A 541,116-nucleotide genomic window follows, 5' to 3' on the forward strand; every position below is an offset into this window, starting at 1 on the left:
TGTAAAACAGTTAAAAGAGACAAAGAAGGACACTATCTACTAATAAAAGGAACAATTCAACAAGAAGACATAACAATCATAAATATTTATGCACCGAACCAGAATGCACCAAAATACGTGAGGCATACACTGCAAATACTGAAAAGGGAAATAGACACATCTACCATAATAGTTGGAGACTTCAATTCCCCACTCTCATCAATGGACAGAACATCTAGACAGAGGATCAATAAAGAAACAGAGAATTTGAATATTACAATAAATGAGCTAGATTTAACAGACATTTATAGGACATTACACCCCACAACAGCAGGATACACCTTTTTCTCAAGTGCTCATGGATCATTCTCAAAGATAGACCATATGCTGGGTCACAAAGCAAGTCTCAACAAATTTTAAAAGATTGAAATCATACACAACACTTTCTCAGATCATAAAGGAATGAAGTTGGAAATCAATAATAGGCAGAGTGCCAGAAAATTCACAAATACGTGGAGGCTCAACAACACACTCTTAAAAAACCAGTGGGTCAAGGAAGAAATAACAAGAGAAATTAGTAAATATCTCGAGGTGAATGAAAATGAAAACACAACATATCAAAACCTATGGGATGCAGCAAAGCCGGTGCTAAGAGGGAAATTTATTGCCCTAAATGCCTATATCAAAAAAGGAGAAAGAGCAAAAATTCGGGAATTAATTGTACACTTGGAAGAACTGGAGAAAGAACAGCAAACTAACTTCAAAGCAAGCAAAAGGAAAGAAATAACAAAGATTAGAGCAGAAATAAATGAAATTGAAAACATGAAAACAATAGAGAAAATCAATAAGACCAGAAGTTGGTTCTATGAGAAAATCAACAAGATTGATGGACCCTTAGCAAGATTGACAAAAAGAAGAAGAGATAGGATGCAAATAAATAAGATCAGAAATGGAAGAGGAGACATAACCACTGACCTCACAGAAATAAAGGAGGTAATAATAGGATACTATGAACAACTTTATGCTAATAAATACAACAATGTAGATGAAATAGACAAGTTCCTAGAAAGGCATGAACAACCAACTTTGACTCAAGAAGAAATAGATGACCTCAACAAAACAATCACAAGTCAAGAAATTGAATCAGTCATTCAAAAGCTTCCCAAAAAGAAAAGTCCAGGACCAGACGGCTTCACATGTGAATTCTACCAAACATTCCAGAAAGAATTAGTACCAACCCTGCTCAAACTCTTCAAAAAAATTGAAGCGGAGGGAAAGCTACCTAATTCATTCTATGAAGCCAACATCATCCTCATACCAAAACCAGGCAAAGATATTACAAAAAAAGAAAACTACAGACCAATCTCTCTAATGAATATAGATGCAAAAATCCTCAACAAAATTCTAGCAAATCGAATCCAGCAACACATTAAAAGAATTATACATCATGACCAAGTAGGATTCATCCCAGGTATGCAAGGATGGTTCAACATAAGAAAACCAATTAATGTAATACACCATATCAACAAATCAAAGCAGAAAAATCACATGATCATCTCAATTGATGCAGAGAAGGCATTTGACAAGATTCAACATCCTTTCCTGTTGAAAACACTTCAAAGGATAGGAATACAAGGGAACTTCCTTAAAATGATAAAGGGAATGTATGAAAAACCCACAGCTAATATCATCCTCAATGGGGAAAAATTGAAAACTTTCCCCCTAAGATCAGGAACAAGACAAGGATGTCCACTATTACTACTGTTATTCAACATCGTGTTGGAAGTTCTAGCCAGAGCAATTAGACAAGAAAAAGAAATACAAGGCACCAAAATTGGAAAGGAAGAAGTAAAACTATCACTGTTTGCAGATGATATGATACTATACATCAAAAACCCTGAAAAATCCACAGCAAAACTACTAGAGCTAATAAATGAGTACAGCAAAGTAGCAGGTTACAAGATCAACATTCAAAAATCTGTAGTGTTTCTATAAACTAGCAATGAACAAGCTGAGGGGGAAATCAAGAAATGAATTCCATTTACAATTGCAACTAAAAGAACAAAATACCTAGGAATAAATTTAACTAAAGAGACAAAAGACCTATACAAAGAAAACTTTAAGAAACTGTTAAAAGAAATCACAGAAGACCTAAATAGATGGAAGGGCATACCGTGTTCATGGATTGGAAGACTAAATATAGTTAATATGTCAATTCTACCTAAATTGATTTACAGATTCAATGCAATACCAATCAAAATCCCAACAACTTACTTTTCAGAAATAGAAAAACCAATAAGCAAATTTATCTGGAAGGGCAGGGTGCCCTGAATTGCTTAAAGTATCTTGAGGAAAAAAAACGAAGCTGGAGGTCTCACGCTGCCTGACTTTAAGGCATATTATGAAGCCACAGTGGTCAAAACAGCAAGGTACTGGCATAAAGATAGATATATTGACCAATGGAATCGAATAGAGTGCTCAGATATAGACCTTCTCATCTATGGACATTTGATCTTTGATAAGGCAGTCAAGCCAACTCACCTGGGACAGAACAATCTCTTCAATAAATGGTGCCTAGAGAACTGGATATCCATATGCAAAAGAATGAAAGAGGACCCGTATCTCACACCCTATACAAAAGTTAACTCAAAATGGATCAAAGACCTAAACATTAGGTCTAAGACCATAAAACAGTTAGAGGAAAATGTAGGGAGATATCTTATGAAACCTACAATTGGAGGCGGTTTTATGGACCTTAAACCTAAAGCAAGAGCACTGAAGAAAGAAAGAAAGAAATGGGAGCTCCTCAAAATTAAACACTTTTGTGCATCAAAGAACTTCATCAAGAAAGTAAAAAGACAGCCTACACAATCGGAGACCATATTTGGAAACGACATATCAGATAAAGGTCTAGTATCCAGAATTTATAAAGAGATTGTTCAACTCAACAACAAAAAGACAGCCAATCCAATTACAAAATGGGCAAAAGACTTGAACAGACACTTCTCAGAAGAGGAAATACAAATGGCCAAAAGGCACATGAACAGATGCTCAATGTCCCTGGCCATTAGAGAAATGCAAATCAAAATCACAATGAGATATCATCTCACACCCACCAGAATGGCCATTATCAACAAAACAGAAAATGACAAGTGCTGGAGAGGATGTGGAGAAAAAGGCACACTTATCCACTGTCGGTGGGAATGTCAAAAGGAGCAACCGCTGTGGAAGGCAGTTTGGCGGTTCCTCAAAAAGCTGAATACAGAATTGCCATATGACCCAGCAATCCCACTGCTAGGTATCTACTCAGAGGACTTAAGGGCAAAGACACAAATGGACATTTGCACACCAATGTTTATAGCAGCATCATTTACAATTGCAAGGAGATGGAAACAGCCAAAATGTCCATCAACAGATGAGTGGCTAAACAAACTGTGGTATATACATACGATGGAATATTATGCAGCTCTAAGACAGAATAAATTTATGAAGTATGTAACAACATGGATGGACCAAGAGAACATTATGCTGAGTGAGACTAGCCAAAAACTAAAGGACAAATATGGTATGGTCTCACTGATATGAACCGACATTAGTGAATTAACTTGGAATATGTCATTGGTAACAGAGATCATCAGGAAATAGAAATAGGGTAAGATAGTGGGTAACTGGAGCTGAAGGGATATGGACTGTGCAACAGGACTGGATACAAAAACTCAGAAATGGACAGCACAGTACTACCTAACTGTAATGTAATTATGTTAAAACACTGAATGAAGCTGCATGTGAGAATGATAGAGGGAGGAGGGCTGGGGACATAAATGAAATCAGAAAGAAAGATAGCTGTTAAAGACTGAGATGGTATAATCGAGGAATGCCTAGAGTGTATAATAATAGTGAAATGTACAATGTACAAATTTTAAACATGTTTTTGCATGAGGAAGAACAAAGGAATGTCATTATTGCAGGGTGCTGAAAATAGATGATAACTAATACTTTAAAATGTCACATTATGTGTGAGACTAAAGCAAAAAATGTTTATTTGTTACAAAATTTAGATTTTGACTACAGCATTTCCTAATATAACTCATGTAGATACTTTGATTGAATGTCATAAGTACTTGGAATCTCAGGTAGGACATGAGATTTTGTTGGTTTGTCCAAAGTGATGCCCCGATGAATCCCAGAGTGATTTGATCAGTGACTGGACAAGTATTTGCAAGCCCCCTTTGGGGAATGGTGAGAGTGGGGAGAAATTCAACTTCCCCAAGTTGAATTCTTGATATTCTCACAAGCAGTGTGGACAACCAAAGCTATAGGCTGAGCCCCCAGTCTTGGGGTTTGTTCACATGAAACTTAACCCCACAAAAGGTAGGTCAAGTCTACTTAAAATTTAGGCCTAAGAGTCACCCCCAAGAGAGCCTCTTTTGTTGCTCAGATGTGGCCTCTCTCTCCAGCCAATATGATGAGCAGTCTCAACACCCTCCCCCTCTGCGTGGGACATGACTCCCAGGGGTGTCGACCTTCCTGGCAACGTGGGACAAAGATCCTGGAATGAGCTGAGACTCAGCATCAAGGGATTGAGGAAAACCCTAGAATGAGCTGAGAATTAACATCAAGAGACTGAGAGAACCTTCTCGACCAAAAGGGGGAAGAGTAAAATGAGGCAAAGTGTCAATGGCTGAGAGATTCCAAACAGAGTCAAGAGGTTATCCTGGAGGTTATTCTTACACATTAAGTAGATATCACCTTTTATTCTTACGCATTAAGTAGATATCACCTTGTTGTTCAAGATGTAGTGGAGAGGCTGGAGGGAATAGCCTGAAAATGTAGTGCTGTGTTCCAGTAGCCATGTTTCTTAATGATGATTGAACAATGATATAGCTTTCACAATGAGACTCTGTGAATGTGAAAACCTTGTGTCTGATGCTCCTTTTAGCTACTATATCAACAGAAGAGTAGAACATATGGAATAAAAATAAATAATAGGGGGAACAAATGTTAAAATAAATTCAGTTTAAAATAGTGGTAAATGAAAGCGAGGGGTAAGGGGTATGGTATGTATAGTGTTTTTTTCTCTATTATCATTTTATTTCTTTTTCTAAATTGATGCAAATGTACTAAGAAATGATGAATATGCAACTATGTGATGATATTAAGAATTACTGATTATATATGTAGAATGGAATGATTTCTAAATGTTTTGTTTGTTAATTTTTTTTAATTAATAAAATAAAAAAAAAAGAGTAGAGCCTGTACAGCTGGGCTTCAGTTGGACCCTAAAAAAATAAATAAATAAAAAAATAAAAAAAATAAAAAAACAAATTAGCTTTTTAAAGTGGGGCTTTCTGTGGGGAAACTGAGGCAGGGAGCCGGCACCACTGGCCTGGCATCTCACTCTGTGGTTCTCTCACTGGGGTGGAAACCCACAGTGGGTGTGAGCACCGGTGAGACCCCTCCGTGCAGCTGCGCTGGCCGCGCCGCGGGGACGTGACGTTGCCTGGGTGCAGGACGGGTCTCCTCCTGGGGCACCAAGACTAACCCCGAGAGCTGGGGCCATGGCGGCCAGTGGCTAGGGCCAGTCACAGCTCAGCAAGCTCGGCCTGGCCGAGGGGGGTACCCCCAGTCACTGCCCCCGCCCCCGCCCGAGAGAGTGCATCACATAACGCCTTCCAGCCCATCGCGTGGCAAGAGCCAAGAATGACCCTATGATGCCCTTTGCTTCCCAAAGCTCCGAAGTGTGGGGCCCAGCACCCAGCACCCAGTACCCAGCACCCGGCACCCAGCACCCAGCACCCAGCACGGTGCCAGGCAGATCTTACCAGCGTCTGACCTCAAGAAAGTTTCTTAACTTTCTTGGCCTCAGTTTCCCCATCTGTAAAATGGACATAGGGCCTCCTGCCCCTCGGGGTCATTTGAAGGAGAAACGGACCCAAGTGTTGGAGGTCTTCGCGCAGCTCCCGGCGGCGGGAGCCGACGTCGGCCGTTGGTGACCCACAATGCCCCAGGATGCAGCTCCTGTCCTTTACCAGGCCCCCCTTGGCAGGTCTGCTGCCACCCTCAGAAAGGCTCACCCGTGTACCTATGGCTGCTTTTATGCTTTTTTTTTTTTTTGACAACGGCTGAGCTCCGGTGAACCGGGGGGGCTCTGCTGCAGCTGCCCGCAGGGGGCCCCGCCCTTCCTTCCAGTTCAACCATCTTTCCCAAGTGTCCACGCTGCGCCCCTCCAGGGACTGGTCACGCGGAAATTGTCCCCCTCAGCCTCGCCAAGGCCTGGGCAGGGAGGGGCCGGCAGAGGGGCTCTCCCATCACCCACTGTCGGAGGAGGGCGTGTGTGCGTGCATGTGCGCGAGTGTTGGTGTGTGTGCATGTGAGTGTGTGGGGAGGAACTCCCTGGAGCACGCTGCAGGACGGGTGCTGGCTCTGTACAGATGAGTCGTGGAGGGGCTGTGAGGACAGGCTGGGGGAGGGCGGGGCAGTGATGTCGTGTGCTGGCCTGGCTGGGACCAAGACGCCAGGGGGTCCAGCCCAGGGAGACTGTCCCCGTGGGCCTCCCCTGGTCCCAGCCAGGCCGCACACTGCTTCCTTTCTGTCCCCGGGCCGGAGCTTGGGGAGAGGCTCGTGTCTGTCCTGCCCACTTCCGGGAGACCTGGTGCCCGGGAGACCGGATGCCCCCTTCCACCACAATGCCGAGGGCACCGCTGAGCCCACCCCTCATTCAGAAGCCGGGCCACATGCAGGGGCCTGGGGCTCTCAGGCCTGACCCCTAAGCTCTCAGAGGCTCCTGGGCGGGGGCGCAGGGGAGGGCGGGGACAGGTGGGGAGGGCGGGGAGGCCGGTTCTGCCTGAGCCGGACCACTACATGTCAGGGGTGGGTTCAGGGGGCACGACGCCTTGTAGCGAGGGCAGGTGGGGTGTGCAGCGAGGCCCACCCAGACAGAGAGGGGAGGGTGGGGGGCAGGAAGGACAGGCGACAGTCTCGGGGGAGCATGCATTGTCCTGAAGGCAGGGGTGGCAGGGGTGCAAGGAAGCAGGGGTGGCCTGAGAGGCAGTCGGAGCCAGCCCAAGGAAGGGCTGAGAACCAGGCTGAGCTCTCCCAGGGCAATGGGGAGCCCTTGAGGAATTTTTTTAAAGTCTTTCATTCCATGTCTGCTTTTTTTGGCATATTAAAAATAAAATAAAGCCCTGGGAAGATTCTGAGGCGGGGACACTCATCAGGCTAGCATCGCAGAAAGGTGCACCTGGCAGCAAGGGAGGAGGAGGGGCTGGAGGAGGTGGGACCGGAGGCTGGTGGCAAGGAGGCAGGGGCTGCAGTCCAGTTGTGGGGGAGCCTCGGGGGTTCGGGGCTGGGGGGAAGGGCTGGGGCCTGGGGACCAGCGGTGTGGAAGGTAGAACTGGCAGGAGAGTGACTGCCTGTGGGAGGGGGCAAGGAGGAGCCACAGGGCACAGCCAGTACGGGGTGGAGGGTGGCACCTGCTGGGACGCAGGAGGACGAGGGGGCTTCCGGCGAGACGCCGGCTCAGCTGTGGCCCCGAGGGAAGAGCTGGGTCAGGGAGTGGCCAGCCAGCAGGCCGATGTGCGAGCTCCGGTTTGTGGGGGGCAGGGAGGGGAGGTACCAGCCCAGGTCACACAACCAGGGGTGCTTTCCACTCTAGACGCCAAGGAAGGGCCTTCCCCAGTGCCAGCCCGACCCCAAACCCAAAACTGAACCTGAACCCAGGCGAGCTCCCCAGACGCCTCGCCCGGGGCCTAGCAGCCCAAGGAAAACTCCCATCAACTGGAGGTCTCAGTGCAGCTGGGTTTTATTATGAAAGCCAAGGCTGGAAAATGGCTGTCCCCACCTCCGCGACCCTCCCCCCACCTCCAGATCCGTCGCTTTACGTCCTGTAATGGTGAAAACGAGATTTATCTTGAAAAGACTCAGAATCGTTCATGCTGAAATGAGAGGATGAGGACAAACGAAACAGGCTCAGGTGGCAGTCTCTGTGGTTGTGTCGCCGCCCCCCACATTCCCGGGGGAGGCGGCTCGGGTGGGGGGCGCGGCAGCCCCAGTTCACAGTGCTGTCCCCGAGGGTCCAGGGTCAGGACCGAAGGCCACGGAAGAGACTGAGCAGGCCCCGCACCCTACCCTGCTGAAGCTGGGCCACAGGTTGTTTTTTTGTAAAAATGGTTAAAAAAAAACAAAAAAAACTAAAGAAAACCCAGCCCCCAGCACCCGCCTCGCCTCCCCTGAGCAGGGCAGGAGACCAGGGTCTGCTGGGCTTTGAGGTCCGAGGCATGTGGCCTCCTGGCCTGGGGTCCCCATCCCTGGAGGCAGGCGGCACCTTGGGGGAGCCAGGCCGGCCCCGGGCCCCGCCCCCCGCGTGCAGCCTGTGGGGGTGTTCAGGGCCCCAGGAGACCTTCGAGATGGCTGTCTCCCTCCTCCTCCCCCACGCGCCGGCCTGGAGGCTCCTACACCTCAGGGACTCGGTGCAACTTTTGCTCTTTGGATTCCAAAGATCTGAGCTTCTCCTCCAGCGCGGGCGCGGGGGGCTGGAAGTGAAGGACAGGCTTGATCCGCAGGACGGTGACGCCCTCCTGGGGCTGAGGGTCAAACAGACTCACCGTGGGCTCCAGCTCGGGGCTGGTTTCCACCGAACCTGCCGGACCGGGCCGGGCCAGGGGGGCCGGGTCGGAGGCCCGCTGGGACAGGCAGGGGTCCTCCGACAGGGAGGAGAGCAGGTCCTGCAGCGTGGCCTCCGCCGCCTGCGGCCGGGGGGCTGGCGGGGGTGCGGGCAGGGTGGGGCGCCCGGGCTCCGGGGTGGGCACGGGGCGGGCCGGGCTGCAGTCCGTGCAGGAGGCCGGCGTCCGGCTGCCGCCCCCCTGGGCACGGGAGGCACCCTCGGGCGCCGTGCCGGTGCTGCCTGGCTTCGGGGGCATGTCCCCCGAGCAGAGGTCGGAGGAGACGCGGGGCCGGTGGACGTCGATGGCGGCTGTGGTGACCACACACGCGGCGGGGTCCGGGATGCCGCTGTCTGCAAGAGAGCAAAGGGGGTGCTGGTCACGCGGCCCCGCTCTGCGGCGTGCACGGGGCAGGGCTCGGTGAGAGACTGAATATATGTATAAACCGACAACGGCCAGGCCATATATTAAAAACAGAATCCTGAGCCGTGACTAAGAGCCACCAGCCCGGGAAGCCGAACCACTGTCCGCAGCCACGCGTTCAGGAGAGCCACACGGCCATCCCTGCAGCCGTTGGGCCCAGGACTTGATCACGATGGACACCTTCCCTGATTTTTGCTCCTGCTTCCGAAGAAAGCCAAGCATGCTCCTTTAAACCACCACACAGGGTGACCCGCTGCTGGTCCGCCCACCTCCGACCTGGATCTTCTCTCTGTCCCACCGTGACGCTTCCCCGCTCCCGACCGCCTGCCTTTGAGTCTCTGCCAGATGCAAGTGACGGCGGCTGACCCCACGCTGCAGCAAGCTCAGAGGAGGTGGCCTGGGCTTGCTTTCATCTGGATGGTTTTGGGTTCTTTCCGCAGAGGGCATTTCTTTGGCCGACAGCCACCACCCCTTAAGCCACAGGCAGGACTATGCTCCCCGCCCTCTTGTGTGAACTCAAGTGTGGACAGTGAGAAGTGGCCTGCGGCACTGCCCATAGAAGGTCAAGAGTGGCTGGTGCTGTGCCCTGGCAGCCAGGGAGACTCTAGAAGAGAGGGTGGCCGCTCTGGCCCCTAGGTGCCAGATGAGGGGGACAGCACAGAGGCAGAGCCCCTGACGCCTTGTTTGCTTTATGTGAAGCACTGAGATTTGGGGCTTATTTCTCACTGCAGCATAGCCCAGCTCATCCTAGCTCAGAAAGCCTGGTATGCCCGGATAAGGAATTTGGACTGCACTGTCTGAGGGAGTCACTGGAAGTTTAAAGTGGGGGTGGGAGAGGGGGTGATGGGGTCCGCTGTGCCTTCAGCAGGCTGGCTAATTTCTGAGGGGGGAGGGGCCAGAGGCCACTGCAAAAGCTCTTCAGCTGAGAAGCATCAGGGGCCAAATCACAGTGTAGCGTGGGAAGGTTCCTCGCCAGAATTGTGGGGAGAACAGATTGGGGGACAGGTCTGGGCTGGAGGCGATGGGCTTCGAAACCAGCAGAGGGGACGAGCTTCTGAGAAGGGCGAGAGAAGAAGTAAAAGGTCTTAGATGGTAGAAAGGAAAAACATTCAAGCGCGCCGCACCTGTCCCGGGACAAACTCTCCCAGCCCCAGCGCCGCAGTGTGCTGGGAGCGGAGGCCCCAGGCAGTCTCTAACCTTGAGCTCAGAGACCAAAGTGAGCCCGTCACCGGGTGGCATGAGCCCTGGCTGCAGGGTAAGAGTGGGTTTTAAGGGCTGTGAAATCCAAACTGCAAGGATTCAGACATCTGAAATAAGACATTAAAGCACCGGGTATTATTTTAAAACTTAACCTTTCCCGTAAGTCAAAACCATTAGGCGTCCTTGGGACTTTTTCAAGTTCAAGAATGAAACATCCATCAAGCAGGGGCTTGCCTGATGCCTGCTGATTTCTGCAGTCCCATAAAGCTGCCAGCTCACCCTGAAAGGTTCTCAGGGTGGGAGGCACTGAGGTCCCTCAGAGTTCTAGATGCTTTCGGTTCCAGGGCTCCCCGAGCTCCCCCCACCACAGTACCCGCAGACGCAGCCCCTGCAGCGTGCTGGGAGCCCCAGGGATTTCGGACCCTGGGCTCTGCCTGCAGTTACGGTTCCTGCCGCCAGGCGATGGCACGCCCCGGCTCCCGAAGCTAGGGAGTCGCCCCCAGGCTCAGGTTTAGGGGCTCCAGGGGGCACATCTGGCAGGGGGCTGCGGCCGAGGTTACGGAACACGCACAGCCACCCCTGGAACAGTGAAGACTCACCGCTGCTGGGCCCGTTGTAGTACTGCGTGGCGTAGCTGTTCATGTCGTCTGTCGCCGCAGCTTCTAGGAGGTGGGGCGGAGAAGAGCGAGTGACACAGCTTGTCTGGGGGCCCAAGAGGTGGGGATCGCGGCAGTCACGCTCCTTTCCCACCTCCCCATCACCCTAAGAAGAGGCCCCGGACCCCAGAGGCCTCTGCGTGGGCATCTGCACCCGCTGTGGATTTCAAACTTGCAGGGCTGGACGTGTGCCCGGAGCGTCCCAGCTGACCCAGGCAGCGGGTCCGATGCGGCACCGCGGGGCCAGGGTTCAGACCAAGCACCCCGTATACAACCTGGAGGGGACCCTCCCCTTGTCTGTCCTCAGTGTCCCCGACTCTAGATGAGGGGTGGGGGGACGAGCTCGTCAGGGCCTTCCCCATCTGGGTGGACTGAGTCTCCGAGTCCACCTGAGGTTCTCGGGGGCACTGGGAGCGCTGCCCTCCACGCAGGAGCCTCACAAGCCCTGTGGGTGGGGACCACCAGCCCACCACAAGGTGCATCGGGGAGCAACCCCCTCAGCTCGGTCCACTGAGGGCCCTGACCGTCCCCACGCAGCAGAGGGATGGAGCCCTAAGGGCTGGGGAGCATGGCAGCATCTCCAGCCCCTGCACAGCTCCTGGCCCCAAAGAGATGCCCAGCAGGTGATTACTGAATGAATGAATGAATGAATGAATGAATGAGTGGATGAATGAGAAGGGAAAAGGTCATCCAGGTCGAGGGAGATAACATGGGCTCAACCCCTCCAAGACATCAGTACGGTGGGACACTGAGAGAGGGATGAGGGAGAGGAGAAACTTATGTTCAGAGTGGCCCAGGAGTGGGAGGGACAGCGGGTGACAGAAGACGCAAACGCCATCCCAAGGACCCTGGCATTGCTCCAGTGGCAGTGGGGAATCACAGGAGGGTTGGCGCACGGTCAGGTTTGATTCGGAGAAGTCACTCCCAAGGTTGTGGGGAGAGTGGTTTGGAAGATGCCAGCAGGGAGGCAGCGAAATCAGAGACGCCGACACTCAGGTTGGGGAGGAAGCCCCAGGAAGGGTGGGCTGATGGAGTCAGGTGGGTCTGGCATGGCTTGGAGAGGGACAGTGCGATGACCCTCGGCTGGGGCCGGCAGCTGGTCCGACTGCGCTGAGGGGTGCTTTCTGCAGCCCCACCAGATCCGGGGAGTGTGGAAGGCGTCAGAATCTGTGTGGTTTCACGCCTCGACTCTGCTATGTATCAGCTGAGCTGCCCTTTCTGAGCCTCTATTTGCATGTCTGTAAAATGGGGACACCTACTTCAGAGACTTGTTCTGGAGACGAGAGATGCTAACGGGTGTACGATTGCTAGGGAGTGTCGGCGCACGAGGGTCTGTCCTTCCTCTCCTGTGGAAGCTGTGGGGGCTGCTCAGCGTTGCCCCCAGAGCCTGCACCCCGTGTGCAGGCGCAGGGACTGATGTCCTCGGAGGCCGCTCCCCAGGCACCCCGGAGACGGCTGCAGACGCCTGTGTGACCTGAGGCGAGAAGATGCGTGCAGCACACACAAGGCTTGGCTCTTAAAAGCTTTTTTGGCCTCCTTTGATCTCGAAATGCCTGCGGTCAGAGGTGCGTTTTGCACTAATGCCGGAGCCGAGGGCGGGGCCCCTGGCTGGCTCCGGACCCTGCTTGGGGATCGGCCGCAGAAAAGCGCTCCAGCAGCTTCCGACGGCAGCCGCGTCTCCCTGATGCTGCAGATGCCGCGCTGGAGGGGCCGTGTAGCTGCTCCCAGCAAGCAGTGCGAGCCCCAGGGCCCTGGGGTCTCGGGCCGCCCCAGCAGGTCCTGGCCACCGATCTCGGGTTTATCCTGAGGCTAAAGGTGTCCACACATCCTTTATCCCAAGGGGGCCACGGGCAGGAGAAGCAAACTCAGACCCCGGGCCCTCGTCACCGGTGCTGCCCCCGACCTGACGTGGGCGCTCGAGCAGGTCACAGGCCCTCTCTGGACCTCGGTTTCTTCCTCGACACAAACCTTTCCACTCTCAGGGCTTCAGGATGGGAAGGACGGGGCGGAGGGAGTCGGCGTTCAGTGTCTGCTCTGCGAAGCTCGGCCCTTTCCAAGCCCACCTCCTTCAATCCTCACCAGCCCCGCAGGGCGGGGAGGGTTTAACGGGCCCTTCCTTCCTTCCTGAGGTCTGCTGTGATCTGACGGGTCCCCTAATGCCCCTAAAGCCTCAAGGTGCTTAGCAAGCGCGCTCCTCCACCGGCTCATGTGCAGCTTGGCCAACGTGGCGCTCAGGCCTTCCCGGCGGGAGCTGGGTACCCCCCTCCGCCCCCTGCATCTGGGTGACGGAGGTTTTAGCCCCCAGAGGACTCTGTCATCCTGGGTAGATGCCAGCTTGTCGGTTTCAGCCCAGAGGCCTCCTGGGGGCCTCTGAACCCGGGTTTGGGCAGGTTAGGTTCTGGATCTCTCTTCAGGACCGCGCTGCAGTCCCCATCTCCATCCAAGCTAGTGACGAAAACTAGCCTCGGCCAAACCATCTCCGGCTTGGGCACGTGTCCTGCTTCGGCCGTGTCTGGCCAGCTGCCCAGGGACACTCAACATGTCCGAAACAGAACTCAGCTTCTGGCTCCCCCACCAGCATCTCCTCCTCCTGCGTCCCCCCGCCTTGGGGAACGGATCCCCTGCCCCCGGGGCCGGGACGTGGCACTTGCTCTTCTCTCACCCACAGCCGGACGCCCACCAAGCCCGTGACCTGCGAGGAGACCCCGATGCCCTCTGTCATCGCCGTGCCCTGCAGGCCGGCCTGGGGTCACACATCACGGTTCTGCTGCAGGTTGAATTGTGTCCCCTGAAAAGTCACGGTCAAAGTCTGAACCCCCGCTACCTGTGAACATGGCGTTCTCTGGAAACGGGGTGTCCGCAGAGGTTTTTAAGGTCCGATGAGGTTATATTGGACCGGGGCGGGTCCTAAATCCAATATGACGGGGGCCCTTATAAGAGGGAAACGTGGACACAGAGACACAGGCACACAGTGACAGTCTGCCAGGGAACAGCGAGGACTGACAGCGTCCTCCAAAGAAGGTGTCTCTCCTAGAGCCTCTGGAGGGAGACTGGCCCCGATCACACTTGGCTTTTCCACCTGAAAATCGGGCCTCCAGATTTTGTGCTTTTAAGCCACCCCATGTGTGTGAGTTTCCTCCAGTGGCCACAGGAAACCCAGACACTGTCTCCCTTGGACTATGGCCTCCTACCAGGATGAGCCTGTGGCTTTAAGGGATCCGATGGCTTGCTCCATGGGTGTGCCTGGCGGGTCTGTGTTTGCTCCCCCTGCCCCTGAGGTTTGCTTTGAGTCAAAGGACCGAGGGAGTCCCCTGGACCCACAGGAACCAACCTAAGGGCTGGCTGAGTTGTGCAGACCCTGGAGAGCCAGGAGAGAAAGGTGGGTCCAGACACAGACACCTGATCTAGAAGTCGAGCCCAGCTTGGTCGAACACCCGCTGTGTGGTCTCAGGCAAATCCCTTGACCACTCTGAGCCTTGGCTCTCTCATCTGTAAAACGGGGACCACAAACCCTTAGGTGGCCAGGAGCTGTGAAGAATCCACAAGATGATGAAGGTTAAGTCTGGCCTGGGCAAGGCCTTCGGGTACTGTGAATTCTGTCTCTCACGAACTTGATCCCCAGCCGGCGGTGTTTCCTGCCAGCCCGGGTCTCGGGTGGCTTCTGGGGCAGTTGTCACAGCTGCTCCCCGCCGTCCGGTGCCTTTCTTCCCTGGGTGTGAGCGCCTTACTAATCCTACTAAAGCCCTGTCGAGTGCGGCAGTGGCAACGCTCATTATGTGGGATTTGCCCCTTCGGTGGCAGTCCTGACGTGCCCAGAAAGTCGGAGGCGGGGCGGGCGGGCAGTGAGTCAGTCCAGCTGGCTTCCTGGAGGCGGCGGGGATGGGCCAGGCTGCTGGGCGCTGCCAGCCCTGGCTCGGGGGTGGTGCTCCCTCTCCCAGCTCCCAACCTGCCGCTCCTCTGCTCTGCAGCCACCATTTTCTGAGCACCTACTGGGTCCCAGACGTGAGAGCTGTGCATACAGTTGAACACACCCGGTCCTTCTCTGTTAACATATACTGCTGTTCCGATACTCACCTGGAAAAACACTGGGGCTCGGAGATAGGACCAGCCCAACGCACAACGAAAACGCAGGGCCCACGTGTCTAAAAACTATTAAGAATCTCAACCAAGCGTGGGGTCCCGTGTGACCACGCCACAGCATGGCCACGAAGTCTGCCCTGCTCAGAGAGGTTAAGTAACTTGCTCAAGGATGCACTGTGATCCAAACCCAGACCTGAGCCCCAACTTGGGCACTGCCTCTCCCCTCTGACCTGTCGGGAGCCTCAAGCGCCACTTTGTACAAGGCCCCCAGCCTTAGTCCTGTGGCCCTGGGGCTACAGGGGTCCCCACTGTCCCCCGTCATGCACAGACATCTGGAGGCCAGCGGTGGGGTAGGAAACCCGACTCGCCCCCCATGGCCTTGCAGACCCTCTCTTCTCTCAAGGGCAAATACCGATGCCAGCGCAGCTCCTTCCCCCACGGCTGCCGAGCAGTGGGAGGGGCCGGGGGTCCTGACCTGGCGCACCCTTGCGGGGCTTCACCGGAGGCTGGTGCAGCGAGGGGGCACGCCAGGGTCCGCCGTGATATATGGTGAAAACCGTGGCGCTCCCACCAGGGCCTGTAATTCATAAGTTACGGGCGAGCTGCAAGACTAATAAATTTGGGAGGGAAGTATTAATGGCTACACAGGGGCAACCGTGAACTTGGCAGGCCCCGAAGCCTGGAACTTTGCAGCCTGGGTTTTAAAAATGATTTGTGCTGAAGCAAGTCTAAACAGAAGCTGGTCGGCATTAGTCTGTCTGTGACCTGTTGGCAGCTGCTGAGACGGCAGGAGCCGCTTTCTCCCCATTGGGTGGGGGCTGGCACCCCCGCCCCGGGCTGCCCTCCTGCAGGAGAGGCTGTCACCCCTCCAGAGGCTGCTGTGACTCATCTGTCGGTGGCTGCAGGTGAGTCCTGGGTCTGTGTGATCTACTGGGTACCCCAGTGGGCCCCGTGGCCTGGAAGTCACAGTGGGCACCGAAGGCTGTCCCTTTTTCCATCCCCAGAGTGGCCCAGGGTGGCCCTGGCTTGTCTTGGCCATAATTTCTAGTGTCATGGAAATCCCTCCCTGGACACAGCTCTTGGTCAAAGAGAGGTTGGTCAGGGGGATGCCCTGTTTCCCTGGACTCCCACAGCTGTGAATCATGAGCATGCAGGCTGACTTGGGCCCTGGCGGCTCTGGGCAGCAGCTGGACAAGGACGAACAGAGGGATGCCCCAGATGCAGGGCGGGTGAGAGGTTCCAGGGGGTGTTGCTGATGAGATGAAAGAGAGTGGGGTCTCCTGGCTGCATGGGAGGGGATGTTGGCTAGAGATTCTCTAGGGAGGGCTGGGTCTGCCCTGCTCAGACAGCCCCTTGGTTTCCAGGAGGGTGAGTGGGGTCCGTGCAGACCCCATGACACCCTGGCTGGAGACCCATGGCTGCCAATCTACCCCAGGTGAGCGGTGGGTCTGACTCGGCTTTCTTCTCCTGCCCTGCTGGCCCCCACCTCTTAGAAGCTGCCAGCTGTGGGGGTGGCCGAGGGCGAGGGGCAAGGACTGGGAAAGCTTCACTGCGCTCATAGGAGGCGCGGGATTGTTTTAAAGATGCGGTCTGTGGACCCAAATGCAGCATCCGTGTCCAGGGTCTGCAGTCACTGCCTGAGGGTCGACAGCGGCTCCGCTGACATCTCAAGAACCAACCACCCCAATGACAGAAGCAGAGCGAGGCGCTGCAGGAGGCGAGGCTGCGCGGGAAGCGCTCACCTGAGCTCGGGTCTCTGCAGGTGGGCGGCCCTGAGGACAGAGCGGGAGGCTCCCTCTCCTAAGGAAGGGTGCGGGGCCCTGGGCGCCCCTGCCTGGGGGAGGCCTGGAGGGTGGGGAGAGGCGGGCAGGCCCGGGAACCCGTGGATGCTCAGAGACGTCAAAGACTTGGAACTAAAAGGTGCATTAGTCCACTGGAGTGGAGAGCAAAGATGGGGTGGAAAGAGATGAGGCCGGGCAGGCAGCCAGGGACAGAGTCCTCCAGGGTCAATCGAAGGAGCTGAGGCTTTGAGTCTGGGGATCACCGGAAAGCTTCTGGGAAAGTTGCTGGGTGGTGGGTGGAGAGTCCCTCTGGGGACTGGGCAAGGCCGACCCCGCGTGACCCTGGTCCAGAGCCAACGACGGAGGAACGATGGAGGAGAAGAAGCGGATTGTCTCAAGCCGTGCTTAGGAAGTAAAACCAGCAGGAACAGGTGATCGGGTGTGACTCGGGACCCAGAAACCTGGAGCCTGGCATAAGGCAGAGATTAAGCCACGGTTGGACACAGATGATGTAAAGTTCTGCACAGGGTCCAACAGGCCGAAACCGCCCGCGAACGGGCCGTGTGGGGCCTCGTGGGGCCGGGGTCAGCTGTGTGCCTGGGCCGGGCAGCCACCACAAGGCTCGGGAGGGTCCAGAACAAGGACAGGGCTGCCCCTCCGTGCTCTGCCCGGGTCTCACGGCCCCCGAGACCTGTGTTCCACTCGGGATGTCCCTCCGCGAGGGAGCGAAGCATAGGAGAACTCAGGGGAGGGGCAGCATGGCAGGACGCTGGAGCCCCACCGTGGGCTGTAGGAACAGGTGACATCCCTGGGGCAGAAACACTAAAGGCCCGAGGCCTCGCCGGCCAGTCTCCAAAAGGACATTCCAGCTTGGAAGGCCACACTAGACCTGGGCGCAAACTGTGTGGCCAGGTAGGGGGAGGTGGGTGCCACAGGGCTTAGACCAGCTCAGTCCAAGGCAGAACTTTCCTGAGGGCAGTGGCCACTGGAGGGGATGAGCCACCCTGCGGGGAACCCAGCTTAGAGAACGGGGAAGCCAAGGCTGCAAGGGCCCGGTGGCTGGAAGTTTACAGCGTAACCCATACATCAGCTGAGGGGTTGGGCCCGTAGGGGGTCTCTCCAGCCCCCAAATTATATGGTTCTAAAATCTTAAGGTATTTAAAAAGAAACTAGTAACCACCTTACTCCCCCAAACCTGTATGCAGAAGCCTATGGCGCTTCCGCATTCCATCAGCTGCTCACACTTCCCAGAAGGCAGCAGAGCTGGAGTGCAAACCCATTTTACAGATGGGAACACGGCAGCCTCACGTTATCAAACTGCAAGCTGGGGATGTGGCAGGGCCTGGAGTTCGGGCCACTTGCCTCCCCAAACTGCCTACCCCTGGCTGGTGTGGCCCTTGCTGCCCTGGAAAGGGGAACCAGGCACGTCAAGGTGAAGCATTCTTGGGTCAAGCAGGAAATCGGTGGCCTGGGTTCTGTGCGGCCCCAGCCATTCTCTTAACCTCTCTGAGTCTGTTTCCTTCCACATATGAGAAAAAGGAAGCATGAGGATGAGCTGAGACTCCAGCTGCACAAATCCTCAGCTGGACCTGGAAAAACGGTCTCAATTATTAGAGGAAATCAATATTTTAAAATTTTCTTGGCAAAAGGAAGAAACCATTCTAGCGAAAGTATAAAAATTAGGGCAGAGAGTACTCAGGCGTGGACAGGGTGCCTGGCGAGGGGCTGGCACTGGGGCTCCCAGGAGCCCCTCCAGTTCTGGCTCCCCCACCCCCGAGCTGAGACTCAGAACCCCGCCTCTCCAAACCCACCCAGGAAGCTCCCAAATTGCATGGCCATGCTGCCAGGCGACGGCCCCCAGTCCTGGTCACACAGCAGTGTCTCCTGGGGGTTGCGGGCATTTCCGCAGCCCTGGGGGCCACTTGCCCTCCTTCTCCCCCAGCCCCACCCCCACCCCCGCCCCAATAACTCTGCAGGAAAGCTCAGCACTGCCCTCGTTTGGCAAGACCTAGGCCCAGGAAGGTTGCCCACCCCGTGCAGGGCCACACAGCCGGCCGCTGGAAGAGCAGGATTCACATCTAGACCCCTGTCCCTTCCACAGCCAGCCTTACCCTGGCGATGGCCGGGTCCCCACAGCCCCTGGCAGCACCGGCTGCAGCCGTCATCCGGGCCCTGGTGGTCCGGCAGCCGGGGACGAGTGTCAGCTCTGCCATTCCTTAGCCATGCGGCTTTGCACAACTCTCCTGGGTCTCAGCTTCAGCACCCACGAACAGGCAAAGTCACACCTTCACGCTTGCACTGAGGGCGGGAGCCAGAGAGCGTGCAAAGCCCTCGGCCCGAAGCTGTGAGACGGGTCCAAGCCACCCAGATTCTTTGCAGTAAGGGTCGGAGCAGCTCGATGGGGCCCTCCTGGGGGGGGGGGGGGCGCAGTGACCTGAGGGTGCCCTCCCCACCCCCATCACGGGAGCCCTGTCACCCTTGACGGAGCTGAGTCTGTGCAGAGGCGCTGGGGGCACGGGGCGCGGGGAGACCCCGGGGACTGGGAGGGAGCTGGCGGAGAGGGCGGGGGTGGGGGGTCGGGGGGCTCACCTTGGGAGGGCCGCAGCTCCTCCAGCACGCTCTGCGCCGCCGTCTCCTCGTCCCACGCGCCGGCCTCCACCACCTGGTAGCGGCCGCGGGGCTGTCTGAGCGCGCGCAGGGGTCGCAGCGCCGCCTCCCGCTCCGCCACCAGGTCGAGGTCCTGCTGCGCCAGGTGCGCGCGGAGCTGCCGGATCTCAAACTGCAAGAGGGAGACGGGCCGTGGGGGCGCCCGCGGGCGGGGGCTGCAGGCCGGGGTCCGGGCGCTCCGGGGCGCAGGGGGCAAGAGGAGCCCGACCGGGTGGGGCCTCCCGAGAAATCGCCAGCACCTCCCGTTGGTGGGGCCTTTCCCAGGTCATCAGGTGGGCACCTGGGTGTCGCGTCCTCTGCAGCCTCGCCCTGCTGTGAGGACGCGATGGCCCGAGCGGAGACGCGTGGCAGGCCCAGGCTTGACACCCACGGCCTGCCCAGGTGCGTGACCCCAGCGGGTGCTGGCCACGGAGGAAGCCTTGCTCAGGGCTCTCGTGCAGAGAAGCAATGGGAGGGAGACGCACCCGACACCCAGGTCCGGGGGCTCCGGAGCGTGCCCTGGCTGCCGGGGCGCCTGGGTCTGTCTGTCCACTGGTCCGTTTGTCTTCCAGTCACACCCGCTTCCCCTCTCCCGCGAGGTGTTTCAGGGATGGTGACGGCTGCCGGTCACACTGGCCCCGGTGCTATACCCACCCTGTCAGCCTGCTGGCCCTGGGGCTGTGGGTGAGTCCTTTACTCCCGGAGCCTCAGTTTCCTTATCTGTGAATGGGTTTTTTTTTACCTCAGAGATCTTTGAAGGTTTGGGCACTCCATAAAGGCTTTGTTAAAAACAACAAACAAACAAAAAACCTGCCCCCAATGTTGGTTTTGGTTTCTCTTTAGTCCGGGAAAGCGCCTAGATGCCCATTGGGTCTGTAGTCCGGGACCGTCCCTGGACAGGCCGGCCTGGGGAAGGGCTGGGTGGGAGACTGAAGCTGCTGGAAGGAGTGCCTGTGCTGCCACCTAGTGTTCCAAGGACACACTGCAGCACCTGTGCCCAAGCTCCAGGTGCAACCCCCAAGGGACTGAGGCTCAGTTAGGGGGTGTCAGTGAAGTTCAAGAGGCCCCCGTCCCGATCTCCATCCCGGACCCCGCCTGGAAGGTCGGACTTGCCCCTTCGCTTGCCTGGGACAGCGCCTCGCGGTCGGCTCACAGGAGCCCCAATTTGGCCTGGGCAAAATCGGACTCTTTACCATCTCCCCAAACCTGCTTCTCCCATGTTTTCACCTCATTTTACCTAGAACCCCAACTCTAAGCAACTCCCTTCCTTCTTCCCTCTCCCTCACCCCAACATCCAGTCTGCCACCAAGCCCAGCCCCACCTCCAAAATATATCCCTGCCTCCTTCCCTTCCGTCTCCACTGCCAGCAACCCTAGGACAGGAAAACCATCATTTTCCTGCAGGAGCCAGAGGGATTTTTCTCAAATCTATGGCACATGGTGTCACTCCCACCCCATTGTCCATACACCTTACTGGCTTGCCACCTTACTTAGAAGAAACCCCAAACTTCTTATCCTTGGCTTACAAAGGTGCTGTATCATCTGGCCTTGCCCGCATCCCATCTTCTCCTCTCACTCCCCCAGCACTGCGGACCTCCTCGCTGCTGCGTAAACACGTGTGGGTCTCAGGGCCACTTCGCCAGGTGCTTCCTCGGCTCCTAGAACACGTGGCCGGCTCCCCCTCAGCTCCCCCTCCCCGACCCCCACCTGGCAGCCACCCAGGCACTAAGTCACATCAGCCTGTTCGAATTCTCTGCCTAGCATTTTACCACCTTGTGATATCTTTGCTTATTTATTTTAATGTTTAACTATCTTCATCTTTGTGGAAATAAGGCCTGCACACAACTAAAAGCATACATTGACACTAGAATGACTGGGCAGCAAACTGGCACTGGGCAGCTTCCAAATATCCATGGCTACACATTTTGCTTCTGGGGCCACTCAGTTTTTCTAGAGAATTCTGCAGCCTCCTCCCTGGGAATATACCTCTGGCTGCCTTCATGCTGGGAGAAGGCAGAGGCAGGGGCAGGAGGTCCCACTGGTGGGGTCAGGGCTTTCACTTAATCGTACGCCGTTCCCCAGACCCGTGCCTAACTCAGAGCCTGCCTGCTGGGCTCTCTGGATCAATTTCTGCAGAGAGTAAACCCTCCTGATTCTTGTGGGGTGGGGAAGCGTCATCTCCTAGTTGTACAGGCTTTGGAAGGAGGTCTAGGGGTCCAACTGTCCCGTGTGCGCACCTTCAGCCAACCTCCCTCCCCCCACCCCCACCACACTCCTTCCAACTTCACACCTTACCCCCTTCCTTCCAGATTCTCAGAGATTCTGGAGGAGAATTAGCCCATTTCTCACTGGCCCCTCCTACGTTATATAAATTCTCCAATCTGCTGTTTTTCTTGTCTGCTCTCCATTTTCCCCCAAACCACTGAAATCTCCTATTCTCTTTGTCCTGCTAGGTTCTCTTAATTCTTACATGCTAATGTATTTCTCTTTACTGTCATTTTAGTGGGGTTTGGGGAAGGAGATCAGATGAGTGTGCATGCCATTTTATTTAAGCCTCTTTCTCCTAGTTTACAGCTCTCTCCCCCCCAGTGTGTGCCGGTAAAAATTTTAAAATAATAATGTTTTTAAAGGACTCATAATTGGCTATGCTAATTTCTATGGTGTAAATACTCCTACCATGGCTGATTTGAAGCTGCCCCACGATGTCATGCAGACTTGGAAGGAGATGGGGACTCGCTCTAGCCAGCGAGAACTCAGCACACCACTGCCAGCCCTGTCCCCCCAACAGAATATAATCTTCACAACAGCAGGGAACTTGTCTGTTTTGTTACCTGTACACAGGAGGCAATCAACAAATGTTGTTGGAGGAATGATTAGATGAATTAATAGAGCAGTCATCTTTGTCAATTCCATGGTTGTAAACAGAGCCTGACTCCAGCCACAAACTTAGTCTCAGCCTGAGCCCAAAGTGGAGGCAGAGGCTGGGCCCAACCCTGGCCATACACTGAGCCCTGACCCCAGGCTAAGACTCTGGGCCTTGGCCACCCAGCACTCAAATGTGACTGTCAACCTCAGTGAATGAGAAGGAGAGGCCGGTTCATTATAGGGTGGCCTGCTGTGCAGGGGAAGAGGGTATTATGACTCAGCCCTCTGGCAGCAGGGTTCAGAGGTCATAGGGGGTGCCCATGTGGCAATCCTCCAGACCTCTGCTGGGGCTGAGAGCCCCTCCTGCCCAGGCAGATCCAAACATCCCATGGGTTCATCCGGTCCACTTTCTCCAAGGCCACTCCCGGGGCTGGGCAGGCCGAGCTAATGGCCTCCTAGGCCACTGTGCGCCATGAATTATTGATGACTTGTAATTGATATGGAGCAGCCCATGAGCGTCCCGCTGGAATTCAGGCTAGACAGCCCGAGGTCAGTGCCTGCCCAGCCCCAAGCCCACATATGCAGACATAAGCACGTACACAGAGGCAAGATATTGGCTGAAGATACGAACTCTAAGGATGTGGCGGTTCTCCCCTGGCATTCATTCATTCCTTACAATTACTGAGAAGTCAAGCAAATCCTGATGAGGGCCATGTTAAAATTCTTTGTGTGGGTTTTGGAATGAACATGCCTCCCCCCGCTTGGCGTTAAGTCCTGGGAGGCCCCAGTGAAGGGGCCTCTCTGCAAGTGTCCTCTGTGTCACGAGGCTGGCCCTGGGGTGGTCCTGGTGGGGGGCACAGCGTGTGGGAGGGACAAGGGGACCAGCATGTAAAATGGGCTGGAGGGGTCATGCCAGGCAGAACCTTGCAGCCATGATAAAGTGCAAGGACATCAGTCCTTAAAGAGCCACAAGAAATCTCTGAAAACTTTCACACAGAAGGGTGGAGTGGTGGGGCGGGGGGATCCAGCTGAGCATTTTGAAAGGATCCTGCTGGCTTTGCAGCAGAGGAGGGGGTCAGAGTGGATATGAGAAAAGCAGCTGGGGGCTAGTGCAGAAGTCCAGGTGAGGTGAGTGGTTACCAGAATTGAGTAGGTGTACATAGTAGAGATGGAGACAAGAGGGAAGTTAGAAGACTCATTTAGGGAATAAACAATGTGTTGGGATACGGTGAGGGAGAGGACAATTATCATAAGCTACATACCCAGAGGCGGTGGGGTGGCGTGGATGCTCTCAGCCCTCACCCTGAGAAGGAATGGCCAACTCTGCAAAGGGGACCTGCGGATGGGCCGACTGGTTTTCGTCTCTGGTCCCTGGCTGTGGCAGCGCAGGGGACTCTCAGGATGTCCTAGCTGAGGCCCTCAGAGCCTGGCTTAATATGGACCCAAGTGCGTGACCCCCTCAACTGAGAGGTGTTATGGGATCCCAGGACATCAGGACCTCATTAGTCAGATGGGGGACTGAGACCCTGAGACGGAGAGGGAGCTGTCTTGGACTTCACAATGCATCTGAAGCAAAGCTGGGTGCAGAACCCATGCCTTTGGCTTCCAGCTCCACAGATCTTGTGTTAGGGGATTGGCAGCCTTACAGGCAGGAAGGAAATGACTCAGCTCAAATATAATACAAACAGAAGACAGGGGAGCTTGGCGGTAGAGGGGGCCAGGAAGGAGCAAGAGATTCCAATAGGGGAAAAGCGAGGCTGGAGTCAGGAGCCTGGGCCCTTGGCCATCATGCCTCCCTCACTCTGACTTGGGGTAATCCCTTTTCCTTTCTTGGCCTTGCTTTTACTATGAGGCAAAGGAACTAGCTGAATTCTGAGTCTAGATGAGCTCTGGGACCCTCGTTGGGAGGGAATAAGATGTAAGTACCAGCTCGCTCTTGGTTCTGGAGACCACCCACTGTTCCCTTTGAAATGCCCCTTTCCCAGAAAGCCAATGCTTTAGAGAAAGTTAACATAATCCAGAGCCTCTAAAATGCATCCTCAACAATGTGTAACATCCAATAAAATCCCCAGCCATGCAAATAAGCAGGAAGAAGTGATCAATTATCAAGATAAAAGCAATTCACAGAAGCTGAACTAGAGGTGATACAAATATTTGAATTAACAACAACTTCAAGATAACTGTGGTTAATATGGTAAAGAAAATACAGATAAAGATGGACAAATGGGATACAGCATTTCAGCAGAGAATAAGAATCTATAAAATGAATTAAATGAGGGAGTGCAAGGGTGGTTCGGTGGTAAAATTCTCGCCTGTCATGCAGGAGACCCGGGTTCAATTCCCGGTCTATGCACTTGCCAAACCAAACCAAACAAACAAATGAAACACCAAACAAACAAAAAGTCAACAAATGGGGATGCGCCAAGGGGATATTCACGTGGAAAAAGAATGAAATGTGACCCCTGCCATACAGCATACCAAAAAAAAAAAAAAAAAAAAAATTTAAATGAAACTTTTAGACCCTTAATATATAATATCTGAAATTGAGTATTCAGGTGGATGGGCTTAGCAGAAGATTGCACATAGCAGGAGATAGGACAGTTGAATTTGAAGATAAGCCTATAGAACATACGAAAACTTAAGAGGCAGAGAAAAGCACAAGAAGGACAAAACAGGGTGTGAGGGAGACATAACACACAGTCCAAATGCTAAGAATACACAACTGGAGCTCAGAAGAAGACTGAAACAAGGGAAGACAGCAATTCGCAAATCCAAGAAATTCAGAGGAAATGAAGAATCACGACCACAGCCCCGAACTCTCCAGCGCTCACATGGGTCTTGACCTCTGGGAGAGAAAGGGCACAGTGGCCTGACGACAAAAGGAAGCAAGTCTTCCATCGGCAAACGGGCGCAGTGTGTGTGTGTGTGTGTGTGTGTGTGTGTGTGTGTGTGTGTGTGTGTGTGTGAGAAAAGGCCATCCCCAGGCTGGGGAAGAATTAAAGTACAGTCACAGACCCCGCTTAATGCATGTATTAGGTAAGTATCTCCAATCAGATACCCTAACGGCCAGTGGGGCCCACAGGGAAGCCTCAGCGTGCATTACTGGAGTGAATCAGCTTCGGTAGGGCTGGGCGCCCCCAGCGCACCTCTGCACTAAGGCTCCCATCACAAGCACAACTGACACGGGCCCTGCCCTGATCGATGCCCACTTTGGCCAGAAGCTCGATGGTTCTAATGCAATAGCAACAGCAATAATTTTGTTCCATCCTTTTAGTGCTCCCTGCACACACCGCCCTGCCTGCAAACCCATCTGCTGCTGGGACGGCATCCAATGTTTATTTCCATTAGTTTCACCATTGTTGGTGACAATAAAAATCAGGAGACAGTTGGAAACTAATGATTTAGGGGCAGGGTGAAGCTGAGTCCGACCTTGGCCCCTTTCCATCCACTGTGGAGATGATTGCAAGTTGGCCATAAATTTAAATTATGGCAAAAGGATAACATAAGTTATTCCTCTGATGGCTAATTTTATCAGCTAAATAGGCTTGTCATTAAAGCTATCGGCTGTTTTACAAATCGTTTCCCATGTTAAAAAAAAAAAAAACACACTTTGCTTCCCATAGTGCAGAGCTTGAAAAATCCAGGGGACCAAGGCGTTGGGGCTGAGCTGGGGGACTGTGGCCTCTGCAGGTAAAGAAGGGGCTCCCAAAGGAACAGGCTCCAAGCCCTCTCCCTGGACCAGGGTCCAGTCCTCATCCGCGATTCCAATTCTCATCCCCTGGACCACGGAGACCCTTCTCTGAGCTGTCCGTCCATCCTCAAAGACCGGCGATTTGTGCGGACGCATTGGCCTCCTCTCAGGGTGGGGCCCACAGATGGGGGACATGGGTCCAGGTTTCGCAGTCAGGCCCCCCTCCCAGGGCTGCGATGACTCCTGCACATGGAAGAGAGGGAGGGGATGGAGTGGGGGAAGAGCAGGATGTCGCCCCCTCTCCCCTCTGCCACCCTTCACCCTCCATCAGGAATGCCTATAGCTTCGGGTCAAGATTTTCACCTCGGTTCTTGAGGAAATGGGCCCAGGGAGACATGCATTCATCAAGCGAGAACTTTAAGGAGCGAGATGGTGCCTCTTGCTGTAGGAGAAAGAGAGGAAGGAGGTAGGAAGTGCTGGAGCCCAGCAGGTCCAATGACAAGGATGAGGCAGCCATAGCAGGTGACAGTTTTCTCTTGTTTTCAGGCACACGGGCCACTTCTGCCAGCATCTGGTGCCTTTAGCGATGACGGAGTGATGGAGTACGCCGCCAGGCGGGGGCAGAGGCAATGTCCCCACGTTCAGGCCTGGCCATGCAACCTCTCCGTGCACAGTCCTCCACCCTGCCTCTCACAGGTGAATGGAGGAGACGCCAAGAACTCAGAAGAGAGGGTGCCACAGGACGGGGGGCGCCTGGGGCCTGGGTGGCTGCGTGGAGCCCAGTGCTCCCTCGTGCTCCCGCTGCCCGCCACGTCGGACTAGCCCACGAGTGAAAACATTTACTCTTCTCGGATTAGGCTGCTGAGGTTTCTGGGTTTGTTTGATGCAGAATTAGTGCTCTTCGCCCCAACTAATGGTCCAAACACCCCTAGTTTTGGTGTGGGGAGAAGGACACGGGAGTCCTGGATTCCATTCCCAGGATGTCCACGAAGCACTGCAGAGCTCCGGGGAAGCAAAAGCATCTCTGGGCCTTGGTCTTTTCATCAGTACAAGGGGTTAAGAATCCCTCACCAACCAACTTCCTAAGGTGAAATAAGAATCAAAATCAAATGAGCTAATTATATATATATATATATATATTTGCATTTACTCCAGTGGGCCAGACTTCATAGCCATGACTTGACTGTATTTAATCCTCACGACACCCACGGGATGTAAGCCTTGTGTGCTCCATTTTCCCAGTGAGAAACCCGAGGCTCGGGAATTTGGGACTTGCTCTAGTTCCTGGCGGAGCTGGGGTTTGAGTCCAGCTTGCCGGTTCCCCATGAGAAAGGACTCTCTGTGCCCCCCAAAGCTGCCCCCGCACAGGACTCGTCCTCCGGGGGTAGACGGCCGGGCTAGGCTGAAGGCTGTCCTGACCTGGTGACATCCCTGGGCACTGAGCCCCACACCCAGCACCCTCGGGTGAACGGTGCGAGGAAGGAGAACTCAGCTTCCCTCCATCCTTTCCAGAGGATCCAGGCGAGGAGAGACGCAAACCTGGGCAGTGCCTCAGGCCAGGTGCGGGGGTTTTGTGCTAGAGGCTTAAAGGGCAAAGAGCAGGGATAAGGGAAACTGCGGATCCGTTTTGGAATTGAAGCAGGCTCTTGAGCATGGTCTCACCTAACATTTCAGAAGTGGTTTTGTAAGAACAGTGTATCATTCCATGACACCACAGCGTCTCAAATAGCTCTGATTTCTGAGGCAGCCAGCACAAAGAGAGAGAGACACAGAGTCAACACCATCTCTCCGAAGGGCAGTGACTCACAACCCACCTCCGGAAGTCATCTGCCTTGAGTTTCAGCGACACTGACCATCAAGAAAATTCTGGCTGGCATCCAGAGAACAAAAGAAAAGTGAATGGGAAAGAACTTCAAGAGCTGAAGAATTGTTGAAGTCAGGGGTCTGAGGCCATATGCTTTCATCGCAGCAAGGGGCACTACTTCCCGTGTCCCCTCCCTGAAGGCTCCAGGCTCCCCTTTCCGGGTAGGAATCTATTAAGGATGAGTGGAGCCCAGAGACTGTGGGAATGAGGGAAGCAGCGACTCCTGTTTCCCCAGCAAGGCCAGAGGGCCAGCGTGGTCCCGCGGGGAGGCGCCGGGCTGAGCTTTAAGACACCCGGTTTCCATCCTGATCTCCTAACTATTGTGCGATACTGGCAACGTCTCTTCTCTGAGTCTCAGATTCCCCAGATGCCAAATCCAGGCCAAGGGCCCTCCAAGGAGCCTCTCAGCTATAAGATTCTACTGGGGATACCTTGGGTGTGGCCCCTGGTAAGGATGAGGGGGACGTGACATTCATGCTAGAAACGGGCAAACCACCTGCCACCCAAGAGTCTCCATGGGGTCACGGTAAGCAACTCAATCATTCTAGAAAAGCTCAGATGAAAGACTTGACAGTGGAGAGACGAACGCTGCCTCGGCCACGCCATCAAGGCTATAGGTCCCATCGGTAGCCGGTCCCCTCGACACGATGTGACGTGAAGACTCCGGGGGTCTCCCTGCCCTGACCCCTATCCCCACGGTAGTCATGAGAGGAACATTAGACCAACCCTCTGGGTCGGGCTTCCTACAGAGCTCCCGGCCAGCACGCCTCGACCCTCTCAAGGTGATTCTGAGACATTGTCACAGCCAAAAGCAAGAGACATGGCGACTACATGTAACGTGGGTGCTGGAACAGAGGAAGGACGTTCGGTAAAAGCTGAGGAAATCTGAATAAAGTCGGTGCTTCAGTTAATAAGAATGGATCACTATTGGCTCATTAATTGTACCAGGTCTGGGGACGTATGACACTAACGGAATGTTAACAATGGAGAAACCGGGGGCCAGGGCGTATGGAACTCTGCTACGATGCCAGTTTTTCTGTAACTCTAAAACTGTCCTAAAAAATAAATTGTATTAAAAAAAAAAAAAGCTACAATGAGCAAAGCCTTGGCAGATGTTTATAGAGACACACCCCAAGGAGAGAGCAAGGGGTATGGAGAGCGGGTGTGGCATTGAAACTGCCACTCTACACATTTCATTGGGACTCAGGCCCACTTCGGTTTTTAAGGCAGCACATATGAACTCGCTTTGGAAACTACTTTGTTAAATTCTGAGAACTGCAGCAGGGAGAGGCAGCGAGGCACAGAGCAGCAGTGACCTGCGGGCAAAGGGCATCTTTGAGACTGCCAGGAGCCAGCTTGGTGGAGCGGGGCCTGTGCCTGCTGAGAGCTGCACTGTGGCTTCAAAGACACAGTGCTGCAGAACCTGAGGTCGCGGTGCGGAGTGGGGACGGGGGTCAAACTGTGCAGCGTGGTGGGTTGGGGACGATCAGTATCAGTGGGGATTCCTGGACCTATTTCCGGCCCCGAGACGCCAGAACTAGCTGTGCGCTCTCGGCAGGGCGCCGGTCCTCGGGGAGCTCAGAAGACAGGGGGGTGGGCTCTCCCGGGTTGGTGCCCACGTGGTCTCAATTAGCCAGGCTTGAGGCTAAGGCTCTTATGACTATCCCCATTTTTCAGATTAGGAAAACCGAGGCTCACACAGGTCCCATCAGTGAACCACAAGGCTTTGATCCCAGGCCAGTCCCAATAGTCTAATTCTCAGCCATCCAGGTACTGCCCTCTCTCTGAGCCACTTCCTGGGGCCAGCCTGACTTTCTGTGAATGGGCACTCCCTTCTTTTCGGATCTCTTGCTGCCTAGTCAAGTCTCAAGTTTGGTGTCTGAATGCAGCTGGCGGTGGGGGGACCCTTTGCTCCACCCTGCCGGGGCAGGCGCAGCCGAGCTTTGGGACAGCAGCGTCCAGGTGTCTGTGCAGAGGCCCGAGAAGGCTGCTCTGCCCGGGGCCTCCTGCCCCCTTCCAGGGCCCGTGGGGGTCCCAGCCTGTCTGGCCCTTTTTTGCTGTCTTAACTAAGATGACAAGCTTCAGATGGTTTTTAAATTAACGTGGTTTGTTTCTGTTTATCTCCTTTCCAGATGTCATTACCTAGAGGGAATCTGTCTTTATTTATGGGCGCTTTCCTGTGCAGAATCCAAGTGTCTCCCCTTGGCTGCGCCCCCCGGGAAGGTGGCCCCATGCTGGAGGAGGGAAGTGCAGGGAGTGAGGGTGCGGGGTGCGGGTGGGGGACTCGCACCAGGATGGCAGGGAGCCAGGACCCCAGAGGGCCCAGGACAGGGGTGACAGTGGGAACCCCGGGCTTCTCCCAGCGATGTGGCGCGTGGGGGGCAGGCGGCAGCGTCAGCGTGGCCCCCGGGGCAAGCTCTGGTCCCGCACCCCGCAGCCACCACCTGCAGCAGCTGCAGCAATGTCAAGCGTCTGTCCTCACTAGACAGGGGACCACGAGCTCAGCCCAGGCTCCCGCCCCTTTCTGGATCACACCCGGTCCTGCCTGCTGCCCCACCCCCCTTCCCCCCTCCCTCTGCCCCACACCGAGACCCTCCCTCTCCTGGGTGGTTGCCTCGCCTCGCCTCGTGGCCCATTTCCCACCCACACCAGCCTGGCCCCCAGCCATCCTCCACCGCAGCCAGAAAGATCTGCCAAAAACTCAGACCCGAGCAGATCACGGGGCGGGTGAGTCCTTGGGCGTCCCTTGAGCGTGCCTGAGCACCCCATCCTGGCAGGGGCAGCAGTGGGTGCCCGTCCTCACTACACTGCAAGCCAAGGGGCTCGGCAGCCACGCAGGGTGGGCACTCCATGCTCAGCAGGCTCTGTGGGACAGAGGTGGGGCAGGCATGGCCACCTGGCTCGTGGAGCAAGGGGGCAGCAGCCCTGTCCTCTCCAGCAGGCAGGAGGGGAGCAAGCAGGCAGGAGAGGCGTCTGGTCGATCCACCCGCGCACGCTCCCACCACCTCCCGCCCTGCCCACCTGGTACTGGAAGCTTCCCTGCACCTGAGGCTGCACGTTTCCAGCGTGGGAACTCCTGTCGCCTGGCCCCGCGGCCACCCACTTCCTGAGCATTCCTGTTCCCCCCTCCAACTCCTGTAGAAGGGGCTGTCTGATCCACTCAGCGGGGAGTGGCCATCTCGCAGCATGCACGGAGGAACCGAGGGCAGAGGGGCCTCCGATTCCCAGACAGCGTCCATCCCTGACCACTTCCTGTCCCCTTGGCTCTGCTGGGCCTCATCCCCCACCCCCACCGTGGGTCCTTGGGGGACCCTGGGTGGCACGTGACACAGGAAGGTACTCAGCAGCCTCCACAGATGGAACGGGCCCCCTGCCTTGTGGTTCGAATTGGGCTGGAGGCTTGGCAGGCTGGGACCAGGAAGCTGAGTGGTCACCATGGGGCAATGACAGAAGCCTGGCCTGGGAGGCCGGGCCTGAGGCAGGCCTGCGGTTCCCCAGGGAGGGGCTGGGCTGGGGTGGGGTGGGGGCTGCCTGGACTCTGAGGCTCCAGCAGCTCGGTCACCCCGGGGCTCTGGGCCGGCGCCCCCAGTGTCCCCAGCAGGAACTGGATGGAACAGGACGTGTTACCCCTTGCTCCTGGCAGATCTGCGTCAGTCTCTCCAGCTGCTCGTCCTGGATGACCTTGGCCTTCTCGTACTGCTGGATGACCATCTCCAGCTCCACCTTCACTGGCAGGATGTATGCTGGAAGAGACAGCCCCGTCAAGAACCCGGCAGTGGCAGGGCTCAGGCAGGCAACTGGCCCCAGCGTTCGAGCAGCAGCAGGTCTCAGGGCCCCATAACCTGAGGATCTGGGGTCAAATGGAACACTCTACAGCAATGAAAAGGAATGAAATACTGATGAACTCCACATGGAGGGACATTGAAAACATACTAAGTGAAAGAAGCTAGTGACAAAGGGCCATGTGGTGATTCTCTTTGTATGAAATATCCAGAACAGGCAGCTCTTAAGAAATAGCTGATACATTACTGGTTATTTAGGGCTGGTGGTGGGGGTGCTTGGAGGATGGAGAGTGACTGCTAAGGGGTATGAGGTTCCTTTTGGGGGTGATGAAATGCTTTAAACTTAGACTACAGTTGTGGGTACACAAGTCTGTGGCTCTACTAAACACCTTTGAATTGTATGTTTTAAATGGGTGAATTTTATGGTATGTGAATTATATCTCAATAAAGATGTTTTACTGAAAAGGCAACTTTTTAGTTTTTATCTTCCTCCCTTCCTGCTAGCTGAAGTGTGGCTGCAATGACCGACACTGGAGCAGCCACCTTGGTCCATGAGGCGACTCTGGAAAGTAGGTGATGCATAGCAGAAAAACAAAATAGAAGAAGCCTGGCTCTTGAATAGAGAACGTACCATGTAAGCTCTGAAACAGCCTACCTGTGGACTTTCACATGAGAGAAATTTGTTCCTGTTTGAAGTCACAGCTATTTTGGACCTCTGTTACAGATGACTCTATTCATAAACGACACTGAGACTCGGAGGAGAAAGCCTGGCCTCTGTGGCCTGAGGGCCCAACATCTCCCAGCCAGGGGCAGTCCCATGTACCTCTCTCTTGGGTAATTCTATGGACGTAGCAGCTCCAGCTTCCTTGGAAGTCTCAGTATCTTGACCTTAACCTGGCCTCTGCCCTTCGCCCTCTCCTCGTGCCCCTCAGAACTCAGCCCCTTCTGCCCTCCTCTGAAACCTTGGTCACAGGCTTCTCTGGCCACAACCTCCTCCAGCCCTCCACGTCTCTGCTCTCCAGGCCCCTTTCCACCTGCAGCCTCCCAGCATCCAGCTACTCTCTGGCTGCTGCAGAGATCAGGATTTTCCTGTTTGCTTCCAGAATCGAGGGCAGCCCGTGTGTCCCTGACATCTGGCCTCAGAGGCTGCCCCAAGCTACTGCTGCTTCCTTGGATCTTGAATCGCAACCAGGGCGAGAGCGGCTCATCAGCAACCAGCCAAGAACCCAGCTCCTCTCCCTCGTGAGGCGTCCAGTGGCACAGCCCTGCCGGATGAGTCAGGAAATAGGAGGAACTGCTGGGAGACCCTTCACAGGGTGGAGGTGCGGGGGTGTGAGGGCCTCCAGCTGGCCAGAGCTGCAGCCAGGGTCCGAAGGCCCAGTTCCCGCCCCAGGGAGGAGCAGCCGTTCCTGAGGCCAGAGCCAAGAACAGGGAACAGCTGAAAGAGCGGGCGGGGATTTGCCATGTGACCCTCATCTCTCTTGGCCTCAGTTTCCCCTCAGTTTGTCAGATGAGGGGTGGGGACTAGCTGATCTCCCAGAGCCTTTCCCAACTTGGACATTCCAAAGTCGGACCATCGGCATTCTGGCTGGATGCAGACTCTGCATTGTGGCTCCCTGACAAGGCCGCAGCGGGGGACACAGGCCCAAACCTCTCAGCGCGCAGAGTGGCACGTGGGGTGGGGGGCCAGGCAGAGGGGCCCAGCCCAGGGCCCGAGACTCGGGAGCCCATCCTTCCTGCCACAGGCTGGGTGTATTTTCACGGCCCCAGTTTCCATCATTTGTGATCAAAATTCAGGGCTGAAAAGACCTTAAAAGCCTGTTCCAGTGGTTTTAAAACCGTGCTCCAGAAGGCCTGTAGTTCCTTAGAGGTGACTCGGCCAAAGCAGCTACACTTTTTTTTTTAATGAAAAATGTTCCAAAATGTACAATCACTCTATAACTACCAAGCAGCAACTCCTTTTTTCTCTAAAAGCAGCTCCACTTTTAAATCTATTTCACATACTGGGCATCTGCATAAGATTTTGTAGAAGAAAGAGGTCTACTGCTTAAAAAAAAAAGAGCAAGAGAGAGAGAGGTTTGGGAATCACCCGTGTCCGTGACTCCCTGCTATGGCCGGCCCCTCCCCGTGGCCCCCTGGCCTGTGGCCCCTTCACCCCAGGAGGCAGCCCCACTCTGGGGGAGGTGGCTGGTCGCGGGGGGAGACCCTGCATTAAGTCCTTCTGGGGTTACCGAGGCGGGCCTCCTCCCTGCTTGCAGGGGGCCGCGGATTCTCTATGGAGCCTAGAAACACAGCTTCGGTGGCCCCCCTCCTGTGTCCCTGTCTCTGGGGCACCCCATCCCAGGAACCCCCGGCATTCCTCAGGGATGAAGTTTTCACAGCTCTCCCCACCTCTTCCTCTAGAGGACACACCCTGGCCCGCCTCTCCCTGCTGGAAATAAATGAGCCCCTCCAGGCCGGGCCCCGACTTTCTGGGTAAGGACAGCTCTGTGGCGGGGGGGGGGGGGGGGGGGCGGGGGGAGCGGTCACTGGCAGGTGGGCATCGGACACCAGTGCTGGGAAGAGCGGGTCTCCCCGAGGCGTGCAGATGCTGCCCTAAGCCCCCCCACGAGGGGCTCCCCATGCCACCCGGGGCTGTGTCGGGGGTCACGAGGGGCCCCTGAGTAGACAGCGGGGCTCTCAGGAGCCTGTCGGTGATATCCGAGGGGTTGGGAGGGGGCAGTCCTCTCTGTGGTGAGGGTCCCTGGGTGCTGGCCGGGCCATCGGCCCCCACCACGCGGCTCCCCCCTCCCTCGACTGGTGGCTCCCGTTTGCCCCGCCGCCCCGCCGGCCACTGCCCGGCCACTCACCGTCGATGACCCGCTTCACCCTCCAGATCCGGAGCATGATGATGAGGCTGATGGCATCCCAGGGGCTCCGGGGCCCGTTGGCTACGGTGGATGCCACCATCGGTGCCAGGGACAGGATAATCACGGCCCCATCAAACACCTGCGGGAGGGGTGCGCTCGGGAGCCCGGTGCTGACCCGGGCACCCCCAGGCCCGTTGGCAGGTCACCCCAGGCCTGGCGGCCCCTCCCGCTCCCCCAGGACCCCCGGGGCCTGCCCCATCCCTGGGAGTGCTCCTGAGCCCTCGCCTTCTTCCCCGAGCCCCAGGGCCCTGGATGGCTCCGTTTCCCGGGTCTCGTCCCTTGCTGGGCTGGGGGCTGTGTCCTGTGTCCCGGGCCCTGGGCAGGCACCGAGCTGGACTGGACCAGAGGGAGAGGAGCTGGACCTCTGACCGGGGAGGGGGGCTGCGGGCAGGCCGAGGGGGCTCCTTCCTCTCCGGCAGCAGAGGCCCAGCACCTGCGTCTCCTCTAGCCGGCGTGTACTGGGGCAGGGCTAGGAGACGAGGCCCCCAGCTCTCTGCCCGTCCAGCCTGGCCCTGGCCTGAGCCTTTGGTGGGCCAGGACACTGCGTGACCACTCCCAGCACTGCACCCAGATAGAGAAAAGCCAAAGAGCGGACGGGACCGGGAGGGAGGGTGGACGGCAGGACGGGCCCCTTGGCCTGTGTGCCCAGAGCCCCTGGTGGCCACCAGGTGCCCACTGTGGGGGGGCGGCCATCGCGGGGAGGCTCCTTAGTGGGGGCAGGCCCGTCCCCTCCCCGCCCGGTCATGAAGCAGGACTGGCTGCAAAACCCTCTGCAAAACACTAAGCCCAGAAGCGCGTTCCCCGTCGCCTGCTCAGCCCCTTGACCTCAAGTGGAGATGTTCCAAACTGATTCAAGGAAAACTTTAAAAATGTTTCCTAACTTCAAAAGGAGTTTTTTTTTTTTTTTTTTTTACAGCCTCCTTTTGCTGGAAACTTTCTTAAATTCCCCCCCCTCCCCCCATGGCTGAAGAGACTCCGGGGAAGGAGAGGGTGGTTTTGAGGCCCGCAGCCCCGGGACGGCTGCGCTGGTGGGAATCCCCGGGTCTTTACCTCTATTTTGTTCTCGATGTAATCCCAGACCCCGAGGACCACCACTCGCAGGACAGTCTGCGCAGAGGAAGCCAGAAGGGGGGTCGCGGTTACCATGGTTACTGTGCTCCACTCCACCCCCCCAGCCCCCCCAAGCCCCGGGGGGAGAAGATTCTGGAGCTCAGACTGGGAAGCTCTGCTTCCTTGCTCAATAACAGGGAAGCCTTCACCACCCCTAAGCACCTCTCAGCCCTCGCGAGTACCCCCCATGCCCCCCACCCCATCTGGCTGAAGCAATGCCTCCCATGCCCCACCCCCCCCCCCCCGATTCAGCTCTTTCTGCCCATCTGCCCTTGGCCAGAGCATTCTGCAGCCCACACCGGCTCACGCCCCCCATCCCGCTCAAAACCCTTCCGTGCTCGCAGTTCATGTTCCTTGCAATGGTTCTGGGGACCCCGCCTCCCTCCCCGGCATCTCTCTTGCCCCTCCCATCAGGCCTGCGTGCCCCAAGCCACTTGCAAATCTTCAGACACACAGGCCCTCTCCTATGGCCTCGTCTTTGCAGGAACTCATGACGGCTGGTTGGCCCCTGCCCTGAGTATCGGATCTTCCTGTCCACGATGACAGGGCTTGAGCTTAGCCAGCCAGCTCAGGACTAAACCCCCCCAGCCTTCCCTGCGTCCGGGGCTGGCACGTGGCCCCTGACAGCTGAGCAGAGGTGCTAAAATGCACAACTGCTGGGTTGTGCCCTCAAAACCATCAGGCTCTCCCTCTTCTTTCCCTTTTCCCAAAGACTAGAACATGGCTGTACCTGTGTGGTGGTAAGCCATTTTCATCTGGGGGGACTGAGCAGCTGGAAGGAAGCGTGCCAGGGCCCCCCCCAGTCCCCAGTCCCCAGCCCGGACTTCCCTGTCTACTCAACCTGTTCTTCAGACTCCACCTTGTTTAAGCCCCTACGTTTCTGGTTTTCCTGTGACAGCACCTTGGCTCCTGTCCTAACCCACACGACCCTCTCCCTTTTCTCTGCCCGGCAAAGCCCTTTTTGTCCTTCCAGCCTTGGCTCAATCTCCCTTCCATGAACGTCTCCCGCACCCCCGGGCTCCGCTGGTGGCTCTTCCCTGGTGTCCTGTGGTCCTTCGAACATTACCCTTCCTTCCCCAGCACTTAATCACACCTGGTGGTAACTGCCCACTCAGTGTCCCCCATTAGGGCCCAGGAGACCCTGTCTGATTCCTTTTCTTTTCTCCCTGCTGGCTGCCCTCGAGGACACCCTGAGTGATTATGCGCTGGGATTGAAAGAACAAATGCAAGCGAAGGGGTCATTCCTTCCAGTCCTCAGTAACTCACTCCAGGGGCCACTGCCTTCCGTAACAGCCGGTCTTGGGGGATCCTGGCACACTTGTTCGTGGGCCCCTCCCCAAACCGAGAAACTGGCAGCAGGTGGTGCCCACCCCCCATATGCCCATAGCATCTGTTTGGGGAGGCTGCAGAACCCCGTGCCTTTCACCCCTGCCCGTGTTATGCCTCAAAAGGCTCCGCTGCTAAAACCCACCACTCCCTCCTGAGGACTGGCCTGATCTGCATGAATGAATGCAGATAACAGCAGGATGCTGGTGGCAGCCAGTCTGGACTGAAAGTGGAAATCCCTTCCCCACCCCCTTGCTGCCGGCCTCGCAGGGCTGCAGCAACCTCCAGCGGGAAGGGGCTTTGTTAACAGAAAGTACAGGGCAAAGAAGAGGGATTCCTTTATTGCCTGCCCCAGCCTCAGGGCCCCTGACCTTGCAACGCTGCACTCCCTAGAGCTGCAAAGGGCTTTGGGGGAGGGTCTCGGAGCACTCCCAGGAGAAGCAGATCTGCTCTTGGGGGAGCTGCCCCAGCAAGGCGGAGGCTAGTTCATCCCCCAGGCCCGCCAGGGAATGAGTCAGAGCAGCAGGAGAGAGACCCAGGGGTGGGGGTGGGGGGGCAAGGCCAGAGGTCAGTCAATTAAGGGACAGAAGGGACTGCGGCCTCACTGGCCATGGACAGCGAGGGGAGAGAACCACACAGGGTATATAAGGTTCAGTTGCAAAACTTCCTTCCTCTCAGCACAGGAATATTCTCAAAAATACTCTACAAAATCCATTCTAAAACAACCCTCACCTGACCCCGTGTCTGCCTTCTCTCTCTTCTCCCCAAGCAAAGGGTTTGAAAAGAGGTGTCTCCTGTGCTTTTTATCTCAAACTCCCTATTAACCTATTGCAATCCAACTGTCCCCCCACCGCACCCCAATTCCATGAGAATCGCTCGCACTGGTCACCGAGGACCCCAGATACAGTCCTGTGATGTATCTACTTGCCAGCCCAGCCACATGGGGCACTGGTGGCCACTTCGTTGTTCTTAAAATTCTTCCTTCTTTTTAAACTTCCTCCCAGAAATTACATATGCAGGTGCAAACATACTGCAGTGTATTTTTAAATGACCTCTCGACACAAAAAAAACAGGCCATCTGCCCCTCACCCTCTTAGAATCTACTTTGGAGAAGGCCTCGCCTCAGCACGCGATTTGATATACTGGAGCTATTTCCTGATAGAAAACGGCTGATCGGACATAAACCAACATTTTAATAGTGGTAATCTGTGGGCGAGGAGAATCTGCCTGCCTTTCGTCTTCCGGTTTTGGCTTGTCTGTATGTTCTTAGTTTTCTAGTACTCTGGTACATGCAGAGAGGGTTTCCTCGCACTGCAGGGGGATCGGAGGGGGCCTCGGCACTCCACAGTGTGCTTCTGAGGCCAAAGGTCGGGCGGGGCAGCTTCCTTTCCACTGGGCCCCAGCTCTGGGAGTTACGAGCGTTAGCCCAGTTCTCTCCATCTGCCCGGAGTGCAGAGGTAGGGGGGCTATCCTGAGCTTGGGGTTATCCCTCGAATCTCAGAGCTGGAGGGAGGGCCTTAAATGTTATGTGATCTTTTTTTTGTATACTGTGTGATGGGGTCACATTTCATTCTGTTTCCATGTGAGTATCCTGTTACTGCAACACCATTTGTTGAATTTTTTTTTTTGGTAGGGGGACTGCACAGGCTGAGGCCTCCCGCCCGGCAGAAGAGAATTCCACCACTGAACTATGCTTGCACCCCTCTTTCCATGTTTGAATCCCTGGTCCAGTGGCCCACTGAGCAGCCCATCCAGACTGAGACTGCAGACTTCCCCCAACTTGTTTAGAAAAGTCATCGTTCTGGACGAGACTTGGCATTCTCTCAGATCATGGTCAAGGACACGGCAAATAATTTGTCATAATCATGTTGCACTGACTCGCTCCCTCAGCGGTGGGTGCACGCAGCCAGCCCCAGGCCTGATCATACGGGCAGACAGAGAATACAACAAGGCCTCTGGTCTCTGCTTCCAGCAGAGCTGGGAGAAACCTGTTCCCAGGGAACACGAAATAAGAATGCGTCTCGTAGTTCAGTGCAGGGTGGAGGGTCCCCGTGGGCTGGGTGTCAGCACAGGTTGCCTGAAAGAGGTGAAGGAGCGGGGACCTGAGTTCAGCCTTAGAGGGAGGGAAGGACTCAGAGAGGCAGTGGCCAGCAGACCAGATCTTCCAGGCAGAACTCACAAACCCAGGCATTTTCTAAATAAGGACCCAGCCTCCAACAAGGCTGCCACTAGCTTATGTGGCATCTTCGTGCAAATTAGAAAAAGGTGTCCCTGACTCAGCTGTCTGCTGGAAATCTGTTAGAGTTCACTGATTTTTTTTTTTTTAAAGCAGACATTTGGCTGTCATCTTCCAGGAAGCTGTGATGATAAATAAATTCATGATGTCTATGGGTGAGTCAAGTCCTCTTGTGCTGTCGCTGTGACCTTACACCAAGGCACTGTGTTTTTTCTTACGCAAGCAGCAAAGAGGCCCAGCTGAGGAGCCCTGGGACAAAGGGCTCCTGAGTCCCTGGGGCCTCTGCAGGTGTGCCCAGGACAGGGCTATGGTCAGCCGGGCCTCAGCGGCTCCAGGCTCTTCCCCCGGCCTACTCTTGAAGGATCTTTTCAACACACCCTCATAATCCTCTCGGACTTGTCCTGGGGAGGGGAGGGGAGCAGGGGGCAGCGGTCACTCATTTGACGGATGGGACAGTGAGGCCACAAATGCACAGGGGCTGCATAGCCAGGGCTGCGGGAGGCCCACCGCCCTGACCTCCCCCCCACCTCCCTGAAACCTGGAGAAGGATGAGCAGAATAAAATCTCTCCCCTTAGGCGGGGACAAGGAGGCAGTTCCTGGGACAGGTCCAACTTCCTTGCACCAAAGGTGGGAAAGATGAAGCACATAGAGGGGCAGCGGTTTGCCCAATGCCACACAGTGACACAGTGGCTGAAGTGGATCCCTTTTACTTCGTTCTCGTCGGACACAGAGGGGAAGCCTGCTCACCCCCCACATCTAACAGCACAAACCAGAGTCCACCACCCTGGGCCCTGGTCCAGTGATGGGGGCACAGGAGAGTCCTCCTGGGAGGAGGTGGCTGGCCAGGGAGGGACCTCTCATGCTGACCACTGATGTGCAAAGATGGGGCTCTGGCCCAGTTTGGTTTGCAACAGACTGCCTTTGGCTTGGACTTCACAGGGCATCTGGGCCCCTGCAGGCCAGGGGCCTGCCCCGGTGAAGCTCAGGGACAGGTCTGAGAGGCTGCTGCTGGGTGAAGGAGATGGCTCTCACGCTGATGTTAAGAGAAGCTTCGATCAACGGATGAATGGATAAATAAAATGCGGCATATCCATGCTGGGAAAATCAGCCAAAAGTGGGAACGAACTTCTGAATCACTTTGAGGTCGATGAATCTCAAAAACACGCCTCATGAAAGGAGCCAGACACAAAAGGTCACGAATTGTAGAATTCCATTTAGGCAAAATGTCCAGAAGAGCTAAATCCAGAGCCAGAAAGCAGCCTGAGGGACAAGGGAACAGAAGGAATGGGGAGTGGCTGCTGGTGGGCATGAGGCTCCTGTGGGGTGATAAAGATGTTTGAGAACTGGATAAAGGGGAAGGCTGCACAGCACCGTGAATTGTGCACCTTAAAAAAAGCATGAATTTTATGTCATGCAAATGTCATCTTGGTTTACCAAAAAAAGAAACTGCAGCCTTGCGAGCAGGTGCCTACGTGGAAGGCCAGCTGTGGGTATTTACCTCCCCTCCTTTGCTGAGATCTCTCTGTACCCAGGGAGACACTCCCTGTCCCTGCACTGGGCCAGCTGCAGGGTGGCCTGGCCATGGCCGGTGGCCCCGGGTCCCGGTGGTCTCACCAAGAGGAGCCTCTCTGGCCGAGGCCTGGCCGCAGCCGAGGGTAGGGCTGCGCGTTGGAAGCACCCTTTGCACAATTCTCCATCCAGGGTCCAAAGGCTCTGGGTGCTGCCGGGCCACGTGAAAGCCCGATGACCTCAGCGTCAGGGCCTAGGGCATCCACTGCCACCCAGGCCCTGCAGGAATGTCCTCCAACAGCCTGCCAGACAGAGGGACGGCCGTCTCCCCATTCGGAGAAGCATCTGTCTCACTGCTAAACAGTCGGGGGGCTGTGAACAGATGTCTCCAAACTGTGCCCAAACCAGCCTCCTGGTTCCCTTTCTTAGGGCCTGGCTCTGTCCTCTGGGGTTGCACAGTCCCAAACTGCCCCGTGTTCCCGGGGCCTCAGACAGGTAAAGGTACTGCTCGTGCCCCGAGGCCCAGGTCTGGTTCCACCTGTCGACGCTGCAGCCCCGGGGAAGGCTTCTGCACCTCTCCAGGCCTCAGTTTCCCTCCTCGTCAGATTGCCTGCCAGATCCGCGGCCCACTGGCCGAGCCTGAGGAAGGAGTGGAGCCACTCCGCTCGGGCTCTCAGCCACGTCCCTGGTACCTATTTCCCAGGGCGAGGTGACCTGGATCTGCAGGGCTGACATTTCATTTCTCCCCAGGCCAGGGTGCAGGCCAGTCAGTCCCTGCTCTGTGGCCAGAGGCGCTGCCGGGCCTGCCTTTCTGGTTCTCATTTCCTGGCCCCGGCCCCGATCTGGGTCCTTGCAGGTGTCTCAGGTGAGGCAAGGGGCCGGAGCCCAGGGGCCGGGACGCACTTTGGGCCATCCCTGGCCGTGCAGTGCCGGGCGGGCCTCCTCCGTGCAGGGTTTTCAACAGGGCACTGCTGGTATTCGGGGCACACAGGCAGGCCTGATGCCCCTCCTGCACAAGTGCCCTCTCTCGTTTCCAAACTCCCCGGGGCGGAGGGGAGAGGAAGCGGCACCTCTAAGGGTTCCTCTGCCGCTCGAACTTGACATCCACGTCCAGCTCTGTAGGACGCTGGGTCCAAGCCCGCCCCATGCTGGCAGGCCGCACTAGGGAAGCAGGGGGCTGGGAGCAGGGGGACAGGGTTACCCCGTTTTCCTGTGGCCTGGCTCCACCCCACTACCATCATTTCCAGCCCCTTTGCCCCCAGCCCTGTGCTGGTCCAGCCTGGGGGAAGCCTGGCCCCCAGCGTGGGGAGGGGAGGTGGCTGTGAGGCTGCCTCGCCTGGGCACTGGGGCTTGTCTGTTTCAGGTGGCTCGTCTCGGATGGTGACAGGGAGGGAATGCCAGATTAACACGGGGTCATAAATTCTGCAAAAACCAATAAAACCAAAGTAGAGGGCTGGCTGGGAAGAGCCACAGCAACTGATGAAACATTTTTGTTGGCAGTCACAGGCACATGGTGCATTTTCCAGGGTTTGCATCAAGGAGACCCTGACCGTGGCCCATGTGTTGGGGGGAGTGGGTCCCGACGGGGAGAGACCTGGGGGCCAAGGAGGGCAGGACCCTCAAGGGGGTGGTGAGCTGGGGGGCCGGCACCGGGTTCTGGGGGGTGCTGAGGTATCCCCAGGGCTGCAGACTCAGCGAGCCGGTGGGGGCCCTTCCCGGGAGGGGCAGCGTTGGCAGCTGCTCCCACAGCTGGAGCCTGAGGCCCAGACTCGCTGGCCAACCCCGCGGGCTGCGGGCCTGCAGTTGGGGAAGAAGAGAACATTGTGTGCTTCGAACGCCTGCTGGCACGAAGCCTGATTTTTAAGGGTGAAGGCGGAGAGCATGAGAAGAGGCCCGAGCTGGCTCCACATGGCAATGCTGGGCTCCTGCATCCTCGGGCAACCCGATCACACCCCAAAATATTCTCGGCCCCATCCCTGTGCTGTGCTGCTCTGCCCCCGCAGGCCCGTCTGAGCTCTGGGACCCTGAACCCCGGGTGTCTCCAGCATACAGCATCCTGCCAGCCTGTCTCCGGGGGGGAGCTGCGTGTGTGCTTTTGTGCGTGTGCATGTGACCTCCCTGCAGGCTCTGTGCCTCGCTTCTTTCTGGCTTTCTCCGCACGCTCGCTGAGTTACACCCAAAGGCCCTAGGGGGTGGCGTGAGAGGGGAGGAGCGGCAGCACTCAGCGCTCTCAGGAAGGACAACTCCCCTGCTCCAGGGCCTCCAATGACTTCCCGTCGCCCGCAGGGCAGGGCGCGGCCTTCTCGGGTCAGTGCCCCCCAAGTGCAGGCTTTGGTGTCACTGTGACCTCCAGGGGACTTACCCAAAAGGAGAGAGTCCCTTAGGCCTGTGCAAACGGAGCCTGTCTTCCCGAAGCCTTCCAACCCACGCTCAGTCACGCAATTCCTGCACGCGTGCCCCGGGGACTCGCGTGGCCTCTTGCCTGGCGCAGCACCCCCCAGGCGCGCCCACCGCCCTGCTCTCTGCCCTCCGCTGAGGGTGGGGGGCACTGCAGAACCAGGACCAGCCGCATTCTGTCTGCTCTCCCGCCACTGGGCCCCCCGACCTCGGACTCCAGTCTGCCCCTCGCCAGCCACAGGGACCACATGTCACTCCCCTGCCCCCTAGTCTGGTCACGCTCCATCTCACCTTCACAGATGTCACCACCTGCCCCCTCACCTGCTCACCTGCTGGGACACCACTCAGGGCTCATCTGCTGTGGCCGAGCCCCCCACCCCCACTGGAGAGCCCAGGAGCCCCTCAGGGCACCCCCAGGCGCCCCCTGTGCTCCTCCTACCCCAGAACTCAGCCCCCTCCATCGCATTCCCTCTTGGGCACTTATTTGTCAATGTGTCGAGGGGTAAAGCCTGGTCTCCCCAGGTCAGGAGTCGGCGCAAAGAGGGGTGCGCGGGGCCCACATGTTGACCTACCTCTGAGAAGAACACAGAAAGAATGATCAGACTGATCCAATGAATGACACCAGCAAATTGGAATGCACTGGAAACTGCAACGAACACAAGGACAAGGGCCAGTTTTAGGAGAAAGGAATTGGGTGCGTTGGGAGAAGGGGCTTTGCAGGGTGGAGGTGGGTGCCTGGGAGCCTGGGACCCCTTGCATGAAGGTCCTGCCTGGCTGAACTCTGGTCAGAGCCAAGGGCAGCTTAACTGGCGTCTGCGATGGAGGTGCTGGGAGGTTTGTGGGTCTCTGAAATCTCCCCCACGGGCTGCCCGTCTGGGCTCCTGCCCCGCGTCCCATTGGCCCTGCTGGGCTTTTGGCTGAAGCCATACCCCAGGAAGGGCCCTCAGGCTTTCCTGCGCTTTCAGCCCTGCAGAGGCAGCTGCAGTGCCCTGGAGAGGGGCTTTCAGATGTCCACACAACCTTGCACCCCACAGCTCCTGGCGGACTCGGGACATTTCATTCTGAAAACCGCATGGCAGAGATGGCAGTGCCAGCCAGGGTGCTTCGGGGAAAGGAGGCTGGAGCTCGGGCAGGAAGAGGGAGCTAGGAGAGGGGAGGGAAGGGGAGGGAAGGGATGAGCTTCTCAAAGCGGCAGCGCGAGCAGGCTGGCGAGCTGGTAAAGCTGTACTCTACCGGGAAGAGCTGCCGGCCGCCAGAAGCTCCCGCCACATCTTCCAGCCCTCGAAGCAGTGTATATGCAAGGCTCTTGTTAAAATGCACGAAGCCATGACTGGCCCCTGAAACCTTAGCACGGCCTAGCATATCAGCTCAATCGGCAAAAAGGAGGACCCTAGGATGCAGGGCCAGGGTCAGGGGCACTCTGATGGAAAGAGGGAGGGAGGGGAGAGAGGATGGGCCTAAGGGGGATCCGGGCCGGGCACCCTGGGCAATGGGGTAGGGCCAGGCCAGGGTGGCAGGTGCAGGAATGCACAGAAGACATACTTGCTTTGCCTCCCCCGCTGGGTTCCGGCCAGGCCTGCTTTACGCGCGCTCAGAATCCCCACGGGCCAGAGGAAAAGGTAAAGCACCTTTGGGGATTTGGATGGGCTTAAAGCAGAGGATGCCACCGCCTCTCTCCATGCTCTAGGACCTGGGACCTCTCAGGGTGAGGAAAGTCAAGTCCTAGAGCCCATCGGAAGGGGAGAGGGCGATAATCCCAAGTCCCCAGGTGGGAGACGTTGGGGCGTCCTGGCTTTAGGCTAACGTGACCCCTGGAAGAGGAACCGGAGACAACCATGGGTTCCGGCCGTTCCAGGCCACATGAACCAGTGGGAACCAGGAGGCCGAGGCCTGTGTCACTCCAGATGATTCTGAAAACATAAAATCTTTCCCCATTATTTCTCAAATGAATTCCTGTGCCTTTTTTTACGGTTTGCTTTAGAAGAGCTATAAATCTCTGATTGTGCATTTTATGGAATTTAAGATGCCTTTTATGAGCTGCTATTGGATCTCCCACCCAAATCAATCACCCGGATACTTAATTTTAAGCAAAATTCCAGTGTCGGCTTGGTTCTCAGTTCTACCCGATGCCTTGCCACAACCCGAGCAGCTGAGGGCCCCAGCACAACCCACCACAGGGAGAGAAAGACTGCAGTATGGGCAAATCTCATAAAAAGCAGACGTACGGATGAGCGGGAGGGGAAAGTATACAACACGGTTTAATTGAAGACAGGTTGAGCGTAAAACTGTGCCAGTCACTTTATGCTGGGAGATTCTTTAATTGGAACCAAGGGGCCAACAGCTGCAGAAAACCCAACTGGGCTAATCTGACAAAAGCCATCTTGGGCTCATGGTTGAGCAGAGGAGGTGATGAGACTTGAAAGGAGCTTAGACAGACTCTAACAGAGAGGACCCAGTAAAGGAACTGGAAAGTTTTGAGCAAACAAGCCCGAGGCAAATGAGTGGGTCTGGAGGTGGTTGGCTCTTCCTGGGTTTTGCCATCGACAATTGCTCTGGGGCCAGTCATTTCAACCCTCTTTTATTGGCACTTGGATAATCCACCTTCCGAATCAGGGAAATGGGTGGAACCAGGGGCTATCCCCAGAAACCACTCATTCATCCAAAGTCACAAGAGGCGAGAATCTTGTCCCAGCCTCTGGGGCACCAAATAGGGGGCTGCAGGGTGTGGGCTGGGAAGCGGATCCCCCTGTCTGGCAGCCAGGTTGCCACGGCACAGCCACAAGGACAGGGCGGCAGTGACTAGTGTCCGGTTGCTTTGTGCATCGGGCTCCCAGAAATGCAAAACCGGCGAACACCAAGGGGCCCTGGTGGACAGACACCTGGCCCAACTGCTAAGTGGCTGGTGGCTTGAGGTCCCAGCCCCGGCACCTCTTGCCTAGGGCAAGTCATCTAACTTGGAGTTTTAATGTCCTTGCCTTTCAAATGGGACCATATCAGTCTCGCCTATCTTACAAGGTCATTGTTAGAGTCAGCTGAAAGGCAACATGCTTTAAAACTAACTCGATATATGTAAGTCACACCGCCAACATATGGCTGGATAAAAATGCTGGCATCCTTGTCCTGTGGTGACTGTCTCTATTTTACGACAAGGCGATCCACCCTCACAAACGGGAACTTTTTAAACTACAGAAAATTCCAAGCTGGGAAATTCCAAATGGGCACAATAAGAAATGCACACAGGGGTCCCCAACGTTCTCGATCTCATCAGTTTCCCATCACGGGATGCTGGGGAGAGGGGCTGAAGAGGCCACCTTGGGTGTAGAGGGGCAAAGCCATGTTGGGGGCGGCAGAGAAGTGCTGCCAGGTGCATAGTCCTCCCCGGTGGCGAGGCCCGTTGGGAGGGGTTCAGGGCTGGGGGTGGGGGCTCGGCAGCACGTGAGGCTGGGGGCCGGACTTTAGGGTCCCCTGTAGATCGCATTCTGCTGGTTGGGGACCCCTGATGGATGCAGATGCACAGTGAATATTGACATCATATGTATTTGCATATGTATCTCTCTTGCTACTCACACTGGAGAAGCTTTATATCTATTAGGAGTTCCAGAGTCAGGAGAATCACCACCAATATTACACAGGCTACCAGGAAACTGTTGAGACTTGCACTGAGCAAAAATACCTGCCACACGGCTGCTCGCTTCCCACAGCACGGCTTCAGCCAGTTAGACCTGCGGGGACAAAAGTGGGGAGAGGTGGGGGTGAAAAAGGGAAGGAAGCCACAGCAGGGGAGGCAGCGATCCCATCCCGATGGTGGCTCTCAAACCTGGGTTCTACGCAGCTCTGCTCTGTGCAGCGAAATGCAAAATTAGTCAAGAGGCCGCCTGGAAAGAGGAGACACATTTCATTAAGAGATAGACCTGGGTTTGCATCCAGACCCTGGCAACTCCCTGCATCTCTCTGCCTCTGTGTCCTCATCTCGTAGGGGAATTGTAAAGACTGGAGATTGCAGGTGTCCGCAGACAGCATGGCTGTATGGTAAGTGCTGCGTGAAAATCAGCTGTTACTTTGTTTCGGTGTGGTCTCAGAACCTAGCGCAGGCTGCAGGTGTTCAGCAGACCCTCCATTCACCTTTAATAGATGCTCAGCGAATGAATGGATGAATGTTCAGATTTTTCAGCTATGAAACACAAGGACTGAACAAGATTCCTGTTTGGCAAAGTGTGCGGTGTGGAGCACTAGTTCCACAAAACGTTACTTGATGAAAAGTTTTCCTGAGTAAGTTTTCGAAAATGTGGGTCAAACAAAGTTAAATGTCTCTGTGGGATATTTCAGTGCCTTTAATATGCTACAATGCATCATCAGGCTGCAGAAAGGATTATGGCATCAGCGTTTCCCAAACTCACTGGACTGTGGCACCCTTTTGTCACAGAGGTGGCCAGGACCAGTGTTCCAGGGCCCATCTTTTTGGAAATACTTGACTAGATGGTCTTGAACATTCCAAGATGAGTCCAGTGCTGATGGTGTCTTTCCTGAGTAGGTCTGGAAAGGAGAGGAGCCACAGACTCTCAGAGCTGGTTTTTTTGTTTTGTTTGCGCATGGACCAGGAATTGAATCCGGTTCTCCTGCACGGCAGGCGAGCATGCGCTCCACCACTAAACCGCCCACGCTCCCTCCTAGGCTTTTGATCAGGTACACAAGAGCCCAGGAAACAGGGGTGTGTCAAACTCTGGGGACTGGGGATGCTGAGGTCAAACCTGGCTGGCTCTGCCTGTCCTCCTTTGCTGGGGAGCTCTGGGGAGCCTGAAGCAGCACACAGCACCAGGCGGGAACCGTGCTGGGGCTGTAAGAAAAGGCACCCCACCACTCCAGCCTCAGCTTCCCCACCTGCCTGGCGAGTTAAATGAGAGAATGGATCTCACCTGCAAAGCACAATGTGGCTGAAATGGATGAATAGTGATGATGAGGAGGAAATATTTTATAGTTCAAATGCTTGGCCATGAGCTTCTGAGCTTCCTGTCCAGAGGCGCTCAATCTGCCGAAGCCCATTGCGAACAGGGCCACCAATCACCTCCTAAAGAAGCGCTGGGAGGAGCGGTCAGCCTTGTGGTTAAAACCTTGCAGTGCTTCTTGCCCTCTGAGACCAAATGGCGAATACCTGGAGTGGTTTCTTCAAGGCTGGGATTTCTTCCTCGCAGTCCACCCTGGGAAAGCACGAAGGAGCTTCCAGCTTTTGGGAGGTGGGCCTCAGCTCACTGCTCTCCAGAAAGCCTGGCAGGAAACTGGGCTTACTCAAGTCTTTCTGGATATTTTCTAACACCTATGGGGATGGCAGGCCCTTTCCTCGGCTCTGCCAGTAATGCAGGGACTGGGGGTTCAGTGCCCCCCACTTAGGAAGCTGGTCTTAGAAAAAGAGCTACAGGGATTTCAGCAGGTACTGGAGGGAGAAGATGAGGGCCTTTTGGACAGGGGGCCTGACATAAGCCCCCTGGGACCCAGGAGTGGGGTCTGGGGGTGAAGAGACCAGAAGAGAGGGTTCTCCTTAGGGAACAGGTACACGATGGGAAGAAAGGTCAGTGAAGGCCAGACTGTGGGGGCCACCGATGGATGTCCATGCCCATTGCAGGACGGTGCTCTCTGCTTCCTTACAAGCTCATGTGAGTCAGCCCACAAGAACCACGTGCAGTTCAGTTGAGTTGCCGGGCAAAATTTACCACTCCCAGTTAAATTTGCATTTCAGATACACAGAAAACAATTGCTTAATATAAGTATATCTCAAACAGTGAAGAGTTTATACTTACACTAAAACCGATTCATTGTGTCTCTGGAAATTCACATTCAACTGGGTGTCCTGTATGTTTATTTGCTAACTCTGGCAACCCTAAACTCAGAGCAGAGGGGCTGCAGGGAAGGCATGATCCAGGCAACAAGGCTTATCATTGAAACAACAACAACGACCCATCAGCATGAATTACAGGAGCTAGGTTTCTCCCTGTCAGAGAAGAACAGAATTACAAATACAAAAGGGGGAAGGCTAGAATGAATCCTGTCATGGTAGACTGGATGTGTTGGCATCAAAATAAATGCGTGGGTTTTAATACAGAGAGACAGAGAAATGATGCCCTGGTGATAACGAGCATACCCGGTGGCCAGGTCTTGGTTTGTAAATACCATTCTCCACCAAAGGGCACAGGACTCCTTGAAGAGACACATGGTTGCAACGCTCTGCTGGGCAAGTATAAGAGGAGCCTGTGACATCTTTCCATGCCACCAGAAAGTAGGGAAGTGCACAATCAATGTCGGGGGCCTGGAAGAAGGACAGGCCAACTCAAAGGGCCCCCCACAGGTCAAACTGGGGATGATTTACACATCCTGATAAATAAGGGTAGTAACAGGTAACCCACAGCATAGAACACAAAGCATGAGTCCAGAGTCCTTTCAACAAATACAGAAACGGAGAAGGGATGCTAGTTTTCTTATAGTAGAATACCAACCAATAAATGTAAGGGAGTGATGCAATTCATAGGTCAGAATTGTGCAATCACAATGCTAATACTCGTTTCAGGCAGAAGTCATCAATGGTTGCTAAAACTAGAGGGTGAAAGTCTGGTGAGAAAGGGTGTATTTACACAGTCTCAAAGACTGTGGGGGTTGCACGGGTGGTTCGGTGGTAGAACGCTCGCCTTCCATGTGTCTCAGGGTGGGGCCCCTGGGTGTACGTATGTTTGTGCCAATCTACTTGGTGGCAGTAGGAAACAATCCAAAGAAACATCGCAGTGGTCTGGGACAAAGGATTGCAGACTTTCAGACATCTGCTGGAGCACGGGGAGCAGAGAGGGATTATTTCAGAGGAAGAAGAGGGTCATTTCCAAGTGCACGTCCAGGACAAGACGCATGCTCAGAGAAGGCTTGTGCTTGGGGTGCAGGCTGATTTTCGTATTCACTTGGTAGGAAGGCTAAGCTCTGAAGGAGAGCACCGGCCAGCGCACAGCCAACGTGCAGACTATGAAAAGGTGTTTTTTGCATTTGTCTGTTTTTCTTAGCTCCTGGCATTCAAGGCAATCTCTGTCATATCACTAGTTGAATACAAACTTAAGGAACAGACTAACTTTTGTAGTGAACACATTAAAATATTATTAAAATAATGTTAAAATATTAAAACACGAAGATGTACGGTATGTGAAAAAAGATACAGTGAGGACACCACATCACTGCTAGAATTGTCCAGCCCACACAACATGGACCAAATCTAGTAGCAGGAAAACATTGGACAGACTCAAATTGAGAGACACTGTACAGGGTGGGCCATGGTGGCTCAGCAGGCAGAGTTCTCACCTGCCATGCTGGAGACCCGGGTTCGATTCCTGGTGCCTGCCCATGCAGGGGGGAAAAAAAAAGTGAGAGGCACTGTACAAATTATATGGCCTGCATTCTTTAAAAACATGAAGGCTGTGAAAGGCAAAGGAAGACAGAGGAAGTAGTCCAGATTAAAGGACATCACGGAGACTTGACCACTCAATGGAACATGTGATCCTGGGTTGGATTCTGAACCAGAAAAATGTATATTTTTTCTTTTGCTATGAAAGATATTAGGGCGATGATTGGCTAGATTGGAATCATGTCGGTAAATTAGAAAATAAAACGGTATCAACGTCTATTTCTTGATTTTGATCATCATACTGGACTTCTTTCAGAGACTGCCTGTGCATTTAAGAAATGCACACTGAAGAATTTAGGGGCGGGGGGTGCATGAGACAACCCATCACGGGTTTGCTGGTGCCACTGACGGTAAAACAGCAAGAGGGAAGGGGGTGGGCATGGGGGGTGGGAGGTGGGTCAGCCCAGACCTGAGGGAGGTCCACGGCCGGAGTAGACCCCAGCGGCTCCCCAGAGCTGCCTCAACTTTCTATCCTCTGAACCCGAGGATGCTTGTGCCCATACCAGGGCAGAGGTGGGCTGCGCACAGCCGGGGCTGGGCCACCCAGGCTCCCGCATGGCTGCCTTCCCTTCCTTTGGGACCCTCTGCCTTCCCGGGGCCAGCGCTGGGGGCTCGCTGTGGCTGACTCAACCCCGGCCTCCCACAGCCTGAGGGCAGGGGGGCAGGACCTTTCCCCAGCACTTCAGCCAAGATGACTTCCGGGGCTTAACCCCATCTTGAGGCCTAATCGAGGTCAAAATATGCACTCCCCAAACCTGTGCATGACCTTTCACCCTGAAAGTCACTCCCGCCTTTCTGCAAGGCCAGGGCTATAGGATCTTAAGAGCTGTCCCATCTGATAGGAGGCCCACGTGGGGCTACTGGGCAGTTGAAGTGTGGCCACTTTGAAATGAGATGGGCTCTAAGTGTAAACTACCCAGCAGATGTTAGGGACTTAGTTATGAAAAGTTAGAATATAGCTCACTAATTTGCATATTGATGATATGCTGAAATGATAATATTTTGGATAAATTGGGTTAAATAGGATATATTATTATAATTAATTTTGTCTCTTCTTTTACTACTTAAAACGTGGCTACTAAGGAATCTAAAATTGCGTAGGTGGCCCACAACATATTTCAGCTGGCCAGTGCCGGCACAGGGGATGGGGTTTATTTTATACAGATACATGTTAGAGCCAGAACTGGGATGCTGTCTGCATAAGGAGACAAAGTGTTAGCTGCACCTGCACATTTGCTGACTTTCTAATCAACTCTGAAAAGTAATGATTGCCAATACCTGTGCTGACCCAACCTAATGGAGGGTCCTGGCCCAGGAGCAGTAACAGGGGGGCGAGGGGAGCTGCTAAAATGCCCCGAGTGCCCTGATTCTAGGAAACACATTGTTGTGTCTTACTGGTCATCAGGTGTGTCGCAAATGACTTGTTGGGAATGATACAGCAGCAAAGTGCAAACAAGCTGTTGCCAAGAGGGTTCAAGGTTAATCCTGTCATAGCGCCGCCGGACTCTGCTATACTCTCTCGAGTACAGGGAAGCAGTCGGTTACAGGGCAATGCCCACACCCCAAGCCTGCCCTGGAGCCCGCGGGGATGCATCAGAGCTGTGAGCTTCATCTGTCATCAGGCATGTCAAGGACGGGGGTAGGGGGCAGGGTCGGGGCAAGGAGGGTCCTGGGAAAAGCTGGGTGCAGCCCAGACCCAGGCCACACCTCAGCGAGGTCCTTAAGCCTTCCTAGGTGATTCTGATGTGCAGCCCAGCTTGAGGACCAGTGCTCCCAGGTGGGGCCTGTGAGCCAGCAGCACCTGCAGCACCTGGGAACTTGTTAGAAGTGCAGACTCTTGGCCCTTTCCTATACCTATGAAATAAGAGTCTATGTTTTGGTGAGACCCCAGGGGATTTGGGTGAGATCCACTGCATTGCTGGTCTAGCTAGTGGTAACAGGTGTCCGAGGAGGGGTACAGGACATGGCCAAGGGATTCTGAGAGCAAGAGAGATGAGATAATTCAGGCAAGCATGTGCCAAGCCCCAGAAAGATAGGAGAGTGCGTGTGGGGTGGGGGGCTGCACCCAGGGTCGAGGGAATGGAGAAGCAGCTAGGCTGCCTGGAAAGGGTGCAGACTTGGGGAGAAGGCGGCAGCAGCAGCAGCAGTCTTAGCCACAGGCTCGAGGGCAAGCAGGCTACACAGCTGGGCTCCGAGCTCCATCTCGAAGGGCAGAGAGAAGGCACAGGGCCCAGAATCGGTCGAGCCACTGCTGTAGGGCCACAGAACCCAGGGATTTTGAGCAGAGGTCTGTAGGAGGATTTGCTGGGCATCAGATGTAGCATTTGGGAATCCCAAGCTGCTAATAAAATTTCCTGAAGTTCAGCTAATTCAGACATTCCCAGCAGACTGTTTTAGCAGCACAATAGAATGTGTCCAGTTCTAAAAGATCCCTGATATAATGGGCCAGAAGGGAAATCAGCACTGATTCTTTCATCAGAAAAGCTACTTGCCTTCCACCTCTTCTGGCTGCCCGGAAGCGAGGTGGAGCTGGGTCCCAGGGTGCTGTCATCCCTGGAACGGCCACCAGAGGGCAGGTGGCTCACGTTTCATATCTTGGTGCCGCAATGGCACGGGGACGGCTCCAGGCGGCTGGCGTGGGCTGCCAAGGCCGGTAAATGCCAACAACCAGATGGCATAACCCCCGAGCCCTCTGAGAAATCCTCGGGGGGCAGGGGAGCCTGGGCACCCATGCTTGTGCTTTATATTCTTGGGGCTTTGGACCCAAGTTTGAAAGAGTAACTTCTAGAATACTGAGATGAAGTTGGGCAAATTTCCGACGGGCTCTTCGGCAGAATAAGGCCCGGGGAATGGCCTGGAAAGAGGCGGCCTCGGGTCACTGCTCCGTCAGAAGGGCTCCCAAGCCTGGCACCGAGACAGCCGGGCGTTTAAAGGTGATGCACAGCCAGGCAACGCCAGGTTGGGGGGGGACCTGCCTGCTCCTGCAGGAACTGCCCCCCCCAGCAATGCACAGTGCACGTTGTGCAAACTGCACCTCAGCTCCTGGGGTGCAGTTCGGGGGTGGGTGGGTGGTGGCCGGAGTGCAGGAGCTGTGGAGACCTCCAAGTGGTCCAAGAAGGTACTCCCAGGCAGTGGAGAGTCATGGGGTCCCCAGGGGAGGTAGTTCATTCAGGAAAAACCTATTCCCTTGTAGGCAGCAAGGCCAGATGCCTCCATCAGCTCTACGCTGGGATCTTCATCCATCGACCCCCCAAATAAAGGAGCTGATGAAGGGTCAGGGGGAGTCAGAACCGCATGGTGGCAGGAGCTCAGAACGAAGGCGGGGACACTGGCTCCCCCACCCTGCCTCTCGGGGAACCCCTGCTAGACCAGGGGTACAGAACCTCTCAGAGCTGCCGCTCTGTTTGTTGACTGTTAAGAGCCGCGCCCCACCTCCACAGGCATAAAACACCGACGGCGTGCAAAAGATTCCAAGGGAAGTGTGGGCCCTTGAATCTCGCTCATGGGTCATCCAAGGACCTCAGGGTCATCCAGGGACCTCAGGTTAAGTTGTGTGGTCCGAGACCTTCTCCTGGCTCCATTGTGCTCCAACCCACAATACTGCAGACCTGTGGTCCCAGCGTCCCAGACCGCAGAGCTAGCCTCGGTGGCTTCAACTGTTAGCACAACCCCCGGTGGCCCAACTGGACTTGTTCTGGATGACTGGACAGCTGGCAGAGAAGGCCACGAGGCTGACTTAAATCCTCTGGCATTGACCAGGGCTTCGTTTTTATGGACTTAAGTACTTATAAGGCGCTTCCAGTGCGTCATGAGCTGTTCCAGCACAAGGCAAATGTTAACTCATCTAACCGTTTGGAAAGACAAGCATCTCAACTATTTTCTCTGTTGGCACTGGGGACAGCCAAACCTTTTCTTCCTTTTCGGGTTCTGGTGGCAGCTGGCATTTCCACATCACAGCCCCACCACCGACTAAACCTGGAGTACCACCTTGGAGTCTTAGTTTCCTAATCCCCAAAATGGGGACAGGTAATATCTGCCTTTGCAAGGTGGTTGTGGAGATTTAAAATATTAAAAATAACACGTGTGATGCTCATAACACAATGCTTAATGGGCAGCTACTATATGTGCCTGCTGTGTTGATGATTTAGGTACAGGGGTGTTAGAAACGGGATTTAATGATCTAAATATGAGAAGTTGTGACATTCCTTCCATTCTTCACAGTGATTAAGTGCCAAAAGGTGCCAGGCACTGGGTTGGGTGCTGAGTACATGAGAGTTAACAGGCCCGCGCCTTCGAGAGCTGGGAGCCCTGTGAGTCATCTCTGACCAGGCAACGGGTTACTAGTTCTAGACCAACCTGAAAAGCAAACCCCACCGGAAAGGAAAATGAACTCAAGTATGTAGGACATCTCCAAAGACACGCAATAGCAATGTCTTAGAACCACCCACCCAGTGCCCATGGGAACAACCTTTTCCTGAATACCTGAAAACATTTTTGGGGCTTTTTCTCTCTCACTTAGAGAGCCCCCAGATCAACAAGAAAAGCCCTGCCATGCCTCCCCTCAGTTTTCTCTCCCCGCTTCCAAGAGGCCAGCCTCTACACAGAACACATGCCACATATGACAGGAACGCTCGGTTTGGAGGTGAGAGGGAGTCTCCGAGCCCTTTGCGGAAACTGAACAAATTGAATTTTCCATATTGGCAGCTGCAGTTCTGCAATCAGAGCTAAAGGTCAGCCCCACCCCCACCCCCCCACGCCTAGGGCAGGAGTGAAGGAGGAGGGCCGTGTGCGGCTGGGGTCCCCGGAACCTGACATTTGCTTGGCCCAGAATCTCAGATGACTGCGTCCCTGGAAATATCAGCTCTGGGAAAGGCAGCAGAATGTGGCGGCAAGAGTCAGGACTGGGGGGCAGGTGGCCTCACCCCACTTGCCGAGGCATGGGAAGCCCCTGCGGGGGCTCAGGAGCTGACACGCTGCCCCAGGCTGGCCGCCCCTGTGTGCCGGGGCCCAGGCCGCTGTCCCCAGATCTCTGAAGGGCTGCCACGTGGGGGGGATGTGAATCTTGGGGTCCACGCCTGACTTGGGGTGAGGAGTGGGATGCAGCTGGACCAAGTGGCTTGTGCTGTGGGCTTGGGGGCAGCGGGCCTTACATGCACCTTTAGGGTTAGAAGCCAGGGTTGCCTGGCCGAGGGCCGCCTCCTGACCTGGGGGAGCGAGCAGGCTACAGCTTTCAGGGGCGCTGCACTTCTGCCCTGCCCGGCGGTCTCTGGGCTTTGCTGGGCCAGTCCCGTGTCTGCCATGCTCCCCCTTCTACGGCCAAAGTCTGGATCCTGGGTGCCTCTACAGACACCTTGTATCTCCTCCCTCCCATCCCCAAAGGCCAGGACTCCAGCTCACTGTCCCTGGGGATGGGGGGCCCTTAAGGTGAACTTCCCCTCCTCAGTCCAGGCAGGGCTCGCCACCCCCCCCACAACAGCTGGGGGTAACCGGAGGTGCTCTGCTGCCACCTGGCGGTCAGGTGAGGCAGCACACCCTGCAGGCCCCGGCAGCTCGACATTCTGCTGAGAAATATCTAAGTTTATTGCCTTCTTTATCAGAGAAAAACTTTGGGGTTCCTGCACCGCAGAAAAGAGGCTAACCTTTGGTTACCAAAAAAAGTTATGTGATCGGAATTAATCTCCTGGTTGGGCCATCAAGCCCCACCCTGGAAGTCTGAGTTCGCTAAAAATATAAAGGAAGCTGCTAGTCACAGGGGTCAGCCTGGGGGACAGGGACAGCTGGTGCACAGAAGAAGGAGTGGCATTTCATTATAGACAAAACTCAATGACACCAAGAAAGTCGACTATGAAGCTCCTTTTCTTCTCCTTGGGGAGAAAAGAAAAATAACACAACAGGCTTCACAAACCACGTGATACAGAACTTCTAGACTCTGCAAGGTCATGGGACGAGGGATTCCACCTTTTAACCCTGAACCCCAAAAGGCACTAAAAGCATCTACAGGATGTTACAATTGCAGTATGTAAAAGGTCTGAGGTGAATCTAACCTGGGTGGACCAGGGGACAGGAGGTGCTCCAGAGGAGGCCGCACAGGAAAAGAGAGGAAAGGTATTTCGGGGGCGGGTGGGGGGCTCAGGAAGTCCTTCCCCTCCCTTCTCTTTCCCTGAGCCTTTGCTGGGTTATCTAAAACTATTTTAGCCCTTATTTGGAGATGTTGCTACATGGGACCTTTTTTTTTTTCCCAACCTGATATCTCAAAAAACATCCGTGTGCTTTCATTAGCACATTTTCTTCTTCTGACAGTGAAGTTCTGGTAGAAACATGCCACTGGCGTCACCTCCACGTAGCAGCACCCCTCTCTGCACGTCTGAGACCCAGGCTTCTCCTGTGGGGGCAGCTGGCCCTCCCCTTTCATGAAGCTTCTAGGGACGTAAAATAGAAATACTCTTCTTACGAAACATCGAATGATATCTTCTGTTTCTTGCTTTATTTTTATTTTTGACAAAGACTGCCCATCGACTCTCCCACTGCTGAACTCCTGTGACCCTCTCTGTGACTTACTTTCACCGAAAACACAGGGAACCACCTTTCCATGTGACCACAAAGTCTCATCTGTAAAATGGGATGCTGAGCCTTGCTTTGCCTTCCTCCCCATCTGCTGTCACTGACAACTTGTGCTGGGCGCATGCCTCTCCACTAGGGGTGAGAATCGAGGCGCCTCTGAATTTTCAGTCTTGTGAGCCTCTTGTCCAGCCCAGACCCTGCCAACCAACCAGGCCTCCACTGCACTGTATGTAGTCGAATAAAAGAGGACAGAACTTCCCATCTGCACCATTCAGTGTCCTGTCTTCCAAAGGGGGTCAACTGGTTCACTGAGAAGCAGTCTTTAGCCTCACTTTTCCACTGTTGCATGGGGTGGTGATGTCCAAGGCCAAAGAACGAGATCAAGGCAGAAGAGACTCAGGTGACATGCAAACACAGAGCCCCCAGCATCATCCAAAGGGATGATGGACAGATGTCAAACTGCAATAGGTGTGAAAGAATCAAGATGAGGAGCTACTGAAGCAACAGTCTAAGAGGGCAGACATGTTCCTAGATCTTGCCCAAACCAGACAAATGACTAGAAAGGTTGAAGGAAACTGAGATCTAATTCTGAATCAAAGGCCATGGTTGGAAACTTGGCTCTCCCAAAGGCTGTGATACACGGTGGGTGATTTCTCCAGCATCCACTCGTTGGAGAACAGGGGGGCATTCTGGGAAATGATACAGGACAAGGCTGGGATTGATTGGTCTATGGATTTTCCCATCTCCTTTGCCATATAAGACCCCATTCTAGCTGATGAGACATGAAGATGAGAGCTGGTGGCTTCCGGGAAAGTTCTTCCCTCCTCTTAGAATGACAGGCCGTCATCCTCCCTTGCCGGAAATGAATGGGGAAGGATTAGGCTGATTGCTACAGCTGCCCTCTCGCCACTGGGGAGGGAACCAGCGCTAGGAAGAAGCTCCCACGGTTGAGAGCCGAGTGGCGAGATGAAAGGAACCCGTTGAGCCTCTGGACCTGCCGGAGCTCTGAACTCCATGGTGCCTGGGCCACGGAAGCCCTCATGGTGGAGTTCAGGATGGGGTTCCCACTGCATGCACTCCCAAGTATCCTGGCGAGAAGAACGGTGTAGAATTTACAGGACTTGGAGATGACAAAATGGATGCAGCCAGCTGGAGCTCGGATGAGCTGTCGGGGAGGATACCCCCCTCCGCGCCCCATGTCCCCCCTTCCCCTGAGTATTGTGGGCCTATGCATGGAGGAGGGAGGCGCCTGGCGGGAGGGAAGGGAGGATGGCGTCGCTGGCTGGCTTGAATCTGAGCCCTGGATGTGGGGCCAGAGATAAACAGGACTAGAGCTCTGGCTGTAAGCAGAGCTGCTTCTGGGCTCATCAGCATGGTGCAGACTCTGGGAGGGGGCTCTGCCTTGCCAGCCTGCACAGTGCTCGGCCCCATGGGGGCACCCCAGGGCTCCCGGCTGCACAGCACCTTGTCCAGGCACTGGCACGCCCATAACAGACACGATTGGCAGTGGCAGCTTCATGGGCAGCAGACACAGAAGAGAGGGGCCAGGGCAGGTGATGATGAAGGATAGATTCCAGGGGAGACCATGGGTGGCCGACTGGCTTCATGTGCATTTGGGGTGTCCCGGAAACTGGGAGGGAGGGTGGAGGCTTAGGATTTTTGTGCGTGAGCCTCAGTGCATGGGACCTGCTTTGGTGTCACAGGTTGTGGAGACCAGGCAACGCTGAGGTCCCACTGACTGGGGCCACAGAACATAAATGGGAAGGACAGCTGGGTTTGGGGCCTGTTGAGTCCCAGATGGGGGGTCGTGGCCCCTCAGGCTGGATTGTTCCACCTGCTTGGAGGCCATCACTGAAAAGACTTACTTAAGCCATGACTTGGGTAGAGACAAGATTTCTCAGCCATCTCAGAGGTAGGAGAACAGCTGATTCCTCAGCTATGCGGCACGAGTCTGAGGAGTGTTCCAGAGCTGGTGAGATGTCCGGGAAGGAGCTCGATACAAGGGAGGAGTTAGAGACACAGCAGGACTGGGCGTGTGGCTTTGAAAGTTACAAGTTTGTGAAGTCAGGGGAAATGGATGAGATTACCCAGTGTGCAGAAGTCATAGAGAGAGATGGCCGGGGACAAAAAATGAGCCCCAACCCCTAAAGAGCAAGCAAGGAAGAAATTTTAAAAGGCCTGGAAGGAGGGGCTGCTGGGGCAGGAAGAAAATCTGGGGGGTCCTGTAAGAGGGGGGAGCGGCTGACAGTTCCAGCTGCTGGACAGAGGGCAAGATAAGAATCCTGGGAATCAGGAGGCAGCTGCTGGCCTGAAGGAGAGCCGTTTTGACAGCGTGGAGAAAGCTGAAGCTAGACGGAAGTGAACTGAAAAATGAAGGGGACAGTAGGGAGCGTGGATGGTTCACGGACACTCGCCTTCCATGCGGGAGACCCGGGTTTGATTCCCGGACCACGCACCCAAAGGGGGGAGGAAAAACAATGAATGGGAGGGGGCAAAGAAGAGACGGCAACTGTAGATGAGGCTTTCAAGAATCTTGACTGCAAAGTGGAAGAGAGAGAGAGGTAGTAGCTAAGGGGAACATGGAGTCGAGGTAGGATGGGAGAGACTGGAGCATGATGATATGGGGTGAGGCTAGAGCTCAAGGGGCAGGGCTGTGAGGGGAGGGGAGGGGAATCATGGACACGGGGTGTTGCCCCAGCAGGGAGGGAAGGAGGCAAGGGTATCATCTGCTGAGGTTAAGAAGGGGGTTGAGGAAAACAGAGGCAGCCTGCAGTAGCTGCTGGGGGCCAGGGTGAAAAGCTGACCAGGGCTGCAGGGGACAACTGTCAGGCAAAACTGAGAGCCTGGGTACACAGCTGTGTGAGTTTTCTTCCTGAGCCCTGGCAGCCTGAGTCCACAAGGGAAGATGGGTGGACAGAGGGTAGTTCTGCAGTTTGGGTCCTGCCAGGCAGGACTATCAGAAGGGCAAGGGGTGCCGGGAAAGTCAAGGAACTGGACCAAGATGTACCTCTCCTACCTGGGTTGTAGGGGTTTACCCTGTGTTTAGTGACATCTCCTTACTTATTTCTCCTTACTTGTTTCCGTGGACAAGAGGGAACATTAATTTGAAACCACGCTGAAAAGGTAAAGGCATCTGTGCCGGTTTGAAGCTATTATGTCCCCCAGAAAAGCCATGTTTTAATCCTGATCCAATCTCATGGGAACAGCCATTACTTTTAATCCTGATTCAATACTGCAGGGCAGAAACTTTTGATTACATTATCTCCCTGGCGATGTGGGTCTACCCATTCCAGGTGGGTCTTGATTTGTTTCTGGAGTCCTTTACGAGAGAAGACATTTTGGAGAGAGCACAGAGCCCACAGAGCAGAGCCGAAAGAAATTTCAGAGCAGAGCTGACACAGATGTCAACATTTGGAGAACAGAGACACGGATGTTTGGAGATGCCTGGAGCCCAGCAGGCATTGCCATGAGATGTTAAGCAAGCCAGAAGTGGAGAGAGGCCAGGGAAGCCAAGAGATGAGAGCCAGCCCTGGAGAAGCAAAGTAAGGAACCCCCACAAGAACAGAGGCTGAATGCAACAGAGCCCTGGAGCAGGGGACCAGCAGATGCCAGCCACGGGACTTCCCAGCTGACAGAGGTGTTGCAGATGCATCAGCCTTTCTTGAATTAAGATGCCTTTCCCTGGATGCCTTAGTTTGGACATTTTTATAGGCTTAGAACTATAAACCTGCAACTTACTAAATTCCCCTTTAATAAAAGCCATTCCATTTCTGCTGTACTGCATTCTGACAGCTTGCAAACTAACACAGCATCAGACTACGTAGCCTAGCAGAGGCATCACACATGCACACAGGTTAGCCACACACAATCGTGACTACAAAGGGAGAGCTAACAAACCAAAGCTCAATGCCACCGGCCTGGACCAGAGGCTGGGAGATGGGGCTCTATTCCTGTCTCTGTTGCTGGGCAACATGGGGCAAGTTCTTTCCCCTCTCTGGTCTGTGGTGTTCTATTAGAACATTTAGAATAGATGCTTTCCAAGGGCTTTTCTAGCTCAGACATGCTCAGTTTCTGGGAAACTTCAAAGCTCCAAAATATTTCTGAACTCCTGAGAAGCGAAGGGCAGGATGGCTGCATAACTTGGGCCACATAATAAAGCCTGGACGCATCCTTGGGGAGGGGGGGTCCTGAGGTCTCAGTCCTACAGAAAAGAGTCATTTCTATACAGAGCATTTCCCTTTGTAGGAGCAGGTGTTTGTTTGGGACGTGACTTATACAGAAGCTTTTCAACCACCTCCTAGGACCATAAAATGGGGGTGGGGTATTCCTTGTGTCATTGTGCATTGCTGCAGAAAAGGCCAGGCTGGAAATTTAGGGAAAACCCTAGGAAATGCAGCCAGAGCCAAGAAGCCTTATGAAGAGAGGCTCTTCCCCACACGTACTATGTTTTTGTTTTGCTTCATTTGCTCCTGGCTTCAGTCCCGTGCCTGCTCTTCCTTCCTCCAGAAGCCCTGTGCCTGCCCACTGCAGCCCCCGCCGAGGGCTCCCGCAGGGAGGCCAATCCCTTCCTGCCATCTGTTCCCATTTCCCCGGCAGGAGCAGCTTTCCAGGCCACACCTGGAGATTCAAATCAAACGGAGAGCCTCTCTGCCTGGCGGGCCCTACATTTGCATTCTCCCTGGTCAGAGCAAGCCGGTGCCTGAGATCCAGATCAGGAGCAAATAGAAGGATGAAGCGGCCTCTGTCTGCTTTCTCCTCTGTGCTCAGGCTGGGCATGGGTGCTCAAAGCGGGGTGGGTGTGGGGGGGCTGCAGCGACGGGTGCCCTCAGCGCAACACACCCATGGGGTGCAGATGTGGACACTGCCCCACCCCAGAAGGCCTGGAGGCGTTCACAGTTCTCGTCCTGCCTTCGGCTCATCCTTGAGACCTGCACGGACGTCTTCGGAGGCTGCACTACCGCTTTTGTCCACCAGAGTGCAGTGACGCGGCGGCTTGCCCGGTGCTCAGGCACGATGGGCTGCAAAATTTGCAGAGCCCCATGAAAATACCTTGTGCAAAACTTAAGGATTTCAAGATGCGGACAGCCGAGCATTAAACCAAGCGCAGGGCCTGTGCACTTGCAAAGGTCACTCAGTCCTGAAGCTGGCCCCCCAGGACTTAGCCCAGCCTTCCAGCTGGTGGGGATTGGGGAACAGCTGGCCCTGCCTTCAGGGGGTCCCACCAGTGTTCCGATGGCACTGCCAGCGCCAGGCGTCACTCAGCCATCTCCTACCTGCTTGCCTATCCTCTTTTCCAATGTCCTGCTGACTCTGTGCACAGTGCTGGGAAGAAAATATGTATTCAGAGAGAGCCCCTGGGGTGCAATTTCTGCAAAAGAAGGTGCACCGTTTCACAATTGTGTGACAATTCATCTCGGAAAGGGGGGCAGATTGCAGGAAACAGGCACGGGGCATCCAAGCTCTGCAAATTTAACCTTAGCTAAGTCTCCTCATTTGTCTCGAAAATACTCATCAACCCTTCGGTTTTATCTTCCAAGCCACCAACATAGTTACAGACACCTGGGAAAGGAAAGTGGCTGAGAAAGGGCTCCTGAGGGTCTCGCTATGGCTTAACATTCGATGTCGAAGAGTGACAGAGTGGGGCTGGGGTCAGCCTGGTGGGAGTAGCCTGCTGTGTGACCCCAGGACCTGTTTCTGTCCTTTTCAGCACCCCCCATCCCCCCTGCACGAGGAGGGCGTCAAACTGCCCCAGCTAGCTCCAACCCTCTACGATTCACCTTCAGCGTGTGTGTTTGTAAGAAGCACGAGGCAGGTGAGAAGTAAAGGGGAAAGAAACGCATCCGACCTGATGGATGAGCTACGCAGGAGGTCGGGGCGCTCTCGTGACCTGGGGATGGTCACATCACCCACATCCTCACTGGCCAACTCTGCAGAGCTCCCAGCGGAAGCAGGCTGCTCCCGTGCAGCCTCGGCACGTCCCACGGGCTGACTACTTTCTTTCTGGCCTCTTCCCTAGTGAGAAGCGGCTCGATCAAGGGGATGTGTAGTCCCAATCCATGGCTTAGGGGCTGTGTGACCTTCGGTAAGTCCCTGATATCCCCTGGCTCTCCTGCTTCCCCTACAGAGACGGGGCTGGATGGATCACTGAGGAGCTGAAATGAACTCTACGATTCTCTGAGTTCCAAGCAAATGTCGCCTAAGAAGCTGGCTAGCAGGACAAGGCATTCTCTGTGCCCAAAGCCTTTTTCCGAGGAAATGGAGGAGGAGAGAAAGGACCTGGGGGGGCTCATGGGACCATCTGGCCTCTCGCTATTCAGCATTTCTCTCCTCTGTTGCTCCCACCCAGAGAAACCGAGGGAGTCGCTCAGGCAACTTCTCCGCTGGCTCCCAGTCCCCAGCACCTACCCTTCCCTTTGGTGATTTTCATCCAAATTCGACAGGAGCTGAGAGCCTGCCGTGGAGAGGTCAGCGGCGGCCAGGGGCAGGCCCCGATAGGCGAAGGTCACCAGCTGTGAAGGAGCAATGTTCTTGGTCTCTTCGTCCACCTGCTGGGAGATGATTTCTACTTCGGAGATTCCTCCTTCTATGGCGAGCCTGAGTTGGGGAAGAGGGCAACGGGGAAGAGTCACTCCCCGCCACCCCCAAGGACAAAATCTCCCGTTCTCCGTGGGGAAAAAGGAGAACGAGGGTCACCTCTGACATTCACATCGGGGGGCGGACAGTGACCATCTCACAATGCATCCCCAACTAAGGACTGTTTCTGCCCCAATACAAATAGCACCCCATCCAGAAGCAGGGCTGCGTATTTACTCTGCTTCACCTCTTGGGGCGCTGTTTGCGGCCAGTTCAATACATCCTTGACCCTTTCTCAGCCTGTGGAATCTGAGGGAACGGCCTCTGGCCTAACTCTGAGGCTTAGGAAGGACAACAGTGTGAATGGAGAGGAGTGGACATTACTGCAGGAAGGTCGGGATGCGGTGGCTAAGCTAACAGAGGCCAATTTGGATACTGAGGTGACAGCTCGGTCTGCAGTAAACTGGCCACAGCTCTTGGGCTCTCGCCACAGCTCGAATGCCAACTTCCTGGGGCATTTCTCTGGGCTACAGTTTCCCTGATGGAAACATGAGGAGGGCAAACAGAGGCTCCCCTGGGGCCATTCCTTCCTACCCAAGAGCTGGTATGGATAAAAATGACATGGAGGTTATAACATAAACCAGAGAATGTAAAACATTATATATTACTAGTGCAAGGACTTAAAAAAGCAGGTAATATCACGGTAGAGACAAAAACAAATGTGTGTGAGTGTGAATTAAAAAATATATAAATATATATATATATGGAGCAGGTGGGGGAAGTGCTGGAGTGACAAATCCCTATTCTTGGATGGGGAGCTCTAAATTCTAAAGTTTTCTTTCCCAGCAACCATTGAAATCTAACAAGTGATACACAACGACAGGTAGCCAAGAAGTTAAGGGCTGAACCTGCCTACTTCTCTTTTGCTTGAGTCATCCTGATAATTGAAGGTAAAGTGGGATTTTTATTTGAACACCACAGGTTGCTGCTTAAACCACCTGAATTCACCGAGTAATTTCCAATGTCCCAATTCTCTTTTGTAGTCCTTATTTAAACCTTTGCTTTTCGCTACCTGTCAAGCACTGATAATACTACTCATCCTTGCGTGACATTTACAAAATGACTCAAGAGCCTTCGATGGAACAGTGAGAGGATGTGAGGCGTCTGTGTTACTCAACAATTGGAATAAAAGTGTGGGTGTTCCTGGGGGGAACCCCAGCTTCTCCAGACGTTTCCAATAAAACAGATACGGGATTGAATTTTTTTCTCTTTCCTTCTGGACCACTTGAAGAAATTATGAATTGCTGGACTGGACAAATAGAGCTTTCTGACCAAAGGGGTGTTTATGGAGGGCCGGGTGATTTGCTGTGACTGACAGGACGGCGCTCCGAGGTGCAGGGGACAAGCTGCATCTGCTGTCCTGACTTCTCTGCTCTCTGTTTCCCTTCTGCCAATGGCCAGGTGCCTGGGGCTGCTTCACCCCCATGATCCTCTCAGCAGAGGGACAGAGCTGATCTGGTGTGAATGCAGGGCCTGCAGTGCCCAGTCTAATTACCGGCTGGACACTCCACCCTGGTCTGGATTGGAAGACTAAACGCATTAATGGCTTCATTCTTTGTCCCTCTTTGTACCCACGCCCCTTACTACATGACTATGCAGCTGCTCCCATCAAAAGGAAATGTCTCCTCCCCTAGCCCCAGATGTGGGGTGCAGTCACGTGACCTGTTTTGGCCAACAGAGTGTTTCAGAGGCATGAAAAGGAGCTTAAGAATTTCTAGCTTGTGCTTTTGCACATACAACATTGCCCTCCGTGGACCAGCCCAGTCTACTGGAGGGAAGAGACACTTGCAGCAGAGACCAGCCTACCCTAGGCCAGCTGACAGCCGGTGAAACCCCAAATCCAAGAGTGAGCCGAGTCAAGATCAGCCGAGCCTTCCAGTTGACTAGCCCAGACATGTAAGCAACGAACACTTACTGTCGTGTTTATTGGTTGGTTGTAACGCAGCATTGCTGTGCCAAGAGCTAGTGCACAGATGCTCCAGATGACACAGAAGCCAGGCCCATCACCAGAAAAGCCAAGTCATCACTGTGTAATAGAAAGGCTGCCTTTCTCATCTTGGTATTTTTACCAGTGGAGGTTCTAATACACAAGCTCTAAGTGGCCACCTTGCTGGTGCTTGGTTTTCCAGACAGTGAGATTAAGTAGTTGGACTTAACTATGGCATCTGACATTTTGGAAACTGAAAACAACTCTCCCTTAGGAATTCTGCCTCTGTTTTTAGAAACCCTGCCATGATTTCTAAATTTCTTTATTAATTTACCTTGCACACTTTCCAATCTTGTCTTGAGATTTGCTTTGGAAAAGTCTTCCCTATTTTCTGTAGCCTCCTACTAAAGGAACTGTGTGTGGTGTTCTTGCCTGAATTAGAAGATCCCTGCCTTATGGGAGATGGATAGCAACAGTTCTGGATTATAGAATACCCCTGCTTTTTGAAATTTAAAAATGGGGTGACATTAATGATGCAACTGAGAGAGAAAGCAGATTTGAACAAGTCATTTTGATGTAGGGCTCAAGGGCCAAACCATGGTTTAGGGCTGGAGAAGGACTCTCAATTGCATTCTCAATTCTGGGGTACTGACTCGGCATCCACAGACAGTAGACCATGACATTACTGTTATGGGTTGAGTTGTGTCCCCCCAAAATACATGCTCAGGTCCTAACCCCCAGTGCCCCTAATATGACCCTAATTGGAAAGAGGATCTTTGAGGACATCATTATTGGATGAGGCCAAATTGGATTAGGATGGGCCCTAATCCCATATGACCGGTATCCATATAAGGAGGAAGTGGGCATGGACAGACAGACACAGGTAAGAACGCTATGTGATGACTGAAGCCCAAGAACTGCTGACAAACTACCAGATGCTAGGAAGAAGCAAGGAAGAATTTTTCCCCTACAGGTTTTGGACTTCCAGCCACCAGAACCGTTAGACAATAAATATCTGTTGTTCTAAGCCATTCAGTTTATGGTCCTTCGCCATGGAGGCCACAGGAACCCAAGACAGTCACTTACTGTGGATCAGACATGTTGAAAGATGCAGCCAGGGCCGTGGGTTTTCTTCGTGACTAGTGGGGCTCAGCTGTCCTGACGCCCGCCGTCAGCATTTCCAGGCTTGGCTTCTCCAAGACATACCAATATGGCGCCTTGAAAACAAAGAATCAAACAGTGGGAAGGTACTACAGTCAGATGCCAGATCAGAATTCTCTTAAGCTTAGGTAAAAACGGAAGTCCGAAGAACTTCCTTTAAAGGGTCCTTTATATATTACTTTTCATCAATGTGAACAGATTCTCTCTTTGCAGGGGGTAGGAGTAGGCATAATTTTTCTCTTTTTTAGAATGAGGAGACAGGCCTGGAGCGACCTGGACTTCTCAGTGCTACACAGAGAAGGAGGAAGAGTCAAGTTTGATCTCAGGTTTTCCAGCTCCTCATTCACAGTTCTTCCCACCCAAGAAAACCAGGGTAACTTCGTAGGAACCTGAAAAATAAAGTTTGTCTCAAAACATCTCAAGTGTTTTCCCACTTATTCCCCGCCCCCCCCGCCCCACTTCCTTTGTCTTTCTGGCAGTCCTTCCTGCTTCTCCAGATTTTCCTCTCCTTTTCTCAAGTGGCTCTCTCAGTGGAGAGGCAGCATAACAGCTAAGAGGAGAGACTCTGGAGCCAGACTGCCTAGGGTTAGAGCCTGGTTCCCACTTACTAGTTGTGTGACTTTGGGTAAATTCCTCAACCCCTCTGTCCTCAGCTTTCCCATCTATAAATTGGGGTATAATAATAGAACTAACCAAATGCGTTACTGTAGGTAACACACTTGGAACAGAAGATGGCACATACTTAACTCTACATAAATGTTGAGTCTTATTACCACAACTATTATTTTATAAATTACAACTCCACAGTCTGTTGAATCTGACCACATTCCAATTTAAAATTTGAACCAGATAAATAGAACCTACTTTTTATGTAAACCAGTGCTGCAGTATCACCACGAAATCTTCTGGGAGATAGTACCATCCCGAAGAAAATACACAGGAGAACTACCCAGGTTCTAGGTGATTTTGAACAAGGGATCAGGGAGTTTGCTTAAAGGGGCAATCCTTCCATAAGTTTCGTGGTAACCAAGGGATCAGGATTTAAGGGATGATTTTGATTACTGAATCATTATATAGATAATCCTTCTGGCTTCCCGGTGTATTGGAGTAGACAGGGAAATTCCTGAAATCTCTAAATTGTAACCCAGATGCCTTGATCTCTGATAATGGTTGTACAGCCCTTATCTTCTGCCCCTGTGATTGCAGAAACCTTATGACTGTCATTTGTAACCAGTTATCCAGTTTTCCAACTTTAGGGTCTTGTAATCACTAAAGACAGCCCCTAATGCTTATTAATGAAGGGTCTTAGGTCAGCCCAGAACTAACCCACCCCAAGTCCAAAGTTATCTTGATAACCAAGACTGGATCAAACCTAAGTGGGCCCACCTGACAGGCGCAGTAGCTTAGACTTTAACCCACAAGTCACCTATATTTCATTCCGCCATTTTCTTACATACGTTCTCTAAGCATGTAACGAGTCTGTGCGTGCTCAATAATCAGAGGTCCTCTAATTACATCACCTGGGGCCACTGTGCCCATTGCCCTAAACCATGCCCATCTTTTTTTTTTTTTTTTTTTTTTTTTTTTTTTTTTTAAAGAGGGAGGAAGGGAAGGAAAGACAGAGAAAGAAGGAAGGATGGAAGGAAGGAAGTGAGGAAGAAAGGGAAACATTTTTAAACATTTTCTTGTTTTATTATATTTTGTTTGTTTGTTTGTTTTTTACATGGGCTGGGGCCGGGAATCGAACCGGGGTCCTCCGGCACGGCAGGCAAGCACTCTTGCCCGCTGAGCCACCGCGGCCCGCCCCATGCCCATCTTTTTTCTAATAAAGCTATCAGAATTACTGCAGTTTGGGGAGATGGGTCGTTCTAGTTTGCTAACTGCCGGAATGCAACACACCAGAGAAGGATTGGCTTTTAATAAAAGGGGATTTATTTTGTTAGTTCTTCAGAGGAAAGGCAGCTAACTTCCATCTGAGGTTCTTTCTTACGTGGGAAGGCACAGGGCAATCTCTGATGGCCTTCTCTCCAGGCCTCTGGGTTCTAAAAACTTTCCCCGGGGTGACTTCTTTCTGCATCTCCAAAGGCCTGGGCTGAGCTGCAAGTGCTGAGATGAGGAATGCTGAGCCGCTTGGGCTGTGCTATGTTGCCCTCTCTCATTTAAGCACCAGCCAATTAAGTAAACATCATTCATTGCAGCAGGCACGCCTCCTAGCCGACTGTAGATGTAATCAGCAACAGATGAGGTTCACGTACCATTGGCTCATGTCCGCAGCAACAGAACTAGGCACTTTCACCTGGCCAAGCTGAAAACTGAATCTACCACACAGATTTTGGGCCACTAGGCCATCTGCTCTCCTAATACATGTTTAGTAATCAACTCTTTCTCTCTTCGAAAACCTGGGGCCTCAGGAATTGGTTATTGAGCTCATCGGGCAAAAGAGGCCAACACCTCTGTCCGGTGACATCATTGTGCCACCACATACTTTTCCTACCAGAAACAAAAGCGAGATCAAACCCTCTCTCCCCATTCTGAAGCCCAGCAATCAGTAGCCCAGCCGAACCAGAGGGCCAAGGGAGAGGATTGCTATATCACGCAAAAGGAACCCCAAGAGGAAAGAAACCATGAGCCAGTAAATTCCTGTTTTAGCAGAAACAAATCCCAAAGGCCATAATTGTTTAAAACAGATGTTTAGTTACCCATCACCCAACTTCCATACTTTTCAGTTCATGGATAGTCTTGTTTCCTCTATATCCCTGCTCACTCCCCACCCCATGAATATTTTGAAACAAATCTCAGATGTCATTTCCCTCATCTGTAAAAGTTTTAATTCACATCTCTAAAAGAAAAGGACGCCTCTTAAAATTCTAACCACACTACTACGATCACCCCCAAATCAACAGCATTTTCTTAATATCTTAATACCAACCACTGTGCACAGTTTCCTGATTTGTTATTCTTTTTGAAGTTATTTTTCTGAAACAGGAGTTAAGCAAATTCCTTATGATCAATTTGTATGACTCTTAGGCCTCTTTTAGTCCTATAAGTTCTTCTTCTATCTCTCTTTTCACGTGCAATTTGTTGGGAAAATTGGGCCATTTGTCCCACAAAGTTTCCCGCCATCTGGATTATGGTGATTCTAGTCCTTCAGCATCATTTAACACGTTTCTCTGCGCCCTATATTTCCTGTAATTTTTAATTAGTTTATGGACTTGGATCAGATTCAGCCACACTCCCCCCACCTTTTTTTGGGGAAGACTTCATAGGTGTTATTGCACATTCCATCAGAAGACCCAAAAATGACGTCTTGCCCCTGTTTTGGTGATATTAACAGCCACCGACACTCATGTCCCAGAACCACTCATTCATTCGGGTTTTTAAAGGGTGGTATTTTACTTGTGTCATCCTTCAACTATTAGCTGGAAAACTTCCCCGCATCAACTGTGGGATTACCCTGAGGCACACAGGGAAAGGAGAGGAAAGGAAAGATGCATGTTTGAATTGACACCCTCTGTTCACTGGTTTTCAAAATAATGACCTGTTCTTATTATTATTTCAAAGTAATAATATTATTATTTCAAAATAATAATGAAAATAATATCTTACCCTCCAAAGTCAAACAGTGAAATTTTAAAAAACTTTGTTTCTTTTTTAACATTATCATGGATTCAAATACTCAATAGGAGTTGGGGGCGCAGACTCCCTGGGAGGGGGGCACAGCGGTTTCCCGAGAAAGGAGATGCGGAAGAGGGGAGGAAATGACCAGCATCTCCGGTGCGATGGGAAAACCGAGGCAGGAGGGAGCCGGGCATGCGCAGTGAGTCAGCCACGTCCGCCGGAGGCTTTTATCCTTCGCACACAGCAGAGTTTAGAAGGCGAGATCCTGGCGTGTTATTTAAAAATCATATCTTCCAAACAGCATAACCCCCAAAGCACAAGCCTAACATGGGGCACGTGCAGTCTAGCACTCTATAAATGAACATCTGAAGTGCAAACCTGCTGTCTCATAAACCTGGTAAAAGTAGAAGAAAAACCTGATAAGAATTTATTGGGTCTAACCCTGGTGGTAAGGTTGCTTTACCTAGACTTCTAGACTTCAGTAAAATCCAGTCTTTGCCACTTGCTGCTCAGGAGTCCATGTCTCCCTGTAGCAGTCTGCTTGTTCCAGCAGATTCCACAGAGTCCTAACTTCCTAAACTGGCATCCTTGGAATTTTAGAACTGAAAATGGCTAAGCTCAGCTAGTCAGTTCCCTTACTTACCAGGTGAAAAAACCTGTAATTCAATTTGTATCTACAGATTTTTTCTTTCCTTGCTTTAATTGCAAATCAGTTTGTGAAACACGTTGTACAAACAGGCTTTACGATGATTACTTAGATTTTTTTTTAAATATGCCTATGGACAAGCTAAGATATATCCATTTTAAGTGGTTAAGATTTCCTTATGTTAATTATAAAAAATTTGTATCTTCATATTTTCCTGAAATTAGGAAAATAGTAACATAGGTCATTACTATAGCAATGCAGATATTTGTAATAACTTTCTATCTGGTATCTTGAGAACATTCACAGTTTTGACAGCTGATCAAATGGTATCTAAGTTAGTGTTTAAGGCTTAGGACTTAAGAACTTTATCTGAAGTTGCAGATTTTTTCCTTGTGGCCTTAACTTTAAATTGGTTTATGAAACTTACTGCACAAACACAGGTTTTACAATGATTATATGGATGCTTCATTTAAATATGTCTATGGTTAAGCTAACTAAGATATCCATTTTTGGTGGTTCTAAGTGTATTGTTTGTTTTCTTAAATTAAACAAACAAAACAAAACCTGTACTTCAGCTCCCTGAATCAGTCACCCCTGAGTGATGGCCTTGGCAGTGTGCCCTGCCCTCAGACCTGCTTTCGTGGTTCCCAGGCCTGCTGGGGATCACCAGGGCACCTGTGGTTGTTAGGTTCAGGTGTCAACTTGGCCAGGTGAAGGTTCCTAGTTCTGTTGCTGTGGACATGAGCCAATGGCATGTGAACCTCATCTGTTGCTGATTACATCTGCAGTCAGCTAGGAGGCGTGCCTGCTGCAATGAAGGATGTTTGACTTAATTGACTGGTGCTTAAATGAGAGAGCTCAACGAAGCACAGCCCAAGCAGCTCAGCACACCTCATCTCAGCACTCGCAGTTCCGCCCAAGCCTTTGGAGATGCAGAAAGAAATCACCCTGGGGAAAGTTGTTGGAACCCAGAGGCCTGGAGAGAAGGCCAACAGAGATCACCCTGTGCCTTCCTACGTATGAAAGAACCACAATTGAAAGTTGGTTGCCTTTCCTCTGAAGAAATAAAAGTTTTTAATGAAATAAATCCCCTTTTATTAAAAGCCAATCTATCTCTGGTGTGTTGCATTCTGGCAGCTAGCAAACTAGAACAGCACCTTTTGGGAAATATGGGTTCACAGATTACATCGCAGAATCGCTGACTCAGAATTCTGCAGATGGAGTCTGAGAATCTGTTTTATGTCTCCCAGGTGTTTCTGACCTGCGACCCCTCCATCTGAACCTTTCCGGCAGTGGTTCTCGAACTTTAAAACACGGCTGCTGGCCCCACCCACCGAGCATCTACTGCAGCTGGACTGGGCAGTGCCTGAGAATAATTCCCAGGGGATACGAATGCTGCTGGCCCACGGCCCCCACTTAGATTTACTCAAGCAGAAAGTCTGCTTCAGGTAAAGTCGGTTATTCTAGCCCTGTTTTGCAGGTGAGCTAGGTGAGACTCGGTGAATTTAACTAGTTGCAAAGCTACTTGGGTGAAACTGCAAGCAGGACCAATGCTGGTCAGGGTGAAGGACTCGAGACAGGGGGAGCAGGTATGTCAGTTAGCAACATAACTTAACAACAGCAACTTTTTTATTGAAGTAACATCCATACAAACCAGTTTCCCACAATAACCACTTTCCAGTGTACAATTCAGCGATACTATGTTCACAGAACTGTACTATATTCGGCAACATCTGTGACCCCTCAAACAAATACCATCTCAAACAGGAACTGCACCGTCAGTGATGGCATCGTCTTCCTCTTACCCCCAGCCCAGGTAACCTGTAATCTGCTACATGTCTCTATAGATTTGCATAGTCTAGGTATTTCAGATAAGCAAGGTGGTACAGGATTTCTTGTGTGTGTGTGTTTCTGGCTTACTTCATTCAACATGGTGTTTTCAAGGTTCATCTATATTGTCACAGGTGCCAGAACTTCATTCCTTTTTATGACTGAATAACGGCCCATTGTCACATTCTGTTTATTCACCTTTTGATGGATATTGGGGTTGCTTCCAACTTGTGACAACAGTGAATAGACTACAAACATGGGTGTTCCAGTATCTGAGTCCCTGCTTTCAGTTCTTTTGAATATATATCAAGAAGTGGGATTGTCGGGTCATATGGTAATTCTCAGTTCAACTCTCCAAAGAACTGCCAGACTGTTTTACTGAGGAATATTTTTGTTTGCAAGTCAACAGAACACCTGTGTAACAGTGCCTTTGGCAATGTAGACTGTTCATTATCTTATATAACAAAACGTTTGGAGGTGGAAGATCCCAGGACTGGAGCAGTGGCTCAAAGATGTCATCAAGGACTCAAGAGCTTTTCATCTTTCCATCCTCTCCTCTTCCATGAGATGCATACCTCATGCTCATTGCCTTGTGGTTGCAGAATGGCTGCTACGCCTCCAGCCTGCGCATCCTTGCACCAGCTCCCCTCAAAAGGGAAAAGAATCAAAGGTTTTATCCTCGCAGGTTCCAACCTTTTAGCCAACAGGCAAAAATCTTTCCAAGCTCTCCAGCCAACTTCTCCTGACATCTCCTTGGGCAGAGCTGGGCCACATGGTCACATGATGGCAAAGGACTCCTGGGATAATGTGCAGGAGACCAAAGGGGTCAGGAGTGCTAGGAGACCCTAGACTAACCAAGCTTCATGCCCTGGGGCTAAGCATATTATTGTCATAAACATCATCTGGGTTCTCTTAGCAAGGAAGAAGCAGGGAAGGCTTAGCGATGGTAACTGTTTGCCAGAATGAGTTTGGATGCAGTGAATATAGTTCTGAGGCTTTACTGAGTAAGCTGCTAAGAGACTTCCTGGGTCTCTAAATGAGATTGGCTAAATATTGGTGAGGGCTGGCAGGAGATTTGACAGATGTGCTCTTTTATTTGGAGACAGCATTGCCTGCATGAGAGGTTCAGTTTTGACATGGTAAAGCCAGCTGTAGACTCTGTTCCTAGAGAGAAACCACCAAGTGCTGGCACTTTTCATAGACATGATGCTTCCCTTCCTGTCCCCCCAGCACCCAGGAGGAGAAGGCTGTGGTGCAGTTCCTGTTCTAGGTGGGAAAGATTTCTGTAGAATGGCACCAGGTTATCCTTAGCGTGAACTTGACCCACTAATACTTTGCTCCGTTAACAAAGAGTTGAAATGAAGAAAATCAATCATGTGCTTGAGCATTCTCCCAGTCCAATCTCCAATCTATTGCAAAATCCTTAGCTGCAAATCAGTTAGATGAGTGGGCGGGGAGCCCTCGGTGGCGCTCCAAGGTGCCACGTGCTCAGCATCTGGGGACCTCTCTAACTTTCTACTGTTCGCTCTTCCTCATTTACACAGTCATGCAGCTGAAATATGACTGCCCATCTCATGAAATATGGGAAACACAAAACTAGATCACAGAAAACTAGTGCGCACAAAGTTAGATCAAACAAGCTAAAATTACTCAGGGATTCTGAGAAGAAAATCAAAAGGACCACTAGCATAATTCTTCCCTTCCCCTCAAGTTTTTTCTTCTTCTTCCTCTCTCTTTCCGGTTTTAAGCTTGTAACAAACACATCCCTAAGCTGAACATACCATTTCCCTGCTAGGACAAAAGATTCATAGCTCTTTGCCTCTGGCTGACCTGGGCAGTAAAGTACACCCCTCAGCAAGCATTCCTCAATCCCAACTTGATGTCACCTTCTCTCCAAAATTCTGCAGGACCTCTGGGGAACTTGGAATACTTATGATTTTGGAAACCTCAAACAATGGGATTGGGTGGTAGGTGGAACACTGAGTCCCCACCCTCCCACCCCCAAATTCATGTCCACTCAGAACCTCAGAGAAGAAGGCCAGCTCAGCACACAGGCAGAGGATGGAGCAAGGCAGCTACAAGCCAAGGAGCTCAAAGGAAGGTTGGCCAACATCAGAAATTAGAAGAGGTGAGGAAGTTTTCTTCCCTGGAGCCTCCATAGGGAGCAGGGCTCTGATTTCAGATTTCTGGCCTCCAGAACTGGGAGAGAAGACATTTCTGCTGTTTTAAGCTACCCACTGTGGTAATCTGTCACAGCAGCCCTGGGCAACTCATACAGGCTGCAACGAGAGCCTGTCCCTCCTGACGTCTGGAACCCCAGGCAACCAAACCCCACAGGTAACACCACCTTTCAAACATTTTGCATATCTCCAAAGCAATCTTTCACTTTATGTAACATCAACTAAGGTACGTCAGGAACCCAGATATAATTAACTTTGTCACTGAGTTCCTCATGGTACCAGGCAAGAGGTTGCTTTTTTGGTAAATGAAGGAAAAGAGTCCTCTTCCTTCAGTGTTTTTCATCCCACCTATGGTGAGATATCAAAAGTGACCGTCCTTTTGGGAGCCTGTTCTATGTATGTATAACCTGGTATTCAGAGATGAGAAGGAATTCAATCAGGTCAGGATTAGGGTAACTCAGAATATAGGCGTAAGGAAGACATTGCCTATATTTTAGAGCTTCACCTATTCTTTGAGACCAAAGGAAGACAGTTTATTATGTCCAGAATTTAGGTTTTCTGAAGCACATAATCAGACTCAATCTGTCTGGACAGATCATTTAAACAATCCAAACACAGGGAGCCCAGAATAAGAAAGAGGACCTTCAATCCTGTATAGCTTAATGCAGTGCCTGGGTACATCCCAGAGAATATTAAGTAGACAATCAAAAAGTATTGGCAAAGTCCCTTGAGGGATGGGGAAAAAATTAAGGAACTATTAAACTTTACCACCAAGGAATCCCCTGATATTGTGTCAAACTTTAGGGACACCTAAATCAATAGGCCAAGCCCTTGATCTTGAGGCTTGCTCTTGTGAAGCTTATGTACGTAGTGGAGAAGCTTAGCCTAGCTACAGGCATGCCTAAGAGTTACTTCTGGAGGACCTCTGCTGCTGCTCAGATGTTACCTCAGTCTCTCTAAGCCCAACTCTGCAAGTGAAAATATGGCCCTTCCCATTACTTGGGACATGATCTCCACGTGTGAAAGTCTCCCTGGTGGCATGGGAGAGGACTCCCAGGGATGAATCTAGCCTTGGCACCATAGGATCAACAATTCCATCCTGACCAAAAGGGGGAAAAGAAATGTAAACTACTAAAGTATCAGTGGCTGAGAGAATTCAAATAGAGTCAAGAGACTACTTGGTCACTCTTACATATGCTTCAGTTAAACACTGCTACCTATCATAACCTGCCAACCCCCAATAAAACCATTCCAGCCAATCCTAAAGAACACCTAGGGCAATATATAAGATTCTACAAAGGTTCCATGTGCTAGGGTAACATTCCAGAAACCTACAACCTCCAGATGGGTCCCTGGATCAGGTAAATTCTGAAATATAGCCCTTCCAGAATATCTACTAGTTTCATCCCCCTATTCCATATTATCAACAGCCCCTTCCAACATGAAGAAGCTAGAATGGGCATAGCCCAAATACCCCTAAAGAGTGGGAGAAAGATCAAAAGTGATGGTGGAGTTATACAGACAAGGTTGGGTTTAACAAACGAGTATGAATGCTGAATCATTATGCTGATATTGCTTTTAGCCTCCCACACCTCAGAGCAGCTAGAAATAAAGACCTAAAAGTGTGGAATTGTAACCCATACCAAACTCTGAAATCTGCTCTACAACTAATTGTTGCAATGTACTCTGAAGTGTATTGCCTTTATGTATATATGTTATTTAAAGAGAAGGAAGGGTATAACAGAGAAGATGGGATTGAACAAATGAGTGTGACTACTGAATCATTTCACTGATATTTCTGTTGGTCTCCAGTGTCTTGGAGCAGCTAGAAGGAAAAACGAAAAATCGTGGTACTGTAACCCATACCAAACTTTAAAATCTGTTCTATAACTACTTGTTAAAATGTAGTTGGAAATTTATTGCTTTTTTTGTATATATGTTATATTTCACAATAAAAAAGTTAAAAAAAAAATAACAGCAGAGCAAAAAAAAAAAGTGACCCTCGTTCTTTCACCTCGCTGCAGCAGTGCCCCTTGGGTCATGTAAGCCTCCCTTGCCTGCTCACCCCGTACCCGCTTTCCCTGTGACCTGCTCTTTCCAGGTGGGGCGTCAGCCGATGTGAAAAGCACGTGTGTGACTGGGTCTGACTCTCTCCATGCGGGCTGGACCATCACGACTGGCTCTTCGCACTGGCTGGGCAGCCCGGCCTCACCCGAGGCAGCTTATCCGGTCAGTGGCAGGGGTAAGAAGAGAGCGTCAGCCTGTTGACGTTTGCGCCCAGCAGGATGGGGACTGGTATGAGGCCAGTGGCTTCCATCCATGGCTGTAGCTGCAGTGAGCCTGAGAATCAGTGGGAGAGCTGGTTTAAAATGCAGATGCCCAGGCTACCCAAGGGTGCTGATCCCCAGGCCAGGAACCTGGGTTTCCACAGGCCAAGGGCAGCCCAGATGACTGGCTGATAAATGCTTGCAGGAGAGCCCACTCCACGTTAGCTTTACTTTAAAACACACAAACAAACATTTTTTATTGAGATATCGTTATGCACCTTACAGCCCATCCAAAGTATATAGTCAGTGGCTCACAATATCACCACATAGTTGTGTATTCACCACCATGATCAATTTAGAACATCTGCATCACTGTAAAAAAAAGAAATAAAAAGAAAAACCTGCATATCCCATACCCCTTACCCTTTCCTCTCTTGACCACTAGTAATGCAATCTACCCATTATTTTTACCCCTTATTCCGCCCCATTATTTATTTATTTTTTTGTCTTTTTTTACTCATCTGTCCATGCCCTGGATAAAAGGAGCATCAGACACAAAGTTTTCACAATCACACAGTCACATTTGTTTAACTATACTGCGTTTACAATTGCCTTCAAGAGGCAAGACTTCTGGAAGACTGTCAACAGTTTTAGGTACTTTCCTCTAGCCACTCCATATACCATGGACTAAAAAGGAATATCAATATCATGCATAAGAACAACCTCCAGGATAACCTTGCAACTTTGTTTGAAATCTTATTCTCTCTCCCCCACTTTAGGTCAAGAAAGCTTTCTCAATCTCATGATGCCAGGTCCCGGATCATCCCTGGGAGTCCTGTCCCACATTGCCAGGGAGATTTACACCCCTGGGAGTCATGTCCCACGTAGGGACAGGGCAGTGAGTTCACCTACTGAGTTAGCTTTTAGGGAAAGGCCACATCGGAGTAACAAAAGAGGTTCTCTGGGGGTGAGTCTTAGGCTTAGTGATAAGTAGGCTTAGCTTCTCCTTTGCAGGGATAAGTTTCACATGAACAAACCGCAAGATCGAGGGCTCAGCCTATTGAACTGGTTGACCCCACTGCTTGTGAGAACATCAAGGATCTCCCAGAAAGGGGAGTTGAATATTTTCTCCTTTCTCACCAATGCACTGAAGGGACTTTGCAGATACTTTTTTATCCTCTGCATAAATTACTCTGGGATGTCTCAGGGCATCACACTAACTGGTATAAGTAAAAAAGATCTCACTCCCTAGTTAAGATTCCATGTAATTATGGTATTTGAAAAATCTGACCGTACAAGTTAAATCAGATAATGTGCTACCCAAAATATAAATTTTGTACCAAATAAGCAACTCTTCCTTTGGTTTTCAGAGAGAAGTTAAAGTTTTAAAATAGAGACCCAATCATTCTCTAACCTGCACTCTGGTTGACCTTAGGCCTATTCAAATCAGCTTCCCTCACACGTCTAGTAGAAGTCTGATCACTCGTCAACTTTTTTTTAACAGTTGCTGTATGGGGTGATGTTGACTTTTACAGCTTCAGAGCTTTAACTGTGAGTCCCAGGTATCAAACGAATACCTGAAGTTTCAGGGAATGATCAGGTTATACATAAATAGCTCAGCATCTCAGAATTCAGAAACTCCAGAATGACGTGACTGTGGTAACAGCTTACAATCTAGGACCCTTTACAACAGGCCCCCACCTGACAACCCATGCTGTCGACTTCAATTCTCCAAGTTTGTGTACTTTAGCTAGTCCACATGAGTGAGGCCTGATAACATTTCCCTTTTGTTTCTGCCATTTCACAATTCAAGGTTCATTCCCCCAGTCGCATGCGTCACAACTTCATTCCTTCTCCTGGCTGCTCAGTAGTCCATTCTATGTAAACACCACAGTTCCCCCTGCCACTCCTCAGTCGTTGTGCCCCTAGGCCACCTCCATCCACTGTGAGTCACGAACACTGTCCATTCCTGTTCCCACACTTGGTTCCTCCAGGTATATACTGGGCAATGGGGGTTCAGGATCCCATGGCAACCCCACCCCTAGCCTCCTGTGGGACCACCACTCTACCCTCCAAGGGGCTGCACCTCTCAGGTTCCCTACAGAGAGTAAATAAGTACACCCCTTTTTCCACATTTTCTCCAGCACTTGTATGTCTCTGCTTGTTTTTAAAGTTTTAGTCGCACATCATACAATCTAACCTAAGTAAAACATCAATGCTTTCCGGTATAATCACATAGCCATGCCTTCGCCATCACAATCCATAGGAAGACATTTCCTTTCCTTCTGCAAAATACCCCCCCCCCCCATATCCCCTGCTCACTGACATTTAGGCTTGCACATGGCTTTTGTTACATCCAATGGGAACCTATTACAATGTTATTGTTGACTATAGACCCTATTTGCATTGATTCTATTTTCCCCTGTGTACATTCCATGTTCAACACCTTGCAATGTTGACATTCATTTGTTCTCCCTCACATATTTGTTCTCCCTCATTCCTATATGTGCACATTTAATCACCATCATTGTACACTCTGGGCATTCCTAAGTTACACCATGTCAGTCTTTATCCTCTATCTTTCCTTCTGGTGTCATACATGTCCCAGTCCTCCCCCCTCAACCACACTCACTCTCAGCTCCATTCAGTGTACTTACACTGTTGTGCTACCATCAGACAGCATCGTGCGATCCATTTCTGAAATCCTGACAAGCAGTCCTGTTGCACATTCTGTATTTCTTCAGCACCAAATGCCCAATCTCTACCCTCTTTCTACAACCTGATAACCTATGTTCACAATTTTATTTCTCAAAGGTCACTCATTCACATGAGTTCACATCAGTGAGACCATACAGTATTTGTCCTTTTGTTTCTGGGTAATTTCACTCAGCATAATGTCCTTCAGGTTCATCCATGTTGTTATGTGTTTCATGATTTTATTCTGTCTTACAGCTGCGTAATATTCCATCCTATGCATATACCACAGCTTGTTTAGCCACTCGTCCACGATGGACTTTTGGGCTGTTTCCATCGCCAGTTTTACTTTCACATCTCTCATTCAGAGCTACAATCAGGGTCTCTTTAATTCCACAAACACCTCCAGGCCCCAGTGTTTCTCTTTCTGTTGATTCTCTTGTGGCTCTATTGCCAATCTCAGGCCTCAGAAAGTCTCTGCCATCATCTCCAAATGTTTCTGGCCCTGAGTCTTTTCCCCTGGATTCAGTGGTCCTTTCTCATCTGCTCCCAAACCCGAAATGAACTGGGGCTATTGTCACCAGTGTTTGTATTTAGGTTCAGGAAACACAACAAAACCGGCCCAAGACCCAAACCAGTTACAACACCCACCTGGATGCTTTAATGAGTGACTTGGGCTGCACAGAAGGTGGGTGTGGAAATGGCTCCAGACTGGGTAGCTGTGAAAGCGACAAACCCTTTAGGCTGAGCCCAGTTTCACCATCTGTTGATGAAGACAGCATGTGACAGACCCACCTCAGGCACTGCCACAGCGCCGGATCTGATCTTCACGTGTGACAAAGAAGTCCAGCAGGTGAGGGACTTTTACGCCTGCCACTACATTTCCTTGCCTCTAAGAAACCATCAGGATAAGGTGCCCAGTCAATTTAATAACAGCTTGTCGTTGAAAAAAAATTTCATACTGTCATGTTAAATCCATAGATTTACATCAAGTGTAAGACCACGATGGTTTCATTAATGGGAAAATACAGAAAAATATGAGACTGAGCACTGAAGAAACTGAGTGCCATTGTTCATACTGAACATTTAAAACATTAGGAAGTAAAAATGAACATAAATGGAACATCAGGACATCTGAGAAAGAAAGGAGCCTAGAGCTACCATATAAACTCTTCCTTCTGAGAAGTGGCCAAAATGATCAAATGGAAGTGAAAAGGGATTGGGGAGTGTTCTAGTCTGCCAAAGCTGCCAAAATGCAACACATCAGAGATGGATTGGCTTTTAAAAAGGGGAATTTGATAAGTTTCTAGTTTACAGTTCTAAGGCCGAGAAAATGTCTCAATTAAAACAAGTCTATAGAAATGTTCAATCTAAAGCATCCAGGGAAAGATACCTTGGTTCAAGAAGGCCGATGAAGTTCAGTGTTTCTCTCTCAAGTGAGAAAGCACATGGAGAACACAGTCAGGGCTTCTCTCTCAGCTGGAAGGGCACATGGCAAACACTGCGTCATCTGCTAGCTTTCTCTCCTGGCTTCCTGTTTCATGAAGCTCCCCGGCAGGCGTTTTCCTTCTTCATCTCCAAAGGTCGCTGACTGGTGGACTCTCTGCTTCTCGTGGCTACATTGTTCTGCTCTCTCAGAATCTCCTGCTTTCTCCAAACTTCCCTCTTTTATAGGATTCCAGTAAAACTAATCAAGACCCACCCAAATGGGTAGAGACACATCTCCCCTAATCCAGCTTAACAATCACTCTTGATTGGGAGATATCTCCAGGGAGATGATCTAATTACAGATTTGAACATACAGTATTGAATAGGGATTATTCTGCCATTTTATGAAATGGGATTTTGATTAAAACATGGCTTTTCCAGGGTCCATACATTCTTTCAAACCAGCACAATGGAAGTATAAATTGTTGGAAATTTGCCAAAGGGCACTTTGACAATATTAATTAACATTATTTTAGCATTCTTATGCACACCCTTTGACCCAGCAGTTGCACAGTTCAGGGATTCATTCTAAGGAAATAAGCTAATGAATGCACAAATACATATATGTAGAAGTTGTTATAAGAGTATGACTCCTAATACATAGTGGGTGCTCCATAAATATTTGTTGACTCCAGAATCAACAGAATAAACTGAAAGTAATCTAAATGTCTATCAATAGGAGATTGGCTAAATAAATTAAGGAACTTTTGTATTATGGAACTATTATACAGCTATTGAAAAAGATGGGAGGTAATGGTTGCATAGAAGTAGGGGTTAGGATGGACTACAGAGGGGCATGAGGGAACTTTCTGGAATAATGGAAATATTCTATATCTTCATTGTGATGATGTTTCCAAGTGTGCATTTAAGATGGGTGCAGGGGTGGTGCAAGGATAGTTCCATGGTAGAGTTCCTGCCTGCCATGTGGGAAACCCAGGTTCAATTCCCAGAGCTTATTCATGCTAACAAAGCAAAAAAAAAAAAGGGGTGCAATTTATTAATTGTAAATTATACCACAATAGGGCTCATTGATTTTTTAAAACTTTTTTATTGTAAAATACAACATATATACAAAGCAAAGAAAGAGAAAGCAATACTTTTCAAAACACACTTTATAAGTAGTTACAGAATAGATCCCAGAGTTTGTCATGGGCTACCATTCTACCATCTCAGATATATCCTTCTAGCTGCTCCAAAACACTGGAGGTTAGAAGGATTATTAATGCAGTGATTCAGCAGTCAGACTTGTTAAATTGTTTGTTAAATCCTATTTTCTCTGCTATACCTCCCTTTTCCATTAACCCTTCTTCCAATCTGGAGGGATCTTTGGGCAATGCCTGTTCTGACTTTTTCACGTTAAGAAGAGTGTTGACACTAAAGGATAGGGGGATGTAAATAGTTGAAAATCCTGGAAAGGCTGGTCCCCCTGGGTTTCAGGATTTTCTGACCTAGGAACCCTCTGGGAATTATAAATCTCAGGAAAGCAAACTTAGTGCATGAAACTTTTATAGACTCTCAGTTCAAGCCCTAGGTGTTCTGAAGAGTCAACAACAGTGATGTTGGCTGAGGTTTAACAAACCATGGAAATCAGCACTCTCTAACTGAATGAAGCTTGCCTAAGAGCAGCCTCTAGAACAAGGCTCACTGATATTTTTAAAAAGGATGAGGATGTATTATTCTCATTAACACGGAAATGTGTCCATGATATAACAAAAATAGGTTACAAAACAGCACATAGTGGGTGGGCCACGGTGGCTCAGCAGTTAGAGTGCCTGCCATGCCGAGGACCTGGGTTCGATTCCCGGTGCCTGCCCATGTAAAAAAAAACACAGCACATAGTTGATGATCCCATTTAGGTAATATATACAGAAATTATACATGTGTGTGTGACAGGACATGAATGGGACATGTCCTGGAGCACTGCAAGCCGAGGACAAAGGTGCTGAGTGCTCACACCTTTTAAAGAGAGATGTCAGACCGTGTGCTAACATGGTCAAACTTCCTGGCAACCACCATGCCCAACACCCTGAAGGAGAGAAGGCTAGAGGTTTACTAGAGCAGAGAACAGCGTCTCTGAAGGGAACTTATTGGAGTGGAGTGTGCTGGGGAGCCACATGGTGGATGAGGGAGGGGTACTTACCTTCCACCTAAGCCAGGTGAGAGGAACCCTAGGAGAACCGCACAGAGATTGGGGCCAGGTCCCATGTGGGGAACTGGGAGCTCTTGTGGAAGAGCTATGCAGCTCACAGGCCCAGCACATTCCATGGGACTGGAGAGGAACAGGGTGAAGGAGTTTAGAAAAACCTGATGGTCCCCTGGAGCTGGGGGAGGTGTGTAAGAGGGTAAACTGAGGCCAGATTCCCAGGCTGGTGAGGGCAGTGGGAGATGGCAGGGTGAGGAGAGAGAGTAGATGGCCATGTGCTCGAGAGACATTTTTTTCTTTCTTGCCCCTAATGTGAGGCAAGGATGCAGTACCAGTCAAGGTCCTTAGTGAAAACTCACTAGTTTGCACAGGATGTGACATTTTTAATGGCCATTGACAGGCCAGAGAGCCAGGCATGATGCTCTATGGCCAGAAACAATACCGCTCACACCCCAGGTGCTGCAACAAAAGCACAGCTGTAGCCACTGCACCACAACAACTTCCTCTCCTGCTCCCCTCCAAGTCTTACAGCCAGCAGCTTGGCAGCATTCAGGTCACAAAGCTGCAGAGAGCAGAACCAGGAACTGAGGCAGAAGTGAGAAGTCTAGGGGTAGAGTGGACAGGCCACTGGAATGATGTATGCAGAGCTCCCAGGAGGGCTGGGAGTGTACTGGATGCAAGAGGTGGGTTTCTGTGCTAGGTAGGGTTCTCTAAAGGAACAGAAGCAGCAGGAGATATCTGTAAATACAAAATTTATAAATGTGTCTTATGTAATCATGTGGATGTAGAGTCCAAGGTCTGTAGGGCAGGCTGTGAGCTGGCAGCTCCAATGAAGGCCCTCAATGAACTCTCAGGAGAGGCTGGCTGGCTGAAGCAGAAAGAGTGATTGTTTCTTCTGAGTCCTTCTTAAAAGCCTTCCGGTGATTAGATTAAGGGTCACTCATTGCAGAAGACACTCCCCTTAGGTGATCGCAAATGCAATCAGCTGTGGATGCAGCCAACATGATCATGATTTGAGTCCATGACATGTCCTCACAGCAACAGACAGGCCAGCGCTTGCTCGGCCAGGCAACCAGGCACCACCACCTGGCCAAGCTGACCCATGAACCTGACCATGACAGTTTCTAAGGAGCTCGTAAAAGTATCCCAGGAGGAGCCAGAGGGAGCAGAGTTCATGGGGGCTGGGGATGCTAGAGCTGCATTGGGGGTCAAGCTGAAAGCGGGGAGAAGTGTCGATGGGATGAGAGACTGAAGGTTTGATTTAGAAAATGAGCCTGCTGTAAATCCTGCAAGTGGCTAGAAAAGCTGAGGCATCTTCCCACCTTCAGGGCAGACTGTAGAATGGAAGAGACAATTGAACATGCGAGCAGAAAGTGGTTAGCTGATCTTTCCCTAACAGACTCCACTCATCTAAAAGGTCTGGGAGGGTGCATCCCCCTGTTAGCAGTGGTTACATAGAGGGACGTGGGGCCCTTGAGGAGAGTTTCCATTCCACAGTGCTTTCTGTTCATGAGTATCTTTCATTAAAAAAAAAAGACATTTCCAAAAAAAGTCTAGATCTGATAAACATCAAAAGATGTCCACACTATAAAGTAATTGGAAAAAGTAGGTTTTAAAGCAATGTCCACTTTTGTAAAAAAAAAATACAGTATGAATTATATATGAAGATATCTGGAAGGACCAATGTTAGCAGTAGTTGTTTCTATGTGGTGAGATTACAGGTAACTGTTTACTTTCTTTGGTATATCTTTCTATCCCATCTAAGGTTCCTTTCCAATGAACAAAATCTTTTAAATTAAAAAATAGGGAATATTTGTTAAGTGCCACGAAAGAGACACAGATTCAGCGGTGAAGGATTCAGGGATAGAAGGGACTGTTCCCCCCTGTTTGGATTCTTGTTCTTTCCCTTATGGGGGTCTCCTGACAGGTGTTCTCACCTCCAGGCTGCTTGGATGGACACATCGTACCTGCTGTTGCCCGACGATGCTTAGAAGTGCAGCTATGACCTGCTCGTTCCCATCTTAAACACTCAGTCGTTCCCCGCCCTCTACTGCAGTCACTCATTGATTCCCTGGCCTGGGATTCAGGGTCTTACACCATGTGGCCTCAACTTTTTAAGCCATTTTCTCATTCTTCTTTACACACTGTGCCCTGGCCACAGTTGTCTGGGCACTTGTGTGGCCAGTGCACATGTGCACACATGCACACACATTTTTTCCCCCTGTCTGGCTCTGCTCATGGAATTCTCTCTGATTGGAACATGCACTCCCCTGGCCACAAGCCTCAGTCCCACTTGGTTTTCCCACCAAACCTTCCCCAGCCCCAGTGCATTGCTTCCACTGGAGGCCAGCGGGGAGGAGCCACCTCTCTCTTCTCTCCCCTGCCCTACTTCAGCTGTACCTCTCTCAGGGCAGGAATCACTCTTCCGCCTTGTGTTATAGGGGTTATGCCCACATCCCATCTCCACCAGACTGGAAGCTCCTTAAGGCCAGAACTCATCATTCTCAAATTTAGAAGAAAAAAAGAGTCCCTTGGGCACATTTCCATCTGCCAGATTTAGTTCAACTGCTTTTCTGAAGGCAGGAAGATAAGGCAGGGCCCTCGGATGGCTCCACGGGTGTGCTCAGTTCTCCAATGACCTCGAAGGACAGTTCTGAACAGCCAAGCCCATGATGGGCAGGCACCATGGAGCTGACATCAGCAGTCGACGTGCAAGGTCGATCCCCAGGAGAAACAAAGCTGAGAGATTACCCAGCAACCCCTCTTCCCTTGGAATTCAGTAGCACATTTTGTTTTCCTGACTTTGGGAACTCAGGCACCATGGCGGCCAAGCAGATTTGGACCCATCTTTGACCCCCACTATTTACTGGGCGATTCTGCTTGGCAGGCCGTGTCTGTGGGTTCAGGCTTGGCTGTGTGTGTGCCCAAATCACTGGTATCAAAAGAAAACCTGATTTTTTAAGTCAGATAGAAAAACCTGCCATGGCTCCTTTTTGAAGTACACCAGGAAGTGTGTAATCGTTGCCGAGCACGTGGAGTCTTTTAATATGTTTAATTATGACCACTGAGTCTCTTTTTGACCTTCCCTTGTTGCATTTATTCAATAATTATTAGAGCCCTTGGAGGATCTCAGGGCTGGGCCCGGCTCCTTGCTTGCCGAGCAGTCACCCTGCCTCTCCCCCACGTGCCCTGGGCACCCTGGGATTAGATGAGCCTGCAGCCTCTTCTCTAACAATGTGGGCTGAGCGCAGAAGGATGATGTGACTCGCTCATCTTCTTGCTAACTCCTGCATCACACGCTTCCCACCTTTTCCTTCAGAAGTCCGGTTCCACCCTGGGGTATGCCCCCCTGTGACTGTGACCACAACAGCACCTGGCACACAGGTCCCGCTCCAGGAAACGTGCTTTCACCATCAGGTCTCTCAGGTGGGACCAAGGGAAACACACCCAAAAATAAGTCTGTCCTTCCTTCCAACGGCCTGTCTGGAAGAAGGGGATATTAACATCTGGCGGTCCGTGACACCTTGCCCCCAAATTTCTGCAGATAGCAAATACAGTTAGCACTTTGGTTAATGCTGAGGAGATGCAATGAATCGCCCCCCCTCCCCTTAGCTTCCTCGCCTACAACAAAAGGCTGGTGGGATGGAGTCAATCCTCACTTTGCAAAGCGTGGTCCCTGGATCAGTAGCAACATTGCCATCAGCTGGGGGTTTGTTAGTGACGCAGAATCTCAGAATCCCAGACCCGGGAATCAGAAATCTGTACCTTTACAAGATCCCCCAGAAGATGCTTAGGACATTACAGGTTGACAAGCGCCAGCCTACGTGGTCTTTTAGTTTCTTTTCAGTTCTAAGCTTCTAAGATCTATCACATTTCTCATGACTCCGTCAAGAGGGAGGATGCTGGGGAATCCCTGGGAGGGTGTTGACCGGCCGGGCCCTGAACAAGCCTGAGGGTGCAGCAACCAGGCTGCAGGCCAAGCAGAGCAGGTAGCCACCGGGCATGGCTCTGGGGTGGAGGCCGCGGCGTGCCCACGCGCGGTCAGCTTTGCCTGTTTACGGAGGGCTCCACTCGGAGACCCAGCCCCTCCATCAAAGGAACCAGGCTCAGCTGCTCTGCCCATCCTTTAGGCTGCTGGAGAGCCAGAGTAAGGGAAGAAGGAGCGAACACGGGAGACTAAGTCCTGAGGTCATGGACACAAGGAAGAGGACGCCAGTTCAAATCTGTTCCCCACCTGAAGCCAACTCGGCAGGTGAACTCACTGCCCTCCCTCCTACAGGGGACATGACTCCCAGGGGTGTAAACCTCCCTGGCAACGTGGGACAGAAATCCTGGGATGAGCTACTCAGCATCATGGGATTGAGAAAACCTTCTTGACCAAAAGGGGGAAGAGTGAAATGAGACAAAATAGTGTCAGTGGCTGAGGGATTTCAAACAGAGTTGAGAAGTTATCCTGGAGGTTATTCTTACGCATTATGTAAATATCCCTTTTTAGTTTATGGTGTATTGGAGTGGCTGGAGGTAAGTACCTGAAAGTGTAGACCTGCGTTCCAGTAGCCTTGATTCTTGAAGATGATTGTATAATGATACAGCTTTTACATTGTGACTGTAGGATTGTGAAAACCTTGTGTCTGATGCTCCTTTGACCCAGGATAAATGAGTAAAAAAAAATACGGATAAAACACAAATAAATAATAAGAGGATAAGGGGTAAAATAAATTGGGTAGATTGAAATATTAGTGGTCAACGAGAGGGAGGGGTCAGGGGCATAGGACATATGATGTATTTTTTATCTTTTCTTTTTTGGGAGTGATGCAAATATTCTAAAAACTGATGGCAATGAACACATAACCTTGTGATGATATTGTGAACTACTGATTGTAAACCATGTATGAAATCTATGTGTGTGAAGATTTGTCAGTAGAAGTTAAAAAAAAAAATCTCTTCCTTATGTACAAGAAAGCTTCAGCTGTCAAACTCCTAAGGTTTCCTGGGGCACGAGGGCCTGGAGCGAGGGCACGGAGTAGGAGTCAGCAGCGCGTCCTAGCCTGGGCTGCTTTCTGCTAAGTCCAGCGTGTGAAACGAGACCGGATTCACATATTCCACAAACAAGCCCCTAAGACCTGCCTGACCCTGGGCTTGGTGCTGGGAACACAGCTGACACTGACGGAGCTCAGAGTTTAGATAATTTCCTGCATAACCTTCCAGCTCAAATGTTTTCTCTTCAGCTCAGGCCTCGGACTCAAACCTGGGCTTAAACCTGAGCTTCGTAACTTAGCAGCTGAGTACAAGCAACCTCTTGGTTTTCTCATCTACACAGCGGGACGGCAGTTCCTCTTTTATAAGATTGTGGTGAGGGTGACACAGTAGGTAGATAGTTGAAGACTTAGTATGAAAGAAAGCATGTGGAATAGCTCGCTGCTAATTTGTTATACTGATGATACGCTGAAATGACAATAGTCTGCGATGGGGTAAATGTCCTACCTCTGAGCTGTCCAACATGCTGAGCCGCAGGCCGTAAGAGTTTACTGAGCACCTGGAATGTGAAATGCGGCTAATGGGACTGAGGAACGGAATTTCTAATTTTACTTAATTTTAAATTTAAATTGCCACATGACTAGTGGCTACCATATTTACTGATGACTCCCAGATACATATCTTTATTCTCAACTGCTCCCCTTAACCCCAGACTGGTGCAGCCAGCTGCTTTCCAGATAGTTCCGCTTAGATGTCTAACCTGCCCCACCCACAGCCTTTCCCATCTTAGTAAGGACAGCTCCATCCTTCCAGTTATTCGAAAAGCCTCAGAGCCATCCTTGACTCCTCTCTATCACGCCCCACATTCAATCTGTCAGCAAATCTGTCAGCTCTGTTTGGCAGTTCCTCCAAAAGTTAAACATAGAATTACCATATGACCCAGCAATCCTACTTCTAGGTATATTCCCAAAAGAACTGAAAGCAGAGACTCAAACAGATACTTACACACCAAGGTTCACAGCAGTCTTATTCACAATAGCCAAGAGGTAGCAACAACCCAGTGTCCAGCAATGGATGAATAAATAAAATACGGCATATATGTATAGTGGAATATTACTCAGCCATAAAAAGGAAGGAAGCTCTGATACATGCTACAGCATGGATGAATCCTGAAGACATCACGCTAAGTGAAATAAGCCAGACACAAAAGGACCAACATTGTACAATACCACGTATATGAAATATGTGGAATTAGCAAATTCATAGAGACAGAAAGTAAATTAGAGGTTACCAGGGACTGGGGGGAGTAGAGAATGGAGCTGCTATGGTTAATGCGTGCACAGATTCGGTTTGGGAAATGATGAGAAAGTTTTGGTGATGGGTGGTGATTACAATTAATAACATTCAAAAATGGTTAAAATTGTATGACATATATCTGTTTAATGTTTAAGTACATTATATGTTAAATTTTTTTTAAAAAAGATGTCAGTCCTACTTTCAACATGCATCCTGAAACAAAACACCCCTCCCCACCGCTGTGGGCTCTCAGAGGGGTTACTGCAATACACTCCTAACTGGCCTCCCTGCCCCCCCAGTGGCTGCCTGCCCTGGTCAGCGTCGTGGCTTCCAGGCTCTGGGCTGTCCCTTCTGCTACCTCTCTGACTTCCACCCTCCCCTCTTCTCTCATCCTCTCTAGCCACACCAACTCGGTTCCTCAAACACACACTCCTGCCTGCCAGTAATTTCTCTACCTGGAACGCGTTTTCGCTCAGTGCCCCATGGCTTGGACTGTTTTTCAGGTCTTGGCCCAAATGTCACCTTATCAGCAAGGCCTTCCCTGCCCACCCTAATTAAATCAGCATCCCCTGCCTGCATCTCCAGCACCTGCTTTATTTTTCTTCATTGCATGTCTTACCATCTGCATAATGCATATAACAATCCTGTGTTTATTAAGTGTCTCCCCCACTAGGATGCAAACTCCTGAGAGCAGGGATGTTTTCTTTTGTTTTCTAAAAGAGATACAGGCCCGCGGTGTGGAAATTCCCTGCCTGTGGGTGCCCTCCCTCTGCTTTAGCTGGCCTTCAGGGGGGAGTGGAGCTTGTGGGTGATGAAGGGGCGAGGAGGGGGGTTTCCCCTCCATGAGGGGCTACGGCTAAAATCAGGAGCAGCAGGATTTGCCACTTCTGGATAGCGATGAGACATTCTGCAGTTGTAGAATACAGGGCATTTTCAGACTGGAAGAGCTACCTCATGTGATAAGAGAAACCACAGTGCAGAAAGGGTTAATGACCGGCCCGATAAAGAGTTAGTACCTGGGATCTGGGTCCGTCCCCTGTACCTTCTCACGACACGGTGCTGCCTGGGTAATGGTGTCCTTTGAATCCATTTCCCTCTGCCCATCTTTCAGATCAGGACTCGTGGATTCGACAAATGCTGACTCGTGACTCCCAGCCCAGGCTGCCCGCACAGGAGGTCCCTGGGAAAGAGATTTCCCCCTCCAGGCCTTAGGCTCTGTGCCTGGAAATAAGGTGCAAGCCTGGTTCTCACACAGAGGATGGAAATTAGAGGACCAGTGTCCTTGTCAGGCAACCCTGAACCTCTTTTGCACCAGGTACTTCAGCTGCTTGATACCCCTCAGACGGATGCTCAGTGCAGCTCTTGTTCTGTCACTAACCTGTCATGTTATCCTAGGAAAGTCACTAATTCATCCATCCATCCATGCATCCATCCATCCATCCATTCATCCATCCATCCATCCATCCATCCATTCATCCACGCACTGATATCTAAAAAGAATCTGTGCCAGATTACAGTATATCATTCAAAGTGAGACCGCCGAAAGAGAAATAAAAACTCAAAACCAGGGCGGGCCACGGTGGCTAAGCATCAAACATATATTGCTTTGGGGGATTAGAAAAAAAAAATACTTAAGAACCTAAGTGGATATAGCTATTAAAATTGAACATTAAATTTAGGTTGAGATTTCAAGTCCCTTCTGCAACCTGGCCTCAATAAAACGACGGGGCTGAATTGAACAATCTAAGATGCATTTCCACAGTGATATTCTGTGATTCTGTCTTTCCAGAGGGATGGGGCAGAGCGTCCTCCCTGCAATTTTCCCTTCTTCCATCTCCTTGGTCCCCACTGCCTTCCAGGTTCCCTGAATTGAAGAAAATGGACACAGTCTGGTATCAGCAGAATCCAGGCCTCCAGTTCACTCCTGTTTCCCGAGCTCCTTCCACTGGCAGGACATGGTGCCCAGGCTATGGGGCTAAGTCAGAGAAATCTGACCTCAAGAGGCTGATCTCAAGGTGATTTCAAGGGTGACCACAGTAAGTCTGGGAGGAGTGGTTCTAAAGAGGGGAGAGAGAGAAAGCAGTACAGGAGCTCCCAGGACAGAGAGGTCCGTTTTTGCTGAAGCAATCTGTAAAACTTTTGGAGGAAACTTTTAACCCTGGCCTTGGAGGAGGGGTAGGTTTTTCATGACATGGAAGTAATTCATGCACAGAGCAACAATAATTCAGATGGCTCAGAAGTACATAAAATGACAAAGCAAAAGTTGTCCTTGCAGCCTTCTACCCCAGTCCTACCCTGCAGCAATGACCTCAGGTCACTTTTAATGATGTCCTTAGACATCTCTTCTTGCTCCATCAGCTTGGGCCAGCAGCTCCCCACTCCAGGGAGTAAGATGTGGTGGGGTGGCGCCTTCCTGTCCACTCTTCTCTGCTTCTCTAGTAGAGGCAGGACAGTGGAGTAGAGCACAGGCACTTGAGCCAGATAACTCGGGGGCCAATCTCAACACTTGCTCTTTATAGCTGTGTGACTTCAGCTCTCTGTGCCTCAGTTTCCTTATCTGGCAAATGGGTATAAAAATAGCAACTACCTATTGGGCTGTTATAAATTCAATAGCATGTAAAAGGCTTAGACTAGTGCCTGGAATGTGGTACAGATTCAATAAATATATAATATTACTATCCTTCTCAACACTGCAACTTTGGTTAGCTGTACAAACACAATTGATACATGTCAACATTTACATAGTTTAGATTCTGTTCTGATACTATGTGTAGTTTTGCATGCTTTGCAGAATCGCTCATAAACTGAATCCAACATCTGAAAACCAATAAGCAGCATTTTGTATTATGACTATATTCACTGTGGAATCAGGTCGAGTATTTAAATCATGGAAAATGATTTTCATGGATGGAAAAGTCAAGTATATGCGTTTCTTATTTCTTTTACTCCAAGAAATTGTTCAAAATCATGCTATATTTTCAATTGTTTCATATTTGGTCCACGACTTTCTTCCAAAGTTTTCCTTTTTCCTACTGGATTTTTACTGTAGAATTTTACATTGTTGACAACCCTTAATTCTTAAAATTCCCTATTCTCTTGGCTTTCGGGACACAGTGCCCTATTTGTTCTTTTCCTCCATCTTTTTCTTTTTATTTCCTTTGAGGTTTAACTTCTCTTCCAACCCTTGAATCCTCATATTTTTTAATATCCCATCTCTGCCCACTGGTCTTTCCTGACATCGGCTTTCTGAAATAGCTCATCTAACACTAGGGTTTCAGCCACTATTTATGTGTTGGACACTCTTAAAATAGAGCTCTAACTAACTGTCCCCTAAGAATTTCAAAATTAGTATGTCCAAATCTGAACTCATTATCCCACCTTCATCCAAAAGCTGTTTCTACTCTTGTGGTTTCTATTTTGGTTCAAGGAGTCACCATCACCCAAATCTCCTAATTTAACAACTCTGGAGTCCTCTCAACCCCTCCCTCTTTCCTATCCCCCCCCCCCCCCCAGCAGGTTGCCAAATCCTCTCAAATCTCTATCAGAAATGTCCCTGGAATTTCATCCTCTTTTCGATCTTCACTGCTCCCTTAATTCAGATCATTATTTCTCACCTGAATTATTGAAGCAGCCTTCTAACCAGCCCCCGTGCCCCAGACTCTTCCCAGCCTGTCCATCCTTCTTTCAATTAATTATCTTTCCCCCAAATTTTGTGATCGTGTCTTTCCTCTATTTAAGACCCCCACTGGCTCCCTACTGCTTACAGAACAACGCACCAACCCTTTAGTATTATGCAAACCACTCTGGCATTTCCAACTTCCTCTCTTGCCCCTCACCCCACACATTCGATATTCCAGCCACAAGAAGCATCCATACCCCCTGTCCCCCACCCCCAACTGACTCCAATACACTGTGCTCTTTATGACTATGTTTCTATATTTACTGTTTCTTTCCTAACTTCTTTAGGCACAATTGCTCCCTCTATATTTATTTCCAGAGCATCCTACTAATAACCTTTTCCTCATACTATATTGCTGATATCCCATTATCATCTTATAATGCTGTGTTGTCAACTCCTCGGAAGCCAGGCCTGTGTTTTACTTACTGGTATCATCAGCTCGTAGTGTGTGCAATGGATGTGCAGGGAAGAAAAGGTGGAAAGGACCTCAGAGGATGACTACGTTTGGGAGCAAGATCAGGAGCCAATGTCAGGGTGGTGTGCGGGTAACAATGACCCAGGAGAGGGACAGAGGCCAAGTGGGGAGAGAATTTCAATGAGGAGGAGATAGCTGGCAATGTCAAATGCTGCAGGCTGTACTAGATGAGACTGAGAATAGGCTACTGGATCTGGAGATTTGGACTCTGTGCCCACTTTCAAAGAAAACTTTTCAATAGCATGAGGAGGGAGTCAATGAGGTTTGGGGGGGGCTCAGGAGAGAGCGAGAAGTGATAAAGTAGTTCTTTTCTTAGCTGACACCTACAGCATTTGACATCAACTCCTCCCTAACTTATTGAATCACTTGCTCCTTCTTTGGCTTCTATGATGTTCTAGTTTGCTAGCTGCTGAAATGCAATATACCAGAAACTGAATGGCTTTTAAAAGGGGGAATTTAATAAGTTGCTAGTTTACAGTTCTAAGGCCGAGAAAATGTCCCAATTAAAACAAGTCTATTGAAATGTCCAATCTAAGGCATCCAGGGAAAGATACCTTGGTTCAAGAAGGCTGATGAAGTTCAGAGTTTCTCTCTCAAGCGGAAGGGCACATGGTGAACACCGTCAGGGTTCCTCTCTCGGCTGGAAGGGCACATGGCGAACACAGCATCATCTGCTAGCTTCTTCCCTCCTGGCTTCCAGTTTCATGAAGCTCCCCAGGAGGTGTTTTCCTTCTTCATCTCCAAACGTTGCTGGCTCGTGGACTCTCTGCTTCATGGTGCTGCAGCATTCTCTGCTCTCTCCGAATTTCCCATTCTCCAAAATGTTTCCTTTTTTATAGGACTCCAGTAAACCAATCAAGACCTGCCCAAATGGGTCTCAAACATACAGTATTGAATAGGGATTATTGTACCTTTATGAAATGGGATTTTGATTAAAACATGGCTTTTCTAGGGTCCATACATCATTTCAAACCAGCACATATGACTTGACATTTTTACAACTTCTCAGGCTCCTTCAAGGGTTCCTCATTTTCTACTACCCTTTAAATGTCAAGTTTTCTGGAGTTCTACCTTTAGTTCCTGTCTCTGCTTAACCCATATTACTTTCCTATTCATGTCGATTTCAATGATGCCTACCAGCTGATGAACCCACATCCATGTCTCTAGTCCAGAACTCTCCCTGAGCTTTGGACCCACAGTCATTTCTGCCCACGGGACACGGGGGTGCCCCAGAAGTAAGGCCACCTCAACACTGCTAAAACTCATCTCCCACCACCAAAAATCTCACCCTAAACCTGCTCTACCAAGGTTATACTCAAAAGTGTTCTTAACTCTTTCCTCTTATGTAATCACTTTTTAAGTCCTGTCAATGATATCCCCTTTAAGAATCTAGAAATTTATCCCCTCTTTTTTAGACCCCTGGCCATTATTTAAATTCTGGCCCTTAAATTTCTCAGCTGCATTATTACTTGTCCCCAAATCCAAAGTCAACCTTCTCTGCCACATCTGTCACACCACTTCCAAAGAAATCCTTTTTCCCAAGTAACTATTTTGTTTGATATTGATGTATAATTTACATATAACAAAACATATATATATGTGCTCTGTTTGAAGGATGTGGACAGACCCACCACCCCAATCACGATACAGAGAATTTCCATCATCCAGAAAGTTCCCTCTTGACTCTTTACAATCAATCACCTGACACCCAGAGGCAACTGCTGTTCTGATCCCTAACACCATAGATCAAATTTGCCTGTTCTTAAAAAACAGTATATGAATGGAATCATAACATATGGTTTCTTTTTTGTTGGGATTCTTTAGCTCAATACAATGTCTAAGAGAGTCACCCATGGTATCGTGTTTATCAATAGTTTCTCCATTCACCTGTCAATGGAAAATTGAGTTTTTTACTATTATGTAAAAGCTGTCATGAACATTTCTACATAAAGTTGTCATGAACTGCTTCTGTATAAGTCTTTTTATGGACATAGATTTTCAATTCCTTTACATAAATACCTAGGAGTAGAACTACCAGTTTAAAGGACAGGTATGTGCTTGTACAAAACTGCCAAACAGTTTTCCAAGGTGCATATACTATTTTACATTACCCTCAGCAATGTATGAGAATTCCAGGTTCCCAAAGCAGACCTTCAAAAATGCAAGTCTGATCATACTATCTCTCACCTTAAATCTCATCTCTGTTTTTTCCAGATCCATTCAAAATCAACAGGAAATAGGCAGGCCATCCAGTATCTGCATTCCCATTATACAGCCTCATCTCTTGCCCTTTCTCCACAAGCTCCCTTCACATAACTTCACAGTCCAACCAGACTCACTCACAGTTCCCTCAACTCATGAAGTTCCTTCAAATCTTTGTAAGCCTTTTCCTCAGCCACAATGCCGTTTTCTTCCTCATTTGCAAAGCTGACGTCCATTCATCTTTCCAGAAGTGAATACTAAGTATTTGACCCCCACCTGTAGGAGGTAAGCCCTGTTTTCCCACGTCCCGACAACATATCCCATGACAGTACTCCACTCAAAGCATTATACATTATTTTCTTCTCTCTACCTGACTGGCTCCCAGAAGCCACCCTTTCTTCTACCACTATTCAGTGAGTTTCTTCCATCAGACACTCGGCTAGGAGCTCTACATGAAATGGTAGTAAAAACAGACATAGACATAGAAACAGCTAAGTTTGCTGAACAAAGGGTGTGATGAGTCTACAAGTATGTAAAAGAGGAAAGTAACCTAGAGAGTATGGAGAAGGGGCATGGAAGAGTTCTCTGAGGCAGTAAGGCTTGAAGTGGCATTTCAGGAGACTTAGGTATCAGTTAAGTAAAGTGTGTACCACTCCCTTTGGTGGAAGGGAACATGGGATCAAGACACCGAGCTTGAGCTGGTGAGGCTGGAGAAGAGAGGTTGTCATGGGGAAGCCCAGGGGAGGGCAGAGTTGAGCAAGGACCAGACCAGAGGCTGCTAAGGCTTTGGCCACTACCCTGCTCAAGACAGAGGCAGGAGACCTGGTAATGTGATCCTTTGCTGACAACGCGATGGCTCCCCATTTTCCTAGGGCACAGTGATATGCAATATACATCTGTTAGTTAATACATTTTAGAAGTGTCCAAGAAGTTTGGCAGCTGAAGGAAAGACAGACTGCATGCATCTTGAGGGTTCAGGGGAAAGCATTTTTAAGCAAAGGCATGACTTGAGTTTGTTGAGCGAATGTGGACAACAGAGATGAAGTGATGACATAAGTAAATATGGTTCTGACATCAGTGGGAAGGGCTGAATCAAGAATACAAGGACTATCTGTTTTGAAAATGAAGAAGGATTCTTCCTTTGAGGGAAGAGGATGGGAAAGCGGGGAGAGCTCTAGAGAAAAAACACTAACCATTGGGAGGCACTAGTACAGTCACATGGTCCCCAAGGGACATACCCCTGAGCGCCCATGTATGGCTGGAAGGCCACACTCTGTGAGCTGTGCCATGGACTCTGCCCGTGACGATAGTTGGCAGATTTACAGAGTGGTGACTGCACAACTGCGTGGTGGTAGAAGCTTCCACAGACATTCACAATTCCTCAGTGCACAGGGACTTACCCCCATGGGACAGATATCGACACTCAGATTCAGGAAAGCTGCGAACCTGGCCCACATCTACACAGCCAGTGAGGGGCTGACCTGGAAATGGAACTCAAGTCCAGCTGATCCCACTGCAAGGGGCCATGGCACGTTGGAAGCTTAGTCATTTGGCTTCCTTCTCACTGGTTTTAGATGTTTCCCTCCAATGAGGCTGAGCACAGTGCAAGACAGTAAAGGAAATTTTTGCCTAAAAGTTGAGTTTAACTGGTATGACATATCCCCCAGGGTCTCTTCTGAGTAAACTGAGGACTGCGAAGGCAGCTTGGGAACCTGGATGATAATACTCTGGCAGAGAAAACCTAACCCTATTATCAGAAAGGTAAGGACCACAGAGAAATCAACACTAGAGTGACGAAGAGGAGTCGGTGACTGTCCTGGTGGCGTGGCAGAAAAACGCCATGGAGCCTCAACGTTCTGAGTCTTTTTGAGCTCCATGTACAAATGCAATAAAGACAGTCCTTATGAAAGAAACCTACCCCAACAGGAGACAGAGAGCCTTTGGAACAATCCCTAGAGTGTCCACGGGGAGCTACAAAGTAGGGGAAGGCCTTGGGCCACAGGAGGCAAGTGGCCACACGGGCAGAGCAGCTGGGGACATGGGAAGTAACTCCAGCACAGAGGGCAGGACTGCTGCAGGATCTCACTTAGAGGGGGCAGGAGGGCTCCACGGGCAGGTGGTCATTCCCCGCTGGGCACTGTGCCGATAGGGATCTCAGAAGGGGCCCTCACTGTGGGTGAGGCAGGGTGGCCTCTTGACCATTACCAAGTTTCTTAAGCCATTTCACAGCTCCCGCAGTTACGCACTGGGGAGCACTTTCCACTTTGTGCTAAGGTTGAGCTCCTGTTTACACAGCACAACCCAAGACCCACGGGGCACCTCTTCCAGTCTTAGGAGGTGAGATCATTCTCCCTAAAGGGGCATGTTATGGAGATTACAGGGGGACCCAGCCCCTAGCAGCAAATCAGGTCATCCCCGCCTATAAATGTCACAGAAAAAGAAAGTCTGCCAAATAAATACATTTCCCAGATTCTGAGTTGAGGGAGTAGCATGACATCCCCTGAGGGAGCACAGAGGGATCAAGGATGACACATAATATGTGGAAAATCCAAAGGCTGTGCATCAAAAAGCCTCACTCTCTGGCTTTTTGTTGGGGTGTGTGCTGGTTTGAAAGGATGTGTGTCCCCTAGAAAAGCCATGTTTTAATCCTAATCCCATTTTGTAAAGGCAGCTGTTTCTTCTAATCCCTATTCAGCATTGTATGTTTGAAACTGTAATTAGATCATCTCCCTGGAGAAGTGATGTAATCGAGAGTGTTTGTTAAACTGGATTAGGTGACAACATGTCTCCACCCATTTGGGTGGGTCTTGATTAGTTTCTGAAGTCCTATAAAAGAGGAAACACTTTGGAGATTGGAGATTCGAAAAGAGCAGCACCACAAAACAGAGAGTCCATGAGCCAGCGACCTTTGGAGATGAAGAAGGAAAATGCTTCCCGGGGAGTGTCATGAAACAGGAAGCCAGGAGAGAAAGCTAGCAGATGATGCTGTGTTCACCATATGCCCTTCCAGATGAGAGAGAAACTCTGAATGTGCTCACCATGTGCCTTCTCACTTGAGAGAGAAACCCTGAACTTCATCAGTCTTCTTGAGCCACGGTGTCTTTCCCTGGATGCCTATGATTGGACATTTCTATAGACTTGCTTTAATTGGGACATTTTCTCAGCCTTAGAACTGTAAACTAGCAACTCATTAAATTCCCCTTGTTAAAAGCCATTCCATTTCTTTTATATTGCATTCTGGTAGCTAGCAAACTAGAACAGGGTGCATGGTCCATGAATTGAACGTGGGTCTCCCGCATGAAAGGTGAGCACTCTAACCACTGAGCCACCTGTGCACCCCACTCTTTGGCTTTTAAATGGGCAAATTTATGGAGTGTCAGGACGTGGCCTCTAGTTTCATCAGTCTCAAGGGTAAGGAAACCTTAACGTAATCAACTAAATCATGCTAGTCAAACTCACAAGAAATACAGAAATCAGACTGCCGATGTATTAACCTGCGGGTGTGTAAGAAAATGAGAAAGTCTCTCCTCCAGGATTCGGAATGCTTGTGCTCCCTGCCGGGGGCTGTACCCGAGCACTGGAGTCTGACCTGTGATCCTACGTTACAGGGGATGAAACCAAAGAGAGGCGAGGCACCCAGAGGGAACGTCAACCCGCTGTGGGGAACCCCAAGACCCTCCCTGTAGCACAAGTCTAGGCTCGGCAGGTTCTGTGGACATTTGCTGCAAGTTTCTAGCTCTCTGACTTCTCTCCTCCATGCACTGGGGCCAACTGGGACTTCTAGTTTCAGAGCTTTTCTCTAAACAGGGTGGTGAAAAATTAAGTTTTACCAATTTTTGTTCTTTTCTTTTTGATTGCTGTATGGAGGAGGCTACATTTCATTCTTTTTTCCATGTGAGTATCCCATTATTGCAGCACCATTTGTTGAATTTTTATTTGTTTTGATTTTTCATTTGTTTGCTTGTTTGTCTGGGAATTGCATGGGCCGGGAATCAAACCCGGGTCTCCTGCATGGCAGGTGAGAATTCTACCACTGAATTACCTTTGCACCCCCTGAATAATTAAGTTTTAACTCATTATATTACTGCTATGTTCTGGTCTTGCCTCCCTAATGTTATCGACCAGGTCACCTTGACTATGGTATTGGGTTCATCCAAATCCACAGCTATACTCTGCGGCTTATCCCCGTGTTATCACCATCCGAGGGTTTTGAGGATAGAGACCGTATCTGTCTTGCTATTGGAGTTTACCAGGTGGATGAGAATAGATAGATAAATTAAGGCAATCTTATTTCCAAATCCTCAGGCATCTCATCACAAATGGGTCCTATCGATGTTCCCCCAAAAGCAGCCCAGGACCTTTATTAGAGGCCCCTCGAGCACAGGCCAACACAAGTGGGCTCCGTGTGCCCACGTTCGATGTGAAACACCCTGAGAATGCACCCATCTCCTCAGCGCAACCCACACGTATAAACTGGAATCACACTCGGCAGCATCCTTGGATAGGATATCAGATAAACCCACATGACTATCTCTGACCCTCCTACCTTCTGAGGACCAGCTAATGCCTCACTCTTCTGAAACCTTCCATGACCTTTCCCTGCCCTACACACCTTCTCATCTTGCTTTCCTCTAAGGTCTTCCTGCCCTGCCAGCGGGGACTTGGCACACTCTCTCTGAGTGGGGTTTTATTTCTGTCTTTGTTTCTCTTTGTATATTGTTGGAATTTTCATAAATATTTGTTGGCTGGTGAATGTAAGGGGAACTAGTGATTGTTAAAGCAAAGATGAGAATCCACACGAAAACAACACTGTCCTCTATTCAGAGGCAGGAAAAAACCCACCCACTTACTTAGAGGTTCCCGGAGAAGGAAGTATATATTCATTTTTGGTCAACTGATTTAGAAAATTAGATGACAGTCCCCTGGTGGACGAGATGTTTAACCTTCAGCTGGAAGGGAAAGTTCTCTTACATAATTGGTAAGTGGTAAACCAGTGAGGAAATGGAAGAGGTGATTTTCTATCAAGAGATAAGCCATGGATAGACAGATGGATGGATAGCTAGCTAGGTGGACAGAAAGATAAAATGATATAGCAAATGGGGCAACACGTTAAAAGTTGATGAATCTGGGTATCGGGGGGGCCTGTTAGAGCTCTCTCTATGGGTTTCTTATTAATTTTGCAATTGTTCTGTAAGTTTGAAATCATTTTTAAAAAGTAAAAACTTTTTAAAAAATAAAGCCTGGATCTTTCAGGAAGGCCACGTAGACAAAATATAGCCTCAATTTCAAACATATATGAATACACAAGAAAAGAACCGTAAGAATTGGAAGACTCAGATCTGCCACGCCTGTTTACCTTGGTCTCAGACTCCTCATCTGCTCTGAGGACAAGGCCTGCGGTATGATTCATTTTGGTTACCCTCAGTTCCTACAAAGAGGGTGAGGCCCAAAGAAAGTATTTGATAATTGTCTGCTGAATTAATGAAGCAAGAAAATCAAGGCAAGTTGGCTGATCCCGGCATTCTCCTTGAGCCTGCATTATCAGACACCCACCCTGGAAACTGGAGCTGCATCTCAAAGCCGTGACCTCTGTGTCGCTAAACACAAAGCTTCAAGCCTCAGTCCTTACCCTGCCGGCCCTCTCAGCTGCCTAAGGCACAGCGATCGCTCCCTCCTTCTCAAAACACCTTGTTCACTTACCTTCCAGGAGCCCACACCATCTGGTTCTTCTTTCCCCTCCCTGCATATTATTTCTCAGTTTCCTTTACTAGGTCCTTCTCCTCCAGATGGAGGAACTATACCCCACGGCTCATCACTCAGACCTCTTCTCTTCATCTACCCTCTCTCCCAGACCCTGGGTGAACCTGCCCACTCTCACGGCTTAAAACGCCAGCCACCTACGACAGCTCCGAAATTTCTTTCTCCAGCCCCTTCTTCTGCCTGGACCCCAGACCCGCATATCCAACTGCCTACGTGACATCTTCAGTTAGACATAAATTTAGTAGGTTCTGAAATTCAACACGACCGAAACAGAACTCTGCATCTCCCTCCACCGCCGCGCCGCTCCGCCTTCACCTCCATAACCAGCAATTTCATCCTTCCACTTGCTCAGGCCAGAACCCTTGAAGTCAGTCCTGACTCTCATCTTTCTCAACCATCGACATTCAACTGACCAGCAAATCCTATTGCCTTCGAAAATATACCCAGAATCCAACCGCTTGTCCCCACATCCACTGGCATCCCTGCAGTGGAACCCCTGCCATCTCTCACCAGACTGCTGAAACCTCCTCTTGACTGCCACCCCTGTTTCCTCCCCCGGCTTCCTACAGGCCATTTCCCTCCAAGCCAAGAGAACCTTCCAGAACAAATTAAATGATGTCACTCCTCTGCTTCAACCCTCCAGGGGTGTCCCAGTAAATTTCAAAGGAAATCCAAATTCTCACCACGGCGTAAAGGCTCTGTCATCCCCCTTTCTGGCTTTATTTCCTACCCCCTAAGTCACAGCACTCATGACACAGGCCTCCCTGCTGTCCTCAGAAAGTTATTGAAGGGGACACAGAGTACAATCATATTTTTTTTTAAATCATATTTTAAAATGTATATGAAAGCTCAAAGGTGATGGTGGAGCTATACAGAGAAGGCAGGGTTTAACAAACAAATATGATTGCTGAATCATTAAATTGATATCTCGGGGTGCACAGGTAGTTTAGTGGTTAGAATGCTCACCTTTCATGTGGGAGACCCGGGTTTGATTCCCGGACCATGCACCCCCCCCCCCAAAAAAAACCCCTAAAATTGTGGAATTGCAACCCATACCGAACTCTGAAATCTGTTCTACAACTAATTGTGGTGTTGTGCTTTGAAATTTACTGCTTTTTCGTATATATGCTATTTTTCACAAAAAAGATAAAAAGGTCGATTGTGGCGGTAAAAAAACTATTTAAGCATCCTAGCCTTCTATATTCTGGGGCAGCTAGAAGGAAAAATCTGAGAGGATGGAATGGTAGCCCATGACAAACTCTGGGATGTGTCCTGTAACTACTTGTTGAAGAGTGCTTTGAAAACTATTACCTTTTCCTTTCTATGCTCTGTATATATGTTATATTGTATAATAAAAAAAGTTCCTAAAAAATCATACTTGTTTATGTATATATCTGTATATATATATTCATATGCATATGTGCATAAAAATTTGAAAGGATAAGCACAAACCATAAATGTCCACAGGTCGCAGGCTTATACACATTTTTTTCCTTATGGCAAAACAGTATTTCTAATTTACTTTCTCATTTATATATTACTTACGTGTGGGTTTTAACGTATCACTTAGGTAATACAATACATAAAAAGCTGCGTATAAGACCCTTCCACCCAGTGTGGTGAGATTATTTAACTATGCAGAAAAGCTGGACTAAACGCTAGGTTTAGCTCCACCCTCCCCGCTGAGTGTAGCGTGTGTCAATGTCAATGGACCATCTCCACAGGACCTGGCCAAGAGGCTTCTCATCTACGTATGGGAGCGTCCAGGTTTGCAAATCCAGACTCAGTGGAAACGTGTGGATTACACTCGTCTGACACAGGCCAATTGCGCCACAGAAGCACAAGCTGTTGCAACAACTCCGAATATCTCTACAGCACGTCATTGGATAACGTGGTGTCATTTGACACAGACCAAGCTACACTAGTGCCTATAGTGTATAATTAAGGGTTTCAGATGTCCTAAGGTTTTCTCCTGCGAAATGCCATTCATCTATGCTTGGCTCGTCCAACGAATATAACGGAAGTACAATTTGTAAAGCCAGCTCACTGCGCAACTGGTTTAGCCCTGCTGTCTTAAGGCACAGCACCGCTGACAGGAAGAGAGAAATTATCCTGGGATGACTGGATCTCTAAGTCCATCCCATCAACAGAGAGAAGAGGAGGCTGAGACCCTGTGAAGTAAAGGGACTTGTCCAAAGTCACGCTCAGATTGTGGAGAAGCTGGGAATAGATTCCCGAAGTCCCGTCGGCTTAGCCTGACGGTTCTGTTCAGATCCTGGAAGGGTTACATTTCAGGAAAAGGAGAGTAACTTGTAACAGTCTGAATTGGTTACACCAGAAGCACTTTACCTCTCTCCAGCCTTTGTCATCAGACTCCCCCTGCTGGCTCTCTCATCCCTGTCCCCTGAGGACACTTTTGACAGACTTTATATAGCTTTCTAGCCATTTATGATTCCAAGAACTGCTTCATTTCTGGAATGAATGAAACATGTTTTCAGGTGTTTAAAAATCAGTCTCACTGGGGCTAAATCAAGTCGTCAGGCTCACATGCAGTTTAGACCTCCTGGCTTGGACTGACCCATGGCTTGAGGTCCTCCAGCAGCGAAGGAGATGAAGTCTCAGAGATCTCCCTTGGCTGACTGCCTGTCCCCGGGCTGACTCCAGCTTCTCAGGACATCCCACGGGGATCTCCACCCTGCCTGGAGCCCTCTCTCTTGGGCGGGAGGATACAACCTTCTCCCAGCCTTGTAGGGAGAGGTGGGGACAAGCCATTGTCTCTCTCCCAGGCAATAACCTCTCCTTGAATCTCTCACACAGGCTATCGGGGTTGACGGGGTGGGGCGGCGTTCCCTGGACCGGTATGGCTGCCTTTTCCTATGGGTTGTATGGACGGTGGAGACAGTTCAATGCTTCACAAATCAGCCCATTCAACGCCCTGTTACAGAAGTCCTAAATGCAAAGCCTGGAAACGATGAAAAGGGGGACGTGGCTTCTGGGAAGATTCTAGGGGGAGAAAGAGATCTATTGATGGATTGCTGGGGAAAGGAGGGGCTGCCAGGGGGTCCTGACTTGTGTGGCTTGTATGGATGGCTGCTTCTCTGGGACCGATCGGATTGGGTCCATGTGGCAGAAATCAGCAAAAGGCAAAATCCTAGCTCTGATGTCACCCACCTCGACTGCGCCCTTTCCCTCTTTTAGGACCTACCTTCCCCGTCTGTAAAATAGGGGTTGGTGAATACCTGTCAGTTTGGGCTGCCTAGCACTGGCCTAGCCCTCCCTATTTGGAGGAATCTTAGGACAGGTGATTGGCCAGCCCTTTCCCCCACAAAATGGAAGCCTAGGAGAGGTTGGAGTTGGGGGGAGTTTTTCTCCTAACCGCCCCCACCCCCTTCCCCCCGAGGCAGCCACAGCACGGACATGTGAGCAGGGTCCAGCCAGAGACTCTGAATCCTTAACAAGAATGCAAAAGTCCAGCTGCAATGGAATGCGCAGTCCAGGGCTGTGGCAATACATGCTGACGGGGTAGCGGCCACACCCAGGTATGCAGTAGCACCTGCAATCAGGGCCTGGCTAGCTCACCTGGCCACCTAGTTTATATTCTGAGCCTGGCTCTCTAGCCACCCTGTGGTTCTGAAGAAGTACCATGTTCTTCTGTCACAGAGACTTTTGCTCGGTTCTCAATCCCCATTTCAAGCCCTGCCCCCATCTCCCTCTACTCTCCAGGCCAGAAAGCAAAATATTTAAATTCCAAGACTCCTTTTCATTAAGTATTGGCCACATGATACAGTTCTAAGCAATGAAATAACGGAATAAGTTCCTTCTTCAATATAAAGGCAAAATCTGGAGACGAAAAGGCTGTCATACTACACCTCCATCCTTCTTCCTTCTTCCTGCCTGGAACACAGATGAAATGCCCAGAGGTAGAGCAGCCATTTGTGACCATGAGGAGCAAAATGCTAAATAGAACCTCCGTATCTGACAACATCTCTAATTGCCAGGACAAGCCCCGGGACTGTCACCTTAAGACTTATTACATAAGAAAAATAAATTATCTACATATTTAAGCCACTGTTTTTTTAGATTTTTCTATTACTCTCAGATAAGCATAAACTCATTAGAAGTTAAGTTGAGAATGGTATTTACATTGGTAAACTATTGTGTAGGTTATAAACTGTCCTAACGACTTAAGTTCATCAGGGTAGGTTCCTGTTGTTTTCACCAAGGACCCTGGCTGGTACCAACAGTTCTCAAGGCTTCCTGACGCTCTGATATTGTGTCCTCTCAAAAGGCACGTTCTCCTGTGCAAACCCACTTCACCCACGGCTTTCACGAGAACAAAAAGAAAGAGCAATCGCTTTGCTCTCAGTCATACCTTGAGATGGTATGCCACTGAGTTGGGTCCCCTACGCCCTCTCCTACCTTCTCTGTCCTCTTATTGATCCCCTAAAGCCAAGGGCCAACTCTCCCACCCAATACCAGCTCAGAGAGGTACCTATGTGACCAGACGGTCAATTCAAATTTTCAGAGGCAGATAGGTTTCAGCAAACCAGGCAAAATCTAGGTTGAGTATGATATTTATCTATTGTACAAAATCATTGTGTAATTCGAAATTCAGACTGTCTTTTTTAGGCTGTCTCGTGGATCCTCATGGCAATCCTGAGATAAGCAGGCTAAGCACAAGGATGCTGATGCTCTCGGAAGTTCTAGAAAAATGGGAGAACTATAGGACCCAAGGCAGCATGGAAAGGGGAGCGCATATCGGACAAGGAGTCGGGGAATCCAGGTAACTGGTGACGATCTGGGGCAAATGGAGGCTTTTCTGGGTCCACCTTCCTGACGGGTGCAATGAGGATGCTGGACACAATCTCTGGAACCCCTCCCGCCCCTGCGCACAGGTCTGGCACGCAGATGGTGCTCACAATTGGTTGTGCAATTCTGTCTCGCTTCCTTGGTTCAAGATACTGCACAAAGTTTATTTCTAGACTATGGGGTAGCAAACATCTTGGGAGTCTTCTGTGTGCACATCCCCTTTTCGTAGGCAGTTATGCCACTCCAGGGTGACCTCTGGCCAAAACAGGTCTCTCCCAAGGCTGGAGCCTTAACTTTTCCAGAAAGCAGCATATTTAACTGTCACTTTCAGTTTTTGCACATGGTGTGCAATTTCTGCCACTGCATTTAGAAAGAACATAATGGTGACTGTCAGTTGGAGGTGGGTTTGAAGTCACAAGTCTACAGCTAAACTTTCTAACAGCCACGGATATCGCTGAGCAGTTAGGACCTTTTGCCAAAGCACAGAGTACCCTGTCGTTCGGCTTCACCCCAGAAGTATCGAAGTTTAAGAGCAGCTCTGAGGTCAGAAGCAAATTCTGGTGAGAAGAGCTAGCCTGTCTCAAGTCAAATATAATCTCCTCTGAAGATAACCAACTAAGGTTTCCTAGGAAAAAAATCAACTGATTTGTGTATGATATACTTCTTGTCACAGGCTTAAACCTATCATCACCACTTACATACAATTTCAACAAAAATACTCCAAAGATGATTGTAACAGTCCCAGGATGGGTTGTTATTTAGACATGGGCCTTCATTCAGATGTGAGAATTTAGGTGAGGGGGGTGGTCTGAATTTCTATAATCACTTTATTAATTTATAACCTTCTTAATTAATGATATCATTGCTTATAGATATTAAATTTTTCCTCTCTGTTAGTAATTTCAAACCCAAATATATATTATCATTTGGATATATATGATCATCTATACGTGGCCCAAACTGTCCAAGCCTTGGTATTTTACATCCAGGAAAGGCACGGAGTTTTCTAGACTGATCCTACAGAGCAGCCATTCTCAGTCAGGGGCAGCTCCGCCTGCCGAGAGCCTTCTGACAATATCCGGACACAATTTTGGTCATCACAGCCTGGGTTGGGCTGGCGTGTGCTCCAGGGAGGCGGCCAAATAGCCTAGGAAGCACAGGGCAGCCTATCACAAAAAGGAATTAGCCAGCCCCGTGTATTAACAGCGCCGAGGAAAAACCCTATTACAGAATCTCAAGGTGCAAAGAACCCGGACCTCAGAGGGACCCGGGGTTAGAGGGGGCAAGTGGTTACAGTGGGAGCCCAGCTCTGTAACCCTGTGTGACCTCAGAGACACGGGAGAACTGGGGAAAACACAGGCTGCGTGTGCCGTGCCAACCCAGCACGCCGGCAGGAGGGCTAGCTGTTGTCTTTTTAAGTTGGTGCCACCCCCACCCCTACACGCACCTTTGAACTTCCTTCAACTTCAATGTCCCCTTCACCTGAATAGTAAGGAGAAAGCAGGAATAGGACATAAGGGCTCAGGAGCACATCTGCGGCAGGGTCTGACGTTCTCACAGACTTTCCACTCGCACCCCTCCGAGATCCTTTTACTTGCAAGGGGTGGCATAAGACAGAAAAAAGTTCCAAACACTTAAAAAAAATCCCAACAGCTGCCTGGATCTGTAGGGTTGCAAGCTACCTTTCAAAATCATTGTTAGTCCCTCTGTTCCCATTTACGCTGATGATTTCCATATATCTCTCCCAATTCTAAAAGGAAGCTGCAACGTGATGGAAACCCACCACATGGGGCCGGAGCCATATTCCCACGTCATGTCCACAGACGACCCAGACTTCACAATGGATCAGGACAAGTTTCAGTTTCAGAGGAGAAAGGATTCTGGGAGGGCTAAGTGAAACCATAATGTTTTGGCAGTTAAAGGGAGTGTTCTAGTTTGCCAGCTGCCAGAATGCAATGTACCAGAAATGGAGTGGCTTTTAAAAGGGGGAATTCAATAAGCTGCTAGTTTACAGTTCTAAGGCTGAGAAAATGTCCCAATTAAAACAAGTCTATAGAAATGTCCAGTCTAAGGCATCCAGGGAAAGATACCTTGGTTCAAGAAGGCTGATGAAGTTCAGGGTTTCTCTCTCAAGTGAGAAGGCACATGGTGAACACAGTCAGGGCTTCTCTCTCGGCTAGAAGGGCACATGGTGAACATGGCAGCATCTGCTGGCTTTCTCGTGGCTCTACAAAAGGGACTCTCTCCAAATGCTTCCTCTTTTAAAGGATTCCAGCAAGCAACTCCACCTTCAGTGGGATTTTCATGGGGAAATCATCTAATTAAAAGTTACCAACCACAATTGAGTGGGTCACATCTCCATGGCAACAACAGAAAATGCTCCCACCCAGACTGAGAGAACCTTCTCGACCAAAAGGGGGAAGAGTGAAATGAGACTAAGTGTCAATGGCTGAGAGATTCCACACAGAGTCGAGAGGTTATGCTGGAGGTTATTCTTATGCAACAAGTAGATATCACCTTGTATTCAAGATGTAATGGAGAGGCTGGAGGGAACTGCCTGAAAATGTAGAGCTGTGTTCCAGTAGCCATGTTTCTTGATGATGATTGTATAATGATAAAGCTTTCACAATATGACTGAGTGATTGTGAAAACCTTGTGTCTGATGCTCATTTTATCTACCTTATCAACAGACAAGTAGAACATATGGAATAAAAATAAATAATAGGGGGAACAAATGTTAAAATGAAGTTAGTTTGAAATGCTAGTGATCAATGAAAGGGAAGGGTAAGGGGTATGGTATGTATAAATTTTTTTCTGTTTTCATTTCATTTCTTTTTCTGAATAGATGCAAATGTTCCAAGAAATGATCATGATGATGAATATGCAACTATGTGATGATATTGTGAATTACTGATTATATATGTAGAACGGAATGATCAAAATAAGAATGTCTGCATTTGTTTGGTGTTTTTGGGTATTTAAAAATAAATAAATAAATAAATAAATAAATAAAAATGCTCCCACCCAGCAATATTGAATAAGGATTAAAGGACAAGGCTTTTCTGGGGTCCACCACAGATTCAAACCAGCACAGGGAGCAAAATTCCTACTATGTGTAAAGCATCATGCTAAATGCTGAGGGAGATTTTTGGAAAGTGTGAATCTCAGCTGGTGTCCTTAGGTGATGTATAATCTGTTTGAGAGACAGGCTCCGCGCCCAGAAGGAGCTCTCAGGTCACCAGCAGGGGGCGCGGGGAGCTTTCCTGGCGGCCGTCGGCAGTTCCCAGCCACGCCAGGGAAGAGAGGGCCGAGCAGGAAGGTGGGGAGGTGACCCCTGAGTTGGGGACAGGAGGGGGGGTGACCACAAGTGGGGGCGCTCCAAAGCGGGCACATGTTGGGAATGGCCAGGGACAGTCCATAAAGCAGGTCTAGACCCCAGGGGCCTGGACTGCCAGCAGGAGGAGTTCGGGTTTGTCGTGCAGGTACCCCGCCGAGGGCATCTTAAGGGAACATTATGATGACAGAAGGTGACACTCATTGAGTGCTTTCTCTGTACTAGGGCCAGTTATTTAATCCTCTTCTCAACAACCTTAGGATGTCACGATTCTTCTCCCCATTTCACCAGTGAGGAAAACGAGACACAGGGGGGTTAAAAAGTTACTCACAGTTGCGCAGTTAGCAATCAGCTAGGGCCTGGATTCCAAGCTCGGGAGCCCCGGCCTTTCCCGCCTCCCCCAAGAGAGCTGGGGCAGCCCCGCCAGCAGACAGCGGCTTCCCGGAGAGGAAGGGGTCAACAGGGTCAGGCGCTGCTGAGCCATCAGGAAGGAAATCCGAGAAACGGCCCCTGGATCTGGGCTTAGGCCTCAAAGGGTCACCTTTGGGAGTTCTGTTTCAGTAGAGCAGCGGGGACGGGACTTCTCGGTCAGGCATAAGTGGGGAGCGGCAGCGGGCAGAGGGCCGGGCAGAAATCCACAGCAAAAGGACAGGCAGGGATGATCATGAACTAGACTCTGTGCCAAAATTATGGAGTATTTTCTTTAGTTGAGTTTTTGCCATGTATATCAACTTGTTCTTTTGTTTTGATGGGGAAAACGAACAGATTTTAGAGCTCCCGGTAAGAATTAGCAGGTGTCACAGAAAATTGCTTTTTTTAAAAAAAAAAAAAACTGCTTCAGATTCAGGGAACATACACAGATTTAGGGATTTCAAGGGAAACTGTTATGGGGGATTGCCTTGACCTTATACATGATGGTGGCGGACAGAAATGGCAGTTCTGTAGTCTACTGAAAACTGGAGCTGGGGGTGAGAGGGAATCACTAAGGAAATAACTCACCTTGGACTCATTTCCAGCCGAGGGAGAGCAGCTGAAAGCATCCCACACACAAGCGACTGGGACGGAATTGCAGAGACCAGCTGTCTGGTCACAGTCTAGACTTTCCAAAACCTGGGCTGCAAAGGGCTAAACTACTTAGTAAAATTTGCTGCTTTAACGAGCTGTGGAAACTGAAGTTATCAGCCCTGCCCCAGCTCTTGAGTAGTTTCTATTACAAAGCAAAGGCAGTTTTAGGGAGGCTGTGATTTCTGAAGGGGAATTCCTCTCCTGTTGGGTAATTCAGACCTTTTAGAGGAGGAGGGGAGGAGGAGGGAGAAGGGAGGAGAGAAGGGGCAGAGGGGAAGAGAGGAGGGGAAGGGGGGAGGGAGGAGGCATCCCTGCAGCAGAGGAGAATTTCTCCAAGGCTCCTTCCCGTAACCATTAACTCCCTCCAGCATCCCAGGTACTCAGCATCTGCTCAACCAGGGCGGATACCAATAGGTACTTTAGTCTAATCTTCTTGAAAACACGCAATGATGGGTGGTGCCACGGTGCCTCCGTGGCAGAACTCTCGCCCGCCATGCCAGAGACCCGGGTTCAATTCCTGGAGCCTGCCCATGCCAAAAAAGAGCAACAAGTTAATACTGGTGATGTAGGGACTACACTGAGTTTCCACACATTCCTTTCCCTTTCTAGAGAAAGACTGAGTCAGGCCACTGCAAAAGGCGAGGGGTCCGCAGCGCCCATCTCTGGAGATCTCAAAAGCAGCATGCACCCCAGAGGCAGGGCGTCCCCCACAGCCTGCTCCTCTGCCCCAGGCATCTCCCTATGCACCTGCTGCTGCTTGGGCAGGTCCCACGTGACCTTCCTTTCACCTTCACCGGGGAGGCAGGAGACCCCACGTGGGCTCAAGAGCAAGACAGGATTCCCTGCCACTCACGTGCTGCTCCCCCAAACACACACAGATACCCTCTGCATTTTAGGGTGTTCACTGCCTACGGCAGGGAGCAGAAAGGGGTGACAAACAGAAGAGGTGTGGAGAAGCTGGAGAGATTCACGAATGTCACAGGCAATCACCTGCCCTGACCGTGCAGCTGGGCTTTTCCACAGCACCCAGGTCAGAGCGGTGAGCAAAACAGACAAAACCCCTGTGCGCTCATCTTTCATTCCCTGAGGGAGCGGGATAATCAATGCAACAATTAATTCATGAGTATGTTAAAAGGTGATTAAGCGCTATGAATAAAAGCAAAGCTGGGAGAGGATGGGGGGGGGTGTTTTTAAAGGGAGGCAGGGAGGACCTGACTCAGAAGGTTAGGTTTGAGCAAAGTCTGAAGGAGGTGAGGGAGCAAACCACGCTAATACCTCTGGGAAGAGTGTTCCAGGAGGCATACCGCTACTGCTGACGCCCGGAGCAGAGGGAGCAGGGAGGATGTGGGGGCCGGAGAGACCAGCGGCAGAGCACCCAAGAGTCGCGAGAGGGAAAGAGTTGACACCAGCGACCTGGGCTTGCCTCTCAGCTCTACCTCATGCCATGTACCCTGGACCCCCCTCTCTGCATCTGTAAACACAAAGCATTAAAGGAAAGAGGGAAGAGGAAACTGCAGGTGTGGGTTCCTACCCAACAAACATCAGTCCCTATTTCTTCCCGGGGTGAGAGCGCCCCTCCCAGCCAGCTCCCACTGTAGCAGGATGAAAGGCGCCTGGAACATGCCATTCAAGGGTTCCAAACGGTATAACCGGGTGTAGTTGGCAAACAATAATGTTTTAGCATCTGCATGCAAAGATCTGAAGGGATCCCCAACAAACTGTTCATGGCCACTGCTGAAGAGTGCAATTGCCAAAGATTTTGGTCGCTGACCTTCTACTTTCTGTATCCTGAACTGCTGGAACCTCTAAAAACGAGCACATGTTGCAGCGGCAAGCAGAAACCACAGTGTAGGCTGGTGTGGACACACAAATGATTTTCTGGTTCTGCCTACGTAGGTCCGGGTAACGTCCATCTCACCCCCCACCCATGTCTGCCAGGTGTGATCCAACTCGAGGAACCCTGGCATCTGTATATGGGGAAACAGAGCCCAGAAAGGGCCTAAGGAGCTCTAAGGCTCTCGGAAGAGACTGGACCACAGGCGAAGGGCTCTGAGGGGTGTGCCCCACCAACACCTGTGAACTGGCTCCCTCTGGAAAAGAATGGATGAACTCATGATTGTGAAGCCATTTTTAAAATAAAATTAAAACCCTCGCTTTGGCTGCCAGCAAGGAGGGGAAAAAGAGACCCAGGAAAATCAAGCAGTTCAAAGTTGTATGACTGCAAACTCCCTTTGTGATTCAAGATTGTGACACTACAAAAAAATCTCATTTTAATGAACACTAAAGTAAGAGATGGTATAACTCAAATCATATTTTACAACCAATATTTCACAAGGTTAGTCAGGGAAAGACAAATATGCCAGTTTCCCAGTGTTTGACTCAACAAGGTATTCAAATATGCATTATGCTCAGACACTGCAATGTATAGTTACACAGCTTGGAAGATTTTAGACACCCCTTCCCAGTTTCCCTCTTTCCCCCTGAAAAAAAACCCTTGATAAGGAAAATAAAACATAATGCTTAACCATCCATATTTGCCCATATGGCTTTTCCCAATTTAAACATATATACATTTTGGAAAAAAAAAAAAGTGCTCTGGAGACATTGCTACAGTCCCTGAACTGCACTGTGCACCACAAAAGAGGGCTCAGATCTGCCTTAAACAAAATCTTTGCTTGGACAGAAAAGAGTGAACTAGTCAACTTCTTGGATGCTTTTCAATCAGGAGGTGCCCAGCTCAAGAAGACAGTAATGCTCCCAATAGGAAATCCCGTTTCTTCTCCAGAAATCAAGCAAGAACCTGCTTTCTTCTTCTCCCCCAGTAGCATCAGGATTCGTCTTGAGTTTGTCTCATCATGAACTAGAAATCTCCAGGGCAGAGAGACTCCATCTCACCATTTCCATAAGCACTGGGGAATGTGCTCTTCCAAAACTGTCTTTTCCATCAGTTAAGACGGCTACCCAAATTGCTTTACTGTCTACAGAACACAGTATAATGAAAAAAAGTAGCATCATCCTGCTCTAAAACTACTCGCATTGCCCAAGGAAGAAAACAGCCAAAAGGGTCTATAAGAGACAATCTTACATTCCCTACCTCATATGATTCATCAATTTATAATTAAAAAGCTCTAACTTCCATGGGTTATAATTTTCATATAATTCCATACTTACCTCTCTATACCTTTCTCATGACTATATCAAATACATGACCGGAGTACAAAAGCTAAGAACCTCATTGTGTGAATTTCTATTGATACAGAAAATCCATAAGAATTGCTAGAAATGTATAGCAAAATCCAATACCTGCAGTATAATAATGCACTTATATATATTAAAAAAAAAGATTAAATACACATCCATAGTTGAAGGCCCATATTCCAAGAACTTGGAAAGAATAAGCGCTACAATCATAGAGAAACTGGATTTCAGTTTCCATACCAGAGCTGGTACAGATGCCTAAATCCCATGAAGAAGCTTACACACAAGTAAAAAGCAGTGTTGCTTTTATGGCTGAAAAAAATAGTGTGCAGGGCAAGAAGACTGGGGGGGGGGGCGCAACGCAATAAAAATACTAGTAATTCAATCTATTTTGATGCTTATACATTTTACAAGGTTAAATATGGAAGGATAGAACTCTGCCAACTTAACTGCTTGTTTGGGAGAGTTAAACAGAAGCCCATTTTGATCCCCACTTTTTACAGGCTCACTGCCTCCTCAAGAAATTCTACACGGACCCACTCTGAAACAGCAATTTGGTTTACTGGAAAGCCACAAAGGTTGGTGTGGAATTTATGGAATGGAAAATCGAATCCAAGCCTGGGTACTCAAGCATAAGACTGATGTTAATGAAAATGGAGAGACAGCTCCAGGGTTAAAACCTCCAGAATCCCGCTGGCAGCAATCAGAAGCACTTGAATTTGCTTCCTAGCCCTGTCCCTGGCTGTATGACCTTGGGTAAGTCAGCTAACCTTTCCGAGTCTTAGATTCTTCCATCTTCAACACCGAGACAATAGTTTTGTTGTGAGGATTAAATGAGATCATGCACAAATAGCTCTTACTCAGTACCTGGCAATACAAGCATCTGAGATAAGACCTTCTCATGATTAGATGTGGCACTTCTGACTATATTGCAGAAGTGATTACAGTCCTGCTGCCATAACCCAGCATCTCGTGATAAAGCCTTTTCACGCTACACTTCTAGCTCTTACTATTCTTTCAATCACAGCATTTTGGAGGCGGGGGAAGCAGTTGCATACATCCCACTTCTTAGACTGTTGCTCAAAGCCAGGTGAAAAGTCAGGAAGATGGGTAACATATGCTAAAGAGAAATTCAGGCTTTATGATACAATTACAGGTGTGTGGAATATAAACAAATATCATTTCAATCTTTAACCTATGTGGCATCAAATCACAAGCAGGTTTTATTTTTAAAGAAACAAAGCCAAGCAGCACTAAGGAGGACAATAAGAACAAATATGGGCCTCTCACTCTCTCAGTATCAGTGAGACTGGGACTGGCGGACTAGATTATGGGGGGCGGGGGGTTCTTGGGGCCTGACCTCCAACAGGTGGCTAGCTTTAGATCTTCAGATGCAAAACCCTAATGAGTCTGGGAATGCAGGTCTTGGGAATTTTGCTCGAGGCCTCCTCTGGACGATCACTGGGAAAAATTCTGGTTTTAAGCCTCCCTGGCAAGTTGGCAAGCAGGGAAGCGTCTGCCCTAGCCTGCACCTGTCCCCTGAATGGGATTCTGGCCCGACAGTGAAAACCCACCACTCTTTTCTAAGAGCCCATCTGGCTGCCTCCCGGCAGATGGGGGAAACCCGCTAGAAAGTGGTCAACCAAGCCACAAATCCTCAGGGTATGGGATTTCCACCTCAATACCACGTCTGGATACCAAAAATAGGTGCCCGCTTGTCATACTGCAATGGGATTTCCCCCCCAGCAGCAATCACTCGCTCCCCAGCTTGCATGTTTTATTAATAAATGCAAGATGGCACACAGAGGCAAAGAATGGGAGGCAAGGCATCTGCAGCTGGACCCGAACCAGGGTAGTTTGCAAAAATAAATAAGAAGCATGTGACAAGACCCAGGTCCCTAAGCTGGAGCTGAAGCCCGGGGCTGCCCCACGCACCCTGGGCGCGCTCCCCCGGCGGCCGGTGGGGATGAAGGTCAGCGGTAAGATCCCAGCCCTCCGGGCACGCATCCTGCAAACCCTGATGCCCCCCCTTCCCTTCCCCACCCCTCCCCTCCCGCTCCGGCCACAGGACCCTCGTTGGCGAGGCGGCGGGAGCCCCAGCCGCGGCCGGCCGCGAGGACACGTACCTGCTGCCGGGGCTCGGAACTCGCTCGGCTGTGCGGCAACGCCGGCCGCCGCTCGCGCTCCCGGGGCTCCCCTCTCCGCCCCCCCCCACCCCGCCCCCTCGCGGCCCAGCCGCTCCCTCCGCCCCTCCGGCCCTCCGCCCACCGCGCGCGCCCGGGGCCCGCGCCTGCGCCCTCGCTTCCCGCCGCCTGCAGCGCGGGCGCGCGGCTGTCTAGGAAACGGCGGCGTCCGCGGCCCAGGGGCGCGCGGGAGGGGTCGGGGCGCGGCGCGGCGGAGGGGCCGGGGGTCGCGGGGCCCGCGCCGGGAGGAGGAGGGGAGCGGGGAGCCGCGTCTCCCAGGGTCTCCGAGGGAAGGCGGGCAGCCTCGCAACAAGTGCGGCCCCGCGCCGCGCACATCCGGAGCCTCGTCGCGCGTCGCGGCGGCGCCCCGGGGTCCCCGGCGCCGAGGGCCGGGTGTTGCGCTTCCCCCGCGCGCGCAGCCCCGAGGGCGCACCGCAGGCCCTGCCCTCCGCGGGGTGATGGCCGAGGAAGCAGTTCAGCGACTTCCCCACATTTTAGGTGGTCACCAGCCGGCGGGGGTAGGGGGTGGCTCACCTCCTTCTTCCCGGGGTCGGACCGGAACCAGAGACCCCTGACGCTGGGGGTTGGGAACCCCCGTGAAGACCTTGGTTCGACAGTCACAGCCTGGGCATTCCTCTCACCCCCCCTTTTTTGCAGTATCGCCCTCCTAAGGACTCTTTTTAGATACTTTTTCCTTCCTAGTCACCCCCCACCCCCGAATTCTCCTACCACAGATAGGCACAGTATCTGCTTATGTGCTGCTGTGCGCGAAGCTATGGGGCCACGTAAACTAGAGTCCGATTTCTTTCGCTTTCCTGCACCCCCGGCCCAACCGATGTTGACCCTTGCAGGCGATCTTGCCCACGCTGTAAGGCCACGATTCCCGTTCTAGATAGCAGGTCGGGTGATGTACCCACAAATACTCTCTGTTGCCTAAAATCCCCCATCCATATATATATATAACTCTTCTCTTTCTAATGCTGCAGGAGCTGCTGTGAGCAATAGAATGTAGTCGTTTCAGCAGCTACTGGTTTCATGGGAGCTTTTGTTATTTGGAGTATCCATCAGTGCATGCTAAAATGTAGCCATTTTCCTATGTTCAAATACTTGAAAAAATTAGAAACCCTTGCTTCTAGGACACTAAGAAGCAGGTGTCCTAGGTGGACACTTGGCCTGGGTGGCCTTTGGCTCGGCGTAGTCAGGACAGCCTTGGTTTCCCTTTCTTACACCTTGTCTAAAGTGTTTTTATTTGGTTAGGCTCCCTTGGCCTCCCAGGAATGCCTTTTCCTTTCCTTCAGCCTCCTCCTCCTCTCCTCTGAGCTTTTCTGATTAAGCGATCACAACTGTGGAGTTGAAAGGCTTCAGAACCGCACGTTATGGAATTGGGCTGCTTATACTTAGAGCCGGCCTGGTCATACATTTCTTAGGCACGGAAGTATCTAATAGGGAGAACCTAATTTTGGCAGACTAAAGTAAAATTTCAAGCCGTCCTTCAGCTTTCAGTATTTCTCACTCAACTCTATTCTTTAACGTGAGTTATAGAGGCAAAGTCTTTGTGTGTGTGTGGCAGTGGGGGTGGGGGCGGGGGTGGGGGGTTGTATTTGTAGACACTTGTTTGCTTGCCAGGTAGTTTTCTTCCTGTACACTTCTGGAAGGCAGAAATGTGGGTCAAGAAAACTTGATGGAGGTTGAGGGAAGATGAAGGTGTAGTTTTCTAACAGGCAGTGGCAACGTTTCAGCTACACTTCATCTGAAAAAGCTTTGGCATAGCTTGCCCAGGGTTAAGCATCCATTTTTCCCCCCTTAGCTGCACTTTACACATCATTTGATTGAAAACTTCGAAAAGCACCCAGTTTCAACTCTAGTTAAAATTAGAGTAGGGCAAGTGTTTTGAAACTTGAAGAGGAAATTGGAAGAATCTTTGTATTCTAATATTTTTTGATCCAGGCACAATGCTGCTTCAAAGAAACTTTTTTTGTTGTTAAACAAGGGTTGTTTATCAAGACTCTCTCTAGAAAGAAATCTATGTAGAAATTAAATGCTACTTTTTTATTATTTATTTTGCCTTTATTATTTTATTCATCTGCCCATATACTGGATAAAGGGAGGGCCGTTTGCAAGGTTTTCACCGTCACACAGTCACACTGTAAAAGCTATCATCAGCAAGAATTAATGCTTCTCCACTACAATTCAACAGTTTGAGGTATTGCCTTCTATACACTAGAAAATAAAAAGGAATGTCTATGCAATGCATAAGAATAACCTCCAGAATGGCCTCTTGACCCTGTTTGAAATCTCTTAGCCACTGAAACTTTATTTTGTTTGATTTCTTTTCCCCCTTTTGGTCAAGAAGGCTTTCTCAATCCTATGATGGCATGGCCAGGCTCATCCCTTGGAGCCATGTCCCACATTGCCAGGGGGATTTACACAATAGGGCATCATGCCCGGTATAGGGGGAGGGCGGTGGGTTTACTGCAGAGTTGACATGGAGAGAGAGCAACAAGAGGTTCTCTGGGGATGAATCTTCGGTTTAACTATAAGGAGGTTTAGCTTCTCCTTTGCAGGAATAAGTTTCATAGGGGCAGACTCCAAGATCAAGGGCTTGGCTTAGTAAATTGGGAGGTCCAAATGCTCATGAGAATATCAGGTATTCTCCAGGTTAGGAAGTTGTAATATGATTTAAATTTTCCCCAGTCCCTCAAAACAGCTTTGCAAATACTTTTTTTTTCTTTTTTAACAGCTTTATTGAGCTGTAATTCACATATCATGCAATTCACCCATTTAAAGTGTACAATTGAATGGTTTTTAGTATATTCACAGATATGTGCATCCATTACTACATTCCAATTTTAGAACATTTTTGTCCTTCACCAAAAGAAAGACAAAATATCCATTATCAGTCACTCCCCACCTCTCCTCTCCCCAGTCCTAGGCAACCACTAATCCACTCTCTGTCTCTATGGAGTTGTCTGTTCTTGATATTTTGTATAAATAGAATCGTACAATATGTGGTCCTTTGTGACTGTATTCTTTCACTTAGCATGTTTTCAAGTTTCATTCATGTTGTGGCATGTATATGTACTTCATTCCTTTTTATAGTCAAATTATATTCCATTAATGAATATACTACATTTTGTGTATGCCTTCACCAGTTGATGGACTTTTGGATTGTTTCCACTTTGGTGCTGTTGTGAATAATGCTCCTGTGACATCTGTGCATAAGACCTGTGAACATATGCTTTCATTTCTTTTGGGTGTTTGCCTCAGAGAAGAATTACTGGGTCATATGATAACTGTTTAGAGGAAACCAGACTTCTTCTTCTTATTATTATTAGAGAAGTTGTAAATTCACAGAACAATCATGCATAATATACAGGTTTCCCATTTACCTCCTTATTAATACCCTGCATTGTTCAATTGTAATGAATGTAACACATTTGTTACGATTGATGAAAGCCCGTTTTTATAATTGTACTATTAACTGTAGATCATGGTTTAGCTGAGGGTTTACTGTATAGTGCAGTTCCATGGATTTTTTAAAAAAATTTATTCTAGTAACATATGTACAACCTAAAATTACCCCTTTTAACCACATTAAAATATGTAATTCAGTGTTGTTGATTACGTTCAACTTTGCAAATGCTTTTTTATTTTTTACCCAAATTACTCTGGGGTCTGTCTGGGTATTACAAAGTAACAAGATCTCATTCCCTATCCAGGAGTCCATGAAATTGTGTTGTCTGAATAGACTGACTATAAGGGTTAAATTAGATAATGTGCTACAGAAAACATAAATTTTGTCCCAAATAAACATCTCTTCTTTTGGTTGCAACACAGATGTTGAAGTTTTAAAAAACAGTCAATATCACCCTTTACTCTTTTTTCTGATTTACTTTAGTCCTAACCCAATCTGCTTCACTCCTCTTGAAGTCTGATCTTTTCTGCAGCTTCTTATGTTCTTACTGTGCGTTACTGTTATAGAGTAATACTGACTTTCGTAACTGCAGACTGATAAGTCTCAGGTATCACACAGAAACCCAAAGTTTCTGGGAACTACCAGGTTATACACAAGAGCTCAGCATCTCAGAATTTAGAAATAACAATTAAAATTCAGGGATAGATGTGATGGCTGCATAGCTTACAATCTAAGAAACTTTACAATAAACCTTACTTAACATTCTGTACTCCTTAATCATTGATTGCCCCATCTCTGCCCATCAACTATTCCCTGATAACCTAAGCTGTCAAATTCTGTTCTCAGAGTTTGCACATTACAGTTAGTGCATTTTAGTAAGGGCTTCCAATATTTGCCTTTTTGCTTCTGGCTGATTTCACTCAACGTAAGGTCCTCACAGTTCATTTTCATAGTTGCATGCCTCACACCTTCATTCCTTCTTCCAGCTGTTAAGTATTCCAGTGTGTGTATACACCAGAGCTCACCCTGTCATTCATTGGTTGATGTACCTTTAGGCCACCTCCATCCATTGCAAATTGTGAATAAACACCAACATGCAAGTGTCCATTTGTTTCCCCATGTGCCGGTTTGAAACTGTCTTGTACCCTAGAAAATCCAAGTTCTTTAATGCCCATTCAATATTGCTGGGTGGGATCTTTTTTATTATTTCCATGGAGATGTGAGCCACCCAATTGTGGGTGGTAACGGTTTTTTCCTTTCCTTTTTTTTTTTTCAACTCTTTTTGTTATATATTATAACATGTATGCAAAGCAAAGAGAGAAAAATGCAATAGTTCTCAAAGCCCTCTTCAACCAGTACTTACTGGACAGATCCTAGAGTTTGTCATGTGCCACCATACCATCCTCTCAGATTTTTCCTTCTAGCTGCTCCAGAATATAGGAGGCTAGAAGGGATATATATATATATATTTTTGGGGGGGGGGTGCAGGGTCTGGGAATTGAACCAGGTTAGAAGTGGTTAGAAGTGGCATTCTAACCCACTGAACTACCCTTGCACCCTAGAAAGAACATTTTTTTATCATCACAATCGAATTTTTTTTCTTTTTTGTGAAAAATAACATATATACAAAAAAGCAATAAATTTCAAAAGTACAGCACAACAAACTCGTTGTAGAACAGATTTCAGAGTTTGGTATGGGTCACAATTCCATAATTTTAGGTTTTTATTTCTAGCTGCTTTAAGATACCAGAGACTAAAAGAAATACCAATTTAATGATTCAGCAATCATATTTGTTTGTTAAACCCTACCTTCTCTGTATAACTTCACTATCACCTTTGATCTTTCTTTCCCACTGTTTAGGGGTATTTGGGCTATGGCCATTCTAACTTTTTCATGTTGGAAGGGGTCGTCAATAATATGGTATAGGGAGCTGGAACTAGCTGTGTTCTAGAGAGGCTGGACCCTCTAAGGTTTTAGGACTTACCTGGTCCAGGGACCCATCCAGAGGTTGTAGGTTTCTGGAAAGGTACCCTAGTGCATGGAACCTTTGTAGAATCTTATATATTGCCCTAGGTGTTCTTTAGGATTTGCTGGAGTGACTTTGGTTGGGTTTTGGCAAGTTAGGATAGGTAGTAATGTCTAACTGAAGCTTGCATAAGAGTGACCTCCAGAGTAGCCTCTCGACTCTATTTGAACTCTCTCAGCCACTGATACTTTTATTAATTATACTTTTTTTCCTTCTTTTGATCAGGATGGCATTGTTGATCCCACGGTGCCAGGGCCAGACTCATCCCTGGGAGTCATCTTCCATGCCGCCAGGGAGACTTTCACCCCTGGATGTCATGTCCCATGTAGCAGGGAGGGCAATGGTTTCATTTACAGAGTTGGTTTAGAGAGAGGCTGTGGCTGAGCAACAGAAGACATACCTATAGTAGGCTAAGCTTCTCTGCTATCTATATAAGCTTCACAAGAGAAGTCTCAAGGGCTTGGCCTATGGATTTGGATGTCCCTAAAATTTGGCACAATATCCAGGGTTTCCCTGGTGGTAAAGTGTAATAGTTCCATATTTTTTCTCCCATGCTTGAAGTGGCTTTGCCGATACTTTTTGATTATCTGCTTAATATATTCTAGGACGTATCCAGGCATGACATTAAGGTATACAATGCTACTATCTTTTACCTCTCTGTTTTAAGTATGCTACAGTTTGAGTAGCATTGTTGAAACCATTTTGCCTGGTAAAATGTAAAAAAAAAACAAAAAAACCCAAACGTGTCATTTGTCAGCTCCTTGCTGCCCCCTGGTGGTGTCCTGCATCAAGCACATACCGACACAAAAATCTGACCTCTAATAGATTCATTGGGGGTATTGAAAACCTAAATCAGAGGTGTAGGCAGGATGCCTTCCTCCAAATCTGGCCTAGTGTTGCTTTAAAATGCCCTACAGTCAGACTCACCTGGGAGATTATCAGCCCTAGAGGCTGATCAATCTAGAGGAATTGTGAAGATCTCCGGCAAACCTTTGAAGAGATTTTGACTTGGTGCATTGTTCTTAAGAATCACTAAGGAATTTAAAATCAGATTCTGGAGACTCAGCTCAAATCTACTGAAATCTAATCTCCTGGGAGTGCTTGTGATTTTTATTTTTAACTGCTCCAGGTGATTCTTATCAACAGGAGAGTTTGGGAAGTACTAGAGCTATAAATAGGACAGGTGCTGCTTCAGTAGATTTCAGGGGATTTAGGAGAGGGAAGTCTGTGGGGCAGGAGCTCTAAAGCAGAAGTGGAAGAAATTAACTGTGGGTTTAAAGCTTGTGACTCTTTTTTTTAACCCGGTATACCTATTTCTAATATGACTGTAATGGCAATGCTGTCCCACACCAAAATGCTTTTTTAGGTAAATCTAATTTTCTTTTTAATTAAAAAGAGCGTCTTTTCAAGAGTACCACAATCACATAATTAGAAAATGTATGCAAGTACGCAGCTAAAGATTGTGGGAAGGCAGGCTAGAGAGTATATTGATCCTGTGAATGTCTGAAAAGCATTGATATCAGAGTTTAAAATTTTTTTCTCTTGAGATAGCCATTTGTAAACCAGAACATATGACTCTAATGCCACATGATTTGTGAAAACTTATATAATACCCAAAGACCTTAAATTGCTAGTGTTTCTGTAAATGTTAATGTTTTGAAAGCTCTTCCAGATGTTGATTTATGTATTACCATAAATTATTTGGAACAAACAGGGAGAAAGACAACCTGAGTTAGTGAAAAGTTTGAAAAATAGAATATATGTGACTTAATGTAATATTTTACAGTTAAAGCATCACTAACAAAGCATTTCCTGTATAAATTCTGCTAAACTGGTTTTAATGAATAAATGACTGACTTGTAATTAGCAGCATTCTTATATACACAGTCTAGGTGAACAAAACACAAACATAACACTGAAGCAGGACAAAATAGGACACCTGTAAGTCCCTGGTTCCTATTCAGCTCTGGAAGAGTTAACACACAACTGCAAGTCCCTTGTTTCCTACCTAGCTCCAAGGGAGCAGAGCTGCAAACTTCAGCTGCAAACTTCCTGGAGCAAAAATTTCCCAAAGCCCTCAAACCTCCCCAGACCATAAAAGCTTGTAAAATTCTGGGCCCAAAGCGAAGTCTTAGTTAAGATAGGAAGCACAGAGTGATAAAGATTATTAACCATCTGCCCAAAGATAAATTTTCAGTATTTAACAGCAAACCAGGTGCTATCTGTCTCCTCCGAAAACAAAGAAAACGCCTGCCTGGCGCCCAAAGACCACCCTGGGAACCTGCACAACGAAGGCACCTGATGCTCAAAGGTTACCATGGAAACATGCTAACAACAGAACTTACCTATAAAACAAGCTGGCCCCCTCCACTCAGGACACTTCCCTTCCTTGGGCACGTCCACGCTAACCTCTCTAATATGTACTCTCTCTCTCTTTAATAAACTTCACTACTTATAGCTACTGGCCCTCTCGTCTCCAAATTCTTTTAGTTTCGAGACTAGCGAACCTGGATCAGGGGCTCAGCGGGTACCGTTGCCAGCCAGGCACCGGTTACAATACCATACACTCAGTGGGCACCTAATAACATTAATTTTAAAAAGGTTTTCTCTTAACCAAGCTAAATAGGCTTAATGCAGCAAGCTCATCTCAAAGAATCTCAGTGGCAGATTCTTTGAAGAGTGGAAGCCGAAGTGGGGCAGGCAGAAGGAGCACTCAGCTTGATTAGATGTAATAATCACTCTTACAGCTTGTAGAGAATTTAGAAACTGTAATAAACCCACCGAAAGTCTGTCTTCTTTTTATTACCTGTAACTTTTAGGTACCAGTAATTCTAAAAAATGTCAGTGATAAAATACTCCTCCCCGGAAAAAAACCTCTTGTTGGTTTAAGTTCTAAACAATTTCTGTAGTTACCGTTACACTTTAGTAATATGTGTGTGAGCTTCAAATGAACACATTTAAAAAAAATTATTAATTAAAAAAATTTAACAACGAACAAACTAAAACATTAACATGTGATCATTTCATTCTATATATATAATCAGTAATTCACTGTATCATCACTTAGTTGCATATTCATCATTTCTTAGAACATTTGCATCAATTCAGAAAAAGAAATAAAAAGACAACAGAAAAAGAAATAAAACAAAAACAGAGGAAAAAAAAGATTATACATACCATACCCTTATCCCTCGCTTTCGTTGATCACTAGCATTTCAAAATAAATTTATTTTAACCTTTGTTCCCCTTATTATTTATTTTTATTCGAATGTTCTACTCATCTGTTGACAAGGTAGATAAAAGAAGCATTAGACACAAGGTTTTCACAATCACACAGTCACACTGTGAAAGCTGTATCATTATTCAATCACCCTCAAGAAACATGGCTACTGGAACACAGCTCTACATTTTCAGGCACTTCCCTCCAGCCTCTCCATTACATCTTGACTAACAAGGTGATATCTACTTAATGAGTAAGAATAACCTCCAGGATAACCTCTTGACTCTGCAAATGAACACATTTTAATTTTTTATTCTTTTAGTAAACATTGTATCCTCCATGGAAGTTAATTGGGAGAATTCCCAGTTACACGGTCTTCAGTACATTTGGCCTCAGCTGCACAGGTATTTTTCTAGGGAAATTCATGAAATTGTAGGATAATTCAAGGCCTCAGGTGCAGCTCATAGCTACAACCCCTTTGGTCCATATTACTGCATTTAAACAGCAGATTCTTAATACACAATGATAGCATGGTGATTAAGGACTAAGAAACAGGACTTGAATACTTCAGAGCTGTCATTCTTAGAATTTGTGTGTGTGTGTGTGTGTGTGTGTAAAATTTAAGAGTGAACCAAAGTGCTAAGTTTGAGATGTAATATATTTGTTTGATAAGTGCAAATTTTAGTTCATATGTGAAAGATGCTACTGAATGTAAATATCCTTTAACTTTGAAATTTATTCTTTTAAAAATTGTTAATGTTTGCTTCAAAACTAAAGAACAAATCAAGAAACAGAAGGTGTAATATTGTTATTACTGAAGTGACAAATATGTGGAAATAAGTTTTCTTTCCTTTTTTCAAAAAATACATCAATGTAATTAATTCCATTATCTTTTTCTGTTTTTGTTCTATAGTGTTTTATTTTTTATTATGTTGGCATGTAAGTGAAGTTAAATAAATGGGAATGTACACTGTCTCTGTTTCTCTCTTGGCTGTTTGTTTCATTTCGTGATAATTGCTAAAATAATTTTGCCCCATAAAGGAGGGCATATTAAAAAATTAATTGGTTGTCGAATATTTTGGGTGTGCCACTGGGCCCAAATAATCACGAAGTAATTGGTATTCAAATTAATTGTTTTATCATATGTTTAATACTTGGAATTTTGCATGCACTTTATGAGAAAATCATATGACAAAATGGAATTATCATTATATATTTGAAAAAAACACAAAAATGATCCAATCTTCCAATTCTAATATATTTAGGCTATTTTAAAACCTAGCAAGTACTTGTCCCTGTGCTTATTGATAGAATTCTAAAAATTGCTGACATTTACTGAGTGCTTATGATATGTCAGACACAGCTCCGTGTGCTTTATATGTATTAACTTTTTCATAATAACCCTATCAGAAAGGTGTAGTTATTATCAATCCAGTTTTACAGGTGAGGAAACTGAAGCCCAGAGAAGTTGAGTAACTTGCTCAAGATCACACAGCTAGTCAATCAGGGAACTGAGATTCAAATATGGGCAGCGTGATTCAGAGACCTCAAATTCAACCCTGGCACTCTGTACACCTCAAACGTATATACAAAATTATGCCTCAATAAGTATGAAATCACTTTGTTGTGAGAAAAACATGGGATTCCAGAGTCCCACCTCTAATTCATTCTGTAACTTTGAGTAAAGCAATTATGTGTCTTTGGTTTAGAGAGAATTGGACTTATTCCATCTAAAAGTTCACTGAATTTCTAATTCTGCATTTTTATGATTCTGTGATTATTTTTAGGTAAAAAAGAAAATTTGACTTTTCACTTCTCAGTCTAAAAATGAGCGAGAAAAATAACCAGCATGATCTAATCTGAAAGTTGATAACTTTTTATGTTTGTAGTTGTAAAATTACATTCTTCCTAAAACTTTCATGTTCATTTTATGACCACAGAAAGACCGTAAACTTCTGAGGAATTGATTGTGACATTCCAGTAATTGGCTTGATATTAAAATCTATAACATATCTATATATGCTACTTTTTCCTTCTAGCTGCTCCAAAAACTGGAGGTTAGAGAATTTGTGTGTGTGTGTGTGTGTGTGTGTGTGTGTGTGTGTGTGTGTGAAAATACCATATATACTAAAAAGCAATAAATTTCAGAGCACATCACAATTAGTTGTAGAACAGATTTCAGAGTTTGGTATGGTTTACAATTCCATCATTTTAGGTTTTTACTTCTAGCTGCTCTAAGCTACTGGTGACTAAAAGAGATATTAATATAATGATTCAGCACTCATACTTATTTGTTAAACCCTACCTTCTCTAAATAACTCACCATGACCTTTGATCTTTCTCCCACTCTTTAGGGGCATTTGGGCTATGTCCATTCTAACTTTTTCATACTGGAAGGGGCAGTCGATAATACAGGACTGAAAGATTGAACTAGTTGATGTTCTGGAGAGGCTGGCCTAGAATGAATTTTTTTTTGCATGGGCAGGCTCTGGGAATCGAACCCGGGTCTCCGGTATGGCAGGTGGGACTTCTGCCACTGAGCTATAGCTGCATTAACTTTTAAAATGGAAGATAGGTCATATTATATGTCACTTTTTCTTTCTCATGAAGGTTACCACCTTATTAAAATGACAATTCCTATTAACCCTTTACGATAATGCACATAATATGTTTTCTTGGGGGAAAATATGCAAAAATTAGCTTTCATAGTAAAAGAAATACATAATTCTTTGCCGTCCCCCAAAAGTCCCTGTTTATATGGTGAGAAAGAGCTTTTGTTTCTTGACAAATAATTCTTCGATAAAATTATTTTTCCTCTATTGCAAACCATGCACGATAGTTAACAGTAATATCTTAATATTCTTTCATGAATGGTAACAAATGTACACATGAATGCTAGGGATCAATAATGGGTGGGATAAGAGGTACAGGATGTTTTGGATTTTCTCTTTTTTTTTTTTTCTTGCTTCCTGGAGTAGTGAAACGTCAAAAATTGATTGTGGTAATGAATGCACAACTATGCGATGATACTGTGAGCCGTTGATTGTATACTTTGGATGATGTGTAGATTAGCTCAGTAAAATGGCATTAAAAATAATTTCCCCTTTTAATCCAACTTTAAAGCTTGTATTTGAAAGTAATAATAAATAGTTCTCTTGGGCTTTAAGCAAAAGGAGGGGAAGGAGGAGAATTACACGTTAATAAAATGAAATTATGAAGTCCTCTGATGTATTACAAAAACAAAAAGCAAAAGCTCATGTGAAATTTGTAAACAATGCTACTTACCTTCTCTTCCTGTATTACTAAAACTGTTACATAAAATATTTTCCATTTTTATTTTTCCCTTATGGTGGCTACAATTCCTATTAAAGCAGAAGAAGTAGAGGTGAAGTAAAAGAGACAGCTTGTCTTTTCTATCCTGCTATCTAGAAGAAAAAACTTTCATCAAAGGACAGATTGAGTAAGTAATTATTCATTTGCTCTTTCTTTAATGTTTGGGGGGGCATATGTATAGTGCTAATTTGATAACTATAGCCCTACAATTTATTTAACTAAGAGACAGTAAGAGTGTCCTCTGCAGTGTGGAAAGTTCTGTAATTTTAATTTACAGAAGCCCTCGGTCTCAATTCTTATGTTTGAAAAGCCTCTCTATATAGAACCATGTTTAATTGTGTGTTAACCATTTATAAAAACATATTAGAAACAAAGTGCTCTAGACTGGTTACATCTAAGTTCAGACTTTGTGACTCAAACATGATCTGAATAGAATTGAAAAAGTCAAGAAAGTTTTGGAGAACAGGAGTCTAGAGAAAATCTCAAGTTGTTCAGCTTAGAAGACTGAAGACCAAAGTGTGACAAGAACACTTTTCAAACAGAGAAGATCCCATTACACTAAGGAATAGTACCTCTCCATGGGAGAAAGGTAGCAGGAAAGATTTAGATTAGAAAAATGCAAGAACTTGAAACCAAGAATGTTGAAACCAAGGCTGGTTAACCTTGGGAAGTGGCAGGGTCTTCTTTTCTAGGAAGTCTTCCGAGTACCCTTATCAGCTGCCAAGAATACCTTGCATATCTGCTAGAAAACCACTAAAGTAGTCCTTAAGAGCCTTCTAACCTTGTCTATGGTTTATTTCTAAAAGTATGTGATGATCTCTGTCTAAGGCATACATTTCTAATGAGAGGATATCTGAAATTACAGAACTTGACTTTAAGGGCATTGTGGGAAATTGCACAGTTATTTTTTTATTAATTTTTTAATTTTTAAAAGATAAAACAACAAACAAACACAAACATTCTTAACATATGATCATTCCGTCCTACATATATAATCAGTAGTTCACAATATCATCACATAATTGCATATTCATCATTATGATCATTTCTTAGAACATTTGCATCAATTCAGAAAAAGAAAACAGAAAAAAAAATTCATACATACCATACCCCTTACCCCTCCCTTTCATTGATCATTAGCATTTCACTCTAAATTTATTTTAACATTTGTTCCCCCTATTATTTATTTTTATTCCATGTGTTTTACTCTTCTGTCGATAAGGTAGATAATAGGAGCATCAGACACAAGGTTTTCACAATCACACAGTCACACTGTGAAAGCTATATCATTATACAATCACCTTCAAGAAACATGGCTACTGGAACACAGCTCTACATTTTCAGGCAGTTCCCTCCAGCCTCTCCGTTACATCTTAACTAACAAGGTGATTTCTATTTATGCATAAGAATAACCTTCAAGATAACCACTTGACTCTGTTTGGAATCTCTCAGCCATTGACACTTTATTTTGTCTCATTTTGCTCTTCCCCCTTTTGGTCGAGAAGGTTTTCTCAATCCCTTGATGCTGAGTCCCAGCTCATTCTAGGATTTCTGTCCCATGTTGCCAGGAAGGTCCACACCCCTGGGAGTCATGTCCCACGTAGACATGGAGAGGGCAGTGAGTATGCTTGTCATGTTGGCTGAGAGAGAGAGAGAGAGACCACATTTGAGCAACAGAAGAGGTTCTCTTGGGGGTGACTCTTTGGCCTAATTTTAAGTAGGCTTAGCCTATCCTTTGTGGGGTTAAGTTTCATATGAACAACCCCCAAGATTGGGGGCTCAGCCTGTTGCTTTGGTTGTCCACACTGCTTGTGAGAATATCGAGAATTCACCACTTGGGGAAGCTGAATTTTCCCCCTTTCTCACCATTCCCCCAAGAGGACTTTGCAAATACTTTTTTCTTCCCTGTTCAAATTCTTCTGGGATTTATCGGGGCATCACTCTGGACAAAACTACAAAATCTCATGCCCTACTCAATGTTCCATGTACTATGGTGTTCAATGCGCTGTCCACATAAGTTATATTAGGAAATGCACTAGCTGAAATACAAACTTTGTACCAAATGAACATTTTTTGCTTTAGTCTCACACATAAGCTAAATTTTTAAATATAAATTTATCTATTTTCAGCACCCTACAGTACTGACATTCCTTTGTTCTTCCTCAACACAGGTATTTTATGAGCACAGGAGTAGTCACATATTTTATTCAACTTATTTCCTCCTTGATCATGTGACTAACATCAATAAGTTTACTTTTTCAGGTTCATGTAATACTCTCCAAATAAATAAATAAATATCTGTAAACATCCACAGAAATTAAACTGTGGAGTCTACCAAGACTAGAGAGAAGGATGAGGGGTGAATTTAAAGAGCAGTGTGTCCAAGTATGATGGTGACACGAGGACGACAGCTCAAACAATAGGGAACGGGTCAGTGTCACAGTCCCAGGACAGCATTCGGGAGCAAGGAAAAGGCACTTATTTCATTCTAAGTCTCAACATGTAGGAGAGAGAAAGCACTAAACGGTGACATCGAGTGACAATGGCACCAGGAAACATTTCAGGATCCAAGGGAGAAGTAAACTTCGTTCACATGAACTGTGGAGAAGTGAAAAATAAGATTAGGCAACAAGAGTTTGTCTTCAAAGAGACGTGGTTGGCAGAAGGTGGGGTGGGGCTGGGTGGGACTTATGGGGAGGGAGGGGCGCACGTGGAAGGGACAATGACTGGGGAGTTGAGGAATTCGGTGAACACTGAGTGTGGTTAGGAGGATTTGATGAGGATGTGAGGGTCAGAGGCCAAAGGGAAGAGAGGCTTGTTGTGCTTCTGGAAGGGAACATATAGAAGTAGAAGGAATATCTGGGTAGAAGAGAAAAGTAGAAAACCCATTAGAGGACAATCAGAGCCATTAAGACATTTCTTCATAAGCAAGGAAATATTAAGGAAGACCAGTTATGTATACCAAGGCATATGAGAGGGGTTTGCAATTAGGGGTTCGCATGTACAGATTGATCCCTTAACCCAAGGGGCATTTTTCTGGGAACAGTGATCAATTTATCCTATCTAGGTATTGAACATAGACTGGGTTTCTAGGTTCCAAGCATCGGGAAACTGCAGGAGAACCAGAGTACAAGAGGCAACACTGAGGGGGAGTAGAATTGGGATGCTCTATTATCGTTCTCGCTTTCGCATCTCGGCACAGAGCTGTAGCATTCCGTAGGAGACATGCATAATCCGAGACTATTCCTGGCAGCAAAGAATGGAAAGTTTGCTATTGCCATGTGGCAGTTGCTTAAGAGAGTTTATAAATCACTCACCAGCCAACTCTAAAACTGTGATTCTTCATGAAGTATTACTTTGGGGAAATTTGCATTATTTCATATTTTGCATATAAAGTGGCTATTATCAAATCACTTCACATTTGTATAAAATGCAGCCATATTCTATTTCAATTTTCCAGTTAAGAGTAATGATGATAACTGGTCCAATTTGCTAGCTGCTGGAATGCAAAATACCAGAAACAGAAAGGCTTTTAAAAGGGGGAATATATTAGGTTGCAAGTCCACAGCAACTGTGGGCCATGAAAATGTCCCAATTAAAGCAAATCTATAAAATTGTCGGAATAAAGGCACCAACAAGAGGTTACCTTCACTCAAGAGAGGCCGATGAAGTTCAGGGTTTCTCTCTCAACTGCAAGGGCACATGGCAAACCCGATGATGTCCGCTAGCTTTCTCTCCAGGCTTCTTGTTTCATGAAACTTCCCCCGGGGACATATTCCTTCTTCATCTCCAAGGATCTCTGGCTGCGTGGGCTCTGTGTTTCTCATGGCTCGCACCAAAAAATGTTTCCTCTTTTAAAGGATTCTGGTAAACTGATCAGACCCACCTGGAATGGGTGGAGACACAGCTCCATCTAATCAAGTTAATACCCACCATTGGGTGTGTCACATCTCCATGGAGACAATCTAAGCAAAAGATTCCAACCTACATTGTTGAATAAGGATTAAAAGAAATGGTTGCTCCCACAAAATTGATTAGTATTAAAACATGCTTCTCTAGGGTGCATAAATCCCTTCAAACTGGCACAATAGCTAACACTTGTCGAGTGCCTCTTATGTTCCTAGCACTTTACATGTATAAATTCATTATATATTCGGACAACCCTTTGAAGTAGGTAATATTATTCTGTCCTCTCTTCCCAGCCCCCATTCATAGAAGAGGAGATAAAAATTTTTTTTCCCAGTGTTGAACATCTTTTATGGGGTAGAACGTTCTACCTTGGAACTGGGATTTGGACTCTGGCACTATGGCTCTAGAATCCACGCTTGTCACCTCCACACTGCTTGGAAACTATTTTGCTTTAACTGGTTGGTGATTTGAGTATATTTATCATTACAATTTCTATCAAAGAAGGTGGCAGCTACCTGGAATGAGAATTGATTTACTGCTCCTATAAACATTTTAAAGAAAGAGATTCGTGCCAGTACACTCAGTGATGTCAAGAGCTCTTGCGTGGAGCAGGCCAGCTGCTGTTATTCAAAAGACTGCATTGGGTGGTGCAACCTCAGTGAGTTTATTGAGGTCTGACCCTTAGTCCTGTGGTTTTAGAGACCTGATCTGGTCCGTCAGCACTCCAGGAAGGGTGAGATGAGTCTAACAACCTCAGAAGAGCTACAGTGGAAAATCAGATGCAAATACGTTCATTTACAATGAGGAAAAACTGTTGCAAAAGCCTATTGTACCTGGATGAGCAGAGCATTTTCTTCCAGATGGTGGGCCCAGATGGAAAACCTAGCCATAATCAAGAGGTTTCTTGGTTTCAACAGGCACCTTGAATATTTCTGTTTCTTTTTAAAGCAGTGTTTACCTATTTTGGCAGTTCCTTAAGGATTTCATCAATAATAGCTGCTATTGGCATATACCGGTAATTCTTCACTTATAAATAGTCTCCACCCCTGTCCCCCAACACCACCAGGGGCTCTGCTACCATAGAAACAGTTGTTCATAAACATGGATATTTTAGAGAATCTGTGGGTTCAGAATTGAAGGAAGGGGAGGGTCTGTGATAAGTAGAATTGTTGAAGGGTGCTGAAAAGATGCTACTTTCAGGGAGAGACATCAAAGTAGGATGGGGTTGCCTGAATGGGGGATCTTTTTACCCAAAATATATTTCTATAACACTGCCTGAGGCGTTTTTTTTGTCCCTTCACTTTATGTTGCCTGAAATTTCACTAAAGAGGGATTCGTTTATTTTTTTCAAGCATTCTCTTTAAACTCTAAATATCTATGTGCAACCTCCCTAATACCCATTGCCCATAGCTTACTTCATTTTGTCAGGGGCCGCAATGTGTCCAGCTTCAAGAAAAAGCCATGAAGTTTGAAGTGACCATGATACTCCCCCTGTCCTTTGCCAGGGAAAGGAAAGTGATGATTTCAGGGAATCTTTTGCTTGCCTGATAAAGAGGGCAGAGATCACTGGTACACCCCCTCTTTCCCCCCTTTCTTTTGTGCCTTGAATGCAAACATGGAGCCTGGAGCTGTATCTTGCAAACCTGAGATGAGAGGTATGAGTTTGAAAAAGCAACTCTTTGAGGACCAGGGAGGAGAACTGAAAGATCCTGGGACGTTGTTGAACAGCTCTTCCAACCTCCCAAACTTGCTGTCATGTGGGGAAAAATAGAGGAAGGTTGTAAACCTTATTCTATTATGACAAAACATTCTATTAAACTGTTGCCTGCTGTGCCATGGAGGGCTGACTATGTACAAATCGAGGCTGTAGTGTTGGGAGAAATGACAAGAAAAATGTGGAATATTGCCATGTGTTGGTCACTTCTTGTGGCTTTCAGTGTGATCCTACAGGTGCAAGGTGAATCCAAATTAGTGTTCCCCAGAATGACAGCTGTGCTGGTTTGAAAGGATGTATATTCCCTAGAAAAGCCATATTTTAATCTAAATCCCAATTTATAAAGGCAGAATAATCCCTATTCAATACTGTATGTTTGGAACTGTAATCAGATCATCTCCCTGGAGATGTGATTTAATCAAGAGCGGTTGTTAAACTGGATTAGGTGACGACATGTCTCCACCCATTTGGGTGGGTCTTGATAAGTTTCTGCAGTCCTATAAAAGAAGAAACATTTTGGAGAATGGGAGATTCAGAGAGAGCAGAGAAGAATGACATAGCCACGAGAAGTAGAGAGCCCACAAGCCAGTGACCTTTGGAGATGAAGAACGAAAACGCCTCCTGGGGGGCTTCATGAAACAGGAAGCCAGGAGAGAAAGTTAACAGATGACGCCTTGCTCGCCATGTGCCCTTCCAGATGAGAGGGGAACCCTGATGTGTTCGCCATGTGCCTTCTCACTCGAGAGAGAAACCCTGAACTTCATCGGCCTTCTTGAACCAAGGTATCTTTCTCTGGATGCCTTTGATTGGACATTTCTATAGACCTGTTTTAATTGGGACGTTTTCTTAGCCTTAGAACTGTAAACTAGCAACTCATTAAATTCCCCTTTTTAAAAGCCATTCTGTTTCTGGTATATTGCATTCTGGTAGCTAGCAAACTAGAACAACAGCAGAGAAGGGAAAACATACAGCTTTGTCTTTGTCTGAACCAACAAAAAGCCCCATAATTTGGAATTTTGTAGGGACTAAAGATAGTCCCTCCCCACCTAAGGCCGTCATTGGAATTGTCTCAGTGCTAAGAGCTTGGAGGTCAGCAGCTATGAGATGAGAATCTCCAGGTCTAAAAATATTTCTAGAAATGCATTTTTGGTTGTGGTCACACGTGGAATTGATCTGAAGCAAACAGATTAGAAACTTTATATGTTTGGGAGAGAATGACATCACAAAGCTGGCAATTATCTGTGATTGCTTTTATCCTCCAAGCAATCCTCATGCCTTCTTCCTTAATTCAAACCAATATGAAATTGGTAGCCCCTGGGAAGGACATCTCCTTTGAAACCTAGTTTAGATCTGGCATGAAGCAGATCCAACTGAGACTTCAATGAGACGCTGCCAGATTGACTATCCAAGGAATTTACTTTATCACTTACCAGCAAGTCTTTGTGATTTCTGTCCAGAAAGGACAGCCTTTGTAGCCTGTTGACCATTATGTGCTTCCCACTGTCCCACTTTCTAAATGGGAATTTTTGTTACAGTTACTTTGTTCCCATTCTATTTAGGGGCTTGGTTTAGAAACAACTGATCTCTTAGCTGTACAGATGGCCAGACAGGACTTACTATATTCAGGCTTGATAGAGCAAATAGAAAGTTACCTAGAGATCTTGCTTCCAGTTGGACCCAGTAATTGGATGGAATATTAGAGGACTGTCTCCCTTGAAGAGAGGATATTTGTATAGGAAGAAATGTGTCTGTGCAATTGCATTAGAGACAGTGGCTGACATTGTCAGTTGGACAATGCAATATTCCTTACACCTACCATAAGAATTTAAAAAGCTAAATGTTTTATTTTCTAGACTTACTTAGTGTTACAGACCATGTAATACAATTCTAGCTGAAGAGCTGGCTGGGGAGCTTTGTACAATGCTTTCTCTTTTTCTAATAAGAATCAGACTGGGCTGAGGTCACTCTTGACTCCTTCTTTCTCCTTTGGCCTTATGTGTGATAGCTGGAGCTGCAGTGACCATCTTGGAACCAGTAGGCAATAAATATGACTACAAAAAGTTAATAACTCAGGATGGTAGAGGGAAAATATTGAAGGCATCACTAATTAGAAAACCAACGTTAATATTCACTCACCTCAAGACTACTTGTCTTCTGAGAGGAATGAAACCCTGTTTGCCTATTCTATTATGAACTGGGTTTTCTGTTACCTACAACCCAAAGCATTCTAAACTGATATAATGTCAAGGATTTTTTTTTAAACTATGATGTTTTATTTGTAATCAATGGTGATATAAAATAAGGAAAAGATTTTAAAACTTTTTGCAATAGGCTGATTCACATGTAAAAGTGTACTATTGAAGTGTTACTATTGAGACTCAATATGAAGTTCAGATTACTTTTTTAGTTTTTGGAATAGAATATCAGACAACGGGTGGTTCAGTGGCTAGAATGCCCACCTTCCACACAGGAGACCCGGGTTCGACTCCCGGACCATGCACCAAAAAAAAAAAAAAAAAAAAAGAATATTGGTCTAGCTGGGCATTGCCCTTTTAATATAACTAGGGGATACCTTTTAAATATTGCTTCCATTCTTCCAACTAAATAAAATCTTCAGAAAGAAATTGCTGAGTCTGTTAGGATAGGTTCAACACACACCGTCCTGGCTTTCATATAGACTAATCTTTTAGTTCTGTATCACTAACTGCTAGTAAATATTTTCCCCCCAAAGTAATGTTTTATTCTAAATGATTTATATCAGAATATGTACTTTTTCTTCCAGTTGTCCTTTTACATGTTTTTGTTTGTCATTTAAGAAAAAAAATGTATTTAAAATTGTTGACTCAATCATATGAAGTTCAGGATTTTGTTTTTATATTTTTGCCTTTCTTGAAACTAATTAGTGGTTATAGCTCTGTGTACCAGCTTTTTATATCATAGGAGAAGTATTGAACACCAGCAAAAGGAAAACATACAGCTATATAATAATATTTTATTGTCTATATACTATGATATATATTCTGTACCATAATATTATAGTAATAATGAGAAGAGATACATTTCTTTGGTTATGTTTTCTAGAAAAATGTATTTTTCTATACCATAATATAATATTATTATAATAGTAATGAGAAGAGATACATTTCTTTGGTTATGTTTTCTAGAAAAGTGTATTTGGCTTTTGAGAAAAGCTAGCTTTTTATTTTTGTTACTTATTCACATATTGACAAAATGTGATGCAAAGAGTGTTTTTTACTTCCTAAAAAAGTATCTTAATCTGAACTTTAAAAAAAAATTAAACTCTAAAAACCCAAACTTTCAAAAGTAATCTAAAAGGGCTTGACACTGGAGATTCTATTATTTTTTCACAGAATCTAAATACATACGATGTTATTTCAGACGGTGAGATACACTGTTGTCTGCTGTAATCTTTTTGCAGGCTTCATATATAATAATAATAATCTGCTTTCCTTACCTGATGCATCCTGAGTTAGGCCTGACAAGGAGTTACTAATACACTGAGACTAGCAAAGCTAACATTTAACAGGAGATTCTTTTTTTAAAAAATATTTTTATTGACAAATCTTCACACACATACAGTCCATACCTGGCGTACGATGAATGGCTCACAATATCGTTACATATCTGTGCATTCATCATGATCACTTTTAGAACATTTGTATCACTCCAGAAAAAGGAATAAAAGGGAAAAAGAAATAACTCATACATCTCATACCCCTTACCTGGCTCTCTCATTGACCACTAGTATTGTGATCTAGCCGATGTGTTTTATCCCGTGTGCCCCCTATTATTTATTTATTTATTATCCAAATTTTCTTTACTTACCTGTCCATACCTTGAATAAAAGGAGCATCAGACACAAGGTTTTCACAATCACACAGTCACATTGAAAAAGTTATATCTTTATACAACCGTCTTCAAAAACCTAGGCTAAAAAGAGCCTAGGCAATAGAACACAGCTCAGCAGTTTCAGGCACTTCCCTCCAGCCACTCCAGTAACTACAGACTAAAAAGGGATCTCTATATAATGCATAAGAATAACCTCCAGGATAACCTCTTGACTCTGTTTGAAATCTCTCAGCCACTGAAATTTTATTTTGTCTCATATCTCTGTTCCCACTTTTGATAAAGAAGGCTTTCTCAAATCCATGATGCTGGGTCCTGGCTCAACCTGGGATTTCTGTCCTGTGTTGCCAGAAAGATTTACACCGTTGGGAGTCATGTACCACTTAGAGGGGAGGACAACAAGTCCACCTGCCAGGTTGGCTTAGAGAGAGGCCACACTGAGCAACAAAAGAAGTTCTCTGGGGGTGAATCTTAGGCATTATTATCAGTAGGCTTAGCTTCTCCTTTGCAGGAATAAGTTTCATTGGGGCAAACCCCAAAATTGAGGGCTCAGTCTGTTGATTTGGTTGTTCCCACTGCTTGCAGAATATCAGAAATTCTCCAGATAGGAAAGTTGAGTATTTTCTCCTTTCTCCCCAGTCGTTGAAAGGGACTTTGCAAATATATCTTTATTCAATTACTCTGGGATATATCGGAGCATCACACTAACCTGGACAAACCAGCAAGATCTCACATCTTATTCAAGATTCCATGTACTTACGGTGTTCAACTCAACTGACTATACAAGTTAAATTAGGAAATGCACAACCCAAAATATAAATTTTGCACCAATTAAACATCTCTCTAAATGGGAGTGTCATGGTCAGGTTCATGTGTCAACTTGGCCAAATAGTAGTACCTGTTTGTCTGGTTGGGTAAGCGCTGGCCTGTCTGTTGCAATGAGGATATTTCATAGAATTAAATCATGATCACATCAGCTGCATCCACAGCTGATTCCGTTTGTAATCAGCCAAGGGGCATGTCTTCTGCAATGAGTGATACTCAGTCTAATCACTGGGAGCCTTTTAAGGAGAATTCAGAAGAGACAGGCTCTCTTCCTGATTTGACTGGCGAGCCTCTCCTGTGGAGTTCGTCCAGACCGTCCATCAGAATCATCAGCTTCACAGCCTGCCCTGCGGATTTTGGACTCTGCATTCCCACCGTCATGTGAGATGCTTTTATAAATTTTATATTTGCGAGTGTTTCCTGTTGATTTTGTTTCTCTAGAGAACCTTAACTAATAAAGGGAGATTCTTAACTATATCTTCCACTTAACTGTAACTGAGTTAACTAATTGAACAAAAGTTTTTTTGGTCTGCTTCTATTGAAATGTTATCACTCTAGAGAAGAGGTTTGAAACAAGGTTTAAAGCTTGGGGTTTTTCTGTATTTAAACATATGCTTATCTTTAAGAATGTCTTGTTTTCAGGGGGCTTCTTTTACAGCTATTGTATAAAGTCTCTTTTGCTTGTTGATTCCATTCTCTACTTTTTATGGTTATTCTTCTTTCTGGCTTTTCTTGAGTTGACTGTGTACAGGTGCCCATTTTCTATCAATGTGGGAGGCAGCATGCCAGGTAACCTGGAATCTACCTATTTCTATGAATTTGCTTATTCTAGGAATTTCAGAAAGTGAGATCATACAATATTTGTCCTTTTTATCAGGTTTGTATTACTGAGCATAATGTTTTTAAGATTTACACATATTTTAAACGTATCAGACCTTCGATCCTTTTTATGGCTGAAAATATGTATATCTTGTTTATCCTTTCATCTGGTGCTAGACTCTGGGGTTGAATCCACGTGCTGGCTGTTGTAAACAATGCTGCTATGAATATTTGTGTACAAGAATCTGTTTCAGTCCCTCGTTTCAACTCTTTGGGGTATATACCTGGAAGTGAGTTAGCCAGGTCATATGGTAATTCCATATTTAACTTTTGGGGGAGGTGCCAAGCTGTTTTCCACAGTGGCTACACTATTTTATGTTGTTCTGGTATATGTAATATGCCAGAAACAGAATGGCTTTTAAAAAGGGGAATTTAGTGAGTTGCTAGTTTACAGTTCTAAGGCTGAGAAAATGTCCCAATTAAAACAAATCTATAGAAATGTCCAATTTAAGGCATCCAGGGAAAGATACCTTGGTTCAAGAAGGCCAATGAAGTTCAGGGTTTCACTCTCAAGTGGAAGGGCACATGGCGAACACAGTCAGAGTTTCTCATCTGGAAGGGCACATGGTGAACATGGCATCATCGGCTAGTTTCTTCTCCTGGCTTCCTGTTTCATGAAGCTCCCCAGGAGGCATTTTCCTTCTTCATCTCCAAAGGTCGCTGGCTCATGAGCACTCTGCTTTGTGGTGCTGCAGCATTCTCTGCTCTCTCTGAATCTCCAAGCTCCAAAGTGTTTCCTCTTTTATAGGATTCCAGAAACTAATCAAGACCCATCCAAATGAGTGGAGACATGTCATCACCTAATCCAGTTTAACAACTTCTCTCAATTACATCACATCTCCAGGGAGATGATCTAATTACAATTTCAAGTATACAATGCTGAATAGAGATTAGAAGAAATGGCTGCCTTTACAAAATGGGATTAGGATTAAAATATGGCTTTTCTAGGGGACGCACATCCTTTCAAACCAGCACATCTGTGCAAACATTCTTATTTGCTGCATCCTTGTCAGACCTTTTGTTCTGTTTTCTAAATAATAGTCATTCTAGTGAGTGTGAGGTGTTATCCTCATTGTGGTTTGATTTGCATTTCTGTAATGGCTCATGATATTGAGCAGCTTTTCATGTGCTTATTGGCCATTTGTATATCTTCTTCAGAGAAATGTCTTTTATGTCTCTTTAGCATTTTAAAATTGGGTTGTTTGTCTTTTTGTTGTTAGATTGTAGGAGATTTTTATATATTCTGGATACTAAATCCTTACTGATAAAAGGTTTGACACTTTTTTTCACCCATTCTGTAGGTTGTCTTTTTACTTCCTACATAATTTCCTTTAATGTTCAAAAGTTTTAAATTTCGATGAAATCAGATTTATCTGTTGTTTCTTTTGTTGCTCACACTTTTGGTGTCATATTAAGATCCCATTGTTGAATCCCAGGCCATAAAGATTTGTTCCTAACTTATCTTCTAAGAATTTTATTTCTTATATTTAGATCCTTGATCAGTTCTGAGGGTTTTTTTTTAATGTGTTATGAGGTAAGACTCTAACTTCATTCTTCTGCTTGTGAATACCCAGTTTTCCCAACACTAATTTTTGGAGAAATTATCCTTTCCCTATTGCATGTACTTAGTACCCTTGCTAAAAATCAATTGGCCATCGATGTGTGTCTATTTCTGGACTTTAAATTCTGTTCCTCCTTTCTGTTTGTCTATTGTGCCTGTGCTGTACTTCTTTGATTACTGTTGCTTTGTAATACAATGTGAAATTGGGAAGTGCGAGTCCTCCAATCCTGTTCTTATTTTTCAAGATTATTTTGGCTTTTGGGTCCACTTGTTGTTCCATATAAATTTGGTGATAAGTTTTTCCATTTTCTTTAAAAAAAAATGGTCATGCCTGCCCATGTAAAAAAAAATGCTGGAGTTTTAATAGGGAGTATATTGAATTTGTATATTGCTTTGGGTATTATTAACGTATCAACATATTATTAACATTCAATCCATTTACATGGATTGAAGAACATGAAGATATCGTCATTTCTGTAGGTCATCTTTAATTTCTTTCAGCTATGTTGTGTAGTTTTCAGTATGCAAGTCTTTTGTATCCTCAGTTAAATTTTAATCTTTTGCTGCTATTGTAAAGGAAATTGTATTTTTAATTTTCTCTTTGGAGTGTCCATTCCTAACGTATAGAAAACTAATTATTATTATTATTTGGCATGGGCAGGTGCCGGGAATAGACCCCTGGTCTCCAGCATGGCAGGGGAGAACTCTGCCACTGAGCCATTTTTGCCCACCCAGTACCTAATTATTTTTTATGTGTTAATATTGTACCCTGCCACTTTGCTGAATTCATTTATTAGCTGATAGTTGTGGTTTCCTTTGGGTTTTCTCTATATAAAATCATATAGTCTATAAACACAGGTAGTTTTATATTTTATTTTCCAATCTGGATACCTTTTACATCTTGATCTTGTCTAATTGCTCTGGCAAGAACTTCTGGCATTGATTGGAGCAGGCATCTTGTCTCATTCCTGGTCTTTGGGGGAAAGCTTAAATCTTTCACCATTGAGTATGATGTTAGCTATGGGTTTTTCATAAACGATATTTGCATGTTTAAAAAAGTTCCCTTCTATGGTGTCCTTTAGAAAATGCCTACAAGAAAACAGGCGCCTAGATTGTAAGCTCTTATAGCAGACACATTTAGTCCAAAGGGGTAATTATTATTTCTGGATTTTGAGAGGCAGTTTTATCTATTTAAAACCTGGTTTTTAGAGATAAGAACAAAGCTGATCAGGTTGGAGTTAAAGTAATTCAGAGCACAGTGGTAAGGAAGACATTGTCTATATTTTAGAACATTTGAGACAAAAGGAAGAAAGGTTTGTTTGGTCTGGACCTAAATTTTCTGTAGCACATAATCTAAGTCAACCCATCTGTCTAGATCATTTGAACAAGTGAAACACAGGGGGCCCAATAAAAACGAGGGCCTTTAATCCTGAATAGCTTAATGTAGTGTGTGGATACATCCTAGAGTTTATTAAGCAGATAATCAAAAATTAAGTCCCTTCAGGGATGGGAATAAAAATATGAAACTATTAAACTTTACCATCAGGGAATTCCCAGATACTGTGTCAAACTTTAAGGGCACCCAAATCAATAGGACAAGCCCTTGATCTTGAGGCTTACCCTTGTAAAGCTTATGTAGGTAGTGGAAAAGCTTAGCCTACCTACAGGTATGCCTAAGAGTTACTTCTGGAGGACCTCTGTTGTCGCTCAGATGTGGCCTCCGTCTCTCTAAGCCCAACTCTGCAAGTGAAATCATTGCCCTCCCCGCTACGTGGGACATGACATCCAGAGGTGAAAGTCTCCCTGGCAGCATGGGTGAGGACTCCCAGGGATGAGTTTGGCCCTGGCACCAGGGGATCAACAATTCCATCCTGACCAAAAGGGGAAAAAGAAATGTAATTAATAAAGTATTAGTGACTGAGAGAGTTCAAATAGAGTTGAGAGGCTACTCTGGAGGTTGCTTTTACATAAGCTTCAGTTAGACATTGTTACCTATCATAACTTGTCAAACCCCAACTAGGATCATTCCAGCGAATCCTAAAAACACCTAGGGCAATATGTAAGTATCCAGAAGGATTCCATGCACTAGAGTAACTTTCCAGAAACTTACAACTTCCAGATGGGTCCCTGGGCCAGGTAAATCCTGAAACCTAGAGGGCCCAGCCTCTCCAGAACATCAAATAGTTCCAGCTCCCTATCCCATATTATTGACAGCCCCTTCCAACATGAAAAACTTAGAATGGCCATACCCCAAATACCCCTAAAGAGTGGGATAGAAAGATCAAAAGTGATGGTGTAGTCATACAGAGAAGATGGGATTTAAGAAACAGATAGGAGTGCTGAATCATTAAATTGATATCTCTTTTAGTCTCCAATATCTTAGAGCAGGTAGAAGTAAAAACCTAAAATTGTAGAATTGTAATCCATGCAAAACTCTGAAATATGTTCTACAACTAATTGTGGTGCTGTCTTTGACATTTATTGCTTTTTTTTGTATATATGCTATTTTTCACAAAAAAGGAAAAATGTCGATTGTGATGATACAAAAAAAGAATTTATTCCTTTCTAGTCTCCTATATTCTGGAGCAGCTAGAAGGAAAATCCTGAGCTTGTATGGTAGCCCATGACAAATTCTGTGATCTGTCCTGAAACTACTTGTTGAAGAGTGCTTTGAAAACTTTTGCTTTTTTATTTCTTTGCTTTGTATATGTGTTATATCATACAATAAAAAAGTTTTTAAAAAGTTCCCTTCTTTTTCAACTTTTAGGAGTGTTTTTATCAAGAAAAGGACCTGGATTTTATAGAATGCCTTTTGTCATATATTGAGATAATCACATTTTTTCCTTCATTATATTTATGTAGTGTATTATATTGATTGATTTTCATGTGTTGAACCACCCTTGCATTCCTGGGTTTAATCCAACTTAGTCATGGTGCATAATCTTTGTAATGTGGTTTTGAATTCAGTTTGTTAGTATTTTGTTGAGGATTTTTGCATCTATATTCCTAAAGGAAATTTGTCTGTAATTTTATTTTTTGTGATGTCTTTATCAGGCTTTGGGACCAGAGTAATGCTGGCCTTACAAGAGATAGGGAAATTAGCTTTTCTTCAGTTTTGTCACTACGTACGCTTTGGACAATTTCATAGAAGGAAGTTGTAATTCAAGCTACAACTACTCATTTGGTCTTTAACTCCTTCATTAAACTATCCAAAAAATTCTCATGAAAGACCAATTTGGGCAAAGAACTCCGGGCAGCCTCTCTCTTCCTCGGGCACTCCTATGGTTGTTCTCAGTGTCAATTCTAGTCTCTTTTCCCAGCTCTTTGATTTTTCTCATAGAAGGATCAATTTGTAAAACTTCCTACTCTACCATTTTGAACCTGCTGCACTCAAATTCTACTGTAAATTGGAATGAATTTAAGTCCCCAAGATTAAAGGTATTGTTATTATTAATGGTACTGGAGGATTTCTATTACTTTAATAAATCCTCCTATTTCTTGTTACAAACCATTTAGAAAATGCAGTTATAGATATTCTCTTTGATAGGAAGTTGCTTTGTGTAGAAATGATTTCTATTTATCTTCTATTTTTAAATATTTGATGCAAGTTATCTCTGTTGTTCTCTACCAAGTAGACAGAATATTTTCATATGGAAGATTTGTATATTCATGTTCTAAAAGTACTGATTTTGTTTTCTTCAAATTTATGGTGTGAATAAATGTCTGCAGTGATTGGATGCTAAGATTCCACCATTCTATAAAAATGTCAGGTTTTTTCATTGTTAATATGAGTTAATATAAAAATACAGAAGCTTCTTATATGAAGTTAACATTTTTTTTAATGTGCAAAGCCTTCTCTTGTTCAAATTGGTCTTTCATGAGAATTTTTTGGATAGTTTAATGAAGGAGTTGAAGACCAAATCAGTAGTTGTAGCTTGAATTACAACTTCCTTCTATAAAATTGTCCAAAGCGTATGTAGTGACAAAACTGAAGAAAAGCTAATTTCCCTACAACTTGACTAGTCATAAGAGTGAAGTAACTTATTGGCTGGAGTCTCATTTCTGTTTCACTTTGTGATCTCCCACGTGGTTTGAAAATATATCTATTCCCTGTTTGGATACTGTGATAGTTAGGTTCAGGTGTCAACTTGGCTAGGTGATGATACCTTGTTATTCTGCTGCTAGGAACTTAAAATCATCAGCATGTGAAATTCATCTATGGTTGATTACATGGGGGGGTAAGAGGAGTGCCTTCCATAATGAGTGAGGTTTAATTTAATTAGCTGGAGGCTTAAAAGAGAGAGGTTGGAAGCAAGCTCAGTAGCTCAGCATACTTCTTCTCAGCACTTGGAGCTCAGCCCAGATGTATGGAGATGCAGAAAGGAATCACCCTGGGGAAAGCCGCTGGAACCCAGAAGCCAGGGGAGAAGCCCAGCAGTCATCATCATGTGCGTTCCCATGTGACAGAGAAACTCAGAGGAAAACCAGCTGCTTTTCCTCTGAAGAACTATAAATTTTTAGCTAAATAATTCCCCTTATTAAAAGCCAATCCACCTCTGGTATGTTGCATTCTGGCAGCTTTAGCAAACTAAAACAGATTTTGGTACCAGAGGAGTGGGGTGCTGCTGCAGTTTGCAAATACCGAGCATATTGGAATGGTTTTTTAAATGGATAAGGGGAAGATTTTGGAAGAATTAGGATTTTGATAGAGAAGGCCTGAAGTGCTTTATAGAGACTGTTGATAGAAATGTGGACTCTAAGGCTAGTTCTGATAAGGCTTTAGACAGAAATGATGAATGTGTCATTGAAAACTGGAAGGAAGACATTCTTTGTAGATGGAAGGCAGGACTTGAGAGTAATGAACTTGGATATTTAGCAGAAGAAATTTCTGAACTAAATGTGGAAAATGCAGTCTTGGCTACTCCTTGACACATATAGTGAAATGAGAGAGGAAAGAGATAAATCAAGGACTGTACTCTATGGTACAAAAAGGCTAGGAGTTGATGGTCTGAAGAATTCTAGGCTTCCAAGGAGGGTGATCCCAAAGAATAGTGTCCAGCATGAGGATTTATCCAAGCATGGAAGTAGCCAGCGATTACAAGCGAAGAGCTGAGATGGAGTTATCTAGAAAGGATTTGTGAAAAGAGTCCTGTGTCTGATGGGCATGATCCAGAGTACTGCATGGAAAACCAGCAAGAGTATTGTGGGATCCGTATAAATGGAACCATTGCCAGTCTGGGTTAAAAGCGACAAATTGAAGGGAAAAAGAACTTTGGAGGCAAAACCATGGAAGCTAAGGTCTGAAGCCAAGAAACCTCAGGCCAGGAGAGTGGACCCACGCAGACCTGTGGAGGGGTGAGTTTGCCCTGGAAGCAGAGGGTGGGCCTTCATTGTTCAGGAAAAGTCATGCCACCCCAGGCCTTAGAAAGGGTGGAGTGCATAAACTGGGGGTAGCCTGACTGCTACCCCATTGTTCTGAGGGGTTGAGCATCTGCCCCAGAAATGGCAAGATCCTAGGTGCTGCCCTGAAGCTTGGAGAGGGTGGAGTGGAGAAAAAAAGTGGTCTCCCCAATGTCCGCCAAGTTTGCAAAACCCCAGTGTTTGGAGAAAGCAAAGCCACTGTGTAGGCCCTTGGAAAGGGGGGGACTGCCACTTTCGAAAGCCCCAAGGATAAATGGCTTTCAGACTTTGAAATCCAATGGAATTTTCCCTCCAGGTTTTCAGAGTTGTTTGTAATGGGTGACCCCTGTGTTCCTTCCAATTTTTCCCTATGGCAGTGAGATGATGTATCCTACGACTGTTCCTTCTTTGTGTATTGGAAGCAGATAACTTATTCTAAGTTCACAGGTCCACAGCCAGAGGATAATTTTGCTTTAGGAAAGACCATGCCTGTAAATGACTTTTGAGTTGGTATTGTATTTGTATTGTTACTGAAATGGTTTAAGGCTTTTTTGATATTGTGATGAAATGGTTGTATTTTGTCTATGGAAAGATTTAATACATCGTATGCAGGACAGACGGTCATTGTTAGGTGAAAAATATGTCTGTTGTTTTCTATTCAGAGATTAAGTATGGCTTAAAGTGATGTGTGTAGTTGTCAAGTTGACAAAGTGTGGACATGTAATAGTTTCAGGTGTCAGCTTGGCCAGACGATGATGCTGGAATCATGAACACAGGGAACCCACTAAGAGGCTGACAGAGCACAAAGAGAAAAACGCTGCACCCTTGATGACATTTCCGAAGTAACCACCTTACATTTCGTTTAAGCCGCTTTGTGTTGGCTGTTCTCACAGGCAGAAACATCTTGATTGATAGAGAATTTATTGAGATTCTGATCTGATATACAATCAAATCTTGTAAATGTTTCACAGGTGCTGGGCTTTGTGTTTTCACAGTTTAAAGCAGGGTCTGAGAGTTGGGCATGTTGATGCTTTGATTCTAGACTCTTCCACTTACTCTGAACTGTAAGCAAGTTCCTTCATTTCTCAGAGCCAGGGGTGCAAATTTTTTCTGTAAAAGGCCAGATAGCAAATATTTTAGGCTTTGTGGGCTACACAGTCTCTGTTGCAACTACTTATTGCCATTGCAATGTGAAGGGAGCCATAAACAATAGGTAAAAGAGCATGGCTGTGTTCTGATAAAACTCTATATATGACCACTGAAAGTTGGATTTCATGTGATTTTTCACATATCACAAAATATTCTTCTTTTTTCCCAACCATTTAAAAATACAAAAACCACTCAGCTTGCAAGCCACATAAAAACAGGTAGAGGGCAAGACTTGCTGTGATAGTTTGGCAATCCCTGATCTAAATCTTTACTTTTTCATCTGTAAAATAAGCATGAAAATACATGTGCCAGATGACCCTTGAGTCCTTGTCGATTTGCTGTATCACAGTCCTATTTCTAGGAAGGGATAATGTTGATAAATTGTATATTTAGGACACAGTACTGCAGAACATTGGTTATTTTATCCCCAAAGCTAATTTATGTAAATGATAATAGGGGAAGGAAATAGAGCCATGAATGTTCTGCAGATTTCTTAAATCTTAATCTCTGTCTGGAAACACTGAACAGTCTTGCTACTTTGTATTATTTCTTTTAGAGAATAGGGGCTACCTCCCTCTCAGTTTCTCAAATAACTGATAACCATGTTATAAAAGAGAAGGCCATGTCAGTTTGCCCCTTAAGTAGACGGTCTTCATTCCACATCCACAGAGCTCAACTATAGATAAACCTTTCTTTCCAACCTCCTAATGTTGCCTGGCAGAGTCTCAGGTCTGAAATTTCAGCCGCTCAGGCATTTGCAATGCAAACTTCACCCATGGGAAGCTTAGAAACTATAGGAGGTGATAACTGATGATAACATAACATTAATCCAAGTCAAAACAAAAAAAATCTTGTTTATAAAAGCATTTGACTGATTTCTGTCCCTTGGATTTCTGAATTTATACTCTCAGCTTTATAAAAAGAACCAATTAATTCATTAGAGTCCAGCAAAAGGAAAGGAGTTCTCTCCATTCTTTGGGAAAATTCCTAAAAACACTAGCTTTTAGGATTCTTGTGAAGTTCAGGGATAACTATAAAGCACTTAGCTTTGTGGGAATTCAGAAGTTATTCTTTGTTATTTTTGTTATCTTTTATTTACTCATTTATTTTATACCGACTATAGATTTGTCAAAGAGGTATTGATAAATCTCCAATTCTGAAGTATTTTTGCCCCATTACTTTTTCTATCTAACAGTGTGGTTTATATGTTTTAATGCAATGGTATTTGGTACATAAGAGTTTGATATTTTCAATATAAATTATATGCTTTATTTGTATAAAGTAAGCTGTCATTGTCCTATTTATTTTTGCCTCAATCTTATTTTGCCTAATATTTATATCACAACCCATCATCCATCTTCTTAATCTTTTTTCCTAATTTTTTTCCCTATGGATTTTTCTTTATGAGTGAAGTTACGGGTTTGCAGAACAGTCATGCATAAAATACAGGATTCCCCTATAGCACCCTATTATTAATGCCTTGCATTGGTGTGGAACATTTGTTATAAATGAGAAAAGAATATTTTAATAATTGTGCTATTAACTATAGTCCACGGTTTAACTTAAGGTCCATTGTTTATGTAGTGTACCTCTGAATTTTTTTTTTGAAAATTTTAATTTTGTTACCATACATACAATCTCACATTTCCCCTGAGCCACATTCAGATATCTATTTCGTATGCTGTTTGTTACATTCACAGTACTCTACCGTCACTACCACCCATTACCAAAACATTTCCATCATTCCAGATAGGAACCGTGTACATTTTAAGCCTTATCATCCCATTCCCTATTCCCACCCTGACCTCTGGTAACCTATATTCTAGATTCTGACTCTATGAGTTCATTCTAACTATTTCAAATCAGTGATATCATACAATAGTTGTCCTTTTGTGTCTGGTTTATTTCACTCAACATGATGTCTTCATGGTTCATCCATGTTGTGACATATATCAAGACCTCATTCCTTTTTTTCAGGGGGAGGTGCGTGGTCTGGGAACTTCGTTCCTTTTTTATGGCTGAATAATATTCCATTGAATGTATATACCACATTTCATTTATCCATTCGTTGGTTAATGGACACGGGTTGCTTCCATTTTTTGGCAATTGTGAAGAATGCTGCTGTGAATGTCGGTGTGCAAATATCTGTTTGATTCCTTCCTTTCAATTATTTTGGGTAGTAGTGGGATTGCCAGGTTATATGGTGATTGCCAGGCCATATGGTGATTCTGTACTTAGCTTCCTGAGGAGCTGCCAAACTGCCTTCCACAGCAGTTGTACCATGTTAGACTGCCACCAGAGAGGAATGAATGTTCCTATTTCTCCACATCTTCTCCAACACTTATCTTCCATTTCTTTAATAGCAACCATTCTAATAAGTGTGAAATGTTATCTCGTGGTTTTGATTTGCATTTCCCTGATGGCTAATGATATTGAGCATCTTTTCATGTGCTTTCTGGCCATTTGTATATCTTCTTCAGAGACACAACTATTCAAACATTTTGCCCATTTTAAGATTGGGTTGTTTGGTTTAAGTTGAAGGATTTTAAAAAAATATATATTCTGTATGTTAAACCTTTGTCAGATATGTGATTTCTAAATATTTTCTCCCATTGTGTAGGTTATCATTTTTCTTTCATGATAATGTCCTTCGAGGCACAAATTTTTTAATTGTGATGATGAGGTCCCATTTATCTATTTTTTTTCTGTTGTTTGCACTTTTGATTTAAAGTCTAAAAAAATCATTGCCTACCACAAGGTCCTGAAGATGCTGCCATACATTTTATTCAAGAATATGATAGACCTACTGCTTATATTTAAGGTTTTTGATCTGTTTTGAGTTTACTTTTGTAAAAAATGTAAGGTAGGGGGTTCTCCTCCTTTTTTTCAAAAATAGAGATCCAGTTTCCCCAGCACCATTTGTCAAAGACACTATTCTTTCCCAATTGAGTAGTCTTTGCCCCTGCGTCAAAAATCAATTGATCATGTGAAGGTTGATTTCTGAGCTCGCAATTTGATTCCATTGACGTGCATTCTGTCTTTGTACCAGTACCATGCTGTTTTGATTAGTTTGGCTATGTAACAAGTTTTAAGATTGGGAAGTGGGAGTCCTCCAACTTCATTTTTCTTTTTCAGGATGGCTTTAGTTATTTAGGGCCCGTTACTCTTCCATGTAAATTTGATGATTGGCTTCTCCATTTCTTCAAAGAAGATTACTAGAATTTTGAGTAGGGTTGCAGTGAATTTATAAATTTCTTTGTGTAGGATTGACATCATAACAATATTTAGTCTTCCAATCCATACACATGGAATATCCTTCCATTAATTTAGGTCTTTTAAAGCTTCCTTTTGCTATGTTTTGTGTTTTTCGCTTTTACAATTCTGATTAGACTTATTCACAAATATTTGATTCTTTTAGTTGCTATTGTAAATGAATTTTTTTCTTGATTTCTTCTTTTGATTTTTTTACTGCTGTGTATAGAAACACTACTGATTTTAGGGTGTTGATTTGGTAGCCCACCATTTTGTTGAATTCATTTGTTAGCTCTATGAGCTTTGTTGTAGATTTTTGGGGGACTTATTCTAGCTACTTCTTGCAATTTGGATGTGACTTGTTTCTTTTTCCTGCCTAATTGCTCTAGCAAGAACTCCTGGCCTAATGACAGTGAGCATCTTTATCTTGCTCCAGATCTTAACGGGGAAGCTTTCAGTCTTTCACCATCAAGTATGATGTTAGCTATGGGTTTTCATATATGTCCTTTATCATGTTGATGATGTTTCCTTCTATTCCTACTTTTCAAAGTGTTCTTATCAAGAAAGGATGCTGGTTGATTTTTTACTTAGTTTGGATTGTATGATGCGTGAATAAAACTGTTTAAAAGTAAACAAAAAGAAACAAGTGCTAGAGAAAATGTGGAGAAGGAGATGTACCTATTCAATGTTGGTAGGGAGGCTGTATTAGTTAGGGTTCTCTAGAGAAACAGAATCAACAGGGAACACTTGCAAATATAAAACTTATAAAAGTGTCTCACATGACTGCGGGAATACAGATCCAAAATCCTCAGGGCAGGCTGTGAAGCCGACAACTCCGATGGTGGGTCTGGATGAACTCCACAGGAGAAGCTCACCAGCTGAAGCAGGAAGAGAGCCTGTCTCTTCTGAATCTTCCTTAAAAGGCTTCCCGTGATTAGATTAAGCATCACTCATTGCAGAAGACACTCCCCTTTGGCTGATTACAAATGGAATCAGCTGTGGATGCAGCTGACGTGATCATGATTTAATTCTAGGAAATGTCCTCATTGCAACAGACAGGCCAGCACTTGCCCAACCAGACAAACAGGTACCACCACTTGGCCAAGTTGACACATGAACCTGGCCATGACAGAGGCCAGGAGGTGCATCCCTTTGGAGAGCAGTTTGGTGGTTCCACGGGAGGTGAGGGGTGGGCTTGCCATATGATCCTGTAACCCTGTTGAAGGTATATACTAGAAGAACTGAGAGTGGGGACAGGAGTGGACATTTGCACACTGGTGTTTATGGAGGCAGTGTTCTTGATTTGCAATGGATGGAGGTGGCCTAAGGGGACAATGACAGAGGAATGGAAGGGGAACCGTGCTTTTTACACACAGTAGACTACTGAGCACGCAGCTAGGGGACCTTGAGGAAGGACAGTTAGTTGAATGAAATGTCAGAAACAAAAAGACAAATATCATGCCTCACTCATATGGACTAAATGTAATATACAAACTCGGAGAATTGAAGTTGAGAGCATGGGTTAACAGGTTGGGGCCTATTGTAATGGGTCCTAGCTGTTAGGCATGGAGTTGTTAAGGATTCCACAAGGGACAGCAGTCAAAGCTTAACAGGTTTATTGAGGGGAGAAAGTAGGTGGGAGGAGGCCAGTGTGAGCCAGTTAAAGGAAAAGAAAATAGCTCCAGCTCCTCGTTTTGGGAGCTGGATTTTAAAAGGGGATTTACACCGGGAGGGGAGGGGGCCCACCTAGGTGATGTGTCATCGTTTGGATGGAGACTCGCTGACTTATGATATGGTTGTTTGCTGGGATTCTGATGCACTGCTCCCTTTGATGGGCAGCGGTCATGTACTGACAAGGGTCATCAAGCAGGCCTTCTGGTGGGTGTGGCATCAGCATGTCTGGGGCTCTCAAACATCTCTTAGCTGTAAATCTTGTGATTGTTTATCTTGCTGTCACACCTGGCTCTGCAAAAGAAACTGAGGGAAAGAAGCGGAGAGGCCCCCTGGTCACAGAGTTCATTTTATATGTAAAGTTCTTTTTTTCTGAGACCTGACACTAGATTGTAAGCTCTTACAGCAGTCAAATCTTTTCTGGAGTTGTAGTTGTTATTTCTGAATTCTGGGACTCTGAGCTATTTGTTTATAACCTGGTCATTCCCTGAAACTTCAGGTATTTATTTGTCATCTGAAATTCAGAGTTAGAGCTCTGAAGCTATGAAAGTCAGCATTACCCCATACAGCAACTGTTTAAAAAGTTGAAAAAGTAATCAGACTTCAACTGGAGATATGAATGAAGCTGATCTGGATAAGGCTAAAGTAAGTCAGAATACAGGGAAAAGGATGATGTGGTCCATATTTTAAAACCTCAAATTCTGAGTAAGACCAAAGTAAGATATTTATTTAGTGAAAAATTTATAGTTTTAGTAGTGTGTTCTCTAATTTAACTTGTGTGGTCATTTATTTGAATACCATAATTATGTGGAATCCTAAATAGGGAGTGAGATCTTGACGGTTTGTCCAGGTTAGTGTGAGGCCCCGATATATCCCAGAATAATTTGGGCAGTGAGTAAAGAAGTATTTGTAGACTCCTTAGGGGCCTGGGGAGAAAGGAGGAAATATTCAACTTCCCCATTTGGAGAATTTCTGATATTCTCACAAGCAGTGGAGACCACTAATCAATAAGTTGAGCCCTCGATCTCGGGGTCCATCCCTATAAAACTTGTTCCTGCAAAGGATAGGCTAAGCCTACTTATAATTGTGCCTAAGAGTCACCCCCAGAGAACCTCTTTTGTTGTTCAGATGTGGACTATCTTTCTCTAAGCCAACTCATCAGGTGAATTCGTTGCTCTGCCCTGCCCTAAGTGGGACATGACTCCCAGGGGTGTAAATGTCCCTGGCAATGTGGGACAAGACTCTTGGGATGAGCCAGGACCTGGCATCATGGGATTGAGAAAGCCTTCTTGACAAAAAGAAGAAGGAAGTGAGACAAAATAAAGTTTCTGTGGCTGAGAGATTTCAGAGTCAAGAGGTTACCCTGGAGGTTATTCTTATGCATGATACTGATATCTTTCTAGTTTATGGTGTATTGGAATGGCTAAAGGGAAGTATCTGAAATTGTCAAACAGTATTCCAGTAGCCTTGATTCTTAAAGATGACTGTATAATGAGATAGCTTTTTACAGTGTGACTATGTGATTGTGAAAACCTTGTGTCTGATGCTCCTTTTATCCAGGGTATGGACAGATGAGTAAAAAAATAAATAAATAATAGAGGGGAATAAGGGGTAAAAAAAAAAAAAGTTGGGTAGATTGTAATACTAGTGGTCAGTGAGAGGGAGGGGTAAGGGGTCTGGGTTGTAGGAGTTTTTTCTTTTTCCTTTTTATTTCTTTTTCTGGAGTTATGCAGATGTTCTAAAAATGATTGTGGTGATGAATACACAACTGTGATGATATTGTGAGCCACTGATTATATACTTTGGATGGACTGTATGTGTGTGAAGATATCTCTATAAAAATATTTTTTTTTAAAAAAAGAAAGGATGTTGAATTTTGTCAAAATTTTCTTTTCCCTTTAATTTGCTAATACAGGTGTTTTGGTTTACAAGCTGCTGGAATGCAATATACCAGAAATGGAATGGTTTTGTACAAGGGAATTTATTAAGTTGAAAAAGTTATAGCTCTAAGACCATGAAAATGTGAAAATAAAGGCACCAGCAAGAGGTTACCTTCACTCAATAAAGGTGGATGCTGTCAGGAACCCCTGTCAGCTGGGAAGGCACTTGGCTGGTGCCTGTTGGGGTCTCTGGCTTCGGAACAGCTCTCTCAGCTGGGAGGACAAATGGCAACGTCTGCTAGCTTCCTCTTCTTGTTTCAGAAGGAGGCATTTTCCTTCTGCATCTCCAAAGATCTCTGGCTATTGAGCTCTGTTGGCTCTGTTGGTTCTTTCCAAAATGGTTCCCTCCAGTAAGCGACCCCACCTTGAATTGGTGGAGACACATCTCCATGGAAATCACCTAAGCAAAAGTTACTACCCACGAGTGGGTGGGTCACATCTCCATGGAAACAATAAAAAAGATTCCCCACAGCCATATTGAATGAGGATGAAAGAACACGGCTTTTCTGAGGTACACAATAGCTTCAACTGACACAACATTTATTACATTAGTTGATTTTCTTGTGTTGAAAATCCTTTCCTACCTGGGATAAAACCCACTTGATCATGGTCTATAATTCTTTAAGGTGCTGTTGGATTCAATTTGCAAGTATTTTGCTGAGGATTTTGCATCTGTATTTATTAGAGAGGTTGGTCTGTACTTTTCTTTTGTTGTGGTATCTGGCTTTGGTATTAGGGTGATGTTGGCTTCGTACAATGAGTTAAGTAGTATTCCCTCCTGTTCAATTTTTTGTAGAGTTTGAACAGGATTAGTATTAATTCTTGAAATGATTGGTAGGATTTATCTGTGAAGCCATTTGGTCCTGGGCTTTTCTTAGGAGGCTTTCGATGACTGATTTAATCTCTTCACTTGTAATTGGTCCCTTGATGTCTTCGATATTTCTTCTTGAGTCAGTGTCATTTGTTTGTGTTTCTAGGAATTTGTTCATTGCATCTAATGTGTTTAATTTTTTTTTTCAGTTCACAGTATCCTCTTATCTTTCTTATTTCTGTGCAATCTGTAGTGATGTCCCTCCCTCCATTTCAGATTTTATTTGCTCTCTTTTTTCCTTTGTCAGTCTAGCTAAAGTTTTCTTAATTTCATTGATCTTCTCAAAGAACCAACTTTTAATTTTGTTAATTCTATTGTTTTTTGTTATTATTGTTCTCAAACTCATTTATTTCTGCTCTAATCTTAATTTCTTTCCTTCTGCTTCCTTTGGGATTAGTTTGCTGTTTTTTTCTCCCAAGTGTGCTGTTAGGCTTTGGACTTTAGCTCTTTCTTCTTCTTTGTCGTCGTCATCTTCATCTTTGTCTTGGCATGGGCAGGTTCCAGGAATCGAACCTGGGTCTCCGGCACGGCAGGCAAGAACTCTGCCCCTGAACCACTGTTGCCCACCTGCCCTTTCCTCTTTTTTAACATTGGTATTTAGACTTATCAGTTTTCCTCTTAGCACTGTTTCTTCTACCTGTTCAAATCTCCTGATATGCCTTGAGTACACCTTTAATCTCTTCAGTTGTGCCTTTCATTCCCATAAACTCTGCTAGTTTTCTATTCATACTTTCAAATTTTTTTATGCTCATCCAGTATCTTATTAATGTCCTTTATCTCTTCAGCCACATTTTCCTTCATCTCCTTTAATTGAATTATGAAATTTGTTTGAACATCTTTGATTAGTTGTTCCAGATTCTGTGTCTCCTCTAAAGTTTTAACTTGTTCCTTTGATTGGGCCATATTTTCCTGTTTCTTAGTATGGCTTGTAGTTTTTTGTTGATGTCTAAGTATTTGATTATCTTAATGAGTTTACTCTTGAGTTGAGCCTCTCTCTCTTGCCTAGGATTCTATTGCTGTTTGGCTTTGTGTTGAAGTTCTTTTTTAACACTTTGTTCAGCTTATTCTAGATCTTTAGAATTTCCTGCATTTGATCAGCTCTTCTTCATCTGATTCTTGCCCTGAGTCTGTGATACAATTTTTAAGATTATACTTTGTGTACAATTGTTTCACCCCCAGAGAAAAGCTTCCTTACCTCTTTTCTTTCTCTGGGAACCTTGATCTATTTTGCATGTTTGTTTGTTTGCCCCTGTAATTTTTTTTAAATTCTCCTTTCATTTACCCTAGCTGCTTTTGCCTGGTGGTCAAAGTCTGGGACAAGGGTCATGCTAGAGAGGACTTTCCAAGACTGTATTTCTCAGCCCAAACACAGCCAAGTATCCACAAAGGAGGTGCAGACCAATTCTAAAGAGAGCTCGGGAGAAGGTCAGAAAAAAGGTTAAAAAGCCTTTTTGACAGCTCCCTGAAGCTGCACTTACCTGCCTGCCCAACAGCTGGCACTCTTCAGCAAACTTTTGCCCATGACCCTATGTAGGCCCTGCTTCTTTAGAATCTCTTACTGCCTTCAGCCCTTTCAGGGGCGAGGTTGAAACAGTGGTGTGGCCATCCCTCTTCAGGATGGGCTGAAAGAGCTGGGACACAGTGATCTACACTCACTGATCAAGAGCCGTGACAAGTACTCAACCTTGCCCCCCTGTTTTTGGGGAAGAGGACTCTACGTCCCTCTCCATCCCCAGGAGCCAGCTAAGATTTGGACCCAAGGCAGCTCACCTCGAGAGTGGGGTATGAGCGCTGGCAGTGGCTGCTAAGCAATTTATACAGTTTTATACCACAGTGTCTCAGCCTCTTCATTCTTCCCTGGGTACTGTACAAGGTTCCCCTGGCCTCCAGCCTCACAAGAGTGGTTTCAGGCAGTCTCTGCCTGTCCAGTAGTTGTTTTTAGAGAAGAAGTAGTAGGCACTGCTGCCCCCTACCCCACCGTCTTTCTGGGAAATTCTTGGCAATAGGCTTTAACGGGCATTATTCAAGGGAGTGTTCATCTAGGAAAACTTCTGTCACTAACACAAGGAACTTCGTCATTGAATCATCACCTTCTATTTTTGTGGGTGCGATGTAAATAGTCCCAGAGCCATCCTATCTCCTCCCTGGGTTATGTGGAATGACGGGTCTTGCTTTTTAATCCGTTCTGCTGATATCTGCCTTTTGACTGGAGAGTTTAATTCATTTACATTTAAAGTCACTACTGATAATACGGGAATTTCTTCTGCCATTTTGCTATTTAGCCTTTGTTAGTCTTATAGCTTTTTTGTCCCTCACTTCCCTTAAAGCCTACTTTTTTTTTTTTTGCATGGGCAGGCACCAGGAAGAATTTTATATTTGTTTTTTTCTGTTGTACCAAGTTGAGTGACTTTTCATTTCTATTTGGATCTATTTTTCATCTACTTTACTTGTAGTTACCATTTAATTAAAATTTAACATACTACATATATGACAATCATATTTGTCTTAACTTTAAGAGCATACGTATACACTTTTTCTATACCCCTCTACCTGCCACCTTTGTTTTTTTTTTGCATGGGCAGGCACCAGGAAATGAACCCGGGTCTCCAGCATGGCAGGTGAGAACTCTACCTGCTGAGTCACCGTGGCCTACCCCCGTCACCTTTTTTGTATTTAATTCATTACTACTTATATCTTTGTATATTGCATGTCCAAAACCAAAGATTTGTCCATTACTTTTTATGCATTTCCATTTTAGCACCTGTAGAAGTAAAAAATGGAGTTTTATACCACACAATACGCTACAATAATACTGACATGTTTAATAACCCAAATGATTGCCTTTACTGCAAGTCTTTGTTTCTTTATGCTACTTTGAGCCACTACTAGCGTTCTTTCCTTTTAGTCTGATGAAGTCCCTTTAGCATTGCTTATAGAGCAGGTGCAGTGGTGATGAACTCACTCAAGTTTTGTTTATCGGAGAATGTCTGAATGTGTCCTTCATTTTTGAAAGACATCTCACTGGATATAAAATTCTCAGTTGGTGGTTGTTTGCTTTCAGCACTTTAAGAATTTCAATCCACTGCCTTCTTACCTCTGTGGTTTCTGATAAGAAATCGGGACTTTCCTGTATGTGACACACTGCTTTTCTCTTGCAGCTTTCAGAGCCCTCTGTTTGTCCTTTGCCTTTGACAGATCAGTCCCCCATGTAGGGAACTGTGTATGTGTCTTCAAGTTTATCCTGTCTGGGGTTTGTTTATTTTCTTGGATGTGCATATTAACACTGGAAGTTTTCTGTCATTATTTTTTTTCTCTATTCCTTCTGCCCTTCTTTCTTTCTTCTCCTTTGGGGACTCCGATAATACTTAAATTGGTATGCCTGATAGGGTCCCAGAGGGCTCTTAGGCTATTTTTGCTTTCAATAATTCTTTTTTCGTTCTGCTCCTGAGCCTGACTCATTTCAAGTGTCTTGTTTTCAAGTTCACTGATTCTTTCTTCTGCCGGCTCCAATCTGCCTTTGCGACCCTTTTGGGAATTTTTCATTTTGGTTACAGTTTGCTTCCTTTTTAAAATTCTATTTCTTTACTAAAATTCTCATATTGTTCATTCATTGTTTTCCTCTTATACTTGAATTCTTTTCTACATTTTCCTTTATTCTTTTGAGCAGTTTTTTTATATCATTAAAAAAAAATCTGGGTTCAGTATGTCCACATTCAGGTCTTCTTCTTCGGTGTTTTCTGGATTTCTATCCTCTTTCTTTTGATGGACCATAATTTCCTATTCTGTGTTTGCCTTCTACCCTTTTTGTTGCACACTGTACATTTTAATACTTTTGAATGTTAATGCTGGGATTATATTCCCTGAGATGTCTGTTTCTAGATTTTGTAACCAGCTGGTGATAAGACAGAGATGTTCTGAGCTTCAGCCCTCCTATCAGGAAGGCCCCCCAAGGCAAACGCAGTGTGCAGGGTCCCTGCCTCTCTGGACCTCTGTCTTGTTCTGAGCTTTTGCTTGTTAGTTGTTTTGGAATTTCCCTGTTTACAGGAGTTTGGTTGTCCCCTCTGTTTCCCAGGAGAAAGACCTCCCTCTCCTGAGTGTTGGATGCCAAGAGGCTTTTGTCCCAGACTGGCCACCTCTGTAGTTTCTTATATTCCCTTTCATTGTCTCAAGCTGTTTTTTGACTGGAGGGCAGAGTCTAGGATGAGAGCTCACCAGGGATGATTTCTCCAAGTAAGTCCATCCCAGCTGAAACTAGGGGCCCACAAAAAGGATGCAGACCAGCTCCAAAATGCCCTTGGGGAGAGGATCAGGAAGGGTGCCCCTTGCTTCTCCAATGGCTCCCCAGAGCCGAGCCTTCCTGGCCTGTCTAGCAGATGCACTCCTTCAGCTAAGTGTCCCCTACAGCCCTGAGGACGCATGGCGTCCTTAAATCTCTGCCGTGCTGCCCCTGTCCAGGGTCAGCTGAAACCCTGGCTGTCCTCGGAGTTGGGCCCCCAGCATTCTATATTCACTAAACAAAAGCTGTGATTGGCTTTTCCCACCACTGGTCTTGGTGAAGAGGATTTTTATATCCTTTTCTGTCACTGGCAAGCTAGCCAGGGGCTAGACCCAGTGATGGGCTGCCGTGAGAGTGCAGGAGGGCACCAGTAGCCACTGCTTGGAGAAAGCAATCTACAGTTCTTTACCATAACTTATCAGCCTCTTTTCCCACTCTTCCCTCAATGTTGAGCAGTGCTCCAGGGTTTCAGATCGTTATTTCAGACACTTCCTGTCTGTATATAATAGTTGATTTGGTGGAAAGACTGAGTCCTGGAGCTCCCTCTTCCACCAGTTCACCACCCTTAATCCATTTTCTTAATCTTGAATTTGGTTTTGGGGCATGCCATGGTGGCTCGGTGTCAGAGTTCTTGCCTGCCATGCTAGAGACCTGGGTTCGATTCCCAGTGCCTGCCTATATGTGGGGAAAAATTTTTTTTTGGTTTGGGGTATTTTTCCTGGAACAACATATAGTTGACTCCATTTTTCTTGCCATAGTGTTAAGGGTTTTGTCTTTTATGGTAGGGTAGTTATTGCAATAAATATAAATAAATTAGTGATATATCCTATCTCCGTTCTGTTACCTTATTTTATGCAACTCTTAAATTCTTCCTTTATCCTTACAACATCATCTATATAATTTCTTTTTTAAACCTTTTCTAGTATTTTGAAATGAGATAGTTTGTTTCTAATTCTATTAGTGGTTGCTTTTACCAACAAAGTTCTCTCTAATCTGTCATTTTCTATTTGTCAGCGTCAAGTGAGGGATTGTGAGAACTGGTTTTGGGGCTCAAGATGGTGAAGAGAACACATGAGTTATGCTCTTGTCTCTATTTAAACTCCAGTAGAGAAGAGTAGTGAGGCATGAAAAGGAGTAACCTCTAAATGGCAAAGATAAAAGGAAAGGGGGAGCTAGGGGTCATCAGTAATCATATGATTTTACCAATTCTGGAAGATTGAAAACAAATGTTAATGGATTAGACAGTGCAGGAAGCTGCAACCCAGAATATGCGATGAGGAGGCTGCAGTGAAATGAGAAACATTTCTTCCCCCAGAGAAACGTCACTTAGCAGGCGGGACAGAGAGGAAGAGTTTGGGGGAGTGGGAGAGAGTAATCGAAGATCAGTATATGTCCTAGTTTGCCAGAGCTGGGACAGCAAATACTACAGAATGTGCTGGTTTAGACAACAGGGATTTACTGTCTCAGTCTGGAATATCAAGGTTTGGCCAGGCCATGCTTTTCCCAGAGTCTGAAGCTCTCTGGTGATAGTTCACCAGCAACCCTTGGTATTCCTTGCCTTCTCCATGCGTCCTTACCTCCGTCACCTGCAACCTCTCTCTCCTTCTCTGGCGTCTCCTGACTGCCTCCATGTTTCCTCTGCTTATAAACACTTCAGCCCTAACCATACTGGGTTCACACTTACCCTGATTCAATTTGGCCTCACCTAAATAGGATTTTCAAATATTCTATTCAAAAAGGAGTCCACATGTTAAATAACATTTTCAAAGGTTCTATTTACAAAGGGGTTCACACCCATGGGACTTGGTGTGGAACTGAACATGTCTTTTTTGGAGGACATGACCTAATCCCCAACAGGTTACAAAATTAATAATACCCCCACCCACCTCTTCCGCCTGGCAGAACGTGAGTGGGGAGAGTCAGGTGTCCAAGGCAAAAAGAATTCTCTTTTCTAAAGAAATTAAATGAAATCTTTTTTTTTTTTTAACTTTCTATTATATAGTATAACATATATACAAAGCAAAGAAATAAAAAAGCAATAGTTTCCAAAGCACTCTTCAACAAGTGGTTACAGGACAGATCCCAGAGTCTGTCATGGGCCACCATACGGTCCTCTCAGATTTTTCCTTCTAGCTGCTCCAGAATATAGGAGGCTAGAAGTCATACATATTTTGTCACCACAATTTACTTTTTTTCTTTCTTTTTTGTGAAAAATAACATATATACAAAAACAGTAAATTTCAAAGCACAGCACCCCAATTAATTGTAGAACATATTTCAACGTTTGACATGGGTTACAATTCCACAGTTTAAGGTTTTTACTTCTAGCTACTCTAAAATACTGGGGACTAAAAGAGATATCAATTTAATGATTCAGCAATCATATTCATTTGTTAAGTCCTATCTTCTCTGCATAACTCCACATCACCTTTAATCTTTCCATACCTCTCTTTAGGGGTGTTTGGGCTATGGCCATTCTAACTTTTTCATGTTGGATGGGGCTGTCAGTAATATGGGGTAGGGAGGTGGAACTAGCTGATGTTCAGAAGAGGCTTAAATGAGATCTCATGGGCACTAGGGCTTACGATATGGTTGTTAACTCTGGAAGAGAGGTTGGCAAACTTTCTATAATGGGTCACAGTAAGTGTTTGGGCTTTGCGAACTACATAAGATTATGGTGTCATGTTTTTGTGGCATTTCCCTCTGTATTTGCATGTGTGTATGTGCGTGCATGCATGTGTGTGTGTTTAGAAACCTTTAAAAATGCAAAAAACGTTTTAGCTCAAGTGTCATACCAAAACAGTCTGGCCTGTAGCCCCTAATGTGCTGATACCTACTCTAGACTCAGGTCCTTCTCATTCTGTCACCTGAGAGTCCCACCGTATGATAGCTAACTTCTTCTTCTTTATTTTTTGTTGAACATACAAACACAAACATTCTTACCATATGATCATTCCATTCTTGGCATATAAACAATAACTCACAATGTCATCACATAGTTGTATATTCATCACCATGATCACCTCTCAGAACATTTGCATCAATCCAGAAAAAGAAATAAAAAGAAAAAAAATTCATATATACCATACCCTCTCCCCCTTCCCCTCACTGATCACCAATATTTCAATCTATTAAATTTATTTTAACATTTGTTTCCACTATTATTTATTTATTTTTAATCCATATGTTTTACTCGTCTCTGTCAATCAAGTAGATAAAAGGAGCATCAGACACACAAGGTTTTCACAATCACACAGTCACATTGTGAAAGCTATATCATTATGCAATCATCACCAAGAAACTGGAACAAAGCTCTGCATTTTCAGGCAGTTCCCTCCAGCCTCTCCATTATGCCTTAACTAAAAAGGTGATATTTATTTAATGCATAACAATAACCTCCAGGATAATCTCTCGACTCTATTTGAAACCTCTCAGCCACTGACACTTTATTTGGTCTCATTTCACTCTTCCCCCTTTTGGTCGAGAAGGTTTTCTCAATCCCTTGATGCTGAGTCTCAGCTCATTCTAGGATTTCTATCCTATGTTAGTTACCAGGAAGGTCCACACCCCTGGGAGTCCTGTCCCACGTAGACAGGGGGAGGGTGGTGAGTTTGCTTGTTGTGTTGGCTGAGAGGCCACATCTGGATAGCTAACTTCTTAATAGCTCCCTCTGAAAATAAACCTACCAGCTGTCCCACACAGGTGCATCGAGCACATAATCCCTCTTCCAGTTAGGGCATGAGGTCTATTGGGAAACAGACTGACTCACACAAGAGCAGAAGAATCCACACTGATGATCTGGAATAATCATCAAAGTATTGCATTTTTAAACATGAACAAATGACTGGGGCCTAGCAGATATTTGAGGAAAGGACCAAGGTAAACAGAAAAAGTGATCCTAGAAGGAAGTAATATAATTCAGGGAACCAAAGAAAATGTAGAAATACTGTCTAACCAGTATTTCTCATTAGTATATTGTGGGTTATTCAAGATGCTGTTGTATCCCTAAAACAGGAATAAGAACAACTATGGAAAGTGAATAATAGAATAAATAGCTCTTTACAAATTAAAAAAATATTGCTAAAGTTAAAAAAAAAAAAAAGCCAATGGCAGGGATAAAAGGTACAGTTGAAAAAAAAAAGAATCACCCAGAACATTGATTTTGAAAAACATAGAAGAGGGCGGGCCATGGTGGCTCAGCTGTCAGAGTTCTCGCCTGCGATGCCGGAGACCTGGGTTGGATTCCCAGTGCCTGCCCATGCAAAAAAAAAAAAAAAAAAACACAGAAGAAAAACATGACAAAATATAGAAGCAAAGGGGGAAAATTGGGTACCCTATGTACATAGGAAATTCATAATGAATGGGAAGAAATGATCAAAACAGACGACTTTCTCAAGGCTTTAGGAGCACGGACCTTCGGTTAGAAGGGACCCAATGAGTGTCTAGAATAAAAAAATTTGAGGAGTGAAACTAGGTATTATTTCCTCTCTCTCTCTCTCTCACACATACACTCACACATTCACAGACTCTCACCCTGAGTTAGTTCATTCACATAAATGTCTTCAGCCACTACCAGTGAGTTTTTGAGTTCCAAATTTATCTATAACCTGGTTTTTTTCTTGAATGCAAGATCTATATGTCCCAGTATTTCCTTCTGCGTGTCCCAGTAGCACTTGAATTTTAACATGTCCAAAATAAATCATTATCTTACTCATGTCATCTGTTTGTATATTCCTTTTTTGTTTTTTAACAGCTCTGTTAACCTAATCATAGAAATGATAGCTCTATAAAATTCATCTAAGTATACAGTTCAATGACTTCTAGTAAATTTATAACTGTGTGATCATCTCCACAGTCCAATTTTTTTTTTTTTACCATTTCAGTGACCCAAATGCCCTTGCTCATTTGTAGTCATTTCACATTTCCACTGCCAGTCCCAGGCAACTACTACTATGCTCTCTGTCTGTCTAGATTTGCTCTTTCTACATGTACAGAATTGAGCAATATCTGGTCTTCTGTGACTGGCTTCTTTCACTTAGCATAATGTTTTGAAGGTCATCCATCAGTAGTACTTCATTCCTTTTTATTGCTCAATTGTATCCCATTGCATGGTTATATCATATCTTCTCTATCCATTCATCAGATGATGGACATTTGAGTTATTTCCAGTTTGGGGCCATTATGAACAATGCTCTTATAAAGATTTGCATACAAGCCCATGTGTGAACATTCATTTTGTTTCTCTTGGATACATTCATATGCTAATTTTTTTTTTTTGCATGGGCAGGCACCAGGAATCGAACCTGGGTCTCTGGCATGGCAGGCGAGAACTCTGCCACCTAGCCACCGTGGCCCGCCTATGTTTAACTTTTTAAGAGGCTGCCAAGCAATTTTCCAAAGTGGCCGCAACATGCTGAAGTTCCATCAGCAATATATGGAGGGTTCCAATTTCCCCATTTCCTTGTCAGCACTTATTAGTGTCTGTCTCTTTGATTATAGCCAATCTAGTGGGTGTGACGCAGCATCTCATCGAGGATTTTATATGCATTTCTCCAGTGACTAGTCCTTTACTAGTTACTAATTTCAGCAATACTTGAAAGTTATTCTTGACTTTTCTTTCTTATCCTGTTCACCCATTCTGTGGGTTATACCTATTAAATATATCTATAATTACCCTTCTCCTAATTCCCATCTCTTTATTTCTTCACTCTTGTTGATTATTAAAATGATAAAAAGCAGTTCAGACTGCTTCCTCTGAATTAGTTCCTCTGCAGTTTCCAATCTCTTTTCCACACTGCCATCAAAATGAATTTTCTAAAACGCAGATATAGTCATCTCACGCCTTTGCTAAAAAGCACTTCAAAAACTCTCCCTTGCCTTTAAGAAAAAGCCCACGATTTCAACCTCATTTCTTTTCCACTTTCTATTCTCGCTACTCTTTATCCCACCATCCGCTCTCCTTCCAACCCACACATGCACTCAACACACTGCCCACATTCCAGCCTGCTGGTATACCTGTGTTATCTAAACACACCAGGGCTTTCTTTGGTCTGTGCCTTTGAACATGCTGTTACTTCTGTCTGGAATGTTCATTCTTCTCTGTTTACAAACCCCTGCTCATCCTCAGGGCTTGGTCCCAATACTTCTTCCTCTTGGAAACGTTCTCTGATTGCTCTTAACAGTTAAGCATTGTTTGTGTGTGTGCGAATATAGCAATATCTAACATTATTTGAGGATATGAGGATATATACCTATGAGGACATATTAGATGGAATCACATAAACTGTCTGTTTAGTAAATCAAAGTATAGTTTATGTGAGTCAGCCTAAAACATTGCTGTAATTACTTGTTTGTGCCTGTCATTTCCCCACCCAGCAAGAGACTCATTTGTTTAGTACACATTGGTTGCTAGATGGATAGACAAATGAACTGTTAGAAACCAAGGCTTTTGTGTAGAGTGGAGAATTAGCTTGAAAATCGTCAGGTTTTCCACTTTAGAATTACATGGCTCCAAAGGTGAAGTTCATTTGCATTGTGCAAAAAATAATCTATACATAACCGACTGCCATGGTGGCTCTAATATGTTCATCTTGAAGTTGTGGGTGAACTCACAAATCATTCTCTCTCATATACAATTTCATAGTCATTTTCATCTTAATGAGCAGCAAAATAGTTCCATAGTTCAGATCAAATAATAAAGGATACCAACTTTTTATAAAAATATCATTTTAAAATTCAGACACTGCAAGTTAATGATACCTATATAATGATTATCACTATGTAAAAATTGCCTTTGAATGTGGAAGATAATATATAATAGTGGAAATAATTTTTCAGACTATGGGATTATATGTTTTTTAAAATATTAAAAAACAAAACAAAACAAATGGACCTAGTTTGAGTGTTTTGCATCAATCAAGTATTTTCTAAATTGTGGTTTTAGAAAAGATAACTATCTAGATGTTTAGCCTTTTTTTAGGTAATTATATGATGAAGAACCCAGTCCCTAGATTTTTTAAAAGTACAGTTTTAGTCACTATTTTAAAATTATTTATGACTTTTTTACATTTATAGCTTTCCTTAATGCATATATTATAGCTTAGCAATAATTTGTAGGTAATTGCATTGCCATTAGTATTAATTGAGTTCAATGATCATTTTCATTTCAAATTGAACATGTTATATTTTCTGTTATGGCTATTACATACTTTCATTTTTGCCCATTTTTCAAGCCGTCACTTATGTAAAGTTTATGTGATGTGTAAGGAAATCCTTATTTTTTAAAACACCTTGTGGAATGAGGTTAGTTAGCTCAACATTAAAATTCCTCTGTGCACAAATTTATACAATAGTCTTGAATGACTCAGACAGGCAAAGAGTAAGGATTCTAAAGAATGTGGTTTATTTGATAATTGCACAAGTTGAAGGGTGATTTGGGAGCCCAGCTGAGTACAAACTCCTTTCCCAAGTGAAATTTGGCTTCATTCACTCCTCTGAACATGTGGACTAAAGGGAGGAGCCCCTCGCCTGGTGCCTGGCCCCCGTGCACACCTGGGGCTTTGTCTCAGCTTTGCCCACACTGCAACCAGATAAATCAGATTTTTGACACCAATTAGAAAATGCAAGCCACAACTGCTGTAGTCTGCAGCATTCAAAAACTTGGAAAACACTTCCTGTCCAACACATTTGTGTATGTGTGTGTGTGTGTGTGTAAATACAAGTTTTTACTGAGGTGAGCTCTGTTTGTTTGGAAGAAGGAAAGCAATACATGGAGCCAGTGATTGTTTCAAACTAAATTTGAGTAGGTTTGGTGTTCTTTCTCTATCGCTCCCCTTCCCCTCCCCCGCTCTCTGCTTGTGGGTGTAAGAAAGAGCAGAGATAGGCTTTGGGAGAAGACCTTGACTTCACACCTGTGTTAGCAGGAAGCTGTCGATTCAGAATTTTTGCTACAAGTCAGGGGTTTCCCTTTGGGAAACTGAATTGAGAGTTTGTCTTAACGTAAGTATAAATCCTTCATCTCTTCAAATATGTTTTTTAATGCCTTTGTTTTTTGTTATAGCTGATTACTTCACACATAAGTGTGTTGCATTCGCTACTTTGCTTTACCAGGTACCAGGCATTTTTTTAAAAAAGACGTGTGTGGATTGGTAAATGTAAAGTGCAATCTCCAAAAGCTCGAAAGTACCTTTATAAAAAAATAAAAAGATTTATAGGTTCTATAAAGATGTACAAATTTGTAATGCTTTTAAAGATTTTTCTGGACTGTTGGGCCATTTTCAGTAAACTGAAATATTGAAAGCTATCGACTCTACTTAAGAGTTAGATTAGAAATAGGCTTTATGAAAAAGCAAAGTCAATACAGGTCATTCAGTTTCATTTACCGACTCATAGCTTTCGATATATAATCTACATTAGTAATGTTTATTAAAAGTAAAACTTACTTTATTTTTCTCTAGAGAGAGATTTAAGATTATATTACATTATTTAGACAATAATTTACATTTAATGCATTTGTGCTGTTTCGTGTTGCGCTTTAAGTTTTATCTGTTCAGATTTTCATTAATTTGCAATAAATATCTAAACAATAATCTAACCAAATATTTTTGTCATTAGTATAAAAAGTCTTAATTATTTATAACACTTAAAAAGTATTGCTAGTAGAATATTTGATATTTGATAATGCTCTGAAAAGAAGACTTTTCCTAAATTATTAATTTTAAACTATTTTAGGTGCTGTTTTTCAACCCTAATCTTTTGAACAAGAATGAAACTATTTAAAAATTAAGATGACAACAGGTAATTTCTTACAAGTTTAGACTTATGTCAATGTGTGTCACATAGCAATAGGGCAAAAATATATATTAATGTGTATTAACACAGGGCTTTATTTTCCCCAACTGCAACTGTTTGAAAAATCGGAAATCCTTTGTAGCATGACTATATTTTATAGTAGATTTATATGTTTTATTGCTTTTTTACAAACTGACAGATTCTAGGTGTACTCTATATCTGATATCAACTTCTCAAATAATAAGTAAATGAAATTAGAATAAAAACAAATTCACGGGTAGTGAGTGATTCAGGTTAGATGAGTTTGCTTTACTGGTAAAATTCTAAGTGTTCAGACATGTCTGGTTATAATCCAGTTAAAAACAAAGACATTAATTTCAGCCAAGAAGCAATCTATTTCAAAGTTACTCTGTACCCTCAATAGAACTCTCTAATAAAATGTTAAATGGGATTTTATTTGTTAACTAAATTAATCCTGAAAAATTATAAGCATTATCTCATTAAAAGCTGTTTGATTACAAAGAAGTGCGGCATTAAATAAGAGAGAAAAATCTAAAATAATTAGTTTGGGATGTTTTACTTTATTTTCTTGCCACTTAAATTCTTTGTAGCTCTATTTTCTTCTTTAAATTTTTAAACTTTTATAGTTATAATATGATGTTGAAATTTATTCTACTCAATTCTAAAGTAAAAATTTCAAATTTAAATTTCAAAATTTGTGAAGATTTCTGGCTCATAGCAATTATATCTTATCAATAGGTATCAGTATTTTAGTGGCAAATAAATGTTAGGTAATTTTTTTTTAATTAGTATACTAATTTCTTCAATGCCAAGTTGGATGCCAAATTGGAGCAATGCCATTTTCTCCTTCACATTAGGTAATTCTAGGTCATTTCCTAGACAGAAACAATTAGAAACCAACAAAGCACAATTTTATAGCAATGTAAGTCTTTCTTCAAGACCAAAGAATAAAGTAGTCAACCATTTTCTTCTAATCATAAGCAACACTCAATTGCTCAATCAGTTCTTTTCTTTTTTCTTTCTTTTTAAATTTTCTGTACAGTGATTTTGACAATCAGGAATGAAAAGAATGGAATTTGTTTAAAAGCAGGGAAGGGTGGGGAAGCTGGAAGGAAGGAGAGAGGTGCCAAGGGAGAGAAGGACAATAGAGAGATAAAGAATAAAGGAAAGGCCAAAGATAAAGAAGGAAGGAATGATAGAGAAAGAGGAGGGAGAGAAAGGGAGCGAGAGAGAAATGAAGTTTATGTTGTTAACATCTTAAAGGTTTTGGTTGACTATCAAGCAATGACTTAGGTTTTTCATTTTACTTTAGAATTTGAGTTATGTCTTTACAATAATTGCTATGACTTTAAAAAATCTTGCGAATCAAAACCTTTAAATGTTATTTTTGTTTTTTTTTATGTTAAGACTGCCATATGTAGAAATATATAAATTATTTTGGAAATCTGAATTTATTTCAGCAATCTAAATCTTTTTCCCAAGCGCTTTCAGATTCTAATATATTTGAGCGCTAATAGGAAAGATAAGAACCTAAATACACCCATTGGACAGGGAGATGAAAGGGATTCAACATTAAACATATCTCTTTAGTTGCCTTAGGCAAAACTTCAGAAGCACTGTACTAAATGAGAGAGGCCGCTGTTTATTCTAAGATTCTAATTCCCTCATTTTGACCTAACGAATATAGAGATTCTCTGTTTGTTATCCAGCTAATAAAGCCATTGTAATTAATGGCCATATCCTTAGGACTAATTTGCTTTTCTTTCAAAGGGCTAGCAGTCTCTGCTTATTAATAAGGAATAAGATTGTGTCCTTCATTTTTTTTGAGCACCAGCTCTTCATTCTATTCATACCTATTGCTCGTTGCATGAGAAGCAGCTGTAATTTGCCTTTCTATATTCCATCTCTGTATGGGTTTTAGATCACGAGAAGCCCTGCGGACCGGGCCACGGGTCGTTTTGTCTGAATGGGGGCATTTGTTATGTGATACCTACTGTTCCCAGCCCGTTTTGTAGGTAAGTGGAATGGACTTGGGGGAGTGGGTAATTTTATGTTTCTTCCTCTACTGGCTTCTTTGAGAACTGATAAAAAGTGTAACATGAGGGCACAGTGCAAGGGTAGTGCAGTGGGAGAATTCTCACCTGCTATGTGGGAGACCCGGATTCGATTCTCAGCCTGGGCACTCACACACACACACACATACACACACACACACACACCAATCAACAAATCGTGCTGCAATAATGAGACAGTCACATGGAAAAAGAATGAAATGTGAGCCCCACCGCACAGCATACCAAAAAAGTGTAATATGAAAAAGTGTAAAGCAAAATTATGTCTTTACACAAAGCTAAGTTACAAATCAAGTTCTCACTTCTTAAGGTATTTATTTTGAAAATTGGTAATGGGAGTTTCTAGCCCCATCAGATTTCTTAATGAACCATTTTAGTGAATTCTATGATTTCAGCAACTTTGGAAGAGTAGCCTGCTTTGAATATTAACTGACAAATAACTGGAAAATAAAGTATTGTAAAGGAGCCCAGCATGAGATATTTTGCTTTAAGATTAGAATACATAAATATTTGAAAACTGTGCTGATAATAAAATGTATCCTTGATATGGTGGAAGGAAATGACTTAAATTTTTCTAACGTTGCTTACTATTTTAAAAAGAGGGTTGTCTTAGTCACTTTTGTTTAAAATATGATTTACTTGGGGAGTATTCAGTGATTACTAAATAAAAGATCAATAGAAGACTTCAAAATAATACTTGTACAGCTTCTTGTGTTTTGTTAAATAGTATTGAAGGGGATGTAACAAAACTCATTTTGTTAGTAGCTGAGGCCAGTAGACATCAGTGAAGAGGGGGCCTGAGGACCTAAAAGTATTCTGTAATATGTGTGAAATACTCTGTTTTTATTCTTTATCCTAAAGAGGAGATACAGAATCTAAATTTAAGATTCTTCACCTAAATAAAAAGATAGAAAAGTAAAAATCATAGGAAAGGTAAAAAGATAAAAATTCGGATTTAGTCTAGAGAAGATGAGGCAAAGGAATAACCTTATAGTTACTTCGAGAAGTTTTGGGGAGTTTTCATATGGAGAAGATGGACTACATATTTTTCCTCTCAAGTGAATATATGAAGGAAAAGGGATGGAGGGACAAACTAACAGTTATTTAGTGCTCACCATGTGCATCAATGGTTTGCTTTTTTCTTTTTTAACCTACTCACTGAGATACAACCTATGGACAATTAAGTACATTCATTTAAAGTACACAGTTAATGAACTTTGACAAATGTTTACACCCATAAAACTACCACCACTATATTGAGATAGAGGGCGTTTCCATCACCTCCAAAAGCCTTTTGCTTGCCACTGTTCTTCATTTGCCTTTGGGAAAAGGGGTGGGGAGGGCACTTCAGGCACAGCAAAAGTAAGGGGAAAATGAGAAATTAAGTGACTTGCCAATTCTGACTCCTTTTTCTTTTATGCTGTTTGCCCCATTTCGTTCTTTTTCCATGTGAGTATCCCATTATTGCAGCACCATTTGTTGAATTTTTGCTTGTTTTTTTCCTTTCTTTTGTTTGCTTGTTTGTTTTTGGGAAGTGCATGGGCTGGGAATCGAACCTGGGTCTCCCACATGGCAGGTGAGAATTCTACCACTGAACTACCCGTGCCCCCAACCCCCCAACCCATTCTGCCTCCTTTGTAAGGGGCTATGGCATGTGGGGTTCATGAAATTCTCAGAACAAAAGCATTTAAAAAGTAATAGATACCAACATTTTTTATCTTGCTCTGAGTGGGGTTTACATGGGTGAAAACTATGTTCTGTGCACTGAATTACCTTTGTGCCTTTACTGAAAATTGTCTGACCATATTTGTGTAAACTTAGTACTATTCCATTCATCTGTGTGTCCCTCTTTCCTCAATGGGAAGCGGTTTTGATCACAGTAGCTTTACAATGTCTTGATATCAGGTAGTAGGAATCTGTAACTTGATCTTCAGTTTATTATTATTTTTTTCGCTTTCCTTTCTAATACACAATATCTAATGTTTAGAATTTCCAAATATGTTTTAGCTGCATCTTACAGATTTTATAGTCAATTGTTCAAAAAAAATTCATTATGATTTCTTCTTTCATCTAGGGGGTTTGTTATCTCTTTTTGATTTATATCCAATTTACATTATGATCCGAAGATGTGGCCCATCAAGCTATATTGTGTGTCTGTTATACTACAATGAAAAAGTTAAAAGAATTGAGTACTGAAACTTGGGGAATTACTGAAATGAGACGAATCGTAGGATTGTGCTATTGTTCTTTGGGTAGAGGCCTTTTTAGTGTATTTTCAATATGTTCCTGATGAAATGGAATGGGCAGCTTTGCTGATAACCCATCCCAGGCTTGAGGAGACTTCTGATTTTGAGTTTAAGATGGATAGGGAAGGAAGCAGACCACGTGTTGCACAGCAGGAAGAGATGCTGTGGGATTGGAGCCCTCTGGCAATGGGGATGGTGAACTCTGGAAGAAAGCGGAGCTGTCGGGGACCTGAGAAACTGAGAGATAAGGAAGGAATATAGTGATTGAGGGTACAGGAAGATGAATGTCAAGTCTATTTTAAATGATATATTATGCCATAAAACAATTACTTTCTAATAATCTGAGGGCCACATTTCTGATATAAGTCTTCTATGATATAATAACAATAATTAAGGAAGATAAACTGATTTTTCATCCCAATCCCATACTATTTCCTGCATTCCTTATTTCTCTAAGTAGCATGGCAACCATCTTTTCACTATAATAGCAATAGTTAAGGATGGTAAACTCATTTTTCATCGCAATTCCATACTATTTCCTGCATTTCTTACTTCTCTAAGTACCATCTCAACCATCTTTTCACTGAGAAAATGACACTCATCTTTGACTCTGTCATTGTTCCTTGTCCAGCTGTCAAATCACAGCTAAACTTTTTTTCTATTTTTCTCATCCCCCAGGCCTCGCTACTCTTACCTTCTCTGCACTAGCTCAGACCTTCTTCACCCCTGCTTTATCTACAGAAATATTTCCTGGAGCCTAATTCTCATTGCTACCCCTGCTGAAACAAAAGCAAAAACCCTTCATTGACAGCCCCTATACCCACCCATCTATCAACTACAGACTAAGTCTCACCTTACAGCCTAGCATTTACAACCTTTTACAATTTGCCTCCAATCCACCTCTAAAGCCTTCTCTCTCTCTTAGTCTGTGTTCTAACCAGAACCTTTCATTGTTCAGATTAGATATACTTTGCATGATGTTGGCTGCCTTGAACTGAATTTTCTGTTTCCCTGCTCTTTCTTACTATCTCAGACCCTACTTCAAGACTATCTCTTCCATAATCCCTGCATCATCAATTAGAGTTAATGTCATTCTCCCATGAACTCCAGAGAAATAAATATAATTTATTATTTTATATTCTGTGTCATTTATACACTTATCTCCCTGGTTGCACTGTAAATATTCCCCCACTCCATCTCACCACCTAGGACAGTGCCTTGTCCATAGTTAAATGGAAATAATTCTTGATTGAATAGATAGTCAACTTTCAGAAATAATTTCATCTCGGAATCAGTGTTTAGTATATTTTCCTTGTGTGAAATTAGTAAGTGAATTAATAAGCAAAATAATGAAGAATACTGCAATGGCAATAAACAAGTATGTTTTACAAATTTAGTTTAGTTTTACACTATTTTCTTTTTAGTACTTTGTACTTTCTTTGAGCATACTCTGGTTTTCCTCATCTAATCTTAAATTGGTCATTTAATTCATTGACTTTAAATTTTTTTTAATTATAAGTTATAGAGTTGTGTGTGCACGGGTGGTTCAGTGGTAGAATGCTCGCCTTCCAGGCGGGAGACCCAGGTTCGATTCCTGGACCATGCACCCCCCCCCCTCCCCAAATAATGTTATAGAGTTGTAGGTTTACAGAAAAGCCATGTAAAAATATAGCATTCTCATGTACTCCCTTATTGTTGAAGCTTTGCATTAATGTGCTACCTTTGTTACAAGTGATGAAAAATTATTAAAATGGTACTTGTTCTAGTTTGCTAGCTGCCAGAATACAACATACCAGAAACAGAATGACTTTTAAAAAGGGGAACTTAATAAGTTGCTAGTTTACAGTTCTAAGGCTGAGAAAATGTCGCAATTAAAGCAAGTCTATAGAAATGTCCAATCTAAGGCATCCAGGGAATGATACCTTGGTTCAAGAATGCTGATGAAGTTCAGGGTTTCTCTCAAGTGAGAAGGCACATGGTGAACACGGTCAGGGTTCCTCTCTCATTTGGAAGGGCACATGGTGAACATGGTGTCGGCTGCTAGCTTTCTTTCCTGGCTTCCTGTTTCTGAAGCTCCCTGAGAGGTGTTTTCCTTCTTCAGCTCCAAAGGTCGCTGGCTTGTGGACTCTCTGCTTTGAGGTGCTGCAGCATTCTCTGCTCTCTCTGAATCTCTCATTCTCCAAAACGTTTTCTCTTTTATAGGACTTCAGAAACGAATCAAGACCCATCCAAATGGATGGAGACACACCTCAACCTAATCCAGTCTGACAACCACTCTTGATTAAATATATCTCCAGGGAAATGATCTAATTACAGTTTCAAACATACAATACTGAATAGGGATTAGAAGAAATGGCTGTCTTAACAAAATGGGATTAGGATTAAAACATGGCTTTTCTAGGGTACATACATCCTTTCAAACCAGCACAGTACTATTAACATAGTTTTAATACACAGTTAATAAACTATGGTGTAATAGAAAATGCACCATAGTTTATACTAGGTGTATTTTCCCCATAAGCCACCCATAGTTAACACCTTACATTAGTGTGGTACACTTGTTATAATTCATGGAAGAATATTTTTATACTTGTACTATTAACTATAGTCCATCATTTATAATAGTGTTCACTGTATTATACAGTCATATGTTTTATCTTTTAATTTTTATTCTAGTAACATACACATGACCTCAAAATTCCCCCTTTAACAACATTCACATATATACTTCAGTGCTGTTAATTACATTCTTAATATCGTGCTACCATCACCACCACCCGTTACCAAAACTTTACATTCAACTGAAATAGAAATTCTGTACAAATTAGGCATTAACTCCCCATTTCCTACCCCCAACCCAGCCCCTAGTAACCTATATTCTGGATTCTAACTCTATGAGTTTGCTTATAATGATTAGTTCCTAGCAATGAGATCATACAATATTTGTCTTTTTGTATATGGCTTACTTCATTTGGCATAAATGTCTTCAAGATTCATCCATGTTGTAGCCTGTATCAGGACTTTATTCCTTTTATGGCTGAATAAAACATGTGTATATATACCACGTTTTATTCATCTATTCTTTGGTGGATGGACACTTGGGTTACTTCCATCTTTTGGCAAATTTGAATAATGCCACCATGAACGTTGGTGAGCAAATATCTGTTCAAGTCCCTGCTTTCACTTCTTTCAGGTACATACCTAGCAGCGCAATATCTGGGTCATATGGTAATTCTAATACTTAGCTTTAGAAGGAACTGCTAAATTGGCTTCCTCAGAAGCTTAACCATTTTCTATTCCTACCAGCAATGAATGAGTTTTCTTTTTTCTCCACATCCTCTCCTACACTTGCAATTTTCTGTTTTTTTTCTTAACATTTTTATGGTGAAATATAACATATATACAAAAAAGAAAACCCAATAAATTTCAAAGTACATTGTAACAAGTAGTTATAGGGCAGATTTCAGAGTTTGGTATGGGTTACAATTGTACAATTTTAGGTTTTTCCTTCTAGCTGCTCCAAGACACTAGAGCAGACTAGTGTCTGCTAGTCTGGAGACTGAAAGAAATAGAAATATAATGATTCAGCAGTCATACTTATTTGTTAAATCCTATTTTCTCTATTATAACTCCTCCTTCTCCTTTGTGTTTTATTTTTTTTAATGGTAGCCATTCTAGTGGGTGTGAAATGGTGGTTTTGATTTGCATTTCCCTGATGGTTGATGATGTGGAGAATTTTTTCATGTGCTTTTAACTGCATATCTTCTTTGGAGAAATATCTATTCAAATATTTTTCCCATTTTTAAATTACATTGTTTATCTTTTTATTCTTGGGCTGTAGGATATCCTTATATACTCCATATAGTAAACTTTTATAGGATATGTGATTTTCAAATATTTTCTCACGTTGAGTAGGTTCCCTATTCACTTTTGGTACAAAGTCTTTGATGCATTAAAGTTTTAAATTTTGAGATGATTCCGTTTATCTATTTTTTTCTTTGTTACCTGTGCTTTGGGTGGAATGTCTAAGAAACTATAACCTAACACAGGATCCTGAAGATTCTTCTCTACATTTTCTTCTAGGGGTTCTATAGCCTTGGTCCTTATATTTAAGTCTTTGATACATTTTGAGTTAATTTTTCTAAGTGGTATGAAATAGGAGTCCTCTTTCATTCTTTTATGTAGATATCCAGTTCTAGCACCATTTGTTGAAGACACCATTTTTTTCCAATTGAATGGACTTGACAGCTTTGTCAATAATGAGTTGACTATAAATGAGAGTGAGTATATCTACTTCTGAACTTTCAATTCAATTCCATTGGTCTATATATCTATCCTTGTGCCTGTACCATGCTGTTTTGACCACTGTAGCTTTGTAATAAGCTTTAAAGTCAGGAAGTATGAGGCCTCCAAATTAGTCTTTTTCAAGTTGGCTTTAGCTATTTGGAGTCACTTGCACTTCCATACAAATTTGATAATTGACTTTTCACTTCTGCAAAGAAGGTTGTTGGAATTTTAACTAGGAGTGCTTTAAATCCATAAATTGCTTTGGGTAGTATTGGCATCTTAACAATATTTGGTCTTCTAATCCATGTACATGGAATGTCCTTCCATTTATTTTAGTGTTCTTTTATATCTTTTCACAATGTTTTGCAGTTTTCTGTGTACAAGTCCTTTACATCTGTTCTAGCTTGCTAGCTGCCAGATGCAATATACCAGAAATGGAATAGCTTTTTAAAAGGGGAATTTAATAAGTTGCAAGTTTACAGTTCTAAGGCTGAGAAAATGTCCCAATTAAAGCAAGTCTGTAGAAATGTCCAACCTAAGGCATCCAGGGAAAGATACTTTGGTTCAAGAAGGTCGGTTTCTCTCTCAAGTTAAAAGGCACATGGAAAACACAGTCAGGGTTTCTCTTTCATCTGGAAAGGCACATGGCAAGCACAGCATCATCTGCTAGCTTTCTATCCTGGATTCCTGTTTCATAAAGCTCCCTGGGAGGCGTTTTCTTTATCTCCAAAGATCGCTGGCTGGTGGACTCTCTGCTTCTCATGGCTATGTCATTCTTCATCCTTCCCTACTCTCTCTGAATCTCTCACATTCTCCAAAATGTTTCTTCTTTTATAGGATTCCAGTAAACTAATTAAAACCCACCCGAATGGGTAGAGACACATCTCTACCTCATCCAGTTTAGCAACTGCTCTCGATTGAGTCACATCTCCAGGGAGATGATCTAATTACAGTTTCAAATATACAGTACTGAATAGGAATGAAAAGCAGCAGCTGCCTTTACAAAATGGAATTAGGATTGAAACATGGCTTTTCTAGGGTACATATATCCTTTGAAACTGGCACAACATCCTTAGTTAAATGTAATCCTAGATATTTGATTCTATTAGTTATTATTGTAGATGGAATTTTTCTTGATTTTTTTTTCCCTTCCAATTACTTGGGTATAGAAACACTGCTGATTTTGGGGGTGTTGATCTTGTACCAGCTGCTCTGCTGAATTGATTTTTTACCTTTAGGAGCTTTCTTGTGGATTTTTCAGGGTTTTCTGTGTGTAGGATCTTACCATTGGCAAATAGTGAAAGTTTCCAATTTGGATGCCTTTTATTTCTTTTTCTTATGCCGAAGAACAGTGAGAGAGTGGACATCCTTATTTTGTTCCTAATCTTGGAGGGAAAGCTGTCAGTCTTATACCATTAAGAAGGAATTTTAGCTGTGAGCTTTTCATATGCTTCTTTTATCATGTTGAGAAAGTTTTCTTCTATTCCTGGTCTTCTAAGTGTTTTTATCAAGTAGGGGTGCTAGATTTTGTCATGTGCTTTTCTGTATCAATTGAGTTGATTATGTGGCTTTTTTCCTTCATTCTGTTAATGTGATATATTACATTAAATGATTTTCTAATGTTGAACCCACTTTGAATACCAGGGATAAATCCCATTTGATCATGGTATATAATTCTTTTAATGTACTGTTGGATTTTGCTTGCTAGTATTTTCTTGAGGATTTTGCTTCTATATTCATGAGAACTTTGGTCTGTAGTTCTCATTTCTCATAGTATTTTTATCTGGTTTTGGTTTCTGAGAGTGGTGTTGGCTTCCATGGAATACATTAGAGAGTATTCCCTCTTCTTCAATATTTTTTGGAAGAGTTTGAACAGAACTGGAGTCAAGTCTTCTTGAAATGTTTGGTAGAATTCCCCTGTGAAGTCATTGATCCTGGACTTTACTTTGTTGGGAGGTTTTTGATTACTGATTCAATTTATTTACTAGTAATTATTTTGTTGATATCTTCTGTTTCTTTTTGAGCCAATGTAGGTAGTTTGTGTGTTTCTGATCATTTGTCCATTTCACATAGGTTATCTAATTTATTGGCATACTGTTTTTTCATAGTATCCTTTTATAGTCTTTTTTGTCAATGAATCAGTAGTAATGTCCTTTTTTATGATTTTCGTCATTTGTATCCTTTCTCTTTTTTTCTTTGTCAGATTAGCTAAAGGTTTGTCAATTTTATTGATCTTTTCAAAGAAAAGATTTGATTTTGTTGATTCTCTCTGGTTTTTTGTTTTCTATTTCATTTACCTCTGTTCTATTTTTTTTTATTTACTTCCTTCTGCTTACTTTGAGTTTAGCTTGCATTTCTTTTCTAGTTCTTCCTGTTTTGATGTTAGGTCTCTGATTTCAAGTTTTTTTTCTTTTTTAATGTAAGCATTTAGAGCTATAAATTTCCCTGTCAACGCTGCCTTTACTGCATCCCATAGGTTTAGGTATGTGGTAGTTTCATTTTCATTCACCTAAAGATATTTCCTAATTTCATTTCTGATTTCCTCTTTAAGTTGCTGGCTGTTTTAGAGTGTTGTTTAGTTTCCACATATTTGGGAATTTTCCATTTCTCCCTTTGTCATTGATTTCTAGCTTCATTCTGTTATGATCAGAGAATATACATTGTGCGGTTTCAATATTTTTTTAATTTATTGAGACTTGTTTTGTGACCTAACATATGGCTTATCATGGAAAATGATCCATGTGCTCTTGAGAAATATGTATATTCTGTTTTTGTTGGATGAAGTGTTCTGTATATGTGTTAGGTGTAGTTCATTTAGGATATCATTTTAGTCTTGCAATTCCTTATTAATCTTCTAGATATTCTATCCATTATTGAAAGTGGTATCTTAAAGTATCCTACTATTAATGTAGAACTGTCAGTTTCTACCTTTAAATGTGTCAATATTTGCTTCATATATTTTGGGGCTCTGCTCTTAGGTGCATATATATATATTTGTATGTATATAATTGTTACGTCTTGTTGAATTGCCCACTTTATTAGTCTATAATGACTCTCTTTGTCACTCATAACTCTTTTTTACTTAAAGTCTATTTTATCTGATATAAGAATAGTTACCTCAGCTCTCTTTTGGTTACTACTGGTATGGTATATATTTTTTCTAACCTTTCACTTAAGACCTACCTGTATGTTTCAATTTAAGATGAGGTTCTTGCAAACAGCATACAATTGGGTCTTGCTTTCTTTTCTCTTTCTTCTTCTTCTTTTTTTTTTTTTATCTTTTCTGCCAGTCTCTGCCTTTTGACTGAAGAGTTTATTCCATTTACATTTAAAGTCACTATTGATAATATAGGAATTTCTTCTGTCATTTTGCTATTTAGCTTTTGTAAGTCTTATGACTTTTTTGTCCCTCAATTCCATTAATGCCTACATTTATATTTATTTGCCTTTTTTTGTGTTGCACCATATTGGGTGCCTTCTCACTTCTATCTGTATATATAGTTCTATATGGATATATTTTTCATCTATTTTACTTGTGTTACTATGGGGTTACAATTTAGCATTCTAATTAAATAATAGTCATGTTTGTTTTGGTACCAACTTAAATTAAGAGCATATACATATACTTTTCCTATACCCCTCTATTTCCTCCACTTTTTTAATGTACTGAATACCACTTACATCTTTGTGCATTATATAATAAAACCAGAGATTTATCATTCATGCATTTGCATCTTAGTATCTGTAGAAAGAATGAAGTGGAGTTACATACTAAACAATACAATAGATAATACTGGTATATATAATACCCAAATAAGGCAGTGTAATGGTGGCTCAGTGGCAGAATTCTCACCTGCCATGCCAGAGACCCGGGTTCAATTCCCAGAGCCTGCCCATGTTAAAAAAAAAAAAGAAATTTAGAATTACCCAAATGGTTACCTTTATCTTATGCTACATTGATCCACTGTCCAGTGCCCCTTCCTTTCAGCCTGAAGAACTCCCTTTAACATAACTTGTAGGACAGGTCTAGTGGTGATGAGCGCACTCTGATTTTCTTTGTCTCTCCCTCATTTTTGAAAGACAGTCTCACCAGATAGAAAATTCCTTTTTGGTAGTTTTCTTTCAGGGCTTTAAATATTTCCCTGCCTTCTTGCCTCCATGTTTTCTGAGAAAAATCAACAATCAATCTAACTGGGACTCCCTTGTAGATAACACATTGTTTCTTTTCTTGCCGCTTTCTGAACTTTCTCCTTGTCCTTTGCATTTGATAGCATGATCAGTATGACAGGGTGTATTTTTCTTCATGTTCTCTGGGCTTCTTGAATGTGCATATTTACATTGTCTTCTAGGTTTAAAAAGTTTTCTGCATTATTTATTTGACTATTCTTTCTGCCTCTTTCTCTCTTTCTTCTTTGGGGAGAAGAAGTGAGCATATTAGTGTGCTTTATGCTGTCCCAGTGGTATCTTAGGTGGTTTTTGCTTTTTTTTTACATGGGCAGGCACCGGAAATCGAATCCGGGTGCTCTGGCATGGCAGGCAAGCATTCTTGCCTGCTGAGCCACCATGGCCCGCCCTGTTTTTTGCTTTTGATATTTCATTTATCTTGCTGCTCCTCAGCCTGACTAATATCAAATATCTTGACTTCGAGTACACTGATTCTTTCTTCTGCCACCTCCAATACTCTCTTGAAACCCTTCTGGACATTTTTTATTTCAGTTATTGTGGTCTTCAACTCTAGCAGTTCTATTTGGTTCTTTTAAAATTTTTCTATCTCTTTACCAAAACTCTTATTTTGTTTGTTTATTTTCCTGATATCCTTTGGTTCTTTCTCTGTATTTTCCTTCATCTTCTTGAGCATTTTTGAATCATTTTCCTAGATTTGTATCCTCTTAGTTTGGATCATTTCCTGTTTCTCTGTCTCGTAGTTTTTGTTGTCTTTGGCACATCTTAATATTTTAGAATGTGAACTCTGGGATCTATTCTGCAAGGTGCCTGTTCCTTGGCTTTGTAACCAGCTGAGGATAAGACAGGTGGTCACTGTGTGCAGGGTTTTCCCTGTTTTGGGGGGAGGGTCTCTGTGTCATTCTGGGTTTTCACTTGTCCGTTGTTCTGGAGTTCTCCTATTTACAGGAGTTTGGTTATCTGCTTTGTTTCCCAGGGGCAGACCTCCTTCTCCTGGGTGCTTGAAGCTCGCAGACCTTTGTCTCAGGCTGACAGTATATAGTTTTTTACACTTCTTTCATTGTTCAAGAGGCTTTTGACTGGAGGGAAAATTCTTGGAGGAGAACTCACTAGAGAGGACTTTCCCAAGTCATTCCATCCTAGTCAAAAGAGGCCCAAGGACCTATGAAGGAGGTGCAGACTGACTTCAAACTGCCCTAGGGAGGGGATCAGGAAGGGTACAAGAGCTTCTCCAATGGCTCCCCAATGATGAGCTTTCCTAGCCTACCCAGCAAATGCAGCCCTTCAACCTACTGTCCCCTGCAGCCCTGAGGATGTGTAGCATCTTTAAGTCTCCACTGCCACTGCTCCTGTCTGGTTGGGGGGTGGTATGGGGTTAAAACAATGGCTGCAGCTACTTTTGTTCAGGCAGGTTGAAATAATTGCTGCTGCTTCCCTTATCCAGGTGGGTTGAAACAATAGCTTCCCTCAGACCCAGGCCCTCAGCAATCTGAATTCTCTAATCAAAAGCCATGATTCAGCGATTGGCATGCAATCACTGGTCTTGCTGAAGGGGATTTTTATGTTCATTTCTGTCACTAGCAACCTAGCCAGAGGCCGGTCTCTGTGTTGGCTTGCTGCAAGAGTGGGGGATGGGTGCCAGTAGGCATGGAGAGGATTTTCCTGTTCTTTCCTATAATGTATTAGCTTCTTCCTCCTGCTCTTCCCTTAATACTGTTCAATGTTCCCCCATTCCCCAGACTTTCAGAACAGAGGTTTCAGACACATCTTGCCTGTTTTAATAGTTGTTTTGTTGGGGTGACTGAGTCCTGGAGCTTGCTACTTCACCGTCTTCCCACAATCCTTTGGGTTGGGTTTATTTTAAATTCAATCCAACAATATTTATCTTTTAAATGGCACCTTTGGTTCACTTTTTATTTTGTGTAATTGAAATATATTTTATTTTAAATTTATCGTCTGACAATGTGCTTTCTCTTTGTCCTAGCTGTTCTGTGTTCCTTCCCCCCGACTCTGGATTGCAACTTACATTCTTGATCTATCAAAGTGTAATAAAAATTAGTATTTTTACCTCATCCAAGACAATGCAAGGACCTTAGAGTGCTTTTACTCTATTTACCCCACTCCCTACATATGTGCCATGTTGGAGGGGTATTTAATTGTTAAATCTCTTGAGGCACAAATATTATTTTTATATAGTTAATATCCATTTACATTTACTCAGATATTTACCCTCTTCATTGCTATTCATTACATTCGGCATCTTCAGTGTTCCATCTAAAATAATTTTCTTCTGCTTGAAAAAAACTTTGTATCCTTCAATATATGTCTGTTTGTGATGTCCTCTCTCAGTTTTTCTTGTCTGAAAATGCCTTATTATCATTTTTATTCCTGCAGAATATTTTTGTTGGGCATAGAATTCGAATTGGCAGTAATGTGAAGGTATCATTCCATTGTTTTTTAGAATTCCATTGTTTTTATTGAGAAAACAACCATATTATTACTGCTCTTTTGTAGTAATATATCTGTTTTTCCTTGATGCTTTAAAGATTTTCTCCTCACTGTTGGTTTTCAGAAGTTTTATTATGCTGTGCCTACATGTCACATATATTTGTTTTGCCCTCCTTGTGATTTGTAGTAGTTTTAAAATCTGTAGGCTTAATGTGTTTTGTCTTCTCTTAAAGTATTCCTTTACTCCATTCTTTCCTCTCTTAAATTCTAATTACACGTATGTTAAGCTTTTTATTGTATCCACTTTGTATCTTACTCTCTTTGTATTTTCCCCCTCCCTCTGCTTCTTTGTGCTTTAATCTGGATATTTTCCTCTTACCTATCTTCCAGTTCATGAATTCTCTCTTTAACTATTTCTAACTTGCTATTAAACCCATCCTCTGAGTTCTTTTTTTAAAGTGTTCTTTTTATGTTCTATACTTTTCTTTTTTGCATAGTTTACAATCCTCTGTGGAAATTCTTTATTTTTTGTTTTTTGAACATATTCAGAATTGTTACTTTAAGCTCTGTATCTGAGAAGTCCTTATCTAGACATGTTGCTTCTGTTTCTATTATCTGTCATTTCTATTTTGTACTTATAGGTTGTTATTTATTGTGTGGCAGATATTGTGCAAGAAAACTGTAAAGATAATTTGGGGATCTTGATGTTATTTTATTTCTTTAGAGAGGATTTATATAAATTTCTTGCAGGTGATTCAATGCTTTAATAATCATAGAATAATACAGTGAGTGATCAAGAGTGTTCAAAGCTAGGCTTCAGCGGCTGCATGGACTATTCTATTTATGTTTTACCATTTCATCTAGGATAAACTTTAGAATCAGCTTTTCAACTTTCTAAATACCCTTCCAGGATTTTGATTGGGAATAAATTAAATCTATAGATCAAGTATGAGGAGAATTGGCAGCAATAAAATTGAAGACTTCAATACATGAACATGATAGAGATCATGATTTATTTGTCTTCTGAAATTTCCTTTAGTGATATGTGTTTTGTACTCTTAGCGTGCAGGTCTTGCATATCTTTCATTAGTTTATTAATATAAAAGGCATGTAAAAAATTCATTTACCAAATGTTTACTCTATTTTTAATTTTTATATTGATATTGTAAATTTAATTTTTAAAAAATTTTTTTTATTAATCAAAAAAAAAAGAAAAGAAATTAACACAACATTTAGAAATCATTCCATTCTACACATGCACTCAGTAATTCTTAGTATCATCACATAGATGTATGATCATCATTTCTTAGTACATTTGCATCGATTTAGGAAAAGAACTAGCAAAACAGCAGAAAAAAATATAGAATGTTAATATAGAGAAGAGAATTAAAATATTAATACTACTAAAAATATATATATATATAAAAGGAAAAAAAACAAAAACAAAAGATACAAGCAAACAAACAAACAAACAAAAAACTATATTTCAGGTGCAGCTTCATTCAGTGTTCCAACATAGTTACATTACACTTAGGTATTATTGTGCTGTCCATTTTTGAGTTTTTGTATCTAGTCCTGTTGCACAGTCTGTATCCCTTCAGCTCCAATTACCCATTATCTTACCCTGTTTCTAACTCCTGCTGGTCTCTGTTACCAGTGATATATTCCAGGCTGATTCTCGAATGTTGGTTCACATCAGTGGGACTATACAGTATTTGTCCTTTAGTTTTTGGCTAGACTCACTCAGCATAATGTTCTCTAGGTCCATCCATGTTATTACATGCTTCATAAGTTTAGTCTGTCTTAAAGCTGCATAATATTCCATCGTAGGTATACACCACAGTTTGTTTAGCCACTCGTCTGTTGATGGACATTTTGGCTGTTTCCATCTCTTTGCAATTGTAGATAATGCTGCTATAAACACTGGTGTGCAAATGTCCGTCTGTGTCTTTGCCCTTAAGTCCTTTGAGTAGATACCTAGCAGTGGTATTGCTGGGTCATAATCCATTCTGCCAGTCTATGTCTTGATTGGGAAATTCAGTCCATTAACTTTTAGTGTTATTACTGTTTGGATAATATTTTCCTCTACCATTTTGGCTTTTGTATTATATGTATCATATCTGATTTTCCTTCTTTCTACACTTTACTCCATACCTCTCTCTTCTGTCTTTTCGTATCTGACTCTAGTGCTCCCTTTAGTATTTCTTGCAGAGCTGATCTCTTGGTCACAAATTCTCTCAGTGACTTTTTGTCTATAAATGTTTTAATTTCTCCTTCATTTTTGAAGGACAGTTTTGCTGGATATAGAAGTCTTGGTTGGCAGTTTTTCTCTTTTAGTAATTTAAATATATCATCCCACTGTCTTCTAGCTTCCATGGTTTCTGCTGAGAAATCTACACATAGTCTTATTGGGTTTCCCTTGTATGTGATGGATTGTTTTTCTCTTGCTGCTTTCAAGATCCTCTCTTTCTCTTTGACCTCTGACATTCTAACTAGTAAGTGTCTTGGGGAACGCCTATTTGGGTCTATTCTCTTTGGGGTGCACTGCACTTCTTGGATCTGCAAATTTAGGTCTTTCATAAGAGTTGGGAAATTTTCAGTGATAATTTCTTCCATTAGTTTTTCTCCTCCTTTTCCATTCTCTTCTTCTGGGACACCCACAACACGTATATTTGTGCGCTTCATATTGTCATTCAGTTCCCTGATCCTCTGCTCAAGTTTTTCCATTCTTTTCCCTATAGTTTCTGTTTCTTTTTGGAATTCAGATGTTCCATCCTCCAGTTCACTAATTGTAGCTTCTGTCTCTTTAGATCTACCATTGTAGGTATCCATTGTTTTTTCCATTTTTTCTTCTTTGTCCTTCACTCCCATAAGTTCTGTGATTTGTTTTTTCAGATTTTCTATTTCTTCTTTTTGTTCAGCCCATGTCTTCTTCATGTCCTCCCTCAATTTACTGATTTGGTTTTTGAAGAGTTTTTCCATTTCTGTTCGTATATTCAGCATTAGTTGTCTCAGCTCCTGTATCTCATTTGAACTATTGGTTTGTTCCTTTGACTGGGCCATATCTTCAATTTTCCGAGCGTGATCCATTATTTTCTGCTGGTGTCTGGGCATTTGATCAGATTTCCCTGGGTGTGGGACCTGGCTGGTTGAAAGGTTTTTCTGTGAAATCTCTGGGCTCTGTTTTTCTTTCCCTGCCCAGTAGGTGGCGCTCGTGGCGCTCATCTGTCTGCGGGTCCCACCAGTAAAAGGTGCTGTGGCTCCTTTAACTTGCCAATCCGAATCACAGTCGGTCCGGGAAACCGCGCGTGGAGGCGGGGATCGCCGGCCGCCGCGGCTTGGGGGAGTGCCGGTCCAAATTGCCCAGCTGGTCCGAGATGCCAAGCGTGGCGGGAGGGCCCCGCTATCCAACGTTCCCAGTCAGACCGGGGAGCCATGTGCGTGGAGGGGACCCCAGCCGCCCCGGCCGGGAAAACGTGCGCCCCTCGGGTATCTCACCGCAGCGGATTCTCCCTGCCCGTTCAGCCATTCCAGAATGGGGTATGCTGTCTTTTTGGTCTATGTTGTGGCTCTGGGAGCTGTTTCATATTGTTTCTATTTCTTTAGTTGCTGTTCTGGAGGAGGAACTAAGACCCGCGCGTCTTACTAAGCCGCCATCTTCTCCCGTAAATTTAATTTTTATATTGACATTTTATCTGCTGATCTTGTTGAATTTACCTATTAGTTATGGTAGTTTATAGGTTCTTTAGGATTTTCTACAAACACAAGCATGGCATCTTTGAAAAATAGCAATTATGCTTCTTTCTATCTAGTCTTTATGCCTTTTATTTATTTTGTCTTAGTGCATTGTGTTGGGTAGAATCTGTAGTACAATGTTAAAGAGAAGTGGTGAGAGTGCCATCCTTGTCTTGCTTCTGACTTCAGGAAAATAAAGTTCAATATTTTATTATGAGTATGATATAAGGTCTATACATTTTCTTTATATCCTTTAACAGATTAAGGAAATCTCCTATTCTTTGTCTTCTGAGAGTTTTATCATGAATGGGCTTTGTATTTTATGAAATGCTTTTTCTGCAGATTTAGAGATGATCATAAGATTTTTTTTAGTTGGGTAATATGATGAATTACACTAATTATGTTGTGCCTGTTTGAAACTGTTGTGCCCAGAAAAGCCGTGTTCTTTAATCCTGACTCAGTATTGCTGGGCAGGATCTTTTTTGATCAAGTTGTTTCCATGGAGATGGGACCCAGCTGGTGTGTGTGGGACCTTTTGATTCACATTTCCATGGAGATGTGAATCCCCCCATTCAAGGTGGGGTTGCTTACTGGAGCCCTTTAAGAGGGAATCATTTTGGAAAAAGCTTCAGAGCTCACACAGCCAAGAGACCTTTGGAGATGCAGAAGGAAAATACCCCCGAGAAAGTCTCTTGAAATGAGAAGCCAGGAGAGAAAGCTAGCAGACACCAGCCACATACCTTCCCAGCTAACAGAGATGTTCTGGACCCATCAGCCTTTCTTGAGTCAACATATTTTTCTCCAGATTCCTTAGCTTGGAACATTTTTATGGCCTTAGAACTGTAAACTTGCAATATAATAAATTCCCTTTTTAAAATCATTCCATTTCTGGTATATTGCATTCTGGTAGCCTTTAACAAGCTCAAACACACATTAAGTATTTTTATAGCTTTATGAAGGCATGCTTAAGGTATATTTTACACCCATATTAAGATATACTGGAAGTATACATTTTTAAAGTGACATTTTGATGAGTTTTGACATAAACATGAACCCTGGGAACCATCCTCACACTCAGGATAAAGAACATATCCATTATTCCAAAAAGTTTCTGCAGTACCTTTCTAATTCCTCTCCCCTACCACCTGTGTTCTCAAGTGAACACTGAAATGTTTCTGGCACTATTAACTGGTTTTCAATTGCTAGAATTTTATATAAGTGGAATGAAACACTGTGAAGTCTTTATAGGATAATGGTGGCTGTAAGTATTCCCACCTCTTCAATTTTCTGGAAGAGTTTTTGCAGAGTTGGTAATATTTCTTTCCTAACTATTTGGCTGAATTCACCAGTGAAGGAGTATGCTGATATTTGACTCTAGTTATAGGTCTTATGGAAATAGGGGGTGGTTGTGGTGGGTCTTGTGGAGAATGAGTGTCCCCTTGGAAAGCGTGTGCCCCACATGAGGTTATTATAGAATTTTTCAAGCAATGGGCAGCTAGTCTCAGACACGGGAGGGCAAGCTACTTCACTGGCAAGGGAGTCTCAGAGTGACTGCAGGATTTGAGATTCTCAGTTTCATCTTTCCTATCAAATGTCTCCAGTCTATATTTTAGGGTCTCATTCTTTATCAGTCAACACTCTGAGGTTCACACAAAAAGCTTGGCAAAACTGTGAATCCAACTGTTGTGGCGATTTAGCAGCCCAAATAAGTAGATTTACCATTAGATTTTCAACAAAATCAGCCCTCTCACTATAAGAAATAGATTATTTTAGGGCTATTTTTGTTTATTTGTATGTTTTGTTTTTGAGATTTCTGGTTCTCAGACCAGGACTTGAGCTTTTCATGTTCTTTCTACAACTTTTCCAGTGTACTCAAGACAACCTATTCCATATCTAGTCCATATGATAATCATTACAATAACAACCAAGTGCTCCAATGTCCTTGGGAGTTGGTACTTCATCACTAGTAATTGCGATGCCGTAGCATGCCATGGGTTACTAGTGTCCTGTTTCCCACTGGCAAGGGATTCATCTCTGCACTCAAGCCCAAAGCCATGGCCAGATGAAACCCACAATCTTATTTTTGAGGGTCAATTTCCCGACATCACTCCCAGTGCCAGTTCTGTTTTGATCAGGGCTATTCGGGAGACAGAAACCAGAGCAGTAATTTGAACAGGGAATACTTAATATAAAGAATTATTAAGCTGGTAAAAGGATATTAACTACTAAGAAGGGTACCGTAAATCCTAAAGAATGCAGGATTAACAGATGAGGAAAGCATCTGCTACCTTTAGACTGAGAGAGCATACCCAAGAAAGGAAGAAAATTCGAGAAGACCTCACCCACCCCTCATGGTGAGACGCAGATCTTGCTGGAGATGGTGAGATAGTGGCTTAGTGGATGTGGAAGAAGCTTGGTGAGCTGTGTCGGCCAGAACTGGTTAGCAGGATGCCACTTGATGGGGAGTTGCCTGTAGTGCTGCCACTGAGACTCATGCAGAGGCTCAGTCCTAGTTTGCTAGCTGCCAGAATGCAATATATGAGAAATGGAATGGCTTTTAAACAGCGGAATTTAATGAGTTGCTAGTTTACAGTTCTAAGGCCAAGAAAATGTCCCAATTAAAACATGTCTATAGAAATGTTCAATCAAAGGCATCCAGGGAAAGATACCTTGGCTCAAGAAGGCCAATGAAGTTCAGGGTTTCTCTCTCAAGTGGAAAGGCACATGGCAAGCATGGCATCATCTGCTAGCTTTCTCTCCTGGCTTCCTGTTTCATGAAGCTCCCTGGGAGGCATCTTCCTTCTTCATCTCCAAAGGGCTGGCTGACGGACTCTCTGCTTCATGGTGGTGCAGCATTCTCTGCTCTCTCTGAATCTCCTATTCTCCAAAATGTTTCCTCTTTTACAGGACTTCAGAAACTAATCAAGACCCACCCAAATGGGTGGAGACATGTCATCACCTAACCCAGCTTAACAACCACTCTTGATTAAATCACATATCCAGGGAGATGATCTGATTACAGTTTTTTAAAAAAATTTTTTTTATTAATCAAAAAAAAGAAAAGAGATTAACACAACATTTAGAAATCATTCCATTCTACACATGCACTCAGTAATTCTTAGTATCATCACATAGATGTATGATCATCATTTCTTAGTACATTTGCATCGATTTAGGAAAAGAACTAGCAAAACAGCAGAAAAAGATATAGAATGTTAATATAGAGAAGAGAATTAAAATAATAATACTAATAAAAATATATATATATATAAAAAGGAAATAGAAAAACACAAAAACAAAAGATACAAACACACAAACAAACAAACAAAAAAACATATTTCAGGTGCAGCTTCATTCAGTGTTCCAACCTAGTTACATTACACTTAGGTATTATTGTGCTGTCCATTTTTGAGTTTTTGTATCTAGTCCTGTTGCACAGTCTGTATCCCTTCAGCTCCAATTACCCATTATCTTACCCTGTTTCTAACTCCTGCTGGTCTCTGTTACCAATGATATATTCCAAGCTGATTCTCGAATGTCGGTTCACATCAGTGGGACCTTACAGTATTTGTCCTTTAGTTTTTGGCTAGACTCACTCAGCATAATGTTCTCTAGGTCCATCCATGTTATTACATGCTTCATAAGTTTAGTCTGTCTTAAAGCTGCATAATATTCCATTGTAGGTGTACGCCACAGTTTGTTTAGCCACTCGTCTGTTGATGGACATTTTGGCTGTTTCCATCTCTTTGCAATTGTAGATAATGCTGCTATAAACACTGGTGTGCAAATGTCCGTCTGTGTCTTTGCCCTTAAGTCCTTTGAGTAGATACCTAGCAGTGGTATTGCTGGGTCGTAATCCATTCTGCCATTCTATGTCTTTTGATTGGGAAATTCAGTCCATTAACTTTTAGTGTTATTACTGTTTGGATAATATTTTCCTCTACCATTTTGGCTTTTGTATTATATATATCATATCTGATTTTCCTTCTTTCTACACTTTACTCCATACCTCTCTCTTCTGTCTTTTCGTATCTGACTCTAGTGCTCCCTTTAGTATTTCTTGCAGAGCTGGTCTCTTGGTCACAAATTCTCTCAGTGACTTTTTGTCTGAGAATGTTTTAATTTCTCCCTCATTTTTGAAGGACAATTTTGCTGGATATAGGAGTCTTGGTTGGCAGTTTTTCTCTTTTAGTAATTTAAATATATCATCCCACTGTCTTCTAGCTTCCATGGTTTCTGCTGAGAAATCTACACATAGTCTTATTGGGTTTCCCTTGTATGTGATGGATTGTTTTTCTCTTGCTGCTTTCAAGATCCTCTCTTTCTCTTTGACCTCTGACATTCTAACTAGTAAATGTCTTGGAGAACGCCTATTTGGGTCTATTCTCTTTGGGGTGTGCTGCACTTCTTGGATCTGTATATTTAGGTCTTTCATAAGAGTTGGGAAATTTTCAGTGATAATTTCTTCCATTAGTTTTTCTCCTCCTTTTCCCTTCTCTTCTCCTTCTGGGACACCCACAACACGTATATTTGTGCGCTTCATATTGTCATTCAGTTCCCTGATTCCCTGCTCAAGTTTTTCCATTCTTTTCCCTATAGTTTCTGTTTCTTTTTGGAATTCAGATGTTCCATCCTCCAGTTCACTAATTGTAGCTTCTGTCTCTTTAGATCTACCATTGTAGGTATCCATTGTTTTTTCCATTTTTTCTTCTTTGTCCTTCACTCCCATAAGTTCTGTGATTTGTTTTTTCAGATTTTCTATTTCTTCTTTTTGTTCAGCCCATGTCTTCTTCATGTCCTCCCTCAATTTATTGATTTGGTTTTTGAAGAGTTTTTCCATTTCTGTTCGTATATTCAGCATTAGTTGTCTCAGCTCCTGTATCTCATTTGAACTATTGGTTTGTTCCTTTGACTGGGCCATATCTTCAATTTTCCGAGCGTGATCCGTTATTTTCTGCTGGTGTCTGGGCATTTGATCAGATTTCCCTGGGTATGGGACCCGGCTGGTTGAAAGGTTTTTCTGTGGAATCTCTGGGCTCTGTTTTTCTTTTCCTGCCCAGTAGGTGGCGCTCATGGCAGTCGTCTGTCTGCGGGGCAGTCAGCCCGGGAAACCGCGAGTGGAGGCGGGGGTCGCTGGCCGCGGCTTGGGGGAGTGCCAGTCCAAATTGCCCAGCTGGCCCGAGACGCCAAGCGTGACGGGAGGGCCCCGCTATCCAACGTTCACAGTCAGACCGGGGAGCCACGTGCGTGGAGGGGACCCCAGTCGCCAGCCGCCCCGGCTGGGAAAACGCACGCCCCTTGGGTATCTCACCGCAGCGGATTCTCCCTGCTCGTTCAGCCGTTCCAGAATGGGGTACGCTGTCTTTTTGGTCTCTGTCGTGACTCCAGGAGCTGTTTCGTATTGTTTCTGTTTCTTTAGTTGCTTTTCTGGAGGAGGAACTAAGACCTGCGCGTCTTACTAAGCCGCCATCTTCTCCGGAAGTCTGATTACAGTTTTAAACATGCAGTATTGAGTAGGGATTATTCTGCCTTTACGAGATGGGATTTTGATTAACACATGGCTTTTCTAGGGTCCATACATCCTTTCAAACCAGCACAGGCTCCCACAGGAAGCCACTCACTGGCTATAACATCAGTGGAGCCAAATAAATGCACCAGAGCAAGGAAGCCAAACCCCTCCCTTTTTCAGTAAACTCCCAGTACACTTTATTGATAAGGCCTAACACTGTGCCAGTTGGCAGAGGAGAACTGTTTACAGCATCCAGTTCTTCTGTCATAAAGCCGGACAAAGAAGAGTGGATTTGGAGCTGAGAGCAATAAATTGATAACTAGCACATTTTCCATTTGAGAAAATGTGTCCCTAAGATCTGTAGTGATGTCCCCTTTCATTTCTGTAGCAGGTAATTTATGTCTTGTCTTTTTCCTCATCAATTTGACTAGAAGTTTATACATTTTATTGATCTCCATGGACCAGCCTTTGGTTTCATTGATTTGTTTTTCTGTGTTCTATTTCATTGATTATTGCTTTAATCTTTGTTCCCTTTCTACTCCTTAATTTGCATTTAATTTGTTCTTTTTTCAAGTTTCTTAAGGTAAAATTTTAGACGATTGATCTACACTTTTCTAAATAAGTATTTGGTGCTGTAAAATTTCCTTAAAACACTGTTTTATTTACATCCTATAATTAGTTCAAAATGCTTTCTATGTACACATACATGCACACACATAAGCATATATACATATATTTATATTTAAAATTTATTCCATGTCTCTCCTTAACATGCTCATACTTTCTTCTATTTTCTTGGACATAAGGGATATATTCATAACAATTATTTTAATATCGTTGCCCATTAATTCTATCCTGTTTCATTTCTAAGTTTGTTTTTTTAACTGTGAAAAATAACATATATGCAAAAAAAAATCAATAAATTTCAAAGAACACCACAACAATTAGTTATAGAACAGGTCTCAGAGTTTGGTATGGGTTATAGTTCCACAACTTTAGGTTTTTCCTTCTGTCTGCTCCAAGACACTGGAGACTAAAAGGAATATCAATATAATGATTCAGGAGTCATATTCATTTGTTAAATCCTATCTTCTCTGTTATAACGCCACCTTCTCCTTTGATCTTATACAAATTGTTTTAACTCTTCAAGTAGAAATTCTGCACCCATTAAAACAATAACTATTACCCTCACCTATCATCCCTGGTAACTGTAATTTACCATCTGTCTGTATGACTTTGTTTATTCACGGAACTTTATGTAAGCGAGATCATACAATATCTGTCATTTTATGTCTGGCTTATTTCACTGAATCTGATGTCTTTGAGTTTCATTCGTGTGGCAGCATGTGTCAGAACTCCATTCCTTTTTACAGCTGAGTAATATTCCATACTGTGTATATGCTACACTTTGTTTATCCATTCCTCTGTTGATGAACAGTTGGATTTTTCCCACCTTTTGGCTATTGCTAATAATGCTGCTAGGAGCATTGGTGTACAGATATTTGAGTCCATGTTTTCAATTTTGGGGGGATATACCAATGACTGGGATTGCAAGTTATATATAGTAATTCTATGTTCAACTTTCTGAAGTTGGTCTGTGAAATCTGATTTCACAACAACTGCACCATTTTACAACCCTACCTTCGATGTATAAGGTTTCAATTTCTCCACATCCTCATGGATACTTATATTCTATTTGTGTGTGTGTGTGTGTGTGTTTTAAATAATAGCCATCCTATTGGGTGTGAAGTGGCATCTCATTGTGATTTTGATTTGCATTTCCCTCATGATTGATGATGTTGAACATCTTTTCATGTGCTTATCCCCATCTTAATGTCTTCTTTGGAGAAGTGTCCATTCAAGTCCTTTGCCAGTTTTAAAATTGGATTATTTGCCTTTTTGATGTTGAGTTGCAGAATTTCTTTGTATATTCTATTCTGGATATTAAACCCATTATTATTTTCCTCTCATTCTGTAGTTTCTCTTTTCACGTTCATGTTCTTTGGAGTTCAGAATTTTAAAATTTTGGTGAAATCCATTTTATCTATTTTTTTTTTCCTTTACTGCTTGTGCTTTTCTTGTCATATCTAAGAAATCATTGCCAGATCCAAGTTTATGAAGGTTTCTTCCTATGTTTTCTTCTAAGAATTTCATGGTTTTAGGTCTTTGACCCATTTAGTTTTTTGTATATGGTGTAAGATGGGGGTCCACTATAATTCTTTTACATGTTGATATCCAGTTTTCCTAGAACTATTTGTTGAATTAATGTCTTGGGCATCCATGTTGAAAATCAGTTGGCCAGAGTTTTATGGATTTATTTCTGGACTCCCAGTTCTAGTCCATTGGTTTCTGTCTATCTTTATGCCAGTGTCACACTATTTTGATTACTGTAGTAAATTTTGTAGTCAGAAAATATGAGATCTCCAACTTTCTTCTCCTTCTTTTTAAATAACTATTTGACTCTTTGCAATTCCATATGAATTTTAGGGTCAGCTTTTCCATTTCTTCCCAAACAAATCTCCTGGAATTTTGATAGGGATTGTCTTGAATATATATAGATGGCATTGGATTGTGTTGACATCTAAACGGTATTAATTCATCCTGCCCATGCAATGTCTTGTCCTTTATTTAGGTCTTCTCTAATTTCTTTCAGCATTGTTTCATAGTTTTTCAGTGCACACATTCCTCACCTACTTGATTAAATTTATTTCTAGGTATTTTTCCTTAATTGCCATTTCAGATTATTCTTTGCTCATGTATAATAGAACTGATTTTTGTATCTTGTAGCCACTAAATTTGCTGAACTTGTTTATCAGTCCAGTAGTTTTCTTGTGAATTCTTTGGGATTATCTATATAAAGAATCATATTATCTGCAAATAGAGGTATTTTTACATACTTTCTTTTCCAATTAGGTTGTGTGTTATTTCTTTTTCTTGCCTAATGGCTCTGGCTAGACCTGACAGTAAAATGTTGAATAGCAATAGTGAATGGGGCATCCTTGTCATGTTTATGACAAGGGAAAAAGCTTTCAGTTTTCCACTGTTGAATATGATGTCAGTTGTGGATATTTTTTTAAATGCCCTTTGTCATGTTCAGGAAGTTTCCTTCTATTTCTAGTTTTCTTGGCAGTTTTATAAGGAAAGTTTATTCAGTTTTATCAAATGTCTTTTCTGCCTCTGTTGTGATGATCATATGTTTTTCTCCTTCATTATATTAATATGGTGTATTACATTGATTTTTCTTATGTTGAACCATCTTTGCATTCCTGGGATAAAGCCCACTTGATAATGGGGTATAATTCTTTTAATATACTGTGAATTTGATTTGCTAGTATTTTCTTGAGAATTTTTGCATCTGTGTTTAAAGGGAAATTGGTCTGCAGTTTTCTTTTTTATGATGTCTTTATCTGGTTTTGGTATCAGAGTTATGCAGCCTCATAGAATAAATTGGGAGACGTTCCCTTCTCTACTGGTTTTTTTTTTTGGAAGGGTTTGAGAAGGATTGGTGTTAATTCTTCTCTGAATGTTTGCTGAAATTCGCAAGTGAAGTCATCTGATCATGGACTTTTTCTTTGATCGAAGGTTGTTGATTACTGAGTCAATCTCAAATCTTTATCAGTCTTTTAAGATATTCTATTTCTTCTTGAGTCAGTTTAGTTAAATTTTGTGTTTCTAGCAATTTATCCCTTTCCTCTAGATTATCTAATATGATGGCATACAATTATTTATGGCATTTTTAAATAATCCTTGTTGATTTATGAAAGCTCGGTGGTAATGTCCCCACTTTCATTTTGGATTTATTATTTTGCATCTTCTCTCTCTTTTTCTATGTTAGTGTAGCTAACGATCTATCAGTTTTATCAATCATTTCAAAGAACAAACTTTCTGTTTGATTGATTCTGTCAATTGTTTTGCTACTCCCTTTTTGCTCTGGTATAGTCTTTATTATTTCCTTCTACTAATTTTAAATTTACTATGCTCTTAGTACTTAGTTATAAGTACCGAGCTCTGCCTTTGTTGTATTCCATTATTTTGTTGTATTATAGTTTCCTTTTCATTCATCTCTAAGTATTTCTTCTGTTATTGATTTCTGGCTTTATTCCATTGGGTCTAAGAAAATGTTTCATATTATTTCCATCTTTTTAAGTGTATTGAGACTTTAAATTCAATGAGACTTGTTTTGTGGCCTAACATATGGTTTATCCTGCAGAATAATCCATGTGTATTCTGCTGTTGGTGGAAGAGATGTTCAATGCATGTCTGTTAGGTCCACTTAGTTTATATTCTTGTTCAAGTCCTCTTCTTCTTTATTGATATGCCTCCATGTTCTGTCTCTATGGAAAGTGGTGTGTTGAAGTCTCAACTATTACTGTAGAGCTGTCTATGTTTTTCTTAAGTTTGGTCATTGTTTGCTTCATGTTTATTGGGGCTCTGTGATTAGGTGCATATATATTTATAATTGTTATACCTTCTTGTCCTATGGAACTTTTTATTACTGTATAGCTTCTGTCTTTGGTAGCAGATTTAAAGTCTATCTTGTCTGCTATTATTACAGTTACCTAGTTTTCTTTTGGCTACTCTTTGCATGTGATCTTTTTTCCATACTTTCATTTTCAACCTATTTGTGTCTTGGGTCTAAGGTGAGTCTCTTGTAAGCAACATGTAGTTGGATCACGCCTTTAAAAAAATCCATTCTGCCATAATCTGTATTCTGATTTGAGGATTTAATCAATCTGCATTCAAAATAGTTGCTGATAAGGCAGGACTTAAGCCATTTTGTCATTTGTTTCTTATATGTCTTTTTATCCCTAATTTTCTTCATTACTGACTTCTTTTGTTTATAGTTTATCTTTTGTAGTAAAAAAAAGTTTGACTTTTCTCATTTCCTTTTCTGTGTATTTTTAAGATATTTTCTTTGTGGTTAACATGGGGCTTATATTTCATATCCTAAATCTATGGCAATCTAGTTTGAATTGATACCACCTTATTTTAGTAGCATATGCAATTTCTGCTCCTATACCCGCCTGTTACCCCTATGCTGGTTTGAAGCTTTTATGTCCCCCAGGAAAGGCCATGTTCTTTTAATCCGTTCTTGTGGGTGCAGACTTATTGTGGATAGGACCTTCTGGTTAGGTTATTTCGATCGTGTTGTGACCCACCCCATTCAAGGTAGATCTGAATCCTCTTTCTGGGGTCCTTTATGAGAGGATAAAGGACACAGAAAAAGCCCAGAGAACTCAGAGAAAAACACACGAAGAAGTTTGAGAGAGCTTAGAGAAAAAGGACCTGGAATAGCTGAGAGAGAAAAGCCCTGGAGATGTTAAGAGAAGACACCACAGAAGCTCAGACCGGAGGCCACTAGAACTAGTTGCTGAAAGCAGTGAAATCCAGGAGCGAAGGGCCAGCAGATGCCAGCCCTGTGCCTTGCGATATGACAGAGGAACCCTGGATGCCAGCAGCCTTTCTTCAGAGAAGGTATCATCCTGTTGATGCCTTAACTGGGACATTTTCCTGGCCTTAGAACTGTAAATTTACAAACTAATAAATCCCCATTGTAAAAACCAACCCTTTCCTGGGATATTGCATTCTAGCAGCTTTAGCAAACTGAAACACCCCCCTCTTAATGTTGTTCTCATCATACATTGCCTCTTTATGTTTTGCATGCTAGATAACGTAAACATATGACCATTTCTTATGCATTTGTATTTTAGATCCCATAAGAAATACAAAGTAGAGTTACATACTGAGAATATAATACTTCTGGCACATGTATTTATCCATGTAGCTACCTTTGCTGGAGATCTTTATTTCTTCATATGGCTCCAAGCTACTGTCTGGTGTCCTTTCCTTTCAGCCTGAACAACTCCCTTTAGCATTTCTTGTAGGATAAGTTTAGTGGTGATGAATTCCCTCAGCTTTTGTTTATCTGGGAATGTTTTAAACTCTCCCTCCTTTTTTGGATAGTTTTGCCAGATATAGAATTCTTGGCAAGCAGTTTCTCTCTTTAAACTCTTTTAATGTGTCATCCCACTGTCTTTTCACCTCCATAGTTTCTGATGACAAGTTGTCATTTAATCTTATTGGGGATCTCCTACGTGTGATGAGTTTGCTTCTCTCTTGCTGTTTTTAGGATCCTCTCTTTGTCTTTGTCTCCAACAATTTAATTACAGTTTGTCATGATGTATGTGTTTTTTTTAGTTTATCCTGTGTGGTGTTTGTTGGGCCTCTTGGATAGGTATATTCTTGTTTTTCATCAATTTTGAGAAGTTTTTAACCTTTCTTTCTTTCTTTTGACTTTTCCTCTCTCTCTTCTCCATTTTGGATTCATACATTGTGTGTGTTGGTATGCTTCGTGTTGTTTCACAGGTCCCTTAGACCACTCACTTTTCATTCTTTTTTCGTTCTGCTTTTCAGACTGAATAATTTCAATTATCATGTCTTCTAGTTTGCTGATTCTTTCTTCTCATTGTTCAGCTCTGCTGTTGAGCCCTTCTAGTGTGTTTTCATTTCCATTATTGTGTTTTTCTTTTTGGTATCTGTAAAATGTATAGTTATTTCTTTTATTCATTTGTCATCTTCCTGCTTTCTTTAGTTTTGTGACTATGTTTTCCTTTAGCTCATTGAACTTATGTAGAAGTGAATTAATATCTTTGATTAGTTGTTCCAGTGTCTGGGTACCCTCTTTGGTTTTATTTTGTTTTTTTGAATAGAGCATCTCTTCTTCTTTCTTTGTATGTCTTATAATCTTCTGTAAAAGTCTAGACATTTGAATATTTGATGTGCTAACTCTGGAAGTCAGGTTGTCCCTCTTACCCAGGGTTTTAGTATAGATTGGCTCTGTATTGAGGCTCTCCTTCAATGCTTATCCCAATTTATTCTGAACCTAGGAGTAGTGCATGGTGAACAGTTAAGTTCTTCTCAGATCTCTCTGAGCTTGCATCTCACCCTGGGCATATGTGGTTGCTTTCTAGAATTCTTTGGTTTGTGTGATCATTTCCCCTCCATAAAAGGAGTTTCTCTCTCCAACTTCTCCTCCTGGAACTCCTGGCGTTGCTGTTTGTCTCAGTCACAGTGTTTCCCCTGGCCAGCTCCACTGTTCTGCCTCACTCTTCTGTCCCACCTTCTCTCACTGGCTCTGCTCCAATACTCTGCTCCCTTTTGGCACTGCTTCTACACCCTGGTTAAACGCTACTAAGATTTGTGCCCTGAGTCAGCCTTCCACAGAGCCAGCTGGGGACAATGTACAAAGACACTGAATATTTTTGTTTAAGTGCACCAGGGGCCTGCACTTGAATGTCTGTGGGCTGCCAAACTGCTACTAAGGGTTGTGGTACCAAACGGCTGAGCGCTGGGGAAGGGGCTTTGACGAGTAAACTTGTCCCATGACTTTCCTATCAAGTTAGGTTGTTTGCTCAACTTACAGAGTTTTGTAAAAGTTGATCCTGACAAATTCTGCTTAGTTTTCACTGTTTATGGAATGCATATTATTCCACCATCTTGCTGATGTCACTCCTCTCTCTCTGTCTTTTATTGGAACGCTTAGTTCTTTTGCATTTATTACAGTTATGGATATACCTGTTTTTAAGTCTACCATCCTGCTGTTGTTTGCTCATATGTACTTTTTCTTCTAGTGTTCCTCTTTTCTTGTATTTTTATTGGCCAATCAAGTATTTTAAAATTCATTTCCTTTATTAGCTTTCTAGTTATATCTTTTTGTATTATTCTTTCAGCAATTATCTTAGAGATGAGCATACGCATTCTTGGTATATTACACTCTTCCTTAAATCAGTATTTTTACTGCTTCCTGATTAGTGCCAGAATCTTACAGTTTAACTCCATTTAACCTTTCTTGCCCTCTGTGCTACAACATTGTGAAGTTGTAATTCCAAATATTTTTAATGATTTAATGCAATTATGTAATAGCTGGGGTTTAGCTCTATTATCTTGTTTTCAGTTTGTCCTATTTGTTCTTTTTTTCCTTCTGGGCGATATCTCTCATCCTTTTTGGCCCCACCCAGCTTTAGATTAAGAGACTATTGAGTTTGTTTTCTCTACCCTGAATGTTAAGCCTTTTGGAGCTTTTCAACTTAGCTTACAGCCTCTAACCACCCACAAGTCCAAAATCTGGCAAATGTGTGGGGGTGGATGTGGTACTTGTCACGTGTTTCTTGTAGGCCTCTCCCTCTAGCCTACCTTTGGCTCCCAAACACCATAAAACTGCAGAAAGTTCACTCTCCCTTTCTGGACCAGTCTCCTAGCATCCTATGCCATCCCAGTGCTCAGTGTGCTTCCAGAGGGGGAGCTGGTAGCATGGTTGGAGATCTTCCAAACCCAGATGGCGGACTACACAGCTATCAAAAACTGTTTCCCTTTTTCCTACTAAAGTCCCTTTGCCCATGTCAAACCTAGTTCTCAGCCTATGCCTAGATTCTGCAAAAGCTCCCATGAGAAGAATGTCAATCAGAGTTCACCAAAGAATTATTTCCTCTCTGGAATTTTATTTCACCTGGTCTTTTTGCTTCAGCATGTGTTTGTTGTCTTTAATTTTTAAAAAAATTTATCTAAGGTTTTCCAGTTGCTGCAATGGGAGACATGACTTGCTACAACCTACTATATCTTAGCTGGAATTTAAAAAGTTAAAAGTTAAAAACAGATAATATATTCACATCTTCTGCAGTAGTTAGGTTCAGATGTCAACTTGGCTTGGTGATGGTGCCCAGTTGTTCTGTTGCTGTGGACTTAAATCATCAGCATGTGGATTTCATCTATGGCTGATTACATGTGTGATTAGCTAAAGAGGAATGCCTTTCCAATGAATGTCGTTTAATTTAATTCACTGGAGGCTTAACAGGAGAGGTCAGCAGAGCTCAGCAGCCCACCACACCTCAGCTCCATGCACAGAGCTGACACAAGCTGAGACATTTGGAGATGCAGAGAAGAAACACCCCTGGGAAAGCCATTTGAACCCAGAAGCTGGGAGAGAGGTGAGCAAAACCCAGATGAGAGCCAGCTACCTTTCCTCTAAGGAAGTGAAATTTTTAACTAAATAAATCCCCTTTATAAAACCTAGTCCTTCTCTGGTGTTTTGCATTCCAGCAGCCTTAGCAAAACTAAAAGGTCAAGAAAGAAATGAAAAGCTATATAGCATATGTTCATATATTCTCACCTGTGTCCTTGTTATCACTGACCCTTCCTGAATACTATAGGAAAGAATTTTTTACTAGGCTCTCATCTAGATTTCCAGTGTTTCTTTATGCACATTCAGAGAAATACAAATACATATTCTTATCCTTCCATTCTTATCAGGATAGTGCCTACCATATAATAGTCATTCAAAAAATATTTGTCAAAAAAATGAACGAATGAACATTCTCTCCCTGTGTGGTCCAATATGATAAACACTAACCATGCGTGGCTACCGAGCACTTGAAATGTGGCTAGTGTAACCGAGGAACTGAATGGAGATATACAGTAAGTATAAAATAGACCACAGATTTTAAAGATTTAGTATGGAAATCAATGTAAACGATTTCATTAATAACTTTTATATTCATCACATGCTGAAATGATATTTTGGGTATATTGGACTTCAGACATATCACTAAAATTAATTTCACATTTTTCTTTTTGCTTTTTTAATGTGGCAGCGTTGCATTTCTGTTGGACGGCACTGCTATATGCAATGTTCTATACTTTGTTCTTTTTTCTTAACCATATCGGTTGGATATCTGTTTGTCTCAGTACGTGGCTTCCCAGTTCTTTATTATAACTGAAAGGTATTACATTTGTGTAAATTTTCCCTGGTTTATTCAGCCAGGCCTCTGATGGATGTTGTTACATGCAGTGCTGCAGGGAGTAACCTTGCACATAAATCTGCACATGTGTGAAATTGTATATGTGTAAAATAAATTTTCAGAAGTGAGACTGCTGGGTTAAAGGCAAATGCTTTTGCAATTTTAATAGGAGTTGCCAAATTGTTCTCTATGGGGATTACAGTACTATTTTGAACTCCCATCAGCAATGTATTTGGGTCTCTGTTTTCTCACAGCCTTGCAACAGAGTTGTCAAACTTCTGGATTTTTGACAATCTGATAGGCAAAACCGTGATATCTCAGTGTTCTTTTAATTTGTATTTTTTTTTCTTTGCATGGGCAGGCACCAGGAACTGAACCCGGGGCTCCCACATGGCAGGTCAGAATTCAGCCTACTGAGCCACTGTGGCTTACCCATGAGCCACCATGGCCCACCCATGTATTTTCTTAATTATGAGTAAAGTTAAGTGTCTTTCATTTGGGTAAAGCCCAATTATAATCTTTTTTTGATAATAGATTAGTTCACATATTTGTCTCTGTATTAGTTAGGGTTCTCTAGAGAAACAGAATCAACAGGAAATATTTATAAATATAAAATTTATAAAAGTGTTTCATGGAACCATGGGAACATAGAGTCCAAAATCTGTAGGGAAGGCTGTGAAGCTGACGATTCCGATGGAGGGTGTGGATGGACTCCACAGGAGAGGCTCGCTGGCCAAAGCAGGAAGAGGGCCTGTCTCTTCTGAATCCTCCTTAAAAGGCTTCCAGTGATTAGATTGAGCATCACTTATTAAAGAAGACACTCCCCTTGGCTGATTACAAATGGAATCAGCTGTGGATGTAGCCAACATGATCATGATTTAATTCTATGAAATGTCCTCAGAGCAAACAACAGGCCAGCACTTGTCCAACCAGGCAAACAGGTACCACCATTTGGCCAAGTTGACACTTGAACCTGACCATGACAGTCCACCCCTTGCCAACTTGGCAGCTATACTCATCACCTTAAACAATACCTAATTTCTAAACAGAAAATAATAAGACACATTTTTTTCTGGTCACTTGATAAATGGGCTGGAGTAGCATATCCAAATGAGGAATATGTTGTCACTGAAATCCAAAGAGACCAACCAGGCATTGCGCCTTTTTTTGGTCATAGGAGGGACCAGATGCAGCAACTTATTCTTCACCTTAGAAAGCATATCTCAACATGCCCTACACCACTGGACACCTAGAAATTTCACTGGGGTGGAAGGCCACTGTATTTTTGTTGTATTTATTTCCCATCCTCCGACATGCAAATGCCTTACCAGTAAGTCTAGAGTAGTTGCTACTTCTAGCTCACCAGGTCCAATCAACATGATATCCTCAATATAATGGACCAGTGTGATGTCTTGTGGGAGGCAGAAATGAACAAGTTCCCTGTGGACAAGATTATGACATAGGGCTGGAGAGTTGATAAACCCCTGAGGTAGGACAGTGAAAGTATATTGCTGACCTTGCTGGCTGAAAGCAAACTGTTTCTGGTGGTCCTTACTAACAGCTATTGAGAGAAAAGCATTTGCCAGATCAAAAGCTGCATACCAAGTACCAGGAGATGTATAGATTTGCTCAAGCAATGATACCGCATCTGGAACAGCAGCTGCATTTGGAGTTACCACCTGGTTGAGCTTACGATAATCCACTGTCATCCTCCAAGACCCATCTCTTTTCTGCACAGGCCAAATAGGAGAGTTGAATGGGGATATGGTGGGAATCACCACCCCTGCATCCTCCAAGTCCTTAAGAGTGGCAGTAATCTCTGCAATCCCTCCAGGAATCTAGTATTGCTTCTGATGTACTATTTTGCTAGGTAAGGACAGTTCTAGGGGTGTTCACTTGGCTTTTCCCACTATAATAGCCCTCACTGCGGGAGTTAAAGAGCTAATTTGGGGATTCTGCCAGTTGTTCAGTATGTCTATTCCAATTATGCATTCTGAAACTGGGGAAATAACTACAGAATGGGTCTGGTGTCCTACTCGACCCACTGTGAGACAGACCTGAGCTAAAACTCCATTGATCACCTGGTCTACATAAGCCCCAACTCTGACTGGTGGACCTGAGTGACGTTTTGGGTCCCCTGGAATTAATATCACTTCTGAACAGTGTCTAATAATCCCCGAAATATCTGATCATTTCCTTTTCCCCAATGCACAGTTGCCCTGATAAAAGGCCGTCAGTCTCCTTGGGGAAGACTTGGAGGAAGATTAACAGTTTAGATTTGTGGCAGTGTAACAGGGTTCTCCCCCAAAGGGACCTGGCCTCCCCCTCATTCAAGGGGCTCTGGGTCTGTAAACTGTCTCAAGTCTGGAAATTGATTAAGGGGCTGAGACTCTGTGTTTTTGTAATTCAGGTTAGACTTCTGTTCACTTGACCTAGAACTCTTTTGTTTATACAGCTTGAACAAGAATTTAGTAGACTGCCCTTCTATTGTATTTCTAGGTACCCCATGATTTACTAGCCAATGCTGCAAATCTCTGTGTCAGATTATTTTGACTCCTGCTTTGAGTTTGCTGTCTATAATAGCCATGTCCACCCTGTCTTTGGCGATTAAGTGCTGCCATTTGGCTTCTGCCAACTCAGGATCTTGTCATCCCCATTGTGTTTAAGGATTCCAGCTCAGTGACAGCAGTTCCTACAGTAATATCTGACCTATAGAGAAGTGCCACTACAGAGCTCTTCAGGGATGATGGTGATAGTCTCAAAAATTTATTTCTCACTGTTCTGGTAAAAGGTGCATCCTCCAGACATTCCTGGGGTGTGAGAGCAGGCTCGGCATGATAAATCCACTCTAACATTCCAATCTCTCTAAACCTCTGGATCCCCTCAGCTACATTAATTATATCAGGGCAGTTCTGGCATTTCAACCTCAGGTAATGTTGGCCACCTTTTGATCCATGTTTCAGCCAACCATCCAAACAAACTCTTAATGCCTTTTCTAACTCCTTGAGCTATAACATTGAATGCAGAATCTCCGCTTAGTGGGCCCATATCAATAAATTCAGCCTGATCCAGCCTTATATTCCTCCCACCATTATCCCACACCCTTAAAATCCATTGCCACACATATTCCCCTGATTTCTGTCTATATAAATTGGAAAACTCACACAGTTCTTTTGGAGTATAACGTACCTCCTCATGTGTGATACTTTGTACCTCACCTTTAGGGGCCTGTTGGGACTTTAGTCTAGTTATAGGTCTGGAGGAAATGAGGGGTGGTGGGGGTAGGTCATGAAAAAAATTGTAAGTCTCTTCCAAGCCATTTGCTTGAGGGCATTCATTTGCAGTTTCATCTGGTGAAACAGGATTAATCATTCTAGGGCTAATCCCTTCAGGTGGAGGTTGGGTGGCCAACTCATCAAGGCAGGCTGGAGGTGGGGCAAACTATTACAGGGTTATCTAGAGAAGACTCAGCATGACCTAGGGTTTCAACCTCACCCCCAACATCATTATCAATCCATATGTCACCATCCCATTTTTTAGGGTCCCACTACTTTCCAATCAATGCCCTCACTTTAACGGCAGACACCATCCAAGACTGAGAGTTCAAAGTACGTTGTGAAGTTGCTACTCTAAGAATAAAATTCCGAGTCTGATGATTTTCAGAGAACTCAAATCTATGGCTATAGGAAATAAGATTTTCCTTCAAGACACTCACAGAAAGGTCTACATCTGTCAGACAGCACTTAAGCTTCTTGTTTGAAACCTTAAGCTCATCCCTTCCACTCATTAATGTATACAGTGTATCTAACAACAACCAGCCAACATCTCTATACCTCTTATTTCTACAAAACTCTGTAAAGATGTCAAAAACATTATCCCCCAGAGCCTGGCTTCATATAAGCGAAGCATTAGAGGAATCGAATGGTGATATTTTGGCTATCTCTTTTGCCAACTCACTCCATGGATTGGGAGTGTAATTCTGATTATGGGAATCAGAGTCCTTAGTGTCTTTGAGTCCAGTCAGAGTAGAAAACCATTCATAAAAACCCATTTTTAAGATTCTGTTTCTTAAAAACCACTCCTGGTACAAAGTTGTATAAGTTAGGGTTCTCCAGAGAAACGGGATCAACAAGAAATATTCATAAATATAAAATTTATAAGAGTGTCTCACATAATCATGGGAACATAGAGTCCAAAATCTCCAGGGCTGGCTGTGAAGCTGACGATTCTGATGTAGGGTCTAGACAAATTTCACAGAAGAGGTTCACCAGCCGAAGCAGGAAGAGAACCTGTCTCTTCTGAATCCTCCTTAAATTGGCTTCCAGTGATTAGATTGAGCATCACTCATTAAAGAAGACACTCCCCTTGGCTGATTACAAATGGAATGAGCTGTGGATGCAGCCGATGTGATCATAATTTAATTCTATGAAATGTCCTCATTGCAACAGACAGGCCAGAGCTTGCCCAAGCAGACAAACAGGTATCACCACTTGGCCAAATTCACACATGAACCTGACCATGACAACCTCTTTTTAAAAATTGCATTCTTTGTCCTCTTATTCTTTATTTCTAGAAACTATTTTTAAAAAAATTCTTTATCATAAAATATAACTTCTATTTTAAAAAGCAATGAATTTCAGACTACATTGTAATAGTAGTTATAGAACAAATCTCAGAGTTTGGTATAGGTTACAGGGCCACAGTTTAAGGTTTTTCCTTCTAGCTACTTTAAGATACTGGAGGCTAAAAGAAATATCAGTATAATGATTCAGCACTCATACTCATTTGTTAAACTCTATCTTCTCTGTTAAAACTGCATTTTCTCCTTTGGTCCTTCTCCCAATCTTTAGCGGTATTTGGGCTCTGCCCTTTCTAACCTTTTCATGTTGGAAATGGGTTCAATAATATGGGATGGGGGATGGAATTAATGTTCTTGGAGAGGCTGGGACTTATCTGGCCGAGGAACCCATCTGGAGGTTGTAGTTTTCTGTAATGTAATCTTAATGTGTGAAACTTTTGTAGAATCTCAGACCTCTAGGTGTTCTTTAGGGTTAACAGGAAAGGTTTTGGTTAGAGTGTGGCAAACTATGATAATTACCAATATCTAGCTAAAGATTGCAAAAGAGTAGCCTCTAGAATAGCCTCTCAGCTCTATTTAAACTTTATTAGCCACTGATACCTTATTTTGTTACAGTTCTTTCCCTCCTTTTGGTAAGTAAGGCACCATCAATCCCACAGTGCCAGGACCAAGCTCATCCCTGGATGTCATGTCCCACACAGAGGGGTGGGTATTGATTTTACTTGCAGAGTTGGGCTTTAAAGAGAGAGAGGCCACATCTGAGCAACAAAAGAGGTTTCCTAGAAGTAACTCTTAGGCATAACTGTAGGTAGGCTTAGGTTATTTACTGCAGTATTTCTAGGAACTTTTGTTATATTATGGAGAGTGGTCTTTTGTCTATAATTTTAATTGCAGGTAATTATTTCCAGCTTAATATTTTTCTTTTACCGGGCCTGTGGCATGTATTTTTCCATGTAGTAGTTTCTGTTTGTTTGTTTGCAGTCAGATTTATCATTTTATTAAGCTCCTGGTATTCAAATCATACTTATGAGGGCCTTTCTCACTCCAAGAATATAAAGAACTTTCCCATGTTTGCTACAAGTACCTTTATAACTTTTGTTTTTTAAGTAGATCATTATCGTATTTGGGATATGTGTGTGATAGGAGGATCGTCCCAGGTTTAGCTCCTTCCATATGGTGACTTTATCTTCTTGGCATTATTGATTTAATGTCATCAGTCCCATTAAAATGTCACCCACTGTGGTCAGAGATTTTTATCCAAATATTTATTGCTAGAACAGCACCTGAAAAATAATAAATATTTATTGAACCATGTGTTCCACCCCGTGGTTTGAGATGCCACCTTCATTAATGCTAAGATTCGTCTGTATTTGGATTCTTTGTTGACTTCCTATTGGTTTGTCCACCTAATCACGTGCCAGTACAACCGTATTTAATTCCTGAAGCTTTATAGTGATTTTAGTATATGCAAAGTAGTTTCTAGCCCCTCCGCCCTCACATCCCAGGTCCTTTCCCCATATCTGCTTTTTTCTAGTTATCATTTTTCTGGCTAGTCTTGTTTTTAATTTTTACATATGAACTTTGAAATCAGTTATCTTTCCCAAAGAAAACGCGATTATAAAAATCATTGCATTAAAGTAATAAATTTGCTGAAGGAAAATTTATTTCTATATGAGTCTGAGTCTTCCTGTCCAAGAATGACATGTTTTCCATTTGTCGAGATTCTTTTTGTATCCTTCTGGAGGGTTTAAAAAAATTTCATATAGGTTTTGCACATTTCTTAAGTTTATTCCTATAGATTTATTACTAATATAAATTTAATAAATATCATGTTACACCTAGCCTTCAAAGCCCCAAGTGGCTTTCCAGTTCATTTAGATAAAAACCAGTGACTATAAAACTCTAATGACGTGACCCCATATTAGCTTTCTAACTTTATATCCTAATTGTCTCCCTTTGCTCGATCTGCTTCAGCTACACTTCCCTCATCGCTGTCCGCGGAAGCTGGTAGCTACTGACTTAAGGCGCTGCCCTGGCTTTTGGCTGCCTTTTCCTTCTGTCTTGAATGTTCTTCCCCAAGAAACCCCATGGCCAACTTCCACTCATCCTTCAATTCTTCACAATCACCCTCTCAGGAGGTCTCCAGGTCCACTTTATAAACAGTGAAGCTCGCTCTCCTCCCACTTCCTCTCTTTCATTTTCAGTAGATAGCTGTGTGCTCCTCTGGGTTTCCCAGCCTCACCAGCAGTTAGATTGGGGCTGTTTGATTAGATTCTGGGCAATGGGATGTGGGCGGAAGGGATACAAACCACTTCTAAGCCTGGCCCCAAAAAATCAGCTCTGAAAAGCTCCAGCCCGTTTCCCCTGCCTCAGTGACCATGTGGTTCAGGGAGCACAGCCAAGAGATGGAGAAGGGCATTGGGCTGCAATGTGAGCAAAAAATATTTTGTTTATATTGTATTAAGCCACTGACATTTGAGGATTTGCCTTCCGTTGCACCTGGCTTTAATTTTCCTAACTATTATATACCTACATTGCACACTGACGTATTTCAGGCACATCACAGCATTTATAATGCTTTACCTACTCATTCATGTGTGTGAAGTCCCTTAGCAGAATATAGCCTGACGGGGCAGAAGCCTCCTTTCTTTGTCCTTGAATCTCCTCCATCCAGTATACGGCCTGGAATATAAGTACCCAAAAAATGTTTGGAGGTTTGTTGAGTAAATTGTCAAGGAGAAGAACCAGGATGGCAAACAATTTGGAAATCTTATCACTAAAAATAGGGATATTTAATACCAGCCAAACAAGGCAAAGAGAAGATGTAGTGAAGAAGAAATCCTGTGGCGCTCTTTGCAACATAGTAGATTTGAAAGTATTCCTTGAGTTTAGTACAAAAATAAAAATATTCTCCCTTTAGGGAAAATCATGGGATTATTTATCTAATAAAAAGTTTTTTATAATTTTCTACAGAGTTGTTACTGAATGTTTTATTCCCCCTTCTTAGGTTACATATTTTCCTTCTGTTAAGTTTATAACAAGTCAGTTCTTCTTAAAATCTCAGAAACTTTTCTTGGTCGAATAGAGTGAGAAAGAACTCAAATAGGGGGAAGGTCATGGAAAAAGCCTTAAAACACCATTAAAATAATCTGTTCTATTTTACACCTACCTCATCCTTTTTACAAAGTATCTCAACCAATATGTGTTAAATGAAAATTCCAAATATAGTAGCTAATCCTGGCCTTCAACAAGAAATGTGTAATATAGATATTTATGGACCTATATGATGCAATTCCCATATCACATTTCACTGGAAATCTCTGAGGTTTGATTTGGGACCTATTTATTTTCACATGCTGATGGCCCTGAGATAGTACAAGCAGAAATAGTAATAAATACAATATTAGATCTAGTTCTATCACTCTGTAGAGGAAATGAGCTAAGCAATTCACTAGTCACTGTAAAAATAATTCTTATAAATAGGAATATGGCACTTTTTCCACTTTCCTGAAGGAATTTCTTCTCTGCTCTATCTCCAGGAGATATTGTATCTAGTTTACTGAGCTTTCAACTAATGTCTTCTATCACCCACAGTACCTTGTTATCCCACTGTATCTTCTGTAGTCTAGCACAATTGATCAGTTTTTTTAAAAACAAAGATAATTTTTTCCCATAATGAGAACTTGAACTTTGAACTCTTCTAATAAAAAAGGAAAATATTTGTACCACTCATTGAAGGTGAAAAATATCTAGGGGAGAAATAGCCTCATGGACTGCTTTGTGGCCATAGTTTTATAGAAATATGGAAATTTCCCTCAGCTTGGAGACATAAGAACCTGATTTTAGGGCATGTTATGAGAAGGTGTCATCTCTCACAAGCAGACATGTATTATTGAGGCTTATGAGGCTAATGTCTAAAATCAGCCTTCCAGCTTTTTTGTTTAGAGTAAGTATAACTGATACAGACTAATATACATGAGTTAGCTTGAGCCTGGCATTCTCTTTCTCTGTAGACTGACTTATATGGTAAGCCAGATTTATAGTCAGAAAATAGAGTAAAAACAGGAGACATTATATAACTTGAATTTATAGGATAACTAATCTGAAGCATTTATCTCTGCAAGTGGAATAACCTTGCCAAGGATTATAATACTTGAAGTCTTCTTTCTGAGTTTCCCTCTCTACTGGACACAGCGTGGATGTTTGCATTTCTGCCACTCCTTTCCCTGGGCTTCCTTGCTCCTTTAGACTGGCAATCTCTTTCTTTAGATATGTTAAATCATAGCCAGTCAGTCTGTTATTTAAAGGCATTTTTCTTTGTTCAGCTCTGATTCACTGACTTTATAATTCAGCTTGCATTTTATAATCTTTTAAATTCATTTCTAAGTATGGTGCAGCATCTCACAGTTGCTGCCTTATACTTAATACACAATCTAAATACAACTGAGGTTTTTACAAGTATGTTCTTATGTTGCTTATTTTCTTTACTCTGTCTTTACTAGACCCTGACTTTCAGGAATATGATTCTTACAGCTAATTCATCATTCTTCTACTTCCATCTTAGAGGAAGCACTTCCATGTTAAATCTTGTAATATTCTTTCATATTTGATCATCAAGTACAGGGATATATAAATTTTGACTAAAACCTTTTACCTTATGTAGAGGTGAAATAGCTTATATCATGCTGACCTTAACCCCTTACATATAAAAATTATAAACTCTGGAAAAATATAAAAACCATTCTCTGAAGGCACTGGAGAGTGATTAAAAGTAGGCAGAAAAGAGAAGGGAGTCAACACCTGGGGGAATGGAATACCACTGGGTGAGTTTACCATTTTTATGGCATTTTGTTTGAGGGCAGGCCCTAATCAATTCCTGAATAGGGATCTCTAGGGAAACAGAACCAATAGGAGATACCTGTAAATAGTATGAGATTTTACAAAAGTGTCTCACACAACCGTGGGGATACATGGGTCCATTCCATAGGGCAGGCTACATGCTGGAAGCTCTGATGAAGGTTTTTTGATGAATTCCCCAAGAGAAGCTGGCTACCTAAAATAGAGATGGAAATTATCTCTTCTGACTGCTGAAGTCATCACTTCTTTTAAGCCTTCAACTGATTGGAATAAATGGTTCTCATGCTGAATATATTCTCATTAGTTGATTATAGATATAATCAGCCATAGTTGTGATCAACTTACTGATGATTTAAGTCCATGAAATGTCCTCATGGTAATAGGCCCATGCTTGACCAGTCACCTGGGCACCATCACTTGGCCAATTGGCATGTGAACCTTACCATCACAGTCCTCCCCTTGTCAAACTGACAACTATACACGGCACCTTAAACTGTACTTAACCTCTAAATAAAAAGCAATAACAGATATATTTTTCACCTAGTAATACTCAACTGTCCTGCATACAACTGGAAACATTAAATCTCTCTGGAATAGCCTTCAGGTTCTTGGATACTACTCACACTTAAATTTCATATGCTATAGCTTAAATACCAAGATATGAGTAATGCAATTTAGGTCATATGATAAGGGAATAAGATAGGAAAGAAAACAAAGATATTTGCTTTTTGTACATATACAAACATATTCAACAAATTGAGGATGAAATATTCATACAGTTATAGTCCTTGTTTCTGTAGCTGGTCATGTGGTCATTTACCTTTATGACTCTCTTTTTCCACTACCCACTCCTTGTTCCCTTTGCCCTCAAGGTAAATAGAAATCCACAATCTTAGTGGTTGATAAAAGAGAAGCCAGAGCTAGGGACAACCACAACAACTGGAAATTGATGGTGGAAATCCTGCTGAGAGCCACTGTAGTGGTTTGGAGCTTTGTTCCCAGGAAAACATATTTTTAAACTTAATCCAATCCTGCAGATGTGAACCCTTGTAAATAGGACGTTTTGATGAGATTACTTCAGTCAAGGTGAGGCTCAGCTGACAAGGACGGGTCTTAACCCTATTACTGCAGGCCTTATAGGGAAGGTCATAAACAGCCAGAGGGAGCAGCCAGCAGCTGAATGTCACCTGAACCCGGAAGAGAAGGGAGAAGTCCCGGGAGGCTGCCATATATGTTTTCATATGACAGAAAATCCAACAGTGGCAGCCAATCCCGGAATACCACCTCCTCAACAAGATAAAAAGCATGTATGAAAACCCACAGTTAGCATCGTACTCACTGGTGAAAGGTTGACACTTACTCTCCAAGATCTGGAGGAAGACAAGGATGGCCACCATCTCCACTGTTGTTGAACATTGTACAGGGATTTCTATCCAGAACGATAAGGCAAAAAAAGAAATAAAAGATACCCATATTGGAAAGGAAGAAGTAAAGCTTTCGTTATTTGAAGATGGCATAATCTTATATATAGAATGTCCTCCCAAAAAAAGTACAACAAAGCTGCTGTAGCTTCATAATAAATGAATTCCTTATTGAGAGAGGTCAAGAAGCCTGAGCACAGTCCTTGAGGACAGAACATATATTTGGGCCACATATAAAGACAAGAGATGCCCAAAGACTTGTGCTTACCAATATATGGCAACCCCTGGATGCGCATTTATTTAAAAAACCACACACAGACACATCAGTAGTGTTTCTATACCCTAGTAGTGAGCAAGCTGAGGAGAAATCAAGAAAAAAAATCCATTTACTTAGCAACTAAAAGAATCACATTTCTAGGAGTAAATTTAACCAAAGATTCAAAGAACTTGTACACAAAAAAGTACAAAACATTCATAACATTGCTAAAAGAAATCAAAGAAGCCTTAAATAAATGAAAAGATATTCTGTACCCAAAGATTGTAAGACAAATACGATGTCATTCCCAACCAAAATGATTTAGAGACTCACCACAATCCCCAAATTCTAACAGCCTACTTTGCAGAAATTTAAAAGCCAATCATCGAATTTATCTGGAAGGGAAAAGAGGTCCCAAATATCTAAGAACACGCTGGAAAAGAAGAATGAAGTTGGAAAACTCACATTCCTGACTTTAAAGCTTATTACAAAGCTGTAGTAGTCAAAACAGCAGGGTACTTCTTTCTCTCTCTAAGCCAACTTGACAGGTGAACTCACTGCCCTCCCCTCAGTGTGGGGCATGACTCCCAGGGGTGTAAACCTCCCTGGCAATGTGGGACAGAACTCCAAGAATGAGCTGGGACCCAGTATCAAGGGATTGAGAAAACTTTCTTGACCAAAATGAAGAAAGGAGAAATGAAACAAAATAAAATTTTGGCGGTTGAGAGATTCCAAACAGAATCTAGAGGTTATCCTGGAGGTTATTCTTATGCATTATATAGATATCCCTTTTTTGTTTATGATGTATCGTACTCCAATACGAACTGATGATCTGTGTTCCAGTGGCCTTGATTCTTGAAGACAATTGTATAAATATATAACCTTTACAGAACAAATCAAATACTATCCTTTTCCCACTAGATTGTATTGGTAACTTTGTGAAACATTACATGAACACATAACTGTGCAAATTTAATTTGTACAGAATTTCTATTTAGTTTGATTGTAAGGGTTTGGAAAAGGATGGTGGTGATGGTAGCACATTATTATGAGTGTAATTAACAGTGCTGAATTATGTTTGTGAATGTAGTTGAAAGGGGAAGTTTTGGGTCATGTATGTTGCTAGAAGTAAAGTTAGAAGGTTAAACATGGGATTGTATAACACGGTGATACCTGTTATCAGTGATGAACTTGCATTAATCATACATGTATAAGAATGTTCTTTCATGAATTTTTTTCAGTCTACTAAATTTATTTTAACATTTGTTCCCCCTATTATTTATTTATTTTTAATCCATATGCTTTACTCATCTGTCCATAAAGTAGATAAAAAGAGCATCAGACACAAGGTTTTCACAATCACACAGTCACTTTGCAAAAGCTATATCATTATACAATCATCTTCAAGAAATGTGGCTACTGGACACAGCTCTACATTTTCAGGCAGTTCCCTCCAGCCTCTCCATTACATTTTGAATAACAAGATGATATCTACTTAGTGTGTAAGAATAACCTGCAGGATAACCTCTCGACTTTGTTTCGAATCTCTCATCCATTGACACTTAATTTTGTCTCATTTCTCTCTTCCCCCTTTCGTTCGAGAAGGATTTCTCAATCCCTTGATGCTGAGTCCCAGCTTATTCTAGGATTTCTGTCCCACATTGCCAGGAAGGTCCACATCCCTGGGAGTCATGTCCCACGTAGACAGGGGGAGGGTGGTGAGTTTGCTTGTTGTGTTGGCTGAAAGAGAGGCCACATCTGAGCAACAGAAGAGGTTCTCTTGGGGGTGACTCTTAGGCCTAATTTTAAGTAGGCTTAGCCTATCCTTTGTGGGGTTAAGTTTCATATGAGCAAACCCCAAGATTGAGCATTCAGCCTATTTCTTTGGTTGTCCCCACTACTTGTGAGAATATTAAGAATTCTCCACTTGCGGAAGTTGAATTTTTCCCCTTTCTCACCATTCCCCCAAGGAGACTTTGCAAATACTTTTTTATTCACTGTTCAAATCCTTCTGGGATTTATCAGGGCATCACTCTGGACAAACCTACAAAATCTCATGCCCTACTTGAGGTTCCATGTTTTTTTCATGAATTTTAACAAATGTATAACACTAGTACACGATGTTAATACTAGGATGGTATATGAGAAAAATACGCCTAATGTAAACTATGGACTATAGTTAATAGTGCTATTTTAATATTCTTTCATCAACTGTAACAAAGGTACTGCACTAAGTGAAGTGTCAACAACAGAGGGACATATGGAGATGTACTTTATGTGACTTTTCTGTAATACACAACTTCTCTAATTAAAAAAAGTAATAATTTTTATAAAACATTACGCTAAGTAAAAGAAACCAGATACAAAGTACTACATAATATATGACTCCATTTATATAAAATGTAAATATAAATAAATCTATAGAGACAGAAATAGATTAGTGATTAAGTAGGGATGAAGAAGGATAGAAGAATTGAGTATTGACTGCTGAGTGGTATGAGTTTTTTTCTTTTTGGAGTAATGAAATTGTTCTAAAATTGATTGTGGTGAGGAATGCACAACTCTGTGAATATACTAAAAACCCTAATTGTACATTTTGGGTGGATTGTATGATATATGAATATATCTCAATAAAGCATGCTATAAAATATTCAAGGAAATGAACACTCAAAAAATATATATAATGAACCTCAGTGACCTGTGACAAAATTAATGGGTCTAACATATATAAGAATATATCCCAGAAATGAAAGGGGGCAGAAAAAATATGTGAATAATTACCAAAAATTCAAGAGGTGCAGGATATTTCACATCCAAAACTTTAACGCAAGCAGTAGCTGAAAATAGCCATCAGCATTGGAACCGCAAGACGAGAAGTGCTGGAGGAAATTCTTCAGCAAGAAGAAGCAGAAACAACATTGACTCTTGGATCTGCACAAATGAATGAAGAGAAAAGGAATGTAACACCATTCCCGTCAATTCAAGCATCCACGTTGCTTTGGAGAGAGGCCAAAATGGTGCTTTTCTAAATTAGGACCTCACTGCAGGATTCTGTGCTGGTCACCTCCTGGCGTGGAGTCACGACGTTGGCCCATGTGGTTCCATCTGTTGACTTGCTCCTGCTATCCCTTTCCAGTTGGCGTCTCCTGATATGAAAAAGGACATAGTCTTGATGATTCAGACAGAGCTGCTATCACTGGTTGGTTCCTTGGTGTCATCCATTTTATCCCATTTACCATTAGCAACTTTTATGGAACAGAATTAATGTCCAGCATGACTTATGGAATATAAGCTGCTAGTTCTCTATTCAGCTAAACCATATTATGCTTGCCAAGAGACCTGGGATTTTCACATCCTAAGCGATTTTGTCCCCTGTAGAGTCTGTGAAGTATTTCAACACAAAAGTAAGAACATTAGAAGGAGTGAGTACGAGTCAACATGCTGTAATTAGAACTTTTCCCACCTAGCTGTTCAGTCTTGACAAATTACTACAGAGCTTGGTTCACATTCTGAACTGCCTTGGTAAATATCAAATGCCCAGAATGCTTTGGTAGTGGACACACTTGATTTGAGAACTTTAGCGTGCTTGTCTGTAATTTAGTTATTAAGACATGCTTTCTGCATCCACAATATATGTCAGAAATTCATGTGCCTCTCCTGCTTTTGACTGTTGGAGTATGTAAATGGTATCTGAATGTGATGGATGTTGATGGCTTGATAACATATCCAGTGTTAATGCGTGCACAAGTAATGTGAGCCCCAAGGCTCTTTGCTGGCAGTGCATCTGAGTGTTCTCTGGCCAGCATAAAATTGACAGGAGATGATGTTTATGTCACACTCAGCAGTACTGTATCCACATGGCAGTTGTTATACATGTTGCGGGGCCTGGTTCCTGCTTTGTAATGCTTGCACCACCTGAGAACAAAGGGTCACTGGCCTCCAAGAGTAGAGAGATGATATTTTTCCAGACAGTTTCCAAATAAAACTGCACTCGTGGATGCAATCCCATTAATTCTGATGTAGCTTTCCCTGAGACATTTGATCATAACCATGCAAAACCCCAATCCTCAACTTGAAATTGATTGGATTAAGGTATTACAGTATAATCCCTTATTCTGACAGCTTTCCAATATCTATTAGGCTACTTGAATGAAGTTCAGTAATCACTTATCTCACTTGGATATGTCCAAGGAGAGAAAGATCATTGTTCATTTCCTAAAGATGGTTCATATTTTATATACTTTTCTAAATCTTAGCCCTCTCATTTAACACAATTTGAATTCTCTCTGACTCCAGTGGTAAAGATTTGATTCATTCTTTAAACCTACGTATTACTCCTCTCTAAGAATGAACTACAAACTGTTCAATGTTAAGTCTATTTCATGTCCACGAGGAACAACATTAGAACAAATGTCCTTGACATAGCCCATAAAATAGAGTAAATACATGTGTGCACACTGATATAACAAAATAGTTCAGTAAACATGGTAGAAGGGACAGATCTTCCTTATAGTAGAGTCACAATTAATACATATAAAACGAATGATAGAACTAGAAGATCCCCATTTGGTCAACACCATGGTAATAGTTGTAGGAAAGAATCATTAGTAGATACTGAAATTAGTGGGTGAAAGAATAATGAAAACAGTGTATGTGAATAATTCCAAAGTATCTTCCCACAAGAAGCTCATTAATTACAAAGGGAAGTGTGCTGGTTTGAAAGGATGGATGTACTCTAGAAAAGCCATGTTTTAATCCTAATCCCATTTTATAAATGCAGCCATTTCTTCTAATCCCTATTCAGTATGTATGTTTGAAACTGTAATTAGATCATCTCCCTGGAGATGTGACTCAGTCAAGAATAGTTGTTAAACTGGATTAGGTGGAGACGTGTCTCCACCCATTCGGGTGGGTCTTGATGGGTTTACTGGGATCCTATAAAAGAGGAAACATTTTGGAGAATGGGAGATTTAGAGAGAGCAGAGAATGCTGCAGCACCACGAAGCAGAGAGTCCACCAGCCAGAGACCTTTGGAGATGAAGAAGGAAAACGCCTCCCGGGGAGCTTCATGAAACAGGAAGCCAGGAGAGAAAGCTAGCAGATGACACCCTGTTCGCCATGTGCCCTTCCAGCTGAGAGAGGAACCCTGACTGTGTTTGCCATGTGCCTTCTCACTTGAGAGAGAAACCCTGAACTTCATTGGCCTTCTTGAGCCAAGGTGTCTTTCCTGGATGCCTTAGATTGGATCTTTCTATAGACTTGCTTTAGGGACATTATCTCGGTCTTAGAACTGTAAACTTGCAACTTATTAAATTCCCCTTTTTAAAAGCCATTCCATTTCTGGTATATTGCGTTCCAGCAGCTAGCAAACTAGAACAAACATAAATGGTGAACCCTAATGTAAACCATGGGCTATAGTTAATAGTACAATTATAGAATGTGTTTTAATCCGTTGTAATAAATATACCACACCAATGCATGGTGTTAATAATAGAGTGAAAAAAAATTCCATACCCATTCACCAACATGGCTAAATTCACAAAAGCCAACCATTCTAAATGTTGTCAAAGATGTGCAGCATCCAGAATTCTCATAATTGCTGGTGGGAGTGTAAAGTAATACCATCACTTTGAAAATAAGACTGGCCATTTCATATAAAATTACACATTTTTTGAACCAGAATTACACTCCTAGGTATTTACCCAAGAAGAATAAAGCATTTGCTCACAAAAGATTTGTTCAAGGATGTGCATAGAAACTTTATTATAAGTGCCACAAACTGTAAACAGCATAGGGGTTAATCAACAGGAGAATGGATAAAGAGGCTGATACATTCATACAATGGAAAGGAACAGAATACGGATACATGCAACAACATGGATGAATCCCAAAAACATGCTGAGTGACAAAAGCATTACTTGGGTTTATGCTGTGTGATTCCATTTACATGAAGTCCTGAAATAAGTAAACCCACTCTATTGTGCAAAAGATCAGAAAAATAGTTGCTTTTGGAGCACAGTTTGGAGTGAGGATTGATGAGAGACATGACAGAATATTTTGGGGTGATGGAAATTTTCTGTATATTTTTTTCGAGTGGTCCCATGCTCTTTATTTTAATTTTTTTTAACTTTTTTAAATTGTGAAATATAACACATATACAAAAAAAAAAAGAAAAGCAATCATTTTCAAAGTATATGACAACAAGCAGCTAAAAACAGATTTACAGATTTCATAGTTTGATATGGGTTATCAAATTCCACAGTTCCAGGTTTTTCCATCCACCTGCTACAAAACACAAAAGGTTAAAAGAAGTATCAATATAGTGATTCAACAGTCATATTCAGTTTGTTAAATCCTGTCTTCCGTTATAACTCTTTCTCCTTTGATCCTTCTCCCACTCTGTAAGGATCTTTGGGCTATGCCCTTTCTAAAAAAAAGTTAGAATGTTGAAATATGTTGAAAAGGGCTGTTGATAATATGAGATGGGGGATGGAATTAGTTGACATTCTTGGACAGGCTGGCCCCTTTGGGTTTCAGGACTTATCTAGTCTAGGAACCTTCTGGAGGTTGTAAGTTTCTGGAAAGTAAACTTAGTGTGTGAAACTTTATTATAGAATCTCAGTTAGAGCCCTGAATGTTCTTTAGGGTTAATGGGCATGATATTGGTTGAGGTTTGGCAAACTGTGTAGTAAACAATATCTAGCTGAAGCTTGCATAAGAGTAGTCTCCAGAATAGCTTCTCAACTCTATTGAAAGGCATAGCCACTGATACCTTATTTTGTTACACTTCTTTCCCCCCTATTGGTCAGGATGGCATTGTGGATCCCACGGTGCCAGGGCAGGCTCATCCGTGGAGTCATGGCCCACGTTGCCAGGGAGACTTTCACCTCTGGATGTCATTTCCCATGTAGAGGGAGAGTAATAATTCTCCTTGTAGAGTTGGGTTTACAGAGAGAGGCCACATCTGAGCAACTAAAGAGACTTCCTGGAAACGCTCTTAGGCATAATTATAGGTAGTCTTAACTTCTCCATGCAGAAGTAAATTTCACAAGGGTGAGCCTCAAAATCAAGGGCTTGACCTATTTTCTTGGAGTCCCTAATGTTTGCGAGCACACCAGGTATTTCCCAGATGGAAAGTTTAATATGCGTTACCATATCAGCCCATATATTTTCTCCAGTCCCTCAAGGGATTCTACCAATACTTTGCATTTATCAGCCCACCATAGTTTTGGATGTCTCTAGGATTACATTAAGCTATACAGAATGACAAGGCCTCATTCCCATTCTGGGCTCCATGTGTTTGGGTTGTTTAAATGAGCCATCCAGACAGGTTGATTTAGATTGTGTGTTATAGAAAATTAGATTCTAGATTCAGTAAACCTTTCTGCCTTTGGTCTCATATGTCGGTGAGCTCTAGAGTACATACACTACCATCTTTTGTCCTGTATTCTGATTTACTTTAGTTCCAACCAGATGGGCTTCCTTTTTATCTCTAATTGAAGCCTGATTTCTTTTTTTTATTATTTTAGCTGTTATTGTATATAGAAATGCTGACTTTCAGATCTGCAGAACTCCAGCACTGAATTTTAGGTGCCACAGAGGTACTCAGAGTTCCAGGGAAATACTAGCTGATATACATACAGCTCAGTGTCTCAGAATCTAGAAATACATTTACAATTTCAAACTAAATATGGCTGCTGTAAAAGCTTAAAATCTAGGCTCCAATTGTCTTATAAGCATTTTCTAAAAGATACTATAGCATATTTGTTCTATTGTTTCTGGCATATTTTGCACAACATATTCTCCCCACGGTCCATTCAGTTTGTTGCATGTCTCACAATGTCATTCCTTTTTTGTAGCCACACAGTATTCCATTTGCCTTTTAGTTTCTCAGTCATTGAACCCTTAGGCCCTTTCCATCCATTGGGTATCATGGATAATGTCCAAAGTAAGCTAATTGTCTTACAGTGTCCTCATTTGTTTGTACAATCATTAGCGTTCTCAATTTTAGACAATTTTCATTGGTCAAAAAAGAAAAAGAGCTGATAAATAAAGCTTCACCAAGTATCAAGTCAAAACCTCCCCCAATCTCTTGTCCCTCCTCTGCCCCCAATTATTTACCCTGGTATTACTGTGGTACTGATGCTGTCTACTTATTAACTATAGCATGTAATATTAATTTTCCCCCATACCCCTCTATTATTGACTCTTTGTACAAGTTTACACCTTTGAAGGAGTTCATGTGAGAACTTATTTATATTTGTAGATGTAATCACGACATTATACATCCCTTTTCAATCGATATTCACCTTCAATATGGCAATGTTCCTTATAATCCCACAGATTAGTTCCCATCACTTCTATCCATTTCCTTACATTTAAGTTCAACCTCATTGGGTAACCTTTCCTGTCTCTCTAACTTCTGTGTACTTCCAGGTCCCCTATATTCCACAGCGTAAACCCTTGAGATGACTTTTACCAGAGTCATAATAGCAAAATCATACAGTGTCTATCCTTTTGTGTCTGACTTATTTCACTCAGCATTATGTCCTCAAGGTTCATCCATGTTGTCTTGTGCATTTCATCTACTGCTGCATAACATTCCATCATATGTATATACTACATTTTGTTTATCCATTCATCTGTTGATGGGCATTTGGATAGTTTCCATCTTTTGGCAACTGTGAAAAGTGCCACCATGAACATCGGTATAAAAATGTCTGTTCTTGTGACTGCTTTCAGTTCTTTGGGGTATATACCAAGTATTGGTATTGTCAGGCCATAGGGCAACTTGATATTTAGTTTTCTGAGGCACCACCAAACTGTCTTCGATAGTGACAGTATACATTCCCACCATCAGTGAATATGTGTTCCAGTTTCTCCATATTCTCTCCAACATTTGTAGTTTTCTATTTGTTTTATAGCAGCCATTCTTATAGGTGTGATAATAGGTGTGATAGCTCATTGTAGTCTTGATTTATATTTCCCTTATAACTAACGAAGATAGACATCTCCATGTGCTTTTTAGCCATTTGTATTTGCTCTTCAGAAAAAAATGTCTATTCATATCTTTATCCTATTTTATAATTGGGTTTTCTTTTGTTGTTGAGTTGTATAATTTCTTTATGTACACAGGATATCAAGCCTTTATCTGATATGTAGTTTCCAAATATTTTCTCCCATTAAGATGGCTGCCTCTTTACCTTTTTGACAAATTCCTTTGAGGCACAGAAGCTTTTTATTTAAAGGAGTTCCCATTTATCAGATTTTTTTCTTTCACTGCTTGTGCTTTTCATGTAGAGTTTAAGAAGCTACCTCCTATTACTAGGTTGTGAAAATGTTTCCCTATACTTTCTTTTAGGAAGTTTATGGTACTGGCTCTTATATTTAGGTCTTTAATCCGTTTTGAATTTATTTGTGTTTAGGGTGTAAGGTAGGGATCCTCTTTCATTCTTTTGGCTATTGATATCCAGTTCTCCCATGTCTATTTATTGATAAGACTCTTCTGTCCCAGTACAGTGGATTTGGTGGACTTATCAGAGATCGTTTGACCATAGATTTGTTAGTCTATCTCTGTACTCTCAATTTGATTCCACTGATCAGTATTTCTGTCTTTGTGCCAGTACCATGCTGTTTTGACTACTGTGGCCTTATAGTAAGCTTTAAAGTCAGGAAGTGTAATCCTTTCACGCTGCTCTTCTTTTCTAGGACATCTCTAGCTATTTAGCACATGAGATGGGGAAGCTGATCACAATGCCCAGCAGCTACCACAGCACCCAGCACCCTTCGGAACTGCAGCCTATAGCTTCTGACAGGTGGCCGCTTGTGGCACCTGGCGGAGCAACTGACCCCAGTGCCTGGCAGGCACAGACCCTCATGGTGGCCAGGCTAGGCATGTGCCTGGGCTCCCCAAGGTTGTGGAGCCACATGGGCAGTTCTCCCCAGCTTGTTGCTGGGTGGTCTGTTCCCTTGAATCCACACTTGCCGTGTTGCTGCCGCCCACCCGTGATGGAGCCATGTCTGAACAGACTCACCCTGCTTTTCCCATTGTGACTGCTTCACTTCTCTCTACCAAGACCTCCTTGTGAAATGACCCTCCTCCATCACTCCCCCCCCAGGACCGCAGTTCCGGTGGTCTTTTCTGTCCCTTCTCTTGTTGCTCCACAGAGCAGGGGTGAACCCAGCCTACCCTACTATGCCATCTTCCTGGAAGAATTTTCTATATCTTGGTAGGAATTTGGTTTGCACAGTGGGGGTGGCTTGGAACTATGTGCCCCAGAAAAATGTTTTTAAGCTCAATCCATTCCCATGGATATGAACTCTTTGTAATTAGAGTTCATAGACCTTTTGATGAGGTGACTTCAGGTAAGATGTTGCTCGACCGGATTAGGATGATATATTACTGAAGGTCTGCAGGGAAGACCACAAGGTGTGGAAGACACAGGCAGCAGCCAGAAGCTGGGAGTCAATGGAACCAAAAAGCCAGAGAGATTGCCATGTGCATTGCCGTGTGTGGTAGTCAGATTCAGGTGTCAACTTGGCCAGGTGAAGGCACCTAGTTCTGTTGCTGTGGACATGAGCCAATGGTACGTGAACCTCATCTGTTGCTGATTCCATCTGCAGTCGGCTAGGAGGCGTGCCTGCTGCAATGAATGACATTTAACTTAATAGGCCAGTGCTTAAATGAGAGGGCGCCACGTAGCACAACCCAAGCAGCTCAGCATACTTCATCTCAGCACTCACAGCTCAACCCAGGCTTTTGGAGATGCAGAATGAAAATCACCCCTGGGAAAGCTGTTGGAACCCAGAGGCCTGGAGAGAAGGCCAGCAGAGATCACCCTGTGCCTTCCCACATAAGAAAGAACCTCAGATGAAAGTCAGCTGCCTTTCCTCTGAAGAACTAACAAAATAAATTCCCTTTTATTAAAAGCCAATCCGTCTCTGGTGTGTTGCATTCTGGCAGCTAGCAATCTAGAACACTGTGTGACAGAAAAGCCAAGCACCAAGGATTGCTGGAAACCAGCCCTAGACCACCACAGTCTTCTGGGAGAAAGCATCAATTTGATAATGACTTGATTTTGGACTTCTTCTAGACTCAAAACTGAGCCAATAACCCCCCATTATTTAATCAAACCCATTATATGGTATTCACTTTGGCAGCCAGGAAATTAAAACACAGCCATATGAATTTGTCAAACTTCATTGGGTGTACAATAATGTTTTGTCTATTTCAGTGACTGGTAAGCTGCTGAAAAAAAAAAGAATTGTAAATAAATGTTGAACTCTAAGGATTTGCAGATGCAGTGTACTGATAGCTGCCACTTTGTCATTCATATAAAAAAAGGGATTTAATGTATATATAGATAGATATGTAATATATCAAAATGTTAATTACCTGGATATCACCTTCTGGCCACACTGCCCTGGGACTCCTCTTTCTCTGCGGGGTCAGCTGTGGCCACCACGAAGACTGACGTGACTTGAGCCTGAGCGGAACTGGTCACCAACGTCAGCAACCAGGGATTGCAGGAAGTCCTGAGGACCCACCTCAGCCCCAAGGGCACCATGGAGATACTTGTTTTTGATGCTGGAGACATCAAGCTTACCAATTTTGACAATGTGCTGTCTTGTGAAATGCAAATTCAATACCCAACAGTCTCCTTAAAAGCAAAAGTAGCAGCAGCCCAGGTTGACATAACTGGTGGTGGATCTCTTCCAACGTCCTAATCATGAGAGAGCTCCTGAAATAGAGAATCTCCCAGAATAATAACTGAAGGATTTGAAGCCACAGTGGAAAAGGCATTTCAGTTTGGGGAACAAATCAAAGTAAGCAAAGAGATGGACAGAGAAACATCAGATGTGGGCAAAATATCTCTTGCTGATTTCTTAACAGAGGTTACAGTGGACTGTATTTTGGTCACTAGAAAACAAGATGAATCCATCATCCTCTTCATGATTGAAATCAAGGAGATGAAACTTAAATCTGAAACTGGTACAAGCTTAATCAGAGGACTTGTTTTGGACCAGGGGGTACAATATCTTGACATGAAAAAAAAAAGAGGGTACAATATTTTGACATGAAAAAAAAAAGAGAGAGAGAAGAGAAGATGCGTACATCTTAAAGTTAAATATGTCGTTAGACTATAAAGAAGCAGAAGTGAATTCTGCCTTTTTTTAAAAACAAGTGTGCAGAAGAGAGACACTAGTAAAAGCTAAAAGAAAATTAATTTAAGATAGAGTTAAAAAATAAAAGTGAGAAGGAAAGGCTATGGTGATTCAGATAAAGGATTTATTGTTATTAATCAAAAGGGAATTTACCCTTTCCTTAGATGTTCTTGCAAAAAAAAAAAAAAAAGGCATGGTAGCTAAAAGGTGAATTATAGAAAGTCTGTCTCCTGTCTATCGGAGAACTCATGCTTCCTGAATTTAGAGCATATGACAAAGCTGTAGCAGTCAAAACAGCATGGGATTTGACAGAGATATTGACTAATGGAATCAAACTGAGAGTTCAGAAATAGACCCTTATATCTATTGCCAATTGATATTTGACAAGGCTGCCAAGCCCAATCAACTGGGACAGGATTGTCTCTTCAACAGCTGGTGCTGGGAGAACTGGATAGCCACATGCAAAAGAATGAAAGGGGACCTATATCTCATGCCTTATACAAAAATGAACTCAAATGGATCAAAGACATAAATAAAAAAGTTGGATCATAAAACTCCTAGAAGAAAATCTAGGGAACCGTCTTCAAGATCTTGTAGTAGGCAATGGTTTCTTAGACTTTCTATCCAAAGCACAAGCAATGAAAGAAAAAAATAGATAAATAGGACATCCTCAAAGTTAGAAACTTTGCTGCTTCAAAGGATATTGTCATGAAAGTGAAAAGGCAACCTACTCGATGGGAAGAAATATTAGAAAATCACTTATCCAGTAAGGGTTTACTATTCAAGATACATAAAGAAACCCTACAACTCAATAATAGAAAGACAAACAACCCAGTTAAAAATGGGCAAAAGATTTGAATAGACATTTCTCCAAAGAGGAAATACAAGTGGTTAAAAAGCAAATGAAAAGAGGCTCAACATCAATAGCTACTAGGGAGATGCAAATCAAAACCTGCAATGAGATATTGTTTCACACCCACTAGAATGGGCATTATTTAAAAAGCAGAAAACGCAAGTTTTGGAGAGGATGTGGAGAAATAGAAACACTCATTCATTGCTGGTGGAAATGTAAAATGGTGAAGCCATTTGTTGTTTCCTCAGGAAGCTAAATATAGAATTGCTATATAATCTATATAGCTGTATAATCTGGCAATATGACTACTAGCTAGAAGAACTGAAAACAGGGACTTGAACTCAAGCAGACACTTGCACACTGATGTTCATAGCTGTCTTATTCACAAATGCCAAAAGATGGAAAAATCCAAATGTTCATCAGCCAGTGAATGGATAAACAAAATATGGTTTGTACATAACTGTGCTGGTTTGAAAGGATGTATGTCCCCTAGAAAAGCCATGTTTTAATCTAAATCCCAATTCATAAAGGCAGAATAATCCCTATTCAATACTGTATGTTTGAAACTGTAATCAGATCATCTCCCTGGAGATGTGATTTAATCAAGAGTGGTTGTTAAACTGGATTAGGTGATGACATGTCTCCACCCACTTGGGTGGGTCTTGAGAAGTTCCTGGAGAGGAAATATTTGGGAGATTCAGAGAGAGCAGAGAATGCTGCAGCGTCACGAAGCAGAGTCCACCAGCCAGTGACCTTTGGAGAGGAAGAAGGAAAACGTCTCCTAGGGAGCTTCAAGAAACTGGAAGCCAAGAGAGAAAGCTAGCAGATGACGCCGTCTTCACCATGTGCCCTTCTAGCTGAGAGAGAAGCCCTGACTGTGTTCGCCAAGGTCCTTCTTACTTGAGAGAGAAACCCTGAACTTCATCGGCTTTCCTGAATCAAGGTATCTTTCCCTGGATGCCTGTGATTGGACGTTTCTATAGACTTGTTTACTTGAGACATTTTCTCAGCCTTAGAACTGTAAACTAGCAACTTATTAAATTCCCCTTTTTAGAAGCCATTCTGTTTCTGGTATATTGCATTCCAGCAGCTACCAAACTAGAACAATAACCACGAAATGTTGCTTAGCTATAAGAAAGAATGATGACCTGATGCCTGTGACAACCTGGGTGAACCTTGAGGACATTATGTTAAATGAACTAAGCCAGGCACATAAGGACAAATATTGTATGATCTCACCGATATGAACCAATTCTTATAAGCAAACTCATAAGAGTTAGAATCTAGAATTCAGGTTACCTGGGGGTAGATTGGGGTTAGAGAATGGGGAGACAATGCTTAATTTGTGCAGAATTTCTACTTCGCTTGCTTGTAAATGTTTGAAAAGGGATAGTGGTGCAAGTAAGACATTATTGCGGGCATAACTAGCAGTGCTGAATTATGTTTATGAATGTGGTTGAAAGGGGACGTTTTGGGTCATGTATGTTACTTGAAGGAAAGTTAGAAGATGAAGCATGGAACTGTATAATACAGTGATCCCTGTTGTAGGTAGTGAATAGTACAAATAAAGATTTTTTTTTTTTAAAAAAAGATGCAATAAGAGATGGCTTGGGGGCTGTCAAAATGCTACTGATGATGGCTGTGTGCTCGTGCCATAGCAGTGGCAATGATGGAAGCTGTGGCTAAAAATAAACTCGGTGTAAAGGGCAGGATTCAAGCTGATGTTTTTCTCATTATTTCCAAGGTTCTCGATCAGAACTCTTCAGGAAAGAGTCTTCAAGAAAGACTAGTACAAATTTAAGCACAAAATTCAGAACCAGGTTAATGTGTGTGTGGGGGCTTGGACCCAGGGAGGTCAATGGTAGTAACAGAACTAGGCATATGGGGTAACTTGTGTAAAAGAAACGACTTCTTAACTCCCACACTGTGATTCCAGCACCATTCTCCCGCTTGATGAGATCAGGTCAACTGGAATGTCTTCTCCTAAAGGTTGAGTTGAAGTTTCCCGTGTGCAACTGAATCAGGAAGACTTGATGGGGTGAGCCTATGGAACTTTTGTCCAAGCTTCAGATGATTTTCAAAGAAAATTTCTCTTCTCATGTTAAAAAAGGGGACACTGGTATCTGTTCAAATTCTGAAGTTCTGAAATTATAATTATGGTATATTTTTAATTGCACTGAAGTGTGCATATACAAAGCAGGTCCTTTTCACCCAGTGAATAGGATGTTTTACTCGCTGCAGTGGGACAAACTTACATGTTAGATAAATATATATTATTAACTTTTTATTAAACATTGCTTCACAAATAAGTTTTAAAGATTTAATAACTTCTTATAGGTGAATTTTAATTTACTTCAGCAGTTCCCTATTGTTGAGGATTTAAGTTCTAAATTTTTCTGCAAATGTAAATAATATTTAAGTAATAATTTTTTTTAAAGCATCACTACTTCCTTAGTATAAATTTCTGTGAGTAGAATTATTGGATCAGTTGGACTTTTCATGCTTTAGTGATAACTTTGCTAAAATTCTCCCCAAGAAAATTAAGTTTATACTCTGCAGAAGATGGAAAGGGGTGAACTAGAGGCAAAGGAGTGAAAAAGTTGCAAATATAAAATGGAAAAACTAGAGAGAGAGAAGATAGGCTGAAGGCATGGTGACTAAGGAAGCTAGAGTGGAAATTTTTATGATGACCATATTTTCGTGCTTCTTTTCTTATGCCTTAATGTCCATCCCAAACCCTCCAGTGACATCTTTTTCTCACCCAAATTACTATTTCTTCTTAAGTATATCTACAAAATTGGCTTTATATAGTTGTTGAATCTCTGCATTCCTCAAAGGTGTACTGGGGTGCTACTAAACTTTATATTTTGAAGACTTAGGAATTGCCTACAACAGTGTGCAATAAATTTGAAGCTGACTCTAAGCCAACCCATCAGGTGAACTCACTGCCCTCCTATCTACGTGGGATGTGACTCCCAGGGGTGTAAATCTCCCTGGCAACATGGGACAGAAATCCCAGGGAAGAGCTGGGACTCGGCATCAAAGGACTGAGAGAGCCTTGACCAAAAATGGGAAGAGAGAAATGAGACAAAATAAAATTTGTGTGGCTAACAGATTTCAAACATAGTCAAGAGGTTATCCTGGAGGTTATTCTTATAAATTATGTAGGTATCCTTTTTAGTTTATGATGTATTGGAGTAGCTAGAGGGAAGTACCTGAAACTGTTGAGCTGTGTTCCACAGCCTTGATTCTTTTTTTTTTAAATGTAGTTTTATTGAAGTATATTCACATACCATACCATCCGTCCAAAGTATACATTCAGTAGTTCACAGTGTCATCACACAGTTGTGTATTCATCACATTGATCATGTTTAGAATATTTGCATCACTCCAGAAAAAGAAATAAAAGGGAAACCCCAAATATCCCATACCTTACCCATACCTCTTACTGACCACTAGTATTGCAGTATTACCGATGTTTAAGACTTACAAAAGAGGTAGGTTAACTAAGGCTGTGTAGTATTTTTAAAAAAGATATTTTTATTAAAAAATCTTCACACACAAACATTCCATACATGGTGTACAATCAGGGGCTCACAATATCATCACATAGTTGTGTATTCATCGCCATGATCATTCTTTAGAATATTTGCATCACTCCAGAAAAAGAAATAAAAAGGAAAAAGAAAAAACTCATACATACCATACCCCTCTCATTGACCACTAATATTTCCATCTACTCAATTTACTTTACCCTTTGTCCCCCTATTATTTATTTTTTTTGTATCCATACTTTTTTTTACTTATCTATCCATACCCTGGATAAAAGGAACAACAGACACAAAGTTTTCACAATCACACAGTCACACTGTAAAAGCTATATCGTTATACAGTCATCTTCAAGAATCAAGGCTCCTGGAACACAGCTCTACAGTTTCAGGTACTTCCCTCCAGCCACTCCAATACTAAACTAAAAAGGGGTATCTATATAATGCATAAGAATAACCTCCAGGATAACCTCTCGACTCCGTTTGAAATCTCTCAGCCACTGACAGTTTATTTTGTCTCATTTCTCTCTTCCCTTTTTTGGTCAAGAAGGTTTTCTCAATCTCTTGATGCCACATCCCAGCTCATCCAGGAGTTCTGTCCTACATTGCCAGGAAGATTTACACCCCTGGGAGTCATGTCCTACATAGGGAGTGAGGGCAGTGGGTTCACTTGCCGACTTGTCTTAGAGAGAGAGGCCACATCTGAGCAACAAAAGAGGTTCTCTGGAGGTGACTCTTAGGCCTAATTTTAAGTAGACTTAGCCTTTCCTTAGCAGGAATAAGTTTCACAGGGCAACCCCCAAGATCTAAGGTTCAGCCTGTTCATTTGGTTGTCTCCAGTGTTTGCGAGAATATCAGAAATTCTCCAAATGGGGAAGCTGAAGATTTCCCCCTATCTCCCCATTTCCCCAAGGGGACTTTGCAAATACTTCTTTATTCACTGTCCAAATTACTCTGGGATTTATCAGGGCATCACACTAACTTGGAAAAACCAACAAAATCTCATGCCTTACTCAAGATTCCATGTACTTACGCTGTTCAACCAAACTGACGATACAAGTTAAATTAGGAAATGCACTAGCCACAATATAAATTTTGGACCAAATAAACACCTTTCCCTTGAGTCTCACATCAAGGTTGAAGTTTTAAAATATGGACAATATCATTCTTTACCCTGTATTCTAATTTACCTTAGTGCTATCCAGATCAGCTTCATTCATATCTCTGCTCGATGTCTGATCACTTTTTAAACTTTTTAAACAGTTTCTGTATGGGGTAATGCTGACTTTCATAGCTTCAGAGCTCTAGCTCTGAGTCTCAGGTGTCACATAAATACCCAAAGTTTCTGGGAATGGCAAGGTTATAAACAAACACTCAGTATCTCAGATTTTAGAAATAACAGTGACAACTCTAGAGTAGATGTGACTGCTGTAACAGCCTACAATCTAGGACCCTTTACAATAGGCCCCAAACTGATAACCCATGCTCTTGATGTCAGTTCATCGAGTTTTTATATTATAGTTAGTCCATATGACTGAGGCATGATAATATTAGTCTTTTTGTTTCTGACATTTCATTCAACATACAGTCTTTAAGTCTCATTCACCTTGTTGCTTGCCTCACAACTTCATTCCTTCTATAGCTGCTCAGTAGTCCATTGTATGTAAACACCACAGTTCCCCCTTCCATTCCTCAGTCATTGTGCCCTTAGGCCACCTCCAGCCACAGTGAATCGGGAGCACTGCCACCATAGACACCTGTGCAAATGTCCATTCCTGTCCCCACACCCAGTTCCTCCAGGTGGACATCTAGCAGCAGGGTCTCAGGATCACATGGCAACCCCACCCCTGGCCTTCTGTGGGGCCACCACACTGCCCTCCCTCCAAGTGAAAAGGTACCTCTCTTTCTCTGCATTTTCTCTAGCACATGTTTCTCTGTGTTCATTTTTAAACAGTTTTCTTCACATATCACCCAATCCAACCTAAATGTATAGACATGCCTTTGCCCCCATAATCTATATGAAGATATTTCCTTTTCTTCCACACAGAATCCATACCCCTCCCATACCCCCTACCTGTTGACATTTAGTTTTGGCATCATGCCTTTGTTACATTCAGTGGAAGCATGTCACAGTGTTACTGTTGACTACAGACCCTAGCTTGCATTGATTGTACTTTTTCCTGTGTATCATCTATTTTCAGCATCCTGCAATGTTGACATTCATTTGTTCTCCCTCATGCAAAAGCATTTTTTTAAATTTGTACATTTAATCACCATTGTTGTCCACTCTAGGCATTCCTAGATTATACCATCTCAGTCTTTATCATCTGTCTTTCCTTCTGGTTTCATATGTGCTCCCAGCTCTTCTCCCTCTATCATATTTACGTTCAGCTTCATTCAGTGTGCTTACATTATTGTGCTTCAATCAAGCAGTATTGTGTTACCCATTTCTGAATTTTTACAATCAGTCCTGTTGCACAATCTGTATCCCTTTAGCTCCGATTACCCAATATCTACACTATTTCTATCTCCTGATAACTTGTGTTTTTAACTTCAATTCTCCAAGTTCACTCATTAACGTTAGTTCGTATCAGTGAGACCATACAGTATTTGTCCTTTTGTTTCTGGCTAATCTCACTCAGCATAATGTCCTCAAGATCCATCCACGTTGTTACATGTTTCATGACTTTATTCTGTCTCACAGCTACATACTATTCCATCATATGTATATACCACAGCTTGTTTAATGACTCATCCGTTGATGGACATTTGGGCTGTTTCCATCTCTTGGCAATTGTAAATAATGCTGCTATAAACATTGGTGTAAAAATGTCTGCTTGTATCCATGCCCTCAGGTCCTCTGAAGAGATACCTAGCAATGGGTTTGCTGGGTCATATGGCGATTCTATACTTAGCCTCCTGAGGAACCACCAAGCTGCCTTCCACAGTGGTTGTGCCATTTTACATTCCCACCAACAGTGGATAAATGTGCCTCTTTCTCTGCATCCTCTCCAGCACTTGTTGTTTTCTGTTTTTTTGATTATGGCCATTCTAGTGGGTGTCAGATGATATCTCATTATGGTTTTGATCTGCATTTCCTAAGAGCCTGTGAAGTTAAGCATCTTTTCATGTGCCTTTTAGCCATCTGTTTTTCCTTTTCTGAAAAGTGTCTGTTTATGTCTTTTGCCCTTTTTTAAATTGGATTGTTTGTCTTTTTGTTGTTGAATTGAAGAATCTCTTTTTATTTTCTGGATACTAAACCTACCTATATCTGATATGTGGTTTCCAAATATAATCTCCCATTATGTAGATTGCCTTTTAAATTTCTTAACAAATTTCTCTGATGCACAAAAGTGTTTAATTTTAAGGAGTTCCCATTTATTTATTTATTTCATCGGTGCTCATGCTTTGAGTGTAAGATCTGGGAAACCATCTCCTATTACATGTTTTGTAGGATATTTCCCTACATTTTCTTCTAAAAGTTTTATGGTCTTAGCTCTAATGTTTAGGTCAGCCTTGATTCTTGAAGATGATTGTATAAAGATATAACGTTTAGAACGTGACTGTGTGATTGTGAAAACCTTGTTTCTGATGTTCCTTTTATCCAGGGTATGGACAGGTAAGTAAAAAAAGTATGGGCAGGAAATAAATAATAATAAGGGGATAAGGGGTAAAATAAATTCAGTAGATGGAATATTAGTGGTCAATGAGAGGGAGGGGTAAGGGGTATGGAATGTATGAGGTTTTATTTGTTTCTTTTTCTGGAGTAATGCAGATGTTCTACAAAATGATCATGGTGATGAATACACAACTATGTAATGATTTTGTGAGCCACTGATGCTACACTATGGGTGAACTGTACGTGTGAAAATTTATTGATAAAAATATTTTTTTTAAATTTGAAGTTGAAACCTTAAAAAAATGTTAATTACAGAATCCTGGTGGTGGGGCTTTGGAGGGAAGCACCTGCCTTCTCTTGCAACTGTTTACAGGCATTCTTTTTTCTCTTTTCTTTCTTCTACATTTTCTAGGACCCCCATTAAGTATTTCCTTTCTAGGTTTTCTCTATTCCTTCCCCTTCTCCCTTGGTCTTCAGCAATTCCAAGAACAAAGAAGAGCTGCTTCTCACTTTAGTCCTTTCACTTGAGCTCTTTTCCCCACAGATTCTCAACTTATCTTATTCTCTGTCTACCTTTATTTCCTCTTTATTTTGGTTCTCTCCATGTTTCCATCCCCACAAATGTCACCTTACCATCCAGCTCAATTTGGTACTTCATATCTTTTCCACAACTTTGGAATTTAAGATATATTCATAAAGAAAATGAAAAGCCAATATTTCTGAGCTTTTAAAGTCCATTAAGATTGCTGAAAACTGGGGAAGTTCTTTGTTAGTGTTGCTATTGTTTCTTTGTAGGTTTTGTCTTTTGCTCATCTCTGGCTATTTTCAAAATTTTGTCTTTGGTCTCCTGTAGTTTATGATGGACATAGAAGATTCTTCATTCGATTTAAACTATTTAGTAGTCAGAAAGTTTCTTGAATCTATGGTTTCATATCATTTTCATTAGTTTTGAAAATGCTTGGCTAGTATCTTCAAATCTGCCTCTACTCCATTCTCTCTCCTCTCTTTCTGGATATAGTGATCCTTGCTATTTTCCTTATAATGCCTTTTTAAAACATCTTCTGTCCTTTTCTCTCTATATACTTCATTCTGTTTGCTTCCTTGGAAACTTTCCCCCAGTTCACTCTCTTTTTCTATGTCTTATCTGCTGTTAAACCCATCCATTGGGTTCTTAATTTCAGCTATATTTTTTTAATTTTAGAATTTACTTTTGGTTATCTCTTTTGTGCCAGTTTGAAGCTATTATGTGCTCAGCCATGTTTTAATCCTGATCCAATCTTATGGGGGTAGTTGTTTCTTTTAATCCTGATTCAATACCATAAGGTAGAAACTTTTGATTAGATTAAACAGGGACGCGGTATGCCCAATTTTGGCTGTGGTCTTTTAATTAGATGGAGACGTGACTCCGCTCATTCAGGTAAGCTTTGATTGGTTTGCTAGAGTCCTTTAAAAGGGGAAACAATTTGGAGAAAGCTCAGATGTAGACACTTGGCTAACAGTTGCTTGAGAGCTGACAGAGACACAGAGGTTTGGAAATGCTTGGAGTGCCACAGGCAGAGCCCAGCAAATGTCCCCATGTGCCTTCCCGTGAGATGCTAAGCAAGCCAGAACCCAGAGTCTTGTCCCAGAGGAACTAAGTGAAGGCACACAGATACTTAAACAGGAAACCACTGGCATCTGAAGCTGGAAGCCATGGAACTGGGAAAAAGGACCAGTAAATGCCAGTCACATGCCTTCCCAAATTGACCTTCCTTGAGCCGGTATTGTTCTCTGGATGCCTTAGTTTGGACATATTTATGGCCTTAGAACTGTAACCTTGTAATGTTACAAGTAACATGTAAATGTTCCCTTTATAAAAGCCATCCCATTTCTGATATATTGCTTTCTGGCATCATTAACAAACAAATACATCTTTATATATCCATTTGCAATTATTTACCATAGTTTCCAATACTGTCTTTTATTTCCTTTAGCATATTCAATATAGTTATTTAAAAACCTGTCTCTGATAACTTCAATAGATTCCCTTTGGGTTGATTTTTTGGTTTCTATCATATTATCATTTCTACTCATATATGTTATTTTTATTGCATAACAGAATTAGATGTTGAATAGGGAAATTGTAGTAATATTGTGAGATCTGCATGATGTTAGCTAACAGAGAGAGAATTTATATTTACTACTGGCAGGTAGCTAGGACACCACTCATCCCAAATCACTTTAATTCAGATTCAGAGAATGCGATGGTTTGAAGCTGGGCTTCAGTTCCTTAGTGAACCAGGTTTGTTTCCACTTTATTCTTTCTTTGAGGCTCTTGTCCCTACAGTACAACATAAAACGTGAAAACTTGTCCAGGACACCCTCCGGCCCATCCTCTCCACCCCCTGCACACTTGCATTCAACTTTTTTCCAGGTAACCCTGACATCTGTGAAAAACTTTGTTCAGCTTTTCACCCTCTCAGACACTTCCATAATTGGCAGGTGACCCCAAGGGAAAAGGGAAGTCCCCTTTATGTAGTTCCACCTCCTGAGTCTTGGCCATGCTTCCTCTCTGCCTTGTTAGCTCTTCGATATCTTAAATATTCTATCCAGCTTTTCTAGTTGTTCTTATCAGAAGAATGGTTCTGAGTTATCTAGTTCATCATTACCCAAAGCAGAACTCCCAACTCCCATACTTCTTTTTAAATGGGTACATTTCCCAATTATTTTTTAATTATGACAAACATTTTGGAAATCCTCTTTCAAACCAGTATGATTGATCTAGGAGAAATTGAATTTAATAAATATAAATATTATAATTTAATTTTTCTGATAATAATAAATTTGAAAACAAGACTGTGAAAATAGCAACCATTGAACCAGTGGTTTGTGATGTTCACATTTGATATAACAGTTGGCAAGTAGATAAACATTAGAAATAAATGGTTCCATAATAAATAAGTTTCAGGCTTGCAGAAATTTACCACTGAAATGGAAACATGCATGCTATATTGTTACATGTTTAAAGTCATTGATAAAATATTATAAGGTATGATTATCCATTTTTATGGAATATTAAAATTATAGAAATGTTTATTGAGCACTTACTATACTTGGCATTATACTAAGCCTTTTATGTTCATGGTCTTATTTAATCCTACAAAAAGCATGAAGTAGAGAGTATTATTCTCCTGTTTTATATATTTGGAAATTGAAATACAGAATGATTGCAGTACTTTCTAGGCCTATAGGGCAAATAAAGAAAAAAGGTAAGATTTTACTTTATCCTCCCAAATAGAATACCTGGACCTTGTCCACTTGCTTCTAATCCTTCATCTGACTCCAATTGTTAAAATGCCCCAACAATAAAAAAAATACCCCGGGAAGAAAGAAACTGTGTATGCCCTTGGTTCATGCCACACATTAAGCATCCAACAATTGTACCTCTCGTTTGACCTTTTTCTCCTTGATAATTCTCGGAGAGAACCATCTTCTCTTCTCTGGGTTAAACATCCATGGTCCTTCCACCATTTCCACTAAACTGAAAACAGGAATTCCTTCCCATTTAAAAGTGTAAGTTCCCCTCATATATATTTCCTGCCTACTCTTTATACCTCCCAAAGCACAAATCGCCTTCTAGTGTGTGTTTTAATGATCTTTTTGTGCGTCCTAATGATGGATATGAATCTTAGTGGAAAAAAAGCAAACATCTAAGACATAGGTAATTTATTTTCCAAACTAAAATTAAGTTCATTTCTCAGTGTTTTCTTCCTATTTTGGTCCTCTACTAGTCAGGATTCTCCAGAGAAACAGAACCCACAGGATATTTATATATATGTGTGTGTGTGTGTGTAAATAGTAAGAGATTTATTATAGGAATTGGCTCATGCAACCATGGGGATTGGCAGTTCCAAATTCCATAGAATATTCTGGAAGTTGGGAGCTCAGTGCATTCCTCGGGAGAAACTGGCTGGCTGAAGCAGAGAGAAATTCTTCTTTGTGACTACTGAAATCTTCCTTTAAGGCTTTCATCTGTTTGAATGAGGAAATTCCTCTCATTGCTGAAGGCAGCCTCTTTTGTTGATTGTAGATATCATCAGCCATAGATGCAATCAACTGACTAAAGATTTAAATTTGTGAAATCCCCTTAAGTAACAATCAGACCAGTGTTCGTTTGACCAAACAATTGGACTTCATAACCTAGTCAAGTAGACACAGGAACTTAACCATCACAGCCCCTAAATTCAACTCTTGTTTGAGGGGACCACTTACCTGAGAGAAAGGTCCTGGATTTCATGGAGTAAACTGCCCACATAAATTAATGCCAACATACCCAATTTACATGGTCCCTGGTGGTCCAGTTGTTTTGCTATTTTCTTGCCTCTCTAGGGATGGGTAAATGTATCCCAGTGCATCAGTGTTTGTAGGTGTACACGCAGCTATTTCCTGAAAGATGTTTCCATTTTCCCAAGACACTGCTTAGCAGTAGAGTTTATGCCTCACTGTTCAAGAGATGCACAGACTTCTCTTCCTGGACATTGGAAGCCATTTTCTCTTCTTAATGTTTCTAAAAAACTCTCCCTTCTATCCCTCTCATATCCTAGTATCATTTCTTCAATCAGTCCAATTTGAACCTGAATAGGAAAAAAAAAAATAGTCTTTAGGCTGCGCTTGCATTTTTCCCAACCCACAATCCCAAAACCAGGAATTAAAACACCTGGTTAGCTGCTGGAAAAAAAGAAGAGGGAAAATTTGATATGTTAAACAATAATCCTACCTCACCTATTATATTCTAATTTCTCTATATGCAATCATGTTACTGATTTTGATTTTTCTAAGGGGGAAAATGAGCCTTGTTTAAAACACTGTGGAGTATTGGCAATAAATTAAAGCATAGAAATATTTTCATTCTTCTGATAAATAGATTTGAAAATGTAGGTGAAATTTCTATAAATTACAATCCAAATGTTTTAAATTACTGTCATTATGCTTCCTTTTGTTTAAATAAATGGTTGTATAGGGTACAGTCTGAATTTGAAAACTTGGCTCATAATAGCATTTATCAGGATAGTTTTTTAAAAGATGGAAAATACTTCTTTCCTGTCTTCAGTAGTTAGAATTTAGTCTGTCTGCATGTAACAGAGATCCAGAAGAACAAACACTTTAAACAAAAATAAAGTGTATTTCTCCTCGTGTGAAGTCACAACGGAGGTAAGTCAAGACTGGTATGGCAACTTCACTGTCACCTGGGACCCAGGCTGCTTCTACATTTCTGCCCTCACATCATCTTTGGTTTCCAAGATGGCGTTTCAGCCATCACATCTTTGGAAATAAAGAACACCCAACTGAGAACAAACAAAGGCTACTTATTCAGAGCTTACTATAACCCCCATCCCTTGTGTTTGACAGAGACTCAAAGGTAGACAGTTGAGTGGGAAAGCTTTATAGTGGCAGAAAGGGAAGACTTCAAAGTATTCCTTCATTGGAGGCTGTTGGCATGGGAAGGCTGGAGGCAGGCTAACAGATGCGAGCATCCTATGTAATTGGTTGGAGGAGCATAGCTGGCTTCCTCTGGTTCCTCTTAAGATGAAAATGGGGGGATAAAGGTAGGGAAGCTGTCAGTTATAGATCAAGTTTGGCTGTTTTGGGTTGTTACAGGGATTGTGCTTTCACTTCCTGGAATTGCTGCTGTAGATCATGACCGGCTTGTTGACCAATTGCTGCAGTTAGTGGGCTGGAGTTCCCTGGTCTAGCTACTGCTGATAGTGGGAAAGAGTTTCCCGGTCATTGTGTATTTACATACTCCATGGCTCACAGCTTCATCCAATGATCAGGATGGAGACAGAGGGAAAGAATGTGCATGCTGGCTTCCGAGTTCCACTTATCACTTCTCTTCATATTCTGTTGACCAGAACTTAGTCACATGGCCACACCTAGCTGTAAGTGAGACTGAGCATCCAATAGGTTCCATTGCTTAGTAGAAGGGAACAAATGGCATTCTTTCCATCCAAATATGTGTTTTGATCCTTCTCACCTAAACTCCAATCGGGTCTGAAGTCTGGAATCTCTGGGTGATGTATAGTTTTTACAGCAGGTCCAGACTTGGGTCCTCATGGCCCAGCAACCAAAGGACAAGTTATCAGCAACCATGCCACCCAATTAATAATTATGGAATAGGAATGGGATAACTCTAATACAGTTGGAAAAATAGGAAAGATAAAATCATCCCTGGTCCATAGCAATGGTTATACTCCCCTTAAAAACATTGTGAAACTCCCCTGCTCTGAAGTGAAGGAATGCCTTGGTTAGCCCACCTGGGGCTGCTTCTGTTCTCAGGGAGTAGCAGTCAAGTCCATGGCCTTCCATGGCCCAGTCTGGCCATGGAATTATCTTAATAATTTTCTACCACAGCCACCGCTGAGGTAGTCATTGAAGAGCATGTCTGTCTTGAGGACTGCAAATCCTTTGTAGCTCACTTCCTGCTGTTTAGGTTTGGGGATCTAGGGATTGCTTTGGGATTTGAACAGGCTTTTGTTGGCTTCTTTTTTGGTTTCTTTGGTACTGTAATTCATGCAGAAACGTAACAGGCTCTGGGTCTCTCCCTGTTTCTACTCAGGTCCATTTGCCAATAATCACAGCTAAAGCGCCTGACATAAACAATCTTTACACCTCAAGAGTTAGTCTTCTACTTCCTGTCTTCTCTTCTCAGTCCATCCCATGCCCTCCAATTTAATGACAGTTATGGAGCCAGCTGAAACACTAGACTTGATTTGGGAAAACAGTGTACTTAATGCAATTTTTCCCCTCTGAGCTGGCTACCATCAGCAGGCAAAGATGAATAAAGGGCTGGAGGCAGAGTTTTATCTCAGGCTAAAATTATTTCTCAGCAGTCATCTGTCACCAGTGCTTCAGCCTTTAGTTGTAGGCTTTTTTAAAGAAATAGATAATAAATGCATATGATACAAAAATACAATAATAAAAGATAGTGTAGTGAAAATTTTTGTTTCCATCCTGTTCCTGATATTTTTCTACTCATCCCTCATAAGTAAACCATTTTAAAGCTTTTTTTCTTATCTTCCAATGTCTATTTACACATATGTAAACCAATACCAAACTGTATTCTTATTTTCTATTAGTTTGTATACTGTTTTCCACCTTGCTATTTTAATTTTATAATAATTTTAGAGCTCTTTCCATGTCAATGCACAGAGTGCTCTCTTGTTCATTTATTACAGCTGCATAGTTTTATATTTCATGCATGTACTGTGGTGTATTTAGTTCTATCAATGGACATTTGGGTTGTTTCTAATATTTTGTGAATGCAAATAATGCTGCAATGATTAACCTTATATGTACGTCATTTTATAGAATGCAAGTAAATTCCAAGAATTTGGCTGGGTCAAAGAGTATTTGCTTTTGCAATTTTGATAGATATTGCCAAATCACTTGGCATAGGTGTTTGAACTCCTACCAGCTATTTATGAGAGTATTTCATTTCCCAGCAGAGTTTTTTGTCTAACTTTGTACTTCTGCCAATCTGAGAGTTGAATAATGTTACCCAGTGTTGCTTTCATTCACATTTTAGCTTATGATAGGTGTAGTTATTTATATTTTTTCTGTCAATTTTTTTTCCATCATGGTCTTTCAGTAACAATTTTCAGGAAATTTTGATATAATAAGGATATTATTAGATGAAATAATAATATCTTTTTGTCTGAGATATGAGGTACAAATATTCTTTCCCAGTTTGTCCTTATCTTGTGACTTTGACCCTGGTGAATTTTCGCTATGATAGTTTATGAGCCTTTTGTGGTTTGGGGATGTTGATTCATTATTAGGCTTTCCTTTTATCAAGATGTGTCAAATAAGAGTTAGGATAACAGACGTAAGCCTCCTATCCTTAGGGAGGCCTGCTTGCAAAGTTGGCCTCTGGTGGTGGGAAGGAGTTGACTGGTAAACAGTTCCTCCACTGGTATAGCACTTTCTTTACGTGATCCTGGTCCCTCGATTGTTTGGACAAGCGAATGTGGTTTAGGCTGAAAACCTCCCTGCCTTTGGGAGTCTGGGACTTTGGTATGTGCTGGGTATGTTGATCTAGACAAACAAACAAGCCTCCAGCTAGTAACAACTGGTCCAGTACAAAACAAGCCCACCCACCCTAACCGCCCCCCATAAAATGGGCAAACTCCATCCAGTCAAAAGGACTCCAGCTAGCCTTCTTTTTTATGTCTACAAAATCCACTTGCCATACCTGGAAGCTTCACGCTGCTTTTGTTTTTATGAGAGATTGCTTTCCTTGCTGCAGCAATTTTTGATGTCCCAATTAAAATGCTACAAACTGCAACCTGACTCTGATTTAATTTTCTAGTATGTAAGAAAGCTAGCAATATATATACAAGCCCCCTATTATTTTGAATTATTTTACCATTTGTAAGAGGTTTTCATTTGAATCTCTTGGATTTTCAAGAATTCATTCATATCATCTAAAAATAGTAATACTTTTACTCATCTTTTCCTCATTTTTCAGACTTTTATTTCTGTGACTTGTGAGATTGCATTGTTGGGACCTCAATATAATGCTAAATAATGGTGGCACATTTAAAAACCAGTTCACCTTATCACGGGGGTCAGGGGACCCGTGTGCATACCTATCTTTGCATTTCCCTTCAGCTAGCTTTAGTTATGGATTGAATTTTACATGCTTTGTAACCTATCGCATGGAAAAGCAGCAGACAAAGATTCGAGGGAGGGCTATCAGCTGCCAATTTACAAAATGGGAGAGTAATGTGGAATCTTTTTTTTTTTTTATGGGGAATCATCTTTGAGGCTTTTTTTTGTTCTACTTCGTTTCATTAAGACTAGAATCAAGCTTACATGTAAACCATTGGTAATTTAAGTTTCCTTTTGTGTCATTCAGTGTAAAACTGTCTAATTTGAAGGCAAATGTAGGTTATGAAAAATAAAGATGTAGACTGTCAAAAAATAATAAACATGGTGGTAGCAGAGAGTCTTTTCCTTGTTTTGATTTTAGGGGTTATTCCACCAGTAAACATGATAACTGACTTTTGTCTTGGATAGATATATTTTATCATGTTAAAGAAGTATCCATCTATTTCTACTCTATTGAGCTTTTTTCCCCAATTCTTCAATTTCCATTTTTTGTTTGCTCCCATATTTTGCTTAGACTTCCCATTTCTTGTCTGGGATTTTCATGAATTGAAAACAAATTTTGCTTGTTACTTCACTGAGGATAGTTAAAATAGTGGCTTAAAAAATCTGGTCAATTAGTTCCAATAGCTGGTTCATCCAGAGTTTGAACTCTGATAGATTTTCTTTTCTCTTAAGAATGTTCCCCCCACAGTTTGTTTTTTTGGTTCTTTGTGTGCTAGATAATTTTCAATTGTGTTGGATTTTATGAACATTAAATTGTAAAGATTTTGGATTCTGTTATTTTTCTCTGATGAACATGATCCCCTTTGTTAAGTACTTTTCCTGCCTGGGCTTCTACTCCAAACTTTGTTTCTTGTATGATGCCTTCAATCCCTGTTCACATATTTTGGTTTTAGCTGGGCTGATTTGAGTCAGGGGGCAGTGAGAGATGTGGATAGACAGCGTTCTGGGGTTCCCCCTTTGGTTTGTTCTTTCCCAGGGTTCTCCCACTCTTTCAGCATTCATGGGCTTCTTTTCGCCATTTCCCCAGGTCAGAAAGAATTTTCCCATGAGCACACGCGCGCACACGCGCACATCCACACATGGCTGCACTCCAATGAATGCAGTGGACTTAGCCGCTAGCAAGAAGGTAGAGGCAGGAATTGAATTTCCTAGGTCCCTGACTCCCCTCCTCTGCCCAGCAGGACTCTCCCCACCACAGGCTGTCTATATTTTTCTGTTGACTTTCCAGGACCTTCAGGTAGTTGCTTTTCATATTATATCCAGGTTTTATGTTGTTTTCTGCAGGGGCTTGGACTGGGAGTCACCCTATAGGAGCATGTCCAGAAATGCAACTCACTGTGTTGATTGGAGGGGGTGGGGGGAGTGGGGGTCGGGGATGGGGGAGTGGGGGGGGGTCGGAGGGGAGTGGGGTGGGGGGGTTGTAAATCAAGAGTGACGATTGAATTTTGTCAAATGCCTTTTCAGGACTTACCGAGACGGTCGTGTTTTTCTCTTTCTAACTGTACCTGTACAAGGAACCACGTTATTAGATTTCCAGAGTTTGAACTGTTCTTTTATTCCTGGAGCTCAACTGCCTTATTTTTTTAATGGTCTCCTGATTGTTTTTGCTTATATTTTTAAAAAATAATTTTTTAAAAAATTTTAGATTATGATAAAATATACATGACATAAAAATCACTTGAACCATTTTAAGTGCACAATTCTTTGACATTAAGTACACGGACAATACTATATAATTCTCACACTATTCCAGACCATTTTCATCATCCCAACCAACACTCATACTCATTTAGCAGTAATTCCCCAGTACCCCTCTCCGCCTGGTAATCATTATTCTGCTTTCTGTCTCTATTGATTTGTTTATTCCAAGTATTTCATGTAAGAGAAATCATGCGATATTTATCCTATCATGTCTGGCTTATTTGAGATCTCTGGGTCTCAGTTCTATTCCATTAGCCTATGTGGCTATCCTTATGGTAGCACCATGCTATTTTAATTGCTGAAGCTTTGTGTAAGTATTTAAATCACAAAGTGTTAGTTCTCCAACTTTGTTCTTCTTTTCCAAGGTTGTTTTGACTCTTCAGGCCCCTTGCAATTTCATATGAACTTGAGGCTCAGCTTTTCCATGTCTGAGGGGAGAAAAAAAGACTGATGGGATTTTGACATGGATTGCATTGAATTTGTAGATTGCTTTAGCAGTATTGATATCCGTGTTAGTTTGAAAACTGCCAGAAGGCGATATAATGGAACTGCAACGACTTTTCAAAAGGGTAATTTAATAAGTTACAAGTTTACAGTTCTAAGGAAGTGAAAGTGTCTGAATTAAGGTACCAACAAGAGGTTACCTTTACTCAAGAGAGGCTGATACTGTCTGGAACACGTCTGTCAGCTGGGCAGTCACGTGGCTGGCGTCTGCTGGTCCCTTGCTCCTGGCCTCCGTTGCTTTCAGTCTCAGTGCATGTGGGGTTCCTCACTCTGTCTCTCTGGAACTGGTTTTCATCTCCACGCTTCCCCTGGCTCTCCTCAGGCTCTTGCCTGCCCAGCATCTCAGAAGGCGCACAACGTCTGCTGTACTCCAAGTGTCTCCAAATAGCCATGCTCTGCCCTCGGCTGACTCTGCTTTTCCCTGTGGCTTCTGATTCTCTCTCCAAAATGTTTCTTCTTTTAAGGGATTCCAGTAGGCTAATCAAGACCCACCTGGAATGGGTGGAGTCACATTTCCATTTAATCAAAGGGTCACACCCACAATTGGGCATGTCGCATCTCCATGGAGATAATTCAGTCAAAGTTTCTGTCCTACAATGTTGGATTAGGATGAAAAAGAAATGGCTATTCCCACAAGATTGTATCAGGATTAAAACATGGCTTTTCTGGAGTACAAAATACTTTCACACTGGCACAGTATCTTAACAATATTAAGTTGTCCAGTCCCTGAACACAGGATATCTTTAAATTTGTTTACATCTTTAATTTCTTTCATCACTGTTTTGTAGTATTCAGTGTACAAGTCTTTCACCTCCCTGGTTAAATTTATTCCTAGATATTTTATTTTCTTAAATATTATTTTAAGTGGAATTGTTTCCGTGATTTCTTTTTAGATTGTTCATTACTGGTGTATAGAAACTCAATTGACTTCTGGTTATCTTGGGTCCTGCAGCTTTGCTTAATTCATTTATTAGTTCTGGTGGCTTTCTTGCAGATTCTTTGGGATTCTCTCTATAAAGGGCCATGTCATCTGTGAATAGGGATAATCCAACTTCTGCTTTCCAATTCGTTGGATAATATGACTTCTTCCTTTTGTGTCTTTCTTTTGACTGACTGCTCTGGCCTGAACTTCCAGCACAATGTTGTGTAACAGTGTAACAGTGACGACATTGGGCATCCTTGTCTTGCTCCTGATCTTAGAGGGAAAGTTTTCAATTTTTCCCCATTTGAATATGATTTTAGTGGATTTTTCATAAATGCCCTTTATGCTTTAGCATGATAAATGTCCTTTATCAGATTGGAAAAAGTTCCCTTCTAATCCTAGTTTTTGGGGTGTTTTTATCATGAAAGGATGTTGGATTTTGTCAAATGCTTTTTCTGCTTCAGTTGAGATGTCATGTGTTTCTTCCTTTCATTCTTTTAATGTAATGTATTGAATTGATTTATTTTCTTATGTTGAACAACCCTTGCATTCCTTGGATAAGCCTCACTTGATCATGGTATACAATTCTTTTAATTTGCTATTGGTCTTGGTTTGCTAGTATTTTGTGGAGGATTTTTGCATCTGTCCTCATAAGGGGTATTGATCTATTATCTTTTAATGTGCTGAGTTTATCTGGCTTTAGTATCAGGGTAATACTGGTTTCTTAGAATGATTTAAGTTGTAATCCCTCCTCTTCTATATTTTTTAGAAGGATTTGAGAAGGATTGATGTTGTCTTCTTTAAATGTTTGGTAAAATTGAGCAATGAAACAATCTGGTCCTGCTCTTTTCTTTGCTGGGAAGTTTTTAATTAATAATCAGTCTCTTCACTTGTTATAGGTCTGTTGAGACCTTTTCTTCTTGTGCCTGATTATATAATTTGCATGTTTCAAAGAATTTGTCCATTTTATCCAGGTTTTCTCATTTTTAATACCCTCATAATTTTTTTTACATTGTGAGGCCAGTAGGAATGTCCTCACATTCATTTCTAGTTTTAGTTATTTGTGTCCTCTCCCTATTTTTCTTTGTCAGTTTGGAAAAGATTTTTCAACTTTATTGATCTTTTCAAAAAACCAATTTTAGATTTCATTGATTGTTTCTATTGTTTTTCTATTCTCTCTTTCATTTATCTGTGCTCTAATCTTTACTATTTCTATCCTTCTAACTTTGAGTTTAGTTTGCTGTTCTTGTACTAATTTCTTTAAGTGTGAAGTTAGGTTATTTATTTGTTGTTTTTCTATTATTTTAGTGTAGCTATTTAGAGCTATGAATTTCCCTCTGAGCACTATTTTCACTTCTTCTGATAAGTTTTTAGTATATTGTGTTTTTGTTTTCATTCATCTCGAGATATGTCCTAATTTCTCTTGTGATTTCTTCTTTGGCCCTTTGGTTGTTTAATAGTATGTTCTTTAATTTCCACATTTGTAAATTTTCCAGTTTTCCTTCTCTTATTGATTTCTAGCTGTATTCCATAGTTCTCTGCAAAGATACTTTGTGTGATTTCAATATTTTTTAATTTATTAAGATTTGATTTGTGACCTAACAGATAGTCTATCCTAGAAAATATTCCATGTGCCCCTGGGAATAATGTGTTTTCTGCTGTTGGGTAGAGTCTTTTATAAATGTCCATTACGTCTGATTGATTGACAGTGTTGTTCCAGTCTATTTCCTTATGGATATTCTCTTTAGATTTCTATCAATTATTGAAAGTGGTATAGTGAGGTTTTAAACTGCTATAGTAGAACTATCCATGTCTTCTTTCAATTCTGTCAATTTTGGCTCCATATATTTTGCAGCTCTCTTGTGAGGTGTGTATTATTTATAATTGTTACATCGATTAACTAGATTGAATCTTTTATCAATATATAATATCCTTCTTTGTTTTCTTCTAAATCTGTTTTACTTAAACTCCATTTTGCATGCCAGTAACATTCCACTCTGGCTCTCTTTTACCAACTGTTGGCATGCATTATCTTTTTCCACCCTTGTACTTTCAACCTCTTTGTGTCTGTTTTACTTTCCTTGGCTGCTCATGGAAATGTCATGAAATGGGGCAGGTTAAATGATGGGAATTTATTTGCTTATGGCTTTGCTGCTAAAAGAAAATTCAAATGAAGCTATCTTCAGGACACTGCTTTCTCCCAAAAGACTGTGGCATTCTGGGGTTGGCTGCCAGTGATCCTTGGTCCTTGGCTTGTCACATGCAAGGCACACGGCAGTATTTCCTGATCTCCCCCTTCTCTTCTGGGTGCCCTTGATGTTCAGCTTCTGGCGACTCCCTCTGTGGCTTTTTCTCTCTGTGTCTGAATTTCATTCTGCTTTTAAAAGACTCCAAAAGTAGGATTAAGACCCACCTTGATTCAGTTGGGCCACACCACCTTAACTCAAGTAACCTCATCAAAAGTCCTACTTGAAATAAGTTCATACCCACAAGAATGTGTTAAGTTTAAGAAAATGTTTTTTCTGGGATACACATAGCTTCACACCACCACAGTTTCTTTGTATCTAAAGTGAGTCATCTACAGAGATCATATTGATGGATCATACGTTTTCATTCAATCAGCCCATCTCTGCTTTTTAATAGTGGAGTTTAATCCATTGACATTTAAGATAATAATTGAGAAGGAAGAATTTATTTCTGCCATTCAATCAATTTGCTTACTATATATCTTGTATGTTTTTTGTTCCACAGTTACTCCATTACTGTCTCTCTCTCTCTCTCTCTCTTTTTATTTTTGTATTTGGTTGCTTTTTGTAGTGTACCATTTTGATTCTCTTCTTCTTTCCTTTTCTTTATATATTTCTTAGTTATTTTCTTAGTGTTTACCTTTGTAATGGCAATTAACATATTAAACTAATAATGACCTATTCAACTAGTAGCAACCCAGTTCAGTAATATACAAACTCTCTACTTCTGTATATCTCCGTTCCTACCCTTTTATATTAGTATTATCTCAGAGTATATCTTTATACATTGTATGCCCATTAATATAGATTATAAATGTTATTTTACACATTTGCCTGTTAAGTCACAAGGGGCAAACTGAAAGTACAATAATACAACATTTTATATTTATTTATGTAGTTACCTTTATGAGTGTTCTTTATTTCTTATAGTTTGGGTTGCTGTCTAGTGTCCTTTTATTTCAGTCTGAAGGACTCCCTTTAGCTCTTCTTGTAGGGCAGGTCATTTGGTCATGAACTCTTTCAACTTTTATTATCTGGAAGTGTCTTAAATCTTCTTAATTTTTGAAAGACAATTTTGCTGGGTATAGAATTCTTGGTTGACAATTTGTTTTCTTTAAGGACTTTAAATATGTCATTCCACTGTCCTGTTTTCAAGTTCACTGATCCTTTTTTCTGCCCATTCAAATCAGCTATTGAATCCATCTGTATTAGTTAGGGTTCTCTAGAGAAAGAGAATCAACGGGGAACACTCGCAAATATAAAAATTTGTGAAAGTGTCTCACGTGACTGCGGGAACGCAGAGTCCAAAATCTGCAGGACAGACTGTGAAGCTGATGATTCCAATGGAGGGTCTGGATGAACTCCACAGGAGAGGCTCACCAGCCGAGACACATAGGAGCCTGTCTCTTCTGAATCCTCCTTAAAAGGCTTCCAGTGATCAGATTAAGCATCACTCATTGCAGAAGACACTCCCCTTTGGCTGATTACAAATGTAATCAGCTGTGGATGTAGCCAACATGACCATGATTTAATTCTATGAAATATCCTCATTGCAACAGACAGGCCAGCACTTGCCCAACTAGACAAACAGGTACCACCACTTGGCCAAGTTGACACATGAACCTGATCATGACACCATCTAATGAGGTTTTCTTCCTCATTTCATGTACTATACTTTGCAGCTCCAGAATTTCTGTTTGCTTCTTTTTTTTTTCAATAAATTCCATCTCTTTATTTTGCTCAATGTTTTCCTAATTTCCTTTCATTCTTTTTACATGGATTCCTTTAACTCATTGAACCTTTTTAAGATGGTTGATTTAAAGTCTTTGACTAATAGTTCCAATGTATGAGCTTCCTTGGGGATGGGTTCTAGCTATTTTTTTTTCCTGTGTATGATCCATACTTTCCTGTTTCTTCATGTATTGTGTGATATTTTATTGAGAACTGGACATTCTGAGTATTATGTTGTTATAACTCTGGAAATCTAGGTCTCTCGCTTCTCTGAGATGACTAAGTTGTTTGTTGTGTTGTTGTTGTTAGGGTGGGAACCCTCAATTTGTGGCTTTTCTCACCATTTGCTCACAATGGGGACTAGAATGAGGAAAGAGGGGAAGAATAGGTACTGCTTCTTAGGTCTTTTCTGCCACTTTTCCCTAGTGAGGGTTGGGTCAATGGCCACTCTCAGAGCCTCCCCTCCCCCTAGCAGTCTGAAGTAGCTGATCAAAAGCAGTGGTCAGCAATCAGACCCTACGCCCCCAGACTTTGGAGAAGTAGGTACATTGTGGTACAACCTGGCACCAGCGTACTGTACCAGAAGCCTGGGCTGCAGTCTCCTGCCATGTGGGCTGGGAGATGTGGGATCTCGCTGCTGCTTGCAGGGTGAAATTCACTGACATTTACTGAAATTTACCAGCAGTAAGTTGTTCCTCTGGCTCTTCCATTGATACTACAGAGTCTTCCACTAGACCTCAGAGTTTCAGTTAGTTGACTGAGAAAGCACCTGCCAGTTCAATAGTTGTGTTAGTGCTGGGACTGATTCCTGGAACTTCCTGCTCTGCTATGTTCCCACAATCTTTCTCCTTGTTGGTTATATTTTATTTAGGATTTTTGCATTGATATTCATAAGTGAGACTGGTTTATAGTTTTCTTATGTGTGCCATCTTTATTGGGTTTTGGGATCAATAATATTGCATTTAATTGAAGACATTTTAATTTTTTTCCTTCTTTTTCTATACTCTAGAACAGCTTAGCATCAGAATTACCTAATCTTTAAAGTTTGGTAGAATTCTCTGTGAAGTTGTCTGAGTCTAGTTTTTTTTTTTTTTAGAGATAGTTCCTTGACAAATTTGCTTTAGAAAGAATGGTCTGTTTAGACTTTCTTCTTCTTTAGCTTTTCTATGTCTTCTGGTGTCATTTTTGGTATATTATATTTTCTTTAAAAAGTATCCAGTTGATCCAGGCTTTCAAATTTATGTGTAAAGAATTGAACAAAATAGCCTCTTTTACTATTTCAAAGCTACCCTTTATTCCTGTGGTTACATTTCTCTTATCATGTCTGCATGTTCTTATGTGTAATTTGGTTATCTTTTTTGCATAATAAATCACCTTAAAAATCAGTGACTTAAAACACAACCATTTCAGTTGCTCTTAATCTGTGGATCAGGAACTTAAGCAGAATTTACTGAGATAGTTCTAGTCCAGTTGGTATCATCTGAGGTCATTTAAGGGGCTGTATTCAGCCTCCAGCAGCCATTTCCTCCCTGCACCTGCAGCCTCTATTAACAGTCTCTGTTCTAGTTTGTTAGCTGCTGGAATGCAATATAGCATAAATGGAGTGGCTTTTAAAAAGGGGAATTTAATAAGTTGCTAGTTTACAGTTCTAAGGCCGAGACAATGACCCAATTACAACAAGTATATAGAAATGTCCAAACGAAGTCATCCAGAGAAAGATATCTTGGTTCAAGAAGGCCAATGAAGTTCAAGGTTTCTCTCTCAAGTGAGAAGGCACATGGCAAACACAGTCAGGGCTCCTCTCTCAACTGAAAGGGCACGTCGCATATATGGCCTCATCTACTAGCTTTCTCTCCTGGCTTCTGGTTTCATGAAGCTCCCTGGGAGGCATTTTCCTTCTTTATCTCCAAAGGTCACTGGCTTGTGGACTCTGCTTCGTGGTGCTGCAGCATTCTCTGCTCTCTCTGAATCTCTCATTCTCCAAAATGTTTCCTCTTTTATAGGACTCCAGTAAACCAATCAAGACCCACCCAAATGGGTGGAGACATGTCTTACCTAATCCAGTTTAACAGCCACTCTTGACTAAATCACATCATCCAGGGAGATGATCTGATTACAGTTTCAAACATACAGTATTGAATAGGGATTATTCTACCTTTATGAAATGGGATTTTGATTAAAACATGGCTTTTTAGGGGGCATACATCCTTTCAAACCAGCACAGTCTCCTTACTGTCTCACCCAATAGCCTAGTACTGCCCACTTCTTACAGATGGAGACTCAGTGTGACTAACTGGCTTGCCAAAGTTCACCCTGTTAGAAAGAGGAAAGCTAAAGCAAAGGCCCTAGACTTCCCGATACTATGTACTTCTGGAGATAACTTTTTTTTCCTTATTAAACTAGTCTCTAATGTATGATAAGCAATCATAGAATAATTCCAAAATTCACCACCAATAATGCTGAATAGGGAGGTATTGAAAATGTACAAGCCATTCCACAGAGATCTAAGATTATTTTTGTTTCCGTAGTTTTTCAAAAGCCCTCATTTCTTTACATAGCATCTATTAGTCCCATCTATGAATGATGAAAATGAGGGTGGATCTCTTCTCTCCTGTATTCCTATACCCTTCAGTTTTAGACAATAAGCTCTTTTTTATGGTGTTGATTTTTAAATCTTCAGTGTGTTTCTGCTTCTCCACTGAACAATTGTTTTGGTTTGCTAAAGCTGACAGAATGCAATATTCCAGAAATGGACTGGCTTTTACAAAGGGGATCTATTAAGCTACAAGTTTACAGTAGTAAAGCCGTAAAAATGTCCAAATTAAGGCATCCAGAGAAAGATATTTTGACTTTAAAGCAAGGCTGCCAGCACCTGGAGCACCTCTGTCAGCTGGGAAGGCACATGGCTGACGTCTGCTGCTCCTTGTTTCCTGTTTGTTGCTTTCAGCTTCTGATTCCAGTGACTTTCTCTTTAAGTATTGGTGGGTCCTAACTTACCTTCTCTGGGGCAAACTCTGCGTTTCATCTCTTAGTTTAGCATCTCCAAATGTCTGTGTCTCTTGGTTTTATCTCTCTGCCCTCTATGTCTGCTCTCCAAGCATCTGTGCTTTCTTCAAAAGGTCTCCCTTATAGGTCTCCAGTAAGCAGATTAAGACCTACTCTGAATGGGCAGGGTCACATCTACATGGATAAAACCTAATCACAGGGTCCTACCCACATGTGGATGGGTCACGCCTCCATGGAAACAACCTAATCAAAAGGTCCCACCCAACAATAGTCTTGCCCCACACAAGACTGGATTAAAAGAGCATGGATTTTCTGGGGCTATATAGCAGTTTCAAACCAGCACAATGATGTTTCTTTTTTAAATTATGTGCTATGATTACCAGTGAATATGGACTTTAACTCTAGTGCTCACTCTTCTTTCCAGCTTCTTTATCCTTTCTGTATTAGTTTCCTAAGGATACCATAAAAAGTATCACAAACTGGGTATCTTAATACAACAGCAGGTTCTGAGGCTAGAAATCAAGGTGTTGGCAGGACCATGCTCCCTCTGAAACATATAGAAGAGAATCCTTCCTTGTCACTTTTTAGCTTCTGGTGTTTTCTGGCAATCCTTGGCATTCCTTAGCTTGCAGCCACAACACTTCACCCTGTGCCTCCATCAATGCATGGCCATCTCTTTTCTGTCTGTGTCTTCTCTTCTTATGAGGACACCAGTCATATTGGATAAGTGACCCACTGTTCTCTAGCATGACCTCATCTTACTTTAGCTGATTCCATATGCAATGACCTTATTCCCAAATAAGGTCACATCCGAGTTAGTGGGGGTAGGACTTCGATGTATCTTTTTTGGAGATACGTTTCAACAAATAACAGCCCTTCCTTCCCCGATTTTTGTTAATTTTACAATTTCTACTTTGTCAGGCTAGATATTTTTATTTTCTTTCTGTTTTGTCACCCCTATTCCTTCATTTATTTTAGTCTTTGTTTTATAGTTAAATATAATCCCTGGTCACTCCCTTTCCTTTTGCCAGTGTCCCTGCAATCATGTCATGATTAGCTGAAATTTGTCTTTTAGCTGTCTTCCACAGGGAAGGCTCATAGGTTCAATATTCCCTCCAGGCTCCTGCATACTTGGATCAAAGACCTAAATATAAAAACCAAAGCTATAAAACTCCTAGGAAAAGACATAGGGGAACACCTTCAGGACCCTGTATTAAGAAATGGTTTCTTAGACTTTAAACCAAAAGCCTAAGCAGCAATAGAAAAAAAATAGATAAAGAGGAACTCATCAAAATTAAATTAAATTGTGAATTGAAGGACTATATCAAGAAAATAAAAAGACATGGAGAAAACATTTGGAAACTATATATATCTGATGAAGGATGTAATATCCAGAACTCTTAAGACTCAACAAGAAAAAGACAAACAATCCAATAAAGAATGAGATAAAAAAACTTGAATAGACATTCCTCCAGAGAAGCCAATAAACACATGAAAAGACCATTAGCCATTAGGGAAATGCAAATCAAAGCTATGAGGTACTATTTCATACCCATCAGACTTGCTGGTATTTAAAAAAATAGAAAATACAAGTATTGGAGAGGTTGTGGAGAAATAGGAACACTCATATTGTTGGTCAGAGTATAAAATGGTGTAGGTACTGTGGAAAATAGTTTGGCAGCTTCTCCGAAAGTTAAAACGATCATGTGACTTGTCAATTTATATATCTAGTATAAATGCAAAAGAACAGAAAGCAGCAGGAACTTAAACAGGTATTTGCACACCATGTTCATAGCAGTATTACTTACAATTACCAAAAGTTGGACACAATCCAGTTGTCCAACAGATGAATGAATAAACAAAATGTGGTGTGTACACATGCACACACACACACACACACACACACAGAATGGATGATTATTCAGACATAAATGGAATGAAATCTTGATACTTTCAACAATGTAGATGAACCTTGAAGATATTATGTTGACTGAAACAAGCTAGAGAGACTTATAAATCCTTATAAAGAACAAATATTATGTGATCTCAGTGATATGAAATAGTTAGAATAAGTAAATTCCTAGATACAGAAACTAAACTACAGGTTACCAGGCAGCAGGTGAGGGTGAGGTGGAGTTAAAGCTTTCTTAGCATGCCATCTCTGCTTGGATTGATTGTAAAGTTTAGGTATGGATGGTGGTGACGCAAAATTGTGGGAAATAATTAATACCCCAGAATTGAATAATTAGAAGTGGATACAATGGGAAACTTTAGGTTGTATATATGTTACCAGAATAATAATTTAAAAAACAACAACATAGGAGTGTACAACACAAAGAGTGAACCCTAATGTAAATTTTGGACTATAATTAATAGTATCACTATAATAATATTGCTTCATCACTTGTAACAAAGTTATACCTGCTTTAGTTGACTAGCTCTTAAATTAAATCCAATATCATGGGTTGGGTTAGACAATAGGACTTCATTGGTTCACAGTTTTGAGGCTAGGAGAGGTCCAAGGTCAAGGTCCAAAGTTGAGGTGTCAGCGAGGTATTGCTTTACCCCTGAAGACTGTGCCACTCCAGGGCTGGCTGCTGGTGACCTTGGAGCTTTGGCTTTTCCATCACATGACAATGCATATGGTGGCCTCTCCCGATTTCTTTGTCTTTCGGCTCTGTTGACTTCCATATTCTGGCTGCTGCCTGTGGCTTTTCTCCATATGACTTTCACTCTGCTTAGGAAGGACTCTCGTCATCAGCGCCTACAGCTGGGCCACACTGCACCTGAGGTCCCCTTCTGAAGCCGTGGCCCACATACACCAGAATGCAGCTGTGATCAAGGCCATGTCCAAATGGGGTACCCAGTTCAGTCCCCCACAGCGCCACAGTAATGCCAAATACTCTTTATGGGGAAAACCCATATGAGGGGGAGCCAACGGGAAATCCTTACTATTACATGATTTTTCTATAAATCTACAACTTCTCAAATAAAAAAAGTTTGCAGAACCCAATACATTCCTTCTCTCTTGAGGTGCTAGGACTGTTGTTTTTCTGTTGAGAGGACAAACTCCGGCTGATAGCTTATAGGAAGAATCAGATTAAAACAAAAAACTATGTAGGTGACAGATACTTATATGGCTGTGGTTAATTTATGTCTGCAACCAGTAATATCAAGGTGGAGGAAAGTGAGATTCTCTATTGGGAATTTAATAGTACATAACCATTTCATAAGACTTTTGATCATGTTTTTCCTGAGATTAAAATCTGATTATGGATAGCAAAAGCCTCGACAAATATCTATTAACCATTACTGTTATAATTATTTCTATCACCTCTATTTTTTTAAGGTGAATCGTAAACATCTGTGTGATTTTCTAGGGGTCATGTGGGAAATCTCAAAAGTACTTTTAGATATAAAAGATATTCTGAAAATTTTATTTTTTCTGTATTTAGGATCCAGTCTTGGGAAGGCATAATCAAAAAAGGTGTCGGAAGAGACTTGTCCACTAATATAGTAGCATTGGAGCCTGAGAAACAAGACTTGGCTGACTGTTTAGTCAAAGTGACCACAAAGCACTTACAAACAAACATGAACAGCAGCACGGCTGTAAATTCGTAGTAGTTTTTGTTGTTTGTTTGTTTTTGTTTTTCATAAATAATTGAGGATATGATAAAGTCAGCATAAAGCAGAGAAAATTATTCTGGTAAGACACAGCATCCCTGCTCTCCACGTATTTTACACAGAGAGTGAAAATAACCTTTCATGTTGTAGCTGAAAGAATTCCAGTGAGTGAAGAAAGCCATCGAAAGAGTGAACTTTGCTAAAGTTTTGACACATTTCATAGTTTCTTTTCAAACTCAGATATTATTAAGACAAAGATAAAATAAAATTTACTTTCCAAGTTCTGTCCTTCCTTATGCTTTTTCAATAGTCTGGTGCAAACTGCTCCTTTACTTTGGTTACTTGTAATTCTTTCTCAGGGATTTCGTAAGGTCAAAACCATTTTTGTAATACTGCTAAGATGTTATTTATGTTAACGTGAGACATTATATGTTCATAATTGCTATCGTCAAATGAACTAATAAATACTTTTTAAAATTTCTGTTTCAATTTCCAACATGATAATTACCAATAATTCCAACCCATATAAACAAAAGCTCTTTAGGGTCCTCAACAAATCCTAAAATCCTTTAGTTTGCAGACCAAAAAACCCAAGAACAACAGTTTTCTGACAAAATGACTTATTTTCCTTGAAAATCAAAAGCACGTCCTTACTTGTATTTTTCTGTCACTACTGTATAGTCTATGTATATCAGCTATAACTTTCAACTAAGTAATTTCTATTTCACAGAGAAATGGGGTGTAGATACGTGAGAACGAACATACCCATGCATTTCATTCCACAGAGCTCATAAATACACATATTGCAACTTTCTATCTGTATGCACACCTTTATACAATTTCTTGAAGTGGCAAAAGTGAATATATTCATTTACACAACCCAAAGCTATACTTTTTATATAAAAGTCAAAAGAAAGTATACAAATTTAAAATTATGCATGGGGCTTAACATTTCAGAATTCTCTCTTAAAAATTAGCTGAATGTATAATGACTTCCATTCTCTAATCCAATTTATTATCAGTCTAAGGCTTTAAGTTACTTGGAAATTACCTTCAAAATGACATACTACAAAACAATTATGGTTGAAGTAAAATGTTTGTCAGAATCATGATTTAATTTAGTTGAACCCAGTGTTCTAATTTTTAACTATATGGAAGAATAATGTTAGCTTATTTGATCAGTAAAATTGTATACATTTAAGAAAAACAAACCCTAAAGAATAAAATTTTCACTTGTGTTATACTTGACATTGATAAATCATATAAAAGATATAGCTGTTTTTATTAAATCAATATTATTAAGCCAACCTTGTTCACTGAAGGCTTAATGTGGCTTATTAATGTGAATTGGATTCTTAACAAGTTTCTTAGTTTCTATGAGTATAATTGTATTTAAGTATAGCACATATAAAGTATTAGAAGTTCAATTTCCTTATTCTGGCCATTTTTAGAATATTCTATAAAAACAAATGCTTATGAGTCCATAAGTGAATTTAAGAGGCATTATACTACAACTTATTAATATCTTCTGGAAAGAGGAAAATAATTCGTAGAATGAATTTCTGAGTTTCATACACAGAGAAAGCTGAAAAACAGCTCAACAGCTTAGCATAGGGGTCAAGGGTAAACAGAAACACAGAGTCTCACAAAACATAAAATCAAGAGTGGTTCTCTTTTCCAGTGAACCCAAATTCCTTAATGGATTTGAACTAAACACAGAGAAACAATTTTTTGAAAAATCCTGAACACACCAAATTCTCTGCCCTCACTCACACGATAGAAAGTAGGTCTCTCTCTCCTCCATCTACAGAGATCGTCAGAAGGTCAGACAGTAATGCTGCATTCCTTATCACGGCTCCAACCTATGGGAAATAACAACCATACGCGAACCTAAAATAAAAATGAAATATAAAATCAGTAGAGAGGCTAGGGCAGGCCACGGTGGCTCAGTGGCAGAGTTCTCGCCTGCCATGCTGGAGACCCAGGTTCAATTCCTGGTGCCTGCCCATGCAAAAAGAACAAATTCAGTACAGAGGCTAAAAAGCTACAGTCGGCAAAGTTAAAGTTGCCTGAGATCCCCCTTTGGGGGCCTGGAAAAGACATGCCTGGGTCTAAGCTGCCCACACAGTGCCCTTTTCTGGCAACTCAATTTACCTGGGGCCATCAGAGGAATCCATTAGGTACTTCAGTAGATGATCGTCAAAACTGTTTCAGTATTTATAAAAGGAAAAATTGTGATTTTCATACACATGCAAAACGAACATATGTCAAAAATGTATTAACTCGTTAATGAACGAGGGAAACAACAAGATATTGTAACTGGCTGAAAGGAGAAGCAGCACACAGATGTATAGTCACTCCGACAGGCTGAAATGAATTTATAGTAGATTCCACAATATCTGCAGTGCAATCTATACTACTAAACGAAATCACTTGCGTTTCTATACACACAGATCATTTACGTTACCGTCCATTTTCTACAATTTACAGAGATTTAAAATAGCTCAGACACAATGCAGATCTCACAGGCCTGTATAGAATCAGGATAGGACACATGCAATTCTCTTTTGTGTGTCCATTTCAAAGTCCTTCACTGGGGAACAATCCAGCCAGCAGTCCTTTCCAGCCCTTGGCCTCTTAGCCTAATTTGACACAAGATCAGGCAGCCTCTAATCTTTCAACCTCCCTTCCAAATGGAAGCCACTAGGTTTGGGGAGCAAGGGTTGGGGAACGGGGGTTGTCTTACCCATCCCTGCGTCACCAGCTGGGTGAGACTTTTATTTGCTGCCCTCCTTTCCTCCATGCGTCTTACGACTCACCCTGAGGACCGTTTGGGGTCAGTCAGTGCACAGCAGGGACGGAGAGCTTTGTGGGAGAGGAGGTTGGACTTAAACAAGAGACATGTATTGCAATAGTTACCCAGAGTGACTTAATGAACTCTGATTCGCTGAGCTGCAAAACCAGGACCCTCCCAGAGAGGCCTTCCTGGGAGGTATCTGCCTACAGAGCCCCCGCCTCAGACCGGGGAGGGCCCCTGCTGCCTTGCTGAGGCCAAGCCATTTTCCTCTGTCCATAGCAGCAGTTCCCCTGTTCGAGGTCATCATCTGTTCCAGTGATAAGGACTGAACTCCTACATGAAAGGCTAGTCAGGAATGCAAACCGGTAACACGTAAAAGGCTGGATTTAGGAAAGTAAAAATGATCGCGGTTAAGGACTACTCACAATTAGAAAAATGGAGGCCAACCAACACTAACTGAGGCTCTGCGTTTGGCACATTGCCTCATTTAACTGTGCACTGTACTTGCATTGGGCAGCATCTCTGCTGACCCTCACTGTGTGTCTACTCACCTCATTTGCAAAAGGAATTGTCAGGGTTTTGTGAATTTGTTTTATTAATGATAGAAAAGTTTAAAGCTTACTTAAGATCAATTGGTTAAGATAGGCTAATTGTTGGCACTCTTTTTAGATAAGACTTTTGTCTTTTCATCTCTAAATTAAGTAGAAAGTTGTGGTTCAAGGGGAAAAAAGAGTTCAAACTGCTACTGTGATATTAATCAGAACAAAGTCTGCTTTACTTTGAATTTTGGCACTGTACCCTTTGCTTTAAATATCAGCATTTAGATTGATCTTTAGAACACCTTATAGGAAGGAAATAACCTCAAAGCTTATAACAGAAGAACAGCTGCAAATGCATAACACAGCGCCTCCACTTAGCTATGCATTTTAACACTTTTCATTTTAGTAACCTTACTTCTGATCAAAATTCTTCATTAGCAGTCTCAGCAGGAACAAGTGATATGCCTTTCTTGACCTCACCCAGCTTAGAACAAAACTTGAGAGAAGATAAATCTTGAAAGCCCACATTTTCCAATAGGCCACGCTGTGCGAGTCGAGCACCAAAAGATGCAATCATGAAACAATGGAAACACCTGCTCTCTTAGGGCTGTGTTGCCTGCGAGAGTTTCTTACTGATTTGTCTCACTTGTGCAAGACTAGAACCTGATGAAACCAACTCGGGTTAGCTCCTTGCGGTGTTGAAAAGCACCCTGCCGCTGGAAGACCCACGCACACCTAATTTAAAGTCCCTTCATTTTCTTCCTGTTATTACCTAATGCATCTATATAAAATTAGTCAATTACTCCCAAATTTTGCTCATCCTTTTCGATAGCAGCTTTATCATCCACTATTTCTTTTTGAAGGCAACGGAAAACTATTCCATTCCTTCATCAGTAAGATTGCATTTTCAATGTAGGAATACTGTGCAAAGTGACAGCTGTGACTCTCGCCCAGCTCTAACACTTAACTTCTTTTGTCAGGAAGTGAACTGATGCTGGCTTCTCTTTGTCTTTTTCCAAGTCGGGGCATGAGACTTTCCCTGCATTAGAAGGTTGTTGAGACCTGAAGCCTGGGAAGGTAAGATGCCAGCATGAATACCGCCCATTGAGAATGTGGTTTAATAGAGTCTCTGGTGGTTTTAAAAGCATAAGTCTTTCCAGGTGTTCCCTTAATGAACTCTTACAGTTTTACCAAAACGTGAAAAGTATCTATAATTGTACGCCCACTAGTATAAGTTATGATTTTATAGATATAATTTTATATTTACTGAAATTAATACCTAGAAGAAAAGCTTTACTTATAAATAAAAGTAAAGTCATTGTATATACAAGTATATATATTATATTTTTAAACAAAGGACCATAATGCAATATATTGCAAAAAGAGATATGTATTTTTTTGCTTACAGTTTTACTTTTCATCTCTGATCCTTTTTTAAATCATAGATTTAATATTTTTAGAGTAGTTTTAGATTTCTTCCTTTTTTTTTTTTTGAGGTAGGTAAAATAAATGAGAGCAAAGACTTGAGCCATTTTTTTTTTGGCAATATGGAGGAAGCAGGACAACATTCAGGAAATTTTAAAAAGACACAAATTTTTACCTTGGTACTTTGGTAAACTGAGCAGCTTTCTACAGAGGTCTCTCCCAGAGCCTTCGTTGGGGACCAGCCAACCCATGGACTCAGCAGGGAAGGCCCTGGTTGGGCTTAGTTACTTACCCTCATTGTGCTACCTGCTTTCATCATTTACTATTCATTTCAGTTAAAAAAAAAAAACTAAATTTTTTTTTCTGCAGTCAAATCTTGAAAGAATCTAACACGAGACTTCATTTTTTAACTGGACTTAGGCTATACTTACACACGAAGCACTAATAATTCTTGCTTTCAATGAGGCTAATGCCATATTTAATAAAATTTTGCAAGATTGGACATTAGTTAAATCTCTGTACATACAATTAAGACTCTCATAGGCGCTTAGCCAAGTAACATTTATGGAACTACGAAAGAAACAGAGGCCCTAAGCCGGTCTTCACCTCCTATAATTTCTTTTTTATTTTCTTGGGGAGTTGTGGGTTTACAGAACAATCGTGCATAAAATACAGGATTCCCACACACTGCTGCACCGCCAGCACCTTGCCTTGGTGTGGAATGTTTCTTACAACTGATGATAGCAATTTTCATAATTGTACTTTTTTAAAACATGTGCTTGTGTTTGTGACAATTGGTAAAAGACACAGTACTATTAACTATCATCAATAGTTTACAATAGGTGTGTTTTTCCCCATATACCACCCTATCATTAACACCTTGTATTCGTGCCATACGTTTGTTATAATTTTGGAAAGAACGTTCTTATATTTGTACTATTGACTGCAGTCCATCACCTTTAATAGGGTTCGATATTGTTTTATCTTTTAATTTTTATTCTACTACCATATATGACCAAAGTTTTCCCTTTTAACCACATTCAATTATGTAGTTGAGCGCTGTTACTTACCTTCACAATAATGTGCTGCCATCACCACCATCCTTTTCTAAACCTTTACTACCAACCTAAATAGAAATTACGTACAAATTAAGTATCAATTCCCCATTATCTAAACCAAATCTATCACCTGGTACCTATATTATTGATTCTAACTCGATGAGTTTGCTTATTATAATTAGTTCTCACAGTGGGTTCACACAATGTTTGGCAAGGTTCATCCATGTTGTCGCATGCATCACGACTTCATTCCTTGTTCTGGCTGAATAATAGTCCATCATATACATATATATACACCACATTTTGTTTATCCATTCATTGGTTGATGCACACCAGGTTTGCTTGCATCTTTCGGCAACTGTGAATAATGCTGCTATGAACATCAGTGTGCAAACGTCTGCTCACGTCCCTGTCTTCAGTTCTACTGAGTATGTACCTGGCAGCAGGAGTGCCAGCTCATATGGCACTGAGCTTTCTCAGGAACCATCAAACTGTCTTCCACAGTGGCTGTGCCATTTCACATTCTCACCAGCAATGAATAAGTGTTCCTCTTTCTCCACGTCATCTCCATCCTTTGTAGTTTTCTGTTTGTTTAATAGCTTAATTGCTTAATACATTCTAGTAGGTATGAAATGATCTGATTGTGGTTTTAATTTGCATTTCCCTAGTAGCTAGTGCTTAGAGCATCTTTTCAGGTGCTTTTTAGCCATCCATATTTCCTCTTTGTAGAAATGTCTATTCAAGTCTTTTGCCCATTTAAAAATTTTTTTTTGACTATTTGTTGTTGAATTGTAGGATTTCCTTATATATTCTGGATATTAAACCCTTATGAGATATGTAGTTTCCAAATATTTCCTCCCATTGAGTAGGCTGCCATTTTATCTCCTTGACAAAGTCCTTTGAAGCATAAAAGTTTCTAATTTTGAGCCGGTCCCAATTGACTACTTTTCTTTCATTGAGAAGAACTACCAGCTGAGAATTCTCTATCTGACAAAAATGTTTTTCAGAAATAATGGAGAGTTTAAGACATTCACAGATATGTAGAAGCTGAAGGAGTTCGTTAACAAGAGATCTGCCCTACAAGAAATACTAAGGGAAGTTCTGTAGACGAAAAGGAAAAGACAGGAGAGAGGCTTGGAGTAGAGCACTAAGATGAGGAGCATCAGTGAGGGCAACTAAAAGGATAAAAAGGGGGACAAACATGAGATATGACATTTAAAGCCAAAAGATAAAATGATTGACTTGAGTACTGCTATTACAGTAATGACATTGAATGTGAATGGATAAAACTCCCAATCAAAAGGCACAGAATGGAAGAATGGATAAAAAAAAATGGTCAGCTGATCTTTGACTAGGCTGCCAAAGTCTACTCAACTGGAACAGAGCAGTCTCTTCAACAAATGGTGCTGGGAGATCTGGATATTCATATCCAAGGGAATGAAAGAGGATATAATTTCACAACTTATACAAAAATGAACTCAAAATGAATCAAAGACCCAATATAAGAGCCCAAGCCATAAAACTCCTAGAAGAAAATGTAGGGAAGCATCTTCAAAATCTTGTGGTACCGATGGCTTCTTATGTCTTACATCCAAAGCACAAGCAATGAAAGAAAAAAATAGATAAATGGGACCTCCTCAAAATTGAATACTTTTGTTTCAAAGGGCTTTGTCAAAAAGATAAAAAGGCAGGCTACCATTATGCCAAAACTAAATGTCAGCAGATGGAGGGCATGAATTGTTTGTGGAAGAAAAGGAGATGACTTTATATAGATTATGGTGGCAAAGGCATGTCTATACACTTAGGTTGGATTATATGATGTGTGAATAAAACTGTTTAAAAATGAACAGAGAGAAACAAGTGCTAGAGAAAATGTGGACAGAGATGGACCTATTCACTTTTGGTAGGGAAATGAGAGGTGCAACCCCTTGGAGGGCAGTGTGGTGGTTCCACAGGAGGTTAGGGGTGGGGTTGCCATGTAATCCTGAAACCCCGCTGCTTGATATATACTTGGAGGAACCAAGTGTGGGGACAGAAATGGACATTCGCACACTAATGCTTATGGTGGCAGTATTTCCAATCCACAATGGATGAAGGTGCCCTAAGGGTACAACCACTGGGGAACGGAAGTGGGAACTACGGTGTATACATACAGTGGACTACTGAGTGGTCACAAGAAAGAATGATGTTTTGAGACATGCAACCTGGTGAATGAATCATAAGAGCTATATGTTGAATGAAATGTCAGGAACAAAAAGACAAATATTATCATGCCTTATTCATATGGACTAACTATAATATAGAAACTTAGTGAACTGAAGTTGAGAACAGGGGTTATCAGGTTGGGGCCTATTGTAAAGTGTCCTAGATTGTAAGCTCTTACAGCAGTCACATATATTCAGGAGGTGTAGCTACTATTTCTAAATTCTGAGATACTGAGCTGTTTATTTATAACCTGGTTGTTCCCTGAAACTTCAGGTATTTATGTGACATCTGAGACTCAGAGTTAGAGCTCTGAAGCTATGAAAGTCAGAAATACCCCATATGTTTAAAAAGTTGAAAAAGTGATCAGACATCGAGTAGAGATATGAATGAAACTTATCTGAATAGCACTAAGGCAAATCAGAATACAGGGTAAAAAAAAATGATATTGTCCATATTTTAGAACTTCAGTTTCTGTGTGAGACCAAAGAGAGAAATGTTTATTTGGTGCAAAATGTTTATTTTGGGTAGTGCATTTTCTAATTTAACTTGTATGTCATTTTAGCTGAGCACCGTAAGTACACGGAAACTTGAATAGAGCATGAACTTTTATTGGGTTGTCCAGGTTAGTCTGATGCCCTGATATATCCCAGAATAATTTGGGCAGTGAATAAAAAAGTATTTGTGGCAGTGCAAGGGTGGTTCAGTGGTAGAATTCTCACCTGCCATGTGGGAGACCCAGGTTTGATCCCCAGCCCACGCACTTCCCAAAAAACAAACAATCAAAACAAACAAACAAAACGCAAACAAACAAAAATTCAACAAATGGTGCTGCAATAGCAGGATACTCACATGGAAAAAGAATGAAATGTGACCCCGCCATACAGCATACCAAAATAAAAAAAGCACGTAGCATTTGCAAGGTCCATTTGGGGGACTGGAGAGAAAGGAGGAAATCTTCACCTGCCCCACTTGGAGAATTTCTGCTATTCTTGCAAGCAGTGGAGACAGCCAAGTCAATATGCCAAACCCTCAATCTTGGGGGTTGCCCCTATGAAACTTTTTCCCACAAAGCACTACTTAAAATTAGGCCTAAGAGTCACTTCCAGAGAACTGCTAATGCTCAGATGCGGCCTCTCTCTCTAAGCAACTTGGCAGGTGAACTCGCCACCCTTCCCACTATGTAGGACATGACTCCCAGGGGTGTAAATCTCCCTGGCAATGTGGGACAGGACTCCTGGGATGAACTGGGACCTGGTATCAAGGGATTGAGAAAACCTTCTTGATTAAAAGGGGGAAGAGAGAAATGAAACAAAATAAAATTCCAGTGGCTAAGAGATTTTAGAGTTGAGAGGTTTTCCTGGAGGTTATTTTTATGCATTATATAGATATCCCTTTTTTAGATTCTGGTGTATTGAGGTAGCTGAAGGGAAGTATCTGAAACTGTAGAGCTGTGTTCCAGTAGCCTTGACTCTTGAAGACGATTGTATAAAGATACGACTTTTGCAATGTTACTATGGGCTTGTGAAAACCTCATGTCTGTTGCTCCTTTTATCCAGGGTATAGACAGAGGAGTTAAAAAATATATATGGATAAAAAATAAATAAATAATAGGGGGACAAAGGGTAAAATAAATTGGGTAAATGGAAATACTAGTGGTCAATGAGAGGGAGATGTAAGGGGTATGGTATATAGGAGTTTTTCCTTTTTTCTTTTTATTTCCTTTTCTGGAGTGATAGAAATGTTCTAAAAAACGATCGTGCTGATGAATACACAACTATGTGATGGTGTTGTGAGCCATTGATTGTACACCGTGTATGGAATGTATTGTGTGCAGATTTGTCAATATTTTAAAAAAATGGGCAGCCTATTCAATGGGAAAAAATATTTGGAAACCACATATCCAATAAGGGTTTAATGTCCATAGTATTTAAAAAGATCCTGCCATAAAAAGTCAACAAAGCAACTTAAAAATGGGCAAAAGAGTTGAATAGACATTTCTACAAAAAGGAAATACAGATGGCTAAAAAGCACCTGAAAAGATGCTCTAAGCACTAGCTATTAGAGAAATGCAAATCAAAACACAATGAGATCATTTCATACCTACTAGAATGTATTAAGCAATTAAGCTATTAAACAAACAGAAAACCACAAAGGATGGAGATGACCTGGAGAAAGAGGAACACTTATTCACTGCCGGTGAGAGTGTGAAATGGCATAGCCACTGTGGAAGACAGTTTCCTGAGAAAGCTCAGTGCCATATGAGCTGGCACTCCTGCTACCAGGTACATATTCAGTAGAACTGAAGACAGGGACGTGAACAGACGTTTGCACACTGATGTTCATAGCAGCATTATTCACAATTGCCAAAAGATGCAAGCAACCCTGGTGTGCATCAACCAATGAATGGATAAATAAAATGTGGCATACACATCCAATGGAATATTAAGCACCTGTAAGAAGGAATGATGTCATGATGCATGTGACTGCATGGATGGACCTTGAGGACATGATGTTGAGTGAAATAAGCCAGACACAAAGGAACAAATGTGATATAATCTCACTAATATGAATGAAATATGAGTAAACTCATGGAGTTAACATCTAGCATATAGGTATGAGATGACAGAACAAGCATAGAGAGTGAGCAACATGCTTAATTTGAGAAGAATTTTAAAATGTGGTTGAGTATAAAGGCTTAGCAATGACAGAGGTGACGGTAGCACATATCATATGTATAAATAACAGTTCTGAATCAGGTGTGAGATTGTGGTTGAAAGGGGAAGTTTAGAGTCATGTATATCACTAAAAGGAAAACTAGAGGATGACACAAAGGACTGCAGGGCTTAGGTGAACCCTACTGTGAATGATGAGGAGAGTTAATAGTGCAGACACAAGAAGGTTCTTCCATGAATTAGAACAAATGCACATCTCAATGACAAGGTAGTACTAATAGGGTGATGTATGGGAAAATGCACCTAATGCAAACCATGGACTGTAGTTAATGGAAGCATCCTGATGTCCTTCCATCCTCAAGGTGATGTGGTAGCTCTTCTCACGCCACAGCTAAGCATCAGTTACAGGAAGGTATAAGGGGCATGGGGTTTTCTTTTCAGAGCTGTGTTCTACAACTGATTACAGACAGATGTAGGCAAAGTTCTATGATTATACTGACAGCCAATGATTGTACACTTTGGATGAATCGTATAGTGTGTGAATAAAACTGTTTTGAAGAAGAAAAAAAAAAGAGAAAGGATGCCTGATTTTTGTCCAATGCCTTTTCTGCATCAATCGAGGTGATCATGTGGGCTTTTCCCCTTCATTTGTTAATGTGGTGCATCAAATTAATTAGTTTTCTTATGTTCTACCATACTTACATACTTGCTATAAAACCCACTTGGTCATGGTATATAACTCTTCAATGTGCCATTGGATTGAATTTGCAAGCGTTTTGCTGAGGGTTTTTGCATTTCTATTTGTAAAAGAAATTGTCCTGTACTTATCTTTTCTTGTAGTATCTTTATCTGACTTGATATTAGGGAGATGTTAGCATCATAGATTGAGTTAGGCTGTGTTCCCTCCTTTTAAATTATTTGGAAGAGTTTGAGCAGAATTGGCATTAATTCTTCTTGGTATGATTGGTAGAATTCATTTATGAAGCCATCTGGTCCTGGGCTTTTCTTTGTTTGGAGGTATTTGATGAATAATGATTCAGTCTCTTTACTTATGATTGGTTTATTGAGGTCTTATATTTCTCCCCAGGTCAGTGTAGATTGTTCACATGTTTCAAGGAAATTGTCCATCTCATCTAAGTTGTCAGGTTGTTGGCATACAGTTGTTCATAGTTTCCTATTTCGTCAGGGTCTGTGGTAATGACCCCCTCTCATTTCTGATCTTATTTATTTGCATCTTCTCTCTTTTTGTCTTTGTCAGTGCATCAAAGATTTGTCAATTTTATTGCTATTCTCAAAGAATCAACTTTCGGTTTTATTGATCCTCTATTGTTTTTTGTTTTTGTTCTCCATTTCATTTATTTCCACTCTAATCTTTGTTAATTCTTTCCTTCTGCTTGCTTTGAGGTTAGTTTGCTGTTCTTTCTCTAGGTTCTCGTGTTGTTCAGTTAGGTCTTTGGTTTTAGCTCTTTCTTCCTTTGTAATGTAGGCACTTACGGTTACAAATTTCCCTCACATCACTGTCTTCACCATATCCCATAGATTTTGATATATTGTGTTCTCATTTTCATTCAATTCAAGATATTTACTGATTTCTTTTGCAATTTCTTCTTTGACCCACTGATTGTTAAGAGCATATTGTTTAACCTCCATACAGTTGTGAAATTTCCAGTTTTCCAGTTGTTATTCCTTTCCAGCTTCATTCTAGTATGATCAGAGAAAGTGCTTTCTTTAAATTCAATTTTAAAAATTTATTTAGACCTGGTTTGTGTCACAGCATATGGTCTACCCTGAAGAGTGACCCATGAGCACTTGAGGAGAACGTATAGCCTGCTGTTGTGGATTGCAGTGTTCTGTATATGTCTGTTACATCTAGTTCATCTATCATATTGTTTAGGTTCTCTGTTTTCTTATGCTCCTCTGTTTAGATGTTCTATCTATTGAAGAGAGTGGTGCATTGAAATCTCCCACTATTGTTGTACAGCCGTCTATTCCTCCCTTCAGTTTCACCAGTGTTTGCCTCGTGTACTTTGGGGCACCCTGATTAGGCATAAATATTTATGGTTGTGGACTTGGGGAGCACCTGCTCAGAGGTAGAGGTCCATAGACTGTCCCCCGCCACCCCAGCCCAGCCCCCCAGGCTAGCCCTCCACCCTCTCGTGGTGTGCTCCAAGTGGGACAGTGACGTGGCCTGTGACCACATCCCAGGTACTTGGGGTGGGGGGTGACCCAGTTCCCTGCTCTGGGCTGGGAGGACAGATGTCATCGGAGGAGGAGCACGTGTGCAGGAAGGAGCCTGGTGCCTGAGGGGTGGAGAAGATGCTGGTCTCATCGTGGGACAGGCAGTGGGACAGCGGCTCCTGGGGAGAGGAGCCAGAGAAAGCGACCCATGCTTGGGGAGAAGAAGCCCCCTGTGCTTGCCACCTCAGCTTCCCATTCAGGTTTTCATCTCGGAAGGTGAGAGTTCCTGAGTCTGTAATCCTCAGATGTTTGATGATCAGAGGAAAGGATCCGTGGTCCCACAGGCCTTTTTTGAGTCAATGCAATTTTTCATCTGGGAAGAATCTGGGAGTAGAAGCCAGAAGGAGGAGTTTGGGGGCCCAGGGGACAAGGCATCCCTGGCAGGGCAGGGCCCACAGCGCTTCTCATTTGAGTTGCTTAATTTCCCACGGACTCTGCCCCTTGTCCTAATGAGAGCCCCAGGCGGGTGTAGCCTCCCATCACATCCACTTACCTGGCAGGGACAATATCTCACTAATCCAAAATAAAATAATATCCTCATTTCTGGAGTACAGCCTCCTATGCCCTGTTCCTTACATGCATGATTTCAGTTAATCATCAGACAATTCCAAGAGATAGGTAGTGCTTTTCTTGTATCACAGATAAGGAAACTGGAGCTCAAAGAGATTAAATAATTGCCCAATTACTTGTTGGTGGGGGTATACACTGATAATTCTTTGGAAGGTAATTTGTAATATCTATCAAAAATTACAGAGGCATCTGTAAAATTAAATGTCTGCCAAGAAAGGGTAGGTTAAATTATAGTTCAGCCATTCCTTCATGAGAGGAGAATGAGGAAATTATACTAATATGGAACAATCTCTAAGCTACATCATTAACCAAATAAAGATACCATTAGTTTAAAGAGGATGAAAAAATATTTATGATTGTTATTTCTTCTTGGTGAATTGTCCCTTTTATTAATATGTAGTGTTTTTCTTTGTCTCATAACATTTTTGCATTTTAAGTCTATTTTATCTGATATTACTATAGCTACCCTAGCTTTTTCTTTTTTTCCTTCTCCTTCTTCTTCTTCATCTTTTATTTGTTACCGCATGTGTGGAATATCTTTTTTCACCCTTTCACTTTCAACCTATTTGCATCTTTGGGTCTAAAATGAGTCTCATGTAAACAACATATGATGGATCATATTTTTGTCCATTGTGCCAATGTCTGTGATTGGAGAATTTAATCCATTAACATTCAGTGTTATTACTTTAAAAGCCATTCTTATTTCGACCCATTGGCTTTTATTTGTCAGATCTATTACTTTTCCCTCTTTTGGCCCTTTTAGTTGCTCTTACTGACAGCCATTTTCATAACCTCCTCTGCTGGGGACAATTAAGGTAGCATGTATAAAATCCACCCTCAGCGATGCCGGAAACATGCAACATGGCCACCGGGGCTGAAACAAAGAACAGCCTAAACTATAATCAGCCTTCTTCATGGAAGTAATAGTAGTTTGCGCCAAAAGTACTAACCGTACATCTGCCCTCTGCCCTAGCAACAGCAGCCACCAATCCCAGATCACCACCGTCCCTACTAGCCACCCCCTCTGCTTCTAGAGTATATATACCCAGCCTCCTCAATAAAATTTTGCAGCTTGATCAGAATATTTGTCTTGCTGTCATTCTTTGCGTCTCTTTGTCCCATTTCATTCTTCCCTCACAGGAGTTGGAGCCTCAGTTGATTGTCCCGCGGGCTGGGACACTCCTCCAACCCTCTGTCTCCTCTCTTTTCTTTTTTCAGCCATCAGAACTCCCTGTAGTATTTCTTGCAGAGCAGGTCTCTTTTTTAACAAACTTTCTCGGCTATTGTTTATCTATGCATACTTTAAACTCTCCCTCACTTTCTTTTTAAGCAGGTAGAAAATTTGCTGATAACATATGTAAGAGGACATGGGGTGGGGGGGACTCTAGCAAAGACAGAGGTGGGGGAGGTGAGAGGCCATAGGCAATGCGGGGCCATTTGTTTTTATAACTGAGCGTTATTTACTCCCCCTTCCTTGTTTGGGGCTTTCTCCTCCCCTCCCTTCTCTCCAGGGCAGAGCTAGTGGTAGGTGGTACATTTGGGTGGTTGGGTTGGCTCCACTGTCTCCATTGACAACTCAGGTGGGAGTCACTTGGCTCCAGATGGGTCAGCTGCTGCCAGGTGTTTCCCCTAAGTGGGTGGTCCCCAGGAGCAGTGTCTGTGGGGACAGGACCTTCTTGACCTTGATTAACTGTCCTTGTTCAAGGGTTCCTCTCCCCTCTCGGGTCCCTGTTCTAGCCTGTCTCAAATTCCCCCTCAGAGAGTTCTCATCCCCTAATCTTAAGGGGTGCTGGGAGACAACAGTCTGTCTTCTGTAGCTGCTTCTTGCTTGTCAGGGGGTACATGCTCTACCTAAAAGGGTACAGAATGCTCTGGCTCTCTCATTTGAGTTGGGAGGGGAGGAGTCCCAGGGGCGGTGGGAAGGGCTGAAAATGCTCCCATGAGCACTGGTTTGGTGTGCAATGCTTCTCCTCTGCCATGTCGAGGGTCAGCCAGGGTTCCTTTAAGTTGGTCAGACATGAAGTCACCAGAGCTGTATGCACAAAGTCATGTACCCTCGGTTTTCTTCACTTGTCACAAGCGGGGCCTGAGGGGCTGTCCTGCCCCCCACTTTGGAGACAGGACAGTCTCTGGACCCTAAGTCCAGGTTGGTAGCATCTGGACCAAGTCCCAGGGTTGTCTTGCGGTGTCTGGCATCCTCTCTGTCAGTGGCCCCTGACTCACCATTGAAGCCTCAAGGCCTGGGGCCATGATTTGGGTGACCTCGAGAGGACAGGGAGCTGTTAATGGTGGCTGCAGTAAGCTGAGCATGTTCTCTGGTTTTTCACCTACCTCTTTTTGCCTTTTTCTCCTTCTCAGCCTTGTTTCAATTGCTAAAGACAGAAAAGGCACGTGATTTCTAATAAGTCACAAGTGGGAGTTTATGGGTCCGTGGAGAGAACTTTTTCAGCTTTCTCCAGATATGAGGGGCAGACTGGCTGACAAAATGGGTGCCCTGCAAAATTTCACCTCCCCAGGAATCTGGGCTTAAATTTGTAAGTCTTCCACTGGTTTCTCCTGGAACAGGGCCAGGTTTTCCTCTTTTTCCTGAGTGATTCCCCTTAGATTACTACAATTAACCAGCTTGGTAGTGCATCTTACACATTTTAACAAACAAGTATTTTCTTTTTTTAATAGAAATTGAGACATGAACATAACACAAGTGACAAGTCTTTTTTTTTTTTTTCCTTAGGTCTTTGTCTTGATAGAGAGCTACAGATATCGGCGCCAAGGGAATTTCTTGGTACTTTCCCTGTCCTTTATAAATTGGAGGATGGGACTGTAATTAAGAGTCCCACTGGAAGGCTACACCTTCCCATCTTTTAGCTGGATTGATGGTTGGGTTTCATATTCGGCCGCGATGGGTTTTAATAGAGAAATAAATGAGGATTCTGGGAGGGGGGCTGTTTAAGAGAGGGTTATTTAAAATATTTGTCTCCTTCCGCAAAGAAGAGTTATGAGGAAGAAGTTTTTTATAGTTCTCTAGGGTATAATGTAATTTGCACGAGTCCTTCATGGATTTATCCTGATATAAGGCCATAAAATCTGCACGTAAGGAATTTCTTGCCGCTTTCCCTCCCTTATACAAAGGAGATTTTTAATTGTAATATAGGATTATAGATGTTCCATTCGTGGGCTGATGCTAGCTGTCCTCTGGGTAATACTGGAGCCAGGAAGTACTGCAGTAGGCTTTTTGCTCTATGGAGGAAAAATTGTCTCAGTTTCATAGCAGACAGCCCAGTGCACTGTCTGCTGAAATGCTGGAAGCACCACCCATTTCTAAGGAAGAGAGAGAGAAAAAGGCAGATTTCTGTACCAGTGTCCAGCATCCTGGGTCACCGTCCTGAGCACTGATCCCTTGGCACTGTGAGACCAGGCTCCTTATTCCCAGGGCATCCCCAGGGTCCTCGAAATCTTAGGAAGCAGATGGCCCAGTACCATCCTGAAGGCGCTGAGCAGATCCACTGGTCTTCCTGGGTGCTTGTGCCCTTAACGTACTGCGTAAGAGAATAGAAAGAATCTGCCACAAACAAAGAGACTTTAGCAAAGGGATCCCCTGGGTGCCAGACCTGGGTGCTGCCATGATCGAGCTACAGGGAAAGAACATGAGACAAGGAAATTGGACCCCTTTAAGAACGCGGCTTAGTGTGCTTTTCAGGCAGTTGGAGGGTCCAGGTAGAGACAAACTGTAGCCTAGACAAGAGGGACTCCCAGGAATGTCAGAGATAACACCTCATTTGGGACATGAAACCTTAGCCCGGAATTTTGTGTTACAACAGATGGATGTTTTAGAAAGCACTGAAAGCCAGACAGGAGCGCAAGAAGATTTAGGAGGCAGTGGAGAGGAATCTGTGGAGATGAAAAGAGGAACAGACTTAGCAACAGGAAGAGTCTGGGTCCTCAGAGGGGACAAAAAGAGAGTGTGAGGGGGCCTTGGAGAGTTGAGGAGAGAGAGAGAGAGGGAGAAAGGGGGTGCTTGATTTGGCTCCCGTTGGACTCCTACTCGACATGGGGAGAAGCCCCTCCCCATCAGGTCCCAAAGGGTGGTATCACCCACCACCTAATCCTTCTTGGATGGCTGGAAGCTGAGAATGAATCAAGTTTACATCCTGGGGGAGCTCTACCAGAACCCCTAGACGCCTACAGAGAACAGTGAACATGATGCCACCCTTTGGGGAGGATACAGAGTTGCATGAGGGCATAGGAGAGGATAGCAGTGAGCTAAGTGAGAAGAAAACGCGAAAGCACATGGCCTAGTCTCTGGTACTCAGCAGTGCAGACAGTCAGAGAGAAGTATTTCTTGGTTGGCTCACCAAAACATGTCGCCAGACTTCAGCTTCCAGATTCTACAGCCCATAGTACGCTCACCAGCCATTGCTGTGCTGGGGTTCTGGCTCTCTCCCTCACTTTTGAAAGACAGCTTTGCTGGATAAAGAGTTCTAGGCTGTCCATTTTTTTCTTTCATTATCTTAAGTATATCATACTGTTGCCTTCTTGCCTTCATGGTGCCTGATGAGAAGTCAGCATTTAGCCTCCCCTTGCATGTGGTGAGCCACTTTTCTCTCCTTGCTTTCAGGTTCTCTCCTTCTCTTTGGCATTTGACAGTCTGATTAGTGTGTGTCTTGGAATGGGTCTATTCAGATTTATTTTACTTGGAGTTCATTGGGTTACTTTGATTTGCATATTTATGTCTTTTATAAGGGTTGGGAAATTTTTCAAATATTATTTCCTCAAATATTCTTACTGCCCCTTTACTGTTCTTTTCTCCTTCTGAGATACCTATGATGTGCATATGTGTACACTTCATGTTGTGTCATTTCTCTGAGATCCAGCTCAAATTTTCCCATTTTGTTCTCCATTGGTTCTTTTGTGTGTTTGAATTTGTTTGCTCTGTCCTCTAATTTGCTGATCCTTTCTTCTGCTTCTCAAATCTGCTGTGGTGTTTCTCAACAAGTATACTTTTAATTTATTACTGTATCTTTCATTTCTATAATGTCTGTTATTTTTCTATGTATTCTTTCAAATTCTTATTTATGCTCTCCTAGTGTCTTCTATTAAAAAAATTTTTAATTGTACAATATAACATACATACAGCACAAAGAAAGAAAAAAGCAATAGTTTTCAAAGCACTCTTCAACAAGTAGTTACAGGACAGATTCCAGAGTTTGTCATGGGCCACCATACCATCCTCTCAGATTTTTCCTTTTAGCTCCACCAGAACACTGGAGGCTAGAAGGAATAAATATATATATATATTTTATCATCACAACAACTTTTTTCTTTCTTTCTTGTGAATAATGACATATATACAAAAAAGCAATAAATTTCAAAGGAAAGCACAACAGTTAGTCATAGAACAGATTTCAGAGTTTAGTATGGGTTAAAATTCCACAATTTTAGGTTTTTACTTCTAGCTGCTCTAGGATTCTGGAGACTAGAAGAAATATCAGTATAATGATTCAGTACTCATACTCATTTGTTAAACCTGACCTTCTCTGAGTAACTCCACTTTTCCCACTCTTTGGGGATATTCGGGCTACTCCCATTCTAACTTTTTCATGTTGGAAGGGGCTGTCAATAGTATGGAATAGGGAGATGAAACTAGTTGATATTCTGGAAGGGCTGGTCCCTCTGCCTTTCAAGACTTATCTGGTCCAGGGACCCATCTCGAGGTTGTAGGTTTCTGGAAAGTTACTGTAGTGCATGGAACCTTTGTAGAATCTTATATAATGCCCTAGGTGTGCTTTAGGATTGGCAGGAATGGTTTCAGTTGAGGTTGGGCAAGATATGATAGGTAGCAATGTCTAAAACATGCGTAAGAGTGACCTGCAGTGTAGCCTCTCGACTCTATTTGAACTCTCTTAGCCACTGATACCTTATTTGTTACATTTCTTTTCCCCCTTTTTGTCAGGTTTGCATTGTTGATCCCATGGTACCAGGGCCAGGCTCATGACCCACAATGGTTTCACTTGAAGAGTTGGGGTTAGAGAGAGAGAGGCCACATTTGAGCAACAGAAGAGGTCCTCTGGAGGTGACTCTTAGGCATCCCTAAAGCTAGGCTAAGCTTCTCCACTACATACATAAGCTTCATGAAAGCAAGCTTCAAGATTAAGGGCTTGGGCTATTAATTTAGGTGTCCCTAATGTTTGTCACAATATCCGAGGTTTCCCCGGTGATAAAGTTTAATAGTTCCATAATTTTTTCCCCATCCCTCAAGGGACTTTGCCAATACTTTTTTTACCCCCCAATACTTTTTGGTTATCTGATTAACATACTCTGAGATGTATTCATACATTGCATTAAGCTATACAGGATTAAAGGTCCTCATTCTTATTCTGGGCTCCCTGTGTTTGAATTGTTTAAATGATTTATCCAGGCAAGTTGAGTTAGATTATGTGCTACAGAAAACCTAGGTTCTGGACATAATAAAACTTTCTTCCTTTGGTCCAAAGAGTAGGTAAAGTTCTAAAATATGGGCAATGTCTTCCTTACTCCTGTGTTCTGAATTACCTTAATCCAGACCCGGTTGGCTTCGTTCTTATCTCTAAATACCAGCTTATTCATGTATAAAAACCGCCCCTCAAAATCCATAAATAACATTACCACACTGAACTAAATGTGGCTCCTCCAAGAGTAAAGGAAGTATTTTTACTTTCATATAGTCTTAGAGAGTTTGACTTGCCCAAGGTGACATAACTGACAAGCCCAAGGATGGAGTCAAGAAACCAGAATTTTTTTATCAAGGTTCAATACTCTTTAATTTGAATAGCACTGGCTTTGTTTACATGATTGAAACTTCGTTCTTTTATTCATACCAAAGTTCTCTAATCTTGTAACTACTTACCTTGAATGCTGCAGAATATAGTGAATTTATTTCATGTCCTCTGTGTTTGGGGATTGTTGATGAGAATCGGCCAGAAAAATAATGCTTATAACTTGATCCTAAGTTTTGGAATTGCTCACCTAGTTGAGCATTTGTGCCTGTCCCAGCATTCATTTTTTCAAATCCAGGGGAATTTGCCCCATCCCTGAGTGCATGGTGTTCACCTAAGTAGGTGGCAGTCTTTGCAGAAATGAGGTCCAGAAATAATTTGGCAAGAGATTGATATGAAAACTCAAAACTACTTTGTTCTGCATAAAATGCTGGTGCTATGCTTGACCTTTCTGTGTTTTGCTCCCATTATCAATCTGTATCCACTTAATTCACACTCATTTGCCTCTAAAGGCATTCACTATACTTGCCTGAAATTTGGTATTTGTGTCTTAACTGAGGTCATATCAGTTTCACAAGTGAGCTGAAGCTTTCCAAGTGGGGTCCTTGCATGCACTCATTGATTAGCAGTGCCTACTTTTTTGTATGATAACATATCTGAATATTTGGAATTCATTTTTTAGGTTAGCCAATTCCACTGCTTGGATAGCAAACAGAATATTTAGATTTTTCTTTGTCTTTCTTTAAATCCTGTTCTGCCTAGTTAAAAATATAATATTTGTAGTGTTTTCTTTTTACTTGACTTTGCTTTCCTTAGAGATACCACCGATTTTTTACTTTCCCACAAGAGCACATAACACTATATTTGCTTTCCCCTGCAGATAGAAGATGCCAGTCTTTATGTACCTTTTTTTGTTTGTTTGTTTGCTTGAATCCTGTCCTGACTACTTAGCTTACACTGACACCATTCCTTTGACTCCTTGCACTCGAAATATTTATCCTCGAGGTAAAGCATTTATAGTTAGCTACATCAACTCATTTGTCTTTTACTTCTTTGAAGTTCAATCTCCCCTAGCTTTGACTATCCTTAAGAAACATGAGGAATGAGTTATAGCTTTTTTATGGTGAGAAGAATAATTGATTTTTATTGAGGTAAAATTCACATAACATAAAATTCACCATCTTAACTTTTTTCAAGTATATAACTCAGTGACCTCCAGCACATGCTTAATATTAGATAAATCATCACTAGTAACTCCAGATCATTTTCATCACCCCAAAAAAGAACCCCGTACCCATCAAGCAGTCACACCCCATACCCCTTTCCCCAGCCCCTGACAATTACTAATCTGCTTTCAGTGCCTGCAGACTATTCTGGACAGCTCATAGAGATGGAATCCTACAACATGTGGCCTTTTGTAGCTCGTTTCTTTCAGAAAATATAATATTTGCAAGGTTGCATGTTGTAGCATGTATCAGTAAATTGTTCTTATTTATGGCTGAAAAATATCCCCTTGTATGGCTATGCCATATTTTGTTTATCCACTCTATTAGCTAATGGACATGTTGGTTGTTTCCACTTTTTGTGAAAATGTTGCTATAAACATTTGTGCATAGCTTTTTGTTTTCACTTCTCCTTGGTATATATTTCAGATTGGAATTACCTAGTCATGGTATGTAATAATCCTTTTAATATACTGCTGGATTAGTTTTCTAGCATTTTGTTGAGGATTTTTGTATGTGTTTGTATTACAGATACTGGCATACAGGTTTTTATTTCTTATGCTTTCTTTGGTATTAGGGCAATTTGGGACCTTAGAGAACAAGTTAGGAAGCATTCCCTCCTCTATGTTTTAGGCAGTGTTTGAGAAATCTATCTGATCCTGGACCCTTTCGTTGTTCAGTGGTTTTTTATTATATTATGCAATTGCTGTATATATATACATATGTATAGCAATTTTATTAAGATTATATTATATATAATACAGATTTTATGATTCTTCTTAAGTCAGTTTTGGCAGTTTGTTTCTAGGAATTTCTTCTAGGTTATTTAACTTGTTGGCATATTAATTGTTCATAAAATTCTTATAATCCTTTTTTAGTTCTGTAAATGTTGGTGATAATGATCCCACTTTATTGTTGATTTCAGTAATTTGAGTTTTCTTTTGTTCTTGGCCAATTCTAGCTATAAGTTTGCCAATTTTGCTGGCGTTTTGAAAAAGTCAATTTTTGGTTTCATTGATTCAGTTGTTTTTCTTTTTCACTTTACCTCCACTCTAAACTTTATATCCTTCCTTCTCTTGGTTTTTGAGTTTGCTCTTCTTTTTCAAGTTTATTAGATTGTAAGATTAGATTATTGATTTGAAATGGTTCTTCTTTAATGTGGGCATAGCTAGAAATTTTCCTCTGAGCACAGCTTTTGTTACATCCTATTAGTATTGGTGTGTTTTTATTTAGTACTTGTTTTTATTTCCATTAATCTTCAAGCATTTACTAACTTCTTTGATGCATAGTTACAAGTATATTTTTAAACTATCACATATTTGTCAATTTTCCTTCAATTGATGTCTAATTTTATTCCATTGTGGTCAGAGAAAATACTTTGCTTGATTTCGATCTTTTCAGATTTGTTGAAACATTTTGTGGGTTAATATGGTCTATCCAGGAAAATGTTCCTTGTGCATTTGAGAAGACTATGTATTCTGCTGTTGCTGGGTGGAATGTTCTATATATTAGGTCTAGTGGCTTTATATGTTATTCAAGTCTTCTACTTCTTGGTTTATCTTTTTTTCCAGTTTTTCTATCCAACAGAGAGTTGTGGTGTTGAAGTCTCCAACTACAATTGTTATTTTCCCCTTCACTTGTCATTTTTGCTTCACGTATGATGAGACTCTGCTGATAGGTACATATATGTTTATAATTGTTATATTTTCTTGATGAGTTGACCCTTTTATCAATATATAATGTCCTTTTTTTATCTCTTACAACAAGTTTTGCCTTAAGATTTATCTTGTCTGATATTAGCATGGCCACACAATTCTCTTTTGATTAGTGTTTACATAGAATATCTTTTTTTCGTTCTTGCACTTTCACTACATTTGTGTCTTTGGTTCTAAAATGATTCTCTTACATTCAACAATGGTTGATTCATGGTTTCCATAATTCGTTCCGCCAATCTCTGCCTTTTTATTAGTTTAACTAATTTACATCTAATAAAATGACCAATCAGGAAGTAGCTAGGTTGCCATTTGCTGTTTGTTTTCATAATTTTATTGCTCAATACCTCCATTGCTGCCTTCCTTTTATACTAAAACTGTAAAATATGGAATGCTTCACGAATTTGCATGTCATCCTTGTGTAGAGCATGCTAAGCTTATCTATCCAACTCCAATTTTAGTATATGTGCTGCCGAGTAAGCACAAGAGTTACAGATTTATAAAAGTAAATCTATCTTATCAAGAAGAACTAGACTGTCTCATTTGAAGATTAGCCTCTTTAGGGTTCTAGTCATCTTTTCTGGAATAGAAATTGAACCCATTTTTATATTATGTTAAAATTTGAGTTATTTATATATATCTATATTAACTGGAATTATTTTTAAACTGTGAAAGGAATTTCCTTCAGTGACTGGCTAAAACTTTTCTTTAAAAAACTTTAGAAGTTGCAAAGTATGTTACTTCTTGAATTCTATTTGAAAAAAAATAATTGCAGATGTTTTTGGAATCAGAACCTGTTATTTTCCTGGATGGAGTGCTCCTTTTCCTCTTTGTCTGTTTTGTGATGGGACCTGTGTTGATTTTTATGTCACTCTCAGGGTTGTCCCTCCACACGTGTGTGCATAGGTGTGTGCGTGAATTCCCCTTGGGGAAGTAGAGGGGGTTGGGACTAGAGGGGAAGGAAACAAATTCTTTTCCTGTAATCCTTTTTTTCCTCATGCTTGTTTAACTTAGACTACGGAAAAATTGGCATTTTACATTTAGACTTTAGGTAATTGTGATTTTCCCCCCAATATTTTTAGCTCCATCTCAATTCACCATTCATATCCTATACTTAGTTTTCTTTTCTCTTTCTCCTCAACTCCATCTTTAGGGTAGCTTGAGAGAATCTCGACTGCATCTTTGGTCAAACTGACATTCCCAGTAAAAGGTGTAACCGATAACAATGTGTTGGGCAGGGCTGTACAGTTCATAAAAACATCCTTCACATGCTCCCTTAGCCTCAACTCAGGCCCTTGTGCTGTATCTTCATGGTTCTTTTCTCTTGTTTACAGATTGCTTCAGCCATCTATCCCATTGGTTTTCAAAGCTTTATTAAAAATTAGTTCACTTTATTAGTCTAGAATGGGAGAAGAGAAAGCAAATGTTCTAAATACTTACCAAAGCTGGAGAAAGGGAAGGAGGAGAATTGATTTAGTAAAACCAGTCTTTCTATTTTAGGTAATACCAGCTTAAAGGATATGTATGTGTGTTTTTGCTAAATGTAGTTTACTCTATAACTTCTTGGTTGCTTTATGAGTAAACATTAGTATACATTAAAGCACTATTCATTTTTATTGTGGTAACATATATAACATAAAATTTCTTATTTTAACCATTTCTTAAGTGTACATTAGGTGATATTAATCATACTTACCGTGTTGTGCTCCATCACTACCATCCATTACCAAAACTTACCCATGACCCCAAACAGAAACTCCATATGTATTAAGCAATAACTTCTCATTCCTTTCTATCCATCCCCTGGCTTCTGGTAATACCTAATCAACTTTCTGTCTCTATGAATTTGCTTATTCTAGATATTTCATGTGAGTAGAATCATACAATATTTGTCCTTTTGTGTCTGCCTTATCTATGCTGTCACTTAGCATGATAATTTTCAAGGTTCATCAATGTTGTAGCATATATGAGAACTTCATTCCTTTATTAACATTTTTATTGTGAAATATACCATATATACAAATAAAGAAAAAGCAATGCTTTTCAAAGTACATTTTAGTAAGTAGTTACAAAAGAGTTTTCAATGTTTCATATAGGTCACCATTCCACAATTTTCTTGCAGCTGCTTCAAAACTCTGGAGGCTAAAAGAAATATCAATATAGTGATTCAGCTGTCATACTCATTTGCTAAATCCTTCTTTGTTAGCTCCTCCTGCTTCTTTGATCCCTTTCCCACTCTTTAGGGATCCTTGGGCCATGCCCATTCTAACCTTTTCAGGGTGAAAAGGGGTGTGGACAATCTAGGATAGAGGATGCAATCAGTTTTGATGTTCTGGAGAGGCTGGCCCCTCTGGGGTTGAGGACTTATCTGGCCTAGGAACCCTCTGGAACTTATAGGTTTCAAAAGTACATGAAGTGCATGAAACTTCTGTAGTGTCTCAGTTAGAGCCCTCGGTGTTTTTTAAGGTAGAGCTTCATTCCTTTTGATGGCTAATAATATTCTACTTTATGAATGTATCACTTCCTGTTGATCCATTCATCTGCTGATGGGCACGCATTGTTTATACTTTTTAGCTATTGCAAATACTGCTGCTGTGAACACTGGTGCACAGGTATCTGTTCACTCTCCTTCACTTTAAATGCAACTACAAAATAATGAAATTTATCTGGTGTCATACAGTATCATTCTCATTAATTTATATCAATCTGTGTTTTATAATCATCTGTACATATTCACAGGGAAAGAGGATAATTGATAATACTGAAGATTATTGTTCTTTGTCATATTGTTTTAAAGAGCTAAAATAATTGAATTTAAAATATTTGGTTGGCAAATGAGAATACCAAAAAATTATCGTAAAGGAAAATAATAAGGCAAAAACTAGAACTACCAGACATTACAGTATTGAAGCAGCATGGTAGAGGTTCAAGATAAGATACAGAGATCATTGAAGAAAAATGGAAAGAAATGTTACTATACGAATGTGACTTGTTAAAGGAGCCATTGTTAGGAAGTGGGAAAGGGAATGCTTATTTAATAAATGTGGTTACGTGGCTGAAAATAGAGAAATAAGAATAATCTATAAATTCTCTGGAGCTTCTAAGCAATCAGAACACTGGAAAAGGAAGACAGCAAAGATTAGACTGCATAAGTTAATTTGTTTTATTGTAACCATAGCTCCAGGGGCATGATAGGAAAGCATGTCTCTTGTGCTCCTTAGTCTGAAAATTAGTACCCTTCCTCATTCCAGCTGGAGAACTTTTGCTTTCTATACTAGTTAATGGAACAGAGAATGCAGTTTGTTTATCGAACATTTTATCCTATAGGTGTGTTGAGAGTTACACAGGAGCACGTTGTGAAGAGGTTTTTCTCCCAAGTGCCAGCATCCAAACTAAAAGTGAACTGTTCGCAGCGTTCGTGCTGGTGGCTGTTCTGGGGACACTTATCGTTGGAGCCCTCTACTTCCTTTGCAGGTAACCAAAATAGAAAACATGCTTTGAGAAGATTAAAGTAATATATAAAGTAGTTATTCCACTAAATAATTAATATTCCCAAAAGTTCTAGATATTTTTCCATACGGTGTTTTCCATTCAGAGTTATCTCTCTAACACAGTTTTTGCTATTAAATTAGTAAGTCATTTTTGAAAGGACTTAATTTGTTCTGTGTTACTGTCGTTGTCATCACTGTTTACCTAGACTTCTCAAAACTATTAAAGTGGAGCCCCACACACTGTATAGTGCTTATGCTAAAAATACCTGTGTGTTTGAGTTAGGTCTGTTTAAAGTAAATCTGAATGTGAAAGAAAAGAAAAAACTTATGCAATCCTGTAAATGTAAGGCAAATTGTTAATAAGTAGGGTTAGCTCTCTACTTCGTGCCAACTATGTGCCAGGCATTGTGCAAAGTACAAAAAATATAATAGTGAACAAATTAAACACGTTTCCTAACATCGTAGAGATATAAATCAACTTTAAGAAATAGAAAAATAAGCAAGGAATTAATTTGGGGAATGGCAACTCACATCAAAGATGAAAAGGAAAAACTATTTGCAAGAAGCAACGTCATGCACTCCAAATTACCTGCATTCATTAGTTTCGTATTTTATGTATATTTCTTAATTCTGTAAAGTGAATGTAGAATTTATTGTCTGGTATCACACCACCATCATTAATAAATATTTGTTAAATGCACCCTGAACGCTATCATATATATTTGTGAAAATGGAGCTGAGAGTAATCATAAAAGATTTGCAGTGACTTGAGAAGTTGATATTCTGCGAAAGGTAACATATAGGTCAAGTGATATAAAATCCAGATTTCTGAATTACTTTACCATCAAGGAGTAATTAAAAACTGGAGAGTTTGCTTTTTTTGTAAAATGGGTGTTATATATTTTTAACCCAAAATATATCATCTGAGCAATCCAATCTTATATCTCTCATCATCATACTTCAGATACAAAACTGTAAATAGAAGCCCATTGTATCAGATTATATTATCCAAAGATGGCCACAATGATAGCTCCTGTCCCACATGATTTTCTGCAGTGTGACCTTGCTACTCCCTTCTCTTGACATAGACTTTCTTTCTCTACATCCTTGAATCTGGGCAGGTCCTGTGACTGCTTTGACCCACAGAATATGGTGGAAGTAATGCTTTTCCGGTTGGTGATATAGTGTTTAAATGGCCTGGCAGCTTCTGCCTCCTGCCTCTTAGAACACTCACTCTTGGGGTGCTCCCTCTTGGAATCAGCTACCAGGTTGTGGGAAGCCAAAGGAGAATGAAGAGACCATGAGTCAGGTGTCTGGACCAGTGCCAGCTGAGCCCCCAGTTGATGGCCAGTATTAACTGCCAGTCCCTTGATCGTGTGTCTCAGACATCCAGCTCAGCTGAAACTTTAGCGGGCTCCAGACTAAGCTGCCAGTTGACTGTAGCCACATTAGACACCCCTAAGTAAAAAATGCCCAGCTGCCAACCCGCAGAACCACGAGAGAGCAATTGTTTTAAGCCACTAATTTTAGGGTGACCCCTTACACAGTAGTAGGTGACCAGGACAGCCATTTTTGGAATTAGATTTATTCTTAATTGAAATACATAAGTGATTGGGAAAAAGCTGAGTGATGATGTTACTCTTATTCTATCAATGTAAACATTTTGTTAGTTTGATATACTAAGGGGAAGCCCAACTAGCTAATCCCCTCACTAATTACTCTAGTGACTGATTGGAAATACATCATTTATATCTATTATCGATTGGCTAATAAACACATTTGTGGAATATCAGTCAGGACAGGCTATGTTTAGCTGCACTAACAACCCTAATAGTCTAAGTGGTTTACAAAACAAAGGATTATTCAACAAATGGTGCTGTGATAATGGGATACTGACATGGAAAAAGAATGATATGTGATCCCTGCCATATAGCATATTAAAAAAGTATGTAAATTTAAAAACCATAAGATTGTTTCTCATGCTTGGTATATTACTATTATTGACTAGCACATAGAGCTTTGCTAATCATAATATTTAAGGCCCAAGCTGATGGAGCAGCCGCCATCTTGAATGCTCTTGGTTTCAACGTCTGAGAGGAAATGAAGCTCTGGGGAGTCTTACACTTGAGTTTAAATGTTCTATCCCAGAAGTGACACACGTCACTTCTGAAGAATAAGTTGCATGGCCCTGTTCAATCATAAGAGGTGTCAGGAAATTCAAGACCATATGTCTATAAGGCAGAGAACCAAAAAAGTTTGGCCGAGCGCACCTATGTCTACCTTAGCGACCAAAGGACTTTTAAAGAAATCTAACATTCCACTGGGAATTAAGAGTGATTTTTATGCGGCAGTTGTCCAAAAATGAAATTCCTTTGCCAACCCATTGGATTTGTGAAGGGCACGGCATGTTGTACCCCACAGTAGCTCCAGGCCACTGAGTAGCAGAGTTGTAGAAAGACCTTGTAGGTCACAGTTGCTCTCCAGGCTTGAGCCAGAATTTAGCAACATTTTTAGTTTGAAGTGTCCTATAACAGGCTAAGCCATGCTTTTGGTTGCCAGAAGGTATAGATAGAAAGAAGGAAAAGAGAATATAGAATGAGAAAAGATGCTGAGAGAAAAGAAACTTCCAATCACAAACATCAGGCAGGTTCACATCCTGAATCGTCATTATCGGAGAGGTGAGGGGAAGAAAAGCTAATAATATAAAATTGTCTAGGATGGTAGCGTCCCAGGGACTCAGAGGCAAACACAAATTAGTTTTGAGGAACCCCCTTTCGTGATTTACAGTAAGAGCATCTCACCAAATAAAAAATATTCCAAACACACAAGGAAATAGGCACCATGAATTAAAACTACCAGAAACAACTGCTAGTAGAATCAGATTTTTTAAATCTTCAGTTACTGGGAGAATCAGATGCATAATATAAGTATGTTTATTATGAAGAAATAAAAGAGAGGCTTGAAAATAACAGTAGGCATGTTTGAAAAATACCAAAAAAGAACCCCAATAAATAAAATTTAATTATAATTTTCAAACTCATTGTATGTATGACTTCAATAAAAAGATTTTTTCAATTCCATGTATGTTTTTAGTGAGAGATTAGACCCAATAAAATATGGAATAAGTGGGCTGGAAGGTAGATGAAAATAAATTATCCACAATGTAGTTCTGTGAGGAAAAAGAATGGAAAATATGACAGAGAAGTCAAAAGAGGTCAAGAAACTAGGAGGCTACAGTGAGAGCTTCTAATATATTTTTAACTGGAGTTTGGAGTTTGAGAAGAATTAAAAATAGGGTAGAGGCAATATTTGAAAAGATAATGACTGAAATCTTTCTAGAACTGATGAAAGACACCACAGATTACAGAAGCCCAACAAGTCCCCAGAAGAATAAATAAAACTAAATTTACTTTGGGATACATCATAATAAAGCCATAAATAACAGAATACAATGAGAAAATCTCAAAGGTAGCTAGAAAAGAATGACAGATTACCTTCAAAGATGCAAAAACTGAACAGACAATTTCTCCAAAGCAAAGAAGCAAAATCAGAAAACAAAATGCTGATTTTCAATATGTTTAGAGAAAACAACTATCAACCCCAAATTTCTAAATCAGTGAAAATATCTTTCAGGAAAGAGGGTAAAATGAAAAAACTTTTAAAGTAGCAAAACTTGAAAAACTTTGTTTTCATTGAGCCCTCTGTCTAAAAGATGTATTTCAGGCAGAAGAAAAGTGATTCTAGATGTCTGAGATGCAAGAAAAAAGAAAGAACAGAGAAAGCTATTAATATGTGAATAAATAAAAAATACATATTGTATACATTTTAATGTCCTGTGTATTTTAAAACACATTGCAACAATAGTATATAAGTTGAAAAGATTACAATGAAAGTGTATAAGAATGATGAATATATGCATTAATTTTAGACCTTAATTTGTTAAGAATGAATATTAAAATATCTAGGGTAAGGACTAAAAGAATAGAAAATCAAAGGGCATAATTTCCAAGCTAGCAGAAAGACAAAATTGGGATTAAAAAAATCAGTTGATTAAAAATAAAGCAGAAAAGGAACAGGAAAAAATAAAAACAGTGGAGTAAGTAGAAAGCATAGCATGAGATGGGAGATTTAAATCAAAATAGATCAGTAGTTATAATAAAATGTAATTGTTTTCAAGACTCCAGGCAAAAGAAAAGATTGTCATGATAGATTTTTTAAATCTAAAGTCTAAAACACAAGGATGCAAAATAGCTTAGAAGTAAGAGTCATAAAAGATAAATACTAACCAAGAGAAAACTGCAATTTAACAATTAAATGCAGTTATTAGCAGAGTCTCAAAAGATATAAATCAAAAGTTGAAATAAGAAATAGATAAATTCACCATCATGGTTACATTTTTATTGTATGACTCTAAAGTTGATTTTAAAAAAAGGAGGCAAAAATCAGTAAGACTATAAAAGATTTTAACAATATAAGTAGCGTGCTTGAACTGTTAGATTTGTTCTAGAGCTTAGTACCCAATAGTTACAAGAATGTTTACTACCCAATAGTTACAAGAATGTTTACCAGTTCTTACAGAATATTTATGAAATTTATGCTGCAGTGGGTAGTGACCAAATTCAACATACTTCAGAAGTGTGATGTTCAGCCACATACAGAGCACACTCTTTCTCAGTATGATTAAGTTGCAAAATCAGTGACAAAAAGAAATAACTAGAAAAGCCCTTTACATTTGGAAATGAAGAGACACATTTCTGCATAACTCAAGGATCAGAGAAGACTTGCAATGCAAATTAGAAGATATTTTTGACCTGAATTCTAAGGAAACTACTATATAACAAACCTTGTGAGATGCAAACAAAGCTGCAGAGGGAAATGCTTATATTGCAAAAGAAGAATTCTGGAAAATGAAAAAGCTAAATATTCGTCTTACTAAGTTAGCAAAATAAATCCAAAGAAAATGAGGTAAATAGTAGAGGACAGAAATTCATGAAAATAACTATACAAAAGGTACATTAGAGAGGAACAACAAAGCCAAAATTTGGTATTTTGAGAAGATTCATAAAACCAATAAAGCTCTATCAAGAATAAAAACAGACAGAAAGAAGGCACAAATGAACAGTTTTAGGAATAAAAAAAAGGGAAGGGGACCCAATTCAGATGTTAGTAGACTTTAAAAAGATGAAAGACTATTTTGTGTAATTATATGCCAGTAGCTTTGAAAGATAAATTTCAAAGATAGATAAAATGCAGGAAACCCTAAGAAACATCCTAGGCTCAAGAAGAAATACTTAATTTGAAATGTCCTATGAGCATTAAATAAATTGAATTAGTAGTTGAAAATCTCACAAAGAAAATCTGAGGCCTATACAATTTAAGCTATAACATTTACAGTGACATCAAAAATGTAACATTCTTGTGAATAAATAAAATGATGTGTAAGACCTTGGAGAGATAATTATAAAACTTAATTCAAAGACAATAAGCATACTTAAATATCCATAGGTCTGAAGTCTCAGTATTTTAAAGATATTAGTTCTTCCTAAATTGAATCATAGACTCAATAACATTTCAGTCAAAGTCCCAAAAAGTTTTTTGTTGTTGTTTTGGCTTTTTTTTTTGGTGGTACTTGACCAAAGAATTAAAAAAGTTAAATGAAAGGGCAAGCATCTAAAACAACCAAGATACTCTGAAATAAGAGGTGGCAGGATATCTGCACAAGATATATTATAAAGCCATAGTACTTTAGACAGTGTGGTATGGATTCAGGGTCAGACAAAGAAAACCAATGGAATATAATGGAAAGACAGAAACAGACCTGTGCGTAGGTGGGCATGTGCCGTGCGACAGAGGTGGGGAAAGTCCGTGGGAAATGAGGGGACTTTTCAATAAATGTTGTTAGCATTGTTGCTTGCTCAGGTGGAAGTCAGTGAAATGGCTCCTTACCCTAACAGCATACCTCAGAATCAACACAGATCCATCAAAGACCCGAGTGTGAAAGGCGAAATGAAAACTCAGAACATTTGAAGAATGTGTCTGTGCCCTTGCAGTAGGGATAGATTTCTGAAACAACATTTAACACACACAATCATTAAAGAAATGGTTGCTAAGTCTGACTATGTTAAAATTGAAAACTTCTAGTTATCAAAGGACATGATAAAGAAAACTAAAAGTCAAGCTACCAACGGGGAGAAGATATGTATTGCGTGTGGAAATAGAACGTGAATAAATATATCCTGAATATATCAACAGTTCCTAGAAAGCAGTAGGAAAAAAGCAGACTTAGACAGATGGGAAGTAAGTAAACAAATTTATAGAAGATGAAGATGAAAGGTCCATAAACATAAACTTACGAAAAGGTGCTAAATCTTGTTAGTGGTCAGGGAGATACAAATTTAAAACAATGAGATACCATTATCTTATCCAATAGATTGGCAAAAAAAATTTTTTTTAATTAAAAAAAAGAACAGACAGGGCAGGCCACAGTGGCTCAGTAGGCAGAGTTCTCGCCTGCCATGCTGGAGACACGGGTTCGATTCCTGGTGCCTGCCCACGCAAAAAAATAAAAAAAAACAACAAAAGCCAGACAATATAAACCGTTATGGAGTTTTAGAGTAGAAGCACTTTACAAGCATAAACCTTGTAAAATTGAAGAAGCACATACACTACAACCCAGCAGTTTCTCTCCTGCCCAGACATCCAGTAGGCACGCTCACACATGTATGCCAGGAATTTATAGAATGCTCATCATAACAAAAAAGATTGGATTTTGCCCAAGTACCTATCAGCGGTCAAATAGGCAAATAACTTCTTGTTTGTTCCAACCGAAGAATAACATACAAGAGCAGAAAGGAATGAACTACAGCTACATACATCCACCTCAGTAAATCTTAGAAACATAGCTTTGAGGGAAAGTAGCAAATCACAGAAGAAAGCATATCAGTGTGATGCCACTCATATAATATTTAAAACAGGCAAAACTAAACAGTGCATTGTTTAGGGACGTACACATAAGTGGTAAAAAAGTGTAAGGAAAAAGAAAGGGACAGGTTAGCACAAAATTCAGGATTGTGTTTAACTCTTGTGGCAAGAGAGAGGGAAGTCATTACCGAAGGCTTGGAGTGCATTTCTGGAATATGTTTGTGGCTATTTATAATCTGGTGCTGACTACATGGGTGTTTTTAATTGACTTTTTTATTTTGCTTAAAATTTTTTTTTATTGGAGAAATTGTGTTTACAGAAAAACCATGCATAAAATACAGGATTCCCATATACCATCTTATTAACACCTTGCATTGGTGTGGCACATTTGCAACCATTGGTGAAGGCACATTTTTATAACTGTACTATTAACAATAGCACATGGTTTTACTTAGAGTTCACAGGAGAGTGCAGTTTCATGGATTCTTAATTTTTTTATCCTATTAACATATATACAATTTAACATCTCCCCTTTTAACAACATTCAGATGCATATTTCAGTGCTGTAATTATGTTCACAGTGTCATGCTACCAGCACCACCGTCCGTTACCAAAAAATATCCATCATTCCCAACAGGCCCATAGCTGCAAGCTTTTAAGCCACCATCATTGAGGAAGATAAACAAGGGCTAAAGGATGAGTGACTAAAGAACAAGATGACAATCTATACACAGTTGAGATGGGCACAAATCACAAGATTATAGAATCACGTTGTGGGTAAACATCACATAAGGGAACCCTGACCTTTTTGTTACACTCTTCTGGCACTTACAGGTCCAACATACAATGGGGACCCTCACGCTCAGAAAGTAGACTTCTGGGAGTAGAGCGCCAACGGTCCTGTGACTCTTATCCAAGTAAACCTCAGTCACTGTGTTTAATTCACTTTTTTTCTTTTGCATGGGTACCTAATTAACTTTTAAATGACAGAAATATTCTCATCTACTCTTTTTACGTGCGCTCTATTTAACGATAAAACAACTTCTTTCTTAATCATAGAAGTCGTACATTTTCCTTTTCGAACATTTGGAAAATGGATCCAAATTTAATCAATGAAAAAAATGGCATAATTAACATTCTCACAAACATGACATCCTTGGATTATTTCCAGGTAGGTTTGCAAAGTGTGTAATCGCAACTTTTCCGTGTCTGAATGACGACACAAGCGGAGGCATTTTTATGTGATGATACAGGCTTTATGAGCTCTAACAATGCCAAGAGCAGAATTAATTTGAAAAATAGCATGGTTAGGTATTGCTTAAGGATTTTACACACAAAACTTGGGCTGTTTTACACTACAGGGTAATGTATTTTTTGTCTCTGGAAAATGTGGTGTTCTCAAGAATGAAACCAAATCACCACTGTCCACTCTAATACAGTTCTTGGGTCCACTAGTGGTTTAAATTGTTTTAAGCTGGAGATTCTTTGAACTTTGGTAACTAATTAACACTATCTTTGAACAAGATCCAAAATGATGCCCCTACTCATGCTGAAATCTGAGCTGGAATCAATAGTACTTCAGGAGGAAGAGCCAATGTATTTTTAGAAAATACATTTTACTGTGCTATGGCAAACAGTGTTTGGAATTCATTTTCATTAATGTAAGCTAATATTTTTGAGTATTGATATATTAAAAAAAAAGCAACGCATTCCAAAATCTTATTTAATATTAAAAGCGTGTTTTTAAAAAATCTCTATCATGAGCACATGGACATAATTAGAGCCTATATTAACTGATCAGATGGCCAGAAAGATTGACGAACTGGAAACTTAAAGAAGCCCCAAAAGTTTTTAAAATGCCCTGAGTAGAATAGCTGACTGAAGTCACCCCATGACACATAGGGGCTCCAGTTAACAATGGAGATTAATCTCTTTTAAAAGGGTTTAAAAATATCCCGCTGGGATACAGCATGTCTCCAAACATCAAGATAAGGGCCTTGAGGATTGAAGACAGCTCAGCTGTCTTCAGCTACGAACACCTGAAGCCCTCTCAGATGACCCTTCCTAGCCTGTGCATTTGTTAAAAAGTGGGACCCAAGTTTCAGGGCAGCCCTGACAATTTCAGGTAGTTGGAGAGAAGAAAACAAACCTCAAATATGTAAGTTTACCCTTTCGTCTAGTTCTTCTGACGTGCTTTTCCACTTACCCCTTTTCCATGTGTGCATTCTCTCCCCACGGCTGTCAGGAAGGGCCAGCTTCAGAGGGCCAGTTCAGCCCAGCAAGATGTCAGCCTGGTGGAGACGAGCACCGCCAGTGCTTTCCACAGTGAGTACATTCAAAATCAAACACTTGGGGTGGTGCAAGGGGAGTTCAATGGTAGAATTCTCGCCTGCTATGCAGGAGACCTGGTTTCGATTCCCGGACCATGCACCTCCCCCACTCCCCCCCCCCACCCCCCCCCACCCCCCCCCCGCTCCCTCCAAGGAAAATAAAAAGGAAATGCTTGGTTTAAAGCCTTGAATGAAGTGGTGGTTGTTCTACTATTATGATTGCTATTACATGTAGTATGTAAGGATTTGGATCTATCTAAAAACAGATGAACCTTGAGACTTTTCCTATGCATTTGGTACTAAACACCTTTTTTCACATGAAGATGAATTTCTTGTTAGCAATGTGGCATGAGTCAGATATTTTTCCCAACAGAACAATATGCTATCTCAATAGTTGAAATTGCTTTGTTAACTTTAATGCACGGCACAGAGGCAAGGGACTGATTGCTCTGAAAGTAACTGAAATGGGTTAGTATATGAGGGGTTTTGCCTGTTGGGATAAGTAAAATTTGGGGAAACTTGTAGAAAAAATTTTAAAACTCTCATGAGGCTGCTTCTGGCCAAGATGAGTAGTAGGGACGGGATTTACCACTGCTTGAAACAATTAAAAAATGGGCATAATTATGAATCAATGATTTTCAAGACGTTGGACATCATCAACAAAGGATGGTGATCCCTGAGAGATGAGAAACAAACTAGGTGGACCAATTATCACCCCAGATGACGGCCTTGAGTGAATTTTCAGGCTGTTGCACAGAGTGGAGAAACCCAGGCAGAGGGTGGTGGAGTCCTTGTGATGAGAAGATGAAGCTGAGACTCTCAGAGAGATTGAGGTTGCTGTAATTCACTGGACCATGTACAGAAAAAGAGAACTTCACAGAGAGAGAACTCTAGATGGCTGTAGTCCAGGTATTCAGCAGAGTGCTGATTGGTGCATGCATAGGAGAAAAATACTCAAGTTTAGGGAAAGAACAACCTGAAAGAGAAACAGGCGCCCAGTATGTACACAAGCCTAGGAAAAGGGCCTGTTTCCACCAACCAAACTGAAAAACCTCATGCATGGAGCATGTGTCAACAGAGCGTATTTCCCCAGTAAAGAGAAATGTTTAGCCCTAGATTGAGCACTTCCAGATTTCCCTGCAAGCCTTAAAAGCAAAAACTGAGAAGATCAGATTGTCTCTAAAACCTTTAACTGCATCCCAGAAAAAAAGCTAAAGAATACAAAAATATCCAGCACCTAACAAGGTAAAATTCCAAATATCTCACACTGGATCAAAAATTATCAGTTGTCAGGTGCACAAATAGTTCATCGGTAGAATTCTCACCTGCCTTGTCTGAGATCCTTGTCTGATTCTGGGCCCATGCACTTAAAAAAAAATCAACAAATGGTGCTGCAAAAATGGGATATTCACATGGAAAATAATGAAATGTGACCCCCCCCCACTGCATAGCATACAAAAAAAATTATCAGTTGTGTAGAGATACCAAAAATATGACAATAGTATGGAGAAAAATAAATAAATTGAAACTTACCCAGGACTGATACATATTAGAATTAGCAGACAAGAACATTAAAACAGTTACTAAAGCTGTATTCCATATGTTCAAAAAGTTGAGTACAGACATGGGAAGTATTAAAAAAAAAAAAAAAGACCCACTGAACTTCTAGAGATGAAAACTATAGCATGAGAGATGAGAACACTGGATCAGAGTACCATCAGAGTACACATTGTAGGAGAAAAGTTTCTTGAACATGAAGATATAGCAATAGAAACTATGTAAGAAGAAATTCAGAGAAAAAAGAGAATTTTTTTAATGAAAAGAGCATCAGTGAGCTGTGGAACAACTTTAAGTGGCCCAATATAGGACTTTTGGGGGTCCCTGGAGGAGACAAGACAGAGGAGAGGATAGAAAAAAAATATTTGAGGAAATAATGGACAAAATTTTTCTGGATTTGATAGAAAATAGAAACCCAGAGATATAAGAAGTTCTATATACATGAAGTATGAAGAAACCACACTAAGGCATGTCATAATCAAATTGCTCCAAACAAGAGGTCTTAAAGTGGTTTAAGATTTAAGAGAAAATCTTAAAACATAACTAGATTAAAAAGAGCACTGCATACAGAGGAACAAGATGCAGATGACAGCACATTTCTTACAGGAAACACGGCAACCAAGAAGAGAGTAGAGCAATATCTACAAAGTACTAAAAGACAAAGTAAAGCTGCCAACCTAGAGTCTAAATCTGCCAAAAGTGTCTTTCAAAAAATAAAGGCAAATTAGCCAAAACAATCTTGAAAAATGAAGAATAAATTCAGAGTACCCACTTCAAAACTTCCTATAAAGCCATGGCAATCAAAACAGTGTGGCACTGCCTAAGGACAGACATATCGTTTAATGGAATAGAACTCAGAGTCCAGAAATAAATACTCATGTTTTCAGTAAGGTGAACTTTTTTACAAGGGTGTCAAGACAATTCAATGGGGAAAGAACAGACTTTTCAACAAATTTCACTGAAACAACTGGATATATACATGGAAAAGAATGAGGTTGAACCCCTACCTCACACCATATTCAAAAATTACCTCAAAATGGATCAAATACCTAGATGTAAAGAGCTTAAAACTATAAAACTCTTTGAAGGAAGCATAGGCATGAATCTTCATAACCTGTGATTAGGCAACAGTTTCTTAGATATGACACCAAAAACATAAGCAACAAAAGGAAAATAGATAAACTGAATTCATGAAAATTCTAAACTTTTGTGCTTCAAGGGACACCATTAATAAAATCAAAGACAACCTACAGAATGGAAAAAAAGCCTTACAAATCATTCATCTGATAAAGTACTTGTATATAGAATACATACAGAACACTTACAACTCGGTAGTAAAAAGACAACTAACCCAGTTAAAAAATAAGTGGATGTTATGAATAGACAGTTCTCCAAAAAAAAAGGTAAACAGATGGTCAAAATGCACTTGAAAAGATGCTCAACATCATTAGCCACCCGAGACATGCAAATCAAAACCACAAGCAGACATCAGTTCACACCCAGAAGGGTGGCTATTTTTAAAAGAAAAGGCAGACAATGACAAGGATAGTCCTTAAAATAAATGGTGTTGGGACAGTTTATATCTGCATGCAAAAAACTGACTGTAGACCCTTGCCATACACAAAAATTAACTCAAAATGGATCTAAATTTAATAGCTGGGACTATAAAATATTTAAAAGAAAATATAGGAGAAAATCTTCAAGACACTGAGTTAGGTGAAGATTTTTAGGTATGATACAATAAGCATGACTAATAGAAGAAAAATTTGAAAAATTGGAGTTCATCAAAATTAAAAGCATTTGTACTTCAAAAGACACCATTAAGAAAATGAAAAGGCAAGTGATAAACTGGGAGAAATCGCTTATACCTGATAAAGGGCATGTGTCCTGAATATATAAAGAACTTTAAACTCAATAAGATGACAAACAACCTAATTTTAAAAACGGGCAAAAGAGCTTTGTTCTGGTTCCTGCTCAGTTAGTAACCTCTGCGGAATCCAGGTGACTTCCCAACGTGGATTTTAACCAGCACAAATGCTACACTACAGAAAGAAGTCAGTGAAAGAGGATTGTTTTAAATTGGAGTCAAAAGAATATCCTCAAAGCATGGTTTAAAGTGTAACCCTTACCCTAGTGTATCTACAGGGAATTGCTAGCCAAAGAAATTGGTATTCCGGAGTCTAGAATTCAGAGGAAATTGGATATACATGACAAGATCTCAAATCAGTATCCCAGTTCAAGCCTCTGAGAAGAACTAAATCCCTGGAGTTGCTACTAGGGAAGAACTGGCTAAAGAATCGGGCTTTCCAGAATCAAGAATTCAGATATGGTTTCAGAACTGAAGAGCCAGGCACCAAAGTGGAGCAGAGGGGAACTCATGAATTCCTCGGCAGATGCTCCCAATCTGAGAAATATGGGAAATTTTTCAGGCTCTGTTTCGCATGCTATGAAGCTCAGTGTTCAAATCTGACTGTTCAGCAGCACCAAAACATCCAGTCAGCTGTCCCAAGCAGGTCCCGGATTTTCCCTCCCTCCAGTTCTTTCAGCATCGATCAAAATTGCTGTCTTCTATTTTACACCTCCTTTCTTCCGCTGGCTCCTCTGGGGGTTATGTGAGCCGGGCACCTAGTGTCGTGATGGTCCAGCCCACCCAGCCCTTGCAGGAGGAGAGCACCACCCACCTTCGACACTCATGAGTCACTTGCCAACAGCACTGCCTCCAGAAAGTGGGGTCTTAAGTCTCAGACTCCTTTCTGTCCCCGGTACCAAAGAAAATGCCAGAATCACAGTGAACACATTGGCCTGTGTGGTCGTTAGGATCAGGTGTCAACTTGGCCAGGTGAAGGTGCCTAGTTCTGTTGCTGTGGGCATGAGCCAATGTATGTGAGCCTCATCTGTTGCTGATTACATCTGCAGTTGGATAGGAGGCGTGCCTGCTGCAATGAATGACATTTGACTTAATTGGCTGGTGCTTAAAAGAAACTCAACACAGCACAGCCCAAGCAGCTCAGCATACCTCATCTCAGCAGCTCAGGCCTTTGGAGACGCAGAAAGGAATCACCTCAGGGAAAGTTTTTGGAACCCAGAGACCTGGAGAGAAGGCCAGCAGAGATCACCCTGTGCTTTCCCACATAAGAAAGAACCTCAGATGAAAGTTAGCTGCCTTTCCTCTGAAGAACTATACATTTTTAACTAACTAAATCCCTTATTTAAAAGCCATTCCATTTCTGGCATATTGCATTCTGGCAACTAGCAAACTAGAACAGTCTGGAAGTACCACAGTCAAAGAACTATTTGCAGCATAAACCTGATCATAAAAAGCCAATAGAAAGATCTAGGTCCATAAGACATAACATTCTCTATGTGATGGAGAAGTGAGCAGTGCCACGCTCTCATTGCAGAATGGAAACCTCCTGAAGGGACGCTTTGACACTGAGATGGACCTGCAGTGGCGTCTAGCACAGACCACCGAAGGACCGTGTCTTCTATTTGACCACCAGCAACATCTAGAAACGTCAAGTTTTTAAATCAGCGTCTGCCAACCGCAGACTGAAATAAGAGGCACAGTTGTTTCTGAACCCAGACCCACAGGAGCAGGGCCCTCCAGCACCCGAGGCATCCCTGAGCGAGGAGGATTTGCAGGCTCTGCTCCACAGGCTGTGAAGTCCACCAGAGGCTCAGCTTCCCGCGGAGGAAGACGTCGTCCTCAACACCCTTGTCCAGGCCCCCTTTTCATCTGACGCAGCATCGGTGGCACTGAAAGGATGATGAAGAAGGAGCGCCCCGTGTTCTGAAGCAAGACTGATGCACAAAGCGGGATAAAGCACTCGGGTCCCCAACTGCAGACTTTCACCCGGCCCCAGGCAGTGCTGACCTTCTCTGTGCGCATCGCTGAGTAAGTGCTCATTGAAACACACAGCCTCTCAGGCACATGGGCGCCTGAATCCCTGGTCAACCAAGGCATTTTCACGACAGATGCGACCTGCTCCCTATAATCATCATTTCCTTGGGGTTCTGGGCAATCCATGGACTATAAAGGAACTCATGGAAGAAGAGAACCTCTATCTGTGCTTTCTTCTCTTCTGGCCTGGAGGAAAGTCAAACTTGCAATGAAGTTGGTTGTGGAAAAACAGGGTGTGCTCTATTTCCTGATGATGTGTGCATTCATAAAAATCAGTTTTCCCTAGTGTGAGGGTTGGAATTGGGAACTGGAAGCTCCCTCAATATCCAGGTATAAAAGAAAGATTAAATACATTATGATGTGTTCTTGATGTACAATATCATTTTTTCCTTCACCCACTTAAAGCATACAGAAACGACGGTGTGATGGGGACTCAGCAGCAGAGCTCTCGCCTGCCATGCCGGAGACCCGGGTTCGATTCTCGGTGCCTGCCCATGCAAAAAAAAGAAAAGAAAAAAAACATATGGAAAGTTGCAAGGGAAATTATAGTACTAACGTCATACAATCACAGAATCAAGTTGGCTGATGATACAATTTCTACTTTTTTAGGTTTTTCATTTTTACCTGTATATCCATAAAATTCCCAATTTTATAATAAATTATATACATATCTTTTTTAAAAAAAGAGCAAAAGATAGTTTTCCAGAGAAAATATACAAATGGCTAATAAATTCCTGAAAAGATACTCAATATCATAGCCTTTAGGAAAATGCAAATTAAAATCATGAGAAACCTGTTAACACCCCCTAGAAGAGCTATAATCGAAAAGACCATACATATTGGTGAGGATGTGGGGAAGCAGGATTCATTGCTGATGGTAATGTAAAATGGTTCAACCCCTTTGGAAAATAATCTGGCAGTTTCTTAAAAAGTTTAATATAAACTTACCATATGATCCAGTAATTCGATTACTAGGTATCCACCAAAAATAAATGAAAACATATGTCCATGCAAAGACTTGAAAGTGACTGTTGATAGCAGCCTTATTCATAAAAGCCAAAAAGTAGAAACAGTTCTTGGGTCCATCACTGGTCAATGAACAATCAAAATGTGGTATCCATACAACTGAATAGTTTAGTCAGCTATAAAAAGGAACAAATTACTGGTACATGCTGCAACGTGGATGGACCTCAATTAGCTAAGTTATAGAATCCACAGAAGACCAGCTGTTGTGAGGTGGGTCATTTAATTCTTGCTCTACGATGAAGACACTGCGGTCCAGAGAGGTTTGGTTCAAGGATTTAAACAGGAGGGTCTGTTTTTTCAGTTGAGGTTTTTTCAGTACTTGTGTTTGTACTTGATATGTTTCCCTTCAGTTTTCCTGCCATCATTTGTTACTTTTCATTGCTGTTAGGGTGACTCGAGCAGTCTCTTTCCCTTGCTTACCTCTTACTAATTTGTAATATCTTAGAAAATAGGACACCAGGCTTATTACAACCATGGGTAACATCAGAAAAAATGGGCAGCCAGGAAAGGTTGGGGTGGGGGATTAATTGTAATATGTGCTATTTTGCACAGAGATGCTGACACAGCTCTTTTGTGCATATCCAGAAATATTGTGGTGGATAAAGCTTTCCAATTCTTAATTATTTTCCATAGATCATGGAGAACACTGAAGAGACATCGAAGTGAACCAAAGCATTACTTCTCTGTTAACAGCAGCAGAAAATGAAACCCCAGAAGGTAAAATAAAATTAAAAGGCATTTTAACCCTTCCCTAGATAAAAGACCTGCTTAAGTTATACCATGAAACGTAAGCTGTTCTGCTGCAAGGGATGTGTGTTTCTGTGATCTGAATGAGCTCATATGCATTTGGAAAGCAGAAGGATTCAGAACAAACTGGGAGTCACATGGCTCAAACACAATTTTTCCCAGCAAGTTAATTAATGCATTAAAGTGATCAGGGGGAAATTTCTCACCTCTAAAGAGAAAGTCTTAGCAATCTATAAACCTTAAGGAAAAAAGATTTAGTGCAAGTGTTGGTTGGTTTTAGTGGCTTCAAAAACCATCCCCCTTTTCTCTTTGTTAATCTGATCTGGGGAAGCTGCAACTACAGATGAGAAAGCTGTGAAGACATTTCATTCCGTGTTTGGAAAAGAGCATTGATTGATGTTGAAGGGCACCGCTAGACTGTATTTAATATTGATGAAAACGGCTTCTGAGAAGGGATTGCTTTCAAGGATCTGTATCCCAAAGGAAGAAGCACCAGCCTGAAAAGTTTACAGCTGCAGAGGAAAGACTGATTCTCCCAACACCAGTGGATATTTGTAATTGTTATTGTTTTGGTTACTCTCAGGTTACAAAGTTCCAAACCTATGTTCCCCATAAATGCTGTCATTTTTAGTTCATGATTTTTCAGAATGCAACCTTGTTACTTTATTAGGAGTAGCATAAATAACTGGATGGGCCAGAACAATTTAATTTTTTTTTTCCAACTGTGATGATCCCCTGAAATAAAAGAGAGCAACAGCAACTTTCAGGAAGTCATCTGTGACAGGGCATGCTCTGACCCACAGGGCGTGGGGGGGCCTGCATCCCCTGTTACAGTGTCAGACAGAAGAGTTTCACTGCCCTAAAAAATCCCCCAGGCTTCACATGTCATCCCTCCCCGAACTTCTGCCAATCACTGATCTTTTTCCTGTCCTGTAATTTCGGTTTTTCTAGTATGTCATGTAGTTGGAATCATACAGCTTGTAGCCTTTTCAGACTGGCTTCATTCATTTAGCAATATGCTTTCAAAATTCTTCTCTGTCTTTTTGTACTCTGATAGCTTATGTCTTTATATCCCTGAATAACATTACATTTTATGGACATATAGTTTTGTTTATGCAGTCCTCCATTGAAGGACATCTGGGGTGCACCCACTAAGCTGATTTCAACTGTGAGTCTCTGTATTTGCCTGTCTCTCCAGATTTCAGGGTGACCTCAATTCTCTGAAGGATCTGAGAAAAATAATTTATTTTTAGTTTGTTCAGCTTGTTTCTCGTTATGAAGATGGGAATGATAACTTCCAAGTCCTCTACTCTGCTGTAGTGGAAACGAGAAGTCCCTCATATAATCTTTTTTTTCCTCCAATTTTGGTAAATAAATAAAAAAACAAAAAATGCCATTTTAGCCACTAATTTTACCATTCAGTGGCATTAATTACATTGACACTGTGGTGCTACCATCACCATCATCCATTACCAAAGCTGCTTCATCACCCAAAACAGAAACCCTGTACCTATTAAGCAATAGCACCCATCCCCCCTCCTCCTGGCTGCCGGTAACCACTGATTTACTTTCTGTCTCTATGCATTTGCTTACTCTAGATATTTCGTATAGACAGGACAGTATTGGTCCTTTCACGTGTGGCTCAGTTCACTTAGCATAATGTTTTCCAGGTCCATCCATCAGAGCATTTCTTTTAACAACTGAACAATATTCCATTGTATGTATACAGGCACACCTTGGTTTATCGAGCTTCATTTTATTGCACTTTACAGACACCTTGGGTTTTGTTTGTTTTTTTCACAAATTCAAGATTTGTGGCAACCCTGTGCAAGCAAGTAAGTCTACCAGTGCCATTTTTCTGGCAGCTGGTGCTGACTTCTTGCCTCTTTGTTACATTTTCATTAAGGTATATAAACTGTTTCTCCAAGCATAGGGACTTCACACTTAGCAGCCTGCAGTGAGGTGTAATTGTAACCTTTATAATGTGCTGGGAAACCAAACAATTCACGTGACTCGCTTTAGGGAGCTACGCCCTTTATTTCATGCTCTGGGACCCGGCCCTCGGTTCTTCCAGGATGGACTGCCGCCTTGCGGTTATCCGCCCGCGTGCTGGGGGACACGTGGTTGCTTCTGCCTTTTGGCTATCGTAAGTAATGCCCTTAGGAACAGTGGTGCACACGTATCTGTCCAAGTCCCTGCTTTCAGTTTTTCTAGGGGGGAGTGGGATTGCCGGGTCGTATGGTAATTCTATTCCTAAATTTCTCAGGAACGACAGAGCTGTTTTTTACAGGGACTACACCATTTTGCATTCCCACTAGCAATGCACAAGGATTCCAATTACCCCACATCTTTGTCAACACTTACTTTCTATTTTTAAAATGATAGATAGGCCATGCAAGGGTAGCTCAGTGGTAGAATGCTCGCCTGCCATGCGGGAGACCCGGGTTTGATTCCTGGACCGTGCACCTCCCCCCAAAATAAATAAATTAAATTAAATTAATATAATAATAATAGCTATCCTAGTGGGTGTGAGATGGTATCTCATTATGACCCTGATGTAATCTTTCTCCTGAGGGAGCTTGCATCCTGGTTCAACTTTTCTTCAATTTGTTCTGCTAGTTCTGTATCTTCTAGAGAAAAGATATGTACAGACAAGTAAGTTTGGGAGGTGCAGGATAAACACACTAGAATTAAGGATTCTGAGAAGCACTTGCAATAAAGAAGTAAGTTTAGCTTATTTAATCCAGCATAACTTTATATCTATCCATCCTTTCCTGCCTACCTGTCCTGCAGACCTGTTAAGTTGCCATGGAGTTGTTCCACAGATGACCTTTTGGGAAAGGACTTCTACCTAGTGAAGAGACAGAGAACTAAATTTTAATTAATAAAAATAAATAAATAATTAACAAATTTTTTATTAATTAAATAAAATTTAATTAATAAAAAAAGATTTTTTAAAATGTCATAAAGCTCTTACTGAGACTCCTTGTTTTACTTTATTTCCTCCTTGATCAACCCACTTGCCTAACTAATGTATACAACTGATTAGTGCCCAGGATGCTGATCATATTGTTTCTGACAATTCCTTGTCAGATTGCTGCTTTTCTGGAGTTACAAGATATTGGTGTTCTCTATTTCAACATTTTCATCGAAGACACTCTCATTCCTTTTTATTTCTGAATGACAGAAATAAAATAATAAGGGTGTGCCACAGTTTGTTTATACGTTCACATATGGAAGAATGAATTAGCTGCTCCCAGTGTTTTTAAAAAAAAAAAAAAAGGTAAAAGCAAGTTCTTGAGTACGGAACTTGAAAACTATGGGAATAAAGGACTCTTTGAGGAAGTTAGGGGAAAGGGGCTTCCCCAAGAGGCGGTATGAGGAATGAACTTAGCAAGAGGAGAGCCGTCCCGTCTGTGTCCCAGGAGGCAAGATTCAGGCGACAGGTGATTTGACATCAGATGTGGAAGTCTGCTGGTGGGCAGGTGGCCCCTTCCACCTCAGGGGACGTATTTCACCACTCGGTCTCTGCCTCCCAGAGTCACCCATCACTTGGTTTTCACTCTGACTCTCTCACAAGCATCTCCAAGTATGTCCAGCACAGACGAGGCAGAGCACGTGCCGGGCAGGAAAGAGCCCTGCATATAAGGAGCCAGAATTCCCTGGAAGCCGCTGCGACTTTCTTACACGGAAGCAGCCTCTCCCACCAGCGGGAATCATCAGCTGTGCCGCAACGCCTTGGAGCAGGAGAGACGACAGACAGGAAAAGGTTTATTGTTAAACAGAGGCGTCACTTTCCAAGTCTGTCTACCAGAAATGGGAACAGGAGTGTGGAGACAAAGCCCCGCCAGGCAAACGCCCCCGACGCTGTTGCTCACTGTGCTCTAGAAATATTACTGCGTTTTTGCTGCTGTTGTTGTTTTGCATGGGCAGGCTCTGGGAATCAGACCAAGTCTCCGGCAGGGCAGGCGAGAACTCTGCCACTGAGCTGCACCACCCAATATTACCTTTTTTTTTTTTTTTTTTTTTGCATGGGCAGGCACCGGGAATCAAACCCGTGCGCCACCGTGGCCCGCCCAATATTACCATTTTTAATGTGTGCCACTATGTAAGAGGAATCGGAAAGCACTGTACAAATAAACAAAGGACTGAATTGACTTATCACAAGTCAGAGATAAAATGACCTTTTCACTACTAACAGCTCATAATGCGTTACGGTTGTAAGTGGGTTCTTCCCAGCATTTGGGCCATATATATTTTACTGGTAATTTGAAGCCATATAATAATCTGCTATTTTTTTTTTTTAACTACAGAATCACCGAACATGTGACTTCTAGGTCAGATAAACTGTCTAATGCTTTTAGTTGGTTTTTGTTTGTTTGCTTTTTGCCTAATGCTTTTAAAATCAAGCTGTTACTGAACCAATTCTACCGTAGGTTCTAAAAATAGTGAACCTACAATACTGCATGACCTAACAAACCACGACATTGTAGATTTGTATTTTAGTGAAAACGAGTTGCTATGCACCTTACTATGCAAATTCAACCCACAGGGGAGCTCCTTTCTGACAATTTACTTTGTGGGACCAGCCTCTGGGCCAGCCACTTTAGTAATAGCTTTAGGCTGACTGGAACACCAAATACATTTTTGGATGAACCTTTTTCTCATTATGATTTAAGGAGTTTTTAACAATACCTGTGAGTTCTTACACCTTTAAGTTATCAAAATCACTGTTTTAGGATGCATCTCTCTCAACTTTATAGTCCATAAGCCTTTCTTAAGCAGATCATTAACTTATAAGGTCTTTGGTTTATCACATTCTTATCATATATGTATCATATACAATAACACATATGAAAAATTCTGTTCTATCTTCATGCATCAGTTTCTGAGCAGGAGAAACGAGCAGGGTTAGCATTGTTTCCTTAGTAAATCTGAATTCAGTGGCGAGAGGAATGAAATGGTTGGAGAGGATATTTGTGTTATATTTGGTTGCCTGGGATAAAGCTGCTTTCCTGCATGGTAAGAGACCCATTTTCTGAATTTCGTCCTTGTGTGAAAACCTGGTGAGTGCATTACATCCTGCTGACCATTACTAATTAGGATAGTGTGGGCTAATTAGTAATTAGCTAATTACTAATTAGGATAGTGCTGTGCACCCCCCACCCGGCCCCCCAGCTGCATGCACACCTGCAGACTCTGCAGATGCTGGGAGCTGCCGCTACTTAGGGATGGGGAGATACATGGGGTGTCTGGCACAAGCAGATGTTCTGGTGCTTGAGCCACCCCAAAGTTTAGTGGTTTAAAATTTATTGCAGTGGACAACAGTGGCTTGGCGGCAGAGTTGTCACCTGCCATGCCAGAGACCCGGGTTCGATACCCAGTGCCTGCCCATGCAAAAAATACAAATAAAAATAACATTGATGGTATTCACAAATCTGCAGCTCGGGCAGGGCTTGGAGGAGACCCCTCGTCTCTGTTCCTTGTACCGTACGTGGAGGTGGCTTGAAGGCTGGGGCCTGGGATCAGTGGAGGGCTTGCTCACTCAGATGCTGGGCAGCGGATGCTGACAGCTGGGCTGGGACCTCTGTGCCCAGAGCCACCTTTCCGTGGAGCTTGGCTTCCTCGCAGTCCTGGTGGCTGGGTCCCCAGGGAGCAGGGAGGGTGCGGACGGAAGAGGGAGGGAGCCATAATGGCAAAATGCTAATATTTGGATTTGGGAAATCTAGATGAGGACGTGGAAATTCTTTTTACTGTTTTTGAAACTATTCACTGCCTGAAATTTTTTCAAAATAAAAGCTTAAAGAGACGTCTGTGTTAGGGGCGTGTGTGTCCATATTTTCTATGATCTTTCTGTGACGTATGGAGCAAAAGTCCATCTAAAAACTCTTGTACTCTTTGTTAAACTTTTGTCTAAAAAAAACTACGCGTGTACAACTAAATGATGATACTGTGAGGCAGTGGCTGTAGTCTTCAGAGGGTTGGAATGGTATGTGACTATACCACAATACAACTGCATTAAAAAACTACTAAGAATACTATGCAGTCAATATATAACAGCTACAGGAAGGAGGGAAATAGTTATATTATAAATATAATTTATTTCATAGTAAATAAAAAGGACACGCTTGTGTGTGCAGTATGATTACAAAAAATCAAATTTAATTTAAAAAAGCCAGTGTCAGAGACAATGGCATGTGACCACTTGCAAAACTGCCCGATACCCTGTGTAGTTCTTAGGAGGCTTTAGAGTGAGCTGGAAGGCTCAGCAGCAGGGAATTTTCTTCCCGGTCTGTCCTGCCACCTGGCTTCAGCCAGCCCTCATTCCAGAGCAGCTCATAAAGCAGCTGCTTTAGAGGGGATCTAGGGGTCTGGCTGCTCTAATTCCTTCTCTCTTCTAAGACATATTAAATTCTGGTTGCCACAATCCGAGGCTTTTCCAATCACAGCATTAACTGGCAGAGAATTAGGCAATTACCCTTCCATATCAGGTGCCGAATGGAGACAGCTCGGTCATCTTAAAGTTATATGATCAACAAGGTTTCTTTATCTGCTTCCTGCAGCACGATCTGAACTAAACAGCTTCTTGATGTGCTGTTCTCAAGATCATGTGGTGTGATCAGCAATCTCCTTGTCTTTATAGTTGACAACTGGGGGCCCAAAGCCTTCTTGGACTCCAGGTGTCTGAGTGGCAGGGAGTCTGGTTTCTGTGCAGAGAGCATGGACTGCTGGCTCCCATCCCATGATGGAGCTCAGTGCCCCCTTGCTGCCTGGACCTCATAACCAGTTCTGTCTTTTCTCCAAAGGTATGTCGGCTGCAACCCTGCTTCTTAGGATCAGTTTAAGGTAAATCAGACTGTGTTTGGTTGCTTGGAACAAGCTTCCTTAAACTAGCTTAAGTCAAAAGGGAATCGGTTATTGAAAGTTCTCACAAAAACGAGGGACAGTCGGGCCTCATGAGCGCTGGGAGAATTCCAAAATCTGGATTTATCCATCCTTCTCTCTTCTCTGCACATCTACTTTCCTTTCAGCAAACCGGTTTCTTGTACTCTCTCAAGGTTACTCCTTTCCAATAAGAAACAAATAATAGGGGGAACAAAGGTTAAAATAAATTGAGAAGATGGAAATACTAGTGGTCAATGAGAGGAGGGGTTAAGGGGTATGGCATGTACGAGTTTTTTCTTTTTTCTTTTCTTTTGCTGGAGAGATGCCAATGTTCAAAAAAAATTGATCATGGTGATGAATACACAGTTATGTGATGATATTGTGAGCCATTGATTGTAACCATATCAGGAATGTTTGCATGTCAAGAATGTTTGTATGTTTGTTTGTTGTTTACAAGAAAAATAAAAATAAAAAAGATTACTCCTTCCCATAATGCCAGCTTTGCTTTGTGATTTTGCCTTATCATAGGGATGATTTAAGCTCCAACCCCGACCTATCAGTTTAGTTCCCCCCAGCTCACTGCCTCTCTGGTGTTTCTGAACTTAAGATTCTCCAGAGAAAAAGAATTGCTGAGTTGGGCCAGGTGCCTGTTCTAGTTTGCTAGCTGCTGGAATGCAACACACCAGAGACGGATTGGCTTTTAATAAAAGGGGATTTATTTTGTTAGTTCTTCAGAGGAAAGGCAGCTAACTTTCCATTGAGGTTCTTTCTTACGTGGAAGGCACACAGGATGGTCTCTGCTGGCCTTCTCTCCAGGCCCCTGGGTTCCAACAACTTTCCCTGGGATGACTTCTTTCTGCATCTCCAAAGGCCTGGGCTGAGCTGCAAGTGCTGAGATGAGGAATGCCGAGCTGCTTGGCTGTGCAACATTGCGTTCTCTCATTTAAGCACCAGCCAATTAAGTCAAATGTCACTCATTGCAGCAGACACGCCTCCTAGCCGACTGCATATGTAATTAGCAACAGATGAGGTTCACGTACCATTGGCTTGTGTCCGCAGCAACAGAACTAGGTATGCTCACCTGGCCAAGTTGACAACTGAATCTAACACAGGGCCTATCCTTGATCCCTCAATGTTAACCTAAAACCATTTGACTCAGTTAAAACAAACAACATAATATGGTTCAAGGAGCTACATTTAATTTATACATCCATCTGTGCAGTACTGACAAAATAAAACTTCATATCTAAGAAAATGACCTTGGCATATATCGTTAAATAGCACTTGATTGTTTTCTCCATAATTTTTGTCCAATTTACCCCGAGTGTTTTATGGGGTGTGTTACAATTAAGATCCCTACCTACCCCCATTTCTATTTTTGGCTTATTATACCTGGTAAAGGAAAGAGCAATGGATTTTAAAAAAATTTTAACAATTATTTAACATAATATTCAGAGAAAGTACAAAACACTAACTCCTTCTAACAAAGAATTTTGCCAGCATTCCCAAAGCCCCTATGTGCCCTTCCTCTCATCAGAATTAACTGCTTTCCTAATTTTGTGGCCATCACTTGCATGACTTTATTGTCTGAATAACTTCCTTGGATACTAGTAAACGCAAACACCACTAAATTTTGTATTTAGTATATAGCCATTACCTTATATTTTCTTATTTGGGTTTTTCTATGTATCCTATTAGGTTTTATAAAAGTATTTAGTAAATCTAGTAGCCATGTTTCTTGATGATGATTGTATAATGATATAGCTTTCACAATGTGACTGTGTGATTGTGAAAACCTTGTGTCTGATGCTCCTTTTATCTACCTTGTCAACAAACGAGTAGAACATATAGAATAAAAATAAATAATAGGGGGAACAAATGTTAAAATAAATTTAGTTTGAAATGCTCGTGATCCATGAAAGGGAGAGGTAAGGGGTATGGTATGTATAATCTCTTTATTTTTCTGTTTTCATTTTACTTCTTTTTCTGTTGTCTTTCTATTTCTTTTTCTGAATTGATGCAAATGTTCTAAGAAATGATCATGAGGAGGAATATGCAACTATGTGATGATATTGTGAATTACTGATTATATGTGTAGAATGGAATGATCATATGTTAAGAATGTTTTTGTTCGTTTGTTTTTTTTTAATTAATAAAAAAAACCTGAAAAAAGTATTTAGTAAATCCTTGCTGTATGCCATGTACTGTTTTAACAGTCCTAGATGCTGGGATTCAGGCAGTTTTTAGGACATCTCTAATTCATGGAGCAGACATTTTAACTGGCAGAGATGACAGCATACAGTGAACCAAATAAAACATACTCTTTGGCTTTTACTTTTACACAGTCTAGAGCCACTGGAGAATTCTGAGTACAGGGTTGATATACTCTAGCAAGTTTTCCTAGGATCACGTCAGCTGTTGTTAGAAATAAACTGTCGAAGATACTAAGTGCAGAAGGCAGACTTGTTGGAAGGCTGCTGCAGTCACCCCAGGGAGACATGGTGGCTTCGGGCAGTAGCAGTGGGTGGCGAAATGTGGTCGGAGTCTAGAGGAGAGATGTCTTGACAGAAAAGGATAGAAAAGACATGTCAAGGGTGATTGCAAGGTTTTCGGTATGGATAACTGGAAGGATGGAATTGTAATTTGTTGAAAATGTAAGACTGCAGGAGAAACAGGTGTGAGGCTTGGGTCTGTAGAGAGATCAGGAGCTTGGTTTGGGATGTTTTGAATGTTCTAGGTACTTTCCATTTCCAATAAATTTTAGACTCAACTTGTCAGTTTCTACCAAAAACAAACAAACAAAACCGGCTCCTAGGGAGGCAGTGTTGCTCTATGGAGATCAATGTAGGGAAAAATTATCATCTTAATAGTAGTGAATTTGCCAATCCACAAATTTGATGTCTCCCTTTTTTCTTCTTTCTTTCAGCAATATTTTATGGTCATAAGCATACAATTGTTGTGCTTATTTTGTTAAGTATATCCCTAAGAATTTTGATTTTTGATGCTAGTGTTAAGTGGCATTTTGAAATGTCCTTTTTTCCCCCAGTGGCTCATTACTGGTTTAGAGAAAACTAATTTTGTATATTGACCATGTATCCTTTGCCTTTGCTAAAGTATTACTTCCAGTAACTTATCTATAGCTTCCTTAGGATTTTCCATGTGGATAACTGTGTCATCTAGAAATAAAGTTTTACTTTTCTTTACCTATCTCTATGCCTTCTTTTCTTTTCCCCCTTATTGCACTGACAGGTACTTCTAATATAATGTTAAATGGGAGCAATGAGTAGAAAATGTTAAATCTTTCACTGTTAGATATTATAGTAACTGGATTTCCTGTAGATGTACTTTATCAGTTTGAGTAAGTTCCTTCCTATTTCTAATTGGTTTGTCAATCATAAATTAATATTGAATTCTGTGAAGTGCTTTTCCCACATCTGAGAGGATCATGTGATTTTTCATCTTTATTCTGTTAATACAAGTTATATTAATTTTTGAAATGTTAAGCCAGTCTTGCCTTCCTAGAATTAACCTTCCTTGGCCATGACGTATTCTTTTTAATATGTCATTTATGGCTTTTACATCTATGTACATGAAAGATATTAATCTGTAGTTCTCCTTTAATGTCTGTTTTTGGTATGAGGGTAATATTAACCTCATAAAATGTGTTGTGAAGTGTTTCCTCTATTTTCTGAAAGTTTGTGTACAATTGGAATTTTTTTCCTAAGATGTCTGACAGAAATCAACAGTAAGGCCATTTGTGCCTAGTTTTATTTGTGGAAAGTTAGTTAAGAATTCACATTCTTCAATATTTTTAAGGCTATTCAGGACTCGATTCGGCCCGTTCTCCCATCTTGCTGGGAGGCGGCGGCGGGGAAGGGAGCGGATGGAGGTTCCTCGGCCATGCTGGAGTAGAGGGTGTGGCCCGGGGATCCGAGCTTGGTGGCTCCTCAGGGCTTTCCAGTGCATTGAAAGCTTTAAAGAAAGTGGGCCTGAGACGGCCAGCAACTTGTCCGGAGGCATTCCTTCCATTGCAACGGAGCCAGGAGGAAAGCACACGGCCGTTCACTTTCTCACCGCTGAGCCTTCAGGTTCACTGCTCGCTCCCCAAAGCTGCGGGAAGTGAACGCATCTCCGAAGACTGCCGATTTGATGATCTCTTAGAGAAGAGCCAGGAAAGTGAACGCATTGGTGGCCCATTTTGTTCACTACCACCAACACACCGGCTACAGAGCAAGAGAAATGTTCAGGAACATGATGTAATGCAGGCGTTGACATTTTTCCTTCAAGAAAACTACCCTGTAAACGTGGCACTGCAAGGCCTTCCCCCCTGAGTCTCATACCATTGACCCCTCACTGTAAAACTTCAAGAACGAAGGGTGATGAGTTTAATGTATATAAGGAATGGCTCCTCAATATAAGAGAAGAGGAAACTTATTCTGAACAAAAATTTTACGAATATAATAAAAAATGAAAGTTCTTGGTTATCAGAAGGAAGTTAGCGAGCATTGGACAGTTCAGACTTTGGGGCAAACTTTTGAAGATAATAAACATGGAAATGCTTTCTGTGACACGGCAGCCCTCAGCACACCTGTGATCCCCAAGCAAGAGAATTCTTATAATTTGGGGGGAAAAAAGTCATAAATCAAACCTTATTGTTTCACAGAGCATTCTCCCAGAGAAGAATAATTATGAATCTAATGAATATGAAGGCAATGAACGTGACAGTAATTGCTATTGGATCAATCAACTTCAGAGATCTGACACAGGCGGGAAAACTTCCAGCAAGAAAATCACACCTGAGAATTCACACAGGAGTGAAACCCATGGAGTATAAATAAAAACTTCAGTGATAATTCAGCAATTGCGGTACAGAGGAGAACTCACACAGCGGAGAAGAGCTCCTATGACTAGAGCGTGTACGAGGAGGCTTCCCTCTCCCAGTCAGTCTCACTGCACATCAGAGAACATATATAAGGGCAGAACCTTATGAGAGGAATAAATGTAGGAAAGCTATGAAGTCAGACCTCATTTTACATAAGAGAACTCATACAGGTGAGAAGCCCTATACGTCAGAGGATGCATGGGGTAAAGAAGAAATCCTTTGCTTGTAATGAAAGTGGGAATCCTTGCAGTCAGAAGTCATACTTTACCGAGCTCACACAGAAGAGAAACCTATGAATGTTTTCTTTAGTGTTCACTGGAATATAAAACTTTTTAAAGCCAGGGAAAAAAATTGCATAAATCAGACAGCAGCATCGATTTTATGTGTGGATGTTCTCTGAGCACTGAAGTTTGTCTTTTTGAGTATATATGTGTGCCCGCCACCTAGCTATTTATTCTGTATGTATATAAGAACGCTGTATCATTGTAGTAGGAATTGTGCAGTCGTTTTGTTATTATAATGTGGCACTTGTCTGCCTGCAGGTCCCACCAGCATAAGGTGATGTGGTACCTTTAACTTCAGCAGACTCTCCCTGCTGGGGGTGTGGTGGAGACAGAGGAGAGGTTGTAGGCTGGTTTTAATGCTTCAGTTTTCCAGACCCTGGGGTCTGAATTCCTTGATGGAACAATTCCACCTGAGCTGAGCCCTGCACCTCTCCTGGGGAAGGCACAGCCTCCAGGGAATTACCTACTTTCACCTCTTTGACTCTCAGACAAGCTTAATTCTGCCCTTGCCTGGGGGCAGGTTCAAGCCTGAGTGCAGTTAAGCCATAGAAACAAAGCAAAAAAAATCATTTTCAGAGTAGCACTCTGTGTTTCAGGTTTGTTAATTAAGAGCCTAAGTTGGTACATTGCTCTACTTATCTCCAGGTCCTATGTGCCCCGTCCTATTTTTTTGTGGGTCCAGACCTTTTCAAGTATTTTGTGCTGTCTGATCCAAAAAAATCCTGTTTTTTGTTTCTTTTGCCATTAGCCCTGCCCTCTTTGCACCAGGGCAAAAACTAGTAACTTTAGCTTTTATTGGAGGTTCAACTGAGCTGGGGGCCTATTTTTAGTAGTCAGAATTTGTTAATTAATTCCACAGTTGGAGCTTGGTTGAGCTCAGCCCCTTACTGTTAGTAATGCCTCTTACCTTTCCCTCTGGGAAGCAGCCTATGGGGGAGGGGTGCCTGCTCTGCGGCTTGGGGACTCCCGGTTCTGTGTGGGCTGCAGCCAGTCCAGCTGGTCCACATGGGGTATGCTGTGTGTCCGGTCACTGATGTGGCCCCAGCAGTTTTCTGTACTCTGAGTTGCTTTTGTTGTTTTGTAGCAGTTTTTAAATATAATCTGAATAGTAAACCCTTACTAAATAAATGGTTTCCAAATATTTTCTCCCATTTTGTAGTCTTTTTGCTTTCTTGATGCTCAAAAGTTTGTAATTTTGATGAAGTCTCATTCATCTATTTATTCTTTTGCTGCTTGTAATTTTGGTATGAAGTCTAAGGAAGCATTGCCTAATACAGCATCCTGAAGATATTTCCTTAGGTTTTCTTCTTAGAGTTTTAATTCTTATATATGTCATTGATCCATTTTGGGTTTATTTTTGTATATGGTGTGAGGTAGGGGTTCACTTTTATTCTTTTGCAGGTAGATAACCAGTTTTCCCAGCACTATTTGTTGAAGAGACTATTCAAAACCATCCAGCCATAGACATGTGGGCTTATTTCTGAGCTCTCAATTCTATTCCATTGCTCTATGTTTTATAATCTCTTACCCTTCCACTGGAGTGTTCTGACTATTCAACTGTAATGCAGTCTTTATGGTTGGGCTGTAATCTAGCCTCATCCTCTTCGGTTTCATCTGTCACATTCTTTCCTGTTGTCTTTTGGACCATTTATCTTTCAGATCTCATTCTTTCACCACCTTGAACCTGTTAGCTATATTTTTTCATTTTTTTAGTGTTGCTCTAGGTTAGTGGTTCTTACCTTTGAACCAGCAGCATTAGCACTTCCTTGGAATTTGTTAGAAATATAAGTTCTCTGGTCCACCCCAAAACACTGAGACAGAAATTCTGCACAGAAACAATATGCAGTTTCATCTTAGAGCATTCTACTTTCAAAGAAATATTACACCACTTCACATATTATGTATAGTAGTCTAATATATATTATGTAAGTATATTTCCATTTTGTCTCTTCTGTCCTTTGCCTTATTGCCATGCGTCTTAGCTTGTTATAAACACCACAAAACATTATTTTATTGTTTTAAAGTTAAATACCTTTAAAGATATTTAAAAATGAGAAAAACATTATATATTTGCTCACATATGCAGTGGTTCTCATTTGGGTATCTCAGATCTTCTACCTGGAATATTTTCCCTGTAGTGTGAAGGACACCCTTTAACACTGATAGCGGTGCAAGTCTGCTAAGTGATGGATCCTCTAAGCTTCTGTCACTCTCAAAGTGTCTTGATGTTGCCTCCATTTTTGAAGGATATTTTCTTTGCACATCATATTGTAGGTTGAACGTTTTCCATCAGCACTTTAAAGATGTTCATTCATTCTAGCTTCCACATTTCTGATGAGAAGTCCATGGTCACTTTTCTCTGTTCACTTAAAATTTTTCTTACCCGTCTGGTTGCTTTTAAATTTTTTTCTTATTACTGATTTTCAACAATTGGTTGTGATATTCCTTGGTGTGTGCAACATTGAACACATCCTGTACTGGGTTTATTGATATTAAAATTTAGAACATTTTCAACCATTGCTTCTTTGAATATTTTTCTGTGCCCGCTCGTCCTTCTGATTCTCCATTAAATTTTGTTATTGTCACACAAGTCACTGAAACTGTTTTTCTTTTTCGGTTCTCTCCGTTTGAATACTTTTTGTTGTTAATTTCAAGTTTACATGAATATCTAATCTGTGATTAGGGCCAATCAGTAAGTTGTTCATTTAATATATGTTTCATCTCTAGAAAGTTCCGTTAGGTTCTTTTTGTATATTTGTATTAATAAATTGTTTTACATTTTCCTTAAAACCTTGAGCATATAACTATTTAAAAATCCTTGTCTGCATGTTCCACTGTTATTTCTAGGGCTGGTTCAGTTTGTTTCTATTGGTGACGGGTCACACTTTCCTTCTTCCCGTTTAATTGTTGATAGGATGAGGAACGTTATTGTCTAGAACTGTCTTCCTTCGCAGTGTAGTTTGGTTTTAGCATGGATAATTTACTTATCAGCTTGATCCTTTTGAGGCTTCAGTGCTTTTGAGCTCTGTTAGGTGGCTCTAGAGAAGCCTTACCCCTGGGCTAGTTTAGCCTCACTCATAAAGCACGATCACTCTTGATTCTTTACTGAATACCCCCGAGTTCTATAAGTCCATCTGTCCCGGCTGATTACCAACAAGTAGTGTTTTGCCTGGCTTCGAGTTCCATGTTACATACGTACAGTTAGGTATCCCAGCCATAGATGACCCCATGCAGATTTCTGGAGTTTTTTCTCTATGCGTTGACTCTCTGGCATTCTGTACTGCAAAACCCAGCCATGACAGTCTTCTTGATTCTCGTTTGTCTCCTCAGCTTGGCAAGACCACGGTGCTCTGCTTAGGTTCACCCACCTTACCTGGTAAAGACAGCTGGGATGGAGTGTTTGCTTCTCTTATTTCAGAGATCACAGTCCTGCCTGCCATTGTCCAATGTCTGAAAGTAGCCGTTTCATGTATTTTGTCACATTTTCTGGTTTCTATGGCAGGAGAGCAAACCTGTTAAATTACTCTGACATGGCTGGATCTTTTGCTTTGAGATTTCTAGTCTTATTTGGCTTTGTTTAGACCTATACTTTAATTTTATTCTTTGTGGCTAAGTCCATCATCAATTTTTATAAATATTACATTGATATATTATTATATTGCTTGGTGTTGCCATTTGTACTTTAATCTCTGCATATTGAACCTTAGTACTTCTTTGCCCCTTTAATGCAGGAGTCCAAGAATGCCAATCAAATCATGTCAAAACTCTGGCCTGCTGGCAGGCAGGGGCAGTGTTCCTCTCTCAGCACTGGGCTGCACTGCCAGGGGCAGCTGTGGGACCCTCAGAGGCCCGGGCCCTCCCCCTGCCCAGGGTGGGTGCTAATGGGGAGGGAGCACCCAACCGTCCCTACCCTCTTGCTCATCCCCCTCAGGGCCTCCTAACAGGAGGGTCTTGTTCCCTCCTCCCGGCAAGGTACTGAGTGAATTCCCATGAGCTAGCCATCTCGCCTAGACACAGAGGGCCGAGGTGGTCCCGCTGCAGATGCAGCTGCCTCTCCCTTATTCCATGTCCACATGGTGCTGGGAAGCCAAAGTCTCCAGAGAAGGCAGCCAAAGGATTGGTGCCACTTTCTTTCCGTGGCAGATTTTCATTTCCAGAGCTTGTTTCAAAAGCAAGACATTTTGGAAGAAATGGAGTTACAAGGCCAGATGTTCATAAGATTGAAGAGATCTGTCCTTGGCCTTCCCCGGAAGGGAGAAGCTGAGGACCCAGACCCTTACTGGCCTCCACACGGCCCTTCCTCCTTCCTGGGAGCAGAGCAAGAAGGAAAAGCCTCTGGACAAGAAAAAGACACAGACGCCAAAGGAAGAAGCAGATGTGCAGAAGGGCACTCGCCAAGGAAAAAAGTGTCAGAAAGGAAAAAGCTGAGCAGAAGCTCCACGTTAGCCAGAAAGGACAGAAAAGGGCCAGGCCTGAGCCTGGAAAACAAGGAATGTCTATGTCATATCTTGGATGCTTTGTTCAGAGATGACTCTCAGGGGGCTCCGTGTTCATTCCTGGGAATGCAACAACTGTGGACGGACCTTTCAGCACAGGACGGACATATCTGACACCCAGAGTTCACACCGGAAAGAAGCCCCTCAAGTGTGTTCAGTGTGGGAAAACGCTCAGTCTCAACGTCACCAAACAGAGAATCCACGCTGGAGAAAGGTCTCCCACGTGCAGCAAATGTGGGAAAGCCTTCAACGGCAGCTCAAATCTCCTAAAACAACAGAAAACGCACACTGGGGAGAAGCCACATGATGAAGGGAGTGTGGGAAAATCTTGCCTCACTCAGCATCGGAAACATTACAGCAGAAGCAGCACTGAACACGGGAAAGCTGTCAGTAGAGATTCAAGCATTAGTGAACACCAGAGTTTGTGCCGCTGCTTAGTTTTCAAGGAAAAGCCTTTGCCTGTGGCCTCTTGCCCATTCCGCATGTCCCAAATGATGACGGCTTACAGGAGAGTCACCCCTACTATGAGGACGTCCAGGGGTGGAAAACGCCTTTCTGGTCTACAGAATCTTTGGATCAAGACCCTGGGCAGGATGGGCTGCTTTTTCAGTTCCCTTGACCTGCCTGTCACTCAGCACCAGTGGCAGATGAGGGTCTAAATCACCATCACTTGGCATGCTCTTGGCTGCCCCAACAACAGCCCTCGCGGGAGAGGTGTCTGGTGGTGGTGACTGGTGGTGCCCACCCATGACCACCTCTTCTTCTGTGTGTCTTTCAGGCTTCGGCCCTGTGACCTACATCTTTCTACAAACTGCACCAGTCTGCAAACCCTCAGTCCGCTGGGGTCCTGAGCCCAGCCCCAGGCAGCATGGCAGGATTTCTGCCTCCTGTAGTGCATAGGAGGCCTGAGGCCCCAAGCTGGCTGGCATGCTCCTGGAGTGAGCCCTGGGGCCCGGGAGCCCCTGCTGGGCTGTAATCCAGACCCTGAGCTCAACTTCCCATTCCTGGAACAGGCCTCCTCCCAGATGGCATGGCTTAACCCCAAGAGCCACTCAGGAGGTGGGCTTCTTAGGGCTTTGAATGCTGCTGAGGATTTGGTTCTAAAAGTCCTGAGATAGGGTGGAGATGAGTTACCTGTCGGGGAGTTATTGACATCGTTGGGGAGGTGAGGTCCCCACACAATTGAGAAGGGAACTGCATTTTCAGTGGAATTTGTTTTTACTGGATTAAGGAATTTTTACTATTGGGTTCCTTCGAAAGAATTATGAAATTGAAACTCTCCTGCAAAAAAAAAAAAAAAAAAAAATCCTGGCCTGGCACTGGAGGTCACCGTCTGGCTGTGTCACCCCCTCAACCCACATCCAGGCTGGTTCAGACTGTCCGCTCCCAAGCGGGCGCCTTCCTTTGTGTTCCTACAGTATCCTGGGCCTAGAGACTAAATACTCCACGTGGCCTTCCCTCCCATTAAACCAGTGGTGCGTAACCAGGGCGGGTTTTTGCCTTCCAGGAACCACTTTGCCGGTGCAGAACCATTCTTGATTGTCACTACTGGGAAGTGCTGCTACCACTAGTGAGTAGGCCAAGACGGCTGTGAGTCATTCCGCAATGCGAGGAGAGCCCTCCATGACAAAATTTATCTGGAGAGAGATGTCATCACTGTGGCGACGTAAGACACCCACTGAAAACCCCTCCTCAGAGATTCCGTGAGGAAAAGGATAAATCTCACTTGCCTAGAACTCTGGAGGAAGGGAAAGACTGGAACAGGAGCCCACAAATGCTGAATCACAGAAAGAGAAAAACACCAGCCAGAGGAGACTTCCATTCCAGACTGGCTGGTCCTCTTCCCTAACACTCCCCGCCACCCCTGACTCAGTCTCAAGGCAGTGGCTGGGACCCCTCCCACCTCCCGCTAAAAAGTCTCTCACAGGAGTGGGACAGAGCCCCATGGAGATCCAGACACAGAGATCCACGTTCATAGACACCCAGGGCAGGGCACTGCAGGGAGGAGTGCCTGGGTGCAAAAAGGTCTTCCACAGTGGAGGGGCAGGGAGGGAACGGCAGACCCTACCTCTCTCCCAAAGGCATCAAGCCTCCAGACAGAACTGTCTGAATAAGCTGTTTGGGCATCTGCAGGATAGGGGAGGCCATTTCAGCACCGGGGTCAGTGGAGAACTGTGAGACTGAGAAAACGTGGCAGAGCCTGTAATTCCACCTGCAGCTCCCGACACCGTCCCCCCCTCTCCAGGGCAGCGGCAGGTGGTCTGATCCTTGTGGGGTTGGAGGAGCACCACACCCATCACCCAAAGTACAGAGGGGACACAGTCCAACACTGAGCCGGACATTGGCTGGGGAAGCGAAAGCACCAGTTTCTGCCCCGCCCACCGTCAGATGCTGGCGGGCATCTTTATTTCAAGGGCTCCAGAGGCAGAATAGGGAGCCGAAGAGCTCCGCCTGCTGGGCAGGCCAGAAAATGCAGGGAAAGAGAAAAAAACCCAAAGGGCTTTTCAGTCTTCCCCAGACCTATGCCTGGCACACTGGAGCTGGTCCTCACCCCCGACCCTGTTTTGGCTGGGAAATACTGATCGCCAACTGTCAAAGCAGTGCCCTGATACAAACTCAAGCAACAACTAAATCTTAGACAAGAGGGAGAAACTGACCTTCAGAATGGACCCCTCAAGATAATACGAGGAGCAGATACCTGCAAAAAATCAAAAGGCACACTAAAACACAGGAAGATATAGTGAAGTCAAAGGAACAAATTAAAACGTGGAGAATACACAGAATTTGGAACAAACTGTTCAAACAAATCTCCTAAACAAATACAATCAGATGGATAAGGAGATAAAGGATATTAAGAAGACACTGTGTGAACATAAAGAACTTGAAAGAATACACAGAAAAATAACAGACAATATGGAAGTGAAAGATTCAGTATATGAAATTAAAAATACACTGCAGACACACAACAGCAGATTTGAAGAAAGGATCAGTGAGCTAGGAGACAGAGCAACCAAATTCAAACAGACAAAAGAAAAAATGGAGGAAAAAACGGAAAAATCTAGCAGGGTCCCAGGCAATGATTGACAACACGAAGCGTACATATGCATTATAGGTGTCTCAGAAGAAAAGAGAAAGAAAAAGCTAGAATGAACATTTGAGGATATAATGCTGAAAATTTCCCTTATAAAAAGACATACATATGCAAATCCAAGAAAGCTGATGGACTTCAAACAGAATAAATCTGAACAGACCCATTCTAGGACACGCTCTAATCAGACTGTCAAATGCCAGAGAGGAGAAAATTCTGAAAGGAGCAAGAGAAAAGCAATTCACCACATACAAAGGGAGCCAAGGAAGACCAAGTGCATCTCTCATCAGATACCATGGAGAAGGCAGTGGTATGATGTATTTAAAATGCTGAGAGAGAGGGTGGTGCAACGGTGGCTCAGTGGCAGAATTCTTGCCTGCCATGCCGGAGACCCAGGTTTGATTCCCGGTGCCTGCTCATGTGAAAAAACAAAAAAAATTACTCAGAGAGAAAAATAATTGCCAGTCTAGGGCAGTGCAATGGTGACTCAGTGGCAAGAACTCTTGCCTGCTGAGCTGGAGACCCGGGTTTGATTCCCAAAGCCTGCCCATGTCAAACCAAAAAAAAAAAAAAAAAAAACCCTGCCAGTCTAGAATTCTCTACCCAGCAAAACTGTCCTTCAAAAATGAGGGAGAGTTCATGAATATTTTAAATGAGAGTTTGTTAACGGCAGACCTGCCCTACAAAATCTATTAAAGGGAATTCTGCCAGCTAAAAAGAAAAGACAGGAGAGAGAGGCTTGGAGGAGAGTACAGAGATGATGATTATTAAAAATGGTAATTAAAAGGATAAAAAGAGAGAAAATATAGATCTGAAAAAGCCAAGGGATAAAAATGGTTGAAGTTCTGCCTTTATAGTAATAACACTAACTATTAATGGATTAAATTCCCCAATCAAAAAATAGAATGAGAGAATAGTTAAAAAAACATGATCCATCTATATTATGTTTACAAGAGACTCATTTTAGACCCAAAGATACCAACAGGTTGAAAGTGAAACAATGTAAAAAGATATTCCATGCAAGCAGTAACAAAAAAAGCTGGGGTAACTATACTAAAACAGACCAAATAGGCTTTAAATGCAAAACTGTTAGAAGAGACAAAGAAAGACACTATTTATTAATAAAAGGGGCAATTCACCAAAAAGAAATAACAATCAAATATTTATGAACCTAATCAAGGTGCCACAGAGTACATGAGGAAAACACTGACAAAACTGAAGGGAGGAACAGACATTTCTACAATAATAGTGGGAGACGTCTACACACCACTCTCTTCAATAGACAGAACATCTAAATAGAGGACCAATAAGGAAACAGACACCTAATAATATGACAAATGAACTAGATCTAACAGACATATAAAGAGCATTCACCCCAAAACGACAGGATATACATTCCTCTAAAGTGCTCATGGAACATCTTCAGGGTAGACCCTATGCTGGGGCACAAACAGGTCTTAGTAAATTAAAAAGACTGAAATCATACAAAACACTTTCTCCAATCACAATGAAATAAAAGTTGACAATAACAGCCAGAGAACTGGAAATTTCACAAATATATAGAGTGTTCTAGTTTGCTAGCTGCTGGAATGCAATATACCAGAAACAGAATGGCTTTTAAAAAGGGGAATTTAATAAGTTGCTATTTTACAGTTCTAAGGCTGAGAAAATGTCCAATTAAAACAAGTCTGTAGAAATGTCCAACCAAAGGCATCCAGGGACAGATACCTTGGTTCAAGAAGGTCGATAAAGTTCAGAGTTTCTCTCTCAAGTGGAAGGGCACATAGTGAACACAGTCAGAGTTTCTCTCTTATCTGGAAAGGCACATGGTGAACACAGTCAGGGTTCCTCTCTCATCTGGAAGGGCAACATGGCAAACATGGTGTCATCTGCTAGCTGCTTCTCCTGGCTTCCTGTTTCATGAAGGAGGCATTTTCCTTCTTCATCTCCAAAGGACACTGGCTGGTGGACTCTGCTACTCGTGGCTGTGTCGTTCTGCTCTGCTCTCTCTGAATCTCTCATTCTCCAGAATGTTTTCTCTTTCATAGGACTCCAGAAACTAATCAAGACCCACCCGAATGGGTGGAGACATATTATCACCTAATCCAGTTTAACAACACTCTTGACTAAATCACATCTCCAGGGAGAGGATCTAATTACAGTTTCAAACATACAATACTGAATAGGGATTAGAAGAAATGACTGCCTTTACAAAATGGGATTAGGATTAAAACATGGCTTTTCTAGGGTACATACATCATTTCAAACCAGCACACAGAGGTTAAACAACACGCTCTTAAACAACCAGTAGGTCAAACAAGAAACTGCAAGAGAAATCAGTAAATATCTGGAGATGAATGAAAATGAAAACAGGACATATCAAAACATATAGGATGCATGAATGCAGTGCTGAGAAGGAAATGTATAGCTCTAAACACCTACATTACAAAGGAAGAGCTAAAACCAAAGACCTAACCAACCATCTGAAGAAACTAGAGAATGAATAGCAAACAACCCAAAGCAAGCAGAGGAAAGAAATAAAGATTACAGTGGAGATAAATGATATGGAGAAAAAAAAATTGAACCATTTAAAAAGTTGATTCTGTAAGATCAATAAAATCAACAAACCCTTAGCTAGACTGACAAAGAAAAACATAAAAAAGATGCAAATAAATAAAATCAGAAATGAGAGGGAGTCATTACCACAGACCCTGAAGAAATAAAAAAGGTCAAAAGAGGATGCTATGAACAACTGTATGCTAACAAACTAGATAATTCAGATGAAACGGATAATCTCCTAGAAAAAAACGAACAACCTGTACTTACTCGAGAAGAAATAGAAGACTTCAACAAACCAATCATAAGAGATTGAATCAGTCATCAAAAACCTACCAACAAAGAAAAGTCCAGGACCAGATGGCTTTGCAAGCAGATTTTATGAAGCATTCCAAGAAGAATTAATATCAATCCTGCTCAAACTCTTCCAAAAATTGAAGAGGAAACACTAACTCGTTCTATGTAGGCAACATGACACTAACACCAAAGCCTCATGTAGCTGCTACAAGAACAGAAAGCTACAGACCAATCTCACAACGAATATAGATGCAAAAATCCTCAATAAAATACCAGCACACTGAAAGAATTATACACCATGACCAAGTGGATTTTATTCCAGGTATGCAAGGGTGGTTCAACACAAGAATATCAATTGATATAATACACCACATAAACAAATTGAAAGGGGAAAACCACATGATCATCTTAATTGACACTGAAAAGACATTTGACAAAATTCAGCGTCCTTTCTTGATATATAAACACTTTGAAAGGGAGGAATCGAATGATACTTCCTCAACAAGATAAAGGGCATATATAAAAAACCCACAGCTCACACCACACTTGATGCTGAGAGACTGAAAGCTTTCCCTCTAAGATCAGGGACAAAACAAAGGGCTCACTGTCACCACTGCTATTCAGCATTGTGCTAGAAGTTCTAGCTGGAGCAATTAGGCAAGAAACAGAAATTTAAGACATCCAAATCAGAAAGGAAGAAGTGAAACTCACTATTTGCAGATGACATGATCCTATGTTTAAAAAGTCCCATAAACACTATGACAAAGATACTAGAGCTGATAAATGAATTCTACAAAGTGCAGGAAACAGGATCAACATGCAAAAATCAGTAGTGTTTCTATATGGTAATAATGACCTATCTGAAGAGATAATCAAGAAAAAAATTCCATTTACAATAGCAATTAAAGGAATTAAATAGCTAGAAATAAATTTAATCAAGGATGTAGAAGACTTGTACCAGAATACTATAAGACATTTCTAAAAGAAATCAAAGAAAACCTAAATAAATGAAAGACATGCCGTGTTGATGAATTGGAACATTAAAGATGTCAATTCCACCCAAACTGATCTACAGATTCAATGCCATACCAATCAGAATTCCAACAACCCACTTTGTAAAAATGACAGCCATTATCAAATTTATTTGGAAAGGTAAGGGGTCTCAAATAGCCAAAAACCATATAGCAACAAAATAAAAATTAGATAAATGGGACCTCCTCAAATCGACACCACAATGAAATATTTCACAAACAGGAAACTACACATGCTGGATAGGATATGGACAAACAGGAACACTTACTCACTGCTTGTGGGAATATAAAATGGTAAGCCACTGTGGAAGATGGTTTGGCAGTTCCTCAAAAAGCTGAGTATAGAGCTGTCTTACGATCTGGCAATTCTGCGACTCAGAATACCCAAAAGATCTGAAAAAAGGGATGCGAACAGATGTTTATAGAGGCATCATTCAGTTGCTAAAAGATGGAAACAACCCAAGTGTCCATTAACTGATGAATGTATAAAAAAAATGTGGTGGATACATATGAGGGAATACTATTCATCAGTAAGGAGGAATGAGTCCCGAAGCATGTGACAACATGGGTGGACCTTGAGGACATTCTGTTGAGTGATAGAAGTCAGGCTCAAAAGGACAAATACTGTACGACCTCACCAGTATGAACTGATTAGGATTTGTAAACTTGTAGACATGAAATCTAGAATGTAGGTGACCATGAAATAGAATGAGCAACAGAATGGGGGAGGGGTGCTGAAGATGTGCAGAATTTTTAACTAGATTAAACTAAATCATTTGGAAATCGATGATAGCATGTTATTTTAAATATAATTAATAGTGCTGTATTGTGTGTAAATGTGGTTAAAAGGGGAAGTTACGTCGTGTGTCACCAGAAGGAAAGCTAGAGGTTAGTACATGTATAATATGTATAGTACAGTGACTCTTGTGGTGGACGATGACTGTGGGTAACAGTACAAACATAAACAAGTTCTTCCTCGACACTGTTATGTACAACACTACTACAAGGAGTTAATAATAGAGTGGTATACGGGGGAAAAATGTACCCATTGCAAACTATAGATTAGAATTCACATTAATATCTCATTTTTTCATCAACAGTAACAATGTACCACACTAATATTAGGAATCAATAAAGACTCCTAGCCTAAGGGGTACAGAAGGTTTTGAGTTTTCCTTTTTATTTTTGGAGGAATGAAAACATTCTAAAATTGACTGGTGATGAAGGCACAACTATGAGATAATACTGAGAGCCGCTGATTGCATACTTTGGATGGACTGCATGTTGTGTGAAAATATCTCAATAACATTGTATTAAAAAAAAACTTATCTGGCCTCAAGTTTCAGTAGTGCCAAGGCGGAAAAGCCCTGCACTAAATGGTTAACTTTATGAAGGTCAGTTATGTTTTATTCCAGTCTGTCATTCTAGCATCATGACAAGCCCTTACAGAGTATGTATTAAGCATATGGATGCCGATTAAATTTTGGTTATTCAAACTTCCAAAAACAGTGTAAAAATGCTAATACATTGGCCTGAAAATTCTCCTAAATCTCAGCAAGATAATGGAGTAAAATGCCCTAGGCAGACAGCCTCCCTTAAAAACAGCAAAAAAAAAAAAAAGGCAAAATCTGTCAGAATCAACTTTTCTAAAACCCTGGAAAATGACCACTAACAGACAACTCACTGAATACCTACCTCATAAGGAAAAACAAAACTTTTTAAAGTTAAAACAGTAGGAAAGGCACGAAACAAGTATACTTGTCTAGGCGCTGCTCCTGCCTCAGTTCTACAAGGCAGTCTGTGCTGTCCATTGCAGCTTGGTGGCCCAGCACATACAAGTGTGGGTTCCTGGGGCCTGATTACTTGTGCACCTCAACAAAAATACTGGGTCTCTTTGTCTATCAGCCCCAACTGGCTCTTGAAAGACTAACCGAGATCATGCATGAGTCACCTAACCAAACTTACATGAAAGAAGAAGGAGCAGCACAGAAGAGTGAAGCAAAGCAGTGGGGTAGGACAAGACAATTAGGGTGAGAGACTGTCACTGAGACAAAAATCACATTCGAGAGCCCCAGGAGAAGCAGAACAAAGAAACTCCTTTCTTGGATGGGAAATGTTAACACACACTGTGGAATTCTTGAAAGCTACCACACATGCCCAGCGGGTAAGACATCCTCAGAAAGACCTGAGAAGAACCTAACTGTTCACCAAGATATACTGACTTAAGCGTCAGTATGAAGTGGGCTAAGCCTTGAAGAAAAGCCTCAACACAAAACCAATCTACACTAAAACCCCGGGAAAGAGGGAGTGTTCTAGTTTGCTAGCTGCCAGAATGCAATATACCAGAAACAGAACAGCTTTTAAAAGGGGAATTTAATAAGTTGCAAGTCAACAGTTTTTAGGCCATGGAAAGGTCCCAATTAAAGCAAGTCTATAGAAATGTCCAATCTAAGGCATCCAGGGAAAGATACTTTGATTCAAGAAGGCCAAAGAAGTTCAGGGTTTTTCTCTTTCTCAAGTGGAGAGGTGCATGGCAAACACAATCAGGATTTCTCTTTCAGCTGGAAGGGCACATGGTGAACATGGTGTCATCTGCTAGCTTCCTCTCCAGCTCCCCAGGAAGCATTTTTCTTCTTCATCTCCAAAAGTCACAGGCTGGTGGACTCTCTGCTTCATGGCTCTGCAGTGTTCTCTGTCGTAACTTTCTCGTGGCTCTGTCGTTCTTCTCTGCTCTCTCCGAATCTCCTGCTTTCTCCAAAATGTTTCCTCTTTTATAGGATTCCAGTAAACTAATCAAGACCCACCTGGAATGGATGGAGACACAACTCCACCTAATCCAGTTTAACAACCACTCTTGATTGAGTCACATCTCCAGGGAGATGATCTAATTAGTTCCAAACATATAGTACTGAATAAGGATTAGAAGAAATAGCTGCCTTTACAAAATGGGATTAGGATTAAAACATGGCTTTTCTAGGGTAAATACATCCTTTCAAATCGGCATGGGGAGACTGACTTCTAGAGTTAGCATATGAAAACCTTCAAAACCCAGAGTTCCATACTGATTTATAAGATATATAAAAAAACAAGCAATGGCCCATTCAAAAATAAATAAATAAAACAGAGGAAGCCCAAACACTAAACTCTTCCAAAGGAGCAAAGACGTGGGCATAAAACTAAGGGAAAGCAGGAAGACCATATATGACAAAAGAAGAAATTAGAAATTTTAAAAAGAAACCAAACAAATTCTGGGGATAAAAACAAAAAAGAAATTTTAAAATACACTATCTGGGTTCAACAGTGACTTAAATAGGCAAAAGAAATACCAACACATGAGAAGATAAGGTAAATGAAATTATCCAGTCTGAAAAGCAGAAAGAAAAAAGAATGAAAAAAAAGTGAACAAAGCCTAAGGGCCTGGAACAAGGAAGGGGTGGGGGTAAGTAAAGCTGATTTATAAAAGCAAATGGCCCCATACTGCCTATGGCCTCTCGCTTTCCTCACCTCTGTCTTTGTGAAAGTGCCCTCATGTCCTCTCACGTGTTCATTTTTTCCTTATTGAGGAGCCTTCACACACATCCTATACGTGGTGTACAATCAGTGGCTCCCCAAATCATCACATAGTTGTGTAGTCATCACCATCTTACATGTATTCTTAATAAATTTTCCACTGGTTTATCAAAAAAAGAAAAAAAAATCCTAAGGGACTGCAGGACAGATAAAGCATACCATACTTCACCGTATGGAAATCACAGAAAGGGAGAGTATCACCACTAGACATGCCCCGTGAGAAATACTAAAGAGAGTTCTTCAGGTCTAGTGAAAGAACACCAGACAGGAGCTTGGGGCTACTCAGTAAAGATAACTAGATAGGGGAACACAAACGCCAGTGGCATGATGTTCATAGTATGTAAATCTTACTTTGTATTTCACACAAGATCTGTAATACAAATGCATAATAATCACTTCTCTACGTATTTGGGTATGCAAAACATAAAGAAGTAATGTGTGACAAGAATGACGTAAAAAGTGTGGATGGAAGGTATAGGAGGAGACTGCACAGGTATTAGAGTTAAGTTGCTATCAACTCAAACTAGATTGTTATAGATTTGCACTGTTAAACATAAACCTATGGTAACCATAAAAAGAAAAATCTAAAAATATACAGAATAGGAAACGAGAAGATCAAATATTTTACTAGAAAAGATCAATTATACACTCAAAAAGGGCAGCAGTGGAGAAAATGAGAGGCAAAAAAGACATACAAGAAACAAATGGAAAAATGGATAGAGTCCTACCTAATTAGTAATTATTTTGAATGTTAAAGGATTAAACTCTCCAACCAAAAGACAAGATTGGCAGAATAGATTAAAAAAAAGAAAAAAAGATCCAATTATATATTGTTTACAAGAGAATCACTTTAGATGCAAAGTCACAAACAATGAAAGTGAAAGGATGGGGGAAAAATTCCATTCATATAGTAACCAAATATTGTTGAAGATAGATTTTTAGACTAACTCTGTTACAAGAGAAAAAAAGGACACTATATATTAATAAAAGCGTCTATCCACCAAGAGGATATAAGAATTATAACCAGATGCTAGGAAGATGGCGGCTTAGTAAGACGCGCGGATCTTAGTTTCTTCTCCAGGACACCTACTAGGGGAGTAGAAACGATACAGAAAGCGCCCAAAGCCACAACAGAGATAAAAAAGACAGCGTACCCCATCCTGGAACGGCTGGCTGGCTGAGAGAAGCAGCTCGGGTGAGATCGCCGAGGTGCGCGGGCCTTACCGGGCGGGGTGGCAAGCGGCCGGAGTTACTCTCTTCCCCCTTCCCAGGCCGGCTGGGAGAATTGGAGAGGCGGTCCCCTGAAACAAAGGCGGCTGGCGCCCACACCATGCACAGCGCCCGGACCAACTGAGAGAATTGGATCGGAAACCCCCAGGCCGCGGAGAACGGTGACGGGTGGGGGAGGCCCCTTCCAAACCCGTGACTCCCGGGGAACGTGCACTCTCTCGGGCGGGCCGCTGCCGCTGGCGCCCTCCCGCCACGCTTGTTGCCCAGGTCCGACTAGGAAATTCGGACGGGCTCTTTCCCTGGCTGCGGCGACCAGCAACCCTCCCTGCGTTCGGACCCCGGGCCGGCTCAAGTCGCTTCGGCTAGCGAACCCCCAGGACGGCGAGAGTTTTCCAAAGTTTAAGGTCCCACAGCACCTTTTACTGGTGGGACCCGCAGACAAACGTGTGCCACGAGCGCCACCTACTGGGCAGGATAAGAAAAACAGAACCCAGAGATTTCACAGAAAAATCTTCCAAACTTTTGGATCCAATACCCAGGGAAATCTGTCTAAATGCGCAGACGCCAACAGAAGATAACGGATCACGCTCAAATAATTGAAAATATGGCCCAGTCAAAGGAACAAACCAATAGTTCAAATGAGATACAGGAGCTGAGACAACTAATGCTAAATATACGAACAGAAATGGAAAACCTCTTCAAAAACGAAATCGATAAATTGAGGGAGGACATGAAGAAGACATGGGCTGAACATAAAGAAGAAATAGAAAAACTGAAAAAGCAAATCACAGAACTTATGGAAGTGAAGGACAAAGTAGAAAAGATAGAAAAAACAATGGATACCTACAATGATAGATTCAAAGAGACAGAAGATAGAATTAGTGATTTGGAGGATGGAACATCTGAATTCCAAAAAGAAACAGAAACTATCGGGAAAAGAATGGAAAAATTTGAACAGGGTATCAGGGAACTCAAGGACAATATGAACCGCACAAATATACGTGTTGTGGGTGTCCCAGAAGGAGAAGAGAAGGGAAAAGGAGGTGAAAAACTAATGGAAGAAATTTTCACTGAAAATTTCCCAACTCTTATGAAAGACCTAAAATTACAGATCCAAGAAGTGCAGCGCACCCCAAAGAGATTAGACCCAAATAGGCGTTCTCCAAGACACTTACTAGTTAGAATGTCAGAGGTCAAAGAGAAAGAGAGGATCTTGAAAGCAGCAAGAGAAAAACAATCCATCACATACAAGGGAAACCCAATAAGACTATGTGTAGATTTCTCAGCAGAAACCATGGAGGCTAGAAGACAGTGGGATGATATATTTAAATTACTAAAAGAGAAAAACTGCCAACCAAGACTCCTATATCCAGCAAAATTGTCCTTCAAAAATGAGGGAGAAATTAAAACATTCTCAGACAAAAAGTCACTGAGAGAATTTGTGACCAAGAGACCAGCTCTGCAAGAAATACTAAAGGGAGTACTAGAGTCAGAACCAAAAAGACAGAAGAGAGAGGTATGGAGAAGAGTGTAGAAAGAAGGAAAGTCAGATATGATATATATATAATACAAAAGGCAAAATGCTAGAGGAAAATATTATCCAAACAGTAATAACACTAAATGTTAATGGACTGAATTTCCCAATCAAAAGACATAGATTGGCAGAATGGATTAAAAAACAGGATCCTTCTATATGCTGTCTACAGGAAACACATCTTAGACCCAAAGACAAACATAGGTTGAAAGTGAAAGGTTGGGAAAAGATATTTCATGCAAATAACAACCAGAAAATAGCAGGAGTGGCTATACTAATATCCAACAAGTTAGACTTCAAATGTAAAACAGTTAAAAGAGACAAAGAAGGACACTATATACTAATAAAAGGAACAATTAAACAAGAAGACATAACAATCATAAATATTTATGCACCGAACCAGAATGCCCCAAAATACGTGAGGAATACACTGCAAACACTGAAAAGGGAAATAGACACAAATACCATAATAGTTGGAGACTTCAATTCCCCACTCTCATCAATGGACAGAACATCTAGACAGAGGATCAATAAAGAAATAGAGAATCTGAATATTACTATAAATGAGCTAGACTTAACAGACATTTATAGGACATTACATCCCACAACAGCAGGATACACCTTTTTCTCAAGTGCTCATGGATCATTCTCAAAGATAGACCATATGCTGGGTCACAAAGCAAGTCTTAACAAATTTAAAAAGATTGAAATCATACACAACACTTTCTCGGATCATAAAGGAATGAAGTTGGAAATCAATAATAGGCAGAATGCCAGAAAATTCACAAATACCTGGAGGCTCAACAACACACTCTTAAACAACAAGTGGGTCAAAGAAGAAATTGCAAGAGAAATTAGTAAATACCTCGAGGCAAATGAAAATGAAAACACAACATATCAAAACTTATGGGATGCAGCAAAGGCAGTGCTAAGAGGGAAATTTATTGCCCTAAATGCCTATATCAGAAAAGAAGAAAAGGCAAAAATGCAGGAATTAACTGTTCAATTGGAAGAACTGGAGAAAGAACAGCAAACTAATCCCAAAGCAAGCAAAAGGAAAGAAATAACAAAGATCAGAGCAGAAATAAATGAAATTGAAAATATGAAAACAGTAGAGAAAATCAATAAGACCAGAAGTTGGTTCTATGAGAAAATCAATAAGATTGATGGGCCCCTATCAAGATTGACAAAAAGAAGAAGAGAGAGGATGCAAATAAATAAGATCAGAAATGGAAGAGGAGACATAACTACTGACCTCACAGAAATAAAGGAGGTAATAACAGGATACTATGAACAACTTTACGCTAATAAATACAACAATTTAGAGGAAATGGACGGGTTCCTGGAAAGACATGAACAACTAACTTTGACTCAAGAAGACATAGATGACCTCAACAAACCAATCACAAGTAAAGAAATTGAATTAGTCATTCAAAAGCTTCCTAAAAAGAAAAGTCCAGGACCAGATGGCTTCACATGTGAATTCTACCAAACGTTCCAGAAAGAATTAGTACCAATTCTCTTCAAACTCTTCAAAAAAATCGAAGTGGAGGGAAAACTACCTAATTCATTCTATGAAGCCAACATCACCCTCATACCAAAACCAGGCAAAGATATTACAAAAAAAGAAAACTACAGACCAATCTCTCTAATGAATACAGATGCAAAAATCCTCAATAAAATTCTAGCAAATCGTATCCAACAACACATTAAAAGAATTATACATCATGACCAAGTAGGATTCATCCCAGGTATGCAAGGATGGTTCAACATAAGAAAATCAATTAATGTAATACACCATATCAACAAATCAAAGCAGAAAAATCACATGATCATCTCAATTGATGCAGAGAAGGCATTTGACAAGATTCAACATCCTTTCCTGTTGAAAACACTTCAAAAGATAGGAATACAAGGGAACTTCCTTAAAATGATAGAGGGAATATATGAAAAACCCACAGCTAATATCATCCTCAATGGGGAAAAATTGAAAACTTTCCCCCTAAGATCAGGAACAAGACAAGGATGTCCACTATCACCACTATTATTCAACATTGTGTTGGAGGTTCTAGCCAGAGCAATTAGACAAGAAAAAGAAATACAAGGCATCAAAATTGGAAAGGAAGAAGTAAAACTATCACTGTTTGCAGACGATATGATACTATACGTCGAAAACCCAGAAAAATCCACAACAAAACTACTAGAGCTAATAAATGAGTACAGCAAAGTAGCAGGTTACAAGATCAACATTCAAAAATCTGTAGCATTTCTATACACTAGTAATGAACAAGCTGAGGGGGAAATCAAGAAACGAATCCCATTTACAATTGCAACTAAAAGAATAAAATACCTAGGAATAAATTTAACTAACGAGACAAAAAACCTATATAAAGACAACTACAAAAAACTGCTAAAAGAAATCACAGAAGACCTAAATAGATGGAAGGGCATACCGTGTTCATGGATTGGAAGACTAAATATAGTTAAGATGTCAATCCTACCTAAATTGATTTACAGGTTCAATGCAATACCAATCAAAATCCCAACAACTTATTTTTCAGAAATAGAAAAACCAATAAGCAAATTTATCTGGAAGGGCAGGGTGCCCCGAATTGCTGAAAACATCTTGAGGAAAAAAAACGAAGCTGGAGGTCTCGCGCTGCCTGACTTTAAGGCATATTATGAAGCCACAGTGGTCAAAACAGCATGGTATTGGCATAAAGATAGATATATCGACCAATGGAATCGAATAGAGTGCTCAGATATAGACCCTCTCATCTATGGACATTTGATCTTTGATAAGGCAGTCAAGCCAACTCACCTGGGACAGAGCAGTCTCTTCAATAAATGGTGCCTAGAGAACTGGATATCCATATGCAAAAGAATGAAAGAAGACCCATCTCTCACACCCTATACAAAAGTTAACTCAAAATGGATCAAAGATCTAAACATTAGGTCTAAGACCATAAAACAGTTAGAGGAAAATGTTGGGAGATATCTTATGGATCTTACAACTGGAGGCGGTTTTATGGACCTTAAACCTAAAGCAAGAGCACTGAAGAAGGAAATAAATAAATGGGAACTCCTCAAAATTAAACACTTTTGTGCATCAAAGAACTTCATCAAGAAAGTAGAAAGACAGCCTTCACAATGGGAGACAATATTTGGAAATGATATATCAGATAAAGGTCTAGTATCCAGAATTTATAAAGAGATTGTTCAACTCAACAACAAAAAGACAGCCAACCCAATTACAAAATGGGAAAAAGACTTGAACAGACACCTCTCAGAAGAGGAAATACGGATGGCCAAGAGGCACATGAAGAGATGCTCAACGTCCCTGGCCATTAGAGAAATGCAAATCAAAACCACAATGAGATATCATCTCACACCCACCAGAATGGCCATTATCAACAAAACAGAAAATGACAAGTGCTGGAGAGGATGCGGAGAAAGAGGCACACTTATCCACTGTTGGTGGGAATGTCAAAGGGTGCAACCACTGTGGAAGGCAGTTTGGCGGTTCCTCAAAAAGCTGAATATAGAACTGCCATACGACCCAGCAATACCATTGCTAGGTATCTACTCAAAGGACTTAAGGGCAAAGACACAAACGGACATTTGCACACCAATGTTTATAGCAGCATTATTTACAATTGCAAAGAGATGGAAACAGCCAAAATCTCCATCAACAGAAGAGTGGCTAAACAAACTGTGGTATATACATACGATGGAATATTATGCAGCTTTAAGACAAGATAAACTTATGAACCATGTAATAACATGGATGGACCTAGAGAATATTATGCTGAGTGAATCCAGCCAAAAACTAAAGGACAAATACTGTATGGTCCCACTGATGTGAACGGACATTCGAGAATAAACTTGAAATATGTCATTGGTAACAGAGTTCAGCAGGAGTTAGAAACAGGGTAAGACAATGGGTAATTGAAGCTGAAGGGATACAGACTGTCCAACAGGACTAGATACAAAAACTCAAAAATGGACAGCACAATAATACCTAATTGTAAAGTAATCATGTTAAAACACTGAATGAAGCTGCATCTGAGCTATAGGTTTTTGTTTTGTTTTGTTTTGTTTTGTTTTGATTTTACTATTATTACTTTTATTTTTCTCTCTATATTAACATTCTATATCTTTTTCGGTTATGTTGCTAGTTCTTCTAAACCAATGCAAATGTACTAAGAAATGATGATCATGCATCTATGTGATGATGTTAAGAATTAATGATTGCATATGTAGAATGGTATGATCTGTAAATGTTGGGTTAATTTCTTTTTTTCCGTTAATTAAAAAAAAAAAAAAAGAGAAGGGATAATTGGAGCTGAAGGGATACAGACTGTACAACGGGACTGGATATAAAAACTCAGAAATGGACAGCACAATACTACCCAATTGTAATGCAATTATGTTAAAACACTGAATGAAGCTGCATGTGAGGTATAGGTTTTTTGTTTTTGTTTTTTTTTGTTTTTTTTTCTTTCTATTATTGTTTTAATTCTTATTCTGTTGTCTTTTTATTTCTTTTTCTAAATCGATGCAAATGTACTAAGAAATGATGAATATGCAACTATGTGATGTTATTAAGAATTACTGATTGTACATGTAGATTGGAATGATTTCTAATTGTTTTGTTAATTCTTTTTTTAATTAATAAAAAAGGAAAAAAAAAAGAATTATAACCATATATACAAGAAAAAGAGGCAAGAAAATAAAGCACATACAGATTGTAAAAAAGAAAAACTAACTCTATTTGCAGATAACATAATCCTTCATATAGAAAATGCCAAAGAATCTACAAGAAACTTACCAAAGCTAGTAAGTTAAGCAAAGATACAGGCTACAAGATTAGCACACAAAAACAAGTTGTGTTTCTACACGCTATCAAAGAACAAGGGAAATGGCAGTTTAAAAAAGTCCATTCACAATAGTATTTAAAAGAAAAAAATGTCTGGGGATAAATTTAATCAAAGAGATGAAGGAACTGTACACTGAAAACTACCAAACATTGCTGAAAGAAATTAAAGACCTAAATACTTACACTATCATTAAGATGCCAATACTACCCAAAGAAATCTACAGATTCAACACTACCCCCAACAAAAATTTCAGCAGCCTTTTTTTTGCAGAAAAGGAAAAACTGATCCTCAAATTCATATGGAATCACAAGAAGCCCCAAATAGCCAAGTCAATACTGAAAAAGAAAACAAAGTTGGAATTCTCACACTTCCCAATTTCAAAACTGTACTACAAAGCCACAGTAATCAAAACATCTGGCACGAAGACAGACATATAAATCACTGGGAAAGAATTGTGAGTTCAGAAATAAATCCACACACATTTATCACAATTTCTTTTTTTTTTTGCATGGGTAGGCAACAAACCTGGGTCTCCTAGCATGGCAGGTGAGAACTCTGCCTGCTGAGCCACCGTGGCCTGCCCTATCACAAAATGTTTTTGACAATGGTCCCAAGTCCACTTAATAGGGAAAGAAAAGGCTTCTCAACAAATGATACTGGGAAAACTGGACATCTGCATGCAAAAGAATGAAGTTGGACTAAAATGGATCAAGGACCTAACCATAAGAGCTAAAGCCATAAAATTCTTGGAAGTATATATAGGAGGAAGCTTCAACAACATGGATTTGGCAGTGATGTCTTAGATAAGGCACCAAAGCATGAGAAACAAAGGGAAAAAATAGATAAAATGGACTTCATCAAAATTGAAAACTTTTGTACATCAAGGGAACATTATCAACAAAGTGAAAAGACAACCTACAGAATGGGAAAGAGTATTTGGAAACCACATACCTAGTAGGGGGTTAATACTCAGGATATATAAAGCACTCTTATAATTCAACAATAAAAAGACAAACCACTTAATTTAAAAATGAAAAAGGACTTGAATAGATGTCCTCCAAAGATATACATGGATAGATGCTCAACATCATTGTTATCAGAGAAATGCAACACATGAGCCACAATGAGAACCACTTTATACTAACTCAGACGGCCTCTGGTAAGAAAAAAAATAAAAACAGAAAATAAGGGTTGTTGAAGCTGTGGAGAAATTGGAAACCTTGTACATTGTTGATGGGATTGTAAAATGAGTGTAAACTACTGTGGAATAAGTTTGGCGGTTTCTCAGAAAGTTGAATAGAGAATTATCATTTAATCTGGCAATTCCCCTTCCTAGTATATACCCCAAAGAACTATGACCAGAAAGAAATGAAAGCACGACTCCAGCAGATACTTGTACACCCATGTTCATAGCAGCATTATTCACAATGGCCGATAGGCGGAAGCAACCTGTCATGGCCAGGTTCATGTGTCAACTCGGCCAAGTGGTGGTACCTGTTTGTCTGGTTGGGCAAGTGCTGGCTTGTCTGTTGCGATGAGGACATTTCATAGAATTAAATCATGATCACATCAGCTGCATCCACAGCTGATTCCATTTGTAATCAGCCAAGGGGAGTGTCTTCTACAATGAGTGATGCTTAATCTAATCACTGGAAGCCTTTTAAGGAGGATTCAGAAGAGACAGGCTCTTCTTGTTTCGGCTGGCAAGCCTCTCTGTGGAGTTCATCCAGACCCTCCATTGGAATCGTCGGCTTCACAGCCTGCCCTGCGGATTTTGGACTCTGTGTTCCGCGGTCACGTGAGACACTTGTATAAATTTTATATTTGTGAGTGTTCCCTGTTGATTCTGTTTCTCCAGAGAATCCTAACTAATACACAACCCAAGTGTCCATCAACAAATAAATGGATAAACAAAATGTGGCATATACAGACAACGGAATATTATTCAGCCACAAAAGGAATAAAGTTCTGATGCACTCTACAACATGGGTGAACCTAGAAGACATCATGCTGGATGAAATCAGCCAGACACAAAAGACAAATATTGTATGAGCTCAGTTACATGAAATAACCAGAATAAACAAATTCATAGAGACAGAAATCAGATTATGGTTTACCAGGGGCCAGAGGGTAAAGGGAATGGACAGTTACTGCTTAATGGATGCAGAGTTACTGTTCGAGGTGATGAAACATAAGGCTGGATAATGGATACTGATGATGTTAGCACAATAATTGTGTATGTAATAACACCACATTGTACATGTGAAAGGAGTTAAAATGGGGTATATGCTTTATATAAGATACTATAATAAAAAGCTAAAAACAAAATTCTCTTTAACCTTAGCATTTGCATTGATAATTTAAGTTAATGAATACATACATTTTCTTTCAATTACTATGAAATTACTCATCTTGCCTTTTATACAAAGTTTATGAAAATGTTCCATGTACTATTAATACCAAAACATTCTAAGTGAAGTTTATTGGCTTTTGCCAATTTTTCCACTTCACAGTAGTAGAAAACCTGCCTCAGTTGTGGAATAAAGTAGAAGTGAAATATATAAAGCAAAAGTAATATGTTCTGCAAATATTTGACCATTCTTCCTTATATTAAATTACCAATATTTAATTAGCTTTCTAGTAACACATTGTTTAGATGGTATAGGTGCTATTTTGTTCCGTCAACAAGGATGCTATTACTAATGCTTCCTATGTTTTCTTTATTATTTTAGGATTTTTTTAAAGCAAACTCAGATCATTTCTACACTTGAAAATCAAGTCCTTGTCTTAAATCATCATCTGTAATCTCACAATTTCCATGAAGAGGATCTGGAGTCTTTTGTTTCCATTAAAATTGAATTCATGTTGGTGCTAACCTGTGCCAGACTTCTCTGGGCACAAAATGGCAAAAGTATATTTATTTTTTCTTGAAAGTTTCTGCAGATTACATAGAAAATTCTCATTTTTGTAAAAAATTATTTCTTGTAATTCATTGCATGTTCATCTTGTTAGATTTGCAATATAAACCAATGGCATATCTGGCCTCCCCTACTAGGTTAAGAAGTTTGTAAATTTGCCAGCAATCCAGGTGTAAGTGAGACTGAGAGGACTATAGTACTAAAGTAGCCTACTTCAGTAGCATGAGTAGTGGTGATTATTAACAATTATATCATTGTGCAGGGTGTTATCTACTTCTAGGTCTTAATTTCAAGACCTTCCCTCCGCTTCCTTAGACTGCTACGTGGCTTTAGAGGCTGCATTCTAACTTGGATAAAAGAGAATGGAAATAGATCCTTCCAAAGCAAACTGCAGTGCAGAAATGCTTTTTGCTTTGAAAGCATATAGAGGAACTCTGTATTTTTAAATGTCTTAGTTAAGTAAACCATTCTATCATCTCATCATCACTTGAGATAAGGCAGTTCACTATGTGAAGACACTAAGTGTAGACTCTGCAATACTACTCTTTTTGTACTCACCTAAATTTTTCACGTGATCATTTTTCCAGTTTCACAAGTGACAATACTTGCCATTTCTAGGAATTTATACTCTTACATGCAATATAGCATATTTTCAGGTGAAAGAACACCCAATTACTCCTTTAATGTTCACAGTTACAATTTTAATAAATCAAGAATACAATTTTAACTTTGGTTTAAACAGGATTCCCCTTCCACATACCCTCCAAGTGTCAGAGGGGAGAGGATGCCTTTTTGTTCTCATCAGTGTGACTGTACCTTCTGTTGGCTCAACCCCTCCCCTTTCTACGCTACTTTAAGGCCACACTCATTGTAGCCACACCAATCTGTTGTTCACAGCAGGGTCCAAAGACTCAGCTATAAGAAAAAGGAACCCAGTAACAACTTCAAATCTTGTATGGAATGATGCTGCAGGGCACTCTTCTTTGAGAAGTAAAAAAAACATTTTATATGAGTTATTAATTTGGCTAAATACAATCAATTCAATCCTCAAGGCTCTGCTCGTTTTGTTCAGGTTCTCAGCTTTTAAAATTCATTTTCCTCCACTATTCAACCAACTCTGGTTGACAGAAGGGATAAGAAATTTTACAAAATATTTTCCCATATGCTCCACACAAGCATATCAAATGATGAGTACTGAGATACTATCTACTTGATAATGGGTACCAATGTTAAATAACAGAAATATTAATAGCTACACATAAATATTCATAGATTAAAAGTTCTATTACTTTTTTGGACTTTACTCAGGAACTAACATTTAGAATAACCGTGAAATAAAGTATCCCTTTAAGTATTCTTATTACATTCATAAACAGCAAGGGGAAAAAAAAACACCTTTGGAGGTAAAAATTGGGAGAAAATAGATAACAAGGGAAAAGCAGGAATAATAATACATTACTACACTTGAATTTACTTACCTTGCAAGTTATCTATTATTGTGTTGGAACAAAACACTGACCATTTCAAAAGTGCCACACACCAGTTCTATCAGGCTGTATTCGGTAGAATATGCTATCACAGTAATACTCTATAACAGAGACCTGAAAAACAACAGTGGCTTAAACCAGACTGATGTTATTTTCTGTCCTGTAACAGCTGGGACATAGGCAGTCCAGGGCGTTAGGGTGGCGCTTTTCCACAAAGGTGCACACCATTTGCTTTTTCTCTCCACGATGGGGTGTTCCCTCTTCTGCACAGTCCCAAGTGTCTCACTACCAGGTCCCCATTCCAGTAACAGATGGGGAAAGAGACAGAAGATGGGTACAACCCCGGCGAGGACACACACCATTTCCCCTCACATTCCAGTGGCCAGAACGGTCTTCCCCACCACCAGGGAGACTGGGAAGTGGCCTTTGTTCTGAGAGGCAATGGCCCAGCTGAAAATCAAGAGTTCTACCATTATGTGGAAAGGAAAGCAATGCATACTAGGGGAAGGGCACTGTAGCTCATTCACATATTTGCATAATTAGAAATTCAAATTGAATTCAACTGGGAATATGCCAGGACCAACTAGAGGATAAAAATACTTAGTATTCTGGGTTTTATAAAAGATTGGTTTACTTTCTTCATTCACCCACCAAAAGAATGAAATATAAACACTATCTGAATGAGTTCCCAAGGTGTCTTTTATTGGCATAAAACCAAAATCAGGTGACATAATTCTCTGGTCTGTCAATCAGCTATACAGAAGGGAAAGGAAAAAAAAAAAAAAAAACTCCACCTAAAAGTTCTTTCCTGGTGAAAAAAGAAAATTTTTACTTTTAAAGTAATAAAATCCTGATTAGTATAGGCAGTTTCTATGACTGAGCAACTTCCGAGTACTAAAACAAAAATAGTTCGTTAGCTTTTATCAGATAGGTAAAAAGTCAGTAATAATATTACTTCTGAAAAAACTGGTAAAATTAGAAAGCAGAGAAAAATTTCTCAAACCGTCTGTGTATTTTCTCCTTTATTAAGGGAGAAAAAAGCCCTCATGATTCTGCTACGAGCTCACCTAACAACGCAAGGAGGTAGTAGTAGAATGTCTGAAATCTCGACGCGTTGAGTGTCCTCTCCATCGTCCTAGGCAGGGAGACTGCTACAGTCACGTGACGAGCAGCTACAGAGTTTAACAGCAATTTAACCATAACTGGCTTGCTTGTGTCTGATACAAAAGCCCTCAACTCTTGGTCAGCATTTTGTGACGTACGAAACTGTCCACCTACTTTATTAAAAACTACCCCAATATGATCATTACAGCATTAATTAAAGCTACAAAACAGATATATCTGAAGCTATTTTGTTTGAAATACATATATTACCCCAGGTTCCCATTATCTGGAAAAAAGCAGAGCCCAAAAGTTATAAGTTGCAAAAGTCAACTTTTAAGTGGCCTTATTTAGATGCCCCAAGATGAATGAGGGCCATTATTGTTGTATAGCTGTGAAACAGATCTTCATCCTTTACCTCATTACATTTCCTCAATATAAAGTTCCCAGTGACTATCCGATCACATCCAATTTCTCCATTTCCAAAGAAGCCAAATAAAGGAACACTAGGAAAGAACTTTCTAAATGCGTCGGCCTCCACATTGCCCTTGGCCCTGTAATACTGAAAGCCCCTGCCCACACACGCGAACATGAAGCCAACGGTGTTCTGCTCCGGAATGCTGGCAGCTTTGAGGCGCTGCATGGCGGCCTCCGCGGTCTTCTCGTCACTGACCTCCTCATTGAGCAGCACGGTGGCACTCTGGATTCGGTGTCCGCTAAATGACAGTCCAACCACACCAGTGGCATCAATATCCAAAGAATTTCTGAAAAAATCAGAAATGTGGCAATATATCATGAAAGAAAAATTTAAAAATTTTTAGCAAAATTAAAATTTTTAAGTGTTTAAAAAAAGAGAAAAAGAAAAGAAAAATCCTCCTTCTTCACTGATTAGCGGTGGCTAACTTAAGCAGCCTGCAATTGTCTGAGGCTTACTTACCCTCTCAGAAAAGGGGAATAAAAGTAAGAGCTAAAAAAAATTAAACTATTGAAAGTAATACATTAAAAAATATATAGAGGGCAGGTCTATGGAGAAGTAAGAACTATTTTTTAGGTCAGAAATATAAAGGGGCAAAATGCATCTCCACAAAGATTTCTGAAACTCATTCCCCGGTTATCAGAAGGATACAGAATATTCTTACTTTTCTGACCTCCTTAAAACTAAGCACCTTACAATTTTATTCACACACTCACTCCGAGATAGGTATTAAATGAAGATTTTTTGTATTATTTGCATCTTTGATATATTTTTTCCCCTACCTGAGCTGTTAAATTCTGAAAGAGGTGTATTAAAAATATCATCATGGAGGATAATTTTATAACAACCCATAACTCCAGAATTTTAGATTTATATTGTTTGGTCCATAAAGAAATTTTACTACATCATTCTTCATCTTATTTATTGCTCTGAGCCTAGAAGTCAACTTAATTTGATGGTAAAATTCATGTTTTCTTCTTGTTTGAATTTGCCTAGTATGTTTTTTAATGTATATTTTTATCCTAACAAAAGAAAATATAAAACAATGTTGAAAAAAGCTATAACGCATAATGTAGCGAACACCTACTGGAGAAAAAGACAAGTAGGTAGCTTACATTTTTATCATGTATACTGTGCCAGTTTGAAAGTGTTGTGTATTCCAGAACAGCCATGTTCTTTAATCCTCATTCAGTATTGCCTGGTGGGATCTTTCTGACTAAGCTGTTTCCATGGAGATGTGACCCACTGAGGTGTAGGTGGGATCTGTTCACTAGGTTTCCATGGAGCTGTGTCTCACCCATCCAAAGTGGGGCTGCTCACTGGAGTCCTTCAAGAGGGAACCGTTTTGAGAAAAGCTTAAGGTATTTTTCTCTGGATGCCTAAGTTTGGACATTTTTACAGTCATAAAACTGTAAACTTACAACTTAATAAATTCTCTTTTTAAAAGCCATTCCATTTCTGGTAAACATTATATTTTGGCAGCTTTAGGAAACCAAAATGTATACCAACACTTGAGTCTATGAAATGAGGACAGTATTTACTAGATTAGCAAAAAACTAGATTCAAAAGGTTAAATGACTAAGATGATAAAGCTAGCTAGTGGAAAACCAGTTTCGGAGAAATGAATTCATCTTCTGAGGTCCTCTGCTGCCCTTTTAGCTTCACCATACTTCCCCTTTGGTACACAATTTTGCCTATCTTCTTAGGGGGAAATGAGGAGTAACCAGACACCAGTAAAATGCAGTGCTGATTTACTCAGTGGTTTGTCTTCCACATTAATGCATACTAAAATCCATGTGTCATGCAAGGAGTAATGATTCTGGAGGATACATATCCCACATGAGGTATAAAAATGAGATGATATACAAATAGCCACACTAACAGGCTAGCACCCTAGCTGTTACAGCTCTAAGTGAGATTTTGGCATTTCAAAGGTAAATTGTACACAAATCACGATTCCCCTTAATCTGTATACAATTTAAAGGTAAAAGCAAAGATATAAGGTGGGTAGACGAGTGGAAAAACAGCCACAGAGACCCAGGAGAATAACTGCATGTACACATGAAACTAAGTAGAGTTTGGTGCCCTTCTGCGTGCTAGTCATCACACTGGGCTCTCCTCTATGGACAGGATCCAGGGAGACTGTGATGGGATGATTCAAAGAGCCTTTACAGTTACAGATCTCGGACAGTTCACCCCATATCAACCACTCTAGGGTCCAAATTTTCAGATGTAGTGAGCAACAAATACTAGTATTTACGACAATCATTTGCAGAGAGCAGGGGAGGGTACTCTCATTTTCCTACTTTTGGAAACTGATACCTATGTCTACTTAATTAGCACAAACACCTACTATTCCGTACTTTCATTCAAACCAGAAAGGGAGTAAGGGCTCCCAAGACAGAACAAACATTTTAATCTTTGAAAGCAAAGGCCTTAGTAACAAAATCAAAGCTCTCCAGTTTGTCAGCTTAAAAAAGCTTTTTAAAAACACAGAGTAAAGAATTTTCAAAAATATTTGGCAAGGAATATTAGTAGTAAGATGTTTCATAACAGAAAAGGTTTTGTAGCCAAATAGACTTGGGAACTGCCACAGGTAGTAATATTCCATCTCTAGAAGATTTACAAAGCCCTGAAAATATTAGAGGTTCTACGAAGTTTTACCATAAATTAGATTAAGTTTCTTCTAGAGGAGGAAACAGGACTAGAAAGGAGACATGTTGCTGTTACACAGAGGACCAGAGGTACTACAGGAGAGATTGGCACGCAAGGATTTGCTACAGGTACATTGAAAATCAATTTTAAGGAGAGTGAGTCCAACTAAGAATAAGTATTTAGGAGTTCTGGGAAGATGGCTGAATAGGGTAGACTGAGTTTAGCCCTGCTCCAAGGGCAAGTTAGAGAAGGGAGGGGAGCATGACAGAGATGGCGATTCAAGAGTGCAACTGACCTGGGAGAGCCTTCTGCACCACACAGGGTGGTGCTAGCTGCAAGGCCTGAGGAGCTGAGAAGCAGAGAACAAGAGCCTAATGCAGAAGCACGGAGCCCACAGGAGTGCACGGACACGGAGAAGGGGAGACGGGGATTAGGAAGTAAGCCAAGCTCTGTTCCTTAAATGTGCTACCCTCACCACACAGACCCGTGACCAGCGACAGACCCCACACCCCAGGTACCTGAACTCTATATCCTGCCCCTGCCCTCCAAGCGCCCCCACCCCACCAACCCCTAGCAGGCATACCCACCCCACACCACCATCCTCCAGAGCACTACCTCCCCCTCACTGCTCCCTGCAGGCTGCTGCCAGCTCATAAAGGCTGCAGGTGCACACCTGCACACCCAGGCTACACCCACCTCCCACCCATAGTGTCCCACAGCCTCACCCCGCCTGCCCTGAGCTCTGCACATCAGTCTACAGCACTCCTAGACCCGTGTACGTGTGCGGCCCCCAGTCACACACCACAGCTCTGGGAACACCAGCTGACGGCACTCCTAGACCTGCACATGTACACGGCCTTAAGTCATGATTCCCAGCTCTGAGAAACCACTGACTGGCGCTGCCAGGTCACATCTGCCCCCAGCCCATGAAGGCACAATGCTGACCCACTGCCACAGCTCTGAACATGCGCACAAAGGACCCCAAGCCCTATACCAGTGCACACTGGGGCTGCATCCCTTCCCCCTACCACTGCCGACCTGTGCGCACACATAGCTACATCCTCCCTGGAAGCTGGGTGTTCACATTCACAAGCACCAGCGTAACATTCCCAACCTGTACCTACACCTACGCTGCAAAGCACCACCACACTGCTGTGCCCTGCCCTGCTCCCTGTTACACACCCACCCACAAACAAGGTTTTAGACTACTGAAGGAAATCAACTCCCAAAGTAAACCAATCAAGAAATTTACATGCAATGAAAACAAGAGATCACTAAGCATATCAGGATGCAGACAGATATAGCCCAGCCTAACGACCAAGATAAAACATCAGGAGAAACCTAGATGCTGGAACAACTAATCTAAGATGTTCATACAACTCTACTTAATAAAATAAGTGGGATGGCTAATGACATGAAGGAGATCAAGAAGACAGTACAAGAGCATGAAGAGGAATTTGAAAGAATAAACAGAAAAATAGCAGACATCACAGAGATTAAAGACTCTGTTGACCAAATAAAAACATCCTAGAGGTACACAACTGCAGATGTGAAGAGAGAGAAGAAAGAATAAGTGACACAGGGCACAGAATAACAGATTTCTAACATTCAAAACAGCAAATGGCAAAAAAGATGGAAAAATGTGAATTGAATCTTAGGGAAATGGTAGACAAATCAAAGGGTGCAAATGTAAGAATCACTGGTGCCCCAGAAGAAGAAAGGAGTAAAGGGCGAGGAAGAGTAGTTGAGGATTTAATGGGGGAAAACTTCCCAATTCTTATAAAGGACATAAATATACAAGTCAAAGAAACCCAAAGAACTCCAAATAGAATAAATCCAAATAGGCCTTCCCCAAGACACATACTTAATCAGTCTGTCAAATGTTGAAGAGAAGCAGAAAATCCTGAAAGAGGCAAGAGAAAAACAATTTACTACATACAAGGGAGACCACATAAGACTGAGTTCAGACTACTCAACTAGCACCATGGAGGTAAGAAGGCAGTGGTATAATATACTTAACATCCTGAAAGAAAAAGATGTCCAGCCAAGAATTCTGTACCTAGCTAAACTGTCCATCAAAATTGAGGAAGATATTAAAATGTTCACAGACAAACAAATCCTGAAAGAATCTGTCAACAAGAGACTGGCTCTAAAAGAAATACTAAAGGGAGCTATGACAGTTGAAAAAAAAAAGACAGGAGAGGGAGGTCTGGAGGAAGGCACAGAATTGAAGAGTACCAGTAACGGTAACTTAAAGAATAAAAAGAGAAAGAGGGAAAAGAATATATATTTCTGACAAATAAAATAAAAAAGATAAGATGGTGGATTCAAGAAATACCTTCTCAGTAATAATTCTGAATGTTAATGGACAAAACTTACCAATTAAAAGGTACAGACTGGCAGAATGGATTAAGAAATATATAATACAGCTATATGCTGCTTACAAGAGACTCACCTTAGACACAAAGATACAAACAGAATGACAGGGAAAGGGTGGAAAAAGATTTCCCACGCAAGTTGCAACCAAAAGAAAGCAGGAGTAGCTATACTAATAGCACACAGAACAGACTTTAAATGTGAAGACATCATAAGAGACAAAAAGGACACTATATATTAATAAAAGAAGGTGAAATATACACTTCACCAAGAAGGTATAACAATCATAAATATATATGCTCCCAATCAAGGCACTCCAAAGTACATGAGACAGACATCAGCAAAACTGAAGGGAGAGACAGATGATTCAACAATAACAGAAGGAGACTTCAACACACCATTCTCCAATATAGATAGTACAACAGACAGGAGATCAACAAGGAAACAAAGAAGTTAAGCTTAACTTGACAGATGAATTAGACCTAATAGACAAAAATAGCTCATTACACTCCAAAACACAAGGATATACATTCTTCTCTAGTGTTCATGGCTTCACAAGGGAATTTTATCAAACATTCCAAAAAGAACTAACACCAATCCTGCTCAAACATTACAAAAATTTGAGGAAAAAGAACTCTACCTAACTCATTTTATGAAGCTAATATCATTTTAATACCAAAACTGGGTAAAAATGCTTTAAGAAAGGAAAACTACAGGCCAATCTCCCAAATGAACACAGACGCAAAAATTCTCAACAAAATGTTAGCAAATCGAATCCAAAAACACACTAAAATAATTATATACCACGACCAAGTACAGTTTATACAAGGAATGCAAGGCTGGTTCAACACAAGAAAATAAATTAATGTAATATAGCATATTAACAAATTGAAGAAAATCACATGGTCATCTTGATTGATGCTGAAAAAGCATTCAACAAAATTCAACATCCTCTTCTGATAAAAACACTCCGAACAATGTGAATCAAAGGTAACTACTTCAATATGATATAAAGGGAATATATGAAAAACCGATAGCCAGCAATGTACTCAATGGAGAGAGAATGAAAGCTTCCCCACCTAAGATCAGGAACAAAACAAGGATGCCCACTGTTACCACTATTATTCAACATTGTGCTAGAAGTTCCAGACAGAGCAATTAGGCAGGACAAATAAATAAGGTATCCAACTTGGAAAAGAAGACATAAAATTTTCATTATTTGTAGATGACATGATACTATACTTGGAAAATCCTGAGAAATCTACAGCAAAGTTACCTGAGCTAATAAACAAATCAGCAAGGTTGACAGGATACAAAATTAATGTGCAAAAATCAGTAACATTTCTATATACCAGGAATGACCTAACTGAGGAGTCAGTTAAGGAAAAATGTCCATTCAAAATAGCAACTAAAAGAATCAAGTACTTAGGAATGAACTTAAGACTTAAAGAACTTGTACACAGAAAACTACTTAACATTGCTAAAGAAATCAAAGGACATCTAAATAGGTGGAAAGACATTCCCTGCTCATGGATAGGGAGGTTAAATACAGTCAAGATATCAATTCTACTCAAATCAATGTATGAATTCAACACAATACCAGTCAAAATTTCAAAAACCTACTTTAAAGACTTGGAAAAGCTAGTCTCCAAATTCATCTGGAAGGGAAAGAGACCCTAAAAGCTAAAAGCATTCAAAAAAAGAACGAAGTGGGAGGATTAACACTTCCTGACTTTAAAACCTATTATAAAGCCACTGTGGTCAAAACAGCATGGTACTGGCACAAAAGATAAAAGAACTGACCAATGGAATTGAATCGAAAATACAGAAATAGACCACCAAATCTGTGGTCAACGGATTTTTGACAAGGCCCCCAAATCCTCTGAACTGGGACAAAATAGTCTTTTCAATAAATGGGCACTCAAGAACTGGATAGCAATAGTCAAGGGAACGAAAGGGAACCCCTATCTTATACCCTATATAAAAATTAACTCAAAGTGGATGATCAAACACCTAAATGTAAGAACTAAGACCAGAAAGCTTCTAGAAGAAAATGTAGGGAAACATCTTCAAGACTTAGTAATAGGAGGTAACTTCCTAAACTTTACACCCAAAGCACAAGCAACAAAAGAAAAAAATAGATATATAGGAACTTCTCAAAATCAAATGTTTCTGCCCCTCAAAAGCCTCTGCAAAAAGGTGAAGGAAGAGGCAGCCAACTCAATGGGAGAAAATACTTGGAAACCACATATTAGACAAAGGTTTGTTATCCTGTACGCACAAAGAAATGATACAACTCAACAACAAAAGAATGAACAATCCAATTATAAAATGGGCTAAAAATATGAACAGGCATTTTTCTGAAGAGCAAATATAGATGGCTCAAAGGCACATGAAGAAATGTTCATTTTCATTGGCTTTATGGGAAATGCAGATCAAGACTACAATGAGATACCAACTCACACCTATAAGAATGGCTGGTATTAAACAAACAGGAAACTATAAATGTTAGAGAGGATGTGGAGAAACTGCTGGTGGGAATGTATAATGGTGCAGTCACTATAGAAGACTGTTTGGTGGTTCCTTAGGAAACTAAATATTGAGTTGCCCTATGACCCAGCAATTGCACTATTTGGTATATACCCAGAACAGCTGAAAGCAATGACACAAACAGACATTTGCACACTGATGTTCATAGCAGCATTACTCATAATTGCCAAAAGATGGGAAAAAACCAAATGCCCATCAATAGACGAGCAGATTAACAAAATGTGGTATACACGTATGATGGAATATTATGCAGCAGTAAGACAAAATGTTGTCCTGAAGCACATGACAAGATGGATGAGCTCTGAGGACATAATGCTGAGTGAAATAAGCCAGACACAAAAGGACAGATATTTTATGATTCCACTTTTATGACCAAGGAAAAAGTAAAATTAGAGTCTTATAATACAGAATATAGGGGACTTAGAGATACATCGAAGCTAGAGATGTGTGAATGAATAGTTAAAGAGGCTGAACTGCAATGTAAGGGAATAGACAGGAGTGAAGGTGGCTCTCTAGTGTGTCTATAAGTAGTATTACCATATTGAAGGTGAACAAGATTGAAAGGGGTTGTATAGACCTACATGTCCCATTGATTAACACTAGAAATATGAATTAGTTCTTTTAACAACTACTTCAAAGGTATGATTCATGTACAAAGGGTGTTTAAGTCCAGGGTACAAGGGAAAAACTGCTATTGCATGCTATGGGCTATGTTTAAAAGGAAACCATCAGCACTACCACAGCAATAGCATAAGTAAATAATAAGGGGAGGGACAAGAGATAAGGAGAGGTTTAGATTTCCTATTTGGCAAGGGTATGTTTATTGGTTATCTTTCTTTTGGGAGCAATGAAATTATCTACAATTGAGTGTGCTGATGTATATGCTATTATATATATAGCATATATATATATGTGTGTGTGTGTGTATATATATATATAACCTGATATTTAGAGATAAGAATGAAGCCAATCAGGTTGAGGTTAAAGAAATTCAGAACACAGGGGTAAGGAAGACAATGTCTATATTTTAGAACCACACATACTCTTTGAGAACAAAGGAAAAAAGGCTTATTTCATCTGGAACCATAATTTTCTGTAGCACATAATCTAACTCAACCTATCTGTACATCTCATTTGAACAACCGAAACACAGGGAGCCCAGAATAAGAAAGAGGTCCTTTAATCCTGTATAGCTTAATGTAATGCCTGAATGCATCCTAGAGTATATTAAGCAGATAATCAAAAGTGCTGGCAAAGTTCCTTCAGTGATGGGAAAAAAAATTGGGGTCTATTAAACATTACCATAGGGAATCCCCTGATACTGTGTCAAACTTTAGGGACACCCAAAGCAATAGGCCATACCCTTGATCTTGAGGCTTTCTCCTGTGAAGCTTATGTAGGCAGTGGAGAAGATTAGCCTACCTAAATGTATGCCTAAAAGTTACTTCTGGAGGACCTCTTTTGTTGCTCAGATGTGGCCTCAGTCTCTCTAAGCCCAACTCTGCAAGTGAAATCATGCCCTCCCCACAGTGTGGGACATGACTTTTAGGGGTGAAAGTCTCCCTGGCTATGTGTGAAGACTCTCAGGGATGAATCCAGACCTGGCACTGTAGGATCAACAATTCCACTCTAACCAAAAGGGGGAAAAGAAGTGTAACTAATAAAGTATCAGAGGCAGAGAGAGTTCAAATAGAGTCAAGAGGTTACTCTAGAGGTTGCTCTTATGCAAGCTTCAGTTAGATATTACTACCTATCATAATCTGCCAACCCCCAGCCAGAACCATTCCAGCGAATCCTAAAGGACACCTAGGGCAATATATAAGATTCCCCAAGGGTTCCATGCATTGGAGTAACTTTCTAGAAACCTACAGCCTCCAGATGGCTCCCAGGTCCAGATAAATCCTGAAACCTAGAGGGCCCAGGCTCTCCAGAACATCAGCTAGTTCCATCTCTGTAGCCCATATTAGTAACAGACCCTTCCAACATGAAAAAGTTAGAATGGCCATAGCCCAAACACCCTCCAAAGCAAGGGATACAAAGATCAAAGGTGATGGTGGAGTTATACAGAGAAGATAGTATTTAACAAAAGAATACGATTTCTGAATCATTAAATTGACCACTTTTAGTCTTCAATATCTTAGAGCAGCTAGAAGTAAAACCTAAAACTGGAATTGTAATCCATGCCAAACTCTGAAATATGTTCTACAACTAATTGTGGTGCTGTGCTTTCACATTTATTGCTTTTTTGTGTATACATTATTTTTCTGAAAAAGAAAGAAAAAAAGTTGATTGTGGTGATAAAAAAATATTTAAGCCTTCTAGCCTCCTATATTCTGGAGCAGGTAGAATGAAAAATCTGAGAGGATCATTTGGTAGCCCATGACAATCTCAGATCTGTTCTGTAACTACATGTTGAAGAGTGCTTTGAAAACTACTGCTTTTTTACTTCTTTGCTTTATGTATGTTATACTATACAATAAAAAAAGTTAAAAAAAGAATAAGTACTTAAAGGACAATATACACAAATTTCTTTCTTCAACTATACACAGAAATATGCTGAATCAACCCCTTAACCTATGTCTATTTCAAAACACAAGGAATTGCCACCTTAGCAATTCTTTAAATATTCTGTAAACCCAAAGTAACAAAGAACTGAGAATATTTCCCATCACCCAATAAGAAATTAGAAGCACACCAGACATACTTTTCCGAAGTCAGTGATGCCAGGTTGTCCACCTGTCCTCCAGCCAAGATGATATTCATATCACTGAAAGTGCTGACTACACGATGCAAATAATTACTGGCTCCAACCTTACAGCAGTTATAGCCAAATACAAGGACCACACGAAGTTCAGGGTTATCTAAAAGACCTGCAGAGAAATGAAGAGCAACAATTAAAGACAGCCCCCAAACAATCATTTTATATATCTTACAAGATGAAATGTCACTGTTTATGACATGCACTCTTAATTAAGTGCAATTAATGCTTAATTGTCATCTCCATTTTTTTTACAAACTCAAACTACTCAACAATTTTGCTAAATTAATTTTCCATATTAAAAAAATTAAATGGCCATTTGAAAATAACAGTCAACACTCATCACAATAAGGAAGCAGCTCTATAACTGAGCAGCACTTAGTGGAGTGGTGCAAGCCAGCTCCATGCAGCCCACAACCTGGAAGAGAAGGGAACAATAACTTAGAGTCAGGCAGCAGTCAGAATTTAAAGATCCAGAGAAAGCGGAGAGATAAGGCACTAACCACCTGTAGTGGGTTGGACGGCGACCTCCAAAAAGATACATCCATGTCAAATCCCTGGAACCTGTGACTGTTACTTTATTTGGAAAAAATGTCTTTGAAGATGTAATTAAGTCAAAGGATCTCGAGATGAGATCATACAGGATTTCTGGATGGGCCCTAAATCCAGTGACAAGTATTCTTATAAGAGATTGGTAGGAGAGAGAGACACACAGAAGAGAAGGAGGCAATGTGACCACAAAGGAAGAGACTGGAGCTGTGAGGCCAGGATTGCCAAGAGCCACCAGAAGCTGGAAGAGCCAAGGAACAGATTCTCTCCTAGGGCTACCAAAGGGAGCATGGCCCTGCTAACACTGTGATGTCAGACTCCTGGCCCCAGAGCTATGAGAGAATGATGTCTGCTCTTTTCAGCCATTAAGTCTGTGGTCACTTGTTATGGCAACTTCAGGGAACTAAACCAACAAAATACAGGCTTCATCAACCCCTTCCAGGAAAGGGACGGGAATGAGGGTGGATTATCTATTGGAAACTCATTCCAGAGCAGGATACTGTGCAATTCTGCAGCAAATAAAAGACGCAGGCTATGGACTAAAAGCAGTTACCTCTGAAAGGTGGCACAGTCTAGCCAGAAACAGGCTCTGCCTATTGATTGCTCCACAAAGCTGGTTCCCAGGCTGTCATCTGAACCTCTGCAACCTTGTTTACAAACTGTAAGTCTGAAATTTGCCAGCAAGGCCATAAAGGTGACCTCTGAAACAGAAAAACAATCTAACACCTAACCCACACTTGCCTTCCCATTTGGCTTGGCCTCACGATTTCCATTCTGACAGACCTGAGGTGAAGGCTAAAGGGGTAGACGATCAATTATCTACAAACAACAAATTACTTATTCCGGGAAACTGCCTCTAGTTCACTTCTAATTCTCTCCTCTCAATCACAGAGTAAATTACTGATTAGAGAATGAAAAAGGAAATTAGCATACAAATCCAGTATTTTCATGACACCATATACCCCGAAACCATTACTAAAGGGTTTTCATTTGCCCCAAACCAGCTGAGCAAATTTTGAAGGATTTTTTTTTCCATCAATTCTCAGAGTTGGAAGAGGTCTCTGGGATCAATTCTAGTGTTATATTATAAACAAGGATTGTTAACCTGAGAAAAGTGACTAGCCCAGGACAACATCATGGCAGAGTTTAAAACAAAATACACATCTTCTGGCTCTCAGAAACACAGACTTAATAAATTCCTACCTTTCTCACTGTTTTCTTAGCTCTAGACTCTCTTTTACAAGTGTTTACTAAACATTTTCATTTTAATATTCCAAAGATACCACCCTCATTCATTTAACAAACACATCCCCAGTGCCTTGAACATCTTCCACTGGAACTGTTTTCAGGTAACGGACACCCCCTCCCCCCCCCACCCCCACCCATACACAAGAAGTTAAGATTTAATGAATGATTATGACTATTGAATCATTGTATAAATATTCCTCTTTTTCCTTCTGGTAATTAGAGAGGGAAATTCCTGAAATCTCTGAACTGTAATTCAGCTACCCTGATCTCTGATGACTGTAAAAGTCTTTATCTTGTACCTTTGTGATTGTGAAAGCTGGTACTCCCTTTTTCTCAAAGTAACTTATAAGGGCAAATCCCCTAATGCTAACGGAGAAATTTAAATCAGCCAATCATTGACTGGCTCCAGCATAGTTTCACCCCTTTATATGTATAAATGGTTTCTGCCTACACTTGCTATTCAGATCATAACTGTCTCTCTCCCTTTCTGTTTATACTTGCAATTGAAATTGTAATGACTTCATCTCCCTTTGTTAGAATTCATACAAACGTTGAACTCCTATATTCAGGGAGACAGATTTTTAGGCCACTAAACCACCTGATCTCCTGCTTCCCGCCTACCAATAAACTCTTTCTCTTTGAAACCCTAGTGTCTCAGGAAGTGGTCACTTCAGTGCATGAGGCAGACACTCACAGCTTTTGCCTGGTCTTTGTTCAGACAGCACCCCACCTTAGCCAGAGCTGACTCCCTGATGGAGCAGACAGCTCTATATTTAGCAATAGACAATCTGGTGTGTCAGATATGTAACCAGAGCACAACTTCAAAATTGCCCCTCAAAACTGAGACACTAAGATACAAGTACCTGAGAAGACAACCACCCATTCCATACTAGGTGGGCTGAGGGAAGACTGAGGCAGTGCCAATTCTCCCTCAGAGGTTCTGGGTGCTCTTCAATTTATCCCTGGGTAAAGGACCACACCAAGGATCCAATCTTCTGTGCCACCTGCACAGAGTGTGGATAATTTATCCTGGCATTAAAAAAATGATTAAATACTTTCAGGGGCTTACCTCAACCATTAAAAACAAAAGCAATGTAACCTCCGAGTGAACCTTTCAAGATGATAAACTAGTAGCAAGATGAAACCTCAGGTAATGGAATAGGTCGGCGTGTTACATAGGATTGGTAACTATAAGCAAATAAAATACTGCAGGGAGTCTATCAAGAAATGCCTTTAGTTTGGAAAGACTATGAAACTGTACTTTCTAGCAATAATGAGAGAGCAGGGCCAGTTGTCTACATCTCCTAATTCATGTAGCTACAAACATGTCATTTGCAAATATGAGAATGCTTATCTTTCTGTTCTTTGTGAATGATAAAGGAAAACTACTCAGCCAAAAGTAATGAGTGTCCAACTGTGATATAAGTTTAAAAGAAGCAGTGCCAGAATTCACTCTACTGGAGATTATCTCACTAATGGGTGAAAGTTTGATGAGAAGCAGGATTTTTGCAGTCTCAAAGTATCTCCTGACAAGATTTTTTTTTCATTACAAAGCAGAAAATATGACTTTCCAGTGGGGAAAATTGGCAGATACCACCTAATCAAGTGACCAAGTTACCATCCCCAGGAACGGGACAAAAATCTCATGTGCCTCCTCTGATAAAAAGCATTAAGACACAACCTCACTTCTCTGGTATCCCAGTCAAAAATGCATAAAGTATCTAATGAGTATCCCACGTGACATATGATGGTCAGGAGTGTAAATCTCCCTGGCAACATGGGACAGAAATCCTGGGATGAGCTGGGATCCAGCATCAAGAGATTGAGAAAGCCTTCTTGATCAAAAGGGGGAAGGGAGAAGTGAGAAAAAATAAGTTGTCAGTGGCTGAGAGATTTCAGAATCGAGAGGTTCTTCTTAGGCATTATGTAAATATTCCTTTTTAGTTTATGTGTACCACAGTGGCTAGAGGGAAGTATCTGAAACTGTAGAGCTATGTTCCAGCAGCCTTGTTTCTTGAAAATGATTGTATGATATAGCTTTTACGATGCGACTGTGTGATTGTGAAAAACATGTGTCCAATGCTCCTTTTATCCAGGATATGGACAGATGAGCAAAAAATATGGATAAAAAATAAACAAATAGGGGGAACAAGGGTTAAAATAAATTAGGCAGATGGAAATAATAGTGGTCAATGAGAGGGAGGGGTAAGGGGTATGGTATGTATGAATTTTTTTTTATTTCTGTTTCTGGAATGATGCAAATGTTCTAAAAATGATCATGGTGATCAATATACAACTATGTGATGACATTGTGAGTTACTGATTATATACCATATATGGAATGTTTATATGTTAAGTTCTATCAATAATAAGAAAAAGAAAAAAGAACCTAACGAGGAAATATCAGACAAACTGAAACTGAGGGACATTCTACAAAATACTTGGCCTGTACTCTTCAGAAATGTTAAGGTTATAAAATACTAAGAAAGGCTGTTGAACTGTTTCAGATTAAAGCAGACAAAAGAGTCAGGCAAATAAATATAATGTGGATCCTGAAACTTTTCTCTCTTTTGCTATAAGGACTTTATGAAGACAATTAGCAAAATAAAAAATATAAAATGAAGTATTAGATTTATAATTTACATAATAAATTATTAAAGATTGTAATTATATTACAATTAAAACAAGAGAATGTTCTTGCTTTTAGGAAATACACTATGAAGTATATAGGAATAAAATGGCATTATGTTTGCAACTTGCTCTCAAACGGTTCAGGAAAAAAAATGTATATGCATGTGCGTATACCTACATATATACAAAGAGGGAAACAAAGACACGGACTGACTAAACAAGCTGATAAAATGTTAAACATTTGAGAAATATTGGTGAAGGGTATATGGGAATTCTTTGTACTACCTGCAACTTTTCTATAATTCTGGGATTATTTCAAAAAGTGAAAAAAGTTAGGTGGTCTATGGATGCTTTATTGCAACTGTATTTTTATCAGCCTATATAGACTTCTGATGGTATCATTCTCAAAATTATTTTCCAGCCAAAATCACAGTTTTATTTAGGATACAATAGGGATTAACTATAGCTCCTGGGCAAATCCTGCCCTTTGCTTGTTTTGGCAAAGAACGTTTTACCTGAGCATAGCCACACCGATTCTTCTACACTTCAGCCACCTGTACAACAACGGCAGAGTTAAGCAACTGCAATAGACAGGAAGGTCTTAGGTCTAAAATATTTACTATCAAGCCCTTCACCAGTTTGCCAATCCTTTCCATAGAACTCTGGGGTTTGGGTAGGGTTTTTAGCTCATGTTATCAAAGACATCAAAATCTTCTGAGGTAGATCGTGGTAACGCCTTCAGTCATACCTCAGCTTCCCTCCATGGAGAAACAGGGTGGGCCTCAGGACAAGTGTCTCAGGTCTGAACTTCAAGAGAACTAACCAGATCTCCAGCTCAGCTGCTCTTTGGGCAGATGACTCTACTTACTGTACTTAGGTAACTATAGAAAGATGCAATCTCCAAATCATTGTTACTTGAAATCCAGCTGTCAGATCTAAGTCACCAGGGACTGCTTGCTATCTATTTCCTTGGCTGCTCTAAATATTCTCTTAGACTAAGCAAAGTTTAGTAATCAGACCTCACTGGTTTGAGCCTCTCCACAGTTGCTGTTATCGAGTCACATTTGGGGTGATGCCACTGCCTTACACAGATTGATATAACTTTTTTTTAAACCTGTTCTTTTATTATAAGAGTATTATGGAGCCACTGGAGAAATTTCTCTCAGTTCTCATAAAACTGGGCAAAGTGCACCTTCCAACCTGGCTTATCTTACACTTGGCTTCTGGAAAACTCAGTCAAATCTGTGGCCCCGCTCTAGAAAACGCTGATGATAGACATTTCACACATTTCCCCTCAACCCCAGTCTCTCCTACAAATGCTCCTAAATTCAGATTTCCTCCACTGATATATTTTGTATCTGTCTTAAATTCACTTTCAAATAAGGCAAAGTATAAATTCACTACAGATATAATTCAGCTGAAAAGATTAAAGTGAAAAAAATACACCTAAATAAGTTTCAGATTCAGGAGAGCCAAGTATGAAGAACTATTCCAAAGAAAGGCCAAAGTGCCTGGAAATACTTTAGGTCTGCATGTTCATTTCTATTCTTTCTAACGAAGCAATTCTGAAGACAACTGCTTCATGATCATGCAATTTCTAATTGCATGTAGAAAACCTACTTCAAACAAAATGTTCACTTAAAATGAGAGAGACTGATACCGAGCACGATCCATGGACACAGGTGGCTCCCCTTTCCCTCAGCCTCTTAGGTCCATCCTATTTTCTTACATATCCTTTTTTTTTTTTTTTTTTTTCCCCGCATGGGCAGGCATCAGGGATCGAACCTGAGTCTCCGGCATGGCAGGCTAGAACTCTGGCTGCTGAGCCACTGTAGCCTGCCCCTTACATATCCTTTCTAAACCAGGAAAATACGAAGTCAGCATGGTAGGGACTTACCCTTTGGAGTAAGACCTGGCTATGACTTTGAAAAAGCTGATGTTTCCAAGTTCATTCAGGCTCCTCGTCTAAAACTGGGTCCAGAGTAAATCTCAGAGTGGTTGTGATAATTAAATAAGATGGTCATACAGCACCTAACCCAATCCAATACCTGGCACAGAGCAAGGGCTCAATAAAGGATAGCTAACACACAAATGCTAGCTAAACTGAGGGCACCGACACGATTTAGTTTTATCTAAATAATGAAATGCTGAAATGTAGGGTAACATTTCCCTTCAAACTGAATGAATCTAAAGTAAAGTAAAACATCAAATTCAGAGGGAAGAAAAAGCGACCTTGTATTCCTTCTTCAAAACTGGATGGGGATGTGTCACTCTGGCTTGCATGCAGTTAATGTGCTTTTTGAGACGAGCCTTATCCAAAAATATCCCTGATGTTGTACAATGGGTAGTAGGGTGGGGGATAAATAAAAAGATCCACACCATCAGTCAACTCCAACACGGAGCCCGTGACACGGGGGAGGCCACAGCAGGCAGAGAGCTACATTCTGCTGCTCACCACAGCCTGGGAACAAGTCTCCACGAGGCCCATACTGTTCGAGTGCTCCAGGACTTGCCTCCCTCAGGTTCAACAGAGCTCACTCAAGTATACCACAAAAGGCAGGAAAGCATAATAGAGAATCTGAACTACCTTCCTATCACTTAGGCTTTTTCAAGGGTTGAACAACTTCTAAAGCTGAGCTAATTCAATCACTTAGATTTTAGCACCATTTCCCTCTGATTCACACCTGCCCCCTCAATAGGTCTATGAAATCTCCTGATAATTTTAAAACTTGATCCTTCTTCAAAAACTTTTGGAAACTGATTTAATAGATACTTAAAAATATAGTTTTTACCCCCTCTTAGTCACTGGCAGAATTAAAGACGAGGAGTCCAAGGACCAGAAAGCAGGAAGCAGACAGGACCTGAACAACCCACAAACTACATCACTACATCATCAGTATATCAATAAACCAGACAGCACATACCATGTGCCAGGCATTTTTTACGTACTTTACAGAAATGAAGTTAATTAATGCCCATAACAACTTGTTACGTAGTGTTTAGCTCCTAGGAAAGCCAATGAGGGTTAAAGAACATTAAAATATGCAAATTTTATCCCATATAACAGGACCCAACTCAGTTCAGACATAAAAAACATTAAATACACACTCCAGAACTGGCTGCCAGAAAGGAACTGGTGCCTATCGGGCTATGGGAAGCACACAGAAACTTCCCACTTCTTCTCCTTCCAAGAGCAAATGCATGAAGTTTCTTCAGGACTTCGTGTCTTGGCCCTAAAATGTAAAAATCAATGGGAGACATTTTCTAATGTGAATCTCTGCAAATAAAACTGGAATCCAGGAAATCACTGTTCCCCAATGTTATAGGCGTGAGCTTTACCTGGGAGAATACCTAGAAGGACGTGTCTGTAAAAGAACACGATGGAAGAGAATCACAAGGGTGGGGCAAATGCTTGATATATTTACTAACTGAATGCCTCAAGAATCCTCAAAGGAGGAAAGAAGCTCTGGCTTTCTTAAGCTCAGATCTCCATCTTACAAAGAATCAGCAGTCCTGAGGCTGTTTTCTCCAGCTCTACCGTCTGTAATAAGGACAGAGGACCATTGGCAGTCAGACACTGCTCTGAATGCTAGGAGCCTCTCAACTGTAAACAGACTAAGCCTTTGTCGAGGAACTGCAAGGAGGGAGGCTCCTTCCCGCTTATCACACCTGTGGCTTTCAGATTGCGCTCTGGTAGGCACGGCATCTCAAAGGTGGCCCAGGGGCAGGGAGGGGGAAGCTAAGCAGTTTCAGATCTAGATCTTACATACCCCTTTCAACCTAACCAGCTCTGTTCTTGTCTGCTTTACTTTTATACTGGTGCGCTCTGAAAGATTTCCTTTAGAAATGAGCTGTTTAAAAGAAAAGTCTGGAAATTGCTGAAGAATCTCCTTACTGAGTAAATGCAATGACATTTTCAACATGAGCACAGGGGAAGGAGGGATGTTATACTCTCACATTGTACCAGCCTTGGACATCACCATGAACTACGGAAACTCCTGCCCTACTCCTCCTCCTCAAATCACTGAGCTAGTCCTTATTTGCTTCAATCACAATCAGTTACCTAATGATGCCCAAATTTATATCTTTGGTCCAGACCAGTCATCTGAGTCTTAGATCCTTATATCCAACTGTCTAATCAGTATCTTCATCTCAAATTCAACACGTTCAAAGCAGAACTGATTTGATTCCCCTAACCTGTGTCCCTAGTCTATTCGTGACCTCAGTAAATTCCTCATCTTGTCCACAATATGCTTACCAAAAACTTGGGCGGCATCGCTGCCACCTTCTCCTCATTCTCAAATCCTGTCAATTCTATTTCCAAAACATTATCTTGACTCAAACTGTTTCTCTTCAATTCCTCGTGCCACCACCCTGGTTCTAGCTGCCATCGCTTCTCACCTTAACTACTGCAAGCAGCTTCGTTTTTCCTGCACCCACTCTTGTTATTCCTCCAAACTGATCACCATACAGCATCCAGAGTGGTATTTTCAAAAGACCTATCTGATTACATCACGTCTTTGTTTGGAATCCTGGCTTCCCACTGCCTCTAAGTAACAATCCTCAATATATCCCACTAGGCATGTTTTGGTTCCCAGCTTGCCTCTTCATCTTGCCTCATACTCCCCTTGCCTTCACCTCTCCACAGATCCTGGTATTCTTTATGCTTCACAAATGAACTGTTTAAATCCACAACATTTAAATCCTGATAGTGAGTTATCAGATCCTTCCTTTCTATTCTCTGTCTTTTGGCTACTTTTCTTTAATTTTTGTGAGCAACCCAGAAAGGAAATAAGGAGAGATGACCTACACTACTCCTCCCTCCTCAGCATCTGAGGGACCACTCCTCCCTACCCCCAAGTTCAGCGAATTTCTTCTTAGGCTCTGTTGAAATGTTTCTTCCCTAACATACCAGACAGGATTAAGTCCCCTGGTGGCATGTTTTCTAGCACTTCTGGGTTTCTCCTAGATAATCCTTATCACATCCATTCTTGTTTCTTCAGTCTGTCTGTCCTGCTGGACTGGAAGCACCAGGAGGCAAGAATAATATTTTCTCTGACACAGATCTCTAGAACCTAGCACATACAGTAACTGATACATCACTTGCACTGAAATAATTTTTAATGAAATATTTATACTTTTATAATTTAATGAATATTTTATTTTTTCCATTCCAGAGATTAAAATTAGTCTCTAGACTAATACCACACAGACCTTAAACAACCTATTCTTCTTTTTAAAAATGCATCATTTCTGGTAAGATTTCCATAAAGAAATAAACAAGAAGGTGTGAGTGCTGCATATATCTGTAGTAGAATTATGCACACTATGATGCTGAGCCAGATTGTGATACCGTCTTACGCGAGGTTGAGCAGAGCTATCATTATCAAACAAGAGGTCCCCACCTTCAAGGGTTCCGCCAAATCTTGACAAAGAATTTAGACACTTTTTGGCCTACTGTGGGCTTTTCATAAAAGCTCTTGTGCCACGTAGCTAAGCACTATAGAGCAGGGGTAGGCAAACTACCATCCAACGGCCAAACCCAGCCCATCTCCTATTTTTCTAAGTTTTATTAGAGTACAGTCATGCAACGCTAGGCATTATCTATGGCTGCTCTAACACTTCAAAGGCAGAGCTGAAGAGCTGCCACGGAGATCAGACGGACTGCAAAGCCTACAATATTGCCCCTCTGACCTTTTTTGAGAAAAACTTACCAACCCTTAAGGAACACTAACATGAATAGGATACTTTCAAATGTAAGAAAGCATTGAAAAAAGTTCCTCAAGGTATTTGGTTCAGGCTGGTACTCTGCGTAGAAGGCATATCCTATGCGACAGCGTCCTACCCTCACTCCTTACCTATTTCCAATTCCCGCACCTTCTGTGCACATAAAAGACGAAGGTCTGTATATAGAAATCACAAGTTTTCCCTTTGCTGCTAAACTAGTTTTTTATTCCCATAGGGTTCAGCGACATTTCAAATGATGGAGGCTTATCTCTACAGGCTGACTAATCGATACTTAAACAAGGTGTCATTAAAGAATACTTCTTATGCCAACAGTAATTATTTTAATCAACAAACATTAAAAACCCATAAACAACCCTGAGCAGTTCATCTGCAGATGTCCATAAAGGTTTTAAAGTGCCTTGAGTAGCTAGCTCGCTGCTTACTAGATTAAATTAAAAGGTTTCAAATCAGAGCTGAGACACTGAGCCAACCCTTTACCTCTTCCAATACAGCTTCCATTTACTCCACCCAACTTACGCTGGCCAGTTTATCCTAGCACAACCCTCGGTCATCAGGCTCTAACTTAACTTATACCTTCCTAAAGCTCATCATCAAGTTCACTATACTTGTTCTTCCATCTTTCTAATTAGTCTACATAGAAGTAACATATCTTGCAAAAGTTTTTTGTTTTTGTTTTTTCTTTAAGAAGACATGCTTATTAGTAGTAGAAAGAAGAAAACAAATGTTTTTAGGAAAGCTCTTCAGCTTTGGAAAATAGTAAATAGAACAAAATGATGACAAGAAAATATTCAAAAAAAGAATTTCTAGAAAATTCGTAATTAAATACAAACAAGTTGATTGTCAACAGAATATTTACGGAAAATTTTTCATCTCTGGCTCTCTTGGGCCTTAATTCATGTAAAATTTTAAAAGTAAACCAATTCTACCAAAAAAGTATCTTTGTTAGTCCCTAGCTTTGAGCTCCCACATTTCCAGTAAAGTGTAGTTCACAATTCAGATTCTTCCCAGGGATCCTAACATCCACCAACCAGCCAGAATTAAAAACATAAGCAAAAGCAATTAAGAAAATGAGCAACTAATGGTAAATAACAGTAACTTACCCACTTCAGTGAGCTGATGCCTTTCTAATGTTATATTCTTTGGATCCTTAATAAAATGAAAGGGCTGTATTTTTATTCCTTCAATTTGAGGGAATAATAGAGCAAAACCAGATTCCCCAATCTCAATTTCCTGAGGTCGACTGCTGCCTGATCCCATTGGAGTCACTAGGAAAAAAGTTGAAGTTACATAAATAGATTCAGTACAATCTGAAGTTCCCTTTTGTAAGACTACTAATTAACCAGTCCTACCTAGAAAACTGTAGTATAAGGTCACTAAAATAATCTCTAAGCTAATAGGCCACTATCTGAGTTAAAATTTTTCAAATTTGAAATATTTAGGGGAAATAGTGCCATGACTTCTTTAACTTACTTTCAATTGGTTCAGCAAGAAATGTTTTTTTGTAAAAATTTACAAGTTTAATTCTAACTATATGTAGAAATGCAAAGGACCTAGAATAGCCAAAATAATCCTGAAAAGGAAGAACAAAATTGGAAGACTCACTCCTTCTTTCCAAGACCTATTATACAACTACAATAATCAAAACAATGTAATAATGGCAAAAAGAAAGATGAACATATCAAACAGTAAAATTCAATTAAAACCACCATAAAAAGTCTCTTCTTACCCACTGGAATGGCTAAAATTGAAAACTCATTTGCGAGGATATGGAGCAAATGGAACTCTCATAAATAATTGGTTTGAGTGTATAACGGTACAATTAACTTTGGAAAAGTGTTTAGTAGTTTCCTATAAAGTTAAAATATACAAAAACCCTAAGACCTAGTAATTCCATTTCTTGCTAATTACCCAAAAAGAATGAAATATATCCACAAAAATATGTACACAAGAATGCTTATAAAGGCTTCATTCAAAATAGCCCAAAACTGGAAACAACCCAAAAGTCCATCAAAAGGAAGACTATTAATAAACAAATTATGGTATACGTAAATATAGACTACTACTCAAGAAATTTTTTGGGGGGTGCACGGTCCAAGAATTTTTTTAAACAAATGAAGGAACTACTAACATAACAACATCAATGAACCTCAAAAATATTATGTTGTTAAAAAATTTTATATTGAGTGAAAGAAGCCAAGACAAAAAGAGTACATACTATATGATTCCATTTATACAACATTCAACAGCAAGCAAAACTAATCTATGGTCATAGAACAGGGGTTTCCTATGGCAGACAGGAACTGATAGGAAGAGGAACTTTCCAGAGTGATGAAGACAGCCTATATCTTGATTGGCCTGTTGGTTACATGGTGGTATACAGCTGTCAAATCTCATTAAATATGTACAATTAAGATCGTACACTTCACTGTAATTAAAGTTCAATTAAGAAAAAGGTCTTACAGGTGTACACAGCACCCATAAGAACAAATTTTCTCAAACCTGATATTTCGCCACACCTAAAGTAGATGGGTTAGTGGTCAACAGCTGTTTTCTAAACAAGCACTATACTGTACTCGAAAAAGGAATCTGATCACCTGTCTTGGTGGAAGCTTTGTTAGAATATACATGGAACTGCCTCAATGAAACCAGTCAGCTGTGGGAGAATTAGAAACCATAAAGAGGGTGAGGAGTGGGTCTATGGTACTTACTCCCAACATCAAGACCATAAGAGAATTTATAGGGAAGGAAGGTAAAAAGTGAAAACTGCTGCAGAGTAAGGCAAGGACAAAAGGAAGCCTTCGAGCAGGTCCTCTAAAAGAAATAATGTAAGAAATGAAAACTATTCTTCTATTTAAGCATTTGTTAGTAACAGTAATGATAAAAACTAGATTATTCATTTAAGGAAAACTCAAAAGCTAAAAGAAAAGTTTGCCCATGAACTTTAATTAAAGTACAATTATAAAAATGTGCTATCGTCAATTGTAACAAATGCTCCACACTAACGCAGGGTGTTGATGGTGGAGCGGTACACGGGAATCCTTTATTTTTTGCAAGATTTTTCTGTAAACTACAATTTCTCTAACTGAAAAAAACAAATCAACTGACCATTTAGAAATAAAAAGAAAAGTCTGGTCACTGCCATAATTTTTTTAATCCAATGAGAAATGTGTGGCAATTGGGTAGATACAATAGTACAGGGGTGGGAGCTGATGCTTGGAGAGAGACTGAAGAGTCATCACCAACAAAATATTTATCTTCGCTCATGTGCAAATGTTTGAAAGCCTATGTACTTCATTGTACAAGACTTTTAAATTCAGATCATTTATTTATTATTTCATATCTCTATCCTAAACACTTTCATTATTAACTCATTTAATCCTTAAAACTCTCTGAAGAAGGTACAACTCTCCTCTCCCCATTTCATAGATGGAGAAACTGAGGGCTCATGAAGTTAGATAACTCGCCCAAAATCATGCAGATAGTTAAGTGATACAAATGAAATTCTAATCCAGGTGTCTTACTGCTGTACCATTACTGCCTTAATAAAATCTCTATCCATTACCTACAGAAAATAACCAAAAACAATAAAACTCAGCAAAAAGTCACCAGCAGCAATCACATGGAAAAGGGCACGGTCTCATGCTATACTGCCTACAGTGGGAGCCAAGCAGAGACCCAGAAGTTTCCTAGTAAGACTTATGTCCCTCCTCCAACTCCCTCCTACCTACCAGAAACAGTCCTGGCTGAACTGACCAAACTCTGAGAATGTTCACTAATGCTTTCTAATTTGAAGAACTCAGAATGAAATGGTATCATCTTTTTCCTCTTGTAAATGGCTACTGGAAAAGATATACATTTGGTTTATGTAGGCAGACTTTACGTTTGACATATTTACCACTATAACCTTTAATAAAACACAAAATTATGGTAAATACAACTAACTTTATTGGATGGCCAATAAACTTTTCTATTTTTTCCACATGGGCAGGGCAGGCACTGGGAAGGCCAACGACGCGTTTGATGGCCAGAATTACAGATGTGTGTTCAAGCTAAAAATAATTCACTGATCTGTAGAACCACCTATTTAATGCCAAGCATGAAAATCACCAAGTTAGCATTTTCTCTCACCTACAATTCCTGGGGTCACAATTCCAAGGACTTGGCATTGTTTTGGAAATAACTTCTCAAGGGCAAATGCCATTTCCATACTGGTTCTTTTTCTTGCTGTAATAATACAGTTATAAAATTATTAAATGTCATTAAAATGTGACAATGTAAAAAGAAAAGCAAATACTGGGGAAGTCATCTGACACCCAAAAGCTTTAAGAAAATACAAAATCTTTATTAAAACAAACTTTTCCCTGTTTCTGGCTCCTGGTTTTTATTTTCAATTCTAAATCTGACCTTGAGCATCACCAGTTTTATTTTCCTCTTTATTCATATACATTTTTGCCCCACAGTATTAATTTTAGCAGTAGTAACAAAATTTCACATTTGCCGTTTTATCTTTCTGCTTAGCTGATATTCCTTGCTTTTGGACTGCATTGACAGTCTCCCGGATGACACTCCGCTGTCTAATCCTAACTCCAGGCCTTAGTGTGCCTATCTTGGGACATTTTGCCTGCTTTTCCCTTAACAAGCCAAGAACAATGCATGGTGTCTACAGACGACTTTGGTAAATGGGACCCCATGATTCAAACACAATAAAAGGCTACAACAGTCAAAGATAAACTACATGTTTTAATAATAAAAAGAAGTATCTGGTGGATTAAAGTATTTCAAAATGAGAAGAACATAGTCCTATATGATTTTTTTCAATTGTACTAAAAAGTTTAAAAACCAATCTTTGGAGCAAAAGGGCTCCAAACAGGTATCTCGATGGAATATTACACAGCTTTAAGACAGAATAAACTTAGGAAGTATGTTACAACATGGATGGACCTTGAGAACATTATGCTGAGTGAGACTAGCCAAAAACTAAAGGACAAATACTGTACGGTCTCACTGATATGAACTGACATTAGTGAATAAACTTGGAATATTTTGTTGGTAACAGAGACCATCAGGAGATAGAAACAGGGTAAAATATTAGGTAATTGGAGCTGAAGGGATACAGACTGTGCAACAGGACTGGATTAAAAACTCAGAAATGGACAGCACAATACTACCTAACTGTAATACAATTATGTTAAAACACTGAATGAAGCTGCATGTGAGAACGATAGAGGGAGGAGGGTTGGGGACATAAATGAAATCAGAAAGAAAGAAAGATGTTAAAGATTGAGATGGTATAATCTAGGAATGCCTAAAGTATAGAATAATAGTGAAATGTACAATGTACAAATTTTAAAAATGTTTTTGCAAGAGGAGGAACAAAGGAATGTCATTATTGCAGGGTGCTGAAAATAGACGGTAATTAATATTTTATAGTGTCACCTTATGTGTGAGACTAAAGCAAAAAATGTTTATGTTACAAAATTTATATTTTGACTAGTGCATTTCCTAATATAACTTAGGTAGATAGTTTGATTGAACACCATAAGTACTTGGAATCTCAGGTAGCACATGAGATTTTGTTGGTTTGTCCAGAGTGATGCCCCGATGAATCCCAGAGTGATTCGCTCAGTGAGTGGACAAGTATTCGCAAAGCCCCCTTCAGGGAATGGTGAGAACGGGGGGAAATTCAACTTCCCCAAGTTGAATTCTTGATATTCTCACAAGCAGTGTGGACAACCAAAGTTATAGGTTGAGCCCCCAGTCTTGGGGTTTGTTCATATGAAACTTAACCCCGCAAAGGATAGGTCAAGTCTACTTAAAATTTAGGCCTAACAGTCACCCCCAAGAGAGCCTCTTTTGTTGCTCAGATGTGGCCTCTCTCTTCAGCCAACACAAAGGGGTGTGGACCTTCCTGGCAACATGGGACAGAGACCATGGAATGAGCTGAGACTTAGCATCAAGGGATTGAGAAAAACTTCTCGACCAAAAGGGGGAAGAGTGAAATGAGACAAAGTATCAATGTCTGAGAGATTCCAAACAGAGTCGAGAGGTTATCCCGGAGGTTATTCTTATGCATCAAGTAGATATCATCTTGTTATTCAAGATGTAATGGAGAGGCTGGAGGGCACTGCTTGAAAATGTAGAGCTGTGTTCCAGTAGCCGTGTTTCTTGATGATGATTGAACAATGATACAGCTGTCACAATGTGACTGTGTGATTGTAAAAACCTTGTGTCTGATGCTCTTTTATCTTGTCAACAAAGGAGTAGAACATATGGAATAAAAATAAATAACAGGGGGAACAAATGCTAAAAGAAATTTAGTTTGAGATGCTAGTGATCAATGAAAGTGAGGGGTAAGGGGTATGGTAGGTATAATCTTTTTTTTTCTTTCCTGTGTTTGTTTTATTTCTTTTTCTATTGTCTTTTTATTTCTTTTTCTGAATTAATGCACATGTTCTAAGAAATGATGAATATGCAACAAAGTGATGATATTGTGAATTACTGATTATATATGTTGATGTTTTATTTGGTTTCTTAATTTTATAATTAATAAATAAATTTAAAAAAACAGGTATCTTAAGCATCCAATAGTGGGCAGGCCCAGAGGCTCAGAAAGTCAGTAATTCTCAGGACTGGTACAGAAGAATGTTTAACTCTACACAGAAGGTACACAAGGAAATGGAAAAAATTCCAAACCTTTTTCTTTTGATATTCACCTCTCTTGTGGCCACGACATTCCTCCAGACTAATGAAAGTTTCTGAATCAGCCATGTACAGAACTGTCCGTGGTAAAATGTGAACATTCTGCAAGAAAAAAAAAAAATCAGAATGTATGAGCACGTTCATGGTCCCTAAAGCATCTCCCTAGTCCAACTTGCTATTGTCTTACTTTCCTTTAAATGAACATTAGAATTTTGAGGATCTACTCATTCATTTTTCAATCATTTTCTTTCATGTCCCATTCAGCCACTCATTGAACATCTATTATTACTTCAATTAAAACACATTCCAGCCTTCAAGTTCATTTTCATAAGATAACTTAATACTTTTAGTTAGACTAAAAGCATTAAGTGCCAAGAAAGATGCCATTTGCTTTATTGAACAGGCATCACAGTATCAGAAACACCTCACAACAAAGGGAAAAGTAAGCAGACCTTTCACTGTCTATCAAATTAAATATTCAAGGCCTTCATTTCCAGCCTTATTAACCAGTTTCCTAAACTGGTTAGTAAGGATAAAATAATCCTCAACACAAAAATGTTCTCAAAGCACAACAACGTAACACAACCAGGACCGTATTCCATTATTCAAAGTTATAAAAGGTAATTGGTTTCATAAATCATTTAGTGGACTTCATATATATATATATAACAACTATTATCCAGACACAATCACTTGTACACTTGTTCTCGTGCTGCCATCTTCCTTTTGCACTTGATTAAAGACTGTTTCTCCGGAAAGGCATCCTCAGTGCCAACTCATCTACAGAACCTTTTCCTAGATGACCTCCAAACTTTGGGAATTCTCCATTATGGGCCATCCCTTACTTCCCAGGCTTCCCTATTTGTGTCCTCTCTCACCTTAGGAGCTGGGCTTACTCAGACTCATCTGTTTTCCATTAAACTTCACATTACCGGTAAGTGGTAAAGAGGCTGAATAAAATCAAAAGGGTGAAGATAATTTTCCTTCCGGGCTGGTTATCTTCAAACATTTTTTACTATCAGAATAGAATGAACTACTAAGCATACCGCAAAGCCTCAATGCTGGTTAAACGAAAAAGAAAAAAAGTTGATCTATTTTAACTTTGGGCAACGTTAAGATGCTTCAAGTAGATTCCATATATACAAAAATCTCATAAAAGATACTGAGCACATACGACCTGCGGTGGCTCCAGTGACATAAGACCTGTGTATACGGTTTTCATGGTCCAGGCAGCATCTTCAAAAAAACGTCAAGTGTCTGCCAACATTTAAAATCCCACAAAATTTTCACATACACTATGGATTTCCAGATTCTTTTGGAAAACTAGATATTCTGGCTGTGCTTAGAAGGCATTCCTCTTGTTCGCTAAACAGAGGCTAGCACTCTGCTTTATCACCGCCTTACCACTCCTTATTATGTTACACTAAGCCACCTGAGCACTTCAGTAACTGCCTGACCTTCGAGTCGTTTGTCTGTGACACTGGGTACAGTGAGTAGAAGTGAGAGGATTCAAGAGATTTAAGCCTTAGTACTAATTCTGTCACAAACTATCACAATAGCATTCAGGAAGTTTCTAGGCCTCAGATTTCCTATTCTTGGAGTTTGGAAGTCTAACCTTGAGATTTTATGATTCTCATTTCTGGCATCCACTGGAAAAAAAATTGCTGAATTGTCCTACTTAATTATCACTAGAAATAACAGTTATGATAAAATAATCCTCAACACAAGAATGTCCTTAAAGCACAACAATGTAAGACACCCAGGATCGCATTTCATTATTCAGAGTTACAGGAGGTAAGAGGTTTCACAAACCATTTAATGGACTTTAAAAACATTTCTAATAAAAGAGCTAAAGAAACTTAAAAAAAAAAAAAAGGATATAAAAGTACCATGTCCACTACAGATAATTTGGAAAACACAAAGGAAAAGCATGTAGGATTTAGGTAGGGTTCCTATTTTTTTTTAATTGTTAAATTTTTTTATTAGCCCTACAAATGTAGAACTTACAAAAATTCGGTACAAATTTTAGGTGCAAGTATAACATATACATGCATAATATGTTACTAAGGGTTCCTGTTTTTTTGTTTCACACATACAAGAATTTACTCAATGTATGTATATCTGTTTTTAAGGGTATCACTATTTGAATTTTTATAGTTATATTACTAATAAAGAGTATTTACTTACATTTACTGAAAACTTCTATGTTATATGCATTATGTTTTCATCATTTAATTCTTATGAGGGCATAAAGGGAATTAACTATTTTTCTTCTCATTTTATGGAGACAGAGGCAGAGAGAGGTTAAAGAGGATTTTCAAAGTCACATAGCTAAAGTTTGCACCTAAGTCTGCCTGCCTATAACAGTCACTACAATGTATAAACTTTTAAAGCTGTAAAAAAAAAAAAAAAAAATGATACCTGCCGTGGTAAACTTTAAAAAAACAGGTTTTAAAATTTAACAAGGTACAAAAAATTTGTTTAAAAAAAAAAAAAGAACAGTTTAAAGAAGTATAAAAAAATTCACACACAACTCTATCCCCGAGACATCTTTTGCTAACATTCTGGCTTATTACTTTCCTATTCATGTTTTTGTTTTTAATAACTGTAATTTCATAATTTACTTTTATAACTTAAAAATTAACATTTCCCCATCACTAATGTATCTTGCAATCTGCATTTAATAACTTCATTTATAAATATTAAGTTTTCAATTTCCTGTATTATAAATGATGCACCAAAGAACATCTTTACATGGAAAAGTCACTGCCTGCATCTTAAATGTTTCCAAATGACAAACCCCTAGAAATGGACAGCGCAGGGTTTAGACCAAAGCGCAAGAGAAGAACATTTTCTGTAAGCCTGTCTCGAGATACCGGCAAGCAATTCGGTATCTTTAGAGTCCCAGAGACCAAAAAGAGGAGAAAATCCACAAGAGGAAGATAACGACAGATTGGTTACATATGACAGATCTAACATCTAAATTTATGAAGAACGATGGGAGCCAGGTTTCTCATTATTCAAAAGGGAAATATAAATATGGGCAGAGAGAAAACTACAAAGACCCCTATGTTGGATTAGAATTGGATGTGTGAACATATGAATCTCCATTATAGACAGAAATGTAACTGTAAATGTTTATGCGTATATAAGTGTATATATATATACACACACACACACAAATGTATGTACGTATATACATGTTTCCTTGGCCATGTCCACTCACTGGGCTTTAGCGGAGCAAACCTAATAGCAATGAATGTAACTCACTGGTGAAGATCTTGGCTTCTAAATGCCATTCTCCACTAAATACTCCTTGAAACAATGACTAGTTCCAGGACTGGGACAGGTAACACAAGATGAGCTTAGAATATCTCATGCCAGAAAGCAAGGAATTGCTCAAAGATGGTGGAAGTATCTCTGAAAGACACTGAACCCAGTTTAGCACTGAACCCTGCTAGCCAAATTGAGGACAATCTGAGCACCAAAATAAATACTAATAGTAACAGATAATATTCCAATTAAAATAGGAGACTAAGGGTCCATAGAGATATAAATAAATAGAAACAGAGTACTTACATAGTTTCAAAGTATCTCCCCCACAGAACACTTATAAATTACAAAGGAAACATCACCTTTACAGAACAAATGAAAATCATATGCCACCTGACTAGATAGATGGACGGAGAACACAGTGTCACTTCTGTGGTGCACAACCCAAATCTAATCATAAGAAACCAGAAACACCTACATTGACGGAGGTTCTTCAAAATAACTGGCCTATAATTCTTACTCATGTCAAGGTTGTGAAAGCCAAGGAAAGCCTGAAAACCTATTCCAGATTAAAGGAGATTAAAGAGACATGACAATAAAAGCCACTTGCATTCTTAACTGAAATACTTTGAATAAAGGACATCACTGGGATAACTGGAAAAACTGATAAAGTCTGAGGACTAGGTGGTAGAAATGCACGAAGACAGTTTCCTGATTTTGAGATGGCAGTATCACAGCTTTCCCATTTATATGTAATACAAAATAAAGTATAAGGGAGAAATAGAGCATCAGGTGGGCAATTTACTCTCAAGTGGCTCCCTCCCACTCCCAAGTGAGATATCACAGCCTCACTGTCACCTGTGCTCAAGATGCCATCCTTCTGATTCTACAGTACAAGTTCTTACTCCCCCAAATATAACACCCCCTTTTGAAACTGGGGCCCAGACCTGCAAATCAAGAGGACTGGCTAGGAGTTGAAATATTTCAGTTTAAGTTCTGGCTCTTCATTTTCTGTTGAGTGACACTGAGCATGGAAGACTCAGTTTCTTCACCTGCAAAGCGAAGACAAGAATACGTGCTTCGAGGGAAGCAGGTGAAAGGACGGTTCTGTATAGCATTATTATAATAGTGAAAATCTGGATACTTAAAATGGCCAACATATAAAAATGATCAGATGAATCATTACAATTACACAGTCATTAAAACTAATGATTACAAAGCTTTTTTTCCCCAAGGCATGAGAAAATGTTTCCCATATTACAAAAAAGTCATATGCAAAAGTGACACAAACATTTTAAAAAATTAAAAAGGATTACTTTTTAAAGACTGACCCACCAACCCTGCAACTGAGTGTGCCGGAGCCCGCCTCCGTACTCGCCTCGAGCTCCTCGGCTACCACGCGGACCAAGCAGTGCCCCTCCAGGTGGCTGGCCTCCCCGGGTCCAGCGGAGATCCAGGAGACACGCCGGTGGGTCCGCAACACCCGGCGCACACACTCCCTCCACAAGCGGCACACGCTGGGGACGAAAGGCACAAAGGGTTGCAAACGGCCGCTCATTTCCATCTCTCCCGAGCAGCTAGAGGCGTGTGCCGGACCCGAAACCCCCTGCAGAGAGGTGTCGGCGCCCTGGTCTCAAAGAGCCGAACGCTCGGAGATCCCTGCGGTGAGGCACCGCCCTCCCGGGGCAGGCTGAGGGCGGCCCCCGGCAGGGCTACCCCGCGGAGGGCGCGTCAGCTCGGGCCACGCTAGGGGACCCGGGCACGCCGCAGCACCGGCGACCCCTTGCCCGGCCCACCTCCTCCCTCCTCACCTGGCCACCCGCAGCAACGCCTTGGCGGGCAGAAAGGTGAGCACGCGCTCCACCACCTCCGCTAGGTTACTCAGCACGAAGGTACTCCGCGCGTCTGCGGAGGAGGGGCTGCGCCGGCAACCGCCGCCGCCCCGCGGCTCCATGCCCCACCGTACCGCCAGCAGCGGAACTACGGCAGCTCGGAGGGACGCGGCGCGGCCGGAGCGCACTGAGCAGGCGCGCACTGAGCAGGCGCGCGCCACTTCCGGCCGGGCGCGGCAGGCGGGGCTGCGGCGGAGACGACCACGTGACTACAGGCCGCCCGGCTTGCAGCGGCGGCCTCGGCCGTTCGCAGGTTTTGACCGAGTTTTCTTTGATCTTCCCGAAACCGTCTAGGCCTCTGCCAGTTAAATTCTCTCTGTATCTCTCACTGCTCGTGCAGCGCTGTGTTCTCTTGGTCGGCTCACACCTTCCCCTAATCCTTGAGTTCCTCGAAGCCTGGGTAGTTTTGGTTATTACAGTCCCAATACCTCTTCAGAAGCATGCGTCCGATTTTGAATGGGCAGTGTGTGCTTTTAAACATTGACTACGTCCCTCATGACCTTTATTCAGCACCGGTGCACTTGGTTAAATCGTTGTTGTCCTGGTGTTCTGATTTGATGCCCGGCTCCCAAGGGTAGCCGTGATTGGTCTAAACCAGTGGTTATCAAGCATTTTGGCCTCAGGACCCCTTTATACTCTTAAATATTGACAACCCCGAAGGGCTTGTTTATGTAGGTTATGTCTTTTAATTATTTACCTTCAAATTTACCATTTGTTGAAAATTAAAATGAGAAAATATTCATTTAAAATAATAAAGCCATTGCACATTAATAACTTACGAAAAATAAGTATTTCCCAAACCCTTTGCTCCCAAATAATGAACAGTGTAGCATCGCTTTACAATTTTCAAATCTCTAATTTCCTGCATAATAAAAGACAGCTGGATTTTCAATCTGCTTCTGAATTCAATCTACTGCAATATCACACAGCATGTAGCCTCTGGGACACACCACTGTACACTTTCAAGAGAATGAGAATAAAATGGGAAATAATGCTTTCATGTTATGAAAACACTTTCGGCCTTGTAAACCTCCTGAAAGAGGCTGGGCATTTCCCAGGGGTACCCCAAATCACAATTTGACAATCACCAATCCAAGCTAATCATGACCATCTCCTTTCAACCAGCCATTGGTTTAGGGGCACCAGTTGGCTAGGCTCCAGTTCTAGCCAAGAAGTCGGGAGCTATGCTTGGTGGGTTGGGGGCGTTGAAGATTTCCTCACCTCCTAAGAAGACACTGGAAAAGACGGCCATTATCTAACTCTGGACTTGGAGAAAGGTGGCTGCACATCCAAACATGACATTCAATCCAAAGATGAAACCAATATGGGAGAATTTCAGAGAAGCAGAGCTGAGCCTAGATGTACCTTGCCTGGAGTTGTCCTACCTCTGGCTGTCTTACATATGTGATGACCTTACAAACTGTTGATGAGACCTCTGGCATGCTAAAGAGGGAAATTATTATAACTGGGGGGACTAAGAACAAGCCTTGAAGAAAGTAGCAATTGAGCTTAAATTAAAGAATGACTGTGGGAAAGGGAAAGGCTGAGAAAAACCCCAGTATACCAAGTTTGTACACCTCATTTCTGGGTTCTCTAACTCCCTCTTAAGTCAGTCTGCCTCTCTTCCTCTCAAACCTCTCATCAGCCCATCCCGCCTTAGATGATCCTACTCAAACTCGATAGAGCCCAGAAACTCCTGAAAAAAAGAGAGTATCTCTTATGAGGGAAAAATGACAAAGTAATTTTTAAATGGTTCTTTATTCATAAACTTGATGCAAGTTTACAAAATTTACTGTACATTGCCAAACAAATCTGCAATGAAAAAAAAAAAACACAAAGCATGCCAAATGCACAGCTGTCAATCTGCCAGCCATCAGGATATTAAAGAATTCAATAATGTATTCAAGATTTAGCCTTAGGTCTAAGGAACTTTAATGCTTCAAAGAGTTCTGCCTTGTCACTTATCTCAGCTGGGTATCAGAATTTTATATAAATGTAACCAGGTGAACAAAAATGCAGAAAACCCTTATTTACTGACCTCTTAACCAAAACAGAACCAAAAGAAATTAAACACACATGATAATGTAGAAGTGCCAAGTCTCTCTGATGTGGTTTATAAAGTTGAAAATGTGCTTCTGGATTTCTTTTTAAAAGTGCTTTTATCTAGAATTTACTTTTAAGTCAAACTTGGGTGTATTAAAAAAAATTATTACCAATCAAACAGGACTGATTCAGGTAAGGCAATAAAATGGAGAGTACACTGATTTGAATCAGGTTTTATAAAAGAATTAACATATGCAGATTTCCCCTTAGTCTTTCAATGTAAAAACCATTATGACTATGGGAAGAAATTTTAAGAGTCTCCAAATTAGGTATCTTTTTTGCTTAACTGTGCAGCTTTTGCTCAAGAAGTCTTGTGCCAATCACTTTATAAGTTTATTAGTTTACAAATGATTGCAACATCCCGTTAATAACATGGACACGTAGAATGACTTAGTATTTTAAATAACTTCAAACTCTACATACCCCAGCTCTTCTTCATAAAGAATAGGGAACCAACAAGTAGCAGATTCAGCCCAGCAAGACTCTGATGCCCCCAGTGGAAATTACCACTTACAGGCCGTAAGTGGCACAGCCTTGCTTTGCTTTATCTAAAATATATAATATAAACCAATTAAGTGTATATTTTCAGGAAACAGTTCATATCTTCACACAGCCAGAAAACAAGTTTAATTTAATGAGTAAGTTTCCTGTCATTATCTTGGCAATATCATAAAATGGTTTTAGATTTAGACCTGAAAAAGTTACTGTGATTTAGAAGACTTAAATTTTCTAAACCAGTATTAAGCAACGATTAAACTTTTATTGGCTCTAAATGAAACAATATATTGCAAGTCCTTGTAATCCATGGGCTCAATATGGGAAAGTTACCCAAAATGGGTTGCAGCTTTACTAACTTGTTGCTGACTTGCTGACTTAAAAGGTTTCACTTTTCAAGAAAGAGAGATGGTAAGGAGTGGCCAGAATTTGTATTTATCAGGAAAAATACAGTCAAGGCCCCACTGCTCAGTCCAAGATAAAGATGAGCAAAATGAAAAGGCTGTAACTTATATTGGATGTCAGCTGACAGATTATCCACTAAAATATCTATTAGCTAACGTCTTCAGTGACTGCTGCTATAGGGCACTCAAAGCTCGTGTCTGCATGTTGGAGTATTTTCTTTAAAGCAATATTGGTCCGAACATACAACAGTTGGCACGCTTAGCCATCTTCCTTTGGAGGGGTGTACCAGCCTGAAACAGAGGAGAAAAGAAAGTATTTTAATTCTTAAACCAACCAGTAGAACTAGCATTCTGTTAAGGTCTACATTCTGAACTTTTGGCAGTTAAACCTACTGCAAAATTTAAACTTACAATTAGATTGGGAACAGACCATTCTGATGCTCACACTATAAAGTTATTTTCTACAAATAAGTTTACTTGAGTTTTGGACATAGAATCTGTACACTAATGGCATTCTTAGCTAAAAAAAAAAGACACTATGGAATGCTACTCTGTGAGCTAGATTTGTAATCCATTTCAATTTTGTATTTGCAAGCAAACCTCGCTGAACTATAAATAGAAGAGTTGAATGTCAACCTCAGAAATAAGTATCCCCCAAACCAAATACTGGCATTTTAGAGTAAGAGGGACTTGAATTGTTGCCCAATGCAGTGATATCATTACAGCCATGAGGAAGCCCCTCTACAGATGTGGTGACCAAATGACTATGCCCAAGAGCAGAGTTAGTAGGAGCAGAAGCCAAAGTTGAGTCCCTCTTTCCTAATTCTCAATACAATGCTCTTTTCACCAGAGCTAAGCTTACACACATGCATGCATTCTCAAGTACAGCACCTTCCATAAACATGTTTGAATGCAGATTGTAGTATTCGCTTTAAGAAAAGGAAAAGAAATAAGTGTTTCCCAGACTTCACAAAAATCTAAGCTCTCGGCAGAAAGGCAAATGAGACAAAATATTGTTTAAGACAAAACCACCACTGCAACAGATCTGTAGAGCATCCACATGGTTATGACATAGTATCAGGCTTCTTTGAATCTATTAATAATTGTGAAAACCTCATCTTGTCCTCAAGTTTTATCATTTCCCTCATAAGCTTGAAATTTTGTTTGAATACTGTCCTTCCTGAAGTAAGCAGTCACTGAAAATGTGACGCTTACTTTGTCAATCAAATAAAAATAAGCACAAAACACAAATCTTAAATCATAACCCGTCATATTTCTACCAAAGGAAAGAATACTTTACTATAAACCTTTCCCTATTAGATTATTTACTCTGTACAAAAACGTATTCATTTAACTACCACTGCTACAATGAATATGTTATTATAAATCACATAGTTACAAAATGTTACAGGCATCTATCCTAGTTTTGTTCCTCACACATTAGGCAAGATATCAATTTTAGAGATGAAGAAACTGAGGCTTAGAGAGGTGATGGGAATTGCTTAGGGTCGCAGGCTACTGCGTGACACAAAGGCCATCTGAAAATAGAACTTTCAACTCCAAGTATAGTTATTTTTGTACCTCACTGTTAGAGAGAAAATTTTTTTTAAAAGTGCATTACGACTACATAAAGCTTAAGAAAATTTTTTTAAATGAAATACCTTTTATTAAAAGTTTATTTTTATTTACAACTAAAATACTCTTACAAGTTCAGTGAAATTAGAAGTATTCCTCCTTGAAAAGATAAAGTATGTCAAAAGCATGAAGTATATAAAGATGATTTAAAGCAATACAATATAATAACAATACATTATGTAAAACTTCATTAATGCAATTAATACTAATTAAATTAAACATACCATTTTTCTCATGTATCTGTACAATGGAATTATAGGATTGTTGGGCTCTTGCTAGATTATACTGATTCTGAAAGAGAATTACACATTTTAAATCAAAATTGTAACTTGATGAAAATCACTACAATAAACTTATTGCTATGTCACCATGATGCTTAAAAAAGAGTATAGGAAACTGAATTGTATTTTCATTTCAAAAAGAATTACTGAACTTAATACCTTTATTTGTCAATTTCATTATTCTCTACTATTTTATAAAAGTAACAAAATCAAAATTCTATTCCAATAAAAACAACAAGATTCAAAGCTCTTTTTTTTTTTTTAGGTCCTCATACGGGTCTGAGCACCAGTAGACAAGTAGAAAGCTTTATAGCGCTGGTGTCCCTCTCCACACAGGCGAACCAAGTGAAAGGATATTATTTAGACGCTAGGAAGGAAGACTCTCAATGGATACAGGTGATGGTAGCACATTATTGTGAGGACAATTAACTGGGCTAAATTGTGTAATATTATTTCACCAATGTTAACAAATGCTAGGGATCAATGATAGTGGGGAGAGGGATGGAGTAGAGGATGTTTTTGATTTTCTCTCTTTTTTTTTACTTCCTGGGATAATGAACATGTTCAAAAATTGATTGTGTAGTGCACAACAAGGTGTTAACTGTGAACCAGTGATTGTATACTTTGGATGGATTGTATGGTGCATGGATGGAGGCAAACTTAGGATTAGTTTTGTCCTTGTAAGTATAACAGACATACATTTAACTCCCAGTGAATATATTTTCCATGCTGGTGCATACCAATCTGCTATATTATGTCATGGAAATTTTTTAAATAAAATTCACAAAGCCCAATAATCAGAAATGCTTAAAAATGTTCTAAGTGGAAACTCTCCTTCCAACCTGCCCCCCCATCCATTCTCCTTGCACCACCCAAGGTAACCACTACTATTAGTTTCTTGTATAGCCTTCTTTATAGTGATTATACAAGCAAATTCAGTGCTGCCTACTGTTATTAGCCATGACCCTACCCCAAAATGGTAGCATGCTATAGAGACACTGTTCTGCCCCTTTATTTTAACATATATCTTAGAACTCATTTTCATAAATACACAGAAACCTTTACTTTTCTCTTTTTTTTAAAGTGAAATATTCCATTTTAAGGATATTCTATAATTTAATCAGTCCCCTATTGGTTAAGCGTTTGGTTGTTGTCAATATTTTATGGTTACAATGTTGCAGAAAACAACCCTGCAAATACATTTGCAAGTTACTGATACAAATGTCCTAGAGTGGAGTTGCTGGGTTAAAAGACACACATGTCTTTGTAGTTTTGAGATATTGCTAAATTGCCCTCCAAAGGACTGTACAAATTTACATACATGTACATGGATGTAAAACGCTTAACCAAATAGGGGATTGATTAAATGATAGAATATCCTTAAAATGGAATATTTCACTTAAAAAAAAGAGAAAAGTAAAGGTTTCTGTGTATTTATGAAAATGAGTTCTAAGATATATGTTAAAATAAAGGGGCAGAACAGTGTCTCTATAGCATGCTACCATTTTGGGGTAGGGTCATGGCTAATAACAGTTTTGCTTGTATAATCATTATTGTGCACAGCCACACCAACAGAGTACTTCATCAAACATCTGTTAATTTTTGACCATGTAATAGGTCTCAGTGTAGTGCTGATTTGTATGTCGATTACTGAATGAGATTAAGCATGTCTCTGTATGTTCGTGGGCCATGTATTTCCATTTCTATAAACAAGCTTTTTATAGCCTTTCCCTGTGCAGTAGTGTTATCTCAAAGTTAAAAAGGTTTTTTCAGCCAATCTGTATTTTGAAAAAAGGGACAGAAGGAGAGAAACAGATGGGCCATAACAAAATACACATACACTGGAATTCCCCAATAATCACGGAGCAGTCACTCACTTCCTAACCCTACCGCCCAACCTCTGGTTAATGAGGACTGTTTCTGCAGAATCATTATTATAATGGGGAATTAATTCTAACAGTTATTTCTGCTTTTATGTTTATTGGTTTATTTCTTCTACTTTGTTTCAGTTTGATTATTCTTTCTAACCCAAGGTAAAAGCTCGATTCATTTTCATTATTTTTTTAATGACATAAGGATTTTAAGGCAATGAATATTCCTGAGCTCTCCTTTAGTTTCTGATATGTATTGATTTCATTACATTTTCTAGATATTCTGCTGGTTTTATTTTACATCCTCATTTATTCTAAGATTGAATTCTAAAATCCCACAAAGGATTATTTTCTGATCTTATCATTAACTTAGTGATACTTAATTAGGATCAGAGAATGACTATACTTATTCTACTTTTCAGAATTTGACATTTTCTTCATTTAACCAGGATTAGTTTTATGAATGTAACATATGTGTATATTTTTAGTATTTTCATTATGGTTCCATTCTAAATATGTTTAAATTGATTTGATTTTTAATCAATTTCTTTAGAAGTCTGTTTAATTTCCAAATTTATATGGATCTTTAAAAATCTTCATTATTGTCTTTTAACATTGATTGCATCGTATTTAAATTAAGTGGTTTGTATGGTACCAACAGGTTTTAAGCCTTTTGACTTGCTTTATAATTTTTTTCATATTCCATATACTTGGGAAGGATGTGCAATATCTAATTATTTGATAGAGAATTCTGTATTTGTCCATTATACCAAGCCAGTTCATTGGTTATTCAAATCTTTGCCATTTTTATTGATATATCTGTTTAATTTACCATGAGTAGAATATGCTGAAATACCCCAATATGGAAGTGGAATTGTCAGTTTCTCCCTGTGGTTTTAACGGTTTTCTTTTCTCTGTATTTTGAAGCTATTTTAATAGTTACATACAAGTTCAAAACCGCTTCATCCTCCCATAGTAACTGAGACTTTTACAGTAAGTGGTCACTAATGCTTTCTATTCTTAAATCTTATTTGTTCGGTACTACAGAGATGTATGTCACCTCTTTCTGGTTAGGTTAGCTACCTTTATCATCTACCTTCATTTATTTAAAAAAGTTTAATCTTTTTATATTCTTAAATATATAGTTACTGAAAAACAGGGAGATTTTGCTTTATGAATTCAATCTGATAAATTTATATTTGTTATGAATGATTTAGTTGGACTTGCTACTACCATTCTACTTTTTAAGTTCAATTTCTCTCACTTTTTAATATAATTTTATTATCTCCTCCTGGGATTCCATTAAGTCATATTTTAGACCTAGTTTTGATCTCTCGCTCACAAGTTTTTCCATATTGTCTATCTTGATGGTTCTCTAGGCAACATTCTGAGTTACCACTTAGGATACATCTAATTAATCATTCTCTCTTGTGATGTATATTCCATTCCATACACAAAGTGTCACATTTCAGCAATTTTATTTTTCACTTCTAAATTCTATTTTTTTTTCAGATCTGCCTCAACAATCCTGATGCTCTTACTGCTTCCTCAATTTTATGATTCCATCTTTTTTCTTTATATTACTAGATTTCATATAACTATTTATTTTCTCACAATTCTAATATCTGAAGTTTTGACTCTGATTCTGATAATTCCAAAATCTATGGTCTTTGGAAATGTATATTTATATTCACTGTTTCTGCCAATTCTCTTTTATTTTGGGTCACCTCCCTGAGTGCTTGTGATCTGTAACTGTGAGTTTATATTTGCTTAATCTTAATCCTTGTGAATCCTGGAGGTTTAAATTTGAAATGCTTTCCTCCAGGGAGTATTTGTGTCTCAGGATTATTCAAGGATCTTAGATTTGGCTCCCAAGACTTGCTCATTTATAGACAGAAGACTGGACTGCTTAGTATAGACAGCAAAACATCTCTTCCTCCCCACAAAAAGACCTCTCATCTGAATGTGATTACTGACCAGGGGATTCTGTCAGTGAATAACTGGAGGTCTCTGGTGTGGAAATCTGCTGGGGACTGCCCGAAGGATTATGTGCTCTGGGATGTCACTGTTTAACACAATTACCATCCTCTCTGCATAGTAAAGGGAAGCCATTATCTTGTCTTAAACCCCAAATTCCTGCTAAAAGCCATGTTAGCAGACCTCTACTTTGGACAGCTTTCTAAAAGAGATTAATGTTACAGGCTATATTCCAGGTTAACTGAACAGAAAACCAGCGTGACCACCACCCTTCTGTCCCATGGCTTGCTGACTCTGAGCCTTGGGAGGTTAATGGCAACACTGTACTTATATATCTCCAGTAACTCTTGTCTGTGTACAGTTGCAGATTCCTCAGTTCTATCAGTTTCACCTTATCTCCAAATTTCAGGTCTGCTGACAGCAAACTCTTCTTTTTCCAGTGTTTACATACAGTCTTATCACTTAAACAAGATTTTAAGGAGGAGAAGGGGACTCATTCATTTATTTTGAACCAGAAGCTGATAACATATTTTAAATATTTCAAATATGTTTGAAGTAGTATTTCTATGACAAAAAAGAAAACCAAAGAGGAAAAACGGATTTACAGTGAAGTCTCCTTCCTCTCTCTACATACTCACCTTCCTGGTATTTCAATACCTCCTTATCAGAAACAATAGGCTGACAGCACTTTCTTGAATATCCTTCCAGAGATAATCTGCTTATTCAAGTAATTTATAAAATTTCTCTTTCTCTCTTTTTTACACAAATTGTAGCATACTGAGTACATTTAGAACCTTACTGTTTGGACAGTAGTCTTTTCGTTTGGAGGCAAGGAGGACATATGGGCTGGGAATCAAACCTGTGTCTCCCACATGGCAGGGAAGAATTCTACCACTTAACTACGCGTGTAATCCCTGACAATAGCCTTTTTTTTTTTTGCATGGGCAGGAACCAGGAATCGAACCTGGGTCTCCAGTATGGCAGGTGAGAACTCTGCCCACTGAGCCACCATTGCACACCCCCTGATAGTAGCCTTTTAAAAGTTAACGTATTTCGAGATTTTGAGATGCTGTGCTATATATATGTATAACCTGATACCTGCCTGCCACTTTGGCTACCTATATGGCACCTTAGACTCATGGAGTTCTGCAGCTCTGAAAGTCAGCACTGCTACATAAAACAACTGTTAAAGAAACTGAAAGAGAGATCAGGCTTTAATCAGAGAAAACAAAGAAACCAAATGGGTTGGAACTAAAGTAAATCAGAACACAGGGGTAAGGATGATATTGTCTGTATTTCAGAACTTCACCTATTGTATGAGACCAAACGAAGAGAGATTTATTTGGTCCAAAACCTAAATTTTCTGTAACACATAATCTAACTCAACATGAATGGATAGTTCATTTAAACAACCCAAACACAGGGAGCCCAGAGTTGGAACAAGGGTTTGTAATTTTGTATAGCTTAATGTAATACCTGGACATATCCCAAAGTATGTTGGGTAGATAAGAAGAGGTACTGGCAAAATCTCTTGAAGGATGGGAGAAAAAATATGGAACTATTAAGCTTTACCACTGGGGAAACCCCTGATATTGTCTCAAAGGTTAAGGACTTGCGAGTCCACAAGCCAGTGAGGCCTTCCCTTATGACGCTTACTTACGGAGCAGAAAGGCTAAACCCACCATAGCTGCGCCTCAGAGTCACCCCCAGAGGACCTCTTCTATGGCTCAGATGTGGCCTCTCTCTCACTCTAAGCCCAGCTCTACAAGTAAAATCATTACCCTCCCTGTTATGTGGGACATGACTCCCAGGGATGAGCCTGGCCCTGGCACTGTGGGATCAACAATGCTTTCCTGACCAAAAATGGTGGAATGTAACAAAATAAGGTATCAGTAGCTCAGAGAGTTCAAACAGAGTTGAAAAGTTATTCTGGAGGCTACTCTTATGCAGGCCTTAGCTAGATATGGCTAATTACCATGGTTTACCAAAACCATTCCTGTTAACTTAAAGAACACCTAGGGCTTTATCTGAGATTCTAGGAAAGTTTCACGCACTAAGGTTACTTTCCAAAAACCTACGACCTCCAGATGGGTTCCTAGGCCAGAAAACCCTGAAACCCAGAGGGGCCAGCCTACCCAAGAACATCAACTAATTCTATCCCCCTACCTCATATTATGTATTGCCCTTTCCAACATGAAAAAGTTAGAATGCGCATAGCCCAAATACCCCTAAAGATCAGGAAAAGGATTCAAAGGAAAAGGGGGAGGCATAATAGAGAAGATAGGATTTAACAAATGAGTATGACTACTGAATCATTACATTGACATTTCTTTTAGTCTCAAGTGTTTTGGAGCAGCTGGAAGGAAAAACCTAAAAATTTTAAAATACCAAACTCTGAAATCTGTTCTGTAACTACTTGTTACAATGTACTTTGAAATTTATTGCTTTTTTGTATATATGTTATATTTCATAATTTAAAAATGTTTTACAAAAATAACATTCAGACTACTCCCTGCTGAGTTTAGAGTCCTGGAAGGTAAAATTAATATTATTATCATGTAAAATTTCCACATTCTTCACTGACATATTAAAGAACAACAAAATGGAAGAATAAGGTTTCCTCATGACAATGCGTTAAAAAAATTCACCTTGTATGGCATAATGTGCAAACTTCACAGTCTGATTTAACATTCCATGTAAAAAGGGTTTATTTCCTTGCCAAGAAAACTAGAAATCATGGAAAAGTAAAGGTTCAAAGCAATTAGAATGATATGCTTGATTCCAAGAGGGCTATAAAGCACAACAAACTGGAATCACACAATTTTAAAACTAGAAGAAACTTAAAATACCCAGTTCAATTTTCTTTTCAGATAAAGATGTAGAGGCCTAAGAAGGTGAGTTTAAAAAGTGAGTTATTGGTAAAATGCTCTTTCAATTACTCAATGAGATTGCCAACCTAAGTTTTTTATATTATTTTTTAAAAAGAAAAATGTACAAAAATGTAACGTCACTTACTTCTGGCAGGAAGAAAATGTGAAAGGCTAGAAGAAGTATACCAGAGCATTAACAGTATTTCTACCTAGTGAAATTACAGATGACTGTATTGGATTTTTGTATTTTTATCAACTTTAGGACCTTTGCCAGTGAACATAAATTTTGTCTTAGGAAAAAAAAGATTTTGATGTTCTTATACATAATTATTCTAGTACCACATTTAAAACTTTGAGAAATGCTGGTTGACTATCCCAATAAGCAATTACTAATATTCAATAACTAAATTCTGTATCTTATACAAAATGGTACTTTGTCCAATATAAAAAAACAGATGCTAAAATAGCTAAAAGTAAAAATGGTACTAAAAAGTAAAAATAGCAGATGTAGTATCCCAAATAAATGCTTCTGTTTACAAATTTCTTTTTTTAATTTTAAAGCCTTTTCAATTTTATGCTCCCTATGTGAACTAAGGTTCTAGAGGATTCATAATTTGATAACATGGTTATAAATGAATATTAAGACAGACATTTAACACAAAAATTCACAACTTTAGAAATGCCCTAATTTTAAAAAGACATCAGGTCAGGATGATTGCTATCACATAAATATTGTTCCAAAACACACTAACTTCTCAGTACTCTCTTGACCCACTTAAATGTTTATTCATAAATAACTACAGTTAGACATGGAAAGACGTTTCTGATATAGTAAGTGATTAGAGAACAGGATGTGGTTAAGAGAAGAGTCTAAAGCCCTTCTTGTTCCAATCCTCACTCTGCCACCTGTGATCTTAAATCACACAACCTCTCTGCATTTCAGTTTCCTCATCTACAAAATGAGGACAATAATAGGACCTACCTTTTAAATTATTAAGAGGATTTAAAGAGTCAAAGTAAGTAAAAAGTTTAGAGTGGAGCCTAGCACGTAAATGATCACTCTGGTAATGACTTCAATTTTGGGAAACTTCAAAGCTCATAAAATTTCTCTTTATTAAATATATATAAATAATAAATCTAAAATTATAGGCATGCATATCTATACTATAAAAAAGACTAATAGATTAGGATAGATTGGGAGAAAGAGCAAAGGAGAAATGGTGTTATAATAGAGAAGATCGGCTTTAACAAAAAAGTATGATTGCTGAATCATTATATAGATAATTTTTCAGTCTCCAGTGTCTTGGAGCAGCTAGATGTAAAAACCTAAGATTGTGGATTATAACCCATACTAAACTCTGAAATCTGTTCTATAAGTAATTGTTGCAGCATGCTTCAAAATTTATTGCTTTTTTGTATATGTGTTATTTTCACAATTAAAAATAAAAACTAACAGAACAAATACTTAAAAGTGATTGTCAATGAGAATGGATCTTCAATTTTCTTTAGCTTCTATATTTTCTATAGATCACTTTAATAGGATGTTTTATTCTTTTAAGAAAGCAAACCAAATGAAGCAAGATTATCTCAAAAATAATTAAGATAAGAAGAAACCTCATAAGATAACATGAACTATATCTCATAGTTAATATAAAATTCTTAATAAAATTACCTTATTTGCACCAAACTGTACTCTGGCTTTGCCTTTAACTAAGGTGGCATTGATTTGCATGATGACCGATTCTATTGAGTAGGCACTGCTCCAGCCCTATAGGAAGAAGGAAATACTTCTCTAGAACATGTACTATTCCTGATTCCCACTTATGAAAGCTTAATAAAATGGTATATAATAACTTAACACAGCAAATCAATGTGAAATTTATAGTTAAGAGGAAAAAGTTGAGTTGGACACATTTCCAGAATCTCAACAACAAAAAGGCCCACATTATTTCAAGGGCCTAGTGTAACTTTATAATCTTAAATGAATGTTACTCTTAATGTATATCCTGGCACTGATTAAACACCATGTTCAATATCATTTTACTGGTTAACGTTAGATAACTTTTTCCTTATTAGAAAGCAGGTGCTATTAAAAAATAAAATTTTTAAAGTAGGTACTATATTACATAACAACTATTCCACTCCCTATTTGATTTATATAACCAAAAATAAATGAGTGCTATAAGAAAAAAAAGTACCACATAATAGTCACCTGTTTTGTGAGAAGTTCCATACATAATGCTCCTCCACCCAACACGTACCTTTAAGAGAAGAGAGGAATCACATAAAATTTTTCTAGATCTCTGTATTCCTTCTTACTAAATTTTAAAGTACCATAATAAGAAAGTGTGCACTTAACCATTGTTAGGGTTATAGGACTACGGGTGGTTAAAGACTCTAATTTAGTCTAATACAGTCTTGTGCTCATTTGAAAGGATTTATGTACCCTAGAAAAGGAATGTTTTAATCCTAAACTATTTTGTGAGAGCAACAATTTCTTCTAATCTCAATCAGCACTATAGGCTCGAAACTTGATTAGGTTATCTCCATGGAGATGTGACTCAATCAAGTGTGGGTATTAAAATTGATTAGATGGAGATGTGTCTCCACCCATTCTAGGTGGATCTTGATTAGTTTACTGGAATCCTATAAAAGAAGTATTTTGGAGGAAGCTTCAGAATGCCACAGAACCACAAAGCAGAGAGTCCACCAACCAGTGACTTTTGGAGATGAAGAAGGAAACCACCTCCCGGGGAGCTGGAGAAGAAACTAGCAAATGATTCTGTGTTCACCATGTGCCTTTCCAGATGACAGAGAAACTGTGACCATGTTCGCCATGTGCCTTTCCACTTGAGAGAGAAACCCTGAACGTCATCGGAATTCTTGAATCAAGGTATCTTTCCCTGGATGCCTTAGATTGGACATTTCTATAGACTTGCTTTAATTGGGACATTTCCATGGCCTAAAACTATTAACTTGCAATTTATTAAATTCCCCCTTTTAAAAGCCATTCTGTTTCTGGTATATTGCATTCTGGAAGCTAGCAAGCTAGATCAAGTCTTAGTTTGATAATAATAATAATGGTCTAAAAATGGTTCTTAGTTACAGAATACTTTAAAACTAGCAGATGTTAGAAACTAAGATTTTAGCTCTAAATATTCCAGATAATGGCGGCAGGAAAATGAACTTGAATGTTAGACCTATATGGTTTACAAAGTTTCATGCCTCTGAAAATTTCTTTAATAATTGTGCTATATAACCAAGAATTTATACTCTGACGATGAATTCAACTTTACCCTATTCATAATAATAAACATCTACATGGTATAATATGGATTAAACTGCTTTTATCATTCTGTTGTAAGGATCAAATGGCTCGAACTGTAGATCCATCTCAAGGACTCCTCCATTTCCAAGGCCTAAGGGACTCTCTAAACAAAAGGTAATTTCTGGACATTTCCCAGATATCCCTTTAGGAAATCATCATTTAGATCAAACCATTCACCAACAAAATAAACTCATTATCTCCTTTATTGTTATTTTGATCTTCAAAATACATTAAATATCATGCCGAAAAACAAAATCAAGATAATGATAAAAGAAAAAGGACAGGAATCTCGACAATGCATAAGCGTAGACCACTGATTTAGATCTATGTAAACACTGAGTCCACTCTTCTCCTGTCCGAGATTTCTTCTGCTGCCTTCTTTCAAATGTCACGTTTCCCCCCTGAACGTGAATATTTCATTCTGGTCAAACAAATGTATGCGTATGTTGACTAAACCAAATTACTCAGCAGAGAAATCAGGAATCTAATGCATCTACTATAGACCACTATCATTTATATAAATAAATAAATATATATATATATATATAATGAAATTATTCAATAATGGGATGGTGAAAAGTTATACTCTTCAACTCCTCTATCCTGGAGAATCCGAGCCTTGAGTCTCTCCTACTTGCTTATCCCAAATTCTAGGGCCTCCGAAGTGAAAGTATAATAGGAGGGAAAGAAAACCTAAAATAAGCATTCTACAAAATTAAATTTGGGTGGAGAATCATGGGAATTTTTTTTTACCTTCTTTGTATATTCACCTGAAACAAACAAATATATCTCCTACTGGTACAGAAGATCCAGGTTTTCATTTAGTTTTTTATTTCTCCAGGATTATTCAAAGTTTAGTAACATGTTAATGAATTAACATCATCCCATTTGACCCTTATATTTCAGAAATGCTGAAGATGAATGGGGAGTCTTTAGGAAAAGGAGGAATGTAGTGGACTATTAGTTACCCATTATTCAATCACCACCTTTCCTTTAAGCATCCCACTCTTCCTTTTGGTGATAGAGTTTGTCAGGTGGGAAGAAGGTAAGCTTCTGTCCTTGAAGGACAAAAGAAAGTGCATTTTCTACAAGCATATATTAACAGCTCTACAAATGTCTGTGCGATGTATAAACATAAAACAGAAGCAGTTCCAGTGCCTAAGCAAAAACTGAAATGAGTAAACCTTTCTTTAACGTACACTGTCAGCGGCATTTACACCTAGAAGTGGTTGATTCTTTTTCTGCATTGAATTACATCATTTCATCCATATGCCTCAAAATCATTGTGCTCCAAACCCTCACTGCTCTTTGCCTCCAAATACAGGAGTTTCTACTTAATTCTGAGACAATTCAAGGACAACGGGGGTGTGTGTGTGAGGAGGGGAACAATCTAAGGGTCATGTATGTTTCTTTAAGTCAAAAATATCACTGTGGCCTTGTATGTGCCCTATTATCCTTGCAAAAGTTGTACTGCAAACAATATCCTAAACTCAACTTCTATAGGCATTCAACTTATAACTATTGTTTTACAAAAGAGGATCTTGCAAGAATGTTTGCCAGCTAACCTTACTCACAAGATAGGAGGATCACTTAATTGCTTTGATGGGGGGAAAACAGATGCCATTAAAAATCAGTACCAGAGTGTTAATACATCATGATTCTTAATTCAAAAAAGAAGAGATGAGAAATAAAATTTTTTTTATATTACAGTCAGATTCTTGACAATAACCACCTGGGGAAAAAAACAAACAAAACAGGGAGGCTCACTGGCCCAGATAAAAGAGAATCATGATCCTAATCTTTCTTGAAGCAAATAAATGGGTTGTGTGTTCTAAGAACAGTGTCCTAACAGAGAGAGGTAGAAGAAAACACTAGCACTTACAAACCAAACTCTTAAGAATAATGTTCCCGTGGGAGATGACTCCCAGGGATGAATCCACCCCGGGCACAATGGGATCAACAACTCCATCCTGACCAAAAGGGGGAAAAGAAGTGTAACTATTACAGTATCAGTGGCAGAGAGAGTTCAAATAGAGTCGAGAGACTACTCTGGAGGTGGCTCTTACATAAGCTTCAGGTAGACCTTGCTACCTATCATAACCTGCAAAACCCCAATCAGGACCATTCCAGCCAATCCTAAAGAACATCTAGGACAATATGCAAAATTCCACAAGGGTTTCATGCACTAGAGTAAGTTTCCAGAAACCTACAACCTCCAGATGGGTCTCTGGACCAGATAAGTCTTGAAAACTAGAAGGCCCAACCTCTCCAGAACATCAGATCATTCCATCTCCCTACCCCATATTAGTGACAACCCCTTCCAATATGAAATGTTAGAATGGCCATAGCCCAACCACCCCTAAAGAGAGGGATAGAAAGATCAAAGGTGATGGTGGAGTTATACAGAGAAGATAGAATTTGACAAACGAATATGAGTGCTGAATCATCAAACTGATATCTCTTTTAGTTTCTAGTATCTTTGAGCAGCTAGAACTAAAAACCTAAAATTGTAGAACTGTAACCCATGTAAACTCTGAAATATGTTCTACAACTAATTGTGGTGCTGTGCTTTGAAATTTATTGCTTTTTTGTATATGTTATTTTTCACAAAAAAAGAAAGAAAGAAAGTCGACTGTGGTAATAAAAAAATAATTAAGTCTTCTAGCCTCCTATATTCTGGAGCAGCTAGAAGGAAAAATCTGAGAGGACCGTATGGTAGCCCATGACAAACTCTGGGATCTGTCCTATAACCACTTGTTGAACAGTGCTTTGAAAACAATTGCTTCTTTATTTCTTTGCTTTGTATAAATGTTATACTATACAAGTAAAAAAAAAAAAAAAAAAGAAGAATGTTCCCTCAATACAGACAGGCCAGCCCATGGTCATCTATAAGTGACAACATGCTCTGTATGCATGACCAAGGCACAAATAATACTTCATAAACCTGAAAACCACCTTCAGTTGCCTAGAAATGACTCGCTCACGCACACTGTGCTGTTAAGATACAAAAACAATCTTTCCTCTCAGGTTGTGACACACAAGAGAGTCCAAGTATCTGTAGAGCTCAGTAAAATAACTTCTAAAAATATTAGTGACTTGGAAATTATATATTACCCTAAACTGACATCTTCCTATGTTACTATATTTTCCTATTTCATTCATTCATTCACAAATATTTACTGTGTATGTATTATATATGCTGGGTGCTGGGCCAGGCAAAGAATATATAATAAAGAAAACAGATTACATCCCTGCCTTCATGATGCTTACAGCCTAATTAAGATCACAGTTGTTAACAAACAAACAACAAAGGGAAGGGGCAGACATGAGTTCTATGAGAGGGAATAACAAACAGCAGGACTTACTTTAAATTTGGTGGTCAGGAACGGCATCTCTGTAAGAGTGACACACAAGCTGAGACTTGAAGGATGAGTAAGAGTTAGACAAACTGTGGTGGAAGTAACATTCCAGGCAGAAGAAATGTATAATGAAGATCATCAGGAAAGAAAGAGCTTAGTGAATACTGGGGGCTGAAAGACAACGACGAGGGACAAGGTTGGTCACAGAGGGGAACTATGGTACAAGAGGATGTGGAAAGGAAGGCAAGAGCAAGGTCACAGAGGGAGCATAGATTGAAAAGGATATCAATCTTTTAACAGCAGAAAATGTAGAAGGCTTTAAATAGGGAAGCAACATAATCAGACGTAAGTTGTAAAAGATAACTGTGAAGAATGCTCAGGTGGGAGTCCAGTACGGAATCCTACGAAGTGGTCCACAAGAGAACTGATGGTGGTAACAATCGATAAATGGAAGCAAATGAACGGATCTAAGAATTCTTTAGGAGGGAAGAGAATTAACAGGACCAGGATGATAGAACAGATGTGGGAAATGAGGGAGAAGATGATCTAAAGAATGATTCCCAGGTACCATTAACTGAGATGAGGAAGACTAGGGAGGAGACAAGTTGCATTTTGTCCTGAAGAGTCTGAGGTGTCTCCTGAAGAGACATTCAAGTAGAGGTGCTGTGCTGGTTTGAATCTATTATGTGCTCCAGAAAAACCATGCTTTAACTGTGATCCAGTCTTGTAGGAGCAGCCATTTCTTTCAATACTGATTCAATACTGCAGGTTGGAATTTTTTTATTAGATTTTCTCCAGGGAGTTGTGACACATCCAATTGTGGGTACTAACTTTTGATCAGAGGGAGATGTGACTCCATCCATTCTAGGTGGGTCTTGATTAGCTTACTGGAATCCTTTAAAAGAGGAAACATTTTGGAGAGAGCCAGAAATGGCAGAAGTAACAGAAACGACAGAGTCGACAGAAATTTCAGAACAGAGCCTCGAGAAATGACAAGACTCAGAGCCGACAGAAACTTCCCAGCAGAGCTGACACAGATGTGGACACATGAATAACAAAGACACAGAGGTTTGAAGATGCTTGGAGCCCAGCTGACGTCGCCATGAGATGTTAAACAAGCCCAAATCTGGAGAGACGTGACGACCCAGCTGACAAAGGCGTTCCTCATCCATGGGCCATCCATAAATTAAGGTACCTTTACCTGGATGCCTCAGTTTGGATATTCCCACAAGCTGTAGACTTGTAACTTATTAAATCCCCCTTTTTAAAAGCCTTTCCAGTTCTGGTATATCACATTCCGTCAGCTTGCAAACGAACACAGGTGTCAAGAAGGCAGTTGCATAGGGAGAGCAGAAAACAGACATCGGGATTTGGGATATAAACCTTGGAGTCAATGGCACATGGAAATATTCTGAAAACTGTGGGAGTCTGTTCAACAAATGGTGTTCAGCGACTGGACATCCACAGGCAAAAATTAATGAGCCTTGACCTAAACCTCACACTTTACTCAAAGAATTAACTCAAAATGATTCATGGACTTAAATGTAAAATGTAAAACTAGGAAAAAAAAAAAAACACAGGAGAAATCTTTGGAATGTAGGGCTAAGCAAAGAGTTATTAGACTTGACACCAAAAACATGATCCATATCAGGAAAAATTGAAAAACTGACTCCACAAAAATTAAAACCTTGCTCTGCATATGAGGATTAAATGACAAGCTAAAGACTGGGAGAAAATATTTGCCAACCACATATGGACTAGTATCTAGAATATATAAAGAACCCTCAAAACTCAATAGTAAAATAACAAATAATCCAATTAGAAAATGGTCCAAAGAAATGAACAGACATTTCACCAATAAACACAAAAAATAACCAAAGAAGTACATGAAAAGATCATCATCATCATTAGCTATTAAGGAAACACAAAGTAGAAGAACAATGAGGCATCACTACATACCTATCACACTGGCTGAAATTAAAACAAGTGACAACACCAAATCCTGCCAAAGGATGCAGAGAAACTGGATCACTCACCCATATATTGCTGGTAAAATGGTAAAACCACTTTGGACAATGGTTTGGAAGTATCTTTAAAAACAAAATAAGCAATAAACACAGACCATATGTCCCAGCAAATGCACTCCTGGGCATTTATTCCAGAGAAACGAAAACACATTCACACAAATCCCTACACACAAATGTTCCTAGCAATTCTATCAGTAATAGCCAAAAAGTGGACCCAATCCAAAAGTCTTGCAACAGATAAGTGGTTAAACTGTGGGACCAACATACCATGGAAAACATACTCAGCAATAGAAAGAAATGAACTAGAGATACACCTGACAACTTGGATGACTCACCAGAGAAATACAGTGAGCAAAATAGCCAATGTCGAAAGGTTACTAACCCAAAAGGTACAAATTGAATTTATATAACATTTTTTAAATAAGAAAGTATTAGAAATTCTGGACAGATTAGTAGTTGCCAAGGGTTGAGAGCAAAGGAGACACTGGTGAGAAATGGGTGTAATTTAAAAGATCAACAAGAAGAATCCTTACGGTTTATGGAACTGTTTAGTATCTTAACTAACGTGGTAGATACACAAACTTACATAGGTGATCAAGTGGTATAGAACTTCAGCACAAACAAACACACACACACACATAAATGAGTTGCATGTAAAATTAGGGAAATTTGAATAAGACCCATATATCAATGTCAATATCTTAGTTTTAATATTGTATAATTATAGTTTTGCAAATGTTACCATTGGGGGAAATGGGCAAAACATACAGGGGAGCTAATCTAATGTTTCTTACTACTACATGTGAAATTTTCAATTAAAAATAAAAAGCCCCAGAAATCAATGAAATCATTTAGGGAGAAAGTCTGGAGAAAATGAGAAAAGAAAAAAAGGTTCAGGATCAATTCTAAAAACTTTAACACATACAAGTTAAATAGACAAAGAGCTGTCAGCAAAAGAGACTGAGAAGAGGCCATGAGAAGCCCAGGGAGAGATGTTTCAATGGTGCTGAGAAGTCTGATACTCTTATATGATAAAGTTCGAAAAGAGAACTCTGGTTTCACCAACACTTTTGGTTGAAGTTGCCATTGGCAATAGTTTTAAAGAAATAGTGAAAGCTGAAGCCAGACCATAGTGGGCTGAAAAATGAACAGGTTTAGAATGATTCTCAATAGCCAAAATCAGCAGATGAATGGATAAATAAAATGCAATATACATACAATGGAATATTATTCAGCCATTAAAAGGAATGAAGTTCTGATAAATGCTACAATAGCAATGAACCCTGAAAACATATTGAGTAAAATAAGTCAGACACAAAAGGTCAAATATTGTATGATCACACTGATATGAATTAATTAGAACAAACAAATTCATGGAGTCAGAAACTAGAATACAGGTTACTAAGGGTCATGGTGGGGATAAGGAATGGGGAATTCATTCTTTTTCTTAAAATTTTATTAATAAAACCAATCAACATATGATATGAATATTCTTTTTTTTCATCACATAGTTGTATATTCATCATCATGATCATTTCTTAGAACATTTGCATTAATTCAGAAAAAGAAATAAAAAGAAAACAGAAAAAAAAGGAACGGGGAATTAATTCTTAATTGGGGCAGAGGTTCTCTTTGGGGTGAATGAGAAGTTGTGGTGACGGATGGTGGTGATGTAACGCAGCAGTGCCAATACAATCAACATCACTGGATTATATATCTGAATACGGTTGAAAGGGGAAATTTCAGGTGGTATATATGCTGCTAGAACAGAAATTAGGAAAATAAACAAACATAAGACTATACACCACAAACAGTGAACCCTAATGTAAACTATGGACCACATAGCTAACAGTACATTATGGTATTATTCTCTCACCAACTGTAACAAAGTACCAAACTAATGCAAAATGTTAAAAATGGGGGCAGGTATATGAGAACTCTGTATTTTGTGCATCATCTTCCTGTAATCCAGCTTCTCCAAAAAAAATTTTTAAAGAGCAAACAGGAAGTGACGGGTTTGTTTGTGCATACAATACCAGAGGGAATGTAGAATGATAGAGCCACATTAAAACAGTTTGTCAGTACCTTAAATGATTAAACATGGAGCTTAATCATGAACCAGCAATTCTACTCCAAGGTGTACATTCAGGGGAAATTTAAACATGCACACAAATGTTTATATGGCATTATTCGTAACAGTCAAAAGGTGGAAACAACCCCAAATAGCCATCAACTGATGAATAAATAAAATGTGATATATCCATTCAATGGAATACTATTCAGCCATAACAAGGAATGAAGTTCTGATACATGCTGCAATATGAATAAACCTTAAGAATATCATGCTAAGTGAAAAGCCTGAGACAATAGACCATATACTGTTTGATTCCATTTATATAAAATGTCCAGAATAGGCGACTTCATAAACATAGAAAACAGATGAGTGGTTTTGGGGGAACTAGAAGCTAAGGGGAAGAGGAGTGGGGGATAACTACCAGTTGGGTATGGAGGTTCTTCTCATCATTGGATATTCTTTCTGGAGTGATGAAAATGTTTTTAAATTAGATAGTGATGAAGGATGCACATATTCGAAAATGCAGTTAACTGTATATACTTTAAAAAGGTGAATTTTGTGCTAAGTGAATTATATCTCAATAAAGTTGTCACTGAAAAAACAAGTGTGGCTATGAAAAGAAACTGGAAAATAGAGTAGTAGCTGGAAAGGAGACATGAGATAAAAATATATGAAACTAAATATGCTCAATAATCTGTCTAAAATCATACAATTTAACTTTAGCCAGATTCTGCGATTACAAGTCCTGCGTTTTATCAGTCTTTCATAGTTTTTAGTTCTTACCTATACAGTCAAAATTCCTCCTCCTCACTTAAAAGTGGGTTATGAAGACCAAGTCATTTCTATTCTGCTTCAAATGAGTTTTCACATTTAATTCATCTTTCCATTCTCATTACTGCTGTACTAATTTGAGTCCTTATCACTTCACTCTAAGGCAATTAGCAATTGGCTCTTAACTATCCTCACACCTTTGTGAATAAAATTTGTCTTGTAATCTCTTCTACTGTCACCAGATTTAGTTTTCTAAAACACACTCTTTACTGTTATTCTTCTGTTTCAGAACTAGTAAAAGAAAGATGAACTCAATATACATGAGTAATGATTTGCTTACCAGGAAGAAAACAAACAAAAAACCTATTTGTCATCAATCCATATTCCTGTAGAACTGCAAGGTATTGTTTCAGGACTATTTTTTACACCCAACTATATGAATTCTGCTCTCTTATGTTGTGGCGCAAACTGGTCTGCTATACTCTTGAATACATTTGGCTTCTTCCTAGATATAGGACTGTGTTTACTTCTTCACCTATGTGGATAATTTTCCTTTGATTTCCACCCACCTGACCACATCCCACCCATTTTATGAAATCTGCCAGCTCACTACTGCCAAAAGAACAATCCTTCCTCCTTAAGCCTGAGATTGATTTGACAATCAATGGAGTACTAAGTACTTTCAATCTTTTCAATGGAGTACTAAGTACTTTTATTGCTGGCTTTTAGTATAATGGAAAATACTTTAAGGTAACAGAAGACTTATTTGGCTAAGTGAGAAGCTGACTTTTTATTCAAATTATTTGAATAATGGGGAAATAATCATTACAGGGTTTTATAGCAAAAAGGATCAATGAATAGAAAAGCATGTAGAGGGTTTGTAATTCTGCATAGCTTAATGTAATACCTGGATACATCCCAGGGTATGTTGGGTGGATAATGGAGAAGTACTGGCAAAGTCCCATGAGGGATGGGAGAAAAAATATGGAACTATTGAACTTTACCCACCAGGAAAAACCCTGACACCATGTCAAATATTAGGGACACCCAAATCAATAGGCCAAGCCCTTGATCTCGAGGTTTGCTCTTATGAAGCCAATTTATATAGCAGAGAAGCTTAGCCTATCTATAGCTATGCCTAAGAGAGAACCTCTTCTGTTTCTCAGATGTGGCTTCTCTCTCTCTAAGCTCAACTCTGCAAGTAAAACCATTACCCTACCCACTACGTGGGACTTGACATACAGGGTGAAAGTCTGCCGACAATGCGGAATATAACTCCCAGGGATGAACATGAGCCTGCCCCGTGGGATTGACAACGCTTCTTGACCAAAAGAGGGGCAAGAATTGTAACAAATAAGGTATTAGTGGTTGAGAGAGTTCAAGTAGAGTTGAGACGCTACTCTGGAGGCAACTTTTAAGCATGCTTCAGCTAGACATCACTACTTATCATGGTTTGCCAAAGCCCAACCAAAACCATTTCTAGTAACCTAAAGAACACCTAGGGTTTTATCTGAGATTCTACAAAGGTTCCATGCACTATGATTATTGTCCAAAAACCTACAATCTCCAGATGGGTTCCTAGGCCAAAAAAGTCCTGAAATCCAGAGGGTCCAGCCTCTCTAAAAACATCAACTAGTTACATCTCCCTATTTCACATTATTGACAGCCCTTTCCAACACGAAAAAGTTAGAATGGGCATAGCCCAAATACCCCTAAAGATTGGGAGAAAGAGCAATGGAGAAGGTGGAGTTTTAACAGAGGATAAGATTTAACAAATAAGTATAGCTGCTGAATCATTCATTATATTAACATTTCTTTTAGTCTCCAATGTCTTTGAACAGTTAGAAGGAAAAATCTAAAATTGCAGAACTATAACCCATACCAAACTCTGAAATCTGTTCAATAACTGATTGCGCTTTGAAAAATTCATTGCCTTTTTGAATATTTTTCACAGTAAAAAAAATGTAACTGTACAACACAAACAGTAAACTCAAATATAAACTATGGATTACAGTTAATCATGTAACTATAATATTGTTTCAGAAATTGGAACAAAGTACCACCCTGTGTAAAGAGTTAATTTAGGGAAAACTGCATGTGAGGGTTATACAGGAACTTGGTACTTTCTGCATGACTTTTCTGAAATTCTACAACTTACCTAATAAAAAAAATTAAACTCTGAAAAACTTAATTATGGCTTGGTGACTAGGGAAAAGGATGCTGTACATGAGGAAGAAAAACAAAGGTTAAAAATTTACAATTTTTCCAATCCTGTGAATTTTTATTTTGAATATGTAAATATTTGGCCAGGTTAGCTAATTTTCAGCTGCCAAAATTTAACATGAGGCTTTAAGACAGAGGAGGTAATTTTTATAGAACCTTTACTACCTAATCCAAAACAGCCTAGTAAAGCTTTAAAGGTAACTTGCAATGAAACTTTAAACAATTCTAAACAACTCCATCTCCTGCTAATTAATCTGAGACCTCCAGTCATCACAATAGTATATTTGTGACCAACTTCGTAACAGCCTATCAAAATGAACCAAGTATTTTTAGCAGAGGTTGGCAGACTCCTATGGTCTAGCCATAAGCTGATTGTTTCAGCTTTTCTTGCTCTCCTGAAGAAAGCACATGAGAACCACTCAGAATACTGGATTTCCAACAGTGCACCATTTCCCAAAAGACCAAACCAAAGGATGGCATCCTCTGAAATGCTCCTGAGTTAAAAAAAAAAAAAAGATTTTTTTAAATACACTTGGGAAAAAATGTGTAATGTGTTGTTTTTCAGAAGTCACTAAAGGCTCCAAGAAGCCCTTCAGTAAACAATATGTTGAGTCTGGTGTTTCCCAATTCCCTGCAAACGTTTCAAAACAAACACCTATTAACATCCCCTTGTACCTGTGCTCCCAGAAGATTAAGGGAGATATGGCAAAGGACAGACTACCGATATCGGGTAAGTAAATCTTAAGAAACAATATTACATGGTCTTACTTGACTATATTGTATAACCCAGAAAGAACTCACAGCACATATAATACCGAATTTTTTAAAAGCCGCACTTTTTACCCACACTTTATAGACACAATACCCAAATAACTATTCTGTATTATCAAGACTACAGTTAATACATATTCTGACTATATTAGAGTAACAATTCATAACAGGTTTGACAAAAAAAAAAAGCAAAAATGCACATAAAGCAAACATAACTAAACATATAAGTAAGTATAGGGGCAGACCACTTCTACAGAAGATTCTAGTCTTTTTTTGTAGCTGCCCATATTTTATACCCTAATTATAATTATTATACTATTTTATCAGCCTGAGATGATCAAAATAAGACTAGATATTTTTATCTTTTCAATACCGTAATGCAGATAATCTTGCAAAGTGGAATTGCTCAGCTAGTATATCAGAATTCTCAAATTAGTTTAATTGCTCCTTCTTTGAGGGTCTGTAGATCTTTCATAATTAACTCAGTACAACCTGACCATTTTCTCATGACTTCCAAACCAAAACAAAGAAGGAATACAATCTTCTTAAAGCTGTACAACAATCACCAATTGATTTTACCAAACTGCAACAACTACCTTAGAAGGAATTAACAGACTAATTCCTTAGCCGCCAAAGTTTCCTTTGACTATTCCTCGAAGTACCTATTAGGAATCACTCTCATAACTTTCTCTAAATACTCCACTACAATTTATATTTGAAAAACACTTTTTTTTTTCATAATGAAATACATACAAATAGAGGCAAATAAAAACTCCACTTATAAGCAACATAATGGTTCTCAAAGTGTAGTCCCCTAAACATGCATCACCAGTTTGCCTGGAAACTTGTTGGAAATGCAAATTCTCAGGCCTCACCCCATACCTACTGAAAGGAGACCCTGGGGTGAGGCCTAGTAATCTGTGCTTTATTTAATAAGCCCTCCGAGTGACTACCAGGCACACTATCAAAGAAAATGACCATTTAAACTTACCCTCCCGAGAGAACAGGTAATACCACTCGAACAAATGGAGGATCAAATGGAAAGTTATCCTAAAAAGCAAATAAGCAAGTTTAATTAACTTCAAGAACATCCTTAATACCACATTATTTAGAAGATTTTAAAATATGTGTACTTATCTGATGATGAGTGAAGATCAAAAAAGTAAATAGTAAGAAAAAATTAAATTAAATTAAAATGAAGATGAAAAACAAAGAGACCGGTGTCTGGTAAACATGAAATGAATGAAGGGCTTCCATTTTCAATAGTACTATAAAGAGGGACCATTCCAATATTGAGAGACTAGGGAATCTGGACCAATCTGGCTGAGAACAGAAAAGGGAGATGAAACGTAGCAATGACAGGTCTAAGATGAAGAAGAAAAGGGGCACTGAAAGGGCAGGGCCGCCCTCTCACCTCCCACAGCCCTTCAGGTTTCCTTCAGTTACAGAAGAAGCAGTTAAGAGAACTTGCAGACTCTCAGGGTTTGGACAAAAATTAAATTCAAAGTACACCAAGGAGAGAGAACTGACAAGTCACCCACACTTTAGGTTGGGACCCTAAAGGACAAACTTCAAATTTTCCTGAATGACTGGGAATGAATCCCAGTCTTAAATTATCTTGATCTCTGACTGTATTCAGTGATTCTGGGTTGCTAGGACACAAACCTCTGACAGAGGCAAATGTAAATCTTCTCTGGAGAAGGTTATCATCCAGGTTTCAAATTACTTCTACAATTTTTCATACATAATATTTGCCACTAAAAGTAAACAGCCATGAGACTCAAAGACAAAATGATCAGAAAATTAGAAAGGCAAACAACAGACACAAACTGACGAAGGATAAAAATAATGAGAGTTATCAAATACAAACTTCAAAATAACTATGCCAAATATGTACAAGGAGAAAGGCAAAATTAAAAACCCTGACAGAACTATAAGTGATACAAATGAACCATATAGAGCGGGCAACAGTGGCTCAGTGGCAGAGTTCTTGCCTGCCATGCTGGAGACCCAGGTTCAAATCCCAGTGCTTGCCCATGTTAAAAAAAAAAAAAAATGAACCATAGAGAAATCCTTAATTTAAAAACACAATTTTATAATAACTTAAGGAATGAGTTTAAGCACAGCTCAGGCTTAGCAAAAGAGAAATGTAGTAAACAGGAAAACAGGTCAGAAAACACCCAGAATGAAACTAAAAGAGCCAAAAGAAATTATGGGAAAATACTGAAAAGGCTGATCATATATGTAGAGTCCTGGAAAGAGAATAGATAATGAGACAGAAGCAATATTTGAAGAGATAATGGCTGAGAAATTTCCAAAGTGCATAGTGCTGAGTTGAAAGGGAACCTCTCCTCCCCACCACCACTCTCCTCCCCCTCCAAAACAGACACGTCCGCAACTGAATCCCCAGAACCTGTGAACTGTGATTCAGAAAAAAGGTCTTTGCAGGTATAATTAAGAATCTTGGGATGAGATCATCTTGCACTAGCCAGGTGGGCCCCAAATTCAATAACCAGTGTCCTTATAAGAGACAAAAGACAAGACAGAAAGAGGAAGCCATGTGAAGAGGGAGGCAGAAACTGAAGTTAGACAGCCACAAGCCAATGAACACCGAAGTCACCAGAAGAAACAAGGATTCACTTCTTAGAACCTTCAGAGGGAGCACAGCACTGCCAACACCTTTATTTCGAACTTCTGGCCTCTAGAAATGTGAGAAAATAAATTTCTGTTAAGACACCAGTTGGTGGTACCTTGTTACAGCAACCCTAGGAAACTAATACACTGATTAAAAAGACTTCACAAGATTCAAGCACTACAGATACTTCAAGAGAAACAATGGAGGCTACCATAAGGGAATATCTCAAAGTACTGAAAGAAGAGAAATTCCTAACCTAGAAATCTATACCCAGTGAAAGTCCTTTCTGAAAATGAAAGTTAAAAAAAAATCATTTCCTTTCAGCAGACACACACTAAAGAAAATACCAATGGATATTCCTTAGGCAGGAGAAAAATGATCTTAGATGGAAATGTGGAGACATAGGAAGGAATAAAGAGCACAGAAAGGGCAAACATGTATGTAGAACTAAATGAATATTGACTAATTATGTAATCATGATATGTAAGTGAAGAAATAAAATGCATGACAGCAACAGCATATATGTGGCAAGAAGCATACGAATCAGTGTTCTTAGCTCCTTGTATTGACCAGAAAAAAGAAAAAGTATTAATTTCTATTAAACTTTTACTAGTTATGAATATATATTATACTTATAGGGAAGTAAAGAATAATGACAGAGGATATAATTACCTAACAGAGGTGAGAAACTGAAGTTTAAAAAAAAATATCAAGGAGAGCATGGAGCTTCTAAGAAGGACAAATAGAATCTACAAGATAATAAGAATTGAACTCAAATATCAGTAATAATATTACAAATAGATTAGCTGCTCCAATTAAAAGACAAAAATCAGATTTGATAAAAATATATGAAGAGAAGATGAGATCGAAAAGAACCTTAGTTAATTCTCAGGCTACAAAGCACAATTCTCTTTTTCAAATTTTCAGTCTTGGAGATCTGTAAGATTTCCAGGAGAATGAAGGCTTTTCTTCTCTTAATGAACTGAAGCAAAAAAAAAAAAAAAAGTGGCCAAGAGTACTGGAGTTCCCTTGGTGGGCACGAGACCAAGAAAGTTAACCCTTACTTTCCTATGCTGGTGGACAGGGATAGAGGGGATTGTCTCTAAAAGGTGATTGGTCAAAAAAATTTGTCATAAGTCTAAGAGAAATTACCTCTAATTTCCATGTTCAAACAGAAGAGGATTAAAGGAAACAAGCAATTCTTCTGAAAAACCAATTTGAGAATAAGAGATCTAAACAAAGATTTATTTCATCCAGCTATTTCCCAGGAACACAAAAATGCTTTTAACTGGAAAGAATCAATAAGCAGTGTAATTCCAGTAACTTATATCACCTCCTTCTCTTTTCCCAACCTCAAACAAGATTCCAAGGAACACACACTACAAAAGCTCAATCCTACAGGGAGAGGAGGAAAAGCACACTTGTGAAACTTAAACCAGATAATCACAGTTTCTACCACAAAGTAGAATCTACACAAAAAAATAGAATTTAATAGCAGAAATTATAATCTGCTTCCAAATAAGTAACTCATCTTTTATCTGGCATAATAAAAGGCATAGATGCAAAGCTTGGTAAAGTACACCTCATTTAATTTCCTATTAATTAGATCTTTAAATATGTGATTCCAATGAGTGACTGCAAGACCTTTTAATGGATTATGCAGCAGTGAGAACTACTTTAATCTTAAAGAAGCTCTTCAAATAACTCTTCTACATCAAAATCTGGGTATCCCACTCCAAAAGAGTATTTCCCGGAATGCAAAAATCAAGATTTTACAGAAATAAATAGGAGTTCCTCCAGAGGGTATGAAAACGAAGATGACTATTAAAATAGAAGTTTAGGTTGCTTTAGCAAACTAATACAGAAACCAAGACTCTCAGGGTTTACAAGGATCTCATAGAGTTATCTGGTTTTCAATTAACATCTTGGCTTTACAAACTATTCTTAACGATGAGGAACATTTTCTCAAAGAATATATCACTAGATGGCTCTAAATAGTTATAAATCACCTTATAAGAATGAATTGAAAACCACCTCCTTATAATTTGACTTAGTTTATGTCTTGTGTTTGTCAAGAAAAACCCAAAGCTTCCACAAATACAACCTTTCAAATAGTTGAAACCAAGCTATCACGAATCCCCACATTGCCCTCTCCAAACACACAATTTAGCCAGCTATCTTATATCTCTTTCCAGCCCTACTATTCTATAAATAACCCCTTCTTAAAGTGCTACTTTAGAATTCAACTCAGTAACCCAGATGTGGTCTGAAAAGGTAGAACATCACTTCCTTAAAAACACGGCACAAGAGACTTGACAAGTTACTGCCCAAATCTAACAAGCTCCATTCCAACTCCTCCTGCCCCCATCCCCATTCTTGTATTATATCTCAAGTCCATTTAATTTATAATTCATGCTCTTGTGTATCACGACATCTGAGGCCATAAGTATTGTTCTGGCTCCTTCCTGTGAATCCTTTCTGAGTCATACCTGCTATCCTTCCAAGTCTGTGAATTCCGACACTAATAACTTGGCAATTCAGTTTAAGGTCCTCTTCACAAGGTCAGTTAGCTCAGGTCAATCACATTCTTTCCAGGCTCTTAAATACTCCAACGCTAGCAAAGGCCCTTCTTTCTGGTATCAGGAGCCATGGTCCAGAAACACAAACCCAATAGAATTTCAATTACCTCCCAGATCTTCCCCTCCCTGAAGTTCCATCTAGAGCAGGAAAAAATAATGAGAATACTACCTGCAGTCACAAGTTCTTCAATTTCCTGACCAAGATTTCAAAGATACCTCCCTAGGAGGAGGAGACAGGGGAAGGGCACAAAAGGGACTTCCAATGAACTGATAATAGTCTATTTCATAAACTCAGTGTTGAGTACATGGGCATATGATATATTATTATTAGATTGTTCAAGTAAAAAAGATTATTTTGCACATATATTTAAAAAAAAACCCTTCCTGTTTCATTTTATTTCTGCCTGAGCATTTCATCCATCTGCCGTGTGAATTAATAAACAGTTGTCAGCCCCTTCACACCCCTAGGAAGACAACCTAGGTTAACAACTGCAACAGTGTCTACAATATCCAAACTGAAGAATGCTGACATGTGAGCTATTTCAAGAAAGGTCAATCATAAGTGAAGACATATTCCCAATAAGAATATGCACACACAAGAACTAAGTAGGAACTTACAGAAAAGTATTCTCACTCTTTTTTGGGGGGGTGCATGGTCTGGAAATCGAACTCGGGTCTCCCACATGAAAGGTGAACATTCTACCAGTGCTGTCCTTGATAGTCTTATTGTCCAAGCATGAATCCATAAACCAGTATTAGTCTGTTTTTCTCTATCCCCTCCCCTAAGGAGTCTATTGAGAAATATTTCCCTAATTGCCCACCTCCCACCAAAATTTTTAACACCAGAGATATACTACATACCTGTTTATGTACTGTACCCCTTATTACAGACCACTCTAATGTCTAAGATTTATTCACGCCCCCCAAGGACTAATTTTTGCCTTAGTGGGGGTGATATGGCCTTCCCATTGAAAATGTATGCTCTAAACAACATAGTTTTACTTACTTTTGAACTCTATATAAATGTGAAATGTTTCAGAGGGTCTGCTTTCTTTGGCTCAACATTATGTTTAAGATTCATCCATCTTGTTGCACATAGCTGTATTCCATTTTATGACTATCACTATTTTTCCATTCTATTGTGATGGACATTTGGATTATTTAATTCTATTTGATGGTATTATAAGCAATGCTGCCCTGAGTACTCCCAAATATGTCTCCTGATACACATAAGTACTTATCTTATTTTTTGTAGGGTATATGCCTAGGAAAATTCCCGAATCATAGGATATAAATACCTTCTATTTTATCATAGGATATGAATATCTTCTCCTCTATCAGATAGCAAATTATTTTCCAAAGCAATAACATTATTTTCCAAGGTAATACAAATATACACTTCCGTTAGAAGTATATGAGAGTTCCATTACTATTTTCTTACCTTAAAGGAGAAGTTAAGCAAAATATATTCTATGCCTTCTTTTTCTTTTAAGATCTGAAGATCACTATGCAAAGGACTGTCAGGATCAACCCTAAGAATTACAAAACCAAAAGGAGTCAAACAGAAGATGAGAGAATTTTCTTATTATAACCTCAAAAATAAACTAATCAATATGGTATGTGAATATATCTCAATAAAATTTGCAGTTTAAAAAAAAACAGCCATAGTACCATACAACACAAACAGTGAATCCTAAAGTTTATCTATGGACAACAGTTAATAATTATAATAATGTTTCATCAATTACAAGAAAAGTAACACACTACTGCAAAGTGTTAATAAGGGAAACAGCATGTGTGAGGAGATTACATGAGAACTCAGTATTTTCTGCACGAATTTTCTGTGAACCTGTAACTTCTCTAGTAAAAAAAAAATTTTTTTAAATAAATAAAATAAAATAATCCAAGATCTAAAATAGAGTCCCCTAAGGTGAGTAAGTTCCCAAATTAGAGACAGTCTAAAGCTAATATATAGGCCCAGGAAAAATAAGTCACAAAGCACCCAGCTACTTGGGAATAAATATCCAAAGACATAATAGTACTTTAATGAGGCACACGCACATAATTTTCTCAAATAGCAGATCTAATAAAATGCCTAGGACTAAAAAAAAAATTTTTAATCTGCCTCTCTAAAACTGTCAGGGGGTTTATGAAGACATTTACAATAGACAAGACCACAAAAAGGCAAATCATTTATAAAATCTAAATTTGTCTGAAACAGTTCCATAGGCATACAATTCCTACTTAAATCCTTTATTTCAAACTATAAACTGAATATTACAATTTCAAAGTTATTAAATACTCTTTTGTCTCTAAGTTCCACTTTTCTCTCACTGACTCCATGACACTTTATCCCACATCTGGTCCCTTTTTTCCTTCATATTTGTCACTCTATGTAATCAGCCACTTCGTTTTAACAATCTAACAGCTATTTCTATTGGTAAAGAGACTAATACTCTAAGTAAAATCCATATAAAGATTTCAAATTAGGAAAAAATCTCCACTGTGATAGTCTACAATTGCAAAAACTGCATTAGTGTAAAAATGTCACTCACTTCTGCAGCTTAACATGCCAGTCATATAAACTGTCATTTATGAGTTCCACTGAATAAATCCCTGTAAAGACATAGGGCATTGTTAGTTACTATCCATTTGACCATTTAACTATTACTGTGGTATAGACAGTAAAATAGCCAACAAAAACTAAAAAATTTGTTATTAAAACATGGAACTAAACTATATTTTAAATATTTTGCCACTGGAGTTACGCTCTAAATAGATGATTCAAATCAGCAATTAAAAGTATTCTTTAGGGAATTAAGAAACTGTTCACCATTTAATTATATATTATACAAAATCATATATACTTAAGTTTTGCTTCAATGTTTGCCTGTGCAAACACCACTTTTATAAAAATAAGATTCCTCTACCTATACTGTTTTACAATTGGCTTTCTTCAACTCTAAGACATCTTTTCAGGTTGGCACATATAAATCTTTGTCAACCTTTTAAATTCTATATTATATATATATATATATACTATACTCAATTTCAACCCCAATATCTGGATTGTTTGTGTTTTGCTATACAAACAATGCTATTACAAAGAAGTGACCACTTAACATTTACATAATCCAGTACACAAATATATATAAATACAGGTAAACTTTTAGACTTTTACAAGAAAAACTGTCAGGAGACCCAAATTTCTAATAAGTCAAGGACAAGTTTGGCTTATCTTTTACTCCATAAAGCAGATTTTTTCAAAAAACAAGGTCTAGTGATTTAGAATTGATCATTCTGAGAATTCCTGAATGGCTCATAACACTTCCCTTTCAAATAAAGTTTGAATATTTCTTTTATTGAATATTGTTAGAACCCTTACAACAATTTAAGAGCATTTTACCTCTAGAGAGACAAAACAAATACTCAAACCTTAATGGCTAAGAAAGAACGCTCATAAGTCAAACTATGAAATGGGAGGGGAAAAAATCAGCAGATCTGCTTAAAAAATATACCATAACTACATGTACAGTAAGAATTAATTATTTTTTGTTTCCAGAAAAGGGGAAAAAAATCAATTTGGCAATAGTTCTTTGTATAATAAAATATATTAATCTTATTTACTTTCCCAGAAGGTAAAAGTCATAGGGGCTAGAAAGAAGATGATCAAATGATACATCCATAAAAACAATAACAAAGTAAACTCATCCTATTTTAACCCCTTATATCTTTTGCATTATAACTTGATTAAATTTGAGTTTACCTAAAATAAGGTAAATAAACATTTCCATTTCTGTCCAGTTAAATCATTAGAAATGAAATTGATTATATAACAGAAAAGAGCATGAGGACAACAGAGGCAGCAGAGATGCTTACCTGTTTTATAACTCTGTGATCTGTATATGTCCCTGAGCTCTTTCATAAGTCTATCTGAAGCTTGTACTGACCCAGACACTGCACCCTGAAACATAAAACTCACTCTTTACCAGTGTCTACTGAATCAAATAGTTAAAGATTTAAGATATTTGAAATTGAAATAAAGTTAATAATAAGGTTGTAAAAATTGGCCACCATTTAATATTTTAAGAAGTCAAAAAAGTTAAGTTCAATCAAATGTAAGAATTGTGAAATTTCAACAGTACAATAAAATTGGGGCCAAGTCTATTTCTCATCTTAAAAAAAAAAAAAAAATCTAGTCAACATATCCAGGCCACAGTGGACCTTACATTCAGTACTCATGATGGGTCTGTTCCAAGCCCCATCAATATTTTTTAAATATTAGAAGATCCTCACCAGGTACATTAAAAAGATTACAAGAATGTTATACTGAATATCTGAAGATCTAGCTTAAATATTAAAAATCTGAGAAACAACGTGTTAACCTACATGCAACTGGTTTCCATTCCTTTTAGTGTTGGGAACTCTGAAAAAGTATTCAGTAATTTACAGATGTTCTGATTATAACTCGTATCGACAAACTGTAATCAATCATAAGACACAGAAAGTCCAAACAGTATCATTAATTAATTCAGATGCTACAAACTTATTTTTTTTAATAATCAAGACATGGGCTGAGCTAAATTTCTAAATTTAATTAATTAGACAATTAAATTAATATAGTAAACAAAATTGAAGTAAGCAGTTAGTAACACTTGGCATCTACTTACATAACAATTGATTCCCCATATTTAAAAATTTGTGCCCAAGACAAAGGAAGTGGTCCTCAGATTTCATAGGGATCAAAAACTAGTTTGTAAGTAATTTCAATACAAGGCAGAAAGTGGTTAAGTGCTGAGACAAAGCAGCCAAATTATTATTTGATGTTGTCCCATCTTTCTGGGCATACAATTATATGCATTATTCTCATTTACTTCTTCACAGCATTCATCCAAAAGGTATGTATTGTTCACATTTTAAAGTGAAGGAAACTGATGCCACACAGGTGTGTTTGTCTCCAACCCAAGTGTTCATTTCACTCCCCACTGGTTGCCTCACATAAAAGTGATGTTAAATAAAAAAAGAAGTAAAAAACAGAAATTGAAGAGAAAAATTACTTTTGATTTAGTCAGGGCAGAACAGACCAGAGGACAACAGAATTTGAACTATGGAGGACAAAGAATTTGAATTGTACTTTGTAGGACAAAGTGAATTTGAATATACATACCTTCTCAGGAGGTACGGGAAGAAAACAGCATTAACAAGTAAGAAAAAGGGTGTATACAGGGAACAGAAGGTGTTTCCACAATGTGAAAAGCAGATGAGGCGGGCAGAAAATTATTAATAGATGAGAAAGATACTAGGGCAACAAAACACATGGGTGAATCCACAACTAAGGCAAGGTTAAAGGAAAAGAGAAGCTGAGATTGGTATCTTAATGAACTGCTTATATTTATATTATTTCTTATAATTACCTTACTTAACCACGTAAGCTCAGTTTTAGATATTCATATTTACTTACATTTAGATGGTCTTGCCTTTGTGTCTTCCTAATTTTCTCTAATATTGCCAAATTTTCTTTCTCAATTCCTTCATCCTCAGACTTTTTTCCAGTAAGAGGCTCTTCTTCTTTCATCTCATAGTGATCCAAGTCTTCTATATCCTACCAAAAAGATGCAAAATTCTACCTTATTCAAGTTATTTTCCTTTGGTAGTACCTTAGTCAGGGTTATTATAACAAATCACACACACTGGTTGGCTTCAACAACAGGAAAATACTATCTTATAGTTTTGGAAGCTAGAAGTTCAATTTCAAGGTCTCAACACATCACGCTTTCTCTAATTTGAAGCATTCTGGAGGTGTCTTGCTAGCAATCAATAGCAGCCTCTGTCACATAGTGACCTGTCTCCTTCAGCCTCTTGTTGTGGCTTCTACTTCTCTTCCTCAGTTGCCTTATCTCCATCTAGATTTTCTCTTCTTACAAGGACTATAGTCACAATGGATTGAGGCCCACTGTTCAATCTGGCATCATCTAAACAGGATCTCTGAAGATCCCATTTAACAAATGAGTTCACAATCACGGGACTGGGTTCAGGACCTGAACATTTTGTGGGGGACATAATTCAGTCCAACAAGTAGTTTCTTATGCCAAAATTTAAATTTGCTCTTTTTGTAACTGTGGTAACATATATATTAACACAAAATTTTTCATTTTAACTGCATGTATATTTCAGTGGCATTTAATTACATCCACAATGTTCTGCTTCCATCACCACCATCAATTACCAAAACTTTTTCATCACCCCAAACAGAAATTCACTAAGTAAGCAATTAACTCTCTGTTCCCATTTCGCCTGGCCCCTGGTATCCTCTAATCTACTTTATGTCTCTAGGAATTTGCTTATTCTAAATATTTCAAAAAAGTGGACGTCTACAATATATTTCCTTTTGCATCTGGCTTATTTTACTCAACATGGTGTCTTCAAGGTTCAGACATGTTGTAGCATTTATCAGAATTTCATTCCTTTTTATAATGAATAATTTCCATTGCATACATAAGCCAGTTTGGTTATCCATTCATCTGTTGATGGAACAGTTGGATTGCTCCACCTTTTGGCTATTGCGAATAATGCTGCTATGAAAGATGGTATACAAGTACCTGTTTGAGTCTCTGTTTTAATTATTTGGGGTATATACCTAGAAACAGAATCTCCAGATCAGGTGGGAGTTCTACTTAACTTTCTCAGGAACCACCAAACTGCTTTCCCCAGCAGCTGTACCATTTTATATTCCCCACAACAATTAAGGCTTCCCATTCTCTGCATTCTCACCAACGCCTGCTATTCTTCATTTGTTAATAACAGCCATCCTATTGGGTGTGAAGAGTTCTCTTAACGTGGTTTTGATGTGCATTTCCCTGAAGACTAATGATGCTGAGCTTCTTTCTACATCTTATTGGCCTTTTATATATTTTCTTTGAAGAACTGTCCATTCAAATCCATCGCCCATTTAAAATTGGGTTGCTTTTTTTGTTGTTGAGTTGCGGGACTTTTCTATATATTCTAGCTATCTATCAAATCCTTATTAGATCTATGGTTTTCCAAGTATTTTCACCCATTCTATAGGTTGTCTTTTCAGTTTGTTGATAATGTCCTTTGAGACACAAAAGTGTTTTTTATTTTGATGAAGTGCAATTTATCTATTTTTTCTTTTGTTGCTTATGCTCAAAAGTTACATTATTTTTGATTCAACAGAAAACAGGAAAGAGAAAATACATCCATATGATGGGAAAGGGGAAAAAGCATCCATACCTGTATTAGTTTGCTAAATGCTGCCCGAAATGCAATATACCAGAAATGGGTTGGCTTTTATAAAGGGAATTTATTAAGTTACAAGTTTACAGTTCTAAGGTCATAAAAATGTTTAAATTAGGGCATCCAGAGAAAGACACCTTGACTCAAGAAAGGCCAATGCCTGTCACCTGGGAAGGCACAGACTGGCACCTGCTGGTCCTTGTTCTAGTCTCCAGTGCTTCCAGCTTCTGATGCCAGCGGCTTCCTCTCCAAGCAGGTGTGGGCCTTCACGTGGCTCCTCCAGCCCTGGCTTTAGCATCTCATGGGAAGGCACATGGCGACATCTCCAAACACCACGTCTAGGCATCTGCTCTCTTTGTCAGCATTTCAAGCATCTACAAATGTCTGTGGCTCTGTTGGCTCTGAGCTTTCTCCAAAATGTTTCCTCTTTTAAAGGCTCCATTAAACTAACCAAGGCCCACCTTGAATGGACAGTCACATCTTCATCTAATCAAAAGGTCACACCCACAAATGAGTATGTCACATCTCCATGAAAACAATCCCATCAAAGTTTCTACCCCATAATACTGAATGAGGATTAAAAGGAACATGGCTGCCCCTACAAGACTGGATCAGGAAGGACATGGCTTTTCTGGGTACATAACAGCTTCAAGCCATCAAAATATCCAACTCAAAGACTCCTTTCTACATCTTATGTTTTATTAAAAGCTAGGATCTGAGTAAAGCCTTATAATATCATAACTATTACCAAACAAGCCATCTTTTAAATCCCCTATTAAAAGGAACTTTTGAAACAGTTTAGTAGCAGGTACATCAAGAGATTTAACGATTCATACTTTGTTCCATAACTTGACTTCTAGAAATTTGGTCCAAGAAACTAGTCTAAAATGTGGATGCAGATTTAGGCAGAAAGATGTTTATTTCAAACTTAAAACTCACAAAAACAAAGTCTGCATGTTCAAAAATAGAAGATCAGTTAAGTCAATTCTGTGGAATACTAAAAAGCCATAAAAATGTCAACATAGCATAAGGGATTTCTTCTGAATTATAAGACTTTGAGATGAAAGGAATCCTAAGTATCCCTAAATAATCAGAGAAAAAGAAAGACTAGAAGAATATATACTGAAATGGGAGTGGTTGTTATCTCTGAAGACACTGTCTTAGTGCTTTTCCATGTTTTGAACAGTGAGATTCTATTGACTTTTTTTCTCCCCCATGGGCAGGCACTGGAAATCGAACCCGGGTCTCAGGCATGGCAGGCAAGAATTCTGCTCTATTAACTTTTATAGTTTTAAAAAACTCTTGACCCCCCAAAATCATTCTAACAAGGCAATTTTAAGAATTATCTTACTCCCAGACTCCCAAAACAAAAAACACAACTACTTCTTTAATCCTGGGGCATTCTGAAAACCAAATTTTAGATTTCAAAATTCCCAAATCAAAGAAATAAAATAGTACTTTGAATTAATTCTAAGATCTAAAACACAAAGTGTTTGAAGCCAAGGCCATTGTTTTAGTCTGCCAAAGTTGCCAGACTGCAACACAACAGAGATGGATTGGCTTTTAATAAGAGGGGATTTATTTAGTTAAAAACATATAGTTTTGCAGAGGAAAAGCAGCTAAGTTTCATCTGAGGATCTCTCTTACATGGAAAGAAGGCACAGGTGATGTCCACTGGCCTTCTCTACCAGCTTCTGGGTTCCAACAGCTTTCCGCAGGGTGATTCCTTTCCGCATCTTCAAATATCTGGGCTGACCTGCAAGTGCTAAGATGAGGTACATTGACCTGCTGGGGCTGTGCTGCATTAGGCTGTCTTCTGACTCCTCTCTTCTAAGCCTCCAGCTAATTAAATTAAACGTCACTCATTGAGGAAGGCACGCCCCTTAGCCAACTGCAGGTGTAATCAGTCACAGATGAATTTCACATGCTCAAGTCCACAACAACAGAACTAGGCACCATCACCTAGCCAAGTTGACACCTGAACCTAACTACCACAACCATGCTTCGTATATTTTTTAACTGGCCAGAAAGAGACACAGATCTTTGTTCTAAAGTTTAAATTAAATGCAAAACTTCAGAATCCAAAATTATAAAATCTGTAAAATTGTATCAATAACTGACTACTAACTGGCCTAAGTTCAATGCCTTTGGAATCTGCTCTACTTGAATTCTTAGATGATTTTTCAACAGAATATAGTTTTATTACTTCTGGTGAATGGTCCCTGAAAGTTTCTCAAATTCTCCTTTTATTCAAACTCAATGTTTACGTCCAGTGTTTATAATTAAATGTTAATATATTTTAGTGCTAAAAAATGTTAAGAGCTCTTATTTTCCAAGTCATCAGATCTATGATGTTCAGATAAGCAGTTTGCCCAAAGGCATAACATTAACTAGAGGTAAAACCAGATTTTAGAAATGATTTTCAATCACAAATATCATGTGCTTTTCATGACTCAACATTATCACTGGTTTATCAATGGAGATTAGAGAATTACCTAAACATTCAAAAATGAAGATATTTATAAAATGTTTTCACATAAAATACCTACTTCAGCCATCTCTTCCTCCTCCTCTTCTTCAGAAGTCACTTCTTCTGTTGTCCCATTCTGAAACGGGAGAAAGAACTTACAGAGCTACACAGAAAAATAAGCAAAAGCTGAGTACATTAGAAAACCGGTGCTACAATGACAGAGACAGAGTCTCAGTCATCTGTCACTTATTCCCACTAAGAAATGGAAAGCTTATGAAAGCTAAAATATTTACTGTTAAATCCAGCTTTGATCTGATAATTAATATTGATCAGTTTAATAGATATCTTAGGAATAAACAAGGCAATCACTCAAATAGAAAGCTAAATATTTTTATAAAATTAAAATAAGAAAACAAGTTTATACATAAAAGCAGATTTTCATTTAAAATAAATATCCCAAACCAGAGATTCATTAAAATAGCTACCTTTTTAACTTTGAGTTCCATAAACTCAACTGCTATATATTTATAGTGTTGAAAAGGAATAGACATTTGTAAAGCTCTTCATAAAACTAAAAATCATAAAACGATCACTGCTTCACTAAAGAACCACTTTTTTTCTTTTAACAACGTGTTTACCACAGAATATTTTTTATGAGACATAATTTACCACTTATTCATTAATGAAACTAATGAAGTTTTTAGGAAGAGAATTTATATCTAGTTTTGGCAGAGTTCAAAAACACAAGTTTCCTGGGTCAGAGCATAGTTCTCCAGTATGCAGTACCAAGAATACCTAAAAGGTCAAGAAACCAGGATCCAAATATCAGTTTGGACCAAAAAAGATGTCAGCAGCACCTAGGGATCTGTTCTTAGGTACTCCGATAGTATAATTCATTAATACCATTATCTCAAAGGATGTGATTGTTCTGGATTAGTGAGCTAGAGAATTCCACATGGAAACACACAACCGTGCAGAATAAATTTACATCTGTTTTAAATCTGATCTCTTCAGACATGTTACTAATTTCCTAGAAAATGAATAAGAAAAGGAAGCAAGCAGCTCCCAAAATGTTATGATTCACTCTTTCTTCTAAACCATACATTCCAAAACAGAATATTTTGGGATCTACAGAACAGACTAAGCCTAAAAGTCACAAAAGTGTGGATGCAAAATAACAGAGAGATCATTTTTTAAATACTAATTTCAAAGCCTACCCCAGAGAATCAGTGTGTTTAAAAAGCTCTTTTGGGTGAGTCTGCCGTGACCTAAGGTTTATGCAGGGAGGTCTGTAAACACTAAACCCAGTCTATGCCTTCTATTTTATAAATGAGAAAGCTGGAGCCCCCAAAAGGATAAGTAACAACCAAAATACAAAGCCAGTTAGGGGTTATGAAATCCTAAGATGAATTTCATTACATGATGTGGCTTTCTTTTGAAATGACAGAGGAATATTACAAGAAAGATTAAATCCACTGCAGTTCTGGGAAAACAACAAAACAGGAAGGGTACCATGAATCAAAAACTCTAGTGACATTTTAGAAAAGCAGATGGAATCAGCCTGTTGCTCTTAGAAAGTCACAACCCAATATAGACAATGGAGGGGAGACCAATGGGGACAGTTTTTCTAGAACAATCACAGGCTCAATGGCAAGGAGATGGGGAACTGAAATAAACCCAGGGGCTATCGGAAAGAGTGCTAGAGCAGTGTCCTGCCCTCTGCTGTCCTGTTCCAACTGCAGGTGGTAAAGATCACCTAGGCAGGAGATCTGCCTTGGTGGGCTCCTTAGTAAGGGTGTCAGAACTAGAGAGAAAAGAGATTTTTTTTTAAGGTAGTTCCATGCAGCAATAATCTCTCTCAATAGACTCTTTCTATTCCATTTATTCAGGTATCAGAAGGGTATCTGGAAGTACCCAGCCTAACTGGCAACCAGACCCTACCTACTGTCCAACAGAAAGGGAAGCCGACCTGCCAGCAACTCCCCACCTACCTACCACAGGCAGAACACAGGTCCGCAAAACAAGAAGGGGATGCCGTAACACAGAAGAGTAACGTTCACAACTGCTGATGACACCCTTATCAACAATAAGTATCAATGGTATAACTCATCTATAAATGAGCATATAACCAAATTATCACCAGATTTTAAAGAAAACTAGTAATCTGAGAGAAAGGCACCAAGTAGAAAAAGTGACCTGACACAATATTAATGAAAGAAATAAAACAGAACCTAAAAAACTGAATTGGAATCTTTAGCAATAATTGAGAAGGTTTTAGCTTTAATTGTAAAGCTCTTCAAAAACTAAAAATCATAAAATGATCACTGTTTATTTTAAATGAAATAAAAAAACCCACTTAAAAGAAAATAAAAATTACTATGAAAAGGTCAAGACAGGGAAATAAAAAACAAGATACCTTTGCCCCAAAAGAGCAACACAACAAAAAGCACTCAGCAGAAGGTCCAGAGAGCATAACAGACTTAGCTGAACATTGCACTTATGCTGCATTTATGACATTCCAATTGTGAATTATTTCAGAATATGGAAAAAAGGGATAAAGAATAAGTTAAGGGGCCCAGAGGATAGGAATATGAAGCTCCAATAGTAATCCAATGTTCAACCAGAGGATGGAGAGGAGGAAATGAAAAGGAATGAGACAAATGACATCAACCCAAAGAAAGACTTCAGAACATATAGCAGCTCCAAATGTCCCAAAGGAATAATGAAAAGTAAAACCTCATACCTCACAATTAAAGAAAAAACATACAAACTTGCAAAAAAGAAAAAATAAACTATGCAAAAAGATATAAAATCTATTAGTCATCAAACTTTTCAACTTTAACAATTCATACCAGAAGACAGTGAAAAAAATGAAAAGAGCTTGGGAAGACTATATCTAGCTCCACCAAAACAGGAGCCGCACGTGTGTCTGTTCCCCACGGGTCCTCAGTACATCAGCAGAACGCATCACAAAGGGCAGGCACTGGGGCATTCGTGGAAAGGAAGATTAAAAATACAGGCAACCACCATTCACAGAACATTCCCCATATACATTCCCCACATGTCCTTTCTGGGGAAACACTATTTGGTGATGTACTTCAAGAGGAAGAGGGGAAGAACCCATGAAAAAGAGAAACTATAAATACAAGAAAAGGCAATAAGCAAAAACAGGTTAAGTCTAAGCTATTGTCAATAACACAGCTGCAAGGTCACAGGCCACAGTCTCTGACCACACAAAATGCTAACTAACATTCTTCCAAAAGCCACCTGAAAATGTTTAAAAAATTTTTTTTTCTTCTAAATAATTCTTGGGTGAAAGAAGAAATTGACCTTCATGCCCTACTCTTCCAACTTCAAAGTATATTCTCCAGAGAAATGCTTGCATAATGCATTTATGCCTGCAATAATGCATATATGCTTGTCTAATAGCCAAAAAACTGAAAACAACCCATATGACCATAAAGTCAAATGGATAAATAACTCATAGTATAATTAAACAATAGAATAAAGATAGCTATACACAATGAGTTTCACACACAATGTTAAGCAAAAGAAAGACAGGTAAGAATACGTAAAGTATGACTGTTACTGTAACATTCAAAAACAGGCAACAATAAACTATATTATTCGGGGAGGCATAGCTAGGTGATTAAAGTAGAGAAAAGTAAGTAAGTGATTAGGTACAGGGGGTGGTAACCTGGGAGGGGCCTGCAGAGGGTGTCTGCAGTGTGGGCAATGTTCTATTTCTGGACCTGGGTAGTGGCTGGGTGGAGGTTCCTACATACTATAACCATTTGCTACATTAAACTTATTGTTTTACATATTTTTCAGTATGCACCAATTTCACATTAAAGCTTTAAATAATAAGAGTAATATGAACAAAAGATAGACAAACTATTTAGAAAATTTAAACTATACTGTTTATAAACTTGTGCAATAAAGCCAAACAGTATTCAGAAGTGCATGCCCTTACATGAATTTATTGAAAATGCAATGTTAAATCACACTGATTCAATAAAGTAGAAAAACAAAATAAACAAAAAGAGAAATAGGGGTTTAAGACAAGCAAAAAAGGAAAAAGAAAACACATAAGATTAAAAAAAAAAAACTAAAAGCTGACTCTTTTGAAAGACAATCTACAACCCAGTAAAATAAACAAGCCTCGGACAAGAAATCAAGGTAAAGAAAACAACCTGAGAAATAAACAGGGGCTATAACCACAGATGAAAAGTGATGTGAATCATGCATCTATGTGATGATGTTAAGAATTACTGATTGCATATGCAGAATGGAATGATTTCTAAATGTTGTGTTAATTTCTTTTTTTTCTTTAATTAATAAAAAAAAAAGTGATGTGAAAAGAGAACAATTGGAACATCTTTACATTAGTTGCAACTAAAGGTATAGATGAGAGGATGTTTTTTTTTAAGAATCTGAAGTTACTGTAACTGACTGAAGTAACAGAAAATCGTAACAGACCAATATGGTAACGACCTATTTCCAAATTTACTGATCAGGATCAGATGTTTCCTTAAAACAGAGTTTCTCAACTTCAGCACTATGGATATTTTGGGCCATGTAATTCTTAGTTGGGGGACTTGTCCTGCGCATTGCAGACTGTTAGTAACATCCCCGGCCTCTACTCAGGACATACCTTTCTCGTTGTGACAATCAAAAAGGTCTCCACACATTTCCAAAGGTCTCCTGGGGTTAAAAAATCAACCCAGTTTAAGGACCGCTGATTTACAAACTGTCTAGAGTGTAGGAAAAAAAGACGCAAAGGCCTCTCAAGACATTTTATGGGACTGCTTAACACTGATACCAAAATAAAACAAGGGCCAAAAGGAGAAGGAAAAAATAAAACCTATATACAATCAGATTAAAAAGAAGTAAAAATCCAAAAATAAAGTATCACATCCATTCTAACAGTGTTTATCAGGGGAACTCAAGAATAATTCAAAATTAGGAAAGCCCCTCACACACTTCACAGATCACAGCATGGGTATGCCCACACATGGAGCGCTACGCAGTCATGAAAAACAAGGGAGAGCTCCACATACGACTGGGTCCACGATATACCGTAAAGTAAAAAAAATCACAAGCATTCCAGTGAAGGATGGAAAACTAAACATTGAACCTATGTTTCTCTCAACTTATCTCTTTCCTGAGGCTCCACTATAATTACAGTGAAGAAAAAACATTTTATAAGTGCATAATGATAAAAAGGAAAAAGAAAAAAGGAATGGGTATTCAGCAGAAAAATAACTCACCCACACTAGAAAAATAATAGTAAGTAGAGGTATGGTAACCAAAGGATCTGGGCAAGTCAAATCATGGTTTAGATGAATACAGAAAAGGCAGCTAATTTGCCCCATAGAACCCTGGAGAAGCTCTGGACTAAAAGAGAACAGGTACAATGGAGGGCAGGAGTGACTGGTAGGACTGAAAGCAGAAGGATTAACAAAATCCTCTTTATAGAAAACCCTGCCCAGATTTCCAAGCACACCCCTCTCCCTTGCTTCCTTGAGCAGAACTCAGGCAGATATATTCCTATCTCAAGTATTTGCAAGGTTTTCATCTCCAAAGAAACGGAGCAGTTCCAGCCAACAGTTATCATTGTGCCAGGCGATGAAGAGGTAGTAGGCAGGGGTGTGAAGTAAGCATGATTTCCTCCTAAAAGCTATCCACCATGAGAGAGAGTGCAGGTGCAAAATGGCAGGGGAGGGAATAAAGGCACTCCACTCCCTTCACTAGATAAATGAAGGAGGTACAAAAAAGACTGGAATTGAGTGGTAATCCTGGGGCCAGAAAGAACATTTAGAACAATGACAGAAGTATCAGAGGAAGCGAGAGGACACGGAAGGATCAGGTTTAGCAAGTGATGGCACAAAGCACTGATCAGCCCCCACTGTTCAGCCCGGCGGTTGCCAGATTTCGGGAGTGGCAGGCTGAGTCCAGTACTGGCATAGATAGCTGCCTCTTCTAAAAGTGAGAGGGTCAAAGTTGGTCTGGAGGACCGTGAGGGACCAGCACAGAAGCTGGCACCAGGGTTGGCTCTCTGGGCGGCAGCACTTCCAGCCTCCCACCAGCATCCAGGACAGAAAGAGCTAAGGTGTCCTTTTGTTCTGTGTATAGGTGTTTCCTAGTCTGGCCCGTCCCTGAGGGCAAAGCACAGGCTCTATCCTTGGTTTCCACCTTCTCTGTAGCAGTACCTTCTGGCCTGACACCATCATCTACCAGGATTTAAAGACCCAGTGCATTTTTTCAATGGTTGGGTTTGTACTTTCTCTTTCTCCTGCTGTCTGTCTGGTAGATCCCTGAGGCCCAGTGCAGACACTAATCTTCATTTCTCTCAGAAGCAGTGTCTTCTGGCATTATACCAGTATCTACAGGGACATAAGGAGCCCATGCACCTTTCTCATTTTTTTTCTATTGGTCGGTTGGATTTTTATTTTCTCTGTTTTATACTTTGGGGACTGGCAGATCCCTGAGGGATATAAGCACATGATGCTGGCCTAGGTTTTATCCTCGAAAGCAGCAGCTTCTGGCTTCTCACCAACACAAGAGACTGGGAGAGGCAGTGCACTTCTTTTCTTCCCCTTTTTTTTTGTGTGTGTGTGGGCGTTTTGTCTGTTTGTTACTATTTTTTCCTCCCCCACACCTTTTCCTTCCATTTTGTTTTCTTGTTCTTAGACCAGTGGACTGAAGAGTGAGGGAACATGATTTCCAGAGTGACCACAGCTTAATATTGAGAATATCGGTTCTCAACTAAAAAATTACAAAACATACAGGAAAACAGTTATGAGAAAAAACGAATTTGATGGACTATATTCTGGAGGAAGCACAATCTCTGGAATTACTATCAAAGATCTCAGAACAATTGTCATAAAATAGGACCCATGAATTAAAGGAAAACAAAGACAAAGAATTAAAGAAAATCCAGAAAACGATGTGAAAAAAAATGAGAATTTCACTGAGACAGGAATTATAAAGAACCAAATGGAAATTCTAGAACTCAAAAGTACAACAGCTGAAGTAAAGAATTCAACAGGGGGTCTTCAAGAGCAGAATGGAGGAAGCAGAAGAAAGGATCAACGATCCTGAAGACAAAACAAATGAAACTGCCCAGGTTGAGAAGAAAAAAGAATGAAAACAGATGAATGAGCCTGAGGAACATGCGAGACATTACCGAGCATACCAGTATAATCACGACCAGAGTCCCAGGAGAAGAGGGATAGACGGCCAGAAAAATATTTTAAGAAATAATGGTAGGAAACTTCCCAAATCTGATGAAAGAGACAAATCCACAAATCCACAAAGCACAGTAAACCCAAACAGACATATACTGAGACACACGATCAAGCTATCCAATACCACAGACAAAGACAGAATCTTAAACACAACAAGAGAGAAACTACATGTCACACATAAGGGACCCTTAATAAAATTAATATCTAATTTCTCCTTAGAAATCATGGAGGCCAGAAGGCAATGGTGAGACATATTTAAAGTGCTAAAAGAAAAACATTGTTACCTGAGAATAATATACCTGGCAGTGCTGTCCTTAAAAAAAAAAAAAAAAGGGAAATTAAAACATTCCCCACCCACCCACCCCCCAAAAAATGGAGGGAGTTCATTACCATGAGACCCTCCTTTACAAGAAAGACTAAAGAGTACTCCATGTTGAAAAGCAAAGGATGATAAAGAGTTGCTCAATTAAGAAATAAAGATCTCTGGTGTAAGTAACAATATGGGTAAATATATATGTATTATTTCGCTTTTCATTTGCAATGCTATCTTTTACTTCTTATGAGGCTAAAAATTCAAATGTCTATAAAACAAGTACAAATCATTGTCACTGCCCACACAGTGCATAAAGATGTAATCTGTGACATGAATGACAAAAAAGGGAGGGATGGAAGCATATAGATGCTCTGTATGTACCTATATGTAGACTAGTGAAGTCAAGTTGAAGTTAACACAAACTAAATTAGAATAGATTTAGTAGGTTAAATGTAATCCCATGATAACCATAAGAAAAGATCTAAAAAACTTATGCAAAAGCCACAGATGAATTTCACATGCTAACTGACTGCAGTCCGCAGCAACAGAACCACAGGGCATCACCACCCGGCCACGCTAATGCTTGAACCTAACTATCACATGTCCATCCCCTGTCAACCTGGCAACTATACACATCACCTTAATCTCTAAACAGAAAACAGTAACAGACATATTTTTTCACCTAACAATGATCATCTTTCCTGCATACAGTGTACTAAATTTTTCCAGGTGCAAACTACATTTGTTTCACCATAATAATTACAAAGACCTTGGATCATTTCAGTAACAGTACAAATACAGTACCAACTCAAAAACCGTGCAAAATCTCATGGAGGTCATTTACAGGCATGGTGTGTTCTGACGCAGGGTTTTACTCTGGCTGTGGGTCTGTGAACTTACAGCAGGTTGTCTGCTTCCAATATGCAGGGAGGGAACAGTCACAGGATAAACAATCTCACTGCCATAGGGAGAAACTGGAGGGAAAACAGGTCACTGCTTCTAAACAATTATGATAACCTGCAGGGCATACCCCACTGGATTTTGCAGGCTGGAAGTCATGCATCCTTGGGGCTTTGGAGAACAGCAGTCCTGCCCTTCCCAGGGGCCCGCACAGTGGCCCACCTCTCTCCAAATACAATCTTGGGGGACAATGGGGAGACCACCTTTTTCTCAGCTCCATCCTCTCCAAACATGAGGGCTACACCAGGCTCTCTGGCACCTCCAGGACACATGTTCAACCCCTCGCTCAGAATAATATGGTGGCAGCCAGGCTCTCCTCAGTCCCAGGGAATGTGCTCTACCCTCTCCAAGGCCTGGGGCACAACTTTTTCAAAATATTTAGGTATAAGGTCCACCTTCTGCCTTATGGGCAGACTCACCCTCTCCACGTACTTGGGGGGGGGGGGGGGCGGGGGGGAGTCTTCTCTCCTGGCCCAAGATTTCTTGGCTTCAGACCTTGGCTTTCATGGTTCTACCTCTGAAGTTATTTTTCCTTCAATTTGTCCTTTTTCTGTCCCTTCTGGTTCTGACTGGCAGTGGTTCTGTGTGTACAGGTCTGTGCTGGCTTGAAAGGATGTCTGTCCCCTAGAAAAGCCATGTTTTAATCTAAATCCCATTTCATAAAGGTAGAATAATCCCTATTCAATACTGTATGTTTGAAACTGTAATCAGATCATCTCCCAGGATGATGTGATTTAGTCAAGAGTGGTTGTTAAGCTGGATTAGGTGATGAGCATGTCTCGGGTGGGTCTTGATAAGTTTCTGGAGTTCTATAAAAGAGGAAAACATTTTGGAGAATGGGAGATTCAGAGAGAGCAGAGAATGCTGCAGCACCATGAAGCAGAGAGTATATCAACCAGCGCTTTGGAGATGAAGAAGGAAAACACCTCCCAGGGAGCTTCATGAAACAGGAAGCCAGGAGAAGAAAATAGCAGATGACGCCGTGTTCACCATGTGCCTTTCCAGATGAGAGAGAAACCCTGACCGTGTTCACCATGTGCCTTTCCAGATAAGAGAGAAACTCTGTGTTTGCCATGTGCCCTTCCACTTGAGAGAGAAACTCTAAACTTCATCGGCCTTCTTGAACCAAGCTATTTTGCCCTGGATGCCTCAGATTGGACATTTCTATAGAATTGTTTTAATTGGACTTTTTCTGGGCCTTAGAACTATAAACTAGCAACTTACTAAACTCCCCTTTTTAAAAGCCATTCTGTTTCTGGTATATTGTATTCTGGCAACTAGCAAACTAGAAAAAGGTCCTACAATATTCTTGTTGGTTTTCTATGCAGTGCACTGGGATAATCAGATAAAAAGACTTTCCATAAATCCTTTCTGGATAACTCCATCTCAAATCGTCACTTGTCCTATAATGGCTGACTGCCTCCAAATTTGGTTACATCATATAAGGCACTATTCTCTGGGGTTTCTTTTTCTGGAAGTACAGAATTTTTCAGACCATCAATTTTTGGTTTCTTTGTACTCAAAAGCTCAGTTCTCAATTTAGTTCTTTCCTCTTGTATTTTGCTGTGAGCTGTGTGGGGAGGCCAGGCCACACTTTCTACATTCAACTTGGAAATCTCTTCTGCCAAATATCCAGGTTCATGGCTTTTGAAATCTGTCTTCTATCCAGAGACAGTGGTCAATTTTGCTAGATTCTTTGTCAGTCCAAAACAGGGATCACCTTCCCTCCAGTTTGCAACAGAATTATCTTTAGAGCTCAACTTTCTACCAACTGTCTCTTCAAAGCACTCTAAACCTTCTCTATCAAGCTCCTCACAATTCTTCCAAATTCTTCCCCTTATCCATTAAAACAACCATTCCAACAGGTTTGGTGTTTGCAAATTACAGCAGCACCCCACCCTCAGTACCAAAATCTGTTTTAGTTTGCTAAAGCTGCCAGGATGCAACACACCAGAGATGGATCGACTTTTAATAAGGGAATTTATTTCGTTACAAATGTATAGTTCTTCAGAGGAAAGGCAGCTGGCTTATGTCTTAAAAATAATGAGCAAAATAACAGGAATAAATTCAGCCTTACCAGTAATTTTACTAAATGTAAATGAATTAAATTCTCCAATCAAAAGGCAGAGAGTGGATAAAGAAACAAATCCTTACTATATGCTGTTTACAAGGGACTCATCTTGAGTCATAGATACAAATAGAGCGAAAAAATAGAAAAAAAGTTTCATGCAAATATTAATCAAAAGTGAGCATGGGTGACTATATTAACATCAGACAAAACAGATTTTAAGTCAAAAACTGTTAGAAAAGACAAAGAAAGACTTTATAGACCAATAAAAGGGTCAATTCAACAAAAAGACTCAATTAAAAACATATATTTACCTAATAGCAGAACACCGAAATATATGAAGCATATATATTCAGTTCGACAGAACTGAAGGGGAAATAGAGATTTCAACACACCATTTTCAACACTGGATAGGACACCTAAACAGAAGATTAATAAGGAAACAGAGTACCTGACAATACCATAAACCACCTAAATCTAACAGTACATGTAAAACAGTGTACCCAATAACAGGAGAATGCAAATTCTTTTCAAATGCGCAGGGGCCATCCTATAGGATAGCTCATACATTAGGGTGCAAGAGAAGTCTAAACAAATGTTAAAAATGAAAATCATAAAAAGTAACTTCTTTGAGAAGGTAGGGTTTAACAAATGAAATTGATTGCTGAATCATTAAATTGATATTTCTTTTAGTCTCCAGTATCTTAGAGCAGCTAGAAGTTAAAAAACTAAAATTGTGGAATTGTAAACCATGCCAAACGCTGAAATCTGTTCTACAACCAATTCTTGTGCTGTGCTTTGAAATTTATTGCTTTTTTGTATATATGTTATTTTTCACAAAAAAAGAAGAAAAAAGTTGATTGTGATGATGAAAAATATTTATTCCTTCTAGCCTCCTATGTTCTGGAGCAGCTAAAAGGAAAAATCTGAGAGGATGGTACAGTAGCCCATGACAAACTCTGGGATCTGTCCAGAGTTTGGACAACTTGTTCAACCACTTGTTGAAGAGTGCTCTGAAAATTATTGTTTTTTTCTTTCTTTGCATTGTATATATGCTTTATTATACAATTTAAAAAGTTAAAAAAAAAAAAAGTAACCTCTCTGACTAAATAGAATGAAGTTCTCTCCAAGAACATCAACCAATTCCATCCCCCATCCTATATTATCGACATGCCTTTTCAACATGAAAGAGTTAGAAAGGGCAAAGCCCAAAGATCTTTATAGAGTAGGATCTCCTGAAGGATAAAAGGAGAAGGTGGAGTTATAACAGAGAAGATAGGATTTAACAAATTAGTATGACTGCTGAGTCACTATATCGATATTTCTTTTAGCCTCCAGTGTTTTGGAGCAGCTAGGAGGAAAAACCTGAAACTGGAATGGGAAACCATACCAAACTATGAAATCTGTTCTGCTTGTTGGAGTGTAGTTTGAAAATTACTTTTCTTTCTTCTTTTTTTTTTAATATGTTATATTTCATAATAAAAAACGTTAAAAAATAGAATGAAGCTAGAAATCAATAACAGAAGGAAAACTTGTACAAATATATGGAAATTAAACACCATACTCTGAAGCACCCAAAAAAACAATGGGTTAAAAGAAGAAATACAAAGGAAATTAGAAAACACTAAGAGGTAAATGAAACAAAACCAAACCAAAAACTCATGAGATGCACTGCAAGCAATGCTCAGAGGGAAATTTATAGCTATAAATGCCTTATTAAAAAATAAGAAGAATCTCAACTCAACTTCACATCTTGAGGGACAATAACAACCACCAAAAAAAGCAGCCCAATAAACCCAAAGTTAATGGAAAAAAGGATATAATTGCAACTAGACCAGAGATAAATGAAAAAAAAATGGAAAAATTGAAAAAAAAAATAAAAAGGATGCAAATAACTAAAACCAGAAAGGAAAATTGTGATTTCACTACTGACTTACAAAAACAAAAAGAATAAGAGATTATGAGATTATTTCAAATTAAAATATCCTATTTGAAAAGGACCACACTGAGTACCCAGCACAATGAATGAAAAAATACCCACAACTTAAGTACACTACAGCGGTACTTCAGACATCGAGGAAAACTCAAACTCTTAAAAGCGTCCACAGAGCACAGAGAAAGCACTACATAGATGACTAAACCCTCAACAGTATCAGGCCTTAACACCATTATTGGCTAGGAGACAATGGCAATCTTAGAAATTCTGAGGGAAAATTATTTTCAATTTAGAATTACAGATTCAACCAAACTATCAAAATACAAGAATATAGCAATATCAGAATATAATAATATGAGAGCAGTTCAGATTTATTGGGCATTTACTATAAAACAGGTATGATTCTAAATGATTTACATATATCAACCCATTTAATCCTCAGAACTCACCGAAAATAGGCACCACTGCTACTTTCCCCATTTTACAGAGTACTGATATACAGAGTGATCAGCTAATCAGCCTAACATTATACAGCTAAAAAGCAGCAGAACTAAGATTCAAACCCATAGCTCCAAAACCCACTCTTGACCACTACTTCATTCTTTCTTAGGATTTTACTTGAGCATATACATAGGCAAAATGAGAAAGAGTAAACCAATTAAGACATGAGATCTTAGAAACAAAGGATATACCTTAGAAGAACAGAGAAGAAAAAACTGAAGATGACAAGTATATAGTCAGCCCAGGGGACAACCTGCCAGGACTGATAAAAAAGAACATAAGGCTCCAGAGAGAGGAAGATCTCATGGACTCAAAATTCTAAGAACTAAGAGTTATTATAAGGAAGACACTGAAAATCAAAAACCTGTACAAAAAAAGGAAATATCTTAACAGAGAACTTGACTTTACATCACAAAGTCATAATGATAAACACCCTGCTTATTCATATGACTAAAAACAATAGTTTTTTAGGTAGACAGGACAGAAAAGTGAGCAGGTGAATAGGGTGGTATAAAAACTAAATCCTCATCCATTATATTAAAAAGTCAATAAATTATGGCTAGCATGATTTTTCTGTAAACCTACTTCTTTAATAAAATAAACAAATGAATTATGCCTAAATAGGAAAATCCAAAAACAGTATAAACTTTACTTAAAGATGCAAAAATAATAACCAGAAAAATAGTTAAAAGGTTTAAGTGATTCATTTTGAGCAACAAATGGGGCTCAGGTAATTATTTTTTATTTAGATGTTTTAGGCATTATTCTTTTTAATTATATGTATGTAATCTTTTGACAAAAAAAGAAAAATTTTTAAAACTATAAAACAACTTTGGAAAAATACATATACAAGGATGGGATATATTCAAGAAAACTGCAAAAGAGATGGAGAACTGACCTTAGCCTAGCAGACCACTATATTAGATGGCCTTTCAGCTTGAGAAATTTAGGTACCAGCCTACCCTAAACTACTATAGATTGCAGAAGGAAATCCCACCAGCCGCAAATCCATACTCAAGGACAGAAATTCTCAACCTTGACTATAATAAAAGTCACCTAGAGAATAATCAACATATCCTGTACCAAGATCCCACCCCAAACCAGTTAAATCAGAATCTCTGGAGAATGGGGTCAAAAGCTATCATGTAGATTCTACTGTGCAGCCAATGTTGAAAAGCACTGGACTAGAGGAATAAAAGCAATCTTTTACATCTTGTATCTTAGATAAAGCTAAACAGTCTGCTTTAGTATTGGTCTTGCCTTATCTCCTTATTCAAATATAAAAAGTAAATAAAGGTCACAAGAGAAGAAAAGTAAAGATTTTAAGAGTTCAAAGAAACAGACTACTTTTTAAGCTTGTGAGTGGTAAACCTGTAGGCATTTCTCTTTCTTGAAGATAACATTTGGGTCTGGCCTTAAGAAGCACAGACTGCATTAAGGAGAAGGCATTCCAAATGAGGATAATACAATGAGCAAAAGCAAACAAAGAAGCAAAGGAAAAGTAACCATAAGGTGGTAGTGGGGAGAGGGACAATTGTTTGCCTGTCATAGTAAATATCAGCAAATTACTCTGAAGAAAAAAGTTATTTTCAGTACCTAAAACAAAACAAACAGAACAATTCAACAGGAACACAAATACTAAGATTCTAAGTACTAATACATAACTTCTAAGTAATTTGCACAATAAAAGAAAAATCCTCCTAGTTTTACTTTTCTGCTTGAGACAATTTATTTTAGTTCTGAACACTGGAGAATTTTTACTTTACCTGACCCGTGGGTAGTGGTTGATCTAGCATCTCAACATCCAGGTGTTTAGGAAGGTTATATAATCTGCAGAGTTCACATATCAACCACTTCAATTGCTGACGAAGCTACAAAACACATTTCGGTAAATAAGCATTATGTTAAAGAGCCTTTAGAAGACATGAATAATGCTATGACTACGGTATTCAATCTAGGAGAAAATGAAAAGAGTTTGTTATGGCTCCACTGCAGCCTATACAGATAAAATAACGCTCTTTAAAAAAACTCTTTAGGGGCTGCCACTGTAAGAAGGATGCCATGGCTTAGGTGTAATCCCTACAACCGAAACCTTGGCCGAAAGAGAGGAAGGGACGCTCCAGACACTGTCCAATCTCCATTTGCTAACTTCTTTTCTTATAAACTTTCTACTTCAGACCTGACTATAATACCATTACTGGGGCAACCAAAAGACAGAGATAGCGCTACTGCACGTGGATTATAGAGATACATTTTCCATACAGTCATTTAAACATACAGAGAGAGGCATAAGTGGTCTAGTAGACAAAGTCTGGAATCTAGATGACCTTGGATACAGCATGTAACTCCCTAAATCTGAGGCTCCCTATCTGTAAAACAAGAAAATTAAAACCTCCTCAGAATGGTAAAGATTACACGAAGCTTTCTAATAAAACACTTGGCACTTAGTAGGCTCTTAAGTGCTCATCTAAAAAAAAGGAAAACTTTCAATAGGAAAACTACAAAGAATAACTCCATAAATTTCCGTATTTAAATTCAGATTATTTTTTAAGCATACTTACTTAAAGCAAGGTAAATTATGTGTAAAACATTTTTGTAACTGTTAAAATCTTTTTTCAGGGCGGGCCGCGGTGGCTCAGCGGGCAAAGTGCTTGCCTGCTATGCCGGAGGACCTCGGTTCGATTCCCGGCCCCAGCCCATGTAACAAAAACGGAGAAACAGAGTACAAGAAAATGTTTAAAAATGTTTCCCTTTCTTCCTTCCTTCCTTCCTTCTATCCTTCCTTCCTTCTCTCTGTCTTTCCTTTAAAAAAAAAAATGTCAAAAAAAAAAAAAAAAAAAATCTTTTTTCAGTGTACTAGCTTAATGATGACGATTTAATAAAAATAGTCAATACTTAGCAGACCTGAATGTCCTGGGTGTGTCTGATCAAGAAAAGAGATGAAGAGAAAGAAGGAAGATTACTAAGAACTAAGACAAATACAGGATTAAAATGGGTTAAGCAAAGCAAAGAACAAGCCTTTCAAAGTGGACAAAATAGCAAGGAAAAAGGCTGAGAGGTAAATTAGGACCAAGCAAAAATCCTCATGCTTATAAGGAAGCAAAACCCCCTGTGGATTTGTTATCCATCCAAAAAGCTGTTTTGTACACAGCACACAATGAGCAAGGTAACCTGGAAGAGCCCGGCAGCTTCAGGAGAGCGGAGAGGCTGCAGGTGGTGGAGCAATGAGACAAACAGTGAGGTAGGTCTTCCAGGGACTGCAGATTCCCAGCTACCCTCTCTCCTCCCCACAAAAATAGAAACTACTTGAGGGACAGGGGAGAAGAAACTAAGATGGTGGGAAAGGATTTAAGAACTATTTATACCACAGACGGAAAGGTCTTAGAAACTTACTGGATAGTTTGTGAGGTCCGGGGAGTTGGGCAACAGTGGTATAAAAAAGAACTCTAAGATATAGTTCCCAGGTTTCCATCTTGGATGGCTGGTTTCATTGTGTCATTTTCTCCCATTCACAAAGAGCAGAAACATGATGGGGGTGGCAGAGTGCTGGAAGGCAGATGTGCTTAAATTTGAATGTAATTATCTGCAACACCCACGATTCATCCAAGTCAGCTTCCAAGAAACAGATACACAGGTTTGAAACTCAGGAGGTAAAGTTTAGGTCCTGATTTAAGCAATGGGAGAAGAGATTACTCAGAGAAAGCAAAGAATGAGAAAAGAGAAACTGATCAAGGAAGGAGACCAAGTGACAGCCAAGGTAATAAGAAATAAAAACAGGAAACAGTAGTCCGTTAGAAATCCCATTAGATTGTCAGTTCTCAAAGGATCGGAACATGCCTTATTTTGTCTTTTAAACCCACCACTCAACACAAAGCCTCGCATGGAAGCCAATCAATTTTTTTCAAGTAGTTTTCAGTGTTTTACTGTTAACAGTTTCCTATATTCACCCAGGATGGGGGTGGGATGGGATGTATGTATAATCTAGCATAAATACAAACAGAATTTTTTGTATAATACTGTATACAAAAGGGGCCAAAGTATATATTACAGTCTATGCTTTGCTTTTCCACTTAGCTTATCTTAGAAAGTTGTATGTGCTCTTATGGAAAGCTTGCATCATTTTGAACTACAACATAATATTCTATCAAAGCTATGCAAATAATTTTATTTAACTAGCTCTTTATTGGAAACATTTAATAATAAATGTTTCTTGAATGGAGGAATAAACAACAACATCAAAAAGCTGCAAAGAGGTCAATTTAAGGACTAAAAAAATGAGCCAATCCTCTCTCTCTCTAAGCCAACTCGGCAGGTGAATTCACTGCCCTACATGGGACATGACTCTCAGAGGTATAAATCTCCTTGGCAATGTGGGACAGAACACCTGGGATTCACCAGGACCCGGCATCATGGGACTGAGAAAGCCTTTCTGACCAAAAGAGGGAAGACAGAAATGAGACAAAATAAAATTTCAGTGGCTGAGAGATTCCAAACAGTCAAGAGGTTATCCTGGAGATTATTCTTATGCATTATATAGATATCCCTTTTTAGTTTATGGTGTAGTGGAGTGGCTGGAGGAAAGTACCTGAAACTACTGATCAGTATTCCAGTAGCCTTCATTCCTGAAGATGACTGTGCAACGATATAACTTTTACGAGTGATTGTGAAAAACCTGCGTCTGATGCTCCTTTATGTAGAGTCTGGACAGATGAATAAAAATATGGATAAAATAATTAAATAATAGGAGGGATAAGGGGTAAAATAAATTGGGCAGATTGAAACACTAGTGGTCAATGAGAGGGAGGGGTAAGGGGTATGGAATGTATGAGCTTTTTCTTTTTTCTCTTTATTTCTTTTTCTGGAGTGAGGCAAATGTTCTAAAAATGATCATGGTGAAGAGTACACAACTACGTGATGATACTTGTGAGTCACTAATTATATATCATGTATGAACTGCATGTGTATAAAGATTTGTCAATAAAAATATTTTTTAAAAAAAGGAGCCAATGGATTTGGCAAATAGGAGATAAATAAAATCTTTACGTCTAACTTCACAAAATAAGCAATTTCTAAAGGAATATTTCAGCCACTGATAAATATCCCATCCATTTCTACTATTACAAAATGGATCATATCTTTGAACCTTCAGGAGGCAGCAAGAACATACCTCCCCTATCCTGTTCGCCCCTTGTTGGGGATGTGAACATATCTATCTAGCTTTTTATATTTAGCTCAATACCTTGATGAGTCTCCATCCCAGCCTTAATTTTTATAAATAATACTCTTCAAACTTACCTTCTTCTGGTCTTTAAGACTAGATGTACTTAAACCATTTACTTTCAACAAAAATCCCAATACTATTTCTAGAATAATCTATCCTTTCCCTATTGAGTTAAAAATACCAAACTTAAGACATTCTAAATTCTCATTTGCATGACCTTATTTCTAAACTTCTATTATCTTTACTTGTTTGGTCCAATGTCAGTACATATTATTTTATTATATTTAGTAACTGATTGGGCAATTGTCCTTACTAATTTTTTTCAACTTTATTATTATTTGTTTTTTACTATTTACTCTTCCAAATGAACTTTACAGTACTTTTTTCAAGTTTCAAAAATAAATCTGTTGGAATTTTTACTAGAATTGCATTAGATTTATAAATTGATATGGAGATACAGAGATAATAAACATATAATATGGAGCCTGCCCATCCAGGAACATAGTACTCAAGTATTTCATTCCACTCAACAAAATTTTATATTTTTATTCACACAAAGTCTGCAAAACTAAGTTTATTCCTAGGTTTTTAGTATTTTTTGTATTTACCATCAATGAAATGTTTTTCCACTATATTTTCTATCTAATCATGCTCACAGTCGGTAAAGGTATTGTTTTAGGTAAATAATCATGGTACCTGCAAATAATGATTTGTATTTTTCTATAAGAGACTTTAAGACATCATGGAAAAATACAATGATAGTGTCAACTTTCAAAAAGGATATACAAAATACATAGACTAGAAAGAAATATATATATATATATATATATATATATATATATATATATATATATATATAGACTGTGACCTCAGCTATTAAGCCTATGTACACAGGCATTTACTAGCATAGGAAATAAAATACTGGTCAAAAACAGCCATCATAACAGTGGTTATGAGAAATTTTTATTTTCTTCTTTTGCTTCTATATTTCATTAGTTTTCTCACTTATTTGCTTTGCTATCACAGAAAATGTCCTGTTTTTAAAGTTTCTAAAATGGAAAGTTACATTTCTTTACATTTTAGACAAACAAACAAAACTTCCTACTTGAATACCTTTGGCTTTTCCTGCAGACTTATGGGCTCATGACAGAAAAACAATTTCCTCACACTGGCAGTGGGTGTCATTGTATCGTTATTTCACTTCCATCCCCTTCTCTCTGTCCCATTCTCTACTTCCCACTCTGGCCAGTGGTCCCTACAGAAAACACCGGTTTGGTTTAATGGTTAGAACAGGAAAAAGAGACAAGCTAATTTCTGATTTATATTAAGGCTATACCTGGGAATAAACAGAGAAGCCAGGTATAAAAAAGTTTTTAAATTTGAGAAACTAAAAATAAACATGGTTTCTAGCCCCTCTAGGATTAACAGATAATCATTAACATGGTTTTATATCATATTACCTCTTAACACATAGGTTCCATACATAATGTTCATGAAGGAACAAAAGAAAATAGCTTGGCTTATTTTCTCACCGAATTATTGTTTTTTGTATCTTCTAGACGTTCCAGCACTGATGTCAGATTTGGGTCATCGGAATCCACAAACCATATTGGTGAAGAAGATGGGTAAGATTCCTGTTATAGAGACACCAATGTTAAACGCAATTACATACAAAGTAACCCGAATATGCTATTAAACTATACCACTAAATAGCATGATGGTCATGGATTCAAATCAAATGTATCAAAGAATAGCAACACATCAAAATCCATAAAAGAACAAATTTCTTTTTTCAAAAGACAAAGTTGCTAAATTTTACGGTTGTCTTGCTTGCTGCTCCAAATTACATAATTTATACACATAAAAACAAACACATCTACAAAAGAGAATACACTGCAAACGTTTCATTTTATTAAAAAGCAGGAAAAGTGGTATTCAGGCACTAAGGAAGATGGCTTCCTTCTTTTACTGAGAAAGCTCTATCATGGCCTGGATTCTCTGACCTGGATTCTCCGGCTTTCAAACTTTTAAAGGACTAGAAAATCTGAAGTCGTAATAAATCCCTCAAAACAGAAAGCAAATTAAAAAAAGCAACCAAACACTGTAATGAGTCTACAGACTTAATTAAATAGATTTAAACTGCATTACTTTCACCTTTTAATACAATAAAGCTTTATTTCTAAATTTACCTAAATGAGGTCCAACTCTGAATCTTTAAAATTAGCCAAGGAGTATACATTTAGGCACACGTTTTTAAATGCTCACAAATATTAAAATGTTAGAAGACAGAACAAATAGCGGCAGAGGACCCTCGTATGACTACACTCAGCTTTCGTCTGCCAGGAGCTGGGCTCTGAGGCAGCCATCGCCACTGCGTACCTGCTGTGTGCCAAGCTCAGAGCCAATGGTATCCGTGAACACCGAGGGAAGCAGCCTCTAAAATGATCCCATAACCCTCACCGCCTGGTATTCACAACCTCGTATAACTCCCTCCTTTGGACCTAGCGACTCATTTCTACTAAGAAGAATACAGCAAACGAAATGGGAATAGCCTCAGTAACCTCTGAGGTAGCTCACAAAGATAACTCTGTCTTGCTCACCCTTGCCCACTCTTTGAGTTGCTCCTTCTAATGGAATGCCACGGACAGGTGGTAAGCTACCCTACGGAGAGGCCACATGGCAAGGAAGTGTGGGAAGCCTCTGACCATCCGTCCAACAGCATGTGAGGAGATGAATCCTGCCAACCATGTGAAAGCCTGGAAGCAGTTTCGCCCCTAGTCTGTTTTTGAGATAATCGCAGCTCATGTCAACATCTTTATTGCCTTGTGAGCAACCTGAGTTACTGAACCCTGTGGAGCCGTGGATAGATTCCTGACCTAGAGACAATGAGATAATGTTGACTGTTTTAAAACCACTAAATTTTGGAGCAATTTGTTACACAGCAAAAGCACCATAAAAGTTTAATATTTTATTCAATTACACAAATTGTCTCTTAGCAGGAAATGCTACTATATGTGTTACATTTTAAAAAGCACAATTACATGCACTACTACTACTCAGTATATACCCAGAAAAGCTGAAAGCAGACACGAACAGATATTTGCATAACGGTGTTCACAGCAGCATTATTCACAACCGCCGAAAGACGGAAACAATCCAAGTGCCCACCAACAGACGAGTGGATAAACAAAATAGGGTACATGCATACACTGGAATATTATGCTGAAGTAAGATGAAACGACATCCTGAAGCATATGACAACTCAGACGAACCTTGAGGACATAATGCTGAGTGAAATAAGCCTGAGACAAAAGGACAGATATTGTTTGATTCCACTTTTATGACTTTGGTAAAGATGAACTTAGAGGCTTATAATACAGAGTGCAGGGCCCTAGAAATACACAGAAGCTAGAGAAGGGCGAACAGTTAGCTCATGAGGTTGACCTTAAATGTGAGGGAATGGGGAGAAGACAGCTCATTAGTGGGACTATAACACTGTATACTGAAGGTAGACACGATTCGAAAGGGGTTATAAAGAGCCATGTATCCCACCAATTAATACTACAAATATAAATAAATTCCTGTATGAACTACTTCAAAGCTATGAAATCTTGTACAAAAAAGTTTATAATATCAGGATACGGGGGAAGGTACTATTGCATGCTATGGGCTATGTTTAACAGGAAGACATCATCAGTACCACAGCAATACCAGGGGTAAATAAAGCAGGGGAAGGACAAGAGTTAAGGAGAAGTTTGGATTTTCTATTCGGTGAGGTGTAGGGACATGACTTCCAGGGGTATAAAGCTCTCTGACAACATGAGACATGACTCCTGGGGATGAGCTTGGCCCAGGAATCGTGGGATCAAGAAAGACTTCCTGACCAAAAAGGGGAAGAGAGAAATGAGACAACATAAAGTTTCAATGGTTGACAGATTTCAGAGTGAAGAGGTTATCCTGGAGGTTATTTTTATGCATTATATAGATATCCTTTTTTAGTTTATGGTGTATTAGAGTAACTAGAGGGAAGTACCTGAAACTGTTGAACTGTGTTCCAGTAGCCTTGATTCTTGAAGAAGACTGTTTAATATATAGCTTTCACAATGTGAGTGTGTGATTGTATCTTGTGGCTCCTGTTATCCAGGGTATGGACAGATGAGTAACAAAATAATAATAATTTTAAAAATAATTAAATAATGGGGGTGGAATAAGGGGGTAAAAAAATGGGTAGATTGCAATAACAGTGGTCGATGGGGGTACGGGGGATGAGACAACTGGGGTTTTTTTTCTTTTCTTTTTTTGGAGTGATGAAAACATCTAAAAATCACGGTGATGCATACATAACTATGTGATGATAAAAAGAATTGAATGTGGTGATTATCTGTGTGATAATACTGCGAGCCTTCGAATGTATGAACTGTATGCTGTGTGATTATACCTCAATAAAACTGCATTTAAAAAAAAATCTCAGGGCAGTGCAACAGTGGGTGGCTCAGTGGCAGAACTCTAGCCTGCCATGCTGGAGACCCAGGTTTGATTCCTGGAGCCTGTCCATGCCAAAAACAAAACAACTGAAATCTTACATCTTTTTAATACCGCCTGCGACAAGGGGGGAGTACACATAAGCACTTCTACAGACTACTTGAGAAAAAGCACTTGTGGTTGAGTTATGAGCTGAATTAAATGCTCTAATTTATATACATTTTTACTTGGAAGGATGATGTCAATGATAATCTAACCTTTAACAGACATTTTCTCAAAAATGAATGAAGAGAGCCTGCCATTTCAGGGAAAACAAAAGACAGTATTTATTACCAATGATAAAATTCAGGATTTCAAGCAAAATTTAGAATTTTGTAAAGCTTTTATCTACCACTGTGATCTTAACAGCTTCCCAAGACTTTTCTGATGAGACTGATGTTAATGAATATGTTTTGATATTCTATAATGCAATGCATCAACATTTAAATCTCAGTGAAACAATAAGTATTATATATACATAACAAATTATAATATGCTCCATTCAAAGTTCAAGACAGACCAAGTTTTGGTAGATTATAAAATATATATATATCATCCTCCTTTTTCCAGCCAAGTATCTGTATGAGGTTACATTTTCTTCACGTTTCAACCAAAACAACGTATTACAATAAACTACATACAGAAGCAAATAATGGACCAGACATTAAAGAGATTTGCGAAAACTATAAAACTGTGTCACTATTCTCACTAAAAGCTTTTTGTTCTAAAAAATATTTGTATTTATATTTATAATTTATATTTCATAAAAATGTTAATTGTTTTTAAGGAATTCATGTTCTAACTATTTTTTTAACTTCTAATGATACATGTCAATATATATAACTTACATAAACAAAAGCTCATTGGTTTTATGACATTTTTAAGCTCATTATATTTTTAAGAATGTTAGAGTCCTGACACCAGAAATCTGGAGAACTACTGCTCTCCCTTCCTCTTTTTCTTTTTTTTTTTTTTTTGCCTAGAATTTCTTCTTGGGAGAAACATCCCTTCACAATCCTATATTAACCCATGTGGTTCCATAAAGGCCAGTCTTCCTACCTCCCTCTTTGACCCAGAATGTGCTTGAACAGTCCAAGTAATTAGAGTTGTAGAAGAGCTAAACCAAACAAATCACAATGTTCCCTGAGGCTGAAAATATCTGGAAAAAGTTTTCTTTCTGGAAGATCTGGAGTCACAAGTACAATGTTGTCCAGCCTGAGACAGCCAGCATTCACCTTTTTAAAATATTAAAATAGAGAGAGGGTGTGTGAAACCAAATTGCCTTTGAGGGTCAAAGATACTTATATTTTCTGCCATAAAGATGAAAATGCCCATTTCACAGCACACTTGCTAACATTTTTACAAATTTGATTTTATTTAAACTGGTGCCTTGAAGAAAAAAGTTTCTTTACAGTATAATTTGTAACATCTCCAGAAACCAATTCAGCAATAAAAGTTGAAAGCTACCATGCTTCTAGGAATGTATCAAAAGACTACCTATTTGCACAAGCATTTAGCTCTAGCTATGGATGTTCAAAGCATTATTTAAAATATGAAAAAAAGGGGTACAAGGGTAGGTCAGTGGTAGAATTCTCATCCACCATGCGAGAGACCCCGGCTTCAATTACCAGCCCATGCACTTCCCAAACAAACAAGCAAACATAAAACCAAACGAAAAGAATTCAACAAATGCTGCTGCAATAAGGGGGTACTCACATGGAAAAAGAATGAAATGTGACCCCTGCCATACATCATACAAAAAAAAGAAAGAAACCACTTAAATGTTCAATACCAAGAGACATAACTATACCATAGTACAGTCACACAGTTTAACACTAAAAGACACTGGAAATGAATCTACAGTATATGTGAGTGAAAAAAACAGATTATAACACATCAAAAAAAAAAAAAAAGAAGGGAGAGGGTTCATAAAAGCACTGTTTACCAAAGTGTCCATCAACAATGAATGGATAAACAAAATGTGGTATGGCAACCTACAATGAAGTATTATTCAGCCATAAAAAGGAATGAAGTTCTGATACATGCTCCAACTGGATACAACTTGAAGACATTATGTTGAGTGAAATAAGTCAGATAAAAAAGGAAAGCTATTTTTGTCAGTTCACCTATATTAAATACCTAGAATAAGCAAATTCACAGAAACTGAACGTAGAATATAAGTTACAGGGGCTGGGGAGGTGGAGGGTAGAAGAGTGGGGAGTTACTGCTTTTATGTGCAGAATTTCCCCTTGGGGTAATGAAAGTTTTGGAAATGGATGGTGGTGATGGTAGCACAACACTGCAAATGTTATTAATGCCACCAAATTGTACACTTCAAAGTGGTTAAAATAGGCAATTCTGTACTGTATATAGGTTAAAAGAAAAAATATAAGGGAGGGTGGGGCTGGGAGTAAACATAAGTATAAGGGGGAAAGAAAGACCACATAACCAGAAAAATACATACTAAAATGCTGGAAGTACTGCCTTCTAGGTAGCAGAATTATAGGTGACTTTTCCTGAGTTTTGCTCACCTGGTTTCTAAATTTTTTACAATAAGAATATCTTGTTTCTCACATTATAATATATCCATCATCATCACTACCACCACCCCCATGGAAACTTAACCTGAAATTCGGCACAAATGCTGCATCATTTGAGGGTTTGTTCAGTGTAATATTTTAAAGATAATATAATTTGAAAGGCATCTAAAATGATGACCAATATTTAAGCCTATGCATTAATATTTTCAATCTCTAATATAAACTTTTTAATTTTTGCAGGGTTAACAACTAAGCTTTGTATCTTTTCTATCTTGAAATGACAACTTTTTACTATTCCTCTTTAAAATAACTTATGATAATATCAGTTTTTAAAACACTGGATGGTACTCAAAAACCCCAATATAAATTCAGGCAGTGTTTCTTCTAATACAGCTCTTTTTAGCTATGGTTATGAAAACTTTAGAGACTTAAAAAAGTATAGAACAATTATCTAAGTATCTAATTATTCAGGACCTTTGTTTCTCCTCCAGGCTATTTGTTTCACGGTGATTTTAAAGCTTGTAAGATGAATTGGTCTATGACTTTCATATGTCATACTTTCCCCAGCCCCTGATATTGAAAATCCAGAACTGACCATCCTGATTTTTATGACATACTTCTACATGGGACCAACCCTACAAATGTATAACATAAACCCTTTCCTCATAAAACAACTCTCATTTATTATCTCAACTAAAGACTTACTTATTTTTCTTAGTCCTCGAATGACCTATTTTTTGTGAAATGTACATTAAAATGAGCTGTCAATTCTCCAAATCCTACTTTACCCAAAAATTTTAAATGGTACTTAAACTGCCCTTTATTTTAGCACAATTTGTTCATAGAAAAACACAAATATTTTCTATTATAATTCTCAAAAATTAAGCTATACTTAATAACAGTTTAGTAAGGAAAAGCATTAAATGACTGAGCAATGCAACAACTAGATGACCTTTTGTAGTCCCTTGCAAAAGGATCATATCAAAGCAGTTATATAAAGAATTTTTCAATTCTATACATTTTAACTTCTTACCTTAAGCTCTAAAGAGCTCATTAAGCTCTGAAGACCTCATTACGTGCCATATACTATGCTTACACACAACAATCTTTCAACACAGGTATTATCAGATTAGTATCCACATGTAAATTTAGCCGCATCTCATAGCAAATTTGATAGAGTGATATTAATATGTAGATGGCCACCACCATAACAATTAGGGTAAGTGAACAGATTTCACAGAAACTCACCATCATTGCCATCGTTGTCATATAACTGTCTTAACCCAGGGCAACACAACTCAAGGTTAATCAAACCAACCACTTTGTCTGTAGTTGCTTAAGAAAAGGGTTTTTTTCCTGTACAAAAATAATTTTCTATATCTATTTTTCTACATAAATTCACTAAAGAGAGAAAGACGTGCGGCTCTATCTCCAGCATCAGCCAGCAAACTGCCTGCCAGAATGCTCAGATTTTGGGATCTATCCAAATGGTAGGACTGAGTGATCTTCAGGGATTTATAACTTTTTGGTAACTGATAACCTATTTTTGGTTGAAGGTTCAGAGGTATAGCAGTTGTAATTCTCCTGAAGACACTTGCAGACCACATTATTTTCACACTTTGGTGACAGATAAATGTGGGGATAGAGAATGAAGTAAACTGAAAGAAATGAATAATTGTAAGAATTACAGTACTTAAAAAATGATAAATGTTGATAACATAATGAAAGACACACACACACACACAGATCTGCTCCCTGTTAATCATTTTATAAGTAAACTAAGTATCCAGCTTACCCAAAATAATGAAAACTTGGTAAAAAAAAGACACACTGTGATATGAAAAATGTTTACATATTCAAAGATAGACAGCAAATCAGTTCCTCAGGATACTATTTTAAGCGAACGGCTGCAGGGAAAGGAAAGGCTCTGAGGACTTCACTAGAGGATATGAACCACCTAAACTGCAGAATAACACTGAATGGTATCCTAGGTTCTGAGTCTACTTTAGCTTAACATTTTAAGTCTTTCAGAATGATTTCTCAGCAGAGAGCACAAAACACTGTTAAAATAACCTTCGAAAAAGGAACCCCTGCTTTATCACTCTAACTCTGCAATGCTTTACACTAGATCACTGTAATGCTTTACATTCGGTAGTAACTATTTAAATTTCATCCCCACCCCTCAACTAGCTGACATTTCTCTAATACTATCCTTTCACAGGTCAAAAAAAAAAAAGAGGGAGGCATGGCCGTGTCTCCTCTTAATCTCTCTGTTCCTTTCAAGGGAAAAAAAGAGGTGGGGAAAGAATTATGGATGATAGATAACTACTTGGAATTTCACCCTATATTATGGAAACAACAATTCCTTCTGGCGTGAAAGCAACCCTCAGATGCTTAATGCAACCATTCTGATATTTCCACATGACTCATCCAAAAGTTTAATTTGGAAAGGTAATCCGTCCCAGATGGGGAGACTAGAAAAAAGGATTTAGGATCCTTACTCAAGTTTCATTCATTTGTACAACTTTGTATAATTTTGGCTGGACTACTAAAGACTAGAAAAATAGAAAAACAAAAATGTAAACAGCATTGTCTTATTTCTCATGAAAACTGTTAAAAGCACTTTCAAAATAAAGTGTTATTCAAACAAATGTAAATCGCTTTTACATTTGTAGAGAACATTAGTATTGCCATAAAGTTTCCTATATATGTTCTTGTGAAGGACATTATTAATTTTATAAAGAAACACAATAAAATAACTGACTTGCATAAAGTCTCAACTACTAAGTAAAAACTAACACCCCTCTGACCCTCCTAGATTCAGAGCACTAACATTTTTAAATTATTAGTATCTTGTTGTGAAAGGAGAAGAGGGCTTTTTGGCAATGATGAATAGAAATTTAATTAGCTAAACAAAAACATGTTCAATCAAAAGTGGCCTGGCAAATAGCCACTCATGCACAAAGAGTAACAATTCATGCTACACAAAAAAATAAAGAATGAGGTTTCATTTTTTACCAGCTCACTTACTTCCTGGGGGAGACTGTTTACTCTAAAACAGTGATTCCCTACCAAGAGGCCAAGAAGTCCATAAAAGGAGTAACAAAGTTGCAGAGTCAACCTCAAATGTTTTAAAAGGACTGAAAGAAAGCCATATACTAGCTTTCAATAAAGCTATATACGTTTTTAAAACAAGCTTTTGGCTATTAGGTGTGGTGAGAACAATGGGATGCTAGCAATGACTGGTAATTAGATCTATTTACTAAGACATGACAGACAAACTTTCACATCATTAATTCTTAGAAAACAAGTAATAAAAAGGCTCTTGAAGTTATAAAATATCACTCGTTTGTGCTTCATATTTAAGATCAGAACAAATTTATAAAACACGAAAAAAGATTAGCTCAATCATCTTAACCCAAAGAGGAAGAAATCTGTTTTGCTTTTGTTACTTCTACCACTGTCTTTTGTATGAAGTCCAGCTACAGATTTCCAATGGAGCCTCAGCGACTTTTTAAAAATGTATGAACTACCCACGATACCTTCTTTTATATATTTGTAAAATATGTTAAAAATATATACCATGATACCTTCTTGATGTTACCTCGGCACTTTTGACAAAATATGGCAGTTTACCTATATAGACGGTGAAGATTTTTGTTCAGACTACAGCTAGTATAGGTAGACTTAGAGTTACCAGAATAAATATTTACTGAGCATTTACTAAGTGAAAGACAAAAAGTATAATACAGAATACTTTCTTCCCTCTCACCATTGAAAAAAAAAGGTAAAAGCCTAAAGAAAAAACTTAAAACGGCCAAAACTTATTATAACCGAATATAAGAAAACATAACCAGAGCAGTAAACAATAAGACCTTTATAACAGAATATAAGAAAACATAACCAGAGCAGTAAACAACAAGACCTATATGCGGTGGGGAAGGGGAAACATCAGCACAAACTGAGTATGGTGGAGAAGAGCCTTATGGGATGATCAAACATGGAATAACACATTGGGACGGCATCAGAGGTGGGGATCGAGGGCTCATTCCACATGGAAAAAAACTGGTGCAGAGGCCTGTAAGAAAAAGAATGTTTTAAGTATATTTAAGATTTTCTCCATCATATTATCCATTTTTTTTTTTTTAGTTTTTAAATATTTTTACTTAAGAAAACAATACACTTAGAACCACCAAAAATGAATAGCTTAGCTTAACCACAGGCATATTTAAATAAAGTATCCAAATAATCATTGTAAAACCTCTGTTTGCATAGTAAGTTTCATCAGCCAATTTAAAATTAAGGCAACAAAGGAAAAAAATCTATAAATTCAGATAGCAGAATTTCTTAAATTCTAACTATTAAATACTAACTTAAATACCATTTGATGAGCTGTCAAAACTGTGAATGTTGTCAAAATATCAAGTAGAAAGTTATTACAAATATCAATGTTGCTATACTAATAACCTGTTACTAAACATTTTCCTGATTTCAGGAAAATATAAAGATACAAATGCTTTTACAATTAAACAGGAAAATCTTAACTACCTAAAATGGATATCTTAGTTAGCTTATCTATAGGCATATTTAAATAAAATATCTAAATAATCATTGTAAAGCTTGTTTGTACAATATGTTTTATAAATCAATTTAAAATTAAAGAAAGGAAAAAAACCACAGATATAGGTATCAGAGTTTCTTAGATTCCAAATATTAAACACTATCTTAAATACCACTTGATTAACTATCAAAACTGTGTGTTCTCAAAATATCAAGCAGAAAGTTATTACAAATATCAACTTTGCTATAGTAGTGACCTATGTTACTAAACATTTTCAGATTTTTAATTTCAGGAATTTATTTTATCTAATATTAACTATAGCTGCCTATGGTTTTTTTTTTTTTTTTGTAAACCATATATATATGAAGAAAAAAGCAATAATTTTCAAAGCACACTTCACCACAGCTACAGAACAGGCCGCAGAGTTTCATGGGTTATCATTCCTTCCTCTCAGATTTTTCCTTCTAGCTCCAAAACACTGGAGGCTTTACCAGAGTCATAGTAATGAAATCACACAGTAGCTGTCCTTCTGTGTCTGACTTATTTCACTCAGCATTATGTCCTCAAGATTCATTCATGTTGTCATACATTTCAGGACATCATTTTGACTAACCACTGCGTAATATCCCATCATACGCATTCATCGCATTTCGTTTATCCACGCCTCTACTGATGGGCATCTGGACTGTTTCCCTCTCTTGGCGACTATGAATAGTGCCGCTCTGAACATCAGTGAGTGCCGCTATGAACATCAGTGGACGTACCATACATTTAGAGTATTATTCAGAAACTAACACCCATATGTGTAAGAAAGCATCCAGTCAGGTACCACCCACTCAAACATTACAGAAACTATGCAGAGATGCTCCTTGTGGATGAGGAAGACAGGCTTTGACAAGTAGAAGATTTCAAAAAACATCTGAGCTGCTTTCTAAAGAGGAAAAGTTACAGAATAGGTCAAACTTGTGTTTTGTTTTAAGAGCTCCAGCTTTTTAGAGAATACCAATCACAAAAGCATTCTGAAATCAAACCCCATGTTTGCCTTGTTCTTTCCCTTCTAAGCAAATGATATCAACATATGCAACCCATGTAAAGTTTATCAAAATTCTCATCCGTGTTTAAAGAGTCTTTTAGGGAAATATTCTGAAATAATTACAGATGCATAAAAGAATCAAAGTTCAGGTACAGAGGAAATAAGATGGGCCAAAAGTTTTAGCATTGTTAAGGTTGGATATAAGCAGACTCACTATACTGTTCAACTTTTGTATGTCTGATGTTTTTCCACTAAAAAAATGTTAACACACTTGTATATTTCATATACACTGAAGCATCTACTACAATTATCTTCTGATAATGCCTGTCATATTTCACTAGCATCTCAATTTTAATAGTTTCTACTAGAAGTACCATTAGACTAGTCTATACCAAATCTTCCTTTTACTGTCTCGAATTCACTTCTTGCTCCATTTCCTTTGCCAGTACCCAATCAAGGTCATCACTTAGCATTTTGCAGCAGGACTCCTAACAACCTATAGAATGGCTCTCAGTGGGCACACTGCTAGCATTTTAAGTGGCACAATTCTTTTGTCATGCTAGACTGCCTAAACACCTCAAGACATCTGACACCCCGGTACCCCTGGCACTGACTGCCAGCACAGCGCACTGGGATAACCAAAAAGACACACACACATTCCCTAACGCTACTGACCATGGAGAATCACTTCTAGCCCCAGAAGTCTGACAGGTTTTCCCTACTTCCTAGAGTCACTATGGGGGCTCCGCACTACCTGTAAGCTCAGTCTCCCACCATTGAAGCCAGCCCTACTTTTTCCTGCTCACACCCCAACTTCTCCCAGAATAATCCACCTTCAAGCCATTCAGGCCGTCCTCATTATCACCCATTTCATGCCCACTACTTCTTCTTGGACCTCATTCTGGGAAAATCCTCCCCTTTACCAGACTCTAGCCTGGGCTTTCTTCAAACCGCCAAATCCAAATCCCATCTTCTCCCTGAAGTTTTGCCTAGCCTCAAGTGCCACAATAATTGTTCCACTCCTCTCCAAGCACGCCAGGCTTCTCAAGCTTAAGTTTCTTTCTGGGTTGAGTTCCCTTTGCCTGAAATGCCCTTCCCACCCCACCCCCTCCCAAAATTCGATTTACCTGTGCAAGTCCAGCTCCACTGTCAGCCTCTCCTTCTCTGAACCCCCCACACCTCGGCCCAAACGAGCTTCTCTCTGTGGTTTTCATAACACGATTCATAATAACAAAACGCACCAGCCACACTGCGTTGTTCATGCTCTTCCTTCAAGAAAGCTGAGTTCGGAAGCAGGGACTGCTCTCTGCCCAGTTCCGCAACACCAGCAGCTCCAAAATAAACACCTAGATGTTCAAAAGGTGTGTTTAATTCTCTCCTCAGCACAGCTCTTGGTCGTACTGTGTTTTTTTGGTTATTTCTTATGTCAGATGTGTGCATACCTTCTCCCCTAGATATTCCGATAACTACTTTATGGCTCAATACTCATAACTTCAAGGCCTCGGCAGACTGCGACTGCGAAGGACCAAACACAGCGCACACACCCAGCGAAGCAGACACCAGACTGGCTTCAGCCGTCCTCGAAGAGCGCGACACGACACAGCTCGACTCCTGCAGCACAGCACGCGTTCTCGTTTGGACCAACACCCTCGCTTAACGCCCCGACGACGGGCTCACCGCACACCTTTCACCGGGAGACGTGCTCAGCCCTGCGCGCGCTCCCGGCGGGCGGCCACCGCGGCTTCCCGCCGCGCGTCCCGTCCAAGCTCGGCCGCGAGCCCGAGGTCTCCGGTCCACCCTGCGACCCACACCGGCCTTTCCGACCGCACAGGGCGCGGCTCTCCTGTCGCCCATCCCCATGTCGGAGGGGCCACGTCGACACACCGTGACCCTGCCCGCCGCCGCCCAGGGCGCCTCGCGAAGACTCGCCGGCGCGGAGCCCGAGGGGAGCGGAGAATCCCAGCAGGACCACACGCTGCCGTCTCAGCTTTCACTCTCCCTTCCACCGAGCACTTCTCAATGGTCGCTTTACCCCCAAAACACAACCGTACGGGGACGAGGGAACCTGACTGGAAACCCGACTGGAGAACGCGGCATCGGACCTTGGGGGCCTTCCCCCCTCTCCGCCTGGGCTCCCGCGGCGGTCAGGACAGGCCGGCCGCGCGCGCCATGGCGACCCGGCGAGGACCCGGCGAGGGCCCGGCGCGCTCTCCCACCGCGCAGCGCGGCGACGGGGGCCGAGAGGGGCCAGCAGCCGCCGCCCCGAGGGCCGCGCCGGGGAAACGCGCCCTCAGCCTCCTCCCACCTGGCCCGCCCGGGGGCCCCAGCGGCCTCTCCGGGGCCCGCTCCCCTTTGTCCCGGGACGCGCGGGGCTGCGGCCGGCCGCCTCACCGTGATGTTGCAGTGGAGGGTGAGCGGCGGCGAGGGCGGCGAGGGCGGGCTGCCCGGCGGCGCGGGCGGCCGCGACACCAGGAACTGGCAGTGCAGCTCGTCCAGCTTCCAGCTGACGATGCGAAACCGCTCGTGGTTCTTGTCGAAGATGGACGCCAGGAACTTCAGCTCGGCCTTGAGCCCTGACACGGACATCTTCCCTTCATCTCCGGCGGAAGGGGTGCGGAGGGGGAGCCGGGCCCGGAGCCGCCGTCACGGCCGCGACCGCCCCGCGGGGCCGGCCGGGGCCGCGCTCTTGCGGCTCCGCCTCTCCCGGCCGCCGCGACCCGCGTCGGATCGGGGTGGAAAGATGGCGAGGGGTCCGGAGGCCTCGTCAGGGGCGCCCTTTTGTGGCCGACGGGGCAGGAGACGGCGGCGGCGGCCGCCCAGCGGCTTAAAAGGGCAGCGGCGACACTGCCCCGGCTACCGCCTGGGCAAGGGCTGCCCCCAGCCCGCCCCCAGCCCTTCCCCGCCCAGGCGCGCCCCCGGCCGGGCGCGCGCACACGGCTGGCGCGCGCGCCCGGCCGCCCCCTCCTCGCCGCGACCCGGTCCCGCTCGGCCTGGCGCATCTGCTCAGCTCCTGGCGCCCCCGTCCCCAAGCCGGGGCCCCAGCTCCCCGCGAGCAGCCCGAGACCCCCGCGCGGCCCCGCCCCGACCTGGGGCCAGACGCGTGCGCGGCCGCCGCGCGCCGGCCTCCGGGGGCTAGTCCTCCGCGTGGCCGGGAGGTAGTTTGGGGCGGGGCGCGGGCGGCCCCTCGCGCCGGAGTCAGCACACCCGGCCTCATCTCCGCTGCGCGCACCCTACCCGAGCCCCCACTCTCTCTGCCCTGGGTTCCTCCGAGCGCTTTTAACCCCAGTCGCTGCTTCTACCTTTGCTCACTAACAGTCATTTGTCGAAGATGATTTGTCTCTTGCTGTCTGTCCCCTCCCACCTCCCCTGATTTTATCCTTCCCCTTAACCACATACTTGTGTTCACTCTGGTTTTCTGTCATTCTGTCTCCCTTTTTTTTTCCTGTCTTAAATTATGCCTTTGCCCTGTTTCCCAGGCTTGAAATAACCCTCTCGATCCGCCATGGAGGACTGGCTGGCCCCTTATTTTCATTAAAATTTTAGCTTTAATATCATCTCAGAAAGGGACTTCCCAATCTGAAACAGCCAGGCAGACACCCTGTATCACATCACCCTGTGTTAAATATTTTGCTCAGCACTTACCTCTATCTGATATTTTTTTCATTGTCTTTGCCAAACTGGAATGTCTTATTCAGAGTTATATCCTTAGCACCTAGAACAAGATCTATGATATAGTAGGCACCCAGTGTTATTGAGTGAACGCTCTTATCGGGAATCTCTGGCACTTAACACAATCCCTGGCTCAATACAGGTGCTCCAAAAATGGGTGAAGGACTGCATGGTAGTTCCAAGGAGTACAACGTAATTGGGCTGGCACCCTGTGGGTGGTGGCACTGGGACCAAGTTCAGAAGGGCCCTGCCCTTGGTTTAATACTTTGCTGTTGTCCTCTTGAGATTCTTAATTTTTCAATCAGGGATCCTTCATTTTCTTTTTACCCAACCTTGCAGATTACGTAGCCAGTCCTGACTAAAGGTACCTATGTACCAGAGTACTAATTATTTCATCTTTATGATCTGCAAGCAGCCCCTGGCCTACAGGTTCTCTGAGGGGAGGATGAATTAATTCCACAAACTACTTGCAAAAAAGTGGGGCCATTTGTAGGGAATATCCAAAAGCCCAGTTGGTTTTACAGTATAGAAAGGGGTCAATAGGAAAATAAAGCTGAGATGTTCATTTAAAGCCAGATGTGGGAGCCCTGGAATTCCATGCCAGTGACTAGTTTCATTTGGTGAGAGTCATCGCTTTTAAGATGAATCTGGCATCATTGTACAAAGTAGATTACACTGGGTTTAAAACTTTGAGGTAGACATCAAGAAGAGGCAGGAAAACCAGATGCTAGATCTGGCTTGCCATTAATTCAATTACATACAGCCTGGAGACTTACCATTTCCAAAAAGAGGGATCTTCAGATCAGTCCAAGTGAACTAGAAAAATTGAATGGGGGGAGTGGCAGTGAGAATGGAAAGACACACACTGATTCTGAAGATATTTGTGAGACAAAACTAGATCTTTGAGACAATGTGGAGACGGAGGGGGATAGATAAGCTTTTGTTTAACGTAACACTTTGAAGTTTCTAGAGCTGGTGGCTGAGAGGAAGTGGTGCCTATGCCGCAGTCAGTGGAAAATGCTGAATTTGAGGTGCTGATGGGACCCGCAGGCAGAGAATCTGTATCACAGGCCTGAAGTTTACAAACTTAAAGGTTAAGTCAGGGCAGAGGCCTTAGCACTGTGGGTCAGCCTGGATGCTGGTGGAATCGTGGGAGTAGGTGGGCTCACAGAGCCAGGGCCTGGAGGAAGGTCCACTACAGGTGGTCAAGTGGGCAAGGAGTCATTGAAAAAATCAGAGGATGGATGATCTCTGGGTGGAATTTTCTGTGGAAAAGACAAGCAAGATCAGGACCAAGAAGAAGCCTTGGGCTTTAGGCATTTGGAGGTCAATGGTGTTTGACAGAAAACCGTTGGAGTAGAATAATGGCCTTGGGGTGAAAGTGATGTGGAAGTGAAGACAACGTGTAGAGATTATTTCCTTGAAAACTTTCAGAGTGGTCAAAAAAAGATGGAATAGTAGCTTAAAATAGTAAAGCAAAGGAAGTTTTTAGGTTTTTTTTTGGTTGTTACAAGAGAGGTACAGGTAAATTTACTGAAAAGCTTAAGCCTTCAGAACCCCTTACTTGCACAGGCCCCTTTAAATTAATATTAACTTTTGTTCCTAATTTGGTATCTGTAATTTTTTTATTCTTCTTCTTGAAGAGGAAGACTGACAATTGAATGAACTTTCAGTCCCCCAAAATCTGACTCTGCCCCTAAGGAGCAGTGAAAGCTGAAGATATAAGACAGAAGATAAGGCATAGAACTAGGTACTGGTAGAGACGGGAAAGGACATTACCTGATGTAAATAGCAGTTACTTAATGAAAAGAAGGAAATGTGTGTCCTCTAATGAGGAATGGAGATGGAGGTGGACGAGGCAAGATACAAAGAAATGTTGACTTAGAGGGAAGCGTTGTTGACAAATCTTATACTGAATGACCTTGATTTCAGCAAAGCAAGGTTGGGGCTCAGCAAGACGAATAAATACAGAAGCCAGGGGCAAGGGATTTTGGAGTGCTGATGAGAATTGGCTGAAAAACCTAACCATGGAGTCTCATCTGAAAAGGCAGAAAGGACCGTGACAATAGGGTGGTGTCGAGAGCCCGAAAGTCAATAGAAAGGAAGAATTTAGCATGGAAGTAGGAGTGGGAGAAGGCACAGCTTGTATGAAAGAACTGCTTTGGACTTTGAGAGCTTGAATGTGGAAGCATATTCCATGCTATTCTGTTCCAACATGTCCTTTAAGGCTATTCTCAAATGCCATCTCTTTTATCAAGCCTGCCCTTGTCCCCTAAATTGAATTGAATGTCTCATTTTCCCACACTTCCCAGTACTTGCCTGTTATAGGACTTATTTCCTGCTGCCTTGGTTATGATTAGCTGGTTTCAAGTCTGCTCCCTCTGCTAAAGTATTAACTTCTTAGCTCTATCACCTTCCTCTCCACAGCACATGGCACCCGATGAGTGACTGTTGAGTGAGCATTGTGTACTGAAAGTAAAAGCCATGTAGCATCCTCAGTTAAAGAGACTGTAAGTAAGTTGTGGGAGAGATTATCTAGTTTCACTGGAATCTCAGGGAAGCAATGAGGATCTCCCGCTGTCTACAGCATACACACATCACCGTGTGGTCACATATGTCCAGACAACCGCAGGGTGACCCAGGAGACACAGGGAACTGAGCCTAACCCTCTTGAACAAGTGGCTCATTCTGGTGCTGCATCCAACGCCTCAGTCAAAAACTGTTCCAAGCTAAACTTCTCACAAGTTTGGGCTCTAGCTGATAACAAAATGCCTATTTTTTTTAACTTTAATTTAATTTATTTTATGATAAATTTATTCCCAAGCCATAAAAGTTGTTGTTTCTTCCGTTTCTTCTGGGATATCTTTTCCTTCTGTGCAACCTCCTCTTCTGGTTTAGGGACAATTTGTTCTTTTTCAGTAAGGAGCATCTCAGTGTGGCAAGGGGAACTCATGTGGGTTAATCCGATCGTGAGCTCTGTAAGACTCGTGGCGTATCATAGGGGCTTATTCACCTGGATGTGCTCAGTGACCGGAGAGTCGGCATCTAAATCCTTTGGTTCAGAGTCAAGAGGTTATCCTGGAGGTTATTCTTATGCAGTATATAGATATCCCCTTTGTAGTTTATGGTGTATTGGAGTGGCTGGAGGGAAGCATCTGAAACTGTAGAATTGTATTCCAGTAGCCTAGATTCTTGAAGACGATTGTATAAATATACAGCTTTTACAGTGTGACTGTGGGATTGTGAAAACCTTGTGTCTGATGCTCCTTTTGTCCAGGATGTGGACAGATGAGTAAAAAATATGGATAAATAAATAATGGGGGAACAAAGAGTAGTAGTATTTCTGGATGGAAATACTAGTGGTCAATGAGAGGGAGGAGTAAGATGTATGGTATCTCTGAGTTTTTTTATTTTTTCTTTTTGTTTCTTTTTCTGGAGTGGTGCAAATGTTCCAAAAGATGATCATGGTGATGAATGCACAGCTGTGTGATGATGTGGTGAGCCAGTGATTGTGCACTATGTACAGAAAGTTTTAAGCACGTGCAATAAAAAGTCAACACTCTTTTGAGGCCACTGACCCTGCGACCAGCCCCACAGTATGACCTGGGCAGACCTACCAACGCCTCCATTATAACCACAGAATGGCACACGTCACTTCTGCAAGGTTGTCATCTTTCAGATACTTGGTGGCTCTTCAAACATACATACCCTTGATGGCCTGAGCTGTTTCTCAGGTGTTCTTAAAGTGAACACAAAAATGCGAGCCTCTTGATTTGCACGATTTTGTAGGTTTTTCTTGACCAAGTGAATAATGAGCCATTTTCAGAGATCCCGTCGGGCCACTTACAGGTACAGCCTATCTTTGTTTTAGTTTTAGTTACCAGTGCCTATCGTTTCTGTCTTGCTGCATTGAAAGGGCCTCTCTGTCTACCAGATTCAGACCTAGATGCAAACACCTTGAAATTGTGCTAATATGGGTTTCATATGCATTTGAGTGCTATTCTAGGGAGAGAGTCCAGAGCAGTGCTGTCCAGTAGAACTTTCTGCAATGATGGAAATCTTCTATACCCGCGCTGCCCAAAACAGTAACCTCTAGACTCATGTGGCCCCGAGCACTTGAAAAGTGGCTAGTGGAACTGAGGAACTGATATTTAAAATTTTATTTCATTTTACTTAGCTTATATTTAAATAGCCGTATGTGGCTAGTGGCTACCATAGCGGCCCTCACAACCCTAAATGATTCTATAAAAACATATCTAGCCCTGGATACCACGTTTTTAAAAAGCATTATTATTGACAAATCTTCACACACATACAGCCCATACATGGTGTACAATCAGTGGCTCACAATATCATCACATAGTTGTACATTCATCACCATGATCATTTTTAGAAAATTTGTATCACAGTCCAGAGAAAGAAAAAAGAAAACACTCATACATCATCCCTTGTCCTTCCCTCTCATTGACCACTAGTATTTCAATCTACCCAATTTATTTACCCTTTATCCCCCCTATTATTTATTTACTTTTGTCCTATTTTTGTTATATTTTTATTCATTTGTCCATACCCTGGATAAAAGGAGCTTTAGAAACAAGGTTCTCACAATAACACAGTCAAACTGTAAAAGCTATATAGTTACGCAATCGTCTTCAAGAATCGAGTCTACTGGAACATAGCTCTACAGTTTCGGGTACTTCCTTCCAGGCACTTCAATACACCATAAATTAAAAAGGGATATCTATATAATACATAAGAATAACCTCCAGGATAACCTCTCCACTCTGTTTGAGATCTCTCAGCCACTGACACTTTATTGTGTCTCATTTCTCTTTCCCTTTTTGGTCAAGAAGATGTTCTCAATCTCATGATGCCAGGTCCTGGCTCACCTGGGTACCACCATTTAAAAGCATGTCTATTCTCCCTTATTCCTTGAGAGCAGTGACCATATCTTATAAATTATTATATCCTCAGTACCTCAAACATACTCAGTACTTAATAACTGTTTGTTAAATGAGTGACCAAAAGGCCAAATTACACATTTTCTCTGAACTTAGTTTGCTTTTTTCTAAAATATGACTTATTTTGGCTCAAAAAATCATATGATTTTGACTAGTGCATTTCCTAATTTAACTTATATGGACAATTTAATTGAACATCATAAGTACATGGAAACTTGAATCAAGCATGAGATTTTGTAGGTTTGTCCAGGTTAGCGTGATGCCCTGATAAATCCCAGAGTGATTTGAACAGTGAATAAAGAAGTATTTGCAAATTCCCCTTGGAGAAATGGTGAGAAAGGGGGAAAAATTCAACTTCCCTGTTTGGAGAATTCCTGATATTCTCACAAGCAGTGGGGACAACCAAATCAAAAGGCCAAGCCCTCAATCTTGGGGTTTTTCCTTATGAAACTTATCTCCACAAATGATAGGCTATGCCTACTCAAAATTAGGCCCAAGGGTCACCCACAGAGAACCTCTTTTGTTGCTCAGATGTGGCCTCTCTCTCTCAGCCAAAACAACAGGCAAACTCACCGCCTTCCCCCTCTCTACCTGGGACATAACTTCCAGGGGTGTAAATCTCTCTGGCAATGTGGGACAGAAATCCTAGAATGAGCTGGGTCTCAGCATCAAGGGATTGAGAAAACATTCTCAACCAAAAGGGGGAAGAGAAAATGAAACAAAATAAAGTATCAGTGGCTGAGAGATTTCAAACAGAGTTGAGAGGTTATCCTGGAGGTTATTGTTACACCTTATATAGATATCCCCTTTTTAGTTTCTGGTGTATTAGAGTGGCTAGAGGGAAGTGCCTGAAACAGTAGAGCTGTGTTCCAGTAGCCATGTTTCTTGAAGATAATTGTATAATGATATAGCTTTTGGAATGTGATTGTGTGATTGTGAAAACCTTGTGTCTGATGCTCCTTTTATCTAAGGTATGGACAGATGAGTAAAAATATGGAGAGGAAATAAACAAATAATAAGGGAAATAAATGTTAAAATAAATTGAATAGATTGAAATACTAGTGGTCAATGAAAGGCAGTGGTAAGGGGTATAGCATGTATGAGTTTTTTCTTTTTTCTTTCTTTTGCTGGAGAGATGCAAATGTTCAAAAAGATGATCATGGTGATGAATACACAACTATGTGATATTATAAGCCATTGATTGTAACCATGTCAAGAATGTTTATATGTCAAGAATGTTTGTATGTTAAGAATGTTTGTGTGTTTGTTCATTGTTTATAATCAGCAAATATTCATTCATTCAACTAATATTTATTGAGCGTTTATGATGTGCCAATTCCGTTTCATCTTTGTAGTAATCTTTGGAAGCTATTATTATCCTCCCTTCCCCTAAAAACAAACAAATAAAATCTGCAGTCATTTCCCCAAGGTCACACAATAAATGAATGACAAAGCCAGAATCTGGACCCAAGTCTGTCTCCTTCCATTACACTGCTGCTTCTCTATATATCGCATAAAAATACAATTATCATATATACATATAATATAAAGAATAAATCGGCACGGAGGGTGCAGGGTGACTCAGGAGTTTCACCGGCTTGAAGTTTCTTCTTCCTGGGAGGATTCTTCTTCTACAGCTGGGGCAGCTCCACTGCGTGTCAGAGGGGAGAGACCCTGTGCTGTTTGAGTGTCGAGTGTCGAGTGTCGAGGGTTGAGTGTTGAGAGTTGAGTGTTGAGTGTTGAAAGTTGAGTGTCGAGTGTCGAGTGTTGAGAGTTGAGTGTTGAGTGTTGAGAGTTGAGTGTTGAGTGTTGAGTGTTGAGAGTTGAGTGTCGAGTGTCGAGAGTTGAGTGTTGAGTGTTGAGGGTTGAGGGTTGAGAGTTGAGTGTTGAGTGTTGAATGTTGAGAGTTGAGTGTTGAGTGTTGGCAAACCTGCTCCTTCTCGTTGGGAAGGTCCCTATATTGTGAATCCCACCTCCTCAATATAGGAATCAGAACTCAGAACTCCAGATTCCCTTGCAACTAGAATGCAAGCATTTGGCCAACTTTAGACTACAGTCTTGGAGTTTAAGTGAGCAACATGAGGAGGAGGGCAGGTTCAGGGAGAATGATCTTTAAGTCAGCCTGGTGGTGAGGGTATTTGGTATTTGGGGGCAGCAAAGCTGTTGTCTTTGAGAGAGTGTGGTTGCATCAGTGAGGATTCCTAGGAAAACAGAACCAGCAGGAGATAAGTATTATGCAATTTATTTTATGGATTGGCCCACATGATTGTGAGGATTAACAAGCTCCGCTTCCATGGGGCAGGCCACACATTGGGGCTTCAGTGCATTCCCCAGGACACGCTGGCTGGCTGAAGTGGAGATAGAAATTCCTCCTCTTGATGGCTGGAATCGTCACGTCTCCCTTTCAGGCCTGAAGCTGATTAGATGAGACGTCTCGTTGCGGAAGGCAGTCTCCTCGGTTGACTGCAGATGTAATCAGCCATAGATGCCATCAAACGACTGACGATTTAAATCCACGAAATGTCCTCCTGGTGACAATTAGGACAGTGCTTGCTTCACCAAACAGCTGGACAGCATTGCCTGGCCAAGTGGACTTAACCATCCCAGTGGTGTATGAGAAAACTGCAAAGATCCACTGTGCGAAACAGTTTGGCAGTTTCTCAGAAAGTCATGTACATAATTACCATATAATCAGGCACATACCCTAGGTATCTACCCCAAATAATTGAAAGCAGGGACTTAGACAGTTACTTGCACAACAAAGTTCATAGAGAAATCATTCTTAATTGTGAAAGGATGAAGCAAACTAAGTGTCCATCAATAGGCAAATGGATAAGCAAAATGTGGGAATACATGCAATGGGATATTATTATGCCAGCAAAAGGAGTGAAGTCCTGATACATGAGACAACATGGATGTACCTTGACAATATCGTGTTGAGTGAAATAAGCCAGATACAAAAGGGCAAATATTATATGATCTCACTGATATGAAATTAGATTAAGCAAATTCAGAAAGTAAGAAACTAGAATACAGCTTACCAGGGGCAGAGGTGGGCATAGGGGATGGTTAGATAATGCTTAGTTGGAACAGAATTTCTGTTTGGGGTAATGGAGTGGTAATGGGTGGTGGTGATAGTAGCATAAAATTGTGAATGTAATTAACAACACTGAATTATATAATCAAAAGTGGATAAAATGGGAAATTTTAAGTTGCACATTACCAGAACAAAATTTTAACAACAAAACAAATCCTAGAACTGTAGACCACAAATAGTACACTCTAATGTAAACTATGGACTATAGTTAATCATATAATCATGCTTCATCAATTGTTGCAAAACTACTACACTAAAGCCAAGTGTTAATAAAGTTGAAAAACTGGATAACTGGGTACAAATGAAAGTTAGTCATAAGGTTTTTACCATCACAGGGGCAGAAGATAAGCATTAGAAAATCGTTATCCCAGATCAAGGCAGCTGGATTACACTTTAGAGATGTTGGATATTTCCCTCTATCTACTCCAATATACCAGAAAACCAAAAGGAATATCTGTATAGTGATTCAGTGATCAAAATCACCCCTTAAATCCTGATTTCTCAGTTACAGAAATGGTCTCTCAGATGTCTTCATTTTCTGAGTACACTGAATATTAGTGGCCACAGGACCAGGTCCTCCGTGTTGACGCCAGCCCTGCTCACCTTTCCCGTGCCCTCCCCATCTCAGTTCTCCATCTGATTACGGCTTAAATATCTCTGTCATCACCACGAAGCCAACAGCTGACCCGTCTGTTGGGGAGATTAAGAAATAAGAGGAGAAGTTAAGGAGTGTCAAACTTCTAGCAAAGACAGGAAACTAGTTCCTCTAAACAGCTTCCCCTCTTGGAGCTTGAGAATATGGAGTTATATTGGTGTAAAACCCTGGAACCTTTTCTATCACCACAGGCTCTCACTGACCCTTGTTGGGGGGGGTGGGTGGAAGTGGGTGGGGGAAGAGGCTGTTCAGGGTGAGCAGGGAATGGTGGAGGATAAAAGCTGGTGCAAACCCTCAGCTTATTCACATGACTCTGGAATGGGTTTGGACCCGTTTAAATGCAGGCGTGTCAGGCATTCTGGGAATTCAAGTCAAACAAATCACTTCTCTAGGACAGGAAGACTTGAATCAGAAGGCACTGAGAAGTCTTCCGATTTTCCCATCCTGCTCCCTCGAACAATTCCTTTCCTGCTCCTCAACCCATCCCAGACACCAGGGCACCCCCCCCTCAACCGAGAGCTGTGCCCAGCACCAGCCCTACCCCAATTCTCCAGGCTACCATCTGCTGTCGGTCACAAATGGGGCAGTGTGGGATCTTAAAGGCCTCTCCAGGTCCACACCACTGGATTCAGAATTAAAAGAAGCATTTGCCCCCCTACTCCCCACCCAAGAATCCTATAGTCCAGTTGGATACAATACCAACTACTTAGACTATGGCAGTAAGGGCTCTCCTGCACTCAGGGAACTAAGGAGAAAATGTGTGAAAAGATCACCCTGTAAACAAAAATATCATGTTTACAGCAAAATCTGAGCTGTAATGGGCTTTCTCAAAGAATACTTAGTTGGTCATGTTTCTAGGCTATACCAAACAGTCATTAGTGCAGATGGAAAAAGTTTGCTAGCTCATTCAGCCTAGGGCAGACCCATTGCATAAGAGTGCATGTACGTTCAGGCAAAGAATACCTGATTTAGAGGACTGAAAACCAGCCAACATTCTGCATTCTAAGTTATGGGTTTTGGGGGTTGTCTCCTCCCAGTGGCTGTGTTTTTTTTTTTACAATCTCACAAAGAGATGGTATGAGCTGATGGTGGCTCTGGCCTAAGACTCTGGGTCTGGAGGCGATAATGACCATTTTAGAAAGAGACATGAGTTCTTGTTGTGCTTTTGGCTCTTTCCTTTTCTGAACCTCCTGCAGACATTATCTTACTCCTTCAAAGCAGCATCTGGTCATTTCTTCAGTAAACATACATGTTCATCTTCTCTGCCAGGAGGTTGTACCAGAAAATATTTCCCAAGACAAAACAGATGGCACAGCTAGATTAGGATAATTCAAGGAGGAGGTTTGCTAACAAAATAGCAGTTTTCAAAGGTGTAGTGTGGGCAACCACAAGGCATAGTGCAGAGGCCCTGAGCTAACTGCAGCCAAGCCATCACCAGTGCCATGCTTGAAGAGATAAGGGGAGAGAGTAATTACTGAAAGACAGAATAATATAGAGCATGGCATCAAGATATATGATCAGTCATCAGCATATGTAGTTTGGAGTTCTGGTTTTATCTCTGAATACGTTCTGAAGATGCAGTTGAAATGACAAGGAAAACATTCTGAGGTATTTAATTCAGGTTAAGAAACACCAACAACATGGGTACAAAAGTTCAATCAGCAGCTGCAAAGATTGCAGTTCACTCAACCAATTCAGTACTGACTTTACCTAGGAGTTGGGACAGACCCCACGTTCCAGGGCATCCTCTGTAAGCCCTTCATAGGTGCATAAGAGGTTCAGTGGTAGAATGCTTGCCTTCCATGCAGGAGACCCAGGTTCGATTCCTGGACCATGCACCACCTCAAAAAAAAAAAAAATGCCCTTCAAGCCCAATTGCAAGTAGGGAGTCCCAGATCACTGCCCTTCTGATCACCTGGTTACAAATTCAGGAGTTACCATCACCTCTGGGGCTTGTTAATTCACTAGAACAATTTATAGACCTCCGTGAAAGCCTGACACTTACAATTATAGTTGTATTATAGTAAAAGGATGCAAATAAGAGGAACCCAAGAGACGTAGAGTGTAGGGATGATAAGGGTGTTCTCAAACACCGACAGAGGTAGATGCTTCACCCTCCAGGCAGAGAGATGTATCTTAATCATGAAAATTCACCAAAGCATAGACATCTGGAGTTTATTTAGTTACATTACATGGACATGATTGGTGGAATCAATGCCCACGTGTTTGAACTCAATCTCCAGCCCCCCACTACCTATCCACCCATCCCCTGCCCCCAGAGGTCTGGGAGGTCCTGTTGCCTTAGTGGTTCAAAAGCTAGCCTTCTGGGTCTTCTGGGAAGATGGCGGACCAGAGTGGAGTGAGTTCACTCTTACTCAGTGAAACAAGATAGAAGATGGGGAGAAAATGTTCAGGACTGCAGATCCTGGGGTAGAATAACCAACAAACTCAGTGCAGAAGGTAACATTCAGCAAAAACTAAGTAAATACAAAACTTTAGAAGAGTGAAGGAAATCAACTTGCATAATACCCATGTCAAGATAATTAAATGCCCTGACCACAACAGAAAATCACGAAACACACAGAGATCCCAGTAGAAATGGCCCAGCCAAATGAGCAAATCAAAATTCCAGAGGGGACACAGAATATGGAACTACTCAAGGATAGTTATAAAGAAACGAAGGCTATCAGGAAGATATTAAAGAAGAACTCAGGAGATAAATAGAAAAATGGCAGATCTTACAGAAATGGAAGCACTGGAAGCACATGGTAGCAGACTTGAAGAAACAGAAGGAAGAATAAAGGAACTAGAAGATAGAACAATAGAGCTAGAGTGCACAAAAGAACAAATGGCAAGAAAAATGGAAAAAATGCAACTGGATCTTAGGGAAACAGTGGACAAGAGGCACAAAATATATAAGAATTATTAATGTCCCAGAAAGAGAAGAGAAGAGGCAAGGGTTGGGAAAGTTAGTTGAAGATATAATTGGAGAAAACTTCTCAACCCTTATAAAAGACACAAATATGCACAGCAAAGAGACCCAGTGAACTCCAAATAGAATAAATCCGAACAAGCCCACTCCAAGACACATACTAATTGGACTGTCAGGTGTTGAAGAGAAACAGAAATTTCTGAAAGCAGCATGAGAAAAGCAATCTACTACATACAAGGGAAAACACATCAGACTGACTTCAGGCTACTCAACAGGCACCATGTAAGCAAGAAGTCAGTGGTATGATATTTTTAAGATCCTGAATGAGAAAGGCTTTCAACCAAGAATTCTTTATTCAGCCATGTTATTCTTCAAAATTGAGGGATAGATTAAAATCTTCAAAGACAAAGAAAGATTCAGAGAACTAGTCAACAAGAGTCCAGCTCCTCAAGAAATACTAAAGGGAGCCCTCTCAGCTGATATGAAACAAACAAACAAACAAAGAAGAAGGAGGTCTGGAGGAGGGCACAGAATTGAAGAATATGAGTAATGGTAATTTAACGGAAAAGAGAAGGAAATTAATATTACAGATCTGACACATAAAAACTAAAGGACAAGATGGTAGAATCAAGAACTACTTTCACAATTATTACTTTGAATGTTAATGGACTAAACTCACCAATTAAAAGATTGACAGAAAGGATCAAAAACACAATCCATCTACATGCTGTTTACAAAAGATGCATCTTAGACTCAAGGACATTGTTAGATTGAGAATGAAAGGATGGAAAAAGATCTGCTATGCAAGCTATAACCAAAAGAAAGCAGGAGTAGCTGTATTAATATCACACAAAGTAGATTTTAAATGTAAAGATGTCAAAAGGGAAAAAAGAAGGACACTACATATTAATAAGAGGGACAATTCACCAGGAAAAAATAACAATCATAAATGTGTGTGCTTCGAATCAAGGAGTACATGAGGCAAATACTGGAAAACTGAAGGGAGCTATAGACATATCAACGATCATAGTGGGAGATTTCAGTACACCACTCTCCATTATAGATAGAACAACCAAACAGAGGACCAACAAGGAAATAGAGAACATAAGCAATAAGATAAATAAATTAGATCTAATAGACATATACAGGTCATTACATCTCAAAACACCAGGGCACACATTCTTCTCTAGTGCATATGGAACATTCTCCAGGATAGATCATTGGAGCCTCTATAAATTTAACAAGATTGAAATTATTCAAAGCACTTTCTCTTATCATGGCAGAATAAAGTTTGAAATTCATAATCATCAAAGAACCAGAGCTTTCACAAATATATGGAGATTAAACAATACATTCTTAAATAATCACTGGGTCGAGGAAGAAATTGCTAGAGAAATCAGTAAATATCTGGAGACAAATGATCATGAGAATACAACATATCAAAACCTATGGGATGCAGCAAAGGCATTGCTAAGAGGGAAACTTATTGCCCTAAATGTCTACATTAAAAAACAAGAGGGCGGGCCGCGGTGGCTCAGCGGGCAAAGTGCTTGCCTGCTATGCCGGAGGACCTCGGTTCGATTCCCGGCCCCAACCCATGTAACAAAAACGGAGAAACAGAATACAATAAAAAAAACAAGAAAATGTTTAAAGATGTTTCCCTTTCTTCCTTCCTTCCTTCCTTCTATCCTTCCTTCCTTCTCTCTGTCTTTCCTTTAAAAAAAAAAAAAAAAAAAAAAACAAGAATGAGCAAAACTTGAGGATTTAACTGCCCACCTGGAGAATTTAGAGAAAGAGCAGCAAGCTATCCCCAAAGCAAATAAAAGAAGAGAAATAATAAAGACTAAAGCAGAAATAAACTGGAGAACAAGAAAACAGTAGAAAGAATCAACAAAACTAAAAGTTGGCTCTTTGAAAAAATTAATAAGATTGATGGTCCCCTAGCTAGACTAACAAAGAAGAAAAGAGAGGACTCAAATAAATAAAATCAGAAATGAGAAGGGGGTTGTTACCACAGAGCATGAAGAAATTTAAAAAATCATAAGAGAATATAAAAACAACAATACATCAACAAACTAGATAATTTAGATGAAATGGACAAATTCCTAGAAATACGCAAATTACCTACACTGACTCAAGAAGAGATAGAAGATCTCAACAAACCAATTATAAGTAATACAATCCACTCAGTCATCATAAACCTTCCCACACACACACAAAAAAGCCCAGGACCTGATGACTTCACAGGAGAATTTGATCAAACTTTTCATGAAGAACTGACATCAATCCTGCTCAAACTCTTCTAAAAATTTGAAGAAAAGGAATGCTACCTAACTAATTTTATGAAACTAACATCACTCTAATACCAAATTAGAGTGGATAAAGATGATACAAGAAAAGAAAATTACAGACCAATCACCCTAATGAACATAGAGGTAAAAATTCTTAACAAAATACTAGCAAATCATATCAATGTCACATTAAAAGAATTATACCTCATGATCAAGTGGGATTCATACCAGCAATGCAAAGGTGGTTCAACATAAGAAAAAAATCAACATAATACAGCACCTTAACAAATCAAAAAGGAAAAGTCACATGATCATATCGATTGATGCTGAAAAAGCATTTGACAAAATTCAGCATCCTTTTCTGATAAAAGCACTCCAAAAGATTGGAATCAAACATAACTGATATGATAAAGGGAATATATGAAAAATTGATAACCAGCATCATACTCAATGGAGAGAGACTGAAAACCTTCCCCCTAATATCAGGTACAAGACAAGGATGCCCACTGTCACCACTATTATTCAACATTTTGCTAGAAATTCTAGCTAGAGCAGTCAGGCAGGACAAAGAAATAAAAGGCATCCAAATTGGAAAGGAAGAAGTAAAACTCTCATTATTTGCAGATGACATGATACTACAGTTGGAAGATCCTGAGAAGTCTACAGCAGTTACTTGAGCTAATAAACAAATTCAGCAAGGTGGTGGGATATAAAATTAAGGTGCAAAAATCAGTAACATTTCTATACACAAGCAATGACCTAGCTGAGGAGTCAGTTAAGGAAAAAAATCCATTCAAAATTGCAACTAAAGGAATCAAGTATTTGGAAATGAACTTAACTAGGGACATAAAGGATTGTACACAGAAAACTACATAACCTTGCTAAAAGAAATCCAAGGAGATCTCAATAGATGGAAAGACATTCCCTGCTCATGGATAGGACTAGGTATATCTCCCCAAATTGATCTACAGATTCAACACAGTACCAATCAAAAGTTCAACAACCTACTTTGAAGATTTGGAAAAGTAATTACCAAATTCATCTGGAAGGGAAAGAAACCCCGAATAGCTAAACGCATCCAAAAAAAAGAACGAAGTGGGAGGATTAACACTCTCTGACTTTAAAACCTATTATAAAGCCACAGTGGTCAAAACAGCATGATACTGGCACAAAGACAGAAGCATTCATCAATGGAATTGAATTGAGGGTGCAGAAATAGACCACCAAATCTATGGACAACTGATTTTTGACAAGGCCCCCAAATCCTCTGAACTGGGATAAAATAGTCTTTTCAATAATTGGGCATGGGAGAACTGGATATCAATAGCCGAAAGAATGAAGGAGGACTCCTATCTTTCACTCTACACAAAAATTAACTTAAAATGGATCAAACACCTAAATATAAGAACTAGCACCGTAAAGCTTCTAGAAGAAAATGTAGGGAAACATCATCAAGACCTAGTAACAGGAGATAGCTTCCTAAACTTTACACCCAAAGCACAAGCAATAGGAGATTTCTGGGAAGACGGCCAATAGACTAGCTCGAGATTAGCCCTGCTCCACGCAAAAGTTAGAGAAGGGACAGGAGGGTGACTGAGGTGGCAATTCGGGAGTGCAGCTGACCTGGGAGAGCCTTCTGCACCACATGCAGCAGCTCTGGTTGCAGAGGCCAAGGATCTGAGAGGCTGGAGCCTAGCGCAGAGGCGCGGAGTCCACAGGGGTACACAGATGGGAACGCAGGACTAGGAAGTAAGCCAGGCCACGTTCACTGGGTGTTACCCTCACTGGCACAGCCCCATGAGCAGCAACTCACCCCACACCCCATACACCTGAACCCCATCACCCGCTCCCATTCCCCAGGCTCCAGGAGCCCCCACCTAACCAGCCCCCAGTGCACATACCTGCTCCCCACCCCCACCCCAAGTGCAACCCAACCCACCTCTCCTGCACCCTTCCCACGCACTACCTCCCCCCCACCCCGTTTCCTGCAGGCTGTTGCCAGCACATAAAGGTTGTGGGCACTAACCTCCATACCTAGGCTACACTTGCACCTACCCCCCTAACCCCCCACCCACCTATAGAGTGTCGCACAGCCTCACCCCACCCTCCCTGAGCTCAGCGCATCCATTTATGGCACTTCCAGGCCCCCGCATGTGCACGGGTCCCCAATCACGTCATTCAGCTCTGGGAACTGCACTACATTACAGCAGTCCTAGAACCACGAGTGCGCACAGTCCTCAGCCTCACTTCCCAGCTCTGAGAAAGTGCCGACCTGCATAACTGGGTCACAGCTGCCCCCAATCCAAGATGATGTAATGCCAACATGCTGCCACAGATCTATGCATATTCACAAAGGGCCCCATGCCTTAGACCAGTGCATACCAGGGTTATGACCCCAGACTGGTGCACCCGCACAGCTACATGCTCCCTGGCTGCTGGGCACCCATGTTCACAAGCACCAGTGTAACATCCCCAACCTATGCCCATACCTGCCCTGAAACAAATCACTATACTGAGTGCTCCACCCCATGCCGTGCTCCCTGCTGTACAACCATCCCACAAACACAAGGCCTTAGACTACTGAAAGCAATCAACTCCCAAAGTAAATTAGTCAAGATATCTACATGCCATGAATATAGAAGAAGATCACTAAGCATATCGCAATGCAGACAGATAGAACCCTGCCTAATGACCAAATTAAAATACCTGAGGAGACACAGACTTTGGAACAACTAATCAAAGATGTTCACACAACTCTACTTAATAAAATAAGTGGGACAACAAATGGCATAAAGGAGATCAAGAAGACAGTAGAAGAACACAAAGAGAAATAGGAAAGAATAAATAGAAAAATAGCAGAAATCACAGAGATTAAAGACTGTGTTGACCAAATAAAAAACATGCTAGAGGCACACGACACCAGATATAAAGAGACAGAAGAAAGAATAAATGGTATAGAGGACAAGATAATTGACTTCAAAGACTCAAAACAGCAATTGGCAAAAACATGGAAAAAATTGAATGGGAACTCAGAGAAATGATAGACAAAACAAGGCAGGCAAATATAAGAATCATTGGTGCCCCAGAAGGAGAAGACAGGAGTAAAGGGGTAGGAAGAGTAGTTGAGGATATAATGCAGAAAACTTCCCAACCCTCATAAAGGACATAAGTTTACAAATCAAAGAAACCCAAAGAATTCCAAACAATAAATCCAAATAGGCCTTCCCCAAGACACACACTAATCAGTCTGTAAAATGATGAAGAGAAGTAGAAAACCCCGAAAGTGGCCGGAGAAAAATCAATCTACTACATACAGAGGAACTCAAATAAGACAGAGTTCAGACTACTCAACTAGCACCCTGGAGGTGAGAAGGCTGTGTTTTGATATATTCAGGATCCTAAAAGAGAAAGATTTCCAGCCAAGAATTCTCCACCCAGCCAAACTGTCCTTTAAAATTGAGATAAAGATTAAAACTTTCACAAACAAAGAAGTTCTGAAAGAATTTCTCAACAGGAGACCGGCCCTACAAGAAATACTAAAAGGAGTTCTGCTAGCTGAAAAAGGCAGAAGAGGGATGTCTGGAGGAGGGCAGAGAATTGAAGAGTACCAGTAAGGGTAATTTAAAGAATTCAAAGAGAAAGAGGGAAAAGAATATATAGACCTGACAAATAAAATAAAAAAGATAAAATGGTGGAATCAAGAAATGCCTTTTCAGTAACAACTTTGAATGTCAGTGGATTAAATTTATGAATTAAAAGATATAAATTGGCAGAATGGATTAAGAAACGATCCAGCTATATGCTACTTACAAAAGACTCATCTTAGACACAAGGATATAAATAGATTGAAAGTGAAAAGATGGAAAAAGTTCTTCCACGCAAGTTGTAACCAAAAGAAAGCAGGATTACTACATTAATATCAGACAAAATAGACTTTAAAAGTAACGACACCATAAGAGACAAAGAAGGACACTATATACACTAATTAAAGGCTCAATTCACTAAGAAGACATATCAATCATAAATGTTTATGCTCCCAATCAAGAAGCTCCAAAGTACATTAGACAGACTTTGGGAGAACTGAAGGGACTGATAGATGCTTCAACAAAAATAGGAGGAGACTTCAATACACCACTCTCCTTTATAGATAGAACTGCCAGACAGAAGATCAGCAAGGAAATAGAGAAGTTAAATAACTTGATAAGTGAATTAGACCTAACAGACATATATAGGTCATTGCACCCCAAAACACAAAGTTATACATTCTTCTCTAGTGCTCATGGAACATTCTCCAGGATAGATCATATGCTGGGGCACAAAACAGGTCTTTATAAATTTAAAAACCTTGAAATTATTCAAAACACTTTCTCTGATCACAATGGGCTGAAGCTGGATCTCAACAACCACCAAAGAAGATAACATTCACAAATATATGGAGATTAAATAACACACTCTTAAACAACCAGTGGGTCAAAGCAGAAATTGCTAGAGAAATCAGCAGCTATCTGGAGATGAATGAAAATGAGAATACAATTTACCAGAACTTATGGAATGTGGCAAAGGCTGTGCTGAGAGGGAAATTTATTGCCTTAAATATTTATATTAAAAAACAAGAAAGAACAAAAATCGAGGATTTAGCAAACCTGGAGGAACTTCTAGAAAGAACAGCAAACTAACCCCAAAGCAAATAGGAGAAGAGAAATAACAAGTATTAAAGCAGAGATAAGTGAATAGGAGAACAAAAGAACAATAGAAAGAATCCATAAAATCAAAAGTTGGTTCTTTGAGAAAATCAATAAAATTGATGGGCCACTACCAAGACTGAGAAAGAAAAAAAGAAACAGGATGCAAATAAACAAAATCAGAAATGAAATGAGGGGCATTACCATAGACCCTGAAAAAAATAAATGAAATCATAAGAGGATACTGTGAATAACTATACACCAACAAACTAGACAGCTTAGATGAAATGGACAAGTTCCTGGTGACACACAAACAAGCTACACTGACTCAGAAACAAATAGAAGATCTCAACAAACCAATCACAAGAGATTCAATCAGTCATCAAAAATCTTCTTACAGAAAAAAGACCAAGGCCAGGTAGCTTCATAGGGAAATTTTATCAAACATTCCAAAAAAGAAGTAACACCAGTCCTGCTCAAACTTTTCCAAAAAATTAAGGAAAAAGGGACTCTAAAAGAAATTCTAAAAGGAATTCATTTTATGAAGCTAATATCATTTTAATACTCAAACCAGGTAAAGATGCTGTAAGAAAGGAAAACTACAGGCCAATCTCCCTAAAGAATATAGGCTCAAAAATTCTCAATAAAATATTAGCAAATCGAATCCAACAATACATTAAAAGAATTATACACCATGATCAAATGGAATTTATACCAGGAATGCAAGGATGGTTCAACACAAGAAAATCAATTGATGTAATACAGCACATTAACAGATTAAAGGAAAAAATCACATGATCATCTCGATTGATGCTGAAAAAGCATTCAACAAAATTCAGCATCCTTTTCTGATAAAACACTCCAAAAGATAGGATTCAAAGTTAAATACCTCAGTATGATCAAGGGAATATTATGGAAAACTGTTAGCCAGCATCATACTCAAGGCAGAGAGACTGAAAGCCTTTCCCCTAATATCAGGTATAAGATAAGGATGCCCACTGACACCACTATTATTTAACATTGTAATAAAAGTTGTAGCTAGAGCAATCAGGCAGGACAAAGAAATAAAATGCATCCAAATTGGAAAGGAAGAAGTAAAACTCTCATTATTTTCACAATGATATGATGCTATAGTTGGAAGATCCTGAGAAGTCTACAGCAAAATCACTTGAGCTAATAAACAAATTCAGCCAGGTGGCAGGATATAAAATTAATGTGCAAAAATCAGTAACATTTATATGCACAAGCAATGACCTAGCTGAGGAGTCAGTTAAGGAAAAAATTCCATTCAAAATAGCAATGAAAAAATCAAATACTTAGGAATGAACTTAACTAGGGACATAAAGGACTTGTACACAGAAAACTACTTAACATTGCTAAAAGAAATCCAAGGAGATCTAAATAGGTGGAAAGACATTCCCTGCTCATGGATAGTTATATAGTTAAGATGTCAGTTCTCCCCGAACTGATCTACAGATTCAACAGATTACCAATCAAAAGTCCAACAAACTACTTTGAAGATTTGGCAAAGCTAATTACCAAATTCATCTGGAAGGGAAAGAGACCCCAAATGGCTAAAAATATATATATAAAAAAAGATGAACGAAGTGGGAGGATTAACACTCCCTGACTTTAAACCTGTTATAAAGCCACAGAGGTCAAAATAGCATGGTACTGGCACAAAGACAGAAGCATCAACCAATGGAATAGAATTGAGAGTCCAGAAATAGACTACCATCTGTGGTCAAGTGATGTTTGACAAGGTCCCCAAATCCTCTGAACTGGGACAAAATAGTCTTTTCAATAATTGGGTATGCTCTCTCTCTCCAGCCAACACAACAAGCAAACTCACTGCCCTCCTCCTGTCTACGTGGGACATGACTCCCAGGGGTGTGGACCTTCCTGGCAACGTGGGACAGAAATCCTAGAATGAGCTGAGACTCAGCATCAAGGGATTGAGAAAACCTTCTCGACTAAAAGAGGGAAGAGTGAAATGAGACAAAATAGAGTGTCAATGGCTGAGAGAGTTCAAACAGAGTCGAGAGGTTATCCTGGAGGTTACTCTTATGCATTAAATAGATATCACCTTGTTAGTCATGATGTAATAGAGAGGCTGGAGGGAACTGCCTGAAAATGTAGAGCTGTGTTCCAGTAGCCATGTTTCTTGATGGTTGTTTAGCTCTCACAATATGACTGTGTGATTGTGAAAACCATGCATCTGATGCTCCTTTTATCTACATTATCAACAGATGAGTAAAACATATGGAATAAAAATAAATAATAGGGGGAAAAAATGTTCAAATAAATTTAGATTGCAATGCTAGTGATCAATGAAAAGGAGGGGTAAGGGGTATGGTATGTATGAATATTTTTCTGTTGTCCTTTTATTTCTTTTTCTAAATTGATGCAAATGTTCTAAAAAATGATCATGATGATGAATATGCAACTATGTGATGATATTGTGAACTACTGATTATATATGTAGAACGGAATGATCAAAAGTTAAGAATCCTTTTTAAAAAAATTTAAAAATTAATAAAAAAAATAATTGGGCATGGAAGAACTGGATATCAATAGCCAAGATAATGAAAGAGGACCCCTATCTTACGTAAAAATTATCTCAAAGTGGATCAAACATCTAAATACAAGAACTAACCCCATAAAGCTTCCAGAAGAAAAATGTAGGGAAACATCTTCAAGACCTACAAGCAGCAAAAGAAAAAATAGGTAAATGGAAACTCCTCAAAATCAAATGCTCTGCACCTGAAAAGATTTTGTCAAAAAGATGAACAGGCAGCCAACTCAATGGGAGAAAATATTTGGAAATCGCATATCAGGCAAAGGTTTGATTTCCTGCATATACAAAGAAATCATGCAACTCAACAACAAAAGAACAAACATTCCAATTATAAAATGGGCTAAAGATATGAATAGGCACTTTCCTGAACAGCAAATACAGATGGCTCAAAAAGCATATAAAGAGATGCTCAAAAAAAAAATTAAAAAAAAAAAAAAAGAGATGCTCATTTTCACTGGCTATAAGGGAATGCAGATCAAGTCTACAATGAGGTACCACCTCACACATATAAGAATGGTTGCTATTAAACAATGAGGAAACTATAAATGTCGGAAAGGATACGGAGAAACTGGGACAATTATACACTCCTGGTTGGAATATACAATGGTGCAGTCACTATGGAAGACTGTTTGGCAGTTCCTTAGGAAACTAAATATTGAGCTGTCCTATGACCCAGGAATAGCATACTTGGTATACATGCAGAAGAGCTGAAAAGCAATGACACAAGGAGACATTTGCACACCGATGCTCATAGCAGCATTATTCACAATCACCAAAAGATGGAAACAAACCAAATGCCCATCAATAGACAAGCTGATCAACAAAATGTGGCATATACATACGATGGAATATTATGCAGCAGTAAGACAAAATGACATCCTGAAGCTCATGACAAGATGGATGAGTAGTGAATGCTGAGCGAAATTAGCCAGACACAAAAGGACAGATACTGTATGATTCCACTTTTATGACCAGCATAAAGGTATAATCAGAGGCTTATAATACATAATATAGGGGACTTAGAGATACACAGAAGCTAGAGATGGGTGAACCATTAGCTAATGAGGTTGAACCCCAAGGTAAGGAAATAGATAGGAGTGAAGGTGATTCTCTAGTGGGTCTAGAAGTAATATTACCATATTGAAGATGAACAGGATTAAAAGCGGTTGAATAGGCCTCTGTGTCCCACTGACTCACGCTAGAAATATGATTGAGTTCTTGTAAGAATTACTTCAAAGATATGATTCTTGTATAAAGAGTGTTTAAGTCCAGGGTACAGGGGGGAAACTTCTATTGCATGCTATGAGCTATGTTCAAAAGGAAACCATCAGCACTACCACAGCAACAGCAGAGGTAAATAGTGGGGTGAGGGACAAGAGTTAAGAGGAGGTTTAGATCTCTTATTTGGTGAGGGTGTGTTTATTGGTTTTCTGTCTCTTGGGAACAATGAAATAATTATCTAAAATTGAGAATGCTGATGGACTGTGGACTTTGGACCTTCTACATAATGCCCGATGAATGCAGGTGGCTGAAGAATGCACTGATGGAGAAGTAGATTGGCGAACAATGGTGTATACTTATGAATGAAGGCTGTGTTGCTACAAAAAGAAACAATGTCGTGAGGCATGCAACGATGTGAATGAACATGTGGGACATTTGGTGAGACAAAATCAGCTGGAAGCAAAAAAAAAGAAACAAAACAATGGTCTGGCCACCTTTAGAAAATGCTTATAAGAAAACAGGGACCTATATTTATAAGCTTTAGGAGCAGACAAAATAAGTCTGGAGTGGTAATTATTATTTCTGGATTCTGAGAGACTGTTTTATATATATAACCTGATATTTAGAGATAAGGGTGAAGCCAAACACGTTGGGATTAGAGTGATTCAGAACATACAGGTAAGGAAGACAGTGTCTATATTTTAGAACCACACGTACTCTTTGAGACTAATGGAAAAAAGGTTTATTTGATCTGGAACTGAAATTTTCTGTAGTGCATCATCTAATTCAACCTATCTGGATAGCTCATTTGAACGACTGAAACACAGAGAGCACAGAATGAGCAAGAGTCCTTTAATCCTATATAGATTATTGTAATGCCTGGAAACATCCTAGAGTATATTAACCAGATAATCAGAAAGTGTTGGCAAAGTCTTCTGAGGGAGGGGAGAAAGACTATGGAACTATTAAACCTTATCATCAGGGAATCCCAATACTGTGTCAAACTTTAGGGACACCCAAATCAATAGGCCATGCCCTCTATCATGAGGCTTAATCTTGCTTTGGTAGCTAGAGTCAGTTGTCAACTTGGTCAGGTGAGGGCACCTAGTTTTGTTGTTGCAGACATGAGCCAATGGTATGTGAACCTCATCTGTTACTAATTATATCTGCAGTTGGCTAGGAGGTGTGTCTGCTGCAATGAATGAAGTTTGACTTAATTGGCTGGTGCTTAAATGAGAGAGCACAGTGTAGCACAGCCTAAGCAGCTTGGCATCCCTCATCTCAGCACTCGCAGCTCAGCCCAGGCCTTTGGAGATGCAGAAAGAAGTCACCCCAGGGAAAGTTGTTGGAACCAGGGGCCTGGAGAGAAGGCCAGCAGAGACCATCCTGTGCCTTCCCACGTAAGAGAGAACCTCAGTGGAAAGTTAGCTGCCTTTCCTCTGAAGAACTAACAAAATAAATCCCCTTTTATTAAAAGCCAATCCGTCTCTGGTGTGTTGCATTCTGGCAGCTAGCAAACTAGAACACTTGCGAAGCTTATCAAGGTAGCATAGAAGCTTAGGCTACCTGTAGGTATGTCTAAGAGTTACTTCTGGAGGACCTCTGTTGTTGCTCAGATGTGGCCTCAGTCTCTCTAAGCCCAACTCTGCAAGTGAAATCATTCCCCTCCCCTCTATATGGGGCATGACATCCAGCAGTGAAAGTCTCCCTGGTGATGTGGGAGAGGACTCCCAGGGATGAATCCAGCCTTGGCACTGTGGGATCAACAATTACATTCTGACCAAATGGGGAAAAAGAAGTGTAATTAATAAAGTATCAGGCCAGAGAGAGAGAGAGTTCATATAGAGGTGAAAGTCTACTCTGGAGGTTGCTCGTATCCAAGCTTCAGGTAGCCCTTGCCACCTATTATAACCTGCCAACCCCCAGCCAAGACCATTCCAACCAACCTTAAAGAACACCTAGGGCAATTTATAGATTTCACAAGGGTTCCAGGCACTAGAGTAACTTTCCAGAAACTTACAACCTCCAGATGGGTCCCTGGAGGGGACCTGAAACCTAGTCCTGAAACCTAGCCCATCCTCTCTAGAACCCATATTAGTGACAGACCCTTCCAATATCAAAAATTTAGACTTGCCATAGCCCAAACAAATCCCAATGAGAGATATGGAAAGATCAAAGGTGATGCTGGAATTATACATAGAAGATAGGACTTAACAAATGAATATGAATGCTGAATCATTGAATTGATATCTCTTTTTCATCTCCAGTATTATAGAGCAGCTAGAAGTAAAAACTTAAAATTGTGAAATTGTAACCCGTGTCAGTCTGAAATATGTTCTACAACTAATTGTGATGCTGTGCTTGGAAATTTATAGCTTTTTTGTATATATATATGTAATTGTGTTAAAAAAAAAAGTTGATTGGGATGATAAAAAAGCCTTTAAGCCCTCTAGCCTCCTATATTCTGGAGCAGCTAGAAGGAAAAATATGAGAGGATCATATGGTAGCCCATGACAAATTCTGGGATCTGTCCTGTAACTACTTGTTGAACAGTGCTTTGAAAATGATTGTTTTTTTATTTCTTTGCTTTATATAATGTTGTACTATACAATTAAAACAAAGTTAAAAAAGAAAGTCATTTTGCTGGTTTGAAATGATGTATGTACCCTAGAAAAGCCATGTTTTAATCCTAATCCCATTTTGTAAAGACAGTCATTACTTCTAATCCCTATTCAGTATTGTATATTTGAAACCGTAATTAGATCATCTCCCTGGAGATGTAACCAAATCAAGACTTGTTGTTAAACTGGATCAGGTTGAGGCATGTCTCCACCCATTTGGGTGGGTCTTGATTAGTTTCTGGAGTCCTATAAAAGAGGAAACATTCTGGAGAATGAGGGAGATTCAGAGAAAGTAGAGAACGACGCAGCCATGAGAAGCAGAGAGTCCACCAGTCAGCGACCTTTGGAGATGAAGAAGGAAAATCCCTCCCAGGGAGCTTCATGAAACAGGAAACTAGGAGAAGAAGCTAGCAAATGATGCCATGTTCACCATATGCCCTTCCAGATGAGAGAGAAACCCTGACTGTGTTCACCATGTGCTCTTCCACTTGAGAGAGAAACCCTGAACTTCATCAGCCTTCTTGAACCAAGGTATCTTTCTCTGGATGCCTTGATGGGAGACATTTCTATAGACTTGCTTTAATTGGAACATTTTCTTGGCCTTAGAACTGTAAACTAGTAACTTACTAAATTCCCCTTTTTAAAAGCCATTCCATTTCTGGTATATTGCATTCCAGTAGCTAGCAAATTAGAACAGGCATTGAAGGAAACTTTCTCAATATCATAAAGGGCATGTATAAGAAACACATCACCAGCATCATACTTAATGGTGAGAAATTGAAAGCATTCCCCTTGAGACCAGGGACGAGACAAGGATGCCCATTGTCACCACTGTTATTCAACATTGTATTAGAAGTACTAGCTGGAACAATTTATACAGGAGAAAGAAATAAATGGCATTGAAATAGGAAGGGAAGAATTAAAACTTTCATTATTTGCAGATGACATGATCCTATACTTAGCAAATCCTGAGAAATCTACAGTAAAATTACTTGAGCTAATAAACAAATTCAGCAAAGTGGCAGGATACAAGATTAATGCACGAAAACCAGTGATGTTTCTATATACAAGCAATGACCTATCTAAGGGAACAACTAAGGAAAAAATTCCAGTCAGAACAGAGATAAGAAGAACTCGACATCTGGGAATAAGTTTAACTAAGGATCAAGGACTTATACACAGAAAATTACAAATAAAATGGTAAAAGAAATTTCAAAATGACCAAAATAGATGGAAAGATATTCCATGCACATGGGTAGGAAGGTTGAATATCGTCAAGATGTCAGTTCTACCCAAACTGGTCTACAGATTCAATGCAACACCAATGAAAATCCCAACAACCTACTTCGAAGACTTGGGAAAACTGGTTATCAAATGTATATGGAAGGGAAAGAGACCTCAAATAGCTAAAGATGTCTTTAAAAAGAATGAAATGGGAGGTCTATTGCTTCCTGACTTTAAAGGCTACTATAAAGCCACAGTGTTCAAAGCAGCATGGTATTGGTACAAAGACAGAAGGACTGACCAGGGGAATGGAATCAAGAGTGCAGAAATTCACCACCAAATATATAGACATTTGATCTTTGATAAGGCCCTCAAATCCACTAAATTGGGACAGAATAATCTTCAATAAATGGACATGGGAGAACTGGATTTCAATAACCAAAAAAAAAGTGAAAGAGGACTCCTACTTTACACCCTATACAAAAATTAATTCAAAATGGATCCAAGACTTAAATGTAAGAGCCAGTACCATAAAACTGCTTTAAAAAATGTAAGGAAGCATCTTCAAGATCTAGTAACAGAGATAGCTTCTTAAACTTTACACCTAAAACACAAGCTGTGAAAGAAAAAATAGACAAATGGGAACTCCTTAAGATCAAGAGCTTCTGTGCCTCAAAGGACTTTGTTAAAAAGGTGAAGAGCAGCCAACTCAATGGGAGAAAATATTTGGAAACTACATATCAGATAAAGGCTTGATATCCTGGATACATAAAGAAATCATACAGCTCAACAAAAGAACAAACAACCCATTTATAAAATGGGCAGAGGAAATGAATAGGCACTTTTTTGAAGAACAAATACAGATGGCTAAAAAGCACATGAAGAGCTGCTCATATTCATTGGTAATAAGGGAAATGCAAATTAAGACGACAATGAGATAGCACCTCACACCTATAAGAATGACTGCTGTTAAACAAACAGGGAACTATAAATGTTGCAGAGGATGCAGAGAAATTGTGACTTATTTGCTGTTGGTGGGAATGCAAAATGGTTCAGCCACTGTGGAAATCAGTTTGGCAATTCCTCAGAAAACTAAATATTGAATTGCCCTATGTTCTGGCAATATCAATACTCAGGATATATCCAGAAGAGTTGAGGGCAGTGACACGAACAGACATTTGCACACTGATATTTATAGTGGCACTATTCACAATTGCTAAGAGATGGAAACAGTTCAGGTGCCCATTAACAGATGAGTGGATAAACAAAATGTGGTATATATAAATGACGGAATATTATGCAGCATTTAGACAAAGTGATGCCCTGAAACATGACAACATGGGTAAACCTTGAGGACATGATGCTGAGTGAAAAAAGTCAGACACAAAAGGACAGATACTGTAGGATTCCATTATTATGACTCTGATAAAGCCACCAGTGTTTTGGAGCAGCTAGAAGGAAAACTCTGAGTTGAGGGAATGGAAGCCCATGACAAACTCTGGAAATTTCCTGTAGCTGTTGACGTGTGCTTCAAAATTTATTGCTTTTTGTCTTTCTTTTCTTTGTGTATATATATATATATATTATTTTACAACTAATAAATGGTTTAAAAACTATAGGCAGTTATTGTAATATTAGATAAAATAAATTCTTAAAATAAAAATTTGAAAATATTTAGTAACATAGCTCACTACTATAGCAAAATTGATGTTTGTAATAACTTTTTACTTGATATTTTGAGAACACAAACAGTATTGATAGTTAATCAAATGGTATTTAGATATATATTTTTATTAGTAAGCCTTAACACATAAACATTCCATACATGGTGTGCAATCAATGGCTCACAATATCATCACATGGTTGTCATCACCATGATCATTTTTTAGAACATTTGCATCATTCCAGAAAAAGAAAAAAGAAAAAAAAACATATAAATCTCTTACCTCTTACCCCTCCCTTTCATTGACCACTAACTAGTATTTTAATCTGTACAATGTTTTACCTTTTATCCCCTTCTATTATTTACTTTTTATCCTTATTTATTTATTTATTTTTAATCCTTATTTTTTTTACTCATCTTTCCACACCCTGGTTAGAAGGAGCATCAGACACAAGGTTTTCACGATCACACAGCCACACTGTAAAAGCTATATCATTATATGGTCTTCTTCAAGAATCAAGGCTACTGGAGCACAGTTCAGCAGTTTCAGGTACTTCCCTCCAGCCACTCCAATACACCATAAACTAAAAAGGGATATATATAGAATGAATAAAAATAACCTCCAGGATAACCTCTCCACTCTGAAATCTCTTAGCCACTGAGACTTTAGTTTGTCTCATTTCTCTCTTTCCCTTTTTGGTAAAGAAGATTTTCTCAATCTCATGATGCTGGGTCCAGTCTCATCCCCCTGAGTCCTGTCCCACCGTGCCAGGGCAGCTCTCAAGGACACTATCACCCACTACTCTGAGTCTCCTTGGATCTGCATGGAAAACGGCTCCTGCCACCTCCAAGGAAAGGGTCAAAGAACTCAGAGTAAATCAAATTTATGTCCCGGGGAGCCAGATCAGAGTCCCCAGATTCTTAAAGACCCTGAGTTGCACAAGGATGTAGGAGATGGTAATAATGAGCCAAACGAAAAGAAAAAAGTGAAAGCACCCAGCCAAGCTTCCCAGTTGTTAGAAAGCTGCATCTGAAAGAGATAAATGCTCATCCAATTGTGGAGAAGAAAAGAACTTATTTGTGATCTTGCAAGAATAGGTGCACAACCAAAATGTGGTGGCTGGCAGGCCAAGCAATAGAATGCACGGATCTTATACCCTAAGCTTAGCACGCAGGTCCCTCCCCTGTTTCTCTACTAATTGGATACTCCAGAGGTTACAGCCTATTCAGATAGTCGAACTAATTCAAATTTCCCATCAAAGGTTCCTGCTTTTGATTATACTTTACATTTCAGTGACTCTGATCATTACTTATTTAAACCTATATAAGGACCTGGCATCAATTCTAGGCTTACATCAGAGGCCCTCCCCTTCCCTAGCCTGCAAGATGGGTCTGTGCTGTCTTGCAGCCCTTTGTTTAGTGAGTTCTGTTTCCCTCATCCTGCACCACCCTGTGTGAAAGCTGACCTTAATTTTGTTCTTACATGGTCAATAGCCATGATTTACCAGCTCAGTCAAAGAGAATTGTCTCCCAGCTGGGTCACCAAAATATGTTGCCAGATTTGGGTCTAGGCTTTTGCCTGCACCATGAAAAAGAATTCAAGGGCAGAGCAGAAGTTGAGTCAGCAGATGGAAAGTTTATTAAGTACACATGCAGAGAAGGCATATGTGTGCACTCTTGCAAGAAAAGATGGGTGAGAACTGAGAGGCCCCGGCAATATGCAACAAACTGCTTTTATAGCTTCACTTTATTTCTCTCCCTTCCTCTTCCTTGTTGAAAGCCCTTCCCCTTCCCCTCTCTTCTCTCCAGGACAGTGCCTGGAGGGCTTTTGGGTGCGTTGTCTGCCCCCAGGTGTTCTGCATAGAAGGTCAACCCTCCTGACCTTGATTAACCATCCCTACTCAAGGGGTCCTTCATGCTATCTTCTCTCCCCTCTCTCCCTCTTCTAGCCTGCTTCAAAGTGAGGAAATAAGTTTTGATTAGCTAATGTTAAGTTTCCATTTTACATTGTGGAAGGGTGTTTTCTTACGAAGTGGGGAACAGATATTCATTAATTAATATGGTATACTTGTCTGATGTGATAGAGTATGATTACTGGACCAAAGCTAGTTTTATCACCAGGTATTACTTATGAACATCCCCATAGAGTGTGTTCTATTTTCTGGAAAGCCCCTGCAGATCAATGGTTTTTGCCTTCTGGAAAAGATCTTCAGGAAAGATGCCTTCTCTTGGCATGCCCAATAGAGACGACTACTTTACTTAACAGTTTATACCATATTTTGTTTATCCATTCATCCATTGATGGACACACATGGGTTGCTTCAATCTTTTGCTATTGTGAATAATGCTGCTATGAACATTGATGTTCAAATATCTGCTATGAACTTAGTGCACAAATATTTGTTTTCAATTCTTTTGGTATATTCCTACAAGTGGGATTGATGGGTCATATGGTAATTCCATGTATATCATTTCTTTTTATGGCAGAGTAATATTTCAGTGTTTCATTATGTGGAGAAGCAAATTCACTTTTTTTATTGTATAGTATAACATATATACAAAGCAAAGAAATAAAAAAAAACAATAGTTTTCAAAGCACTCTTCAACAAGTGGTTACAGGACAGATCCCAGAGTTTGTCATGTGCATATGTCATGTGCATATGATCCTCTCATATTTTTCTTTCTAGCTGCTCCAGGATATAGGATGCTAGAGGGCCTAAATACATTTTTATCATCACAATCAAATTTTTTTCTCCTTTTTTTGTGAACAATAAAATATATATACAAAAAAGCTATAAATTTCCAAGCACAGCAACACAATTAGTTGTAGAACATACTTCAGGCTTTGACATGGGTTACAATTTCACAATTTTAGGCTTTTACTTCTAGCTGCTCTAAAATACTGGAGATGAAAAGAGATATACATTTAATGATTCAACATTCATATTCATTTGTTAAGTCCTATCTTCTATGTATAATTCCAGCATCACCTTTGATCTTTCCATACCTCTCATTGGGCATTGTTTGGGCCATGGCAATTCTAAATTTTTCATATTGGAAGGGTCTGTCACTAATATGGGGTAGGGAAATGGAACTATCTGATGTTCTGAAGAGGCTGGGCCCTTTAGGTTTCAGGACTTATCTGGACCAGGGACCCATCTGGAGGTTGTAGGTTTCTGGAAAGTTGCTCTAGTGCCTGGAACTCTTGTGGAATCTATAAATTGCCCTAGATGTTTTTTAGGATTGGCTGGAATGGTCCTGGTTGGGAGTTGGCAAGTTATGATAGGTGGCAAGGTCTACCTGAAGTTTGCATAAGAACAACCTCCAGAGTAGCCTCTCAACTTTATTTGAATTCTCTATTGCACGGATACTTTATTAGTTACACTTCTTTTCCCATGGTGCCAAGTCTGGATTCATCCCTGGGAGTTATGTCCCCCATTGCCAGGGAGACTTTCACTGCTGGATGTCATGTCCCATGTAGCGGGGAGGGCAATGATTCCACTTGCAGAGTTGGGCTTGGAGAGACTGAGGCCACATCTGAGTAGCAAAAGAGGTCCTCCAGAAGTAACTCTTAGGCATGCCTACAGGTAGTCTAAGCTTTTATGCTACCTTCATAAGCTTTGCAAGAGTAAGTCTCATGATCAAGGGCATGGCCTATTGATTTGGGTGTCCCTAAAGTTTGACATAGTATCAGGGGATTCCCTGATGATAAGGTTTAATAGTTCCATAGTCTTTCTCCCCTCCCTCAGGGGACATTGCCAATACTTTTTGAATATCTGGTTAATGCACTCTAGGATGTTTCCAGGCATTGCAATAATCTATACAGGATTGAAGGACTCTCTCATTCTGTGCTCTCTGTGTTTCAATTGTTTAATGAGTTGTACAGATAGGCTGAATTAGATTATGCACTACAGAAAATTTCAGTTTAGATCAAATAAACCTTTTTCTCATTGGTCTCAAAGAGTATGTGTGGTTCTAAAATATAAACACTGTCTTCCTTACCCCTATGTTCTGAATTACTCTAACCCCAAAGTTTTGGCTTCACTCTTATCTCTAACTATCAGGTTACATATATAAAACAGCCTCTCAAAATCCAGAAATAATAATCACCACTCCGGACTTAATGTCTGCTCCAAAAGCTTACAATCTAGGCCCCTATTTTCTTATAAGCATTTTCTAAAGGTGATCATACCATTCTTGTGTTTTTGTTTCTGCCTTATTTCATCTCACCAAATGTCCCACATGTTCCTGTTCACAGCGTTGCATGCCTTAGGACAGTGTTCCTTTTTGTAGCAGCACAGCCTTCATTCATAAGTACACACCATCGATCGCCATTCTACTTCTCCATTCTCCATTCTTCACTCTCCATTCTACAGTCTACGTTCTATTGAAAGACCAGTGCATCTTTCAGTCACCTGCACTCATCAAGCATCATGTAGAGGGCCCAAAGTCCACAGTCCATCAACATTCTCAATTTTAGATAATTTCATTGTTCCCAAGAGACAGAAAACCAATAAACACACGCTCACCAAATAGGAAATCTGAACCTCCTCTTAACTCTTGTCCCTCACCTCATTATTTACCTCTGCTGTTGCTGTGGTAGTGCTGCTGGTTTCCTTTTGAACATAGTTCATATCATGCAGTAACAATTTTCCCCCTGTACCCTGGACTTAAACACTCCTTGTACAAGAATCATTTCTTTGAAGTAATTCTTATGAGAATTGATTCATACTTCCAGTGTGAATCAGTGGGACACGAAGGTCTATACAACCCCTTTCAATCTTGTTCATCTTCAATATGGTAATATTATTTCTAGACCCACTAGAGAATCACCTTCACTACTATCTATTCCCTTACCTTGGAGTTCAACCTCATTAGCTAATGGTCCATCCATCTCTAGCTTCTATGTATCTCTAAGTCCTCTATATTCTGTATTATAAGCCTTTGATTATACCTTTATGGTGGTCATAAAAGTTGAATCATACAGTATCTGTCCTTTTGCATCCATGAGGTGGTATTTCATTATAGTCTTGATCTGCATTTCCCTTATGCCAGTAAAAATGAGCATCTTTTCATGTGCTTTTGAGCCATCTGTATTTGCTCTTCAGAAAAATGCCTATTCATATCTTTAGCCCATTTTATAATTGGGTTGTTTGTTCTTTTGTTGTTGAGTTGTATGATTTCTTTGTTTATACAGGAAATCAAACCTTTTCCTGATATGTGATTTCCAAATATTTTCTCCCATTGAGTCTTTTGAGGTGCAGACGCATTTGATTTGAAGCATTTATCTATTTTTTCTTTTGTTGCTTGTGATTTGGGTGTAGAGTTTAGGAAGCTACCTCTTATTACTAGGTCTTAAAGATGTTTCCCTACATTTTCTTCTAGAAGCTTTATGGTACTAGTTCTTATATTTAGGTGTTTGATCCACTTTGAGTTAACTTTAGTGTAGGGTGTAAGATAGGGGTCCTCTTTCATTCTCTTGGCTATTGATATCCAGTTCTTTCAAGCCCAATTATAGAAATGACTATTTGTCCCAGTTCAAAGGATTTGGAAGCCTTGTCAAAAATCAGTTGATCATAGATTTGGTGGTCTATTTCTGAACTCTTGATTTGATTCCATTGGTCAATGCTTCTGTTTTCATGCCAGTACCATGCTGTTTTTACCACTGTGGCTTTATAATAGGTTTTAAAGTCAGGAAGTAATTAATCCTCCCACTTTATTCTTCTTTTTAAAGATGCTTTTAGCTATTCAGGGTCTCTTTCCCTTCCAGATGAATTTGGTAGTAGTTTTGCCAAATCTTCAAAGTATGCTGTTGGAATTTTGATTGGTACTCTGTTGAATCTGTAGATCAGTTTGGAGAGAAATTACATCTTAACTATATTTAGCCTTCCTATTTATGAGCAGGGAATGTCTTTTCACCTATTTAGATCTCCCTGGATTTCTTTTAGCAATATTATGCAGTTTTCTGTGTACAAGTCCTTTATGTGCCTAGTTAAGTTCATCCCTAAGTATTTGATTTTTTCATTGTTATTTTGAATGGAATTTTTTCCTTAACTGACTCTTCAGCTAGGTCATTGCTTGTGCATAGAAATGCTACTCATTTTTGCACATTAATTTTATATCCCCCCACCTCGCTGAATTTGTCTATTAGCTCAAATAACTTTACTGTAGATTTCTCAGGATCTTCCAAGTTTAGTGTCATATCTTCTGCAAATAATGAGAGTTTTACTTCTTCTTTTCCAATTTGGATGCATTTTATTTCCTTGTCCTGCCTGATTGCTCTAGCTAGAGCTTCTAGCACAATGTTGAATAATAGTGGTGACAGTGGGCATGCTTGTCTTGTGCCTGATATTAGGGGAAAGGCTTTCAGTCTCCCTCCATTGAGTATGATGCTGGCTATCACTTTTCCATATACTCCCTTTATCATTTTGAGGTAGTTACCTTTGACTCCTAAATTTTGGAGTGTTTTTATCAGAAAAGGATGCTGAATTTTGTTGAATGCTTTTTCAGCATCAATCAAGATGATAATGTGATTGTTTCCTTTTGATATGTTAATATGCTGTATTACATTAATTGATTTTCTTGCATTGAACCATCCTTGCATTCCTGGTATAAACCCCAATTGATCATGGTGTATAATTCTTTTAATGTGCATTGGATTTGATTTGCTAATATTTTATTGAGAATTTTTGCGTGTGTGTTCATTAGGGAGATTGGCCTGTAGTTTTCCTTTCTTATAGCATCTTTACCTGGTTTTGATATTAAAATGATATTAGCATCATAAAATTATTTAGGCAGAGTTTCTTTTTCCTTAATTTTTGGAAAAGTTTGAGCAGGATTGGTGTTAGTTCTTTCTGGAATGTTTGACAAAATTCCCCTGTGAAGCCATCTGGCCCTGGGATTTCTCTGCAGGAAGATTTTTGATGACTGATTGAATCTCTTGTGATTGGTTTGTTGAGATCTTCTATTGTTCCTAAGTCAGTGTAGCTTGTTTGTGTGTCTCCAGGAACTTGTCCATTTCATCTAAGTTGTCTAGTTTGTTGGTGTATAGTTGTTCATAGTATCCTTTTATGATTTCATTTATTTCTTCAGGGTCTGTGGTAATGCACCCCTTTTCATTTCTGATTTTGTTTATTTGTATCCTCTCTCTTTTTTTCCTTGTCAGTCTTGGTAGTCGCCCATCAATTTTATTGATTTTATCAAAGAACCCACTTTTGGTTGTATTGATCTTTTCTATTGTTCTTTTGTTCTCCCACTCCCTTATCTCTGCTTTAATCCTTGTTATTTCTCTTCACCTATTTGCTTTGGGGTTAGTTTGCTGCTTTTTCCAGAAGTACCTCCAGGTTTGCTAAGTCCTCGATTTTTACTCTTTCTTGTTTTTAAATATAAACATTTAAGGCAATAAATTTCCCTCTCAGCACAGCCTTTGCCACATCACATAAGTTCTGGTAAGTTGTATTCTCATTTCATTCATCTCCAGATAGCTGCTGATTTCTCTAGCAATTTCTGCTTTGACCCACTGGTTGTTTAAGAGTCTGTTATTAATCTCCGTATATTTGTGAATGTTATCTTCTTTGTTGGTTAGGGAGATCCAGCTTCAGCCCATTGTGATCAGAGAAAGTGTTTTGAATAATTTCAAGGTTTTTAAATTTATAAAGATCTATTTTGTGCCCCAGCATATGATGTATCCTGGAGAACGTTCCATGAGCACTAGAGAAGAATGTATAACTTTGTGCTTTGGGGTGCAATGACCTATATACGTCTGTTAGGTCTAATTCATTTATCAAATTATTTAACTTCTTTATTTCCTTGCTGATAATCTGTCTGATTGTTCTACCTATAGAGGAGAGTGGTGTATCAAAGTCTTCTACTATTATTGTTGAAGCATCTATCACTCCCTTCAGTTTTCCCAATGTCTGTCTCATGTATTTTTGAGCTCCTTGATTGGGAGCATAAACATTTATGATTGATATATCTTCTTGGTGAATTGACCCTTTTATTAGTGTATATAGTGTCCTTCTTTGTCTCCTATGATGTCATTACTTTTAAAGTCTATTTTGTCCGATATTAGTGTAGTAATCCTGCTTTCTTTTGGTTACAGCTTGTATGAAAGAACTCTTTCCATTCTTTCATTTTCAATCTATTTATATCCTTGTGTCTAAGATGTGTCTCTTGTAAGCAGCATATAGCTAGATTATGTTTCTTAATCCACTCTGCCAACCTGTATCTTTTAATTCATAAATTTAATCCATTAACATTCAAAGGCATTTCTTTTTTTTATCATTCCATTCTACATATATAATCATCAATTCACAATATCATCACATAGTTGCATATTCATCATCATAATCATTTCTTGGGAAAAGGCATTTCTTGATTTCACAATCTTATCTTTTTAATTTCACTTGTTAGAGCTATACATACTTTTCCCTCTTCCTCTTTGTATTGCTTAAATTACCCTTAGTGGTACTCTTCAATTCTGTGTCCTCCTCCAGACCTCTCTTTCCTGTCTATTTTTTTCACCCAGCAGAACTCCTTTTAGTTTTTCTTGTAGGGCCGGTCTCTTGTCGACAAATTCTTTCAGAACTTCTTTGTCTGTGAAAACTTTAAGCTCTCCCTCATTTTGAAGGATGATTTGGCTGGATACAGAATTCATGGCTGGAAGTCTTTTCTCTTTCGAGATCTTGACTATATTATACCACTGCCTTCTCGCCTCCAGGGTGCTAGTTGAGTAGTCTGAATTCAGTCTTATTTGGTTTCCCTTGTATGTAGTAGATTGTTTCTCTCTTGCTGCTTTCAGGATTTTCTGAATCTCTTCAGCATTTGATAGACTGATTAGTATGTGCCTTGGGGGAGGCCTATTTGGATTTATTCTGTTTGGAGCTTTTGGGGTTTCTTCGACTTGTACATTTATGCCCTTTATGAGGGTTGGGGAGTTTTCCCCCATTATGTCCTCAACTACTCTTCCTGGCTACTCCTGTCTTCTCCTTCTGGGACACCAATGATTCTTATATTTGTGTGCTTTGTTTTGCCTACCATTTCCCTGTAATCCAATTCCATTTTTTCTATCTTTTTTGCCATTTGCTGTTTTGAGTCTTCAAATTCAATTATCCTGTCCTCTATATCACTTATTCTTTCTTCTGTCTCCTCAAGTCTGGTGTTGTGTGCCTCTAGTATGTTTTTTATTTGGTCAACAGAGTTTTTTTTTTTTTAACTTTTTTTATTAATTAAAAAAAAATTAACAGACAAAACATTAAGATATCATTCCATTCTACATATACAATCAGTAATTCTTAATATCATCACATAGTTGCATATTCATCATTTCTTAGTACATTTGCATCGATTTAGAAAAAGAAATAAAAAGACAACAGAAAAAGAAATAAAATGATAATAGAGGAAAAAAAAACTATACATACCATACCCCTTACCCCTCGCTTTCATTTACCACTAGCATTTCAAACTGAATTTATTTTAACATTTGTTCCCCCTATTATTTATTTTTATTCCATATGTTCTACTCTTCTGTTGATATAATAGCTAAAAGGAGCATCAGACACAAGGTTTTCACATTCACACAGTCTCATTGTGAAAGCTATATCATTGTTCAGTCATCATCAAGAAACATGGCTACTGGAACACAGCTCTACATTATCAGGCAGTTCCCTCCAGCCTCTCCACTACATCTTGAACAACAAGGTAATATCTACTTAATGTGTAAGAATAACCTCCAGGATAACCTCTCAACTCTGGAATCTCTCAGCCATTGACACTTTGTCTCATTTTACTCTTCCCCCTTTTGGTCGAGAAGTTTCTCTCAATCCCTTGATGTTAATTCTCAGCTCATTCTACGGTTTTTCTCAGTCCCTTGATGCTGAGTCTCAGCTCATTCCAGGATCTCTGTCCCACGTTGCCAGGAAGGTCCACACCCCTGGGAGTCATGTCCCATGCAGAGAGGGGGAGGGTGGTGAGACTGCTCGTCGTTCAACAGAGTTTTTAATCTCTGCGATTTCTGCTATTTTTCTATTTATTCTTTCACATTCCTCTTTGTGCTTTTCTACTAATTTATTAAGTAGAGATGTATGAACATCTTTGATTAGTTATTCCAACATCTGTGTCTCCTTTGGTGTTTTAATTTTGTGATTACGCAGGGCTATATCTGTCTAAGTATATCTGTTGTGATATACTTCTCTTCTGCTGTCTTCCTGACATGTAAATACCTCCATTGATTTACTTTGGGAGTTGATTTCTTTCAGTAGTCTAAGTCCTTGTGTTGCGGGATGTTGTACAGCAGGGAGCAGGGTACAGGATGGGGCAGTCAGTGCGGTGATTTGCTTTAAGGCAGGTATAGGCACAGGTTGGGGATGTTACAATGATGCTTGTGAATGTGGGTGCCCTGCAACCAGGGAGGATGTGGCTGTGCAGTTGTACCAGTCTGGGGGGCGTAATCCTTGTGTGTGCGCTGGTCTAAGTCATGGGGCCCTTTGTGCACATGTGTAGAGCTGTGGCAGCAGGTCAGCGTCGTGCCTTCATGAATTGGCAGCAGCTGTGACCTGGCTGCACAGGTCGGCTCTTTCTCAGAGCTGAGAAGTGGGGCTGAGGGCTGTGCGCATGCACGGTTCTAGGGCCGCTGTAAAGTGCGGTTCCCAGAGCTGAATGACATGACTGGGGGGCCGTGCGCATGCGTGGGCCTGGGAGGGCCATAAAGGGATGTGCTGAGCTCAGGGAGGGCGGGTGAGGCTGTGCAGCACTTTGGGGGGGGGGCGTGGATGTAGCCTAGGCATGGAGGTTAGTGCCCACAGTCTTTATGTGCTGGCAACAGCCTGCAGGGAACAGGGACGGGGAGGTAGTGCTCCGGAGGGGTGCCGGAGAGGTGGGCTGGGCTGCACTTGGGGTGGGGGTGGGGGGCAGTTACATGCAGTGGGGGCTGGAAGGGTGGGGGCGTCTGGAGTGCAGGGAATGGGAGCGGATGACGGGGTTCGGGTGCGTGGTGTGGGGTGAGTTGCCGGTCACGGGGCTGCACTGGTGAGGTAGCAGCGCCCCAGGAATGCAGCCTGACTTACTTCCTAGTCCCGCGTTCCCATCCGTGCACTCCCGCAGGCTCTGTGCCTCCCACGCCAGGCTCCAGCTTTCTGCCTCTCAGTTCCTTGGCCTCTGCAACCAGGGCTGCCGCATTTGGTGCAGAATGTACTCTCCCAAATTGCCGCTTCAGTCGCCCTCCTGTCCCTTCTCTAACTTTTCCATGGAGCAGGGCTCATCTCCAGCTACTCTGTTCGCCCATCTTCCTGGAAGTCTCACAAATTCATTCTTGAAACCACTCATTTTGTTGTTGTTGCTGATTAAAGAAACAAATATTTAATGGTTGCTACAAACATATAAATTGCACACAGCTTAATGTGTGAATTGGAGAAGTAAAATAAGAAATTCCAGAATTTCAGATTGCTATTCTTACCATTTAAAACTAGTCTTTTCTTCTATTAAAGAGACAAAATTATGCTGGTCACAGTTTTATTTATTTATTTATGTTTTGCATGGGCAGGCTCAGGGAATCGAACCCAGGTCTCCGGCATGGCAGGCGAGAATTCTGCCACTGAGCCACCATTGCACTGCCCAAAACTGGCTGAGTACAGATTTCCTTCTTTTTTTTTTTATTAATTAAAAAAAATTAACTAACACAACATTTAGAAATCATTCCATTCTACATATGCAATCAGTAATTCTTAATATCATCACATAGATGTATGATCATCATTTCTTAGTACATATGCATCGATTTAGAAAAAGAAATAGCAAGACAACAGAAAAAGAAATAAAATGATAATATAGAGAAAAAATAAAAATAAAAATAAAAAATACAAAAATATATAAGAAAAAAAAACTATAGCTCAGATACAGCTTCATTCAGTGTTTTAACATAATTACATTACAATTAGGTAGTATTGTGCTGTCCATTTTTTTTTTTAGACGTCATACCATTCTACATATGCAATCAGTAATTCTTAACATCATCACATAGATGCATGATCATTGTTTCTTAGTACATTTGCATCGGTTTAGAAGAACTAGCAATATAACCGAAAAAGATATAGAATGTTAATATAGAGAAAAAAAATAAAAGTAATAATAGTAAGAACAAAACAAAACAAAACAAAAACCTATAGCTCGGATGCAGCTTCATTCAGTGTTTTAACATGATTACTTTACACTTAGGTATTATTGTGCTGTCCATTTTTGAGTTTTTGTATCTAGTCCTGTTGCACAGTCTGTATCCCATCAGCTCCAATTACCCATTATCTTACCCTGTTTCTAACTCCTGCTGAACTCTGTTACCAATGACATATTCCAAGTTTATTCTCGAGTGTCGATTCACATCATTGGGACCATACAGTATTTGTCCTTTAGTTTTTGGCTAGACTCACTCAGCATAATGTTCTCTAGGTCCATCCATGTTATTACATGCTTCATAAGTTTATTCTGTCTTAAAGCTGCATAATATTCCATCGTATGTATATACCACACTTTGTTTAGCCACTCTTCTGTTGATGGAGATTTCGGCTGTTTCCATCTCTTTGCAATTGTAAATAACGCTGCTATAAACATTGGTGTGCAAATGTCCGTTTGAGTTTTTACCCTTAATTCCTTTGAGTAGATTCCCAGCAATTCCTTCTTTTTTTTTCACATTTTTTAATGCAATATTATTAGGATATATTGACTTACCATAGAATTTATCCAAACTACCTGATGATACTATGAGTCATTGATTGTATATTTTGGAAACAATCCCTTCAAACTGTATTTTACAAAAAGTATTATTCTACATTTGATTGGAAGGAAAAAGGGAAAAAGAAAGACAACAAACCCCAGCTCTTCACCCCAGACAGTCTGTGGAGGGCTCCTCTCCTGTCAGCTGCAGGAGCAGAGACCTGAGGGTGCAGCCAGCCTGATGCCATCCGCTGGCAAGGGGACAGGGGGACAAGCGCTGCCTCCACTCTCCTCTCTCCAGTCTCCTGAACTGGCTCCTTGCCGTTGGCCAAAACCAGGCACAGAGAATAAAGAGAAAGTCAGTTTGAGCCCCAAGGTGCTGCTGTTTTGTGGGGTAACAGACAAATAGGCATCATGAACTAATCTGTGCTTCAGTAGGAAGGAAAAATGGGGCCCTATGGGATAGACATATGACCCAGGGCACATCTAATCCAACTCGGGCATTTGGGGCTGGAGGCGGTCAGAGATAGAGTGATGGGATGTCTGAGCTGAGGAATAAGGAAGGAACATGGTAGCTGAGAGACAGGCCAGTGGGCTGCGGGGATAGGCGTACCAGGCGAAGGGAAGAGACAATGCTAAAGTGTGGCTGCTGCGTGACAGGTTCTTAGAGGGCAAGGTGTTGAGGCAGAAGATGATGCAGGAGAGGTGGGCCCAGTAAGATCGAGGGGCATCTCGCTCTCATGCAAGGACTTTGACTTTATCCTGAGAGTAATTTCTCTCACCCAAGGGTAAGGTTTATGCTGCAGAGGAAACGACTGAGAAGGTCGGATTGAATTTTTAAAACATCAAAAAAAAAAAAAAACAGTTGGATACAGGAAAGTCTGGAGTTCAGGACGGGGCAGAGATGATGAGAGAAATAGCTGAGCCCCAGAGGGCTTACTCAGTGCCACACATGGTTCTAAGTTCTTAAGATATGTTAATTCATGTAATTCCCTCAGCAGCACTCTGGAACCCATACTGCAATTATTCCCCACTTTATAAATGAAGAAACTGAAGCACATACAGGTCAGAGAATAGCCTGAGTTCTCACCACCAGTAAGTAAAAAGAGCTAGGATTTCAATCCAAGCAATTTGGTTTCAGCATCTGTGCTCTTCACACCCCTGCGCTGGGAACAGGGAGCAAGCCAGAGTTGGGCGGCTAAGGCTGACATCTGCCTGTTTCCTCTACAGACAGCCCAACCAGCATGAAGACCCCCTGGCTACTCCCCTCTTCCAAACAGCTACTCCCCAACACCACATCTGTCCTTGCCCCCACTCCTAAGACACCTGAACCTGCCATCTGCATCGGACGAGTGTTTCTCATTTCCGGTTTGCATCCTGGTTTAGGAGATAATGGCAAATACACAAGAACCAGAAGGAGGAGACTTAGAGTCATGTCCCAGCCTGATCCTACAGCCCTACTCAAGGCACTGAACCTACAGCCCCCTTGTGTGAAGCAAGTTTCCCTCTTTCCAGTGACCATCCTTTCGTTTTTTAATATAACCTGATGCACATTTCTGTCTCTGCCACATTTCTTCCCAATTTGGTGATTGATAACCATACTATTTTCTTATTGATCACTGACTACAGGTATTTGTCTTTCCAGTTCATTTGTGTTGATTTCATTGGGCCTCATCACCTGTTAACTCAGGAGGGGTTCCTGGGTTCTGGTGGGTGACACATACAAGCAACTCGGTGTGTGGGGGGGTGTCCCACCAAAGGAACAGGGCACTGCAGAGGTCAGGCTGATTATAGCTCATGGTCCATCAGAAAATACATTCACAAGAAAGCAGTTTTCCATTATACCTCTTGCAGTGGCATCATACTCTTCATGTTTTACAGAGTTCATTCGTTTTTATTTGTTCTCAGTTACTATCTAGCTCAATCAAATTTTTTTTTTTAACATGGGCAGGCACCAGGAATCAAACCCCGGTCTCTGGCATGGCAGGTGAGAACTCTACCTGCTGAGCCACCACGGCCCACCCCAGCTCAATGGATTTTGTAAGGAAAATGCACCCCACCCCAAACAAAGTCACCCCATTACATACAGCTGAAAATAAGTGTGCATCATTCTGTGCAGCTAATGGGACAGTGTAATGGCTAAGGCATGCGATCTGGAGCCAGAGTACCTAGGTTCGCATTCGGACTCAGGCACGTACCAGCTGTAGGATACTTAGCGGCAAGAGGCCATGACTCAATGCAGGGAGTGAGAAATGCACGTTGGGGAAGAAAGGGAGATGATAGGGGTGCAGTGGGGAATATGAACACCCATGGCAGGGGTCCTTTGAGGTCAGGCAGGGCCTGTTAGGGCGAGGCTGCCATCCTCTGGCTCTACCGCTGGCTCTTTGGAAAAGGAGCAAAGCATGGGCCGCAGTGGCTCAGTGGCAGAGTTCTGGCCTGCCATGTCAGAGACCCGGGTTCGATTCCCGGTGCCTGCCCAAAGGACCTCAGCCAGGCCCGAGGCCGTGGATCCCAGGGCGCAGAGGCAGCTCTGGCTGTCTGTGGAGGAGGAGCCGAGGGATGGCTGTCTGGTTGGAAGAGGGGCAGGAGGACATAGATTAGGGGCTAACTTTGCAGAATAAGCGCCTGGTTTCCTGAGACAGAGGGAGGAGAGTGCTCGGATCAGGAGCTCTGGAGTCAGAACTGGGCCCACCCACACCCCTTTTCCCTCAAGAAAATTGTATAAGTTGGTTGGCAAGCTAAGTGGGCTCTCACAGTGCGGCCTCTGGGGTCAGGCCCAGCTGCCCACACTTGCGCCTAAGGATGACTCTGTGGACCTTATTCATACCCGAGAGAACCGCATGGACAAATCCATGCCCTGCAGATCGCTGTGAAGCTTCTCTAGGTTTAGGGCACTGTCCAGCTGTTGCCTTATACATTTTTAAGGTTGGAATAAGATGTCCTTGAGCTCAGCTAACAGTTTTTTTTCTCTCTCTCCAAAATGAAGGGACTTCTGGTTTTGCTTGGTCAAAAGATGGATCTATGTTTGAATGTTTAGAATAACTGGAGATAGACATTGGGAGAAAGCTAGCCTGAGCCCACAGAGATTTTTCTCCCTTACTAGGAATAGGAGTCCTGGGCTCAGCCACTTGTCCATTGCATGGACTTTGTAGAGTTGCTCGCCCACACTGAGCCTCAGCTTTCTCACTTGTGAATGGAAGTGATAATAATAGCTACATGACTGGGGCATTTACTGCTGGTCCCTCTCCATCCATCGCCTCATTTAATCTCCACAATAGCCTTCTGAGACAGGCAGCTTCATTTTGCCTACCTTGAAGGTAAATGGTTGTGCTGGTTTGAATTTGTGGACCTCAGAAAAGCCATGTCCTTTAATCCTCATTCAGTATTGCTGGGTGGGAGTTTTTAAATTATCCATGGAGATGTGACTCACCCAAGTGTGGGTGGTAACTTTTGATTAGGTGGTTTCCATGGAGATGTGTCTCCACCCATTCCAGGTGGAGTTGCTTACTGGAGCCCTTTAAGAGGGAACCATTTTGGAAAAAATTTTAGAGCCCATGCAGTCAGAGACCTTGAAGATGAAGAAGGAAAACGCCCTGGGGGGAGCTTCATGAAACAAGACGCCTGGAGAGAATGCTAGCAGACGCCACCATGTCCGCCATGTGCCTTTCCATCTGAGAGAGAAACCCTGAACATCATGAGCCTTCTTAAACCAAGGTATCTTTTCCTGAATGCCTTAGAGTGGACATTTCTTTGGCCTTGCTTTAGTTGGGACATTTTCTTAGCCTTAGAACTGTAGACTTGCAATTTAATAAATTCCCCATTTTAAAAATCATTTTGTTTCTGGTATATCACATTCCGGCAGCTAGCAAACTAGAAATGGTTGAGGATTAAATGAGATAAGACATCTGAAGTGCTAGTACATTATCAGGCACTAGGAAGGCTCTTGATAAATGACAGTTCAAATAAACTTATAGAGTCTGGCAGGGAGAGGGGTCTTACTAATGGTTCTTGCTTCCTTCCCTCCCCACCATCCTTCAGATTCAGTGCAAGGATGGATGCGTTTGAAAAGACTGACCTGTAGGATGGTTGTTTCCTAGTGGTGGGTACCCACCTGCACCAGCACTAAGCCTGGGCATTGGCTCAGTGGGGCCCCTCCTGAGCTCAGCTGTGTCCTAGGACTCAGCAGGACTGCCACCAAAGCCTTGATTGCCACAAGAATCCCCCCTCCCCAGGCTTACTTGCATCACATAACTGCAGGAACTCAAGGAGGGTGAGAAATGTTAACCATGATCTATTCACCTACTCCCCAACTGCTGGGCCTTAGGTTTCTGCTATTGTGAACAGAGCTGCTAGCAACATTCCTTGTACATGTCTCCTGTTTCACATGGGCAAGAATTCCTCTCAGCTATGGGATGGCATTGCTGGGCTTGGAGGTGTGTGAAAATACAACCTTATGAGATAGAGCCAGACTCTATTCCAAAGTGGTTATACCCATTTATACTCCTAAGAGCAAAGTATAAAAGATCTCCAAATCTAGAAAGTCTCCCTGGCAGTGAGGAAGAGGACTCCCAGGGATGAGCCTGGCCCTGGCACCGTGGAATCAACAATGCCATCCTGACCAAAAGGGGTAAAGAAGTGTAACAAATAAGGTATCAGTGGCTGAGCGAGTCCAAATAGAGTCAAGAGGTTACCCTGGAGGTCACTACTACACAAGCTTCATTTAGACATTGCTACCTGTCATAACCTGCTAAACCACAACCAAAACCATTCCTGCTAATCCTAAAGGACACCTAGGGCAATATATAAGATTCTACAAAGGTTCCATGCACTAGAGTAACTTTCCAGAAACGTACAACCTCCAGATGGGTCCCTGGACCAGACAAGCCCTGAAATGCAGAGGGGCCAGCCTCTCCAGAGCATCAACTAGTTCCATCCCCCATCCCTTATTATCAACAGCCCCTTTGTGCTCATTTGACTCTGTGGTGGACCCCACCCATTGAAGGCGGAGTTGCTTACTGGAATCTGTTAAAAGAGGAAACATTTTAAAGAGAGTCCCTTTTTGTAGAGCCACAAGAAGGCCAGCAGACGCCACCATGTTTGCCATGTGCTCTTCCAGCTGAGAGAGAAACGTTGAACATCATCAGCCTTCTTGAACCAAGGTACCTTTCCCTGGATGCCTTGGTTTGGACATTTCTATAGACTTGTTTTAATTGTGACATCTTCTCGGCCATAGAACTGTAAACTAACAGCAATTAAATTCCCCCTTATAAAAGCCATTCCATTTCGGGTATATTGCATTCTGGCAGCTAGCAAACTAGAACAGATTTTGGTACTGAGAGTGGGGTGCTGCTGCTGCAGTTTGCTAATACCAAACATGTTGGAACAGCTTTTTAAATGGATAAGGGGAAGAATCTGGAGGAGTTGTGAGGAGCTTGATAGAGAAGGCCTAGGATGCTTTGAAGAGAATCTTGGTAGAAATGTGGACTCTAAAGATATCTCTGACGAGGCGCTAGACAGAAATGACACATGTGTCATTACAGAGTGGAAGGAAGGCAATCCTTGTTTTAAAATGGAAGATAATCTGGCAATATTGACTAGTGGCTTTGGCTGGAAGACTAATTTTAAAAGCCATGAACTCGGATATTTAGCAGAAGAGATCTCCAAATTAAATGTGGAAAGTGCAGCCTGGTTTCTCCTCACAGCTTATAGTGAAATGCAACAGGAAAGAGATAAGCTGAGAACTGAACTCTTGGATAAAAAGAAACCAGAAACTGGAAAATTCTGGGCTTCCAGAAAGGGAGATCCCAGAGAGTAGAGCCCTGTGTGAGGATTTAACCAACTGTGAAAACAGTCAGCCATTTCAGAGAAAGCCAGGATTGAACACAGAGTTATCCAGGAAGGATTTGTGGAAACTCCTTATGTCTGATGGGCATGATCCAAGGCTACTGCATAGAAAGCCAATGAGAGTGCTGTGGGACCTGTATAAACAGGGTCGCTGCCAGTCTGGACTGGGGGGTTCAGAGAAGGGACACATTGGAGGAAAAATAACTTCAGAGGCAAAACCATGGAGGCTGAGGTCTGAAGTCAAGAAGCCTCGGACAAGGACAGCGGACCCACCCAAGCCTGTGGAGAGGGTGAGTTTGCCCCAAAGGCAGAGGATGGGCCTTTCACCTGGTTGCAATGGAAGAGTCATGCCGCCTCAGGCCTTGGAGAGGATGAAGCACATTCCTTGGGGTTTGGGGAGAGCCTGGCTGCCACCACATGGAGGGGTTGAATGTGTGCCCTGGAGATGGCAGAGAGCCCGGGTGCAGCCCCAATGCTTGGAGAGGGTGGAGCCAAGAAAAAGGTGGTCGTCCCAATGTCCCCTAAAGTTGCGTTTGGAGAGAGGCAGGCCTCTGTGTAGGCCTTCGGAAGGGGTGGGACTGCTGCTTTCAGAAGCCCTGAGGATAAATGACTCTCAGACTTTGAAATCTAATGGACTTTGCCCTGAAGGTTTTTGAAACTGAGTGGGTCTGGTGACCCCCGTGTTCCTTCCTCCCTATGGAAATGGGTATATGTATCCCATGAATGTTCCTCTTTTATATGTTGGGGAGCAAATAACGTCTTCTGAGTTTTACAGGTCAGAGCCAGAGGAGCATTGTGCCTCAGGACAGACCATGCCTGTAACTGAGCTGGTGAGATTTTTACTGTTTCTAACTTTGTATTTTATTTGTATTGTTATTGAAATGGTTTATGGCTTTCTGACACTGTTATGGAATGAATGTATTTTGCATTTGAAAAGAATGTGTCTTTTTGGGGTCTGAAGGGTGGAATGTGCTGGTTTGAATCTGTGGTGGACCCCAGAAAAGCCACGCCCTTTAATTCTCGTTCAGTATTGCTGGGTGGGAGCATTTTGATTGTTTCCATGGGGATGTGATCCGCCCAGTTGTGGGTGGTAACTTTTGATTAGATGGTTTCTGTGGAGGTGTGTCCACCATTGAAGGTGGAGTTGCTTACTGGAATCTTTTAAAAGAGGAAACATTTTGAAGAGAGTCCCTTTTTGTAGAGCCACGAGAAAGCCAGCAGACACCATCATGTTTGCCATGTGCCCTTCCAGCTGAGAGAGAAATGTTGAACGTCGTCAGCCTTCTTGAACCAAGGTATCTTTCCCTGGATGCCTTAGATTGGACACTTCTATAGACTTATTTTAATTGCGACATTTTCTCGGCCATAGAACTGTAAACTAGCAGCTTATTAAATTCCCCTTTTTAAAAGCTGTTCCGTTTCTGGTATATTGTGTTCTGGCAGCTAGCAAACTAGAACACCCTTCTAACATGAAAAAGTTAGAATGGCCATAGCCCAAATACCTCTAAGAGTAGGAGAAAGATCAAAGGTCTTGATGGAGTTAGACAGAGAAGGTCGGGTTTAATGAAAGAGTATGAGTGCAGAATCAGTATATTGATATTTCTTTTAGTCTTCAGTACCTTAGAGCAGCTAGAAATAAAAATTTTAAATTGTGGAATTGTGACCCACACCAAACTCTGAAATCTGTTCTACAACTAATTGTTGTGCTGTACTTTGAAATCTATTGTGTTTTTGTATATATGTTATTTTTCACAAAAATAACAGAAGGAAGAATATAACAGAGAAGATATATGACTACTGAATCACTATACTGATATTTCTGTTGGTCTCCAGTATCTTGGGGCAGCTAGAAGAAAAAACCTAAAATTGTGGAACTGTAACCCATACTGGACTTTAAAATCTGTTTTATAACTACTTGTTAAAACATATGTAGAGAGACTTCCGGAGAAGATGGCGGCTTAGTAAGACGCGCGGGTCTTAGTTCCTCCTCCAGAAAAGCAACTAAAGAAACAGAAACAATACGAAACAGCTCCTGGAGTCACGACAGAGACCAAAAAGACAGCGTACCCCATTCTGGAACGGCTGAACGGGCAGGGAGAATCCGCTGCGGTGAGATACCCGAGGGGCACGCGTTTTCCCGGCCGGGGCAGCTGGCGACTGGGGTCCCCTCCACGCACGTGGCTCCCCGGCCTGACTGGGAACGTTGGATAGCGGGGCCCTCCCGTCACGCTTGGCGTTTCGGGCCAGCTGGGCAATTAGGACCGGCACTCTCCCAAGCCGCAGCGGCCAGCGACCCCCACCTCCACGCGCGGTTTCCCGGGCCGACTGCGGTGCAGACAGACGAGCGCCACGAGCGCCACCTACTGGGCAGGAAAAGAAAAACAGAGCCCAGAGATTTCACAGAAAAAGCTTTCAACCAGCTGCGTAACACACCCAGGGAAATCTGATCAAATGCCCAGACACCAGCAGAAAATAATGGATGACGCTCGGAAAATTGAAGATATAGCCCAGTCAAAGGAACAAACCAATAGTTCAAATGAGATACAGGAGATGAGACAACTGATGCTGAATATACGAACAGAAATGGAAAAATTCTTCAAAAACCAAATCAATAAATTGAGGGAGGACATGAAGAAGACATGGGCTGAACAAAAAGAAGAAATAGAAAATCTGAAAAAACAAATCACAGAACTTATGGGAGTGAAGGACAAAGAAGAACAAATGGAAAAAACAATGGATACCTACAATGGTAGATCTAAAGAGGCAGAAGCTACAATTAGTGAACTGGAGGATGGAACATCTGAATTCCAAAAAGAAACAGAAACTATAGGGAAAAGAATGGAAAAACTTGAGCAGGGGATCAGGGAACTGAATGACAATATGAAGCGCACAAATATACGTGTTGTGGGTGTCCAAGAAGGAGAAGAGAAGGGAAAAGGAGGAGAAAAACTAATGGAAGAAATTATCACTGAAAATTTCCCAACTCTTATGAAAGACCTAAATTTACAGATCCAAGAAGTGCAGCTCACCCCAAAGAGAATAGACCCAAATAGGCGTTCTCCAAGACACTTACTAGTTAGAATGTCAGAGGTCAAAGAGAAAGAGAGGATCTTGAAAGCAGCAAGAGAAAAACAATCTGTCACATACATGGGAAACCCAATAAGACTATGTGTAGATTTCTCAGCAGAAACCATGGAAGCTAGAAGACAGTGGGATGATATGTTTAAATTACTAAAAGAGAAAAACTGCCAACCAAGACTCCTATATCCAGCAAAATTGTCCTTCAAAAATGAAGGAGAAATTAAAACATTTATAGACAAAAAGTCACTGAGAGAATTTGTGACCAAGAGACCAGCTCTGCAAGAAATACTAAAGGGAGCACTAGAGTCAGATACGAAAAGACAGAAGAGAGAGGTATGGAGTAAAGTGTAGAAAGAAGGAAAATCAGATATGATATATATAATAGAAAAGCCAAAATGGTAGAGGAAAATATTATCCAAACAGTAATAACACTAAAAGTTAATGGACTGAATTTCCCAATCAAAAGACATAGAATGGCAGAATGGATTATGACCCAGCAATACCACTGCTAGGTATCTACTCAAGGGACTTAAGGGCAAAGACACAGACGGACATTTGCACACCAGTGTTTATAGCAGCATTATCTACAATTGCAAAGAGATGGAAACAACCAAAATGTTCATCAACAGACGAGTGGCTAAACAAACTGTGGCGTATACCTACGATGGAATATTATGCAGCTTTAAGACAGACTAAACTTATGAAGCATGTAATAACATGGATGGACCTAGAGAACATTATGCTGAGTGAGTCTAGCCCAAAACTAAAGGACAAATACTGTAAGGTCCCACTGATGTGAACCGACATTTGAGAATCAGCTTGGAATATATCATTGGTAACAGAGACCAGCAGGAGTTAGAAACAGGGTAAGATAATGGGTAATTGGAGCTGAAGGGATACAGACTGTGCAACAGGACTAGATACAAAAACTCAAAAATGGACAGCACAATAATACCTAAGTGTAATGTAACTAGGTTGGAACACTGAATGAAGCTGCACCTGAAATATGGTTTTTTGTTTGTTTGTTTGTGTGTTTGTATCTTTTGTTTTTGTTTTTTTTCTTTTTCCTTTATATATATATATATTATTAGTATTATTATTTTAATTCTCTTCTCTATATTAACATTCTATATTTTTTTCTGCTGTTTTGCTAGTTCTTTTCCTAAATCGATGCAAATGTACTAAGAAATGATGATCATACATCTATGTGATGATACTAAGAATTACTGAGTGCATTTGTAGAATGGAATGATTTCTAAATGTTGTGTTAATTTCTTTTCTTTTTTTTGATTAATAAAAAAATTAAAAAAAAAACATATGTAGAAATTTATTACTTTTTTGTATCTATGTTATATTTTACAAAAAAAAAACAGTTAAAAAAAATCTCCAAATCTACATCCTCTGGTGTACTCATGCAATAGAATATTATACAGTGGTCACAGTGAATGAACAATCACTTTAAGTGATAATAAGGATGAATCTTATAATAGCAGTAATAGAAAAAAAGTAAGTCCCAGAAAGATATGGATGGCATACTTTAAATAACCTGAAAAACAGCCAAAAGGAAAATATGTGTATATATTTAGGATTATAAAAAGATAAAATAAAACTATATCAAAAGAAACCCAAGGAAACAATGAACACGAGACCCTCTGGTGGAGGGATGCTAGCCAGAAATTGTTATCAAGATTCTAACTTTCATTTTGAGTACTGAATTCACTTAAAGAATATAATGCTTATTACATTTTAAAAATAAACAAATAAAAATGGCCTTGCATACAGCAATGTGAGAATGAGTCGTGAATCAGGAATAAGAGCAATCCAATTTTATACATCTCAGGTGGAGAAAGGGTCAACCACAGGTTCTCTATAGAAAAGTGGAAACTGTTTTAAAATTTGCCATCAGGGTTTAAATATTTCCTTTAACAGCTCCCTTTGGTGATTTTCATAAAGTCTAATTTAATGACCCATTCCAGGCATTACCAGCAGATAGAAGGCTGAACCAGGCAGGACCCATGTGGCAATTTGAGTCAAAATTCTGGCACTCAGATGAAGCAGATGAGGTCGAAAGCTTGCACTTATAGAAAGCTATATTTAAAAAAAAATTCAATAGAGAGCTAATTTTTTAATTAATCCAGTGAGAATTTGGTTATATGCTGGCCAGTCAATATTTCTAATTTTTCTGTAAAATTTGATCCACAGTAGATTGGGTAATTGACTTATCTTGACTGAAATTTGTCATAGGATGTGGTTTAAGAAGGTTTTGCTCAGGTCTGTTTATATCACAGGGTGTGACAAAATGTATTTTAGAATTGAAAGTATCTCCTCCAGGGATGGCAAATACTTGGCGCCCATGCCATTAATGCCCACACTGTGGCCACAGCAGACATTGCTAATCAATTCTGACTAACTTTTCCAATGAGCCTGGTCTCCCTTGGAATCTCTTCCAACATAATGCTCTGGGCAGCCACTTTTTCAGAGGTAACACATGAGATGAAACCTATTTAACAACTGTAACCCATACCAAACTTTGAAATCTGTTATATAACAACTTGTTGGCATGTACTTGGACATTTATTGCTTTTTTGCATATATGTTATTTTTCAAAAAAAAAAAAAGTTAAAAATATAAAAACGAAAACAAATATACAAAAATCTATTTAACATCCCTGATCTAATCCAACCTTTGGTTTGTACAGATGAAGAAATACAGTAAAGGGAGTGACTCATTCAAGTTCACACAAGAGATGAAACTCATATTCATGTTTTCTAAGCTCCGGTACTTTCCCACAACCCTTGAGTGGCCCCTTCCTTTGGAGCTCTGACAACAGCCAAACACTCTTGACATCAGGAACCCAGCCTTCGCTGCTCGGATGACCCGAATCTGACCCCCATTTTGCAGCCCATCCGTGGCTTGTTTTTCTTTCTGGGATTTGCAGGTCTCTCTCTCTCTTGCTCCCTGTCTTTTCAGTAGCAACTGCTGCTACTAGGACCTTTCACAGAGGAGAAATCATCATTTTTCTCTTTCATGAAGTTCCTCCGTCATCTTTTCAAGCCACGGCCTTTAAAACCACACATTAAGACCAGATCTGGAAGGAACCAGGGACACCTCCCCTCTGAAGCCTCCTTGTCAACATGGAAGAGGCTCTACTTCATTGCCTGAGCTGATCCCCACCCTCCAGCTGATCCCCACCCCCAGCTGATCCTTACCCTCCAGCTGATCCCCACCCCCCAGGAACCCCTGCCACCCCCAACCACTCACACAAGTGGCCAGAATATTATTTTTTTGCGAAAACTCACAAACTCCAAAATGCAGAAACTGGTAAGCTGGCCACATGCTATGTGATGCGAAATATCCATGGAAACGAAATTCAAGAACATCTGGTACTTTCATAAAATTGGTCTTGATTCATCATGCTTTTACAGAGCTGGACAAAAGGCAGGCAGTAGCCAGGGATCTTGCTCTCTGAAAGGCTTTGAAAGAGATCCTGAGGGTAGATGGGGCGTCGTCTTCTTCCCTCGAACCATGGGAGGGCATTTCATAACCTTGGCTGAGCAGGCTTGATTCAAAGCATACATCAAGTGGTTTTGCCAGCTGGTCTTCCAACTGAGAAGAAGTGAGCATCTCATCTTAAAGTCACAGGAGAGGCTTTGGAGATAACTGCTCAACCACCTCTGTTGAGAGATGGGAAAGTGAAGCATGGAGAGCGAGAGCCAGAGTGAGAGCCTCTGGTCCAGGGTTCTTCCTCAACGCCTGTTTCACAAGCACACCAGCAAACAACTCGTCTAAGGTGGCATGGTTAGGAGATATTTCTCCCCAGGTAAGCCCAGACTTTCCTTTCTCTTTTTTGAGTTGCATGGCCTGGGACTTGAACCCGGGTCTCTTACATGGAAGGTGAGCATTCTACCACTGAACCACTGGGCCTTCCTTTTTGACATGCTCTCAGGTCCACCCTCAGGCCACACCAAGTCAAACCAACCCCACGTAGATTTTTTAGAAACCTGGGGTTAGGTGGAAGTGTGTATTTTTTTTGACACTGCCAAGGAAAGCCTTGGGTAAGCAAACAATAGTGGGGGTAGGTGTGGGGGGCTTTTGTTTTTCGTGTGAGGGGGATGTCTAATCCTTTAAGCAGAGCAAAGTTTTCAGACCACTTGGCTATAGCTATTTTTATTTCATTATTCTACTATGAAGTAGTAATTCCACCGCACTGGCCTAGGTCTCCCCCCAAAAAAAGAAAATTGTGCATAATGTTTAAAATGTAATAAATTCTCATTTTTTATAAGGTGTATTTTAGTATAGGAATTTCAGGAATGCTTTAAAACCTGTAGGGGCAGAAAGATCCTGCAGCTTTGAGATGAGCATGGAGTTTCATCCTGGGAATGTTGCTTAATACATTCAACCAATATATTATTTGGAGACATTTATGCAGTTTTCAATTTTTAGTATTATCAACCACTTTGCAATGAATATCTCCTAGTTAAGTCATTAGATGTATAAAACGCTATTTCCTTATAATTAATTACTAGAATTACTGAGTCAGATTTAAGACGTTTGATAGATATTAAACGTCTTAAAGAGTTGCTTCAATTTATGCTCTCAGTAGTGTATGAACGGCCCATTTTCCCAAGCCGTCATCAACACCGGGTCTGCATTTTTGTTTGTTTTTACTACTAGTGAAATTGAATATTATTTTATATGTTCTTTGACCATTTTTATTTCTTCTTTTCTGAATTGCCAGTTCATGTCCTTGACCCACTTTTCCATTACTGTGTTATCTTCTTCTCGTTAGTCAATAGATACTTTTATGTGGTGGACATACCCACCAATTTGTTGTTTGCAACTTGTCATTTTAATTCATTCTTCCGGTGTTTTGCAGCACATAGAAGTTTTTATTTTTATGCAATCAAATATATCAATTTTACCTTACGGTCTGTGCATTGAGTAAAAAGCTTAGAAAGTGCTTTCTAACACTAGATGGTATAAATATTCGTTTTAGTTTTCTACTAGTCTGTTAGCATTTTGTAGTTTTATGTGTTAACATTTAAACCTTTACGGTAACTGGAATTAATTTTTGGTATGAGGTTTGAAGTAGTAAGAATCTAATTTGATTTTTTTCTAGGCAGTGAATTCACTGCTCTAATATAACTTATCGAATAATACGCCTTATTCCTTTTCTCAATGATTTCAACTGCCATCCACACCACATACTAATATATATCCTTAGAAATTGGGGGATTTGTAGGGGGTGCGAGAGTAGTTCAGTGGTAGAATTCTCACTTGCCATGCGGGCAACTTGGGTTCAATTCCAGGCCCATGTACCTTCCAAACAAACAAACAAAAAATTCACCAGATGGTGCTGCAATAACAGGATACTCACATGGAAAAAGAACGAAATGTGACCCCACCACACAGCGTACATATAAAATAAAATAAAATTGCAGGACCTGTTTCTGAATTTTCTGTTCTGTCCCGTGATAACGTGATCACTTCTAAATCCTAAAGCTAGCCCTGTTCAAGTAAGGGCCCCAAATTCTTAGAAATAGAATTTGCATCGCTTTGTATTTCCACCTACGTTTCCGTCCCTTCCACAGTCTGAGTTCCCGGACAGCAGGGTTCCATCTTATTCCTTTTTGTCCCTGTGCGCCTCGCACGGTGCAATGAAAGTCGGGCACAGCGGCAACACAATGAAGTACAGCAAGCCCCCAACTCAGATTAGCAAATAAAAACGCAAGATACGCAGTTAAATTAAAATTAGAATTTTCTAGAATAAAACCTTTTTTTTTTTTGTATAGGTATGTCCTGTGCAGTCTTTGGGACATCCTTATCCTAAAGTGTTGTAAACTGTTTATCTGACATTCTAATTAAGTAGGGGGTCCTGTATTTTATCTGGTAACCTTAAGCGGGTTAAGAGGTTACCAGACGTGGCCAGGCTAGGAGACACTGGACATCGGACACGCTATGTAAACTCTCCAGACTTCGGCTTGTCGCTGTGGAGTTGGGGAACTTGGTTCACCGAACAGACATTCAGGGACTGTCCAAGGAAGCAGTGTGGCAAAAGCACAGGCCCAGGAGGCAGCAGCTGGGCTACTGCCAGCAAACCACCGTAAGACGGGCACAAGGGGGAAACTGAGCGAGGTGAGCCCCAAGGCAGTGCCGGTCCGCCCACCCCAGTACCGGGCCCACCCAGATGGCCCCAGGGGAACACCCATCCTCCTCAGGCCTCCTTTCTCCCTTTTCCGTGGGCTCCAGGCCTCTGGGAAATAAGAAATGCATCTTTTACAAACCGAACAGGCAGTGAACACGGGCGCAGCTGGCTGAGCGAGAAGGTGGGGCCTGTGTCCTCTGCAGCGGCAGAGGCAAAGCCCCCATCCAGGGTGGGTCTGGCCTCTGTGAGTCCCCGGCAACTCCCCCCCCCCCCCCCCCAGGACCTTGGCTCTGAGCTGAGCAGGGCAGAGAGCCTGTGATTCTGCAGCTGGCGGTGCGTGTTCCTTAACCCTTCCTGCGCATACGAAGGTTTTGACACCCGGCGCTCGTCCTTCTCTGAAGCCACCCAGCCCATGGCAGTGGATGAAACAAGTCATCGCTTTCCCGGTTTTACTCTGCGCTTCCTGCTTAGTGCCCGCGCAGATCTTACCCTCACTCACTAGGGTGACGCGGCCTGCGCACTTATTCCCAACGGCCTCCAGTATGCGCCGCACACTGTGCGAAGTGTTGGGGAGACAGTGGTGGACAAAACCCGGCCTGGCCCTTGCTGCCTTGGAGCTTACAGCCTGGCAGGGGAGATGGATGCGAATCTATGACCAAATATATTTAATTGGAAAAGTTTAAGGAGATGCGAGAGCATACAGCCAGGGACCAGGGGCTTGCAGGGGCTTACTCACACAAAGGGTATTTGAGTAGAAGTTCACTGTCTATCTAGGAGAAGTGTTCCTGGCAGAGAGAACAGCATGTGCAAAGGTCCTGCGGTGGGACAGGTGTATCATCGAGGATCTGAAGTGAGAGGGAGAGAGTAAGAGAAGCAAGATGAGGCTGGAGAGGTAGACAGGGCTGGCACCTGTAGGCTATATCCAGGATGAGTCGAGGCCATTGCAGGATTTAGCAAGAGGGTGAATGAACAGCATCTGGGTTTTTAAAGATGAATTTGGCTGCAGTACTTGAATGGGTTGGAAGAAGTCAAAGTGGAGGCTACACACTTACAACCTTCCCAGGGCCTTGATACTCGGTCTTGGAAGAAAAGGATGGGATTAACAGTACGCATGCACCCACTAGTGGCTTCCCAGAATAGAGGGACCTAATTTTCTAGATCAAAAGAATCCATTAAGTAACCAGCACAGGAATGAAGAAAGACCTCAACACAGCACATCACTGGGGAAATTACAGAAAAACCAAAGGATAAAGAGAAAATCCTAAAATCTTTCCAAGAAAAAAACCCAAACAGGTCATCTAAAAAGAACGGAGATTCAGCATGACGCAGCAACCCCTGGAGCTAGAAAACAACAGAGCAATTCTTTCAAAATGCCAGGAGAAGCGATGCTTAAACTAGAACATTCTATCCAGCCAAACTACGCATCACGGTCGGAGGGAGAATGATGCCATTTTCAAATACGCAAGGACTCAAACATTTTGTCTCCCACACACTCTTTCTCAGAAAGCCACCGGAAGATATGTTTCAACAAAATGAGAGGGTAAACCAAGAATAAAAAAATATGGGATCCGGGAAGCAGGGGATCTACACAGAAGAAGCATGCAGGGAATTCCCAATAGAATTGTGCAGGGAAATCCCAGGATGACAGCTGTGTTTCAGGCTGAGCAAGGAGCCAGCCCAGTTCGGAGCAGGAAGACAGAAAGTGAGGGAGGGATGCCTCCCAGTAAATAACGAGGCTGATAGATTATCTGATGTGCCTTAGTGTTTGGATAATTGCTGCTGGGCATTTGATGGCTCTGTTGGGGCATTTAGGGGGAAAAAAGATACTATGTTCAAAGAAAGTTAAACAAATGAAGGGGGAAAAGCAAAACAAAAACAACAACCTGAAGCAAGTGTTAACTCCTGGGGAGTGGAGGGCAGGAAATAATTAAACAAAGGACACAAATTCGGTACAATACTTGGATTAGCAGGGCACAATATTTACATAGTCATGAGAATGTTATCACTAATGTTATTAGTAATAAAACAAAAGGTTGTGCTCTAACCAAATTGGTAGGATGAAGGCAAAGAAGTTGATAAAAACCATATAAGAGAGCTAAGTCCTTAACTATTTACAGTATAATATAGTATTTATGATACTGTCCCAAGAAATCATTAGATATGGCAATAAAAAAATCAAGAAATTGTAGCATAAACATATTATTTAGAAGCATGGGTATAAACACCAGAGGGAACAGCAAAATGAATTGAAAATGATGGCCCTTGGAAATTAGAATGTGAAGGTGGGAAGGGAAAGTACAGAATTGCTTTTTGATATAAATCTCTTCTTACCATTTGATATTTTAAAAACTCTTTGTATCTATTATGTTTGGTCAGATCAGACTTAAATATAATGTTAAAACAAAAGCAATTGCAAAAAATAAAGAAAATCTCTGATTTAGTCCAGACCAGTCTTTTATAGATAAGGGCACTGAAGCTCAGAGAGGTGAATTCTCTTAGACAAGCTTACACAGCAAGTCTTGCCCTAAACTCCAAAGCCAGACAGTTTTCCACTTTCAAGCCCTTCCAGTCAACCCTTTGGAAATTCCACTTTGGGACTTGATATTGGCAGTCAAGCAAAGGAACATGTGCGGAGCTCTGTATTTAGATCAGCATTCACCTTGTCAGGGAGAATTGGGAAAAACAATACTAGCACCCAAAATACCCTCTTCCCTGTACCATTTCTCTCTTCCCAACCTATCTCATAACCAACCTCAGCTAAATTGTCTGAGAAGAAAAGGGAATGTGAGATAATTCTCACTAAGGTGTAAATGACTGAATTAGTCAGGATTCTCTAAGGAAACAGAACCAACAGGAGATATCTGTAAATGTGAGATTTTGTAAAAGTGTCTCATGCAACTGTGGGGATGCATGAGTCCAAATTCCATAGGGCAGACCATGAGCTGGCAACAACGATGAAGGTTTTTCATGCATTCCCCAAGAGAGGGTGGCTGGCTGAAGTAGAGATGAAAGTCCTTTCTTCTCACTGCTTACGTTATCACCTCCCCCTTAAAAGTCTTCAACTGATTGAATTACATCCAACTAATTGTGTTGGGCTGAAATGAAACTCATTGCTGAAGACACTCCCCTCAGGTGATTGTAGATATAATCAGCCATAGATGCGATCAACTGACTGATGATTTAAGTTCATGAAATGTCCTCACAATAAAAGTTAGACCAGTGCTTACCTGAGCTGACAACTGGACACCATCACCAGGCCAAGTTGACACATGAACCTCACCATTACAGTCCACCCTTTGTCAACTTGGCAGCTATACAATTGCCTTACACCGTACTTAATCTCTAAATAGAACACAAAAACAGAGATATTTTTCACCTAATAATATTGAACTGTCCTACATATAACAGAAAAACACTAAATCTCTTTTGGGTAACATTCATCCTTAAACTTGATATCCTACAATTTAAATACTATAACTCAACTTTATGTCATATGATGAGGAGGTTAGAGAAGAAAACAAGACATTTGCTTTGTGTACAAATACAAACATACTCGAGCAACACAAGGAAGAAATTTTCATACCATTATAGTCCTCGTTTCTGTAACTGATCACGTGGTCGAAGTTCATATTTGCCACTACCTTCTTCCACCACCCATTCCATGTTCCCTTCACCCTCAACAAGCACTTCAGCTGGTCATGGTTCTTTGCTAGGTGGGGTGACCCAAACCTTCATTCCTGAAGTTTCTGGGTCATTGGTAGTCCTGCCTGGATTGGGTTTTATTGTAGCTTTCATCGACTTTACTCACAGGGCATGGTAGTACTAAGAGATGCTCCAGGGGATTTGTGCCATTCTGAAAGTATTATGTACCCCAGAAAAGCCATGTTTTAATCCTGATCCAATCTTGAGGGAACAGCCTTTTCTTTGAATCCTGATTCAGTACTGTAGGGTGGAAACTTATTATTAAATTTTATCCACAATGCTGTGGCACACTCGATTGGGGGTGTGGCCTTTTGAATAGATGGAGATGTGACTCCACCCATTCCAGGTGGGCCTTGAGTAGTTTACTGGAGTCTTTAAAAGGGAAAAAAATTTGGAGAAACCTCAGAAACAACAGAGCTGATAGAGGAGCTTGGAGAACAGCTGCTTCACAGAACAGAGACATGAATGTTTGGAGATGCTTGGAGCCCAGCAGATATCACAATGAGATGTTAAGCATGCCAGAACCTAGAGAGAGCCAAGGGGAGCCAAGAGATGAAAGTCAGCCCTGGAGAAACAAAGTGAGGACACCCCCCTCCCCCCCTCCCACCCAGGAAAGAGAGGCTGAAAGCAATGGAGCCCAGGAGCAATGGACCAGCCATGTGACTATCTAGCTGACAAAGGTGTTCCAGATGTATTGGCCTTTCTTGAATTGAGGTATCTTTACCTAGATGCCTTAGTTTGGACATTTTCATAACCTTAGAACTATAAGTTTGTAACTTATTAAATTCCCTTTATAAAAGCTGTTCCATTTCTGGTATATTGCATTCTGGCAGCATTTAAGAAACTAATACAGATTTTGATACTAGAGAAGTGGGGGTGCTGTTGTGGTTTGCAAATACCAAACATATTGGAACAGCTTTTTAAATGGATAAGGGGAAGATTCTGGAAGAGTTGTAAGGATTTTGATAGAGGAGGCATAGAATGCTTTCAAGAGACTTGGTAGAAATGTGGACTCTAAGGATACTTCTGATAAGGACTTAAACAGAAATGATGAACATATTATTGAAAACTGGAAGGAAGGCATTACTTGTAAATGGAAGGCAGAATGTAAGAGTCATGAACTTGGATATTTAGCAGAAGAAATTTCCAAACTAAATGTAGGAAATGCAGTCTTGTTTCTCCTTGCAGTTTATAGTAAAATGCAAGAAGAAAGAGATAAGTTGAGAATGAAATTGTTGGGTACAAAGAAACCAGAAATTGATGGTCTGGAAAATTCTTGGCTTCCAGAAAGTGAGACCCCAGTGAATAGGGCTCCACATGAGGACTTAACCAAACATGAAAGCAGTCAGCCATTTCAGAAAAGGCCAGGATTGGAGATTGAGATATCCAGAAAGAATCTGTGGAAAGTCCTATTGTCTGATGGGTATGATCCCAGTATACTGCATAGAAAGCCAACAAAAGTGTGGGATCTATATAAATGGAACCATTGCTAGTCTGGACTAAAAGAGACAGAAAAGGGACAAACTGAAGAAAAAATAACTTCAGAAGCAGAACCATAGAGGTTAAGGTCTGGACTCGGGAAATCTCGGGTCAGGAGAGTAGACCCCCCCATACCCATGGAGAGGGTGAGTTTGCCCCGGAAGCAGAGGATGGGCCTTCTGCTTTATTGTCCAGGAAGAGTTGTGCCACCTCAGGCATTGGAGAGGGTGGAGCTCATAAAGAAACAGGGTTCTGGGGAGCCTGGCTGCCACCCCACTGTTCTGGAGGGGTAGAATGTGTGCCCCAGAGATGGCAGAGAGCCTGGGTGCTGCCTGATGTTTGGAAAGGGTGAAGTTGAGAGAAAGGTTGTCCCTCCAAAGAGCCCCAGTGTTGCAACTCACCCCAGCATTTTGAGAGAGAGCAAGGCCACTGCATAGGCCCTGGAAAAGGGTGGGACTGCTGTTTTCCAAAGGCCCGAGGATGAATGACTCTTAAACTTTGAAATTCAATGGAGTCTACCCCGCACGTTTTAGGAACTCTTTCAGCCCAATGACCCCTGTTTATCTTTCAGTTTCTCCCTATGAAAATGGGAATATGTATCCTATGGTTGTCTCTCACTTGTATATGGGCAGCAGATAGCTTGTTCTGAGTTTCACAGATCCAGAGTAGAATTTTTTGCTGTAGAACAGACCATGCCTGTAACAGACTTTAAAGAGATTTTGTACTGGTTCAACTTTGTATTCCATTTGTATTGTTACTGAAATGGTTTCAGGTTTTGTGAGACTATGATGGAGTGACTGTATTTTACATATGGAAAAAACATGTTTTTTTTTTTCTGGGGGGGGGTGGGGGTCCAGAGGGTGGAATGTGCCAGTTTGAAAGTATTACATACCCCAGAAAGGCCATGTATTAATCCTGATCCAATTTTGTGGGGGCAGCTATTTCTTTTAATCCTGATTCAATGCTGTAGGGTGGAAACTTTTGACTAAATTATATCCACAGTGAAGTGGTGCACCTGATTATGTGTGGCTTTTTGATTAGATGGAGATGTGAGCTCCACCCATTCTAGATGGGCCTTGAGTAGCTTACTGGAGTCTTATAAAAGGGGAAACATTTTAGAGAAAGCTCAGAAATGACAGAGCCAACAGAGATGCTTGGAGAACAGCTGCTTTACAGAACAGAGACACAGATGTTTGGAGATGCGTGCAGCCCAGCAGACATTGCCATGAAATATTAAGCAAGCCAGAACCTGGAGAGAGCCAAGGGAAGCCAAGAGATGAAAGCCTGCCCTGGAGAAACAAAGTAAGGAACCCCCACAGGAACAGAGGCTGAAAGCAATGGAGCCCTGGAGCAAGGGATCAGCAGACGGCCAGCCACGTGATTCTCAGCTGACAGAAATGTTCAGACATATCGGCCTTTCTTGAATTGAGGTGTCTTCCATTGGATGCCTTAGTTTGGACATTTTCATGGGCTTAGAACTGTAAACTTGTAATTTATTAAATTCCCTTTATAAAAGTCATTCTATTTCTGTTATATTGCATTCTGGCAGCATTTAAGAAACTAATACAGGATCTCCTGTAGTCCAGGAAAACTCTTCTTTACCTCCTTTATGTAGTTGCAGTCCTATTTCCCCTTGAAAGTCAGGATCAATCACCCCAGCCAGTATAGTAATCCCATCCTTGCCTGTTGATTCAGAAGCGTGAGAAGCCCAAAGTGGCCAGGAGGTCTTCTTAATTTCCAGTTCAATGGAATCATTGTTGTGTCTCCTGGTGGGAACACTCCTCCTTTTGGAATTAAAGATCTGTAGAACCAACACAGCTTAAGGCTGCAGGATCAAGAAGCAAACATTTTCCTATTTGATGATCACTAGGGGTGACAGTGAGTGGTGTCACTCTCATTTCCACCCCTTGATTCCTGGACCTGTGAATCCTGGCTATGGGAGAAACAGTGCCATAGAGTGGATGCTGATTCAGAGCATACACAGCCTCCTGGAGAACATTACTCCAGCCCTGCAAGGTATTGCCACCTAGGTGGCACCATAACTGGATCTTCAAAAGGTCATTCCATCATTTTATCAACCCAGCTGCCTCTGGATGATGGGGAACTTAGTAAGAGCAAACGATTTCATGAGTATGTGCCCATTCCAGCGCTCCATTTCCTGTGACGTGGGTTACTTGATCAGAAGCAATGCTGTGTGGAATACCATGACAGGGGGTAAAGCATTCCATAAGTCCATAGTTGGAAGTTTGGGTGGGAGCATTGCATGTAGGGAAAGCAAACCTATATCCAGAGTATGTGTCTACTCCAGTTAGAACAAAATCACTGCCCCTTCCATGATGGAAGTGGTCCATTGTAATCAACCTGCCACCAGGTAGCAGGCTGATCACCTCAGGGAATGGTGCCATATCCGGTACTGAGTGTGGGTCTCTGCTATGGCAGATTGGGCACTCAGCACTGGCTGTAGCCAGGTCAGCCTTGGTGAATGGAAGTCCACGTTGATGAGCCCATGCATAACCTCCATCCCTACTGCCAAGACCATTTTTCTCATGAGCCACTGGGTGATGATAGGAATGTCTGGGAAAAGAGGATAGCTGGTATTCATAGAATGGGTCATCTTATCCACTTGAGTATTAAAACATTCTGCTGAGGAAACCCTCTGGTGAGCCTTCACATGGGACACAAATATCTCCATGTTTTTTGTCCACTCAGGAAAGCTATCCACATACCTCTTCCCCAGATCTGTTTGTCACCAATTTTCCAATCATGTTCTTTCCAAGTCTCTGACCATCCAGCCAAACCATTAGCAACAGCCCATGAGTCAGTATACAAATGCACCTCTGGTCAGTTCTCCTTCCAGACGAAATGAACAACCAGGCACTGCTCAAAGTTCTTACCACTGGGAGGATTTCCCCTCATACTGTCCTTCAGGGACATTCCAGAAAGGGGCTGCAGTGCATCAACTGCCCACTTCTGGGTGGTACTTATATATTGTGCACAATCATCTGTAAACCAAGCCTGAGTTTTCTCTTTCTCAGTCAGTTGACTATAAAGAACTTCCAAAGAGGCCATAGTTCCGGTCTGGGAAAGAGAAGGTAATGTGGCAGAAGTGGGGACCTTGGGCATTTGGGCCACTTCCTTATGCAATTTACTTGTGTCCTCAGAACGTGCTTGAGCCCTATCTCTAATATACCATATCCATTTTATGATGGACAATTACTGGGCATGCCCAACTTCATGACTTGGTGGATCAGACAACACCCAGCTCATGATAGGCAACTCAGGTCTCATGGTAACTTGGTGGCTCATGGTTAAGTATTTAGTCTCTACTAAAGCCCAATAGCAGGCCAAAATCTGTTTCTCAAAAGAAGAGTAATTATCTGCAGAGGACAGTAAGGTTTTTTTTTGTTTTTGTTTTTTTTTTTAATAATTTTTTATTAATTAAAAAGAAATTACAAGAAAGAAACACAAACATCCGTAATATATGCTCATTCCATTCTACATATATAATCAGTAATTCACAATATCATCACATAGTTGCATATTCATCATCATGATAATTTCTGAGAACATTTGCATCAATTCAGAAAAAGAAATAAAAAGGCAACAGAAAAATAAAACAAAAACAGAAAAAGAAAAAAAATTTTTACATACCATATTCCTTATCCCTCCCTTTCATTGATCGCTAGTATTTCAAACTGAATTTACTTTAACATTTTTTCCTCTATTATTTATTTATTTTTTTTCCTGAATCTACTATGTGCTTTTATTTTTTTATCCAATTAAAAAAATTTTTTTTTAATTAATCAAAAAAAAGAAAAGAAATTAACATAACATTTAGAAATCATTCCATTCTACAAATGCACTCAGTAATTCTTAGTATCATCACATAGATGTATGATCATCATTTCTTAGTACATTTGCATCGATTTAGGAAAAGAACTAGCAAAACAGCAGAAAAAGATATAGAATGTTAATATAGAGAAGAGAATTAAAATAATAATACTAATAAAATATATATACATATATAAAAAGGAAAAAGAAAAAAACAAAAACAGAAGATACAAACAAACAAACAAACAAACAAAAAACCATATTTCAGGTGCAGCTTCATTCAGTGTTCCAACATAGTTACATTACACTTAGGTATTATTGTGCTGTCCATTTTTGAGTTTTTGTATCTAGTCCTGTTGCACAGTCTGTATCCCTTCAGCTCCAATTACCTATTATCTTACCCTGTTTCTAACTCCTGCTGGTCTCTGTTACCAATGATATATTCCAAGCTGATTCTCGAATGTCGGTTCACATCAGTGGGACCATACAGTATTTGTCCTTTAGTTTTTGGCTAGACTCACTCAGCATAATGTTCTCTAGGTCCATCTATGTTATTACATGCTTCATAAGTTTAGTCTGTCTTAAAGCTGCATAATGTTCCATCGTAGGTATACGCCACAGTTTGTTTAGCCACTCGTCTGTTGATGGACACTTTGGCTGTTTCCATCTCTTTGCAATTGTAGATAATGCTGCTATAAACACTGGTGTGCAAATGTCCGTCTGTGTCTTTGCCCTTAAGTCCTTTGAGTAGATACCTAGTAGTGGTATTGCTGGGTCATAATCCATTCTGCCATTCTATGCTTTTGATTGGGAAATTCAGTCCATTACCTTTTAGTGTTATTACTGTTTGGATAATATTTTCCTCTACCATTTTGGCTTCTGTATTATATATATCATATCTGATTTTCCTTCTTTCTACACTTTACTCCATACCTCTCTCTTCTGTCTTTTCGTATCTGACTCTAGTGCTCCCTTTAGTATTTCTTGCAGAGCTGGTCTCTTGGTCACAAATTCTCTCAGTGACTTTTTGTCTATAAATGTTTTAATTTCTCCTTCATTTTTGAAGGACAATTTTGCTGGATATAGAAGCCTTGGTTGGAAGTTTTTCTCTTTTAGTAATTTAAATATATCATCCCACTGTCTTCTAGCTTCCATGGTTTCTGCTGAGAAATCTACACATAGTCTTATTGGGTTTCCCTTGTATGTGACGGATTGTTTTTCTCTTGCTGCTTTCAAGATCCTCTCTTTCTCTTTGACCTCTGACATTCTAACTAGTAAGTGTCTTGGAGAACGCCTATTTGGGTCTATTCTCTTTGGGGTGCGCTGCACTTCTTGGATCTGTAAATTTAGGTCTTTCGTAAGAGTTGGGAAATTTTCAGTGATAATTTCTTCCATTAGTTTTTCTCCTCCTTTTCCCTTCTCTTCTCCTTCTGGGACACCCACAACACGTATATTTGTGCGCTTCATATTGTCATTCAGTTCCCTGATCCCCTGCTCAAGTTTTTCCATTCTTTTCCCTATAGTTTCTGTTTCTTTTTGGAATTCAGATGTTCCATCCTCCAGTTCACTAATTGTAGCTTCTGTCTCTTTAGATCTACCATTGTAGGTATCCATTGTTTTTTCCATTTTTTCTTCTTTGTCCTTCACTCCCATAAGTTCTGTGATTTGTTTTTTCAGATTTTCTATTTCTTCTTTTTGTTCAGCCCATGTCTTCTTCATGTCCTCCCTCAATTTATTGATTTGGTTTTTGAAGAAGTTTTCCATTTCTGTTCGTATATTCAGCATTAGTTGTCTCAGCTGCTGTATCTCATTTGAACTATTGGTTTGTTCCTTTGACTGGGCCATATCTTTAATTTTCCGAGCGTCATCCATTATTTTCTGCTGGTGTCTGGGCATTTCATCAGATTTCCCTGGGTGTGGGACCCGGCTGGTTGAAAGGTTTTTCTGTGAAATCTCTGGGCTGTTTTTCTTTTCCTGCCCGGTAGGTGGCACTCGTGGCGCTCGTCTGTCTGCAGGGCCCACCAGTAAAAGATGCTGTGGCTCCTTTAACTGGCCAGTCCGAATCTTGCAGTCAGCCCGGGAAACCGTGCGTGGAGGGGGTGGATCGCCGGCCGCCGTGGCTTGGGGGACTCCGGTCCAAATTGCCCAGCTGGCCCAAGACGCCAAGCGTGGTGGGAGGGCCCCACTATCCAACGTTCCCACTCAGACCGGGGAGCCACGTGCGTGGAGGGGACCCCAGTCGCCAGCCGCCCCAGCCGGGAAAACGCGCGCCCCTTGGATATCTCACCGCGGTGGATTCTCCCTGCCCCTTCAGCCGTTCCAGAATGGGGTACGCTGTCTTTTTGGTCTCTGTTGTGGCTCCGGGAGCTGTTTCGTATTGTTTCTGTTTCTTTAGTTGCTTTTCTGGAGGAGGAGCTAAGACCCGCGCGTCTTACTAAGCCGCCATCTTCTCCGGAAGTCCGACAGTAAGGTTTTACTAAAAAATCCTAAGGGTCTGCATTGTGACTTTCCTACAGGGGTCTGCCAAAGGCTCTAGACAACATCTCCATTTGCCACTGACACTTCCAGCATCATTGGATCTCCTGGATCATATGGTTCAAGTGGCAGAGCAGCTTGCACAGCAGCCTGGACCTGTCACAGAGCATCCTCTTGTTCTGATCCCTCCTCAAAGCTAGAAGCTTTCTGGTTACTTGGTAAATGGGCCAGAGTAGCACACCCAGATGAAGAATATGTTGTCTCCCAAATCCAAAGAGGCCAATTGGGTGTTGGGCCTCTTTTTTTTTTGATCATAGGTGGGGCCAGGTGCAACAGCATATCCTTCACCTCAGAAGTGATATCTTGACACCATTGGACACCTAGAAATTTCACAAAGGTGCAAGGCTCCTATATTTTTGTTGGATTTATTTCCCATCCTCTGACACACAAATGCCCTACAATAAGCCTAGAATAGTTGCTGCTTCTTGCTCACTAGGCTCAATTAACATATCATCAATATAATGGACCAGTGTGATGTCTTGTAGGAGGAAAAATGAGCAAGATCCCTGTGACAGGATTATGACATAGAGCTGGAGAGTTGATATACTCTTGAGGTAGGACAGTGAAGGTATACTGCTGGCCTTGTCAGCTGAAAGCAAACAGTTTCTGGTGGTTCTTACGAACAGCTATTGAGAAAAAAGCATTTGCCAGATGAATAGCTGCATATCAGGTACCAGGGAGTGTATTGACTTCTCAAGCAATGATACCACACCTGGAACAACAGACGCAATTGAAGTCAGCACCTGGTTAAGTTTACAATAATTTACGTCATCCTCCAAGACCCATCTGTTTTCTGCACAAGCCAAATAGGGAGTTGAAAGGGGATGTGGTAGGAATCACCACCCCTGCATCCTTCAATTCCTTAAGAGTAGTACTAATCTCTGCAATCCCTCCAGGAATCCAGTATTGCTTCTAATTTACTATTTTGCTATGTAGGGACAGTTCTGGTGGCTTCCATTTGGCCTTTTCTACCATAATAGCCCTCATTCCATGAGTCAGAGAACCAACATGGGGATTCTGCCAGTCGCTGAATATGTTGATTCCAATTATGCATTTCAGAACTGGGGAGATAATCACAGAATGGGTCCTGGGACCCATGGGATCCACTTGAGATTGACCTGAGCTAAAATTCCATCAGTCACCTGACCTCTGTAAGCCCCTACTCTGACTTGTGGGCCAGAGTGACATTTTGGGACTCCTGGAATTAGTGTCACTTCTGAGCCAGTGTCCAGTAATCCCTGAAATATCTGATTATTTGCTTTTCCCCAGTGCACAGTCACCCTGGTAAGAGGCCATAGGCCTCCCTGGGAAAGGCTTGGGGAAGGTTAACAGTATAAATTTGGGGCAGTGCAAAAGGATCCTTCCCCAAGGGTACCTAGCCATCCCTTCTTTCAAGGGGCTCGGGGTCTGTAAACTGTCTCAAGTCTGGGAATTGAATAAGGGGCTATAACTCTCTGTTTTTGTAATTCAAGCTAGACTTCTGTTCACTTGACCCAGAATTCTTTTGCTTATACAGCTCAAACAAGAATTTAGTAGACTGCCCATCTATTTTATTCTAGGTACCCCATGATCTCTTAGCTAATGCCACAAGTCTCTGCAAGTCAGCTTGTTTTGACTGCTGCTTTGAGTCTGTTGTCCATTATGGTGGCCACGCCCACCCTGTCTGTGGAGATTAACTGTCACTTCATGTCTTCTGTCAACTCAGGGTCCCATCATCCCCACTGTGTTTATGGGTTCCTGCTCAGTGACAGGAGTTCCCACAGTAATATCTGACTGTGGTAATTAGGTTTAGGTGTCAACTTGGCCAGGTGAAGGTGCCTAGTTCTGTTGCTGTGGACATAGAGCCAATGGTACGTGAAGCTCATCTGTTGCTGATTACATCTGCAGTCAGCTAGGAGGCATGCCTGCTGCAATGGATGATGTTTGATTTAATTGGCTAGATGCTTAAATGAGAGAGCACAATGTAGCACAGCCCAAGAAGCTTAGCATACCTCATCTCAGCACTTGCAGCTCAGCCCAGACCTTTGGAGATGCAGAAAGGAATCACCCGAGGGAAAGGTGTTGGAACCCAGAGGCCTGGAGAGAAGGCCAGCAGAGATCGCCCTGTGCCTTCCCATGTAAGAGAGAACCTCAGTTGAAAGTTAGCTGCCTTTCCTCTGAAGAACTACACATTTTTAATGAAATAAATTCTCTTTTATTAAAAGCCAATCCATCTCTGGTGTGTTGCATTCTGGAAGCAAACTAGAACACTGACCTGCAGAGAAGGGCAACTACAGAGCTCTTTGGGGACAATCGAGCTAGCTCACAAATTTATTCCTCTAAGTCCTGGTAAAAGGTGTGTCCTCTGGATATTCCTGAGCTGGGTGAGCAGGTCTCTCATGATAAATCCACTCTAACATTCCAATCTCTCTAAGTCTCTGGATCTCTCATCTACGTTATACCAGGGCAGTTCTGGCATTTCAACCTCAGGTAATGTTGGTCACCTTTTGATTCATGTTTCAGCCAACCATCCAAACAAACTGTTAATGTCTTTTCTAACCCCTCAAGCTCTAACGTTGAATGCAGAATCTGCTGAGTGGGCCCATATCAATATATTCAGCTTGATCCAACTTTATATTCCTTCTGCCATTATCCCACACCCTCAATATCCGTTCTCAAACATATACCCCTGATTTCTGTCTATATAAATTAGAAAACTCATGCAGTCCTTTTGGAGTATAGTGTACATCCTGTGGCTCACACTTTGTACCTCACCTTTTGGGGTCATTTGGGACTTTCAGTCTAGTTATAGGTCTTGAAGAAAATAGGGGAGTTGGGGGGTAGGTCATGAAAAGATTCAGAAATGTCCTTCAAGCCAAAACCTCAGGGCATTCCATTCCGGTTTCATCTGGTGAAATGGGATTGATCTCTCCAGACAGAGGAGTGAGGGCTGTTTCCACAAGAGAAGTGGTTACAAGTTTGGCAGGCACTGAAGGGTTCATCTCTTTAGGTGGTGGTTGGATGACAGACTCCTCTAAGGAGAATGGAGGTCAGGAAGCTGTTTCCTCAGTGCAGTCTGAAGATCGGTGACCATTTCCTCAGGGCAGACATTACAGGTGCCATTGCAAGGCAGCCTGGAAAAGAAAGTCCTCATATGGGTCACAAATGAAAGCTTAAAGAAAGACACAGACACAAAATTAGGAAACACTTAGGAACCAGGGGCTCGGCACAGCATCTGGCCGCCACCATATGGCGTGGAAATCTGAGCCAAAGTTCTTCAAAGCTTTTATTAGGATTCTCAAGAATACTATTTCTAGAGATGGCTTAATTACATACTAGAAGAGTTTGTTAATCAGTTAAGCAAAAGTCTGCTGGTCTGATAAGGGGACATTCCCTTCAAAACCAAACAGTCAGCCACAAATTTCCTTAGAACAAAGAATGTGCTTGCCCGACAAGCTTTCTGGCCTGGCTGGGCTTGACTCCCGAGACCTACACATATGCACATCATGGAAATATTCTGTGAGCGAAATGTGTTTCTTTTCAACAGGTCTATTTAGCAAAGGCCCAGCAGAATCCAGGGTTTCCATGTCCCCACTGCCATCATTATCAACCCATATGTCCTCACCCCACATTTCAGGATCCCACGATTTCCCTATCAAAACTGCCACTTTAAAAGCAAACAGGCTGCAAGGTTGAAAGTTTAGTTTACATTGTAAATCTGCTACTCACGCAATAAGACTCTGCATTTGGTTTTCAGAGATCTCAAGTCTGTGACCACAGGAAACAAGAGTTTCTTTCGGGGAACACACAGAAACTTTTACATCTTTCATATGGTGTGTAACTTGCAAATTTGAAGACTTCACCTCATCCCTTTCTTTCGTAACTGTATCCGACATATAAGAACAATCAGCCAACATCATGATTCCTCTTAATTCCACAAAACTCTAAAAGTGTCAAAAACACTGACTCCCAGAGCCTTGCCTCATATGAGAGTGTGATTAGGAGTACCAGATGGTGATATCTTGTACATCTGTATTGCCAGCTCACACTATGGGCTGTTAGTACCATCTTGATTATTGGAAATAGAATTTATGATTCTGTTAGTGTCTATGAGGCTAATCAGAGAAGAAAACCAATTGCAAAAAGCCATTTTTACAGCGCAGCTCTTTGACCTGTGACTCACCCCACACCCCACACCCCACACATCCGAACCCCGTGACCTGCTCCCATTCCACAGGCTCCAGGCACCCCCACCCCACCAGTGCACGTACCTGCCCCACACCCATATTCAAAGAGCAGCCCAGCCCACCTCTCCTGCACCCCTCCCGAGCACTACCTCCCCCTCCCTGTTCCCTGCAGGCTGTTGCCAGCACATAAAGGCTGCAGGCACTGACCTCCATGCCTAGACTACCCCTGCCCCCCTACCCATAGCGTCGTACAGCTTCACCCTGCCCCCCCCACCACCTCTGCATATCAGTTTACGGCCCTCCCAGGCTCATGCATGCGCACGGGCCCCCAATCACGTCCTTCAGCTCTGGCAACCGCACTTTACAGCAGTCCTAGAACCGCGCATGTTCACAGCCCTCAGTCTCACTTCCCAGATCTGAGAAAGTGCTGACCTGCGAAAGTGCTGACCTGCACAGCCGGGTCACATCTGCCCCCAATCCACGAAGGCACAACGCCGACCTGCTGCCACAGCTCTACACATGCACACAAAGGGCCCCGTGCCTTAGACCAGTGCACACCAGGGTTATGCTCCCCCCAGACTGGTGCACCCGCACAGCTACATCCTCCCTGGCTGCTGGGTGCCCATGTTCACAAGCATCAGAGTAACATCCCCAACCTGTGCTTATACCTGCCCTGAAACATATTACCACACTGAGTGCCCCACCCTGTGCCATCCTTCCTGCCAGTACAACCATCCCACAAACAGAAGGCCTTAGACTACTGAAAGAAATTAACTCCCAAAGCAAATCGATCAAGATATTTACATGACATGAAGACAGCAGCAGATCACTGAGCATATCACAATGCAGACAGATAGAGCCCTGTGTAATGACCAATTAAAATATCAGAGGAGACACAGATGTCAGAACTGATCAAAGATGTTCAAACAACTCTACTTAATAAAATAAGTGAATAGACATAAAGGAGATCAAAAAGACAACAGAAGAGCACAAAGAGGAATTTGAAAGAGTAAATAGAAAAATGGCAGAATTCGCAGAGATTAAAGACTCTGTCGACCAAATAATGAACATACTAGCAGCAGACACCACCAGATTTGAAGAGACAGAAGAAAGAATAAGTGATATAGAAGACATTATAATTGACTTCGAAGACTCAAAACAGCAAATGGCAAAAAAGATAGAAAAAATTGAATTGGATATCAGGGAAATGATAGACAAAATAAAGCATGCAAATATAAGAATCATTGGTGTCCCAGAAGGAGAAGAGAGGAGTAAAGGGCTGAGAAGAGTAGTTGAGGATATAATGGGGGAAAACTCCCCAACCCTCATAAGGGATATAAATATACAAGTCAAAGAAGCCCAGTGAACCCAGAATCAATCCAAACAGGCCTTCCCCAAGGCACATGCTAATCAGTCTGTCAAATGTTGAAGAAAAGCAGAAAATCCTGAAAGTGACAAGAGGAAAACAATCTACTACATACAAGGGAAATCGAGTAAGAGCGAGTTCAGACTACTCAACTAGCACCCTGGAGGCGAGAAGGCAGTGAGATGATATATTCAAGTTCCTGAAAGAGAAAGACTTTCAGCCAAGAATTCTGTACCCAGCCAAATTGTCCTTCAAAATGAGGGAGAGATTAAATTTTTCACTGACAAAGAAGTTCTGAAAGAATTTGTCAACAAGAGACCAGACCTATATGACATACTAAAAGGAGTTCTGCCAGGTGAAAAAAAAAAAAAAGACAAGAGAGGGAGGTCTGGAGGGGGCACAAAATTGAAGAGTACCACTAAGGGTAATTTAAATAATACAAACAGAAAGAGGGAAAAGAATATATAGGTCTGACAAATAAAATTAAAAAGATAAGATGGTGGAATCAAGAAATGCAGTAATAACTTCAAATGTTAACAGACTAAATTTATCAATTAAAAAATACAGATTGGCAGGATGGATTAAGAAACATAATCCAGCTATATGCTGTTTACAAGAAGCTCATCTAAGACACAAAGACACAAATAGATTGAAAGTGAAAGGATGGAAAAAGATTTCCATGCAAGTTGTAACCAAAAGAAAGCAGGAGTAGCTATACTAATATTGGACAAAATAGACTTTAAATGTAAAGACATCATAAGAGACAAAGAAGGATGCCACAAAAAGGAACAATATCGAGGCATACAATGTCGTGCATGAACACATGGGAGTTTGGTGAGACAAAATAATCCAGAAACAAGAGAACAACAATGGTCTGGTCACCATTAGAAAATGCTTGTAAGAAAACAGAGGCCTAGATTGTAAGCTTTTAGAGCAGATACATTAATCTAGAGTGGTGATTATTATTTCTGGATTTTAAGAGGCTGTTTTATATATATAACCTGATATTTAGAGATAAGAATGAAGCCGAACAGGTTGGTGTTAAAGTAATTCAGAACACAGGGGTAAGGAAGACAATGTCTGTATTTTAGAACCACATATACTCTTTGAGACCAATGGAAGAAAGTTTTCTTTGGTCCAGAACAGAAATTTTCTGTAGCGCATAATCTAATTCAACCTATCTGTATAGTTCATTTGAATAATTGAAACACAGGGAGCCCAGAATAAGAAAGAGTTCCTTTAATCCTCTAAAGATTATTGTAATGCCTGGAAACATCCTGGAGTATATTAAGCAGATAATCAAAAAGTATTGGCAAAGTCCCCTGATTGAGGGGAGAAAGACCATGGAACTATTAAACCTCACCATCAGGGAATCCCCTGATACTGGGTCAAACTTTAAGGACACCCAAATCAATAGGACATGAATAAGCCCTTGATCATGAGGCTGATTCTAGTGAAGCTTATGTAGGTAGCAGAGAAGCTTAGACTACCTATAGGCATGCCTAAGAGTTACTTCTGGAGGACCTCTGTTGTCGCTCAGATGTGGCCTCAGTCTCTCTAAGCCCAAGTCTGCAAGTGAAATCATTGCCCTTCCCTCTACGTGGGACATGAAAGTCTCCCTGGTGACGTGGGAGAGGACTCCCAGGGATGAATGCAGACCTGGCACCGTGGGATCAACAATTTCATTCTGATCAAAGATGGGAAAAGAAGTGTAACTAATAAAGTATCAGTGCAAGAGAGAATTCAAATACAGTCGAGAGGCTACTCTGGAGGTTGCTCTTATGCAAGTCTCAATTAGAACTTGCTAGCTATCATAACCTGCCAACCCCCAACCAGGACCATTCCAGCCAATCCTAAAGAACACCTAGGGCAATATGTAAGATTCCACAAGGGTTCCATGCACTAGAGAAACTTTCCAGAAACCTACAACCTGCAGATGGGTCCCTGGTCCAAACAAGTCTTGAAACCTTGCCCAGCCTCTCCAGAACATCAGATAGTTCCATCTCCCTACCCCATATTAGTGACTGGCCCTTCCAATATGAAAACTTTAGAATGACCAGGGCCCAAACAACCCTAAAGAGAGGGATGGAAAGATCAAGGGTGATGGTGGAGTTATACAGAGAAGATAGGGTTTAACAAATGAATATGAATGCTGAATCATTAAATTGATACCGCTTTTAGTCTCTAGTATTTTAGAACAGCTAGAAGTAAAAATCTAAAATTGTGAAATTATAACCCATGTCAAGGTCTGAAATATGTTCTACAAGTAATTGTGGTGCTGTGCTTTGAAATTTATAGCTTTTTTTGTATACATGTTATTTTTCACAAAGAAGAAGGAAAAAAGTCAATTGTGATAAAAAAATATTTAAGCCCTCTAGCCTCCTATATTCTGGAGCAGCCAGAAGGAAAAATCTGAGATGATGATATGGTAGCCCATGACAAACTCTGGGATCTGTCCTGTACCAACGTGTTGAAGAATGCTTTGAAAATGATTGCTTTTTTATTTCTTTGCTTTGTATATATGTTATACTATACAATTAAAAAGTAAAAAAAAGAAAAAGAAAAGCAAAAGCCATTTTTAAGATTCTGCTTCTCCATAACGACTCCTTTTACCTAGTTGTTTTAGACAAGGTTCTCTAGGGAGATATCCGTAAATATGAGATAGGATAAAAGTGTCTCACGCAACTGTGGGGATGCACAAGTCCAAATTCCATAGGGCAGACCACGAGCTGGCAACAATGATGCAGGTTTTTCACAGATACTCCAGGAGAAGTTTGGCTGGCTAAAATAGAGATGAAAGTTCTCTCTTCTGACTGCCGAAAAACCTCTCCCTTAAAAATCTTCAACTAAATTTGGATTAAATTCAACTGATTATACTGGAGCAAACTGATTGGACTCTCTTATTATGGCAGACACGCCCCTCAGCTGACCATAGATATAATCAGCCACAGATGCAATCAACTGGCTGATGATTTAAGTCCAGGAAATATCATCACAGGAACAGGCCTGTGCTTGCCTGGCCAGGCAACTGAGCACCATCACCTGGCCAACTGACACATGACCCTAACCATCACAATGACTAATCTCCATTCCCACGATGGTTTGTGTATTATCAAGGTGTAAATCCAAAAGCAATTCGATGGACAGGATGTCAGGTCATAGGATGAAGACAGATGGGGAAATAGCCTGGGAGGGGGAAGAAATTTGGGGGCACTAGGTTCCCCAATCCTTTTTTTTCCACATTTTTTATTGTAAAATATAACGTATATACAAAGCAAAGGAAGAAAAAAGCAATAATTTTCAAAGCACGCTTCAACAAGTAGTTACAGAACAGATCCCAGAATTTGTCATGGGCTACTATTCCACCATCTGATTTTTCCTTCCTGCTGCTCCTAAACACTGGAGGCTACAAGGAATATTAATATATTAATATGGGTTCAGCAGCCACACTCATTTGTTAAACCCTATTCTCTCTGTTACACCTCCTCCTTCTCCTTTGATCCATCTCCCATTCTATAGGGATCCCTTGGGCAACACCCATCGTGATTTTTTTCATGTTGAGAAGGTGTTGACACTAAAGGATAGGGGGATGCAATTAATTGATAATCCTGGAGAGGCTGGTCCCTCTGGGTTTTAGGATTTATCTGACCTAGGAACCCTCTGGGAACTACAGTTTACAGGAAAGCAAACTCAAGTGCATGAAACCTTTATAGAGTCTCAGTTCAATCCCTACATAGTCTCAAGAGTCAACAGGTGTGATGCTGATTGGAGTTTAGCAAACCATGTTAACCAGCACTATGTAATTGAAGCTTGCATAACAAGAGTTGGTAGCCTCTCCACTTGCTCTCTCTTGGACACTGATGCCTTATTTTATTAAGCATCCTTTAATGCCTCTTATCTTCCTTTTAGTCTGGAAGGCATTGGAATCCCAAGGTGCTGGGACCAGACTCATCCCTGGAAGTCATACCCGGCCTGCCAGGGAGATCTTCAGCACTGAATGTCACGACCCATGCAGGAGAGGAGGGCAACGACCCTCCTTGCAGAATTGGGCCTACAGAGAAAGAGGCTACACCTGGGTAATAAAGAAGCTACCTGGTAGGGAAACGGAAACCCCATTGCTCAGTACATACCTGGAGGGACTGAGGGTGGGACACGAATGGACATTTGCACACTGATATTTATGGTGGCAGTGTTCATGACCCAGAGTGGATGGAGGTGGCCTAAGGGCACAACGACTGAGGAATGGCGCGGGGAACTATGGTGTACACATACAATGGACTACTGAGCAGCCCCAAGAAGGAACGAAGTTGTGAGACATGCAACTAGATGAATGAACTTTAAGAGCTGTATATTGAATGAAATGTCAGGAACAAAAAGAAAAGTATTATTATGCCTCAATCATATGGACTAACTATAATATAAAAATTCAGTGAACTGAAGTCAAGTGCATGGGTTATCAGGTTGGGGCATGTGCTGGTTTGAAAGGATGTATGGACCCTAGAAAAGCCATGTTTTAATCTAAATCCCATTTCATAAAGGCAGAATAATCCCTATTCAATACTGTATGTTTTAAACTGTAATCAGATCATCTCCCTGGAGATGTGATTTAATCAAGAGTGGTTGTTAAACTGGATTAGATGACAACATGTCTCCACCCATTCGGGTGGGTCTTGATTAGTTTCTGAAGTCCTATAAGAGAGGAAACATTTTGGAGAATAGGAGATACAGAGAGAGCCAGAGCAGAACGACAGAGCCACAAGAAGTAGAGCCCACGAGCCAGCGACCTTTGGAGATGAAGAAGGAAAATACCTCCCTGGGAGCTTCATGAAACAGGAAGCCAGGAGAGAAAGCTAGCAGGTGATACTGTGTTCTCCATGTGCCCTTCCACTTGAGAGAGAAACCCTGAACCTCATCGGCCTTCTTGAACCAAGGTATCTCTTCCTGGATGCCTTAGATTGGACATTTCTATAGACTTGTTTTAATTGGGACATTTTCTCGGCTTTAGAACTGTAAACTAGCAATTTATTGAATTCCCCTTTTTAAAAGCCATTCCGTTCCTGGTATATTGCATGCCGGCAGCTAGCAAACTAGAACAGGGCATAATGTAAAGGGTCCTAGATGGCAAGCACTTATAGCAGTCTCATATATTCAGGAGGTGTAACTGTTAATTCTAAATTCTGAGCTACTGAGCTGTTTGTTTATAAGCTGGTTGTTCCCAGAAACTTCGGGTATTTAGGTGACACCTGAGACTCAGAGTTAGAGCTCTGAAGCGATGAAAGTCAGCACTACCCCATACAGGTACTGTTTAAAAAGTTGTAAAAGGGCTCAGACTTTGACTAAAGATATGAATGAAGCTGATCCGGACAGGACTGGGGTAGATCAGAACACAGGCTAAAGGATGGCATCGTCCATATTTAAAAATTTCAACTTCTGTGTGAGACCAAGGGGAGAGATGTTTACTTGGTGCAAAATTTATATTTTGGGTAGTGCATTTTCTAATTTAACTTGTATGGTCAGTTTAGTTGAACACCATAATACATGGAATCTTGAATAGGGCGAAAGATTTTGTTGGTTTGTCCAGGTTAGTGTAGTGCCCCGAAATACCCCAGAACAATATGAGCAGTGAACACAGTGTTTGCAAAGTCCCTCTGGGGGACTGGGGAGAAAGGAGGAACTATTCAACCTCCCCAAGAGAGAATTTCTGATATTCTCGCAGGCAGTGATTACAACCAAATCAATAGACCAAGCCCTTGATTTTGGGGTTCACTCCTATGAAGCTTATTCCTGCAAAAAATAGGCTAAGCCTACTTAAAGTTATGTCTGAGTCACCCCCAAAGAACCTCTTTTGTTGTTCAGATGTGGCCTCTCTCTCTAAGCCAACTCAGAAGGTGAGTTCACTGCCCTCCCCTCTACGTGGGACATGACTCCTAGGGGTGTAAATCTCCCTGGCACGGAAATCCCGGAATGAGCTGGAATCTGTATCAAGGGATTGAGAGAAACTTCTTGAGCAAAAGGGGGAAGAGAGAAATGAGAAAAAATAAAGTGTCAGTGGCTGAGAGATTTCAAAGAGTCGAGAGGTTATCCTGGAGGTTATTCTAACATGTCCGGCGCCGTCTCGCTCAGCTTCTGGTCCCCGGCCGGCGGAGGGAACAGGAGGGAGAGAGAGACAGACGCAGACAAACCGACTCAAGTGACAGACACGGGTTCGAGACACGCTGCAGTTGTGAGCACAGACCTTTACTGGAGCTAAGCTTGCAAGCTCTGTTACAAATTCCGCGCGGGACAGAATACCCCGCGGGGGAACAACCTCTATGCGGCCGTCAGGTACGGCTCCCTATGGGTCGTCTCCACCCACCCTGTCCGGGTAACCTCTTATATACTGTGCCCAAACCCAATAGGTTAGTGCCACGTATACAGAGGTGATTGGAAGATAGGGTTGGTGGGCGCGTGCGTCATACGCGGAAACAGGATGCGGGCGCCATCTTGACTCACTCGATGGGCGGGGGGAACTCTAGAGCAGGCCGCAGCGTGTCCACTAGGCCAGACCCGGGAGGCGGCTCTCCACATCTCCCCTTTTTTTATTTATTTTGACCCAGTGTCTCCATTGATGAGTGTGCTCCCGTGGGCCTGAGTGGCCCACTACATGTTTTGGTGCTTTGGGGAGTCTGGACTAGGCTTGCTAGGCACCAACCAGAATGCCACCTCATATAGAGACCGGAGAGCCCGTGAGCTGGAAACCACGTGACTCTCCCTGCAGTGCTTCGCCTCGCAACTGGGTTATGAGGGGGGGCAGGAGAGCGGCAACCAGAATCGAGAGTGTCGCTAGGTGTCTCTGTGCAATGGCTGGAGTCTAGTCTGGCCAGGACTGCGACTTCGCCTAAGAGATCAGCCTACGACCAAAATTATGACTGCTGGTGCCGCCTTTTATACCCGGGACACAGCCATGGGCCTTGCAGCGGGTCTTGCTTTCGAGCGTCCCGCCCTGAGTGGCCGGGATGGGTCATACGGTGAAATGGGGGACTGGGCAGCAGGGCGGTCGTTGTCAGGAGCACCAGGGGCGAGTGACATAGCCAACATGGTAGTAACACGCAATTGCTGCTGTGTCTGGAACAAGCGTTCTAACAAGCATTTAACAGTGACTAATCCCACTAATAGTCCCACCGCTACGAGAATCCAAGTAGTCAAATTGGGCCAAGAGAACCAAGAGGTGACTCGGTTCCACAGACTTTGTACAGTCTCGCCCAGTTTGGAAAGGTCGAAGGCAACGGGGGTTAACTTGATCTTCCCAAGCACTTTAAGGTCTGATTCCACCTGTTGGGAGAGCAGGGGGTATTAAAACTGGTCCCCCTTCTAAACAATCGAAGGGTGACCGGCGTTTTCGTTGCCATCTCGTCAGTCGCCGCCGTCATCAGCAGAGTTGGAGGCCTGATCTGATGGTTCAGGTTGAAGGCTTGTTGGTTTTTTGGGCAACAGCTCCTTGGCCTCCTCGGGCGATGTCACGGTTCTCACCAGTCTTTCCGGAACCCACACTGGTTGACGTCCTGGCTCCTTCTCGCGGTGATCAGGCGCGGAAAGTCCGCTGCGAGCTCAGGATGCACGTCCTTCTCAGTTCAAGAAGAGACAGTACGGCTCTCCTTGCAGAAGAGGTGTCGAGAGAGAAGGTTCCCCGTACGGGCCACCACTTGTCCGGCGCCGTCTCGCTCAGCTTCTGGTCCCCGGCCGGCGGAGGGAACAGGAGGGAGAGAGAGACAGACGCAGACAAACTGACTCAAGTGACAGACACGGGTTCGAGACACGCTGCAGTTGTGAGCACAGACCTTTACTGGAGCTAAGCTTGCAAGCTCTGTTACAAATTCCGCGCGGGACAGAATACCCCGCGGGGGAACAACCTCTATGCGGCCGTCAGGTACGGCTCCCTATGGGTCGTCTCCACCCACCCTGTCCGGGTAACCTCTTATATACTGTGCCCAAACCCAATAGGTTAGTGCCACGTATACAGAGGTGATTGGAAGATAGGGTTGGTGGGCGCGTGCGTCATACGCGGAAACAGGATGCGGGCGCCATCTTGACTCACTCGATGGGCGGGGGGAACTCTAGAGCAGGCCGCAGCGTGTCCACTAGGCCAGACCCGGGAGGCAGCTCTCCACACTAACACATTATATAGATATTCCTTTTTAGTTTATGGTGTATTGGAGTAGCTGGGGGGAAGTACCTGAAACTGTTGAGTTGTGTTCCAATAGTCTCAATTCTTGAAGATGATTGTATAAAGACATAGCTTTTACAAAGTGACTCTGTGATTGTGAAAACCTTGTGTCTGCTGCTCTTTTTATCCAGGGTGTGGACAGATGAGTAAACAAATATGGATAATAAATCAATAAATAATGGGGGATAAGGGGTAAAATAAATTGGGTAGATTGAAATACTGGTGGTATGAGAAGGAGGGGTAAGGGGTATGGGATGTATGAGGTTTTTCTTTTTATTTCTTTTTCTGGAGTGATGCAAATGTTCTAATTTGCTAGCTACCGGAATGCAATATACCAGAAATGGAACGGCTTTTAAAAAGGGGAATTTATTAAGTTGCAAATTTACAGTTCTAAGGCCAAGAAAACATCCCAATTAAAGCAAGTCTATAACAATGTCCAAATTAAGGCACCAACAAGAGAGGTGACCTTCACTCAAGAAAGGCCGTTAACATGCAGGTTTTCTCTCTCACCCGGAAAGGCACATGGTGAACACGGCGACACCTGCTAGCTTTCTCTCCAGGCTTCTTTTTTCACGAAGCTCCCCTGGGGACATCCTCCTTCTTCGTCTCCACATATTGCTGGCTGAGGGACTCTGTCTGTGGCTCTGCTCTCTCGGGATCTCCTCATTCCGAAGCCTTCTCCAAAATGCTTCCTCTTTTAAAGGATTCCAGTAAAGTAATCAAGCCCCACCTGGAATGGGGGGAGTCCCATCTCCATCTATTCAAAAGTTCATACCCACCATTGGGTGAGGCACATCTCCATGGAGATAACCTAATCAAGTTTCCAACCTACAGTGCTGAATAGGGATTAGAAGAAATGGGTGTTCCCACAAGACTGATTAGGATTAAAACACGGCTTTTCTAGGGAACCTAAATCCTTTCAAACTGGCACAGTGTTCATGGTGATGAATGCACAACTATGTGATGATATTGTGAGCCACTGACTGTTCGCAATGGAAGGTAACCTGGAAAGAACTCTCAGGTCTCACCATGGGCATTCTTAGTTTCTTCCCAACAGAAACTATTTTCATAAGAGCGAACCCCAACATCAAGGGCCTGGCACACTTTCCTGGGAGTCTCCTGTGGTTGAGAGGGCACCTGGGGCTTCCCAGGTGGGAAAGTTCAATATAAAAAGTTCAAAAAGAACCCAAATATATATATATGTGCATTTCCCCCCTTTGGATCCTCAAGGGACTCTATCAACACCCCCCAATTATCAGCCCACCACCGTTACACTAAGCTACACACCCGTAATCCTTTTATAAAGAACATTTTAGAAATGTGATGATATTGAGAATTACTGATTATGTATGTAGAACGGAATGATATGTTAATGCTTTTGCTTGTTCTTAATTTTTTAGTTAATAAATAAATAAATTTTAAAAAAAAGAATAAACTGGACTAATATTCAGATTATCAGAGGCTTTCACGAATACTGTCAATGCAGTTTAACCTCTACTACTATTGAATGAAACAAAATAATTTTAAAAGAATGGCTTGCACCCATGACAAACTCTGGGATCTTACTGTAACTACTGTTGAACAGTACTTTGAAAACTACTGCTTTTTTATTTCTTTGCTTTGTGTATATGTTACATCATACAATTAAAAAGTTAAAAAAAAAAAAAAAGAACATTTTAGAAACTGCACAGCACAATGGTTCCTTGTCTCCACTCCCAAGGACCCACAAGCCCCCAAATCTGACAGATTTTGTTCATCAAAAAACTATATTCATAGTCATGCTTCATTCTTTTTATTTTTTTAACCTGGGTACAATTTTTTTTTATTAATTGAAAAAAATTAACAAACAAACAAAACAATAAGATACCATTCCATTCTACATATATAATCAGTAATTCTTAACATCATCACATAGTTGCATATTCATCATTTCTTAGAACATTTGCATCGATTTAGAAAAAGAAATAAAAGGACAACAGAAAAAAATTAAACGATAATAGAGAAAAAAAGTTATACATACCATACCCCTTACCCCTTGCTTTCATTTACCACTAGCATTTCAAACTAAATTTATTTTAACGTTTGTTCCCCCATTATTTATTTTTATTCCATATATTCTACTCTTTCGTTGATATGGTAGATAAAAGGAGCATCAGACACAAGGTTTTCACATTCACAGAGTCTCATTGTGAAAGCTCTATCATTGTCCAATCATCATCAAGAAACATGGCTACTGGAACACAGCTCTACATTTTCAGGCAGTTCCCTCCAGCCTCTCCACTACGTCTTGAACAAGGTGATATCTACTTAATGCATAAGAAAAACCTCCAGGATAACCTCTCTACTCTGTTTGGAATCTCTCAGCCATTGACACTTAGTCTCATTTCATGCTTCATTCTTTATCCTATATGTTACACAGTTTAGATCATCCCAGCCCAAAAGAAAGACACTCCATGTTTTCGTTTGCAACACAGCCTTATTATGGGGCCAGTATGAGATTTCCACGGGGGAATCTTTTCATTTTGCAAATATTATTCAAGCCAGGGGCCTGAAAAGAGCCCCAGCTTTGAAGTCAAAGACCCTGGGTTCAAATTCTAGCCAAGTTCCACGTTCAACAAGTCATTAACCCACCCTCGTCCTGAGCTGTGTAATCACCTACTTCCCGCCATTTGTGAGGCTGGAGATAATGTATGTAAAACGCCTGCACCGCGCACACAGTAGGTGCTCAAAAAGTGTAAGTTCCCTTCCTTTCCCACTGTCCTAAGATATTCGTGGAGGGCTGGGGGAGCCCTGACGTCTGAATGAGTCCTCAGATTCCACATTTATAAGTTTGGGGCAGGCGGGGAGCGGCGTGCTGATGCTGGCTGGAGCCCTCCGATTCCGCAAGCCGAGTCTGAGCGCAGGTTCTAGCCCGTCCCGCACCCAGCGCGTCCGCTGTGTCTCCCGGCCAAGTCCAAGGCTGTGGACAGAGGCGCGGCGGGAGATGGGGCGACGCAGTTCCCCGGGCGGCCTGCAGGTGGCATCAGAGCAGCGCGGGAGCCGAGGGTGGCCCTCGGGGAGACGCGGCTGGGTGGGGCCGGGCCACACCCATTGGAACCCGAAACCCCGGCCGTCGGGCTGGTTTCCTCTTTCAGGCAAGGTTGTCACGTGACTTCTCTTCCGAATCCAGACACCTCGGGGAGTGAACGGGGTTGGCGGGGTGGGGGTGGGGGGTCTGTTATTGCACCGGCCACCGAGCACGAACTCATCTGTCTCAGGCAAGCCTCAGAGCACCCTTTCTTCCTAGTCTCAGTTCTTTCTCTTTCTCTTTTGTAGATGTACAACATCCCCGTTGCAAACGGCGGCACCATTGCATCTGAAAGTGCCCTTGCATCAGGGGTCTTTTAGCGCATCTCCGTTGCAAACGCCGGCACCATTGCATCTGAAAATGCCCTTGCAGCAGCGGTCGTTTTAGCACATGCAGCACCGGCTGTCGACCTCACCCCGTGGCTGCTTTTAGGTTGCACTCGGAAGACTCGGTTCCCTAGGAAGCGATCCCGTGACTCAAGAGTTAAACACCACAGACGTTTGGAATGGTGACCCTTATCTCAGCTTGGGTGGCTCTTGCTGTCCTCTCTGCTAAATGTATTCCTGTCATTGTGTTCTGAGGGCTCCTGTCCTTTATCTCTTTGAATTTAAGGTTCTTGGTTTATTGAATTGCAAAATAGACAAGTCCCATTAAGTCCCCGATTATCCCATTGCTCGGCTCAACCCCAAATTAGCGTGCCATTTATCCCCTTGTTTCTGAACCCTCTTCACTTAATAGCCTCATGAATATCCATCCAGTGCAAAAAGGGCTCAAACTTTTCCCACTTCCATTTTTAGTTGATTCATGGCTATCCAAATAATGGATTTGCCTGAGAGAGTCATTAGTAGATAATTGTGCCCTTAAATTTGTTTTTTTGGTTGGATCCTGCCAGTTAATGTGTCTCTCCATGTTATTCACAGGTGGCTAGAAATGGCTATGGGTTTCAGTCCTAACCTAAAATCTAAGCTAGAAATTTGGGTTTATCTGAATAATATAGATAACGTGAGAAAATATTTTTAAATATACTGAAACTTTTCTCAGCCAAGGTGACCCTCAGGGTCACAAATATGTATATAAACAGGGGAAATTGGGCCTCAATATATAAAATCTGAAACTGTCGTTTTTAAAGACACGATTTTCCATTATTTATTTATTTTATATTTTAGTGAAGTAGATCTTACGTGTTGTAAGGTGCACAAATCTTAAGCGTACACCTGGGTGAAGTTTTGCTTATGTACTCATCTTATGCAGCTCAAGACACAAGAAGTTTCCCTGTGTCCCCTCTCAGTGGCTATCCCCATGCACAGGGCACCGCCATGCTGACCTCTATCTCCATAGATTAGTTTCACCTGTTCTTGAACTTTTTATAAATGGGACCATGCAGTGTACGCCCTTGTGAGGCTGGCCTCTTTCACCCAGCATGTCTCTGAGATCTGTCCGTGATGTATGTAGCAGTAGTTCCTTATTTTCCATTGTTGGGTAATGTTCTAGTTTGCTAGCTGCCAGAATGCAACATACCAGAAATGGAACGGCTTTTAAAAAGGGGCATTTCATAAGTTGCAAGTTAACAGTTTTTAGGCTGTGGAAATGTCCCAATTAAAGCAAGTCTATAGAAATATCCAATCTGAGGCATCCGGGGAAAGATACCTTGGTTCAAGAAGGCCGATGAGGTTCAGGGTCTCTCTCTCAAGTAGAAAGGCACATGGTGAACACAGTCAGGGTTTCTCTTTCGGTACATGATGACCATAGCGTCATCTCCAAAAGTCGCAGGCTGGTGGACTCTCTGCTTTGTGGTTCTGTGGCGTTCTCTGTTGCCCTGTCGTTCTTCTCTGCTCTCTCGGAATCTCCTGCTTTCTCCAAAATGTTTCCTCTTTTATAGGATTCCAGTAAAGTAATCAAGACCCACCTAGAATGGGTGGAGACACAACTCCACCTACCCAGTTTAACATCCACTCTTGAGTGAGTCACATCTCCATGGAGACAATCTAATTAAAGTTTCCAACATACAGTACTGAACAGAGATTAGAAGAATTGGCTGCCTTTACGAAATGGGATTAGGATTAAAATATGGCTTTTCTAGGGTACATACATCCTTTCAAACCAGCAGTGGTAGTTTTCCATAATTTATCACTCTCTGATTTATGTCCAAATCGACATCTTATGGGGTCTATTGGTCTTTAGTGTCTAGATTAAACTACCTTCCATCAATGGCGTTTAGGGAACATTGAGAAGACAAAAGTCCAAAAGCCCAAATCACCAAGTCTTAAACCAAATCTTTTCTCAAGGGAGCTTCGGTCCATCTTTTTCTTGCAGAACTTCTTCCTCATGAAGTTGATGGAAAATTAAGGACCCCTCAAGCTCTTAATTATGTTATCATCTTAAAAATGCTTGTCATTTGGATAACAGGGTAGAACATTTACAATCTGAAATGTAAAATAATATTAATAGTGAAACATATAGCACTTAGTATTATTCAAAGTGCTTTACATATATTATAGAATCCTCAAAATAACTCTATGCAATAAATGCTATTACTGTCATCTCTTTTCAGATGGGGAAGTTGAGGCACAGAGAAGCCAAGCAGCTTGGCCAAGGTTCTGGAGCTAGGATTTGAACCTGTCTCCCACTTTCCTACCAAACCATGACTTTCAGATTTGGAAATCCAATGGTGTTTGCCTGCAGATCTTCCTTCCAATTTCTCCCTATGGAAATGACAATCTATATCCTGTGAATATCCTCCTTTGCATCTTGGCACTAGACAACTTGTTTTGAGATTCACAGGTCCACAGCAAGAACGGAATTTTTTTGCAGCTGTTTAAGATGATGGTTGAAGTTGCCAAGTTGACAAGGGGTGGACATGTGTTAGTTAGATTCAGTTGTCAACTTGGCCAGGTGAGCATACCTAGTCTTTGTTGCTGCGGACATAAGCCAATGGTATGTGAACCTCACCTGTTGCTAATTACATCTGCAGTGGGCTAGGAGGCGTGTCTGCTGCAATGAGTGACGTTTGACTTAATTGGCTGGTGCTTAAATGAGAGAAGCAATGTAGCACAGCCCAAGCAGCTTGGCATTCCTCATCTCAGCACTTGCAGCTCAGCCCAGGCCTTTGGAGATGCAGAAAGAAGTCACCCTGGGGAAAGTTGTTGGAACCCAGGGGCCTGGAGCGAAGACCAGCAGAGACCATCCTGTGCCTTCCACGTAAGAAAGAACCTCAGTGGAAAGTTAGCTGCCTTTCCTCTGAAGAGCCAACAAAATAAATCCCCTTTTATTAAAAGCCAATCCGTCTCTGGTGTGTTGCATTCCAGCAGCTAGCAAACTAGAACACCATGTGGCATAATTTGATACTTGCCTGTAGTTTGAGGTATTTTTTTCTTTTAGTCTGGTAGCTAACAGAAGAAATAATAATTCTGAATAATCCAATCTTATAAATTTGCTTCAAAGAATGCAACTAAATTGAAACTGAGCATCTAATAAAGAATGTGTGGCATTCATGAATAAATGATAGGACTCTCTGGTTTCAAGTAATACTTGCTTGCTTATCTTGTGACTTTCATCAGGCAGGGCTGTAATGTGCCAAGCCTCCTTTTTTTTGTTTTGTTTTTTTTTCTCTTCAATAAGAGGAGGTGAGCTCAGCAAAAGGCATAATTTATTGTAAAATCTCATCATCCTCCCCCTCATTATCTGGAAAGCTGGAGACATGCTTCATGGAGCTTTAGTTCATTGAGAAATAGCTGAAATGGAACTTACAACATAGTGAGTTTAAGGCAGTTTCCCCCTATTTCTATCACACAGGAGTCATCTGAGCTTTGACCATTAACACATGTGATCAACTGTTTTCTCAAAAAATTATCAGATTTCTAGATGACATGATCCCAAGTCCCCTTCTATACTGCTAAAGTTCAATATTTCTGCACAGATGAATTAGTTAATCCTTGGTCACTTATTTGTTTGTTTGTTTTTTTTTACTTTTTATTGTATAATATACAAATATGCAAAGCAAAGAAAGAAAAAAGCAATAATTTTCAAACACTCTTCAACAAGTAGTTGCATGGTCACTTGTTTTAAATTAGACATTTCTTTGCCTCTTTGTGCCCAATGCGAGGTGTGCCTGCAAGAGGGACATAATTGAGATCTTTGTCTCTCTTTAATCCTCCCCTGAGCGCGCGCACACACACACATATAACACGTAGAAAGGATGAAAGTATGATTGCATGTTGGTCTCTCCCTGTTCTAAGAAACAAGCCTAGGAAGGAGCATGCACGTTATAATTTTTGTTCTCAGACCACAGGTCTGCAGCCCTCTTGACTGTGCATTTCAGTTGCCTTTGGGGAGATCCTCATCTTTGAGACCAGTGTCCCCAGGGTGAGAGGGGATAATGCTGCTTCTCTGCATTCTGGGAGGAGCACTCTGAAAAGAAAGGGGCATGCTGAGGAAGCTGTGGAGGAGAGCAACCTGTATGGGACACTGAGAGAGGCTGGGAGCAGGGCAGACTGTCTACACATTTCAGAGAGGCTATCACGGGGCAGAGGGAGCCCCTGAAATGGGGACCCGGGGGTGGGAGGGCAGAGCTGGGGCCATGACAGTGTCACCGGAAGGCTAATTTGAGCTCAGAGCAAAGAAGGACTTTCTCAGGGTGAGAGCCATTTAATCAAGGACCAGGCTTTTTTCTCATGTGCTGAGCTCTCAGTCTTTGGAGGTAAGCAAGTAGAACTGGTCTACCACCTATCTGAAAAAAACTATTTTAAAAGCCCTAAACCAAGGAAGGCCGGATCTGGGAAAACAGAGGGAGGCAGCGGTTTAGGAAGAATAGGATGGCGACATGAACGCAGCACTGAAATACCCAAAGACCGCGAGCCTTGTTATGGCCTCTGAAGCCCCTGCTGGCTGGCTCCAGGGGAAAGTACACAGATGTGAGTCTGGAGATCTAAATTCCCATGTCAGCTCTGCCACCCAGCTGCTGTGTGACTATGGGCAAATCACTCAACCTCTCTGAACGTGTTTGCTCATTTATAAATTGGCATATATAAAAATGCAACCTTCCTCTCTGGATTTTGAGAGAATCAAATGAAATTAAGCTCTATATAGATACTTGTCACTGTTCCCTCAACTTCCCTCTACGAGCTATCAGTTCCTATCAGTTCCTCAGCTTCTGGGGCTGGAGAGAAAAAGGACTAACCAGGAAGCAGCTGGGACTTCCTACAGAAATGCACCTGGGCAGAGACCCCTGGGGTCCGGCTGCTAATTAGGATTCTTGGTTATAAAGAATGCCAAGGGGGTCGGGTGCGAGAGGAGGGCTTGGCTAGAGGCCATTCATTCATCCCTCATTTATTAGAGCCTCCTGTGCACCGAGCAACAGGCTGGGCGCTGGCAACTCAGATGAACAAGGCTGTCATTCACAGTCAGTGAGGGACTTATTTGAATTCACCAGGCTCAGGGCTAGCCTGGAGTGGGGAGGGGGCAGCAAATGAGCCATCAGAAAGCCACGTGGAAGTGGCCTGAGGGAGGAATGGACACAGTCCCTCAGTGCAGAGGAAGACAAAGGGTGCTACAGAGAGGGAGCCCCTATTCTGGGGCTGCGCAGGGTTCCCGAGTCTGGAGGGTTCGGAGGGGCGCCTGCCAGTGCGTTGAGAGGGCCCTGCGTGCCACCCAGGGTTGGGGACACAGATGTGGGGACCCATCTGCACGGAAGGGAAGGGACAGGCACCACTGCCGATTTGGCTGCCGTGGGGTGGGTGGCATGGAATGGGGGGTGGGAGGGGAACAAAGCAAAGAAGAAGGAAGAGCTGAGAGGCTGGAGATTTTCAGAGGACCTGGTGACCGAGTGGCCTTGGGGGTAAGGAGCAGGTGGCCTTCACGACCGGGATTCCCTGAACTGGGGGCAGGGGTGGGGAGTGGAGGGGGCGTGGGCAAGCCAAGGACAGGCGGCCTATGGGCCACGCCAGGGGATGAGGCCGTGGGAGAGGGGGTGGAAGGCAGAGACCAGAGCTTGAGACCCTGGCTGGACGTCATCGGCACATCCACCGCGTCTCTCTCGCCCGCCCAGGTCGGCCCTGGGTGTGGGGGGTGGGTGGGGCGGGGGTGACGTTCCAGCTATACAGGTTCCCAGGCCCAACCCGGGGCCCCGCCGTGTGTGCCCTGCAGCTGCGTGCTTCCCAGAGGACGTGTTAGGGCCCCCGGGGGGCTTTCAGAGAGCCCCACGCCAAGGCTGCACCCCAGACTAGTTACACCAGAGTTTCTGGGGGTATGGACTGGACAGCATATGTTTGCTTCTCAACTAAAATTGGGAACCGCTGCACCAGACAGCAGCTGGCACCCAGGGAGGGAGGAGAGGGGAGGACGGTGGACCGAGGGGCTGCAGCTCCTGGAGGCCGCGGGGAGGAGGGAGTGGCGGAGAGCCAAGGACCCCAGGTCTGGGCAGCACGGAGAGAGCAGGAGGCCTCGGGACACATGGGTGGCCGGAGAGGGATGGACAGGGCCCAGGAGGGAGAGGGGACGCGGTGCCAGGCAGGCGGGACGCCCCAGGAGCCCAGCCTCTCCTCCTCCCGCTCAGCGCTCTGTGACTCTCTTTCTTCCCAACACTTTGCCAGACACTTTGCATCTGAGCTGGCCTGGATTTTCCAGGCCGTACAGTGCTGGGGGTGGCTGGCGTGGATGGAGTCACCTCTGCAGACCCTCCCAGCCCTGCCTCTCTGTGGTTGTCCCTAGATCGCCAGGTCGCATTTAAAAAATAAATATTTTAATTGAGAAATGTCCGAGCACGTATAGTCCAACCACGACCCACAGCGCCATCACATAGCTATATATTCTTCACCATGATCATTTTCCAGGTTGCATTTTGATCTTTAGTGGTCAAAGCACTGAAAAAATGAAGGCATTTCTCCCCAAGGGGAAATTCGAAATAAAAACAGAAGTCTAAACCGTAAAGCACGACGCGTATATGTATGCTGAAAATCAAATGGCTTCCTTCTCAATTTTCTGGTTGCAAAATGTTGGATGGATATTTGCAAGCTGCATTTCATTTCCCATTTTTTTTGTTTGGTGGGGAGGAGGGTGTACCGGTTTTGTAGTGAACCTAAAAGCTCCGATGGGTTCACCCATTTGTGGGGTCGCCCTGAGGGACTCCCATGCACATGGGGGAGGGGGACGGAAGGGTGGACGCACTGAGGCCTCTGCATCCCCCAGCAGGCTTGGCTGTGGGAAAGCGGGGGCTTTGATACATTATTCAGGGCACCCCCAGCCGGTCCTTGGCTGTTATCCAACCTGTGACTCACCGTGGCCTGGACCCCAGGGGGCCCCAGGGAGACCAGAGAGAGCTGAAGCCACTGGGTCCCAGTGGAGGCCAGTCCTGCTGCAGCCGCTGGTGGGCTGCCGGGAGGGCACAGCCTGGAGCTCTAGGCGCCTGCAGGAAGGGTGTCCAGGGGGAGGGAGACGTGTGCTGCTAAAGCCACAGCAGAGCCAAACCAAGGGACCCAGAGACCCAGGTCACAGGACAGGCCTTGAGTGTGTGGTAAGGGACAGCAGGAGATTTCCTGAGCCTTCCCCATGCTGGCAGCGGCAGCTGGTGCCATGCGGGATGCCTGGGGCAGAGACTGAATCAGACTCCCACCAGCAGAAGCATCCAGGGAAGCGGAGCGTCCATGAAAGAGCCGCCTGCCCCCCTAGTCTGCCTTTCTGGGGCTGTGCCTTGCGGGGGCTAAGTACCTGAGACCAAAAGGCAGGTAAGGTCCGCGGTCCTCTCCCTCCCTGGTCCGTCCCCTGGCTTTAGACCACACACCCCCTCCAGGAAGCCCTCCATGGGCAGTTGCTCTTACAAGACTCCAGCCAGCCCAGCGGTGTGAGCTTGGTGTGCGCCACTCACTGGTTCACGCAAGGACTTCACTTCTCTGAGCTACTGTTTCCCCATCTGTGAAATGGGGATTAATATAATTAATATAATCCCCATCTCATAAAGCAGTGCGAGGCTTTGGTGGGGAGTGATGTGCCCAGCGGAGGGCCTGGCACGGGAAAAGCCCTGGACATGCATTCTCTGATGAATGAATGAGTGAGTGAGTGAATGAGTGAATGAGTGAATGAGTGAGTGAGTGAGTGAGTGAGTGAGTGAATGAGTGAGTGAGTGAGTGAGTGAGTGAGTGAATGAGTGAGTGAGTGAGTGAAGGCCCTTCTAGGGCGTGGCCCGTCACCAGGAAGGTCTCCACCACCCTCTGGCCATCACTCAGAGGCCACAGGGGCCAGTGAGTGGCGGGCAGAAGAGAGCCTCTGCAGGGGGTGCCGTGGGGCCCTTCCTGGCGCCCGGACGAGGGAGACAAGGGTCTAAAGTGGGAGCCTCCCCCCCTTTCACCCCCAACATGAGCCAACACCAGATTCAAT

The 541,116-nt window shown here is 41.5% G+C and overlaps 4 protein-coding genes, 1 non-coding gene and 1 pseudogene across 9 annotated transcripts; 2 read left to right on the forward strand and 4 right to left on the reverse strand.

Annotated features, from left to right (window-relative positions):
- Positions 1–7,762: 7,762 nt before the first annotated feature.
- Positions 7,763–116,676, reverse strand: TMEM266 (transmembrane protein 266). 2 transcript variants are annotated; one of them, XM_077128479.1, is made up of 11 exons: positions 116,613–116,676; positions 66,751–66,881; positions 63,510–63,698; positions 46,682–46,836; positions 43,687–43,760; positions 35,586–35,642; positions 34,476–34,614; positions 31,472–31,587; positions 19,369–19,558; positions 10,862–10,924; positions 7,763–8,992 (listed from the first exon to the last, which is right to left on the reverse strand). In XM_077128479.1, the coding sequence occupies exons 2-11, from the start codon at positions 66,762–66,764 to the stop codon at positions 8,430–8,432; spliced, it is 1,560 nt and encodes a 519-aa protein (XP_076984594.1). In that variant the 5' UTR covers positions 66,765–66,881; positions 116,613–116,676; the 3' UTR covers positions 7,763–8,429. The 2 variants fall into 2 exon arrangements, with proteins under 2 accessions (XP_076984594.1, XP_076984593.1); XM_077128478.1 differs by lacking the exon at positions 116,613–116,676 and adding an exon at positions 70,432–70,544.
- Positions 116,677–167,633: 50,957 nt separating this feature from the next.
- On the forward strand, positions 167,634–339,905 carry NRG4 (neuregulin 4). 2 transcript variants are annotated; one of them, XM_077128481.1, is made up of 7 exons: positions 167,634–167,976; positions 168,709–168,774; positions 170,711–170,804; positions 283,265–283,411; positions 292,595–292,674; positions 299,797–299,880; positions 337,376–339,905. In XM_077128481.1, the coding sequence occupies exons 2-6, from the start codon at positions 168,765–168,767 to the stop codon at positions 299,811–299,813; spliced, it is 348 nt and encodes a 115-aa protein (XP_076984596.1). In that variant the 5' UTR covers positions 167,634–167,976; positions 168,709–168,764; the 3' UTR covers positions 299,814–299,880; positions 337,376–339,905. The 2 variants fall into 2 exon arrangements, with proteins under 2 accessions (XP_076984596.1, XP_076984597.1); XM_077128482.1 differs by lacking the exon at positions 337,376–339,905 and adding an exon at positions 300,254–300,723.
- On the forward strand, positions 223,929–226,551 carry LOC143656562 (T-complex protein 1 subunit zeta pseudogene; annotated as a pseudogene).
- On the reverse strand, positions 280,318–280,421 carry LOC143656638 (U6 spliceosomal RNA). Its single transcript, XR_013162549.1, has one exon. It is a non-coding gene; the product is annotated as a U6 spliceosomal RNA (small nuclear RNA).
- FBXO22 (F-box protein 22) lies at positions 339,730–373,105 on the reverse strand. The gene is made up of 7 exons (XM_077128480.1): positions 372,923–373,105; positions 372,490–372,628; positions 367,853–367,940; positions 365,268–365,363; positions 362,240–362,404; positions 350,910–351,075; positions 339,730–340,913 (listed from the first exon to the last, which is right to left on the reverse strand). Exons 1-7 carry the CDS (start codon positions 373,063–373,065, stop codon positions 340,496–340,498), a joined length of 1,215 nt encoding a protein of 404 aa, XP_076984595.1. The 5' UTR covers positions 373,066–373,105; the 3' UTR covers positions 339,730–340,495.
- Positions 373,106–374,742: 1,637 nt separating this feature from the next.
- On the reverse strand, positions 374,743–447,700 carry UBE2Q2 (ubiquitin conjugating enzyme E2 Q2). 3 transcript variants are annotated; one of them, XM_077128483.1, is made up of 13 exons: positions 447,426–447,700; positions 433,912–434,013; positions 428,925–429,029; positions 414,210–414,266; positions 409,868–410,008; positions 408,286–408,370; positions 406,962–407,022; positions 405,848–405,938; positions 400,184–400,242; positions 386,852–386,900; positions 386,312–386,407; positions 377,865–377,931; positions 374,743–376,296 (listed from the first exon to the last, which is right to left on the reverse strand). In XM_077128483.1, the coding sequence occupies exons 1-13, from the start codon at positions 447,618–447,620 to the stop codon at positions 376,265–376,267; spliced, it is 1,140 nt and encodes a 379-aa protein (XP_076984598.1). In that variant the 5' UTR covers positions 447,621–447,700; the 3' UTR covers positions 374,743–376,264. The 3 variants fall into 3 exon arrangements, with proteins under 3 accessions (XP_076984598.1, XP_076984600.1, XP_076984599.1); XM_077128485.1 differs by lacking the exon at positions 447,426–447,700 and adding an exon at positions 446,276–446,438; XM_077128484.1 differs by lacking the exon at positions 428,925–429,029.
- Between the last annotated feature and the right edge of the window lie 93,416 nt (positions 447,701–541,116).

This window comes from Tamandua tetradactyla, chromosome 14 (genome assembly GCF_023851605.1).
Source record: "Tamandua tetradactyla isolate mTamTet1 chromosome 14, mTamTet1.pri, whole genome shotgun sequence".
NCBI lineage: Eukaryota > Metazoa > Chordata > Mammalia > Pilosa > Myrmecophagidae > Tamandua > Tamandua tetradactyla.

Coding starts and splice junctions, on each gene's coding strand:
- TMEM266 (XM_077128479.1), bottom strand. Junction 46,837..63,509: donor GAAAATCACCAAAGGGAAGG/GTAGGTGCTGGG, acceptor TTGTCCCCGCAG/GTCTAACTGGCTGAAGCCGT. Junction 31,588..34,475: donor GGTGAAGCGGGTCATCGACG/GTGAGTGGCCGG, acceptor TGTCTCTTCCAG/CATACATCCTGCCAGTGAAG.
- NRG4 (XM_077128481.1), top strand. Junction 170,805..283,264: donor GTTCCCAGCCCGTTTTGTAG/GTAAGTGGAATG, acceptor TTTATCCTATAG/GTGTGTTGAGAGTTACACAG. Junction 283,412..292,594: donor GCCCTCTACTTCCTTTGCAG/GTAACCAAAATA, acceptor CACGGCTGTCAG/GAAGGGCCAGCTTCAGAGGG.
- FBXO22 (XM_077128480.1), bottom strand. CDS start 373,065: ATGGAGCCGCGGGGCGGCGGCGGTTGCCGGCGCAGCCCCTCCTCCGCA. Junction 365,364..367,852: donor ATGTCGTGGCCACAAGAGAG/GTGAATATCAAA, acceptor GTATTATTACAG/CAAGAAAAAGAACCAGTATG. Junction 351,076..362,239: donor GCATCAGCTCACTGAAGTGG/GTAAGTTACTGT, acceptor ATTTCTCTGCAG/GTCTTTTAGATAACCCTGAA.
- UBE2Q2 (XM_077128483.1), bottom strand. CDS start 447,620: ATGTCCGTGTCAGGGCTCAAGGCCGAGCTGAAGTTCCTGGCGTCCATC. Junction 434,014..447,425: donor CCCTCCACTGCAACATCACG/GTGAGGCGGCCG, acceptor TCTCTATAACAG/GAATCTTACCCATCTTCTTC. Junction 386,408..386,851: donor TGGAACTTCTCACAAAACAG/GTGACTATTATG, acceptor TTCTTCCTATAG/GGCTGGAGCAGTGCCTACTC.